General features: G+C 38.6%; 6 protein-coding genes across 9 annotated transcripts; 2 read left to right on the top strand and 4 right to left on the bottom strand.

Moving 5' to 3' along the window:
* Positions 1 to 45,820: 45,820 nt before the first annotated feature.
* Positions 45,821 to 62,818, bottom strand: si:dkey-229b18.3 (uncharacterized). Of its 2 annotated transcripts, XM_057852583.1 has the most exons (8): positions 62,326 to 62,818; positions 61,778 to 62,044; positions 57,110 to 57,180; positions 56,798 to 57,026; positions 51,623 to 53,508; positions 51,277 to 51,495; positions 51,063 to 51,201; positions 45,821 to 46,079 (listed from the first exon to the last, which is right to left on the bottom strand). In XM_057852583.1, the coding sequence occupies exons 2-7, from the start codon at positions 62,013 to 62,015 to the stop codon at positions 51,097 to 51,099; spliced, it is 2,748 nt and encodes a 915-aa protein (XP_057708566.1). In that variant the 5' UTR covers positions 62,016 to 62,044; positions 62,326 to 62,818; the 3' UTR covers positions 45,821 to 46,079; positions 51,063 to 51,096. The 2 variants fall into 2 exon arrangements, with proteins under 2 accessions (XP_057708566.1, XP_057708565.1); XM_057852582.1 differs by having other exon boundaries at positions 61,778 to 62,818.
* Positions 62,819 to 66,066: 3,248 nt separating this feature from the next.
* Positions 66,067 to 90,475, bottom strand: chaf1b (chromatin assembly factor 1, subunit B). Its single transcript, XM_057852584.1, has 14 exons — positions 90,349 to 90,475; positions 90,085 to 90,224; positions 84,729 to 84,861; positions 84,546 to 84,666; positions 79,604 to 79,707; positions 79,439 to 79,535; positions 79,279 to 79,363; positions 79,122 to 79,215; positions 78,969 to 79,038; positions 78,779 to 78,870; positions 78,532 to 78,691; positions 74,791 to 75,282; positions 69,265 to 69,347; positions 66,067 to 66,415 (listed from the first exon to the last, which is right to left on the bottom strand). The coding sequence occupies exons 2-14, from the start codon at positions 90,208 to 90,210 to the stop codon at positions 66,324 to 66,326; spliced, it is 1,749 nt and encodes a 582-aa protein (XP_057708567.1). The 5' UTR covers positions 90,211 to 90,224; positions 90,349 to 90,475; the 3' UTR covers positions 66,067 to 66,323.
* Positions 90,476 to 94,372: 3,897 nt separating this feature from the next.
* On the top strand, positions 94,373 to 112,423 carry LOC130926790 (immunoglobulin superfamily member 2-like). 2 transcript variants are annotated; one of them, XM_057852023.1, is made up of 9 exons: positions 94,373 to 94,418; positions 100,579 to 100,947; positions 101,924 to 102,340; positions 104,682 to 105,086; positions 105,637 to 105,999; positions 106,074 to 106,445; positions 107,088 to 107,462; positions 107,530 to 107,940; positions 108,037 to 112,423. In XM_057852023.1, exons 2-9 carry the CDS (start codon positions 100,626 to 100,628, stop codon positions 108,246 to 108,248), a joined length of 2,877 nt encoding a protein of 958 aa, XP_057708006.1. In that variant the 5' UTR covers positions 94,373 to 94,418; positions 100,579 to 100,625; the 3' UTR covers positions 108,249 to 112,423. The 2 variants fall into 2 exon arrangements, with proteins under 2 accessions (XP_057708006.1, XP_057708005.1); XM_057852022.1 differs by lacking the exon at positions 94,373 to 94,418 and adding an exon at positions 96,562 to 96,651.
* A 413-nt stretch (positions 112,424 to 112,836) lies between these two features.
* igsf3 (immunoglobulin superfamily, member 3) lies at positions 112,837 to 457,748 on the top strand. Of its 2 annotated transcripts, XM_057852021.1 has the most exons (10): positions 112,837 to 113,006; positions 153,601 to 153,765; positions 237,131 to 237,508; positions 328,705 to 329,124; positions 348,340 to 348,726; positions 352,630 to 353,037; positions 374,023 to 374,439; positions 428,086 to 428,505; positions 440,349 to 440,783; positions 447,187 to 457,748. In XM_057852021.1, the coding sequence occupies exons 2-10, from the start codon at positions 153,726 to 153,728 to the stop codon at positions 447,435 to 447,437; spliced, it is 3,156 nt and encodes a 1,051-aa protein (XP_057708004.1). In that variant the 5' UTR covers positions 112,837 to 113,006; positions 153,601 to 153,725; the 3' UTR covers positions 447,438 to 457,748. The 2 variants fall into 2 exon arrangements, with proteins under 2 accessions (XP_057708004.1, XP_057708001.1); XM_057852018.1 differs by lacking the exon at positions 112,837 to 113,006 and having other exon boundaries at positions 153,229 to 153,765.
* A 25,124-nt stretch (positions 457,749 to 482,872) lies between these two features.
* On the bottom strand, positions 482,873 to 488,873 carry rpe (ribulose-5-phosphate-3-epimerase). The gene is made up of 5 exons (XM_057852779.1): positions 488,700 to 488,873; positions 488,383 to 488,462; positions 488,165 to 488,304; positions 484,188 to 484,409; positions 482,873 to 484,128 (listed from the first exon to the last, which is right to left on the bottom strand). The coding sequence occupies exons 1-5, from the start codon at positions 488,819 to 488,821 to the stop codon at positions 484,006 to 484,008; spliced, it is 687 nt and encodes a 228-aa protein (XP_057708762.1). The 5' UTR covers positions 488,822 to 488,873; the 3' UTR covers positions 482,873 to 484,005.
* A 29,783-nt stretch (positions 488,874 to 518,656) lies between these two features.
* Positions 518,657 to 528,079, bottom strand: LOC130926501 (transmembrane protease serine 9-like). The gene is made up of 14 exons (XM_057851417.1): positions 528,032 to 528,079; positions 525,994 to 526,014; positions 525,566 to 525,728; positions 525,152 to 525,414; positions 524,720 to 524,868; positions 524,281 to 524,644; positions 524,022 to 524,184; positions 523,607 to 523,869; positions 520,676 to 520,824; positions 520,266 to 520,599; positions 520,009 to 520,183; positions 519,668 to 519,921; positions 519,497 to 519,594; positions 518,657 to 519,419 (listed from the first exon to the last, which is right to left on the bottom strand). Exons 1-14 carry the CDS (start codon positions 528,072 to 528,074, stop codon positions 519,054 to 519,056), a joined length of 2,805 nt encoding a protein of 934 aa, XP_057707400.1. The 5' UTR covers positions 528,075 to 528,079; the 3' UTR covers positions 518,657 to 519,053.
* Positions 528,080 to 552,482: the final 24,403 nt, after the last annotated feature.

Genomic DNA, 552,482 nt, shown 5'->3' on the forward strand with positions numbered 1-552,482 from the left:
AGGATCACAAAATTTGAAAAATAAGGTCATAAAGAAACCTTTTTTTCAAATTTGTAAAAAGAAAAGTCAAAATGAATATGTCTAATAAGCGCTCTAGTATCTATAACCCTTGCTAAATCCTGTTTCTTTTTCTCATGGAACCTGCAGATTTATGTGTTGACTTGCATCAATTTTTTTTTTTTCAAAAAGAAATGTCAAACTTCTGAATTAGCCTCAAAATCATGAAATTGTAGGTGTATCAAATGTGATACATTTGGCAATAAAGGGTTAAGTCTCCTTAGGCAGAGGGTTCACTTACTTATTTTTCCCCCTTCTGTCATTGTTTGCATGCTATCCTCGTTAAAATATGAAAACCTATGAATGCTTGGGTGGTTTTCATTAAAGCAGACACTGTTTTTACATCTGTGTGATTTTGACAAAGATCAGATCACATTTGATGGTGGTTTTATGCAGAAATGTGAGATATTCTAAAAGGTTCAGATACTATTTCAAATCACTGTAGAAAATATTTTATAGTCTATCCTTTGAATCACAGGAGGTGTGTAATGATTTCATAATCGGGGTTTGATCGTCCATTTTCCTTGTATATCTAAGGACTCGGGGAGCAGCAGTCTGGATTGGCATCCTGACTGATTTTGTGTTAAGACCTGCAAATATCCAATCTACAAAAAATGAAGTCAAAGATCAAGTCTTACTGTAGCCAATAATTACACTTAGATTTCCGGCTCGAGTCAATGACATTGAGGCAAAGTAGCATCTTTATCGCCGGAAGGGTGACATATCCCTCCCTCCTCTGCCGACCGACGCGTAGCATAAGACTGTTTATGGAAGCGTTAAATAATGCAGATGGTAATATGATAAGTGAGCAGTCAATGTTGGCGTCACGCTTTAAAGAGAGACAGCGAACAGATGGGCCGCTTGTATGCAAAGAGTCCTTGCTAGCTGTCGCCATACGCTCCGTCGCCGTCATGTGACGCGGATGTGGATTGCGGCTTTTTTAGACGCCACGCGTGTCTCATGAAAGCCAGTGTGAGAATTGGCCAGACCAGCGAGAGCTTTGCGGCGGCTCGCTCATCTTGTCTAGCGTGCATAAACATGTCGGATGGAGCCGCGCTTGCCTCGTCACGTGTCACAAATATTCAGCACCAATCCCGAGATAGGTGACTATTATTTAACTTGGTTTCCTTGGAGGACCTTTATTTTTTTATTTTCCTTATTTGAATGTTTTAATTCATTTGGCTGCCGGAAAGAAATTGTTTAAACAACAAACACTGTGGTAAAGGTATTATTCCTAAATAAAAACCAATAACAAATTATCCTTATAGCACTTGTTGCATTTTGTTCATATAGACACACAAGAACATTTGTATCAATTTCCTCAACAAATAGCCATACAATTCTCAACACGCTTGGGTTTGAAAACCACTTGACGGCACCAAAGAGCAAATGAATGACCATGAAGCTTTGAACCATGTGCAAACTAATTGCCTGCAAATAGAGATGTCCCGATCGATCGGGTCCGATCAAGTATCGGAATCGGCAAAAAAATATCGGACATGCCTTTTTTTTAATATATATACAGCAGGGGTCGCATTAACCGAATATTTTCCGTCGTTGACCGTTTTTTTACAACGGTGACGGAAAAAACTCCATCTGTCATTTTGACAGGTTGCAATTAACACCCCAGACCACAGGGTGGCGAGTGAGCATATTAATTAGCTATTGTCTCTCTTGATGCATGACGTCGTTGGCCTAACTCGGAAAAATGTCAAGACAACTGAGTGTCCGAAGTTTCTTCAAAAAGCCCCAAAACGACGATGGTGTTGATAAAAGAGGTGCACTGATGCAGTGAAGGATGACAACGAAACAAGTGAATCACCGGTTCACTCCTCACTGCGGCGAGCAGTTGAAAACGCCGCCAATTACCAAGAAGGGCAGAATTGGTAACGCGGTAAAAGCGGCATAAAGCCAAAAAAGCGGACCAGACTAGCCAGAGCCTGAAATTATTTCAAGGAAAATATGGAGGGTGCCACCACTGTGTGTACTCTTTTTGCTAAGCTGAGCTCGCATACCACGGTAGCACGTCGGCTATGAACGAACACTTGACGCGCCGTCACCCAGGTGTATTTCGGAAGACAACAGGAAACAACAAGCTAGCGGATTGTAAGTCCATACAACTTTCTAACGATTTTTTTAAAAATTAGAAGTTGCCTTTATGTGCGTCGTATCAACGTGCATTTTTATTTATTAATAATAATAATAAATATATATATATTAGGGCTGTCAAATGATTAAAATTTTTAATCGAGTTAATTACAGCTTAAAAATTAATTAATCGTAATTAATCGCAATTAATCGCAATTCAAACCATCTATAAAATATGCCATATTTTTCTGTAAATTATATACATATTCTGTAAAATAAATTGCTGGAATGGAAAGATAAGACACAAGATGGATATATACATTCAACATACGGTACATAAGGACTGTAGTGGGCATTTCACTCTACTGTCATTTAAATCTGTCTATGCTGTCCTCACTCCGAAGCGCCTACTTTTTCCAAAGCTAGACAGCTAGTGAACGACGCCTTAATAATTAGACTTCTTCCTTTTTCATCTGATTTATTAATAAAATGGCCTCAAACCATTGTCCTCTTTAGACCGTCGTAAAACTACAAAATAAAAGTACACAAGCATTGCATTAGCAACAAAGTTAGCTTAGCACGCTACACAGGTTCACTAAACATAAACAAAAAGCGTCTCATACAAAAAATATAACATTTCGCTTACTAACATAATATGTACATTCTTTACAACAACCATACTTACGGACAAATCTTGTCCAAGGATCATATAAGCACAACATTATCAGCCCGAGACGTCGTGCAGCCATAATGAACTGGCAAGAAAACAATAAACCATGTCGCAAAGCGAACACAAGAGTTCGCTGTTGGACAGCACAAAAAGCCTTGCTGTAAAACTTACCAAAAGGCAGAATACTTTCTGAGCGGGACATGTGCGTTAATTGCGTCAAATATTTTAACGTGATTAATGTAAAAAATTAATTACCGCGCGTTAACGCGATAATTTTGACAGCCCTAATATGTACATATATATATATATATATATATATATAATGGAATTATATAATATTTTATTATTATTAAATGTATTAGGATCATGGAAGGTCCCACTTGGGGGAAAAAAAAAAAAATATATATATATATATATATCCTGTATATACATAATTTAATAAAAATATATATGGAAACACAGTACTGGCCTGCTTACTCCATGACTGCACTAGTTACTTTATATTATATTGTATTATTGTGTATATACATATAGTGACTGCATCAAGATATAGTCATTTTAAAAATTTAAGTGACGGGTAAAAATAGATTATGACCGGATTTTTATGATCCTGTCAGTCAAAATGACAGACAACCAAAAAGTCTAGCGCAACCTCTGATATACAGTATATTTTTTAATTAAATCGTTTTCTCATTGTATTAACGTTACAGACATTATATGTTCCACTCATCCAGAGTCTTTAGTTTAGGCTTAAGGTAGGGTTATCAAATTTATCCCGTTAACGGCAGTAATTTGTTTTTAAAGTTTATCACTTTAAAATATTTAGCGCAATTAACGCATGCGCTGCACGACCCACTCACGCATTGTTGCGTTCAATCTGTAATGGCGCCGTTTTACCTATATATTGAGCTAAAAGGCAGCGCAATATGAGTAGAGTGAATTATGGCAGCCTTTGGAGCCTTTTTTAAATTGGCTAAAGCCTTATAATCCCTCTCCCTACGATTAGAAATACCGTGGGAAGCAATGTGGGGAAGAAAGGTAGTAATTGATCTTTTTCTTAACACCCTATGTTATTTCCCAACGCAGAGAAGATATATCAATTGGTACCACTACGCACAGTCATGGTTGCACTTCCCATCATGCATTTGGGCAGAACAGTTAAATGGCTAAAGTATCATTTACTGAAAGCTCAACAAATGCACTAGATGGCAATATTTACTTACAATATACAAAGTCACATTTATCCTTTAAGAATTACAAGTCTTTCTATCCGTGGATCCCTGTCACAGAAAGAATGTTAATAATGTAAATGCCATCTTGAGGATTTATTGTCATAATAAACAAATACAGTACTTATGTACCGTATGTTGAATGTATTTAATATTCGTCCGAGTTTTATTCATTTTTTTCTTAATGCATTGCCAAAATGTATATGATCGGGAAAAAATATCGGGAATGATTGGAATTGAATCGGGAGCAAAAAAAAGCAATCAGATCGGGAAATATCGGGATCGGCAGATACTCAAACTAAAACGATCGGGATCGGATCTGGAGCAAAAAAACTTGATCGGAACAACCCTACCTGCAGAGCGTCATTGCTTCAAGAAGCTTCATTTGGTCATCACTAGTCTAAAGTAGCTGAAACCCTCTGGCAGCATCATGAAGGCCAAAGGCATGGCTCTATCAGCCATCGCAAGACAAGTTGCTCATTAAAAATCTGTGATTTCAAGGATTTTGAATCTTAATAATATCACAAACTCATTCAAAGCCCCCAAGAAGGCTGGTTGTCCACGAAAAACAAATGCAAGAGAGGACAGGAAACTACTGCAGAACTAAATGGGCAATCGTTTCCACACTGTAGCTGAAATTGCTCGGTAGTTTAGCGCTGAACAGGGTAAGGATCTCTATCATCATACTGTGTCTCTGCATTTAGGGGCGCTTTCACACTGACATTGTTTGGTCCTTTTTAAACGGACCAGAGTTCTTTTTCTCAGATAGTCTGCTTCGTTTTGTAAATGTGAATGCGCATCTGAACTTTCTGAAATTCTGAAAATTTGAAATGAACAAACTCTGGTCCGCTCAAAAATTTTGGGACTAGGTCCGCTTTAAGCGCACCCCAGTTTGCTTGTGTGTGCAAGCAGAGCAGGGTGCGCTTATAACAGTGGCCGAGAGAGGCGGAGCCTCTCGGGGCGGCCGTTTTTTCAGTCTCGCTCTCCTGGAAGTGGTGACAATTTGACAGTTCAAAAGCCACGAAAGTGAAAGCGATTGCACGTCTGTGTGACTTGGGGTACTTAGGGTCGCTGGCCGATTGGTGACTTAATTTATGCTACATTATGTGCAGATGCTCCACGCTCCCTCCCTTTCCAGGAGGGAGGTATTTCCTCTTCTATTTGTCCAATCAATGAGTGCGCCTTTCGTCCACGTGATGCTACTCAGAAAGTTCGGTCTGCGCAGTGTGAAAACGGAACTTTTTCAACAAGTCAGGTGTTGTTTCGACGTAGCTGTCCAACCGGATCCTGGTCCTTTGGTCTCATGTCAAAGTGTCCTAACAGCATTTAGACTGAATGCCTACTCTGCAATAACCAAAGCTCTCATTAGCAGAAAGAATCAGAATCAGACTAAACTGTATTGCAGGGATCTCCAAATCGGTGCTCAAGGGCCACTGTGAGTCCTAGTTTTTGTTCCTACTGGTCAAGCACAGACAGTTTAACCAATGAGGTTTCTGCTAAAACAAGCAGCACCTGACTGCAATCAACTGATTACACTTGTAAGACACCAGATTGGTGAAAAGGTGTCGTCTTGTTTTGTTGGAATGAAATCACTGATTATCTCACTTATCATTATCTCATTTTTTAATTGATGTAAAAGATCCAAGCTGGACATAAATGGAGTTAGTGACAAAATTTGCCGGATGACACTTAATGACATCTGTCATAAGCATTCATTAATGCCCATGACAGTGTCATGTCATAATCATGACGGTCTTATGACAGTCTTATAACACCGCTGTCTAATAAAAGTGTTACCCATTAACTAGAGGTGTGACAAAATATCGAAATGGTGATATATCATGATACTTTGTATCCCAAAACGTTATTGAGATGCTTCTGTTCAAGAATCGAGTTTTAAAAAGGTATCAGTTTTTTTTTTTTTTAATTTTATTTATTATTTATTAATTTTTTTTAAAAAAGGAACCATCAAGTTGCTACCAAAATCTTCTACCATAATAGTGTCTCAGTTAACTCTAAGGCTGCTATTGACGGTGCTCGACGCCCAATCCATTTAGACAGGGAAATTTTCGTTCATTCAAAACCAGAGCATTCAGTCATTCGGTCCGAATTTCGGGGCATTTACAGGTCATTTGCTGTTCATTTTAGGGCATTTACAGGTCATTTCCTGTTGAGTTTGAGTCACTGCCTATTCATTTGGGTCATTCCCAGGTCACTTCCTGTTCTTTAACTCAAAATAAACAGGAAGTGACCCATAAAATACCCCAAATCAAGAGAGAAGTAACTGAAAATCAACAGGTAAATTACCTTAAATGGCCCAAAATTACCTCATTGCCTGTCATTGGCTGTCACTGATGGCCATAGACGTTCAATCCGTTTGAAGTGGGAGGGATGACAGTGAATGTGTTCATTCGCTGCCATCCCTCCCACTTCAAATGGATTGGATGTCTACTAGTGATAAACTCATTCCAATTCACAGCAGAAGCTTGTTTTTCTGTTTATTAGTCATTTGTAAAATATCATTGAATGATGTCCTGACCAATGAATCGATAACCGTTGTATCGCCATATCGTCAGATCATCGTTATCGTGAAGTTTGTATCGCAAATCGTATCGTGAGGTACCAAGAGGTTCCCACTCCTAATGAGAGGTATCCCAACCTGAACACGACTGCAATGAAATATTACCCATTAGGCCTGGCGCCCCCTGCTGGGAAAAAGAAACGCCTGTTTTTCCTAGACAGGCTCCTCCACCAAGGGAAAAAAAATCAATTGATCTCAATCCTGCATTACAGAACCCTCCTAGTTCAAATGGATTGGACGTCTACTAGTGATAAACATTATATCGTCAGATCATTGTTATCGTGAGCTTTGTATCGCAAATCGTATCGTTTCGTGAGGTACCAAGAGGTTCCCACTCCTACCATTAATCCAAATGAATCAACAAATAAGCCCCAACGAACTATAAATCACAGGATTCAAAACGAGGGGAAAAAAGTACCAGCTTATAGCCCGAAAATTACAGTATATGGATTTTTATTTACAATTTATTTGTTTTGCTATGTGTAATTGCCATTTGTAATAGTACCAGCATTTTAATAAGGATTTAGTGTTGGTTTTCGGGCTGTGGAACGAATTAATGGGATTATAATGTTTTCTTATGGGAAAATCCTGCTCGACATACAACCGTTTCGACTTACAAACAAGGTCCTGGAACGCATTCACTGCATATGTAGAGGTACCACTGTATCTATATTAACATTAGAACATTAAATTGAAAATGACTAAGAATGATAAAATCCTAAATTAAAAATAAATCAAAGAGATACATTAAAAATAGAAGAAAATATAGAAAACTATAAGTAAAAAATGTTATGTGATTTTTTTTCCAGGAAACACATACATATACAAAAGGTGGAATATATTCATAAATTATTCCTTTTTTTATTTTACACATGTACGCTAGCTAGCTAGTATATGTTGACAGAATGGTCATACAGCAGCAAGAGAATAAAAAGCTTATGGAAAAGCGGCATGCAAAATGAATGAATCAATGGCTAGTATGCTAGCAGACTGCAAAAATCTGCAGCTCATTCTGGAGGTGACATCATCATCTTTTTGGAGATATTTTAGTGGGTGGAGCAAAGGCAGCTGAGAAAGGACTACTGTCATTTTCGCACTATAAGGCGCACCTGATTATAAGCCGGCACCCACCAAATTTGGCACTAAAACGGCATTTGTCCATACATAAGCTGCACTAGACTATAAGACGCAGCTGTCCTCACTGTATTATAGGATATTTACCCCAAAAGATATTAACCAGTAACACTTTCTGTAACAGCAGCATCATACAACTGTCATAAAATGTAATTAACCATCATGAAGCTTTGAACCAATTGGCTGCAAAGCTTCATTGCTTCAAGAACCTCTGCTGTCACCTGCTGTCAACACTGTTGTTGTCCAACATGCCTCCTAGCATACATTGCAGGGGTACAGATGTAAATAACAATCAAAATTCATGTTCTAATTATTTCTTCAGTTACTGTTCTAGTTCTTTCATTAATTGCTAGTTATGATATTTAGTAACACTTTATTGGACTGTGGTGCCATAAGACTGTCCTGAGACAATAATAATTATGACATGACACTGTCATGAGCATTAATGAATGCTTATAACAGATGTTATTACCGTAATTTCTGGACTATAAGGCGCACTTGACTATAAGCCGCCAGCCACCAAATTTGACATGAAAACGGCATTTGTCCATAGCTAAGGACTGGACTATAAGCCGCAGTTGCCCTCATTGTATTATGGGATATTTACACCAAAAGATATTAACTGGTAACACTTCATTTGACAAAGGCTTTGTAAGACTGTCATATAACCAAATGAACCACCATGAAGCTTTGAACCTATTGGCTGCAAAACCTTATTGTTTCAAAAATCTTCATTTGGCCATCACTGCTCCCTTGAGGGAGACAGTCAACCTCTGCTGCCACCTGCTGTCAACACTGTTGTTATCCAACATGCCTCCTAGCATGCATTGCGGCCCCACAGATGTAAATAACAATCAAAATTCATGTTCTCTGCTAATTATTTCTTCAGTTACTGTTCCAGTTGTTTCATTAATTGCTAGCTATTGTATTTGGTAACATTTTCTTGGATAGTGGTGCCATAATACTGTCATAACTATTACATGACACTGTCATAAGCATTATTGAATGCTTATAATAGATGCCCGTTAGTGTCATCCAGCAAATTATCTCACTTTTGAATGCACGTAAAAGATTTGAGCTGGGCATAAATGGAGTTAGTGACATAATATGCCACATGACACATATTGACATCTGTCATAAGCATTCAGTAGTGCCCATGATAGTGTCATGTCATAATTATGACGTTCTTCTCACAATCTTATGATGCCGCTGTCAAATAAAGTTTTACCTATTAACCCAAATAAATCATCAAATAAGCCGCACTGGACTATAAGCCACAGGATTCAAAATCAGGGAAAAACGTAGCGGTTTATAGTCCGAAAATTAGGGTAAGTGTTATCTGGCAAATTATCTAAGTTTTGAATGGATGTAAAACATTCAAGCTGGACATAAATGGAGTTGGTGGCATAATTTTCTGGAGGAAACTTAATGACTTTTGCCACAAGCAGGGCCGGCCCAGGCCATTTGGGGGCCCTAAGCAAAAAAAATTCAAAGGGGCCCATATTTTTGGCCCACCATTTTGTCACAGTCTACTGTGAAACCCATACATGCAATCCAACCCATACGTCTATATTTTGTATATTAATCAGATTTTGTTGCACTGCATACTTCAAACTTCTCACCCCAAATGATTGTCAGTACTTACAGTAGATAGCGCCGAACCTGTTTCTAAAAAAGGAAAAGAAAGAAGTAAAGGAAGAACTTTTATTTTTTTAAGCTTGAAATTAAGTATCTAAACTAAAAAAGTCAAATAAAGCAAACTGTAGTAAACAAAATAGAATATGAATGAAACAATTGCCAGATTGGGGGCCCCCTAGTGGTCAGGGGCCCTAAGCAGTTGCATAGTCTGCGTATAGGCTGGGCCGGCCCTGCCGCTGTCAAATAAACTGTTACCTATTAACCCAAATACCTCAAAAAATAAGCCACAAGATTAATAATGAAGGGAAAAATTAGCAGTTTATAGTCCGAAAATGACGGTAATTGGAATCTACTTTCATTTAGTCTTTGTCCCTTTTTTTTGTTGGTTTTGTATCAAAAAATATGGTCTGATAACATTTTAAAGTCACTTAATTGTTGAAGTATTTCATTGCACCTTTAATGCAAATTTTATGTGCTTATGTATTCTTCCAATGCTTTACATATTGTATGTTTGTTAAATGTAAATTCAGACATCAAGAGGTGAAACTGGTTTTGCAATTTCAATGCCTTTTGAAAACAAGAAAAATAAATTTCTGGGAAATATTACATTTTTAATTCTAGTCCAAACCGCCCAGCTTTACCTACAAAAACAATGTTTATTAAGCGCTCATTACTCCCCTCTGGCACGAGCCCACCCACCTGTGCCTCCCCATTCCACTAAAGCGGTCCGTTAAAGACTAATCAGAGGCGAGGACAATTAAAACGGCGTCCTAATGAGCGGCGGATTTACGGCTAGACGGACTACGATGATGCCGCCGCGCTATTTCTGCAGATGGGAAACAATAAGCGCACATATTTCACCCCCCTCTTTTGCTTGTTGCCATGGGAACGGAAGCAGACGGAGCAGGTCCGGATCCCTCAGGTCTCCCCGCATGCACGCACGCACGCACGCACGCGCAGCAACGTTGGAATTCTGTGCTGTCAGAGCTGGCTGCTCCTGTGTGGGCCACTGATACACACTGATTAAAGCAAGTTATAATTTGATTTTCTCAGCAGGCGCCGTTTAATAGAGCAGTTTAACTAAAGCTGTGCCTTCCCCCGGGGCTTAGAGGGAAGCGAGCGCGAGAAAGAAAAGGCAAAAAGATAGCGAGAGAGAGAGAGAGAGAGGCACTAATCCCAAACACGGATGTTTATTATTAATATGTGCATATACCTTCTTCTCTCCCTTGCTTGTAATATAGCTCTATTGTGGTTGCGGCGTTTCAACATTTGATGCCTGAATATACAGCTAACATATATACCAGGGGTCCTCAAACACAAATCTTGAAGGTCCAGAATTATTTTTTTCATACATGCATGGGTCCATTTCTTAATGTCAGTCATATAAGGCAATTCGAAGGTAGTGTTGAGGTAATTATCGAGGTTTGATTGATTAAATATTTGCTTGTGCTCATATATACCATAAATAATACATATTGCCATATTTTTCTTATCGATATAACCAGTAAATGATTATTGCTTGCTATACTAGGTTGTAGTATAATGCTTAAGTGTTACAAAGAGTAAAAGAGGGTCGGGATGACAACTGCCTTGCTTCATGGCCGCATCATTAACTAAACTAGACCTTCCGAGACATATTCAGCACCTGGCGTCTGGACTTTCGTCTAGACCTTCGAGGACAATTTTCCATCCGAGGACATCTTCCATGGCCGCAGCGTTGCATAACTGAAGTGTCTGGGTCATTTTGACTGTTTACATGATTGTTTACATGAGCCTTTGCTTACACACGTGTACTCACTTAGTTCCACCTACATATCCAATCAAAATCACATGGGTGTCTCCAGCTTGCTTCCCCCCTCCCTCAGGGCGGCATCCATTTTGTATTAGGACAAACCCCTAAATAAATGTACCAAGGAGGATTTTTTTCTTTAGATCAATTTTAGTGACTGTCACTAGTCACTCTTTTGCTCTCCTTGGCCAAGAAAACTGAGTGTCTTCGCTCCTTATTTTTGGGTAATTTTACAATGTCTACCTAAGGATCTATTTTTGAACTTGACATTTATTTGGTCCTTCGAGCCGGATTGCGACATACCTGGTGTTTCCTGGAGCGGAGGGGATTTCCATTCAAAGCGTGCACGTCCCTCGGTTTTCGAGGGGACTGGCCTCATCTCCGCTTCTGGAGGCGAAGGGTTGAAGCAAAACCGAAAGGATTGAAGACATCTCACGGTAGGAACACCCAAATTGTATGAGTAAGGACATTGAACTTGACAGGTAGTAAGAGTGGTTTTCTTTCGACCAAATAAAAATACAGTGCACATTCTGATTAAATAAAAATAAATAAACAAAACATTTTCTTGACTTAAATAGAAAAAAAAAAAAAAAAAAAAACAATGCAAGTACATTGTTTACACATGTCCATAATTGACAAGATCTGTGCAAACAATAACTATTGACAGTACATTTCGTAACTGTAAAAAACTGCTGGACAAAAAAGAAAATGTGCAAGTAGTACAGTACATGTTCACGTGTACAAAACATACAGTGAGGCAAATAAGTATTTAGTCAACCACCAATTGTGCAAGTTCTCCTACTTGAAAATATTAGAGAGGCCTGTAATTGTCAACATGGGTAAACCTCAAGCATGAGAGACAGAATGTGGGGAAAACCCCCCCCCCAGAAAATCACATTGTTTGATTTTTAAAGAATTTATTTCCAAATTAGAGTGGAAAATAAGTATTTGGTCAATACCAAAAGTTCATCTCAATAGACCCCAATCACCAATGTCACACAATCACGTGATCGTTGTGTTGTGCCGCCATATTGTCCGTCATTGTATGTCCGTATTCTCAATGGTTTCAATTTATCGTGCAATTTATAGTGCAATTCATGGAAGCCCCGGTGCTTTCAGACGCTGTAAACTCATTGGATGTGTTGCATAAAAGGCTTTATGTGGATAAGCTTCGGTCGATCCATTCGCCAGATCCATATTTGATGCCTAAATCGATATTTTTTCGACCCGCTGTCTTCGCTGTCTCTGCCTGACATCTGCTACCCTGATATCTACAACTATCTTGTCCACAGAAACTCAGCCTATTCTCACGAAACTTTAACAGCAGCACTCTAAGCAACATTACCCCGTGTGACCCTTGACTTCCAATTTTCTAAAATGGCGACAATCAATAAAAAAAAAAGTTGACTGCGATGGCCGATGCTTCAAGGATAGTTGGATATTGGACTATTTTTTCAATAAAATACGCAACAACTGTGTCTGCCTCATTTGCAAAGAGACAGTCGCTGTTTTCAAAGAGTTCGATGTGACGCGATATTACCAAACTAGACACGCTGAGTATAGCAACTTGAAGCTAGTTTAATTTCACAGCAGCAGTATTTCGCAAGAGCCCGAGTGTCGAAAGAGAATGCCACAAAGGCGAGATTGTTGAAATTATGAATTTTAAAAAATAATAATAAAGCAAATATGATACACAGTAGGGCTTGCTAAAATTTGTTTAAATATATTGTTCTACGTAAATCAGCCAAGGTAGCCCCCCCACATTTTTACCACACCAAATCTGGCCCCCTTTGCAAAACGTTTGGACACCCCTGTTTAACTGATGATCCGTAGACGAGGCCAGCTTCTTTCACTTGGTACCAGCTAAATATTATTCAAAATGTAATGATGGTGGAAGAAATAAGCATCTTAAATTTGAAACTGTATGTTGTCGGAATTGTTAGAATCGCAATGATCTTAATTCTGGTTGTCAGCCCAAAAACCCTCTAAATATATATTAAATGCATCTTACCAGGTATAAAATGACTACTGCATGGTCTGTGGTGATCGTAAGGTGCCCAGTTTTCACGTCGAATTGCAGCAGTCCATCTCGCTCTCCTCTTCGGGTCTCTCGGAATACGGTAGAACTTCAAGTCCAACCGCACACACGCCTTCACCATTTTGATTATTAATGTTAACGAGCAGAAAAACACGCCGCAATAGGAGGCATGTACGTAGCGGTAATGTGTAAACACGACGAGCTGACGGACAATATGGCGGCTCCAGTCAGGTGGGCGGAGTTGTGACGTCATGTGATTGTGGTTTATACTTTGTTATGTACCCTTTGTTGGCAATAACGGAGGCCAAACATTTTCTGTAACTCTTCACGAGCTTTTCACACACTGTTGCTGGTATTTTGGCCCATTCCTCCATGCAGATCTCCTCTAGAACAGTGATGTTTTGGGGCTGTCGTTGGGCAACACGGACTTTCAACTCCCTCCACAGATTTTCTACAAGGTTGAGATCTGGAGACTGGCTAGGCCACTCCAGGACCTTGTAATGCTTCTTACGAAGCCACGTCTTTGTTGTCCTGGCTGTGTGTTTGGGATCATTGTCATGCTGAAAGACCCAGCCAAGTCTCATCTTTAATGCCCTTGCTGATGGAAGGAGATTTTCACTCAAAATCTCTCGATACATGGCCCCATTCATTCTTTCCTTTACACAGATCAGTCGTCCTGGTCCCTTTGCAGAAAAACAGCCCCAAAGCATTATGTTTCCACCCCCATGCTTCATAGTGGGTATGGTGTTCTTCAGATGCAATTCAGTATTCCTTCTCCTCCAAACACGAGAACCTGTGTGTCGACCAAAAAGTTATATTTTTGTTTCATCTGACCATAACACATTCTCCCAGTCCTCTTCTGGATCATCCAAATGCTCTCTAGTGAACCGCAGACGGGCCTGGACGTGTACTTTCTTCAGCAGGGGGACACGTCTGGCAGTGCAGGGTTTGAGTCCCTGGCGACGCATTGTGTTACTGATAGTAGCCTTTGTTACTGTGGTCCCAGCTCTATGTAGGTCATTCACTAGGTCCCCCCGTGTGGTTCTGGGATTTTTGCTCACCGTTCTTGTTATCATTTTGACGCCACGAGGTTAGATCTTGCATGGAGCCCCAGATCGAGGGAGATTATGAGTGGTCTTGTATGTCTTCCATTTCTAATAATTGCTCCCACAGTTGATTTCTTTACACTAAGCGTTTTACCTATTGAAGATTCAGTCTTCCCAGCCTGGTGCAGGTCTACAATTTTGTCTCTGGTGTCCTTCGACAGCTCTTTGGTCTTGGCCATAGTGGAGTTTGGAGTGTGACTGACTGAGGTTGTGGACAGGTGTCTTTTATACCGATAATGAGTTAAAACAGGTGCCATTAATACAGGTAACCAGTGGAGCCTCGTTAGACCTCGTTAGAAGAAGTTAGACCTCTTTGACAGCCAGAAATCCTGCTTGTTTGTCGGAGACTAAATACTTATTTTCCACTCTAATTTGGAAATAAATTCTTTAAAAATCAAACAATGTGATTTTCTGTTTTTTTTCCCACATTCTGTCTCTCATTGGTTGAGGTTTACCCATGTTGACAATTACAGGCCTCTCTAATCTTTTCAAGTAGGAGAACTTGCACAATTGGTGGTTGACTAAATACTTATTTGCCCCACTGTATTTTCGAAGCCCCCCACCCCCAAAAATGTTTTTTTATTTACTTATTTATTTATTTTAATTCATTTGCTGCCATTGAAGTGTTCTTGTTCATTCGCCCCTTCCAGTCAAAATTGATTGCACATCCATACTTGTCAATGGCAGGCAATGAGTTCAATAGTTTTTCTTTTTCTTGTCATGCTTTTTTTTTTTTTATGGACTTGCAAATCTTCATTTCAATTTCTATATTCATATATTTTTGTAATAGTACTATTACATATTCCCCAAATGTTTTATGTATACTACATTTGTTAAAGATAAATTCAGGCATCAAGGGGTTACATTTCCAGTTTCGATTCCAGACCTATTTAGCGGGATAAGCATCTTGAGACAGACAGGGAGGATACGGAGACTGGCATCCCAGCGCCCGCCTTGGAATACCAAGCAGGGTTGGGGCACGTTAATATGCAGCGTGCAAGGGGGGACGGAGCACAGGAGGAGATCAAAGAGAAGGCACAGACGGATGGACCCAGAAGAGGATGGTTGAGGGTGGGGGTGGGAAATCAAAATAAAAAAAAGGAGTGAGACCTCCTTTTCTTGGCATCATCGTTCTCACGTCACTGTGTTGACCGACCGACCGCCTCCATCCAAAAGAAGGATATACAGTGGGAACTCTTTGCAGAGCAAACGGTTAATTTTTTAATTTATATTTTTTAAAAAAAAAGAACAAAATTGTTTTCAAAAGAATATTCAGCGTATTTTCCATTTTTAAAAAATTTAATTAAATTGAGAAAAATATTTATATATTAAACATATCCAAAGAATTTTGCCTTTGAAATACTTTTCATAATTAATTTGAACGTGTTTTGTGTTAAAAGTGATAAATTAAAAAATAATCTTTTTTTAAATATATTTTTTTTAATAGAGAAAAATAGAAAAGAAAAAAAGGAAGAAGAAAAAAAGCAAAGAAAACAGGAATATACCAATAAAGGCAATTTTAGCCACGAAAAATGCTCTCGTCTCCATCCATGAAAAGGATATATAGTTTGCAGAGAAACGGTTAATTTTTTAATTTATATAAAAAATAAAAAAATTTTAAAAAAAAGGTTTTAAAAGAATATTCAGCGTATTTTCCATTTTTAAAAAATTAAATTGAGAAATATATATATATATATATATATATACAAAACATATCCAAAGAATTTTGCCTTTAAAATATTTTTCATAATTAATTTGAATGTGTTTTGTGTTAAAAGTGATAAATTAAAAAATAATCTTTTTTTAAATATATTTTTTTTAATAGAGAAAAATAGAAAAGAAAAAAAGGAAGAAGAAAAAAAGCAAAGAAAACAGGAATATACCAATAAAGGCAATTTTAGCCACGAAAAATGCTCTCGTCTCCATCCATGAAAAGGATATATAGTTTGCAGAGAAACGGTTAATTTTTTAATTTATATAAAAAATAAAAAAAATTTAAAAAAAAGGTTTTAAAAGAATATTCAGCGTATTTTCCATTTTTAAAAAATTAAATTGAGAAATATATATATATATATATATATATATACAAAACATATCCAAAGAATTTTGCCTTTAAAATATTTTTCATAATTAATTTGAACGTGTTTTGTGTTAAAAGTGATAAATTAAAAAATAATCTTTTTTTAAATATATTTTTTAATATAAGAAAACAACTTTTTTAAAATATATTTTTAATAGAGAAAAATAGAAAAGAAATAAAAGGAAAAAGAAAAAAAAAGCAAAGAAAACAGGAATATACCAATAAAGGCAATTTTAGCCACGAAAAATGCTCTCGTCTCGTATTTTTCATTTTTAAAAAATTTAATTAAATTGAGAAATATATATATATATATTAAACATATCCAAAGAATTTTGCCTTTAAAATATTTTTCATAATTAATTTGAACGTGTTTTGTGTTAAAAGTGATAATTAAAAAATAATATTTTTTTAAATATATTTTTTTTAATAGAGAAAAATAGAAAAGAAAAAAGGAAGAAGAAAAAAAGCAAAGAAAACAGGAATATACCAATAAAGGCAATTTTAGCCACGAAAAATGCTCTCGTCTCCATCCATGAAAAGGATTTATTGTGGGAATTCTTTGCAGAGCAAACGGTTAATTTTTAAATTTATATATAAAAAAAAAAAGGGTTTTAAAAGAATATTCAGCGTTATTTTCCATTTTTAAAAAATTTAATTAAATTGAGAAATATATATATATATATATATATGTTAAACATATCCAAAGAATTTTGCCTTTAAAATATTTTTCATAATTAATTTGAACGTGTTTTGTGTTAAAAGTGATAAATTAAAAAATAATATTTTTTAAAATATAAATATATATTTTTTAATAGAGAAAAATAGAAAAGAAAAAAAGGAAGAAAAAAAACAAAGAAAACAGGAATATACTAATAAAGGCAATTTTAGCCACGAAAAATGCTCTCGTCTCCATCCATGAAAAGGATATATAGTGGGAATTATTTGCAGAGCAAACGGTTAAAATATTTTTCATAATTAATTTGAACGTGTTTTGTGTTAATAGTGATAAATTAAAAAATAATCTTTTTTAAAATATATTTTTTAATATAAAAAACAACTTTTTAAAAATACATTCTTTAATAGAGAAAAATAGAAAAGAAATAAAAGGAAAAAGAAAAAAAAGCAAAGAAAACAGGAATATACCAATAAAGGCAATTTTAGCCACGAAAAATGCTCTCGTCTCCATCCATGAAAAGGATTTATTGTGGGAATTCTTTGCAGAGCAAACGGTTCAATTTTTTAAATTTATATTAAAAAAACAAAAAAAAGAACAAAATTGTTTTTAAAAGAATAGTCAGCGTATTTTCCATTTTTTAAAAATTAAATTAAATTGAGAAAAATATTTATATATTAAACATATCCAAAGAATTTTGCCTTTGAAATATTTTTCATAATTAATTTGAACGTGTTTTGTGTTTAAAGTGATAAATTAAAAAATAATATTTTTTAAAATATATATTTTTTTAATAGAGAAAAATAGAAAAGAAAAAAAGGAAGAAGAAAAAAAGCAAAGAAAACAGGAATATACCAATAAAGGCAATTTTAGCCACGAAAAATGCTCTCCTCTCCATCCAAGAAAAGTGTATAGTGGGAATTCTTTGCAGAGGAAACGGTTAATTTTTTAATTTATATATATATATAAAAAAAAAAAAGAAAGTTTTTAAAAGAATATTCAGTGTATTTTCCATCTTTAAAAATCAAATTAGATTGAGAAAAAATATATATATTAAACATATCCAAAGAATTTTGCCTGTAAAATATTTTTACTATTTTTTTCCTTTTTTCATAATTAATTTAAACCTGTTTTGTGTTAAAAGTAATAAATTAAAAAATCTTTTTTTTTTTTAATATATTTTTTTAAATAGAAAAAAATAGAAAAGAAAAAAAGCAAAGAAAACAGGAATATACAATAAAGGCAATTTTAGCCATGAAAAATGCTCTTGTATTAACTTTTGTTTCCACGCTGCAGGCTTCTCTGATTCCTGCAAAATCTCTGACTGGATAAAGCACGGTGAACAGCAACCACCTACGCGGCACGCGCAAGACTTAATGGAAGACGGTGACCGTGGCGCACGCCGTATTGAAATGTCTCCACACGGACCCGCCGACCCTCACTCTGACTCTCCGTATGTCAGTCCCTGCGGACACGGCACCATACGTGGGAGAAAAAAAAAAGTTGCGTCGGAAAGAAGCCGACAGCGGCAGGCACAGAGTCCTCCCTCATTAGCCCTGATTCCCCCTGAGTGACATCCTTAACAAAAGGATGCAGCCTCTGCCGCCATGGCAACAGCCTCCTCCGTCTCCAGCTCCACACTGCATGCTTCTTTTTTTTGTTTGTTATTTTGACTATCGTATTTCACCCTCGAAAGAGTGAACATTAGGGGTGAAATTGACAGAGTTACAGCATCAATTTTTGTAATGCTTGGAAATTGGAATGCATCATACGTCTATCGCCGTCAATGGCATCGAAGCATGAAAACTCTACCCAAGTTATAGTTATAGAGCTGCATAAATGTGTGGAGGCCTCAGGAGTCCAAGGCAGCAGCGGCAGCGGCAGCCAGTGTGTCTGGTGTCACAGCAAATCAAGTGTCAGCTGTACACCACCTGCCCACCCGCGCACACAAAGTCTGAAGAGAGCGAGCCAGCCAGCGAGCAATCGCCTATGAATAGAACAGCCAGAGTGTTGCCATCTCCCCCCTTCTCTTTTCTTTCCGCCGCCTCCAACATCTTCAGGTACACAAACAAGCTAAGGTCACCTCATTACCACATCATCTACTGCCCTCACTATTGGGGGGTTGGGCTGCCACAACCCAGTATTTTGATTGTCGATTAACCCCTTAATGCCTGAAGTTACATTAAAGTGCATGTGACACGAAAAAGCATGTTTATTTCATAATACGCGGTATTTTATGCTCCTGAATGATATGGACCGCTTGGATGTGTGTGGAAGCGATTGCTATATTTATTTAGTTTTTTGAATCCCGCGCCATGAAAATGAGTGACTTCCGGCTTTGGTCTTACATTGAGGATGAGGGCGCTGTGACGTGTACGGATGAAGGCATCCTCTTCGCTATACAGCATACTGTTGTGTATGAGGACTAAGGATTCAGCTGATTTTGCGGATTAATATGTTAATTTTTCGCATCACGCTAGCCAAACGGCTGCAGAAAAATCTTGCTGTATGAGGGAGAGGCGTGTGTGGCTTTTTGGAGGTTCAAAAGGTTCCCATTCACCGTGGATATTGGCCAAAACAAGCCCTACTACTGTGGGACCATTGGACTTACGAGGAAGTGAGTAAACATCTTGTTTTGTCCATCCATCCATCCATTATCTTCCGCTTAGTCCGGAGTCGGGTCGCGGGGGCAGCAGCTTTAGCAGGGAAGCCCAGATTTCCCTCTCCCCAGCCACTTCAACCAGCTCCACCGGTGGGATCCCAAGGCGTTCCCAGGCCAGCCGAGCGACATAGTCTCTCCAGCGTGTCCTGGGTCGACCCCGGGGCCTCCCGCCGGTGGGACATGCACGGAACACCTCTCCAGGGAGGCGTCCAGGAGGCATCCGAACCAGATGCCCGAGCCACCTCAACTGGCTCCTCTCAACGCAGAGGAGTAGCGGCTCGACACCAAGCCCTTCCCGGATGACCGAGCTTCTCACCCTATCTCTAAGGGAGAGCCCGGACACCCTGTGGAGGAAACTCATTTCGGCCGCTTGTATCCGGGATCTTGTTCTTTCGGTCACGACCCACAGCTCGTGACCATAGGTGAGGGTAGGAACGTAGATCGACCGGTAAATCGAGAGCTTCGCCTTTTGACTCAGCTTCTTCTTCACCACAACGGACCGGTGCAGAGTCCGCATCACTGCAGACGCTGCGCCGATCTGCCTGTCAATCTCCCGCTCCCTCCTACCCTCACTCGTCAACAAGACCCCAAGATACTTGAACTCCTCCACTTGGGGCAGGATCTCATCCCCGACCCGGAGAGGGCATGCCACCCTTTTCCGGCTGAGGACCATGGTCTCGGATTTGTAGGTGCTGATCTTCATCCCAACCGCTTCACACTCGGCTGCAAACCGCCCCAGTGAGAGTTGGAGGTCACGGCTTGATGAAGCCAACATCACCACATCATCTGCAAAAAGCAGAGATGCAATGCTGGGCCACCAAACCGGACACCCTCAACGCTTCGGCTGCGCCTAGAAATTCTGTCCATAAAAATTATGAACAGAATCGGTGACAAAGGGCAGCCTTGGCTGAGTCCAATCCTCACTGGGAACGAATTCGACTTACTGCCAGCAATGCGGACCAGACTCTGACACTGGTCGTACAGGGACCGAACAGCCCTTACCAAGGGTTTCGGTACCCCGTACTCCCGGAGCACCCTCCACAGGACTCCCCTAGGCACACGGTCGAACGCCTTTTCCAAATCCACAAAACACATGTAGACTGGTTGGGCAAACTCCCATGCACCCTCGAGGACCCTGCCGAGGGTGTAGAGCTGGTCCACTGTTCCACGGCCGGGACGAAAACCACACTGCTCCTCCTGAATCCGAGATTCGACTTCTCGACGGACCCTCCTCTCCAGCACCCCTGAATAGACTTTACCGGGGAGGCTGAGGAGTGTGATCCCTCTATAATTGGAACACACCCTCCGGTCGCCTTTTTTAAAAAGGGGGAACACCACCCCGGTCTGCCAATCCAGAGGCACTGTCCCAGATGTCCACGGGATGTTGTAGAGGCGTGTCAGCCATGACAGCCCTACAACATCCAGAGCTTTTAGGAACTCCGGGCGGATCTCATCTACCCCCAGGGCCTTGCCACCGAGCTTACCAACCGCCTCAGTGACCACAACCCCAGAGATTGAAGAGCCCACCTCAGAGTCCCAGACTCTGCTTCCTCAAAGGAAGGCGTGTCGGTGGAACTGAGGAGGGCTTCGAAGTATTCTCCCCACCGACTCACGACGTCCCGAGCCGAGGTCAGCAGTACACCATCTTCACTATACACAGTGTTAATGGTGCACTGCTTTCCTCTCCTCAGACACCGGATGGTGGACCAGAATTTCCTCGAAGCCATCCGGAAGTCGTTTTCCATGGCCTCGCCGAACTCCTCCCATGTCCGAGTTTTTGCCTCGGTGACCACCGAAGCCGCAGTCCGCTTGGCCAGCCGGTACCTGTCAGCTGCCTCCGGAGTCCCACAGGCCAAAAATGCCCGATAGGCCTCCTTCTTCAGCTTGACGGCATCCCTTACCGCTGGTGTCCACCAGCGGGTTCGGGGATCGCCGCCACGACAGGCACCAACCACCTTGCGGCCACAGCTCCAAACGGCCGCCTCGGCTGTTATGTCAAATACGAATACTGCGAGTACAAAGTAAAAACTACAAACTTTCTTTAAATAAAGGACTACTTACGTTTGATCATTGATAGGCATGTAAAAAGCTCTCTTCATGCACATTAGCTGCACGTTAGCTGTACAACTGCAGCCGCCCTCCTCCAGGGAACGAGCTGTAAAATGCTATCCGCCGGGCGGTTTGCCGATACGCGAAGACAATCAACAACCCAGTCATCATGCCACATAATCCGGGCTAGCTATGTGTGATTTACCGCTTCGAAGACTTTGAAACATCACTCGGTTTGGGTTAGCATGTCGGCTAGCTGTCATGCCTCTTGGTTTGTTTACATTCTCCGAAGCCGGGGAAGGGAAATGACCAGTGTTGGGAGTAACCCCGTTATAAATAACGCCGTTACGTAACGGCGTTATTTTTTCAGTAACGGGGCAATCTAACTCATTATTTTTTCCGCCGTTACAACGCCGTTACCGTTACTGACGGTCAAAAGCGGTGCGTTACTTACTCTGAATTAATTGAAGAAACTACCAGCCGTGTCGAGTCGACTCTCTGCTCTGTTGATTTGTCATCCAAGACTTGGGGTGCGTTCATGTTCGAGAATAGCACACGTACTTCTGACTCCAAGCTGTTTGTCCCTGCTCATTCAATTAGACAACGCTTTCCAAAGTTTGGTAACGTTTCTGTGTTTGCTACACCTGATGCTAGCCTCGTTCCCATCTCCCACTGTCAGCCAGCAATAATTCTGCTTCCATCTTGAGGACGGCAGACGCTTTGAAGGTGACGTGAATTGTCCGGAAACGGGCCTACCTGAATGCAGACCCTCGAGAGATGCGATGGAAGGGATTGTGATTGGCTGAGGGTTAGAGTCATGTGTCGTGGTAAGCCAATAAGAGCCGGTGATTTCACAAGCAAACCGGAACAGCGCGTGCGGCAAACACACACGCAAAACAGATGCATAGTGTCGGGATGGCAGAGCATTCAGAAGAAAAATTGTCCTTTAAGAGGTGGAGATATAGACACTATTTCAAGTTTGTCGAAATTAAAGGAAAGAACCTGCATGTAATGTGTAATTTATGTCCCGGGGCAAAGCTTTTGTTGACATCTGTGGTAAGCAATTCAAATCTGCTGAAGCAGCTAACAAGTTAACTACCTGTCTGTTCTTCTCTATTCCACTGACTCGAATACTGCTCAGAAAATTTCAAATTCTTTGACATACAACAAGTTATTTTTAAAGTAACGGAAATAGTTACTTTCCCTGGTAACTAGTTACTTTTACTATAGAGTAATTCAGTTACTAACTCAGTTACTTTTTGGAAGAAGTAGTGAGTAATGTAACTAATTACTTTTTTAAAGTAACGTGCCCAACACTGGAAATGACATATGTCCGATTTAGGTGTCATAAAATATTGTTCGGGAGGTGCGACAGTAAAGGTGAAAACGACAGTTTTGACCATTATGGAGTAATTTTGCCATGTCGTCCTAAATAAGTGCATTTTTATCATTTCATATCCCATTTAGCACAAGACTGTTGTTTGTCAATATCATGCCATTTATTTAGCAATTGGGGAAAATACTTGGATATAAAGAATATCCTGTAAAAGTATTGAAGTAAAGAGACAGAAACAATGACATTTTGCAGCTCTCTTTTCACGTTTTCCTCGTTGTGAATAGTTGCCCCTCAACGGGCTGACTGGTCCTTCTCAAGCCATTTATTTAGCTACTGGGGAAAAATACTTGGATAAAAAGAATATCGTGTAAAAATATTGGAGCAGAGAGACTGAAACAGTGACATTTTGCGGTTCTCTTCGTCGTGTTTTCCTCGTTCTGAATAATTCCCCCTCAATGGGCTGAATAGTAAAACCGATGAGCCCAGTCTACCGCTGACGTCATCCACCTGTTGGGGACGCTAAAGCCCTATAATGGTAGGCGTGGCTAAGTGGCAGATTAAAAGACTAATTTCTCGTCATCTGCGCTTTGCTAAATTGTTGTATATAGTCGAATCGTCTCAAAATATGATTCTAATTCACATAATATTGTCATTAAAGACTTTTTTTTTTCCTGTCGTATGCTCCTTAAGGCCGCTATTAAAGCATCCTGGGCCTCCATAACACCTCAGCAGTGCCACAGGCTGATTGCCTCCATGCCACGCCGCATTGAAAAAGTCATTTCTGCAAAAGGATTCCCGACCAAGTATTGAGTGCATAGCTGATATAATTAATTGAAGGTTGACTGTTTTTTGTATTAAAAAACACTTTTTTGTATTGGTCGGAAGAAATATGCTATTTTTTTTAGACAGGGATTTTTGCATTAACATTTTTTAACAATGCAAACACTGAACTTCATTGAAATGCCTAAAGCGTGTTTTACTGAATCACACAAATAGAAAACAATAGCTCCAGATGTGCCTGAATTTCCGAGAGTCACAATCCAGAGGTTGTAGGTTCGATTCTCCGCTCTGATGACCTTGTCTAACTATCCTTGACTAAGATACTAAACCCCACGTTGCTCCTGGTGCTGCGTCACTAGTGGCTAGATGAGGATATAGTGTGAAGTGCTTTGAGGGCCTACAAAAGGTAGAGTGGCGCAATACAAGTTTAACTACATTTACCATTACCATTTAACCAATCGGAGGACAGGGTGAATACTAGTGCAGGAGACAGCACGCAGGAGAGAGGCACGGCTGCATCTGAGCCGAAATAACCCAGCTTGAAATGTTTTTTTTCTCTATCGGCCGGTTCGATTTAAAAAAGGCCAATACTGATATACGTAAAATTTCCAAATATCGGCGCTGATAATCGATCAACCTCTACTAGTGCTGCAACAATTAATCGATAAACTCATTTGATTACAAAAATGCTTCCAATCAAATTTTGCTGCTTCGAGGATTTGTTTAATTACAGTGGCGTTGTCATGGTTTGTTTTGAAAGTGTTTGCAGTTAGTTTTATGGATTTAGGTGGGCACACTGCCCTCTAGTTGCAACAGTGCATACGCCATAACTGGTCGAACATGGCTAAATCCAGCTGCCCCCTGGTAAGACCAACATTAGGTAAGTTTTTGTTTGAGCTAATATGTTTGGTTATGCATTCGCAATTTAGTTTATAGGTATATTTCACAGTTGTTTTGTGGGAATACGTGTTTGAACAATTTGTTAAGAGCATTGTAAAAAAAAAAAAAGTTAGCATTCAATAGCATTTAAGCTAGCAGACTTTTGCTACACAAGTTAGCTAATTTTTCTTTTGTCTTACGTAGATACTCATTCATTTATTCATTTTTTAAAATATCATTTGAGGCTAGGATCAGATTTTTAAATACATTTATTGCAAGTGCAATTCTGCATATTTTGAAGAAACACTCAGGAATTTTATTTTGCATTCACATTTAATGCTTGTTTGTAAGTAATCTTAGTGTGCCAAAATGTCTACATTAAACCATCATACATCAGAAACCATTTGGGGAATACATAAGTACATGGAAGTAGCAATAATATGTATGAAATTATTGTATATTAAAAAATAGAGCGAAATATTTAATAATCCTAAATCCAAAAAGAGATTGAATAAAAATGAATTTTGAAAATTCATTTATAAAATAAGATTGTATTTTTAAATGGAACATTTTTTAAAAGATTTTTAAATATTCTGAAATATGAAAATTTTCATACACTATTTACAAGTATATGTTTTAATTTTAATAATTTTGCTATTTAAAAAAAAATCATTAAAAAAGCTAATTCATAAAACAAGATTGTATTTTTAAATGGAACATTTAAAAACATTATTTAAAAAATCTCAAATATAAAAATTTTCATACAATATTTACAAGTATATATTTTTATTTTAATAATTTTGCCATCTTTACTTTATCATTTGAAAATTTTTTAAAGATTTTTTTTTTTGTTTCAAGATTTTCACATTTTTAGTTGCATTTTACAACTGTCTATATTATGCTTTTTTTTTTTTTACCCCCAATCGATAGTTTTTTTTAATGTATTTATGTACTCCAATACTTCATGTATATTTATGAACACCCGTATTGGCCCGAATATATGACTGTGCTTTTTGGAATGAAATAAGACTGAAAAAGTGGGGGTCGTCTTATATTCGCGGTTTAGACGTTATAGCCATTCACGACGCTAGATGGCGCCAGATATCATTGAAGCGATGTTCTGTCATGACGAATCTCAGCTACTCTCAAGTATAACCAGTTTGCATTATTTTATTGCAATGTTTTTCCTTATTCAGATTTGTTTCAAGACTACAGTTAGTTAGACCTCGTTTTATCACAATAGATTGGTTCATTTACATTTCAAAAACCTTTAAGTAATTCATTTACGAATGTGACTGCACTTTAGTTTACATATTTCAATGTTCAGATATTAATATTTGAATGAGGCAAAATAACATACTTTTTCTCTCAAATATATTGTTATAATCATTTGTTTCAGATATACTGTAATTATTTTCTGTATAAAAATTAATTTAGTGTTCAAAAAGTCTTTTTTCAAACTTGAGTCTTGAAAAAGAGGGTGTCGTCTTATAATCAGGGCAGTCTTATATTCGGGCCAATATGGTAACTCTTTGACTGCCAGTGCCAGCACTAGACGTTCAATCTGTTTTACCCCTTTTTCACCCAGCGTGCTTGAGCTTTGCTTCCCGATCACCAGTTGGCTTTGTACATGTGCAAAGGATCCAAATTGGAGCCACGTCATGAGTCACCTGAATACGTCAGTACTTCAATACCTAAACCATAACTAGCGGCATCCATCAAGTCCGTCGGAAATGCAACGTAGAAGAAGAAACGAAGAATGACGCCCACAACAAAGATGGAAAAGCTCGTTGCGTGCATCCATTTCATTCGCCTGTGTTTGTATTTTTACATCAAAATGCAAGAACTCTTTCAGGCTGCCAGTCAAAGGTTGGAATCGTACCTGCACAATAAACCCGGGACTTGCACAAATATAAGGTCAACAATGTCTCCAAACAATTCATCCACCATCAAAAATAGTTGTCGGTTAATGTGCTACTTGATTTGTTGTTGACTAGTCGATCAATGCTGGCAGCCCTATTAGGCGAGGGTTTTGGGGGAGGCCTCCTTCGTCTGAGGAAGGGTCTCTGGGGAGGATTTCCAGTGGCTGCGTGCAACCACGAGATGTCATTACTCAGTTCTAACTGCATGTGTAGCTCGGCCATAATATTCCAGCTTAGTGTGTGTGTGTGTGATAGTGTTATGTGTCTGGTCCCTCTGTTTCTCTGCTGTCTGTGGCCTCCTCTTCCCCATGAATACTAATGCGCTTCAAACCCCAGAGATCAACCTTCCTCCTCCCTCCCCTCGCCGGCGCCTTCATCCGTCTCCTCCTCCTCCTCCTCCTGCTTTCGCCTTTAACTTTCCCATCTTCTTCTCCACCCCGAACGCCTGCCCACTTATTCCTTTACACGTCATTCAGGGTGCTCGACTAACTCGTTGGCTGCCATTGACGGTATGAGACGTCCGATCCGTTTGGACAGGGATGAATCCCCATGAGTCAAGAATGCCATCAGACATGTATAGGGATATAAATCGAAGAACAATTTTGTAAAGAGCAAGAAATTGGGTATCAGACTTCATTTTGCGCGGCCCGTGACAGTAAATCAAGTATATAGACTTCATGTTTCTCGCTAAAAAAAAGAGAAGACGAATGATAAATCATGGGAGAATATTAACTAAGGGCTGGCATTGTATGATGTCTCAGTGTCACTGACGGTGATGGACGATCAAAGGGATTGGATGTCTATTGCTGTCGATGGTAACCAATTGGTTTGTGAAGCAGGACCTTAACAGTACCGTAATTTCTGGACTATAAGGTGCACCTGACTATAAGCCGCCAGCCACCAAATTTGACATGAAAACGTCATTTGTTCAGAGATAAGCCTCACTGGACTATAAGCCGCAGTTGTCCTCATTGTATTATGGGACATTTACACCAAAAGATATTAACTGGTAACACTTAATTTGACAATGGCCCCGTAAGACTGTCACGGGACCAAATGAACCACCATTATGCTTTGAACCAATTGGCTGCAAAGCCTTATTGTCACTAAAAGCTTCATTTGGCCATCACTGCTTCCTTGGGGTAGACAGTCAACCTCTGCTGCCACCTGCTCTCAACACTGTTGTCATCCAACATTCCTCCTAGCATGCATGGCGGCGCTACAGATGTAAATAACAGTCATGTTCTGTGCTAATTATTTCTTCAGTTACTGTACCAGTTGTTTCATGAATTGTCAGTTATGGTATTTGGTAGCATTTTCTTGGATAGTGGTGCCATAATACTGTCATAAGACAGTCATAATTATTACATGACACTGTCATAAGCATTAATGAATGCTTATAATAGATGTCAGTTAGTGTCATCCAGCAAATTATCTCACTTTTGAATGGACGTAAAAGATCTGAGCTGGAAAAAAATGGATTTAGTGACATAATACGCCACATGACACATATTGACATCTGTCATAAGCATTCAGTAATGCCCATGATAGTGTCATGTCATAATTATGTTCTTATGACAGTCTTATGATGCCGCTGTCAAATAAAGTGTTACCTATTAACCGAAATAAATCAACAAATAAGACACACTGGATTACAAGCCGCAGGATTCAAAATGAGAGAAAAAAGTAGCGGCTTATATTCCGAAGATTAGGGTAAATGTTCCAAAATATTTAAAATTTTTTTTATTCTTTACACATTTCAAAATTTAAAAAATGGGAAAAAAACAGGAAATATGGTCTATTAAATTCTTCATTTCAAATCTTATTTATAAATAAATAAAAACAGTAAATATTTTCATTAATTTAATAAAAATGTTATATAAAAAAAAAGTAATAAATCAAAAGCATGGTCTTTTTAAAAAAAAAAATTAAATCAAGGCATTAATTTAAAAAAATCTTCAATCAAGCATTGGATGGGATGTCTATCGCACCTTTCACACACACCTGTGTGTTATGTGTGAAAGCAATTTCACGGGTCGACTGACACAGAGATGACGCGGACATTTACCAAGTTGCGTCTTAGTATCATGTCCGGGACTTTCCCGGGAAGTGGAATGTGTGACAGCAGGCATTAAATTCCCGGTTCACAACGCAATGACGTAAATATCATAGCTGACAAATCGTCATTTTCTCTTTCTTCGCAGTAAGACAAAAAACGGTAAACAAACACCAAAATTATCAATACGGCAAACTGGAAATAGCCAAATTAAACTGAAAACATAATGGAATTAAATTTACTGGATTGTTGGAGAGTTGAAGAGAGTCTATCGTCCATCTTTGGAAATGTGTCGTTTATTTTGTTGTTGATGCCGACGAAAAATGACGTAATGTTCGGGTTATAAAATAGCGCAACTGTGCCGAACTTGCAGCCTGGAGGTCAGATTTGGCTGGCCGCATCATAATAATAATGACAGTAAATCAAGTACATAGACTTGTTTCTCGCTAAAATTAAATTTGAAATACGAATGATAAAACGTGGGAGAATATTAACTGAGGGCTGGCAATGAATGATGTTCCAGTGCCACTGACAGTGACAGACGTCCAAATGGATTGAACGTCTATTGTCGCCAATGGGAACTAATTGGTTTATGAAACAGGACCTTAAGAGTAAATGTTCCGAAATATTTTTTTTTTTTTTTTTTAAGTTTTTTTTTTTCTTTACATATGTTTAAAAAAAATGGGGAGAAACAGTAACTATCATCTTTTAAATTCTTTATTTCAAATGTAATTTATAGATTCAAAAAAAGTAAATATTCTCATTCATTTTTTTTTATTACAAAAACAAGAAAGGAATAGTCATATTGTCTTTTTTTTTTTTTTTAAATAAAAATAAAATCAAGAAATTTAAAAAAATCAATCACTGCAAGCCCGTCCCAGCCAAATTAGATTGGATTAGATTAGATCTCGCTGTCAATGGCACTTAACAAATATACATATGTACATAATAAAGAAGGTAAAAAATAATAAAAAATAAAATAAAATAAAAAAAAAAGAACCCAAAGCTAATTCAAAAACAATACTCAACAAGACATCTGTCACAAGGACAGATAATCATTTGGCTCTGTAAGTGTGCAGACAGTTGACTGTTGATAGTAGCATTATGCCATTCTGTAACGACATGGAACTGGTCAATTGGTCACCGACTGCCTTGGACATGATCTTCTCTACAATGCGACCAGAACCTGGACAACGCCCATGCCCGGGCAACACTTTTAAGTCTGGATCTATGGAGGATAGCTGGGGAAATTGGCGGCCGCTGTGTCTGACCACACTCGAAGTTGAAGACATCGAGGATGTGTATGTTTTTGTTGCGCTGCTAGCTACGATTGTTCTGCAGGGGCTCGGAGCCCACTTGCTTCGTCAGATCAAGAAAGTGCTGGGAAGCCAAAGGAGATCAGTGGAATTGTCCACTATGGTCGTGAGCGCTATCGCCGGAGTGCACGCCAGCCTCAACAAGGCCTGTGATGATATATTACAGGTGAAGACCGGCCTAGCTGCATCCAACACTTCCACAACCAGAATGGTAATGAAAATTACCATGGATCACATCCTGGATCGAATCAACAGAATGAACTAACCTCACACTGCAAAATGAACTAATCTGGGAAGATGGTAAATCTAGGGGAGGGGAAAAAACAAAACAAAACCGGACAAAAAAAACCCCTTGTAATCATCACACATTCTGAAATGTCATAATTGTTATTCAATGATTCTGTGTACTATGGTATTCTGGGGGCGGGATTCAATAAGCTTTGGCTTCTCCTGTCAGCCCTTTTCTTTTCGGGTTGAACTGAATGTAATCACAAATGAATGTTGTACGTTTGGATCTGTCACGCCTGAAAAGGAAATAAAGAAAAGAAAAATAAAATAATAATACACGCAAAATGAATAAAACTTCAAAGAGAAAAATATTTAAAAAGAAATCAAAGAGATAAAAGGTAAAGTAAAAAAAATGAAATAAGATTTTCTTTGAAAATATGAATAGAGGCTATTATTAATTAGGGCTGCAGCTATCGATTATTTTAGTAGTCGATTAATCTATCAACTAGTTAGTTGGAATAATCATGTAATCAGATTAAGAACATTCAGTGCGTTGCAGAATGAATTTTATGGATGTAAAACAAAGGCTTGTTAAGATTGCAATTTCAAAATAAAATTCCCTAGTATTTCTTCAAACGATGTACAAGTGCACTTTCATTTAAAAATAGATATTATAATTAGGGATGTTCCGATCATGATTTTTTGCTCCCGATCCGATCCCGATCGTTTTAGTTTGAGTATCTGCCGATCTCGATATTTCCCGATCAGATTGCTTTTTTTTTTGTGCTCCCGATTCAATTCCAATCATTCCCGATAATTTTTCCCGATCATATACATTTTGGCAATGCATTAAGAAAAAAATGAATAAAATGAATAAATACTGTATTTGTTTATTATGACAATAAATCCTCAAGATGGCATTTACATTATTAACATTCTTTCTGTGAGAGGGATCCACGGATAGCAAGACTTTTAATTCTTAAAGGATAAATGTGACTTTGTATATTGTGACTAAATATTGCCATCTAGTGTATTTGTTGAGCTTTCAGTAAATGATACTGTAGCCATCTGTTCTGCCCAAATGCATGATGGGAAGTGCACCCATGACTGTGCGTAGTGGTACCAATTCATATATCTTCTCTGCGTTGGGAAATAACATAGGGTGTTAAGAAAAAGATCAATTACTACCTTTCTTCCCCACATTGCTTCCAACGATGTTTCTAATCGTAGGGAGAGGAAATGTAAGGCTTTAGCCAATTAAAAAAAGGCTCCAAAGGCTGCCAAAATTCACTCTACTCATTTTACGCTGCCTTTTAGCTCTCTCTCTCTCTATATATAGGTAAAACGGCGCCATTATAGCTTGAACGCGACAATGCGTGAGTGGGCCGTGCAGCGCATGCATTACTTGTGTTAAATATTTTAACGTGATAAATTTTAAAAAATTAATTAATTACCGCCGTTAACGGGATAAATTTGATAACCCTACCTTAAGTCTAAACTAAAGACTCTGGATGAGTGTAACATATTATGTCTATAACGTTAAATACAATTAGAAAACGATTTATTTAAAATATATATATTTAAAAAAGGCATGTTCGATATTTTATTGCCGATACTTTGAAAATGACGTGATCGGACCCGATCAATTGGGATGCCGATCGGTCAGGACATCTCTAATTATAATCATTATTATAATAATGAGATATTTTGCCGGATAACGCTAAATGACATCTGTTATAAGCATTCATTAATGCTCATGACAGTGTCATGTCATAATTATGATTGTCTTATGACAGTCTTATGTCGCCACTGTCAAATAAAGTGTTCCCAAATACCATAGCTAGCAATTAATAAAACAACTAGAACAATAACAGAAGAAATGATTCGCACAGAACATGCTTTTTGATTGTTTACATCTGTTGCACTGCAATGCATGCTAGGAGGCATGTTGGACAACAACAGTGTTGTCAGCAGGTGGCGGCAGAGGTTGACCGTCTCCCCCAAGGGAGCAGTGATGGCCAAATGAAGCTTCTCGAAGCAATGAAGCTTTGCAGCCAATAGGTTCAAAGCTTCATAGTGGTTCATTTGGTCTTATGACAGTCGTATGATGCCGCTGTCAAATAAAGTGCTACCGGTTAATATATTTTGGTGTAAATATCCCATAATACAGTGAGGACAGCTGCAGATTATAGTCCAGTGCGGCTTATCTATGAACAAATGCAGTTTTCATGCCAAATTTGGTGGGGTTAGTGTTTAAGGGCGTTAAAGCCATTTTAACTCTAGAAAGATTGTTAATTGGTTACCTTATTAGAGCATTGTGTCAAATTGACAGTTACAATGTGCTGACTATATAAACGGCTAATTTTTTAAAAACAACTCAGGTACTTCAATCACCCTTAAGCTTGTCGTATAGTTTCTCATTTTGTGTGTCAGCCGTCGAAATATGAAAATAGCGAAAAGCGGAGGAGGATTCCTGCCACATCTGCTTGTTCGCATTCCTTTTGACGTTTTTCTCCCTTATTTGGGAGGTGTAGCTAAAAAGCAACAGGCTACTTGTTGTCTCATCCAAAAACAACAACACAGCAAACATAGACACGCAAACAATTCACACTGCAGGACCACTTTGGGTTTCATCATCCCTTTTTTTCCCCTTCCTCAGTTGCTTTCTTTCTCTAGAGAAGGGAATAGGGGGAGTAGAGAAGAGTGCAAAGGGGAGGAGGGGTGTCTCATTCCCCATCTTTTGTTGCTTCTCGGGAGGGAGAGAGGACATATCCTCTCTCTCTTTCCAGCCCCCATTCACTCACACACACATGAAAGCGCCGCTAAAGGCTCATTTGCGCCACACACACTCCTCCTCGACGCCGCTCTTGTGTAACCCCCCCCCCCCCCCCCTCGTCGGGCTGCGCTTGGTTCCTTCCGAGCATTCCTGCCAAGTAGCTTCCACACACGGAGGCAAAAATCTCGTCTCAAGCAATTGCTGACGAGATCCAAACGAGGCGGGCCGCTCTCACCCTCGGCGACCCTGGGCGCGCTAGCCGTCCTGGCTTTTTTACCCTTATCCTCCCCCATTGCTCTTCCTCCCCCACCGAGAATGCGGGGGCCCCAGCGGCATAAATTGTCAGCTGTTCCTGGGCGTACTCTCTGGAAGCCCACATATGCGGACCGTGGGGCTGCGAGGGTAACCTGAGTAAGCTGGACCCCGCTGGTTTCCTGGTCTTGAAAAAGTAAACGGAGGCCCTGACAATAATGCCGCAGTGTGGAGACGCTCAAACGACAGCCTAAATGGGGCCTCGATGTAGTTCCGACAGCTACAATGAAACTGCCATTGACAGCGCTAGATCCATCTCTAAAGTTACAACTAGGGTTGTTCCGATCATATTTTTTTGCTCCCGATCCGATCCCGATCGTTTTAGTCTGAGTATCTGCCGATCCCGATATTTCCCAATCCGATTGCTTTTTTTTGCTCCCGATTCAATTCCAATAATTCCCGATCATTTTTCCCGATCATATACATTTTGCCAATGCATTAAGAAAAAAATAAATAAAACTCGGACGAATATGTACATTCAACATACAGTACATAAGTTCTGTATTTGTTATTATGACAATAAATCCTCAAGATGGCATTTACATTATTAACATTCTTTCTGTGAGAGGGATCCACAGATAGAAAGACTTGTGACTTTTTATATTGTGACTAAATATTGCCATCTAGTGTATTTGTTGAGCTTGCAGTAAATGATACTGTGGCCATGCCCAAATGCATGATGGGAAGTGGAACCATGACTGTGCGTAGTGCTACCAATTGATATATCTTCTCTGCGTTGGGGAATAACATAAGGTGTTAAGAAAAAGATCAATTGCAACCTTGCTTCCCCATATTGCTTCCCATGATATTTCTAATCGTAGGAAGAGGGATTGTAAGGCTTTAGCCAATTAAAAAAAGGATCCAAAGGCTGCCAAAATTCACTCTACTCATTTTACGCTGCCTTTTCTCTCTATATATAGGTAAAACGGCGCCATTACAGATTGAGCGCGACAATGCGTGAGTGGGTCATGCAGCGCATGCATTAATTGCGTTAAATATTTTAACATGATACATTTTTTTAAAAATTCATTACCACCGTTATTTGGATAAATCTGATAACACTACCTTAAGCCAACACTAAGGACTCTAGATGAGTGTAACATATTATGTCTGTAACGTTAAATACAATTAGAGAACGATTTAATTAAAAATTATATATATATATTAAAAAAAGGCATGGCCGATATTTTTTTGCCGATTCCGATACTTTGAAAATGACGTGATCGGACCCGATCGAGACATCTCTAGTTACAACACAATAGATAGTTAACGTACTACGACTAGGCTGCTAAAAAGACAGCGTTGTATTTCACCTACAGCAGGGGTCAGCAAGCCTGGTCCTCGAGTGCCACTATCCAGCTTGTTTTCCATGTCTCCCTCCTTTAACACACCTGAATCAAATAATCATGATCGTTATCAGGCTCCTGCAGAGCTTGCTGATCATTTGATTCAGGTGTGTCAAAGGAGGGACACATGGAAAACAAGCTGGATAGTGGCACTTGAGGACCAGGGTCGCTGACCCCTGACCTACAGTGTGTGTTGGAGTTTTTGTACTGGAAATAAAAGCGCCCGTGTATTATGAAGCAAATCCCCGCAGCTAGACGGCACAATGACACACAAACACATTTGAAAATGAAAAGGTCCAATAAGCCAACAGCAACAACTCACAATAATACAGCTACAATGCAAACTATTTGTAGTTCTCTAGTCTAAATCTGCAGCGACTTTTCCTCGCTGGGCAGAATTATTAACTATCAATCATCTTTATTGTCGACCTCGAATTGAAATTTCTAAAATTTCGCTGTTCTTGTCAAGAAAAAGATTGCTAATTCATTTTTGCGCCATCTTAACGCCTCCTCTGTCAACAGTTAACTTTTACGTTCCAATAGTGCCTTATCCAATGTGACCTGGTTGCAAGCAAAGTGCCAAACAAAAAAAAACTTTTTCAACATATTCATAAATTGAATCCACAAAGTTAAATACGCTATTCTTTCAATTACGCTATTCTTTCAATGTTTTATTTATTTACTTACTTTTAAGAACAAAAAAATCTACCCAACACCAGAGGGTGCTGCAGCACCCCACTTCCCGTGCCACTGACGCAGGGTATCCTTGGAAGCGGAAGTACAGCGTAGATGACAGACGATTAGCCATGGCCAGATGTTGTTGTGCTGTGCTAAGCAGTTGCATTTGCACAGAATCGGGTTGTAATGTGGCGATTGTGTGTTGTATGCTGTTGTTGAACGTATGTGAGAAAGTGACTGCCTGAGACAGGCAGTCACTCGAGGCAGCAGTTTCGTGAGCCTCGCTCTCCTGGAAGTGGCGACAATTTAACAGTCCCAAAAGTCACAAAAGTGAGAGCGAATGCGCTCCTGTGTGGCTTGGGGTACCACGTTGTTCCCTTTCGTGGTTTAACCTTCCCCTATGCATTTTTTTTTTTTTATATACTGCAGTTAGCCTCGGCATTGAGTTGGAAGGGAGTGACCCAGCCGCCGGCGACTTGCTGTGCCACATTACATTTTTTAATTCGAATTTACATGCATACAGTCAGTTGACAAAAAACTGAAACATACAGATGCACGGATATATTATCATTGCAAAATAAAAGAGTAATTATATATATATATACACACACCGGCCACTTTGTTAGGTAAACCTGTCCAACTGCTCGTTAACACTTAATTTCTAATCAGGCAATCACATGGAGGCAACTCAGTGCATTTAGGCATGTAGACATGCTTTAAGACAATCTCCTGCAGTTGAAACTGAGTATCAGTATAGGGAAGAAAGGTGATTTGAGTGACTTTGAACGTGGCATGGTTGTTGGTGCCAGAAGGGCTGGTCTAAGTATTTCAGAAACTGCTGATCCAACCAGTTACTAGCATGGTGTACCTAATACAGTGGCCGGTGAGTGTATATATATATATATATATATATATATATATATATATTTACAGTTCAACATGTAAAAATAATGCTATGCTACATTTCGTGCAGCATCACGCTGTGACACTCTAAGCTCCCTCCTCTCTCAGGAAACAGGTATTTCCTCATCTATTTACCCAATCACTGAGTGCGCCTTTCATCCACGTGATGCTACTCGGTAAAATCGGTTGGTGCAGTGTATATTCGAGTTTTTCAACAACTCATTTGCAAGTGTTTCTGCCATGTACAGTGGGGCAAATAAGTATTTAGTCAACCACCAACTGTGCAAGTTCTCCTACATGAAAAGATTAGAGAGGCCTGTAATTGTCAACAAGGGTAAACCTCAACCATGAGAGACAGAATGTGGAAAAAAAAACAGAAAATCACATTGTTTGATTTCTAAAGAATTTATTTCCAAATTAGAGGGGAAAACCTACAAACACGCAAATAGGTCTAACTTCTCACGAGGTCTAACGTGGCTCCACTCCTTACCTGTATTAATGGCACCTGTTTTAACTCATTATCGGTATAAAAGACACCTGTCCACAACTTCAGTCAGTCACACTCCAAATTCCACTATGGCCAAGAACCTAAGAGCTGTCGAAGGACACCAGAGACAAAATTGTAGACCTGCACCAGGCTGGGAAGACTGAATCTGCAATAGGCAAAACGCTTGGTGTAAAGAAATTGTGGGAGCAATTATTAGAAAATGGAAGACATACAAGACCACTGATAATATCCCTCGATCTGGGGCTCCATGCAAGATCTCACCCTGTGGCGTCAAAATGATAACAAGAACGGTGAGCAAAAATCCCAGAACCACACGGGGGATCTAGTGAATGACCTACAGAGAGCTGGGACCACAGTAACAAAGGCTACTATCAGTAACACAATGCGCCGCCAGGGACTCAAATCCTACACTGCCAGATGTGTCCCCCTGCTGAAGCCAGTACACGTCCAGGCCCGTCTGCGGTTCGCTAGAGAGCATTTGGATGATCCAGAAGAGGACTAGGAGAATGTGTTATGGTAAGATGACACCGAAATAGAACTTTTTGGTAGAAACACAGGTTCTCGTGTTTGGAGGAGAAAGAATAGTGAATTGCATCCGAAGAACAGCATACCCACCGTGAAGCACGGGGGTGGAAACATCATGCTATGGGGCTGTTTTTCTGCCAAGGGACCAGGACGACTGATCTGTGTAAAGCAAGGAATGAATAGGGCCATGTATCAAGAGATTTTGAGTGAAAATCTCCTTCCATCAGGAAGGGCATTGAAGATGAGACGTAGCTGGGTCTTTCAGCATGAAAATGATCCCAACACACAACCAGGGCAACAAGGGAGTGGCTTCGTAAGAAGCATTACAAGGTCCTGGAGTGGCCTAGCCAGTCTCCAGATCTCAACCCAATAGAAAATCTGCGGAGGGAGTTGAAAGTCCGTGTTGCCCAACGACAGGCCCAAAACATCACTGCTCTAGAGGAGATCTGCATGGAGGAATGGGCCAAAATAACAGCAACAGTGTGTGAAAATATTGTGAAGTTACAGAAAACGTTTGGCCTCAGTTATTGCCAACAAAGGGTACATAACAAAGTGTTGAGATGAACTTTTGGTATTGACCAAATACTTATTTTCCACCATGATTTGCAAATAAATGCTTTAAAAAAATCAAACAATGTGATTTAGTTTTTTAGTTTTTTTTCCACATTCTGTCTCTCATGGTTGAGGTTTACCCATGTTGACAATTACAGGCCTCTCTAATATTTTCAAGTGGGAGAACTTGCACTATTAGTGGTTGACTAAATACTTATTTGCCCCACTGTAGCTCTCCAACCGGACCTGGCTCCTCTTGGTCTAGTGCAGGGGTCGGCAACCCAAAATGCAAAATGTTGAAGAGCCATATTGGGCCAAAAAAAAAAAAAAAAATAAAAAAAACAACATATGTCTGGAGCTTCAAAAAATTAAAAGCCTTCAGTAAGCCTTATAATGAAGGCAACACATTATGTATCTGAATTAGCTATATTAGCTTATTATCATAATGACTAAGTTAAAAATATATAATGAGCCTTCGTGATTTAATGTTTATTTTCCCCCCACTGCATCCAACGCACCACATGACTACTCTGTTGTATGATGCTACCTGAAGTTTAACTTCATTACAATATTAATGAATCGTTTCATTGCTTTTATGAAATTATAGAAATGAAATGGAGAAATCCCGATTTTCAATGTCATTTTTATTTTGAGGTTTCGAAAAACAAAATGGAACATGCATAGCATGCCTCTTATCTGGGCATGTCTTTGATTTTCTTTATTATCTCGGTTTTGTTTTTGAAGTCTACAAATAGGTGTTCTGATATGTTGCTTAATGTGTCCTTCATGTACTCACCATTTGTGAATAGTTTTCCATGCTTTATTATCTCCCGGGTTACAACAAAACTTGCAGCAGTAGTGGAGTTTGGCAACGGAATCAACTTCATTATTATTATTTTTTTTTGCGCTCCTCTAAGTTCTTCAGAAGTAATGGGATCACACTTTTTCTCTCACTACCAACTGGGTACTCAGCTGCTGGTTTGTTTACCTGCCTGGCATCCCGCCCTGCTGATAGAGACGTGTGGCGCAAGCTATGACGCAAATCTTCGTTGACAGAAATGTTGAAATTTAACATTTATTCTACACATTCTTACAGCATTGGAAAACGTTAAGAATGTTTGAGTCAATTTTAGAAACAATATCAAAACAAAAAATATATTTCCCTCAACCATCTTTTTCCATTTTCAAACATTTTTGAAGATGCTCCAGGAAGCCACTATGTGAGCGCTAAAGAGCCGCATGCGGCTCTCAAAAAATGGGTTGCCTACCCCTGGTCTAGTGTGAAAGCACCCTTAATTGTAAATCACTTCATTGTCAATTTCGGGGGATTTATGGATCACTTCCTATTGATTTTGGGTACATTTTTGGGGATTACCAGGTTATTTCCTGTATATTTTGGATCATTTCCCTTTGATTTTTAGGGCATTTTTCTGGGTCACTTTATGATGATTTTGGGGCTTTCCTGGGTCACTTTCAGTACATTTCGGGTCACTTCTTGTTGACTTTGGGGCAATTTGAACACGCTTTCTTTTTTGTCAAAAATAATAATCACCAATGAAGACTTATTTTTTTGCAGGTCTGAGTTTAAAATCAATAAGAGTAAATGGAAATGTCTCCGTAGGAGTTAAATGTGTCATCGTTAATTAATTTGAAGCATTGACTATGGAGGTTTTTTTGTCACATTTAGGCAAAATTGTATGTTTTTGCCAAAAACTGGTTGATAAATTTTGTGCACCATGATTTTGTGAATTTTTTTTGAAAGTGTGAATTAGGTAATGCAGGGAAAAAAATTGTTGAAAAAGTAGCATTTTGAAAATTTTGTCTTTTTAAATTGGAAATGAACTGGGCTTTTTTTGTGAATATTACGGGTGAGATTGGAAAGAGCCTGAATTATGTGAATTTTCTGTCCGTTTTGAAGACTATGCAGCGTGTCGAAAAAGTGATCGGGGGGAAAAAATTATGTGGGGATCCCCACAATAAGGTACATATAATTGTAATGGAGACATTTTAGTTTGATCAAATACTGGAATGTTTAAATTTAACCAGGTATATTTAATACCACTTCAAATTTAGTATGAGTAAGCAATACAAAGTCAATAACAAGGACTTTTTCAAAGCATCCCCGGAATAATTTACTAAGATTCAGGCTCTTACGCAAGTGCAAAATAGTAGTTAAACTAAATACAGTAAACCCTTGCCCGTTACTCAGCTCAGGAAAGTATTTGCGCAGCAATACTGCCACCTAGTGGAGTTTTAGAGACATTGCTCTAGTTAGTAAAAATTTACGTAAAACTAACCATTTCATATTGGCAATATACTAGCGAAAATATGTTAACACTGATAATGAAAAGATGTGGTTAAATTTTAACTTTTAAAATTCCGCAAAAATACAGTAATATTAAAAATAATATAACACTGTAATAATACTAAAAATAGGTAAAACTACTCACCCTTTGAAGGAGTCTGACAGATTCATTACAGAATGGAAAGGAAGGAATCTTCCTTGGCACGTTTTTTTTTTTTTTTTTAAACAATTCACTTGGTCTAATATGAGGGCTGCCAAAAACGATTATTTTGATATTGATAGCTTCAATATCAAAATATATTCAGTTCTTTATTAAGAACCGTTCACATATCAATGTCTTGATTTTGTTTTTCTTTATCACTGGAAAAGAAAGTGATTTAATTGTCGGGAAACAACAAAAATTAACATTGTTTGACTCATTAAACAATGGGTGTCCAAACCTGTTCTCAAGGGCCGCTGTGGGTCCTGGTTTTTGTTCCTACCAATAGAGCACAGACAGTTTAACCAATGAAGTTTGTGCTAAAACAAGCAGCACCTGACTGCAATCAACTGATTACACGAGACATTAGACTGATGAAAAGATGTCGTCTTGTTGTGTAGGAATGAAATCCAGCACCCACTGCGGCCCTATGTGGAATAGTTTGGACACCACTGCATTAAACCAAACATATCAACAAAAATGCATATTCTAACAGAGGAAAAAGTTAGAGGACACCCTACCACCTAATAGCTAGTGTTATGCCCGTTGGCTGAAATAACTTCAGTGAGACACTGTTTTTGCAGCCATCTACCTGTCTTTGACATCGGTCTTAGGAAAGTTTGCGCCACTCCTCAATAGGGGTGTGGCAAAATATTGAAATGGTGATATATCGTGATACTTTGTATCCCAAAAGATTATCAATATGCTCCTGCCAAGAATCGAGATATTGTTTTAAAAATGTATCAATGTCTAAAAAAATAAAAAGGAACCAACAAGTTGCTACCAAAATCTTCAACCATAATAGCGTCTCAGTTAACTAAGGCTGCATTGACGGTGCACGACGCACAATCCATTTACCGTAATATAAGGCACACCAGTGTATAACGCGCACCCCAAATTTACTTGTAAAATCTAGAGGAAATTATTGTACCCGTGTATAACGCGCACCCTAATTTTAGCACCAATAAATACAAGAAAACAAGAAAATAGAGCTCGTGTGCAGATACAGAAATGTTATTTTACTGACTGGTGAAACACAGCACAAGCATGGGACATTGGTAGTTCAAAACATTACCGTAAACTGACAATATGCACGGTAATAATATGATCTGACTTCTCCAACTTACCAAAATCTAGGAGAAAACAAAACAGATGTGACTTTTCTGTTAAAGGCTGCTGTATAACTTGATCGTTTCATCATGATGAATGTTTCTTCCATGGATTGATACGGTAAAATAAAAGTGAGGACCGAAGTCGGAACGAGCGCATCGCTACTGTAACGAGGAACTATTGTTATTTGGGTTTGAGTTTCCCGAGGGACAGATATAGTTGACGGACACAGGAAGTTGTGTTGTGTTACGTTTGTTATGGTCCGAGTTGCCGAATTGCAATAAACGTTGACTCAAATGAGTTCAAGAATCTAAATTCTGTGCTTTATGAAGAGTGAAAAAAGCAGAATTTAACACAGACGAAATCATTTGACCAATCAGAGTGAAGTATTACCGAAACAAAATGGTGACATTATGTACCGTAATGGTTGGCAACGGATCGCTGCATACGTTTTCTTCAACACAACATGGCCGTGTCGTTAAAATTGAAAAAAATAAAAAAATCGGTCTTTATATACAGTAGGCTATATTATATATATATATATATATATATATATATTTCTGTCTCTATCCCTGTACCCATGTATAATGCGCACCATGATTTTACAAGTTGATTTTGGGGGGAAAAAAGTGCGTTATATTCGGGAAATCACGGTAGACTGGGAACGTTCGTTCATTCGAAACTAGAGCATTCACAGTCATTCTGTCCGATTTTCAGGGCATTTACAGGTCACTTGCGGTTCATTTTTGGGCATTTACAGGTCATTTCCTGTTGCGTTTGAGTCACTGCCGATTCATCTGGGTGATTCCCAGGTCACTTCCTGTTCTGTAACTCAAAACAAACAGGAAGTGACCCATGAAATACCCAAAAATCAACAGGCAAAAATGACCTTAAATGGCCCAAAATTACCTCATTGACTGGCATTGGCTGACACTGACAGCTATAGACGTTCAATCGTCTATAAAAGTCCGTGTTGCACAGCGACAGCCCCAAAACATCTCTAGAGGAGATCTGCATGGAGGAATGGGCCAAAATACCAGCAACAGTGTGTGAAAAGCTTGTGAAGAGTTACAGAAAACGTTTGGCCTCTATTATTGCCAAAAAAGGGTACATAACAAAGTATTGAGATGAACTTTTGGTATTGACCAAATACTTATTTCCCACCATGATTTGCAAATAAATTCTTTAAAAATCAAACAACGTGATTTTCTGTTTTTTTCCCCCCTAATTCTGTCATGGTTGAGGTTTACCCATGTTGACAATTTCAGGCTTCTCTAATATTTTCAAGTGGAAAAACTTGCACAATTTGTGGTTGACTAAATACTTATTTGCCCCACTGTATGTCTATATTCACTCAGGCAAACATCAGTCTGGCCTTCATGTTCTTCTTAGAGAGCAAATGCTTCCTCCTTGCACAACTTCCATGAATGTTAAATTTGTGTAGTCTCTGATTGAAGATTTGATGCACTTTCACATCAACAGTAGCAAGAGCCTGCTGAAGGTCCCGTGATGACATTTTAGGTTTTTTGGAGACTTCTTTTAGCATCTTGCGCTCTGCTCTTGGGGTTAAGTTGCTTGGACGGCCAGACTTGGGCATGCTGGCAGTTGTTTAGAATATCCTCGACTTTTATGACTATTTTCCGTACAGTGGAATGGCAGATTTTATATTCTTTCAAGAGCTTTTGAAATCTCTTAACAGACTCATAAGCGTCTACAATCTTCTGAAGGCCTCTGATAGCTCCTTTGATCTCACCATGCTGTTTTCTCTCACTTCAACAGTCAGTCACTGTTGAAAGTATTACAGTATGTGTTGAGAAAAGCGTCTCACTGAATATCTATATGGGGTGTCCTAGTTTTTTCACATGACAGTATATTTTAACCGCTATTTTAATTAAAATTTGATTTACAAATATTTTTAAAAAGAAAATGTGCATTCATTTTTTTTACTTGAATATAAATACATTTGTCTTTAGTTGTTAGATTAGTTTATTATAAATACATTTAATTTTTTTAAATGTAAACCTATAAACATTTTTTTCTAAGATCCTCAAAAGAGGAATTTTGACAAATTTTTAGTCTAGCTACAACAACAACAACAAAATCGACTATCAAAATAGAAGTCGAGTAATTTTATAATTCGTTGTTGATTCCCCGATTAATCATGGAAGTAGTGTGGCAACGATTAATCGATTAAATCGAGTATTCGATAAAAAAAAATATTCAAATTAAATCTAATTGCTTCGAGTATTCGTTTAATTAAAAGTGGCGTTGTACTGGTTTGTTTTGAAAGTGTTTGCATTTAGTTTTATTGATTGGGGTGGATACACTGCCCTCTGGTCTGCCTCATTTCACATGGCTGAATCTAACTGCTCCCTGTTAAGACCAAGATAAGCTAAGTTTTTGTTTGAGCTAATGTTTTTTTTTAATGCATTTGTAATTTAGGTTATAGGTGTATTTAACCTATTTTTGTGGGAATATGTGTCTGAATCATTTGTTAAGAGCATTGTAAAAAAATTTTTTTAGCATTTTATAGCATTTAAGCTAGCTGACTTTTGCTAAATAAGTTAGCCAATTGTTCTTTTGTTGTACATAGATCTTTTTTTTTTTTTTTTTTAAATACCGTTTGAGGCTCAGCTCAGGTATTTTAATTTTTCGCGTTCCTTATCAGATGACTCGATTATTCGAACTAACTAGTTCATCGATTAATTGACGACTAAAATAATCGATAGCTGTAGCCCTACATGGAAGCCACCCGCCTTTTATTCGATGATCGCAAGATGTTTCTTAGACACATTCATTGCACAATTCTACATTAAATAAGTTATTCAAAGAAACACACTGGTGCAAAAATTTCAATTTTGACTAATGCCATTACCAAAACCATTGACTACGATAGACGCTCAATCCATTTGAGCTAACAGTCCATATGGAGTGGCAGTCTATCGCCATCAATGGGTCTCAAACACAATCACAGTTAAAATAGACTGGAGACACTAAATGTTACAGTCATAGATTTATTGATCAAATTCAAAGATCCCCAGAGCAAACACATAACCCTTCCCAAGCACAAAAAGCACAGGAATGCATTTAAAATCAGCTCTATTTCAATTCAATACGCATTCATTTATTTCCTGGACAATAAACCGTTATAAGCTCCCAGCATTTTATATAAATACTCTTGTATTTTTGTTAAATATCCTATCATTTGACATGCCGGCTCAACACGCACAGTAGAGACTATAGCAAAAAAAAAAAAAAAAAGGGTAATTAAAGCAGGTATAACAATATAAAAGTCCAAAAACGTATTCAGTCTCGTAAGTATTTGGAGTATTAATTTGCCAACCTTAATTATCTATGTGCACACGCTGCAATTATTCAGTAGATTAGTGGACGGATGGGACGGATCCATTTGGGCGTAACAGTCGTGCACCGTGTACGGATTATGTGAAGGCAGGGGTCGGGAACCTTTTTGACCGAGTTGAGGACACATTTTAAAATGCGATTCCACGAGAGCCATAGTGTTTGTGTGTAGTATATATATATATTACATATAGTTCTGCGTTTTGTTGCCATCTTTCTCTGAATCCATTTTCCTTTGTTGTTATTGAACAGCACACAGGATCGAGAGGGAGACTGCTCGGTTTTCACGAGGACTCGCAGAGTTGCGAGTGAAATAAATCTTGAGAAAACCCAACATTGTTCGAATGCTATAATATCATTACACCGTTACGCACTCACCGCTTGGACAATAACAAATTGAAACGTGTTGTGGCGTTGTGTATTATTTCCTGGAAGTGGAAACCACAACCGGGGACAACTAGAGGGACGTGTACGTAGCCGAGAAAGGCGGAGCCTCTCGGGGCAGTCAATTCTCAAGTCTCGTTTTCCTGGTAGTGGTAGTGGAAAAAGACCTCTATAATCTACGTGTAATCTGCGACCGGCAGACCACCATGGGTGCCCAATTGAAGCATATTATTTGCGCCGTACGCTTTATAGTGTCCAGGATCAATGTGTCAACGCATGATCACCTCATTAAGATGCAGTTATCAAAAGAGCCAGATATGGCTTGCGAGCCACACGTCCCCGACCCCCGACGTTAGAAAACAAAACGGCGGTGGCACATTATCACGCAAAACGGACACTAGCAAAAACACTTCAAGTATTCCCTTCCTTGGCTTCAAGTATTCCAGCCCAAACTTCAAATTCATCCTCGGTTTTACAACATATGCTAAAGATATACTATAAATGCACCCCGAATTCAACTATACATATTGGATTGATGACATTATATTAAGTTTTTCATGTTTTTTTTTTTTTTTTTACACAACAATGAGCATATGGGACATGTTCCCCCGTCCCCTGAGTGTAATGTTCAAGTTTTGCCGGTTTTGGGGGCAGAAACGGACACAGGCGTCCTTGGTTTGGTATTGGAAATAGGAAAAAGAGCAGTCACTCGTCATTACAGACCCCATTGTGCTTGTGTGTGAAGGCTCCATTTATGTACAAGCTTCCGGTTGCTCTTGTGACGTTCCTGTGGCTGGATATTGCTGGACCCTAGAAGAAACAAAACTAGTTTGTAACGCTCAAAAGTCAAGACGACATTATGCGGCTCGTGAACTTGTGTCAGGATTTTAAGCCAAGACCTGCACTTCAGCACCATTTATGTGATATGAACTCATTTGCTTCCTTTAACAGCGATATTCATCCAATGTATTTGGACTGGAATGGTTGGCTGGATTTGACGTCTATCGCCGTCATGGCAGCCAATGAGTTAATTTCTGGAATAACATTAAAGCTGTTGAACAATAGTAAGGCAGTTTTTTGATCAGTTTCCTGATTTTGAGTGTTCTACTGTTAGTGTTTACATGCCATTACATACTATTACATACTACATTACAGAGTAGCAAAAACAGTTCATTTTTGACCCTTAAAAGTTGTGGGATGCTCCAACGCATTCTACGTGCATGCCATCTTTAAAGCTTTGTCACCCATGTGCCGATGGTTTGTTTCGTTTGAAAGTGCGGAAGTTGAGGTTCACTCTGGTTTTTACTTGAAGTCAATTGACCATGTAAAACGGGAAACAATGCCATTTGAGTTTTATGATTTTATTGCCCTCAGTCATAAACATTAAAACGCAACACGGACCATGTGTTTATCTCCATATTTCCATCATTTCTTCTCTCTTTTCAAAACCGAATTGTGAGGTCACGAAGGACAGACGTAATGTAAACATTTTGATTAAAGGGAGGGAAGGAGGGTGGGTAGCGAGCGACTGCCGGTTGGATTGAGCGAGCGACTTTGAAACGTGCGGAATGAATGGAAAACTAAATTTAGTGCAAGCTAATGCATTACTTCATCAACGCCAGGAAAAGGATGGACCAGATTTGTGTAATTGTTTTTTTCGGATGATTCGGCGAGTTAGAAGAGTGACAGGCTGACAGCAGTGCGCCAATGGCGGAAGAGTGAGCCGTGTGATGTAGTGTATGACGTAGCCCTTTGTCTTGTTCAAGGGGAAACTGAGTAGCATGCCTGAAAAATTGAACTGAACTAGTTTATTGTTAATATTTTTAAAAAGACATTTTTTTTCCCAATGTTATAGGCCTATTTGATCCCCCCCCACTATCAATCTTTTCAACTTGTGTATAGATGTGTGTGTTCAAGAGGCTTGATTATATGTATATACTTTTTAGAAAGTGATGGGTTAGATGATATATTTTTTCCCCACTATTTTGCACTGTTGTGCCCCTTTCCCACTGAAACTATTGGGTCAACGCGCGTTTTTTCCAAGCCGATGCAACCCACTAGCAATTGGCATTTGGCATATTTCCCATTGACAAAAAAAAGCCGTCTCTTTTTTTTTTTTTTTGACCCGTCTAACCTCCCACCCCTCTTCAGCCGTGCGTAAGGTTACGTGACGTCACCACGCTAAGATCAACGTCGACAAGTGCGACCGAATTCATTCAGTTCAAGGAAGTGAACAATGCAGAGCATTATGGAAGCCTCCCTTCCGTTTGTGTTCTGTTTTCATGCCTTTTACTGCCCTCAAAATGGTCGAAATGCAGCAAAGGATCAACACTCTGCTTGTGCTGAGGCAACGTAGGCGGCGTGAATTCTTCTTCTACTAGCTTTGTTGTTAGCATCGACATAACTACGGTTGTGGGGCGTGTTAAATGGGAGGCGACTGGCATGTTGTTATGACGCATCACGTAAGAGCCGACGTCACCACGTAGATTAGGGTGTTGACTGTTGACCCGGGGTTTTGCTTTCACACTGCATGACGATCAGAGCCGAGGTGATTTTAACGCGGGTCGCTTGGCGGGTTGATTGACACGGGTCGAGGCGGGTCACTGCACCTTTCCCACTGCCACCAAAAGCCGATTGTTAGTGGGTTGACATGGGTTTTTGGGCCAGTGGGAAAAGGGTATTGGTCTCCTGTATATAACCTGCTTTGACCATAGTATGTGTAAAGGTCAAATACGCCTTTGACCAGATCAGCTGTTTGTGTTGAATCATCAAATATAAAACTATTCAGTCTTATTTTTTTTCTGTTGAGTGTTTATCCTAACAAGTTGAACAAATATTATCAACCTTCAAAATAGTTCGTCGAGCAAGTTTAGTTGTCAATAGAAAATCAATATTACAAATTTTGACAACGAAGTTTGAGATTTGTTTTGTCTTTTTGGGTCCAAAATGTTGATTATGATTGGTCGGTGAGGGGAAAAAAACAGTTCGGACCTGAAGGTTACGGTGATAAGAAAAAAGGGACTCAACCAGACTATTGTAAAGAATTTTTCCTTTGAAATATCAAGGCAACATCAAAGGCATGCAAAATCGGACAAAATAGGCCCAGACCTTAAAGGATTAAAACAAATTTGGTTTATCTATCACTATCAATGGTAGTCAACAAGTAAAGGAAAACTACCCAATTTAATAAAAAGTGTTACCAACCTTCTTTCACCCTTTTAAAATTTTGTCAAAAAATAACAGATTTTATTGACCCGCCCAGTGCACTTCTCTTCCGCCTAAAGTCTTTGAAAATAGCCCATTTGGGCGGGAACCCAACAAATTTAACAAAACTGTCAGTCTCTTATACACGTTTTGGGATTTATAACACCTACACACTGGGCATGCATACAGCATCTTTTTCAACATCAGTTTGGTGCACTTAAGTCTCCATGTGCACACAGATTTCACCACGCAAGACCACATTTCTGAACGTGGCTTAAACAATCAAACGTATTTGCACACCTGTCTTGACTCGCTTATGAAGTTGAAGCAACACTAGGTAACTTTTCAACCTTTATAAAATATTTTCATAACATTTGTGATATGTCGTGGAGCAGGGCGGTAGACCGAAAATTTACCGTTACCGAAATTCTTTTCGGTGGCCGACGTAATTTTGATCATGTCGGTAAATTCGGTAATTTAATAAAGCAAGAAAATACAGTCTTTTCATCCCGCTTTGACTGTGTTGTTCGGCTACGTTCATTCTCCTTTAAGAAAGCAGTCAGTGTGCCCAGAAGCCCAGTAGGCTAACGCTACAAGCAAACGTGATGGGAGTGTGTGGCTTACGGGAGGTTCGCCAAACTTTCACCCGACATTAAGTAGACTCTTGGCAACCAAACAGGCTTTCACCCGATGTCCTCCCTGGTTCTCACGATTTCCGGAGAGGGTGCTTTCTACTGGAAGCCAGGCCACAGGCTAACACTAGCGGTTAACGCTAGCGGCTAACGCTACAAATGAACGTGATGGAGTCCGATAGCGGATCCAACCTTGTCGAAACGGCTGAACTTAATGAGTGGATTGGGCACGGACTGCATCTAGCAAATTGGTATGTCACGTTATTTTGCATCTGTGCGTGATTTCTCTGATAGCTTTTATGATAATTAAGCATTGAGTATCAAGTACAATCCAACAGTGAAACCTATATGACCCTTTAATGGCCACAGCTATTTTTCTGTTATTGCTTGCTTAATTCTGTGTCATTACTGCCATCATAAAATCTTAAATATTTCACTGGCAGAAGACCAATATACTGTAGCTATAATGTGTGTGTGCATGTATTAAAATGCACTGGGAAAAAAAGAAGTTATATGTTTGAAGTGTACTGTACAAGCTGTAAATCATTTGTGTTACAATGACGTTTGCACAGTCATTGATTTTGATAATGTTCATCGTTCAAGCCAAACAACTTGTAATAAATGTTCATACTTGAATTTTTATTGTTTACAATAAATGTTCATAAACTTAATGTTTAGACTGCATGTACAATTGTTAAATATGTTAAATTGAAAGCTGGTAAATAAATCAACGAGAAACTGCTCATCTGTATTTCATGCATTGATTCAGATTTTCATATTATATCACAGTCCGCTTGGGCGAATTTATCGTTATTTATCGTTATCGAAGTAAATCTGCTCAATTTACCGTGATACGTACTTTAGGCCATATCGCCCAGCCCTAATATGTCGACTGAGAACTAGTTGAACGACACCTCTTTTATATCTTGAAGGGGTCTGTATTACTTTCCCTGACACAAATTAACTTTGAGGAAGGTGGCAGGAACCCTGCCACATTAAAAAAATATATATATAAATGTGCTGACTGCTTTACGGCATACGTCACTTCCCTCCTTTCCCCAAACATCATAAAGACGGAAGTCGATGCGAAAGCTTTCGCGCGAAATCTGCAAAAATGGCAGAGCAACAAAAGAGACAAAAAGTTTTGTCAGAGGAGGAATAAAAGGACACTCAAGAAAAAACATTGGCCCGGCTTTCATTCGCTGACATGACGCTACCCCCCACCCAACCGAACTCGTAAGCACTGACAATGGTGTTAGCCACAAGGTTGCTAACCATCATATGCTATTGTTTAGCCACAAATAGATTAATTACCTCATTACTATTCATCCTTCACACAGCCGCTGGAAACAGATATGTCGTTTAAGCCATCTGCATGCGACTGGTAGATCAGGATTTTACGACACTATGCACTGGTGCTCATGGGAAACGCAGGCTTCCATAAGCCAAAACACTACCGCTTTTGTCCACTGGCGTCGCTAAAATCGACCAAAACTGAAAAGTTACATATTGTTGCTTTAAAGGGTTACAGAATGCCACAGTTACATGACGTTCATGTGAAACTCTAATAAGGTTAAGTACACTAATCCAAATTTCCTCAGATAATGGAGAAATCTATGTTTGAAAACCAAAAATTTCAGTGTTTACAAGGCGCAATCATTTTATGACATCAGTTATACCCACACACAGATGCGTGCATGGCAATAATGATGTAATTAGCTAAAATAGTAGCTTTGACAAAATGTCTGCCACCACTTACGATGGCCAATTCCTTGAAAAAACGCCTCGTTTACATGGAATGCCTCGTTTACATTTTTTTTCAGCCTCTATTAGGAATCAGAAAAATCAAATAGTCATTTTTCTATTTATTAAACAATATTCCACTTGGAAGCCTATGATACAGTTGTTGTTTCTCACCAGACTTCTTTTTTTACCCTGTTGGAACCCTAGCACCCACCTTAACCTCAGTTCAGCAGGTGCCTTGGTTTATCTCAAGAGCCAGCGGCAATGCAGCTCCTGCATTTGTACAACTTGGGGTCATGGGTGCGGATATGATTTCGTACATTCCTCAGTCGAAAGAACGTCTTGCTGCAAAGCTTGAGAGCAGAAGACAAGACTCTTTGAATTTCGAACTTAATCGGTCCCCGATGAGGACGAGGCTCTTCGCTTACCAGACACGGCCAGTGCTTGCCCTCGATGTGGCGCAGGCGGTGCATGATGAGCGCATCGCAGTCCCGGTAGGATACGGCGCATTTGGCGCAGGAGTGGGCCCCTCTCGGGGCTTTGGGGGCCTGGCTGCACGGGCCTCGCAGTTGCTTTAGCCTGGCCCGGCGAACTGAGTCCAGCACCGCGTGGCTCCTGCTGCTCACGGGGATGGCGCTTGGCTCTTGCTGGTGGGTTGAAGATGAAGTCAGTGCCATTATTGGGGATAGCTGTTCGAAACATTTGAACCAGAGGGTTCGATCGCTGCCGGCCCCTCTCAGTTCAAATGGACCGGGCATCTACCCTTTTACCTACCTTTGGTATGATTTGTGTAGCCGTTGCCCTTCTGGATCTGGCGATAGGAACGCGGTTGCGAGCCAGGTTGTTCTTGGGTCTGTGGGACACGCTCTTCTCCACCCTTTCCCTCTTCACAACTGGCAAGGCGGCCAACGTCCCTCTGGCTCTCAGTGCCCTGTGGTTTGCCTGAAGCGTTCCAAATTTGCCACTGACTTGCGAAACAGAGCGCGTCAAACAGATATCCACGCTCTCTTCCTCTTTTTTGATACCCATGGGCGCCCCCGATGGCCGGCAGAAGCTGAATAAAAATCCAGAGTCCAGTAGTTTGATGGGGGGTTTGCTCTGGCGCTTGCCCAGGTCCGGAGAGGGAGGATCTATGAAGATGGGGTTGCCGACCGCCACGGGTTCTGCAGGTTCTTCTTTGATGACTTTGTACAGAGGGTGGTTGTAGATGGCTGGATGAGAAGAGCGCTCCGAGAACTGGAACCCGCAACCGGGTTGATCTCTCTTGACTCGTCTTACAGTGTCCATTTCCTCCCTTAAAACTTTCCTGGGCCTGCCCCGCGCAGGCTTTGCCTCGTCTCTTGCGGCGCCCTGCTTCGGTTTTGCTTTTGTTACTAGACGGCCACTGTTGTAGCGTAGCGTCCTGACCGCTTTAACGGTGTTCCTGGGACACATCCTCTGAGAAGGTTGATTGTTTGAAGCAAGAGAAAGACCTGAGACAGAGTATTCGGCTGGTTCCGGTTTGATCCTGACAGTGTTCTTTGCAGGAGTTCTGTTGGTGCTACGCCGTAGGGGCTGTTGAGCGGGCGGACGGACACCGTTCCTGACAGAGCGTCTGAGCTCTCTCCCACTGAAGCCGGACCGGGACGCTGCTTGGAAGATATCAGGTAAGATACCTTGACTGCGCATGCTCCTGTCACTAGGCGGGACTTGTTTATTAGGATTATGTCTCTTTCTAATTCCTTCCATGACCGGGGGACAATCAAGCTTTGTTTTCATAGTTTTTTTGAGGAGGAGATTGTTAACAGGGTCACATAGGGGAAGCGACAAGGTCACGGGCCTGTAAGGCAGCACTGGGGGCGCAGAACGTGGTTTTCGTCTCTTGGTTAGAGAGTAGTTGTTGGCTTTTAGCTTCCTGAGTCGTTTTTTCTGCCTCCAACCGATCAAATCTTCGGGTCGGGGGAGAAGCGCGGTCCTCTGCAGTCCGAGAACCAACATCAGTTTGTATTTCTCCTGAGCTCTTGCATAGTCCTCCTCATCCACTTCCACTTCTTGCACTTCCTGCTTCACCCTTACAGGACTGCAAACAGGACTGGATCTGGTGGTCCGCGACTTCCGGTTTCTTTGCGGGCTTTCCGGAGCGGGCAGCAATCGCTGAACCTTCTGCGCGGCGCCGGGACTCGAGCGCAAAAGACGGGTGTTGGATGGAGATAAGGGGTAGTAATTTTTGGACTGTGGCGTGCCCAGAAGATTCCTGGATGCAGCCCGCTTTTTGGAGGAAGGAGATTTAAAGTCCATTAGCTTCATCCTTTGCGAAGGACTCATAGGGAGTCCGTTTTTAACTCTACCATCTGGCGTCCTGTGTGAATTGCAACTTGGACTCCCGTCCAAAGATTCGTCAGACGTGTTCTGCGTTCGGCCGAAGCCGCCAGCATTATCTTCCGGTTCCCTTTTGGTTTCTATTTGCTGACCGCAAACGACGCCGTAGCCCAATTTGAAGTCCCGGCTAGGGTGAACAACCTGGTGGTGTTCTTTCATGAGAGCGGAGCAGGCCTCTACGGCGGGCCACATGCCCAGATGACGGGCCATGGTAATGACTTCAGGAAGATCTTCCTGGCGCACGCACAGGGTTGAGGAGTAGGAGAAGTCCAACAAAGACAAAAGGCTGTCCTCGCTGAAGCCTGAATAGAAGAAACAAAGCCTCCAGTTTCTAATTGGTAAGTGACGTGACAAAGACGATCTAGTGAAAAACTGCTTTCATCCGTTGCTCCTTTATGACCTCATCTCCTGCACACTGAACTAACATTGAAGGAGCTGCAAGAATTTCTTTTAACTCAGGGGTTGTAAGCTGAAACAGGGTTTTCCGCAGCTTTCGTCAGGTGAAATTTACTTTAAGACCACTTAAAGCATAATTTAATTCCACAGCCCCCCAAAAATCAGTAAGTCCAACAACGTCATAAAATTTGCTCCACTGAAATTGAATCAATTTAAGACCTTTAAAGGGCAACTGAAGAGCTTTTCGGATTTCGTTCTTGAGTATTTTACTCGGTTTAATTGTAATAAATGCATCATTCGCTGTCTCAAAAAGTCAAATAATAATAATAGACCGCGTAGTTTTTGAGTTATGGCCATAGTTACACCTGAGCAACGGGGGACGCGCCGCCCTACCGACCGCTACCTGATGACGTAGCTTCCAGGGAGCGTCGCCACAACTCTGAACACGGAAATATAGCACCACGCTATCCTCGCCATATATTGCAAACATTTTCTGGGTTTTACTCGCGAGATTCGTCATGCCATCTCGATGTGAAGTGATAATTTGCTCACAGGAAGATTCGAGACTATGAGTGGTCCAAAAAATCTTCTCCTGCAAAGGTTTGGACCGTTTTTGTGAGCATGCATACAGGTCCCCAATCGGCTCATTGTTTTCATCATTTCAGCGACGACAGCTTTGAAAACCTACAACAATGCAACCTTGGTTTTACAAAGACGTAAGTAGACTATTAGTGGCTTTTATTGATAAACGAGGGGGACTCCTACTGCCTGTTTGTTGAAGTGCGACATTTTTTTGTTGTTGCTGTTGGCCTGTCATAAGTGACGGGTCTTCTTCTCATGTGATTTTATTACTAGATCAATAGGTATTATGTAAATTCAAATGTTCCCAGCACCAAATAGGTCCTTTGCTCGTTGTTTTTGGCCTGTCACAGGGTAAATGTAAAGCCTATATATAAAACAATCCACCTGCCAGGCCCTAATGTACCAAATACATCTCAATAAAACAATGACTATTGTAGTACAGCATCAACATCAACATCAAGGTCTGCCTGTTAGAAGAGGGAACAAAAGCGTCAAATAGATGCTGCTTTGACTGGGGCATTATTATTTGATCACCAAGAAATTATTTAAAATTATTAAATTAAAATTGATAATGTCATGGTTGTTTGGACGAACTCGTCCTTAAGTTTATATTCGTAAAATTACACCAAAATCCGGAAAGCTCTTCAGTTGCCCTTTAAGAAAAATTGAATGGGATTTTAAGAATTCTTTTTTAGGAGCAAAATGGAACCCTGAAAAAAAAGATCAAAGCTTTTCTAAACACAGTGATAAAAACATTTGTGGTGCTAAAATTGTGTTTTATTTTCATGAAATACAGTGGTACATCTACATACGAAGTTAATTAGTTCCATTACTTTGTACGTGAGTCGAAATGGTCGTATGTCGAGCAGGATTTTCCCATAAGAATACATTAGAATTCCATTAATTCGTTCCACAGCCCGAAAACCTAAACTAAATCCCTGATAAATACTGCTGGTACTATTAAAAATGGCAATTACACATAGCAAAGCAAGTGAATTATAAAAATCACAAATCATACAGTATAATAATTACTATAATAATGTAACAAATCTGGTTCTAATTTTGCGGACGTTTTGCGTGCTGTACTTAGTGCGATAGAGCAGTGAGAGAGAGTGCGGTAGAGTTTTACTGTTTTATGTTTTGTTGGGGACTTAGCGTCAACTGCGGTGGACAGTAGGCATATTGTGTTGCACAAGTTCTGAAATAAATGATTAAAAACCTGATGAAGCTGGCGACTTCACCACAATAATAGTCACATTAACTTACAAACACTGGCGAACAAAGGTCAGAAGACGAATTGTTAAGCCAGTTCACGGCCGCACACACCATACTCATGTTTTTTTTTTGTTTTTTTTTAATCATTTCCATCTTCATTTCCATGGCAAGCATCACTTTTTTCCTTTTTTACCACCTGCACTTACCTTCTTGGAACCAATGTTGATTTCTCTCACAAGCAAGCGTCCGTCTTGCAGGAAAACAAAGAAACTGCGTCGCCATCATAAATCGTCGTATTTCGAGCATGTCGTCAGATGTAGAAACAAATGGCGAGTAGAGATGCCGATTGATCGGGTCCGATCACGTCATTTTCAAAGTATCGGAATCGGCAAAAAAATATCGGTCATGCCTTTTTTTAATATATATATATATATTTTTTTTAAATTAAATCGTTTTCTAATTGTTTTTAACGTTACAGACATATTATGTTACACTCATCCAGAGTCTTTAGTTTAGGCTTATGGTAGGGTTAATTTATCCCGAAAACAGAGGTAATTAATTTTTTAAAAAATGTATCACGTTATAATATTTAACGCAATTAATGCATGCGCAGCACGACCCACTCACACATTGTCGCGCTCAATCTGTAATGGCGCCGTTTTACCTATATAGAGAGATAAAAGGAAGCGTAAAATTATTTATTTAATTGGCTAAAAATTTACAATCCCTCTCCCTACGATTAGAAATATCATGGGAAGCAATGTGGGGAAGCAAGGTAGCAATTGATCTTTTTCTTAACACTTTAAGTTATTTCCCAACGCAGAGAAGATATATCAATTGGTAGCACTACGCAGTCATGGTTCCACTTCCCATCATGCATTTGGGTTGAATGGCTGCAGTATCATTTACTGAAAGCTCAACAAATACATTAGATTGCAATATTTAGTCACAATATACAAAGTCACAAGTCTTTCTATCCGTGGATCCCTCTCACAGAAAGAATGTTAATAATGTAAATGCCATCTTGAGGATTTATTGTCATAATAAACAAATACAGTACTTATGTACTGTATGTTGAATGTATATATTCGTCCGAGTTTTATTCATTTTTTTCTTAATGCATTGCCAAAATGTATATGATCGGGAAAAATTAACAGGAATGATTGGAATTGAATCGGGAGCAAAAAAAGCAATCGGATCGGGAAATATCGGGATCGGCAGATACTCAAACTAAAAGGATCGGATCGGGAGCAAAAAAAACATGATCGGAACAACCCTAATGGCGAGTCAAATTTTACGTCGGATGTTGAAAAGATCGTGTGTCGAAGCGATCGTATGTCGAGGTACCACTGTAATTGACTTTAAAATTATATATTTGACATGTCTTGATGTCTTTACCAGTGAGATCTATGTCCGCCTTAATACTGGAGTCCATTTCTGTAAAGATCTCTTGGAAGTGGTCGCTGACGGCCGCCAGCACCGCTCTGTGTGCGGCATATGAACGGCCGTTTGTGCGCAAGGTGATGTCACAGAACATCCCCGCCTCCCGCTGACTCTTCAGCTTGCTGAGCATGTCAGAACTGTGTGACGCCATCGTCTTTGTGACGCATCCTTGGCCGCCCGGTTTCTAGCAGAAAGAAAATTTTCAGAACAAAAAGTAAGGGGGGACAAATTTGTATTCCTTCTTGAAGACTGCAAACCCTCACTCACCTCTGTCTTGATTTGCTGGCTGCGACACTCAGGACAGTCCAGCACAAAGTCTCGGATCTGGAAGTACATCCCTGAAATTTGCAAAGACAATAATTCTGGTAGTGTTCATTAAAAATACAACAACAAAAGAAAATAAAAAGTTATTGTTCTAGTTTCAAATGAGTGTTTGACAAGATGCTAGTTCAGTCACTTTAGTTAGCTACAGAGACTACTTTTAGTCTTTCTGTACTTGATAATACTATGCACGCAAGTGTTGGAAGTGGTCTCGAAAGTCAAAGTATTGTCCCAGTCTCAGACTTGAGATTTTCTTTTAACTAGAGCTGTCCCGACATGGTCGACGTCATCGATGACGTAAATCCGTCGACGAGCACAACATCCCGTCGACGGTTAACGAAGGGTTAAAAAAACTATATGCGTGGAAAGTTCAGAATGTCGGACGCTCTGTATGCAAGTGGGGAAAGCGGCACAAAGCCAAAAAAGCGTACCAGAGTGTCCAAAACATTGACTTATTTCAAAGAAACAAAGGAGGTTACACCCTTGTGTCCTGTCTCTTCAATGCCAAGCTTGGCTGCACTTCGGCCGTGAATAAACACCTAAAGCGCCGTCACCCAATTTGTAAGTCCATCTAACTATCTAACGACATGTTTTATTGAAGTTGCTAAGCCTGTCGCGATATGCAATGAGTCCATTTATCGCACGGCAAATAAAAATGAAGGCGGTAATTTTCACGGCGGCGTTTTATCGCTGCACGAGTGCGGATGACATATGAGACTCCAGCTCCTTTCTCTTACCAACACGCTGTGGAATTAAAGTTCAGACATACAAAATAAGAAAACACATCTATATTAAACACTGTAACGTTAGCACTGCTACACTGAGGTGAATGGGGGGAAAAAGGCAACCTGCTTGAGCCTGCTATAAAACATTGGCAGTCGTCTCGTGAAAGCAAACTTGCGGTTAAAAGGTGACACTTCAAACATGAAAAATCACTGGTTAACAGCATTTGCAAACGAAAAAAATGAAAAAAAAAAAAAAAAAAAAAATCTATTACTGACAGTACATGCAGTGACAAAAAGTGTTTTTTTTTTTTGCAGAGTGTAAAGCTGAAGTTAGCTGTTTAGCGAACTTACTTCCGGTGAACATTTCAAAATAAAAACATGTCATGTTCGTCATATAAATAACGATTTCTAGAGCTAATCCCACACACTTCAGGATTCAGATTCTACACCAAGAACACCTTTAAATTGACACCCTTTATGAAAAATCTGATGGGCAATGAATAATTATTATAATTATTATAACACTATTATATATAGTACTATACTATAAAATTAATGCTAGGTGTTTTTTAGGAATTGCTTTGAATCATGTTGGAAAGGCGAAGTCAGTGTTCTGAATCTGTTTACATTCCATTCATTTGCAGTCGTTAATTCTATCAGCATTTGAAGTCATTGTTCATTTGTGATTTATTATTGTTATTTACGTGTTTATTTGTACTTTAATAAATAATTTAAGTGTTCCAAAATGTTTTTGTGAATTGATTAGCGTCAACAAAAAATTCATTGCTAAATTAGTGAGAAAAAAAAAAAAAAAAAATTTTTTTTTTTTTTTTAGATTAGTCAACTAATCGTAAAAATAGTCGGCTGACTAATCGGGAGAAAATTTGTCATTTGGGACAGCTCTACTTTTAACCCTTTAGCAGCGGACTTGTCGACAGCGACACGTTTACGCATATCATCTTTGAAGCCTCGTCACACTGTGATTACGTCACCCACGTACCATTGGTTGGTCTCATTTGAAAGTGCGGAAGTTGAGGTTGACGCCCGTTTGTACTTGAAGTCAGTTGACCAAGTAAAACGGGAAATAATGTCATTTGAGTTTTATAGTTTTATTGCTCTCAAAAATAAACATTAAAACGCTGCATGAACCATGTGTCCATATTTCCACCATTTCTTGTCCTTTTTCAAAACCGAAAGCACCACGAAAAACTACATATCCCAGGAGCCATTGTGAGGTCACGAAGGGCGGACGTAATGTGAACAATTTTAATACATTTCCAAGCAAGGTGCCACCTATGGAGAGGGAGGCGACGTAACGAGCGACGGCTGGTTGGATGGAGCGAGCGACTTTGAAACGTAAAATTTAGCGAAGCTAATGCATTATTTCATCAACTAGCGGCAGAAGATGGGCCAGGTTTGTCGTTTTCTTCGGATCAGTCGGCAAGCGAGAAGTGACAGCAGTGCGCAAACGGCTGAAAAATGGGCTGTGTGACATACCCCAGTGTCCTGTTCAAGGGGAAGCTGAGTGGCATGCCTGAAAAAATTGAACTGAACTAGTTTATTGCCAATATTTTTTAAAGGACTTTGTTTCAATGTTATATTTGATTTCCCCCCCCCCCCCACTATCAATCTTTTCAATTTGTATATAGATGTGTGTGTTCGAGAGGTTTGAATACACTTTGATAAGGTGACGGGTGCAATAGCGAAACTCACAAAGAGATATCCTCCAAACCCTTTTTGTGTTAGATGATTTTATATACTGTGTGTGTGTGTGTGTGTGTGTTCAACTGTTCATAACCAGTTTTCACCATAGTATGTTGAAAAAACAAAAACGTAGATGACAATACCTGCCGTTTCTGTTAAATTAATCAAACATAAAACTAATCAGCCTCCTTTTTTGTGTTGAAGGTTTATCCTAACAAATTGAATAATTATCAAGCTTCAAAACGATTTGTTGAGCATGTTTGGTTATTAATGGGACATTAATATTAGATTTTGACAAAAAAAAAAAAAAAAAAAAAAAAAAAAAAAGTGGATTTTTTTTTGTCTTTTTGGGTCCAAAATGTTGATTATAATTGGTCAGTGGAGAAAACAACAGTTTATACATGAAGGTTATGGTTTCCTGAAAAAAGGGACCCATCAAGGCCATTTTGAACATTTTTTTTCTTTGAAATATAAAGGAAACATCAAAGGCATTCAAATTCTGACAAAATATGCTGAGGTGTTAAAGGGTTAAGACCAGCAATGAAACTTCATTCTTTTTTAGTAAAAAAAACACATGGCAAAACAAATATATTCAATTGTTGGGTTATTAACATTTTACAAACACAGTAAATGACTGCAACCTTAACCCCTTTAAACCTGCTTTTTTTTCTGCTAGGCAAAAAAAAAAAAAAAAAAAAAAAAAAAAAAAACCACTGATTTTTACTGAAACACCAAAACAAAATACAATTTTTTTGGGTCGGGGATATTTCATGCTTTTATAACTTATTTTTAGTGAGAAATGAGCACTTTACGTTATCCTTCTTGAAGCTGCGTTTGATCAGCCATTTTCAAAGAGCCAAAAATAGCAAAGAGGGTGTGCCAAACCTCATGATTTGATTTTGATGGATAAAGTTTCATCCAAACATCTCCCAGAAGTGACAATAGCAACTAAATTCAGTGTATTTATTGATTTAAAGAGGTGAAAGAGTCATGTCCTTCAGCAACATGCTTAGGTATGAAGGGGTTAATTCATTTACAGCCACTGAAAGTGATAGACATCAAATATATTAAAACTAGGGTGGCTGGTGTTGAATGTTCATGTTTTGGTGCCACTGACGGCAATAGACGTCCAATCCTGTGAAGCTTTCATTCGATTGCTTCCATTCGCTCAAAGCAATCGAATTTCTTCATGCCCTTCCAATCCAAATGGATTGGACGTCTATTCAAAATAGTACTGCAACGATTAATTGATTAACACGAGTATTCGATTAGAAAAAAAAACCATTCAAAATAGATTTTGTTGCTTCGAGTATTCGTTTAAAGTGGCGTTGTAATGGTTTATTTTGAAAGTGTTTGCATTTAGTGTTATTGATGGTGATGATTGGTGGATACACTGCCCTCTGGTCTGCCTCATTTCACATGGCTGAATCCAACTGCTCCCTGTTAAGACCAACGTAAACAAAGTTTTTGTTTGAGCGAAGGTTTTTTTAAAGCATTCGTAATTTAGTTTATAGGTATATTTATATTCAGCCGGGTTTTTTTTGGTCGGAATAAGTGTCTGAATCATTTGTTAAGAGTATAGTGCAGAAAAGCGGCATGGAAAATGAATGAATGAATATTATAAAAAAATAAAAATAAAACGATACCATTTTATAGCATTTAAGCTAGCGGACTTTGCTATGTAAGTTAGCCAATTGTTCTTTTGTTGTACATAGGTCCTCATTTAAAAAAAAAAAAAAATGTTTGAGGCTCAGCTCAGGTATTTTAATTTTTCATGTTCCTTATCAGAGTACTAGATTATTCGAACTAACTAGTTCATCGATTAATTGACTAAAATAATCGATAGCTGCATTTGCAGCCCTAATTCAAAACATCAAAACCGATAGAACATTTAGATTGTTGTACATCTGTTTCCTAAGTTTGTAATTCGTTTATAAGTACTAACTTGAAAAGCCTGTCACAGTCAATGACAGCCGAGCAGTTAATGCAAACAGAATAATATGTATTTTTTATTTTCAAAATAGATTTTTATGATCTTGGTCTTGTCTCATACTGGACTTCTAAAACTCTTGGTCATTTCTAGTTCTGGTCTTGGGCAAGTTTTAGTCTTGGATAGTGATTATTCTTATTAAAGTGCATAAGTGCTATTTTGTTACAATTCAAGGTTGAAAAATGACGTTCTTACCCTCCCACCAGTAGTTATCAGCCACATATTTGTAAGTCTCCTCAAGGGAGAGATGCCGCTTGCCATGTGATCGCCGGTGAAAGGTGGCGATCGCCTCCAATCTTCGATCTTCATCCAATACTTCTCTAAAGTTTAGAAAGCCCCTCTCCAGTTTCTTTCGGTACAGCAGCCCGTCGATCCACTCAAAGTTAGATGACCAGCAACCAGTCCCTTTCATGGCCATCGTGTCTTGTACCATAAACTGATCGATAGGACGGAACTTTGCCCCTGTTTTGAGAAGGATCCTGTAAAAACTCCCTCGAGTCCAACTTAACACACTTTATCTGTGTAATTCGCTGGAAATAAAAATTTTTAAACAAAAAATCTCTTAAGGCTTATAAAAGGTTGGTGGCGAAAATGCCAAGCGCCATTCAGTGGATGCTCCTGATTTGTATTGTAAGTGAAGGCATCACTCCTCCTGGTCTAAACATTAAATATATGGCTATAGTTCATGTTTAACAAACGTTTGGTCACATTGTTGTTGTTGTGGCATTCATACGGCGACGCACTTGTTTCGATGGAATCTTGGTTCGTGTGGAGATAAACAAATGCAGCCTCGCTCCGTCCCCGGTTAGCAAGCTTCGCCCCCGGGCAGCGGTTCACGTTGCATCTACCTCAGGTGGTCGGGAGTGGCTCTCGGAGATGGAGCAAGGCGGGCGGCGTTAACTTGAGATTTCTTTCGACCAACTCGAGTCGGAAGCAACATGATGATGACGCAGCTATCAGCTCACCATCGCCACCTCCAACGACCTAAAAAAAACGCGAGCTTGCCCTCTGTTATTAGCCCAAAAATTGTTGCAAATAGCCACTCGGCCTCGCCGAAAAGCGTGTCGACAAACTCCGGTTTAACACGGGCGCGAGTTCATAACGCTACCCTGGCGGTTAAATCCACTCCGGTGATCAAATAATCCAAATTTTAAACTAGCAACCCTCTGTTTGTTGCTAATCAGCCTAAGAAAGCCAACTCTTCCCCGCCTTCCCACAGTGCACAGAACCGTTAAAGAGACCGAGTAAACTCGATTGTGATTGGACGATGGACCTTTCAATCTTTTAGTATCAGTTCCACTTGTAAATCAAGTTAGGTTGACCAAAGCCAATTCCGAGTGACTTGATTAAAAAAAAGCAAAGTTTTTAATTGTATGAATTTAGTTAAGTGATTTAAATATAGTTTTGGGTCGAATTCTAACGAGTTACCGATTTCACAATTGTTTCTGGGCTACTTCAATCATTGAACGTGATTTTTGTTTTAAAAAAATATATAATACAACAATTTTTTGCATGCAAAATACCTCATGACCTAATCACGATAATATAATTAGATTAATCTATCAACTAGTTTGAATAATCAAGTAACCGGATTGGGAACATTTAATGCGTTGCAGAATAAATTTTCGGGAATGTTAAACAAAGGCTTGCTTTGATTGCACTCTCAAAAAAAGCATTAATTGCGAATAGAAAATACAATTCCAGACTGTTTCTTCAAACTATGCAGGATTTTGCTTTCATTCAAATATAAAATACCTTAGCTTAGTCTCAAACTGTATTTGAAAAAATAAATGAGGATCGAAGTACATCAAATGAACAATTGGCTAACTTGCATAGCAAAAGTCCGCTAGCTTAAATGCTATAAAATGCTAACATTTTTTTTTTTTTTACAATGTTTTTAACAAATCGTTCAAACATATTACCACAAAAAAAAAAAAAAAAAAAAAAAACCTGCTAAATATACCTCTAAATTACAGATACATAAGAAACATTAGCGCAAACCAAAATTGACCTTATGTTGGTCTTAAAAGGGAGCAGCTGGATTCACCCACAATAAATCAGTTGTCACATTAACAGCTGTCACTAGAGGGCAGTGTACCCACCCAAGTCAGTAAAACTGAATGCAAACACTTTGAAAACAAACCATTACAACCTCACACTAACTAAACGAATTCTCGAAGCAGCAAAATTTGATTGCTTTTTTTCCTAATCGAATTACTTGAGTTAATCGATTAATCGTTGCAGCACCACATGATATATTTTGGAGGGACCGTTTCAAATAAACGTTTTCACAATTTCACAAAGTCTGCATGGCACAAATGCTTACGTTATTATTCGCTAACGAAGTGGCAGTGTATTATCAAGATTTACAGATATCAGTTATAACTGCCATTTTTCCTGTTTAATTTTCACGAAAGTCCCCTGCCCCTTTTATTTTTTCTCAAGAAATAAATTAGAATCTATATAAAATAGAATAACAATAAAATTTAAAAAAAGATTGTTATGTCTTCAAATATATATAAAATATTGACTGCGGGCTTGGAGCGATCCAAAATCTGGTACACCTCTTCATTTTTCCCCAATAAATTCTGAAGACATTTTTTTAACAATTTCCTATGGTGCCATCAAAATATAAGATGATGCCAATATCTTAACTCGTTTGACGGCAATAGGCATCCAGTCCATTTTGACTCAAAGGGCTGGTAGCAATCATTTGATCTTGGCGTGGATTGGACGCAAGGGCGTAGGTTTGGTCTCAACATTGGTACGGACGATATTACCGTCATGCACATAATGCAAACAATGATCCAAATAGGGGACGACTAGCTTGACTTCGTTGTTCCTTGTGGAGGCTGGCCAGACCGTAGTAGTTTTAACGGTTAGCAAGTTTAATGTTATGCTAACTCTGATGCAGGTTGGACTTTCAGTAGCAAAATTTGTGGTGTTTCCCCCACCTCCACAACATTGACATTGTTTTACATGACTTACAGTGGCTGCTGCTGGACGAAAAAAAAAAACTTGTAATATTCCTCTTCTCCGAAGGGGGCGGAGGAGACGGCATTTTGTCAACATGAATCTGTTGGGGTTGTGGAGTATGTCTGTGTGTGTCTTTGTAGCGGGACGGGGTGCTTCAAGTCATCAGCCAACCAAACGTTTGTTTGAGGGGGAAAAAAATTGAGCGGCACATTCAGCAAGTGAAAAGGGATAAATGTCAGTTTGAACATAATCAAAATAATTCACTTAACAATGGTAGGGTCTATTCTATCCTTATAACATATGGTAAGACAATAACATATGGTAATCTAAATTACCTAAATATCTGAATTCTTTATATAATGAAATGAAGATGCTTAAAAGTTGGTGGGGACAATTTGGCTACGCGCATACTGCGTGAATCCGATTTTTTCGTGTTTTTCCGACTCGAGTGAGGCATGAACTTGACGGTCTGAACGTGACAAGTCGCATAGAACTGGACCATTTCAAATCCGATCTGGGTCACTTTCGTATGTGGTTCAAATCCGATCTCGGCCACATTTTTCCAGACTGTCGCGGCGGTCTGTACTGTCCAGTGTCTCAAATTGGAATTAATGTCGCAATTACGTCATCAAAAAGCGAGAGAGACGCCACGGTAGCGGTGCACCTGTGCGTTATTAGCGCCTAGCTTGCCTTGAACACGGCTTTTTAGGAAGAGTCGGACTTGACAACAGTCATAAAAAAATAAAAATGGGTTGAGGATAAGCCTGAGAATGATCGGTTTTCTGTCTGCTCCATATAAGCAATATTTCAACATTGCTTACACGGCCGAGAGTCGGGGCAAACTGCGCTATGTGTGTGTGACATGCATGGACAGTGCGTGGATGCTATCGATCCATATACTTTGAATATAAACCTAAACTGGGACTATTTATGTCTGTTATTTGTGTCTTTTCAAAAAACAAAATGATATCCCTGGAATGACGGATGACAGCCAGCATGTGCGGTCATTTGTTTTGATGCTTCTGCGCATGCGGGTCGTCTTGCTCAGTGCGTGTCGGACTGCGAATTAGTGCGCATGCGTAATACTTGAATGGTCTCAATGGACAAAGGCAGTCTGAACGGGCACGCCCAAAAAACAGATATGACAAAAAATCAGATTTGTGCATTAAGACCTGTAGTATGAACGTAGCCTTAGTGCATCCTGAAAAGTTGGTAGTGTTAAGTCCCTACCGTCCATTGGGACGGAATCAAGGGCATACCTTGATTGGACGTCTATTGCCGTCAGTGGCTCAATGCTAGCCATACAAATTCAAATGGATTTGAAGTCAATTGTAGTGACGGAAATAAGACACTCAAAGAAGCATTTGGACAATTCGTTTGCTCACCGATTCAGTTGTCGATATGTCAATGAGGCAAATGATTGCGGCAAACGATGTCCATCACTGTCAAGTGCATTTAATTATTACTGTATTGAAAACAAGAAAATGCGCTCTGAATGAAGAGATACATTATAGTTGAAACCTCTTTTAATAGAGTAAAAATGAAAACTTAAATTACAGTTTTACCGTTCCAACCTCATAGCACTAAACCACCAAGTGCTTGTTTATTACTGCAAGTCTTTTTTCCTACAGTATTATGAATTCTAAGATACAAATGTAGTTTCAAACATCACAAAGGCAAATTAGAATACAAAACTCCCTATCGTCAAGGCATTTTAAGCGTGTCATGCTCTGATTTTATCATGACATCAGCGTAACAGTCAATCTTATGGTTTTGTGGCGGTGATGTCGTCGCCCGTCTTGGCCCGTTTGGAATCTGGAGGCTGGCAGAGGGGATCGCTGGGAGGAGAAGGGCGTGCTAAAGGAAAACGAAAGAGGAGAGTTAACTACGTGACAGCAGAAAACCAATTTGATTTGTTCGCCCTTTATAATAGCCCTTTCCCACTGGCCAAAAAACCTGTGTCAACCCACGAACAATCGGCTTTTGGTGGCAGTGGGAAAGGTGCAGCGACCCGTGTCAATCAACCCGCGAAGCGACCCGCGTTAAAATCACCTCGGCTCTGATCGTCATGCAGTGTGAAAGCAAAACCCCGGGTCAACAGTCAACACCCTAATCTACGTGGTGACGTAGGCTCTTCCGTGATGCGTCATAACAATACGCCCCACAACCGTAGTTACGTCGATGCGTATACGTCGATCAAACCAAAATTCACGTCGCCTACGTTGCCTCAGCACAAGCAGAGTGTTGATGTTCTGCATTTTGACCATTTTGAGGGGAGTAAAAAGCATGCAAACAGAGAACACAAACGGAAAGGAGGCTTCCATGTTGCTCTGCATTGTTTACTTCCTTGAACTGAATGAATTCAGTCGCATTTGTCGACGCGCATCTTAGCATGGTGACGTTACGTAACCTTACGCACGGCTGAGGAGGGGTGGGGGGTTAGACGGGTGGAAAGGAAAAAAAAAAGACACGGCTTTCAATGGGAAAGGTGCCAAATGCCAATTGCTAGAGGGTTGCATCGGCTTGGAAAAAATGCACGTTGACCCACTAGTTTCAGTGGGAAAGGGGCATAAGTGACTATTTCTGTGGAGGTAGATTTGTGTCTATTATTCAATCGGAAAAAAAAAAAATTGCTTCAATCAAAATATACTGTATATTTTCAATCAAAGAAAAAGTCACTTCAATCAAAAAAAAATGTCTTTGAATGCAAAAATAAATTTGAAACTCAAAAAAATGTATTTGTAAACTTTTCTTTGATTAATTTTTTTTTTTTTAAGATTTTTTTTTGATTGAAACTTTTTTGATTGAAGTAATGTAGTTTTGCTTTTGGACCACATTTTGGCTAGGACATTTGTTTATTTATTCAATCCCCCAAAAAAAGTTGCTTCAATCAAAATGTATGTTTTCAATCAAAGAAAAAGTCACTTCAATCAAAAAAAAAAAAAATGTCTTTGAATGCAAAAATAAATTTGAAACTCAAAAAAATGTATTTAGAAACTTTTCTTTGATTAATTTTTTTATTTTTTTTTATTTAAGTTTTTTTTGTTTGAGACTTTTTTGATTGAAGTAATGTAGTTTTGCTTTTGGACCACATTTTGGCTAGGACATTTGTGTATTTATTCAATCGGGAAAAAAAAAAGTTGCTTCAATCAAAATATGTATTTTCAATCAAAGAAAAAGTCATTTCAATTAAAAAAAAATGTCTGTGAATGTAAAAATAAATTTGAAACTCAAAAAAATGTATTTGGAAACTTTTCTTTGATTAAATATATATAAATTTTTTATGTAAGTTTTTTTTTTTTGATTGAAACTTTTTTGATTGAAGTAATGTAGTTTTGCTTTTGGACCACATTTTGGCTAGGACATTTGTGTCTTTATTCAATCAAAAAATAAGTTGCTTCAAAAAAAAAAAAAATATATATATATATATGTATATATTTTCAAAAGAAAAATCACTTCAATCAAAAATAAAAACATTTCAATCATAGAAAAAAGCTTTTGAATGCAAAAAAAAATTAAATATTTAAAACTCAGAAATTCGCATTTGAACACACTGCCAAAATGTGGTCCAAACGCAAAACTACATTACTTCAATCAAAAAAGTTTCAATAAAAAAAAAAAAAAAAAAACTTAAATAAAAAAATTAAAAATTAAAAAATTAATCAAAGAAAAGTTTCCAAATACATTTTTTTGAGTTTCAAATTTATTTTTGCATTCAAAGACAATTTTTTTTGGATTGAAGTGACTTTTTCCAATTAAAAAAAAACAACAACTTAAATTTAAAAAAAAAAACTTCAAAGAAAAATAGTTTCAAATTTATTTTTGCATTCAAACACTTTTTTTTTTTTTTTTAAATTAAAGTGACTTTTTCTTTGATTGAAAATATATATTTTGATTGAAGCAACTTTTTTTTTTGATTGAATAATAAAGACACAAATCTACCTCCATATATTTCTGGTAATAGAAAAAAAATACCCTATAAAAAACTGACCTTTATATGTGGATGTGAAATATAGGGTCGTGTAGGCCACAACATTAACATTTGGTGGGGGTCTACATGACCCCAAAAGGGATGTTTACATAGGTGGACACCATGTCTCATTTTTTATTCTATATATATTAGTCAAATGTTTTTATTTTTTTAAATGAATAATTGAAATCATAAACTGATAAAATATTTTTTCCCCCCCAAAAAGTTATTTTTAGTATTTAACTCTATGACAACAATAGATCTCTAATTCATTTAAACTAGGAGGAATGCTCAGGGTTTTTTTTCTCTCCAACATCTAAATATTATATACTTCAATTTGCTGGTGACCAGTTCAGGGTGTACCCTGCCTGCATGACCCTCATGAGAGTAATGGTACAGATGATGAGTGAATGAATTAATGAATGAATGAAGGATTTACTTATTTTAATTATTTTCAAACTTCAATAAAAAGTGTTTTTTTAAATGAATTTTAATTCATAAATTAAAAAAAAAAGATATTTTTCCTTAATAAAATGAATGAATGACTTATTCCCTGCCATTGACATTCCTAGACATCCAATTCATTTAAACTGGGAGGACTAGTAGGCTCATTCTTCACTGACAGTGTTAGACGTCCAATTCATCTTGACTGACTCAGTCAAAATGGACTGAACGTCCAACACTGTCAATAGCAGCCAATGAGTGCTCTAAAAAGGGTTAACAACCCCAGACTGACCATGTTTAGCCTTTTCAGTGGAAGCTGGAGAGCGGTGAGGCAAACTGGCCACATTTGATCCAACAGGAGTCAGACATACTCGCCTGGGAACAAAAAGAATTTGTTACAAAAGTCCATTTGTGCTCACCCTTTTCACTTATTCATAAGCAAAATGTTAACACCAGAGTTACAATTATAACAGTTAGCTGAGAAAGACAGGTTACAAGTTCTACATTTAAATACAAATGCTTCCACAGACACGCTATTGTCTGCTGGCAGCCTGCCGAATGATTATTCGAGAGTCAGCAGGGGGTCCAACGAACACTCCAAAATCAGAAGTGTCTTTGTTCTGAACTGAGCGCTCCAAACAGCAGCCAAAACACAGCAATTGAGGTTCCATTCCTCTATTTTGACAACACCGATTACTCACTTAACGCATTTTACAATAATGTGGATTTTATGTAGAAAAAAAAGTTAGAAAATCAGATTGCAGATGCTTGTTTGTAAATTTGTTGCAGAATCATGTTTCAGTCCATTCGGTGCCGTTGACGGCAATAGATGCCTCAAGCTATTATTTTGATAGTTGATCAAGCTCAGAATATACAGTGGGGCAAATAAGTATTTAGTCAACCACTAATTGTGCAAGTTCTCCCACTTGAAAATATTAGAGAGGCCTGTAATTGTCAACATGGGTAAACCTCAACCATGAGAGACAGAATGACGAAAAAAACAAACAGAAAATCACATTGTTCGATTTTTAAAGAATATATTTGCAAATCATGGTGGAAAATAAGTATTTGGTCAATACCAAAAGTTCATCTCAATACTTTGTTATGTACCCTTTGTTGGCAATAACGGAGGCCAAACGTTTTCTGTAACTTTTCACAAGCTTTTCACACACTGTTGCTGGTATTTTGGCCCATTCCTCCATGCAGATCTCCTCTAGAGCAGTGATGTTTTGGGGCTGTCGTTGGGCAACACGGACTTTCAACTCCCTCCGGAGATTTTCTATGGGGTTGAGATCTGGAGACTGGCTAGGCCACTCCAGGACCTTGAAATGCTTCTTACGAAGCCACTCCTTTGTTGCCCTGGCTGCGTGTTTGGGATCATTGTCATGCTGAAAGACCCAGCCACGTCTCATCTTCAATGCCCTTGCTGATGGAAGGAGATTTTCACTCAAAATCTCTCGATACGTGGCCCCATTCATATTTTCCTTTACACAGATCAGTCTTCCTGGTCCCTTTGCAGAAAAACAGCCCCAAAGCATGACGTTTCCACCCCCACGCTTCACGGTGGGTATGGTGTTCTTCGGATGCAATTCAGTGTTCTTTCTCCTCCAGACACGAGAACCTGTGTTTCTACCAAAAAGTTCTATTTTGGTTTCATCTGACCATAACACATTCTCCCAGTCCTCTTTTGGATCATCCAAATGCTCTCTAGCGAACCGCAGACGGGCCTGGAAGTGTACTTTCTTCAGCAGGGGGACACGCCTTTGTTACTGTGGTCCCAGCTCTCTGTAGGTCATTCACTAGGTCCCCCGTATGGTTCTGGGATTTTTGCTCACCGTTTTTGTTATCATTTTGACGCCACTGGGTGAGATCTTGCATGGAGCCCCAGATCAAGGGAGATTGTCAGTGGTCTTGTATGTCTTCCATTTTCTAATAATTGCTCCCACAGTTGATTTCTTTACACCAAGCGTTTTACCTATTGCAGATTCAGTCTTCCCAGCCTGGTGCAGGTCTACAATTTTGTCTCTGGTGTCCTTCGACAGCTCTTTGGTCTTGGCCATAGTGGAGTTTGGAGTGTGACTGACTGAGATTGTGGACAGGTGTCTTTTATACCGATAATGAGTTAAAACAGGTGCCATTAATACAGGTAACGAGTGGAGCCTCGCTGGAAGAACTTAGACCTCTTTGACAGCCAGAAATCTTATTTGTAGGTGACCAAATACTTATTTTCCAGTCTAATTTGGAAATAAATTCTTTAAAAATCAAACAATGTGATTTTCAGTTTTTTTTCCCCACTTTCTGTCTCTCATGGTTGAGGTTTACCCATGTTGACAATTACAGGCCTCTCTAATATTTTCAAGTAGGAGAAATTGGTGGTAGACTACATACTTATTTGCCCCACTGTATCTGATGAGTCGACTATTTAGCTTAATGCGATATGAAAAGGTTTGGGCACCCCTGATAATTTTACATAAGTTTTTCTTTTACAGATCATCGGTTGTATGATCAGCAATGTTAGCTAAATATATAACACTTGTCCAAAACGTTCAGCACCAGCTTGCTTATATTTCCATTCAAAATAATGACGTTCGTAGACTTGTTTGTAGCAGCTATTGTGAGAACTAAACGTAGGAATGGACGAGAAATACACTGCAGTAAAGTACAATACAGTAGAACGCACTGCTGAGGCCTACTGGACTTTGGGCATGTAAAATCTAAGAATTAAAATGAAAACTGACATAGAACTTTAATTAAATCAAACAACTGCAAATCGATAATCCTTTGTAATCAAAATTATTATGGTTTAGTTAGATATAAATATCGTACTATACTAAAGGTGAGACAAAATATCGAAATGGTGATATATCGTGATACTTTGACTCCCAAAAGGTTATCGATATGCGCATACCAAGAATCAAGACATCGTTTTAAAAAGGTGTCAATGTTAAAATAAATAAATAAGGATCCAACAAGTTGCTACCAAAATCTTCCGCCATAATATTATCTCCGTTAACTCTATAGCTGCCATTGACAGCGCTCGACAGCCAATCCATTATGACCGGGAAGCGCGAATGAATGTTCGTTCGTTCGAAACCAGAGTATTCGCAGTCACTCTTTCCAATTTTCGCGGCATTTACAGGCCACTTTCTGTTCATTTTAGGGCATTTACAGGTCACTTCCTGTTGAGTTTGAGTCACTGCCTATTTGTGCCATGGTCACTTCCTGTTCTGCAACCCAAAATCAAGAGGAACTGACCTTGAAATGCCTCAAAATATACAGGGAGTGACTGAAAATCAACAGGTAATGACAGCATTGGCTGCCATTAATGGATATAGAAGTGGGTGGGGCCTGTTTGAAGTGGGAGGGGTTAATTTGCTGCCACCCTCCCGACTCAAATGGATTGGACGACTACTAGTGATAAACCCTGAGCAGGAGGATGAAGGAGGATTGTTTTTTCTGTTGATTAGTTGTTTTGTGGAATGATTTACTGACCAATGCATCGATAATTGTTGTTTCGCCATATTGGGAGATCATCGTTCTCGTGAGCTTTTTATCGCAAATCATATTGTATTGTGAGGTACCAAGATGTTCCCACCCCTAGTCAACTCTCGCCTCTGGGGTAATTTTTACTCCAATGGTCGGCCAGTATAACATTTCGGAAGTTATAAAATTCTATATTTTAACATTATTTAAGTCACACCATGAATCGGAGGTTCATCCAAGTTATGAAAAATTGTGCGACTTATAGTCTGGAAAATACGGCATTTATGTTTGCCTCCAATTCTATAATGCAGGGGTGCTCACAATTTTTTGCTCCAAGACCTACTTTTCTGGGAGAAAACCGCCAGTGAGCTACCTTCTTGTGTGCATGTGTGTGTGGATCGGTGCCTAGAATGCTTAGCAGCAATGTGTGTCGCGAGCTACTAATGAAATGGCCAGTTTTTTTTATTCAATACTTTAATTCAATCAATTAAACTGCATTTGTTTATAGGCAAGTGCCGGTCTGATATTTTGACGGTATGATAACCTTAAGCCAAAATCTCACGGTTTCACTGTATTGCAATTACAGCTCTAAAATGTGTTACTTTGAGGTATCTGGGTTTAAGAAAAAAAAACTTTTTTCCATTGAACCAGATTTTTATATTTCAAAACATGTTAGCAAATTGGAACATAAGTAGAATGTTAAGTTAAAATAAAAAAATATATATACAGTATATTCTAAATAAAATTTAATGCAGTGCTTTAGGTGAGCCTAAACTCAAATTTCCACATTGTTACCATCAGAACAAAAACAATTGAATAACTTCTCATAAAAAGCACGTGTGTATGACTCGTATAATGTTTACATGAAACACACACACTCTTTCTCAACACAGACAGTTGCCAGGGAGAATAAAACACTACGTTTTACCACCGCTAGACACACGCTGGAATTAACTCTCGTAGCTAATGGGAAACATTCACGACAGTGTTTACTATCCTTTAACTTTGTATAAATGTGAAATCATACTGGATGTATTGCCTCCTCGGCAGCCACCCTCCGCAAACATGTTTTACATGTCTGTTGGCCCTACTCCTCTAAGCTACAGCCGTCTGTAACTGTTCTGTAGCCGAAGTATTCCCATACCAGCGATTTCATTTTCTTTGACGGGGGTGGAAAGTTAAGGAGTTTCACCTCCTCCAGCCATCGTGTAGCACAACTGACTCACTGACACTGAGCAACAACCGGTGGGGGAGGGTTGAGCCTTGCAGCTGCAAGTGAGGGATTTCTCCATGCATTTTTGGGACATAAAAAATTGCTAATATCTTAGGGGGGGTTATGACGGAAAACTTTTGCCATTTCGAAACCTTGATGTTTTCATACCACGGTACACCTTGAACCGGTAATCGGCACGTCTATTTGTATAGCATTGCAAAGCACCTACAAAGGTCAGCAGCAATATTACACAACAAAACATGATTAACCCTTAAGCCTATGAAGCTTTTTTTGTGTTCCAATCGACTGGTAGATCGCAATCGATGTAATGAGCACCCCTGCTTGAATGTACTGTATATACCATATTGGCCCGAATATAAGACGGTGTTTTTTGCATTGAAATAAGACTGAAAAAGAGGGGGTCGTCTTATATTCACGGTCTAGACATTATACCCATTTACGACGCTAGATGGCGCCAGATATCATTGAAGCAATGTTCTGTCAGGACAGATCTCAGCTACTCTCCCCATTCATGACGCTAGATGGCGCCAGATATCATTGAAGCGATGTTCTTTAACGACAGATCTCACCCTCAAGTTTAACCAGTTTGCATTATTTTATTGCAATGTTTTTCCTTATTCAGATTTGTTTCAAGACTACAGTTACAGTTAGACTTCACTTTGAATGTTAATATAGTTATTGCAATTTTGTTGTTTTATCACAATAGATTGGTTTATTTACATTTCAAAAACCAGAAGCCATTCATTTACGAATGTGATTGCACTTTAGTTTACATATTTCAATGCTCAGATATTCAGATTTAAATGAGGCAAATGAAAATGCTTTTTCTCTCAAATATATTGTTATAATCATTTGTTTCAGATGTACTGTAAATATTTTCTGTATAAAAATTAATTTGGTGTTCAAAAAGTCTTTTTCCAAACTTGAGTCTTGAAAAGAGGGGATCGGCTTATAATCAGGGCTGTCTTATATTCGGGCCAGTACGGTATGTTAAATGCAAATGTAGGCATCAAAATGTTAAAGAGGAAAAAGTGGCAGTTTATAGTCCGAAAATTACGATAATTGTGATAACCCTAATGGCAGCTAAGAAATTAACACTACCTCGGAGTGGGTCCTTTTGACGTCACCGAACTTTTCGGGGTAGTAGGCAAATTGGTGCTGTTGAGGACCTTGGGTGTAGTGGGAGAAAGCGGGGTGAGGCGAGGTTGAGGAGTGACCGGTGCACCGGTGCTCCCTGGCGTCAGCGTTTGAGCTGTGGACTGAGGTGGACTTTTTGGAGTACTGGGCTTCCCCCAAGACTCCAGGGTTTTGAGGGTAATCTTTCGAGGCTTGGCCTTGGTCGTCTTCTCCTCCAGGGTCCTCATATTGGACGGTGTGGGAGCGGAAGCCGAGCAAGGCGCCCGGGACACCGGGGACGAGGTGCGTCCCGCCACCGGTGTCTTTTTGCCTTTTTTGTCGGCGACACTGCTAGGAGTGAAGGTTTCCAGAGCGGGAGGCTCCTTTAGTGGTGTTCCCAACTCCCCGGGAGAGAAGGAGAGAAAAGAGCAGTAGCCATCGGTGGAGGAGACTGCCAAAAAAGAACCATCGCCAGACCTGTGTAAAAGGGAGGCAATTAATGGAGTAAGGTAGTAAAATGTTTTTGAACTACTTGTCACAACTTTTTCTGTCCCCTTGAACCCTTAATGTTTTGTACAATAGTTCCAAAATTGTTCAAAAATCCTCTGAGGCTAAACCAAACTACTATTTCAGCATCAATTTAACAGTTAATAACAGTAAATAAAATACTCAAGTTCCCATTCTGTATCAGCAGCTTTATACTACATTCAATTCATTTCATGTTGTGAATCAACCGTTAAAGTTGTCAAAATTGCTCCCGTTATTCCATAATTTCCCTTCCGTCTACTTTTGACATGTCAAAGTTTTAAAACTGTTTCATCATTTAAAGATATTCAAGTCAAGATTTTGCTGATTTAGGAGTGTTTTAGATAAAAAGTTATAAAGGTTCGCCACTACAGAGCCTTCGAGAGAAGTCTACTGCTTTAAAATGGCGGCTGTTTACTAACACCGGCAAGTCTGTCATTTCTTATCTCGTTATCTAACACATGTTCTAAAGCTGCTGTCGTCTGTCTTTTTGCATCTAGTTCAACATATATGTGATATCTACCGTCACCTTATGTGGCTGTATGTTTGTAGCAACTAGCAATTGGGCGTTGTTTGTAGCGGCTGTCGGCCTCAGTCAGGTATTATTGTTTTTTGTTTTTTTTTTATCTAGCGGCATGAGTTGAACATGATATTTACTCTTGGTCCGTTCCTCATTGCGCCCCAAGACCGCGCTGACTGTGTTTTAGTTCCACTTTACCTGGAATAATTCAATAATTGGATGTTTGCGAATCGTTCTCGAATCTTCCGTGACCGAATCGCAAATAATCTAAGAATCAGAAATTTTGCACGCCTGTAGTAAACACTAAGGGTGTAACGGTACATATATTTGTATTGAACCGTTTCGGTACGTGGTGCTCAGTTCGGAACGGAGGCGTACCGAACGAGTTTCTGACGTAATGTAACCCTTACTTTTCGAGGCTGTGAGTCGATCGGGTTATAGTTTCTTTGTGTAGATTATATTTACTCCGTCTTCTCTACTATAATGAGGACCAACACGATAGGACAGTATAACCCAGAAACATCAACGGCGCGACAACGTGGCCGCCGCGAGAACGCAGTGAAACGCAGGCGTTAAGAGTCAATCAGCCAATGCACACCAGTTGCAGTGCGGCCGCGTGTTAGACGCGATAAAGAAATAAATAACTGACTCTTTGATCTGGGGGTGGAATGTTAAGTATTTAGTTTCTTTGATATGGGGTGGGAACTAAAGTTCACTGCCGCGAGTTGACAGGGGCACTATTAAGCGTTACATCGGCTTATGATCTGATGAACACTACTAGAGTACAGACAACTTTTCAGTACCTCTGATTAAGATCAACAAGGAAACATCTCTAGTGCATAGTGCATCGAAGAATTTAAGCTGAACTAATTTCCTCTGGAGTAAAGCGGCCAATGAGGTAATTTAGTTTGTGTTATTTGTTAGTTTGCGTAAATTGACTTAGCTTCTGTTAGTGTGGTTATGTATTCATGTTGTTGTATGTTTCTGTGTGAATATAATTTGACTTCATGTATATATTTATTTTTGCTGTATGAAAATGATCTGACTTAATGTATATATTTGTCTGAACTGACTTTAATGTATATTTTTATCTGTATTGTTCAGTTCTCACGGCATTGTCACCGCATTGTCAAGGCAAATCAAGGCATTGTCAAGGCAAATCAAGTTCTGTGATTAAAGCCCGTAAAAGAGAAACTGCTTGGTTCGTGAACGGCAGAGTTTATTATTTGACGCGAGACGCGACCCTCCTGCGTCAATACTACTACCGGTAGCTAGGATCGGGCAGACAGGAAGTCACTCGTGTATAAATACGGTGGATCCGGTCGATTTTCCAACTAATATGCAATCTTAACCCACTTTTTCAGTCCATCAGATCTTTTCAGTGGTAGATCGGGGCACAGTTGACTTGTCTTTGTTGATTTACTGCTGTCTTCTCTGCTATAACATTAACCAACACGGCCCCGTGTTCAATACAAAACCCTCCTACCACAACAAAACAAGTAGGAACTAATATTCACATAGGAAATAAAGTTATACAACATAAAATATACAATATAAATGAATACATCACATTTGTAAAATATAAACACATAATAAAATAAATAATGGCCCATTTAAATAAAATAAACTGAAGTGAGCTAAAACACCTGTAATTAAATAATAAGAATAATACAGATCCTGCTTAGTGCTTACACAAATAAATTTATTAATTTCTGTGTGGCGCTTTAACTTGAGAAAATCCACCAATAAAGCTTTTGAAAACAGTTCATAAGAAAGAAAAAAAAACGATTCATTGAGGCATTTCATTTGTAAAATACATGTTAAAATCTGTCATTGCGATTGCTTTTCTCTTTAGCACAGGACTTCTTTTTTCGTCTTTCAGAAAGAAAGCTGACCAATACGCAGGGTCTGAAAGGCAAATTGTTGTTGGATTATCTTAAAATACCCGCTACTTTTTGAGCAGAATTCTAGCTTTGTAAAGGCTAATGTTCCTATTGTTGAAAGCATAAAGGTGTGTAATAAACAACTAGCACATTTTTATTTTGCATTTTGTTTTCTTACTGTACCGAAAATAAACCGAACCGTGACGTCAAAACCGAGGTACGTACCGAACCGAGATTTTTGTGTGCCGTTACACCCCTAGTAAACACTGTCAAACATTTCCCACCAGCTGCGAGAGTCAACTCCAGCGTGTTTAGTGTGTCTAGTGGTGGTAAAACGTGTTTTATTCCTCTGGCAACTGTCTGTGTTGAGAAAGAGAGTGTGTGTATATTGTAAACATTATACGAGTCATACTCACATACTTTTTATGGAAAATAATTGGAGTATTTTTGTTCTGATGGTAATGATGTTGAGCTGTGGGTTTAGCCTCACCTAAAGGACTGCATTTATTTTAATTTTATTTCTAATATTTTTAGTTATTTTTTTGTTATTTTTCTAAAATTATTTTAACTTAACATCATACTTACAGTATGTTCCAATTTGCTAACGTTTTGAAACATAAAAATCCTGCTCAAAGGATTTTTTTAACCAGATATCTCAAAGTAACACATTTTAGAGATTTAATTGCAATTCCGTGATATTTTTGCTATAGGTTATCATACCGTCAGAATTTCATACCGGCACATGCCTAGTGCGCTCTATCGTGCTGAATTGACGATAAATGTGTTCCATTTCATTACCATGTCAAGTCGCTAAGAGTGTGGTAGTGAATGTTAGACACCAGGCCGAACGGGAGCGCCTGCTGTGTGTCGTACAGGAAAATGGAGTCCTCGGAGGCCACTGCAAACACCATTCGGTATGGTAGCTTGAATAAATTGGGAAAGGGCTGGGAGGAACCATCTGCAATTGGAAAAGGGAAAAAAAAAGTTTTACAAGAAAAAAATGGGGAATTATTAATTGATAGGAAATTCTGAGAGGCATTCTTGCCTTCTGCCTTTTTGGTTCTCAGCTCAAAGTAAATGGGACAACAGCGCACAGCTAGAGTGGCCTTAGTTGGACATGGTAAGTGGGCAATTGGCCTAAAAGACAAAAAACATCATGAACCCTTTATAGGGTACTCATTGATAGCGGTACACATCCCATCTATTTTGACTTAATTGGCTATGTCAAAAGTTACCTCTTCAGGCCCTTCCTACTAAAGATGTATGTTGTATTAATTATTGTTTCCCCGACCTCCACACATCCAGCTGTCAAGGTGAGAATTTTACAGTTAACACCTCAAATGCTCTTACTTAAGGATTTCATTATAAAAAAGAAGCTACTCAAGTACCCGGAGCGAGTAAAAAGGAGCCATCCGGTGTGAAAGAAAGACGTCGGAAGAAAGACCTCATGCTGTCGTCGTGGAACATGCGGTGCTGCTTGACCTAAACGGATAGGGGATATATGAGGCTACACACCTCGATTTTAAATGCTCCGTGTGTACTAACCTCTCCGTCGACAGGTGAGCCAGAGCTCATTTTGCTGACGCAGAAGGCTTTCTTCTTGGAGTGAGTGCTATAAACACGCATAACTCTGGAAAAAAGCAAAGACAAGTGACGCAAATGGCTGTCAATTAAACGGACCAGGCCATTATGACCTTCTAAGTACCTGTCACAACTGAGAGTGGCAACGTATTGGCCTAGTGGATCCCAGGTCACACCCTGCACATAGCTCTTGTGGTCATTAAGGATGCACAGTTTCTGTCCTGAAAAAGGAAAACGTCATTGAAAAAAAAAAAGTTCATTTTGTGGGATAGCGCACTCGTCCACAAACCTTTGTTGATGTCCCACATGATAGCGGTGTTGTCTACAGAACCAGACACCATAAAGCTCCCATCACGGGTCCAACATATATCGTACACATCCTCAATGTGGCCCCTAAAAATATGGAACCACATACAAACAGCTGAGCAGGCTGGGTTTTCACCCCGCTAGTGCTATACAATATGACGATAAGAATCGCCAAAACAATATAAAACTATCAACATTTTGCATGTCTATCGTCATTATCTCATGTCATTACCTATTTTTGTTGACTTGTTATATTGATGCCGTAGTAGTGCCACCAATCGGCCTTAAATTGTCCTAATCTCTACTCCATAGTTACCCAATTAGTTACCCATTCCCTCCGTATGCGAGTAGGGCTGCATCTATCGAATATTTTAGTAATCGAGTATTCTACTGATAATTCAAACGATTAATCGAGTAATCGGATAAAACCTTTTTGAAGGTAAAAAGCAATTATAAATATACATGCGCAAACCGGGGGGGTTGGGGGGGGGGGAATAATATATTAATAATATATATATAATAAGATAATATACAGTGGGGAGAACAAGTATTTGATACACTCACAATGGGAAAACCCATTGGCAGTGTATCAAATACTTGTTCTCCCCACTGTATATATACATATATATATAATAAATACAAAAATAAAGCAACAAATTCACTGCTTTCACTCAAAAAAACTTAAGATCTTATATATATATATTTAATAAAAAAAAATTCTTACCTAAAAACGTCATTATGCTTGATAACACACATAACTTAAAAGTAGGGCTGCGGCTGTCGATTATTTTGTTGTCGATTAATCGATGAACTAGTTTGTTTGAATAATCGGATAAGGAACATTAAAAAATTAAAATACCTGAGCTGAGTCTCAAACGGTATGGAAAAAAAAAAAAAAAAAAAGAGGATCTATGTACAACAAAAGAAAAATTGGCTAACTTACATAGCAAAAGTCAGAAAGCTTAAATGCTATAAAATGCTAACATTATTTATTTATCTATTTATTTATTTTTACAATGCTCTCAACAAATGGTTCAGACACATATTCCTAAGGACGGCTAAATATACCTATGAGCTAAATTATGAAAAAACATTAGTTCAAACAAAAACTTAGCTTATGTTGGTCTTAACAGGGAGCAGCTGGATTCAGCCATGTGAAATGAGGCAGACTAGAGGGCAGTGTGTCCACCCAAATCAATAAAACTAAAGGCAAACACTTTCGAACCGAAACAAACCATTACAACACCACTTTAATTAAACGAATACTCGAAACAGCAAAATTTAATTCGAATCTTTTTTTCTAATCGAATACTCGAGTTAATCTATTAATCGTTGCAGCACTATATGCGAGTAATGCATGCATAATAAGTGAAAATAGCAACTTACATAATCCGCACAGAACACAGACAACGCAATACAGTGATATTGAAAATCCGCTAAGTAGAGGCGGAGCATAGACTCCATTATCAGTTGACGAGACAGCTCCTACAGACATTGAGCCACGGATTCCCGTAGGGGGTCGGGCCAGGCAGAGCGTCGCGTTAGCTTCCACTGCGATAAACTCAAACACGCTGCCATCTAATGCCGGATTTAGGTGGAAACAGGACAAATGTTTTAGTGCATACAAGCAGGCAGCAGTGTCTTAAGAGTGATTTTGTCAATGATTCAAGATAATTATTATATGAAATAGGACCATGCATGCACTTTGAAACGTGGGGAAAAAAATGGAAAAAATGAGCGTAACTTTAGCGTGAAATATTTACATAATCTGAATTATAAATGGGTTAGGGTTATTTTGCTTTTAACCAAGAATCAAACCAAGACTGTTTTACGATCTATAGAAATTCTAGGATTTGAGCATTTCTTTAAAAGGATTTTCAATTTAAAAAGCTCTTTGTTTTGTGATGCCCGCCATGTTGGATTTTGTATCTATACACAATAATATAGTTTTACATTTAAATAATCAGGTAATTTTCAGCCAACTGCCCGTTTTTTGGAGAAAAAAATAGTACCGTAGTTTTCCGACTATAGACCCTACCCACCGACGTCACAAAACCACGTGCTCGCTGTATGGTTCCGCCCACTTGTCCGTCATTTTGTCTCTGTATTAGCATTGGTTTCAATTGATCGAGGAATTTAAAATGCATTTCATGGCAGACCCGGTGCTTTCTGATGCCGTAAACTCACTGGATGTGTTGCATAAAAGGCGTTATGTGGAAAAGCTTCGTTCTATACAGTCGCCAGATCCATATTTGATGCCCAAATCGATGTTTTTCGACCCACTGTCTTCGCCCTGTCTGCCTGACATCTGCTACGCTGATATTTACAATTATCTTGTCCACACAAAATCAGCCTATTCTCACGAAAATTTGAAAAACTTCAAGAGCTTGGAGGCTTATAAATACTTCGTTGCTGGTTGGGTGAAACAGGTCCTCGTCCACGAAAATTCGGCAGGAATCTATCTTGTGCTTGGAAAGGTGAGTTACGAAATTTTCAATTCAAAATCTTTTGTTATTGCTAACATCCACTGTCAAGTCTAATGTATTTCATGTCGTTTGTCAATGGAGTTAAGGCTTTTAATGTTTATATGGTTTAGCGATAGCACTCTCCCTACATACATACGTGTATGTTGTCGGCGATTAGCCTAGCAATGATCTTAATTGTGGTTATTTGTCAGCCCAAAACCCTCTAAGTATATCTTAAATGCATCTTACCGGATATAAAATGACTACTACATAGTCTGTGGTGATTTTTTGGTGCCCAGTTTTCACGTCGAATTGCAGCCGTCCATTTCGCTCTCCTCTTTGGATCCCTCGGAATACGGTAAAACTTCAAGTCTCTCCTTCCATCTTCTCTGTTAGTGCAACCAACAGCCACACACGCCTTCACCATTTTGATTATTAATGTTAAGGAGCAGAAAAACACGCCGTAAATAGGAGGAATGTACGTAGCCGTAACAGGTTAACACTATGTTTTGACGGACAATTGGGCGGTACCATTCAGGAGAGCGAAGTTGTGACGTCACGTGGGTAGGGCCTATAAGGCGCACCTGACTATAGGCCACCACCACCAAATTTGACACGAAAACAGCATTTGTTTATAGATAAGCCGCACTGGACTAAAAGGCGCAGGTGTCCTCATTGTATTATGGGATAGTTACACCAAAATATGTTAACCGGTAACACTTCATTTGACAACGACATCATAAGACTGTCATAGACCAAATGAACCACCATAAAGCTTGGAACCAGTGGGCTGCAAAGCTTAATTTGGCCATCACTGCTCCCTTGGGGGAGACAGTCAATCTCTGCTGCCACCTGCTGTCAACATTGTTGTCGTCCAACATGCCTCCTGGCATGCATTGCTGCGCTACAGATGTAAATAACAACCAAATTCACGTTCTGTGCTAATTATTTCTTAAGTTACTGTTCATGTTGTTCCATTAATTGATAGTTATGGTATTTGGTAACACTTTGTTTGAGAGTGGAACCATAAGACTATCATAAGACAATAATAATTATGATATGACACTGTCATTAGCATTAATGAATGCTTATAACAGATGTAATTTAGTGTCATGCGACAAATTATCCCACTTTTGAATGGATGTAAAAGATCCGTGCTGGACATAAATGGAGTTTGTGGCATAACATGCCGGATGATACTTATTGACATCCGGCATAAGCATTCAGTAATGTCCATGATAGTGTCATGTCATAGTTATTAATGTCTTATGACACCGCTGTCAAATAAAGTATAACGTATTAACCAAAATAAATCAACAAATAAGATAAGGAGGATTCCAAATGAGGGGGGGGGGGGGGGGGGGGGCGGAGTTGGCTTATAGTCCGAAAATTACGGTAATTTAGATACTTCTGCGTCCATACCAAAAAAAAAAAAAAATCTGCTTTTACGATTTTTTTTAAAATGAGTTTTATTTTATGTAACATTTCAGTCTAAAAATGACGAGGGCCAGATAGCCGGCAAGACGTGCTGAGGCAATAGTGACATCGGAATTCAACCTAAATACATTGTGATTGTAATTCGAAAAATGCAAAATCTGCTTTTGTTGAGTAAAATAACAGGATTCTGCATGCTCTCCTCATGTATTAAGTTTCTGATGTAAAAATTGAGTGATTAATTAGCTGTTGAAAACATGTCAAAATTGCATTAAATTAAATAATAAAATAAAATCAAAGTCGCTATCTCGGGCAAAAATGTATATGCTAAATATTGCTATTGATCCCGAAAATACAGATGATTATCTCTGCATTTGGTGAGTTTTGTGCATCTAGCGTCAAATCTGAGAATTTTATAGCCATTTTAAATTTTGTTATACTTATGTAAAAAATAATCGGGATTTTATTTGGGAACGACTTTGAAGTTTTTGTTGCTGCTACTCATGGAGACTCATACTGTATATGCCTAAGGGAGGAGCCCGTTTTGGTTTTAGGTCGCTAGCGCCTTCGGTTTTGAAAATATATCAATTTTAGTATTTTGAAAAAAGCCCCCCTACGGAGCGACTCCATGCCCTGTTTACAGTCAACTGATAGTGAAGTCTATGGGCAGAGCTTATTAACCTTTAAAAAAAAAAAATTGGGGGGGGGGGGGGGGGGGGATCAATCTATTCAAATTTTACAGCATTGGAAAGAGATACAAATAAGACACACACAAAAAAAAACTTATACGTACATATATTTTGTTTTTCAAGCACTGCAAATGTAATGATTACGATATGAGATATAAAAGAAAACAATGATTTGTACACGTATACAATATACAAAATACTGTATTCATTTTTTTAAACTGAAAAAATGGACTGAGGGCGCGGAATATGCCATAACAGGGTGTTTCATATCGTTTTGGCGATATACTTTGTCATACATACAGCACTAGCGAGAATGAATGTTGCCCTATTTTAATACCTGAGCGTCTTCACGACGGACCAACTCTCTTTATTGAGCTGAGCATCTTCTTCCTCTTGGAACACAGGCGGTTGTTCTGGCTCCTTGTTGTCATTCAGCTTCCACAGCAGAATTGCTGCGTCTGAAACCAAGGCACATTACTCATGACATCGAAGGCCGCAAAAAATCTAGTACCGGACATACCGTCTCCTCCGGAAGCTAAATGCTCTCCATTGGGGCTGAAGCGCACCACGTTGACGCCCTTTGTGTGTCTGGACAGATTAGATAGAAATTCCACGACCGCCTTTCCGTCTGGGCCCATGTCCACTCGCCATAGCTGCGTCAAACCAGGCACCAATTAATGTGCAGCTGAAGTAGGGTTGGCGGATTAATTAATTGGCTGCCATTGACAGCGATGGACGTCCAATCGCTGCCATCCCGCACAGTTCACGTCTATAGCCATCAATGACAGCCATTAGGTTGCCTTATAATTTCCACTAACAACATGGCTGAACACAGAAAGAAGAAGGGTTACAAATGGGCTTTGCGAGCTTCAGCTTTACCAAGTTTTTAAGTCAGGGTGTCACGATGGATTATCAAGTAAATCGACAACTATTCATGATGATTAAGTCCTTTTATTGAGACTCCTAAAAGTTTAATTTGTTTTTTTTCCCCCTCTGTTTTGAATGAAAAGAAAACTTATTTTGCTTTAGAAAACAATGCTACAGTTACCTTCAGTATAGGTAGTCCCCTGGTTACGAATGAGTCCGTTCCTATGGTAAATGGTGTTATACTTATATAGCGCTTTTCCACCTTTCAAGGCGCTCAAAGCGCTTTACACTATCTCGCCATCCACCTACTGGTGACGCAGCACCAGGAGCAATGTGGGGTTCAGTGTCTTGCTCAAGGACACCACTGAGCCACGCCACCCCTCCTCCTATGCTGGTGATTTAACCCGAATTTTCGCGCAAGTCGGAATGAACCCTTTAAGTACCTCTAAATACAAAATAACTGTCCAAAAACATGTATTATTTGTCGTATTATTGGATCAAGCAAAAAAATAAGATACTGTGAGGTATATTGTGTTAAATATCGTTATTTTAAATTACTATTCGGGATTTAAAAAAAATAAAAAATATTCGGGCTTGACTCGCGAATTAGTCGCTTTGCTGAGAGAAAAAGGCACTGTGGATAGAGTAGGGAGGCGAGAGAGGCGGGATATTACCTGTGGTTGCATAATATTCATTGTCCAACTATTCTCAGCTAATCCTATTGGGTTCCAATGCGCATTTCATTCTAAAATGATTGTAAATCCAGAGTTACATACTGTAACATGAATTTCTTTCTACATGAGCTGATGAGTCAAAAATTGGTGATGAAGTGACAATCAAAACAATAATTTGCGGCAGCCCTGTTATGAATAATGCCATTTTTATACGCTTTATCGATATAATAAATGAACACTTTAACTCAAATTCAAAGTTTCCATAGTAAATCAATTGACATTTCAGACTTTTTATGACTGCTTGAAACAGAATTTCACGTCAGTTCCAGAGCAAACGGCACAGCTAATATGTGACTCATACAGTTGTGGTCAAAAGTTTACATACACTTGTGAAGAACATAATGTCATGGCTCTCTTGAGTTTCCAGTTATTTCTACAACTCTGATTTTTCTCTGATAGAGTGATTGGAACAGATACTTCTTTGTCACAAAAAATATTCATGAAGTTTGGTTCTTTTATGACTTTATTATGGGTGAACAGAAAAAAGTGATCAAATCTGCTGGGTCAAAAATATACATACAGCAGCGCTAATATTTGGTAACATGTCCCTTGGCCATTTTCACTTCAATAGGGAATGGGACGTACTACGTCATTGTTTGGACCCGCCTCCATGCTGGCAATATAATTCACTTCCGGGTCGGCAGAGTCAATGCGGATTGTAACGTGTGGTAGTGCTAAGCTAACTCTTTCGGTGTTTTAGAAAGAAAATATGGGTGCTTATTGTTGCGTTACCGGGTGCAACAGCGTCTCCTACGACAAAAAAAGGGGTTAGGAAAAATGGACTCACTTTTCACCGTTTTCCTGCATGGAGGACCAAATATCAGATCACGAAGGTACGACGGATGGCTGGATTGCAGCGGTTCGTCGGAAAAGCATTTCTTATGATCATATTTCTGCTGGAATGAGAGTGTATTCCCCTCATCTCTACTCTTGTAAGTTGAACGATTTATCCGTTTTGGTTTCAATACGTTTTTTGTTTTTTTCTTTACTGTTGTGTAAATCTGCCTCGGTAGCAATGCTAATCTACTCCTCCTCATCACCTACCTGTTGTGTTACTAGGAAAACCTGCATATGAAATGCTGACAACACATCCCGATTGGTCACCATATCTCTTCTTGGGTTATTCTGAGGTCAAGCGCACCACATCGGAGCGTTGAGAGGTTGGAAAGGTGAAGAGTGCACGCTGAAACTTCAGTTTGCTCTGCTCTTACAAACACGATCCCAAGTGTTATGAAAAGTCAATAAAATATGAATACCAAAACATGACTTGAACAACTTCTTGACAAACTGCTTGTTGTTTACTTCAGGTCTTCATAATAAACAGGTGTAATAATTACAAAGTCAGGTGACTTAATTTTGTTATTCTATTTGGAATATGCATTGACAATTTTTGGACAGTGTTGTAGACAAGAACTGGGACTGATAAGTTGCAATAGATTTATTTCAAGTAATGCAATTTCTCCAATACGATATTTGAATTGACAGTTTAAAATCTTTAAATTAGTGCAAACAAGGCCCACCCTCTGACGGTGGCAGCAAATATTATATAATTATAAGTAATACACAAATACAAGATCACAATAAACGTGTCTTTGTCAAAGCAGTTTAAAACACTATTTACTGGCCTTGGGTAAATTGCCAGACAGGATAAATATGTGCTTTAAAGTTCTTGCATTTCCATTTTAAGTATTGCAAGTACTAGTCTCCAACACAGTATTTGAACTGACAGTTTAAAATCATTTTAGTACAAAATGGCCCACACTCTGGCAGGGGGCAGCAAATATTATAATACATAATACATTATAAAAAGCTATATACTATATAAATACAAGATCACAACAAAACCTGTATTTTTCAAAGCAGTTAAAAAACATCCAGTGGCCTTAGGTAAATAAACGTGTATAAATATGTACTTTACAGTTCTTGCATTTCTATTTTAGGTATTGCAACTTTTCCAACACTATTTGAATTGACAGTCTAAAGTCTACATTATTGCAAATAAGAATATTATAAATTAAAAATAATAATAGAATATATAAATTCAACATTACAATGAAACGTGTCTTTGTCAAAGTGGTTAAAAAAAACGTCACTGGCCATAGTTAAATAGCCAGGCAGAATAAATATGTGCATTAAAGTTCTTGCATTTTCACAAGTTAAAAGCCCGCAGTTCATCGACGAGAAGGGCAGACCCAGATGGCGTCTGCTGCAGGGGCTTGTTTGAGTCCGACACAGGACAAATGGAACCACTCCATTGAACAAATTTTCTTTGTCAAATGATCCAAGAAGAGAGATGGTGACCAATCGGGATGTGTTGTCAGCAGGTTTACCTAGGAACACAACAGGTAGGTGAGTCGTAGTAGGCGAGCAATGCTACCGAGGCAGATTTACACAACGGTGTAAAAAAACAAAAACGTATTGAAACCAAAAGTGGATAAATCGTTCAACTTACAAGAGTAGAGATGACAGGAACACACTCTCATTCCAGCAGAAATATGATCATAAGAAATGCTTTTCCGACGAACCGCTGCAATCCAGCCATCCGTCGTACCTTCGTGATCTGATATTTGGTCCTCCATGCAGGAAAACGGTGAAAAGTGAGTCCATTTTTCCTCACCCCTTTTTTTGTCGTAGGAGACGCTGTTGCACCCGGTAACGCAACAATAAAGCACCCATATTTTCTTTCTAAAACACCGAAAGAGTTAGCTTAGCACTATCACACGTTACAATCCGCATTGACTCTGCCGGCCCGGAAGTGAATTATATTGCCAGCATGGAGGCGGGTCCAAACAATGACGTAGTACGTCCCATTCCCTATTAGGCGCTTTTGGTAGCCATCCACAAGCTTCTGGCAAGCTTCTGGTTGGATCCTTGACCACTCCTCTTGACAGAATTGGTGCAGTTCAGTTAAATTTGATGGCTTTCTGACATGGACTTGTTTCTTCAGCATTGTCCACAAGTTCTCAATGGGACTTTGGGATGGCCATTCAAAAACCTTAATTCTAGCCTGATTTAGCCATTCCATTACCACTTTTGATGTGTGTTTGGGGTCATTGTCCTGTTGGAACACCCAACTGCGCCCAAGACCCAATCGTCGGGCTGATGACGTTAGGTTATCTTGAAGAATTTGAAGGTAATCATCCTTCTTCATTATCCTATTTACTCTCTGTAAAGCACCAGTTCCATTGGTAGCAGAACAGCCCCACAGCATAATACTACCACCACCGTGCTTGACGGTAGGCATGGTGTATACTTGGGGTTAAAGGCCTCACCTTTTCTCCTCCAAACATATTGCTGGGCATTGTGGCCAAACAGCTCGATTTTTGTTTCGTCTGACCACAGAACTTTCCTCCAGAAGGTCTTATCTTTGTCCATGTGATCAGCAGCAAACTTCAGTCGAGCCTTAAGGTGCCGCTTTTGGAGCAAGGGCTTCCTTCTTGCACCGCAGCCTCTCAGTCCATGGAGATGCAAAACACGCTTGACTGTGGACACTGACACCTGTGTTCCAGCAGCTTCTAATTCTTGGCAGATCTGCTTTTTGGTGATTCTCGGTTGAATCTTCACCCTCCTGACCAATTTTCTCTCAGCAGCAGGTGATAGATTGCGTTTTCTTCCTGATCTTGGCAGTGACAAAACAGTGCCATGCACTTTATACTTACAAACAATTGTTTGCACTGTTGCTCTTGGGACCTGCAGCTGCTTTGAAATGGCTCCAAGTGACTTTCCTGACTTGTTCAAGTCAATAATCACTCACAAGAAATTACTAATTCGTGTTGCTGTATGTATATTTTTGACCCAGCAGATTTGATCACATTTTCTGTTAACCCATAATAAAGTCATAAAAGAACCAAACTTCATGAAATTTTTGTTGTGACAAAGAAATATCTGTTCCAATCACTCTATCGGAGAAAAATCAGAGTTGTAGAAATAACTGGAAACTCAAGAGAGCCATGACATTATGTTCTTCACAAGTGTATGTAAACTTTTGACCACAACTGTATGTTCATTTGCATCAACAAGACTAAATTTTCAAGCCTGATTGGACATTTGTCGGACAAAACTGAGAGAAAAATACAATGAAATGAATTGAAGAACTACAACACGAAATTCCATGGCACTTTATCAATATTAGTACAGTACTTTTAACACTTTAAGACAACACGGTAACCTTGACATTTGATTTTTATAAGGTGGGAATAATATACATGTTATTTTCAGGTGATATCGCTCAGTCTTTGTACAACCTGAAAACAGAAAATGACGTTTTCTTCTCACCCTGACGGTTGTATCCACGCCTGCTGTGGCCAAGCGATGAGTGCATCCATCGGAACCGTGCTGGAAGTCCAGACTGTAGACTGGCTCCTTGTTGTGCCAGGCAATCTCACAAGTTACAACCTTCATTTTACTACACCGACCTGTGCGAGGGAAGCCATTTTAGTCTCATAGCAGTTTTCAAAAACAAGACGAACAGCTATTAAAACAACTCTTAGGCGTGGAAATACATAACATTAAATACTTGTACAATCATTTTGCACTCACCGAAATGCAAATAAACGACGTTTTAATTGATGTATTCTCCCTTTCTGTCGCTCCGCTGTTGAGTGCGAGAAACTTCCCGCGTTTAGGACTGTTCAAAACTTCCGGTCCAGTAGTTGTTGATGATTGGACAAAAAAGGCGGAAGAGGCGGTGATGGAGGGAATGTGCTGCGCCATTGGACAAGATGCGCATGCGTGCGTCTACAGACGAAAATGCAAATTACTTCCACTGCAAAGAGTTAAGGCATCAGATTAGAACAAACAAACAAAAAAATAATAAAGTTGTTGATTGTATGTGAATTGTTCATCCCATGTTTGTGCATTAGTATTTGTTGCTAAAAATTATATTAAAAAAAAAAAAAGTTAAGGCGTCAGCATCTACCCCCCCCAAATTTAATCTTTTTGTTTATTTTTTTCAACCCCTGGCATATTGTATTGTTCTTTGTAATTTTGTGTAAATTGTTATAGTTTTTTGTTGTGGTTGTAGTTCTCGTTATGTCTGCCTTGTATGTGTGAATTAATTGTTGTTTTATTGTTCAATTTAAAATAAATAAATAAATAAAAATCACCTTTCATTTAGACTATTACTCCATACCATACAGTAAATCGTCTTTTTTTTTTTTTTTACACATATTCCTCAGTTGTTGTTGTTTTTTTTATGTTTATTTTTTAACATGAATTTTCACAGATATTTGATTAGTAAATGTTATGAAATTTAAAAAAAAAATGTGTATTTGGGGGTCGTATTTCTGTTTTTATTCGTTTTGATAGTTTATTTTGTTTTCATTAACATTTTAATAACTCATTGCCTGCCTTTGATGGCGATAGACATCCAAATAATTTAATCTGGGAGGAATGCTCATGTTTTAGTGCCTTTTACGGTGTTAGATGTCCAATCGAATCGCTACAAGCCCTACTAGTGAAAATGGATTGGACGTCTAGCGCCGTCGGGACAACAGTCCTTTAATAAAGTTATTGTAGCAATAACATTTACTACCGTTAGATGGCAGTATGACCTTGGCATTTTTCTTGGAACAAGACAGCTGTACATTCATAGCTTCAAAAGTACACGTATAATATAAAAATAAAAATACATAAAAAGTTTTATGAATCGTATTTTTCTTTCCTTTCTCCAAATTCAAGCGCTATATGATTATATAATTCTTATTCCAATCTTGGATGCATAAGTGGGTCCAAAATGAATCAGTCGCGTTGTTTTCTTGAATTACAATGCACATAATAATTGATTACAACCTCTTTAAAGGTAAGATTTTAAATAACATCTCAGTTAATACATGAACAATTTTTACAATTCAACAGAAGCGAGTTTTATCCAATAATTTATTAACTTGTACCATGAAACTTGGTTGATAGATAGAACCGAGAACACAAAATAAAAAATTTTATATATATAATTGGTTGGTCCAAAAGTGAGTACACTCCTAACACAAGCTGCCATATCTATTATTTTGTATGACCTCCATGACTTATAAGCGCATCAGCATGTCTCCTACGGTCTTGGCTGTGTGCTTGGGGTCGTTTTAAAATACAATAGTAAAACATATATAGAATTAATGATTCCATCAGTGAAAAGAAGATCCCCAACAACATCAGCACTCATTTAGCCCTATTTCAGGGCAAAGCCAAAACCATATTTTACTGTAGGCACCGTGCACTTTTCTGTTTACTCCTCACCAATGCAACATCAAACAGTATTGAAACCATCACTTCCAAAAAGCTTGGTCTTTGTCTTATTGTTCCAGAGAATAGAACACCAGTAGTGTTGTTCTTTGTCAGCATGGTTTTTTTGTGCATTGGCTTAAGGCAGTGCTTCTCAATTATTTTCTGTTACGTCCCCCCGCAAGACATAAATGTTTCGCCCCCTCCCAACTCTCCGCCGCCACTGTAAATAGTATCATTTGTCTATGAAATTCTTATTATAAGTACACCTCTGCACAACATTGTGCCCTAATAATACAGAAAAAAGTAATATAGATCAACTCACAATAAAGTATAACCATAGACTTCATAATGATATTGACGGGGCGCGGGTCCAATTAATAGGAGGCCTGCATTGTTGGCGTGTGGAATCACAGACAAAGATCTTTTTCCGTCGAAAATTCTTGTGAATAAATGCTTAAATCCCTGAATTCTTTATAGATATGGATGTAAAACAGTCTCGATTCTTGGTTAAAACAAAAACAAAAATAACAGTGCAGTTCGCATTTATTTTACGTAAATATTGCGAACTATGATGCTAGTCAGGAAGCAAATGTAGCAGCTGCCATATGAAAACAAAGAGCTTTTTCCCTTGAAAATTCTTGTGAATGAATGCTTAAATCCCTGAATTCTTTATACAGACGTAAAACAGTCTTTATTCTTGGTTAAACCCCCCCAAAAAACCGTGCGGTTAGCATTTGTTTTAGATAAATGTTGCAAACCATGATGCTTGGCAGTAAGCAAATATAGCAGCCACAATATGAAAACAAAGAGTCTTTTCCGCTGAAAATTCTTTTGAACTAATGCTTAAATCCCTGAATTCTTTATAGATATGGACGTAAAACAGTCTCGATTCTTAGTTAAAAGCAAAAAACCGTGCAGTTAGCATTTATTTTACGTAAAAATTGCAAACTATGATGCTAGTCAGTAAGCAAATGGAGCGGCCTCCATGTGAAAACAAAGAGCTTTTTCCGTTTAAAATTATTGTTAATGCTTAAATCCCTGAATTCTTTATAGATATGGACGTAAAACAGTCTCGATTCTAGGTTAAAAGCAGAAAAAAAAGTGCAGTTAGCATTTATTTTATGTAAATATTGCGAACTATGACGCCAATGCTGTAGCGGCGAATTTCTCCCATTGATTTTTTTCCTCATCGTTTCAAAATGCATGCACGGTACGAAAAATATAATAATTACATTGAATCCTCGAACAAATCACTCCTGACACAATCCTTCCTGTTTGTATGCGGTACAGCTTTCCTACTTTTCAACCTAAATCCGGCGTTAGATCGCTGCGTGCGTGCGTTTGAGAATAACTCCTCTTGATGCTGGATGTGGGCAGCCCCCTACTTGAAGGAGCTGCGCAGTGTGTGACGGAGGTGACCCGTCAATATCATTATGAAGTCTATGGTATAACTTTATTGGGGGTTTTTTTGTATCAGTAACGACTTAAAGGGCATCACTTTGCCTGAATTTAAAAAAAATGTCAAATGCAAACTATGAAAAATACACTTAAGGTACAAATTTGACCATTTAACACAAAAAAAATAAAATTTGATCAAATCAATAAATAATGATAAATTCAAATTGATTAGCAATATTAACTCACAAAGACAATATACGGAACAATCTGACTGGAAAAAAAAAAATAGAACAAAAATGACAGTGTCATTGGAAAGAGAGATAGTTTTATTTTTGCTGCAGGCAGTATCCGCTTATTTGTATGGTGTGGAGTTATCTTGCACTGAGCAACTTGGTATGCCACCTTATATGATACTAACAGTGCTCACTGGTTTACTGATGTAACACTGACAAAGCGGGACTATTGTTTTGATTGGGGTCTGATGTCTTTAAGTGACGTCTTAATTGATTTGGCTTCCTGCTGTCAACTGCAAACATTTTTAGACACAGTAAACAGACTTGTCTCCCACTGTGTTAAAAGAGAAGCCAAACGCTAGTACATACCGTATTTTTCGGACTCTAAGTCGCAGTTTTTTTCATAGTTTGGCTGGGGGTGCGACTTATACTCAGGAGCGACTTATGTGTGAAATTATTAACACATTATGATATGATTTCACATGTTATTTTGGTGTTCTGGAGTGACACTGATGGTTAGGTAAAATTGCTACAATGTTCTTTATGCTATAGTTATCTAAATAACTCTTAATAGCTATGCCCATATTCGCGTTCTGCCTTTGGCAATGCGTGTTCATTTGTATTATTGACTTTTTTATACTGAAACGCATGCTTTTAGTTTGTGGCGCTTTCACGCCCACATGGGGGCGCACTCGCACTTGTTTAAGGGAAGAAGAGCGCTCACACGCTAGAAGAAGACGGACAGCTACGCAGCTCTGAGTGAGTGGGAGAGTTAGCGCGAGAGAAACACGGCTGCGAACCTGCGTTCATTGTTTATGCTTGTAAAATATCTCTACAGAGGCAACGCTTGTGTGTATCATCTTTTCTGTTGTTGTTGTGTGTTTTCCACCCGCGATCGGACACTTAGAGCCAGTTGCGTGGTTGTTTGAACGATGTGCTAATGCTAGCGAACGCATGCTAACCGTTTGTGTCATTGCTGTAATAGCACCTAATTATCATTTATATACGTTGATGCGAACCTGTTTGGTATCGAGGATGAAACTGATTAAGCAAATCATACCGACGTCCAGCATCGTCATCTGGGAGTTTAGCTCGATGTATAGCCAGGACCGAGCCGTCGCGTCCTGGTGAGGACAGTGTATTCGCATTTCGTTGTTCATGCACTGTACACTTATTCAGCATGTTGTTCTCTATTGTATTTTCATATTAAATTGCCTTTGAAGATGACATATCTGTTCTATGTGTTGGATTTTATCAGGTAAATTTTCCCCAAAAATGCGACTTATACTCCGGTGCGACCAGGGCCGGCCCAGGCCATTTGGGGGCCCTAAGCAAAATAATGCCAAGGGGCCCATATTTTCGGCCCACGATTTTGTCACAGTGTACTGTGAAACCCATACATGCAATCCAACCCATACGTCCATATTTTGTTTATTAACCAGATCTTGTTGCACTGCATACTTCAAACTTATCACCCCAAATGATTATCAGTACTTACAGTAGATGGCTTCTAAAAGAGGAAAAGAAAGAAGTTAAGGAAGAACTTTTATTTTTTTAAGTTTGTAATCAAGTATCAAAACTCACAAATTCAAGGATAAATTCTCTTCGACATATTCGTGCATCTATTTTCCAAGCAAGTTTGAGCACCAATCATCGCAAAGCAGGTTCGACGTCACTCCCCAGGTTGCCAGATTGTAATGACAAGAAAATGGATGTTTGCATCGATAAACGGCAATGCGCGCCAGATTATTTACGAAGCTCTATTAACAACGTATAAAATGAGGTTGCCAGATTGGGGGCCCAGTAGTGGTCAGGGGCCCTAAGCAGCTGCATAGTCTGCGTATAGGCTGGGCTGGCCTTGGGTGCGACTTATACATGTTTTTTTTCTCTTCGTTGGGCATTTTTTGGCTGGTGCGACTTATGCTCAGGTGCGACTTGTAGTCTGAAAAGTACGGCAAGCTTCGTCATATTTCTTCGTCTTAGCTCTTCATATCTCCAGTGCTCTTTGCTGTGTGCTCTTGTTTGGTTAAAAAATACTGTGCACACTCTGAAAATGAGAGTGCCACTGCCGTCCACTGAGTGGATGTGCAATTACACTTTATTGTAGTACAGCAAGAAAAGTATCTTCCCCGAGATCCCATGCGCCACCCCAGGCATTGCTACGGAGGGTCTTGCCCCACTATTTGAGAAGTACTGGCTTTAGGAGGGGCTTCCTAAGTGGACGACACCCATGCATGCCACTCCTCTGCAGTGTGCGCTGTATTGTGTGAAGGTAAACAATCACTCCAGTTTCTTGATCCAACTGCAGAGAACTTGCATGGTGATTTTTTTCTAACTTTCTCATCAGGTGCCGCTACTGTTGAGGTGTTATCTTCATTATTAGGCCTGGACGGCTAGTGGAGAACAATATATTTCCATATTTTTAAATTTCTGGACCTTTTTTGCTAGATTTTGACTAATAACAAAAACATTACTGAACTTCTTGTAGCCCTTACAATTTCTGCCGGGAGAAATTATTTTCTTCCTGAGATCTTGAGTTATTTCTCGTCCATGTGGTGCCCTTGCTGACAGTATGAAGTATTGGGAGGTTTCCTCATTAGTCAACAATACTTTTATAGTAACATGTCTGTATGGATACTTAGATTCATTTGTGGTGGAAAGCTTGGAATTTTGTCTGCTTTTGCGCTGTTCAAAATGTTGTTTCTGAAAGGAAAACAACTGAAATATCAGTTGGGGTTTATTCATTTGTGACGTGCACGAAAAATTGTTTTGATTTCTTATTTCAAGAAATTCTTCTAAAAACATGTTTTTCATTTTGGGTTGCGCGTGGGAAACACTTGAGACTTCCTCTTAGCTGAGGACAGAAACCGCATAAATGTATTGTAGAATGCACATAAACTGTCAGGCAGTGATTGAGTAAGGATGTCGCGCTCCTTTTTAGACTTATGGATGGCTTGGTCTCTCCTGTGCATGGCCGCATTTTTGCATCTTGGTATGTCTAATTCCTTTTCTTTGAAATGCCTGCTATGGAAGGAACAAAAGAGAGTAAATCAATTTTTCAAATGACTGATGTGAATTTCTTTTCTACTGTAGTGGCGAAAATAGTAATATGGATATTTTATTGCTTATTTTGTAAAATAGTTTACTTATTTTGTGCACCAAAGCCTGGTCTAGGGCAGGAAAAAAATCAATAAATTGGGGATTAATAGATTATCACATTGATTGACACCTAATTGTATAGAAATTTTGCTTAACTATAGATCTCTTTATTGTAAACATTGTGTTATTTTAATTTTTAGCATTTTAAAAATGATTTTTATTACATTTTTGAATAAGAAAGAGGAAAAACATAGTATTCTTGTTTTTTCAATGTATGTAAAAATCCTTAAAAATTTTTTTTCAAAAGCAAAACACAGTACATATTCATTTAAATAATCAGTTAAATTTAAAATAAGATCCAATTTGTGATATATTTATTCTGTACAGGGCTGTGCAGAGACCGATAGAGGGGCAGGTGCTCATAGATCAGAGGAGGCACATGAACAAGAATTTAATACACCTTAAAACAACATAACTTCCGGTTTAACCAGCTTTACAGTACAATTGGCTGTGACTGTGACAGACTTTTATTGGGAGGGGGGAATAGTGAATAGAAATCAAGACTGTCATCAACACTTTCTGGCTGTGACTCAGTCAGTCTTTGCCATTTTTTTTCTTTCTACCTGAATATCAAAACTTCCTTCCTGAACTTGTTGTTCATCTGAGAACAAACCAAATCAGATGTTCACAAAGCCTCCATTAGCACAGTTTTTTTCAAAACTATTATTTCATTATTATCCATATTTGACAAATCTAACACCTAATAATTAATGAAGTAATGACATAAAATGTAAAACAACAATAACATTGTAATTGTTTATAATTGTTAGATTTTATACTGGAATATCCTCGCAAACTGTTTTATTCTTACCTATTGTGCTCGTCACCCAGCTGATGAGGGATCCACTGCCTTTCGCTGCCTCATCAGCTCCTTTAAATATTTTTATTTTTTATTTTTTTTTTTTATCCCTCAACCTCCTTTCCCTACAAGGCATGTCTACATAATGAAATATAAATCTTAAATTTAAAAAAATCTGATTCCCGGTGGGTTTTATTTTTAAAGCTTTCTTAATTTCTTTCTCTCTCAATAACATTGTGAAGACAGAGAGAAGACAGAACAGAACACTTAACAAGGGTGACTAGCGGGAACAATACAAAAATATAACTTTTACAACAAAATACATAGAAATGGAATTGCTAAATTATCACATTAACTCATTTGCTCCCAAAAATGTATAAATACGTTCTATTTTGAATTGTTTCAGTGTCCCAAAGACGTCTTTTATGTTTTTTTGTCAAAAAAGACATCTCTGGGTTCTGATTCAATTTAGCTTCAAAGCACAAAGCTGAAAATCCATTTTAAAGCAATAAAACTGGCCACTGGAGGGCAGTAGCACATTTGGTAAGACCCGCAACCCGATTTAACGGCAACGAACGACCAAGCCGCAAGGCTGGGGCGCCAGCGGAAGACAACCGAATGGATGGCAGGCGCTGGACAACCGAGCAGAACGACCGGGACCACTAGTGCAGCGGACGATGCCTTTGAGTCCGTGCTGCTCGCGTGCAGAGCCCGCGGAGACTAAAAAAAATTCATCTTTATGAGACAGGCGGCGGTGAGGGAAAAGTTTAACCGGCTGTCGTGGCCGGAACAGCGTCATCTTTCAGTTAGTTATGTGTAAATAAATTGTTACTTTGCAATCAAAAGCCCTATTTGTTTTGTTGTTGATCTTATTTTGTAAAAGGAAAACATTATTCAGATGTTTGGTATGTAACTAAGGCAAAAAATAGCTGTGTTAAAGTCAAAGTTATGTTTGAAATGTCGGCTTTCACAAAAAGCTCTATTTCTCCGTTTTTTTTTCATCATAAGTAAACTGGGTAAAATTTCCACTATCAAACAGAGTGTAAATTACAGTGGGGAGAACAAGTATTTGATACACTCATTACCTTAATTTTAATTGAGTAAATTCTATATGTTGTTTTTTTTTTTTTTTTTTTTTTACAGTGTATAGGGAGTAGAGACACACGAACCAAAATAGCCATGGGGCAGGGGAAGTAATTAGTGATTAAAGTAGAAAACTATGTAAGAGAAAATTACGTATTATTAATTATTTTTAAAAAATCCCTACAATAACAGTATGAATTTTCACTATTTGCTCGAACACGGTTTATAAGGGTAGCACCGTTTGTTTCCAACCCCTAGATGTCCTCGGACTCCTCACCACACTCACAGGTCAAAGAGGAACAGCGTGCAGGGAGGATGGCACGGGGGGGTGTATGCGGCGGCACAAAATAAATAAATAAAATAAATAAATAAATAAAGCCTAGTCAAAAGGGGTAGTTTGGGCATGTAGGGGCAAAGGGGCAGGTGCTCAAGCACACCCCCCCGACCTGCACGTGCTTGCACAACAAATAACCTGTGAATACTACACATATTATGAATTAACTCATTGACTGTCAATGACATCAGTAGATATCTAATGGCGTACCGCAAGCAACACGTCACTTCCGCTCATTAATATTCTTGACATTAGCTACTGTTGCGAAGTAGGGACAAGCCACCGTTTGTCCCTAATAGGAAATAAATGGAAATCGTGTACGAAGGAGATGTTTACGGAGCGAAACCTACCAATTCTCTCTGAAAATGATGTGCCTGGTGCCAAATTGGCTGGCAAAGATGTGGAAGAACATAAAAATGTTCCGTTAAAGAGATGGCTTGAGTGTCGAAGTCTGAAAAAGACAAAAAAAAACGAGCCGACCTTAGCATAGCTTTAGCTTTTTTATCGACGCGACTGACAATGACATTCTCCTGTTTCAACAAGCTATCCTTTACCATCAGCCCTGTCTTTCTTATAGATCCTCTGGTTGTCCTACGTCTCTTACTGTTCTTGGGGGTAATTTAGTTAGCTTTGTGTAGCGATCGCAAATGCTACTCAGTGACAGCCAACACACACTTTTAATTTTTTCATTGAAAACATCTTAATTTTATAATTTATTTACACTTCCCCCTTCCTAAAGTTGTTTTTTTATATATATAACAGAAACGGTAACAGTGGCAGTCAGATACCATTGTAATTCTTTTCAGGTCATTCACTGTCAGACAGAAGCAGTACGGTACAACGTTACGCTAAAAATATAAGTTAAAAATATAAAAATGACTTACCTCTTTGTCCTCTGAAAGACCATGTCAACCCAACATAATGTTTACTGCATATGAAATGTGAATGAATTCACCGAGCTGGTGTTAAAGTCCGCGTAAGTTGATTCAGTCTTCACATTTTTCCTCCCGAGTTTTTGGTTTCTGGAAACGTATGAAGAAAACATCCTTCATGTGTCGTAATGTCTAGAGTCGTTTCTACAAGTTCCAAAAAAGCAATGCGTGATCGACATGTTCGTTTTTGAAAGATTACCAGAGAAAAGTAGCTCAAATTACGTTGCGTCTATGCGAGGGCAGCTCTATAATGTCCCCCTTCGGCTTTACTTCCGCTCTACGATGCGACGTCACGGTTTAAAAATAGCCTGCGCGCGGTACGCCATTGATTTAACCTGGGAGGACTGGCTGTAAAAGCTCACATTTCAGTGCCATTGATGGCGCTAGACATCCAATCGGAATGTCTAGCACAGTCAATGGCAGCCAATGAGTTGTTGACAATAATAATAATTACAAAAATAATGATTAACCAATTCCTTTTTAGCATATTTTCTGGGGGTGAGCAAAACAAAAAACTACAAATGAATGTGTAGGAAATTTTCATGAATTGATGACTAGCGAAGCACGACTTATCCGGAAATTCACTGTCCAACCTTTTTGGTTCCTACTCAGGAAACGCCAGTGTCCAGACCTGGGTCCAAGCGGGACCCCTGTACCGCATGGCTGGTTCCAGGCTTTCCATTTCCTGCAACGTGAGCGGCTTCGCCAGCGCCACTTCCAGGAAGGAATTTGAATTCCGTGTCACCAAGCTCGCCATGCCTTCTTTTCCGCTGAATATCATCAGCACGGCAGACCCGAGCTTCGGTTACGCCCAGTACCGCGCCAGGGGCCCGGACATTGCCTTGACGTATTTGTCGCCCAACTCTGTTCTCTTTGAGATAAAAAGTCTCCAGCAGGATGATGAAGGAGAGTACGACTGCTCCGTGATCAACCCAGAATATATTTATGATGGAACCTACAGTGTGAAAACTACTGTCAAAGGTAATCAATCGTTGACCATTCACCCAAGACTGACATTGTTTGTTGATGACCAGGAGTGCCAAAGTTCAATAAATAATCAAATGTATTATGAAATAGGCTATTTCAGGATTTATTTATTTCAATTTTGAATATCTGTTTGTATTCATTGGTGTGAGAATAGATTTGTATTCATTATTTCAACATTTATTTAATTCTTTTAATTGAAAAAAATTAGGGCTGTCAAAATTATCGCGTTAACGGGCGGTAATTAATTTTTTTCACGTTAAAATATTTGACGCATTTAACGCACATGCCCCGCTCAAACAGATTAAAATGACAGCACAGTGTCATGTCCACTTGTTACTTGTGTTTTTTGGTGTTTTGTCGCCCTCTGCTGGCGCTTGGCTGCGACTGATTTTATGAGTTTCAGCACCATGAGCATTGGGTAATTATTGACATCAACCATGGCAAGCTACTAGCTAATTTTTTGATTGAAAATTTTACAAATTTTTTAAAAACGAAAACATTAAGAGGGGTTTTAATATAAAATTTCTAGAACTTTCTAAGTCTTTCTATCCGTGGATCGCTTAAACAGAATGTTAATAATGTTAATGCCATCTTGTTGATTTATTGTTATAATAAAAAAATACAGTACTTATGTACAGTATGTTGAATGTATAAATTTGTCTTGTATCTTATCTTTCCATTCCAAAAATAATTGACAGAAAAATATGGCATATTTCATAGATGGTTTGAATTGCGATTAATTACAATTAATTTTTAAGCTGTGATTAACTCGATTAAAAATTTTAATCGTTTGACGGCCCTAAAAAAATATTTCAAAATGTATTCATTTTAATTTTCATTTGCTTCCATTTTTCTTTCTTTTAATTTCTCTTTCTTTAATTGTTTCACTTTTTTATCGATTCACTCTAGCACTCCTGGTCATTTGTGATTGAGGGTAGGACGGTACTTTAGTAAACTGTTGTCCACGCAGTAATTAATGACTCCCTGAGTGTTTCGTCGGACGCACCGGCCTCGCTGCACCACAACGAAGGTGAATTGCTGGCTCTAACGTGCCGGGCCTCCAGCAACACCATCCAGCACACCCACCTGTCTGTGGGCTGGTACCTCCAGAAGGAAAGTGACGCCGAGTCGCGACTCATTCTGTCCCTGGACCGAGACTTCACATTAAGACCCGGCCCAGGGTTTCTAGAGCGCTACCAAGCCAACCTGGTGAGACTGGACAAAGTCGGAGAGGCCGTTTACAGGTTGACGATAGATGGGTTGGAGCCATCTGACTCAGGTCGGATCTACTGCCGGGCTCAGGAGTGGATAGAGGATCCCGACCTTACATGGTTCTCCTTGACGCAGAAGACTGCGAAGGAGACTGTGCTGGATGTCAAAGGCAAAGGTAAGACTATCCACCCTTGTCGGTCATGAAAGCTCACATTATAATTGACAATTTTGTGTCTTCAATGACGCTAACAAGTGCTTTGGGGATATATGAAGAACCTGAAATACCCAAACAAAACTGGGGAACACATATAAGCGGGAATCTGGATTTAAACCTCGAACCTCAGAACTCCAAGGATGACTTATTAACTCATCAGCTAACGTATACGGCAATGGATGAACCAGGGTTGGTTTGAAATCTAGAAAATGCCATTTCTGGAGAAATTGTGTAGAGAGCTTTGCTTCGTTGGTTGGTAAATTTTTCCCAGTTCTCACTGAAATTGACGGATATACCCGTCATTGGTATTGACATAATTGACTGATGTATCTGTCTTTGAAATTGTTGGATATACATATTTGTCATAGAAATTGACAGATATGGCCATACTTTAAATGTAAATAGCAGTCTTTGATATTCATGTATTTGGCCGTCATTGGCACTGTTGTATATGGCCATAATTGGCACTAACGTACAGTGGGGCAAATAAGTATTTAGTCAACCACTAATTGTGCAAGTCCTCCCACTTAAAAATATTAGAGAGGCCTGTAATTTTCAACATGGGCAAACCTCAACCATGAGAGACAGAATGTGGGGAAAAAAACTGAAAATCACATTGTTTGATTTTTAAAGAATTTATTTGCAAATCATGGTAGAAAATAAGTATTTGGTCAATACCAAAAGTTAATCTCAATACTTTGTTATGTACCCTTTGTTGGCAATAATGGAGGCCAAACGTTGGGGTTGAGATCTGGAGACTGGCTAGTCCACTCCAGGACCTTGAAATGCTTCTTACGAAGCCACTCCTTTGTTGCCCTGGCTGTGCGTTTGGGATCATTGTCATTCTGAAAGACCCAGCCACGTCTCATCTTCAATGCCCTTGCTGATGGAAGGAGATTTTCACTCACAACCTCTCAATAGATGGCCCCATTCATTCTTTCCTTCACACAGATCAGTCGTCCTGGTCCCTTTGCAGAAAAATAGCCCCAAAGCATGATGTTTCCACCCCCATGCTTCACAGTGAGTATGGTGTTCTTCAGATGCAATTTAGTATTCTTTCTCCTCCAAACACGAGAACCTGTGTTTCTAAAGTTCTATTTTGGTTTCATCTGACCATAACAAATTCTCCCAGTCCTCTTCTGGATCATCCAAATGCTCTCTAGCGAACCGCAGACGGGCCTGGACGTGTACTTTCTTCAGCAGGGGGACACGTCTGGCAGTGCAGGATTTGAGTCCCTGGCGCTGCATTGTGTTACTGATAGTAGCCTTTGTTACTGTGATCCCAGCTCTCTGTAGGTCATTCACTAAGTCCCCCCGTGTGTTTCTGGGATTTTTGCTCACTGTTCTTGTTAACATTTTGACACCACTGGGTGAGATCTTGCATGGAGCCCCACATCAAGGGAGATTATCAGTGGTCTTGTATGTCTTCCATTTTCTAATAATTGCTCCCACAGTTGATTTCTTTACACCAAGCGTTTTACCTTTTACCTATTGCAGATTCAGTCTTCCCAGCCTAGTGCAGGTCTACAATTTGTCTCTGATGTCTTTCAACAGCTCTTTGGTCTTGGCCATAGTGGAGTTTGGCGCGTGACTGACTGAGATTGTGGACAGGTGTCTTTTATACCGATAATGAGTTAAAACAGGCGCCATTAATACAGCTAACGAGTGGAGCCTCGTTAGACCTCGTTAGAAGAAGTTAGACCTCTTTCACAGTCAGAAATCTTGCTTGTTTGTAGGTGACCAAATACTTATTTTCCACTCTAATTTGGAAATAAATTCTTTAAAAATCAAATAATGTGATTTTCTCTTTTTTTTCCACATTCTGTCTCTCATGGTTGAGGTTTACCCATGCTGATAATTACAGGCCTCGCTAATCTTTTCAAGTAGGAGAACTTGCACAATCGGCGGTTGACTAAATACTTATTTGCCCCACCGTATATGACCTTCATTGGCACTGACGTATTTGACTGTCATTGGTATTGACATAGATAGAGTATATGGCCATCTTTTTGTCGTTTAAGACATTTGTTCATTTGTCTTTTCACTGTGTGTAAAAATAAAAAGCGCTATGATATGTGATTGATGTAAAAGAGTGAATAGAAATGGACCCAGGATTGACCCCTGAGGCACACCTATAGTCACTGTAATACGTGAAACTTTCTACTAGAGCGCACCATCTGTTAATGCATTCGTGCTACATGCTGGGCTGACATTTATTTTTGGTCTTCTCAATAGGAAGTGCGATGCGCTGTTTGTCTGTGTGTGTTAATTTTTTTTTTTTACCTTTTTCGCGGCTGAATAGAGCTGGCGCCAGACAAGGACTCCGTGGTAGTGAGGCTGTCGGCGCGGGAGAAATCTCTGCAGGAGGGCCAGGAGTTGCTGCTCACATGCAGCGTCGACACACATAACCCGGAGGAAAAGATTTTCTCCGTAGCTTGGCTCCAGAAAGGTGCTGAGCTGGCCCGGATGGGCCCCACAGGGGTTCTGTCGGTGAGACCTGAGTACAGTCAGCGAGAGACACGAGGAGAGCTCAGGGCCACCAGGATCAAGAACACAGATCACCGCCTCGTATTGCAGTATGTCAGCGCTGAAGACCAAGGAGAGTACATGTGCAGAGTGTGGCCCCAAAAAAGAGGACCGCGTGACATATTTGTGCAAGGCCAAGGCCAAGACTCCAACTCCCTGCCAGTCAGCATCTCAGCTACAGGTTCTATTAATATTTCATATTAAGCTACGTGGATATAATTCTTGCAGGCAACCACACTGTGGTCAGTGTCAGCAAGGCATCCAAGAAGAAAATCTTTGCTACAAATGTCTTGAATCACTAGAAAAATGGATTTTGTGTCATTTAGGATAGATCAAAAAGATTTGGGGGCATTTCTGGGTCACTTCCACTTGATTTTGGGTCACTTCATGTCGGTTTTGAGTCAATTCTCAGTAATTTCCTGTTCACTTTTGGGCAAATCATGTTAAGTTCCAATCTACTTTGGGTCTCTTCTTTAGGGCACGTCCATGTTACTCTCTCATTTCAGGGTCACTTCAAATTCTTTTAGATTTTGGGGCAATTTAAGTCACTTCCTGTTCATTTTGGAGCAAGTCAGCTCACTTAATGATTTAGGCTCACTTCCTGATGTTTTTAGGGAAATTCCAGGTCATGTTCAATAAATCTCTTCCTCCGGTCTCAATAATAATGTTGCCATTGTTTGTTGGGATCAGAGCAAAAAGTTCACTCTACCTTTTATCTTGTCTCGTTTCAGTCAGTGAAATGTCGTTGGAAATGCAAAATAGCGTGCATGTCAATGAAGGCGACAAGCTGACGTTAGCTTGCAAAGCTCGAGGATTCAAGGGTCAGCTGTTCATCACTTGGCAGCGCAAAGTAGAGCAGAAGCCCACGTTCAGCAACATCATCGGTCTGAGTCAGGAGGGCGTCGTGGAGACGATGGAGGATGATGTTGCCCATCGAATCAGGGCTTCTCGGTCATCGAAGGACACATTCGTTTTGGAGATCAATGATATCATGATGGCCGATTCAGGCGTGTATCAGTGCGAGGTGTCTGAAACGAATGGTCATTGGAAGACCAGCAAATTTGTGAAAACCACAATGACAGTTGCTCCAATCGGTTAGTTTTTAAGAACTGTGAATGTCACCGATTGTTATAGACCACAGATCAAAAGACTGTCTTTTCATTCTCAGCGTCGCTCGTGGATGTGAAGCTGAGAAGTCGCAATACCATCGTGACTATAGGAGACAATGTAGAACTGATGTGCCATGTCAAAGGGCCACATCTTGCCAAGATGCTGACCTGGAGTCTGCAACGTGGCGCCTCGCCCGTAGACAACATCCTGACCATGTACTCCGACGGTGCTATCAGATGGTCTGGGGAACAACAGCGCTACCATCTTCGGGTTGATAATGCACAAAATGAAAGTGTTTACTACCTCTTCATCCATGGCGCTAGCCACAGAGAAACGGGGAGCTACCAGTGTCAAGTGTCAGTGTTCCAGAACAACGTTTATAAACAGCTTCTGCCTTCCAATCAACTAATGATCTTAGTGCAAAACCCAGGTAATTAACCCTTAATAGAGCACTCATTGAAAATTCGTTCATTTCTTCTCCCAGTAAAAATGGGTTAGACGTCCAGCCCTGTCAATGGCAATGAAACATCAGTTCCTTATCGGACAGCTTCAAAAGATAGCAAAAGATAATTTGCTTAAGAAGTAACCTAAAAGTGGACTTGGCTAGTGGCTCATCCACAATGTTCTTGTGCTCTCCAGTGGCCAGTAAGAGATGAGACTGATTTAACGTGGTTTGGCGTAATGCCTGCCGGTTTTCTTGTATTTTTTTTACTGTGGGGAGAGAAACCCGAGCAATGCCACTGAGGCGTTGTACTCGGGAAAGTGGAGTGGAGTCATTGAATTTAGGGCATCTCCATCCTCCAGAAACCCCACCCTTTGCAGGATCTGTCCATCCGGTGGATCTGACCTGGCCTTTGCTGGAGAGCGTAGATCAAGAACAGTCAGAGTGTGAGAAAGAGGATTTAAGTAATCCAGTTTGCGTTCCATTCAGGATAGTGGCCTGTCTATCAAGGCCAGCTAATTGGCTTTACTTGGGTAGCAGAGCAGTGTAAAGTTGGGTAGAGTAGTTTTCCTCTGCTTTTGCCATGAACCATTTTAGCTAAAACATCTTCCCTGCTTCCCCATCTCTTAGCAAGTGACCTCATCCTTACACCTACGCCTGCCTTGACAACAAATATCAATAGTGATATCACCATCCAATGCTCCGTTGCTTCATCTCACTCTGGATCTTCTCGCTTCGCTATCACATGGATTCTTCAGCAAGAGACTCGAAATGTGACCATCTTAAAATGGGATCGAGACTCCTCAGTAACAGTGGACAACAGCCAGCGGTTCAGCATGAAGCAGACTATGGGTCCCAATTTTGAGTTGACCATCAGGGATTCACGAACTTCAGATGGAGGTTTTTACGTCTGTGAGGTTGTGGAATGGCTGCAAGACCCACATGGTGAATGGTATCATCTCCCTGCTGTGGCTAAAAACATTCAGCTAACGCTCATTGAGCCTGGTAAGATCTTTTGTTGTGTTTTTCTTCATTTTTGCTCTGAATGAACTGGGATTTCTCCTTCATCCAGCACATGATCTCCTTTTGGATGTAAAAGAACAGATGCTCATTGCAAAGGAAGGAGACAAAGTGCAACTCAAATGTGATCTCATCTCAGACGTATCCAGTAACACCTGTTTCTACAAAGTCACGTGGTTCTACGCCAAGCTGGGATCTTCTGTTGATACACCCCTATTGGAGCTCAATCATTTTGGTTTACTCAGGTATTCAGAGCATAAAGATCTTCAGGACCTGCAGGAGAGGCTCCGTCTTTCCAGACCCAATTGGAGTAGCTTCGGCCTTGAAATTCAGAGAGTCCACCAGGAGGATAGCGGGATGTACCGATGTCGAGTGGAGCAGTACCAACTTGGTAATGAAGGCAAAATAGAGCAGTTGGCTTCGGCCGTCGGCAGTTCTATTGTTCTGTCTGTAAATTCCACAGGTATGATCATACGGCAGATTTTCTCAACTTTGAGCTGTTTGAAATTTTGGATCCTTTTTGATTGATCCTTTGTCTATCATTGTCACTATTTGGCAGGAGAGAGTGAATCCCGCTCGGGCTGTGCTTCAGGCATGTGGATCAGCCTTCTCGTGGCTGTAGCGCTAATCGCGCTGTTCGAGCTTTGTGCACTATTTTTTTTAGCGCTGAGGCTCAAGAGGCATCGAGCCAAGAAGCCCCCAAACAAGCCGGAGCCGTCTTTGTGGACCCAGCGCCTTATGGTTGACACCAAATTCACTGATGACCAATGAAAAATAGAACAAGTTACATCAAAAATCACATTTTTGAAGCACCTCTCATGCATAATTAATGGCACGTTAGCAGTGTTACCACAAAAAATGTTTGGACTGTCGATGAATCACCGATTAGTTTTGTGTCAAGTTGAAAGCCCTTTTGGATCCTTTGATTTAAGGCTAAATCTGACTTGACAAAAAAAATCAGGAAACATTTACTGTTTTTATCCCTGTTTTTTTAAAAAATTTCTTTAATTTGAATAATTAAGAACATTTTAAAATTGAAGGAGAATTTTCCTTCATTCATTCAACAATGGTTGCCAGTCAATCGCAGTAAAAGAAAGAAAAAATATATATATATTTTTTTCCTTTAAAAAAAAAAAAAAATACGTTCATTAAATTAAAAAAAAAAAAGATACAAAAAAATCTGTGTACTGAAATTTTTCTTTCCAAATAAGATTGTAAAAAATAATCACAAAAAAAAAAATTAAATCTAAAAAGTAAAAAAAAAAAAAATAATTTACAATTAACAATGAAGTGCCTCAAAAAATCTGATTCGTACAATTTTTTGACAGTTTTTCCTTGCCCCCCTTTTTTTAAACTAATGAAATAAATGAGATACAGTATTTAGAAATTTTAAACTATTTCCATTTAATATTATAAGGATAATTATAATATTATAAATAAAAATGTTACATGTTAAAAAAACAGTATACCTTTATTTTCAAAATTTTAAAGTAAAAAATGTAAAAAAAAAAAAATAAAAAAAAAATATCTTAAAATTAAATAATTAAAAAAATAAAATAAAATAAAAAAAACATTAAGAGACTAAAAAGAGGCTTGTGCCAAGTAGTTAAATGATATGTTCGCTTATGAGCCGACAGAAGACAGATGCATATTTATGTGCACAGACCATAAGCAGACACTTTGTTCATGCGTCTTCTCTGGTGGAAAATATGTGGTTTCAACAAAGTCTTGCAGTGCAGATAATGCAGGAAGTGTGTCAAACATGTGGTGATGTGCAACTCATGTTCAGGCAGACGTTGCATGACCCCAAAAAAAGAGGTTAACCTCACCAGCAGAAGAGCAGAGCCACAGTTTCTTTGCCTTTTAACTCAGAAAAATAAAGTTTGACTCTGAAACTCTTGCGTGCTCGCAAGTGCGTTTCCAGTTAAATCTATTCCCCGCTACGGCTGTCAAAAATGAAACAAGGAATGTCAGATTAAATGCCAGCCTGAAGGATTTCCACTTGGGTAAACAATCTTACCCTACTTTTATTTCACATCCTCAAAGTGCAGAATGACTCAGCAGGTTTATCTTCTATCGAAAATGATGGAAAATGAACAGGGAGAAGAAAGTTACTGGACACAGATTGGTAGCTTGGCAAACTAGCCTCACTTTTGCCATGTACAAAATAGTACCGTAATTTTCGCATGATAAGGAGCACCTGACTATAAGCCGCTACCCACCAAATTTGACACCAAAACTACATTTGTTCATAGATAAGCCGCACTGCACTATAAGCCGTGGCTATCCTTACTGTATTATGGGATATTTAGACCAAAAGATATTAACCGGTAACAATTTATTTGACAGCGGCATCATACGACAGTCAAAAGACCAAATGAACCACCATGAAGCTTTGAACCAATTGGCTACAAAGCTTCATTGCTTCATCACTTCTCCCTTGGGGGAGACAGTCAACCTCTCCTGCCACCTGCCGTCAACACTGTTGTTGTCCAACATTTCTCATAGCATGCTTTGCAAGCGCTACAGATGTAAATAACAATCAATATTCATGTTGTGTGCTAATTATTTCTTCAGTTACTGTTCCAGTTGTTTCATTAATTGCTAGTTATGGTATTTGGTAACACTTTATTTGACAGTGGCGCAATAAGACTGTTATTAGACAATTATAATTATGACACGACACTGTCATGAGCATCAATGAATGTTTATAACAGATGTCATTTAGTGTCATCCAGCAAATTATCTCACTTTTGAATGGATGTAAAAGATCTGAGCTGGACGTAAATGGAGTTAGTAACATAATTTGCCGGATAACACTTAATGACATCTGTCATAAACATTCAGTAATGCCCATGAAAGTGTCATGTCATAATTTTGATGGTTTTATGACAGTCTCATGCCACCACTTTCAAATAAAGTGTTACCTATCAACCCAAATAAATCAACAAAAAGCCACATGGGACGGTAAGCCACAGGATTCAAGTGAGAGAAAAAAGTAGCGGCTTATAGTGCAAAAATTATGGGAATTATTTAGTCATTTACTGTTCCAGTTATTTCATTCATTGATAGTTATGGTATTTGGTAACACTTTATTTGACAGTGGTGCAATAAGACTGCTATTAGACAATTATAATTATGACATGACACTGTCATGAGCATTAATGTCATTTAGTGGTCATGATCTCATTTTTGAATACATGTAAAAGATCCGAGCTGGACGTAAATGGAATTAGTGACATAATTTGCCGGATGACACTTAATGACATCCTTCATAAGCATTCAGTAATGCCCATGATAGTGTCATGTCATAATTATGACGATCTTCTGACGCCGCTGTCAAATAAAGTGTTCGCTGTTAATTCTAACCCAAATAAATGAATAAAAAGGCCGCACTGGACTATAAACTGCAGGGTTCAAAATGAAGGAAAAAAGTAACGGCTTATAGTCCGAAAATTACGGTAAGTGGCAAATCAGCCTGGTCTTCTTTGATTTGGGCTGGATTTCCATATGGATGCTAGAGGTTGTTTCAGACTGAATCTGAAAGACCCAATCACAGAAGCACGGATGTGATGTAACCGTAATATGACTCGCTCTGTCGGTTACATTCAATGTGTGGTTCATACAGACAGGTAGTTGTGTTATAGAACCTTGTAATATTTATTGCACCTGGCCAGCAACAGATTTATCCTACACTTGAAGTGCAACAAAAATAAACAGTAAACAATATAATAAAATAACAATCAACAGTAAACAATATAAAGTGTGTTTAATCGATTAAATCTAACTCTCACAACCTGAGACAACTGGTCAAGTAGACATAGCCTACTGTACTTCAAGTATTTTGACTTGAAATAGTGTTTATATCGCCACCTCGTAAAAGAACGAATTTTCCTCTGAATGCTCTGCCATCATATCCCTCTGCATCTGTTTTGCATGTGTGTGTTAGCTGCACGCGCTGTTGCGGTTTGTGTGTGAAAACACTGGCTCTGATTGGCTTATCATGACACATGACTCTAACCCTCAGCCAATCACAATCACTTCCATCGCATCTATCCAGGTGGTGCATTCAGGTAGCCTCGTCCCCCTACTCCTCCCTTCACTCTCAAAGCGTCTGCCGTCCTCAAGATAGAAGCAGCATTCTTGCTGGCTGACAGCGGGGGAAGGGAACGAGGCTAGCAGTCAGGTGTAGCAAAAACAGAAACGTTAGCAAGCTTTGGAAAGCACTGTCTAATTGAATGAGCAGGGACAAACAGCCTGGAGTCATAAGAAGTACGTGCTGTAATATTCTGATACAGAATAATCTGAGGCACCCTAATGTGCACATGGCGTCAATATAGTTTTGCTCACATGATGCGGGAGTGAGTTAGAGACACGGCCTGCCGAGAACCGTACGTTTGTGGTAATGTTGAAGTTATATGTGCTATTAAAGAAACAGAGTGCCAGCACGTCCTGTGTGGTATATCTTTGCAAAGAAAAAGCACAAAACAAAACACGTGCGCAGGGCCGGCACAGGCCATTTGGGGGCCCTAAGCAAAATAATGCAAAGGGGCCCATATTTTCGGCCCACCATTTTGTCACAGTGTACTGTGAAACCCATACATGCAATCCAACCCATATGTCCATATTTTGTATATTAAACATATTTTGTTGCACTGCATACTTCGAACTTCTCACCCCAAATGCTTGTCAGTACTTCCAGTAGATAGCGCCAAACCTTTTTCTAAAAGAGGAAAGAAAGAAGTTAAGGAAGAACATTTATTTTTTTAAGCTTGTAATCAAGTATCAAAACTCACAAAAGTCAAATAAAGCACACTGTAGTAAACAAAATAGAATATAAATTAAACAATTGCCAGATTGGGGGCCCCCTAGTGGTCAGGGGCCCTAATCAGCTGCATAGTCTGCGTATAGGCTGGGCCGGCCCTGCACGTGCGCTGTTCTCGAACCTCAACGCACCCCAAGTCTTGGATGACAAATAAACAGAGCAGAGTAGACTCGCTATGGCTGGTAGTTTCTTCAATTCATTCAGAGTAAGTAACCCACCGCTTTTGACTGTCAGTAACGGTAACGGCGTTGTACCGGCGGAAAAAATAATTAGTCAGATTACCCCTTACTGAAAAAATAACACCGTTATGTAACGGCGTTATTCCCAACACTGAACATAACATAACATAACATAACATAACATAACATAACATAACATAACATAACATAACATAACATAACATAACATAACATAACATAACATAACATAACATAACATAACATAACAGAACAGAACAGAACAGAACAGAACAGAACAGAACAGAACAGAACAGAACAGAACAGAACAGAACAGAACAGAACAGAACAGAACAGAACAGAACAGAACAGAACAGAACACCTAAAATTCCTCTTTTTGCGCGGTCCTAGAGCACCCTCTTGAGGTCGCTGTCGACATTGTTTATTGTGAAAGCCAAGATGGCTGCGCGAAGTTGAAGATGAGGCTGTGATGTTGGTCTTTATTTCTTCCCTGGGCAAGTTTTGATTGTAAGTACTGTTTTTTCTAAAGTACAGTGCATATTTTCCTTGGTGTACGAGATGTTGCATTTTTTATACTTGACATTTGGAGATTATTTTGACTGCACCTTGTCTGTATAGGTAGCGTACTAGCTAATGCCAAGTTGTAGACTATTTCAGTTTTACGACGGTCTAAAGAGGGCAATGGTAAGAGCGATAACAGCATATCGCGTGTACAGGTTACATCAGCATTTTTGGGTGAAAATTTAGGTAAAAAAATGCGACCTATATGCAGTATGTCAATGCCAAAGACACTCATCTGCGTCATTTCTAATGGGAATTGGGAAAAAATAAGTAAAGCATCCCCACGCTTTTAGGACTATATCTTGGGTGCTTTTCACCTCAATAAATTTGAGGAATTTTATAGGAATTGAATGAACGCCAAAGTGTCCTCATTCAGTTTCCCTTTGTAAATATTACCAGAAAAAATAACTAAAAACAACAAAGCAGCATTATTGATAACGAAAGGTAGGAAGTAACCAGGGCAGTTCCTGACCAATTTGGTACCCTAGGCAACACATTTGTTGGCGCCCCCCCATTTTCACCACATATAGTTAAACACTCTCACTCAAATAGCACATTATCTCTTTGTAATTTATTATATAGAAAAGCCAACAAAGAACAAGTGCAGTAATTAAAAGAAAAATGCTCAAATAACTATTCAAAAGCACCAATAAAAAAACACTTAAAAAACAAATGAATAAAATAGATTACAATTGTTATTACAATATGATTAACACCCACCCACTCAAACCTATATAAAGACACACAGAACACTTTAAAATGCAACTTTTCCCCCCCACCTTGACCTTTAATCTTACTCACCCTGTCTTCATTGATGCAAAAGCATCTATTGCACTTTCATATGACAGTTGTTTTGGAAGGTGCACTTCTTTCCTGGACTTGGTGGGCTTGGACTTGTAGCTGATGTGGATAAGTTCACTGTAAAAGATGGCCCAGGATGTACAGGGGTAGAGGAAAATATTTCAGAAGAGCATCTACAAAGAGAAGAAAGTGGAATGTTACATTATGTTAGTCAAATAGCTGTTGATTGTGAAACCAGCATGACGTAACCATAATAGCTCCTAAATTCTTGCAGCCTACTGTACCTGTCTATTGGATCCGGCCACTATCTTTGATGGGTGTAGTTAAAAGAAAATCCATTCTTGAAGCACAGCAACTACACAGGACTATCCAATAATAATGAATTAAATAATATATGAAAGAAAAAAAAAAAAAATTGAATATTTTTGTACATGAACGTGATCGCCATTTTATTGAATTAATGACACATTTAATAACAAATGTCTGCATTAAAATTCGTGGCACTTTTAGTCCCCCATACCACAGAACTTTGAAATTATTAATTGCATATCTAATGGTGTATTTATTTAATTAACATTGGCACTTTTAGGCAAGGCAAACTTATTTGAAAAGCACAATTTAACACAAGGTAAAAGTGGTTCACATCACATGAAAATAAGCAGGACAATTTTAGTCCTCCATGCACTTTGTCCAAATTTCTCTAAAATGGGAGGGGGAGTAAATTTAATTAAACTAATCCACAGCTGGCTGAATACTGAAAATATTTCTAAAACAACAGCCTGTCTAATGATACAGTATAGATTTGCTTTAGCAGTAAGTCATATAAACTCTATGTAAATAACCACTAGCTTGCAGTTGCGTTAAGTATAGGTGCTTATGCTGTTGAAAAAATCATCACAACAAGCCTCTGTTTTTCTTCATGTTTATGCTCTCTTCTTTTTCTTCTGACCCGGAGGGCTTTTGCCTTTTCATGAAGTTGACTTGACAATTGCGGAGGCTAAAAATAACACCCTTAGGTAGCTCGCTGGTCTGCTGGGTGGTGAGACTAGGTTCTGTGGTGAAATTATCGCATCAGAGGAACAAGTGAAACGGGCAGAAGGCACACTAGAAAAAGGATTTCATTATTATTTAAAGACTTATTACGAACGGTTTTGTTGTTTTTTTTGTTTTAATGTTTTGTATATTTTTTTTTAATACTGCTATCATCAAATATTTTTTGAATATTTTTCTTGACGCCCTTTTGGACGCTGCTGCGCCCTTAGGCATTTGCCTAGCTCGCCTTATGGGTGGCACGGGTCTGGTAGTAACGCATTACATACACTCCGGTACATTTACTTGAGTAACATTTTGAAAAAAATGTACTTCTGAGAGTAATTCTACCAAGCCATACTTTCTACTTTTACTTGAGTAGATTTGTGAAGAAAAAACACTACTCTTACTCCGCTACTTTGGGCTACACAACAGTTGTTACATTTTTCCTCTTTATTCTTTGTATTAGATTTTTTTTTTTTTTTTTTGCCAGCGAGCCAAGAGTAGCTCTACAATTTCACCAATAAGACGTCGCAACCATAATCGCGTGACTCCATTGTACTAATCAGACTCAAGTTTGCTGTTCTATGATCACTCCAGCCTGTTCAATCACATGTCGTCTTTAAAGCACCGTAAAAAATGTAGTATTTGACATAGAGCGCTGCCCTCAACATGACTCGAAAGCGTGGATTTTAACCCTTTAACACCGAACGTGTCGGATGCAACACGTTTACGCAATATCATCTTTGAAGCCTTGTCACGCTGTAAATACGTTACCCACGTGCCGCTGGTTGCTCTCATTTGAAAGTACGGAAGTTGATGTCAACGCCAGTTTTTATTTGAAATCAATCGACCAAATAAAACGGGAGATAATGTCATTTGAGTTTTATAGTTTTATTGCACTCATAAATATGCATTAAAACACTGCATGGACCATGTGTCTATCTCCATATTTCCGTCATTTTTTGTCCTTTTTCAAAACCGAAAGCAGCACTAAAGACTACATATCCCAAGAGCCGTTGTGATGTCAAGTAGGACGAACCTAATGTGAATATTTTTAATAAATGGCCGAGCGAGGCGTATTCTAAGGAAAGGGAGGCATGAAAAGCGAGCAATGGCCGGTTGGATTAAGCGAGCGACTTTGAAACATGCAGAATGAATCGAAAACTAATTTTAACGCAAGTTAATGTATTATTTCATTATCTCAAGGAAGAGGATAAGCTGTATTTGTCGTTGTTTTCCTGGGATGAGTCGGCGTCTCGGCGAGTAGAAGTGACAGCAGCGCGCAAACGGCGGATGAGTAGGCTGTATGACGTTGTGTGTGACGCAGCTCATTGACCTGTTCAAGAACAAACTTTATTGAGTGCGCAAAAAAAAAAATAAAAAAACCTTTATTGGGCCGCATGCCTGAAAAAATTTAACTGAGCTACTTGTCAATATTTTTGAAAATACTTTTTTTCAGTGTTATATATATTTTTTTCTTCACTATGAATCATTCAATTTTTATATAGATGTGTGTTCGAGAAGCTTGATTGCATGTACGTATCGATACCTTTGATAAGGTGATGGGTACAATACCTCACTTCACAAACAGATATCCTCCAAACCCTTTTTGTGTTAGATGATATATATCATTTTTTTCCCTCACTATTTGGCGCTGTATATAACCTGTTTTGACCATAGTATGTGTAAAGGCCAAAAAGACCTATGACCATATCTGCTGTTTGTGTTGAATTGTCAAAACATAAAACTATTCAATCTTATTTTTTTCTATTGAATGTTTATCCTAACAAGTTGAATAAATATGATCAAGCTTCAAAACGGTTGGTCGAGCATGTTTGGTTGTCAGTGGGACATCAACATTACAAATTTTGTCTTTTTGGGTCCAAAATGTGGATTGTAATTGGTCAGCGAAGAAAACAACAGTTTGGACATGAAGTTCAAGATGTCCTGAAAAAAGGGACCCAACTTGGCCATTGAAATATAAAGGCAACATCAAAGGCATGCAAATTCGGCCAAAATAGTTTTAGGTGTTAAAGGGTTAATCCCTCTCCCAGTCTTTATTTGGCACCGATTGACCACGGAAAAGCTGAGATCAGATCCTTTTAATTTCATAATAGTAACTATGAAGTAACTATTCACCATTCATTTAGGAACATTTTTTTCCACTAGAGGGCACTCATGCTCTTTGGACAAATAATGCTTCATTTATGTACTTTTTTTTCTCTCGCTGGAATTCAATGATTAAAAAAAATATATATTTCTTTGGCTTAATGTGGTTATGTAATGGGTTATTGTACAGTATCATTGTAACAACAGTTCATATAGATAACTTAAAAAAATCAAACAAATTTGTAAGCAGTTGCTCACAATGTTACTCATTACTTGAGTAATCTTTTCACTAAATACAGTGGTACCTCTACATACAAAGTTAATTCGTTCCAGGACCTTGTTTGTAAGTCGAGCAGGATTTTCCCATAAAAATATATTATAACTCCATTAATTCGCTCCACAGCCTGAAAACCTACACTGAATCCCTGGTAAATGCTGCTGCTACTATTGCAAATAGCATTTACACAGAGCAAAACAAATAAATTATGAATAAAAAATAGGATAATAATAAAATAACAGTAATAATAATAATAATAATACCTGTAATAATGTCACGAATCGGGTTCTAATGTGGTGGATGTGTTTTGCGTTGTTTACCTGGCTGACTTGACAGAGTGACGGCGGACAGTAGGCATGTTGTGTTGCACAAGTTCTGAAATAAATGATTAAAAACCTGAAAAAGTTGGCGATTTATTGGCGATGTTACCACAATAATAATTGTCAACTTATAAAGACTGGCGAACGGAGGCAGACATTCTACGACCATATTGTCCAGCCAGTTCACGGACGTGCACACCATGCTCATATGTTTTTTTTATAATTTCCATCTTCATTTCAATGGTAAACCTCTTTCCTTTTTTTCCACCACCTGCACTAACATTCTTGGAACCCATGTTGATTTCTCTCACAAGAAAATCCGCCGTGCGCCCGTCTTGCGGGAAAACAAAGAAACTGCGGCGCTGTTATAAACCGTCGTATTTCAAGTAGGGCTGCAGCTATCGATTATTTTAGTAGTCGATTAATCGATGAACTTGTCAGTTCGAATAATCGAGTAATCGGATAAGGAACATGAAAAATTAAAATAGCTGGGATGAGCCTCAAACGTTATAAAAAATAAATAAATGAAGATCTATGTACACCAAAAGAACAATTGGCTAACTTACATAGCAAAAGTCCGCTAGCTTAAATGCTAGCTTAAATGCTATAAAATGCTAACGTTTGTTTTTAAAATGCTCTTAACAAGTGGTTCAGACTCGTATTCCCACAAAGAACGACTAAATATACCTATAAACTAAATTACGAATGCATTAAAAAACATTAGCCCAAACAAAAACTTAGCTTACGTTGGTCTTAACAGGGAGCAGTTGGATTCAGCCATTTGAAATGAGGAGACCAGAGGGCAGTAGATGGTCTTAACAGGGAGCAGTTGGATTCAGCCATGTGAAATGAGACCAGAGGGCAGTGTATCTACCCAAATCAATAAAACTAAATGTAAACACTTTGAAAATAAACCATTACAACGCCACTTTCTTTAAATGAAAACTCGAGGCAACAAAATTTAATTCAAATATTTTTTTCTAATCGAATACTCGAGTTAATCGAATAATCGTTGCAGCACTAATTCCAAGCATGTTGTCGGATGTAGAAACAAACGAAGAGACAAATTTTACGTAGGATGTCGAAAGGCTCGTGTGTCGAAGCGATCGTATGTCGAAATATCACTGTACTTTTTTACTTGTACTTGAGTACATTTTTTGAATGACTACTTTTACTTGAGTAATATTTAAGTAACACTACTCTTACTTGAGTACGATTTTTGGCTACCCACCTCTGTTGATAACATCTGGGCAAATGATATTCATCGGTAGAGGAAGGGCAGCAATAGAATGGAACAAAGTTGTGACTGTGAGCCCCGGCGATTGAAAAAAATGTAACCCACTTGTGTCAAATGATATAAAACTGTCCAAATCCTAAGTACATGCTCATTTAGTTTCATCTTGGCAGATGTTCCCATTTAAGCAATTTGATGAGTTTAAGAAAAATACAGTGGTCCGCTTTTCCCGCCCGCATCAGCTTGATCAAAGTTTAATGCCCCATCTGTGTGGGAGACCAGAATAGCTCCTATTTCTTTCTTTTCAGGAAACGGGCCAAGCTTTAAAATGACTTTCATACAGAGACTGCATATTTTTCACCTCAAGGTACAAAAATAAAAAACAACTTTTATTTTTCAGGTGAAAAATATCAGTCCGGTGGAACCGATTGGAGTGTGAATCATCTGAGGTTTTTTATTTTTTATTTTTTTTATTTACAGAGTGGTCGAGTGGCTCCCCCTTTCCTTTCTCGTTGTCAATCTTTTTTCAACATTGAGTAGAGGAAGTGTTGCCATGGTGATGTCTGTCACTGAAAACAAAAGAACGTCACTTTTCACAGGAAAAATGAATATGTGTCAATTCGCAGCCATGATCACGTGACAGCTAAATATTGGATGTGTAACAGCACGTAAAAACTTCCACTGTTATTAACTCAATGGCTGTTATTGATGGCATCAAAAAAAATGAAAATAATAAAAATTCTAAGAAAATAAATAGAAATTAGTTTAAAAGAAAAAAAAGTACATTGCTGACAACATGTTTTTTTTTAAGAGCTGGGAAGGTATTGAATGATCAGGATTAAGTACCACTGATGGAGATAGATCCATTTGCATGGGGTGGGGGTGGGGTTTAAATAAAATAAATAAATAAATAATTAAAGCAACACAAAAATCTAAACAAACAAACAAACAAACACATGAATAAATAGATTAATAAATAGGATCAAATAATTTGAATTTCTTTTAAAAAACCTGGAGAGGCTGGCAGTTGATTGCTAATATTTCAGTACCATTGATGGCGATAAACAGTCCAATAGTGTACCACACGAATGCTATTTTTAGACAGTGATGTTGCCATCGTAACGCGATAGTAGGACATTATCGACATGCCCTGGCGTACAAACCAGGTTATTTCTGTTTTTTTCCCTCCGGTAATCTTTCAAAAAAGAACATGCCAATCAAACACTGCTGCTATGGAACTTGTAGAAATGACTCTAGACATTACGACATATAAAGAATGTTTTCTTCATACGTTTCTCGAAACCAAAAACTCGGAGGAAAAAAATGTGAAGAATGGATCAACTTGCGCGGTCCAAAAGACCAGTTTAACGCAGCAAGGTAAAGCCATTCACATTTCATATGCAGTAAACATTTTGTTGGGGGCCATTGTCCTTCAGAGGACGAAGACGTAAGCCATTTTAAAATAGTTTTACTTATTTTTTAGCATGGCGTTTTGCCGTGCTGCTTCTGTCGGACAATGAATGACCTGAAAAAAATTAAAATGGTATTTGACTGCCACTGTTACCTTTTCTGTTGTAAAAAAACAACTTTAGTAAGGAGGAAGTGTAAATAAATTATAGAATTAACATTTGTTTTTAATGAAAAAATTAAAAATGTTTGTTAGCTGTCACTGAGTAGCATTTGCAATCTCTATACAACTTAGCAAGGTAAATTGCCCCCAAGAACAGTCAGAGCCGTAAGACAACCAGGATATAATATACAAGAAAGACAGGGCATATGGTGGTAAAGGATAGCTTGTTGAAACAGGAAAATGTCATTGTCTGTGGCGTAAGATAATGCACACAAGAAAAAGGTGTCGATAAAAAAGCTAACTTTGGATCAGGTCGGCTTGCCTTTTTCAGCCCTCGACACTCAAGCCATTTCTTTAACTGAACATTTGTATGTTCTTCCACACCTTTACAATTGAAATCGGCACCAGGGACATCATTTTTGGACAGAATTGGTAGGTTTAGCTCAGTAAACATCTTGTGCGTACACTATATCCATGCTTTTAGTATTGGGGACAAACGGGAGGTTGACCTGCCTAGCCAAAATTGCTAACCTCATGAATATTAATGAGCAAAAGTGACATGTTGCTTTCGGTACGCCATTGAATGTCCTCTTATTACCTGCCTGTGTTGCTGGTGTTTTTTTTACCCCTGCTGGCGCTTCGGTGTAGTTACGTTTTATAATCCTAGCACTTTTTGATGTTGTAATCCTATGTCGATGCGAGCTCATTGTGAATAGAGATAGCTAAATGGACGAGCTAACATCTGCAGCCAGTGTACCATAGCAGTTCTTGCCATCTCACCACGTTGTTTGTGCCTTATACAAGCATCGCTTGTAAGTTATATTCTTCATGTGGTGTAAACTTTGCTTTATTTGTGACTTTATTTCAAATTATTGACACAATGTTTTGTTGTTTTTAGTTTTACAAAGAAGTATCAGTGCCCTGGTCAAGAGAAAGATGACCACAGTAAAGCCAATTCAACTTCACTCCAGCGTCTCACTTCTGTTTAGAGCCTGATTTGTTCACTTTTTCGATTTGTGCACCCACATACGCATTGAGGACAGAATAAGTGCCTTATCGGCACTTTGTACTTGCACTAGATCCAAAAAAACTGATGTTTGCAATATTTTAATTTCAACAATAAATTAGTGCTGTCAAATTTATCGCGTTAACGGGCGGTAATGAATCTTTTTCTTAATATGCTTAATTGAACCCATTGCAGAACGTACTGTATACCATTTGCAGCCACCACTGGCAGTCATGGTTGCCCAACTTCCCATCATGCATTTGGGCGGAACAGTTAAGTCGCTACAGTATCATTTAGTGAAAGCACAACAAATATTCCTATTTCTCAAAAAAAAAAAAGTTCAGAAAAAGAATAGCGCTCAATGCAAAGAGAACTGGCATTCCCAATCAAAATAGCTATGCAAAATAAACATAAAACTTACTCAGACTTTGCCTTGGCTAGATCCCAAATTAATTTAAGGTGCCATTGACACCTTGTGGTGTATTTCAATCACTACCTTACATAGTTCAAGACTCTGTGGAAGAACGGCAGGGAGCCCATTTGACGTCCTGCTCGGCGACGTCAACAATGGCGAGCTATAAGTTTAACGAAAACATCAAGAGGGGTTTTAATATGAAATTACTATAACTTGTACTCAAATTTATCTTTTAAGAACTACAAGTCTTTCTATCATCATCATATCTTCATCTTGTGGATTTATTATTATAATAAACAAATACAGTACTTATATAGAGTATGTTGAATGTTTATGTCCGTCTTGTGTCTTATCTTTCCATTCCAACAATAATTTACCGAAAAATATGGTATATTTTAGAGCAGGGGTTCCCAACCTATTCCACTAAGGCACACTGTGGGTGCAGGATTTCATTCTTACCAAACAAGATGACAACACTTTTTCCCCAATCTGGTGTTTTACAAGTGCAATCAGTTGATTGCAGTCAGGTGTGGCTTGTTTTAGCAGAAGCCTCATTGGTTCAACTGTCTCTGCTGGATCGGCTGGAACAAAAACCAGGACCCACAGTGTGCCTTGAGGACTGGGTTGAAAACCCCTGTTTTAGAGATGGTTTGAATAGCGTACCGCACGCAGGCTATTTTTAGACCGTGACGTCGCATCGTAAAGCGGAAGTAAAGCCAAGTGGGACATTATAGACCCGCCCTCGCATAGACCCAACGTAATTAGTGCTACTTTTCTCCGGTAATCTTTCAAAAATGAACATGCCGATCACGCATTGCTTTTTTGGAACTTGTAGAAACGACTAGACATTACGAAACATGAAGGATGTTTTCTTCATACGTTTCCGGAAACCAAAAACTCGGGAGGAAAAAATTTGAAGACCGAATCAACTTGCGCGGACTTTAACACTAGCTCGGCGAATCCATTCACGTTTCATATGCAGTAAACATTATGTTGGGTTGGAATGGTCTTTCAGAGGACAAAGAGGTAAGCCATTTTTATATTTTTACCTTATTTTTTTAGCGTAACGTTGAGCCGTACTGCCTCTGTCTGACAATGAATGACCTGAAAAGAATTACAATGGTATCTGACTGCCACTGTTACCGTTTCTGTTATATATTTAAAAAAAAAACAACTTTAGTAAGGGGGAAGTGTAAATAAATTATAGGATTAAGATGTGTTATCAATGAAAAAATTAAAAGTGTTCGTTGGCTGTCAATGAGTAGCATTTGCGATCGCTACACAAAGCTAACTAAATTACCCCCAAGAACGGTAAGAGACGTAGGACAACCAGAGGATATATAAGAAAGACAGGGCTGATGGTAAAGGATAGCTTGTTGAAACAGGAGAATGTCATTGTCAGTCGCGTCGATAAAAAAGCTAAAGCTATGCTTAGGTCGGCTCGTTTTTTTCGTCTTTTTCAGCCTTCGACACTAAAGCCATCTCTTTAACTGAACATTTTTATGTTCTTCCACATCTTTGCCAGTCAAATTGGCACCAGGCACATCATTTTCGGAGAGAATTGGTAGGTTTAGCTCCGTAAACATCTCCTTCGTACACGATTTCCATTTATTTCCTATTAGGGACAAACGGAAGCTTGTCCCTACTTAGCAACAGTAGTTAATGTCATGAATATTAATGAGCGGAAGTGACGTGTTGCTTGCGGTACGCCATTGTGATTTATTACGATTAATTAATTTTTAAGCTGTGATTAACACGATTAAAAATTTTAATCGTTTGACAGTCGTACAATAAATATAGTGGTGCAATATAGACACTTTTTCCATAATTTCAGTTGAAGTTACTTTTAATTTTCACAAAATGTTTATTTGGAAAACCTTGAAGTTGTTACATTTATCATTATTAAAGCATCCAGTGGGGCATAACAATACAATTAGCCATACTATGTTAAGTCCACAACCGAATTTTTCCGTATCAGTTTTATATCAGTATTGGATTTTTTGAGTTTGACATTATCGGGATATCGGTTAAAAATTATTTATCGGACAACTCTAGTATTTATTTATTTTTTTAAATCAAATATCTTTTATTAGTTAAATCTAACTTAAAAATCTGTAAAAAGATTATACATACTCTATTCCTCTTTTAAAATAAACATATAATAATAAGAAAAAATTAAAACACTTAAGTAGGAGAATATCTGCGTTTGACTCCAGGCAACAGATTGAACGTTTAGCGCTGTCAATGGCAGCCAATGAGTTCAATGAGTGCCCTGTAAGGGGTTAAAACTTAAGATATTGAAGAAGGACCTGACCAAACTCAACATCTATTACTTCTATCATTTCATTTATGTAAAACAATTGCCGTAAATAAACCATCCACACCATCGAAGTGTGCACTGTTTGTCAGCTAATTAGCGACACACATCAGCACTACAGCATCTGTGACACACACAAACGCTGGCGGCACTCGAAGGGCTCACAGGAGCCTTGTGGCTGGTAAAATGGAGGGAAAGCAGCACCTAAACTCTGTGTTAATACGAGCAAGGCATCCATAAAAAGTGCAATCATGCGGATCGGCACCAAAGATGGCATCCCGGTGGCGGTGTACAGCTGGTCAAATGTGCAGAGGTACACTAAAGAAGCCGGTAAACCCCATCAATCTGCCCATGTTTGCCGTGTGGATCTATTTGATTGGTTTGCTCCTTCTTACTGTACGCGTGTGGATATTTAGACGAAAAAGGCAAATATAGGCAAGGCAATCAAGGCAAATTTATTTGTAAAGCACAATTCAACACAAGGTCATTCTAAGTGCTTTATATCACATGAAAATCAGCGACACACAATTAACACATTGGTTGCAATTGACGGTGCTAGACGTCTAATCATTTTTATTGGAGGGCAGGTAGCGATCGCTTGAAAGGGTACCAAACAAACAAAAAATAAAAAGCGAAAAATGAAAGAACCGTGAAAAACTGCAAAAAAGGTCGAAAAACCGTAAAATAATGCGAAATAGATCGTAATAAACGTGAAAACTACAAAAACGTGGAAACAAAAAAAGCATGTACCATGAAAAATTTAAAATCAAAATGGAAAAAAACCACAGAATCTGTAAAAAAAAACATTACCCCCACTGATAACGTGCGAAAACCATCAACGAACAAAAATAACAGAAAAAACGCACGAAATGTAGAAACCTGAAAAAGTGTGCAAAAAGCTACAAAAACAGCAAAAAAGAGGAAAAACAAAACACAAAATACGCCCTCCCTCCAACCACCCGAAAAAACAGCAAAAAAAGTAAAACAGTACCAAAAACAAAAATGTGGGAAAACCTAAAAAAAAAAACGTTATAGATGGTAAGATAAGATAATCCTTTTTTGATCTTGTGGGAAATTCAGATAGCATCAAACAACATACAATAAAAAGTATAAATACAGAGAAACTATGAAAACCTTATAAAAGATATACAGTATAAAAGTTATATACAACTAAAACAATAACAACAGTAATAGCAATAGTAATAGCAACAGTACAAGTGGAATCCAAAGTGACAGAAAATCGGCGCTATGACAAAAAAAAACTAATTTTGGACACACTTATAAAAATCTGTTCCGAGTGTATTCAATTGAAAATGCATGCGGGTACTTTTGGACTCACTTAAGCCCCTGTCACACATACCTGAACTCCGGTTATTTCCTGGGATTTAAATGGGTCGCCATTATGTGTGAAAGCACTTTCCTGGGTTGACTCACATGGAGATGACTTGGACATTAACCGGGTCGTGTCCCAATAAAATGTCCGGGACTTACCGGGGACACGGCATGTGTGAAACCAGCTGTTGAATTCCCGGGTCACAGCGTGAAGACTGATGATGTAACTATCTTGGTGGGCCGATTGTCATTTCCTCTTTCTTCGCAGTAAGACGAAAGCGGTAAACAAAAATCGCAATTATCAACATGGCAAACTGGAAATAGCTAAATTTAACTGGAAACATAACGAAATTAAATTGCTACCGGATCGTAGAGCCGAAGATGAGACTGTCCATCATCCATCTTTGGAAATGTATGGTCTATTTTGTTGCCGATGCCAACCAAAAATGACGTTATGTCCGGGTTATAAAATTGCGCCCGCCTCCCTCCACGCACAGAGTGTAGGCGTGGTAACCTCTTGGTACCTCACAATACGATACGATTTGCGATACAGAGCTCACGATAATGATGATCTCACGATATGGCGACACAACGATTATCGATTCATTGGTCAGGACATCATTCTACAAAACAACTAACAAACAGACAAACAAGATATCTTCATCTTTCTGCTGTAAGTTTATCACTGGTAGACGTCCAATCCATTTGTGTTAGAGCCCCACAGCAGGCCTGTATACCTTTTTCTTTTTTTTTCCCCCTCAGTCATCAGCACTCATTCCACACACCTGTTCTGCACACCTGGTCATTACCACAGCCTCCCTACATAAGCACACACAGCCCTCTGCTCCATTGCGAGTTTGTTAGCCTTCACTGCAACTTACGAGCGTTCCTAGATACCTTGCCTTGCCGGATTTTTGATACACCTTTTGACCTCTTGGATTTTTGCCTCTAGCCTGCTCCTCGTCTGTGCCTCTGCCTCTGCCTATTTTCTGTGACCTGAACCCTGCTACAGGACCGGAGATAGCCGCATCCTGCCTGGGGCCTTCGCCTTGCTCGTCCCCCCCCTGCTCGAACAGCCTTCCGTGCCGCTCCAAGAGCCAAGACCTCTTCCTTTCAAAACCATTGTTAATAAATCTGCTCTGAGCACTGCATTATTGGGTCCGTTTGTTCTCTGAGCCTTGTCAATTTGAGCTGGAAAACTTCAAACGGGCCCCTCCCACTTAGATGGCCGTTAGTGGCAGCCAACGCCAGGCAACGAGATCATTTTGGGGCATTTCATGAGCCTCCGGTCGTTGGCCGAGTGGCATTCTTGGTGGACAAGGAGCATTGTCAGCCACAAAATGCAAGCCACCTCCGTTTTAAAACATGTGCCATGATTCCAGTATTTGACATTATACAAAATACGATGTTTACTTACTTTTTCGTAAGTCCAATGGTCCCACAGTTGTCGGACTTGTTTTGGCCATTCTCCGAGCGTGAAAGCGAACGTTTTGAAACCCAAAAAGGCTCACACGCCTCTCCCAGGTGCAGCAACAAAACCCTCCAGCACATTTGGCTGGCGTGATGCGAAAAATAACGAATTAATCCGCAAAATCAGCTGATTCCGCAGTCCATCTGCTACAGCAATACAGCAATGCTGTATTGTGAGATGCTGGGGTGACGTCACGTTCGCATTCGTCCTCAACCCGAGACCCAAGTCGGAAGTCCAAAAATTTAATAAATTAAACAATCGCTTCCACACACATCCAAGCGGTCCATAAAATACCGCGTGAAATATGAAATAAACATGCTTTTTGGTGTCATAGGCACTTAAAGACCTGTGGTATGAACCTAGCCTTAGCTAAAAATGTAAATGGATCGATATGAAAGACATGATTTTTGGGGAATTCCTGGAATATGAAATTATAACAATTTTCCCTTGAGAAAGATATTTGAAGAATAGAATGTGACTGGCTTGTTTTTGACACAATCATGCATCTAAGGATTAAGACTTCTAAATAAGCAATTGCAATCATACAATCTACCAAAAACATATTTTTCCATGTTTGGACAAAAGCCAAATTCTGGCTATGATATATACAGTGGGGCAAATAAGTATTTAGTTACCACCAATTGTTCAAGTTCTCCTACCTGAAAAGATTAGAGAGGCCTGTAATTGTCAACATAGGTAAACCTCAACCATGAGAGAGAGTGTGTGAAAAAAAAACAGAAAATCACATTGTTTGATTTTTAAAGAATTTATTTGCAAATCATGGTGGAAAATAAGTATTTGGTCAATACCAAAAGTTCATCTCAATACTTTGTTATGAACCCTTTGTTGGCTATAACGGAGGCCAAACGTTTTCTGTAATTCTTCCTTCTTCGCTTGGTGTAAAAAAATCTACTGTGGGAGCAATTATCAGAAAATGGAAGACATACAAGACCACTGATAAGCTCCCTCGATCTGGGGCTCCATGCAAGATCTCACCCCGTGGCGTCAAAATGATAACAAGAACGGTGAGCAAAAATCCCAGAACCACACGGGGGGACCTAGTGAATGACCTACAGAGAGCTGGGACCACAGTAACAAATGCTACTATCAGTAACACAATGCGCCTCCAGGGACTCAAATCCTGCACTGCCAGACGTGTCCCCCTGCTGAGGAAAGTACACGTCCAGGCCCGTCTGCGGTTTGCTAGAGAGCATTTGGATGATCCAGAAGAGGACTGGGAGAATGTGTTATGGTCAGATGAAAGCAAAATAGAACTTTTTGGTAGAAACGCTGGTTCTCGTGTTTGGAGGAGAAAGAATACTGAATTGCATCTGAAGAACACCATACCCACTGTGAAGCATGGGGGTGGAAACATCATGCTTTGGGGCTGTTTTTCTGCAAAGGGACCGGGACGACTGATCTGTGTAAAGGAAAGAATGAATGGGGCCATGTATCGAGAGATTTTGAGTGAAAATCTCCTCCCATCAGCAAGGGCATTGAAGATGAGACGTGGCTGGGTCTTTCAGCATGACAATGATCCCAAACACACAGCCAGGGCAACAAAGGAGTGGCTTCGTAAGAAGCATTTCAAGGTCCTGGAGTGGCCTAGCCAGTCTCCAGATGTCAACCCCATAGAAAATCTGTGGAGGGAGTTGAAAGTCCGTGTTGCCCAACAACCACCCCAAAACATCACTGCTCTAGAGGAGATCTGCATGGAGGAATGGGCTAAAATACCAGCAACAGTGTGTGAAAAGCTTGTGAAGAGTTACAGAAAACGTTTGGCCTCCTATATTGCCAACAAAGGGTACATAACAAAGTATTGAGATGAACTTTTTGTATTGGCTAAATACTTATTTTCCACCATGATTTGCAAATAAATTCTTTAAAAATCAAACAATGTGATTTTCTGTTTTTTTTTCCACATGCTGTCTCTCATGGTTGAGGTTTACCCATGTTGACAATTACATGCCTCTCCAATATTTTCAAGTGGGAGAACTTGCACAATTAGTGGTTGACTAAACACTTATTTGCCCCACTGTAAGTGGTAATTTAGTGATAAAATTTCGATGGCTATCGAATAAAAGGTCTCATTCAGTAATTACACAAGGTTTCTGGCTTGATTTGTAGCTGTCAATAATGACATTAAGCCAAGGTGAACGTTTTGCTTTTTGGTGCCAAAAATGATCACCTCTGTCATCCCTGCATTTTAGCTGGAGAAAATTCAGGCACATTCATGCATGAATTTGATGAATAAAGTTTACTCAATGAGACTGAAATGTAGAGTTGTGTGTCATGATAGGAGATGTTGTAATGTTCCATCTAATTATAACCAATCCCCCAACAGCTGGTGCCGTGTGGCAGCTATATGAAAGTTTGTAATATTTAGTTTCCACTTCTGATGTTGCCATGACAACCTGGAGATGACAGGAAATGGGAAACAGAAGAAAAATCACCTGTACAGTAGATGTTGTGATTGGATTTTGAGGAAAAAAAACCATGACAAGTTAGAAAGCAATGCTGGAACTAAAGCCGGGGCGAAGGATAGTTTTGACATCTTTATCTCGTCGCTGCAAGGCACGGGGAGATGTCGAAACGCCGTGAAATTCAGGATTTTTACCATGTTGCTAGGAAAGGAAATACCTGCATCGTATACAGGAAAAATATTGATCTTGTTTCAGAGTAAATAATGAGTCACGACTTGACATCCTATCTTACTGACAGTGCTAGACGTCCAATCATCCGACTGCTGTGAATTTAATGAGTTTATCATGAGTAGACGTCTAATCCATTTGAAGTGGTAGAGTGGCAGGGAATGAATCAGCCTTCCCATTACAAATGGATTGGACATTTATCACCGTCAATGAGTCAAAGGAGATTCCTGGTCTCCTACACTGCTGGCCAAAAATACCCTTGCAATTCTGTCAGATAATGCCGAATTTCTCCCAGAAAATGATTGCAATCACAAATGCTTTGGTAGTAATATTTTCATTTATTTTGCTTGCAATGAAAAACACACAAGTGAATGGGGAAAAAATTAAATCATTATCATTTTACACAAAACTCCAAAAACGGGCCAGACAAAAGTATTGGCACCCTTTGAAAAATCATGTGATGCTTCTCTAATGTGTGTAGTTAACAGCACCTATTACTTACCTGTGGCACATAACAGGAGGTGGCAATGACTAAATCACACTTGCAGCCAGTTGAAATGGATTAAAGTTGACTCAACATCTGTCCTTGTGTGTACCACATTGAGCATAGAGTAAAGAAAGAAGACCAAAGAACTGTCTGTGGACTTTAGAAGCAAAATTGTGAGGAAGCTTGGGCAATCTCAAGGCTACAAGTCCATTTCCAAAGACCTGAATGTTCCTGTGTCTGCCGTGCGCAGTGTCATCAATAAGTGTGAACCCCGTGGCACTGTGGCTAACCTCCCTAAATGCTGACGGAAAAGAAAAATTGACGCGAGATTTCAACGAAAGATTGTGCGGATGGTGGATAAGGAACCTCGACTAACATCCAGACAAGTTCAAGCAGTCCTGCAGTCAGACGGTACAACTGTGTCAACCCGTACTATCCGTCGGCCTCTGAATGAAAAGGGACTCAATGGTAGGATACCCAGGAAGACCCCACTTCTGACCCAGAAACCTAAAAAACCAAGGCTGGAGTTTGCCAAAACTTACCTGAGAAAGCCAAAAACATTTTGAAAGATTGTTCTCTGGTCAGATGAGACAAAAGTAGAGCTTTTCGGGAAAGGTCATCAACATAGAGTTTGCAGGAAAAAAACGAGGCCTTCAAAGAAAAGAACACGGTCCCCACAATCAACAATGGCGAATGTTCCCTGATGTTTTGGGGTTGTTTTGCTGCCTCTGGCACTGGACTGCTTGACCGTGTGCATGGCATTATGAAGTTTGAAGACTACCAACAAATTTTGCAGCATAATGTAGGGCCCAGTGTGAGAAAGCTGGGTCTCCCTCAGAGGTCATGGGTCTTCCAGCAGGACAATGACCCAAAAATGGTTTGAGAGAAAGCACTGGAGACTTCTAAAGTGGCCAGCAATGAGTCCAGACCTGATTCCCATAGAATACCTGTGGAGAGATCTGAAAATGGCAGTTTGGAGAAGGCACCCTTCAAATCTCAGAGACCTGGAGCAGTTGGCCAAAGAAGAATGGACTAAAATTCCAGCAGAGCATTGTAAGAAACTCATTGATCGATACTGGAAGCGGTTGTTCGCAGTTATTTTGTCTAAAGGTTGTGCTACCAAGTATTAAGCTGAGGGTGCCAATACTTTTGTCCGGCCCATTTTTGGAGTTTTGTGTAAAATGATAATGATTTTTTTTTTTCCAGTGTAAGCAAAATAAATGAAGATATTACTACCAAAGCATTTGTAATTGCAATCATTTTCTGGGAGAAAATGAGCATATTCTGACAGAATTGCAGGGCTGCCAATACTTTAAGCCAGCAGTGTATTTTTGACCAACTCTTGAGTGAAATTGACCAAAAATAAGACCCAATGAGAAGCAGCTAGCCTAGAAAGATTTTTTTTTTGGCCTTATCTGTCTCGTGAGGGTGTAGCATGCCATCAATATTTAATAGTTTCGAGGATTGGCCATGAGAACGCAGTTGCATGGGACTTTTCTTTAAAATGATATTACTGTATTGTTATTATTATTATTTTTTTTAAAACCAAATTTCAATCTGTTGTCTTCTAAAAAAAATCCCACTGGCACGTGTACGTACATCCTTTTGTTCGGCCCTCCAAATCCATCATTAGCAGCGAATTAGTTGACATCGAATCTTTCGCAAACAATGCTAACTGTCCATATTTGAAATATCACACACAAAATTATATTCTATGTCAGAACACGTCATGAATTTATTGAACTCAACAAACTTGATGAAGAAATAATTTATTGAACTCATTCAGATGCAGGACTGAAGGCAGCGAAACAATGCCTTGATCTTGATCACACGGGTGTTGGCGTGACATGCGAATCGACTCCGGCGTCCATAACGCATGAACAGTACTCTGACTAACAAACATATTGTAATAACAGAGAGGGACAGGGCAAAAGGTAATAGGTAAGAAAAACACAAGGCAGATGTCACAACTCACACACATTCGTGTTAGATGTTGACGACGACGCGGGCAGGTATAGGCTTGCCTTTGGCTCTTGGCCATGACCAACAAAGCAGGTGCTAGCTATCAAATCCAGCATCAGCTCACTCGTTTGTGTTACGGATTAGGGCTGCAGCTATCAAATATTTTAGTAATCGAGTAATCGACTCAAAATTCTATCGATTAATCGAGTAACCGGATAAAACAAATATATTTTTAGGTGAAGAGCAATTATAAATATACATGAGAAAACAAAACATTTCATCTAATCTTGAACCATTTTCAGTTAATCACTGTCTTTATTTTCGATGTATATTGTTGAAAACAGCCAACAATTGCATCTCAGATGTAACTAGAATAAAAAAAAAAGACTAATTCACTGCTTTCACTCAAAAAACTTTTCTTATCATATATATATATATGTATATATATATATATATATAAATATATATTTCTTACCTAAAAATGCCGTTACGCTTGATAACACACATCACTTAAAAGTTTGTGTTTCAATTGAATTTCTATTTGTGTCAAGCCATTTTTAAGTTCTAGTTAAGTTTTAAGTTAGTCTAAACTGTAAGTCCTGATAGGATTTTGAGTTTTTGCAGTGTTCAAAATAAATGTATGCTATAGGCTGTATTGGAGCACATTAGGGACCAGTGCAACTTGGTGTTTTATCCAGCAATGACACTGAGCTAAAATTGATAGTTAGCATTATTAAGTTTTTATTTTACACCCTCATCACTCCACAACGCTATGTTATGTTAAAGCTTGTATATAAGACACGTTAGCCACGCATCGACAGTGGTCATAATTAATAGAAACCTAGCACTCCGCAGGGCTAACGTTACGTGAGCTAGTGACAGTAACGTTAATCTTATTTATTAGCGCTTAGCGCTCTTTATTAGCGCTTAGTGCTCTACTGCTTTAAGATGGCGGTTGTTTACTAACGCCGCTGACTCAGACAATAGATGGGTTTATTTACATTTCAAAAATCAGAAGCCATTCATTTACGAATGTGATCGCACGTTAGTTTACATATTTAAATGTTCAGATATTAAGATTTGAATGAGGCAAAATAACATGCTTTTTCTCTCAAATATATTGTTATCGTCATTTGTTTCAGGTGTACTGTAATTATTTTCTGTATAAAAATTAATATGGTGTTCAAAAAGTCTTTTTTCAAACTTGAGTCTTGAAAAAGAGGGGGTGGTCTTATAATCAGGGCCGTCTTATATTCGGGCCAATACGGTATGTGTAATTTTGTCGCTGCCAACACGTTCGTTGATAAAGGGTTAATGTTCAGTACCTATCTACGTATCTAGCATGTATCTTAAGTTGTATGTCACTCTTTCTGTCTACAAATGTATTCATTCTTGAATCCATAAATATATCCATCCATCAATTGGTCATTGTTTGACCTATAAATCTATCCATTCAGCCAACCATTCATCAGTCCTTCATTCCTGTAAATGTATCCAACAGTTAGTCCATTTATCCGTTGATTGGTCAGTTCTTTCCGTTTATAAATATATCCATCCATCTGTTGATCATCCATCCATCCCTCCCTCCATCTGCCCATCTGTAAATCAGTGGGCCAGTAATTCACTGTGAATCTATCCCTTTTTTGTAATGTACATACTGAAGCCTAAATTAATTCCTGTTGATTTTGATTTTTAAATTTTAATTCAAAGAGGGGCTCAAACCTTTGGTTAAACAACCATTAACCCCTAGATGCCGGATTTTACATTTTAACAAATATACTATAATACGCACTGTACGTATGAAAGTTAATAATAAAAAGTAAAAAACAATTAAAGCTAATAATGGGCAGCGTGGCTCGGTGGTAGAGTAGTCATTCCCAAACCCAAAGGTTTTGGGTTTGATTCTCCGCCCTGATGACCTAGTTGTATCCTTGAGCAAGATGCCGAAACCCACGTTGCTCCTGGTGCTGCGTCGCCAGTAGGTAGAGTGCCAAAAAGGTGGAAAGGCGCTATATAAGTGTAACTCGCTGCATTTACCATAATAAAAAAATATATGGCGGAAAGCACTCAGCTCCGCTCCGAGACCCTCAATTTGGCCAAATTTCAAAATTGTCCTATATGCATGTGTGATCCATCATTGGAAAGCTTAAAATCTCAATTTTCTGGGGCAAAAAAGTTTTGAACGAGAGGGCATTTAAAAAAAATAATTTAAACAGCAAAACCCGAACTAGAGCTGAGAGCATGAGAGAGCATAATTAAAGACGCCAGGATTTTAACAAGATATTATCGTGTACTTACCTCTTTTCGATCCAAAAACTCCATGTATCATGTATCACAGAGTGTCAAGACACAGCTGTGAATGGCCACAGCCGGATTTTGGGGGGATTTTATGGGTGAAACATGTTAATATAACAAGGGTCGCAATGCAGAAATCGCAGACATCAAGGAGTGGTCGAAATTTTCTATTTCATATATTGACCTTTTTAAACGTTTTTTTTTTTTCCCCACATTTTTTTTTGTTTGGATGGATTATTTATCATCTAAAATTTTGGGGAAAATTCGACAGTAACCAAAAAAAAAAAAAAAAAAATACAATTAAACGATAGTTATGAGGTAGATATCCGTGACTTATCTACAGACACCATTTTTTTAAATTGTGACGTAATCTGCTTAAAAGTTTAAAATATGCACGTGAATCATTTTTTTAATATTAAAAATAAAGAAATAGAAAAAAACATGGAAAACTTATTAAAAATAACGACATTTAAAAAGAATTTGGGGGAGACAATATCAAACACATAAAAAAGAGAAATTTATTAATAATTTCCTCCGTTTTCAGTTTTTTAATTGTTGTTTTTATAATCAATATATAATATAGATTGATTATAAAAAAATAATATATACAATATATATTATATATTGATAAATATATACAGTATTTTAATTTTTCTCATTAATTGTATTTATTACTACCCGTTGTTAGCTGGGATATACTCCAGCACCCCCGCGATCCTTGTGAGCATAAGGGGTTCAGAAGATGAATTAATTAAATTTATATATTTATTTTTATTTTGTGTTATATATATATATTTTTTAACTTTAGGATTTTCATATTCTTAGTTTTTAGCTGTATTTTTGCATTTTATTTTCAATATGCAATTTTAAAAAATTTTTTATGACTTCTATTTTTTTTAAAATTTACAAATGTATTCATCCAAAACTTTATGTATACTTGTTAATTCATTGGCTGCCAATAACGGCACTACACTTCCAAACCATTTGAAGATGGATTGGACGTCTACTAATGATAAATTAAGGATAAACTCATTTCAGTTCATAGCAGAAGCATGATTGGACGCCCTATGATTGGACGTCTATCAACCTCAATGGCACTGAAAGAGTGCAATGTAAATTCAGGCATCAAGGAGATAAACTCATATCCATATCTAAGACAAATCTGCAAAAGTCAGAAGAAAAAAATGTAAATTTAAAAAATCCTCATTAACACTGTAAAAAAAAAAAGGTGCAAACGTTAATACTATTGACCCATATTTCATGCCTCGTAGCCTTCCTCTACGCTGTGAGTATGCTAAAGTAACCATTTCCTCACATTTTCCCTAATCCACAACTCACCCTGACACCCATTTACTTTCTTCTTGCTCTTCACATGCTCGTGAGAACGATGCAGGCGGGCCTCCCAGCCAAACCGAGAAAAAAAAGGGTTTGAACTGATGCCGTTGCTGTTGGGAATGACGTGCGGCGTTAAAACATGCTTTACATACGCAAATCAAAACAACCTATTAGCACATCAAAGAGAAGGCGAGCGTTTTTCTCGCCGATCGGCGAGAACTCAAACGCCCGTTTTGATGACTCAAAGAATTTCGGAAAAATGCTAATAGACAGTCCTGTTTTTATTAGTGGGAAGGCAGGGAATAATCATGTTTCGGTGCCATTGACGGTGATAGACGTTCGGATTGGGAGGGCTGACAGTGATCGTTCAAAGTGTGTTAAGTTGGACTGTAGGGAGCTTTTACAGGGTCTTTCTTGAAATTAAGGCAAAGTTCTGCCCTATCAATCAGAGTTCATGATACGAGACACGATGGCCATGAAAGGGACGAGTCTCTGGTCGCTGAACTTTGAGTGGATTGATGGGCTGCTGTACAGAAAGAAGCCGGAGAGCGGTTTCCTAAACGGTCGAAAAGTTTTGGATAAAGATTTTGGGATTTGAGCCGATTGCCATCACAAATGGCATTTCTCACTTGAGGAAACGTACAAATGCGTGGCTGATAACTACTGGTGGGAGGGTAAGAACGTCATTTTTCAACCTTGGATTTGTCACAAAATAGATTTTATGCACGGAAATAAATATATTATGATGAGGTTGGAAAATGATCACGATAATCACACTCTGGACACTTGATCACTGTTACCCCTCCCAGTCCAAATGGATAGAACGTATACTCCGTTAATGGCAGCCGTTTCAATTTTTATCATCATTATTATTCCTTTTGACATATTTCCCAATATGAAATATTTTTTTAATTATTATTTTTTCGTTCCATATAACTGCAAGCCCTTCCCAGTTAAAACTGATTAGTCATCTGTCGCCGTCAATGGTGGCTAGAGGGGAAGCGCGTAGGTTTGCATAGAGATGAAGGGACATATCTCTACCAACTTTTCAAGATGCTCAAATTGTCCCCACCAACTTTTAAGCAACCTTACTTGCATTATATAAAGAATTCAGTAATATGGTAGGTAATTTAGAATGTCTTCCCATATGCTGTAAGGATAGAATTGCCCCTACCATTATTAAGTGAATTATTTTCATTATGTTAAGACTGACATTCACCCTTTTTCACTTGCTGAATGTGCCAGTCCATTTTTTCGCCCCTCAAACACAGGTTTGATTGGATGATGACCCCCCCCCCCCAACACACACACACACTCACAGCCCCAACAGAAATACAACATGTCGTCAACATGCCGCCTCCTCCGCCCCCCATTAGAAGTTTTTTTTTTTCGTCCAGCAGCAGCCACTGTAAGTAAAGGTTAAAGACTTCAATGTTGTGGCAGTGGGGAACACACCACTAATTTTGCTGTTGAAAGTCCGACCTGCATCAGAGTTAGCAAAACATTCGACTGTGTGAATTGGCTAACCTGCAAAACATGAGTAGGAAGTTGCTTACAGAGAAGTGTCCTACTGTATGTGTTATCTACTGTTAAAGTTAAAATGAGACAAATGTAGTAAACCACAGAATACCCTATTCTCTCCAATTCTCAATTGTATTTTATGTGGTCTTAAAGCACCCCAAAGGGGCTTAACGGTAAACAGTTAAAAAAAAAAGGGATGTGGACGGTAGATCTGATCTTCTTTTTACCTTATTTCTCAATATTTTACATACAATTTTTGAAACATTTTTTTCTTTTGTTATATTGCTCGCAGAGTCGAAGCCCCTCCTTAGTCTAAATGGATTGGATGTCTGTCACCGTCAATGGCAACTAGAGAGTTAACGGCAAACATTCTCCTTTTTACAGTATTATAATGATCTATTTATTGAATGTTTTTCAATTGAAAAAAGAAAAATGGGGAAAAATGTATTTACGGTAGTTTTAGATTGTTAAGGTTTTTTATTTATAGGGGTGGTTGAATGCTTGTCACACAAAAATTGAATGTATTGTTTTTTTGTTTTTTTTTTAACTGTGTTTTTCCTTCTAATCACATGAATGAAGTTGAAAAACAGCATATCATTGCTACAACCCCTAGCAAAAAGTATGGAATCACCAGTCACTCACTTACTCAGACTATCATGTGGAACAAACTCAGATAAAAAGCTTGAAAAAATAATGCATTAGTTCAAAAGTGCAACTCTTTAGCATTCAGAAACACTAAAAGAAATTAATAAAAAACATTGCCGTGGTCAGTTAATGTTATTTTTATAGAGCAAGTGCAGGGAAATATATATGGAATCACTCCATTCTGAGGAAAAAATATGGAATCATGAGAAAAAAAACAAATAACAATCAAAACACAACTCTAGTATTTAGTAGCACCACCTCTGGCTTTTATGACAGCTTGCAGTCTCTGAGGCATGGACTTGATAAGTATTCTTGATCAATTTGGTGCCAACTCTCTTTGATTGCAGTTGCCAGATCATCATTGCAGGTCGGAGCCTTGCTGTGGACCATTTTTTTCAATTTCCACCACAGGTTTTCAATGGGGTTGAGATCTGGGCTATTTGCAGGCCATAACATTGACTGGATGAGTCTTTCTCCAAGGAATGGTTTAACAGTTTTAGCTCTGTGGCATGATGCATTGTCATCTTGGAAAATGACACATATTTTCAATTGAAGAGATATAAAAGCTGTCAAAAATTTCAATGTAAACTTGTGCATTTATTGAAGATTTAACCACAGCCATCTCCCCATTGCCTTTGCCTGCATTGCAGCCCCATATCATCAAGGACTGAGGGAATTTTGATGTCTTCTTCAGGCAGTCATCTTTGTAAATCTTACTAGAACAGCGCCAGACAAAAGTTCCAGCATCATCACCTTGTCCAATGCAGATTCTTAACTCTGCTAAAGAGTTGCACTTTTGAACTAATTCATTATTTTTTCAAGCGTTAGATATTATCTGAGTTTGTTCTACATGATAAAATGTCTGAGTGCTCGTCTGAGACTGGTGATTCCATACTTTTTGCTAGGGGTTGTAGTCTTGACCAGTCCTAACCAAAAATCCGAAGTCTGCCCCACCGTCCCAGTCCAAAACCAAGTCTTGTGGGTCTAAAGCCCAGTCTTTAGACATACAACACTACCAGTTGGTGTTGAAACTGAACCCTCCCAAAACTGAATCTCCATTCATCCATCATGTTTCCTAGAATACGGTAGTTTGAGCTCAAAACTTTCCAATTCCCTAACAACTTTGAAATTCCTGAATGTGTTTTCCGAACAAAAACTCTTTAAATAAGTTTATCGCTAGTGGACGTCCAATCCATTTGAATTGGGAGGCTGGCAGTGAATCCAACTCTAGTGCTCCTAGGACTAACACTCGGATGCTCCCGGAACCATTCGAATTTTAAAATTTCGATTCCATGTTTTGGTGCCCTGACCGCCGATCGGAAAAAAATAGCTGCCGAACACCACGGAGAAGAAACCACATGAAGCGTATGTTTGTGCATTGCAACATGATTTCTACCATGGACATGATGCAGCGTCGCTCAAAAGTTTGGCTCAACCTCACAAAGAAAAATGACCAGTCTGCTCAGTGCAACATTTGCAACATATCTATATCATGCAAAGTTGGCTGCATGACCAATATGATTAAACGCCTCCGGCTTCATGCAATACAAGCGCATATTTGACACGCTGCGCCGGTCCTCTAACCAGTCAGAACCAGGTAATTAAACAATAAATTACTTCTGTCTTCTGCTGCCTCCGCGACCCGACCCCAGATTAAGCGGTGGATGGATGGATGGAATAGTACGAGAATAGGTCGTATTACTACATCGGGCTAATCTACCTATATAAACAGCTAGTACTTTACGTAGGGCGTTGCCGCCTCCGTTAAAATCAACAGTATTAAAACCATCTTTTGTTTTAGAATCGCTTTAGCAAATAAGGAAATCTTATTATTTTACCTTCTCTATATTAAATTCTAATTAATAGAAGAATTAATACTAATGCTTTGTCGTCGCTCCCAGCTAAGGTTCATGTATGTAACGTGTGTAGCTCAATAACATGTAAAAATGCCTGCAGCATAAGACAGTCAAAAACATAGGCAAAAGAATATGTGTAAATGTTTTCTGTGTGAGCTTTTGAAAAATAAACATCTTTGTGAACGTGCACTTTTGTGGAGAGAAACTTCATCATTAAGCCTGTCGCAATATGCAATAATTCCATTTATCACACGGTAAATAAAAATGAAGGCGGTAATTTTTCCGCTGCGATTTATCGCGTGCGGCAGACGTGCTGTTAAAAGTTCGGCTTCCTTGTTACAAACTACACAAAATGCATCTTCGTTCCGGGTCCGGCAAAAACTAGCGCCAGAGCCAATCCATTCCCATTATATCCTATTGTTCAACGTAACGCGTCAGTGCTCCGGGTTGACTGCGGACCATCTCCGGCATGATGGTTGGTTTAGGCTATTTTCTATTTTTGACGGAGACTCATCTGTCAAAATGGGCGGAGTTAACATCCCAGTTGCTTATTCTCGGTTTAACCAGCGAACATGGATGAAGAACGCGCCATCATGGAGGTGGAAAGTCACAAAGTGATTTATGATGCAGCAGATCATCATTATAAGGACAACATTAAAAAGGAAGTCGTACGGTGTCCTATTTTGTGTGTTTTTCTGTCAATGATATCAAACTAGCGACGTGCTGACAACATTGGTTTTTATTAACACACGGTGCTAACAACACTTCCTCAACCTGTGGCTCTCGGCAGGCTGTCTCTCTCTCACTGCCGCGTCACATGAACAAAACAACATCACTGTTGCGTGCGCTTCAGGGTGCCTCGGAAAACATCCAATCAGAATATTACGCATGGAATGCCATAGCAGACGCTATGAGGGGAAACGTTTTCATTTGCCTAAATGCTTAAGTTATTAAGTGCAATTTATTTTTTTTCTTGAAAAAGACATTTTATTTATTCTGTGTTTGTGCGGTACTAATATTGTTGTCTTTTACTTAAAAGAGGCATGGTCTATTGTTTTTAGTTGTGATTTCTGAAATATTTTTGAATTTAAAAGTAAACATTTATCGTGTTTAAATAGGTGTACTTGATCGATTCATATCTACTGTATTCTCACTGTGTTATTGTAAATTGGTTTAAAAAAATCTTTTTTGGGGGCTGCAATAATATCGCATATCGCAATAATTTATCGATAAATTATCGCACACTAAAATTTGTTATCGCGACAGGCCTATTCATCATGTTCAAATTCAAAGACTGATATTTATATACAAGTTAAAATTAGCCCTGTGAGAAATTCATAGTTAATTAAAAGTTCATATAATTTAACAAATGATCAAGAAGCTAAGAAATTAATATAAACTATGCGACTATAATATCCGATTTAAAGAATCAGAATTCAGAATGCTTTGGAACCGGGATCGAAAGGTGGAATCGGAATTGGAACGGTTCAAATTCAAACGATGCCCGACCCTAATGAGCACTGTCAACCAGTGTTGTTAATCATACTTTAAAAAAGTAATTAAGTACAGTTACAAAATACTTCTCCCAAAAAGTAGTTGTGTTAGTAACTCAGTTACCTGAATGTAGCTGGTGATAATTTTCATGTTTTTTTTTCTCAAAAAACAGGTCACACAATGTGAAGTTTAAAGGATTTTTGGGACAAATGGCCCTAGCCCAATTCTTTACCCTAAACTTAACTAGACACAGGGGTATTGCGGATATTGCGATAACTAGATAGTAACCTTTGCTATGTGTGGAAGTCATTTAATGTTGTGAATCAACCATTAAAGTTGTTAAAATTGCTCCCGCGATTGCATCAGTTCCCTTCTGTCTATTTTCGACATGTGTAAGTTTCAAAACTGTTTCATCATTTAAAGATAGATTTAAGTTAAGTTTTGCCGATTTCAGAGCATTTTAGATAAAAAGTTACTTAGGTTCGCTAGGAAGGTTCTTTACAACAGAGCCTTCCTGAAAAGCCTACTGCTTTAAAATGGCGGCTGCTTACTAACACATCTAGTTCTTTATTATACGTGTTGCTAATGCCGCCGTGTCTGTCATTTGCATCTAGTTCTGTATATATGTGATATCTACCGAAGCATCATGTGGCCGTAGTTTGTAGGCTATCGGCTACAGTCAGGTATTATCGGAGCCACCTAGCACAGTAGCATCGCGTTTGCAACGGCGTCGCACTCCCTTGCCTCCTCCCCACTCCTGCTCTGCTCTCTCGTCTTTTTCAGACTTTTCTCGCGTCAGTCAACCAACATCGTAACGCATAGTAATGCACGCCTTTCCCGCCTCAGTAACGGCACTGCCAAAATGAGAAAAGTAATTAATTAGATTACTCACTAGTGAAGAAAATATTCTAATGCCGTTATTAACAACACTGCTGTCAACCCTCCCACTTCAAATGGCTTGAACGTCCAGTGCCATCAATAGCAGCCACTGAGCAAACAAGGAATATGCAAAACTATCCTCCATTACTATACCGAGTAGTGCAAAATCCAGTTTACTCCATGACAACAAAATTCTGATAACTGAGTATTGATATTTTTACAATCAAATATTCTATCCGGACACAACACTAGTATTTCAGTACTTTTCGATACTTTTGACAACCGTCGTCACCGTAAGAAGCAAGAGCACTCTTCAAAGTGCAAGTGGGGATAAAGCATTCACTCTGACTGAAATGTGCGACAGGATGACAAAGGAAGAGCGTGAAGAAGTCTATCAAAAGGTGAAGAATGGGAAAGAGAAGTGATGGCCACTTCAATATTAATACTCTGCATTAGGAGCCATTGTAATGAATAATTCATTGGATGTGAAATGCATGCAAGTGCATTGTGAGACACCGTCCAAGCAAAGGAAGTTTGTTGTTGAAGCTTTGATTGCGTCAAGTTCGTTTAAAATAAGCACCAGGCGAGCATCTCCTCCCACGACAGCTAAATTACATCTTTGATGGCAGGGGCCTCAGCTGCGCACAATCACAGGTTGGTAATCGGCTGCGTGAAGTGCGCCAACAGTAATTGGACTGGTGAGACACATCAAGTTTTTCGGAGTTCAATGTTGTCCAAGGCGCTTTACGTACAGCGATTTTGAATATCGTAGCCGATTTGTAAAACGTGACTACTGTTGTAGTACCAAGTATGACCTGAAAGAGGCAGTGTTGCACCTCAGGACATTCAGCCTGCTGACAAAAGTTAGGGTAGGAAAATCACCCTATTTTTACATGATATACAAGATGAATAAATCAGACTTTCAAGCTTAGTTTTGATTATTATAGTAACAGTTGAAGTAAACCGATATTCAGTTAAGTAGTTAGAAGTCAAAATTTTAGGTTATAACGACTTGGTAAAATGAGTTACTGAAAATTACATGTTACCTAACCCTTTGTAGAGCAATCATTTAACTCTTAACTCATAAATTGCCATTGACGGGGATAGACGTCACATCCATTTTTAATGGAAGGGACTGGCAGCTATCTTGTGGCATATTCACAGGCTTGTTACGTTAGTAAAAGGGAGGGACTGTATTTTTGCACAAATAATAATATAAACAACATTACACAAACACATTTAACATAACATATTTTCTTTAATAAAATTTTTTTAACACTTGATCATTTATGACCTGATTCTATTTTTTAAAATATTCTTTCACAGTGCAGGCCTTCACAGCACAATCGGATTGGATGTGTATCGCCGTGAATGGCAGCCAATGAATTAAAAATAAATACCGTAATTTTCAGACTATAAGCCGCTACTTTTGTTCCTTCATTTTGAATTCTGCGGTTTATAATCCAGTCCGGCTTATTTGTTGATTTATTTGGGTTAATAGGTAACACTTTATTTTACAGCTGTGTCATAACACTGTCATAAAACCATCATGACATGACACTATCATGGGTCTTACTGAATGCTTATGTCATTAAGTGTCATCTGGCAAATTATGACACGAACACCAATTATGTCCAGCTTGGATATTTTACATCCATTCAAAATTGAGATAATTTGACGGATAACACTAAATGACATCTGTTATAAGCATTCATAAATGCTCGTGACAGTTTTATGTCATAATTATGATTGTTTAATGACAGTCTTATGGCGCTACTGTCAAATAAAGTGATACCAAATACCATAACTAGCCATTAATGAAACAGGAGCAGTAACTGAAGAAATAATTAGCACAGAACATGAATTTTGATTGTTATTTACATCTGTAGCGCTGCAGTGCATGCTCGGAGACATGTTGGACAACAACAGTGTTGACAGCAGGTGGCAGCAGAGGTTGACTCTCTCCCCCAAAGGGAGCAGTGATGGTCAAAAGCTTCTTGAAGAAATGGAGCTTTGCAGCCAATTGTTTCAAAGCTTCATGGTGGTTCATTTGGTTTTATGACAGTCGTATGATACTGCTGCCAAATAGTGTTACCGGCTAATATCTTTTGCTGTAAATATCCCATAATATAGTGAGGACAGCTGCGGTTTATAGTCCAGTGCGGTTATCTATGAACAAATGCTGTTTTTTGTGACAAATTTGCCGGTTGGCGGCTTATAGTGCGAAAATTACGATACTATTCACTCTTATACCTCAACCCAATTAATCCCAGATACTTTGCAAGTTCATTTGCACCCAAACAAAAAATGCTTCCAGCATTGCATGCGTGAATAAATAATTGGTATTCGTCCCATTACCACTGTCCCATTAATTCCTTATAGTTATGATGAGTTTTACCTGGATTTTGGGTCTGTAGCATATATCAATAGTTCAATTGTCAGATTAGCGGATGGTAGCCAATTTCGACATGATGTTTGCACCATGTAAAAAAAAAAATGCTCCCAGTACTCCATGTATGATGGAAAAAAAATAGTTATAAACCTAAATATTTGAAAAAAATATTCTTACATAAAAAATAAAAAAAAAGTAAAATTATTCAACATTGAATGTGAATTGTTTTGTAGTAAACTGAATTAGGGCTGCAGCTATCGATTATTTTAGTACTTGATTAATCGATGAACTAGTTAGTTCGAATAATCGAGTAATTGGATAACGAACATAAACTAAAATACCTAAGATGAGCCTCAAACGGTATAAATAAATAAATAAATAAATAAATGAGGATCTAAGTACAACAAAAGAACAACTGGCTAACTTGCATAGCAAAAGTCTGCTAGCTTAAATGCTATAAAATGCTAACTTTTTTTTTTTTTTTTAACAATGCTCTTAACAAATGGTCCAAACACATATTCCCACAAAAAAAAGGCTAAATATAACTATAAACTCAATTACGAATGCATAAAAAAACATTACCTCAAACAAAAACTTATGTTGGTGTTAACAGGGAGCAGCTGGATTCAGCCATGTGAAATCAGTTATGTCATATTCACTGTTGGGCCTCGAGCGGCAGTGTATCCACCCAAATCAATAAAACTAAATGCAAAAACTTTCAAAACAAACCATTACAACTAGGGTTGTTCCGATCATGTTTTTTGCCCCCGATCCGATCCCGATCGTTTTAGTTTGAGTATCTGCCGATCCGATTGCTTTGTTTTGCTCCCGATTCAATTCCAATCATTCCCGGTAATTTTTCCCGATTATATACATTTTGGCAATGCAAAGAAAAAAAATAATAAAACTCGGACAAATATATACTACATTCAACATACAGTAAATAAGTACTGTATTTGTTTATTATGACAATAAATCCTCAAGATGGCATTTACATTATTAATTCTTTCAGTGAGAGGGATCCACGGATAGAAAGACTTGTGACTTTGTATATTGTGACTAAATATTGCCATCTAGTGTATTTGTTGAGCTTTCAGTAAATGATACTGTAGCCATGCCCAAATGCATGATGGGAAGTGGAACCATGACTGTGTGTAGCGCTACCAATTGATATATCTTCTCTGCGTTGGCAAATAACATAAGGGGTTAAGAAAAAGATTGATTGCTACCTTGCTTCCCCATATTGCTTCCAATTATATTTCTAATTGTTGGGAGAGGGATTGTAAAGCTTTAGCCAATTAAAGAAAGGCTCCAAAGGCTGCCTAAATTCACTCTACTCATTTTACGCTGTCTTTTGTCTCTCTATATAGGTAAAACGGCGCCATTACAGATTGAGCGCGACAATGCGTGAGTAGGTTGTGCAGCGCATGCAATAATTGTGTTAAATATTTTAACGTGATACATTTTTTAAAAAAATTAATTGCCGCCGTTTTCGGGATAAATTTGATAACCCTACCTTAAGCCTAAACTAAAGACTCTGGATGAGTGTAACATATTATGTCTGTATGTATGTCTTTTTTTGCCGATTCCGATACTTTGAAAATGATGCGATCGGACCCGATTGATCGGGACATCTCTACTCTTTACAAATGGTCCAAACACATATTCCCACAAAAAAAAGGCTAAATATAACTATAAACTAAATTACGAATGCATAAAAAAACTTGACCTCAAACAAAAACTTATGTTGGTCTTAACAGGGAGCAGCTGGATTCAGCCATGTGAAATCATTTATGTCATATTCACTGTTGGGCCTCGAGAGGCAGTGTATCCACCCAAATCAATAAAACTAAATGCAAACACTTTCAAAACAAACCATTACAACGCCACTTTGATTAAACAAATACTCAAAGCAGAATTACTCGAGCTGATCGATTAATCGTTGCAGCACTAAATTGAATACAATTTTAATCTTTAACGGATAAATAAATTGTGGTCTGAACATTAAATTTTATCACTCTTTTGTGTACCACTAGAAGGAGCCCAATTACCACTGGTGGTAGGCATACCACACTTTGAGAACCACTTGTAATCTTTCACTTCTAGATATAAGTTTGCCTTTATTTGAATTTGAATTTAAATTTAAAACATGAATTCAAACCAATTTAATTTGTTCTAGATGTGAGGGAACAACGTTTCATCACTCGCTTGTATTTTTCCACTTCTGAGGAAGCGTATCAACGCAACCTGTGCGTGACACCAGACCTCCGCATCAAAGTTTTTCTTTTTCTCTACCTCTTTCCGCAAACGTGAACTCTTGGCATCACCTTCCATTTGTGCATATAATCCAAGTCATACACGTGTCCTTCTTTGATTTCACGCTGACCTCCCTCCCTCTATCCGCCCGCACTGCAACGAGGAGCTCAACAAATAGCGATGTAGGCCACTGAAATATTCATATTTTCAAAGAAATTAAATGGTCTGCACACGTTTCAGGCAGTAGCAGGACCCCGGTACGAAGCGCAGTGTAGTCTCCTCTGTTTCCATGGAGACGTCATACAACCCCCCCATACATGCACACACTGCATTCCCTCCACTGCATCCTTTTGCAAACATTCTTATGAATACTTTTCCCTTCTGAGAAAAACACACTTTAGCCACGTCGTCAAAGGTGATTTGACGGCGATAACCGTGAAGCCAGCTGGCAAAGTGTGCAGTCACGAAGCCCTGCAATCAAGTCTGTGGAGAGCAAGGCTAAATTTAGGTGCGGCAATATGTAGACCAGGTGTAATGAAGCCAGCACTAGTGGATCTGGATGGACTTCTGAACAACCACCGACTGCATACGTTTTTGTTTTTTCAACATTTCTTTTGCCAAAAAGAGAAAAAATTGTATTTTGAGACCTATTTGGACCTCGTCAATCCTTGCAATTAAAGTGGAATCATTGATTTATCCAATTTGTAGACGTTTCTGGAAAAATGCCATTCTAAAAGTTGAACTGATGCCCACAGAAAAGGAGGATAATATAGTGTGATGACAAGGATTGGAATACATGCTACACACCTTTATTCGGCTGCCCAAATAGGAGGAAAGAATGAAAGAATTAAAAAAAAAAAGTTTTACTCTTATTTATGTTTTATTTATTTATTTATTGTTAAATAAAAATACATCAGTTTTAATATTTTTTTTTAGATGTACCAGTATATGAGTAAAATGTTCTTTTAAAAAAGTGACCAATGGGTTATATTTGATACACAAGTTCAATTTCTTCTATTTAAAAATATAAATGCTTTATTATTTTTTAAATATAGCGTCAAATGTATTTTTTTCAGCCCTACAATTTTATGTAGATTTTTAAAAACATACATTTAAAAGTAAACTTTTTTTTTTTTTTTTAAATAAAACATAAAATATCTCAGTTTTTTCTGTCCATATATATATATTTTTTAATTCATATATATTTCAAAATTACAAAAGTTTTATTATTTCTTAATAAAGCGTCAAAGGTCTAATATTTGATACTTGATGATTGATTTCAGCCCTCCACATGAGAAATGTTTTCTATTTTTTCCCTTAAAAACTGCTGTGTCTACCAGCGGTCTTAAATTCTGAGACTTTTCACCATTGAGTGGTATAAGAAAGCGTTTCAAAACTTTGAACAAAGGTGTACAGTCATACACATGCATTCCAAATCAAATGAACAGAAAATGTATGAAAAATTGAATTTTTTATCTATTTTTTTTGTGTTTTTAATTGTTTGTTACGAGAGACCGATGAAGGCTCTAAGTTCAAAGAATGGGAATTTCCCGACAATTATTTAATGATTTGGTCTTTAGAGGGCTATTTAAAATAAAATGTTTTCTTTAAAACAAAAAAAGCAAATTTAAATTTAATGTATATTTTAAACAGTTTAATTTTTTTGTGTTTTTTTTTAAACAAAAAAAATGTATAAATAAATAAATAAATAATATGATCATTCACTGTCAGCCCCTTTCAGGTCAATTGGATTGGAATATTACTGTCAATGGCAGCCAAAGCGAAAGGTATACAGTATGTACGTATTCAGAGTATCGTAGTAGAATCGAATTTATATTGAAAACGCCATTGATGGCGAAAGATGGCCAAACCGTTTGATAGGGGATGACTGGCAGCGCTTATTCGCAAAGTAAAGGGAGAAATTTTTTGGTACCCTGGTTCCAAACAAAATAAAAATAAGGGGGATATTCATGTCACATTGAATAGCTGTTTGTAACTTTCAGTTCCCTGTTGGAAGATTGAGTAGCAGATGGATCCATGACGCGTCACTTGTTTGTATGCACATATAAAGGCCTGCTCATTTATTTATATACCACAGCAGGGGAGTGTTGCGCTTCACTTTCTACTTCTTGGATTCTATAATTTTTGTGTGCTCGCAAGTGCAAATTTTTCATTTTGGAGCTTGCAGTGAAGCTGCCATTGACGGCGATAGACATCCAATCCATCGGACAATGAACAGCAATGAATGATCATATTTATTTGTACAGTATGTTTACATTGTATTATTGTTACTGTATTGAACTTATAAATTAAAACAAATTAAAATACAGCAGTATATTAAAATACTCATTTTAAAAATATATTTTTTGATAAAAAAAATACTAATTTCTATAAATTAAATTAATTAAATATATTTTAAATATAAAGAATTAAATATTTTTAATATGGACCCAATTTATATAAAAAATGTTATTTTTTAAAATTAAATTTAAAAAAAAATGCAACATTTGAATTTGAATTCAATGTGTCAGAGTTATTTCCTTGGATTCCAGATGAAATAAACACGTTTTAGTGGTTAAATTTGAATTTTTGATATATTTATGACTTTATGTTGTTTATAACAAGTATAGCCTCCACCAGTATGTGAAACCAGCGGCAGGTGGAGGTTCTGTTCTCAGTTCCATATGTCTCTGTATGTTCATTTCAAGACAACTCAAGAAGGAATAAAGGGATTGTTATTAGTCTTGCAGGATATGTTTGCAATATGAGACGGAAGAGGTCATTACATTTTGGAGTGATGGGGTCAAAGGTGACATAGGTCAGCAATAAGTTTGTGTTCAAGATAACGCAAGAACGAATCATGGGATTACTCTCGAATTTACGGGACATGTTTGCAATATGAGACGGAAGACATTATTAAATTTTGGGGTCATGACGTCAAAGGTCACAGATTTCAAAAATGGAATTTTGCAAAAACCTGATAATATTTTGTGGCATGAGGGCAAAGATAAAGTGCCCACTTTACCAACTATGACAATGAGAGATGACGCTTTTGTCGCCGAGATGATGCTGTTGTCGCCACGACAGCCGGGTAAACTTTTCCCTCATCGCTGCCTGTCTCATAAAGATGGATTTTTTTTTTTTTGTCTCTGCGGGGTCTGCTCGGCGAGCAGCACGGACTCAACGGCATCTTCCGCTGCACCGGTGGTCCCGGTTGTTCTGCTCGGTCGTCCAGCGCCTGGCATCCCGGGCGTCCTCTCGGTTGTTCTGCTCGGTCGTCCGCCGCCTGGCATCATTCTGCTGGCGCTCCGACCGTGCTGCCCGGCCGTTCGTTGCCGTTGAATCGGGTTGCGGGTCTTACCAAATGCGCTACTGCCCTCCTGTGGCCAGTTTTATTGCTCTAAAATGGATTTTCAGCTTTGTGCTTTGGAGCACAGTTGAATCAGGACCCAGAGATGTCTTTTATGGAAAAAAAAAAAAAAAAAAAAAAACCCGTCAAAGACGTATAAATTTGTCTTTGGGACACTGAAACAATTAAAAATAGAACGTATTTATACTTTTTGGGGAGCAAATGAGTTAAATGATGAAAGTTTTGAAACTTTGACATGTCGAAAGTAGACAGAAGGGAAATTTTGGAATAACGGGAGTCATTTTAACAACAGTTGATTCACAACATTACATTAATTGAATTTAGCTTAAAGTTGCAGATACAGAATGGGGACTTGGGAGTATTTTATGTACTGTTTTTAAATGTTAACTTGATACTAAGCCTAAACGATATATCGTTTAAACATCGCCATCGCGATGTGCACGTGCGCGATAGTCCCATCGCAAGCACGTGCGATAGTTTTTATTTTTTTAAATCCACATACGCCTTGCTTTCTGCTCTGCGCACAGCCTCACACCCTCCCTCTTCCAGCCCTTTGTTCCTCGCAGTCACTGCGGCACTTGCTTATTAAAGTTAACGATGGTTTTGATCTGGCCAAAGAAGCGGGTAGCAATCTGTCAATCAACTTTTAACTTGTTAAACAATTTCTGTAAGGAAGCCGCGCTGGAATTAATGTGTGTGTGTGTGTGTGTGTGTGTGTGGAGACATTGGAGACATATAAAATTGCCAGAAGTGACCATGAGGAGTTTGAAATTTCTACATGTCCCTCCAACGTCACAGCTAAGGTAGATAAACAGAAGCATTTAATAAAGCCAAGCTTTTATCTAGTACAGTACTTTATTCTTCTTCAAAAATAATTTGGTTGGACAGTTATGTTTAAAACTGATCATAATTATGACATTTGAAGTGCTTAAAAAACATTTATTTATATACATATTTTAAATCACTTTGTGGGGAAAAGTGAGAAAAAACATGTCTTATATGTATCTCTTTCCAATGCTAAATCTGAATAAATACATTGAGCACAAAAAACACACACACCAAAAAAAAAAAAAAAAAAAAAAAAAAAAAAAAAAAAAAATTGGGGGGGGGGCGTGCTACTTCGCGGTTTTTCACTTATCGCGGCGGGTTCTGGTCCCCATTAACCACGAAAAACGAGGGATCACTGTACACTGTGGTGATGGTGAGTCATCCAAAGTCTTTCCAAACATTCAAGTCATCTAGTGAAAATTTCTTTTAAGAAAAAATATATACATTTTTTTAATATCGCAATATAATATTGCAATTAGGGGTGTCAAACGATTAAAATTTTTAATCGAGTTAATTACAGCTTAAAATTTAATTGTAATTAATTGCAATTAATCGCAATTCAAACCATCTATAAAATATGCCGTATTTTTCTGTAAATTATTGTTGGAATGGAAAGATAAGACACAAGATGGATATATACATTCAACATACGGTACATAAGTATTGTATTTCTTTATTATAACAATAAATCAACAAGATGGCATTACCATTATTAACATTCTGTTAAAGCGATCCATGGATAGAAAGACTTGTAGTTCTTAAAAGATAAATGTTAGTACAAGTTATAGAATTTTTATATTAAAACCCCTCTTCATGTTTTCGTTTTAATAAAATTTGTAAAATTTTCGATCAAAAAATGAACTAATACCCCGCCATTGTTGATGTCAATAATTACTTACACAATGATCATGGGTGCTGAAGCCTATAAAATCAGTCGCACCCAAGCGCCAGCAGAGGGCGGCAAAACTCTGAAAAACACAACAAGTACACCTTTTACTGTGCTGTCATTTTAATCTGTTTGAGCGGGACATTTGTGCGTTAATTGTAGTGATGCACGATAATGCATTTTTCAACCGATATCGATAACCGATAATTTCCTGCCCCTTCCAGCCGATAACAGATAATGTCACGCCGATAATTTTATTCAAATATGTATGTATAATTTTAAAGTATACAAATATCAAATGTTACTGTGCAAAAATGTAATTAAGTGCTATTTTTTTCTACATCAAATGTGAACAAGTAGTAAATTCCAAAAACTAAACAATGGCAATGACATTGTGTAATGGTAAGCTTTTGGCAACAAATACTTAGGGAGTAAACACCCAAGTTGCACAAAAATGCCTTTAAAAGTAAGCCATTCCTAACGTATATCACATTACTACATTGCAAAAACACCTCCTTAAAACTAGCAGAATTGGACAAAACTATTGATTTCGCACATTTGGAGGCTAAATCAAGTATATAATTATCGGATTGCATTATCGGCTGAATTTCGTTTTATCTTGATTGTCTGTGTGACGTCATAATTGCCATTATCGGCCGATAAATATCATCTCTAGTTAATTGCTTCAAATATTTTAACGGGATTAATTAAAAAAAATAATTACTGCTCGTTAACGCAATAATTTTGACAGCCCTAATTGCAATATATCGCAAACCTCCCAAAAATCGCAACAATAGTTTTTTCCAATATCGTTCAGGCCTACTCGATACTGAAATAGTAGTTTGGTTTAGCCTGAGAGGATTTTTGAACAATTTTGGAACTAATGTACAAAACATTAAAAGCCGGGGGTGGGGTGGGGTGCTGTGTCAATAATCAATTTATAATCGAATCGGAGCCTCTGAATCGTAATCGTAATCGAGAAGTTAGGAGCCCAAAGATTCCCACCTCTAGCGTGCACAGCCCTCAGCCTGAAGTGTGCTGTAGCACACTCATGTTTGTTTGACTTATTTTCTTCTCAATTTTTGATTGTCAAGTTGACCCTCAAAGTCTGCGTGGCCTAAATTTGCTCCTCACATATGCAAATTGCGACCTCTCCCACAGTGGGTGGGTGTCTGCACGGGTCCCACACCGTTGATGGCTGGGGGATGGTGCAAACCAACCACTTTTACTGATAAGTTCGCAAATCAAAGTGCAACTCATTTTTTATTAAAGATGGAGTGATACAAAACTCCTTCAAAAACTTGGACTCGTTTTCACATTTTTGCAAAAGGTGCATTTGGATTAATCTACTCAGACTATAGGTTAATTAGTTGCATTGTGGCACAGCACAAAGCCGTGCCTGCTCCATCCAGTGCCCGCCCATTTGGCTCTACGTCGACTGATAGTGGGAGATTGATTACGTCTCCGGGATTCGCCTTGAAAGGAAGGAAACGCACGGACCAGTGTGAAAAACGTCTGACACGGACTTGTTTAACCTCTTTTCAAAAATTTATATTTTTTACAATTTCGTGGGGATACCCTAAAGTCCCTTGTAGTGCGCAGTATCCCAAAGAGTCGTGCGTACAGGACTTGGAAGTGTTGAGAGATCCGGAGCTCCTCCGCAGTACCGTGGATGTGTGGCGGTAGCACGCCGGGGAGTGGGTTGGGTCGCCCGGCTGCCTGACACACGTCCTCGGGCGGAAGGTGAGCGGAAGAAAGGATTCCTGATTTTTATTTTTTGGAGGTTTTTGTTCCTGCAGGACGTCGAAGGGTAGCGTTGGACCACCTTGCGGGATTCACCTTGCTCCCTCTTTCCGGGTTTGGACTGGTTTTGTTCATCCAGAGGGGGACACATCGTGGGGGTGGTTGAGCCCGGCAAGGCACGATGGCAACCGGTGTGATCCTCGTCGCTTTCGCGCTACTCGGTAAGTCAATTTTAGCGCTTTTTTTCTTCGCTGCATATTTCTGTCGGACACCGAATTTAGACTCCTTAGTCTCACTGAAGGAGTTGTCAGGTGAAGACTATTTATGTCCCTCAAAGGACACCATATTTACTACAAGTAATGAAAGTAAAGAAAAAAAAAACAAAACCTACAAAAATTATCAATCGGCTCAATATAAATGCATAACTAACATTTAATTAAATTAAATAAGACGTTTAGAAAATACATAAAGGGCTAATCATTGGCAATCCCTTAACTTACTGGTGGCCATTGACGTTGATAGACGTCTAATCCATTTTGACTGGAAGGTTGACAGACATCGAATAATAGCTGCCACCCCCCCAGTACAAATGAATAGGACGTCTATCGACGTCAATGGCACTGCAACATGCTAATTCACTTGAATCACTGCAATAACACGTGAGCATCTGTGCATGTGAATACATTGAAGTAGGTTAATGTCATATTTAGACCTTAGTCACAGATTAACCCTATAGAAACAGTTCAGAGTGTGTTTCCTGCTATTGTTTAGGTTTACCACATACACACGCATAATTATGTATCTATAGAAAGAGAGTTAGGTTTTTTTATTCTTCTCATATCATCCGATCTTGATTCTTCACACATTTGGGGGGGGGGGGGGTAAATAGAAGTATGTATAATTGGTACTTTTAAAGAAACTAAATATTAACCAACTGCAGACCCAAAATGACAAAAAAAAAAAAAAAAAAAAAAAAAAATAGAATAACTTTTGGAGGTAAATGTTATTGAGGAAAAAAAAACAGCCCCTCAGGAAAAACCCATTCTTTGATACAGTAAGTGCTTCTTCTTCAATAACTAGTGATTGGCAGTGACAGTATATTTACATACAGAGTCAATCATAACACAATAAATAAAATAAAAATAAATAAGAGAAAAATATAAGAAATTCCCTCAACAATACAGTTAATTGCCACCCTTGAGTGTTTACATACATTGACCACTAGGGGCAGCTCTTGGCAGAGAAGTGAAGGCATTATTAAAATTGTGGAAGAGGAAGAACACATTTTTGATAACCCGTTTACATTCAACGGGTGATAAAACTTGTTTTTGGCAGCGTACAAGACCATATGCTCATGTGTATTGTTATCGTTATTAGGGCTGCAGCTATCGATTATTTTAGTAGTTGATTGATCGATGAACTAGTTAGTTCGAAGAATCGAGTAATCGGATAAGGAACATGAAAAATTAAAATACCAGAAAAAATAAGAGGATCTAAGTCCAACAACAGAACAATTGGCTAACTTACATAGCAAGAGTCAGCCTGCTTAAATGCTATAAAATGCTAACTTTTTTTTTTTTTTTTTACAATGCTCCTAATAAGTGGTTCAGGGACATATTCCGACAAAAAGTGGCTAAATATACCGATAAACTAAATTATGAATGCATTAGAAAACATTAGCTCAAACAAAAACTTACGTCGGTCTTAACAGGGAGCAGTTGGATTCAGCCATGTGAAATTAGGCAGACCAGAGGGCAGTGTATCCACCCTAATCAATAAAACTAAATACAAACACTTTCGAAATATACCATTACAACGCCAATTTAATTAAACGAATATTCGAAGCAACAAAATTTAATTTGAAATTTTTTTTCTAATCGAATACTCGAGTTAATCAATCAATCGTTGCAGCACTAATCTTTATTGTTTAGGAATGTTCCAGAGGAATGAGTGTGTAAATATTAATAGTTTTAGGAGGTGGCGTGATGCTAATTTTCTTGAGCGCTTAAATGGCGTTTTGATTCAATAATTGCATTAAGCTTGCGGGAGCTTGTAAAATAAAAAAATATATATATTTGAATGTACAGTATGTCAAATTTTCTCTTTGTGTATTTAGTCTTATAGTTTACCTCAACTGCAGTGTAATAAACTACTTGAAAACCATGAACATTGGACTGTTTGAGGGACTTGACAAGATCTTCAAAACTATCAGTACCATTTTATGTTGGATTAAAAAGCTAACGGTTGATCACAGAGATTGACCTAAAAAATTCAAATGACAATTACTAAAAGCAAGTTTTATAATTTCATCAATTGATTCACTGCAATTGACAGCACTACACTTCCAATTCATTTTGACTGCAAAGGCGAACAAATGAACGTCTTACGCTGTCAATGGCACTGAAATATGAGCATTTACAGACAGTCCTACCAGTTTTAATGAATTTGATGTCTTTTGATGTCAATGGCACACTAAGGAAGAAGATTAGGGCTAGTGGAGAAAGGAAACGGCAGGGTTCTGACTTTTAAAGTGAGAATTCTGACTTCATTCAAAGGCTTTCCACATCAGTTAGAATTATATAGATGATTGCATTATATATATATATATATATATATATATATATATAATGTGTATTAGGAGTGGTACCCTCTTGGTACCTCACGATACGATACCATTTTGATACAAAGCTCACGATAACGATGATCTGGCGATACGGCGATACAAGGATTATCGATACATTGGTCAGGAAATCATTCTAGGATTTTCTACAACTAATAAACAGAAAAAAGTTTCTGCTGTGAATTGGAATGAGTTTATCACTAGTAGACGTCCAATCCATTTGAACTGGGAGGGTGGCAGCGAATGAACATTCGTTCATTCGCTGCCATCCCTCCCACTTCAAACGGATTGAACGTCTATGGCCGTCAGTGGCAGCCAATGCCAGGCAATGAGGTAATTTTGGGCCATTTAAGGTCTTATACTTATTGATTATCAGTTACTTCCTGTTGATTTGGGGGTATTATATGGGTCACTTCTAGAGGTGTGCGAAATTTCCGATTCATAGATTATTCGCGATGCGGCCGTGCAAGATTCGAGAACGATTCACAAACATCCAAATTCCGATGATTGAAATATGTCATGTAAAGCGGAACTAACACACAGTCAGCGCGGTCTTCGGGACGCAGTGAGGAATGGACCGCATTGAGTTGCTTGTCATTACCCGGATAATGACAATGCTCAACTCACAGCGCTGGCTCAACTCCGCAAGATGAAAAAACAATAATACCTGACTGCTGCCGACAGCCGCTACAAACTACGTCCACATCATGCTACGGTAGGTAATAGATATCATATGTATATAGAACTAGATGCAAATTGAGATTCTCAATGGCGTTAGCAGCACATGTATTAAAAACTAGATGCAAAATGACAGACTTGCCGGCGTTAGTAAACAGCCGCCATCTTAAAGCAGGAGACTTCTCTAGAAGGCTCTGTTGTAGCAAACCTATTTAACTTTTTATCTAAAATACTCCTAAATCGGCAAAATCTTGACTTGAATCTATCTTTAACACAGTTTTAAAATTTTCACATGTCTAAAGAAGACAGGAGCGAAATTATGGAATAATGACAGCAATTTTAACAACTGTAACAGTTGATATACAGAATTAAATTAATTGAATGTACTTTAAAGCTGCTGATACAGAATGGGGACTTGAGTATTTTATTTACTGTTTTGAATTGTTAATTTGATACTGAAATAGTCGTTTATTTAAGCCTGAGAGGCTTTTTGTACAATTTTTGTAACTACTGTACGAAACATTGAATGCAGCTAATAGCTTGGGGGGTTTGTGGGTGTCATTAATAATCGATTTGTAATCAAATCGTTGCCTCTGAATCGTAATTGTAATCGAATCGTTAGGTGCCCAAAGATTCCCACCTCTAGTCACTTCCTGTTTATTTTGAGTTGCAGAACAGGACGTGACCTCGGAATCACCCAAATCAATAGGCAGTAGAGCTGAAACGAATACTCGAGCAACTCGAGTAACTCGAGTTTAAAAACTGATCCGAGTAATTTTATTCAACTCGAGGAATCGTTTAATTTTGCCAGCTCTAAGCATCCCGTTTTGCCCGGGCTACTTTTAATGTGGGACAACGCGCAGACGTCACGTGCGTAGAGGAAGAAGCAATAATAAAAAAAAAAAAAAACCTACCGCAGCCGACAGCCGCTACAAACGACGCCGACATTGCTAAGAACTACGCCTTCATGATACTAGTTTGGTAGCAGGTAGTGTCCGATGCGTCTCATAGATATCGCATGCATTTAGGACTAGATGCGAAATGACAGACTCGGCCACGTCTGGGCAGTGTTAGTAAACAGCTGCCATCTTTAAGCAGTAGACTTCTCATCGCTAATTAATATAACAGTACTGTCATAGGCTCACGTAATGTTAGCCCTTCGGAGGGCTAGGTTTCTATTGATTATGACCACTGTCGATGCGTGGCTAACGTGTCTTACATACAGGCTTTATTTAATCTGTAAAAACACAGCGCTGTAGAGTGATGAGGGTGTAAAATTTAAACATAATAAAGCAAACTGTCAGTTTTAACTCAGTAGCCATTGCTGAATAAGTGTGCTCCAATACAGCAGGTATCATACATTTATTTTGAACACTGCAAAAACTCAAAATCCTACCAGTACTTACAGTTTAGACTAACTTAAAACTTAAAAATAGCTTGACACAAATGGAAACTAAATTGAAACTCGTGGGAAAAACACTTAGCTTTCAAGTGATGTGTGTTATCAAGCGTAATTACATTTTTAGGTAAGAAATATGTTTTTTTTTTTTTTTTTTATATATGTATAAGGTCTAGAAGTTTTTTTGAGTGAAAGCAGTGAATTCTTTTTTCTAGTCACATCTTAGATGCAATTGTTGGCTGTTTTCAACAATGTACATCGAAAATAAAGACATTGATTGACTGAAAATGGTTCAATATTGGATTAAATGTCTTTTTTTCTCATGTATATGTATAATTGCTCTTTACCTAAAGAAAAAAAATGTTTTATCCGATTACTTGATTAATCGATAGAATTTTCAGTCGATTACTCGATTACTAAAATATTCGATAGCTGCAGCCCTAATAGGCAGTAACTCAAACTCACCAGGAAATGACCTGTAAATGCCCTAAAATGAACAGCAAAGTGACCTGTAAATGCCCCGAAAATATGGACCGAATGACTGTGAATGCTCTGGTTTTGAATGAACGAACGTTCCCATTCTAAATGGATTGGGTGTCGAGCACCGTCAATGGCAGCCTTAGATTTAACTGAGACACTATTATGGTGGAAGATTTTGGTAGCAACTTGATGGTTCTTTTTTTTTTTTTAAACATTGACACCTATTTAAAACGATATCTCGATTCTTGACAGGAGCAAATCGATAACCTTTTGGGATACAAAGTATCACAATATATCACCATTTCGATATTTTGTTACGCCCCCCATGTGTATAACAATATCGTGATATATTTTTTCCATATCACACAGCACCACTTTGTGGTAGCTATTTTCCCCATCATCCTCAATTTTATATTTGTTCGTAGCCCTAATAAGAAACCAGACATACAGGCACACCTGGCTGATGCATCACCTCAGGGTGTGACATCACTCATCTTTGTCATCCCTCCTTTAACGTACACGTTTGTGGTTTCCATCCATTCGTCACCCAAGTTCCATTGCATCTCACACGAGCTTGGAATTTACCACGCTATGACACAGTGTGACTGGTAGAAGCAAACATTAGTAGACACAAGCTCGCTGGCAGGGACGCTCGCCCCCCCAAACAAACACCAGATGGCTTTTGCGCCTTCTGGATATGGGAGGCCAGTCATCAACTGAGGTGGGGGGCCGCGGGGGGGCCGGTGAGGATTAGCGTTTGTGCCCGGCTGCGTCTTGCTGTCCCATTTCAGGCACTTTCGCTAAAACGTGGAGTGATTTTGCCATTGATGAATGCAGCAGATTTCATCTATAGTAACCGTTTTGCCACCACTGACGATGACAGACGTCCAGTCATGTGGAGTCCAATAATCCCTCTGCTGTGAATTTAAATGAGTTCATCATTTGTAGATGTCCAATCCTGGACATTGATCGCTGTCAATGGCAGCCAATGAGTTGAGGACAAGCAAGTGGTGCATCTGCTATTACATAATAAAATGAATCACTCGGTGAAATTGGAAGTGCTTGGAGTAGGTGTGTGGAGGTGTGCGAGCATCACGCTTCGAGAGGCTCCGCCATATTTTCACACGTGAAATCTTGCTTACAGTACAGGGGATATTGATTCTGTAAGAACTAGTGCTATGATATGCGGGACAAAAAAACAACACAATATTGATATGCCACGATACAATACATTTTTAATTTTTGGGTGAAAAATTATACAATTAATTTATGACAGTTGCCCCCCTTCACACTCTTATTTTTTAATTAACATGAAAACTCCTGCCACAAATGTTAAATGTAACAAGTAGTGCTGCAATGATTAATCTAGGGCTGCAGCTATCGATTATTTTAGTAGTCGATTAATTGATAAACCATTAGTTTGAATAATCGAGTAATCAGATAAGGAACATGAAAAATTAAATTTCCTTAGCTGAGCCCCAAATGGTGCAAAAAAATAAATAAATGAAGATCTATGTACAACAAAAGAACAATTGGCTACCTTACATCACAAAAGTCTGCTAGTTTAAACTTTTTTACAATGCTCTTAACAAATGGTTCAGACACATATTCCCACAAAAATAGGCTAAATATACCTATAAACTAAATTATGAATGCATTAAAAAAAAAATAGCTCAAACAAAATTTAGCTTATGTTGGTCTTAACAGGGAGCACCTGGATTCAGCCATGTTAATTGAGGCAGACTAGAAGGCAGTGTATCCACCCAAATCACTGAAACTAAATGCAAACACTTTTAACGAACACTCGAAGCAGCAAAATTGAATTTGAATCTTTTTTCGAATCGAATACTCGAGTTAATCGATTAATCTAGTGCTGCAACGATTAATCGATTAACTCGAGTATTAGATTCGAAAAAAAAGATTCAAATTCAATTTTGCTGCTTCGAGTGTTCGTTTCATTAAAGTGATGTTGTAATGGTTTATTTTGAAAGTGTTTGTATTTAGTTTTATTGATTTGGGTGGATACTCTGCCCTCTAGTCTGCCTCATTTTACATGGCCAAATACAGCTGCTCCCTGTTAAGACCAACACAAGCTAGGTTTTTGTTTGAGCTAATGTTTTTTTAATGCATTCGTAATTTAGTTTAAAGGTATATTTAGCCAATTTTTGTGGGAATATGTTTATGAACCATTTGTCAAGAGCATTGTTAAAATAAAAAAAAAATATTTATAGCATGTAAGCTAGTGGACTTTTACTATGTAAGTTAGCCAATTGTTCTTTTGGTGTACATATGTAGATCCTTATTTATTTATTTATGTATTTTATACCGATTGGTGCCCAGCTCAGGTATTTTAATTTTTTTCATGTTTATCCGATTCATCGATGATTCAAACTAACTAGTTCATCGATTAATCGACTACTAAAATAATCGATAGCTGCAGCCCTAGTATCAAGTAGTTCCGCAACCTTAAACTATCCAGTGTAGTAGCATACATATTTTTGTTCAAATGTAAAGATAACTAGTTACTAGTGACTAGTAGTTTTAAGACTGCTATATATTAAATTGGCATAGTATTATTAATACAGTGGTACCTCCACATACTAATTTAATTTTTCCCAGGACCTGGTTTGTACGGTAAGTAGAAATGGTTGTAAGTCGAGTGAGATTTTCCAGTAAGAATACATTATAATTTGATTATTTGTTCCACAGCCCAAAAAACCTACGCTAAATCCATAATAAATACTGCTAGTATAATTACAAATAGCAATTACACATAGCAAAACAAATAAATAATAACAAAAAATCGGAATAGTAATAAAACTGTGATAATAATAATAATGTAACGAATCAGGTTGTAACGTGGCCATTGTGTTTTGCATGCTGTTCAGGAACGCATCGTATGACTGACGACAGAGCGAGAGAGGTGCGGAAGTTTTTCCTTTTTCTTAGGCACCCCACGATTCGATTCGAGTACAATTCAGGGTGCTACGATCCGATTATTAAATGATGATCGTGGTATTGACGATGATCGCGGTTATCGCGATTATCACTATTATCGATGCATCGTACATTATTGCTTAATACAGTAGCCAAACAAATTTATGTCCATTATTTATTTAAAATATCCTAATGATTCAACAGGAACGATGGAAACATGCCCATACAACAAAAAGCTACCCTTAAGCTGCTTTTTTCTTTTTTTTATTTTTTTACAAGAAAGTGAAAAAACATTAACCATTTTAAAGGGAGTACTTATTTCTCTCAACACTACAATGAAATTTACACAGGTGGAATGAATTCCACATTTTCTGGAAACAAAGTGTCTTTAGAAATATGACTTCTTTTAACCAATATACATACTTTGTTTTTTAACAGAATTCTGTACTATTTCGCATGTTTGTAGTGTTACCGCTGTACTTAATCGTGGTTTTACACGTTCTGCGTATGAAATACACGTTAGTGAATTAGCTAATCCAGCAGAACCTTGCTGGGTTTTTTGTGTTTTGGTACTGGTTCTGGTCGAGACAGAAACCAGAGTAAGCTGGATTTCTTAGCAAGGTGTGGTAAAGAACAGGGTTTTAAATGTACAAATATTGATAAAGTGCCTTAAAAGCCATTTAAACCCCCCCCCCCCCCAAAAAAAAAAAATCTGATTATTTTTTAATTAAGTCATTCACTCCGAGCCATTTTCACCGGCGTAACCCCCTTCGCTCCCGGACGTTTTACTGGGTTTTGACTGATTTTGCAAAGCCCACAGAAAATTCTGTTCTAATGCTATATAAACATGGAACCCACCAAAAGAAAGATTAGACTCTCTTCTTTAAGCAGGAAAAAAGTATGCTTATATCTTTTTCCATTCTTTAGAAATCAGCATTAGAAAATAGCTTAGTTTGAGCAGTTTTCCAATTTCTGATGAAAAAACAGAGAAATCGAGCTTTTTGTAAAAGCATACAGTGCCTTGCAAAAGTATTCGGCCCCCTTGAATCTTGCAACCTTTCGCCACATTTCAGGCTTCAAACATAAAGATATGAAATTTAATTTTTTTGTCAAGAATCAACAACTAGTGGGACACAATCGTGAAGTGGAACAACATTTATTGGATAATTTAAACTTTTTTAACAAATGAAAAACTGAAAAGTGGGGCGTGCAATATTATTCGGCCCCTTTACTTTCAGTGCAGCAAACTCACTCCTGAAGTTCAGTGAGGATCTCTGAATGATCCAATGTTGTCCTAAATGACCGATGATGATAAATAGAATCCACCTGTGTGTAATCAAGTCTCCGTATAAATGCACCTGCTCTGTGATACTCTCAGGGTTCTGTTTAAAGTGCAGAGAGCATTATGAAAACCAAGGAACACACCAGGCAGGTCCGAGATACTGTTGTGGAGAAGTTTTAAGCCGGATTTGGATACAAAAAGATTTCCCAAGCTTTAAACATCTCAAGGAGCACTGTGCAAGCCATTATATTGAAATGGAAGGAGCATCAGACCACTGCAATTCTACCAAGACCCGGCCGTCCTTCCAAACTTTCTTCTCAAACAAGGAGAAAACTGATCAGAGATGCAGCCAAGAGGCCCATGATCACTCTGGATGAACTGCAGAGATCTACAGCTGAGGTGGGAGAGTCTGTCCATAGGACAACAATCAGTCGTACACTGCACAAATCTGGCCTTTGTGGAAGAGTGGCAAGAAGAAAGCCATTTCTCAAAGATATCCATAAAAAGTCTCGTTTAAAGTTTGCCACAAGCCACCTGGGAGACACACCAAACATGTGGAAGAAGGTGCTCTGGTCAGATGAAACCAAAATTGAACTTTTTGGCCACAATGCAAAACGATATGCTTGGCGTAAAAGCAACACAGCTGAACACACCATCCCCACTGTCAAACATGGTGGTGGCAGCATCATGGTTTGGGCCTGCTTTTCTTCAGCAGGGACAGGGAAGATGGTTAAAAAAGACGGGAAGATGGATGCAGCCAAATACAGGAACATTCTGGAAGAAAACCTGTTGGTATCTGCACAAGACCTGAGACTGGGACGGAGATTTATCTTCCAACAGGACAATGATCCAAAACATAAAGCCAAATCTACAATGGAATGGTTAAAAAATAAACGTATCCAGGTGTTAGAATGGCCAAGTCAAAGTCCAGACCTGAATCCAATCGAGAATCTGTGGAAAGAGCTGAAGACTGCTGTTCACAAACACTCTCCATCCAACCTCACTGAGCTCGAGCTGTTTTGCAAGGAAGAATGAGCAAGAATGTCAGTCTCTCGATGTGCAAAACTGATAGAAACATATCCCAAGCGACTTGCAGCTGTAATTGCAGCAAAAGGTGGCGCTACAAAGTATAAACGCAAGGGGGCTGAATAATATTGCACGCCCCACTTTTCAGTTTTTTATTTGTTAAAAAAGTTTAAATTATCCAATAAATGTTGTTCCACTTCAAGATTGTGTCCCACTTGTTGTTGATTCTTGACAAAAAATTAAAATTTTATATCTTTATGTTTGAAGCCTGAAATGTGGCGAAAGGTTGCAAGGTTCAAGGGGGCCGAATACTTTTGCAAGGCACTGTACATTTCAAACCTAACTTTGACTTTAACACAGCTATTTTTTGCTTAAGTTACATCCCAAACATCTGAATGTTTTCCTTTTACAAAATAACATAAACAACAAAACAAATAGAGCTTTTGATAGCAAAGTAACAATTTATTTACACATAGCTAACTGAGAGATGACGCTGTTGTGGCCGTGACAGCCGGGTAAACTTTTCCCTCATAGCCGCCTGTCTCATAAAGAGAGATTTTTTTGAGTCTCTGTGGGGTCTGCTCGGCGAGCAGCACAGACTTAACGGCATTGTCTTCTGCACTGGTGGTCCCGGTCGTTCTGCTCGGTCGTCCAGCGCCTGGCATCCCGGGCGTCCTCTAGGTTGTTCTCCATTCGTTCGTCTTCCACCGGCGGCCCGGCCGTGTGGCCCGGCCGTTTGTTGCTGTTGAATTGGGTTGCGGGTCTTACCAAATGCGCTACTGCCCTCCAGTGGCCAGTTTTATTGCTTTAAAATGGATTTTCAGCTTTGTGCTTTGGAGCTAAATTGAATCAGAACCCAGAGATGTTTCCTGTTTAAAAAAAAAAAAAAAAAAAAAAAAAAACGTAAAAGATGTATAAATATGTCTTTGGAACACTTAAACAATTAAAAATAGAATGTATTTATACGTTTTTGGGAGCAAATGAGTTAAAATGAATTAAAAGATATTTTTAACTTTTTTTTTTTTTTTTTTTTTTTAAATTTTCACTTCAAAAAATTCAAAAATTGCCCCGAAAGATCAGTGCTAACCCCTCCCTGTCCAAATAGATTGTCTAACGCTACCAATGTGGTGGATAAATGAGTCAACAGTTGTTAATTCACTATTACACTGGCATGCGAGTTAAACATCTCAAAATATCCGACCAGTAGATTTCAGCAGTGAGACAGTATGACCATGAAAAGTGTTTTTGTTTCCTTTGCATTATTTCCTATGGGTCAAATCTGTCTCCATATTGGAGGTCAACCAAATCCCGACAGGATTGTGTCCAGTCTTGCTATAATTTAGAGCTGTCCATCTTGCCGGATGAGCCAAAAAACAAACTGCTGCCAAGCTGAGCTCCTTGCAAAAACGCCAAACACAAAAAAGAAACCGGCAGTCAAGTTACATCACTTTCAATCTTGCGTCAGGACACTTTCCCCCCCCCTTTTTTTTTTGTTGCTGAGTTTGCAACCAGATGCGTGTTTACGTGCAGGATTATTTGTGTGATGTAAACCCAACGAAGAGCGGCGCCCCAAGGCTCGTGTGCTTGTTAGCTTTTCAAACATGGAATGAGAGGCTTCACTGTGCGTGTGTGAGTTTAAACGTGGGAAGTAGGTTTGCCTGTAAAAGACCGTTTGAAAAAGGGAAGCTGCCTCACCACTAAACCTGTAAATTCTCTACAACTAATGTGAATACGTGCAAAGTAGTTGTTGGATTATGAAATGCATGGATTTGAAGTAACAAAAGCGCTCACAATATGGATTGGTGTCATGCAGTGCTTTGCAATATGGAGAAAAATCTCCGATTACAATATGGGCTACTTTATATCATGATATCGATGCGCCATTTTGAATTATTTGGTGAAATACTATACGACATTTATGAAAGTGTATCCCCTTCTCACTTTATTTTTGATTTGACATGAAACTGATAAGCCACAATTGTAAAATGTATCAAGTAGTGCTGCAACCTAAAACTCCATTGTAAACAGAAGCAGCACAGTAGCATAAATATTTTGCTCAAATGTAAAGATATCTAATTAGTTACTCATAATTGTGACTAGTGGTTTTGACTTTTAGACTTCTGTATATTAAATTAGCCTCATATTGATAATAATACATTAATTAATATGGATATTGGAGTGAATTGTCTGTGTCGTTTATATGTATTACTGTTTTCAATTATTTTGCATGCATTACTCTCATATGGTTGGCAGGAGGAGTCAATTTGCTCCCTATTAAGTGGAGATGGAGACATCTTGGTAATACTATGGCCTATGGAATCCCAAAACGTAGCAAGAAAGTGTACGTAAATTGGGCGCTGTCTACTGGCCAAAAATGTGCATTAAATGAAGAGATGTCTATAGCAATAATGATACTAGAAATGTAAAATGTCATTAGAGAATTTTACATTGTTTTGGCGATATATATATCGTCATATTGTATAGCACTACTGTCATGTCAGTGTAAATACTGGACTGTCTCAGAAAATTAGAATACACAATATTCTAATTTTTTGAGACAGTCCTGTGTATATATACAGGACTGTCTCAGGAAATTAGAATACACAATATTCTAATTTCCTGACTGTCTCAGGAAATTAGAATATTGTGTATACTGTCTCAGGAAATTAGAATACACAATATTCTAATTTCCTGACTGTCTCAGGAAATTAGAATATTGTGTATTCTAATTTCCTGAGACAGTCCTGTATATATACACAGGACTGTCTCAAAAAATTAGAATATTGTGTATTCTAATTTTCTGAGACAGTCCAGTATATATTTTTTTCAAATAAATGGGATTTAACATGCTGTGATAATCCTCAGATTTATTGCAAGTGTTGGTACATTTACAGTGGTATAAAAAAGTATCTGAACTAGGGCTGTCAAAATTATCGCGTTAACACGCGGTAATTAATTTTTTTAATTAATCACGTTAAAATATTTGACGCAATTAACGCACATGTCCCGCTCATACAGTATTCTGCCTTTTGGTAAGTTTTACAGCAAGGCTTTTTGTGCTGTCTAACAGCGAACTCTTGTGGTCGCTTTGCGACATGGTTTATTGTGTTCTTGCCGGTTCAATATGGCTGCACGACATCTTGGGCTGACGCCTACGTTGTAATGTTGTGCTTATATGATCCTTGGACAAGATTTGTCCGTAAGTATGGTTGTTGTAAAGAATGTACATATTATGTTAGTAAGCGAAATGTTATATTTTTTGTATGAGACGCTTTTTGTTTACGTTTAGTGAACCTGTATAGCGTGCTAAGCTAACGTTGTTCCTAATGCAATGCTTGTGTACTTTTTTTTGTAGTTTTACGACTGTCTAAAGAGGACAATGGTTTGAGGCCATTTTATTAATGAATCAGATGAAAAAGGAAGAAGTCTGATTATTAAGGCGTCGTTCACTAGCTGTCTAGCTTTGGAAAAAGTAGACGCTTCGGAGTGAGGACAGCATAGACAGATTTAAATGACAGTAGAGTGAAATGCCCACTACAGTCCTTATGTACCGTATGTTGAATGTATATATCCATCTTGTGTCTTATCTTTCATTCCAACATTTTACAGAATATATATATAATTTACAGAAAAATATGGCATATTTTATAGATGGTTTAAATTACGATTAATTGCGATTAATTACGATTAATTAATTTTTAAGCTGTAATTAACTCGATTAGAAATTTTAATCGTTTGACAGCCCTAATCTGAACCTTTTGGAATTTCTCACATTTCTGCATAAAATCACCATCAAATGTGATCTGATCTTTCTCAAAATCACAGATGAAAAAATGGTGTCTGTTTTAACTAAAACCACCCTAACATTTATAGGTTTGCATATCTTAATGAGGATAGTATGCAAACAATGACAGAAGGGGGGAAAATAAGTAAGTGACGTTTAATATTTTGTGGCCCCTCCTTTGGCAGCAATAACTTCAACCAGACGCTTCCTGTAGCTGCAGATTAGTATAGCACATCGACAGGACTAATCTTCGCCCATTATTCTCTACAAATCTGCTGTAGTTCAGTCAGATTCCTGGGATGTCTGGCATGAATTGCTGTCTTTAGGTCATGCCGCAGCATCTCAATGGGGTTAAAGTCTGGACTTTGACTGTGCCACTCCAGAACATGTATTTTGTTCTTCTGAAACCTTTCTGAAGATTATTTACTTGTGTGTTTTGGATCATTGTCTTGTTGCAGCATCCATCTTCTTTTTAGCTTCAATTGTCTGACAGACAGCCTCAGGTTTTCCTGGAAAACATCCTGATAAACTTTTGAATTCATTTTTCCATTAATGATTTCAAGTTGTCAAGGCCGTGAGGTAGCAAAACAGCCCCAAATCATGATGCTCCCTCCACCATGATTCACGGTGGGGATGACGTGTTGATGTTGGTGAACTTGTTCATTTTTCCTCCACACATGACATTGTGTGTTACTCCCAAACAATTCAACTTTGGTTTTATCAGTACACAAAATATTTTGCTCAACTTCTGTTGAGTCGCCAAGTGACTTTTTGCGAACATTAAACGAGCAACAAAAAACAGCAGTGGCTTCGTCCTCGGATTCCTCCCATGAACACCATTCTTGGCCATAGTTTTACATATAGTTGATGTGTGCACAGAGATATCGGACTGTGCCAGTGATTTATTTAAGTCTTTAGCAGACACTCTAGGGATCTTTTTTTACCTCTCTGAGTACTCTGCGCTGAGCTCTTGTCATCATCTTTAGTGAACAGCCACTCCTTGGGAGTAGCAACACTGCCAAACCCTCTCCATTTGTAGACAACTTCTCTGACTGTCGATTGATGAACATCCAGACTTTTAGAAATGGTTTTGTATCCTTTCCCAGCTTTATACAAATCAACAACCCTTGATCGCATGTCTTCAGACAGCTCTTTTGACCGAGCCATGATGCACATCAGACAATGCTTCCAACAGTTCTTACCAGGTGTGTGTTTTATAGTGGGCAGGGCAGCTTCAAACCACTCATCAGTGATTGGGCACTCACCGGACTTAAATTGTTTGGTAAAAATGGTTTCAATTGCTCTTTAAGTCTCCTTAGGCAGAGGTTTCACTTACTTATTTTTCCCCCTTCTGTCATGTTTTCATGCTGTCCTCATTAAAATATGAAATCCTATAAATGTTTGGGTAGTTTTAGTTAAAGCAGACAATGTTATTACATCTGTGTGAGTTTGACAAAGATCAGATCACATTTAATGGTGATTTTATGCAGAAATGTTAGAAATTCGAAAAGGTTCAGATACTTTTTCATACCACTGTACCTTCAGCTCATTCAGTGCTATTGTGTTGACATGATCGAACGATTGGATGTCTAGTGCTGTCAAAATGGACTGGTCGTTTAGCGCTGTCCATGGCAGCCGATGATTTAATAGGAACCTTCTGTCTGACACCCACCCACCCATCATTGAGGCCTTTTAAAGCATCTAAGAATTTCAACTGTGCAACTGACTTGATGCCCATCCTCGTCCCAAATGGGACCTGACAGCTGCTCCCCAAAACATTTGAACTTCCGTCTTACAGAAAATGAACTTCACGAGTCAGCTGTTCCTAGACTTGGAATGTTGTCCACATGTCAACTGACTTATGGGTAAAATTCCATAACTGGCCTTGTAACTTTTGTCAACATTTCCCCCCACCCACCACGAACGTGTCGAGTCGTGCAGAAGCCCGAGTTTCAGCTCTCATTTTCCCCGCTGTTGTTATTCTGTTCGGCAGTCGCGTGCGTCCTCGTTTGCAGCGTAAGCGCGTCTTTGTGCGTGCCTTTTGTGCCGTTGTTTGCCTCGCATCATAACAATGTTGACTCAAGTGACTTGAAAAAAAAAAGCAGTCGCTTGACAATCGGCTTGTCAGTCAGCCAGCCAGCACCTCTGTGACAATTCCCTGGCTGTAAATAACCGTGAAGGCTCAAATTCGTGTATTGGAAACACGCGTCCGTTGTGCTGCAGGCTGAGACTTCTCTTTGCCGAAAAACAGGCGTGCTTATCTGATGTTTGTTTTGGCTTCACATGTGGGCTCCACGAGGGCTACATCAAGTTGGGACACTGATAAATAGTCTTTTCTATCTACAGGGCAATCAAATGGCCTAGAATTTGCGATGCCGCCGTTAATCGACTACCGTAATCGATTAGCAAAGATTTCGACAACTACTTTGATGGTAGATGAAGTGTTGTTGACCCTACAAGTACAATTGGTCCAAATTGTCTCAGCCTCTTAACTGTAGTACCTTTACATACAAAGTTAATTCGTTCCAGGACCTTGTTTGTAAGTCGAAATGGTCGTATGTCGAGTAGGATTTTCCCATAAGAATCCATTATAAATCCATTAATTCGTCCCACAGCCTGAAAATCTACACTAAATCCTTAATAAATGCTGCTGGTACTATTGCAAATAGCAATTATACAGAGCAAAACAAATAGATTATGAATAAAAATTCGAATACTATAATAATTGTAATTTTGTAATGAATCGGGTTCTAATGTGGCAGATGTGTTTTGCATGGTGTACCTGAACGCTTGCGGGAAAACGAAACTGCGGTGCTGTCAGAAATCGTCATTTTTCGAGCATGTCATCGGATGTAGAAACAAATGGCGAGTCAAATTTTACGTCTGATGTCGATAAGATTTTGTGTCAAAGCGATCGTATGTCGAGGTACCGCTGTATATTGCGTTTCTTTTATTTTTATTTTTATGTATTTACATTTAACTGAGTTCAGCTGTAAAACTAAACACACAACAAAAAAAGACACATTGTGCATTAACATACAATTTTTATATACAATGGAAGACACAAATGACTAGAGGCGTGCGAAATTTCTGATTCTTAGATTATTCGCGATTCGGCCGTGGAAGATTCAAGAACGATTCACAAACGTTCAAATTCCGATTATTGAATTATACCAGGTAAAGCGAAAGGAAAACACAGTCAGCGCGGTCTTTGGGACGCAATGACGAACGGACCGAGAGTAAATATCATGTTCAACTCATGCCGCTAGATAAAAAAAAAAAAAACAATCATACCTGACTGCGGCCGACAGCCGCTACAAACAATGCCCGGTTGCTAGTTGCTACAAACATAGGGCTACAGTAGATATCATATATATGTAGGACTAGATGCAAAATGACAGACGACGTCGGTGTTAAAACATGTAATATTGAACAGAGATGCGAAATGACAGACTTTCCGGCGTAAGTAAACAGCCGCCATCTTAAAGCAGTAGACTTCTCTAGAAGGCTCTGTTGTAGCGAATCTAATTAACTTCTTATCTAAAATACTCCTAAATCGGCAAAATCCTGTCTTGAATCTATCTTTAAATTATGAAACAGTTTTAAAACTTTGATATGTCAAAAGTAGACAGAGAAATTATGGAATAACGGGAGCAATTTAAACAACTGTAATGGTTGATTCACAACAATAAATGAATTGAATGTAGTTTAAAGCTGCTGATACAGAATGGGGACTGGAGTATTTTATTTACTGTTATTTTTGTATATTTGTTTACTGTTATATGTTAACTTGGTACTGAAATAGTAGTTTGGTTTAGCCTGAGAGGATTTTTGAACAATTTTGGAACTAATGTACAAAACATAAAAAAAAAAAAAAAAAAAAAAAAAGGGGGGGGGTGCATCAATAATCGTTTTATAATCAAATCAGAGCCTCTGAATCGTAATCGAATTGTTAGGTGCGCAAAGATTCCCAGCTCTATTAATGACACGCTGTCAAAATTGGCATCACAATGGGATATTTAACACTCAACACGTTGAATATTATACAAGTTCATCAGTATGCATGCTTTATTTTATTTAGTTACTTTTTTTCCATATTTTTTAAACTTATTGAGTTCAACTGTAAAACTGAACAGGATATAATGTATTTTTATATTTTCAATTACATGTTTTCATGCAACACTCGGTAACTTTTCAATTTTGGTCGATTTTAGCGACGCAGGTTGACAAAAGCGGTAGTGTTTTGCCTGAAGGAAGACTGCGTTTCCCATGAGTACCAGCGCACAGTGTTGTAAAATCGGTTTCCACCGGCTATGTGAAGGATAAATAGTGATGAGGTAATGAATACAGTTGTGGTTAACTAATCGCATATGATGAAGTTGATGATAAGAAACGTAAAAAAATTTTTTCTGTATTTTCCCACCAGCCTTACCTTACCTAGTTTTGGTCTAACTCGATTAAATTCAACTGTAAAACTGAATGCACATAAGAAAGAATATGACACATGTTGGATTTGAAGCTAGGTTTATGTACACCTAGCTTAGTTAAAAAGGACATGCCGGAAGTCGATGTAGCTTTTGTGGAGGTTGGCAGGGCACCCGCAGGTTATTAAAAGTATTAAAAAAGCATTGAATTTAGTTTTCCATTATTAAAGGTATTAAAAGTATTAAATTAGCTGTCGTAAGTCTGGAATTTTTTTCACCTTGGTTTTAATTTGGAAGAACATCAACAAGTTTTTTTTTTTTTTTTTTTAAATCCATAACGAAGATGACGCGTAGAATTTTTATGATGCACTGCACTACAAATCATAATGCACCTCGTGCGTGCGCGCTGTTAGCATCATTAGCATCAACATCACAACAGCAGGCAATCGCACAGTACTGTGTGCTAACGTAAGGAACTGCTCAGATGCCTTAGTTGTTATGTTCGACGAAAGCCTCAACAAGACAACCAAGTACGAACAGTTGGACCAGCATGTGAGGTATTGGATCGGCGACCAAGTCGCATCCAGATACTTTGGGTCGCAGTTTATGGGTCATGCGAAGGCAGTGGACCTGCTTAACATTTCAAAGTAAGTTGCCATTTTCTCCAATTAAAATGTGTTAGATGCAATAATGTATTTCTGCACGGTTTGCCTTTCGAATGAATGTGAATTTTGTCGTTTTAACTCAAGAGTTAGCCATGTTCAATGGGGTATTGGCAGGTGCACTAGCCTTAGCATGGATAAACCGGAGTCGTAGATCCACCATCACCCTCAGATACACAACACGGTTGACACTATTATTGGAACGAGCGCGGGGTAACGTTGATCTGAATAACATGGCATGGTGATAAGCAAATTATCATGTGGGTGATAGTAAAACATTCATTCATTCATTTTCCATGCCGCTTTTCCTGATAGTAAAACACCTCCTGGTATATTTAAATGTTTTTCTTGATTGAATAAGAGTATGGATTTTCTCTATCTGATTAAAAGAAATGTCTTCAATAGCTAACAAAGGATAAACATGTGTTTTGTATACTTCTTGTAATGTGATTAGAAAAAAACAATTACCAAGGGAAATGGTCATGTGTAGCTCTTTTATTTTGTGGTAATTAATGGTAAACTACTGCCATTTAGTGGCTGTTTTTTAAACTTTCACTGCCAATTGCAAGATTTTCCCAAGCACTTTACAGTTAAGGTGACCAATTTGACAATCACCAGTTAAGGTGACCAACTTGACAATCACTAACCTACCACCTTGACTAGGTCCTCTTAAAAGGGAAACCTGTTGTATTGCAAATGTAATTTCTGAAATTGCTTTAAGAACATTTTATCCTGGGAAAAAAAATCTGAAAGACCTTATATTTAAATGTGTTTTAATTGTATCTTCAGTAAATGTGCATTCTTTTGTCAAACACACTTAGTAATTGAGGTTAAATTTGATGTTCAGTGCTTTATTTTTTAAATATGATTCAATATTATTTAAATAATGGGTGCGAGAAAAGTATTAATTTTCAGTTGAAATGGCATTAAAAAAGGTCTTAAAAGTCTTGAATATAGAGTTATCAATCCTGGGGGGGCCCTGGGTTGGTAGCTGCTCCCCCAGCTGCTTTGATAGCAACCATCTTTATTCAGGGACAAACAATATGATGGGAGGGGCAGGAAAGGAACATAGAACATAAAAAAAGAATACAAAGACTACATGGGGGCCACATGGCCCAGGTCAAAGGATAGGCTGACTAGACAGAAGTTATCCTATCTGGTGACTAATTATAATAAGGAAAACATAAATGTTAACTCTATGGACAACAATTCCAACAACACATAATGTACTTTAAAATACAAAATACACTTCCTATTACTTTGTTCGCGAAAACTCGTTAGATTAATGCTGTAATAGAATGCCAGACACCAGTGACGTGCAAACAAAAATTAGCATCATATCCGGATATTTAACCATTAACACTATGACTATTCACACACTAATGCCTCAGGAATATTAATAGACAGGAAATATAACCTGTATTTTGATTTTTTTTTAGTAAATTTTCCAGCTCATTTGAGTTCAAATGTAAAACTTAATGCTCATAGAAAAAGAAAATGACACATAATGCGCATTAAAGTACAAAATAAAGTTCATATTCCTTTGTTCCCGAAAACTTGTGAGACAAACCACTCACAAGTATTAGTACCAGTTACACTGGATAGTTTTACAATGCAGCACTTCTTGATACATTTAACATTTGTGGCAGGTCAATTTAATGTCAATTCCAAAAATTAATTGAGTGGGGAAGAAGCTGTCATAATTATTGTATAATTCTTTACCAAAAAATTAAATGTTACATCATAGAATGATATAAAATGGCCCATATTGTGATATTATTTTCCCCATATCGCATAGCTTTGCAGCCAGGGTCAAACCCGTATGAGTGCCGTCTGTTTTGTTATAAAACATCATTAATAAAAAGAAAATGTGTGACCTTCAGGGAGTCTGAAATCTCTCTTTCAGATCATCCCCCTGTTTCTAATTAGATTTGTTTGAAGAGGAGCAAGGCTGAGCTGGGCACTGTTTGGAATTGGAGTGGGGGAGAATGTCAAAGGAGGCAGCTTGAAGGAGCACTCATTCAGAACACAGTGAAGTGTTCCAAGGAGGGTGCTTTTGTTGGTCACTTTTCCAAAATATGAGATAGAATTTCGGAGCAAAGGCCATGCAAAAAAACCTGGCGTGGGGATGAGATGCGGAGGAGTTCTGTGCTTAAGCCTCTGTCATTGTCTCGCAGAAGACAGGAAGCCTCCCTCAAGGATTTGACTCATTTCACACGCTCGCTTATCTTATGAAATAAGGAGACGCGTCATATTCTGTGCGGGAGAACATTTACTAACTTCTTTTAGATACATTGCTGGGGTAATCAAATTACTGCTCGCCCTCACTAACTTTGGCATATTACCAATTACAACACTCAAACTAAGGAAATGAATCGACAGACTTCCGTGCTGTTCTAACATCTTTAATGTTACGTTATATTAACTCATTGGCTGCCATTGATGGCGATAAGCTGTTTTGACGCACGTATCCAGGGAAATTCCCGTGTAAGGTGACGTGGGATTTACTTGCGTCATTGCTTTCACGCATGTAGAGATGTCCTGAGAATGACGCGGGTTGGACCCTTTCACAAACTTGTCCCATGTTGCCCACTGGCGCTCTCTGTGCGTGGAGGGTTGCTGGCACGATTTTATAACCTGGACATCATTTTTGGTCTGCATCAGCTGGCGCAATGTTGGTGAATCCAATCATGTTTTGTTCCAGAGGGAGCGTTCCCGACGTCGTAACTCAAGCCTGTATGTATCCAAGAGAAGGGTGTCGACATATTAACTTGCTGGCCATTTGACACCTCTGCCGCCCTTGTTTTGAAATCCGCTATTTGTTTTGTTGTCTTTTCGGTTCTCTGCCTACTGCTTAGGTTAGTATTATTGATCCCCATCAACCTACTGTCACGGACCCATTGTGTTATTCCCCCTTTTCCGCGATCGCATGTATTTTTGTTTGTATTTAATTAGGGCTGCAGCTTTCGATTATTTTAGTAGTCGATTAATCGATGAACCAGTTAGTTTGAATAATTGAGTAATCGGATAACAAACAAGAATAATTAAAATACCTGAAAAAAATAAGAGGATCTAAGTCCAACAAAAGAACAATTGGCTAACTTACATAGCAAAAGTCAGCAGCTTAAATGCTAACATTTTTTCCCAATGCTTTTAACAAATGGTTTTGACTCATATTCCCTCAAAAAACGGCTAAATATACATTTAAACTAAATTACGAATACATTAAAAAACATTAGCCCAAACAAAAACTTACTTAAAGCTTACGTTGATCTTAACTGAGGGCAGTTGGATTCAGCCATGTGAAATGAGGCCGAACAGAGGGCAATGTATCCACACTAATCAATAAACTAAATTAGGGCTGCAGCTATCGAATATTTTAGTAATCGAGTAATCGACTGAAAATTCTATCGGTTAATCGAGTAATCGGATAAAACAACTATATTTTTAGGTGAAGAGCAATTATAAATATACATGAGAAAACAAGACATTTCATCTAATCTTAAACCATTTTCAGTCAATCGATGTCTTTATTTTCGATGTATATTGTTGAAAACAGCCAACAATTGCATCTCAGATGTAACTAGAATAAAAAAAAGACTACTAATTCACTGCTTTCACTCAAAAAACCTTTAGATCTTCTTATAAAAAATATATATATTACCTAAAAATGCCGTTACGCTTGATAACACACATCACTTAAAAGTTAGGATTATTTCCCACGTGTTTCAATTGAATTTCTATTTGTGTCAAGCCATTTTTAAGTTCTAGTTAAGTTTTAAGTTAGTCTAAACTGTAAGTCCTTATAGGATTTTGAGTTTTTGCAGTGTTCAAAATAAATGTATGATACAGGCTGTATTGGAGCACATTAGGGACCAGTGCTACTTGGTGTTTTATCCAGCAATGACTACTGAGCTAAAATTGATAGTTAGCATTATTGAGTTTTTATTTTACACCCGCATCACTCCACAATGCTATGTTATGTTAAAGCCTGTATGTAAGACACGTTAGCCACGCATCAAAAGTGGTCATAATTAATAGAAACCTAGCCCTTCGCAGGGCTAACGTTACGTGAGCTAGTGACAGTAACGTTAATCTTATTTATTAGCGCTTAGCGCTCTTTATTAGCGCTTAGCGCTCTCCTGCTTTAAGATAGCGGCTGTTTACTAACGCTGCCCAGACGCGGCCGAGTCTGTCATTTCGCATCTAGTTCAATATACATGTGATCTCTATGAGACTCATCAGACGCTACCTGCTACCAACGTAGCATCGTGTGGGCTAGTATTTGGCAACGTCGGCGTCGTTTGTAGCGGCTGTCGGCTGCAGTAAGTTTTTTTTTTCTTTTTTTCTGCTTCTTCCTCTACGCACGTGACATCAGCGCGTTGTCCCGCATTAAAAGTAGTCCGAGCAAAGCGTGATGCTTAGAGCTGTCAAAATAAACGATTACTCGAGGTGAATAAAATTACTCGGATCAGTTTTTAAGCTCGAGTTACTCGAGTTACTCGAGTTGCTCGAGTATTCGTTTCAGCTCTAAACTAAATGAAACCATTACAACGCCACTTTAATTAAACGAATACTCGAAGCAACAAAATTTAATTCGAATATTTTTTTCTAATTGAATACTCGAGTTAATCGATTAATTGTTGCAGCACTATATTTAATACACCCTTGAACGCGTCCCTCCGTTGTTTTTTCCTTTGAGGTACAACCTTGTTTCGGCAGTTGCGGACCCTACCATCGGCAACAAAATAAACCACACATTTCCAAAGATGGGCGATTGACACTCTTCCTCGACTCTACGATCCAGTAGCAATTTGATTTCGTTATGTTTTCAGTTTAATTGAGCTATTTCCTGCTTGCTATGTTGATAATTGCAATGTTTGTTTAGTGCTTTTCGCTTACTGCGAAGAAAGAGGAAGTGACGATTGGCCCGCCATGATATTTATGTCATCAGCTATCGTGCTGTGACCCGGGAATTTAATGTCTGCTTTCACGCACACCTCTTCCTGGGAAAGTCCCGGACATTATACCAAGACATGACCCGTGAAATGTCCGCGTAATCTCCGTGCTAGTCGACCTGGGAAATTGTTTTCACACATATGGGATACCCGTTTAAATCCCGTGATTTTTACGCTATTTCGGTGTGCGTGAAAGGGGATATAGACAGCCAATCCCTTTGGACTGTGATGTTTTTTTTCTAACATAAATATTTTCAAATCAGGTTTAAAGAAATGAATGCGGATTTAAAAAAAGGTCATTTTTGCTGTTTTTTTTTCCTTTGAGGGAGTTAAAAAAAATAATTTTTTTTAAAAATAAAGTTTCTTTCCTATTCGTGTTTTGTTTCCACTTTTTTGTTTTCAAGTTAAGATAAAGTAAAATAAAGTCCAAGTAAATTAAACAAGAGAAATGATTATATTTGGTATTATTTCAAATCAGTTTAAAAAAAAAAAAAAATTGTTAGAAAAATGCTGATTAAAAAATATTTTAGAATGGGAAAATAACGGTAAACACTAATCCTATTTAACTTATTAGCCGCCATTGATGGCGATAGACATCCAATCCCTTTGGACTAGGAGGAGCTGGCAGTGAAGGAATAATTATTTATTATTACTATTTTAATTAAAATATAAGAATATTCTTAATCAAATATTTTTTAACCTGTCTTGTTCAGCTGCTTGACACAGAGAATGGGAATCTGAGTCTCCCATTGGTTTGAACAGTTTTATGGTTTACATGAGAGTATGTCATACTCACATTGTCATTATTCAATGTGTTTCGTTTGTAAGAAGAAAGCCGCTAACAGGTAGGGGTTATGGGGGGGACAGGAAAAAAGAGTGAAAGAGAGAGAGACAGAAGCACAAACAACAACAAGAAATACATTGAACACCTACACGAACTATGAATATGTTGGTGCTATCGTTAGCTAGTTGTATTTCTGATTGACACCATGTGATGGGCCTGATGACCAAGGAGAAAGAGGAAGGGTGGGGGTCAGAAAATAAGTGATTGGGAGGGGTGAAGTATACACAATTCAGCCATGTGAGGTGTAGAACCCAATACAGGTCCTTCTAAAAAAATTAGCATATTGTGATAAAGTTCATTATTTTCTGTAATGTACTGATAAACATCAGACTTTTATATATTTTAGATTCATTACACAAAACTGAAGTACCTTAATTTCCCGAATATAAGGCGCACCCGTGTATAATGCGCACCCCAAATTTACTTGTAAAATCTAGGGAAAATTATTGTACCCGTTTATAACGCGCACCCTAATTTTAGAAGAAAACAGAGCTTGTGTACAGATACATAGATGTCATTTTACTGACTGGTGAAACACAGCACAAGCATAGCACATTGGTAGTTCAAAACATTACCGTAAACTGACAATATTTACGGTAATAATATGATTTGACAACTTCTCCAACTTACCAGAATCTAGGAGAAAACAAAACAGATGTGACTTTTCTTTTAAAGGCTGCTGTATAACTTGCTCGTTTCCTCATGATGAATAAATGTTTCTTCCATGGATTGATACGGTAAAATGAAAGTGAGAACGGAAATCCGTGAGAGCTCATAGCTGTCAACTCGACAGTAACAAAAGGAACTATTGTTATTTGGGTTTGAGTTTCCCGAGGGACCGATATAGTTGACGGACACAGGAAGTGTGTGTCCTTACATTTGTTATGGTCTGAATTGCGGAGCTGCAATAAACGTCGACTCAAATGAGTTCAAGAAACTAAATTCTGTGCTTTATGAAGAGTGAAAAAAGCAGAATTTAACACAGACGAAATCATTCGGCCGATTAGAGTGAAGTATTACCGAAACAAAACGGTGACGTCTCGTACCGTAATGGTCGGCAACGGGTCGCCGCATACGTTTCTTCAACACAACGTGGCCGTGTCAATGAAAAAAAATCGGTTTATATATATATGTAATACATATATATTTCTGTCTCCATCCATGTACCCGTTTATAATGCGCACCATGAGTTTACAAGTTGATTTTGGGGAAAAAAAGTGTGCGTTATATTCGGGAAATTACGGTAGTTCAAGCCTTTTATTGTTTTTAATATTGATGATTTTGGCAAAAAAGTCAAGAAAAACAAAAATCCCGATCTCAAAATAATAGACCAACCCCAGCAGCTGACATGGCACCCCAGACCACCACTGACTGTGGGTACGTGACAATGGACTTTAGGCCTTTTGGAAGTTCCTTCTCCACAGTCTTCCTCCAAACTCTGGGACCTTGATTTCCGAATGACATGCAACATTTTCTTTAATCTGAAAAAAGTACCGTATTGGCCCGAATATAAGACTGCCCTGATTTAAGACGACCCCCTCTTTTTCAAGACTCAAGTTTGAAAACAGACTTTTTGAACACCAAATTAATTTTTATACAAAAAATAATTACAGACTACAGTACATCCGAAACAAATCATTATAACAATATATATATATGAGAGAAAAAGCATGTTATTTTGCCTCATTCAAATCTTAATATCTGAACATTTAAATATGTAAACTAAAGTGCGATCACATTCATAAATGAATGGCTTCTGGTTTTTGAAATGTAAATTAACCTATCTATTGTGATAAAACAACAACATTGCAATAACTGCATTAACCATCGAAGTGAAGTCTAACTGTAACTGTAGTCTTGAAACAAATCTAAATAAGGATAAACATTGCAATAAAACAATGCAAACCGGTTAAACTTGAGAGTAGCTGAGATCTGTCATGACAGAACATCACTTCAATGATATCTGGCGCAATCTAGCGTCGTGAATGGGGAGAGTAGCTGAGAGCTGTCATGACAGAACATCGCTTCAATGATATCTGGCGCCATCTGGCGTCGTGATAGGGTATAATTGGTAGACCGCGAATATAAGACGACCCCCTCTTTTTCAGTCTTATTTCAATGCAAAAAACACGGTCTTATATTCGGGCCAATATGGTACTTTGGACCACTGAGCAACAGTCCAGTGCTGCTTCTCTGTAGCCCAGGCCAGGCGCTTCTGCCGCTGTTTCGGGTTCAAAAGTGGCTTGACATGGGGAATGCGGCACCTGTATTCCATTTCCAGCACACGCCTGTGCACAGTGGCTCTGGCTGTTTCTACTCCAGACTCAGTCCACTGTTTCTGCAGGTCCCCCAAGGTCTGGAATCGGCCCTTCTCCACAATCTTTCTCAGGGTGCGGTCTAGAGGAGTTCCAAAAAATCGATTATTACATGCATCGCGATTCGACACGTGACGATTCGATTACGATTCATAAAGGTTAAAAAACGATTATTTTCACTCCTAACAACGCTCGTAGCGAAACGAAATTCAAGACACGTCTGCGGCCCGGACACCGTTAACGGACACACACACAACGTTATGATGGATGCTCCCAGTTACTGGAAGATAGATTTACTCCTTTTTAAAAGACTGGAAAATAAATTTGTGTATATGGCAGGCAGGACCAGAAGCCGGTCGCGCTTTTGTGCGCATTTTTAGAGCGAGAGGGGAAGAGAGATAGTTCTTTGCTCGTTGCTCCTTGCCTTTCAGATGACCAGCTGTAGTTTTAAGGCATTTCAATTAAAAAAAATATCCTGAGTGTGTTGCTAAGACCCGTGTGCATCTATAAGAGGTGAGTACAAGAACCCTCTTGTACTGTTTAGCCTTTATTGTTGTTGTTTTTGAGATGTTAATAGTTAGCGCCGAGCGCTAAGCTAATGAGCTAATTCGCTAACGTGTATTTCATATGCAGAACTTGTAAAACCATGATAAAGTACAGTGGTAACACTACAAACATGCGAAATAGAAAGAGAAGAAAGTGCGCGCGCTGTAATGAGTGTGAGTGTAGCAGTGTCAAGACCAGTTGAGATTTCCACCTGTTACTCCAAGAGGTAACACTGTGAAAACAAAGTATATTGGTTAAAAGAAGTCTTATTTCTAAAGACACTTTGTTTGTGTCCAGAAAATGTCGAATTCATTCCACCAGTGTAAATTTCATTGCATTGTTGAGAGAAATGAGTACTCCCTTTAAAATAGTTAAGCATTTTGCACTTTCTTGTAAAACGAAATAAATAAAAAAGCAGCTTAAGGGCAGCTTTTTGTTGTATGGGCATTATTCCATCTTTCCTGTTGAATCATAAGGATATTTTAAATAAATAATGGACATAAATTTGCTTGGCTGCTTTAGTAATCAGTGCTGCACGATGCATCGATAATCGTGATAACCGCGATAACCGCGATCATAGACGATATCGCGATAATCGATTAAAAATCGAATCGTGGCGTCCTGAATCGTAATCGAATCGAATCGTGGGGTGCCTAAGATGGCACACCCCTAGTGCGGTCACCTCTTGTGGTTTTGCAGTGTTTTCTGCCACACTTTTTCCTTCCCACAGACTTCCCACTGAGGTGCCTAGATACAGCACTCTGGGAACATCCTATTCCCTCAGAAATTTCTTTCTGTGTCTTAGCCTTTTGCTTAAGGGTGTCAATGATGGCCTTCTGGACAGCAGTCAGGTCGGCAGTCTTGCCCATGATTGCGGTTTTGAGTAATGAACCAGGCTGGGAGTTTTTAAAAGCCTCAGGAATCTTTCGCAAGTGTTATGAGTTAATTTGTTGATTCAGATGATTAGGTTAGTAGTGTCTTTAGGGTACCTTTTCATGATATGCAAATTTTCTGAGATAGGGATTTTTGGTTTTCTTTACTTTTTTTTGCCAAAATCATCTATATTAAAACAATAAAAGGCTTGAACTACTTCAGTTGTGTGTAATGAATCTAAAATATATGAAAGTCTAATGTTTATCAGTACATTACAGAAAACAATGAACTTCATCACAATATGCTAATTTTTTGAGAAGGACCTGTATTCGTGTGAATCCCTTGTGAGTGTGGATATATTGGCATCCTATTCTATGCTGCCTGATCGCTAATCCTGACAGAGTTTCTCTACTTGAGTGTGTCTAATTGCAGTCATGCGTGAATCCCGTCAGACATGTGATAGTCCTGCAGACGAGTGGAAATGCTGGGCGGGAGCGGCACAAGGGCCACGGCCCTTCCCCAGCCAATTGGGGGGTTGGGTGGGGTGGGGGGTTTGGGCCAGCGCAGCCCATCCCTCCTCCCGCAGCACCAGCAAGGGGACTGCTGTCATTCCCCCGGGACTCAGGGTGGTCCCTTAAATAATTTTATTCCCCCTCCCCCCCAAAAAATAATAATTTGAAAATAAAGAAAATAATTTTCTTAGTTTTCTTCTTAGTTTTCTTTTTTGTTTACAATTTTCCCCAATTTTAAATAAGATTAAGTAAATGTAAAAATATTTTTAAAAAACTCATACAGTTTAAAAATGAATAAATAGGATATTACATATTGTTAACTCCTTAGCCACCAATTATGGTGATAGATCTCATTTTGAGAGTGATCATTTGGTCGTTGCCAGCCCCTCTCAATCCAAATGGATTGGACGTCTATTGTCGTAAAGGGGACTGAAACATGCCAGTTATTCCATATTCAATGTCAGTGAATGAGTTAACATCAGAAGCCACCCATCCCCCCCTCAGGATTTTTGTCTGCCCCGCCCCTCTTGCTGTCAGGCTTTGAAAGTGATAATGAAGGGCCAGCCAGAGGCTTCTTCCGCTTTCCTTCTTCACAGACGGCGCTATCATTCATTGTAGCCTTTCTCCCCACCTTTGTGGATCTCTCCGTAGCTATGGCGACCACTCCCCACCTGCAAAGGGATGATCCATATTCAGCAGCTCCCACTGGCGATGCGCGCCACTAATTTTGTAGAAATGATTTGAAAAGTGCACATTTGTTCCTACAAAGAGCATTCGGCGGCGAGCGTTAATGTGCTTTCTTGCTACTTTTACAGCGAGAACCAAAGACTTTGTGTGTTTGTGTCTAATTGCTTATGCATAAATGCATGAATTCACAAGCGCAACTCTTTTGCTGCCTCAAAGGCAAAATGACTGACAATGGCAGAAAACTCTGTTTGATGCGCAGTAATTAATAGTTAATTATTTTTTTTTGTCAAGATCTGCGGTTTAATCCGCAAACCTGCACACTGATAGCGAACTGCCACTCAAGAAATCTCGCCTGCGTACGTGAAGTCGACACAGCTGTCACACTGCAACTGTGCGTGAGCGAAAGATGGATAATGAGGGATAACAACAGAGTTTTTGGGGAGAAGGCATTTTTGATCATTAACACCAACACGCCTAAACATGACAATATTATCATTTTTTTGGGTGTTCAAATTTTTGGGCATTGAAGGGATAACAAAAATGGTAAAATAAAATTATAAGACATTTTTAATAGTAGATTAATTGTAAGAAAAAAAATGCTAATCGACATACAAATGAAAAAAGTTTTAAAACGTGTTTAAAACATTTAAAAAATTAAAAAACTAACAAAAATGTAAAAAAAAAAAAGTCTTAATATTAGAACATTTAAATACTTCTAATAAAAAAAAAAACAAGAAAAAAAATCAATACTATGATAGAAACATTGTAAAAAAAACAACATCTTTCTATGACAAAACATGCTTAAAAATGACAATTTTAGCAGTTTTTTGTGTGTTCAAAATTTTGGGTATTTAACTCAGAGGGTGGCATTGAAGGGATAACAAAACTGGTGAAAATAAAATTTGAAGAAAGTTAATAGTTGATTGATTGTAAGAAAAAAAAATGCTTATAGACATAGAAATGAAATAAGTTAGAAAATGTGTTTAAAAAAAAAACTAACAAAAAATGTAAAAAAAAAAAGTCTTACAACCTTTATAAAAATGTTAATTGAAAAATAACATGGACATTTTTTATTAGAATTATTGTAAGAAACAAGTCAATGCTCTAATAGAAAAATTGTATAAAAAAACATCTTACTATTAAAAAGCATGCTTAATCATGACAATATTAGCAGTTTTTTGTGGGTTCAAAATTTTGGTAGGTATCTAACTCAGCGGGTGGAATTGAAGGGATAACAAAAATGATAGAAATAAAATTGAAAGTCGTAATAGTAGATTAATTGTAAGAAAAAATGCTAGTAGACATAGAAATGAAAAAAGAGAAATTGTTTAAAATTTTAAAAAAGAACAAAAAATATCTCAATATTAGAACATTTTAAAAAACTTTTTTTAAAGAAATCATGAAAATTGTAAAAAAAATTTTTTTTAATGATAATCTTTGTAAGAAAAAGTCAATACTGTAGTTGAAAATTGTTACAAAAATAAATAAATAAATAAATAAATAAAAAAACCCACATCTTAGAAAAATAATAATCAGAATACATCATTAAAAAAAGGTCTAATAATAAATAACTGTTAAAAGTAACAATAGAAAAAAAAAATAGAAAATGTATGAAAAGAAAATTAAGGTAATATTAGAAAAAAATTACAAAAATTGTTAAATTGCAATCATACACTGCCGTTCAAAAATTTGGGGTCCAAGTGACCCCAAACTATTGAACCGTGGTGTATATAACAAAAAATCCCATATTATACACTACGGTTCAAAAGTTTGGTGTCACTTGGACCCCAAACCTTTGAACGGTAGTGTATATTTTAAAGACTTGTTACAGAAATTTTTTTTTTTAAAAAAAGTACAGTGGTACCTCGACATACGATCGCTTCGACACACGATCTCTTCGACATCTGACGTAAAATTTGACTCTCCATTTGATTCTACATCCAGTGACATGCTCGAAATACGTCGATTTATGACACAGCCGCAGTTTTTTGTTTTCCCGCAAGACGCACGGCGGATTTTCTTGTGAGAGAAAACAACATGGGTTCCAAGAATGTTAGCGCAGGTGGGGAAAAAAAGGAAAAAAGTGAGGCTTACCATTGAAATGATGGAAAAAATATGAGCGTGGTGTGCCGTCCGTGAACTAGCTCGACATTACAGCCGTAGAATGTTTACGATTTCGACGGTCCTCCTTCAATCTCCGTTCGCTAGTCTTTAGAAGTTAAGGTGACAATTAGTACGGTGGTAACATCACCAGCCTCGTCAGGTTTTAATGATTTATTTCAGAACTTGTGCAAAACAACATGCCTAACTTCCGCTGCAGCTGAACAAAGTGAAAGTAAAATGTCCTCTCTCACTCGGTCAAGTCAGCCACGCAGTGCGTTACGGTACACCACGCAAAACACATCCGCCACATTATAACCCGATTTGTTACATTATTACAGGTAGTATCATAGGCGGATCTACTATTCAGGCGAAGGAGACAATCGCCTTAGGCCCCCAACGAGCAACGGCTTGAGCCACCGGAGCCAGCAGCACCCCCAACTATTCGTCATGTATAATTATGTCAGCATACCATACAAACAAATAACAAAACAAAAAAGAAAGCCATTTGAATGCTGCATTTATATTACCCCCCCCACGCACTACAATGGACTGTTCCACGACGACGGACTGAGTATCAGTCGCTTAGCTTCATTTAGCACCGTTTAGCATCGCTTAGCTCCGCTTAGCTGTTCGTTAGCTTCACTTAGCTCTCACGCGGTTTTCACGCCACTAAGCTCGCTATTTTTACAGCTCACTTGCTACTTTGCACGTCTGCTATCGTTTATTTCGAACACGTGAGCGAACGTGCTCTCCATGAGAGCCAAAGTGCAGTGAGGGAGAAGTTGAGAACAGGCCTCAAATGCCTCTTTTAACTTTCTTCATCTTCTTCACACCGAACATAAAATACACGACAGCGCACCCTGTGGCGAAACAATGTAGTACAGTTCCAATCAGTCACACAATAACACTCAACAGCTCATGTTCGTCATATAAATAATGATTTCTGTAGCTTGAAAGGTGGAAAAGCGCTAAACAAGTATAACACCATTAACACCATTAATCCCACATACTTCAAAATTAATATTATAATATGTTGAGTAAATACTACATAATACAGATTCTATACTAAGAATAGTTTTCAAATGACACTCTTCATGACAAATATGATTGGCAATGAATAATTATTATAATTATTATACTACTATTATATATAGTAGTATACTATAATAATATTGCTAGAATTTTTTTTAAGAATTGTTTTGAATAATGTTGGAAAGTCAAAGTCAGTGTTCTGAATCTGTTTACTTTCCATTCTTTTGCACTGGTAAATGCTATCAGCATTTAACCTCATTGTTTATTTGTGATCAGTTATTGTTATTTACATGATTATTTGTACTTAAATAAAGAATTTAAGTGTTCCAAAATAGTTTTGTGAATTAATAAGCGTCAACAAAAATTTCATTGCTAAATTCGGAAAAAAATAAGAAAATTATTAGATTAGTCGATTAATCGTAACACTAGTCAGCTGACTACCGTAATTTCCCGAATATGAGGCGCACCCGTGTATAATGCGCACCCCAAATTTACTTGTAAAATCTAGGGAAAATTATTGTACCCGTTTATAACGCACACCCTAATTTTAGCACCAATAAATAGAAGGATACAAGAAAACAGAGCTCGTGTACAGATACAGAAATGTCATTTTTACTGACTGGTGAAACACAGCACAAGCTTAGCACATTGGTAGTTCAAAACATTACCATAGCATAAACTGACAATATTTACGGTAATAATATGATTTGACTTCTCCAACTTACCAGAATCTAGGAGAAAACAAAACAGATGTGACTTTTCTTTTAAAGGCTGCTGTATAACTTGCTCGTTTCATCATGATGAATAAATGTTTCTTCCATGGATTGATACGGTAAAATGAAAGTGAGAACGTAAGTCGGAAATCCGAGAGCGCTCATCGCTGTCGACACAACAGTAACAATAGGAAATATTGTTATTTGGGTTTGAGTTTCCCGAGGGACAGATATAGTTGACGGACACACACAGGAAGTCCGTGTTGATACGTTTGTTATGGTCTGAGTTGCGGAGCTGCAATAAACGTCGACTCAAATGAGTTCAAGAAACTAAATTCTGTGCTTTATGAAGAGTGAAAAAAGCTGAATTTAACACAGACGAAATCATTCTGCCTGTCAGAGTGAAGCATTACCGAAACAAAAAGGTGACGTCACGTACCGTAATTGTCGGCAACGGGTCGCCGCATACGTTTCTTCAACACAACGTGGCCGTGTCAAAAAAAAAAAAAAAAATCGATTTATATATATATATATATGTAATATATATATATTTCTGTCTCCATCCATGTACCCGTTTATAATGCGCACCATGATTTTACAAGTTGATTTTGGGGAAAAAAAGTGCGCGTTGTATTCGGGAAATTACGGTAATCAGGAGAAAATTTGTCGTTTAGGACAGCCCTAGTGTACCAGAACATATTTCCTCCACACCCTTCTCACCTTTTTAACCCCTGACCCATAAAGAGGGCCCCAGGATATGTTCGCCTTAGGCCCCAAAATTGCCAAGTCCGCCACTGGGTATTATTATTATTATATTATTATTCCGATTTTTATTCATAATTTATTTGTTTTGCTCTATGTAATTGCTATTTGCAATAGTACCAGGCCAGCAGCATTAATAAAAGATTTAGTGTAGGTTTTCGGACTGTGGAACGAATTAATGGAATTATAATGTATTCTTATGGGAAAATCCTGCTCGACATATGACATAATCCTTTTTATTGATCCCCCTTATGGAAAGTTTGTGAGGAAATGAGTTAATTGTATTCCTTTCAAGTATCGATATTCATTTAGTCAAATAAAACTTTAGCAAGTCAATCTAAAGTAACCTTTCTCAACTTAGATTTTGCAAGACTACTTAATGTCACGATCCTTGTGTGTAAATCAGCGAGACGATCACAAGCACCAATTTGTTGTACCTTTTGTGTTCCGAGGCAAAGGAAGCACTCAACCATCCAGCTGCATCTTGAATTATTTATTCCAAATAAGGTTAGCGGAGAACAATCTTCAAACAAACCAAATTTCACAGACACGTCAAAATATTGACACCGCTGTGCCATATGTGACCGTGATGCTGTTTTATCTGCTTTGGCGCTGCGCGGCTGCAAATATACAGTTTTTTAAACTTAATGTTGCATCTAGAGAATTAGTTTGATGGCGCGTGACATGGCAATAAAAGCTATACAACATTTGGCCTCTGGAGACTTGATCGCTGGCACTTAAGCTCTGTTTTATGGCCAGAAACAATGATTAATCGCTCGTTTCAAATTCTGTAGATTGTGTGGAATAACTATAACAACCTGACATAAGCTACAGGAATTTGTGGTAATATGACCGGCTTCCTGGGACCATTCTTTTCTGACGATTATTCACTGCTAGCCTCTCCCTGTCACAATGGATTTGACCTTGATCACAGTCAGTGGTACTGAAACATCGCTTATTAGAGTGGGGCATTTAAGTATTTAGTCAACCACTAATTGTGCAAGTTCTCCCACTTGAAAATATCAGAGAGGCCTGCAATTGTCATCATGGGTAAACCTCAACCATGAGAGACAGAATGTGGAAACCCCCCCCCCCCCCCCCCCCCCCAGAAAATCACATTGTTTGATTTTTAAAGAATTTATTTGCAAATCATGGTGGAAAATAAGTATTTGGTCTATACCAAAAGTTCATCTCAATACTTTGTTATGTACCCTTTGTTGGCAATAACGGAGGCCAAACGTTTTCTGTAACTTTTCACAAGCTTTTCACACACTCTTGCTGGTATTTTGGCCCATTCCTCCATGCAGATCTCCTCTAGAGTAGTGATGTTTTGGGGCGGTCGTTGGGCAACACGGACTTTTAACTCCCTCCACAGATTTTCTATGGGGTTGACATCTGGAGACTGGCTAGGCCACTCCAGGACCTTGAAATGCTTCTTACGAAGCCACTCCTTTGTTGCCCTGGCTGTGTGTTGGGGATCATTGTCATGCTGAAAAACCCAGCCACGTCTCATCTTCAATGCCCTTGCTGATGGAATGATATTTTCACTCAAAATCTCTCGATACGTGGCCCCATTCATTCTTTCCTTTACACAGATCAGTCGTCCTGGTCCCTTTGCAGAAAACCAGCCCCAAAGCATGATGTTTCCACCCCTATGCTTCACAATGGGTATGGTGCAATTCAGTATTCTTTTTCCTCCAAACTCGAGATCCTGTGTTTCTACCAAAAAGTTCTGTTTTGGTTTCATCTGACCATAACACATTCTCCCAGTCCTCTTCTGGATCATCCAAATGCTTTCTAGCGAGCCGCAGACGGACCTGGACGTGTGCTTTCTTCAGCAGGGGGACACGTCTGGCAGTGCAGGATTTGAGTCCCTGGCGGCACATTGTGTTACTGATAGTAGCCTTTGTTAGTGTGGTCCCAGCTCTCTGTAGGTCATTCTCTAGGTCCCCCCGTGTGGTTCTGGGATTTTTGCTCCCCATTCTTGTTATAATTTTGACGCCACGGGGTGAGGAGAGAGTTGAAAGTCCGTGTTGCCCAACGACAGCCCCAAAACATCACTGCTCTAGAGGAGATCTGCATGGAGGAATGGGCCAAAATACCAGCAGCAGTGTGTGAAAAGCATGTGAAGAGTTACAGAAAACGTTTGGCCTCCGTTTTTGCCAACAAAGGGTACATAACAAAGTATTGAGATGAACTATTGGTATTGACCAAATACTTATTTTCCACCATGATTTGCAAATGGATTCTTTAAAAATCAAACAATGTGATTTTCTGTTTTTGTGTTTCCACATTCTGTCTCCCATGGTTGAGGTTTACCCATGTTGACAATTAAGGCCTCTCTAATATTTTCAAGTGGAAGAACTTGCACAATTAGTGGTTGACTAAATACTTATTTGCCCCACTGTAACTCATTCATCCCAGCCATTTTCACGGTAGCAAGGCCCTTCACTCTCTGCTGTTTTACTGGATTTTGACTGATTTTGGAAGGCCCACAGATAATTCTGTTCTATTGCTATATAAACATGGAACCCACCAAAAGAAAGATTAGACTCTATTAGTGCTGCAACAATTAATCGATTAACTCGAGTATTCAACTAGAAAAAAATATTCAAATTAAATTTTGTTGCTTCGAGTATTTGTTTACTTAAAGTGGCATTGTGATGGTTTATTTTTAAATTGTTTGCATTTAGTTTTATTGATTAGGGTTGATACTCTGCCCTCTGATCTGCCTCTTTTCACATGGCTGAATCCAACTGCTCCCTGTTAAGACCAAAATTAGCTAAGTTTTTGTTTGAGCTTTGTTTTTTAATGCATTCATAATTTAGTTTATTGGTATATTTAGCCCATTTTTGTGGGAATATGTTTTTGAACCATTTGTTAAGAGCATTGTAAATAAAATTTTAGCATTTTATAGCATTTAAGCAAGTGGACTTTTTCTATGTAATTGAGCCAATTGTTCTTTTGTTGTACATAGATCCTCATTTAAAAAAAAAAAGCTCAGCTCAGGTATTTAATTTTTCATGTTTCTTTCCGATTACTTGATTATTCGAACTAAGTAGTCCATCGAGTAATCGACTACTAAAATATTCGATGGCTGCAGCCCTAGACTCTCTTCTATCAGCAGAGAAAAAAAGTTCATATCTTTTTCCATTCTTTACAAATTAGCATTACAAAATAGCTTAGTTTGAGCAGTTTTTTGAAAGCATACATTTCAAACTTAACTTTGACTTTGACAAAGCTATTTTTTCCTTTAGATACACCCCAAACATCTGAATAATGTTTTCCGTTTACAAAATTAGATCAACAACAAGATAAATAGAGCTTTTGATAGCAAAGTAACAGTTTATTTACACGTAACTAACTGAAAGATGACTCTGTTGTGGCCGCGACAGCCGGTTAAACTTTTCCCTCATCGCCGCCTGTCTCATAAAGATGAATTTTTTTGAGTCTCTGTGGGGCCTTGCTCGTGAGAAGTACAGACTCAATGGCATCGTCCGCTGCACTAGTGGTCCAGGTTGTTCTGCTCGGTCGTCCAGCTGACACAGATTATCTAAGGACCCAAATGCTCGAATGTTCCGTTTAAACAAATAGGGCTTTTATTCAGTCCATTGGATTTAAAAAAAGACAACAAAAATTCACAGCACTTGCTGGATATAAAAAAACTGAGCAAAGTCCACAAAGTAACAAAAAGGCATTTGATTCAAACATAAATGTGGGTCAAGAAAAAGCTTACATGAGCTGGCAACATGGAACATGGCAGGATGCAAGACGAACCGACACAGGGCAAGGTTAGATGTAGAGCTGAAATGAATACTCGGGCAACTCGACTAACTCGAGTTTAAAAACTGATCCGAGTAATTTTATTCACCTTGAGGAATCGTTTAATTTTGTCAGCTCTAAGCATCACGTTTTGCCCGGACTGCTTTTGATGCGGGACAACATGCTGATGTCACGTGCGTAGAGGAAGAAGCAATTTAAAAAAAAAAAAAAACTTACCGCAGCCGACAGCCGCTACAAACGACGCCGACGTTGCAAAGAACTACGCCCTCTTGATGCTAGTTTGGTAGCAGGTAGTGTCCGATGCGTCTCATAGATATCGCATGCATTTAGGACTAGATGCGAAATACAGAGTCAGCGGTGTTGGTAAACAGCCGCCATCTTAAAGCAGTACACTTCTCAGCACTAATAGGATTAACGTTACGTTAACTTTTAACTGATGTGTGTTATCAAGCGTAATGGCATTTTTAGGTAAGAAATATATGTATTTTTTATGAGATCTAAAAGTTTTTGGAGTGAAAGCAGTGAATTGGCCTTTTTTTTTTCCTAGTCACATCTGAGAGGCAATTGTTGGCTGTTTTCAACAATGTACATCGAAAATAAAGACATTTATTGACTGAAAATGGTTCAATATTAGATGAAATGTCTTTTTTTCTTAGTATATTTATAATTGCTCTTTACCTAAAATTTTTTTATCCGATTACTCGATTAATTGATAGGATTTTCAGTCGGTTACTCGATTACTAAAATATTCGATAGCTGCAGCCCTAGTTAGATGCAGACTAAATATACAAGGGATCACAGGTGGATACGATCAGCCTGATTAGGAAGAGCAGGAAGTAAAGTTGGAACGAGGCAGGATGCCACTACCAAAATAAAAGCAGGGAATTCTGCACAAACACATAACACTAACATGACTTCCAAAACATGACACCAGCTCCTGGCATCCCGGGTGTCCTACCGATTATTCTGCTCGGTCGTCCGCCGCCTGGCATCTATTCGGTCGTCTTCCGCCGGCGCCCCAGCCGTGCGGCTTGGCCATTCGTTGCCGTTGAATCGGGTCACAGGTTTTACCAAATGCGCTACTGCCCTGCAGTGGCCAATTTTATTGCTTTAAAATGGATTTTCAGCTTTGTGCTTTAAAATGGATTTTCAGCTTTATGCTTTGGAGCAAAATTGAATCAGAACCCAGAGGTTTCTCTTTTGGAAAAAAAAACGTAAAAGACATATAAACCTGTCTTTGGAACACTGAAACAATTAAAAATAGAACGTATTCATACATTTTTGGGAGCAAATGAGTTAATAACAGTTGAATAACTCATAGCAACTCATATCAATACATTGATAGTGTATCAAGTAAATATTATTTTATGCACATCACTTGTGTTCAAGTATCTTGTATTGACCTTGAGTCAACCCATTTAGCACAACTGCAATCTGCATAACTGAGGATCCAGACGTACATAATATGATTTGAGCAAGAGTGGCTTGACTGCATGAGCAGACACAAAACTGCATTGAGTGCGACTGATGAGATATTAACTAGAAATCGTTGAAAAAGACATTTAAACAGTTCCTTCCACTTGCTAAATGCTAATTATCCATTTCAAACAACGCTAAAAAAAGATCACTTCCACATCACGGTCCAACTGAGAGACAAATCAGCTGCCGAGTGGGCGGAAGAAAGAAGTCTCTTCAGTGGAGAGCCGTAGAATCTTCGTCTTTCGGCATTTGATTAATAAATTGACATCGTAGAAAGCAAAGTGGCCGGATGGTAGTCTGACATTTATGTTTGGAACTAAAATACAACCAAAAACGTCACTTTCGTAGTACATTTACTGTAAATTTCACACTATACAGTCTACTTTATGATAACCTACACCCTTAAAATGTCATTAAATGTAAGAAAAAAACAGATATTTACTATAATGTAACAGAAATATTGGCTTGATAAAAATCTTTCTTAACACAGTTAACATCACCGACACACCAACTTCTGTCCTCATTTAAATGCCAGCCAGTGTTGCAAGTCTAATGGTGTGTTCAAAGCCAGTCAGAAACCACAAAAACACTTCACTTTAAAAACTAGGTGGGAACATTTATCAAGAAGAAGAAATAAAGTAACCTTTTTCTTGACTTTTTAGTGTGAAACCCTCTTCAAATCCCCATGGTAACTAACAGACTGGACTAACAGCAGTCAGTGCTAGCATAGCAGCTTGGCCGTAGCTGTGGATGTGCATTGTCATGCTAGCCTTAACTGGTTCTTCAGTAATGACGGCAATCATCGGAAAGAACTCTCTTTGACGATGAAATTCTCTGAGTGCTCGAAAGAAATGCCATGTGTCTGCACTAGCATTGCAGCCTTGTCGAAACAAACTGTGGATATCCATCCATGTTAAATCTTTCTCACAACCCATGGTTAGCCTTAAATCGTTTTTCTGTGGTGTCACAAAGATTAGGACGTAGCCCTCTTCGTCAAGGAAAATGGCTTAGCTTGAGTCTGTGCTACCATAGCAACTTTGTCGGAGCAAACAGTGTATTTCTGCACTTCATCATCACTCATGGTTAGCATTTAGTTGTTCTTTTCTAGTGTCTGCGGTTGCAGCCAGTACCCATGGTTAGGGCTGCAGCTATCGATTATTTTAGTAGTAGATTAATCTATCAGCTAGTTAGTTCGAATAATCGAGTAATCGGATTAGGAACGTTTGATGCGTTGCAGAATGAATTTTAGGAGATTGGTTTACTTTCATAGCAAAAGTCAGCAAGCTTAAATGCTACAAAATGCTAATGTTTTTTTTTCTTTTTTCTTTTTAACAACGCGCTTAACAAACCGTTCAAACACAAATTCCCCCCAAAAATGGCTAAATGTACCTATAAACTGTATTACGAGTGCATAAAAAAACATATTAGCTCAAACAAAAACTTACCTTATGTTGGTCTTAACAGGGAGCAGTTGGATTCAGCCATGTCAAATGAGTTATGTCATATTCACTGTTGCCACTAGAGGGGAGTTTATACACCCAAATCAATAAAACTAAATGCAAACACTTTCAAAACAAACCATTACAACTCCCTCTAATTAAATGAATACTCGAAGCAGCAAAATTTGATTCAAAGGTTTTTTCTAATCGAATTACTTGAGTTTAGTGCTGCAACGATTAATCGATTAACTCGAGTATTCGATTAGAAAAAAGTTTCGAATTAAATTTTGCTGCTTCGAGTATTCGTTTAATTTAAGTGACGTTGTAATGGTCTGTTTTGAAAGTGTTTGCATTTAGCTTTGTTGACTTGGGTGGATACACTGCCCTCTATTCTGCCTCATTTCACATGGCTGAATCCAGCTGTTCCCTGTTAAGACAAACCTAAGTTTCTGTTTGCGCTAGTTTTTAAAAAAAAAAATAACGTATTGGCCCCAAATATAAGACTGCCCTGATTATAAGACGACCCCCTCTTTTTCAAGACTCAAGTTTGAAAAAAGACTTTTTTAACACCAATTTAATTTTTATACAGAAAATAATGACAGTACATCCGAAACAAAAGATTATTATATATAGAAGAAGCATGTTATTTTACCTCATTCAAATCTTAATATCTGAACATTTAAATATGTAAACTAAAGTGCAATCACATTCGTAAATTAATGGCTTTTGTTTTTTGGAATGTAAATAAACCAATCTATTGTGATAAAACAACTAAATTGCAATAACTGCATTAACCATAAGGGGTCGCTTTGGCCTGGGGAGTCAAGTTCAGTATTCGCTCCAATGCTGTCTGGCGCCATCTAGTGCCGTGAATGGGTATAATGTCTAGACCCCGAATATAAGACGACCTCCACTTTTTCAGTCTTATTTCAATGCAAAAACACTGTGTTATATTTGGGCCAATACGGTACATTCGTATTTTAGTTTATAGGTAGATTTAGCCGTTTTTTGCGCGAATATGTGTCCGAACCATTTGTCGAGCACTGTAAAAAAAAATGGGGGAAAAAAAATTAGCATTTTACAGCATTTAGGCTAACAGACTTTGGCTTTGTAAGTTAGCCAATTGTTCTTTTGTTGTACATAAATCCTTATTTATTTTTTATACCGTTTGAGGCTCAGCTCAGCTATTTTATTTTTTATGTTCCTTATCCGATTACTTGATTATTCGAACTAAATAGTTTATCGGTTAATCGACTACTAAAATAATCAATAGCTGCAGCCCTACTCGAGTTAATTAATTAACCGTTGTGGCACTAGCCATGATGTAGCAAACTCGTATATAATCTGTCAAACCAGCCATAGTTAGCCTAAAACGGTTCTTCTGTAGTGGCATTAAGGCTCTTGTCTTGAAATTTTAAATTACTTGTCTTCTTACAAACCTTGCACCAAAGTTAAAAGTGCGTTGGATAATGCACTCCAAATGTGCGCTGCTAGCTGGGAAACTTTTGTTGTGGTAATAATGGAACAATCACGCCAGTAAAGAGCGACTCTAAACACTGCCATGACGCTCCGTGTGCTAAAAAGCCATACATTAGCAACTTGGTTATTAAAACGTTGGGATTCAAAGGGGCCCTTCTCAGAAATCACAGTATTTAAAAACAGTTCTGGGGACTCAAACAGACATTTTGTGCGAGTTGCGTGTACAAACTCGCCAAGCTCGCAGGAGCAACGCATGAACTAGGAAGTTAGAATCAGGCGTGAAAACTCCTGCTGCTCCCGTCCTGCTCTTGCCAGCTGTTATGAGTGCAGCCACACAGGTGGGGTCACGGCGCCTGTCGCCCAGGGGAGCTATAATTTAGGTATAATTAGCGGAAGGCTGACGTGACGCGCCTGTATCAAAAAGCAGGGCTTCAATTTCAAGCTTTTAGATGCCTTGTGTATGACCTCAAAACTTTTCTGCTAGGAAACGGTCTTAGCACATTGGGTAGGTGAACTAAAAACATGGCAATAAATGATTATGCTTCAAAGCCATTGAGTTTGGGCTAATGATTTTACTGTGTCTTTACATTAATTAGACACTAAGCTTGCCTAATTTAGTAGTCCGTCTGTGACCGAGCGGAACCACAAGTCGGGCCTGATGAAGCTCAGCATTGACTAAACTACAGGTAAACAATCTTTAGTGGTTGCCGTAACAGTCATTGACGCTACTAAACCAGGTAGCACACATTCATAAATAATGTTCAAGCGCTACATACAGACTGAAAACATTGTGTTCTAGCCTTTTGGACACTGTTTTTATTTGGAGTGTGTGGAGTGGAAAAACTCTTCATCCATCTTCAACTTTTGTATCAAAATTAAACATTTTTGTTCCTGTGATGAGTTTTTCAGAAGGTGACACATAAGACCATTTTGCTTCTACTCGATCCCAACATACTCTGTGCAGCAGACCAGGTGGATGTTTTCTTCTGGGTAAATTGACATGAATCATGAGTTGATTGAAAGTCCGTAAACGGTCGATAAATGAACACATTTAAACCCCAACCCTACCCTGACTTTGAGGTTGGCCAGTGGGCCAGGTTAAATTTTTCTGGGGGATCCTTGACTTCCCATCCTGCCCAAATTCAGTTAATTGAAATCCCCAAATGGTCAATAGGTATAAACAGAGGTGGGTCGAGTAGCCAAAAATTGTACTCGAGTAAGAGTAGCGTTACTTCAAAATAAAATTACTCAAGTAAAAGTAAAATTAGTGATCCAAAAATGTACTCAAGTACAGGTAAAAAAGTATTTGGTGAAAAGAATACTCAAGTAAAGAGTAACACTGTGAGTAACTGCTTACATTTTTGTTTTATTTATTTATTTTTTTAACAATTATCAGTTACCTATATGAACTGTTGTTGTAATGATACTGTACATTAACCCATTACAAAACCACATTAAGCCAAAGAAATACAAAAAAAATAACCCACTGAACTCTGGTGAGAGGAAAAAAATGACAGAAATGGAGCATTATTCGTCCAAAGAGCATGAGTGCGCTCTTGTGTAGAAAATAGTTCCTAGTTTGAGTAGTGAATACTGTAGTTCCTTCATAGTTCCTATTATGAAATGAAAAGGATCTTATCTCCGGTTTTCCGTGGTCAATCGGTGCCAAATAAAAACTGTGAGAGAGGTTAAAATCTGCGCTTTCCAGTCATGTTGAGGACAGCACTCTGTCAAATACTTCATTTTTTACGGTGCTTTAAAGACACCACGTGATGGAACAAACTGGCGTGATCATACAACGGAAAGTTAAGTTTGCATTTGACTGGTATAATGGAGTCATGTGATTATTGTTGCGACGTCTCACTGGTGAAATTGGTAGTGCTACTCTTGGCATCGCTGGCAAAAAAAAATGTAATATGGAGAATAAAGAGGATAAATGTAACGACTCTTGTGTAGCCCAAAGTAGCGGAGTAAGAGTAGTGTTTTTTCTCCACAAATCTACTTGAGTAAAAGTAAAAAGTATGGCTTAATAAAACTACTCTTCGGAGTACATTTTTCTCAAAAAGTTACTCAAGTAGATGTGACGGAGTATATGTAACTCGTTACTACCCACCTCTGGGTATGAATGATACATATGTCGGGAAACACTCCGGTGACTTGAAGTTCCGCTCTGAGACTCCAAATTGGCCAAATTTCAAAATAGTCCTACATGCATGTGTGATACATCATTGAAACGCTTAAAATCTCAATTTTCTGGGGGAAGAAAAATTTTGAACAGGATGGCATTTATATAATAAAAACCCTAACTCAAGGTGAGCGCATGAGAGAGCATAATTAAAGACACCGTGATTTTAACGAGATATTATGACATACTCACCTAGTTTCGTTTCAAAAACTCTGTGTAGCATGTCTAACCTAGTGTAAAGACACAGCTGTGAAGGGCCACAGCCAGGTTTTTGGGGGATTTTATGGGTGAAACACAGTAATAAAACAAGGGTCGCGGTGCAGAAATCGCAGACATCAAGGAGTGGTCGAGATTTTCTTTTTCAAATATTTACCCTTTTAAACATTTTTTCTCCAAGTTTTCTTTGTTTGGATCGATTATCTCAAATATCTGGGAAAATGCGACTGTAACAAAACAAACCAGTTAAGCGATAGTTATGAGGTACCATAATTTTCGCACAAAAAGGCGCACCTGACTATAAGCCGCTACCAAACCAAATTTGGCACGAAATATGCATTTGTTCATTGATAAGCTGCGCTGAACTATAAACCACAGCTTTTCTCACTGTAATATGGGATATTTACACCGAAAGGTATTAACGGGTAGAGCTGGGAATCTTTGGGCACCTAACGATTCGATTACGATTACGATTCAGAGGCTCCGATTCGATTATAAAACGATTATTGATGCACCCCCCTCCTTTTTTTTTTTTTTTTTAAATAAATGTTTTGTGCATTAGTTCCAAAATTGTTCAAAAATACTATTTCAGTATGAAGTTAACATATAGCAGTAAATAAAATGTACAAAAATAACAGTAAATAAAAAACTCCAGTCCCTATTCTGTATCAGCAGCCTAAAACTACATTCAATTAATTTAATGTTGTGAATCAACCGTTAAAGTTGTTAAAATTGCTCCCGTTATTCCATAATTTCCCTTTTGTCTACTTTCGACATGTGAAAGTTTTAAAACTATTTTAAAGATAGCTTCAAGTCAATATTTTACGATTTAGGAGTATTTTAGATAAAAAGTTAATTAGGTTTGCTTGGAAGGTTCGCTACAACAGCCTTGCAGGGAAGTGTAATGCTTTAAGATGGCGGCCGTTTACTAACGTCCGCATCTAGCTTTTGGTAGGTGTGCTGCTAACGCTACCGAATCTATATTGCATCTAGCCCTATATAAAGGATATCTACCGTAACATGTGGATGTACTTTGGAGCAGCTTTTCGGCAGCAGTCAGGTATGTTGTTGTGTTTTTTTATCTCGTGGCATGAGTTGAGCTAGAGCCGTGAGTTGAGCAGTGGCACTACCCGAGGGGCCGGGTAATGAGAAGCATGACGTTTAGCTACTCTCGCTTCGTTCCTCATTGACCGCGCGGCGCGCTGAGAGTGTTGTACTTCCGCTTTACTTGGCATATTTCAATAATCGGAATTTGGATGTTTGTGAATCGTTCTCGAATCTTTTACAGCCGAATCGTGAATAATCTAAGAATCGGAAATTTTGCACACCTCTATTAACCAGTAACACTTTATTTGACAGCGGCATCTTTAACTGTCATAAAACCAAACGAACCACCATTAAACTTTGAACCATTTGGCTGCAAAGCTTCATTGCTTCAAAGAGCTTCATTTGGCCATCACTGCTCCCTTGGGGGAAACAGTCAACCTCTGCTGCCACCTGCTGTCAACACCATTGCCTTCCAACATGCCTCCTAGCATGTATTGCAGCGCTACGGGTGTAAATAACTACAAAAATTAGTATTCTGTGCTAATTATTTCTTCAGTTACTGTTCCAGTTGTTTCATTAATTGCTAGTTAAGGTATTTGCTAACAGTTTATTTGACAGTGGTGTCATAAGTCTGTCATAAGACCGTCATAATTATGACATTGGACTGTCATGAGCATTAATGAATGCTTATAACAGTTTAACAGTTATTTAGTGTTATCCAGCAAATTATCTCACTTTTGGATGGCTATAAAAGATCCAAGCTCAACATTGTTTGTGACATCATTTGCCAGATGAAACTTAATGACATAAGCATTCATTAATGCCCATGATAGTGTCATGTCATTATATGACTGTCTTATGACTGTCTTATGACAGTCGTATGACGCCCCTGCCAAATAAACTGTTACCTATTAGGAGTAGGAACCTCTTGGTATGTCACGATACGATACGATTTGCAATACAAAGCTCACGATAACAAAGATCTGACGATATGGCGATGCAACGATTATCGATACATCGGTCAGGAAATCATTCTAGGATTTTCTACAAACATTGGTTTTCAGTTACTTCCTGTTGATTTGGCGGTATTTTATGAGCCACTTCCTGTTTATTTTGAGTTACAGAACAGGACGCAACCTGGGTATCACCCAAATGAATAGGCAGTGACTCAAACTCAACAGAAAATGACCTGTAAATGCCCTAAAATGAACAGCAAATGACCTGTAAATGCCCCGAAAATCAGACCGAATGACTGAATGCTCTGGTTTCAATGAACGCATGTTCCCAGTCTGAATGGATTGGGCGTCTAGCACCGTCAATGGCAGCCTTAGAGTTAACTGAGACACTATTATGGTGGAAGATTTTGGTAGCAACTCAATGGTTCCTTTTTAAAAAAAAAACAAACAAAAAAAAAACAAAAAAACATTGACACCTTTTTAAAACGATATCTCGATTCTTGACCGGAGCATATCGATAACGTTTTGGGATACAAAGGGATAGATCATGATATATCACCATTTCAATATTTTGTCACACCCGTAGTACCTATTAACCCAAATTAATCAACAAATAAGCCGCACTGGACTATAAGCCGCAGGATTCAAAATGAAGAAAAAAGTAGTGGCTTATAGTTTGAAAATTACAGTAGATATTCGTGACCTATTTACAGACACTATTTTTTTCATTGTGACGTAATTTGTTTAAAATATGTGAGTGAATAATTTCATAAAGTTGTTTTTTTTAAAAACTAAATATTAAACATCAAATTATGATTCTGAGCTAAAAATGATAGACATTATATATAATTACCTTCTTTTTATGGTTGTGTTGAAACAAAAGAAGTTGCGCATTGTCTGTAAACGGGGGTCTCCAGGGTAAAACGGACAAATTAAAAATACTTCGGGGTGCTTAATGTGCTATAAAACTGCTACGGCAGCATATAGACATATTGTTCTATCAAACACAACAGTTCTTTTGGCTTAAAATACAGCGGTTTATTTTAAAGAGGGGTGCAAGAGAGTAAGCCTGAACGATATATCGTTTAAACATCGCCATCGCGATGTGCGTGTGCGCAATAGACCCTACTCACCTACGTCACAAAATGGGCGTGTCGTTGTTTCCGGCCGCCATATTGTACCTCTTTTTCAGACCTATTCTCATTGTTTTCAATTAGTGGAGCAAGTTATAGAGCAATTCATGGAAGCCCCGGTGTTATCTGACGCTGTAAACTCATTGGATCCGTTGCATAAAAGGCGTTACGTGGAAAAGCTTCAGTTTATCCATTCGCCAGATCCGTATTTGATGCCTAAATTGATGTTTTTCGACCCGCTGGCTTCGCCTGACATCTGATATCCTGATATTTACAACTATCTTGTCCACACAAAATCAGCCTGTTCTCACGAAAGTTTGAAAAACTTTAAGAGCTTGGAGGCTTATAAATGCTACGTTGCTGGTTGGGTGAAACAGGTCCTCGTACATCCACTGTCAAGTCTAATGTATTTCATATCATTTGTCAATGGAGCTAGGGCTTTTAATGTTTATATGGTTTAGCGATAGCACTCTCACTGTATACATATATAATACGTAATAAATATGAAGTGCGATAGCACTACTCCAGATTGTCCCTAGTTGAATTTATTTTTTGGCTTTTGACCTCAATAGTGAAATTGTAAATTAATTGTATGACAACTGTCTGATTATCCCCTTATAATTATATATTTTCAGGTAGTTCATTCACAACGTCTGAGTGTATGTTGTCGGCGATTAGCCTAGCAATGATCTTAATTGTGGTTCTCAGCCAAAACCCTCTAAATATATATTAAATGCATCTTACCAGATATAAAATGACTACTACGTAATCTGTGGTAGTCGTTTGGAGCCCAGTTTACTCGTCGAATTGCAGCAGTCAATCTCGGTCTCCTCTCCGGGTCTCTCGGAATACGGTAAAAATTCAAGTCTCTCCGTCTATCTTCTCTGTTTTTGCAACCGACCGCCACACACGACTTCACCATTTTGATTATTAATGTTAACGAGCAGAAAAATACGCCATAATAGGAGGAATTTACGAAGCGCTAATGCATTAACATGACTCGTATCCGGACAACATGGCGCGGGGGCGTGGCTGTGACGTCACGTGAGTAGGGTCTATAGTCCCATCGCAAGCATGTGCGATAGTTTTTCTTTTTTTTTGATCGACATACGCCTCACTTTCTGGTCTGCGCACAGCCTCCTACCCTCCCTCTCCCAGCCTTTTGATCCTCTCAGTCACTGCGGCACAACAATGGCTTTGATCTGGCCAAAGAAGCAGACTTCACACGGGCATCTGTCAATCATCGTTTAACTTGTTAAACAGTTGCAAGGAAGCCGCGCTGGAATGAATGTGTGTACTGTGGGGACGTTGGAGATATTTAAATGCCAGAAGTGATCATGAGGAGTTTGAAATTTCTACATGTCACTTCAACGGTCACAGCTAAAGTAGATAAACAGAAGCATTTAATAAAGCCAAGCATTTATCTGCTACAGTACTTTATTCTTGTTCAAAAATGATTTGGTTGGACAGTTATGTTTAAAACTTATCATAATTATGAAATTTGAAGTGCTTAAAAACCATTTATTTATATACATTTTTTAAATCACTTTGGGGGTGGGGGGTGAGAAAAAAACATGTCTTATACACGGTGACCCCAAAAAAAGTTTACACTGCCATAATACAACTTAAATGCCATGTTTATTCAGCTTAGAATTAGAATTGAATCACAAATTATACATTATTGTAAAGAACATGTACAGTACACTCTATTTTTCAATGTGTCCTCCCTTAAGTGTCACAACAGCCTCCAGGCGCCTGCGGAACGCTTCTTTATGTAGGATGCTGCCATCTTTTCCCAAGATCTAACAATGGACCTCTCCAAGGCTGCCACAGAAGTTTGTGGCTTCTTACAGGCACTGTCCTCCACAGTTGCCCATATGCTATAATCCAGGGGATTGAGATCTGGACTCTGGGGTGGCTACATATCACCTTGTCAATCAACTTTTTGGTCCGCACAGATCGGCACTTCCAGACCCAGGTTTTCGTGAGGCTGTTCCAATATCTTTCAGCTTCTTTTTAACTTTGTAGACTGCACATCTGGATATTCTCAGATTTGCTGCAATCTCAGTAGGTGTCAGACCGGCACGCAGCAATTCAGGTACAGCTAAAGTTTTCTTCATTTTCAGCAGAAGCGCAGGAATTGTAGAGACGAGAGATTACCAGCTGCATTGAGTGACCTTAATGAATCACTTAAGCATGACAACCTATTTAGATATGTTTCAATGGCTTTTAAACAAGCAGTCAACTGAGTGTAAACTTTTTTTTGGGTCAACCTGTATGTATCTCTTTCCAATGCTAAATCTGAATAAATACATTGGGCACAAAAAACACACACAAAAAAAAATAAATAAAATGGGGGGGGTGGGCTACTTCGCGGTTTTTCACTTATCGCGGCGGGTTCTGGTTTCCATTAACCGCGAAAAACAAGGGATGACTGTACACTGTAGTGATCTAAAGTCTTTCCAAAAAGCTATTTAAGTCATCTTGTGAAAATATCTTGAAAAAAAAAAAAAAACATTTTTTTTAATATCGCAATATAATATCGCAATATATCGCAAACCCCCCAAAAAATCGCAGCAATAGTTTTTCCCAATATCGTTCAGGCCTACAAGAGAGGAAACTGCTTTTTCACCCTTGTCTGTGTTTTCCGCCATATATAAGTGCGTATGCTTGTTATTCCAATCCTGAATGTGCCCGGTTAGTGAAAGTATTAGGGTGTATCCACAAAAACATAACCATAACTCCGATACAATAATATTAACAATCAATGGAAAAACCTTTCTAATTCTAATTGCTGTAGGAGTTCGTAACGACAGGCCAGTAATTAACACAGCTCAAATTTTCAACATGGCTCTCATTTGGGCTAAGTAGACATCCAAAGGATTTCTAATTTGTGGTCCATAACACAGATGGCAGGAGAAACACAGCGTCTTAGTCCTATTTATATTTGAAAATCTGTAGAGACACCAAATCCAGCCGTAATCTTTTGACGGACAGTTTCCGTAATTGTGCTAAAATTGCTACATAGTCGCAAATGCAGTGCGCATGCACCTTCCGAAGTAATACCTGACCAATAGAGTGCAGTTGGGTCACACATGGCCTTTGTTTACATTTTAATCCAGTGCCCCAAACGAAAAAGAAGACAACTGTATCGATTTAGCTCCTGAACCGGAGCAAAACAACGGGGCCACAGGTCTGAAAGCACCCCAAATGACCTGTTCCTAATGAGTTAAGGAACATAATCATATTTTTGCACTGTTCTGTGCACTCATTGCTCAATCCCTTGGCCCTGGTGATCTCACAAAACTACTTTCCAAAGTAGTTTGGATGATACCTGCCAACAACTTCAAAAATCTATCAACCTCACAATCCTGCACTCCGTGTATGTACAACCTCTTCGTTTGTTTGTGCTAGTTGAATTATTCAACTTGATTGTTGTAGAAATAAATAATAGATTGCATCCTATTGACCAGGAAGTTTTTTTCTAGCTGGCACAACTTCTCTACTCAGACACAAACAAACAGAGCGTCTGTCAATCGTCAAGCTGTTTGAGAAAAGTGAATCTTGCGCAAATTGAACAGGGATTGCTTCATCACACTGCTGCCTTAGAAAGCCTCACTCCATAAATGATTTCCCCCAGCATGTAAATCTTGTAATCCCTGCTCTATGTGCACCACCTGGCTCTCTCTTTTTGATTCCTTTTTTTTTTTTATTCCTTTCAATGACCGAGAATGGAACTCACTTCATCTTACCATTTTAGGCAATGTCATCCTCTCTGCTCCGGTCGAGGCCGGAATGGCCAGTTGCTCTTAGTGTTTGTCAGCTGTCGGGCAGCCAAGCTAATGGACGCTGAAGGCTCGATCGACCTCACTTCCTTGATTTGTTTCTCCATGTCATGAGCACCTGTCTCGCGGCTGGCAGGCGGCTACAATATTTTCATTCAACACTGGCTTAGTCGAGGCGTCCTTCCAGAACTGCAGGACATTGTGCCTTGAAAATTCTTCAAAAATAAACCTTCAGTTTTCTGATTTTCTGATTTTACATATTTAGGAATAACAGATAATACATTTTTAGAGACGTGATCAGCACGGTTGACAGATAAATGCTAACATTTCTTTTTATATGATTTATTTGGTGTTTACATTATTTAGCAAATTTACTAGGCCTGCACAATATATCGTTAACAATATATAACAATATATTGTTTTTTTGTTGTTTTTTTCTGGACACGGAAACTTTTGCTTCATAAAAGCTGCAAATGTGCAGAGACATGGCCTTCTGGATCCCATTTATATACAGCAATCTTCATTATTCACAAACTAACACCTTAGCCTGGATTAATCAGTAGCTTTTAATTTTTGTTCAAAAATCCTCTCAGGCAAAACAAACTACTATTTCAGTATGAAGTTAACTGTTAAAAACAGTAAATAAAATACTCAAGTCCACATTCTGTATCGGCAGCTTTAAACTACATTCATTTTGTGTTGTGAATCAACCGTTAAAGTTGTTGAAATTGCTTCCGTTATTCCATAATTTCCCTTCTGTCTACTTTCGACGTGAAAGTTTTAAAACTGTTTCATCATTTAAAGATAGATTCAAGTCAAGATTTGACCGTTTTTAAAAAATTTTTTTAAAATAGGTAAAAAAGTAATTCGGTTCGCTACAACAGAGCCTTCTAGAGAACTCTACTGCTTTAAGATGGCGCCTGTTTACTGGCGCGAGAAAGTGTCATTTCGCATCTAGTTCTTGGTATATGATCTAACACGGCCGTCGTCAGTCATTCACATCTAGTTCTAGATATATGTGATATCTACCATAGCCGTATGTTGCCGTATGTTTGTAGCAACTAGCAACTGGGCGCTGTTTGTAGCGGCTGACGGCCGCAGTCAGGTATTGTTTTTTTTTTTTTTTTTTTTTTTTTTATCTAGTGGCATGAGTTGAACATGATATTTACTCTCGGTCCGTTCTTCATTGCGTCCTGAAGACTGCGCTGTGTTTTATTTCCGCTTTACCTGGCATAATTCAATAATCGGAATTTGGATGTTTGCGAAACGTTCTCGAATCTTCCACGGCCGAATCGCGAATAATCTAAGAATCGGAAATTTTGCACGCCTCTATTAATCAGTATTATATGAATGCACTGTGGCCATGCCAAGTCTTCTAATGTCATCCCAAACAGAGCTACACTGGTACCTCGACATACGATCGCTTCGACACACGATCGTTTTGACATCCGACATAATATGACTCGCCATTTGTTTTTACATCCGACGACATGCTTGAAATACGACGATTTATGACAGCGCCGCAGTTTTTTTGTTTTGCCGCAAGGCGGACGCACGGCGGATTTTCTTGTGAGAGAAAGCAACACGGGTTTCAAAAAGGTTAGTGCAGGTGGTGAATAAAGGAAAAAGGTGACGCTTACTGTTGAAATGAAGATGGAAATGATAGAAAAATAAGAGCGTGGTGTGCCCATCCGTGAACTGGCTCGGCAATACGGCTATAGAATGTCTACAATCTCGACGGTCCTCCACCGCCCTGCGTTCGCCAGTCTTTATAAGTTAAGGTGACAATTACCATTGTGGTAACATCGCCAAAGAAATCGGCAGCTTCGTCAGGTTTTGAATAATTTATTTCAGAACTTGTGCAACACAACATGCCTACTGTCCGCCGCAGTTGACGCCAACGAAAAAACATTAAATGAGAAAGTAAACTCTTTATCACACCTTTCTCACGTCAGCCACACGGTGCGTTCAGGTACAGCACGCCACATTAGAACCCAATTCGTTACATTATTACAGGAATATTTTTTATATTATTATTTTGATTTATTTATAATTGTTGTGCTTTGTGTAATTGCCATTTGTAATAGCACCGGCAGTATTTATTAAGGATTGTGGAACGAATTAATGGAATTATTTTGTATTTTTAAGGAGAAAATCCTGCTCTACATACGACCGTTTCGACTTACAAACAAGGTCATGGAACGAATTAATTTCGTATGTAGAGGTACCACTGAATTCAAGTCATCTGGTGAAAATTCTTCTAGTTTTGATATCTCAATTTATATCGCAAACCACCAAAAAGTCGCAAAGTCATTTTTTTCCGGTATTGTTCAACCCTAATATTTACAGTATCAGGATTGCAAATCGACACCGTTGACCAACAGGACAAACTTACAGCTGACCAAGATGACAAACATACATATAAATAGGTCAAGTAAAAAATGGGAGGAAAAAAAAGAAAAGAAATCTTATCCTGACAATATGTTTAACATGTACTGTTAACTTTTTAGCAGTAGAAGCTAGCAGACCAAGAGGACAAACTTCCCTATGGAAATAAGCACATTAAAAAAATAAGTTTTATTTGACAATATGCATAACATGGCTGCATGAGGTAAACATTCAATTTCGTTTATTTTTTTATTTTTATTTTTTACGAAAAATAGAAGCGAAGTCATAAGCCATTCTTTTAGAAAACTGATGATGTCAAGTAGTGCTGCAACGATTAATCGATTAACTCGAGTATTCGATTTAGAAAAAAATATTCGAATTAAATTTTGTTGCTTGGAGTATTCGTTTCATTACAGTGGCGTTTTAATGGGTTATTTTGAAAGTGTTTACATTTAGTTTTATTGATTAGGGTGGATACACTGCCCTCTGGTCTGCCACATTTCACATGGCTGAATCCAACTGCTCCCTGTTAAGACCAACGTAATCAAAGCTTTCGTTTTGGCTTGTTTTTTTAATGCATCCATAATTTAGTTTATAGGTACTGTATATTTAGCAGTTTTTTGTGGGATTATGAGTTTGAACTATTTTTTAAGAGCATTGTTAAAAAAAAAAAAAAAAAAAAAAAAAAAAAAGATTTTTAGCATTTTATAGCATTTAAGCTAGCAGGTTTTTGCTATGTAAGTTACCAATTGTTCTTTTGTTGTACATAGATCCTCATTTATTTATCTTTATATACTGTTTGAGGCTCGTCCCATATTTTAATTTTTCATGTTCCTTATCCGATTACTCGATTAATCGAACTAACTAGTTCATCAATTAATCGACTACTAAAATAATCAATAGCTTGAGCCCCAAAGTCATACGATTCATTGCTTTTTCTTCTTCTTTGACCATGCTAAAAATATTATCGTAACAGGGTTGCGTGCATGTTTTGATACGCACACGCTCCACAAAGAGTAATTATTATTTGAAATATTATTTTTACTAAAACCAATTCTCCCTCAGTAACAATGCACAACAATGAAACAATACAAAAAAGACATTTACATTTCATTTTAATGGACGTTTTATATTAGTTTTAGTTATTAAGAGGGGTGGGACACAAGTAAAATGGTATTTTAGGGCATACACCAGACCTATTTATCTTTCACCTGTTCGTTTTGAAACAGTCCAGATAATAAAATAGTCAATAAAAATGTGGATTTGTCAAATATTTTGACTGTGGGAGTCGGTCAGCGGTTGGTTAAGACAGCTCTGCAACACTGATTTATACAATTTATTGCCACGTGTGATTATCGCTGCGGGAAGGACATGCCGTCGTAACTGGGAGGACACGGACAGAATTGTAATATGAGATGCTGCAGGGAGCTCATCAATCACAGCCTCAAGAATATGACACTGCTGGGGTAGCAAATATGAAAGGAAAAAGTTAGCGTTCCAGGAGGTGCCTTACCTTCTTCATTTACATTGTTGCCTAAACCATATTAAATTATGTATCAGCTATTCCTTCTATTGACAATAGCATCATTTTTTAAAATATATTATGAAAATACACTCTACTGAACTCTATATTTACTATACTTCTTAAATCAATAATGCGCAACTGTCACTAAATGTCCCAATACCACTGAATCAGGAATGTGATAAATCACCACACAATGCAACCTTATGGTGCAGAAATGAATCAATCGGTGAACACATTGGCTGCCATTAATGGTGATAGATGTCACTGACACTGAAACATGAGCATTCTGATTGACATCTGATGAGTGAAGCAGTTCAGAATGCGACCTAAAAATGTCAAACAGAACAGCTCACCGTAAAAAAACAAACACACAAAACAAAACGATATCTTTTATAACTCAATATTTTAGGTAAACTGGAATCCAGTTAAGTATTAAATATTAACTTGATAAAATTAGTTAGGGAAACTCAAATTTACAAGTTACTTAACCGTTTTTGGAGCACTCATTTACAGTGGTATGAAAAAGTATCTGAACCTTTTGGAATTTTTCACATTTCTGCATAAAATCCCCATCAAATGTGATCTGATCTTTGTCAGAATCACACAGATGAAAAAACAGTGTCTGCTTTAACTAAAACCACCCAAACATAGGTTTTCATATTTTAATGAGGATAGTATGCAAACAATGACAGAAGGGGGAAAAATAAGTAAGTGAACCATCACATTTAAGATTTTGTGCCCCCCTCCTTTGGCAGTAATAACTTCAACAGACACTTCCTGTAGCTGCAGATCAGTCTGGCACATCGATCAGGACTAATCTTGGCCCATTCTTCTCTACAAAACAGCTGTAGTTCAGTCAGATGCCTGGGATATCTGGCATGAATCGCTATCTTTAGGACATGCCACAGCATCTCAATGGGGTTCAAGTCTGGACTTTGACTCCAGAACGTGTATTTTGTTCTTCTGAAACCATTATGAAGTTGTGTTTTGGATCATTGTCTTGTTGCAGCATCCATCCTCTTTTTAGCTTCAACTGTCTGACATACGGCCTCAGGTTTTCCTGAAAAACCTCTTGATAAACTTTTGAATTCATTCTTCCATTAATGATTGCAAGTTGTCCAGGTCCCGAGGCTGCAAAACAGCCCCAAATAATGATGCTCCCTCCACCGTGCTCCACGGTGGGGATGAGGTGTTGGTGAGCTGTTCCAATTTTCCTCCACACATGACATTTTGTGTTACTCCCAAACAATTCAACTTCAATCAGTACACAAAATATTTTGCCCAAACTTCTGTTGAGTCGCCAAGTGCCTTTTTGCGAACATTAAACAAACAAAAAAAAAAAACAGCATTAGCTTCCTCCGTGGAGTCCTCCCATGAACACCATTCTTGGCCATAGTTTTACATATAGTTGATGTGTGCACATAGATATTGGACAGGGCCAGTGATTTCTGTAAGTCTTTAGCAGACACTCTAGGGTTCTTTTTACCTCTCTTGAGTATTCTGCACTGAACTCTTGTTGTCATGTTTGGTGGACGGCCACTCCTTCGGAGAAAGCAACACTGCCAAACTCTCTTCATTTGTAGACGATTTATCTGACTGTGGATTGGTGAACATCCAGACTTTTAGAGATGGTTTTGTATCCTTTCCCAGCTTTATACAAATCAACAATCCTTGATCGCAGGTCTTCAGACAGCTCTTTTGACCGAGCCTTAATGCACATCAGACAATGCACCTTATCAAGACACTTCTTACCAGGTGTGTGTTTTATAGTGGGCAGGGCACCTTTAAACCACTCATCAGTGATTGGGCACACACCTGACTTAGTGTTTGGTAGAAATTGGTTTCAGTTGCTCTCCAAGTCTCCATAGGAGGAGGGTTCACTTACTTATTTTTCCCCCTTCTGTCATTATTTGCATGCTGTCCTCATAAAAATATGAAAACCTACAGTATGAAAACCTACAGTATAATTGTTTGGGTTGTTTTAGTTAAAACGGACACTGTTTATTAGAGGAGTTCCCAAAAATCGATTATCACATGCATCGCGATTCGACACGTGACGATTCGATTACGATTCATAAAGACTCAAAAACGATGATTTTCCCTCATAACTTTATGACAGCCGCTCTTAGCGGAAAGAAATTCGAGACACGTCTGCCGCCCGGACGCACGCACGTTATAATGGATGCTGCCTGTAACTTACTGAGAGATTTACTCTTTTTCAAAAGACTGGCAAATAAATTTGTGTATGAAACGGGCAGGGACAGAGGCGCGACCCAGTGCGCTTTAAAGCGACAGGGGAAGAGAGATGATACGTTGCTCCTCGTCTTTCAGATATCCAGCTGTAGTTTCAAGTCTCAATTGAAAAATGTCCTGAGTGTGTTGCTAAAACCCGTGTGCGTCTATAAGAGATGAGTACACGAACCCTCTTGTACTGTTTAGCCTTTATTGTTGTTGTTGTTAAGGTGTTAATAGTTAGCGCCGAGCGCTAAGCTAATTAGCTAATTCGCTAACGTGTATTTCATTTGCAGAAAAAAACCCATGATTAAGTACAGCGGTACTAACACTACAAACATGCGAAATAGCACAGAAATATGTGAAAACAAAGTATATTGGTTAAAAGAATGCTTATTACTAAAGACACATTGTTTCCAGAAAATGTGGAATTCATTCCACCTGTGTAAATGTTATTGTATTGTTGAGAGAAATAAGTACTCCGTTTAAAATGGTTATTTTTTTTTTGCACTTTCTTGTAAAAATAAATAAAAAAGCAGCTTATGGGTAGCTTTTTGTTGTATGAGCATGTTTCAGATTCAGATTCAGAATATTTATTGTCCTTATTACAAAAAGCACAACGAAACCTTGTTTGGAGCATCCATATAGCTCATGCAGCTAAGCTGGTAAAGTGCAAAACCCATAAAATAAATACCCTTCAGTACCCAGTGTAAACATTGGCACAGTTTTGGACATATGTACAACAATTCCACAGCAGCATGAGGTCATGTCAGTGCTAAAGTGCAGAGCAAAAATATACCAGTTAAAAACAGTCATAAATCAGTGCAAAACCCAGATAAGGTAATCAAGTATAATCAAGTATAGCCTACTGGTCGTCAACCAATGGGTAAGGGTCAGGGAGGAGGAAAATTCCATCCTTCCTGCTAAATCATTGGGATATTTTAAATAAATGATGGACAAAAATTTGTTTGTCTACTTCATTAATTAGTAATATAAGATGCATCGATAATCGTGATAACTGTGATTGTCGTCAATACCGTGATCGTCGTTCAAAAATCGAATCGTAGCACCCTGAATCGTAATCGAATCGTGGAGTGCCTAAGATGGCACACCCCTTCTGTTTATTCATCTGTGTGATTTTGACAGATCAAAACATATTTGATGGTGATTTTATGCAGAAATGTGAGAAATTCCAAAAGGTTCAGATACTTTTTCATACAACTGTAACTCTTAACTTATTGGCTGCCATTGACTGGATAGATGTCTAATCCATTTGAAGTGGGAGCGTTGCAGCTGCCAACTTTTCTAAAAAGTCTTCACTCAAAAACTGTTGAAGAGCCTGCAGTGTCTCTGACAGATCAGAATTGATGTTACTATATATAGATACCAGCAGGCTAATTTTGTCATGCTAGGATGACTCCGCTATCTTTTACGCATACCTGAATGAGGACACTGTCTGACAAACCGTTTTCTCTCGGAATTGCAACTTTTCGGACTTTTTGCTCCCTGCCAATAATACTAACAGAGTTAAAGCTTTTCAAGCTCTGGAGGGAGAAGAAGCACTATGTTCCTCATCTTTCCCTTTGTGTCACACATGTACTGCACATGAGGCAGTTGTGTGCTTGAAGATTCTCTCAGTTCTGCGTATTTCTGTAGCGTTCATCACCCCGAAGGCTGCTCTTGCGCTCTCTCTGGATTTGGCCCTTTCTTTACTTTCTTCTTTCCACACCACCACTTCTTTTCCTCGCTCCATCGCTACCTCGCTGTCTGAGAAGCTTCATAGTGGCTTAGATCTTGGGGATGAGTCTGAACTTCCCTCCGGAGGACAGGACATTGACTTCGTCCAAGTTGGCCATGTTAATAATTCATTCGAACATCACTAATAGGAGATTATTCTGCTCCGTGTCACTCTCAATTTGCCCCTGAAAGTTTTTTATTTTTGGGAAAGTTAATAGAAGAGCGGAAAGCGGGGGAATCGGCACAATAGGAGGCAGGCTTGACTTCTGTTATTAGCTTCCGACACACAACGGCGACCTCATCATTCTGCTACTGTTTTCTTGTGACAGGGTTATTTTCGTCGGTAAAACATTCGGCAAGTCAGATTTGAGATTGCTTTCCTTTAGTATTAATTAATGGCTGACAAAGTAACACTTGAAGATAATTACTGATACATTTAGATCTTGAATGTGGGTATGTTGTCTGGCCACATTATCCCATGGAAACTTTGGCCACTCAAACTAAAGAAAGAGATGAATTAACTTCCTCCTTTTCTAATGGCTTTAATGTTATTTAATGCATTAACTGTGTGGCTGCCATTGACGGTGTTAGACGTCAAATCCGTTTGGACTTTGGGGGGAGCTAGCAGTTTAGGGCTGCAGCTATAGATTATTTTAGTAGTCGATTAATCTATGAACTAACGTATTGGCCCGAATATAAGACGGTCCTGATTATAAGACGACCCCCTCTTTTTCAAGACTCAAGTTTGAAAAAAGACTTTTTGAACACCTAATTAATTTTTATACAGAAAATAATTACAGTACATTTGAAACATGATTATAACAATATATTTGAGACAAAAAGTATGTTATTTTGTCTCATTCAAATCTTAATATCTGAACATTTAAATATGTAAACTAAAGTGCAGTCACATTCGCAAATGAATGGCTTCTGGATTTTGAAATGTAAATAAACTATTGTGATAAAACAACAAAATTGTAATAACTGCATTAACCATCAAAGTTAAGTCTAACTGTAACTGTAGTCTTGAAACAAATCTGAATAAGGAAAAACATTGTAATAAAATAATGCAAACTGGTGAAATTTCAGAGTAGCTGAGATCTGTCATGACAGAACATCGCTTCAATGATATCTGGCGCCATCTAGCGTCGTGAATGGGTATAATGTCTCGACCGCGAATATAAGGCGACCCCCACTTTTTCAGTCTTATTTCAATGCAAAAAACACAGTCTTATAATTGGGCCAATATGGTAGTTAGTTCAAATAATCGAGTAATCGGATTAGGAACATAAAAATTAAAATAGCTGAACTTAGCCTCAACTGGTATAAAAAATAAATTAGGATCTTAAGTACAAGAAAAGAACAACTGGCGAACTTGCATAGCAAAACTCTGCTAGCTTAAATGCTATAAAATGCTAACTTTTATTTATTTATTTTTTACAATGCTCTTAACAACGCGTTCAAACACATATTCCCTCAATAAAACGGCTAACCTATGAATTAAGTTACGAATGCATTAAAAAAATGGCTCAAACAAAAACTTACCTCATGTTGGTCTTAACAGGAAGCAGCTGGATTCAGCCATGTTAAATGAGTTATGTCATATTCACTGTTGCCACTAGAGGGTAGTGTACCCACTCCAAAAAATAAATAAATGAATGCAAACTCTTTCAAAACAAACCAATTACAGCGCCACCTTATTTAAACAAGTACTCGAAGCAGCAAAATTAAATTTGAAGCTTTTTTTCTAATCGAATTACTCGAGTTAATCGATTAATCGTCGCAGCACTATAGCAGTGATCGATCCTGCCAAATGGATTGGACGTCCATCGCTGTCAATGACGGAAGGAAATATATTTTTTAAATATTTATTAAAAAAAAAAAAAATTCAGGTGTTTTTTTATAAAAAAAAATTATTTTAAAGATTTTTTTTAATTTAAAAAATAACATTTTAAGTGAAACCGACAAAAACATCATTTTCTATTTAAATGAAGAATGTTAACAAAACTTTTAATTTATTTAAAATAAAACAAAGAAAAAAATCAATATGATCTTTATTTATTTATTTTTAGAATTTAATTTGAAAATATTTTAAATGAAAATAAAAAAATAAAAATCGAAAAAATATATATTCATTTATTTGTCTCCCATACTATGTGTAATTATTGTTTTTATTTCTTTTTATTATATTTCTTCAAAATGAAAAAAAGTACAAAACAGAAAATAGAGTATTTTATTTGTTTTTAAATTAATATTCAAAGGTTTTTTTTAGGGCTGTCAAAATGATCGCGTTAACGGGCGTTAATTAATTTTTTAAAATAATCACGTTAAAATATTTGACGCAATTAACGCAGATGCCCCGCTCAGACAGAGTTAAATGACAGTACAGTGAAATGCTGACTTGTTGTGTTTTATGGAGTTTTGCCGCCCTCTGCTGGTGCTTGGGTGCGACTGATTTTATAGGCTTCAGCACCCATGAGCATTGTGTAAGTAATTATTGACATCAACAATGGCGGGCTACTAGTTTATTTTTTGATTGAAAATTTTACAAATTTTATTAAAACGAAAACATTTAGAGGGGTTTTAATATAACATTTATATAACTTGTACTAACATTCATCTTTTAAGAGCAACAAGTCTTTCTATCCATGGATCGTTTTAACAGAATGTTAATAATGTTAATGCCATCTTGTTGATTTATTGTTATTATAAACAAATACAGTCCTTATGTACCGTATGTTTAATGTATATATCCATCTTGTGTCTTATCTTTCCATTCCAACAATAATTTACAGAAAAATATGGCATATTTTATAGATGGTTTGAATTGCGATTAATTGCGATTAATTACGATTAATTAATTTTTAAGCTGTAATTAGCTCGATTAAAAATTTTAATCGTTTGACAGCCCTAGTTTTTTTCAATTGCCGTTAGCTCATTTCCTGCCAGGCCCTGAAACATTCTCAATTAATGCCAGCCATCCCCGTTGAAATGGATTTGACGTCTATTGCCGTCATTGACAGTGAATGAGTTAAGTAAATTCCGACATGGTCTACCAGCAATGATATCCCACGACTGGGCAAGCGCCGACAAGAACCATTTTTCACCAATTCAGTTCAATATGCAAGGACAAACAAAAATCTGATCTCATTCCCCATCTACATTCTTTGAAGTGCCCGGTTTGTTGCCAAGTTACAAAAGGTTGTTTGGCGTCAATTCACTTGGCAATCAAAAAGATCAAAAACATGATTTGAAAAAAAAAAGAAAAAAAGTTTTTTCTTTCATGGTTTTGTTTTAGCAGCTGAACACTTGAAAATGCACTTAGCTTTCCTCAGCAGGGCCTGTCCGTGTGTGCATTGAGTTTGACGAGAATTGAGAGTGTCTTTGCAATTACTCAAATGCACGCATCGTACGCATCGCACTGCACGCGTGTCGGCTATGAAATAACGAGGCGACGGCGGCCCGCTCAGACCGTGACAGTGCAGTGTTGTTTAGTGGAGATGGTTCTGCTCAAAGAAAAATGACATGGAAGAGGGACTTGCTGTTGATCAGATCAAATGGAAATTTTGCTTGCAGTGTTGGATACTCAAGACCTGTCTTTGTTCCAGGCAAATCTGGTCCGGGGCTTGAATTCCAAAGATTGAGTCAGTCTTATTCTTTTTTTCCATCTTGGTTTTGATCAACAAAATCATATTTTAAATGCACTGATTCCCTTACTGTCAAGTTTCGGTCTTGTTTGAGTTTTGCAAAAGACATTCTTGGCTTCTGTTAAGGTTTTGTTTCATTCTTGACTCTAAGGCTAGGTTCATACCACGGGTCTTAATGCACAAATCCGATTTTTCTTCATATCTGTTTTTGCCCGTTCAGACTGCCTTTTTCCATTGAGTTTATAAATGTTGTACGCATGCACGCACACTAACTCGCAGTCCGACATGCGCTGAGAAAACTGACCCGCCTGCGCAGAAGCATCAAACAAATGAATACACATGCTGGTTTTATGTCATTCTATGCAATCATATTTTGATTTCCAGAAGGAGGACACATACAGTGGGGCAAATAAGTATTTAGTCAACCCCTAATTGTGCAAGTTCTCCCACTTGAAAATATTAGAGAGGCCTATAATTGTCAACATGGATAAACCTCAACCATGAGAGACAGAATGTGGAAAAAAACCCAGTAAATCACATTGTTTGATTTTAAAAGATTTTATCATGGTGGAAAATAAGTATTTGGTCAATACCAAAAGTTCATCTCAATACTTTGTTATGTGCCCTTTGTTAGCAATAACGGATGCCAAACGTCTTCTGTAACTCTTCACAAGCTTTTAACACTGTTGCTGGTATTTTGGTATTATGCAGATCTCCTCTAGAGCAGTGATGTTTTGGGGCTGTGGTTGGGGAACACGGTCTTTCAACTCCCTCCAAGATTTTCTATGGGGTTGAGATCTGGAGACTGGCTAGGCAACTCCAGGACCTTGAAATGCTTCTTACGAAGCCACTCCTTTGTTGCCCTGGCTGTGTGTTTGGGATCATTGTCATGCTGAAAGACCCAGCCACGTCTCATCTTCAGTGCCCTTGCTGATGGAAGCAGATTTTCACTCAAAATCTCTTTATGCATGGCCCCATTCATTCTTTCCTTTACACAGATCAGTCGTCCTGGTCCCTTTGCAGAAAAACGGCCCCAAAGCACGATGTTTCCACCCCCATGCGTCACAGTGGGTATGGTGTTCTTCGGATGCAATTCAGTATTCTTTCTCTTCCAAACATGAGAACCTTTGTTTCTACCAAAAAGTTCTATTTTGGTTTCATCTGACCATAACACATTCTCCCAGTCCTCTTTTGGATCATCCAAATGCTCTCTAGCGAACTGCAGACGAGCTTGGACGTGTACTTTCTTCAGCAGGGGGACACGTCTGGCAGTGCAGGATTTGAGTCCCTGGCGGCGCATCGTGGTACTGATAGTAGCCTTTGTTACTTTGGTCCCAGCTCTCTGTAGGTCATTCACTCGGTCCCCCGTGTGCTTCCGTGATTTTTGCTCACCGTTCTTGTCATCATTTTGACGCCACGGGTTGATATCTTGCACGGAGCCCCACATCGAGGGAAATTAGCAGTGGTCTTGTATGTCTTCCATTTTCTAATAATTGCTCCCACAGTTATTTCTTTACACCAAGCGTTTTACCTATTGCAGATTCAGTCTTCCCAGCCTGGTGCAGGTCTACAATTTTGTCTCTGGTGTCCTTCGACTGCTCTTTGGTCTTGGCCATAGTGGAGTTTTGAGTGTGACTGACTGAGTTTGTGGACGGGTGTCTTTTTATACCGATAATGAGTTAAAACAGGTGTCATTCTTACAGGTAACGAGTGGAGCCTCTTTAGACCTCGTTAGAAGAAGTTAGACCTCTTTGACTACCAGAAATCTTGCTTGTTTGTGGGTGACCAAATACTTATTTTCCACTCTAATTTGGAAATAAATTCTTTACACATCAAACAATGTGATTTTCTGTTTTTTTCCCCCCAATTTCTGTCTCTCATGGTTGAGGTTTACCTATGTTGATGATTACAGGCCTCTCCAATCTTTTTAAGTAGGAGAACTTGCACAATTGGTGGTTGACTAAATACTTATTTGCCCCACTGTATAACAGACATAAATAATCCCTGTTTATTCTCATATTAAAAATTAATATGGATTCATAGAACGCATATATGACGCATGCCCCGATTCTCGGCCATGTAAGCAATATAGAAATACAGTACTGCTCATTTGAAGCACAGAAAGAAAACTGAGCATTTTCAGGCTTACCTCCCTCCCAATTAATTTTTTTAATGACTGTTTTCAAGCCCGTCTCTTCCCTAAAAGCCGAGTTGAGCTAGGTGCTAACGCTAATGTACAGCTCCCTTGCTGCCGTGCTTCTCGCTCTTGGCTGACGTAATTAGTTGCATGAATTCAAATTTTGAAGATCTGAAGATTTTCAAATTTCAGATCGTCAAGTTAATGCCTCATTCGAGTTGGAAAAATCGGATTTTTGCATTAAGACCTGTGGTATGAACCAAACATAAAAGTCTTGATCTTTAATTAACCGCAGTAATTCCTGATTTGGGGAAAGTCTTGGTCTTGACTCCATAAAATATTAATCTTGATTTACTGTTATCTCAGTGATTCCTAAATTAAGGTAAATCTTGGTCTTGTTTTGGTCCTAAAAGACTCAGTCAGGGTTGGTCACGCTATTGGTTTTGAGTTTGACTCCCAAAAGTCTTAATCTTGACTTCATCTCTGTGATTCCTAAATTTGGGCGAATATTGGTCTTGTTCTAGTTTTACATTCAAGTCCCAAAAGACTCAGTCAGTCTCGGCGCCCGTTTTGTTTTGTCTCTGACTCAATTCCTAAAGACTCAGTCACTATTGTTCTTGGTCTTGGCCTCTGTCTTGGTCTTGCCCTTGAATCCCAAGAGGCTTAGTCAGTATTGGTCTCAGTGTGGGTCTTGGTCAGTTGGTCTTGACCCTCTAAGGTCTTGATCTTGATTTAATCTCAATGATTGCCTAATTTCAGACAAGTCTTGGTCTTGTTTCAGTCTCATACTCGATTACAAAAAGACTTAGTCAATCTCAGTCTTGGTCTTGATTGCCAAAAGTATTTATCATGACTTAATTGCAGTGATTCCTAAATTTGGTTAACTCTCGTTTAGAGCTGAAAAGAATACTCGAGCAACTCGAGTAACTTGAGTTTAAAAACTGATCCGAGTAATTTTATTCACCTCGAGTAATCGTTTATTTTGACAGCTCTAAGCATCACGTTTTGCTCGGACTACTTTTAATGCGGGACAACGCGCTGATGTCACGTGCGTCGAGGAAGAAGCAAAAAAAAAAAAAAAAAACTTACTGCAACCGACAGCCGCTACAAACGACGCCGACGTTGCTAAATACTAGCCCACACGATGCTACGTTAGTAGCAGGTAGTGTCTGATGAGTCTCATAGAGATCACACGTATGTTGAACTAGATGCGAATTGACAGACTCGGCCGCGTCTGGGCAGCGTTAGTAAACAGCCGCCATCTTAAAGCAGTAGAGCGCTAAGCGCTAATAAAGAGCGCTAAGCGCTAATAAATAAAGATTAACGTCACTGTCACTAGCTCGCGTAATGTTAGCCCTGCGGAGGGCTAGGTTTCTATTAGTTATGACCACTGTCGATGCGTGGATAACGTGTCTTACATACAGGCTTTAACATAACATAGCGTTGTGGAGTGATGAGGGTGTAAAATAAAAACTCAATAATGCTAACTATCAATTTTAGCTCAGTAGTCATTGCAGGATAAAACACCAAGTAGCACTGGTCCCTAATGTGCTCCAATACAGCCTGTATCATACATTTATTTTGAACACTGCAAAAACTCAAAATCTTATCAGGGCTTAGAGTTTAGACTAACTTAAAACTTAACTAGAACTTTAAATTGGCTTGACACAAATAGAAATTCAATTGAAACACGTGGGAAAAAAATCTTTACTTTTAAGTGATGTGTGTTATCAAGTGTAACGGCATTTTTAGGTATATACGTATATATATATATATATATACTGGACTGTCTCAGGAAATTAGAATACACAATATTCTAATTTTTTGAGACAGTCCTGTGTATATATACAGGACTGTCTCAGGAAATTAGAATACACAATATTCTAATTTCCTGAGACAGTCAGGAAATTAGAATATTGTGTATTCTAATTTCCTGAGACAGTCCTGTATATATACACAGGACTGTCTCATAAAATTAGAATATTGTGTATTCTAATTTTCTGAGACAGTCCAGTATATATTTTTAATAAGATGTAAAGGTTTTTTGAGTGAAAGCAGTGAATTAGTCTTTTTTTTTTAAAATTCTAATTACATCTGAGATGCAGTTGTTGGCTGTTTTCAACAATATACATCGAAAATAAAGACATTGACAGAAAATGGTTCAAGATTAGATGAAATGTCTTTTTTTCTCATGTATATTTATAATTACTCTTCACCCAAAAATATATTTGTTTTATCCGATTACTCGATTAATCGATAGAATTTTCAGTCGATTACTCGATTACTAAAATATTCGATAGCTGCAGCCCTACTCTCGTTCGTGGATTTGAGCACAATGTACAGTAGTTGCTTGAGGTGGCAATGAGCTTGAAGCTGGCATGCCATACCGCTCTGTTTGTTTCTTCGGATTGGTTATGAAGCCGTAGCTTTAAAATGCACATTTGCGCATCTGTTCTGGGGCCCTGGGTGCCCTCTATATCACTTCCACCCTGTGGTGCTGTTATTATACACCTTCCTAGGTGTGTAATTATCACGTCTTAGAAGAGTGATGTGAGTAGGCTTGAGTGCTAGTAGCCTTACAGCTGTTTCCACTGAGAATAAGACAGTGGCCACAAATGATTGGATTAGTGCGTCCCCCACCCCACCACTTAGCATAATCCTCTTTTGTAGCATCCTATATGTGTGGCTGCGTGTGTGCGTATTGGAGTCTCCAGACCGCTTGTGTACAGTGAGGTCTGTACAGAGTTCGTCCGTGGAGACTGCGTGGCATCCTGCGCGAAACGTGTGTGGGATGCAGCTATGACACACTAGAGGCAGTCAAGGCAGGAGGAGGCGTGGAGCTGCTCTTTAACTCATTCACCGCCATTGATACCGATAAATGCCAATTGGATTGGATTTCTATCGGCATCAATGTCACAGAAAAATGATCATTCAATGCCAGCCTTCCCAGTTCAATTGGATTCAATAAAAGTTACCAAATAAAAAAACTAAATTTGATCTTTTTTTTTTTAATTTAAAAAAAATGTTTGGGAAAATGTCAACAAAAAATACAGTAAATATTTCCTTTATCTTTTTTTTTTTTTTTTTTTTTTTAAAGTAAAATAAAAAAAAAGAGGGTAAAAACAAACTGTAAATATGATTGTTTGCATCTTTTTATTCAATTGAAATATGTATTTGTATATTTCCAAATAGATGTGTTTTAAAAGAAAAAAAAAAAAAAAGAAAAATCATTCAATGACTGCCAGGTTATCCAAGCAAAATGGTTTAGATGTCTATTGCCGTCAATTTCGTTCAGAATTATTTATTTTGGTAATTTTTAATGGAAAAATGGCAGCCAATTAGTTTATAAAAAATAAGATTACATAAAGAATATGTAGTTTTTTTGGTTTTTACATAACTAAAAACACTTTTTTTTTAAAATTTATTTTTGTGTGTTTCGAATAAAATAACATAGATCATGTAGTTTCCCCCCCTTTTTTTTATTTAAAATGTACTGTATATTAACATGTTTAGAAATTAAGAGAGTATTCATTTTTTAAATTGTATTTTTAAAATACAGTATTTTCCATTAAATGTTTAAATAAAAAATTTAAAACATAAAGACGAACATTTACTGTTTATTCAATTCAATTCCATTTTATTTGCATAGACCTGAATCACAACAAGGTTGTCTCAAAAGGCTTTGCAGAGGCAATATGATACACAATTAGAAACAGCAAATGAAGCGACAAAGATGAATAAATAAAGTTCAAGTCCTGGGTATTCATTTCATTTTTCATTGGAAAAACTGTTAAAAACACAAAAAACATGTTAACTGGTTGTGTCATTGCTGTAACAGCACCTAATTATCATTTACTTACGTTGATGCAAACCTGTTTGGTATCGAGGACGAAATTGATTCCGCAAATTATACGGACGTCAAGCATCGTTATTTGGGAGTTTAGCTCGCTGTATAGCCAGGACCGAGCCGTAGCGTCGTGGTGAGGACAGTATATTCGCATTTTGTTGTTCATGCACTGTACACTTATTCGGCATGTTGTTCTCTATTGTATTTTTATATTAAATTGCCTTTCAAGATGACAGATCTGTTCTATGTGTGACCTATACTCCGGTGCGACTCATATGTTTTTTTTCTCTTCGTTGGGCATTTTATGGCTGGTGCGACTTATACTCAGGTGTGACTTGTAGTCCGAAAAATACGGAAAAAGTAAAAATTAAAGTTTAGTAAAGCTGATCTTAGAAGTACATTTTACTCAAAATGTTACTCAAGTAAACATAACAGAGTACATGTAACACGTTACTACCCAACTCTGATAATAAGTGTAAATATGACAAAGTTACTGCTCATTCTTGGAGCAACTGTGGTTCGTCTATGACCATCAATGGCAGCTATTGAGTTAATAACAACCAAATCTGAGTCCTTACTGAGCAAATATGGCTACGTTCATACTACAGGTCTTAATGCACAAATCTGATTTTTTGTCATATCTGTTTTTTGGGCGTGCCCGTTCAGACTGCCTTTGTCCATTGAGACCATTCAAGTATTACGCATGCGCACTAATTCGCAGTACGACACGCGCTGAGCAAGACAACCCGCATGTGCAGAAGCATCAAAACAAATGACCACACATGCTGGCTGTCATCCGTCATTCCAGCGATATCATATTTTTCTTTTTAAAAAGAGGACACAAATAACAGACATAAATAATCCCAGTTTAGGTTTATATTCAAGGTATACGGATTGATAGCATGCACGCACTGTCCGTGCATGTCACACGCACATACGGGCAGTTTGCCCCGACTCTCGGCCATGTAAGCAATGTTGAAATATTGCTTGTATGGAGCAGACAGAAAACCGATCATTCTCAGGCTTATCCTCAACCCATTTTCATTTTTTTTTTAAATGACTGTTGTCAAGTCCGACCCTTCCTAAAAAGCCGTGTTCAAGGCAAGCTAGGCGCTAATGACGCACAGCTGCACCGCTACCGTAGCGTCTCTCTCGGTTTTTGATGACGTAATTGCTGCATGAATTCCGATTTGAGAGACTGGACAATACAGACCGCCGCGACAGTCTGGAAAAATGTGGCCCAGATCGGATTTAAACCACATAGGAAAGTGACCCAGATTGGATTTGAAATGGTCCAGTTCTATGCCACTTGTCACGTTCAGACCGTCAAGTTAATGCCTCACTCGAGTCGGAAAAACACGAAAAAATCGGATTCGTACATTAAGACCTGTAGTATGAACGTAGCCTATGTAGGATTGACTAGAGCACTGTCAGAGGTGAAGCTATATTGTGAGTCTGAAGGGGGTAGAGTTGAATTATTGTAGCTAGGAGATAGCAGAATGCAGCCATCAGTTGGTCTTGGGGGCTTGCTCTGTCATTGTCAGCCTCTATAAACAGCCCACAGAGCGACAGGCACTTTGAAGTCTGCTAGAGCTGTTTAAATCCTGCCTGAAAAGACACACGAGCGCCAAGTAAAGAGAGGAGACTGAAAAGGAGGCGGCTAAAATGTAATCAGAAATGAGAAAGCAACTTTTCTTCAGTGGTTGCCATTGCGTTTATTTGCGTTACACGAGAGGTTCTCGGGCAGAATCGAGACGAGCCTTTGCAACATGAGAAGCGGTGATGCGGTGGCGGAGCAACACTGAGCCGGCGTTGCCAGATTAGTGCTTCGACATCATAGCCGAATAAAATGGGACTGAATCAGAATACGCGAATATCCTTTAACCCGATGTAACCTGCTCTGCTGCATTTATATTTACATTTTGTCGGAGGCATGCTGAACTTTTAGACAGAGTAACTCTTAAGTGTACACTCTAAGTCACAGAACAAACACGGTATTGTGCCTGTAGGGCTGTTGTTGTGCTGTTTCGCCAATGCAGGCCCAGAAGAACTTGAATTGAGATCCTAACGGTAGTGAATACTCAGCCAGAGTTGGTGTTTGTCCTATTCATGAGCGTTACAAACATTTAAAAAAGATTTTTGAATAAAAATGGTCAAAATTTATATTTTAACATTTATTTTTAAACCTCTTCATGGTAAATATTGTTGCATGTGTTTTATTTTAATTTTTAGATTATTTACATTTTCAAATAAAAAAAATAGCTCATTTTTTTAGTTTGTAGTTTAATTCTTAATTTAAATGACTCTTTTAAAAAGGATATATAAAAACAGTCAATGTTCGATTTTACGATTTTTTTCTTAAGGATATTGTTGACCTAAAAACTGTACAAATTTTCCTTTTTGAGCCATTTGACAGTAGTGCATGAATTGGGAGTGGATTTTCACTCCCGTGCCTTCTCGCCATTCCCATTCCATCCCGGGGGCTGAGTCAAAAAGTAAATCCCACTCCCGTTTTCCCCCCTTTAAATTGTATAAGAAACAAAACAAAAATATGTACTAGTCCTCCTCCAAAAAATTAGCATATTGTGATAAAGTTCATTATTTTCTGTAATGTACTGATAAACATTAAACTTTCATTTATTCTAGATTCATTAAACACAACCGAAGTAGTTCAAACCTTTTATTGTTTTAATGTTGATGATTTTGGAAAAAAAGTCAAGAAAAAACAAAGATCCCTATTTCAAAAAATTTTCATATTTCATCTGACCAATACAAAAAAGTGTTTTTTAATACAAAAAAAGTCAACCTTTAATTAATTATATCAGCTATGCACTCAATACATTATTTTATTATTATTTATTTTATATTTTAACAAAAATATAGTCTGTCACCTTACGGTAAATTGATACATTCAGAGATATCACATACATATACAGTAGATAGAACTAGATGCAATAAGTCTGCGGCATTAGTAACCAGCAGCTGTCTTATAGACCCTACCCACGTGACGTCACAACTCCTTCCTCCTGACTGGTGCCGCCCAATTGTCCGTCAACACATCATGTTTACCTGTTACGGCTACGTACATTCCTCCTATTTACGACGTGTTTTTCTGCTCGTTAACATTAATAATCAAAATGGTGAAGGCGTGTGTGGCGGTCGGTTGCAATAACAGAGAAGATAGATGGAGAAGACGGAGAGACTTGAAGTTCTACCGGATTCCGAGAGACCCGGAGAGAAGAGAGCGAGATGGGCTGCTGCAATTCGACGAGAAAACTGGGCTCCAAACGATTACCACAGATTATGTAGTAGTCATTTTATATCTGGTAAGATGCATTTAATATATATTTAGAGGGTTTTGGGCTGACAACCACAATTAAGATCATTGCTAGGCTAATCGCCGACAACATACACGTATGTATGTAGTGAGAGTGCTATCGCTAAACCATATAAACATTAAAAGCCCTAACTCCATTGACAAACGACATGAAATACATTAGACTTGACAGTGGATGTTAGCAATAACAAAAGATTTTGAATTGAAAATTTCGTAACTCACCTTTCCAAGCACAAGATAGATTCCTGCCGAATTTTCGTGGACGAGGACCTGTTTCACCCAACCAGCAACGAAGTATTTATAAGCCTCCAAGCACTTAAAGTTTTTCAAACTTTCGTGAGAATAGGCTGATTTTATGTGGACAAGATAGTTGTACATACCAGGGTAGCTAGCAGATGTCAGGCAAATACGGCAGAGACAGCGGGTCGAAAAACATCGATTTAGGCATCAAATATGGATCTGGCGAATGGATAAACTGAAGCTTTTCCACATAACGCCTTTTATGCAACGCATCAAGTGAGTTTACGGCATCTGAAAGCACCGGGTCTTCCATGAAATGCATTATAAATTGCTCGATCAATTGAGACCATTGATAATACAGACACAAAATGACGGACAAGGGGGCGGAACCATACAGCGAGCACGTGATTTTGTGACGTCGGTGGGTAGGGTCTATAGCAGTGGACTTGTCAAGCGAGCTCGGATGATTTTTTAAGTGATTTTTTTTTTTTCTACTAAAATAATCTTACCTCGCCAAAGTCTTGATGGATTTCAAATGGTTTCTTTTATAACCAACCGCGTTAAATTGGCTATGATTCAGGCTGATTGTTGAACTCAAAATAACTATTCTGAAGTACGCAGTTAATTTACTGCATCTCTGACATTTATATTTAAAAAAAAAAAAAAAAAAGCCGTTGAAAATTGGTTGAAAATTGATTTTTTTTTTTTAAAAGCTATTTCAAAATACATAACTACGTTTATCGAATGGCACTGACGCATAATGGTCGACATTGGTTCACAGAGTGCCTGCCGCAACTATCTATCGCCGTCAAGTGAATAAAACTAACTCATAAGTGAACATAGTTGTTATCTCAAATAATGAGCAAGAGGTCTAAAACTCCCATCAGGTATAAAAGTGTTTTTTAATCTTCAGTGCGCAAATATAAGAAGCCTCAATTTGAAGAATCTATGTGGATTTCGCTTTATAAAGTAGCTCTCTGTCCTTACATGAAATGAGTTACAGAGCTTATAATGTACCAGATAGGACTCGAAAGTACCATTTATATTTCTAAGAATAAAATGTTACAGGTATTTACAGTAAATGTCAAGAGCCAAGGCTACAAAAATCCGCAATTGCTTTTAACAAGAAAAGGGACTCAATCTCTGTCGGCAAAGTGAAAAATAGTGTTTACGTCAAGAATTTCGAAGTTATATATACGTACATGTGGTATCTATTAGAGCTGGGAATCTCTGGGCACCTAACGATTCGATTACGATTACGATTCAGAGGCTCCGATTCGATTATGAAACGATTATTGATGCACCCCCCTCCCTTTTTTTTTTTTTTTTTTTTTTAATGTTTTGTACATTAGTTCCAAAATTGTTCAAAAATACTCTCAGGCTAAACCACACTACTATTTCAGTATCAAGTTAACATATAGCAGTAAACAAATATACAAAAATAACATTAAATAAAAAACTCCAGTCCCCATTCTGTATCAGCAGCTTTAAACTACATTCAATTAATTTAATGTTGTGAATCAACCGTTAAATTTGTTAAAATTGCTCCCGTTATTCCATAATTTGTTGATGATGAGTTGAGCTAAAGCCGTGAGTTGAGCATTGGCATTACCCGGGTCTAAGACAAGTTATGTTTACTTTGCGCATTGTGTCCCGAAGACCGCGCTGTGTATTAGTTCCGCTTTACTTGACATATTTCAATAATCGGAATTTGGATGTTTGTGAATCGTTCTCGAATCTTCAGCGGCCGAATCGCGTGTTGGATGCTGCGTCTTTACTCACGTGAGGTAATGGCTCGTCATCCAGAATGAATTCTTCGGCAATGACTCTTGATTTCCCTGGGCTTTGGGACTGTCGAGTGCCAGTTTGTCACGCATAGCAAAAGTTTCTGCCAGTGTTAGTTGCGTAGGACCTTTCTTTTTGTCTTCGGTTTTCTTAACATACTCCTCATATTGTTTGTGGTGGTATTTCGCTAAATGATTAGGTTGGTTGCATTAAAACTTCTTACAGCTTTACCACTACGCTTGACTTTATTGTGGCATATGTTGCTCTCTGCCTCTTCGTCTTTGTCGTCCTTTAAGGTGAAATGATCCCACACAGCTGACATTTTTACCGATAAAGTCTCTCGGTAAATTGGGAGACGGTAATGTAAATGTAGTATGTTGAAGGTGTGCCGTAAAATGCGGACTGGATTTTAGGTAAACCGAAGCAAAAACTGGAATGGATTATGTAAATTGGTGCGCTGGAAAACCTGGACCGGAATTCAGAAAAAACTGGATCGAAGATCTGGATCGGAATTTTTCCCGTGTTCCGACCTGATACCAATGCGCATTTTTTTGCCCATATCGGCGTCCGATCCGATCCAAATATCGGATCGGGACATCTCTAGTTATAGTTATGTTATTAAGAGAGCATCCCACAAGTACTTTACATATAAACACAATAGTATGTCATTCTTTTTTATTGCAGATATTGATCGCAATAAAACTTTTGGACAACATGATTCCATTTCTTGTCATATTTAAAACAATTGGTGCATGTGTAAAATAGGACAAATATTAACGAAGGTGGAGCATAACTCGAACCTTCCATCATCAAGGTAGAATGCACGTAGTCTAGGTATACTGTATGTCGATCAAAATAAGTCTTGTTGTGAGGCACATCAAGTTGTCTTCCCTGGCAAACAAACATAAATTGTGTTACTCTTTGATTTAGGGTAAAAACCCCATGTATGACTTGTAGTAAATGTGTTTGTTTTCCATTTCTTTATCGTTGAAGCTAATGCAAAGCTAATAATGTCTCAGACGTGACGCAACACACAGAACTGTAGTCTTTTTTTAAGGGATTTTGATGAATGATGCCACTCCAGCGCCATTATGTTTTGGTAAAAGAACGTGGAAAACGGAAGAGGCGAGCAGAAATGCGGAAGTAAACCGGAACTACCTCGGAAACTTACCTGTAACATTATTTACTATGATGTCAGAACATTTTTGTATCTGTACATGTAACTTTATAGTGGAATGAAACCTCTTATTTCTTGTGGCATGGCAACGGTGTATGAATATGAATTTCATTAAGACAAAAAAAGGCCTTTACATCATGGCAGAAAGTATTTCCAAAAAATAGCTGCGACCTCGGATTCCTTGGCAACCCGTTTCCTTTTTCTACCTAATTTTCCAACTCATTATCTGCCATTGATGGTGCTCGATGTCAGATCCATTTCGGGGCCATGGACAGAAAATAACCAGATTTTAAAAAATGAACCGATTCGTCGACTACGGTTCCTGGCAGCCCATTTGCACTCCGACACATGCCGCATTCTCCATCCTGGCACCAGCTACACTCCCCCCCCCCTATTTCTTTTTAGTCTGGACACAACAGAGCAGTTACACATGGCCCAAAATTCAGACAGAGCCACAAGTATGCCATTTCCTGTCTGCACAAACAACTGGGATTTGCAGCTGTGTGTAAGCACGCGTCTCTAAAGAGGCAGTGGACACAATGCTTGGGCATTAATAATTCAGAAACCAGCTTTTTATCTTCTACATCCTCCATCCGCTCATACAAACTTTCCCTTACACTTACACGGCCCTCTTTTTTTATCGTGTCATTAGCGCGTGTGTTCCATACGAGCATATCTGCTTGAAAATGGATGGCGCCGTTGCACATTTGCCACTTGGCTGAGCGTGTTTTTGACGTGCGGGCACCTATTTTTACATGTATGTGTGGTGTATGTCATGCAAATTTGACGGGCTCGCTCTTTCTTTAGGTCGTCAGTCAATTACACTCTTGCGCGACTTCAATCCACTCAACTCTTGAATTTCCTTTCATAGTCCTTGAATGAGGTTTAACCGCTTGATGCATTGATTGAAGTCTTTCAATGCCATTGCTAGACTTCCAAACATGTGGTGTCCAATCGTCCATCTGCTATGAATTGAAATGACTACAATTTCCGCTATTTCTTTTTAGATTGATACATTTTGATTGAAAAATTCTATTTCTAATTTTTCTAATGTTTCTATTGACAATATCCTTTTCCATCTTGATTATTTTGTCGCTGTGTAACTCTTAAAAATGTCTTAAAATCAAGATGTGTTTCCATCCAAATCTGATCTTATAAAAATATTGTGTAGGACAAAACATACTTTTTTTCCCCTAAATCTTTAAAATGTAATCCTTTTCACCCAGTTCTAATCTTTTAATAATGACGTGCTCAAGCCCGATTTCCGATTACTCTGCTTATACAGAATGGGGACTGGAGTATTTTTTTACTCTTATTTTTGTATATTTGTTTACTGTTATATGCTAACTTGATACTGAAATAGTAGTTTGGTTTAGCCTGAGAGGATTTTTGAACAATTTTGTAACCAATGTACAAAACATTTATAAAAAAAAAAAAAAAAAAAAAAAGAAAAAAGAAAGGGGGGGTGCATCAATAATCGTTTTATAATCGAATCGGAGCCTCTGAATCGTAATCGAATGGTTAGATGCCCAAAGATTCCCAGCTCTAATTACAGTTACAAGTTACTTCTCCTAAAAAGTAATTGAGTCAATAACTCAGTTACCTGAATGTAAAAGTAATTAGTTACTTGGAAAGCCACCCCCCCCCAAAAAAACCAAAAAACATAGTAACCTTTCCTATGTTTGGAAGTCATTTAACGTTGTGAATCAACCGTTAGAGTTGTTATATTTACTCCCTTTATTGCATTAGTTCCCTTCTTTCTACTTTCGACATGTGAACGTTTTAAAACTGTTTCATCATTTAAAGCTAGATTCAAGTCATGATTTTGCCGATTTTGGAGTATTTTAGATAAAAAGTTACTTCGGTTCCCTAGGAAGGTTCTCTACAACAGAGCCTTCCTGAGAAGTCTACTGCTTTAAGATGGCGGCTGTTTACTAACGCTGGTGAGTCGATCATTTCACATTTGGCTAATGCCGCCGTGTCTGTCATTTCGCATCTATTTATATATACATATTATATCTACCTTAGCATCATTTGGGCGTAGTTTGTAGGCTATCGGCTACAGTCAGGTATTATAAGAGCCACCTAGCATCGCGTTTGCAACGGGGTCACGACTCCCTTCATTCCTCCCCACTCCTGCTCTGCTCTCTCGTCTCTGTGAGTCTGTGTCTCTCACAACTCTCACAGACTTTTCTCACATCATTCAACCAATGCAGTAATGCATAGTAACTTAAGATGTCCCGATCGATCTGCGCCTCGATCGATCGTGTCCGATCACGTCATTTTCAAAGTATCGGAATCGGCAAAAAAATATTGGACATGTCTTTTTTAACATATATATATATATATATTTTTTAATTAAATCGTTTTCTAATTGTATTTAACGTTACAGACAAAATGTCTTACACTCATCCAGAGTCTTTAGTTTTAGCTTAAAGTAGGGCTGTCAAATTTATCGCGTCAACGGCGGTAATAACATTAAAATATTTAACGCAATTAACTCACGCATTGTTGCGTTCAATCTATAATGGCACCGTATTGCGTATACATAGAGCTAAAAGGCAACGTAAAATGAGTAGAGAGAATTTTGGCAGCCTTTGAAGCCTAATTGGCTAAAGCCTTACAATCCCTCTCTCAACGATCAGAAATATCGTGGGAAGCAATGTGGGGAAGAAAGGTAGTAGTTGATCTTTTTCTTAACACCCTATTTTATTTCCCAACGCTGAGAAGATATATCAATTAGTACCATTACGCACAGTCATGGTTGCACTTCCCATCATGCATTTGGGCAGAGGTTAAATGGCTGCAGTATCATTTACTGAAAGCTCATAAAAATTCACTGATGGCATTATTCAGTCACAATGTACAAAGTCACATTATCCTTTAAGAATTACAAGTCTTTCTATCCGTGGATCCCTCTCACAGAAAGAATGTTAATAATGTAAATGCCATCTTGAGGATTTATTGTCATAATAAACAAATACAGTACTGTATGTTGAATGTATATATATTCGTCCGAGTTTTATCCATTTTTTTCTTAATGCATTGCCAAAATGTATATGATCGGGAAAAATTATCGGGAATGATTGGAATTGAATCGGGAGCAAAAAAAAAAAAGCAATCGGATCGGGAAATATCGGGATCGGCAGATACTCAAACTAAAACGATCGGGATCGGATCGGGAGCAAAAAACATGATCGGAACAACCCTAATAGTAACGCACGCCTTTACATCCTTAGTAACGGCGTTGCCAAGATGAGAAGAATAATTGGATTACTCACTACTGAAAAAAAAATAACGGCGTTAGTAACAACAGCGGTTATATATCTGGAATATTTTGTTGTAGAGCTGCAGCTATCAATTATTTTAGTAGTCGATTAATCGATGAACTAGTTAGTTCGAATAATCGAGTAATCGGCTAAGGAACATAATAAAGATAAAATATCTGAGCTGAGCCTCAATTGGTATAAAAAAAATTAGGGCTGTCAAACGGTTAAAATTTTTTAAATTGAGTTAATTACAGCTTAAAAATTAATTAATCGTAATTAATCGCAATTAATCGCAATTCAACCCATCTATAAAATATGCCATATTTTCCTGTAAATTATAAATATATTCTATAAAATAAACTGTTGAATTATAAATATATTCTATAAAATAAACTGTTGGAATGGAAAGATAAGCCACAAGATGGATATATACATTCAACATACGGTACATAAGGACTGTAGTGGGCATTTCACTCTACTGTCATTTAAATCTGTCTATGCTGTCCTCACCCCGAAGCGTCTACTTTTTCCAAAGCTAGACAGCTAGTGAACGACGCCTTAATAATCAGACTTCTTCCTTTTTCATATGATTTATTAATAAAATGGCCTCAAACCATTGTCCTCTTTAGACCGTCGTAAAACTACAAAAAAAAGTACACAAGCATTGCATTAGCAACGACGTTAGCTTAGCACGCTATACAGGTTCACTAAACATAAACAAAAAGCGTCTCATACAAAAAATATAACATTTCGCTTACTAACATAATATGTACATTCTTTACAACAACCATACTTACGGACAAATCTTGTCCAAGGATCATATAAGCACAACATTACAACGTAGGCGTCAGCCCGAGACGTCGTGCAGCCATATTAAACTGGCAAGAAAACAATAAACCATGTCGCAAAGCGACCACAAGAGTTCGCTGTTAGACAGCACAAAAAGCCTTGCTGTAAAACTTACGAAAAGACAGAATACTGTCTAAACGGGACATGTGCGTTAATTGTGTCAAATATTTTAACGAGATTAATTTTAAAAATTAATTACCGCGCGTAACGCGATAATTTTGACAGCCCTAAAAAAAAATAAATGAGGATCTTTGTACAATAAAAGAACAATTGGCTGACTTACATCGCAAAACTCCGCTATCTCAAATGCTATAAAATGCAAACGTTTTTTTTTTAAGCAAATGATTCAAGCACGTATTGTCACAAAAAAAGCTAAATATACCTACGGTGGGGATAAACTAAATTATATATATTATGTATATATTATATATATATATATAAATTATGTATAAACTCAATTATTAATGCATTAAAAAACATTAGCTCAAACAAAAACTTAGTTTATGTTGGTCTTAACAGGGAGCAGCTAAATTCAGCCATGTAAAATGAGTTATGTCATATTCACTGTCGCCACTAGAGGGCAGTGTATCACCCAAATCAATAAAACTAAATGCAAACACTTTCAAAACAAACCATTACAACGCCACTTTAATTAAACGAATACTTGAAGCAGCAAGATTTAATTTGAATCTTTTTCTAACTGAATTATTCGAGTTATCGATTAATTGTTGCAGCACTATTTTGTTGCTTGTAGCCCTTAACTGATTCACTTCCACTGACAGCAATAGATGTTAAATTTATTTGAACTGGAAAGGCTGGCATTGAGTGATCATGTTTCACTGCCACTGTCGGCGATGAACTTCTAATCCATTTTGACTGGGAGGGTTGGTATCAATTTTTCGAGCCTCCAGCCAATGAATTAATGGCAGCCACTAAGATGATACTTCAAAATGAAAAATTGAATAATTAGTGCTCTAAATTTATCGCGTTAATGGGCGGTAATTAATTTTTTAAATTACCGTATTGGCCCGAATATAAGACGGTGTTTTTTGCATTGAAATAAGACTGAAAAAGTGGGGGTCGTCTTATATTCGCGGTCTAGACGTTATACCCATTCACGACGCTAGATGGCGCCATATATCAATGAAGCGATGTTCTGTCATGACAGATCTCAGCTACTCTCATGTTTAACCAGTTTGCATTATTTTATTGCAATGTTTTTCCTTATTCATATTTGTTTCAAGACTACAGTTACAGTTAGACTTCACTTTGATGGTTAATGCAGTTATTGCAATTTTGTTGTTTTACAATAGATTGGTTTATTTACATTTCAAAAACCAGAAGCCATTCATTTACGAATGCGATTGCACGTTAGTTTACATATTTAAATGTTCAGATATTAAGATTTGAATGAGGCAAAATAACATGCTTTTTCTCTCAAATATATTGTTATAATCATTTGTTTCAGATGTACTGTAATGATTTTCAGTATAAAAAATTAATTTGGTGTTCAAAAAGTCTTTTTTTCAAACTTGAGTCTTGAAAAAGAAGGGGTTGTCTTATAATCAGGGCCGACTTATATTCGGGCCAATACGGTAATCACGTTAAAAATATCTGATGCATTTAACGCATGCACGGAATGACCCGCTCATGCATTGGCTCAGATTACAATGACGGCGTTTTTTGCACATTAAGAGCTAAGAGGCAGAGAAAGGCGAGTGGACACAGGCGTTCATTGGAGTGCGCCGTTTACTGGCATAAGCTTCGGCAACTCCTTCACAACAAACATAAGTATCATTTAGTGAAAGCACAACAAAAATAATATTCCTATCTATCCAAAAAAATAATGTTCACAAAAAGAAAAGCGCTTCAATCTGTATTAATGAGGCACTATTCTCACACAGATAAACAACAATGTAAAGAGAACTGGCATTCCCAATCAAAATAGCTATGCAAAATACACATAAAACTTACTCAGACTTTGGTCAAACTCTATTCAAACATTTCGTTTAGCTCTCGTTTAGCTCAACAAACACACTGGATGGCAATATTTAGTCACAATATACAAACTATCGGAGGTCTCGTATGTTGTGAAGCTAGCACTAAAATGACCGTGCGTAAAGTACAATCAATGGACCAGTAAACAGGGAACTGCGGCGTCAGTCGGGGGACAAAAATCCCATTGGCTTGATTTCTAGGTAACTGAAAACTAGCCATTGACACCTTGTGGTGTATTTCAATCACTATCTTACGTAGTTAAAGACACTGTGGAAGAACGGCAGGGAGCCCCTGTGACGTCACCGCTCGGCGACGTCAACAATAGCGAGCTACTAGTTTTTTTTTTTTCTTAAAAATTTTGCAAATTTTATTAAAACGAAAACATTACGAGGGGTTTTAATATAAAATTACTATAACTTGTACTAGCATTTATCTTTTAAGAACTACAAGTCTTTCTATCCTTTGATCCCGTTAACAGAAAGAATATTAATAATGTTAATGCCATCTTGTGGATTTGTTGTTAAAATAAACAAGTACAGTACTTATGTAAAGTATGTTGAATGCATATATCCGTCTTGTGTCTTTCTATTTCAACAATAATTTAAAGAAAAATACGGCATATTTTAGAGATGGTTTTAATTGCAATTAATTACGATTAATTAATTTTTAAGCTGTGATTAACTCGATTAAAATTTTAATCGTCTGACAGCCCTATAAATAATACATATTAAAACCTGTAGTTTTTCACCCAATTCTGATCCTCTAAAAATGACGTGAACGGGCCCGATTTCCAGTTGTGATCGGATCGGGGGCCTAATCTGTATGGTTGATTAATTGTCGATTAACATGGCAGCCCAAATGTGCATACCAGGCAATATTCCCACAAACTCATAAACATCTTTCATTTATGCTAATTTAACCGTGTTGTAATCATTCTTGATTAGACGAAAACATGACTTATTCATGCCGAAGCATAAATGTGTCTTTAAAAAGAAGGCCACTTTTAGCGGCAAAATGCATATTTATTGCGCTCGGCTCGCAGTTTACACTCGTCTGTTTAGCTGCAAAGCAGGATTGGATGGCAGCTGTTAAAAAGAAGGAGTGAATAATTCAAGCGTTGGAAAACAGCGTGTATGCGTACACCTCCAACACACTCCCGAGGAAGCGTGTACCTGCAGATGTTTTTTTGATTTCCTGCGAGAGGTGCGCGCCCCAAACAAGGCCGGCACTAAATATTTCACTGCGCAGTTTTGTAAATCTTGTCAATGCTTTTGTCCAGGCGCGGCCGCGGCTCAGAGGGTGGTGAAGGTGCAAGACGGGCCCCTGATTCGGACAGAGGGCTCTCATGTGACAATCTGGTGCAACGTGACGGGATACAAGGAAGGCGTGGAACAAGACTTTGAGTGGTCCATGTACCTGCCGTCGGCGCCCGAGCGGGAGATCCGCATCGTCAGCACGGCCCAGCCGAACTATGCCTACGCAGTCTTTGCCCAGAGGGTCAACGCCAAGGAAATCTACGTGGAGAGGCTGAGCCGTGACTCGGCCATGCTGCACCTGCTCAAAGTTCAGGCCATGGACCAGGGACTCTTTGAGTGTTACACGCCCAACACGGACGGACGTTACCTGGGCTCCTACAGTGCGCGCACTAACCTCACTGGTAAGTCTGAATAAAAATTTCCTTTCGTCCCTAGTTTTGCTGTGGGATAAAAAATATCTCCGATCACCATTTGGGCCATTTTATATCACGATACCGATATGCCACAATATAATACATTTTCAATTATTTGGTGAAAAATTCTACAGCAATTATGACAGCCCCCACGCCCCCTCCAGTCACTTTATTTTTGAATTGACAGTAACCTGTCTAATCTACTGATACCTGTGAGGGGTTTTGAGTTTTAAAACTACCGTGGTACCTCGACATACGATCGCTTCGACACATGATGTTTTCAACATCCGATGTAAAATTCGACTCGCCGTTTGTTTCTACATTCGACGACAAGCTCAAAATACGACGATTTATGACAGCGTCGCAGTTTCTTTGGTTTCCCGCAAGAAACTACCCGCAAGAGTGTTGGGTAGTGTATTTACAGTAGTTCGTGATTTTTTTTTTTTTTTTTTTACATAAAACCTGTTCAGCTTAGGAACTAATAATTGTGTATCACTCAGTTGCTGAACCAAACTGTTTAAAATGAAATAAATACATAATTAAACAAGGGCCTAGAATCAATTTGATACACATCGATGTATCATTACATTCCAAAAAATCTCTTTTAAAATTTGTTTTCATTTATTTTTCATGCCTTTCATTTATTTATTTTGTTTCATTTCTTTTTTAAACTTCAAAATATGTTTTTATGCCGTTGCTGTGATGGTTTGTGCTTGCTTTTCACCATTGAAAATTTGGTTGCGCACCCTCAGCATAGCAATGCGGGTTTCTGATACGCTTATTGTTGTTTTTAGACTGTGAGTTAAAATCGCATCTCAGATAAGGCACTGTAATTCACCCCAAAAAAGCCCTTAACGTGTTTCTCCAAGTACACATGCCCAAAGGTGCACGCTGTCCTATAATGGCTCCCACTTTGGGAAACGGCTTCATTCCTTTAGGTCTTTTTATGGGATTACCGGAATAGCACTAGCATGGAGATGCTTTTAGATGATTGCTGCTGCATGTCCAAGATGGGACAGCGTTTGGCTGATAAACTGAACATATGTGAGATTCAGAGTGACTTCTTAGGATTGGCATCACATCAACTGTGATAATTTGCTTGGGCTTGTCTTAACTGTGGCGACGCCGCAGGATGTCACCTGTTCACCAGTCTTTGCTCACAACGGACACACAGCGCATCTGTCCAACAGGCCCAGGCACTTGAGGACAGCTGCCCAAGATGGAAAATTCCATTTCATTCAGGCTGTCGTAATGAATGCGGACCTCGGCTGACTTTCGTCTCAGGGTCAAAGTGCAAATGATCCCATTGAGTTGCCTTAGTAGTCAGTAGTCACTGAAAAACTGTGAAAAGCAAGGCACTTTGGAGATGTCAGTCAAAATGAAACACGCAAACAAAGAACTTTGGAAGAGAGCAAGGTTGTCTGGTTTAGTTTCTTGCTTCTTTACGCTGGCCCTGGTGTGAAAAACACCACAGCAAATTAAAAAACAAAACGGAAAATCAAAAAACAAGACGGCAAGTTTAAAAACACAACGGAAAATCACGTAACAAAATGGCAAATCAAAACAGCAAATTCAAAAATAAAATGACATTAACTCATTCACTCCCAGCCATTTTCACCGGAGCAAGGCCCTTCGCTCCCGGCCGTTTTACTGGATTTTGACTGATTTTGCAAGGCCCACAGAAAATTCTGTTCTATTGCTATATAAACATGGAACCCACCAAAAGAAAGATTAGACTCTTCTTTCAGCAGAAAAAAAAGTTAGTTCATATCTTTTTCCATTCTTTAGAAATCAGCATTAGAAACTAGCTTAGTTTGAGCAATTTTCCAATTTCTGATGAAAAAACGGAGAAATTGAGCTTTTTGTGAAAGCATACATTTCACACGTAACTTTGACTTAACCACAGCTATTTTTTGCTTTAGTTACATCCCAAACATCTGAATAATGTTTTCCTTTCACAAAATACAATAAACAACAAGATAAATTGAGCTTTTGATAGCAAAGTAACAATTTATTTACACATAACTAACTGAAAGATGATGCTGTTCTGGCTGCGACAGCCGGTTAAACTTTTCCCTCATCGGCGTCTGTCTCATAAAGATGAACTTTTTTGAGTCTCTGCGGGCTCTACTCGCGAGCAGCAGGGACTCAAAGGCATCGTCCGCTGCAATAGCGGTTCCGGTCGTTCTGCTTGGTCGTCCAGCGCCTGGCATTCTGTGCGTCCTACCGGTTGTTCTGCTCGGTTGTCTGCCGCCTGGCATCCATTTGGTCGTCTTCCGCCGGTCCCCGGCTGTGCGGCTTGGCCGTTTGTTGCCGTTTAATCGGGTTGCAGGTCTTACCAAACGCGCTACTGCCCTCCAGTGGCCAGTTTTATTGCTTTAAAATGGATTTTCAGCTTTGTGCTTTGGAGCTAAATTGAATCACGACCCAGAGACTTTTTTTGAAAAAAAAAAAAAAATAATAACGTAAAAGACGTATAAATACGTATTTGGGACACTGAAACAAAATACTGAAACAATTAAAAATAGAACGTATTTATACGTTTTGGGAGCAAATGAGTTAAGGAACCCGTGAATGTACCAGCCGAAAAGTGCACTCATCGCTGATTGGACGAATATACTAGTGCTATAACGATTAACCGATTAACTTGAGTAATTCGATTAGATAAAAGCTTTGAATCAAATTTTGCTGCTTCGAGTATTTGTTTAATTAGAGTGGCGTTGTAATGTTTAGCTTTTAAAGTGTTTGCATTTAGTTTTTATTGATTTGGGTGATACACTGCCTTCTAGTGGCAACAGTGAGTATTTCATAACTCATTTAACTGAATCTAGCTGCTCCCTGTTAAGACTATGGTAAGTTTTTGTTTGAGCTAATGTTTTTTTAATGCATTCATAATTTAGTTTATAGATACATTTTGCCGTTTTTTGTGGCAATATGTGTTTGAACGATTTGTTGAGAGCATTGTTAATTTTTTATTTATTTTTTAACCATTTTATAGCATTCAAGCTAGCAAAATTTTGCTGTGTAAGTTTTTTTTTTTATTAAACCATTTGAAGCTAAGCTCAGGTATTTTAATTTATTTTTAAATAAAAATGCAATTCTGCATAGTTTGAAGAAACACACAGGAATGTTATTTTCTTAGCATGCCTTTGTTTTACATCCCTAAAATTTATACTGCGACGCATTAAATGTTCTTAATCCGATTAGCGTATTTTTCGGACAATGAGTTGCAGTTTTTTTTCATAGTTTGGCTGGGGGTGCGACTTATACTCAGGAGCGACTTATGTGGGAAATTATTAACACATTATTATATCATTTCACATGTTATTTTGGTGTTTTGGAATGACACTCATGGTTTGGTAAAATTTTTAGCATGTTCTTTATGCTATAGTTATTTGAATAACTCTTAATAGCTATGGCCACGTTCGCGTTCTGCCTTTGGCAATGTGTGTTCAGTTGTATTATTGACTTTTTTATACTGAAATGCATGCTTTTAGTTTGTGGCGCTTTCACTCCCAAGTGGGGGCGCACTCGCACTTGTTTATGCGAAGAAGAGTGCTCACATGGCAGAAGAAGACTGACAGCTATGCAGCGCCTGAGCGAGTGGGCGAGAGAGAGACAGAGAGAGAGAATGAGAGAAAAACACGGCTGCGAACCTACGTTCATTGTTTATGCTTGTAAAATATCTCTACAGAGGCAACGCCTGTGTGTATCATCTTTTCTGTTGTTGTTGTGTGTTTTCCATCTGCGATCGGACACTTAGAGCCAGTTGTGTGGTTGTTTGAACAATGTGCTAATGCTAGGTAACGCATGCTAACCATTTGTGCCATTGCTGTAATAGCAGCTAACTATCATTTATTTACGTTGATGGGAACCTGTTTGGTATCAAGGACGAAATGGATTTATATTGTTTCTATTTTTAGTTTCACTCTTCAAATGATGGTGTCATAACGACGACCAAAATAAAGTCAGCAAATTATGTGGACGTCCAGCATCGTCATTTGGAAGCTTAGCTCGCTGTATAGCGAGGACACAGCCGTAGCGTCCTGGTGAGGACAGTACATTCGCATTTCGTTGTTCATGCATCATGTAATGTTTTTGTCACTTTATGTCACTTTAATGTTTTGGATCAACGGTTAAAGTTGTTAAAATTGCTCCCATTATTCCAAAATTTCCCTTCTGTCTACTTTCGACATGTGAAAGTTTTAAAACTTTCTTTTAAAACTAAAAGATGGATTCAAGTCAAGATTTTGCCGATTTAGGAGTATTTTAGATAAAAAGTTAATTAAGTTCGCTCGGAAGTGTCGCTACAACAGAGCCTTCCTGAGAAGTCTTTTGCTTTAAAATGGCGGCTGTTTACTAATGCCGGCGAGTCTTTCATTTCGTATCTAGTTCTCTATACACGTGCTAACACCGCAGAGTCTGACATTTTGCATCTAGATCTACACTCACCGGCCACTTTTTTAGGTACACCATGCTAGTAACGGGTTGGACCCCGTTTGCCTTCAGAACTGCCTCAATTCTTCGTGGAATAGATTCAACAAGGTGCTGGAAGCATTCCTCAGAGAGTTTGGTCCATATTGACATGATGGCATCACACAGTTGGTGCAGATTTGTCGGCTGCACATCCATGATGCGAATCTCCCGCTCCACCACATCCCAAAGATGCTCAATTGGATTGAGATCTGGTGACTGTGGAGGCCATTTGAGTACAGTGAACTCATTGTCATGTTCAAGAAACCAGTCTGAGATGATTCCAGCTTTATGACATGGCGCGTTATCCTGCTGAAAGTAGCCATCAGAAGTTGGGTACATTGTGGTCATAAAGGGATGGACATGGTCAGCAACAATACTCAGGTAGGCTGTGGTGTTCCAACAATGCTCAATTGGTACCAAGGGGCCCAAAGAGTGCCAAGAAAATATTCCCCACACCATTACACACCACCTCCACCAGCCTGAACCGTTGATACAAAGCAGGATGGATCCATGTTTTCATGTTGTTGACGCCAAATTCTGACCCTACCATCCGAATGTCGCAGCAGAAATCGAGACTCACCAGACCAGGCAACATTTTTCCAATCTTCTATTGTCCAATTTCGATGCGCTTGTGCAAATTGTAGCCCGTTTCCTGTTCTTAGCTGAAAGGAGTGGCACTCGGCGTGGTCTTCTGCTGCTGTAGCCCATCTGCCTCAAAGTTCGACGTACTCTGCATTCAGAGATGCTCCTCTGCCTACCTTGGTTATAACGGGGTGGTTATTTGAGTCACTGTTGCCTTTCTATCAGCTCGAACCAGTCTGGCCATTCTCCTCTGACCTCTGGCATCAAAAAGGCATTTCCGCCCACAGAACTGCCGTTCACTGGATATTTTTTCTTTTTCGGACCATTCTCTGTAAACCCTAGAGATGGTTGTGCGGGAAAATCCCAGTAGATCAGCAGTTTCTGAAATACTCAGACCGGCCCTTCTGGCACCAACAACCATGCCACGTTCAAAGTCACTCAAATCACCTTTCTTCCCCATACTGATGCTCGGTTTGAAATGCAGGAGATTAAACCATGTCTACATGCCGAAATGCACTGAGTTGCCGCGATGTGATTGGGTGATTAGAAATTAAGTGTTAACGAGCAGTTGGAAAAGTGTACCTAATAAAGTGGCCAGTGAGTGTATATACATGATAGCTACTGTAGCATTATGTGGGCATAGTTTGTAGCAACTTGTGCGAAGTTTGTAGCAACTGGGCGTTGTTTGGAGTGGCTGTCAGCGTTATTTTTAATCGAGCGGCATGAGTTGTGGATGTTTACTTTTCGGTCCGTTCCCCATTGCGTCCCGAAGACCGCGCTGACTGTGTTTTAGTCCCGCTTTACTTAGCATATTTAAATAATCGGAATCTGGATATTTGTGAATCGTTCTGGCCGAATCGTGAATAATCTAAGAATTTTCACACACCTTTATTCGTAATCATCCTGCTCTGTCGTACTCAAGTCTTTCCCTCCTTCTTGCAGCAGCCAATGAGTTAAATTTTATGGTCATGAAATCAAAGATTACAGAGGTCAGAGAAGGAATTTCACCATAATCCAAGAGCAAATAAAAGGGTAATTATTGTCGTTCATTCATTGTCATTTTGACATAAAAACTACTTTTGTGCATAAAATACGAAAGCGAAGTTTTAGGTGTCTTTAATTTTCATGTTTTATTTAACTTTGTGAACACACAATACACTTCCAGTTTGCGTTATTTTTCTCTTTTTATTATATTTTTTTATTCTGTTAACTAAACTGTTTTCCATGTTTTTGTCACTTCATTTGTTTTCCTTAATAATGAAAACCTTGTTTTAAGCTAATACTTCCACCGTGCTGGTATTAGCGAGGTTGCCTTGGAACTTATATTGACAAGCAAATACTAGAACCCAGTGGAAAGCATCACAGCCACGAGAAGCAGCTCAGGTACCATTGAATGAAAACGCTAGGTTATTTGTGCTCCGACATATCCAAGCCACTTAGTGCCATTATATAGCAAACAAGTCTTTTTGTGACAGATGAGCGCCTTCTGCTTTATGTTGTCGTTCCAGTTATTTCTCACGGAATCTGGTTTTCCGTGTGTTACGTGAATAGAGGCTGACACTTGTGATAGTGCGCGGTATTTATAGACCAGTGCCAGAGAAAAGTAGAGGAGCTGTTGTGGGACTTATCTCCCTTTTTTCCGGGACTGTAACCTCTTAACCCGCTTTCTGGAGGGCCCGGTCTTGCGCTGCTTCGTACTGTTCTGACAGTGATGAATCATGTTTCAGTGCCATTGATGGCAAGAGACGTCCAATCCGTTGTCCAAATAGATAATAGGTTGGATGTCTGTCGCCGCTAATAGCGGCTAAAGAATTAATAGTAAATATTGCCCTTTTTATTTATATAAAAATAGAAAAAGATGATGTCCCTTTTTAAAATAAATAAAAAAATAAACCGTGATTAACTTAGTTTTTTTTTTTTTTATCTAAGAAAGTAAAACTGTAAACATGCTCCTTATTTAAAAAAGTAACACAAAAGAACAAATAATATCCATTTAAATTTAATTTAAAAGCAGATGCTGTATATTATAAATTAAAAAAAAAAAAATTAAGATTAATACCAAGTTAGGTCCTTCTGAAAAAATTGGCTACATGAGGTGTAGGTTGATGCGCCGACCACTTGAGTGACCAAAATGAGGTGAAATCACAAATAATATTACAGCTGCCTATTGCAGGAGGGCTGACACGAATTTTGTTGTTACGAGGAAATAATACAAGGTATTTTTCATCTAGTTATAGTTATGTTATTATGAGCTCATCCCACATGTACTGTACATATGAACACAAATAGTATGTCATTTTTTGTTTACTGCAGATATTGATCGCAATAAAACTTTTGGACAACATGATTCAATTTCCATTTTTATTTCAATCAAATGGTAAATGTGTAAAATAGGTAAAATATTAACGAAGGTGGAGCATAAATTGAACCTTCCATCATTAAGGTAGAATGCACATAGTCTACTAGTCCTTCTAAAAAAATTAGCATATTGTGATGTACTGATAAACATTAGACTTTCATATATTTTAGAATCATTACACACAACTGAAGTAGTTCAAGCCTTTTATTGTTTTAGTATTGATGATTTTGGCAAAAAAGTCAAGAAAAACCAAAAATCTGTATCTCAAAAAAGGAGCATATCATGAAAAGTTTCTCTAAAAAAGCTACTAACCTAATCATCTGAATCAACGAATTAACTCAAAACCCCTGTGAAAGATTCCTGAGGCTTTTAAAAACTTCCAGCCTGGTTCATGACTCAAAACCGCACTCATGGGAAAGACTGCCGACCTGACTGCAGTGCAGAAGGCCATCATTGACACCCTCAAGCAAGAGGCTAAGGCACAGAAAGAAATTTCTGAGCGAATAGGATGTTCCCAGAGTGCTGTATCAAGACACCTCAGTGAGAAGTCTGTGGGAAGGAAAAAGTGTGGCAGGAAACGCTGCACAACCAGAAGAGGTGACCGCACCCTGAGAAAGATTGTGGAGAAGGGCCGATTCCAGACCTTGGGGGACCTGCAGAAACAGTGGACTGAGTCTGGGGTAGAAACATCCAGAGCCACCGTGCACATGCGTGTGCTGGAAATGGGCTACAGGTGCCGCATTCCCCAGGTCAAGCCGCTTTTGAATCTGAAACAGCGGCAGAAGCGCCTGACCTGGGCTACAGAGAAGCAGCACTGGACTGTTGCTCAGTGGTCCAAAGTACTTTTTTTCAGATGAAAGCAAATTTTGCATGTCATTTGGAAATCAGGGTGCCAGAGTTTGGAGGAAGACTGGGAGAAGGAAATGCCAAAATGCCTGAAGTCCAGTGTCAAGTACCCACAGTCAGTAATGGTCTGGGGTGCCATGTCAGCTGCTGGTGTTGGTCCACTGTGTTTTCTCAAGGGCAGGGTCAATGCAGCTAGCTATCAGTAGATTTTGGAGCACTTCATGCTTCCATCTGCTGAAAAGCTTTATGGAGATGAATATTTCATTTTTCAGCACGACCTGGCACCTGCTCACAGTGCCAAAAACCACCGTTAAATGGTTTACTGACCATGGCATTACTGTGCTCAATTGGCCTGCCAACTCTCCTGACCTGAACCCCATAGATAGTTGAGAGACACCAAACCCAACTCTGTGGATGAGCTTAAGGTCGCTATCGAAGCATCCTGTGACTTGATAACACCTCAGCAGTGCCACAGGCTGATTGCCTCCATGCCACGGCGCATTGAAGCAGTCATTTCTGCAAAAGGATTCCCGACCAAGTATTGATTGCATAGCTGATATAATTAATTGAAGGTTGACTTTTTTTGTATTAAAAAACACGTTTTTGAATTGGTCGGATGAAATATGCTAATTTTTTGAGATAGGGATTATTGGTTTATCTTCACTTTTTTTGCCAAAATCATCAATATTAAAACAATAAAAGGCTTGAACTACTTCAGTTGTGTGTAATGAATTTAAAATATATGAAAGTCTAATGTTTATCAGTACATTTCAGAACATAATGAACTTCAAAACACAATGCTAATTTTTTTAGAAGGACTAGTATGTAAGATATAGTATACAGTAATACATTCATCCCTACCCGCCTTTACAAATCTGAGTAAATTTAATAAAAGAACAAAAAAGGGGTTGGAGGGGACAGTAACAATCATTTTTACTTGTTTTTTTTTATAGAATTTATGAAGTGGATGTATGGTAAATGGAGTTACTTATATAGCGCCTTTCCACATTCAAGGCCCTCAAAGCACTTCACACGATGATTCATCTGGGCGGAGAATCAAACCCACAACCTCTGGGTTGGGAAACGACTACTCTACCATTGAGCTCCAAAAAAATATATACTTGTATATATTCAAAAAAGAAGAAATCAATTGATTGCTTCCAGCCTATTGAGGACAAGACAAATCTGAGAATATTAACTGTTAGGAGTAGGAGTGGGAACCTCTTGATACCTCACGATACGATATGATTTGTGATACAAAGCTCACGATAACGATGATCTGACGATATGGTGATACAACGATTATCGATACATTGGTCAGGAAATCATTCTAGGATATTCTACAAACAACTAATAAATAGAAAAACAAGCTTCTGCTGTGAATTAGAATGAGTTTAGCATTGGTAGACATTCGTTCATTCGCTGCCATCCCTCCCACTTCAAATGGATTGAACGTCTATGGCCGTCAGTGGCAGCCAGTGCCAGGCAATGAGGTAATTTTGGGCCATTTAAGGTCATTTACCTGTTGATTTTCAGTTACTTCCTGTTGATTTGGGGGTATTTTATGGGTCACTTGCTGTTTATTTTGAGTTGCAGAACAGGACGTGACCTCGGAATCACTCATATGAATAGGCAGTGACTCAAACTCAACAGGAAATGACCTGTAAATGCCCTAAAATAAACAGCAAGTGACCTATAAATGCCCTGAAAATCGGACAGAATGACTGTGAATGCTCTGGTTTCGAATGAACGAAGGTTCCCATTCTAAATGGATTGGGCGTCGAGCACTGTCAATGCAGCCTTAGAGTTAAAAGAGACACTATTATGGTGGAAGATTTTGGTAGCAACTTGTTGGTTCCTTTTTAATTTTTTTTTAGACATTGACACCATTTTAAAACGATAACTCGATTCTTGGCGGGCACATATCGATAACCTTTTGGGATACAAAGCATCACGATATATCACCATTTCGATATTTTGTCACACCCCTAGCTAGGAGGCACAAAGATTTCGACAAGGGATGTCCCGATCTGATCACGTGATCGGAAATCGGACCGATCGTGCTATTTTTCAGAGGATCAAAATTGGGTGAAAGGGATCGCGTTTTTAACTCATTCACTCCCAGCCATTTTCACCGGAGCAAGGCCCTTCGCTCACGGCCGTTTTACTGGATTTTGACTAATTTTGCAAGGCCCACAGAAAATTCTGTTCTATTGCTATATAATCATGGAACGCACTAAAAGAAAGATTAGACTCTCTTCTTTAAGCAGAAAAAAAAGTTAGTTCATATCTTTTTTCCATTCTTTAGAAATCAGCATTAGAAAATAGCTTAGTTTGAGCAATTTTCCAATTTCTGATGAAAAAACGGAGAAATTTAGCTTTTTGTGAAACCATACATTTCAAACATAACTTTGACTTATACACAGCTATTTTTTGCTTTAGTTACATCCCAAACATCTGAATAATGTTTTCCTTTTACAAAATAAGATAAACAACAAGACAAATAGAGGTTTTGAGAGCAAAGTAAGTATTTATTTACACATAACTAACTGAAAGATGACGCTGTTCTGGCCGCGACAGCTGGTTCAACTTTTTCCTCATCGCCGTCTGTCTCATAAAGATGAATTTTTTTTAGTCTCTGCGGGCTGTGCTCGCGAGCAGCACGGACTCAAAGGCATCGTCCGCTGGACTAGTGGTCCCGGTCGTTCTGCTCGGTCATCTGCCGCCTGGCATCCATTCGGTCGTCTTTCACCGGCGCCTGGCTGTGTGGCTTGGCCGTTTGTTGCCGTTGAATCGGGTTGCGGGTCTTACCAAATGCACTACTGCCCTCCAGTGGCCATTTCTAATGCTTTAAAATGGATTTTCAGCTTTGTGCTTTGGAGCTAAATTGAATCAGAACCCAGAGATGTCTTTTTTGAAAATAAACGTAAAAGACATATAAATGTCTTTGGGACACTGAAACAATTAAAATTAGAACATATTTATACGTTTTTGGGAGCAAATGAGTTAATCTAAAAAAAAAAAAAAAAAAAAAAAATTCTGCATCATGTTCGTACAGCCTCTCACTCTCCTTCCTGCTGGTTTCCTTGGTCAGCATCGCATTGACGTTTGCTAGTTAAAGTTAACGATGATTGACTAACTTTGATCATGGTACAGTGGGACAGTAATATTTATAAAACTTTAGTTCAAAAAAACAAAAACAAAAAACAAAACAAAAAAACCACACTCTTTTCGATATAGGATCGGGACTCTGTATCTGCAGATTCTCAAAATCAGGTGACTCTAACTCGGCCTCGTGTGCAAAGATATGCGATCGGGATGTATCTGCAGATTCTCAAAATCAGGTGACTCTAACTCGGCCTCGTGTGCAAAAATATGCGATCGGGACATCGCTAATTTTGACAATTTGTAGGTCGTCAATGTCTGAAAACGATTCATCGATTATCAAAATTAATACCAGAGTTTCTTGTGCTCTGCATTTATTAGGAAAAGTCAACTATAGAAAGTTTTGTGGTTCCGACTTCCATGGTTTATTTAACCAAGCCGTTTTGTGTCTTTGAGAGCGAGCATGTCGATATCCGTGGCTAAACTTAGATCAATTAAATAAAAAATGGAACTCTGCCTTGGGCGGTGTAGTGGTAATACGCGTGACAATATTGTAATTGACTATCAACACACAAATACACGTTTATTTCCACTAAATGGCGAATGTCACCTTTCCATAATGCCGGAAAAGGTTACTTTTCACTTTTAATTGAAGTTTTCGCGCCTGAAAATGTTGCATTGGTGTTCCTGATAAACAACTTTTGGCATTTATTGATTGTATATGGCAGATTGCCGAGTTTGAAGGGTGAGCAAAATATACGAAACATTTTTGTAATGCCATACAGTGCTGTGTAATCACGCTGCGGATTCGTTGATCGAATGCACTGTTAGTTTGATGCATTTGTTTATGGAATAGTTTTGTCATCATAGGCAATAAAAGTCAATGTAGTAGCGTTATGGTTCTAATACTAAGCTCACGATAACAATGATCTCATGATATGGCGATACAACAATTATCGATACATGGGTAAGGAAAGTATTCTAGGATATTCTACAAAACAAACTAATGTTTGTATCCCTCTGCTGTGAATTGGAATAAGTTTATTGCTAGTAGATGTCCATTCCATTTGAACTGGGAGGGTGGCATTGGTTCATTCCCTACCATCCGACCCACTTCAAACGGATTGGACGTCCTATGGCCGTTAGTGGCAGCCAATGCCAGGCAATGAGTTCATTTTGGGGCATTTTGCATTATTTCCTGTTGATTTTTGGTCACCTCCATTTCCTTTTGGGGCATTTACAGGTTACTTCCTGTTGATTTTGGGTGACTGAAAAGGCATCGGCTGAAGAATGTCCCCAAATGAATCGGAAGTGACTCAAAATAAACAATAGGTAACCTGTAAATGCCCTAAAATGAACAGGAAGTGACTTGTAAATGCCTACAAGACTTGCTGTGAATGCTCTGGCTTCAGTGCTATTGGCGGCGGCTGAAGGAAAAGAGTCGATTATTCCTTGTTACAGGTTGTTTTATTCTTATAATGAACAGGAAATGATGACAGAGAATTCAGGAATAAAAAAGAACAAAGAATTTGCACAAAAAAAAAAAAAAGACAAATAGAAAAGACATGACGATCCGGTACCGGGACTCAGAGTGTGTCGGGCCTCCCAGTGCCTACACTTTTTACCCACTTCTAACTTGGGAGAAGAGTTAACTTTCTTTGTAGAATTGCTTGGAATGTGTAACCCCCAGCCCTGATCAGATTACATACATTGGTAAGAGGACAAAGGGCCTGTGTGAATATTGGAAGAAAAGCAAAGTGGTATCTTTTACATATGACTGTTGTGATTAAATGGAAATATATTTCTACATGCGGGACGTCCAGTCCAGTCCAGTCCAGTCCAGTTAAAACGAATTGGATGTCTAGCGCCGTCAATGGCAGCTAGTGAGTTAGTAACATAGACACTATCCTAATGGAAGATTTTGGTCGCAAACTGTTAGTTCTTTTTTTTGGACACCTTTTTAATATAATGTATCGATTCAAGGGATGTCGATAACCTTTTGGGCTGCAAAGTATCATGATATACAGTGATCGTTCGCTACTTTGTGCTTCAAACTTTGCGTCCTCAGTTCATCACGGATTTTTTTCCAGTTACAAAAAAATATACCGATGAGCTGTCCTGAGCCAATCACTCAGTCTCACTCTTGCTCCCTCCCTCCCTCTCCCTGCTCCTTGTTCCCCAGTCAGGCAGTGCACGTGCACTGGAGTTGCTTATTAAAGTTAAGTCATGGGCTTCAAAAGCGCCACATGCGTCAATCATTGTTTAACTTGTTAAACACTTGCTGTGGCAACTCATTGCGTGGGTGTGAGAGGATTTGAGTAGACTCAATGAAGTGCTGCCTTGGAACAGACAGGCTCTGCGTGCGCATTCTGCGGGCAGGGGGATAAGGAAACGCGCGCTGGAATGAATGTGTGTGTGGGTGTGTGTGTGTGGCGACATTCGCGACAGCCGAACGTGTTGTGTTCGCGACAATATATGCTACATGTTAAAAGTGATCCTGAGAAGTTTGTAATTTTCACATGTCACTCCAAGAGTCACAGCCAATGGCGGTAACAGAAGCATTTGATAAAGCCAAGCATTTCTCTATTACAGTACAGTACTTTATTCTTGTTTAAAAATAATTCGCTGGGACAATATCATATGTAAAACTTATCATAATTATGATATTTGAAGTGCTGAGCAACCATTTATTAAAATATATACTATATATATATATATATATATATATATATATATATATATATATATAAAATTTTTTAAATTATACTTCGAGGAAAAAAAGTGAAAAAACATGTCTTATATGTATCTTTCCAATGCTAAATCTGAAAAAAATCATTGAACACACAAAATAAAAAAAACTTTTTTTTTTTTTTTTTCCTTTTTGATGGGGGTGGGGGGCGCTACTTCTCGGTTTTTCACTTATTGCTGCAGGTTCTGGTCCCCATTAACGACAAAAAACGAGAGATCACTGTATCACTTTTTCGATATATTGTACACCCTAGTGGAAAACCTGTGTTTCAAAGAATGTTTTGTGCTAGTTAGTAAAACATAATGAAATGTCTTTTTAAAAAAAAAAAAACCCATTGAGGACAATACTCTAGACGTCCAACGCATTTGAACTAAAATGGCTGAGAGCAAATGTTTCAGTGCCACTAATGGCTAAATGTATTCCAGCACCTGGTGTGTCTTATGTCTGTTCTCTATTGTCGGTTGCGCGATGAAAGAATTCAACTAGGGTCTCTGAGACGATGGGTCACTTGTCCTTCTGTGTCCACCCCTTCGTTTTTCAGATCTAGTGGGTCCTCCGCAAGACCGACTAAGCGCCATCTGTTCCGTGGCGTTTGCGCTTAAGTATGTTGGACTCCCTCCTACACATCAGATTGGCGGAGAAAAGGACAACGTGCTGACATGTCCGACACGGCTGTCCTTACTTATCCTACGCACCAGCCTGTGTGCGAGCAGGTCCAAAAGCAGCGGGGCCACCGACAATCGCACTGTCACAAAGCAATTTCAGAGAGAATGTTATTTCATTAACTAGGCTTTGGCTGCCGTTGACACTGATAGGCATCAACTATTTTTGAACTGGGGTGGTTGGTTTTGAACGTTCCAGTGCCATTGAAGGCAATAGACATCCAATTCATTTTGACTAGGAGGGGTGAACCAGCGCTGTCAATGGCGACCAAAAAAACTAACTCTATTGTTGGGACAGTGGGGCAAATAAGTATTTAGTCAACCACTAATTGTGCACGTTCTTCCACTTGAAAATATGAGAGGCTTGTAATTGGCAACATGGGTAAACCTCAACCAATAGAGACAGAATGTGGAGGAAAAAAGAAACAGAAAATCACATTGTTTGATTTTTAAAGAATTTATTTGCAAATCATGGTGGAAAATAAGTATTTGGTCAATATCAAAAGTTCATCTCAGTACTTTGTTATGTACCTTTTGTTGGCTATAACAGAGGCCTAAAGTTTTCTGTAACTCTTCACAAGCTTTTTACACACTGTTGCTGGTATTTTGGCCCATTCCTCCATGCAGATCTCCTCTACAGCAGTGATGTTTTGGGGCTGTCGTTGGGCAACACGGACTTTCAACTCCCTCCTCACCCGTGGCGTCAAAATAATAACAAGAACGGGGAGCAAAAATCCCAGAACCACACGGGAGGGACCTAGTGAATGAACTACAGCGAGCTGGGACCACAGTAACAAAGTCTACTATCAGTAACACAATGCGCCGCCAGGGACTCAAATCCTGCACTGCCAGACGTGTCCCCCTGCTGAAGAAAGTACAAGTCCAGGCCCGTCTGCGGTTCGCTAGAGAGCATTTGGATGATCCAGAAGAGGACTGGTAGAATGCGTTATGATCAGATTAAACCAAAATAGAACTTTTTGGTAGAAACACAGGTTCTTTTGTTTGGAGGAAAAAGAATACTGAACCGCACCATACCCAGTGTGAAGCATGGGAGTGGAAACATCATGCTTTGGGGCTGTTTTTCTGCAAAGGGACCAGGACGACTGATCCTTGTAAAGGAAAGAAATAATGGGGCCATGTATCGAGAGATTTTGACTGAAAATCTCCTTCCATCAGCAAGGGCATTGAAGATGAGACGTGGATGGGTCTTTCAGCATGACAATGATCCCAAACACACAGCCAGGGCAACAAAGGAGTGGCTTCGTAAGAAGCATTTCAAGGTCCTGGAGTGGCCTTGCCAGTCTCCAGGTCTCAACCCATAGAAAATCTGCGGAGGGAGTTGAAAGTCCGTTTGGCCCAACAACAGCCCCAAAACATCACTGCTCTACAGGAGATCTGCATGGAGGAATGGGCCAAAATACCAGCAACAATCTGTGAAAAGCTTGTGAAGAGTTACAGAAAACGTTTGGCCTCCGTTTTTGCCAACAAATGGTACATAACAAAGTATTGAGATGAACTTTCGGTATTGACCAAATACTTATTTTTCACCATGATTTGCTAATAAATTCTTTAAAAATCAAACAATTTGATTTTCTGTTTTTTTTTTCCACATTCTGTCTCTCATGGTTGAGGTTTAACCATGTTGACAATTACAGGCCTCTCTAATATTTTCAAGTGGGAGAACTTGCACAATTAGTGGTTGACTAAATACTTATTTGCCTCACTGTATATGTAAATGAGTACAGTGGTACCTCTACATCCGAATTTAATTAGTTCCAGGATCTGGTTTGTAAGTCGAAATCGCCATATGACGAGCGGGATTTCCCCATAAGAATACTATAAAGCCAAAAGAAATAGAACTTTGGTGAAGATAGTCGATGATTTACGAACCAATCATTTTTGCCGGCTCCTATTGGAGACACGGGAATCGGAGGACAGAAGTGGCTCAAGTGTTGAGTGATGTGTGACCAATAAATGACGAGCTCTTTAAACTCAAGTGTGGTGTGATTGGTTCCGCTTCCCCCAGGCGTTAGCTAGTGTACTAGCGGAGGCGTATGGGTGCATTTCGAATACTGTCTGCCTGATGTCATTGCTCACGCGCTAACTCTTCCCTCTTTGCGGGATGTAATTGCCGTTAGCCCACACAAATTGAAGGAAAGACTTAGTGAATGGAAAGGTAGAAAATTTCAGTGAAAAGCTAGCAGGCAAATATATATATTTTTCAAACTAGGCCGCCTGCAAAATGCCACATTTCTTCAGTGTTAAAATTGATTTTCTTCATATTTATGGAGGGCTTCTGTTTTTCCCGTGTCCTGATTGGATGAAATAAATCCAGTCACATGCAGGTGTTGGAAGCAAAGGAATTGCGTTTTCAAGATGAGTGTGTGCTTCTAGTGCCACACAGTATTTTTTGCTTTGTTTTTTCTTCACTAAATCCTTAATAAATACTGCTGGTAAATGGCAATTACACATAGCAAAAGAAATAAATGATGAACAAAAATCGTAATAACAATAATAACAATAATTCCTGTAATAGTGTAACGAATCGAGTTCTAATGTGCCGTTTTTTTCTGTACCTGAACGCACCGCGTGGCTAGCGTGACACAGAGGGAGCGGAGAGGCTGGGAGTTTACTTTCGCTTTCAATGTTTCTTTTCGAAACAACTTTGGCAGTCAGGAGGGGTTTTGTGTTGGATAAGTTCTGAAATAAATTATAAAAACCTGACGAAGCTGGCAATTTCTTTGGCGATGTTACATCAATAATAACATCAATAATGTTACATCAATGATAACGGAGGACCGTGGAGATGTATTGTTGAGCCAGCTGACGAATGCAAACCCCACACTCATATTTTTCTATAATTTGCATCTTCATTTCAATGGTAAGTGTCACCTTTTTCTTTATTTGACCACCTGTATAAACCTTTTTGAAACCTGTGTTGATTTCTGTCACAAGAAAATTTGCCGTGCGTCCATCTGCGATGCCGTCCTGTCGTCGTATTTCGAGCATGTCGTCGGATGTAGACACAAATGGCGAGTCAAATTTTACGTCGGATGTCCAAAACAACGTGTTTCGAAGCGATCGTATGTCGAGGTACCGCTATAGATTTTCAAATCAATCGCAATAATGTGTTTCTAATAACATATAGTGATCCCTCGCTACTTCGCTCTTCAAACTTAGCACCTTCAGTCCATCGCGGAGTTTTCTGTCCCTCCTTCCCTGCTCTTTGTTCGTCAGCCAGTGAGCTGGAGTTGCTTATTAAAGTTAATGATGATTGACAGATGGTTAAGTTTAGATCTTGACAGATACTCGACCTTCAGAGCGCCGCATGTGTCAATCATCGTTTGACTTGTTAAACAGTTGCTGTGGCAACTCATTGTGTGTAAGTGAGCAGCTGGAGCGGATTTGAGGCACTCAATGAAGCATTTAATAAAGACAAGCATTTTTTTTTTTTTTTTTTTTTTTTTTTTTTAATGAATTGGGCGTGTGCTTTTGTTGTTGTTTAAAAATAATTCTGTGAGAAAGTAACATGTTTAAAACTTATCATGAATATTTCGTTTAACTTATTCACTCCCAGCCATTTTCACCGGAGCAAGGCCCTTCGCTCCCGGCCGTTTTCCTGGATTTTGACTGATATTGCAAGGCCCACAGAAAATTGTGTTCTATTGCTATATCAACATGGAACCCACCAAAAGAAAGATTACACTCTCTTCTTTCAGCAGAAAAAAAGTTGGGTCATATCTTTTTCCATTCTTTAGAAATCAGCATTAGAAAATAGCTTAGTTTGAGCAATTTTCCAATTTCTGATGAAAAAACGGAGAAATTGAGATTTTTATGAAAGCATACATTTCAAAAATAACTTCGACTTTAACACAGCTATTTTTTGCTTTTGTGACATCCCACACATCTGAATAATCGTTCTACAAAATAACATAAACAACAAGACAAATAGAGCTTTTGATCGCAAAGTAACAATTTATTTATACATAACTATTGAACTGTTGAACTATTTGCGCACATAACAACGGGGAAGGCTGTCGTTTGCCTTTTTTTTCCTGATCGTTCTCGTTCTCCACATTTTTCTCAAATTGTTACACGTCTTCACAAGATCCCTCCAACTTCCGTTTCTTAACTATTTTTCTTCACTTCCTTTCTTGGCCCGAGATGAGTTCTTACAAAATGCGCTACTGCCCTCCAGTGGCCAGTTTTATTGCTTTAAAATGAGTTTTGAGCATTGTGCATTGCAGTTTAGGTGCAACAAAACCCAGAGATGCCGCTTGTCAAAAAAACAAACAAAAAAAAAAAACGTAAAAGAATTTTTGTGACACCGAAACAATTAAAAATAGAACCTATTTATACGTTTTTAGGAGCAAATGAGTTAATGTGCTTAAAAACCGTTTACGAATGATAAATCTGAATAAATACATTAAACACACACACACAAAAAAATGGGGGGGGCGGTACTTCGCGGTTTTTCATTTATCGCGGCGGGCACTGGTCCACATTAACCGTGAAAAACGAGGGATCACTGTATTTTAGTAAAAGAGAACAGTTGTAGCTTTTTCGAACCCGTGGTGTCCTTTAACTCAACTGCCATTGACGGCGCTAGACGTCCAATTCAAATTTCACTGAACCGGGGCGAATGAACAAATGTTCCAAACAGAATGGACGTCTAGCAGTGTTAGTGGCAGACAGTGAGTTAAAAAGATAAAAAAAGAGTGGTGTTTGGGGAAGTAAATCAAATCGCATGCTGAATTGGAGGAAGGGCTGCTAATGAATCGAATAATTGACTAATTCATCGGCAACTATTCTGACAGTCAATTAATCATTTAGTGACATTGAAGAACTCCTAAATTGTAAATATTTTCTTATTCATTTTTTTCCATTTTCTGAAGTTTATCTTTTTACAGATATTTATTTCAAATTTTTATTTAAAAAAAAAAAGGAAAATCATTTTTTTTTTAATTTTTGAAAATACTAATAAAACATTAAGTATTCTTGTTTTTTCCCCAAACATATTTTAAATAAAAATCAAAAAGGAAAATGGATCACTTTTCCTTAATAAAAACAAAAACAAAGAAACTATTATTTAAATTTTATTTGTTTTGTTTTTTCCCCAATGTTTTATTTCTGATTTTTTCAATTGTGGTTAGAATAAAAAATATTTACTTTTTTAAAATGTATATTTAATGAGCGCCACCTAAGCCATTCCCTGACATTGCAATTTCCGCGATTTGTCCTTGCATTTGACACCGGCGCGCTCCATCAATCCAAATCTCCAGAGTCAATTTAGCTTGGCCCCTGTGCCGACCAGCTTTGTCAATACAGTTGATTGAAGGCCCAAAATGCATGGTGATGGAAGGAACCAGTGATTGAACAGACACCTTTGAAGAAAAATAATGCCGATAAGCATCTTCGGAGAGACGCGTCGTCCAGTGGCGAAAATGTGGATTAAAAATAGAAAGTTGAGATGAATCGACAAGGCGAGTTGTATTTCTGAGTCTGTGGCTATCGATTAGGACCGGAGGCCCTTGTGAGAGCACCACATTTTATCTCTAGTCTCTCCTTGGAGGGACGCTGGCAGCTTTCCTCTTTGGCCTCGCCCTCACCTCTCGGTTTCATTTCCACGCTCGGCCTCTTGTAGCGACTCTAAGCCGCGCGCCGGGCAGGAGTCCGGATGGTAAGAGATTCTTATCGCAGCGTCTGGCTTCACTTTTCCAGAGCCCCGCGGCATTACCGTCACAGTGTCTCGCCATACACGAGAGGCACCGACCCTCGTTGTCACGCTGCGGCGAGCTGTCAGTCAACAGAGGGACGGCGCCCCCGTAATTGAGTCGGAAACTGGGCCGTTGTGGAGCTCTCTTATGCTTTTGACTGAGGAGGTTCAGAACAACTCAGTCGATGGTAGATAGAGCAACTACTCTGGGAATATGGTGGCCATGCTTACAGACAGCCAATAAGCCTTTCAAAATCGGGTTTTTGGCAGTAATCACTGCTAGGCCGTGTAAGCCCAAATATGCGCAAAGTTCAGTTTTTAGCTCTTTTATAAGGGAAGTGGCTATTTTTGGTAATATGGAAAAATAACCCCCCAAAAACCTGGAAGCCACAAATGCTGACATCATATTTTGGGCCTTGTAAAAATACGTAAAAAGTAACATTCCTTCATTCTAATCCTAACCCATTCAAAATGGATTGGATTTATAGGACTGTCAATAGCACAAGATGTTTAATGAGTGCAATATAATGGGGCAGGAGTTGAAAAAAATGATTTCCACCACTGTGTGGACCATGGGAAATTATCTGGCAAGAAGCCTTACATTGTGATATTACAAGAGAAAAATCGTAACATTACAAGATTAAAGTTGTTTTGTTGCTTATTTTTATATCACATGAACCGAATTTGTTTGGTTTCACAGGCTTCAACTTTTGGTGACGTAAGGTCTGTGTGAATACAAAACTGCTTTTGCCGTAGTATTAAGAAATCAAAGTAATATTTGGAGAAAAAAGTTGTTAAAATTAGGAGATTAAAGTCATTATATTATTTTTGCCTTAACCGCCTGAACTGGAGGTTGTACCGGGTTTGAGGACTTCAACTTTTGACGATGTAAGGTCGGTGTGATGAATTAGAAAATAGCTTCCTGATAATATCGGTCACCCGCTAATATCGACTGACAAAAGCACTTAAAATATTGGGAAATATTGGTATCGGTTTTAAGGTAGTATGTATGGTAAATTATAAATGAATGTACAAGCCTGCAGCCTTTGTGCCTGGGCTGGTGATGGAGAAAATATTATGTGACCCGAAGTGAATTAGCACATTATGCCTTATGATAAATTCAATCCGGGTCAAAGGGCGGAATGATGGGGGAAAATATTACATTATGCCTTTGTGATGTATAATTGCTAATAGATTGTAGCAACTTCTATTGTTTTTCACCTTGTTCCCATAGTTAGGAGACGCGCCTGAGTAGGGAATCTCACGAGATAACTTGTTTTGCAATTTGCACCATAGTATGCGCTTGAGTCCCATAAGTTAGGAGGGAATCTCACGAGATAACTTGTTTTGCACTCATAATATTTACCGTGGGAACACAACATCTGCTACCGGACAGCACAACCTGGGAACCACGCAAGGAAAAGCCCCTTTTACAAGGGGCTGAACCAAAAGTAGCTTTGTCATTGGACGGGGCCGCGCCGCCTGGGAGCGGAGGTTGGCCATCTCCGCCCCCGTGTGGCGCGTCCCTACAAAAACAGGACATTTCCGGGCGACCTGTGAAGTCCGCTGGTGGATTAAGCGTACGGATCGCCCAGCTCTGTCCTTTTGCCGCTTTACTGGAGTGTTGCTGGCTTCCCACTCAATTTGTCACGGTAAGCGATTTTCATTGCTAAGGGACAACATAGTTGTGCTGTAACGATAACGCAGGGATTCTGGGATTGACAAACTCAAATCTAGCGTCACGTTACCATTGTTTTTGCTTGTTTTTGATACTTGTTGCTTGCTCTTGTGGGATTGTAATCAATAAATCTCATTTATTCTGCATTATCTAATCAATAAACATCGTCTATTGAGCAAAAGTGTGCCTGTTACTGATTCACCTGCGAACCTGGAAATTTCGGAAAACAGCTGGTCACAGCTAGGCATGTGCCAGTATGATATTCTGACGGTATGATGACCTTAAAACAAAATATCACGGTATCACGGTATTGCTATTACAGCTCTAAAATGTGTTGCTTTGAGGTATCAGGGGTTTAAAAAAAAAAAAAAAACTTTTTTCCATTAAACAGGATTTTTAATTTTTTAAAACATTTAAGCAAATTGGAACATAAGTATAATGTTAAGTTTAAAAAAAAAAATCTAAATGAAATAAATGCAGTCCTTTAGGTGAGCCTAAACCCACAGCCACAACTCAACATTATTACCATCAGCAACAAAAATAATTGAATTATTTTCCATAGAAAGCACGCCTATATGACTCGTATCATGTTTACATTATAAATACAGTCTCTTTTCAACACAGACAATTGCCAGAGAGAAAAAAAACACGTTTTACCACCCCTAGACTCACTAAACACGCTGGAGTTAACTCTCGTAGCGGGTGGGAAACATTCATGACAGTGTTTACTAACCTTTAATTTTGTATAAATGCGAAATCATATCGGAGGTAGTGCCTCCTCGACAGCCACCCACCGCAAACATGTTTTACATGTTGGTTGGCCCTCCTCCTCTAAGCCCCGGCATATATTAGTATCGGTTTGATATCGGTATGAGATTTTAGAGCTGGACAACATCGGGATATCGGTTATGGCTTAAAAGGTCATATTGATATACATTTTATTGTGTTTATTTGCCCCATGTCGAATGAATTTTGAATGACAATTACTTTATATTGTTAATATAGGCCACATACACTCACCGGCCACTTAATAAGGTACACCATGCTCGTAACGGGTTGGACCCCCTTTTGCCTTCAGAACTGCCTCAATTCTTCGTGGCATAGATTCAACAAGGTGCTGGAAGCATTCCGCAGAGAGTTTGGGCCATATTGACATGATGGCATCACACAGTTGGTGCAGATTTGTCGGCTGCACATCCATGATGCGAATCTCCCGCTCCACCAAATCCCAAAGATGCTCTATTGGATTGAGATCTGGTGACTGTGGAGGCCATTTGAGTACAGTGAACTCATTGTCATGTTCAAGAAACCAGTCTGAGATGATTCCAGCTTTATGACATGGCGCGTTATCCTGCTGAAAGTAGCCATCAGAAGTTGGGTACATTGTGGTCATAAAGGGATGGACATGGTGAGCAACAATACTCAGGTAGGCTGTGGCATTCCAACAATGCTCAATTGGTACCAAGGGGCCCAAAGAGTGCCAAGAAAATATTCCCCACACCATTACACCACCACCACAAGCCTGAACCGTTGAAACAAGGCAGGATGGATCCATGCTTTCATGTTGTTGACGCCAAATTCTGACCCTACCATCCGAATGTCGCAGCAGAAATCGAGACTCATCTGACTAGGCAAAGTTTTTCCAATCTTCTATTTTCCAATTTCGATGAGCTTGTGCAAATTGTAGCGTCAGTTTCCTGTTCTTAGCTGAAAGGAGTGGCACCCGGCGTGGTCTTCTGCTGCTGTAGCCCATCTGCCTCAAAGTTCGACGTACTCTGCGTTCAGAGATGCTCTTCTGCCTACCTTGGTTGTAACAGGGTGGTTATTTGAGTCACTGTTGCCTTTCTATCAGCTCGAACCAGTCTGGCCATTCTCCTCTGACCTACTTTCTGAAATACTCAGACCAGCCTTTCTGGCACCAACAACTATGCCACGTTCAAAGTCACTCAAATCACCTTTCTTCCCCATACTGATGCTCGGTTTGAACTGCAGGAGATTGTCTTAAACCATGTCTACATGCCTGAATGCACTGAGTTGCCCCCATGTGATTGGCTGATTAGAAATTAAGTGTTAACGAGCAGTTGGACAGGTGTACCTAATAAAGTGGCCGGTGAGTGTAGTTTTTAATTTTAAAGTTTTCAGCTGGTGGTGTTTTTTCAATGCAAAAAGTATGCCGCAGCTCAAAAATGATTGGAAAATGCTGATTTAGACCATTTAAAAGTCAATAATTCTAAACAATTCATCAACTGTTAAAATAGCAATGCTGTCAATTAAGGGCCTACTCACAGAGGATCCCCCCCCCCCCATTCTTTTGGGTATATGTTGGTGTGTGTGTTCTCCACACTCTGTGTTTATTAATGTTTATATAATAGGCTAAAGATGCAACCCTGTTCCTCCAGTTGATTCGATTAGTTAAGCTAAACAGCAAGCCTCCAGGGTTTGCCGCCTTTCTCTGCGAGATTACCACAGCGCAGGCACAGTTTGAATATGAATACAATATGAATATGGATGCGCTAACGACTATTTTGTTCATGTTTTTAAAAAACGTGTGGAATTTGCAGCACTGTTGCCTCCGGTAATTCCACACGGGAGTCGAGCTGATGCGCGTCGTACGCAGCTTTGAAGCCTTATCTGAGCACGGTGGGGTCAGCGGGCTTTTCTACGTTCTTGTTCGACAAGTTAACTGCACGGGAAACACGTGAAAATTCGCACTCGTAAACGGGGATAGTAAAACATTCGACACGCTGAGAAAGCCGGCGGATAATTTCTGTAGGGATGTTGGAGGATCGGATTTGTTGGAATAACCTTTGCCCTCATGGTTACCTCAAAGAGATGTTTTTTTTTTTTTTAATTTTTATTTTAGGACGGCAAGAAAATGGAGCGCACAGCGTACACCACTGTGACTCAATTCAGTAGCATTAGCAATAACACGGTTTAGCAGAGATTGAATGTTTAGTAATTGCAGATATTAAATGCAAATTTAATTTAGGTCATAGTTAACAGCAAAATGATAACCATCTGCTTTCATTGAGGAGGACAGGAATCAAAAGGCAAAACTACAGATCCCAGAGTTTACTGAGCCTAACATACTTATAGTTTCTCTGCCATTGGCTATTACCAAGCATTCCTGGCATCCAATTGGCTAAGAGGGACCTCTAGTGTATGTGTATGTATATGTATGTATCCCAGTGTCCTCTTCATTCATCCCTCGTGTTCCAACTGCTTTTTATGAGAATGTTAACTTTTATTCTTTACCCTATTCTTGGTTTTTTACATCATGCATTAGGTCAGATTTTTGTTTATTGTGCAATAATATAGTTATAACATGTTTTTGTTACTTGTTTTGATGCATGTTTATGCAGTTTAAAAGATTTATTTCTGAATTTTGCGGGCTGCAACAGATTACGGAATTTAGATGGAAAACGCGTCTCTACTTACAGAAATTTTCAAGTTAAGAAACTACTTCCAGGACCAATGAAACTCATAAGTATATATGTATTCATTTTTTTTCTCTTATTTTATTTTATTTTTTAATTTTTATTTATTTATTAATTATTATTATTATTATTTTTTTTTTTATAGATACAGTAATTTTTCACTATAAGGCGCCACCCACCAAATTTGACATGAAAAGGACATTTGTTCATAGATAAGCCGCACTGGACTATAAGCCGCAGCTGTCCTCACTGTATAATGGGATATTTACACCAAGTCATATTTACCGGTAACACTTTATTTGTCAGCGGCATCATACGACTGTCATTAGACCAAATGAACCGCCATGAAGCTTTGAACCAATTGGCTGAAAAGCTTCAAGAAGCTTCATTCGGCCATCACTGCTCCCTTGGGGGAGACTGTCAACCTCTGCTGCCAACTGCTGTCAACACTGTTGTTGTCCAACATGCCTCCTAGCATGTATTGCAGCGCTACAGATGTAAATAACAATCAAAATTCATGTTTTGTGCTAATTTTATCTTCAGTTACTGTTCCAATTGTTTCATTAATTGCAAGTTATGGTATTTGGTAACACTTTATTTGACAGTGGCGCCATTAGACTGCCATTTGACAATCATACTGTCATAATCATGATATGGCACTATCATGGGCATAAATGAATACTTATAACAGATGTCATTTAGTGTTATTCGGCAAATTATGTCACTTTTGAATGGATGTAAAAGATCCGAGCTGGACATAAATCGAGTTAGTGACATAATTTGCAGGATGACACTTCATGACATCTGTCATAAGCATTCAGTAATGCCCTTGATAGTGCCATTTCATGATTATGACGGTGTTATGACGCCACTGTTAAAAATAAAGTGTTACCTTTTAACTCAAATAAATCAACAAATAAGCCGCAGGATTCAAAATGAAAGGAAAACGTAGCGGCTTATAGTCCGAAAATTATGGCACAAGAATATTTACTGTTTCCCTTTTTGTTTTTAATTACAAAATACATACAAATTAGAAGTAAGGTATTTTCCTTATACAGCGACATATGATCTCTTCGACACACGATCTTCTCATCATCCGAAATAAAATCTGACTCGCCATTTCTTTCTACATCCGACGACATGCTCGAAATACGACGATTTATGACCGCCGCAGTGTCGTTGTTTTCCCGCAAGACTGACGCATGGCGGATTTTCTTGTAGGGAAATCAACATGGGTTCCAAAAATGTTAGTGCAGGTGGTGGAAAAAGGTGAGGCTTACCATTGAAATGAAGATGGAAATGATAGAAAAAAATGAGCGTGGTGTGCGCGTCCGTGAACTGGCTCGAAAATACGGTGTGTCTACGATCTCGACGGTCCTCCTCTGACCTCCGTTCGCCAGTCTTTGTAAGTTAAGGTGACAATTATTATTGTGGTAACATCGCCCAAAAAATCGCCAGCTTCGTCAGATTTTTAATAATTTATCTCAGAACTTGTGCAACACAACATGCCTATTGTCTGCCGCAGCTGAACATGAAAAGTGAAAGTATAAAGTCCTCTCTCACTATGGTACGTCAGCCACGCAGTGCGTTCAGGTACACCTCGCAAAACATTTCCACCACATTTGAACCCAATTTGTTCCATTGTCACAGATAGAATTATTACTATTATATTCCGGTTTTTATTAATAATTTATTTATTATGCTCTACCTAGATAGTGTTAGTGTTAGGTAGTGTATTTTTATTTGTGAATGGGCTGTCTTCGGCGCGCCGCACAGCCCAACCTTTTGACCGATCGGCACCGTTCAAATATCGAAATGAATTTTCACGCGACGCACTCCAAATGTACCAAAATGACCTGATATGACTAGGCGACGACCCCCAAATGTTCCAAAATGACTAGATATGACCAGGCCACGCCCCCAAATGTTCCCAAATGACCTGGTGTGATCAGGCCACGCCCCCAAAACGTTTCAAATTACCTGATTTGACCAGGCCACGCCCCCAAAATGTTCCAAAATGACCAGGCCACGTCCCCAAAATGTTCCCAAATGACCTGATATGACCAGGCCACGCCCCCCTAATGTTCCAAAATGACCTGGTGTGATCAGGCCACGCCCCCCAAACGTTTGAAATGACTTGATTTGACCAGGCCACGCCCCCCAATGTTCCAAAATGACCTAATATGATCAGGCCACGCCCCCAAACGTCCCAAATGACCTGATTTGACCATGCCACGCCCCCAAAATGTCCCCAAATCAACAGGAAGTGACCTGATAATGTCCCCAAAGCAACCTAGGCTGGGCTAAGATCTGTATCTCCACAGAGCAAAGACCCAGAGTAATTTCTCCAGAAATTGCAGTTTCTAGTTGCTATTTGCAATAGTACCAGCAGCATTTTTTAAGTGTTTAAACTTAATTTACGTTTAAATTTGGTGTAGGTTTTCATGCTGTGGAACAAATTAATGTAATTATAATGTATTCTTATAAGAAAATCCTGCTCGACCTACAACCATTTCGACTTACAAACAAGGTCCTGGAACGAATTAACTTCGCATGTCGAGGTTCCACTGTATGTTGTTTTAATGAAAAAAAAAAAGAAAAAAAAAAGCAGATACACATTTGGAGAACATATACATTTTCATTTATGTCAAAAAATTTAGATTTAATTGCTTTCCTTTTTGTTTTTTTCACATCCGACACAATTTTTTTGGGATTAAGTAATGTTAACATTTGTGTATATTTTAGGCATTTTAGCCATGTCCGCCCACATTTTTTAAATCTATTCAGCTAGACTCAGTAGTGAAAGAGTTCCCCTTACAGCATCTTCTTTGGTCTTTCAGAGCAGTTTCCATCAGTTTATGGATTAGCAAAGCAGCCACCTCATTAGCAGTCTCATCCACTCACCATCTCATTGTTTGCAGAGGGAAACGGAGGCCATGGTAGAATAAGTCTGATGTAAAAGTGAAGACGGGTTACGTTTTGTGTATAGCTTTGGCTGTTGTTCCATTTTACTCTTTGTTTTAATGAAGCTCTTAACTTATACAAAAGACATTGTTATCCACCGGTAGGGCTGGGTGATGTGGCCTAAAGTTAAAAGGGTATACCCAGCGGTGGGTAGTAATATGTTACGTTTACCCCGTTACATTTACTTTACTAAGTTTTTGAGGAAAAACATACTGTACTTTTATGACGAGTTTTACCACGCCATTACTTTTACCTGACGACGAAATACTACTCTTTCTCTGCTACTGTGGGCTACACTAGAGTCGTTACATTTTTTCTCTTTATTTTACATATTAGATTTGACTTTATTTTTATGAATTTAAAAAAAATAATAAAATCATGTAATATTCAAATTTAATGTTTTTATTAGGGCTGTCAAAATTATCGCGTTAACGGGCGGTAATTAATTTTTAAAATTAATCACGTTAAAATATTTGACGCAATTAACGCACATGCCCCGCTCAGACAAATTTAAATGACAGTATAGTGAAATGCCCACTTGTTAATTGTTTTTGTGGAGTTTTGCTGCCCTCTGCTAGCGCTTGGGTGCGACTGATTTTATAGGCTTCAGCACCCATGAGCATTGTGTAAGTAATTATTGACATCAACAGTGGCGGGCTACTAGTTTATTTTTTGATTGAAAAATTTACAAATTTTATTAAAACGAAAACAATAAGAGGGGTTTTAATATAAAATTTCTATAACTTGTACTAACATTTATCTTTTAAGAACTACACGTCTTTCTATCCATGGATCGCTTTAACAGAATGCTAATAATGTAAATGCCATCTTGTTGATTTATTGTTATAATAAATAAATACAGTCCTTATGTACCGCATGTTGAATATATATATCCATCTTGTGTCTTATCTTTCCATTCCAACAATAATTTACAGAAAAAATATGGCATATTTTATGGAAGGTTTCAATTGCGATTAATTACAATTAATTACGATTGATTAATTTTTAAGCTGTAATTAACTCAATTAAAAATTTTAATCGTTTGACAGCCCTAGTTTTTATGTATTACATTAATTCTGGAAAAAAAAAAAAATCAGATTTCTATACTTATTTTTAAGGGTTAGGGTTAGGGCTTTTTGATTTTTTTTTTAATTTTAGGAATTTGCTAATTTGAGCTGTGTTTATTTCAATTTAATATTCTACATTTAGTATTTTTGTATTAATGTTATTTTTATGTACTTTATGTACGTATTCCTCCAGTGCTTTGTGATTATTTGTTCAATGTAAATTCAGGCATCAAGTCGTAGTAGTAGTCTGAAAAATAGGGTAGTTCCACCTTGGGATGAGAGGATAAGGGGTGGAGTGAAGATGTGTTTATGGCTCCACAAAAACTGGCAGCTGAGACTGGCAATGACTCATTTGCCTCACCTGCTGCTTTGTTGGATGGGAGCCGGCTGACTGAGCAGTGAACCCTTTCCCGTCATTTTTCTTGTCTTTCTTCTCTCTATTGCCTCCCTTCACAGTTTAGCCATTTAGCAAAGATTGCATTTTTTGTTAATTGTAGATCTTGAGTTGCAGTGGTTGTCAGTGAAAGGCAGGATCCAAATGTAAAAATAGTTCAAAGATGACGATAGATAATCCTCTGCTTTCATTGAAGACGACAGAAAAAGCATACATTTTGTGTTGTGTGTGTGTGTTTAAAAAAAAAAAAAAAAAAATTAATAAAATTGCGTAATTATTAACTTAATTAAATACTTAGTTTTTTCTTTTTTGTGTTTATTTTTTGCTCATTCACTGCTATTGAAGGCGGTAGATGTTTTATCCAATTCGAATTGGGGGCTGACAGGGATCTAATTAGTTCATAAATGTAATTAACTCATTGTCTGGCACACTAAAAGATAAGCAATCACTGCCATTCCTCCCAATTTAAATGAATTGGACATATATTGTAGTCAATGGCAGCCAAAGCGTTAAAATAAGAATACTTTAAAAAATATTTACAGTTTGTTCACTTTTGTGTGTTTCTAATAAAAAATAAATTGAATAGTTGTTCTGTTTTGTTTTTAATTTATAAATATTCAATTATTTAGCTATATATGTATTATATGTGTGTATATAAAGTAGGGCTGCAGTTATTAACTATTTTAGTAGCCGATTAATCGAACTAGTTAGTTCGAATAATCGAGTAATCAGATAAGAACCAAAAAACATTAAAATACTTGAGCTGAGCCTTAAACGGTATAAAAAAATAAATGAGGATCTAAGTACAACAAAAGAACAATAAGCTAACTTACATAGCAAAAGTCCGCTAGCTTAAATGCTATTAATGCCAAGGTTTATTTATTTATTTTTTTCACAATGCTCTAAACAAATGGTTCAAACACATATTCTCACAAAAAAACGGCAAAATTAAACTAAACTACGAATGCATTAAAAAAACGTTAGCCCAAACAAAAACTTTGTTTATGTTGGTCTTAACAGGGAGCAGACTGATTCAGCCATGTGAAATAAGAGGGCAGTATATCCACCCATATCAATACAACTAAATGCAAACACTTTCAAAACAAACATTAGAACGACACTTTAATTAAAGGAATACTAGAAACAGCAAGATTTAATTTGAATCTTTTTTTCTAATCGAATTACTCAAGTTAATCGATTAATCGTGGCAGTACTAATATAAAGAAATATCATTTTATTTAATTTAAAAGTATGTAAAAATAGTGACAGATTTTTATATAGAATATTTTACACACAATATTTTGCTAAATAAAAATGTTTACATCTAAAAAGAATATTTTTATGTCTTAAATTGAAAAAAAAAATGAAAAGAAAATTAAAGCACAAAGATTTTTTTTTCATTTTGATTAGGAAAAAAAAACACATTTAGAAATAAACATATTTACACATTTCCTCTTTTTTGATTGTTTAAGTAAATAAATGAGACAACACTTGCAATTCACCCATTGGCTGCCATTGAAAGAAAAAAGAACTTCTACAGTAAGGGCTGACACCCTTTCGATTTGGAGGGGAGGTGTGTGATACTGGCACCATGACAAGGCTTTGTACACTGATTAAAACACTGCGGTGTGATTTATAAGCTTTATTAACTCACACAGACGCGCGCACATGCATATGCGCTCAAAAACGGTCAGATGCTCGTGACTATAACCGCTTCTGTCCTCGGGGAAGCCTTTAATTGGTCACAGTGCTTTACCATCTGGGGTTGCTGTGCCGTACACCGGGACGGGTGCGCTATTAACTCCATGGCTGCCATTGACGGCGATACACATACAATCCATTTGAAGTGAGAGTGCTAGCAGCAAATGAACAAACATTCATTCGCTGCCCAACCTCTCATTTCAAATGGATTGGACGTCTATTACTGTTAAATCCGTTTAAATTCACAGCAGATTGAAAAGAGCCACATGATTGGACGCCTGTTATTGTCAACGGCACTGAAAGAGTTCAATAAAAATAAACACAAAAACATCAACCTGAACTCATTTTAATTCACGGCAGGATTATTGGACGTCACACGATTAGACGTCTATCATCGTCAAGGGCACTTAAAGAGTTGAAAAATATTTTCAGTCGAAAAATTAATATTTTATTTCTTAAATTACGATCAAAAAGTAATAAGATATTAATTTTTGGACTACGGTTTATAGTCCAGTGCAGCTTTTTTGTTAATTTTGTTAATTTTTTGGGTTAATAGATAACTTTATTTGACAGCGGCCTCATAAGACTGCCATAAGATTGTCATAATTATGACATTAATGACAAATCTTAGGCATTAATGAATGCATATGACAGATGTCATTAAGTGTCATCCGGAAAATTATGTCACTAACTCCATTCATGTCCTGCTCGGATCTTTTACATCTATTCAAAAGTGAGATTATTTGCCGGATTAACCTAAATGATGTCTGTTATAAGCATTCATTAATGCTCATGACAGTGTCGTATCATAATTATGATTGTCTAATGACAGTCTTATGGCACCACTGTCCAATAAAGTGTTACCAAATACCACAGCTACAATTAATGAAACAACTAAATAGGGCTGCAGCTATCAAATATTTTAGTAATCGAGTATGAAAATTCTATCGAGTAATCGGATAAAACATTTTTCTTTTTAGGTGAAGAGCAGTTATAAATATACATGAGAAAACAAGACATTTCATCTAATACTGAACCATTTTCAGTCAATGAATGTCTTTATTTCTGATGTACATTGTTGAAAACAGCCAACAATTGCATCTCAGATGTGACTAGAGGGAAAAAAAAGACTAATTCACTGCTTTCTCTCAAAACACTTCTAAATCTTAAAAAAAAAAAAAATTCTTACCTAAAAAACACTTGATGACACACATCACTTAAAAGTTAAGTGTTTTTCCCACGTGTTTCAATTGAATTTCCATTTGTGTCAAGCTATTTTTAAGTTCTAGTTAAGTTTTAAATTAGTGTAAACTAATTCCCGATAGGATTTTGAGTTTTTGCAGTGATCAAAATAAATATGTCACACCTGCTGTATTAAAGCACATTAAGGACCAGTGATGTTTTATCCAGCAATGATTACTGAGCTAAAATTGACAGTTAGCTTTATTATGTTTTTGTTTTACACCTTCATCACTCTCCAGCGCTATGTTTTCACAGATTAAATAAAGCCTGTATGTAAGACTCGTTAGCCACGCATCGACAGTAGTCATAATTCATAGAAAGCTAGCCCTCCGCAGGGCTATCGTTACGTGAGCAAGGGACAGTAACGTTAATCTTATTTAATCTTATTTATTAGCGCTGATAAGTCTACTGCTTTAAGATGGCGGCTGTTTACTAACTCCGTTGAGTCTGTCATTTCACATCTAGTTCTATAAAAATGTGATATCTATGAGACGCATCAGACGCTACCTGCTACCACCGTAGCATCATGCGGGCGTAGTTTTTAGCAACGTCCGCATAGTTTGTGGGGCCGCAGGCTGCAGTCAGGTATTTTTTATTTATTATTTATTGCTTCTTCCTCTACGCACGTGATGTCAGCGCGTTTCCCACATTAAAAGTAGTCCAGGCAAAACATGATGCTTAGAGCTGGCAAAATTAAACGATTCCTCGAGGCGAATAGTTACTCGAGTTGCTTGCGTTTCAGCTCTACAACTAGAACAGTAACTTTGGAAATAATTAGCATAGAACATGAATTTTGATTGTTATTAACATCTGTAGTGCAGCAATGCATGCTATGAGGCATGTTGGATGACAACAGCATTAGCAGCAGGTGGCAGCAGAGGTTGACTGTCTCCCGCAATGGAGCCGTCATGGCCAAATGAAGCTTCCTGAAGCCATAAAGCTTTGCAGACAATTGGTCCAAAGCTTCATGGTGGTTCACTTGGTCTTATAAAAGTCGTATGATGCTGCTGTCAAATAAAGTGTTATCGGTAAATATATTTTGGCGTAAATATCCTTAATACACTGAGGACAGATGCAGCTTATAGTCCAGTGCGGTTTATCTATGACCAAATGTCGTTTTTGTGTTAAATTTGGCTGGTGGGGGATTATAGTCGGTTGCATCTTATCGTCCAAAAATAGTAATATGTTTTCCCTTTTTATGTGTATTTTTTAAATTAATTTAAGAATATGTATTTTTAATTAAAAAGGAAAAAAATGAAAGAAAAATATAAATGGCCTCTACTCTGTATTTTTTTTTTTTTTTTAATAAAAAAAGGAAATTAGGAAGAATACAGTAAATATTCAATTTTTTCATTTTTAAATGTTTACTCATTTTCAATTTCTTAAAAATAAAAATGAAAGAAGGTAAAAACAGTAAATATCATGGTCCTTTTTTGAATGTTTATATTTAATTAAATATAAATGGCGGAAAACACTCAGGTAACTTGAAGTTCTGCTCTGAGACCCCCAATTTGGTCAAATTTCAAAATTGTCCAATATGCATGTGTGATACATCATTGGAAATCTTAGAATCTCAATTTTCTGGGGAAAGCAAAATATTGAACAGGAGGGCATTTAAAAAACAAACAAACAAAACATTAAACAACAAAACCCTATCTGAAGGTGAGAGCATGTGAGAGCAGAATTACAGACGCCATGACTTTAACAAGATATTACTGCATACTTACCTTGTTTCGATCCAAAAAGTCCATGTAGCATGTATCACCGAGTGTCAAGACACAGCTGTGAATGGCCACAGCTGGATTTTTTTGGGGATTTTATGGGTGAAACATGGTATAATAACAAGGGTTGTAATGCAGAAATCGCAGACATGAAGGAGTGGTCGAGATTTTCTTTTTCATATATTAACCCTTTTAAAGGTTGTTTTATTTTGTTTTTCAAATTTTCTTTGTTTGGATCAATTATTTCTCATCTAACATATCAGAGAAAATGCGACAGTAACAAAAAAAAAAATACAATTAAGCGATAGTTATGAGGGAGATATTCGTGACTTTTTTACAAATGTTTTCATTGTGACTTAATTTGTGTAAAAGTTTAAAAATATGGGAGTGAATAAACTTTTAAAGTCGTTTTTTTTATACTAAATATTAGACATCAATTAATGATTCTAAGCTAAAATTGGCAGACATTTTGAATAATAAATATAATTAATTACTGTCGTTTCTTGGCTGGGTAGAAACAAAAGCGGTTGCGCGACGTCTGTAAACGGGGTTTCCAGGGTAAAACGGACAAATTAAAAATAGTTCGGAGGCTTAATGCGCCATGAAACTGCTATTGCAGCATATAAACATATTGTTCTATCAAACACAACAGTTGTTTTGGCTTGAAATACAGCAGTTACTTTTAAAGAGGAGTGCAAGAGCAGAAACTGCTTTTTCAGTCTTGTCTGTGTTTTCCGCCATATATATTTAAAAAAAAATAAAAATAAAAAATAATCAAACAAATCCAGCACCCGCTGCAGCCCTTTGAGGACTGGTTTGACACTCATGGTCTAGATCAGGAGTTGGGAACCTTTTTGGCTGAGAGAGCCATGAACACCACATATTTCTAAATCTAATTCTGTGACAGCCATACAATATGTTTAAAGCTAAAAATACAAGTAATATGTGCATTTTATGTAATTTCAACACTTTTAAAGTACAAGAAGTCTCTGAATTCTTTTTAATAACTTATATAAATAATAATAATTAAATAAAATAATAATTATTAAATAATATTTAAAGAGTTATTTTAATCCCCAGATACTCTTGTACTTACGGTTTTAAACCAGCAAGGGGGAGGCGTTGACTAAGTGGCGTGCATGGGCAATAAATGTTCGCATTTTAGAGCAAATAAGAAATCAGCTGTCTTGGCAGTAATGTGAGACAGACGTTGTAAACTAGTATTTTTTTTTTTTCTTGTTTGAGGTGAGAAAAAGAGTATAATTTGACTGTGTATATTATCGGATTGCTTTATTTTAGGATGATTGTGATGTGTGCTGAGTGTTACTATAGTGCAGAAATATGTTAATCGTTAAGTATTGTAACGTCCGATACTATTTGTGGGCCCTTGAAGAGGCCATCAGATGGCAGAGTAGTGACGTAGCGGGAAGCAAGGAGGAGAGAGCGTACGGCGTGAGAGTGGAGTTAGCATGTTGTGGATGCCGCTGTTATTTTGTTTATTATTTCTATGGTTGCCACAATAAAGTGGGAAAGTCATCTCCTTCCTACAGTTGTGGTCAAAAGTTTACATACACTTGTGAAGAACATAATGTCATGGCTCTCTTGAGTTTCCAGTTATTTCTACAACTCTGATTTTTCTCCAATAGAGTGATTGGAACAGATACTTCTTTGTCACAAAAAACATTCTTGAAGTTTGGTTCTTTTATGACTTTATTTTGGATTAACAGAAAAAGTGATCAAATCTGCTGGGTCAAAAATATACATACAGCAACACGAATTAGCAATTTCTTGTGAGTGATTATTGACTTGAACAATCAAGTCAGGAAAGTCACTTGGAGCCATTTCAAAGCTGCTGCAGGTCCCAAGAGCAACAGTGCAAACAATTGTTTGTAAGCCTACCAGCATGGCACTGTTTTGTCACTGCCACGATCAGGAAGAAAAAGCAAGCTATCACCTGCTGCTGAGAGAAAATTGGTCAGGAGGGTGAAGATTCAACCGAGAATCACCAAAAAGCAGATCTGCCAAGAATTAGAAGCTGTTGGAACACAGGTGTCAGTGTCCACAGTCAAGCGTGTTTTGCATCTCCATGGACTGAGAGGCTGCCGTGCAAGAAGGAAGCCCTTGCTCCAAAAGCGGCACCTTAAGTCTCGACTGAAGTTTGCTGCTGATCACATGGACAAAGATAAGACCTTCTGGACGAAAGTTCTGTGGTCAGACGAAACAAAAATAGAGCTGTTTGGCCACAATGCTCAGCAATATGTTTGGAGGAGAAAAGGTGAGGCCTTTAACCCCAAGTACACCATGCCTACCGTCAAGCACGGTGGTGGTAGTATTATGCTGTGGGGCTGTTTTGCTGCCAATGGAACTGGTGCTTTACAGAGAGTAAATGGGATAATGAAGAAGGAGGATTACCTTCAAATTCTTCAAGATAACCTAACGTCATCAGCCCGAAGATTGGGTCTTGGGCGCAGTTGGGTGTTCCAACAGGACAATGATTAAATGTGTAACAACAGACTAAAGCATTTAATCCCTGTCTGCACCACTCTACAGATCCATCGCTATAATTTCAACCGACTGCCACACTTCGAACGTCCTCCACAGCCGCACCTGAAGTGTCTGTAGTGTCCCGACCCGAATGTTGCCTGATCACTGGCTTGCCAATAAAAAAAAATGTGAGCGCCCCTTACTGGTTGCTCTTTTTAACGGTTCCCCTGTGGCTCTTACGCCCGCCAGGTTTCCCCCGAGGTCCTAGCGCCCTTCCAATTACATGACGAAGTTTTTTTTTTTTTTTAATAATTGAAGATTTGTCTGCGAGCCAGATGCAGCCGTCAAAAGAGCCATATCTGGCTCGCGAGCCATAGGTTTCCGACCCCTGCTCTAGATGCTTCAGAGTGTCTAAGCAAATCAAGCATCGACTTTGGTCTAAGGCAATTAAGTATTTTGTAGATAAGCAGTAAAATTTTTTAGTCTACTCTATGAATGATTTCATGACCGGTGTACTATGGTCCAGTTTCCTTTTATCTGTAAGTACTCTGGCAGCAGCATTCTGTATTAGCTGCAGCATCCTGATTGATTTTTTGTATTTCCTTTGCAAGGGCCCTCCCAAAAAGATCTCTGAACAATCCATCAGCAATCAAAAACAGTTTTCGATTCATTTCATTCTCTATTACTTGTCGATGAATCCTGACATTTCTAGCGTAGCACTGCACGCAGCATACCCTTGCGCATTGGTGCAAGCCTTCAGGTAGATGAGGTAATTGGCGTCGTGGGATTTGTCAATTTTTTTGCATGTGGATTTGCATGCTGGGGTGAGCTTCGGTGCGACAGTCTTGGCAAAATCCCACGTGATTGTAGAAGCTCAGGGACCGCGGGGACATGGAAGACAAACACTGTCTGACAGAGAAAGTTGGAGCTGGTAAAAATGGCGAACGAAGGGGTACTGTATGTGGCACATGTTTTAGGCATAGGGAATAAATCTTTGATGTTGTGAAGGATTTGAGTCAACGATAGCTTTGCGCACAGCTCTTGGCTCTCAAGCGCTCTTAGGAAGATTTGTCTTTCATACTCCCACCTCTCCTCACGCCTTGCCATTTAATCTCCCACTTACTCTCCATCTTCCCAACACGTTCAGTCAACCTCATTTCCTGGCTGGGCCTCACTCAGAGGTAATGTCATAATTGTTTATGTACCTGCGCGTGACTAGTTATGTGCGCGTGTGTTTGCACACGTCTCGTTAAATCCCCCCCTTGTGCTTTTGTATAAACATATTTGCAAGTCTTCTCACCGCGAATCTCCGCCTTATCGCAGCACTCAGCCTTACAAATCCACGTCAGTGTTCTCCCTCTACAATAACAAAAGCATAACGTTTCATTCCGTGCCCGCCATCGGCTTCGCTTCTCTTCCACTTGGTTCTTTTGTTACGTTGCCGGATTGTGTAGTTCAATTAGGGAAGTGGACGTTTGGGTTCCAGACTTGAGCCATGGAAGAAAGAGTTTTTCTGGACATACTAGTTTTTAAAAAGATAACATCTCCAGTTTTTTTTCATAATTTTTACACATTTTTTTTCTCCACCTACTTTTTAAAGGCTATAACAACGAAAAAGATCAATCAAAACAATTAACCCCTTATAGGCCATTTATTGAACTCATTGGCTGCTGTTGACGGCGTATTTATTTTTTAAACTTCCGACTATTTAAGTGTTATTGTTAATTTATTCATTATTTTCCTTCTCTTATACTGAATAGACTATGAAAAAGATGGGGATTAATTTTTACTAGAGATGTCCCGATCCAATCACGTGATCGGAAATCGGGCCGATCGCTCCATTTTTCAGAGGATCAGAATAGGGTGAAAACAGGGTATCCGCGGTGTCTTTAAATGTCTAAAAATGTCTTAAATCCAATGATTTGAATTTAAAGCCTTAAAATGTCATAATTCTCCTAAAATATCCCGGAAGGTCTTAAATACACATTTGAAAGGTCTTAAAAATTTATCGATGTTACTTTTATCTAAAACATGAATGGACTTCAGTCTCGCTTTTAACTCGTTTGCTCCCAAAAACATATAAATACATTCTATTTTTAATTGTTTCAGTGTCCCAAAGTTATACATCTTTTACGTTTTTTTTTTTTTAAACAAGAGACATCTGTAGGTTCTGATTAAACTTAGCTCCAAAGCACAAAGTTAAAAATCAACTTTAAAGCAATAAAACTGGCCACTGGAGGGCAGTAGCGTATTTGGTAAAACCGTCAACCCGATTCAATGGAACGAATGGCCGGCCACCCCGGGCCGTGGCCAGGGCGCCGGCGGAAGATGACCGAATGGACGTTCAGTATGCCAGGCAGCGGACGACCGAGCAGAACAACCGGGAAGATGCCAGGAACTGGACGACCGAGCAGAACAACCTGGACCACCAGTGCAGCGGACGATGCCGTTGAGTCTGTTCTGGAAAGACTAAAAAAAAATCCATCTTTATGAGACAGGCGGGGATGAGGGGAAAGTTTACCTCGGCCGTCGCGGCCACAACAGCATCATCTCTCAGTTAGTTATGTGTAAATAAATGGTTACTTTGCGAGCAAAAGCTCTATTTGTCTTCTTGTTTATGTTATTTTGTAAAAGGAAAACATTATTCAGATGTTTGGGATATCACAAAAGCAAAAAATAGCTGTGTTAAAGTCAAAGTTATGTTTGAAATGTATGCGTTTACAAAAAACTCAATTTCTCTGTTTTTTCATCAGAAATTGGAAAATTGCTCAAACTAAGCTATTTTCTAATGCTGATTTCTAAAGAATGGAAAAAGATAGGAACTTTTTTTTTCCTGCTGAAGGAAGAGAGTTTAATCTTTCTTTTGGTGGGTTCCATGTTTATATAGCAATAGAACATAATTTTCTGTGGGCCTTGCAAAATCAGTCAAAATCCATTAAAACTGCAGGGAGCGAAGGGCCTTGCTCTGGTGAAAATGGCTGGGAGTGAATGAGTTAAAAGTCTTGAATTTGGCTTGGTGAAACCTGCAGAAACCCTGAAAAAGGATCTGGTTTTTAATTAAAAACATATATTTGTTTTTTTGCTTAATGCTTGCACAGACTCTAAGAGAGTTTACATGGCGACTTTGCGACATGAAGACGCAATGACTGAGTAGCAGAATTGCCTCGCGTGCATATGGTGTCGGCGAAGACGAAAGGCAAAGACGAAAAATTCTGAATCTTGCCTCTAAAGTGGAAGAATTCGATTACGGGGGTCGCAGTGCATTCATATGCACGGAAACCGGCTTCGTTTCGATGACAGAAGCACTCGCGCACGTCACATTGGCGTGCGCAGCGGTGCTATTAAACATTAAAAACAGCAAATGGCGGAACGTCGGCTTTAATTTACTGTTTTCATAATATTTTTAATTTAAGTATGTTGAATGTTTCCATTTTTGTGCCTTTTTGAACAAAAGAAAATGCCATTGCTTGGAGAGTGCGGGCATGTTGTCTTCCGGGCTGAGGAGGTCAAAGTGCATTATTCGCTGTTGCCGTGTAAATCTGCACTGCCGCCTAGGTCCTGGCATGAATACTACATCGTTTTCATGCGGAATTGCGACATTATTCGTATGGAATCGGAACCATATAAATGCAAACATGAAATTTTTCGTCTTCTCGGAGAGTCACCATGTAAACTGCCCCTCTAACTCCTGCTGCTTTTCTTGGTCAGCAGTGTCCTGGAGTTAGCTATTTAAAGTTAATGATGATTGACTGGGGTGTAGCTTTGATCTTGCTAGAGAAGCTCTGTAGCTCTACCATCAAAGGCCTGAATGTGTCAGTCATTTTTTAGCTTGTCAAACATTAGTTTAGTTAGTGTGCTTTGGCAACTCATTGTGTGAGAGGCTGTTTTCAACAGCGTGATGGTATTTGAGTAGATTCACTTAATGAAGCATTTAATGAACATTCTACATTATTCTTTTTTCAAAAGAATTCACATTATGAAGGCGGCACGGTAGGACTAGGCATGTTCCTGTATGATATTCTGACGGTATGATAACCGTACATCAAAATATCACGGTTTCACAGTATCATTGTATTGCAATTACAGCTCTAAAATGTGTTACTTTGAGATATCTGGGTTTAAAAATTACTAACACTTTTTTCCCCATTGAACAGGATTTTTATTTTAAAACATTTTAGCAAAGTGAAACATAAATTTAATGTTAATTAAAAAAAAAAAAATCTAAATAAAATTAAAACAAATGCAGTCCTTTAGGTGAGCCTAAACCCATAGCCACAGCTCAACATTATGACCATCAGAACAAAAATAATTGAATATTTTCCAGAAAACGCACTTGTGTATGACTCGTATCATGTTTACAATAAACACTCTCTTTATCAACACAGACAGTTGCCAGAGAAAAAACCACCACGTTTTACCATCGCTAGACAAACCAAACACGCCGGAGTTAACTCTAGTAGCTAGTAGGAAAGTTCATGACAATGTTTAGTAACATTTAATTTTGTAGAAACGCGAAATCATATTTGAGGTATTACCTCCTCGGCAGCCACTGTCCGCAAACATGTTTTACATGTTGGTTGGCCCTCCTCCTCTAGGCCGCGGCCATCTGTAACCTTTCTGTAGCCGAAGTATTCCCGTACCAGCCATTTAGTTTTCTTTGATGGGGGGAAAAAGTGTAGGACTTTCACCCCCTCCAGCTATTGTGTAGCACAGTTGACTCACTGACACTGACCAACAACCGGTGGGGAAGGGTTGAGCCTTACAGCTCCAAGTGAGGGATTTCTCCATGCATTTTGGGGACATAAAAAATGGCTAATACCTTAGAGACGGCATGATGGAAAATTTTTGCAGTTTTGAAACCTTGACGTTTTCATACCACGGTATACCTTGAAACCGGTAATTGGCACATGTCTAGGTTGGACGGTGTGAGAGAATTTTATTCATGCTTAAAACACAACCATTATACATCATATTTTGTATGCTTTTGTTATGCTAGCATGAGAACATTGTAGCATAGAGCATCATTGTTATATTAATCTGAGTGTTCCTTCTCATGGCCTTGACTACTGTAGACTGTATCACAATATGACCAAATATGGACTGTTATGTTCCTTCGTTTTTCGATATGCCCTGAATGAATACAAGGGATGATTGTGGCTTATCAGGCTGAGCTCATTATGTCCAGCCGGTGTTCAAGGTCATAACTTGAGGTGTTTTTCCCCTAATAGAGGATGTTTTTCTGTAACTTGAGATGTTTTTACCAGGATGTGCTGTGGTAAGTTTCGGTTTTGTTTCTATGATGTCAACCCATAAATAGAGGCATGCCCTGCATTTCTCTTTTGTCAGCATGCGGAGATGCGCTTTGTGCGTGGCTCCGCGTTTGTACCCGAGAGCTCTTGTTCATAAAGCCTTCGAAGCAAAGCAATCCATGGTTGGGGTCGTATTCATTTCTCTAATCGAGCTATCCAAGTAACACTTGTCTTGGAGTTCAAACTTGAGCTTCCCTGACAGACGGTAAAAATTTTTTTTAACAAAACTTTTTTTCCTGGTGTCTGATCAGGACTCTGTATCGGCAGATTCCCAAAATCAGGTGACTTGGACTCTGGTGCAAAAATATGAAATCAGGACATTACTATTAAGTTTTACCTTTGGTTTGACCATGAAATATTGGATCATGTTTATGTATCAAAAAGCTCAAGTAAAAAGATGTATACAAAAATATAACTTCCTTTAATTGCCCCCACATTAATAGGAACCCACCCAAAATGGTCAGAAAGTGACCCTGGAATGCCCCGAAATCATCAGAAAGCAAGCCAAAATGGACAGGAAGTGATGTGGAGTTTCAGCAGAAAGTTATCAACGAACAGAAAATGACTATAAATCCCCCAAATCAACCAAAAATATTCAGGAAATGATGCCAGAATGCATTAAAATGTATAGGAAGTTACCCAAAATTACCAAGGAATTGACCCAAAATTAACCCATTGACAATAATAGACCTCCACTTATATTTTATGTCAAAATTCAACGAAAATGTTTCACATACAGTAATATAATAATAAATAATGTGTATCGCGTTTGAGCCAATGAGTCGTCTAGTCAAAGTTATTATCTGTGATTAATCCACTATCAAAATAATCCCTTGTGGCAGTCCTATTCACTGATCTACTCCCACTTAGTGTGGTTTAAAGTGTGATAAATGCAGTGGAAATTAATCAAGGTGAAAAGAAAACTGCCTCAACTACCAGAGCAATTATCCAGGATCTAACAACACAAGTTGAAAATCATAATTGACACGTCACATTTCTTCCCCCGTTCAGTTAAGCTTTATACTATCTGAGAATGGAGAATCCTCATTTCTCTCGAGCAAGACTTGCGTAGGCGGAATGCTGATAGCGCCATTAGCTACACAGAAAGTGTGACATCACGGCGGCGAAACGTAGACTAACCCCCGATGAATTTCACAAACAAAAGGAATGTGACATCACAATGGTGGGCATTTTGTCGTGGAATTTTTGGCGTGTCACTGTTTATTTGAAGAGGGAGACGAGCTTTAGTTGAGAAGAGGCGCTTTGTGTCATTTCAAATTATTCACATTGTCGCATGGAAGGAGGATGCTGTCAACAAGTCAAAGAGCCGCACTCCATTTGGATACGTGTTTTAGCTATAGTCGGCCCACACAAGCACAAAAAGACCAGTGAATGAGTTGTATGTTTGTTTGTCATCAATTCTAAAACGAAAGTTGTAATTCTGGAGAAATTACATGAAAATACTCTCCCATGTGTCACTTCGTGATGATTTTCGGTCACTACAATGAATTAATCGTAGCGTTTTAAAATGGCAAAATGATGCCAACATTCGAACGGTCGAACCTGCACCTATTTTTCCTTCGCTGATGATTCCATTTCATTGCAATGCATCTTCACCTTCAGCTCCCTCCCTCACCCTCATCTTTGTTAGTCCGGCAGTGAGTGCACTGGAGTTGCTTATTAAGGTAAACGACAATTGGCAGAGGTTTAGTGTTTGAAGGTCGCACCTCTGGCAGAATCAAAGCACCTCATGTGTAGGCATGTGCCGGTTACCGGTTTCAAGGTTTACCGTGGTATGAAAACGTCACGGTTTCAAAACCACTAAAATTTTCCGTCATAACGTAGTACGGTATTCGCTATTTTACAAGTCTCAAAAATGCAGCTAGAAGTATCTTGGAGCGGCAGCGCTCACCCCTCCCTCTCCGGTTGTTGATGTGTGTGTGTGTCAGTGTCGCTATTCTGCTAACCACCAAAAAAGAAACACTCCAAACAAAAGGCGTACTTTTCTTGAATTTATGGAGGTCTCAAATCATGGTAACTGAAATATACAGTTTTAAAGCGTTGTACAATAGTATTTTATACGTGTGAATAGCGTCATTAGCATAAACACAACAGAATGTGAGGAAGTCATCCATGAAAAAGTTTGCCAAAAACAAAACACACATTTTCCTTTCAAATTCAAAATACAAATTAACTAAAAACTTACAAAGACGAATGTTAGCCTAGTCTTAGCTGGGAGAGCAACTTCGTCGAGCTTATAAATCTCACGGCCACTGAGAAACAAGCTTAAATGAAGGAAAAGGGATAATATCAAAGATTGCTAATTGTGACAGATGATCTTGCCCTAAGCACAAATGTACGCTCGCTGGACAAGGAAAGGTCTCACTCCCAGTGTTTTTAGATGAAACCTTTACACAACAACATTCACATTTTAACTAACTTATCCATTTTTAACTTATTAACTTATGAATTCTGCGTCTTTTTAACACAAAGGCATGACATGTAGACGAGAGTTGACACAGTGGCTGAAAATGGCGAAACTTCACTTGAGCTTTTGCCCCCTCAAAAAACAAAACAAAAAGTACAGTCAATATTTTTCAATTTTATTTAGAGGTGTTTTTACTTTTTTGTAGCAATTAATTTAGTTCTGTGGCTGTGGGTAGTCTATAAGTTCTATTTATTTTAATTTTATTTAAAATATTTTTTTTGTTTATTAATTTATTTCAACATAATATTCATGTTCCAATTTGCAAATATTTTCTGAAAAATAAAAAAATCCCGGATTTTTTTTTTTTTTTTAACCCATACCTCTCAAAATAACACATTTTGGAGCTATAATTGCAATACAGCAATACCGTGATACCGTAAAACCGCGGTATTTTTGCTCACGGTTATCGTACCGTCAAAATCTCATACCGGCACATTCCTACTCATGTGTCAATCATCGTTTAACTTGTTTAAACAGTTGCTCACTCAATGAAGCATTTAATGAAGCCAAACATTTTTCTGCGTTAGTTTTGTTTTAACTCATTCACTCCCAGCCATTTTCACTGGAGGAAGGCCCTTCACTCCCGACCGTTTTACTGGATTTTGACTGATTTTGCAAGGCCCACAGAAAATTCTGTTCTATTGCTATATACATGGAACCCACCAAAAGAAATATTAATCTCTTCTTTCAGTAGGAAAAAAAGTTGGTTCATCATTAGAAAATCGCTTAGTTTGAGCAATTTTCCAATTTCGTTTTGTAATAGCATACATTTCAAACATAACTTTAACTTTAACGCAGCTGTTTTTTGCTTTATTTACATCCTAAGCATCTGAATAATGTTTTCCTTCTACAAAATAACATAAACAACAAGACAAATACAGCTTTTGATAGCAAAGTAACAATTTATCTACACATAACTAAACTTTTGAACTGAGAGATGACGCTGTTGTAGCCGCGGCTGTCGCCCCGGCCGTGCAACCTGACCATTCCGTTCCGTTAAATCGGGTTACGCCTGGCGTCCTATGTGGGTGAATCCTGGGGGGGACCTGTGTAGATTTTTTTGAATCTGTAGTGACCACTACCTCATAAAAGAATTCACCTAGGGAACTTGTGTGGGGCCTGTGTTTGACACCGTTCTCCACATTTTTCCCACGCTTCTTACTTCTTCCAACTTCCGTTTCCTGACTATTTATCTTCATTCACTTCCTTTCATGGTCCGATATGAGTCCTTACCAAATGCGCTACTGACCTCCAGTGGCCAGTTTTATTGCTTTAAAATGGATTTTGAGCGTTGTGCTTTGGAGCGAAGTTGCATCAGAACCTAGAGATGTCTCTTGAGAAAAAAAACGTAAAAGAGGACACTGAAACAATTAAAAATAGAACATATTTATACGTTTTTGGGAGCAAATTGGTTAAAAATAATTTGGTGGTACAGTAACATGTTTCAAACTCATTATTATTACATTTGAAGTGCTTAAAAACCATTTATTAATATATACAGTGATCCCTCGCTACTTTGATCTTCAAACTTTGTGCCCTCAGTCCATCGTGGATTTTTTTTCAATTAAAAAAAAAAAAACAAAAAACGATGAGCTGTCCCGAGCGGATTCGCTTCATCTCGCTCCCTCCCTCTCTTTGTTCGTCTGGCAGGCAGTGCGCGTGCACTGGAGTTATTTATAAAAGTTAACGATGATTGACAGATTAATATGTTTGATCTTGCCAGAGTCACGATCTTCTGAAGCGCCGCATGCGTCAATCATCGTTTAACTTGTTAAACAATTGCTGTGGCAACTCATTGTGTGTAAGTGAGCAGCTCCGAGCGGTTTTGAGTACTCACTAAGTGAAGCATTTGATAGAGCCAAGCATTTTTCTAGTACTACTCTATTCTTGTTTAAAAATAATTCAGTGGTACAGTAACATGTTTAAAACATAATTATTACACATTAATATTAATATAATCATATATTTTTTAAATTATAATTTGGGAAAAAAGTGAAAAAATGTCTTTTATGTATCTCTTTCCAATCCTAAATTTGAATAAATACATTGAACTTACACACACACAAAAAAACCATTTTTGGAGGGGGTGGGTGCACAACTTTGCGGTTTTTCACTTATCACAGCGGGTTCTGGTCCCCATTAACCGCGAAAAACGAGGGATCACTGTGTTGACATTATGTCTGCTGCGTTGTCTGTTGTAGTCCATCGACTTTGCACTGAAGACCCTTTCAAACCACTATAATAAATATCTTATTTGTAATCAGCTTCTAAAAGCATGCATTTTGTTTTCATGGCATGCTCCTTAAGCATATGTTGTGCCCTGTTGATTGGTTTAACCTTCAAATATGATTGGATTAGTCAACCCAAGCATTTATTGAGTCTGTGCCGTTGTTTTAACCTTCAAGTCGTTTAAGTACTGTGTTCTTCCATTCACATGTGTGAAGCCTCTCTTAGCTGAGTCAAAGGCTACGGTCACGCTGAATTTTTGTTTTTTTGTTCATTTCAATATTTTGGGTGACTGTTCTTATTGAACGCAGACGTGAAGGGAATTATTTCTTTGATGTCACACACATGTGCACTGCGACACGTGTGCCACGTTGTCACTTGTTGCAGTTATTACGGAAGTAAATGTGATCACGGCAGTCAGGTTTTGTGGCAAGTATCAATGATTTTATTATGCTACAGCCAACATTTTCTTAAAGTGTGGTATCAAAAAGCAAAAGTTTATTTATTTTTTGCACCTTTGTCTGCCACTGCTTATTTGTCTCGTTTTGTCAAAAAGCGGTAATGTTTTTCAATTTTTAATGACATATAGATCAGATGTGTATGGATGAGCAGAAGGGTGCTGTACGATATGACTTCTATATCGCCAAAACGATATCAATTATTTTTATATGGTTTTACATGTCTGTCATCATTATCGCCATAAGTAGATCTGTTTGTAACGGGTACACAGAAAGTGTATCCGTTGTAGCACGTGGAAACCTCCCCGCCGATTCCTTCATGTAAGGACGCTAGCGGCTGCGCCGTTGGCTCGAGCTTATTGGCGCAGTGGTTACCGAACTTGCCTGCCGACTGGAGCGGAACGCAGGGCGGCACAGAACAGACTCGGGTTACAAATGCGAGAGGTCCGGGATCGGCAGCGAAGGTTTCGGGGGGAGAGTGTAACGGGTACACAGAAAGTGTATCCGTTGTAGCACGTGGAAACCTCCCCGCCGATTTCTTCATGTAAGGACGCTAGCGGCTGCGCCGTTGGCTCGAGCTTATTGGCGCAGTGGTTACCGAACTTGCCTGCCGACTAGAATCGTCGCGGCACGCGGGTTCGCGTCCCACATGTTCCTGCAAAACACATTTTGAGCAGCAGATGGTGCCCAGTTCATGTTGACGTCCTTCACTGATGGAATTCCATATGCCATAGTAATGTACCAATCGGCCTCAAAATGTCACTTTATAGTTCGACAATTGGATCCTTCTGCCAACCGTATGTGAATAATGCATGCAAGACAATTGAAAATGGCAACACATAATCCACACAGAACACAGACGACACAATTTATTCCAATATCAATATTCATTAATTTATTTTTAATGGTATTTTGCTAACTTAATATACAGCAATCTCAAGGTAAACCCACTAGTCAAATGTATTGGTAGATAATTAGATATTTTTCTGGTCTGCTTCTGTTTACACTGGATTAGGGCTGGGCGATATGGCCTTAAGTAAGTATCACGGTAAACTGAGTAGATTTACCTCAATAACGATAAATTTGCCCAAGCGGACTATTATATAATTCAGGCATGAAAATCTCTCACCTTTCGGCGAAATTCGCCGTTTTGAAGTCAAAAAGGGCGACCTACGTGAATTGCGTAGATCCGAGGAGAAATTCTTTTTGGGAGGGGGGGGGGGGGTCGGGAGGTTTTATTTAATTATTATTATTATCATCATGTGATTAACTTAGTACGTAAACTGAGCACTTAAGAACACAGTCAGCAAATCCTTCTAGATGCTTCGCTGACGAGAACCAATCGTCGGCCCAAGCTGCGTTCCATTATTCCAAACGCGCGCACTCCTTACGCGTGTACATGGAGTGCTCGGAGAGCCTTCGGTTGCATTGCAAAGCTAAAAAGCAGGCCTTATCCACATCGGGGCAGACCAGAGCGCAGCATACACACTTGCCTGTATTTGCCAGCAGATTGAATTTGGTGAGTAATGGTTTCAATCGTTTTCACGTTTTGCGATATAAAAAAGTTACTGCCATTCGTTGCAGCTTGCGTTGAACACTGCCAGAGCTAGCCAAATCTCCCATGAAAAAAAATAGCTCCCGTTAAATTGGCGTCAAGCTTGTGTATTTAACGGTAATATAAACGAAGAAACACACTGTTGAGTCAAATTAAGCGGCATTCTCTCGGATGGAGGGGGCGCCTCACATCGCTCCCGTCGTCCGCCGGAGACGCGTTATTTTCGGCTCGGATTTGAGCTGACGGCCGGTGTCGGCACAACAGCGGCCCGACGAGTGGTGGGAATGAGTCCTGCTTCTTAAAGCTTTTCAGAAATACAGGGATCCCTCGTTTTTCGCGGTTAATGGGGACCAGAACCCGCCGCAATAAGTGAAAACCGCGAAGTAGCGCCCCCCCATTTTTTTGTGCGTGTTCAATGCATTTATTCAGATTTTACATTGGAAAAAAGATACATATATATAAGACATGTTTTTTCACTTTTTTCACCAAAGTATCATTTATAAATGGTTTTCAAGCACTTCAAAATGTAAGAATTATGATAAGTTTTAAACATGTTACTGCCCCACCGAATTATTTTTAAACAAGAATAAAGTAGTTAGAAAATGCTTGGCTTTATTAAAAGCTTCATAGTGAGTCTACTCAAACCCTCTCAGGCTTTGGTAAACGGTGATTGGCACATGTGCAAAGTTTTTCTTTTTATATATATTTTTTTGTTTGAAGCAACTTATTTGATTGAATAATAAAGACACAAATGTCCTAGCCAAAATGTGGCCCAAATGCAAAACATTACTTAAATGGAAACATTTGTTTCAATCAAGAAAAATAGTTTTCAAATGCTTTTTTTGTCTCAAATTTATTATTGCAATCAAAAACTTTTTTTTTTTATTGAAACTACTTTTTGGGATTAAAAGTATATACTGTATTTTGATTGAAGCAACTTTGTTTTTGATAGAAGTAACTTTGTTTTTTGATTGAATAATAAAAACACAAATCTAACTCCATCGTTATTGAGTGAGAAAGAAATTAAGAAAGCTTTAAAACTAAAAGCCACCGGGGAGTCTGTTTTTTTTTTTTTAATATTTATATTTCATTACATAGACATGCGTCGTAGGGAAGGGAGATTGAGGGATAAAAAAAGGAGTTAGATGAGGCTGCTAAAGGCAGTGGATACCTCATCAGCTGGGTGAATAGCAGACCTGGTAAGAACAAGTTTGCAAGGATAGTCGGGTATTAAATCCAATTATAAACACAATTACAATGTTATTTTTCTAAAAGATTTTTATGTCATTGCTTCATTAATCATTAGGTGCTAGAGTTGTTAAGTATGGATAATAATGAAATAATAGTTTTAAGAAAACTGTGCTGTTGGTGGCTCAGTGACCATCTGATGTGGTTTGTTCTCAGATCAACAAGTTGAGGAAGCAAGTTTTGATGCAGAGGTTGAAGGAAGAAAAGAGGCAGACTGACTGAGTCACAGCCAGAAAGTGTTGATGACAGTTTTGATTTCTATTCACTGTTGCCCCCTCCCAATTAAAGTATGTCACAGTCGCAGCCAATTATTATCTAAAGCTGGTTAAAATTGAAGTTATGTTGTTTTAAGGTGTATTAAATACTTGTTTATGTGCCCCTTTTGATCTACGAGCACCCACCCCTCCACCGGTCTCTGCATGGCCCTGCTGAAACACAGTGTGGGTCGACAGAGCTCAATATTTTGTTGGGGTGTACAATACAGTGTACTGGAATATATTTCCTCCACACCCTTCTCACCTTTTTAACCCCTGACCCATTTTCATGCCTGACCATGATACTGTGAAACCACGGTATTTTTCCTTAAGGTCATCGTACCGTCACAATCTAATACCGGCACATGCCCACACCCTTCTCACCTTTTTAACCCCTGACCCATTTTCATGCCTGATAATTTGAAAATCTGAATCAACAAATTAACCGTTTCTCATTTAATTTATTTACCAGCTTTCAATTTAACAATTGTACATGCAGTCTAAACATGAAGTATTTAAAAATGTCTTGTAAACAATAAGAATTCAAGTATGAACATTTATAACAGCTTGTATGACTTGTAAAATGTACATTATAAAAATCAATACGACCACTTTGCTAACATGTCATTGTAACACAAATGACTTACAGCTTGAACAGTACACTTCAAACAGACAACTTATTGTTAATGGCTGCTGTGACATAATTACTCAACACAAGTGTTTACTTCAAGGTTTTTAGAGTTTTTTTCCAGAGCATTTTTTAATACAATACGCACACATGCACCCCCCACACAGACACAACCACATTAAAGCTACAGTATATTGCTCTTGTGCCAATGAAAGATTTAAGATTTTATGATGGCAGTAATGACACAGAATAAAGCAAACACATACAGAAAAATAGCGGTGGCCATTAAACGGTCATATTATAGGCTTAACTGTTGGATTATACTTTATGCTGAATGCTTTACCATCATAAAAGCTATCGGAGAAGTCAAACACAGACACAGAGATACAAAATAATGCGACATAATGATTGCTAGATGCAGTCCGTGCCCAATCTACTCATTAATTTCAGCCGTTTCAACAAGGTTAGCTGCTATCTGACTCCATCAAGTTCATTTGTAGCGTTAGCCGGCGCCCTGGCTACCAGTAGAAAGCACTGAACGCACTATCTCCTGAAAAAGTGATAACCAGGGAGGACAGTGGGTGAAAGCTCGTCTGGAAGCCGCCAAGAATCTACTTAATGTTGGGTGAAAGTTTAGCGAAGCTTCCTTAAGCCTGACTCCATTACGTTTGCTTGTAGCGTTAGCTGCTAGTGTTAGCCTACCGGGCTTCTGTTTGTTTGATTTCCTGATAACCACGTGACTTCATACATAAGCACACTGACTGTTTTATTAAAGGGGAATGAACATAGCCGGACAACACAGAGTCAAAGCAAATTACCGAATTTACCGACATGGTCAAAATTACGTCAGTCATCGTGAAGAATTTCGGTAACGGTAAATTTTCGGTTTATCGCCCGGCTCTACACTAGATAGTTTAAGGTTGCAGCGCTAGTAGGTACATTTAACATTTTTGTCGAGTCAGTTTAATGTCAATTCAAAATTAAGGTGAGTAGGAGAGAGCATAGTAAATGTTGTATAATTTTTCACTGAATTATTAAAAATGGATTATAACGTGAGATTGTGGTATTATGATATGTAATGGCCAATTCGTAATAGATTTTTTTTCCATATCACACAGCACTAAGACTGTTCATACTGCACGAAAATATCAGATACACGTGGCATATGGGCAATGAAATCAGAATTTACATGTGGTGAGAACATAGCCAAAGAGTAGCGCGTCAGTCATTTCTCCATCTGGGTGAGTTGCTGTATTTATGGGCTTGAACGCATCGTGTGTTTGTAGGGTCCCCTGCTAGCTTGTGACGTGATCACCACAGGGGTCCTGCTTTGTCTACCCTTCCTACTCACATGCTAACATTTTTACTAGCCTTGTGACTCACCTCAAATAAAAAAGAATCCAGGAGGCATAAAGCGATTAGTTAGCGGCAGACTGGGAATTAAATAAAAATGTTCATGCTGTGTTCGGAGAAAGTCTTTTAACTCATTGACTGCTATTGACGGTGATGAAACCAGATCTAGTGAAAAAAATGAAATAAAATAATTGGATTTTATGAATTGAGTTTTCAATTGCGAAAGAATCAAGAGGTTATTTATGTTTTTACCCCCCAAAAAAAGCAAATTTCGTAACCCGTTGTTCAATAAATTATCCCATGAGAAAGACTTTGTTTCTTTGGAAACTTTAGGTATTACTTTGGCTTTAGGAGCAGCTCCTAAAGCCAGCAGTTATATTTAAGAGACGTTTGGCACTTTATTGATGTTACTTTTGTTTAACATTCAACAATTTAAAAACAAAACAAAACAAAACAAAAAAAACCCCTTTTGAGATCTGTTTCCGTTTGTTGCCTTAATGGCGCATTAACCGCTTTGTTCATTCGCCCCTTCCAGTCAGAATGGATTGGACGTCTAGCGGGAAGAAAATAAATCCTGAATCTTAATTTTTGTTGAAAAAAATTGCAATCCTATTTTTAGGCCATATCGCGTAGCTCTACCGCCGTAATATAACACTTACAACTAGGTTTGTCCCGGTTCGATCAGGTGATCGGAAATCGGGCAGATCGTGCCATTCTTCAAAGGATCGGAATCGGGTGAAAAGGATCGGGTTTTTAATCTTAAAAAATATATTTGTTTTTCTGCTTAATGCTAGTATAGCGCCACAGCCTGTCACCCTCCCTCTTGGTAAGCAGTGCGGCCAGACTGGTCAGCTGCGTTTGGTACTTAAAGTTAAGGATGATTGACAGGTTTGTAGCTTTGATTTTGCCAGAGAAGTTTGGTCGCTCTACGATAAAAGGCCCAAATGTGTCAATCATCGTTAAAATTGTATAAGTGTGCTATGGCAACTCATTGTGTAAGTAAGAGGCTGTTCTCAGCAGCGTGAGTACAATTGAGTTGACTCATTCAATGAAGCATTTATTAAAAACAAGCATTTTTCTATGTTATTGTTGTTTAAAAATAACTTCCATTTGGAAGGCAGGGACGGTGGGACATGTTTGGAACTTTTGTTAAAGGGTTTTTTGGTATCGGATCGGGACTCTGTATCGGCAGATTCTCAAAATCAGGTAACTAGGACTCAGGTGCAAAAAATGTGCAATCAGGACATCCTTAGATTCAGATTCAGAATATTTATTGACATTGTTACAAAAGCACAAGGAAGCTTTGTTTGGACTGAAGGAGAAACGATATCGTCATCGCACACACCATATAATTGTCTGCATTAGTCTAACACATATATAGTCTAACACATACATATGGTACAGGTTTTCGTAGGCACCGTCTAACTGTTTGCATTAGTCTAACACACGTAATATAATTAATCAGGAAATAGTATCATTTTCATATTTACGGTAGGACTACACTACTAATATAAAATAAATAGCACACCATAGTTTAATGAGAAGAAATAGAAGAGATACACAATGCCGTCTTATCACAAGAGTGACGCACCAACTCGGGTAATCTGCTCTCCCAGCAAACTCCAAGGACAAAGCGCTTTGTCCTAAAACAAGTACAACCAGCCTGGGCAGCAAAGTTGATAGCGGGCGTCCCAATCCGCGCACAAACCTAAGCCGCCCAAAACCGGCCACAGCGGGGGCGGCCCAAAAGCAACACCCAGAAACGCCTTCGACAAGACCCGCGTCAGCAAAGACTTCAAAAAGACATACAGCTGAATTGATAAAGTGCAAAACCCATATAATTAATACCCTTAAGTACAAAGTGTAAACATTGACACAGTATTGGACATAAGGACAGCATACTACTTACTTATATACTTACTTACTTACTCACAACCCTCAAACTAACACATCAACAACTTTACTAATCTTCTGTTTTAATGTTATTTCATAAATGAACTCACGCACACCATTTACAGTAATAGATGTCCATTTGGAATGGATTTTAATTTAATGATTGCTGCCAGCCCTTCACAGTCCAAATAGACTCATTGACAGCCAATGAGTTAATCACACTTCATAATGTATTGACAGGGCATGGGGCCGTTGAACAGGATCCGTGTATTGTTGACGAGGCCGTCAAAGCTGACCGAGTGGAATTTTTTCATCGAAAATTCTTGTGAATAAATGCATAAATCCTTGAATTATTTATAGATATAACGTAAAACAGTCTCGATTCTTGGTTGAAAGAAACAAAAAAAAAACAAAAAAAACTGTAATTAGTATTTATTTTACGTATATATGTCGACGTACAATGCTAGTCTGTTAGTGAATGTAGCTAGCGGCCGCCTTGCGTAAACAGTTTTTTTAGGTTAAAATTCTTGTGAATAAATGCATAAATCCCTGAATTATTTATAGATATAGACGTAAAACAGTCTCGATTCTTGGTTAAAAGCAAAAAAAAAAGAAAAAAAAAAAAAAGAAAAAGAAAAGAAAACGTGCAGTTAGCATTTATTTTACGTAAATATGTCGACGTACAATGCTAGTCTGTTAGTAAATGTACAGTAGCTAGCGGCCGCCTTGCGCAAAATTTTTTTTTAGGTGAAAATTGTTGTGAATAAATGCTTAAATCCCTGAATTCTTTATAGATATGAACGTAAAACAGTCTTGATTCTTGGTTAAAAGCGATAAAATGTGCAGTTAGCATTTATTTTATGTAAATATGTCGAAGTACAATGCTAGTCCGTTAGTGAATTTAGCTAATGGCCGCCTTATGTAAACAGTTTTTTAAGGTGAAAATTATTGTGGATAAATGCTTAAATCACCGAATTCTTTATAGATATGGACGTAAAACAGTCTCGATTCTTGGTTAAAAGCAAAAAAAAAGTGCAGTTAGCATTTATTTTACGTAAATATGTCGTAGTACAATGCTAGTCTGTTAGTGAATGTAGCTAGCGGCTGCCTAATGTGAACGGCTTTTCCAGTGAAACTTCTTGTGAATAAATGCTTAAATCCCTGAATTCTTTATAGATATGGTGTTAGGTTTTGTGTTCCTTACCTCCTAGTCCCTTTGATTGTCCATTGATTTCACCTGTTGTGCCTGCTCCTAGAATATCCTCCAACCTGCATCCGCCTGTGTCATCCACCTCTTCCTCGTTGTCTCGTTATTCCTTGTCTGCCTGTGTGTATATAAGCGCCCAGTTTCTGTTCACTCCTTGTTGCGTCATTGTCAATGTCCACATTCTGGTCAGCATTATTCTCGTCTATCCAAGCCCGAGTGTTCCAAGTAAGTTTTTTTTGAAAATCAGTCTTTTGTTAGTGACAGTTTTGTTTGCCTCTGTGCTTTCTTTGGCTCACCACAGCCTTTGTTTTGTACTTAGTTTTTTGTTGGCTTGATTAAATCATTTTTTCACCGTTCATATGCCTCGCCTCCCCTTCCCTGCATTTGGGTCCACCTGCCTCCCGCGTTACTTGACATATGGACGTAAAACAGTCTCGATTCTTGGTTAAAAGCAAAAAGTCAGCGCAGTTAGCATTTATTATACGTAAATATTGCGAACTATGATGCCAATGCAGTAGTGGCGAATTTCTCCCATTGATTTTTTTTTTTCACAACGTTCAAAATGCATGCATGGTACGAAAAATATAATAATTACCTTGAATCCTCAAACAAATCACTCCTGAGACAATCTATTTGCATGCGGTACTGCTTCAACAGAAATCCGGCATTAGAGCGCTGCATGCGTGTGTTTGTGAATAGCTCCCCTTGATGTGGGCGGCCACCTTCTTGTAGGCAAGGCACAGTGCATGACCCATCTGACCTGTCAATACCATTATGAAGTCTATGGAGTTAATATATGAAATACCATTAAAGCTATTAGAACTATAGGAAGTTTGCTTATTTGGTTCCTTGTTTGGGGTGTTGTAAGAGGTATTACGCCAAAGTTACTATGTGGTTAATGTAATAAGTTCATTGATAAAGCAACTCCTGTTCGTCGCTTATGGCATCCAATGAGTCAGTTGCTTTCTAATGTTCATAAGTCATACTAGTGTGGGGGGGAAAAACGATGTGCATGTGAGAGGAAAATAATAATGAGCTCATTAATAACCCTTGTGTATAAATGGGTCAACAGTAAATGTGTAGGAAACCATAACAGTAATTCTACTTGTTATTAGTTTACCCAATTATGCACACAAACACTGTGAAAGATGGCAAATATTCAATGTTGACATTGCTGATTTCTTTGAAGGAAGCAAAGAGCTTCATATTATTCTCAGCAAAGCATCCAGTGCTTTAGCAGAAAGTGTTTTTGGTTCAATATGATGATAATTCCATTGGAGAAAAAATATTGAAATGGTGAAACGGATATAGTTGAGGACAAATACGATTAATTGAATATTAAATTAAGCGCAAACTATTTTCATAGTTGAGGACTTTGCATTGCAAACATTGCTGAAAACTTAATCGTGAAAATAAATATATACTATATGGTATTTTCTTTAAAAAAAAAAAAAAAAAAAAAAAGAGTGGGGGGTAATACATTTTCAGATTTTTTTGGTCTTATTTAGGGCTGTCAAAATTATCGTGTTAACGGGCGTTAATTATTTTTTAAAATTAATCACGTTAAAATATTTGAAGCAATTAACGCAGATGCCACGCTCAGAGAGATTTAAATGACAGTACAGTGAAACGCTCACTTGTTGTGTTTCATGGAGTTTTGCCGCCCTCTGCTGGCGCTTGGGTGCGACTGATTTTATAGGCTTCAGTACCCATGAGCATTGTGTAAGTAATTATTGACATCAACAACGGCGGGCTACTAGTTTATTTTTTGATTGAAAATTTTACAAATTTTATTCAAACAAAAATATTAAGAGGGGTTTTAATATAAAATTTCTATAACTTGTACTAACATTTTTCTTTTAAGAACTACAAGTCTTTCTATCCATAGATTGCTTTAACAGAATGTTAATAATGTTAATGCCATCTTGTTGATTTATTGTTATAATAAACAAATACAGTCCTTATGTACCGTATGTTGAATGTCTATATCCATCTTGTGTCTTATCTTTCCATTCCAACAATAATTTACAGAAAAATATGGCATATTTTATAGATGGTTTGAATTGCGATTAATTGCGATTAATTACGATTAATTAATTTTTAAGCTGTAATTAACTCGATTAAAAATTTTAATCGTTTGACAGCCCTAGTCTTATTTAAAAAGTATTTTAGATAAAAAAAGAGCAGGGATAACTGTAAATATTTGTGTTTTTTAAGACACTTTACCAAGACAACCTTTAACACTTTCAAATTTAATTCAGTTTCTCATTGAAATTAATCTCAGTGCGATCAATTGACCTTTTTAATCGTTGCCCAGCCCTGATTTTTTAAAGTGAAATAGCCTTCATAGGACTTTAATTTTATTATTCATAATGTACAAATAAATAACTCAATCCGCGCCATAGACAACAATAGACTTCCAATTTGGATTTGCATAATTTTTGGGGATTAAAATAAATAAATAAAATTAAGAATTATAAGTAAGTATAGTTTACAATTTAAAGAAATTTTGGTTTTTAGTTAAAATATTTTTTAAATTAAAAACTAAAAAATAAATCACTGTTGTTTTCCTGTTTTTTTCTTTTTCTAATAAAAAAAAAAAGTAAAAATGAATGAACATTTTAGAAATTAACAAAATAAATTAATAGAATATTTACTGTTATCTCCTTCGCCGCCATTGATGACGATAGATGTACAAACCATTAGAACTGGGAGGACTGACACCATTCAAATGATACAAAAGAAGAAAAAAAAAAAAAAAAATTTCCCAGCCTTTAAACTAAAAACAAATAATAAATAAATAAGAATAAAAATAATGATGAAGATCACCTTTCCATGTTCCCATTTTAATTTTTTCTCATGTGAAAAAAAAAAAGATAATAAATAGGAGGATATTTTTAACTCTTTATCATTCTCATTTGATTGTTGCCTGTCCTTCCAGTCCAAATGGATTGGACGTTTATTGCCATCAATAGCAATTTAGCAACCAGTAAATATATAGTAGTTAAGTAAGCGAGGAAATCTCAAATAGTCTCCGTTTTAAGTTGCTGTGACTTTTCCAATTATTTTATGGAAATCATAGACTTCCTTCCCAATATTGCAAAAAGAATGCATTAACAGTTTGCCTCTGAGGATCTAAAAAAAAATCTTCTATAAAGGAAAAGTTGGCCAATTTGAAAGTTGCATGAGGTAAACGGCCCAAATGAAAACAAATGGATCGGCGACTGTGCTTAACAAATGAGGCGCTTGGAGCTGAAAGTCTCCCATGCATAATACAAAGTCTGATTAATGAGCTTTCACAACACATCCAATATTTGCAAAATGGGAAGAAATCTAAAAAAGTGCCCGGAGATGAGCGATCTTACACAAGCGTTTCACTTAAGGGGTGGGAGGTCCTTCTCTAATGGAGGCGGAGCTCAGAGGTGGATGAGGAAAAGGCTTTTCATTTCCTAAAAAGGCTTCTCGCTTGCTCACTGGCTTGCTTGCTTTTTTCCAGTGTCACCAGGCAGTCATCTCTCTTTAGACTTTGTCCCATTTTCTCTTCACTGGAGCTTTTTTTGTCTTATAGCTCGTCTGTACCCACTCATCACATATTTCTTTGTCTCTTTCCTCTATCGAAAATTCCTCTTATCGGCTGCCATTGATAGCTATAGACGTCCAATCCATCTGAAGTGGGAGGAATAGCAGCGATCGAAGGATCGTTACTAGACCCGACCACATTGGGCGTCTATTGCAGCTATAAAGTTAACAATAAATATTTCAAACTTTATTATTTTTCATTTTCATTAGGGCTGTCAAAATTATTGCGTTAACGGGCGGTAATTAATTTTTCAAATTAATCACGATAAAATATTTAACGTATTTAACGCATGCGCGGAACGACCCGCTCACGCATTGCCGCGAACAGACTACAATGGCGCCGTTTTATGTATATTGAGAGCTAAGAGGCAGAGAGAAGCGAGTGGAGTGGACACAGGCATTCATTGGAGCCGCGCTATTTATTGGTATAAGCTTTGGCATCTCTTTGGCAAGCGATGTGGGGAAGAATGACAGGAGATGATCTTTTTCCTAACACCCTGTATAGACCCTACTCACCTACGTCACAAAATGACGTGTCGCTGTATCCGGCCGCCATATTGTACCTATTTTTTAGACCTATTCTCATTGTTTTCAATTAGTCGTGCAAGTTATAGAGCAATTCATGGAAGCCCCGGTGTTATCTGACGCTGTAAACTCATTGGATGCGTTGCATAAAAGGCGTTACTTGGAAAAGCTTCAGTTTATCCATTCGCCAGATCCGTATTTGATGCCTAAATCGATGTTTTTCGACCCGCTGTCTTCGCCATCTTTGCCTGACCCTGATATTTACAACTATCTTGTCCACACAAAATCAGCCTATTCTCACGAAAGTTTGAAAAACTTTAAGAGCTTGGAGGCTTATAAATGCTACGTTGCTGGTTGGGTGAAACAGGTCCTCGTAAACGAAAATTCGGCAGGAATCTTGTGCTCGGAAGGTGAGTTACGAAATTTTCAATTCAAAATCTTTTGTTCTTGCTAACATCCACTGTCAAGTCTAATGTATTTCATGTCATTTGTCAATGGAGCTAGGGCTTTTAATGTTTATATGGTTTAGCGATAGCACTCTCACTACATACATATATAATATGTAATAAATATGAAGTGCGATAGCACTACTCCAGATTGTCCCTAGTTGAATTTATTTTTTGGCTTTTGACCTCAATAGTGAAATTGTAAATTAATTGTATGACAACTGTCTGATTATCCCCTTACAATTATATATTTTCAGGTAGTTAATTCACAACGTCTGAGTGTATGTTGTCGGCGATTAGCCTAGCAATGATCTTAATTGTGGTTGTCAGCCCAAAACCCTCTAAATATATATTAAATGCATCTTACCAGATATAAAATGACTACTACATAATCTGTGGTAGTCGTTTGGAGCCCAGTTTTTTCGTCGAATTGCAGCAGTCAATCTCGGTCTCCTCTCCGGGTCTCTCGGAATACGGTAAAACTTCAAGTCTCTCCGTCTATCTTCTCTGTTTTTGCAACCGACCGCCTCACACGACTTCACCATTTTGATTATTAATGTTAACGAGCAGAAAAACACGCCATAATAGGAGGGATTTACGAAGCGCTAATGCATTAATACGACGAGTATACGGACAACATGGCGTGGGGGCGTGGCTGTGATGTCACGTGAGTAGGGTCTATTGAACAGAACACAGAGAAGATATACCAACTGCAGCAACCACTGCCAGTCATGGTTGCCCAACTTCCCATCATGCATTTGGGCAGTTAAGAACAGTTAAGTCGCTACAGTATCATTTAATGAAAGCACAACAAAAATAATATTCCTATCTCTCAAAAAAAAAAAAAGTTCACAAAAAGAAAAGCGCTCAATGCAAAGAGAACTGGCATTTCCAATCAAAATAGCTATGCAAAATAATACTCAGACTTTGGTCAAACTCTATTCAAACTTTTCGTCTTCATCAAATTCACGAGATGGCAATATTTAGTCACAATATACAAACTATCAAAATTACTGTAACCTGTACTCACATATATCTTTTAAGAATTACGAGTCTTTCTATCCATGGATCCCTTTCACAGAAAGAATGTTTATAATGTTAATGCCATCTTGTGGATTTATTGTTGTAATAAACAAATACAGTACTTATGTACAGTATGTGGAATGTATACATCCGTTTTGTATTTCCATTCCAAAAATAATTTGCAGAAAAATATGGCATATTTTAGGAATGGTTTGAATTGCGATTAATTACGAATAATTAATTTTTAAGCTGTGATTAACTCGATTAAAAACTTAAATCGTTTGACAGCCGTAATTTGTATTTATTTTTTTGCTTTTGTTCAAAGCAACCTTTGGTAATTTTTCAACCTTCATAAAATATTTTCATAACTATTGTGATGATATGTCGACTGACAACTAGTTGAGTTTTGATTTTTATAATTTGATTTAAATTTTATATTTTTAGGTGGCCTGAATCGCTTTCACAGCCACTAATTAACTTTGAGGAGGGTGGCCGGAACCCTGCCACACACACAAAAAAAACCTCAGTTTTCCCCTTTCTCTAGTCATTATGAAGAAGGCAGAGCAACAAAAGAGACAAAAAGTTTTGTCTGAAGAGGAAGAAAAATGGATGCTACAAGGATATACAGAATAAACATTGGCTCGGCTTTCACTCGCTGGCGTGACACCGTATTTTTGAAAGTGTTACCATAGCAAGTCAAAATAATTATTGCAAGCATGAACACCTGTTTGCTTTACACATCCTAAAATTTATGCTGCAACACATTAAATGTTCGTACTCCGATTACTCGATTATTCAAACTAACTCATTTAAAGATTAATCGGTAACCTAAATAATCGATAGCTGTAGCCCTAATATAAATAAAAGGAAATACATCTACACAGCAAATGACTGTTAAAATACTGTTTATTCAAATACAAAATGAGTCGAAAAACAAATAACATCTACTGTTGTTCTCCTGTTTTTCTTTTCTCCAATTTAAACATTTAAACAACACAATAGAATGAACATTTAATAAAAAAAATAATATTAATAAATTGGAGGATATTTACAGTTAATCCTTTAGCTGCCATTTACTGCAATAGACGTCCAGCCCATTTGAACAGATTAAACTGAGGAAACTTGCAAAATAATGTATTGCTTTTAGCTTTTTAGATTTCTATTTTTAGGTAAAACTAATAAATAGAGATGTCCCGATCGATCGGTCTGATCACATCATTTTCAAAGTATCGGAATCGGCAAAAAAATATCGGCCATGCCTTTTTTTTAATATATATTCATATATTTTTTAATTAAATAGTTTTCTAATTGTATTTAACATTAGACATAATATGTTACACTCATCCAGAGTCTTTAGTTTAGGCTTAAGGCAGGGTTATCAAATTTATCCCGATAACGGCGGTAATTAATTTTTTAAAAAATGTATCACGTTAATAAATGTAATGCAATTAATGCATGCGCTGCACGACCCACTCATGCAGTGGCACGCTCAGTCTGTAATGGCGCCGTTTTACATATATAGAGAGATAAAAGGCAGCGTAAAATGAGTAGAGTGAATTTTGGCAGCCTTTGGAGCCTTTTTTTAATTGGCTAGAGCCTTACAATCCCTCTCCCTACGATTAGAAATGTCATGGAAAGCAATGTGGGGAAGCAAGGTAGCAATTGATCTTTTTCTTAACACCTTATATTATTTCCCAACGCAGAGAAGATACGTATATCCATTGGTAGCACTACGCACAGTCATGGTTCCACTTCCCATCATGCATTTGGGCATGCCTACAGTATCATTTACTGAAAGCTCAACAAATACACTAGATGCCAGTATTTAGTCACAATATACAAAGTCACAAGTCTTTCTATCCGTGGATCCCTCTCACAGAAAGAATGTTAATAATGTAAATGCCATCTTGAGGATTTATTGTCATAATAATCAAATACAGTACTGTATGTTGAATGTATATATTCATCCGAGTTTTATTCATGTTTTTCTTAATGCATTGCCAAAATGTATATGATCGGGAAAAATTATCGGGAATGACTGGAATTGAATCGGGAGCAAAAAAAAGCAATCGGATCGGGAAATATCGGGTTCGGCAGATACTCAAACTAAAACGATCGGATCGGGAGCAAAAAAACATGATCGGAACAACCCTACTAATAAACATTTTAGAAATAGAAATATAGATTGCAAAAGACAATATTTGTATATTTTTTTCTTTTGTTTTCTCGTTAAAAAAAAAAAAAAAGTCAAAAAATCTAACTTAAATATCTAAACATGAGAAAGATTGCTGCCACACACTCCCATTCCAAATGGATTTGACGTTTATCACTGTCAATGGCAGCCAATGACTTAAAAAGAAAATGCCTGTTACTAAAAAGCCTTGAAGGTGATTTACAGTTGAAAAGTAGAACTTGTCGGTTGTGGACGAGTAGCTTTGATGAATACTGGCCTTTTGCCAGAAAGATGTTAGAAAGAGTGCATGATAAATTCACAAGCGAGGGAGAGAGAATATCCCACGCAGCATTTTGGCAGAGAGGCCACCAATCATCTCCTTTACATAATACGGCCGCAACAGATTATATTCAACTATTACATGGGGCTTGTTGTAAGATAATTGCGTGACAGAAGAAACCCTAAAAGGCAACGTTTCATCCAGGTTCCACCAAGTAACTCTGATCATGCACTTTGTGTTGTATTATGGATGGAAGCCCCGCTGCGGAGCGAGACGGCACGCTGCCTGCCGCCTTTAGATTTTGACACTGAACCCCCTGACCTGGTCTGTAGCCCTTCTTCCTCTTGTTTCCCGCCTATCTTAATTTCGTGGCGTGCGCACTGTTTTTATCAAAGGCTGTGCCACTGACCTGCACAAATACAAAATGGCTCAAGTAGTGCTGCAACCTAAAACTATCCCGTGTAAACAGTAACAGCACAGTAGCATACATACAGTGGTATGAAAAAGTACCTGAATCTTTTGGAATTTCTCACATTTATGCATAAAATCACCATTCAAATGTGATCTGATCTTTGTCAAAATCACACAGATGAAAAAACAGTGCTTTAACTAAAGCCACTCAAACATTTATAGCTTTTCATATTTTAATGAGGCTAGTATGCAAACAATGACAGAAGGGGGGAAAATAAGTAAGTGAACCATCACATTTAATATTTTGTGGCACCCCGTTTGGCAGCAATAACTTCAACCAGACGCTTCCTGTAGCTGCAGACCAGTCTGGCACATCGATCAGGACTAATCTTGGCCCATTCTTCTCTACAAAATTGTAGTTCAGTCTAGAGATGTCCCGATCCGATATTTGGATTGGATCGGACGCCGATATGAGCAAAAAGATGTGCATCGGTATCGGATCGGCCAACACGGAAAAATTCCGATCCAGACTTCCCATCCGGGTTTTCCAGCGCACCGATTTACATAATCCATTCCAGTTTTTGCTTCGGTTTCCCTAAAATCTGGTTCCGCAATTTACGGCACACCTTCAACAGACTACATTCCCGTCTCCCAATTTACCGAGAGAGTTTATCGGTAAAAATGTCAGCTGTGTGGGATCATTTCACCTTAAAGGACGACAAAGACGAGGCAGAGTGCAACATATGCCACAATAAAGTCAGGCTTGGTGGTAAAGCTGTAAAAAGTTTTAATACAACCAACCTAATCAAGCATTTAGCGAAATACCACCACAAACAATATAAGGAGTATGTTAAGAAAACCGAAGACAAAAAGAAAGGTCCTACTCAACTAATGCTGGCAGAAACCTTTGCTATGCGTGACAAACTGGCACTTGACAGTCCCAAAGCCCAGGGAATAACAAGAGTCATTGCTGAAGAATTCATTCTGGATGACGAGCCATTATCTCTCGTGGGTAAAGATGCACCATCCAACACTTAGAACCACGGTACAACATGCCCAGCCGTCATTACATCCTTGAGTGATTCGGCCGTGGAAGATTCGAGAACGATTCACAAACATCCAAATTCTGATTATTGAAATATGTCTAGTAAAGCGGAACTAATACACAGCGCAGTCTTCGGGACGCAATGAGAAACGGACCACATTGCGTCCCAAAAGTAAACACCATGCTTGTCATAGACCCGGGTAATGCCAATGCTCAACTCACGGCTTTAGCTCAACTCATGCTGCTGGATAAAAACCACAAGAATACCTGACTGCTGCTGACAGCCGCTACAAACTACGTCAACATCGTTTTACTGTAGATAATAGATATCATATGTATATAAAACTAGATGCAAAATGACAGACTCGATGGCGTTAGCAACATTGAAGTATTGAAAACTAGTTGCGTTAGTAAACTTCCCTAGTAGGCTGTTGTTGTGAACCTTCCAAGCGAACCTAATTAACTTTTTATCTAAAATACTCCTAAATCGGCAAAATCATGACTTGAATCTATCTTCAAAACAGTTTTAAAACTTTCACATGTCGAAAGTAGACAGAAGGGAAATTATGGAATAACGGGAGCAATTTTAACAACTTTAACAGTTGATTCGCAAAATTAAATGAATTGAATGTAGTTTAAAGCTGCTGATACAGAATGGGGGCTTGAGTATTTTATTTACTGTTTTAAAATGTTAACTTGATACTGAAATAGTCGTTTATTTAAACCTGAGAGGCTTTTTATACAATTTTTTAACTAATGCACGAAACATTAAAAGCATCTAATAGTTTGTGGGGTTTGTGGGATTTTCCACTGAGGTTTTTGGTGTGTTTTGCTTTTTTAAGACAGTTTACAATATTATTTGCATGTGTTACTGACTGACTATGCCATTTCTGTTTGTTATTTATAATGTTTTGTGTTTGTCACTGAATAAACAGGTCAGTTTCTTGTTACCAACCGTTATGTTTTATTCAAACTCACCTAATTCAGCTGGCTAGTTGTTATCAAGAGTACTAAAACCTTTTTCAACATGAGTCTGACAACTAACTAAGGAGGCTAAATAACTTTAAACTTTAACACATGCTCAGATAGGCCGGTATCGGATCGGAAGTGCAAAACAATATCGGTATCGGATCGGAAGTGCAAAAACCTGGATCGGGACATCCCTAGTTCAGTCAGATACCTGGGATGTCTGGCATGAATCGATTATTTAAATTTCTGTAAGTCTTTAGCAGACACTCTGGGGTTCTTTTTATCTCTCTGAGTATTCTGCGCTGAACTCTTGGCGTCATCTTAGGTGGACGGCCACTCCTTAGGAGAGAAGCAACAGTGCCAAACTCTCTCCATTTGTAGACAACTTCTCTGACTGTGGATTGATGAACATCAAGACTTTTAGAAATTGTTTTGTATCCTTTCCCAGTTTTATACAAATCAACAATCCTTGATCGCATGTCTTTAGACAGCTCTTTTGACCGAGCCATGATGCACATCAGACTAGTGCTGCAACTATTAATCGATGAACTCGAGTATTCGAATAGAAAAGAATATTCAAATTAAATTTTGTTGCTTCGAGTATTCATTTAATTAAAGTGGCGTTGTAATGGTTTATTTTGAAAGTGTTTACATTTAGTATATTGATTAGGGTGGATACATTGCCCCCTGGTCTGCCTCATTTCACATGGCTGAATCCAACTGCTCCCTGTTAAGACAAACGTAAGCTAAGTTTTTGTTTGGGCTAATGTTTTATAATGCATTTGTAATTTAGTTTATATGTATATTTAGCCGTTTTTTGTGGGAATATGAGTCTGAACCATTTGTTGAGAGGATTGGGAAAAAAAACGTTAGCATTTCATAGCATTTAAGCTAGCGGACTTTTTCTATATAAGTTAACCAATTGTTCTTTTGTTGTACATAGATCCTAATTTATTGGGGGTGGCGTGGCTCAGTGGTAGAGTAGTTGTCCCTCAACCCAGAGGTTGTTGGTTCAATTCTCCGCCCTGATGAACTCGCCTAAGTGTCCTTGAGCAAGATACTGAACCCCACGTTACCAACCGTTGTGTGTTATTCAAACTCACCTAATTCAGCTGGCTAGTTGTTATCAAGGGTACTAAAACCGTTTTCAACATGAGTCTGACAACTAAGTAAGGAGGCTAAATAACTTTAAACTTTAACACATGCTGTGAATGGTCGGTATCGGTATCGGCCAGTATCGGTATCGGATCGGAAGTGCAAAACAATATCGGTATCAGATCGGAAGTGCAAAAACCTGGATCGGGACATCCCTAGTTTTTTATTCATTGTATGTGTTTAAAGTAGGTATTTGGATTTTTTTCACACAGTTTGGAAAGCTCAACATACATAAACAAAATTGACGTAATTTCTGGACAATGGAGCACGCCTAGGTATAAGACGCACCACCCCAGTTTCACAAAATCTAAGAAAAAAAATCGCCGTCAATGGCAGCCAAAGGGTTAATATGATATCTATTGAAGATTTTCACATGTGAAATTTGTTGACTGCAATCTGTGAATGCATCCAATAAAAGCCTTTCTTCTTCCCTTTGCCCTCACATTTGAACCCTAATTATTGAAGCCCCTCATCCACCAATTGAGTGACACTCAAAGTTGGAGGGTTTGAAAGATGGCTCTAAATGGTGACAGGTGTAGGCGAAGCCCCCCTTAATTGTGTGGCGTCCCGACCCGGTACGCCTGCTTGACTCCCGCCCGCCTCTTGCCACTTGTATTCCGTCTCAGCAAGTAATTAACAGGAATTGCCCCGCCGCTTTTGCCAAATGGCCGTTTGCGTTGCACCAACACGCTGACACTTAACACGCCGCCACGCTACGGAAATCGGTAAGCACTGGAGCCGGGGCTGAACATCTGCTGCTCTCGCCTCCTGTCAAGGCTTCTCTTGCCAAAATGGAGTCATTAGTCAATTGCAGCGATATTTTAGAGGAGATAAAACATTTAAACAGTTTAACTTGCTCAATTTGTTTGGGTTTAGAATGCATTTCCCCCACAGGATATAATGTAAATTGAATTGATCCATCACAGTGAAGCCACTGCTGCCATCATTAAACATTTTTAACTCTACTGGCCGTGTTTTTGCACAAGCAACTTTTGTTTATTCATCATAAATAATACTGGGCAACAGGTTTTTTTGTCCTGTATGCTCTAGTTTTCATGCAATCGGCATTTTTGATGTTCTTATATAATATTTCCTTGTCATAGTTGTCCGATTTTCTCATATTAGAGCACTTTGGCAGCACAGCAAATGTCACATTGTCCCTACTGTTGGTGTCTTATATCTGCAGTTGTCTGAAACATGGCATATTGTTGAGCTACTTTTATTTTTTTTTAGTGCCAGCGATATTTCCACTTTGTTCAAAATATCACTTCACCATAATTTTGCATTGCACAAATTTTTTAATCTTGACTTTCATCTCTTTCTTCAAGAGTCAAGACAGACAAATATAGAGAATATTTAATTTGTTTTCCCTCTTTAAATTGAATATAAAAGTATTCATTAAAAAGGTGGAAAAAATGGTAAATCTTATTATTATACAGGATGATACACATTTAACAAATAAGCCCTCCCACACAACATGTGTTATATATACATATATTTGTTCATAAATTTAGTTAGTTGTCTTTTGTTCATGAATTGTCAATATTCTGCAGCCGACAGTTGGAATCCTTATATCCAAACAATACATGTCCAATGTGTTTGAAGCAGTGTTGTTTTTGGCAGCTCTTTTAATTTTTGTCTCAAGCCATGTCTACAAGTAGCAGGGTATTTGGCAAAAAGAAGAACTTCCACACGCACATTTAAACGAGGGTTCTTAAAATCTGCGCTTAGAGTGAAGATTTGTGAATGCGTCGTTTGTGGCGCCATCATGTGGACACTGATAACCAAAGATTTAACTGTGGAAATGTTACAACTGCGACAAACTTTGTCCCTACGTCACACATGAGACCAATGTTTACATTTGGAGTAAACTAGAAGGGTGCTTTTTTGCCTCCATTTATTTACAAACTCTTTCAGTGCTTCAAATTGAAGAACACATGCGAAGGATTAGCGGTATTATGGACAGTTATTTTTTTGCGCATTATGAATGTACTTAAAAATGAATGAACGCGCAATGTTTTTGTCTGTGAAACGCAACAATTTTAGTCCAAAAAAAGTTTTCAACAATTTTGAATGAGCATAGATAGTCGAGCACATATTGTAGCGTCTACAAGTACAACAGCAACTTGGTGATGATAATACACACTAAGCAGGAAAAGTAGTAAATTATTCATTCATATTCATTATCAAATAAACCCACATATAAGCCACGAACTGTATGTTAAAAAAAAAAAAAAGTCCGAGCATTTTTTGGCCGCCCTTTTATTTTTCGTCTTGGTCTTTAGGATGAAAACAATTATTAGTCTTAGTCATATTTTAGTAATTTCAAAATGTGTTCGCCTTAGTCTAGTTTTATTCGATGAAAACTTCGACAACTTTCGTCTAGTTTTAGTCTACAATTCTCAAAATATTTTCATTTATAAACTTCAAAGTTTTAGACCATGAATAAATCACTGACTAAATAAGTTTTGACATTGACAGACGAACATATAATTGTAGTCTACAAGGAAATCACCATCAGCATGTTGATAATACACACTCAGCAGGAAAGCAGCACATTATTTGCAATTAACTAAACTCACCTGGACGTCACGAACTGTAAAACGTTTTCCAGGAGTTTAAGCAGACACTCACCGCGCTAAATGCTAATGCTAACGCAAACGCTATGCTAACCCAACAAGTTAGTTTAGTGTGTGATGATCACTTATCAAAGGCCTTTAAAGGCTAAAACAACACAGCAGATCTAGCCAAGAAAATAAAGAAAAATTAAGCAGCGCCTGAAACATTTCACACTCACCGGTGTGTGAAGCCGGGCAGGGGCCGCAGCATGTCACATGAGTGAAATGACCAAACACTGCTAAAATGCTAACCATACATACAATAAGAAAATGTCACACATTGTGAATTTATGGCGGAAACTAAGGCACATTTTAATCTCGTTCTTGTCTCGTCAGACGACAACTGGTTGCCTGGTATACCAGACTCACCGCTGTTCCAGCAATGGCGTACCGCAAGCCACACGTCACTTCCGCTCATTAATATTCATGACATTAGCTACTGTTGCTAAGTAGGGACAAGCCACCGTTTGTCCCTAATAGGGAATGAATGGAAATCACGTACGAAGGAGATGTTTACGGAGCTAAACCTACCAATTCTCTCCGAAAATGATGTGCCTGGTGCCAAATTGACTGGCAAAGATGTGGAAGAACATTAAAATGTTCAGTTAAAGAGATGGCTTTAGTGTCGAAGGCTGAAAAAGACGAAAAAAATGAGCCGACCTAAGCATAGCTTTAGCTTTTTTATCGACGCGACTGACAATGACATTATCCATTTACAACAAGCTACCCTTTACCATCAGCCCTGTCTTTCTTATATATCATCTGGTTGTCCTTACGTCTCATACCGTTCTTGGGGGTAATTTAGTTAGCTTTGTGTAGCGATCGCAAATGCTACTCTGTGACAGCCAACGACCACTTTTTATTTTTTCATTGATAACACATCTTAATTCTATAATTTATCTACACTTCCCCCTTACTAAAGTTGTTTTTTATATATATATATATAACAGAAACTGTAACAGTGGCAGTCAGATACCATTGTAATTTTTTTCAGGTCATTCATTGTCAGACAGAAGCAGTACGGCACAACAATGGCTTACCTCTTTGTCCTCTGAAAGACCATGCCAACCCAACATAATGTTTACTGCATATGAAATCTGAATGGATTCACCGAGCCAGTGTTAAAGTCCGCGTAAGTTGATTCGGTCTTCACATTTTTTCCTCCCGAGTTTTTGGTTTCCGGAAACGTATGAAGAAAACATCCTTCATGTGTCGTAATGTCTAGAGTCCTTTCTACAAGTTTCAAAAAAGCAATGCGTGATCGGCATGTTCGGTTTTGAAAGATTACCGGAGAAAAGTAGCAAAAATACGTTGTGTCTATGCGAGGGCGGGTCTATAATGTCCCACTTCGGCTTTACTTCCGCTTTACGATGTGAGTTCACGGTCTAAAAATAGCCTGCGTGCGGAACGCCATTGAGTCTGGCGACCGTCCGGCGGATCAAATTCCGAGGGCGGAGCAAGCCACAGCAAACAGACAGCGGAGTGGACCAATCAGCGACAGGCAGACGTGACGTTGTTAAAGCAACAAGTAATTAGGAGAATGGAGAAGTTTATTCAACATGGCTAGCGTGAGCCATGTTGACTGTTGTCAGTGACTTGCTTCGATGTGTTTTTGGTAATTTAAAATTGGCTTTACCGCAGATTGGAACATATTCTCGGCTCTCCCGTTTGCCAGCTGTGTTGTTGTAGAGACGACTTTCGGCGCGCAAGATTGACGTTACTCGTTAAGAACACATCACGCAAATAAACGAATCTGATTGGACGGTTGATTTTGTATCTTGCTCGAGAGGCCGTTAATGGCTGGGTCCCAGACTTTGAAAAATACAGGGAGAATAGTCTGGCTGTGCCAGGCAAGACAACTGGCATCCATCATGTCATGTTTCGTCTCCCAAGGCACGTTTTTAGCGCGTCATCGTGACGTCATTGTCATGAAAAAATTGTTCGTTGATGAAATATTTTCGTTGTCATTTTGGACGAAAACAACACTGCTTTGAAGTGGGTGGAGTGGCAGCCAATTCATCCATTGGCTGCCACCCTCCCGCTTTAAGCGGACTGGACGTCTACTAGTGACAAACTCATGTCTGGATAATTGGACGCCACATGATTGGACAACTATCATCGTCACTGCCAGCCAATGAATTAACATTGTCATGATAATATCCTTTGCTGATTGGCTGTGAGAAATCGCACGGCCTATAGTGACGCATGCAGCATCCATAGGTTTTCTCCTTTCTTTTCCTTTTTAATATGAAAACACATTAATCCAACATCTGTGACGACTGTAAACAAAGTGTCCCCATTTCTGACTGATCATCCTTCACATTTGAGTTTGTCATGCTTAAGCGTTAAGAAAAAAACGTTCTGTGTGTTATTTTGTCTTTTTGATGGACGCAGAGGCTGTCAGTCCACCATAAATCTTCCTCGCTGGTCTACCTCATCTCCATTTTTTTGGCTTTAATCTTCCCTCGTCGCCGTCAAGCCTGTGAAGTGAGCGACGCTCGTCATTGCTAGCGCTGCCCTTTTATGTCCGTGCGCATGAGGATACGCGAGTGGGTGGGTGAAGGACACAAAAACAGTGGAAAAATAAGACTTTGGTTGAGAAAATAGATCATTTACCCAATGCGACCTATATATTTCATGCATACGAACTTCTTTTTGGCACTTTGTAGATCGTATTTTAATGTTACGGAAGGAAAAAACGGCAATTGAATTCTGTGCGTGATTGTGTCGTACATCGAACTTGATGGCACGGCGACGTACGTAGTCGTGTTTTGGTTTTGTTTGACACGAAAAGACGTTTTTCTTTTCCGCTCCACTGGTATATTGATGTAGACAAGCAGTGATGTGGGCATCTCATTAGGAAGTGGTGGCGTATGTCAGTGCCAGTCAACCAGCCTTTACTTCTTGTAGTGGAAATATAAAATTGGAATGTAAGGGTGTCAACATTAGCAAATGGCACTGAAACACGATGCTTCATTAATTGTGTAGCTACATGACAGCGACCCAATTACCTGATAGGCTGCTATTGATGACAGTAGACGTCCAGCCCCTCCCAATCAAAATGGAATGGACGTCTAGCGCTGTCAATGGCAATGAAACATGAGCATTCACAGCCACTCCTTCATAGTTTGAATTAATTGGATGTCTCTCTTTGTCAATAGCAACCAATGAATTAAACAAAATGCGCAACAGGGCAACAGAGAGATGAATTGTGATCGACCATAGTATCCCTGTGAGGCGCAGTGCGATTAATTGTGATCAAACTTGTGACTGTGCAATATGTCTTCATCAATCCCTGAGTGTTACAGGGTCCTAATGCGATTAAAGGCGATTAATTGCATTGCTACATGACAGTAGTGCAACTAACTACTACCATGCAAAAGGGCCAAAAGTGTGATGAATCACAATCAGCCACATTTTGGAGTGAGTAATCGTAAATAAGGAAAGTGATGCATGGGCAACAGCAAGATTAATCGTGATTAACCACATTGTCCGCTTGGGTCACAGTGCGATTAATCGTCATCAAACACTGAGTGTTACAGGGCTCTAATCTGATCAATAGTAATTATTACATTCCTACAAGACAACAATGCACGATTAATCGCGACTAAACATAGTGCGGAGGAGGGTCAAGACTAAGCCTGAACGATATATCGTTTAAACATCGCCATCGCGATGTGCGCTATAGTCCCATCGCAAGCATGTGCGAGTTTTTTTTTTTAATCCACATACGCCGTGCTTTCTGCTCTGCACACAGCCTCACACCCTCCCTCTCCCAGCCCTTTGTTCCTCACAGTCACTGCAGCACTTGCTTATTAAAGTTAACGATGCTCGTTGTCTTAGATCTTGCCAAAGAAGGGAACTTCAAAGCGGAGGAATGTGTCAATCATCGTTTAACTTGCTAAACAGTTTCTGCCGTGCTGGAATGAATGTATGTGTGTGTGTGGAGACATTGGAGACATATAAAATAAATGCCAGAAGTGATCATGAGGAGTTTGAAATTTCTACATGTCACTCCAAGAGTCACAGCTAAGGTAGATAAACAGAAGCAATAATTATAATAAATTATAAATTATAATTATGACATTTGAAGTGCTTCAAAACCATTTATTTATATACATTTTTAAAATCACTTTGGGGGGAAAAGTGAGAAAAAAACATGTCTTATATTTATCTATTTCCAATGCTAAATCTGAATAAATACATTGAGCACAAAAAACACACAAAAAAAAAATAAATTGGGGGGCATGCGCTACTTCGCAGTTTTTCACTTATCGCAGCGGGTTCTGGTCTCCATTAACCGCAAAAAATGAGGGATGACTGTACACTGTGGTGATGGTGAGTCATCCAAAGTCTTTACAAACAGCTATTCAAGTCATCTAGTGAAAATTTCTTTAAAAAAAAGAATTTAAAATATGTATATGTATATATATATATATATATTTTAATATCGCAATATTATATCGCCAACCCCCAAAAAATCGCAACAATAGTTTTTTCCAATAGCGTTCAGGCCTAGTCAAGACTGCTATTAACTAGAGCTGGGAATCTTTGGGCACCTAACGATTCGATTACGATTCAGAGGCTCCGATTCGATTATAAAACGATTATTGATGCACCCCACTCCCCTTTTTAATTTGTTTTGTACATTAGTTCCAAAATTGTTCAAAAATCCTCTCAGGCTAAACCAAACTACTATTTCAGTATCAAGTTAACATATAGCAGTAAACAAATATACAAAAATAACAGTAAATAAAAAACTCCAGTCCCCATTCTATATCAGCAGCTTTAAACTACTTTCAATTAATTTAATGTTGTGAATCAACCGTTAAAGTTGTTAAAATTGCTCCTGTTATTCCATAATTTCTCTTTTGTCTACTTTCAACATGTAAAAGTTTTAAAACTATTTTAAAGATAGATTCAAGTCAATATTTTACCGATTTAGGAGTATTTTAGATAAAAAGTTAATTAGGTTCGCTTGGAAGGTTCGCAACAACAGCCTTGCAGGGAAGTGTACTGCTTTAAGATGGCGGCCGTTACTAACGCCGGCATCTAGTTTTTTGTAGATGTGCTGGTAACGATACCGAAGCTATAATGCATCTAGTCCTATATAAATGATATCTACCGTAACATAATGTGGCTTGTAGCAGCTTTTCGGCAGCAGTCAGGTATGTTGTTGTTTTTTTTTTTTATCTCGTGGCATGAGTTGAGCTAGAGCCGTGAGTTGAGCATTGGCGTTACTCGAGGGGCCGGGTAATGAGAAGCATGATGTTTAGCTACTCTCGCTCCGTCCCTAATTGTGTACCGAAGACCGCGCGGCGCGCTGAGTGTGTCGTACTTCTGCTTTACTTGGCATATTTCTATAATCGGAATTTGGATGTTTGTGAATCGTTCTCGAATCTTCCATGGCCAAATCGCGAATAATCAAAGAATCGGAAATTTTGCACACCTCTACTATTAACTGCAATTACATCGCCCCAACATTCTTTTTAAATTTCAATTGCTATTCGTCAGTGTTGTTTTCGTCAACGATGACAACAACGAAAATATTTCGTCAACAATTTTTTCTTGACTATTAGTCATGGTGACGCGCTGAAAACGTGTCTTGAGATTAAAACATAACGAGATGGATGCCAATTGTCGTCTAACGGCACGAGAGCGAGATGAAATTTTTTTTATTTTTATTTATTTATTTTTTTTTAAACCTGTCCTGTACAGCTGTTTGACACAGAGAATGGAAGTCTAAGTGCCCGGATTCTGAACAGTTTTAATGTTTCACATTGAGAGTCTGACATACTCCCATTGTGATCATTCAAAATACCTTTTTATTATGACAAAGCAGCGAAGAGGAAGGGATTATGAGGGGACAGAAGAAAAGAAATACAAGAGAAGAAAGAAAAGAAACACATACACAAACAACAACAAGAAATACATACACAAACAACAACAAGAAATACATTGAACATCTAAACTAGTTACTGATATGCTGGTGCTATTGTCAGCGAGATGTATTTCCGGTTTACACCATGTGGGGGCCTATTGGCCAGTGAAAGAGGAGAATGGGGGGGGGGGGGTGTCTATAAGACTATAAGCTAAGTGATTGAAAGGGGTAGAGTGTACACAAATCAGTTCTGTGATCTAGAACCCAGTAATCGTGTGAATCTCTTATGAGTGTAAGCCCGTTGGCGACCAACCCTACGCTGCCGCACCGCCAATCCCGGCACCGGAACCCCCAACCCGAGCATGCCCTACCACATCCAGCAGCACGCAAGCCCCACCGGGCGCGCAACAGCCACGCAGACGGGCGGAGAAACCACGCGGGCGCCAACCCAGGGCCACGGCCCCCACCCAGCCAGCCCGGGGAGGGAGGGCGGGCGGGGGGATGGGGGGGCCATGCGCAGCCCATCCCTCCTCCCGCCGCCCAGCAAAGGAAACCCCCCCCCCCCCCCCCCCCCCCCCCGGGACCCAGGGTGGTCCCCCGGGCCACCCGGGCGCCCATCAACCGGCCTTCAGGGATGGCAGGAGGGGACGCATCACCAACCCCACGCCTACACCCACCCCCGCCCGCCCACCCGGGCCACGAGCCACAGCCACAGCCCCCCAACCGGCACGCCACGCCACGGGACCCCCAGCGAGATGAAAATTTGATGTAGTTTCCGTCATAAATTCACAATGCGTGATATTTTTATTGTATGTGTAGGTAGCATGCATGTAGCAGTGTTTGGTCGTGTCACTCATGTGATGTGCTTTGCCTCCCCCCGACCCCTCGCCTCACATACACGCTTACTTAAGCCTGTGCCCACTCCAGGCTTCTTTTTTGAAACATATGTGTCAGGTGCTGCTTGGTAATCTTTGCTTTCTTATCTTGGCTAGATATGCCATGTTGCTTTACCTGGTAAAGGTCTGTGCTGTGAGTGATCATCACACACTAAATGTAACTTGTAGCATTAGCATAGCATTCGTGTTAGCATTAATAGAGATGAGTTTCGTCTTAAACTCTTGGAAAACTTACATACAGATCGTGGCGTCCAGGTGAGCGTCCAGGTTAACTGCATATAATTTGCTGTTTTCCTGCTAAGTGTGTATTATCATTATGAAAATGGTGATATCCTTCCAGGCTCTGCAGTTATGTGCTCGTTTGTCATGTTCATTTGAAATAGTTGGAAACCTTTTAATTATTTACTTATTCATAGACTAAAACTTTTGAAGTTTATATACGATAACATTTTGAGAATTGTAAACTAAAACTAAATGAAGACGAACACATTTTGAAATATTGACTAAATTATGTCTAAGATTGATTAGTATTTTCGACCCAAAGGCTAAGACTGAGATGAAAATTAAAATGGCTGCCAAAAATAAAACTGCTTTTAGTTGCACGAGAACCCCTATAATTAATCGAGAGAAAAAAAATATATCTCCTTCACTGCCATGGACGTCTAATTCATTGTTTGAGGTGGCAACTTGTGATTAATCGTGACTGATCACGGGGTTCTCGGGCCACTAGTAGCAATTTCACTTGCTTGCCGACACCCTACCTCATTTTTAAGTTGGACAGCCTTTAAGGAGAAGTTCAGATTTTTTAACGTATGGCTTAATCTTCAAGTTAGCGAGGGTTTATTTAGTCAGTAGAGTTGATTTCAACAAATGCCGTGTAATTTATTAGTAATTTGTTGGTTTCAGGTTTCCGAAGTGGCTAAGCTGGCGCAAGTTAATTGGGCTGATTTAGCATGCCAATAAAAAACAACATATGCACACATGCAATCAATAGTGTCGGCTATGTCTTCAGGATAAAGTTATTAAAAAGTTACCATTGCATGTCAATAATTGCAGTATGAACAGCAACATTTGTAATCCAGTAGCTCTGCAGAGGAGTAGAGCGGAGTGATATAACATCAGGTTCTTTTCACCGCTGTTTTTTTTATGTCGTAGCCAGCAGCAAGTAACCATTTTATATTGTTCCTCGTTCTTCATAGGGAATTTGTGGAAACTTTCCGTTGCCCATTTCTTCTGTTTCTACAGCTTCTAAATGCGCATTTCGCCATGTTGCAGGCCGTCAGTTAACTCAGCAGACTGATGCTGCATTCGAGGAAGGTGGAAAGTCAGAGTTTCCAACCTCCGATCTGATGAGCCCGCCCGTCTCATCAGACCATAGTACATGGTTCCAGTAATCCATGTGCTTTGTTGACATGTCTTCACCAAACTGTTTGCGGGCTTTCTTGTGTACTGTCCTCAGAAGAGGTTTCCTCCTGGGGTGACAGCCATGCACACCAATTTGATGTAGAGTGTGGCGTATGGTCTGAGCACTAACAGGCTGACCCCCCCACCTCTTCAATCTCTGCAACAATGCTGACAGCACTCCTCTAAAGAGTCACATGACATTTTGGACGGAAAATGACAAGCAGTACTCAATTTGGACATTTGGGGATGTACGTAGTTTCTCAGGGGTGTACTCACTTTTGTTGCCGGGGTTTAGATCAGGGGTGTCCAAACTTTTTGCAAAGGGGGCCAGATTTGGTGTCGTAAAAATGTGGGGGGCCGACATTGGCTGACGTCCTTTACGTAGAACAATTTATTTAAGCAAATTTTAGCAAGCCATTCTGTGCGTCACATTTGCTTTATTATTTTTTTAAATAAATAATTTCAACAATCTCACAAATAGCCTTTGTGGCGTTCTCTTTTGACTCTCGGGCTCTTGCGAAATACTACTGTGAAATAAACTAACTTCAAGTTGCTTCAATTTCTCACAACGTATTTCCCCTGTAATCTTGTCGGTACATGTCAGCGTGTCTTGTTTGGTAATATCGCCTCACATTGAACTCTTTAAAAACAGTGACTGTCTCTTTGCAAATGAGGCGGACACAGTTGTTGCGTATTTTTGTGAAGAAATAGTCCAATTTCCACCTATCCTTGAAGCGTCGGCCGTCACACTCAACTTTCTTTTTTTTTGTTGAATGTCGTTATTTTAGAAAATTGGGAGTAAATGGTCAGATGGGGTAATGTTGGTTAGAGTGCTGCTGCCTTTTAGTGGGTAAATGAGGAGCAGCATTTAGTGTATAAGCTACTTCATATGCTGGTAGCAGTACTGCTGACCAATTTATTAAGTCTGTGTGCGGGCCAGACGTTATTGATTTTAGGACAGAGGCTGGGGGCCGGATGAAATTTGACCACGGGCTGCATTTGGCCCCCGGGCCGGACTTTGCACATTGTCTGGTTTAGATATTAATAGCTATATTTTGAGTTATTTTGAGAGGAACATGAATTAACTCAATTATATAAGCTGCACACAGACTACTTTTCATTGTGTCAAAGTGTCATTTTGTCAGTGTTGTCGCATGAAATGATATACCGTATTGGCCCGAATATAAGACGGTGTTTTTGCATTGAAATAAGACTAAAAAAGAGGGGGTCGTCTTTTATTTGCGGTCTAGACATTATACCCATTCACAACGCTAGATGGCGCCAAATATCATTGAAGCGATGTTCTGTCATGACAGATCTCAGCTACTCTCCCCATTCATGACGCTAGATGGCTCCAAATATCATTGAAGCGATGTTCTGTCATGACAGATCTCAGCTCCTCTGAAGTTTAACCAGTTGCATTATTTTATTGCAATATTTTTCCTTATTCAGATTTGTTTCAAGAATACAGTTACAGTTAGACTTCACTTTGATGGTTAATGCAGTTATTGCAATTTTGTTGTTTTATCACAATAGATTGGTTTATTTACATTTAAAAAACCAGAAGCCATTCATTTACGAATGTGATTGCACTTTAGTTTACATATTTAAATGTTCAGATATTAAGATTTGAATGAGGCAAAATAACATGCTTTTTCTCTCAGATGTATTGTTATAATCATTTGTTTCGGATGTAATGTAATTATTTTCTGCATAAAAATTAATTTGGTATTCAAAAAGTATTTTTTTTCAAACTTGAGTCTTGAAAAAGAGGGGGTCGCCTTATAATCAGGGTTGCAGAAATACGAGGGTGTACTCACTTTTGTGATACACTGGATATATATGTGATATCTACCGTAGCATCATGTGAGCGTAGTTTGTAGGCTATCGGCTACAGTCAAGTATTATTGGAGCCACCTCGCATCGCGTTTGCAACGGCGTCACAACTCCCTTGCCTCCTTCCTACCCACTCCTGCTCTGCTCTCCCGTCTCCGTGAGTCCGTCTCTCTCGCGTCATTCAACCAACATAGTAACGCATAGTAACGCACGCCTTTCACGCCTCAAAAACGGTAACAGCGTTGCCAAGATGAGAAAAGTAATTAATTAGATTACTCACTACTGAAAAAAATAATGCCCGGTAGTAATGCCGTTATATTCTAACGCCATTATTAACAACACTGCTTTCACCGTTTTATTTTCTGAAGTAATAGGATAAAGTGCACGTTTTTGGCCAGGGATGCCATCTCATTCTGTTCCTAATCCGCTCCCAGATTGAGGTCAGTGGGGCCATTGCAAGATCTTCACAATTTTAGTGTGACCCTCAGAAATGCTGAGATTCTCTCTGATCTGCTCTGATTGGTGTGCAATCCCGGACTGATCTGTCTCCAAATCTGATTGGTCCAGTGGACTGCTCAGTAATACCAATGTTGAATATCTCAGCCACAGGCTGTGAAGTGTATCATTTTTTCCATTCCCAAGGGACTTGTTGTGAAGTTCACAATGGCTTTACATGGCTGGAGGGGCACAAGGTTGTACTAAGAGACCCTGAGCATCATGTGGAAAGGTTGCTATGGCGATGCGGGGTTGTAGCGTAGGTGTGTTGTTGTGGTAACAGTCTAAGATCTGATGGCTGAGGTTTCAGTCTTTTGAAGCATTGCCAATTCTGTTGTAATAATGCACAACAAAATGTTTCATTGAAAAAAATACAACAAAACTATAAAGTCGCCCAGTTGTGCAAAAATCTCTTTGAGGCCAATGAATTATTATCAACATTTAGCCAATTTTAATGAGTGAAGATGCATATGAAATGCTCAGGTCAAGGAATACACTGTAGTTTTTTATTTTATTTTATTATTCTTTTAATGAATTTGAGATTATAATTTCACCAAAATATTGATTTCATACAAATGTAGTGGTTGGTTAGCGAATGGGCTTTTTTCATGTTTTTTTTTTGTTTTTTTTTTGTATTTTCTGATGTCTTATTTTCTTATTTTGTGTTGATCATTTAAAAGCCAGCAATCACTGTTCAAATGGATTGGACACTTATCGCCATCAGTGGCACTGAAGGAGTTATATTTTTGTAGATTACAAATTTTGTCATGAATTTTTTTTTTTTTTTTTTTTTTTTTTTTTTTTTGTCTTCTCAGTAGATTTTTTTATTTAACTTGTTTTGAAATTAGTTTAGGGCAGTGGTCTCAAACCGGTCCTCAAAGGGCCGCAGGGGGTACTGGATTTCATTCCAACCAAACGAGACAAATACCTTTTCACCAATCTGGTTTCTTACAAGTGTAATCAGTTGATTGCAATCAGGTGCTGCTTATGTTAGTAGAAACCTCATTGGTTGAACTGTTTGTGCTGGATCTGTTGGAACAAAAACCAGGACCCACTGCGGCCCTTTGTGGAGTCGGTTTGAGACCGCTGGTTTAGGGCAATAATAATAATTTTTATTTTTAAGATTACAATTATTCGCACTGAGATTCCTGCAAGTAATTGTGCACTATTACACTGTTATGCACGCAATTCACTTTTGTCATGTGTACGGAATATAAATACTTTATTTTTTTAAATGCCAGCTTTACCAACTCAAACGGATTGCACGTATAACACTCAGTGACAGTGAAAATGTTATATGCAGGGTTCCCGCGAAGTCTTAAAAAGTCTTAAAAGCATAGAATGTATGAATTTGGAAATAATACCTTAAAAAATCTTTATAAATTTTGAATATTCATGTCTGGGTCTTAACTCCTTCAGACCTGAGCATGCTGCTGAAGGACATGACGCGTTCGCATCTCAAAACCAATAGATTTTAGTTGCTGTTGCCACTTCTGGGAGATGATTGGGCAAAACTTTACCCATCGAAATCGAATTATGAGGTTTAGCCCGTCCTCTTTGCTATTTTTGTCTCTTTGAAAATGGCAGAGAGAAAAGGCAATTTCAAAAAGGCAATCTTTGTCAATGACTGCGAAATAGGTACTAAGATTTTAAGAAAGGGTCTTAATTAGATCTTAAAAAGTCTTAAATTTAATTTAAGGAAACCTATAGGAAACCTGTATATATTTGTATAATTAACTCTGAAATTGATGTCATACTGAGACTATTTCACTTAAAAATAGGGCTTGTGAACAATGATATTTTTCATTGCAATTAACTCATTCACTCCAGCCATTTTCACCGGTGTAACCCCTTTCGCTCCCGGCCGTTTTACTGGATTTTGACTGATTTTGCAAGGCCCACAGAAAATTCTGTTCTATAACCCACCAAAAGAAAGATTACACTCTCTTCTTTCAGCAGGAAAAAAGTAAATTCATATCTTTTTCCATCCTTTAGAAATCAGCATTAGAAAATAGCTTAGTTTGAGCAATTTTCCAATTTCTGATGAAAAAACAAAAACAGAAATTGAGCTTTTTGTGAAAGCATACATTTCAAACATAACTTTTGACTTTAACACAGCTATTTTTCGCTTTAGTTACATCCCAAAAATCTGAATAATGTTTTCCTTTTACAAAATAACATAACCAATAAGACAAATAGAGCTTTTGATAGCAAAGTAACAATTTATTTACACATAACTAACTGAGAGATGATGCTGTTGTGGCCGCGACAACCGGGTAAACTTTTCCCTCATCGCCGCCTGTCTCATAAAGATGGATTTTTTTGAGTCTCTGCTGGTTCTGCTCGGCGAGCAACACGGACTCAACGACATCTTCCGCTGCACTGGTGGTCCCGGTTGTTATGCTCGGTCGTCCAGTGCCTGGCATCCTGAACGCCATTCAGTCGTCTTCCGCTGGCGCCCCGGTTGTGCTGCCCGGCCGTTCGTTGCCGTTGAATTGGGTTGCGGGTCTTACCAAATGCGCTACTGCCCTCCAGTGGCCATTTTTATTGCTTTAAAATGGATTTTCAGCTTTGTGTTTTGGAGCTAAATTGAATCACGACCCAGAGATGTCTTTTTTGAGAAAAAAAAACAAAACAAAAAAAACGTAAAAGACGCATAAATACGTCTTTGGGACACTGAAACAATTAGAAATAGAACGTATTTATATGTTTCTGGGAGCAAATCAATCCTGATTAATGGCTTCGTCCTGTTATATATTTTTTGTTTTTTCTTACATCTATTTGCTTAACTCATTCGCTCCCTTTGACAGGGATAGACGTCAATCCATTTGAACTGGGAGTTTGGGTGGTGCCATTTATAGCATGGAATCAACAGTATTTGAGAGGCGGCCAGCTTGAGTAACTACTGTATTCTATACGGTTTCTTTAATGATGCTGGTGCTCCAATTTTTCTAAATGTTTCAAGTCAGACAGCTGCAAAAGCGCATCCATTTATCCCCATAAACGCTAAGTGTGTTCATGTTGACTGTGTGAAAACAGGAGAGGCGTAGCAAACTAGGACAAAATCGGAGAAGAAGAGAGGACACAGACATAAAATTGAGTGTTAAAATAGACATTCCAGGTGAAGAGAGTGGCCAATAAAGGAGGGTCAAATTCAGCGAGCCTCTAATGAGCTGGTGCTAGCAATTTGCTGCACTTGTTTTAACTCAACACCATCTTGGCATCCGCTTCTTGCTCACCTCAAGTGAGTTATTATAGCAATATTAGTCATGGGTGCAATGAAGCTTTTCTGCTGATATACGCCTTTGTTGCTCAGATGATACAATTACTAATATGGGACTGGAAGTAGGCCGCCGTTAATGTTTAGAGTGTAGAGAGAAGCTCAACCTGGCTCTCTTAATGGCTCTTACCGCTGGGCAAGCGCATTTCAACCCAACCGTATCGCTGTGATATAATCCTGTTGTTGTTCCGCAAATTCATGTCTTGCGAATTAGGGACCCCGAGCGATTAAGGAGACCACAAATCCTAAAATAAGTCAGTTAGATTGGACTAGGATTTTAATCACTTTTGGGGTGAGTTAGCCTGATTAGACCAAAGTGATTTTTTTTTATTGTCTAGATTTTATTCTCTGCCATTGACGGCAATAGACGCCAAATTCATTCGGGAAAAAAACCCCACACAGTTGATTCATATGATTAGGGCTGTTCCAAACGATTATTTTTCTCCCGATTGGTGTGCAGGTTTTTAGTCGACTAGTCTAATAATTTTTTCATGAACTTTGGGCTGCAGCTATCGATTATTTTATTAGTCAATTAATCGATGAACTAGTTGTTCGAACTATCGAGTAATCGGATAAGTAACCTAGAAAATTAAAATACCTGAGCTGAGCCTCAAACGATATGAAATAAATAAATAAATGAGGATTTAAGTACAACAAAAAAGACAATTGGCGAACTTACATAGCAAAAGTCTGCTAGCTTAAATGCTAAAAAATGCTAACCTTTTTTTTTTTTTTTTTTTTTTTTTTACAATGCTTTTAACAAATGATTCAAACACACATCCCCACAAAACACGGCTAAATACACCTATAAACTAAATTACGGATGCATTCAAAACAAACATAAGCTCAAACAAAAACTTAGCTTATGTTGTTCTTAACAGGGAGCAGCTGGAGTCAGACATGTGAAATGAGTTATGTCATATTCACTGTTGCCTTTAGAGGGCATTGTATCCACCCAACTCAATAAAACTAAATGGCAGCACTTTCTAAACAAACCATTATAACGCCACTTTAATTAAATGATTACGATTTTTTTTTTTTTTTTTTAAACTAGTCTTACAATTTTTTGTCGACGATTATTCACTCACAATAACATTTTGGAAAATTTTAATTCTTAAAGTGCAAATAAACACATAAATAACAATAAAAAAATCACAAATAAACAATGAAGACATTAACTAGTGCAAAAGAATGAAATCAGGCTGTGGAAAGAATTAAAGGAATTATGATGTATTTTTATCGGAAAATCCTGCTCGTATATGACCATTTCGACTTACAAACAAGGTCCTGAAACAAATTAACTTCGTATGTAGAGGTACCACTGTACTCTGTCGTACGACCAACATAAAGGCAACTTCAATAAAAAATACCGTTATATGGACTTACGATCTGCCAACTTGTTGTTTCCTGTTGTCTTCCAGAATTATACCTGAGTGACTGCGCTTCAGGTGTTCATTCACGGCGATGTGCTGCCGTGGTATGCAAGCTTGGCACATGACATTGTACCCTCCTTTGTTTCGATGAAATAAGTCCATGCTTTGGTCACTCTGGTGTGCTTTTTTGGCTTTGTGCCGCTTGAAATCGAGCGTCCGCCATATTCAACTTTCCAAGCTTATGTTTGTTCAACCGTTTATCAACCGTCGATGGCATGGCGTGCTCGTCGACGCATTTACATCATCGATGACGTCGACTATTGGGTACAGCTCTAGTCAATTAAACTTAAAAGTGGATTACTTGTACAACTTTGCGGTTCATCTTGATTAATAGCAAGGCTCTTAGTGTGATCGTGATTTAAAATTTTAATCATTGCCCAGCCTGAATTTTAAATTAACAGCCTTAATCAACACTATTTTTAATAATTAATAGTACATACATGTATAACATATTCACTGCCATCTACAGTGATAGTTGAGCAATTCATTTGGGCTTCAATTCAAAATGGATTGGACATCAATCCCTGCCAATGGGTTAAGGAGTTATACAATGTTAGAACAATAAACAATAAAAAACACACAGAAAGACTAAAAAATATAATAATAATGCAGTTGTGAATAATTGCAGGTCTTTCATGCAATTAAAAAATAACTATTATTGTTGTCCAGTGCTAATTTTTAAGCTAAATAACATCAATACGACAGTTTTGCAATTTATGATACACAAATGTATATTTTTACTAGGGCTGTCAAATTTATCACGTTAACGGGTGGTAATTAATTTTTTAAATTAATCACGTTGAAATATTTAACGCATTTACCATATGCGTGGAGCAACCCACTTATGCATTGCCACAAACAGACTACAGTGGCGCCGTTTTATGTATAATGAGTGCTAAGAGGCAGAGACAAGCGAGTGGAGTGGACACAGGCATTCATTGGGGCCACGCTATTTATCGGCATACGCTTTGACAAATCTTCCACAACAATTATAACTATTGTGGCGAGCGATGTGGGGAGGAATGACAGGAGATAATCTTTTTCTAAACACCCTGTACTGAACACAACGCAGAGAAGATATACCATTTGCAGCCACCACTGACAGTCATGGTTGCCCAACTTCCCATCATGCATTTGGGTGGAACAGTTAAGTTGCTACAGTATCATTTACTGAAAGCACAACAAAAATAATATTCCTATCCCTAAAAAAAAACAATGTTCACAAAACAAAAAGCCCTCAATGCAAAGGGAACTGGCATTCCCAATCAAAATAGTTATTGTTGGAATTTAGTCCCCCCGGCCAAAGCTGCACGGAAACGGCGGCAGCCGAACGAAACTGGTGCTCCACTGTTTACCGCCCCCGCGAGCCAAACTGGGAAGAAGCAAAACTCTGCACGTTCTCTTCTTATTTTAACCCTTTTTACTGACTCCATGTTTCAAAAGTTTGAAGAAGACTCACCGAAAGCAGGTTGACAATTTATTCGTCGACAATGGTCAAAAAACAAGGCAAAAACGGATGACGGAGGAACAAGTCGGGATCCAAAACAAGGCTACATAGAAAATGTTTCTGAGCAGCAAATCTGTGTTATCTCAGTGTTCAGTGTTTTTTAAGTCCGTGGTGGAGTAGGCTGGGCCGAAGGTGTGGCTGAGTGTTGTTTCGGGACCATCCCTCTGTGGCCGGTTTTAGGTGATTAGGTTGTCTGTGGATAGGACGTGGTTGCCACAGCGACCGACGCTGGTCTTGACGTCACAAGCGCCCGCTATCAACTTTGTTATCCGGGCTGGCGCTACTTGTTTTAGGACAAAGCACGCTGGTCTTTGAGAACTGATTGCCAGAGTTGGTGCGTCAATCTTGCTCGTGACGCACACGTTGGGCTTCTGTGATAAGACGGCGTTGTGTATCTATTCTGTTTCTTTAAAGTATGGTGTGCTATTTATTTTACATTAGGTGTGTTAGAGTAGTGCAGTCCTACAGTAAATATGAGAAATGATACTATTCCCTTATTAATTATATTACGTGTGTTCGAGTAATGCAAACAGTTAGAGGGTGCCTACGAGAAGCGATACCATTTTTCCTTTTCCCCCTCATGAGCGCCGCTAAGGAGATTCACTTTACTGTTTTCAAGGGCACGGAGTGAAGTCTGCCTAAACTATAGTTAGATGAATGTGTTAGACTAATGCAAATAATTATATGATGTGTGCGAGAACGGTACCTATTCCCTTCACTATTCAAAATAATACTCTGACTTTGGTCAAACTCTATTCAAACATTTCTTTTAGCTCAACAAATACACTAGATTGCAATCTTTATTCACAGCATACAAATTATCAGAGGTCTCGTACGTTGTGAAGTCAACACTCAAAAGAACGTAAAGTACAATGAACCCGGAAACCACGGCGTCAGTCGAGGGGCAAAACGCACTAGAAAAATTTGGCTAGATCTCTAATTAATGTAAAACTCGCCCTTGACACCTTGTGATGTATTTCAATCAATACCTTCCACAATGGCGAGCTATTTATTTTTTGATAGAATTTTTTAAAAACTAATTTTATTAAAACAAAAATTTACAAAGGGGTTTTTTAATATAAAATTACTATAACTTGTACTCACATTTATCTTTTAAGAATTACAAGTCATTCAATCTGTGGATCCCTTTCACAGAAAAAATGTTAATAATGTTAATGCCATCTTGGGGATTTATTGTTATAATAAACAAATACAGTACTTATGTACAGTATATTGAATATTTATGTCCGTCTTGTGTCTTATCTTTCCATCCCAACAATAATTTACAGAAAAATATGGCATCTTTTAGAGATGGTTTGAATTGCGATTAATTTCGATTGATTAATTTTTAAGCTCTGATTGACTCGATTAAAAATTTTAATCGTTTGACAGCCCTGATTTTTACATGACAAATATACATGAATATATGTATGAAAAAGTGAACTGCAGGGCTAGCAGAGAATGAAATGATGCTCGTTTGCTGCCAGCTGTCCTATTCAAATGAATTGGACATCTAATACTGACAAACTAATTTAAATTCACCCCTTTCACCCTCTGTCGCAGTCATTGGCAGCGAATGTGTTCATAGAATAGACACTCCATTGACTGCGTGCTTCAGGTTTTGCAACAATTCTTCTGATTCTTTTGACCTTCTATGCTTATTCATATATTCATGCAATTCTCCCTGCGGAGGCTGAGATGTCAGCAAGTACAAGTTGAACATTGAACAGACATCGACTTGCTTGCGAATCACATATTATAGTTGTATGTCTATTTTCACAACCGTTAAATCGACATACAGTAAATTGTCTGTTGTATTCAAGCCAGTCGTCCACATTTTACAGCAACAATATGTTTCTTTATGGACAGAACACTTAAAATAATGAGTGATTGTAACCTGGAATGGCTTTACAGCATGTTAAGTACTTCCTACTGGTGTATTCCCAAAATAGATTTGCACGTTTTATATACTGTAACTCTTTGTTGTTTCCGGAAACACATTTGGTAGTCAAATTGCAAGCCGAGTGCTTCTCTATAAAGAAGCGGAACTGTGTGATTTCTCTCTGCTAAACAGAAGACAAATAAAATGGAAGTGTTCATTATGGAAATGCAAGAATGCACAATTCCACATTTGCAACTTCTCCCCAAAAAATGTGTTTATTTTCAACGGCATATTCAAAATCGCTCTTTTACATCATTCCTGTTCATTACATTTTATTCACACGTTCCCAAACGAACAAATCATTTTGCATATTTTCCACATTTTTTGACCAATAAGTCGTCCTTTTTTTACCCCCCATATTTCCATGCGATTCCATTGACGCAAGCAAACACAAGGTTTACATCTGTCTATTCACCTCATTAGTTTTTTATTTTTTCAATACATACAAGGTTTACATCATTCCTGTTTGTGTTAATCATATTTTCAACATATTTACATGTTCATATTTTCAACCAAATTACTATTTTTGGTCAAAAACTCCCATAAAATCACATTCATATAATCAAATACAAGGTTCCCTTATTTGCCGATGGATATCATTCTTGTTATACCATATATATCCCTCGTTTTGCGCGGTTAATGGGGACCAGAACCTGCCACGATAAGTGAAAAACCGCGAAGTAGCCCCCCCCCCAACAAAAAAAAAGTTTTTTGTGTGTGTGTTCAATGTATTTGTACAGATTTACCATGGAAAGAGACATATAAAACATGTTTTTTCACTTTTCTCCCAAAGTATAATTTAAAAAAAACTTATATGTATATATATTTTACTAAATGGTTTTTTAGGCACTTCAAATGTAATAATTACGATTAGTTTTAAACATGTTACTGTCCCACCGAATTATTTTCAAACAAGAATAAAGTAGAAAAATGTTTTTTATTAAATGTTTCAATGAGTGAGTCCAATCAAATCTGCTCAAGATGCTCACATACACACAATGAGTTGCCACAGCAACTGTTTAACAAGTTAAACGATGATTGACGTATGGCGCGCTTTGAAGTGTAGGCTTACAAGCATCTCTGGCAAGATCAAACCTTAACGTCTGTCAATCATCGTTAACTTTAATAAGCAACTCCAGACCGAGAAAAGCGGCATGAGCGAGATCTACGTGATCGGATTGGGACAGTTTTATAAAATACTGCATTTATTGATTTCTTAAATGGAAAAAAAAAAAATGCGATGGTCTAAGGGCGCAAAGTTTAAAGCGCTAAGTAGCGAGGGATCATTGTCAATAAAACAATTGACATTTTTTACGTGTTCATATTTTTGACCCAAACTTTTTCTGTTTGACCAAAAATTTCCTATTGAATCTCACTGACGCGTTCCAATACCAGGTTTCATATTGTTTCAACATATAACTAGGGCTGTCAAACGATTAAAATTTTAATCGAGTTAATCACAGCTTTAAAATGAATTAATCGTAATTAGTCGCAATTCAAACCATCTATAAAATATGCCATATTTTTCTGTAAATTATTGTTGGAATGGAAAGATAAAACACAAGACGGATATACAGTACTGTGCAAAAGTTTTAGGCAGGACACCTGCCTAAGACTTTTGCACAGTACTGTATATATATTATTTAATTATTAAATTTATTAGGATCATGGAAGCTTCCACTTGGGGAAATTATATGCATACAGTATATCCTGTATATACATAATATAATAAAAATATACAGTACTGTGCAAAAGTTTTAGGCAGGTGTCCTGCCTAAAACTTTTACACAGTACTGTATATATTCAACATACTGTACATAAGTACTGTACTTGTTTATTATAACAAGAAATCAACAAGATGGCATTAACATTATTAACTGTTAAAGCGATCCATGGATTGAAAGACTTGTAGTTCTTAAAAGATAAATGTTAGTACAATTTATAGAAATTTTATATCAAAACCCTTCTTAATGTTTTCATTTTAATAACATCTATAAAACTTTCAATCAAAAAATAAACCAGTAGCTCGCTATTGTTGATGTCAATAATTACACAATGGTGCTGAAACCCATAAAATCAGTCGCACCCAAGCGCCAGCAGAGGGCAACAAAACACCCAAAAACACAAGTAACAAGCGCACATGACACTGTGCTGTCATTTTAATCTGTTTGAGCGGGGCATGTGCGTTAAATGCGTCAAATATTTTAGCGTAATTAATATATATATACATATAATCCCATTGACACATTTATGTAAATCTTTGGCTATTCACATCATTCATATTTCAACAAATGACTTGACAGTTTTCTTTTTTTAACATGTTCTCATTTTCTATTTTTTTTAAATGTTGTATTTTATTTTCTTCTTTAGTTTAACATGACTACATTCTACCTCAATTCCTGCAGAAATTGTACTTTCTAGTTTTTAAAGTGTGCTTGTTTGTTTGACCAGTTTCTGATTGCGATTTTTCTCTTCTCCCGGCAGTCATCGCCGACTCGCTGACGGTCTCGTCCCCTGCCCAGACTCTGTCCAAAGTGGAAGGCGACACTCTCCAACTGTCATGCGAGGTGTCTCGGACCACCATGCAGCACACCCACTTGTCCGTGGGATGGTACCTGAAAGCCCCTGAGGACCTGTCGGCCCCGCCCCAGGAGCTTCTCACTCTATCCAAAGACTTTGTCCTGCGCTCAGGCGGCCCGTACCGCCAGAGAATGTCGGCGGGAGACCTGAGACTGGACAAAACGGGCGCCACGTCTTACCGGCTCACCATCCACAAGCTGCAGCCGGCCGACCAGGGCTTGCTCTACTGTCAGGCCGCCGAATGGATCCAGGATCCCGACGGCGCCTGGTTCGCCATGACCCGCAAGCAGAGCGACAAGACCCCGCTCCGCATTCAGCCCACCGGTGAGTGGAGACGCAGATGTACATCGGCCACCCGTGCCGAGATCATTAATAGGCTAAAAAGGGCTTATAGGACCTCAACAGACCTCCCACTGATGTATTCGTGTCACTTTAGCGACCAACATGAAAGGCAGAGTTAACGATAGGGAAAATCGCTTTTAAACGTGCAAGTGCGCACAGTAGGTGACTACATTGTATACAGTCTCGCCTCACTGTTGGAAATAACTGGGCGGTCGAAGTCTAGGCTGGGACCAAAAATAGTACTGTATATCAAAATGAATTAAATGAGACAAAAAAGAAAATTCAATACAGCAATTAAAAAAGTACAGATAGTAGCTGGAAATGAAATAGACTAAAATGAGACAAAAAAGCCAAGACAGTTTTCCAATCGCCGCCACTGGAGGATAAAGACTTAACAGTAAATATTGTATTTTTAAATTTTTAGAAACATGATTTTTTAAAAACATTTTAAAATGAATATAACAAAAAAGAAAAAAGATAGACTTCCACACACAGTGTTGTATTTTGCAGCCCTTTTAATTTTCGTCTTAATATTTGGACGATAATACTTATTAGTCTTCGTCATATTTTAGTCATCTCAAAATGTGTTTGTCTTCGTCTAGTTTTTGTTGATGAAAGCTCGACTAATTTCGTCTAGTTTTAGTCGACGTTTACTGATAATGTTTCTGTCTCCCAAAAAAAAAAAAAAAAAGGCTCCAAAAATAAATAAATAAAGGTTTCGAATGATCACTGACAGTCGAGCACATATTATAGCATCTACAAGGACAATGCCAACTTAGTGAAAATACTCAGTATGAAAACAGTTCATCATTTTCAATGAATTATACACAGCTGGATGCAACGAAGTGTATAAAGAAAAAGTTGTTAGAGTTTAAACGGACGCTTGCCGTTAGCATTAGCCTAATGCTAACGCGAACACTATGCTAACACTACGAGTTAAATTTACCGTTTGATGATCACAGAAAAGGCTGAAGCAACATTGCATATTCTCTCTGGCCAAGAATTTTCAATGAATTATACCCACCTGGATGCAATTGTATAAAGAAAAAGTTGTTCCAGAGTTTAAGAGGACGCTTGCCGTTAGCAATAGCCTAATGCTAACGCGAACGCTATGCTAACACTACGAGTTACATTTGCTGTTCGATGATCACATACCGTTAAAGGCTAAAGCAACATTGCATATTCTCTCTGGCCAAGATAAGAAAACAAATCTCACCGTGTGTGGGGGGGTGCAACACGTCACATGAGTGACATAACCAGACACTGCGACGATGCTTGCTAACTACCCAGTGTGAACATGTGACGAAAACTACGGCACATTTTCATCTCATTCTCGTCTCGTCAGAAGAAAACTGGCATTAGTCTTGTTGCATTGTAGTCTTCCAAGACACAATTTTAGCTCATTATGGTCTCGTCATTGTCATGAAAAAACTGTTCGTCGATGAAGTATTTTCGTTATCGTCATCGTTGGCGAAAACAACACTTTACACACATACACACACATACATGCACAGAGCACTTTAATCTACAACCTTTTAAGAACTGCTTGGGCCTTGCAATACACAACAATGGACTGTCTCAATTGTTGTCTGTCACTACATCACTTTATCTCTTTGTTATTATTATTATGATGGATCCTCTAGTCAATTTTAAACAGTCATGTTTGTGTTCCTCTGTACTGTATGTCTCGCCAAATGTTAGTCTTTCATAGGGATAGAGAGAAACACAATTCTTTTTTCGTTGTATGACCTATGCATATGAAGAAGATGACAACAAAGTTGACTTTTACTTTATATACAAGCACTTTCCATAAGGGCTGAAGCCTAGTGACGGGCAGCCATATATACACCGTAAAGGAAACAATAGCATAACATGAACAAAAAAAATAGTCTAAGTGAATTAGGGGACATGGTTAATGTTCACTTGTAAGCACAAATGATTCGGAATCCAAATCATTTGAGACTCATTTTCTGCCGTGGCGATGCTTTTATTGTGAAAAACTTGTGAGGTGCTTGTATCATGAGGGCCAAAAATAAATAAATAAATAAAAAAACAACAAAATCATTTAATCATCGGCAGCCCCTCCCATGCAGTTCAAATAAATGAAACGTCTATGACCGTCAATGGCACTGAAACATGAGCACCTGCAATGATATCACGTAATCATCTGCATATATTTGGATGTCTTTTGTGTAGACACTAATCAAGAGGCACTGATTTATACTGATAGGACAACTAAGGAGTGATGACGGCTCGCCATTCATCTTGTCACGCTGCGCTCTGCCTTCCTGATGAGGACAATCAAGTTTAGATTCTTGTCATTAATAAAATCAAATAGAAGTGACATTTCAAATCCCACCCTGTTTGTCTTCGACTGGGAGAAGGACGAGCTAGGGAAGCAGCGCGAAGACGTGCACTTGCTACATGAGAGCAGTCACCACGTATCACTTCCATGATTATATGTTGGTCATGGTTGATTCTGGAAATTTGACGTCTGTTTTGGTGATCCACCGCGAGCGTATTTCTTAAAAAAACAAACAAAAAAAGGTGGCGGAAATGTGCGTGACAACAGCAAATCCGAGTTGACGTTTTATGTTGTTCTACGTATATACGAGCAAAAGTTGGTCTATTTCATTGCCATTGATTATGATATACGTCAAATGTTGATATTTTTATCGTCCTGCTGTGCACTAAAATTGGTTAATTGTGAGAAACTAGTTTTTTCACTTGTAGATGTCCAATCTATTTAACTTGAAGGGTTGGCAGTAAATGAGTAGTGGCAGTAAATTGATTGGACGTCTAGCATAGTAAATAAGTTTTAAAAATGATAATTTAAAATATATTTTTAAAATTGAACAATAATTTATTAAACAACCAAATTAAAAAAAAAATTGAAAATAATTAGGGCTGCAGCTATCGATTATTTTAGTAATCGATCAATCGATGAACTGGTTAATTCGAATACCTCAGTAATCTGATAAGGAACATAAATTAAAATACCTGAGCTGTGCCTCGAACTGTATTAAAAAAAATAAATCAAATGAGGATGTAGTACAACAAAAGAGCAATAGGCTAACTTACAGAGCAAAAGTCCGCTAGCTTAAATGCTATAAAATGCTAACTTTTTTTTCTTTCTTCTTTACAATGCTCTTAACAAATTATTCAAACATATAGTCCCACAAAAAAAATACCCATAAACTAAATTACGAACGCGTTAATAAAACATTAGTTCAAACAAAAACTTAGCTTTTCTTGGTCTTAACAGGGAGCAGCTGGATTCGGCCATGTGAAATGAGTTTTGTCATATTCACTGCTGACTCTAGAGGGCAGTGTATCCACCCAAATCAATAAAACTAAATGCAAACCCTTTCAAAACAAACCATTACAACGCCACTTTAATTAAACAAATACTCGAAGCAGCAACATTTAATTTGAATCTTTTTCCGAATCGAATTACTCGAGTTATTCGATTATTGGTTGCAGTACTAAAAATTCTCGAACGATATAAAGTTTTTAAAAAAGAATAACTTGAAAAATGCCTTTTAATTAAAAGCAAATTTAAAAATACATAGTTAGAAAATATTGTATTTGTTTTAATTCAATGAATCATTAATTTTTGGAAATCCAATGGGAAAAAAATCATAATTATAATTAAGATCCAACTATTTAAAAAAACTTTTTTTTTTTTTTTTTTTTTTTAAATTAAAAAAAATAATTAAAAAAATCGTGATATAATCGATCATACAATTTGAAAACAGTTTTTGGAAAAAATTTAATTGAAAGATTTAGCTTTTTTATTATTTATTTGTATAAAGGATTTAAAAAATGATGATTAAGATCAAACAATACAGGGAACAAATAGGTTGAACATTTTTTTTCAATTCTAAAGAATCATAAGGTAATATAAAAAAGTTGACTGTGCACTGAATGGCCTGCACTTTTCCTTTTCGTTATACTTGTTGCAATGAAATAAAAGGGAATATTCTCACCACTTCTTAAAAAATTTAATGTTTTTTTTCATAATTGGGGAAAAAAAGCAAGTTTAAAAAAAGCTTTATTATAATCGAGATCATACAATATGAAATAAACAGATGCGATTACCCATGTGTTTTTCAGCAATTAGCTAACAATAGAAAAGCTGCCTTTTTAATACATTAGCGTGTGTAACTGTGCTGGCTTTTGGCAACTTCTGATAGCCCCGTCGCTCCATATTTGAGATGACAAAAACTGAGGAGGTAGCATGTTGTGTCAAGTCACACGATAGCGTGGCTGTTGATAATTATCTCCTAAGTCGTCAACCCTCAGACACAAAGACAGCTTTATGGCCGCTCAGCTTACTTCCCACCCGACTCGACCTCCTCACCCCATCACTCGGGCCGCGAGAAGTCCTTCTTTGTGCGCTTACTGGAAAGACCCTTGTAAACGATGGTGATATTAACTCAAATATCCGAGCAAATCACCCTCTTGCGTGTTTCCTTTGTCAATGCCTTGATTCATTTTTGGCCTCCTTTAACTAAATTGGTTAGCACTGAAGGGAATGTGGGAAGCAGACTTGAGATGAGAAAATGAGAATTTTTTTTTAACAATGAGGACTAGGGCTGCAGCTATTGATTATTTTAGTAGTCGATTAATCGATGAACTAGTTAGTTCGAATAATCAAGTGATCGGATAAAGAACATGAAAAATTAAAATACCTTAGCTGAGCCTCAAACAGCATTAAAACAGAAAAAAAAGAATCTAGGTACAAAAAAGAACAGTTGGCTAACTTACATAGTAACAGTCCGCTAGCTTAAATGCCATAAAATACTTAAAAAAAAAAAAAAAAAAATTATACAATGCTCTAAACAAATGCTTCAGACACATATTCCCACAAAAGTTGGCTAAATATACGATTAAACTAAATTACCAATGCATTAAAAAAAAACATTAGCTCAAGCAAAAACTCAGCTTATGTTGGTCTTGACAGGGAACAGATGGATTCAGCTATGTGAATGAGGCAGACTAGAGGGTAGCGTATCCACCCAAATCAATAAAACTGAAGGCAAACACTTTCAAAACAAACCATTACAACGCCACTTTAATTAAACTACTCGAAGCAGCGAAATTTAATTCGAATATTTCTTTCTAATCGAATACTTGAGTTAATCGATTAATCGTTGCAGCACTAGTGAGGACACAGTAACGTTGTCACTTCTTTTCTAGCAACTCTTTGCGCAGCTTGCACACTGACAGAAATCGGCCTCCTCGCCTAGTTCTCGCGTGACATTTTTTAATCATGATCAATTGTGATTCGGTGAAAATAATCCCGATTCACTCATTGGCTGCCATTAGAGGGGATGGACGTCCAATCCATTTGAACTGGGAAGGATGGCGGCGAATGAACGAAAGATTGGACGTCTACTCAGGAAAAACTATAGCATCGTCAATGCCACTGAAACATGATTGTTAAAATGAATTTGATGTCTATCACTGTCAATGGCAGTGAATGAGTTAACAAGCGGATGGCGCCCCAGATTGCATCGCCTGCCGGTAGAACGGGAACAGAGATGTAAAGCGCGTTTTGTCAGATGACTCCCTGCGACTTGAGGGAGGAGACAAAAGAGTTCTTCACTGTGAACCTTTTGTCACTCTTTAATCTATAATAGATGGAGGTGTTGTTGCATGACGGCGAACACAGCAGAGGTGTGCTTGTTTTGCCGCTCTCAACGTGATTTTGGGGGATTTCTTTGTGTTTGCTCAGCGCCAGACGAGGGGGAAGTTTGCTCAAGTTTTGGGGGCGAGCTCGTCTACTTGCTACGTGTGCATATTTGACAGCAGCGCCTCCATTAGGCTCCCATCATGAAAGATGGAGTGGAAGACAGCTCCATCACTAACTAATCACCCTCAGACGGCATCAAAGAGGCCAGCCTTGGACCCAATCTCGTCTTTAAAAACTTTTCTTTTTACCCGCGTTATTATTTTTTAAAATTAGCTTTCTCATACTTCTTCTTTGGTACACTTTAGATTTTTTGAAGTTTTTTTGTGTTTGAGATCTCTTATCTGCCTCACAGTCGAGAGATTCTGAAGACCACAATAATATCAGTATTAAAAATAATTAGGGCTGTCAAACAATTACAATTTTTAATCGAGTTAATTACAGCTTAAAAATTAATTAATCGTAATTAATCGCAATTAATTGCAATTCAAACCATCTATAAAATATGCCATATTTTTCTGTAAATTATATATATATTCTGTAAAATAAATTGTTGGAATGGAAAGATAGATATATACATTCAACATACGGTACGTAAGGACTGTATTTGTTTATTATAACAATAAATCAACAAGATGGCATTAACATTATTAACATTCTGTTAAAGTGATCCATGGATAGAAAGACTTGTAGTTCTTAAAAGATAAATGTTAGTACAAGTTATAGAAATTTTATATTAAAACCCCTCTTAATGTTTTCGTTTGAATAAAATTTGTAAAATTTTCAATCAAAAAATAAACTAGTAGCCCGCCATTGTTGATGTCAATAATTACTTACACAATGCTCATGGGTGCTGAAGCCTATAAAATCAGTCGCACCCAAGCACCAGCAGAGGGCGGCAAAACTCCATAAAACAATTAACAAGTGGGCATTTCACTCTACTGTCATTTAAATCTGTCTGAGCGGGACATGTGCGTTAATTGCGTCAAATATTTTAATGTGATTAATTAAAAAAATTAATTACCGCCCGTTAACGTGATAATTTTGACAGCCCTAAAAATAATAATAATAATAATTAACAAGAAAACTGCAAGTATATCCCCTATTGCTATCAAGTGAGGTGTAAAATCAAAATTTTCCCATGACAACACATTTCTGTTGAGGTGTGGTTGAGCAAAAACATATAAAATAAATGAATTAGAGTAGTCCTTTAATGAATTTTTAACCGATAATCGTTATCACAATATTATCCAACTCCAAAAATCTGATACCGTTAACAACCGATACGATATATGCAGTCGTGCATTTAACGTGTTATTGCTAACTGTACTGTGATGCCCCACTGGATGCTTTAATAATTATAAATGTAACAACTTCAAGGTTTTCCAAATAAAATAAACATTCTGTGAAAAAAACCGAACTTCAACTGAAGTCAGAGAAAATAAATGCCCCATATAAATAATATGCCTTGAAATGAGCCAAAATGTCCACAAACAATAAAAGAATTAATTCACAATTAAATCAAATTTATAGTAATTACCCCAAAACTACAAGGGGGCGTCCAAAAATTACAAACACAGGCAGGCAATCGTAGGACATACCAATGTAATGACAATGGCGTACCGAACGCTAAACGTCACTTCCGCTCATTAATATTCATGCAGTTAGCTAACGTTGCTACTGTTTTTCCCCAATAGGAAATGAATGGAAATTGTGTACGAAGGAGATGTTTACAGAGCTAAACCTACCGATTCTGTCCGAAAATGAAGTCCCTGGTGCCAAATGCGTCAGGCCACGCAGTGCGTTCGGCTACACCTTCTCAAAATACATCCACCACATTAGAACCCGATGTGTTACATCGTATTAATATTATTATTATTATTATTATTATTATTTTTAGTGGTTTGAATCTTGGAGCACTTCACGATTCGATTACGATTCAGAGGCTACGATTCCATTATAAATCGATTATTGATGCACAACCCCCCTCCCCTTTCAGCTATTAACTGCTTTTAATGTTTCGTACAGAAATAGTACAAAAATCCTCTCATGCTTAAATAAACAGCTATTTCTTTATCAAGTTATCAGTTCAAAACACAATGAATTAAAAGTATTTGAAGTATAAAATACTCATGTCCCCATTCTGTACCCGCAGCTTTAAACTGCATTCAATTAATTTAATGTTGTGAATCAACCGTTAAAGTTGTTAAAATTTCTCCCGTTATTCCATAATTTCCCTTCTGTCTACTTTGACATGTGAAAGATTTTAAAACTGGGTCATCATTTAAAGATACATTCAAGTCAAGATTTTGCCGATTTAGGAGTATTTTAGATAAAAAGTTAATTAGGTTCGCTCGGAAGGTTCGCTACACAGAGCCTACTGTCTGACGCCTAAAGTCTACTGCTTTAAGATGGTGGCTGTTTACTAACACCGGTGAGTCTGTCATTTCACATCTTGTTATCTATACATGTGCTAACGCCGCCAAGCCTGTCATTTCGTATCTAGTTCTATATACATGTGATATCTACCATAGCGTTATGTGATCGTAGTTCAGAGCAATGTAGGCGAAGTTTGTAGCAACTGGGCGTAAGCCTGTCGCAATATGCAATAATTCCATTTATCGCGCGGTATATAAAAATGAAGACGGTAATTTTCCCGCTGCGATTTATCGCCTCGCGTGCACGTGCGCGCACGCGTGCGTACGCACTTGTGGCAGATGTGTGGCAGACGTACTTGACAGCGCTGTTTAAAGTTCGGCTTCCTTGTTGCCAACTACGCAACATGCTGGGATGAGGACTCACTCTGTTTTATTGACTTCTGGGTATGTTCGTTTTATATATTTGAGTTTGAGTGACCGTCATTCAATGGAGGGAGGCAGGGCCGAGTGCACTGTCGGCGCACAGCAATGAGTGAGCGGAGTGAGGAAGAGGACGAACCAGTCAGCAAAATGTTTCTGGAGGTTGTTTCAACAAAGATGGCCAACAGAAAAAAATCTACATGCTCATTTGAAACACTATCACCCTCTCCAGCCTCGAGCCTCCTCGTCACATTAATTGACAATTAGAGGTGTTCGCCTGATGTGAGAAATACAGACGACACCGCGCAAAATAGGTTCCCTCACGGAAAGTCAAATCTGCTACATTGCTGAAGAAATGAGACCGTTTAACCTCTGTTTAGTGCTATTTGATACCTTTTGGAGCTAAATTTTTGTTACTGCAACTTAATTAGTCTATTTTTCTCTGTTGTTGTTGAAGTGAAATTACTGTTACTGCAACTTTATACATATGTGCCTAAATGCTTCGGTTATTAAGTGCAATTTTATTTTTTCTCGAAAAAAGACATTTTATTTATTATGTGTTTCTGTGCGGTATTAATATTGTTGTATTTTACATGAAAGAGGCAGGGTCTATTGTTTTTAGGTGTGATTTCTTAAAAGGTATTTTTGAATTTAAAAGAAAACATTTATTGCGTTTAAATGGGTGTTGTTGGTCTATAAATATATACTGTATTCTCACTGCGTTATTGTAAATCGGTTAAATTTTTTTTTGGGGGGGGGGCGCAATAATATCGCATATCGCAATAATTTATGAGATAATTTATCGCCCACTAAAATTTGTTATCGCGACAGGCCTAACTGGGCGTTGTTTTTGTGGCTGTCGGTGGTTGTTCACCTAGCAGCATTAGTTGTGGATTGTGGATGTTTACTCTTGGTCCATTCCTCATTGTGTCCTGAAGACTGCCCTGACTGTGTTTTAGTTCCGTTTTACTTAGCATATTTAAATAATCGGAATATGGATGTTTGTGAATCGTTCTCGAATCTTCAGCGGCCGAATCGCGAATAATCTAAGAATCTGAAATTTCACACACCTTTAATTATTATGACTATTATTATATTATTATTCTGATTTTTAATGTATTTCTGATTTTTATTCATAATTTATTTGTTTTGCTCTGTGTAACTGCTATTTGCAATAGTACCAGCTGTATTTCTTAAGGATTTAGTGTAGGTTTTTGGGGTGTGGAACGAATTAATGGAATTATAATGTATTGTGATGGAAATATCCTGCTCGACATACGACCATTTCGACTTACAAACAAGGTACTGGAACGAAATACCTTCGTATATAGAGGTACCACTGTAGTATGTTAGTGTTCAAAATAACTCGAACGAATGAAGGGATTATTATTATCAAACTTGCAGGATATGTTTGGAATGTGAAGTGGAAGAGTTGATTCAATTTGTGGGTCATGGGCTCAAAGGTCACAGAGGTCAGAAAAATTTTTTTGATAACTGATTAGCCTGATTAACTCAAATTTGCCTGCAATTAATCAGGATGGATGCCCAATTCATTAAAACTGGAAAGAGTGTCTATATAGGCTCATGTTTCAGTGCCATTGACATTTGTTCACCTCTCGTCACTATGGATTGAACGTCTAGTGCTATCAGTATGTAATATTGAATATTTGAATGTCAATTATGTGTTCATGAATGCCTTTGGGATCTTTTTGATGATTTAGGCACACAGAAATAAGCTTGAATGTGTCATAGCCATAGAGAATCAAGGACTATTCAATCAATAATGTGTTCCTTTTGCCATCGTTCATGAGGAAAACATAGTCAAATGACAAAAACAGAAGTCGCCCATAAATCAAAAAATGACTGCAAGGTCCACTCATGAGTGCTTTATCCATATTCCAAACAACTGTGAGAAACCTCACATATGGTGAAAAAATATCGGCGAATACTGTAAGACTGTGCTTGCCACAGTTTGAGTGCCGACTCTGAATACTAAAGAGAAGCAGATAGAATATTAAGGGGATTCTGGGGGCACAAGATGACACTAAAATTGTGTCGGTTGCGGGCGCGTTGGAGACGGCGAGAGGATTTAAAAAAAAAAAAAAAAAAAAGGAAGGTTGAGGTCACGACGGGGAAAAACGCTGATTTTTCAGAGCGCCCTCCCCTCGTCTCGGCTTTCACCCCGGCAATAAAAAATAAACCTAATTAGAATTCTCGCTCGCGGTGTGACAGGGAAGTCAAGCGCTCCCTTCCTCCCGCTCACACGCAGAGCAAAGTTGCCGCTCGCTCGGCTTCCGTTTTTCCAAACGACGCTCGCTCGGCGCGTGCGTGTATGTAAGTGAGGTTTATTTGCTGTATTAATTTGCAGATGATGAGCGCGCTAGGCTACGTGTCAGAAACCGGCTGCTTCTCCTCGCTGTTGGTGCTAGCCTGGAGCGATAATTACAACCACTAACATGCTTCTTAGCAAACATTCTGATATGGAAATGTTGAAGGCCTCGTCCTAGTGGGAGAGGATGAATCATTGGCTGCCTTTGACAGCACTAGATGTCCAATCAGTTGAACTGGGAGGGCTGACCATGCACTTCAAATGGATTAGAAGTGGACTAGTGACAAATGCATTTCAGTTCACAGCTGAAGCATGAAAAGTTAAAAACATTAAACTAAAACAAAAACTAAAAACTAGGGCTGTCAAAATTATCGCGTTAACGGGCGGTAATTAATTTTTAAAATTAATCACGTTAAAATGTTTGACTCAATTAACGCACAAATGCCCCGCTCAAACAGATTAAAATGACAGCACAATGAAATGTGTACTTGTTGTGTGTTTTCCGCCCTGCTTGGGTGCAACTGATTTTATAGGCTTCAGCACCCATGAGCATTGTGTAAGTAATTATTGACATCAACAATGGCGGGCTACTAGTTTATTTTTTGATTGAAAATTTTACAAATTTTATTCAAACGAAAACATTAAGAGGGGTTTTAATATAAAATTTCTATAACTTGTACTAACATTTATCTTTTAAGAACTACAAGTCTTTGTATCCATGTATCGCTTTAACAGAATGTTAATAATGGTAATGCCATCTTGTTGATTTATTGTTATGATAAAGAAATACAGTACTGATGTACCGTATGTTGAATGTATATATCCATCTTGTGTCTTTCCATTCCAACAATAATTTACTGAAAAATATGGCATATTTTATTGATGGTTTGAATTGCGATTAATTGCGATTAATTACGATTAATTAATTTTTAAGCTGTAATTAACTCGATTAAAAATTTTAATCGTTTGACACCCCTACTAAAAACGTTAAACTAAATGATTTCTAGATCAAATGGTAGCCTATGAGTTAATAGTATTTATTTAAAGAGATCCTCAAACTTGACTTGTAGAATCTAATAACCCACAACTGAAATATGCTATTAGAAACACATTTCAAATTCTATAATATTTTGTACATGTTTTGACCTACGGAGGGCACCATGTTTTAAGAGCGCAATGGACGCTGGTTGTGATGATGCGGTTGGCCTGGACTGGGAAAATAGTTTTTCTACCTAGCTAGGTCAGCTAGTATGACAACTGGCATGATTTTGTCACCTTCTGTTGCTGGTCAGATTCTTTGTTACAAAGATGAGGGCTGAGTTCCCAACGTCGTACCTGCATCCAATTCCAGCTCATCAGCAGTGTCTTTAAACCGATCCTAGGCGGCTTGTATTGATTTGCAGCCATTTGACTTTGTATATGGCGGAAAACACTCAGGTGACTTGAAGTTCCGCTCTGAGACCCTCAATTTGGCCAACTTTCAAAATTGTCCGTGTGATAAATCATTGGAAAGCTTAAAATCTCAGTGTTATGGGGGAAGAAAATTTTTGAACTGGAGGGCATTTTTAAAAAACAAAAATTTTAACCACAAAATCCTAATTCTAGGTGAGAACACTCGAGAGCAGAACTACAGATGCCATGACTTTAACGAAATATTATCGCCTACTTACCTTGTTTCGATCCAAAAACTCCATGTAGCATGTATAACTGACACAGCTGTGAATGGCCACAGCTGGAATTTTTGGGGATTTTATGGGTGAAATATGGTAATATAACAAGGGTCGTGATGCAGAAATCGCGGACATCAAGCAGTGGTCGAGATTTTCTTTTTCATATATTTACACTTTAAAACATTTTTTTTCCCCCAATTTTTCTTTTTTTGGATCGATTATTTATCATCTAAGATATCGGAGAAAATGCGACAGTAACAAAAAAATACAATTAAGCGATAGTTATGAGGTAGATATGTGTGACTTTTTTACAGACACCATTTTTTACATTGTGATGTAATTTGTTTAAAAGTTTAAAATACGCAAGTTAATAAATTTTTTTAAGTCATTTTTTAAAATGAAATATTAGACATCAATTAATGATTCTAAGCTGAAAATGTCAGACATTTTGAATAATAAATATGATGAATTACCTTCGTTTTATGTCTGGGTTGAAACAAAAGCGGTTGCGCAACGTCTGTAAACGGTGGTTTTCAGGGTAAAACAGACAAATTAAAAATAATTCGGGGGCTTAATGCGCTATGAATCTGCTATGGCAGCATATAGACATATTGTTCTATCAAACACAACAGATGTTTTGGCTTAAAATACAGCAGTTTCTTTTTAAAAGAGGAGTGCAAGAGCAGAAACTGCTTTTTCATTCTTGTCTGTGTTTTCCGCCATACCCCTTCGTTGTTAGATGCATCATTGCCTTGTTTTTTTTTTTTGGTCTGCCTCTCACCACAGTTTTCCCTCGTTCCCCCCAATTTTTTTTTTTTTTTTTTAAATTGATCCCTACCTATTGTCACGGACCCTTTTTGTGTCTCCCTTATCGCGATTGCGTGTTTTTTTTTTTTTGATGTTCAATAAAGATTTTTTACACAATTCCTTTGTTTCTTGCTGTGCACTTTCTCTCTGAAGTGAGCCGCGTTTTTTAATTCCGTGGTCAAGCCAGCCGCTCTTTCTTTTCCGTTACCGCACAGACAGACACCACATATCCGATGCAAAGGTAAATCATGACACTAACATCACGTGGAAGAATAGTCCTGTGGTCTACGCGTTAGTCCGTCGCACGGAACATGTGGGTTCGAATCCTGCTAGAGACTTTCATTTAATTGCGTTTGCTACTCATTTTGTGACATGTCGACAGTGCTGTCCTGCTCATTACTTTTCCGCACGGGTTCATATTGGAAGGGCAGAACCGACGACATGTTTACGTAGCTAACAAGTGACACTGTGGAAGTACGGCAGCGCTGCCCAGCGACGTCACTTCATTGCGTCGTCAACAACAATGGAGACTTAAGAGTTGAACTACTTTTTCAAATTTTATGAAAACGAAAACCTTTGGAGTGGTTTGAATATCAAATTATTATAGCTTAAAACTAACATTTATCTTTTAAGAACTACAAGTTTGCTGTCCTTGGTTCCCCTTAAAACATATTTTAAAATTAATAAATGTAAAAAAAAAATACATATATACATATATATAAATTAAGTAAGAAAGGGGAGACTTGTAGTCTTTTAATGTATTTTATTACTTTTTTTTTTTTTTTTAAACGCCAACATTTTAAAAATATTGGTAAGTACAAAAAAGTTTTTAATTTTTCATTTAAAATTAGTTCAAACGGATTCAAAGTCTTTGTAAAAAACACTTGTTAAGTTCAATATTTGAAACAGCAGATTCAAAAATTACAAATGTACAAATTAAAAAAATAAATGTATCATGAAAGCAGGGGTCGCGTTAACCGATTATTTTCCGTCGTTGACCGATTTTTTAAAACGGTGACGGAAAAAACTGAAGTCCACCTGTCATTTTGACAGGTTGCAATTCACATCTCAGACCACAGGGTGGCAAGTGAGCATATTAATTTGCTATTGTCTCTCTTGATGCATGACGTCGTTTACTCTGAAAAATGTCAAGGCAACTGAGTGTCCGAAGTTTCTTCAAAAAGCCCCAAAACGACGATGGTGTTGATAAAAGAGGTGAAAAAACAGGGACTGCACAAGCGGGCACGCAATTCAAGTCCATGCGGAAGGTGTAAGACTCCGTTCAGGCCACAGCAGGTGAACTGTTAATTTCATTGTTCCATATGTAGCCTACCTACTGGGGCCACAGTCAGCTGTTTTTGTCACTGCGGAGAAAAAGTTGCATATTCATCTGCTTGATGTTTGATGGCATGGTGTGGATTCTCTGTTAAGCTTGTTCGGACAGAATATTAATTTAATTTAAAATGAATGAAAACTAAATACTATTGAATATGTTGGAGCGGTATGCAATGTCAAGAGTCTTGTTAGCTGGAATTGCTTAGTCCAGCGACTGTAGCTGTGCTGCTCTCTGTGAACTCTCTATTCAAGTCGGAACGCACACGGCTCTTAAGTGTCTCTGTCACGTGACTGTGTCGTAGCCGCTAACGCGCTCTGCCAAATGGACACACAAGTACGGAAGGTGAATTATGCAAATCAAAGGGTCACCACAATGTCATTATCATCATTTTAAAAATTTAAGTGACGGGTAAAGATAGATTATGACCGGATTTTTATGACCCTGTCAGTCAAAATGACAGACAACGAAAAAGTCTAGCGCCACCTCTGCATGAAAGGTATAATGCAATGTATAAAAGGGACTATATAAGTATAACACCATTTACCATATACAGCTCACAAATTTGAAAGAAAGGACTGACAGTAACATAGAGTGGTAGAAGTAGTGGAAAAGAAGGTAACACTTTATAATAAGGGTCCCGTAATTAACATTCGTTAATGCATTTTTAGACAATAACTCATGTTTAAGTAACATTACAATAATTAATATAATCGCTTATCCAACATTTATTAACCCTTTAACACCGAACGTGTCAGCAGCGACGCGTTTACGCATATCGTCTTTGAAGCTTCGTCACGCTGTAATTACGTCACCCACGTCCCGCTGGTTGGTCTCATTTGAAAGTGCGGAAGTTGATGCTCACACCAGTTTTTATTTGAAGTCAATCGACCAAGAAAAACGGGAGATAATGTCATTTGAATTTTATATTTTTATTGCACTCATAAATATGCATTAAAACGCTGCATGGACCATGTATCCATCTCCATATTTCCATCATTTCTTGTCCTTTTTCAAAACCGAAAGCAGCACAAATGACTACATATCCCAGGAGCCATTGTGATGTCAAGAAGGACGAACCGAATGTGGACATTTTTAATAAATTTCCGAGCGAGGCGCCAACTAATGAAAAGGAGGCATGCTGAAGCAAGCAACGGCCAGTTTGAGCGAGCGACTTTGAAACGTGCAGAATGAATCTAAAACTAAATTTAGCGCAAGCTAATGCATTATTTCATTAACTCAAGGAAGAAGATGAGCCGTATTTGTCGTTGTTTTCCTGGGACGAGACGGCGTCTCGGCGAGTAGAAGTGACAGGCTGACAGCAGCGCGCAAACGGCGAAATAGTAGGCTGTGTGATGTTGTGTGTGACGCAGCTCCGTGACCTGTTCATGCAGAAGCTTTATTGAGTTCGCAAAAAAAGAAGAAAAAAATCATTTATTAATCATTTATAATATCTTAGTTACGGGGTAGTAATGGTTACTAAAAGTGTGGGGGGGGGGGGGGGGACTAAGGCATTTATAATGTCTTTGTTAAGGGACACATGTGCTGCACTTTACAATAAGGGTCCAAAAAACATTCAGTAATGGTTAATTAAGGTTAAGTAATACTTATGAGGTACGTTCACGTGAAATAATACCATACTTTAGGTTGGCAGCAATGATTCTCATTTTAAAATAACATAATCACTTCCTAGTACCAGTATACATTAATAATAGGGGTGTAACGGTACCCAAAAATCTCTGTTCGGTACGTACCTCGGTTTTGAGGTCACGGTTCGGTTCATTTTCGGTACAGTAAGAAAACAAAATGCAAAATATAAATGTGCTAGTTGTTTATTACACACTTTTGTGCTTTCAACAATAGGAACATTAGCCTATACAAAGCTTGAATTCTGCTCAAAAATAGAAAACACAATATTCTGAAATGTAGATATTTTGAAAAACAAAATAAAAATAACTTTGGCTAAGACTTTTTCTTTAAAATAAATATCTGATGTGCAAAATTGAACAGTTGCAACACTGAAGTGAAGAGTTGTTCCATCTATATTCTTTTTTAATTTGAATTCCCCACCCAGAGGGCCAACCATCTTCCATGTTAACATTTAACCGTTACCCAAGCTGCCCACTGCACTTCTGAGTGGTGCGACGGCCCTGTTATCTTTTTTGAGACTGTCAGTCATCTGATCGCCGCGTCCACCAGCTGGCTGCCTCCCCTCCCAACGCGTATTCTGATTGACGCTGGACGGGCTGACGACATCACCGCCGCTGACGGGCCACCCGAACTAGCATCCATTATGCAGCGCTTTGTTTACATTTGCGGCAATAACGACACTTGCTTTACGGCAGCTAATCCGATACACGGTAATACGGCTCTGGGTAATACTATTAGGCCGTTGTTTGAGATTGCATACCCGCGTGTGTGTTGTATTGTGCCTGAGTCTTGTTAACCAATTAAAGGCAGCGTTAACAAAAGTCATCTGACCGCTCGTCATTTTACGGTCAACACTCAGAGTTCGCAACTTCGCATTTGACAGCATACGTGCCGCGTACCTCCTCGCCAGCTGTTTGCTCGCTATTTATTCACCTGTGCATTTGATCGCTATTTTGTTACACTCCAGCTCTTTCGGTGAGGTATTTTGTGTTCATTCATTATTGGATCGTTTTTGTTCACCACTGTAAATAAGAGCACCGCAGCAGTAGAGGTAAACTGCCGTTTTCGTTCAACCCGTTTTGTTTAGTGTAGAAGCCAGGTTACTGGTTAGTGGCTGTATTGTTTTTTCTTTTTTACGATCAGAGTTTACTTAGCGGGTGGGGTTCAAGTGTAGTTTCATTTTGTTTGTTGTTTTGGCCTGGGCTTAAACTGAAGCCAGCTCCTTCCGCATTTTGTACATTTTGTTCAGTGCGAGTTCGACTTGTGTGAATAAATTTGTGTCCACTTGCAACTTGTGTGCGTGTCTCATTTTATGTTACGCCCTTAGCAGCCGTCCGTGGGACGTAACAGTGGGATGATGGGAAGCATGAGCGGGCATTCCGCGGTTGCGTTAAATGCGTCAAATATTGTAACGTGATTAATTCAAAAAATTAATTACCGCCCGTTAACGCGCTAAATTTGTCAGCACTTTACATTTCGTCAGAAAGTCGTTCGGTACGCCCCCGTACCGAACCGAGGACCCCGAACTGAAACGGTTCAATACAAATACATGTACCGTTACACCCTTAATTAATAACTATTTATTAATGCACTAATTTACATGTGAATTAATGTTAAGTAATGCATTATATATATTATATATTATAACCTAACTTTAAGTATGGTATTATTTCACGTGAATGACCCTCATAAGTATTACTTAACCTTAATTAACTATTGCTGAATGATTTTTGGACCCTTATTGTAAAATGTAGAACATGTGTCCCTTAATTAAGAAATTATAAATCCCCCCCCCCCCCCCCCCCCCACACACACACACACACACACACTTTTATCAACCATTACTAAATTGCTTTTTGGACCCTTATTATAAAGTGTAGCACGTGTCCCATAATTAAGAAATTATAACTGCTTAAGTTAACCCTCAACCTAACCCCATATAGGCCTATATATATTTGTAATTTCATCAAACTATTAGTTACTGTCTGGTTATGCATTAACTAATGTTAATTAATATATTACTAAATGTTAAATAAGGGATTATATGTATTATTGTAATGTTACTTAAACATTAGTTATTTTCTTAAAATGCATTAACTTAATGCATTAACTCATGTTAATTAATATATTAATAAATGTTATATGAGGGATTAAATGAATTTTTGTCATGTTACTTAAACATGAGTTACTGTCTAAAAAGCCATTAACTAATGTTAATTCAAGGACCATTATTGTAAAGTGTTACCGAAAACAATTTAAAGCTCTGTTCCTGAAGCGTATGTGCATAAATATTCATTGTTTTGAGTTAAATACTGAACGATGAGACTAAGTTTAGTTACCATGTGAAAGGCATTGTATATTAGCATTAAGCTAACAGCTCTCGAAAAACCAAGGTGTTTTGTATTGAAAGCATGTGCCATGTTTTCTTTGGTGTTTCATTTGATTGGTCAGTCAGGAATGATAACCAAAATTTACCTGAACCCCCCACACCCCTCTTTCTACAATCTCGGTCATAAAATCCCCCAGTCCAAATGGGTAGTCTTAACCGTCTTAGTTTGCCCTGACAAGACATTTTGTACAGGGAGGAGCTCAAAGCAAACTCCATAAATTACAGTACATGAGATCCTTGTAAAATCAGTGGACTGAAAACACCATGGAGTGTGTTTTAAGACTTAGCGTTTAATCGAGGAAAGGAATGCAGATAGAAGTATTATAGTCCTTAACCCTTCATAGAGCACTCATTTTACTCATTGGCTGTCAATATTGCCATTTGAAACTTTTAAATCAATTGGATGCCTACTGTCTCACATCAAAGGATGTCATTCGCCCTTCCCAGTCAAAATGAACTGGACATCTATCGTCGTCAATGACAGGCAATGAGTTAACGTCGACCTCCACTTCCGTCTTTGTTTCAGATCGCGACTTCAGCATCCAGGTGAGCACGGAGCGCCGGTCCTTCACGGCCGGTGAGCCGCTGGAGCTTCGCTGCACCATCGAGGCGCAGAACGTCCCCGAGCGATTCTTCTCGGTGTCGTGGGTCTTCAGCAGCTCACCGGTGGCCGTGGTGGGCCCCGGCGCCGTGCCCGTCCTGGGCTCCGACTACGTGGCCCGCGAGGCCGCCGGCCACATGACCGTGCGCAAGGAGAGCCCCAACGTTCACCTGCTCAAGCTGCAGCGCCTGCGCCCCGACGACGCCGGCAAATACATTTGCCGCGTGACCGAGCGGGAAAAGACACCCACGGGAGACTTTATCGACCGCAGCAAACGCTCACGCAACGTCCAAATCACGGTGCAGCCGCTCAGTGAGTAATAATCCGCCGGCAAGGCCACTGGCTTACTTGTCCTGTCCTTACTTGTCAATTACTCTAAGAATGATGAGCGATTCATAAGAGCAGTTTTGCTGCTATTCGATGTCCCCACCTTTCTCCTTGCGCCATGAAAGATAACCCCTATTGTTAGCTGAGAGTAAGTACAGATCAGATAATGCTTCTCTCATTCCTAATGTATTTTCCCTTTGAGTAAGGAATTGTAATGTAGAATGATGGTCCTTCTCGTAAAGAGGGTTGAAGCAAGGGTGAGCAAGATAATGGAGAGCTGCAGAGTCTTGACTTAGAGGTTGAACTAACAGGCATGAAATGAAACTACAAAGGAATCAAAGAAACCAGGAGAGACGTGTCATTTTGGTATCTTCCAACAGGTAGCACAAAGTCGCAGCTAACGCTAGCTAGCTTAACCTGAAATTTATAAGCGTCTCCTGCCCAAAAAAAAAAAACAAATTAATGGTCGCAAGCCAGCGGAGGTCTTTCTCTTATCCGATAAAAGACAAAACGGTATTAGCAAGGAACATTTGTAACAAACAAAATTCTTAACTCATTCACTCCCAGCCATTTTCACCGGAGCAAGCCGTTTTACTGGATTTTGACTGATTTTGCAAGGCCCACAGAAAATTCTGTTCTATTGCTATATAAACAGGGAACCCACCAAAAGAACTAGACTCTCTTCTTTCAGCAGGATGTAAGTTCATATCTTTTTCCATTCTTTAGAAATCAGCATTAGAAAAAAGCTTAGTTTGAGCAATTTTCCAATTTCTGATGAAAAAAAAAGAGAGAAATTGAGCTTTTTGTGAAAGCATACATTTCAAACATAACTTTGACACAGATATTTTTTGGCTGAGTTACATCCCAAACATCTGAATAATGTTTTCCTTTTACAAAATAACATAAACAACAAGACAAATAGAGCTTTTGATAGCAAAGTAGCATTTTATTTACACAAAACTAACTGAGAGATGATGCTGTTGTCGCCGTGACTGCCGGGTAAACTTTTCCCTCATCGCCGCCTGTGTCATAAAGATGGATTTTTTTGAGTCTCTGCGGGGTCTGCTCGGCGAGCAGCACGGACTCAACGGCATCGTCCGCTGCACTGGTGGTCCCGGTCGTTCTGCTCGGTCGTCCAGCGCCTGACATCCCGAGTGTCCTCTAGGTTGTTCTCCATTTGGTCGTCTTCCGCCGGCACCCCGGCCGTACGAACCGGCCTTTCGTTGCCGTTGAATCGGGTCTTACCAAATGCGCTACTGCCATTCAGAGGCCAGTTTTATTGCTTTAAAATGGATTTTCAGCTTTGTGCTTTGGAGCTCAATTGAGTCAGAACCCAGAGATGTCTCTTGTAAAAAAAAATGAATAAATAAAAAAAATAAATTAAAAAAAACGTAAAACCGGGACATTGAAACAATTAAAAATAGAACGTATTTATACGTTTTTGGGAGCAACTAAGTTAAGAACAAGACTTTTTTTGGGCGTAATAACACAAAAAATGTAATGTGAGCATTGAACTGGTCAAAAGAAGTGAACCCTTTATAAGAGGAATAACTTAACAAAGTTCAGCTGTAGTCATTATGTTATCTAGAGGCGATGAGGTTTCTCGAAAAAATGTTTTCAATGTCGACGCACCTGCTGCTCTCCTCATTCTTTTATGCTTCGCCCTCTCTGCGTGGCGTTCTACGGCTGCTTTGCCCCTGCTGCTCACGTCCACGTCACACCGGCAAAGCGTGTAGAAACCGCGGAACGAGTCTCGACTACTTTTGCAGAGGAAATTGTGTTTTCGTCCAGTGTTAAAATATGTCCGGCGTCTTAGCATGTTTGCTAGCACTGTTGTAAAATCGCAGTGAGGAAATGATGTCGTCAGAATGCCACACGAGAAGCTTTGTTGACATTTTATACCAATGATACAGTGGTATGAAAAAGTATCTGAACCTTTTGGAACATTTCTGCATAAAATCACTATCAAATGTTATCTGATCTTTGTCAAAACCACACAGATGAAAAAACAGTGTCTGCTTTAACTAAAACCACCCAAACTTTTACAGGTTTTCATATTTTAATGAGGATCGTATGGAAACAATGAAAGAAAGGGGAAAAATAAATAAGTGAACCATTAAATTTAATATTTAGCAGCAATAACTTCACCCAGACGCTTCTTGTAGGTGCAGATCAGTCTGGCACATCGATAGGACTAGGGGTGCACGATATCCATTTTTTGAAACCGATATCGATAATTTCCTGCTCCTCAAGGCCGACACCAATACGTTAACCATTAATACACTCACCGGCCACTTTATTAGGTACACCATGCTAGTAATGGGTTGGACCCCCTTTTGCATTCAGAACTGCCTCAATTCTTCGTGGCATGGATTCAACAAGGTGCTGGAAGCATTTCTCGGAGAGTTTGGTCCATAGTGACATGATGGCATCACACAGTTGGTGCATATTTGCTGGCTGCACATCCATGATGCGGATCTCCCGTTCCACCGCATCCCAAAGATGCTCTATTGGATTAAGATCTGGTGACCGTGGAGGCCATTTGAGTACAGTGAACTCATTGTCATGTTCAAGAAACCAGTCTGAGATGATTCCAGCTTTATGACATGGCGCATTATCCTGCTGAAAGTAGCCATCAGAAGTTGGGTACATTGTGGTCATAAAGGGATGGACATGGTCAGCAACAACTCTCAGGTAGGCTGTGGCGTTCCAACGATGCTCAATTGGTAAAGTTCACCATCAGTGGTCTGGGGATGTGAGTGCTCCTCAGCTTCCTCGGGTAATAGAGGCGTTGTTGTGCCTTGCCCACCGCTGTGGAGATGTGGTCCCCCCAGGACAGTTCCTCGGTCACCATTACCCCCAAGAATGTGAAGTTCCTCAACTTCTCCACCACATTGTTTCCATTAGTAAGAGGCTGACGGCTGATGTGAGTCCTCTTACGGAAATCCGTTTCAATTGCTCTTTAAGTCTCCTTTGACAGAGGGTTCACTTACCCTTTTTTCCCTCCTTCTGTCATTGTTTGCATGCTATCCTCATTAAAACCTATAAATGTTTGGGTGGTTTTAGTTAAAGCAGACACTGTTTTTTCATCTGTTTGATTTTGACAAAAATCAGATCACATTTGATCGTGATTTTATGCAGAAATGTGAGAAATTCCAAAATGTTCAGATACTCTTTCATACCACTGTATACTGTAAGGCATTTTTAACTGAAGCCACTCTTGGCCAATTAAAGACCAGTTGTGACAACCGTGGGGCTGAGATGCGTCACATAAACTAAACCACGGCCCATTTTCTTTAAAAGCCGGACGAATAGCGCCCGGCAAATGCCGGACACATCTCTGAAAAGGCTGAGTGTCTTGTTTTAAACCGGACATGTGGTCACCCTATTGGGGATAGACGTGAATGTTCATTCGCTGACAGCCCTCCCAGTTCAAATGGACAATTGACAAACTCATTGAAATTCATAACATAAGGATAAAAAGAGTCACGATAGACTTTGTCACTGCCATGGACGGTGATAGACGTCCAGCCGATTTGAACTAGGAGGCTTTACAGCAAATTTATCTTCATTTATTCACATTCAATAGAGATGTGTGAGCCAGTCCCTTTTACCTCAGCAAATAAAAGAGCACCGCTTCTCAAAGACTAACAACACTGGGGCCTTCTTTTCAGCCGTCACACTGATGCGCCTAGGGTCAGAAACTAAACCGCAATATCAACCTCTCACGTAGACTCATAGGGTAGTCTTCTACTCCAGGGAACGGTCTCCGTAATTGCTTTCATTGCCCCTGGGCTCGTGTTCTTGTGGCTGTTTTAACACCAGCTGCATGATTCCTCTTGTCTTGATTCCTTGTGAGAAATTTCCAAATCTTTTGTCTGTTTGCAGAAAGCAACTTGACCGTCTTGTTATCTAGCAACTCTTCCGAAGTTCTGGAGGGCAACGTGATGCAGTTGATCTGCTCGGCCCAGGCCGCCGCGGGCCCCCTCTCGGTCGTCTGGCAGTGGAATGACAAGCAGGGTGACCGACCTGCCCGCGACTTGGCCTCTCTGGACCGGGATGGCACTGTGCTGTACGGCGATGTCTACGGGGAGCGCTCTGGCTATGGCGAGATCCGTGTTGAGAGACAGCGGGCCGATGCCTTCTCACTCTCCATTTACAACGTGTTACCCGACGATGAAGGGCAGTACAGCTGCACCGTCAGCGAGTGGTTTCAAAGCGGCTCTGAAGCGGAACTCAGCTGGGAGAAGATTGGAGAGAAGTCAGACACGAAGACGGTCACCGTCAAGACTGTCGGTGAGTTTTTCCAGACCATTCGCACGGAAAAACTAGGAGAGGACTAGAAAAAGTTATTCAGTCTACATTTTTGCTAGTTTTGATTTAAAAACTTTGTAAAGAATACTAAAATGGCTGAACAGTTCAATCCCACATTGAAAGTAGTGACGTCCCAATTCAATACTCAGTATCAGTATCAGCGTCCGATACGGCTATTTTTGAAGTATCCCATCCCATGCTTTTCGACTGCTGTAAATCAAACATGAGTAAGCTGAGTGGGAATACTTCTCTTTAGAAACTAATGATAGTAACAGAGTATCTCTTAATATATATAAAAAGAACATTTCTTGAGGCGGTACTAGCAGGGCTCACTTAAATACAAATACAGCGGTACCTCTACTTACAAAATTAATTGGTTCTGGAAGTAGGTTCATAAACTGAAAGTTCCGTAACTGAAAAGTCAGTATGTTACTGTCAGTAAACTCTTGGATTGGTATTTTTGCCTTTCGTATCCTGAAATTTATTTTGTAACAAGAGGCAATATTTTCCCATTGATGTGTGTCATAAGTTGAAAATTCTGTATGTAGAGACGTTCGTAAGTAGAACTACCACTGCAATATGATTTGTCATTTAGTGGTTACACTATTTTTTGCATTATATTCTTACTGCTCTAAAAATATGGGTATTGGATTGGCATCCGATTGGTATTGGCAAAACAAAAATCGGATCGAAGGGAAGTCAATAAATCTGCATCAACACATCCCTAATTGACTGTGATAGACGTAAAATCCATTTGAATTGGGATGGCTGGGATGAAACTTTCATATCTTGGTGCCATTGATGGCGGTAGACGTCCAATCCGTCTTGACTGTGAGGGCTGGCAGCGATCGAACGATCTGATAGGTTGGATGTCTCTTGCCGTCAATGGCAGCTAAAGAGGGAACAGTAAATAATCTTTTATGCATATATTTTTTCTTTCAATTTCTGGAATGTCTAGTTTATTAAAAAATAAGATAAAAAAAACACATTTTAAAATAGGTTAATATTGTATTTTGATTTTTAAAATGTTCACAAATTGTTTAACATTTTAAATAAGAACAAAACTGAATATTAATTAATTTCCAAAACTTAATTATTTTTCTTTAAATAAATAACAAAAAGGAAAAAAAATATATAAATATGATATTTTTTCTCAGTAAAATATTTTTTTAAAACACAAAGGGGAAAAAAATCTTCTAATTAATCTAATTTTTTAAAGTAAATTTGATATATTTTTTCTTTTTAAACATCTTTTTTTTAACAATTATTATCAATTAACAAAAAAATCAAATGAAATAACCAACTTAAAAAAAAATTAAACATTCGATTGCTACCAACCCACCCAGTCCAAATGGAGTGGACGCCTAACGTTTTGGTAGATCTATCAGTTAATTTCCAGTTGATTTTTTTCGGGGACACGTACTTTTGATATCAGGTCATTTCCTGTTTTTTGGGGGGGGACACGTCCTGTTGCACGGCTGGCAATGGCATCGACTGGCGCCAGTTGGATGTCAATAGGCTGTAATGGTAAGTTTTGCTCAAAAAATCACAACCACACAGGTTTTTCTGCCATTGAAAACGAATGGGAAATTTGGACGCACATGGCCGTCAATGGTATGGACATGCATGGCTGTTAATGGCATTGACTTCCTTGGACGCCAGTTTAATGTCAATAGGCTGTCATCACAAGGGCCAACTGTATGTTTTCATGCCATTGAAAATTAATGGGAAATTTGGACGTTCATGGCTGTCAATGGCATCCCATTAGAAATGAATGGGACAGTTTTGGATGAATTTTGGGGGAACAGTAAGCTTTTGGCAAATTCTGTATCCAACTTTTATGCCCCTTATCATACTGGAATTTCTGACGCGTACATTATGCAGTTTGGTCAAAAATTGTAGGACTGGATACATTTTGAATTTTTTTGTCTTTTCAAAAAACCCGCGTTTACAGATGATTGGAAACATTTGGAAGTCATTCAAAAAATTCCCTGCGTCGCGTGAAAATTCCGGTAATTTTGATATTTGAACGGTGACGGTCGATCAAACTGTTTGGGCTATGTGGTGCGCTTCAGAAACCCCATTCAAAACAAAAAATGGAACTATCTGGGCCTTTGCAAGTGAATCCCTTACAATAATAGGAGGGCTGTTGATTTGTTTCTTTAGTTTTGGTATTGAAAGTTGCAATTTGTAAGCTGTTATGTGGTCAATGTAAAAACGGTTCATTTTTATAGTAAATCTAGTTCGTCTATCGCTTGCAATGGCAGCCAATGAGTGGACATGTCAACTTTTTTACTTGCGTTATTTTCATTCTCTCATAAATGGACAGGAGTAAAATGTTCAAAATTGGAGGCTGTAGATGCACAAAGATGAGATGTGCCATCGCGACAGACAAGTTTCAAAGTCATTTGTGGTTGTTGTTTTCGAATGAGCTTTTACAACAGAGTAGCGGTTCCTGCGACACCGCCATAACCCTATTTTGTATGCAAGTCAGATCACATCGAAGTCTCAAAAGTCATAACTACAGTCAACATTTGCATGCAAATTACTTCAAGGTTATAAACAGAAGAGAATCATCTGAATAACTGTATGAAACGGTATTAAAAAATGACATATATATTCTTACTCCTGTGGATGGTTGAGTTCAGTGTAAAAGCATTCGTAAGCCATGTACTTTGTTCCTTTATAATGATAGATGTCCAATCATTAAGTTTGTTGTCTGCAGCTAATCCAATTAAACTGTGAGGTTTGCATCAAATGAGCTTTTCTTGATTCATTTTCAAAAGTGACGACAATCTACACCTTTGTCTTTATAAAAACCATGAAGTCGATACACATAATTGGCTTTGGCGGACCACGCAAAACAATGTGGCGGGCTGAATCTGGCCTCCATATAGGCATGTGCTGGTATGAGATTCTGATCGTAAGCCAAAATATTACGGTTTAACGGTATCACAGTATTGCAATTACAGCTCTAAAACGTGTTACTTTGAGATATCTGGGTAAAAACAACAGGATTTTTATTTTTCAAAACATGAGCAAATTTGAACACAAGCATAATGTTGAATTAAAAAAAAACAAAAAACAAAGAATAACTGAAATAGTCTAAATAAAAAAATAAATGCAGTCCTTTAGGTGAGCCTAAACCCACAGCTCAACATTATTACCGTCAGAACAAAAATAATTAAATTATATTCCATAAAAAAGCATGTGTGTATGACTTGTATCATGTTTACACTTTACACACTCTTTCTCAACACACAGTTGCCAGAGAGAAAAAAAACACACAATTTACCACCGCTAGACACACTAAACACGCTGGAGTTATTAACCTTTGATTTTGTATAAATGCAAAATCATATTGGAGGTATTGCCTCCTTGGCAGCCACCGTCCGCAAACATGTTTTAAGCCTGAGTTATGCTTTTGCGTTGCGGTGACGGCGTAGCGAAGATGTAGACCGTATAGCCTCAATGAGCATTCCATAGTTCTGCGGCAAGGGAACGCGTTGCACTGTAATTCACCGCCAAGCCACTAGAGGGGTGTGGCATTGTGTTTGTACGAATTTGGGGGACTTGTCGAGTTCCTCTAGTTTTCTTCCGGTTACACAACAATGGCAACGGAGCTGGAACGCTTAAATGTGGGTCTTCAGCTCATCAACATTGAGCAACAAATGTTAATCATCCAAATGTTGAGGCGCAAGCGACACAGAAGAAGGTTGTGGAGGTGGTCTGTCCGACTGTTGATACTGCACATGGACTGGCAGTTTACGAATTCTAGCATCGGGTAGAAGCCAAGAAGCTGCGTTGTCCAGCGTTTTGTCCGATTTCTTTGAGTGTCTTACAACCAGCCAGTGGGAAGCCATTGCAGATTTTTGGCGACTATGGAATTTCCTAAACTTCCTTGGAAGCCTTGATGGTAAACACGTGATCATAAAAGCACCGAGGCACTCTCAATCAGTGATGATGTATCAAGTATGTGAACTGTCTGTTGTTGAAAATTAAATATCAAAACAACTCTTTTGACAGCAAATCTATGCTTTATTCTTTCATATATTTGAAGTGTAAAATGTAAATAAGTCACAGACTCACAGCAAACATACTGGTATGTATACAATAAATGATAAAGTGCACCAACCAAAAATACGACATAAAGTGATAAAAAGCTGGCAGTTTTTGGCCGGCTGGGTCACCTTCGTGTGCCCATTCGCTTCCGAACACAAACATACTTGTTTGGGAGGGTCTTCCATTTTTTTAAGCATTCGCTGACCTCCAGCCCCGTATTATCAGCAATCTCCTTCCACGAATTGCTTGCCATTAGGCAATCTTTATAGTGTCTTGACGAGATATTGTAGAGGTTGTCGTACTTGTGGACCTCTTCGATGATACTCTCGTCGTCTTGGTCCATTTTTGCGTGTAGCACAACAATGTTTGAAAATGGCAATGACTTTGCGCTGAACGAGAAACAACAGTCTGAGCGGACCAATCACAGTCCATTTGCGTCACGTCACCACGCGTTGACGTGACGCTCAGTCAGTATTCTGATCAGGTGCTCGTCAGGCTACGGCGGAGGGTCGTAAATCGGGTCTGCTTTGACGGCGTAGGTCTGCCGCAGAAGCATAACTAGGCCTTCGCATGTCGGTTGGCCCTCCTCCTCTAAGTTGCGGCCATCTGGAACTTTTCTGTAGCCGAAGTAATCCCATACCAACGATTTTGTTTACTTCGATCGGGGGAAAAAAAGTTCAGGAGTTTCATCTCCTCCTGCCATCGTGTAGCACAACTGATTCACTGCCACTGAGCAGCAACCGGTTGGGCAGGTTTGAGTCTTGCAGCTGCAAGCTAGGGATTTCTCCCTGCATTTTTGGGACATAAAAAATAGCTAATAACGTAGCGACGGTATGACGGAAAAATTTTAGGGTTCTGAAACCGTGATATTTTTATACCACGGTTTACCTTGAAACCGGTAATCCCACATGTCTACTCCCATGCCTTGAGTTTAACACCTCGGTCATTGTTTCCAGGCTGTTGTGGTTGCACATTTTCTCCACTTTCCATTTACTGTTAGTGCGTCCCATTACTTCTATCCACATCCATGCAGTCGAAGAATCCTCCATGGTTTATTCATGTTCTGCCCGGGGGTGAAGAACTATTAGGACACTCTCTCACACCGCCTGCCACATGTCAAGCTTTCTGCACTGACAATCATTACGCACACGGATGATTTGGAATTATTAGAATGAAAAAAAATGGAAATTCAGGACTGGTGTGTTTCTCTGTGTGCTGGTCTGCCCTGAGTCGGATGCAAAGTTAATCTAGCTAAGAAGTAAAGCCAAGTTTTTAACCCTTTCCAGGGCACTCATTGAAATCATTGGCTGCCATTGATGGCACTAAACATCCAATCCATTTGACAGGTCCTCTTGAATTATCTTTTTGAATCAACTGCAGTAAAAAGACTCAAATTTATTTGTAAAATCGATTTATAGCCCAGGCTTAAGGTAAGGATAGCATTCTGGAGAAAAGCACTGGAGCGTAATAGCGAGGAGCTGGCAGGTCAAGAGCACAGTGGCTCAACACACGCACATGTAACATCGGGATTAAGTGGCTACAAAGAAGAGAAGTCTGTTTTTAAGTGGTTATTTGTTAGCTTCGGGCAGGGACAAGAAGCACGTTATGTAGATGGAAACAAACAAGTCCGGAGGTGTTTGTCCGCATTAGTAGATCAAAGTGATGTGCTGTTGTGTTTGGCGGACATTTTGTGTTGGGCTTGATCTTTTATGTGTTTTGTCTGTTCCTTGCGTTTTTCTCCCGCAAACAGTAGTGGCGGTTTAGCCACACAAACTGTTCACCGCGTGTCGTACTATCTACAGCATTTGATTAACTGATGTGTAATCACGCGCTCTTCTAAAAGTGCCTGATTAAAAATGCGTCACGAACGTATCTGATCACCCAAACACATCTTGTACTTGCTATTCCATGTTTTTGTTACTTGATATGTTAATAATTTACTTTAAGAATACTTTTTAAAAGCAAACTATGCAACCATAAGCTGGTAAAGTTTACTTATAATGATGTCACATGGAATGCGCTCCTCTTAATAGTGCCTGGTCAAAAAGCTTTTGTTCACAAATACAGACACATTTTAAATGTGCACTTTAAATTGTGTACTTTAAAAATATATAATAATAATAATAATAATAATAAATGAGGGCTGCAGATATCGAATATTTTAGTAATCAAACTGAAAATTCTATCGATTAATCGAGTAATCGGATAAAACAAATATATTTTTAGGTGAAGAGCAATTATAAATATACATGAGAAAACAAGACATTTCATCTAATCTTGAACCATTTTCAGTCAATCAATGTCTTTATTTTCGATGTATATTGTTGAAAACAGCCAACAATTGCATCTCAGATGTAACTAGAATTTAAAAAAAAAAAAGACAAATTCACTGCTTTCACTCCAAAAACTTTTAGATCTTATTTAAAAAAAAAAAAAATATATATATATATATATATATATATATCTTACCTAAAAATGCCGTTACGCTTGATAAACCACAACACTTAAAAGTTAGGATTTTTTCCCACGTGTTTCAATTGAATTCCTCTTTGTGTCAAGCCATTTTTAAGTTCTAGTAAGTTTTAAGTTAGTCTAAACTGTAAGTCCTGATAGGATTTTGAGTTTTTGCAGTGTTCAAAATAGATGTATGATACAGGCTGTATTGGAGCACATTAGAGACCAGTGCTACTTGGTGTTTTATCCAGCAATGACTACTGAGCTAAAATTGATAGTTAGCATGATTAAGTTTTTATTTTACACCCTCATCACGCCACAATGCTATGTTATGTTAAAGCCTGTATGTAAGACACATTAGCCACGCATCAACAGTGGTCATAATTAATTGAAACCTAGCCCTCCACAGGGCTAACGTTACGTGAGCTAGTAGCGACAGTAACGTTAATCTTATTTATTAGCGCTTAGCGCTCTTTATTAGCGCTTAGCGCTCTACTGCTTTAAGATGGCGGCTGTTTACTAACGCTGCCCAGACGCAGCCGAGTCTGTCATTTTACATCTAGTTCAACATACATGTGATCTCTATGAGACGCATCAGACGCTACCTGTACCAACGTAGCATCGTGCGGGCTAGTATTTAGCAACGTCGGCGTCGTTTGTGGCGGCTGTCGGCTGCAGTAAGTTTTTTTTTTTTTCCTTCTTCCTCTCTGCACATTACAGCGCGTTGTCCCGCATTAAAAGTAGTCCGAGCAAAACTTGATGCTTAGAGCTGTCAAAATAAACGATTACTCGAGGTGAATAAAATTACTCGGATCAGTTTTTAAACTCGAGTTACTCGAGTTGCTCGAGTACTCGTTTCAGCTCTATAATAAATATATATGGCGGAAAACACTCTGCTCAGTTGTGCTCCAAAACCCCCAATTTGGCAATATTTCAAAATTGTCCTATATGCATGTGTGATCCTTTATTGGAAAGCTATTTTCTGGGGGATGAAAAATGATGAACAGAAGGGCATTAAAAAAAAAAAATTTAAACCCCTAAACCCTAACTCAAGGTGACAGCATGAGACAGCGTAATTAAAGACACCATGATTTTAATGAGATTTTGTCACGTACTTGTTTCGATCCAAAAACTCTGTGTAGCATGTCTGACCGAATGTCAAGGTACAGCTGTGAATGTCCACAGCCGACCTTTTGGGGATTTTATGGCTGAATCACGGTAATATAACAAGGGTCGCAATGGAGAAATCGCAGACATACAGGAGTGGTCAGGATTTCCTTTTTCTTTTTACATGTTTTTTTTTCTTTTTTTCCCCCAATTTTTCTTTGCTTGGATTGATTATAATCTAAAATATCGGGAGAAGATGCGACAGTAGCAACAACAACAACAAAAAAAAATTTAGCGATAGTTAGGAGGTAGATCTCCGTGACCTATTTACAGACACACTTTTTTTTTTTTATTGTGACGTAATTTGTTTAAGAGTTTAAAATATGCGTGTAAATAATTTCATTAAGTCGTTTTTTTTTTCAACTAAATGTTAGCCATCAATTAATGATTCTAAGCTAAAAATGATAGACATTTTGAATAATAAATATGATTACTTACCTTCTTTTTATGGCTGGGTTGAAAAAAAAGCGGTTGCGCGGTGTCTGTAAACTGGGGTCTCCAGGGTAAAATGAACAAATTAAAAATAGTTCGGGGGCTGAATGCGCCACTAAACTTCTATGGCAGCATATAGACCTGTGGTTCTTACTGTTACTAAAGGTACCGAACCGCACGAGATTCCCAGGTGCATTCACCGAACCGTTCGGAATTTCATAATAAAGCCATTTTTTTACGAATTCAAAACCTAGCAAGCAACATCTCAGTGAATTCCTGTTGAAATGTCTTCCATATTTTAATCTACTACAAATAATTTTGCCTTTTGCTGTTGATTTTTAACTGCATGAAGCACAAATGTTTGCACCTAGTTTAGAGCGAATCAAACGATGTGTGTGTGTGTGTGTGTGTGTGTGGGGGGGGGGGGGTGACTGATTGATCTATAAAAGAATTGTTAATATCTCAAAAACGTAGCATCAGATATGGCATAAACAGACAAATTCTTGACAAATGCTGTCTGTAGGTCCGTTACATTTCGTCATATCAGTGCCAGTCAACCTACTACTGAGCAAACTGATTTCTTCTCCCATCAGATTGTGGGCTAGCATTTGAAAGAAATTGAATAAAACGTGTAAATTAAGGGTAAACCAGTCCAAAACCTGGTCTGAAACACCACTTTGCCTAAATTTAGGCATTTCTTAACCTTCACCTAACCCCTAAGGTTCGATCGAACCCCAGTTAAAAACCACTGATACAGACATATTGTTCTATCAAACACAGCAGTTCTTTTGCTAAAAATACAGCAGTTTATTTTATAGAGGCGTGCGAGAGCAGAAACTGCTTTTTCAGCCTTGTCTGTGTTTTCCTTCATATATAAATTCTATATAAAAATTTTAAAAGAGCACATTTAAAATCCTTAGCCAAAGCCATGAAATTTAATATATTACTGGTTTTGAACCAGTGCTGATTTGCTGCAATGTTGTGTACCATATCAGCAGCAGGACGTGACCTGCGGGAGTTTAACGAACAGCAGAACAAAGCATCCATCCCCTTGCAATTTCTTGAGAAATTGTATTTTCCTTAAATTTATTTTTAATTAAAATATTGTTAATTCATAAATGTTACGACGCAGGCTAACTACACATAAAAATGTCAAACATTGTGAACACGTGATGGAAGCCTTTGACACATTTTTGTCTCTGTCGTCTCGTCAGACAAAACGGGCATTCGTCGCGTTACGTTTCAGTCTTCCAAAACAGGTTTTCAGCTCGTTATCGTCTCGTCATCGTCATGAAAAAATTGTTCGTCGACGAAATATTTTTGTTATAGTCTTTGTTGACGAAAACAACACTGGTTCAATCTGTGAGATCAGTAGGAAGGTTGTCGACATGTTGCCACAGCTTGAGTCTTGTAATTGGCAAGGGCGTAGGTTTGGTCTCAACATTGGTAGGGACGATATAACAGCATAACCTGCATGTACACTTTTCACTGGGGATGGGACATTAATAAGACCAAACAGATTGGGTGAACGGGGGTCAGTGCCACATTTCTCATGAATATGACCCTAATTAATTGATAGGCTAAATGATCAATCCAAAATAAATCCGTACTTTTACGTGCATTGGTTGAGGTAATACACTATTCGATTCAAACCTTTGTTTTAAAAAACTAATAAATAAACATTTTGAAAATTAGCAAACATAAACATAATGAAAATAATTCACCTAATAATGGTTGGGTCGATTCTATCCTTACAACATATGTGAAGACAATCTAAATTCCATATATAACTGAACTCATTATATAATGCAAATAAGGTTTCTTAAAAGTTGGCGGGGACAATTTTGGAAACCTGAAAAGTTGGTAATGTTATCTCCCTACAGTCCCTATGCAATCCTACGTCCTTGGTAACTGGTGACAAAATTATTTGTTCAAAAAGCCTATTTTTAGGGCAACTCTTGTTCTTCAATGGCAGCCAATGAGTTGATAAGATTCACAAAGACCTAAGCATGATTTCATCTAGTGTGACCATTTTTCTGAAGCAGTGTGGGAAGAGCATTCTTTGCACATTTCCACACACGTGTCAGCATCTGCGCGCGCTCGGTTCTCTGCCTGAAAATTAGTAGCGATGCGAAGAAAACACAAGGGAGAGATTCCTTTTAAGCACCGGTGTTGGATCCCCGCCCATCTCGCCGCCAAGTGGAAACTGTCCTCATTAGGCTCAAAAACGTTCTATCATCACCATACATTATGGTCAAAATACACCTACGGGAGGTGTTAGATACGCATCTTAAAATGAGCTGCCGCCATGTTTGGGAAATGTCAAAGAAGTAAAACTGAGCCTGTAAGATGAGAACAAGATTTGGAAGAAATGTGATTACGTTTATTTTGGTAAGGATTTCTTCTTGGTGTTGATTTTGTCTGCCCCTCTTTCTCTGACAGCCATTGTTCTTCAGGGGAGCGTAATCAGTTTTTTTTTTTTCTCTCAGTCCGCTCCACTTAACCACTGTGGCAGAAGCTGCCTAGAGGTTTGCTTCATTTTCTCACTGACAAAAAACCTGGGCTGCTATTGTCACTGAAAAGGAGAAATTTCACCACTATAAAAAAGTGGCCAGTCTCTGTTTTGTCTTGGAAATATACGATAGTAGGGATATTTTTCTGTAGGAAATATTAGAATTCAATGCAAACATACAAAGAGGGTTGCCGCGATTAATCCACTAATTGAAAACTAATCGATTATCAAATAAAACAACAATTATCTGGATAGTCGATGAAACGTTTGGAGACATTTATTTTTATCTATTTTTTAGCCTCTTAAAAGTAATTGTATTTATTTATTTTACAAATGTATATTATTTACATTTTGAAATTTATCATTTTAAAAAAATTAATTTGTTATTCTTAATTATATGTATTCTTTAAAAAATGTTATAAATACGAAAAAATGAAAAAATATATATGCGGAAAACACTCAGGTGACTTGAAGTTCCGCTCTGAGACCCCCAATTTGACCAAATTTCAAAATTGTCCAATATGCATGTGTAATACATCATTGGAAAGCTTAAAATCTCTATTTTCTGTGGGAAGAAAATTTTTAACAGGAGGGTATTTTTTTTTTTTTTAAAAAAAAGGTAAACAGGAAAACCCTAGCTGGAGGCGAGAGCACGCGAGAGCAGAAATAAAGACGCCATGATTTTAATGAGATATTATCGCGTACTTACCTTGTTTCGATCCAAAAACTCCATGTATTATAATTTATTTGTTTTGCTATGTGTAATTGCCATTTGTAATAGTACCAGTAGTATTTATTAATAATTTAGTGTCGGTTTTCGGGCTGTGGAACGAATTATTGGATTATAATGTATTCTTATGGGAAAGTCCTGTTCGATTTACGACCATTTTGACTTACACACAAGGTCCTGGAACGAATTAACTTAGTATGTAGAGGTACCACTGTAATTGATTATTTAACAAGAATGTAGTCTAGCTAACAGGTACAGTGGGGCAAATAAGTATTTGGTCAACCACCAATTGTGCAAGTTCTCCTACTTGAAAAGGTTAGAGAGGCCTGTAATTGTCAACATGGGTAAACCCCAACCATGAGAGACAGAATGTGGAAAAAAAAAACAGAAAATCACATTGTTTGATTTTTAAAGACGTTATTTCCAAATTAGAGTGGAAAATAAGTATTTGGTCACCTACAAACAAGCAAGATTTCTGGCAGTCAAAGAGGTCTAACGTCTTCTAACGAGGTCTAAAGAGGCTCCACTCATTACCTGTATTAATGACACCTGTTTTAACTCATTATCAGTATAAAAAACACCCGTCCTCAATCTCAGTCAGTCACACTCCAAACTCCACTATGGCCAAGACCAAAGAGCTGTCGAAGGACACCAGAGACAAAATTGTAGACCTGCACCAGGCTGGGAAGACTGAATCTGCAACAGGTAAAACACTTGGTGTAAAGGAATGAACTGTGGGAGCAATTGTTAGAAAATGTAAGATAACAAAATGATAACAAGAACTGTGAGCAAAAATCCCAGGAACACACGGGGGGGACCTAGTGAATGACCTACAGAGAGCTGGGACCACAGTAACAAAGGCTACTATCAGTAACACAATGTGCCGCGCGCCGCCAGGGACTCAAACCCTGCACTGCCAGACGTGTCCCCCTGCTGAAGCCAGTACACGTCCAGGCCCGTCTGCGGTTCGCTAGAGAGCATTTGGATGATCCAGAAGAGGACTGGGAGAATGTGTCATGGTCAGATGAAACCAAAATAGAACTTTTTGGTAGAAACACTGGTTCTTGTGTTTGGAGGAGAAAGAATACTGAATTGCATCCGAAGAACCCCATACCCACTGTGAAGCATAGGGGTGGAAACATCATGCTTTGGGGCTGTTTTTGTGAAAAGAGACCAGGACGACTGATCTGTGTAAAGGAAAGAATGAATGGGGCCATGTATTGAGAGATTTTCAGTGAAAATCTCCTTCCATCAGCAAGGGCGTTGAAGATGAGACGTGGCTGGGTCTTTCAGCATGACAATGATCCCAAACACACAGCCAGGGCAACAAAGGAGTGGAGTGGAACAAAGAAGCATTTCAAGGTCCTGGAGTGGCCTAGCCAGTCTCCATATCTCAACCCCATAGAAAATCTGTGGAGGGAGTTGAAAGTCCGTGTTGCCCAACGACAGCCCCAAAACATCACTGCTCTAGAGGAGATCTGAATGGAGGAATGGGCCAAAATACCAGCAACAGTGTGTGAAAAGCTTGTGAAGAGTTACAGAAAACATTTGGCCTCCGTTATTACCAACAAAGGGTACATAACAAAGTATTGAAATGAACTTTTGGTATTGACAAAATACCTATTTTCCACCATAATTTGCAAATAAATTCTTTAAAAATCAAACAATGTGATTTTCTTTTTCTTTTTTTTTCTTTTCTCCACATTCTGTCTCTTATGGTTGAGGTTTACCCATGTTGACAATTACAGGCCTCTCTAATATTTTCAAGTGGGAGAACTTGCACAATAAGTGGTTGACTAAATACTTATTTGCCCCACTGTATATTGATCCAGTCAAATGTATATCGAACTAGAAATCCTGACGGATTTTCAAGCTGTTTGGCTTATAGCAAACCGTAATAATGCGGCTATGATTCAGGCAAGATGTTGAAAAATATATGCACATGTATTTATTTTAAATGTACTATTATTTTTTTTTTTATTTATTTATTTTTAATAAACACTTATTTTTAACTCATGCACTCCCTTTGAAAATTATAGACACCAAATCAATTTAAATTGGGATATATGGCGTTGAGTGATCACGTTTCACTGCCATTGATGGAGACAGACGTCTAATTTGACAGTCAAAATGGACTGGACGTCTATCGCCGTCAATGGCAACCAATGAGTTAAGAATGTAACTATTTTATTGCATCTCCGAAATTGAAACTAAGCCGTTTGAAAATCAGTGCGGGGAGCTTTTCGCATCATTTGATATTAATGGATACAGAGATTCGGTTATAGCTTCTCCATTTGGAATTACAGGAAAACACTCAATTAAATACGTAACCCAAGTTGATCATTTCTTCTTAAAAAATGATGTTGGATTCGAAAGCAAATAGACTGAGAGAAAGCTGGGGTGCCACGCAGCCACGTCCTGACTGTGGCAAACACATCAACACAATCCCTTTCCCACAGGACATCTCGCTCTCTCGGCTGCCCTCCGGGGTTTTGTTAACAGGCAGCAGGAGTCCATTAGGAGCCTATGAATTCAATTAGGTTACAGTGACCGAATATAATACCTGGAGCATTAGGCTGTCAATCGATTGAGAGGGCAGGTCATAGTATGACCCAATTATCTTCCCCCCCCCACTTTTTCCAGAATAGCACGGCTTGAAACTGGCAAAAATAACAGCTTTAATAAAATGGATGTGGAAGCAATAGCACTTTTTGCTAGCAGTGAGCTATAGAAAGAATATCTCAGCATGCCACAATTTTAAAAGTTATTCATAATCACTTGATTGTCTTACTGACTTAGTTTTATTGGCGTGTGATGTAGTATTGCATTATTTAGTTAGTGTGTTTACTTTCATGAACCCATTGGTTGCCATTGACTGCAAGTCGCGTCCAATCCAAGTTTTTAAGTGGTAAATTTCACAAAGTTGCTATGTGTGTTGTTTTTAAAGAAATTCTCTAAGCATTAATTACAAAGATCAGCATCTGCTCTCAAGAATATTTACTGTTTTGTCCCTGTTTTTGTTTACATAAAAAAAAAAAAAAAAGAAATCAAGAAATCAAGACAGTATATACAGTGCCTTGCAAAAGTATTCGGCCCCCTTGAACCTTGCAACCTTTCGCCACATTTCAGGCTTCAAACATAAAGATATAAAATTTTAATTTTTTGTCAAGAATCAACAACAAGTGGGACACAATCGTGAAGTCGAACAAAATTTATTGGATAATTTAAACTTTTTTAACAAATAAAAAACTGAAAAGTGTGGCGTGCAATATTATTCGGCCCCCTTGCGTTAATACTTTGTAGTGCCACCTTTTGCTCCAATTACAGCTGCAAGTCACTTGGGGTATGTTTCTATCAGTTTTGCACATGAGAGACTGACATTCTTGCCCATTCTTCCTTGCAAAACAGCTCGAGCTCAGTGAGGTTGGATGGAGAGTGTTTGTGAACAGCAGTCTTCAGCTCTTTCCACAGATTCTCGATTGGATTCAGGTCTGGACTTTGACTTGGCCATTCTAACACCTGGATACGTTTATTTTTGAACCATTCCATTGTAGATTTGGCTTCATTTTTTGGATCATTGTCCTGTTGAAAGATAAATCTCCGTCCCAGTCTCAGGTCTTGTGCAGATACCAACAGGTTTTCTTCCAGAATGTTCCTGTATTTGGCTGCATCCATCTTCCCGTCAATTTTAACCATCTTCCCTGTCCCTGCTGAAGAAAAGCAGGCCCAAACCATGATGCTGCTACCACGTTTGACAGTGGGGATGGTGTGTTCAGGGTGATGAGCTGTGTTGTTTTTACGCCAAACATATCGTTTTGCATCGTGGCCAAAAAGTTCAATTTTGGTTTCATCTGACCAGAGCACCTTCTTCCACATGTTTGGTGTGTCTCCCAGGTGGCTTGTGGCAAACTTTAAACGAGACTTTTTATGGATATCTTTGAGAAATGGCTTTCTTCTTGCCACTCTTCCATAAAGGCCAGATTTGTGCAGTGTACGACTGATTGTTGTCCTATGGACAGACTCTCCCACCTCAGCTGTAGATCTCTGCAGTTCATCCAGAGTGATCATGGGCCTCTTGGCTGCACCTCTGATCAGTTTTCTCCTTGTCTGAGAAGAAAGTTTGGAAGGACGGCCGGGTCTTGGTAGATTTGCAGTGGTCTGATGCTCCTTCCATTTCAATATGATGGCTTGCACAGTGCTCCTTGAGATGTTTAAAGCTTGGGAAATCTTTTTGTATCCAAATCCGGCTTTAAACTTCTCCACAACAGTATCTCGGACCTGCCTGGTGTGTTCCTTGGTTTTCATAATGCTCTCTGCACTTTAAACAGAACCCTGAGACTATCACAGAGGAGGTGCATTTATACGGAGACTTGATTACACACATGGGATTCTATTTATCATCATCGGTCATTTAGGACAACATTGGATCATTCAGAGATCCTCACTGAACTTCTGGAGTGAGTTTGCTGCACTGAAAGTAAAGGGGCCGAATAATATTGCACGCCCCACTTTTTAGTTTTTTATTTGTTAAAAAAGTTTAAATTATCCAGTAAATGTTGTTCCACTTCACGATTGTGTCCCACTTGTTGTTGATTCTTGACAAAAAAATTAAATTTCATATCTTTATGTTTGAAGCCTGAAATGTGGCGAAAGGTTGCAAGATTCAAGGGGGCGGAATACTTTTGCAAGGCACTGTATATAGCCCTTTACAAATACCTCTAATTGCTTTGCAATGCTAAACGCTAAAAGTTACCACAGCAAATAAAACAGATAAAATCCGAACACATTAAAACCCTAAAAACAGGCTAACTACCGTAATTTCTCGACTATAAGCCGCTACTTTTTCAGCTCATTTTGAATCCTGCGGCTTGTAGTGTAGTGCAGCTTATTTTATTTGATTTATTTGGATTAATACATTTATTCGGATTAATACACTTTATTTGACAGTGGCGTCATTTTTTCCCCTTTTCAGGCATGGACAGGCAACAACCAAACGTACAGCATTCATTTGTGTTTACATTCAATTAAACCAGAAAAGAAAAAGGGCTGATGGGAGAAGACGAAGCTTATTAGATCCCGTCCCCAGTATACCATAGGACGCAAATTATCGATTATCAATTTTGACATTTCAAATTATGTGATCCTTACAAGCTTTATTTTTTTTTCTCCTCCCCTTGATTGTGTAAATGTTCATCTTCCCAAGAGTTATTGTTAGGGTTGTTCCGATCATGTTTTTTTGCTCCCGATCGTTTTAGTTTAAGTATCTGCCAATCCCGATATTTCCTGATCCGATTGCTTTTTTTTTTTTGTGCTCCCGATTCAATTTCAATCATTCCTGATAATTTTCCCCGATCATATACATTTTGGCAATCCATTAAGAAAAAAATGAATAAAACTCGGACGAATATATACATTCAACATACAGTACATAAGTACTGTATTTGTTTATTATGACAATAAATCCTCAAGATGGCATTTACATTATTAACATTCTTTCTGTGAGAGGGATCCACAGATAGGAAGACTTGTGACTTTGTATATTGTGACTAAATATTGCCATCTAGTGTATTTGTTGAGCTTTCAGTAAATGATACTGTGGCCATCCCAAATGCATGATGGGAAGTGGAACCATGACTTTGCGTCGTGCTACCAATTGATATATCTTCTCTGTATTGGAAAATAACATAAGGTGTTAAGACAATGATCAGTTGCCACCTTGCTTCCCCACATTGCTTCCCATGATATTTCTAATCATAGGGAGAGGGATTGCAAGGCTTTAGCCAATTAAAAAAAGGCCCCAAAGGCTGCCAAAGTTCACTCAACTCATTTTGCGCTGCCTTTTATCTCTCTACATAGGTAAAACGGCGTCATTACAGATTGAGCGCGACAATTAGTGAGAGGGTCGTGCAGCGCATGCATTAATTGCGTTAAATATTTTAACGTGACACATTTTTTAAAAAATTAATTGCCACCGTTATCGGGATAAATTTGGTAACCCTACCTTAAGCCTAAACTAAAGACTCTGGATGAGTGTAAGATATTATGTCTGTTAAATACAATTAGAAAATGATTTATTTAAAATATATACTGTGTATATATATATATATAAAAAAAGGCATGGCCGATATTTTTTTGCCGATTCCGATACTTTGAAAATGACTGCATCGGACCCGATCGATCGGCATCTCTAGTCATTGTCGATCACGGCGATTAGTTCGTTTTGTTGATTCGTGCCGGTAGATTAGTTCATAGTTCAGTGTGAGTTAGTTCATTTTGTTGATTTGATCCAGTAGATCGAGGATAGCTGAGGACAGATGGCAGCCCGCGTCCACCACCTCCTTCAGTTGATACATTCCTGGTCGCGGTCGTCATTCCTTGCTGCGCTCCGATGAACAATCATCTCCAGATTGCGCAGCTCCGTGGTAATTTTCATTACCATTCTGGTTGTGGCAATGTTGGATGCAGCTAGGTCGTTCTTCACCTGTGATATGTCGTCACAGGCCTTGTAAAGGCTGGCGTGCACGCCAGTCATAGTGCTCACGGCCGTAGTGGTCAATTCCACTGATTTCCTTTGGCCCTCCAGCATTTTCATAATGATCCGACGAATCCAGTGGGCTCCGAGCCCTTGCAAAAGAATCACAGCCATTAGCATGATGAACAGGTAGATGTCCTCGACGTCCTCCACTTCGTGTGTGGTCAGACACAGCGGCCGTCATAAGACTGTCATAAGACCGTGATGATTATGACATGACACTGTCCAGAGCATTCATGAATGCTTATGACAGATGTCATTAAGGCTACATTTATACCGCAGGTGTTAATGGACAAATTAAATGTTTTGGTGTTTTTCCGACTCGCATAAAAGTGGACCAATTAAAATCCGATCTAGGTCACTTTCGTATGTGGTTAAAATCCGATCTGGACTACATTTTTCCAGAATGTGGCTGCGGTCTGAGCTATCGAGTCCCCCAAATTGGAATCCATGCAGCAATTAGTCAGCAAAGAGCGAGGGAGACATTAGAGACATTAGTGATGAAGCTGTGCATTAGCGTTAGCGCCTAGCTTGAACGCGGCTTTTAGGGAAAAGGCGAGCTTGACAACAGTCACAAAAAAATAAAATGGGATGGGGGGGGATCTGTGCTCCAAATGAGCAATAATTCAAGTTTGCTTACACAACCGAGAGTCGGGGCAAACTGTCCGTATATGTGTGTGTCATGCACGTACAATGCGTGCATGCTATCAATCCATACAAAATTTGAATTCAAGACCAAACGGGGATTATGTCAGTTATTTGTGTCCTCTTTTTGGAAATCAAAATGTTTACCCTGAAAATAGAATTGAGCCAGCATTTGTTTTGATGCTCCTGCGCATGCCAGTCAAGTTTGCACAGCGCATCTTGGACTGCGGAATTAGCATGTGTGATACTTGAACGGGCTCAATAGACAAAGGCAGGCTGAACGGGCACGCCAAAAAACAGATATGACAAAAATTTAAACCTGCGATACGAACCTAGCTTCTGTATCATCCGGCAAGTTTTGTTACTATCTCCATTTGCATCCAGTTTGGATCTTTTACATCCATTCAAAAGTGAGATAATTTACTAGGTGACACTAAATGACAGCTGTCATAAGCATTCACTCATCCTCATGATAGTGTCATGTCATAATTATGATAGTCTTATGACAGTCTTACGACACCGCTGTAAAATAAAGTGTTACCGGTTAATAGCTTTTGGTGTAAATATCCCATAATACATTGAGGACAGCTATGGCTTATAGCCTGGTGCGGCTTATCTATGAACAAATGCCGTTTTTGTGTGAAATGTGATGGGTGGCGGCTTATAGTCAGGTGCATCTTATATTCCAAAAATTATGGTAATTCAGGAGAAAAAGCTATTCTAAAAAAGTGGTTCTTTAACCTGCTTTTAAAAAGGCTAGATAAGTGATGATGTGAATGTCAGGGGGCAGGCTATACCACAACCTGGGGGCGACAATCACAAATGATCAATCAGCCCACTGTTAAGTCTTGACCTTGGAACTTGAACAACCTGGAGAACCCTGCCAGAGTTACATATGGTTTAAAATCTCCGACAAGTAGGAAGGAACCGGGCCTTAACAGAAATAAAAACAAGAACTTTAAAAATAAATTCTAAAATAAACTGGAAGCTAGTGCAGTAACAACAGCACAGCGGGAATAAGTCTGGATACACCGGTTAAAAATCAAGCAGCAGCATTCTAAAGAAGACGCGAAATAGACCTTGAGCTTCTAGAGTCATGAATTGCTTAATAAATAAATAATGAATTATATAATTAGTAAGAACATACAGTATCTATTTGAAATAAAAGTTATGAATAGAAAAATACGACTATATTCACTATTTAGAGGCAAAAAAAGGATTTGGAACATTTTGAATTCAACAAATGTCTAAACGATTCATTGACTATCAAAATAATTATTGGCTGCCATAGACGGTGCTAAATGAACCAGAGTTAAGGTAATTTTCAGACTATAAGCAGCTATTTTTCTCCTTCATTTTGAATCCTGTGGCTTATAGTCCAGTGCGGCTTATTTGTTGATTTATTTGGGTTAATAGGCAACACTTTATTTGACAGCAGCGTCATAAGACCGTCATAATCATGACATGACATGACACGACACTATCATGGGCATTACTGAATGCTTACGACAGATGCTATTAAGTGTCATCTGGCAAATTATGTCATGAACTCCATTTATGCCCAGCTTGGATCTTTTACATCCGTTCAAAAGTGAGATAATTTGCATTTGCCTGTTAACACTAAATGACATTTGTTATAAGCATTCATTAATGCTCATAACAGTGTCATGTCATAATTATGATTGTCAAATGACAGCCTTATGGCGCCAATGTCAAATAAGGTGTTCCCAAATACCCTAACTAGCAATTAGTGGAACAAATGGGACAGTAACTGAAGAAATAATAAGCACAGAACATGACTTTTGTTTGTTATTTACATCTGTAGCGCTGCAATGCATCTTAGGGGGCATGTTTGACAACAACGGTGTTGACAGCAGGTGGCAGCAGAGGTTGAATGTCTCCCCCAAGGGAGCAGTGATGGCTAAATGAAGCTTCATGAAGCTTTGCAGCCAATTGGATCAAAGCTTCATGGTGGTTCATTTGGTCTTATGACAGTCGTATGATCCTGCTGTCAAATAAAATGTTACCGGTTAATATATTTTGGTGTAAATATCCCATAATACAATGAGGACAGCTGCGGCTTACAGTCCAGTGCGGCTTATCTATGAACAAATGCTGTTTTTGTGCAAAATTTAGTGGGTGGCGGCTTAGTCAGGTGCGTCTTATAGTGCGAAAATTACATTACTTAAAAATGAGGTGTTTTTTAATTGACCATATCTTAAGTTACAAATTACCACTTAGGTCACTCAAACTAAGGAAACACATCAACAACCTTCTTTCAATTCTAGTGGCTTTGATATTTTTTTTTAAGTTAGTGTGTTGTCAATGTCAAAACAGTTAATTTTTAAGTCTGGTTCGTCTAGCACCTTCATTGAGCTTTATGTTAACGTTGCATGTCTAATCATTGTCATATCTATGCTGTCTCCCCATTAGAGTCCTCCTTCATGGTGTCCGCCTCATCACGGACACCATCCGTGATCTACGGAGATTCCTTTGACCTCCTGTGCCTGGTCAAGCCCCGCCACAACCCCCGCGTGCCCACCTCGGTCACCTGGCGCTTCATGCCAGCCGATACCGAGGAGGGGGAGGGAGACTTCAAGGAGCTGGTGACTTTCACCCGGGAGGGCACGCTACAGTGGGGGGAACAGTTGCTGGGCCTGGGCACCCGCACCACCGTGGATCGCTCGCTTTCCAACACCAATTTCCGGCTGTCAGTAACGCGGGTGGGCAGGCGCGAGGCTGGCAAATACCAGTGCACCGCCGTACTGTGGAGGAAAAATTACGACGACAGCTGGAGCCGAGTGGCCAACCGGACCTCCAACCTGCTTGGAATCAGCGTCGTCCAGCCAGGTAAGAGATTTTATCAATTCATCATCCACGCAGCTTCTCAATATGAAAAAGTTATTTTTTTATAGTCAACTAAACATCGATTATTTTCGTGATGAATCTGCAGATGAAAAAATTCTGGGCTTTTCATTTTAGTTGGAAATTTGCATTGTAACCGGAACCAATGCGCTGAGAAAAGTTAAACTATTTTTTGACGAAAAAAGATTTTTTTCGAATTTTTCACTTTGATTAATTACAAAGTTAATCATTTAACAAAATATTTGCTGTTTATTTATTATTAATTTTTGAATAATTAAATAATGAGGCACACAAAAGATTATTTGGACAATTTTTTTGTTAACAATGCCTCAAAACAATAATATATTTAATATTTTGAATACAATTTGGAAAAGCTGAATATTTTATATATTTATAAATATTATTATTATATTGCTTCATAATTATAGTCATACTGTATATATTTGAGCCGGGCGGTTTACTGAAAATGTACCTTTACCGAGGTGGTTCACAATGACCGACGTAATTTTGACTGTGTCGGTAAATTCGTTTTTTTTTTTAATGAAACGAAAAAATAGTCTTTTCAGTCCGCTTTGTCTATGTGTTGGTCGGTTATGGTCATTCCCCTTTAAGAAAGCAGCCAAGATGTTTTTCTTGTGAAGTCACGTGACAATCAGGAACTCAAACAAACTGACGCCCGGTATGCTAATGCTGGCGGCTAAAGGCCAAATTATACCGGGCTTAGCTCTGTGTTGACTGCGTGCACCACAGTACGTCAAAAATAGGAGAAAACATACCAGCTGCGCACAGCTGCAGTCCGATAACTCCGTCCTGTCGTGAGCTCTGGCGTGATCGCGCGCGATAATGTGCCATTAAAAACATTGACAAACACGAAATTTGTACTCAACAAAGAAGCAGAGAGAGAGGTGGACTTAATTTGACTGAACATTTTTTTCCCTCATTTTTTTTGTTTGTTTTCACAATGAGTTTGTGACACTATTAAATTAGTGTTTTAAATTACATAACTTGCATTAAAACTCACCATCCATCCTCATAGCTTCTGCTATGGCATTCCATGTGTACTATTCTGATTGAATGTTTTCCGAGGCACCCTGAAGTGCACGCAACGGTGATGTTGTTTTGGTCATGTGATGCGGGAGTGAGAGAAACAGACACAGCCTGCCGAGAGCCACAGGTTGTGGAAGTGTTTTTACCGCCGTGTGTTAACAAAAAATTAAGTTTTTGTCAGCACGTCGTATGTTTGATATCTTTGCCAGAAAAACACACTAAATAAGACACCAGGCAGATTTCTTTTTAATGTTGTCCTTATATAAATGATCTGCTGCATCATAAATCACTTTGTGACTTTCCACCGCCATGATGAAGCGTTCTTCGTCCTTGTTTGCTGGTGTTTAAACCGTGAATAGCACCTGGGATGTTGGCTGGCTCCGCCCATTGTGACGGATGCGTCTCCGGCAAAAATAGAAAATAGCCCATACCATCTGGTGGTCTCAGGCCCGTCGGAGATGGTCCGCAATCAATCCAGAGCGCTGACGCGGCCGGTATACCTTGAAAAATAGGATAGAATGGACACTGATTGGCTCCGGCGCTATATTTTGCCGGACACGCACCGCAACAGTGTCTGCTATACTTTGGCATTAACGCTACAAGTGAATGTGTTGGAGTCGGATAATAGTGGAACGACTAATGTTCCACTATTATAGTGGAATTGCCACAGGCATTTAGAGTATAGCATTAGTCAACGCTCATAGTGCGGTGTTGGTGCCACGAAAGAACTCGACACTGGATGTCTGGGAAAATTTTGGATTCGGACTGCATCTGGCAATCAGTGTGTCGCGTTATTTTGTCTCTCTGCGTGTGTGTGATTTCTCTGATAGCTTTTATGATGGTACAACATTCAGCATAAAGTATAACCCAAAAGTGTAGCCTATAATATGGCTGTTTAATGGCTACAACTATTTTTCTGTATGTGCTTGCTTTATTGTGTGTCATTACTGCCATCATAAAATCTTAAATGTTTCATTGGCATAAGAGTTACAGAGGTGTAGCTTAATGTGTGTGTGCGTGGGGAGGCGTGTGTGTGCATGTATTTCAGAAAATGCTCTGGGGAAGAAAAAAAACTCAAACCTTGAAGTAAACACTTGTGTTGAGCAATCAAGTCACGGCAGCCATTAACAATAAGTTCTCTGATACTTGGTCGTCTTTTTGCTCATTTGTGTCACAATGACATTTTTGCACAGTGGCCATATTGATATTTATAATGTACATTTTTCAAGTCATACAAGCTGTTATAAATGTTCATACTTGAATGCTTATTGTTTACAAGACATTAACGCAACAACAAATGTTTTCAGTATGAATGTGTTAATTTTTTTGGATTGGAATTGGAAAAACACAAAAAAAGCTGCAGAGAATAGCCAAAATGTACACAATTTTACACAGAATGAAGAAAATGGGCTGGACCAAATTGTTGGCATCCTCAACTCAATATTTGGTTGCGCATCCTTTAGAAGAAATAACAGACAGCAATCGCTTCCTATAACCATCGATACGTTTCGTGCACTTCCCGGATAGAATTTTGGACCACTCTTCTCTTGCGAACTCCAGTCCTCTCAGGTTTGAAGGGTGCCTTCTTGCAACAGCAATTTTGAGATCTCTCCATAGTGGACCTCATTGGACCTCCACCATGTTTGACTATAGGCACTGTGTTCTTTTTTTTGAAGGCCTCATTTTTTTATTGCACTTGGCACTGGTCCCCAACCATTTCTTGGTGCTATTTGAGCTATGTTTTGGGTCATTGTCTTGTTGGTACACCCATGACCTCTGATGCAGATCCAGTTTTCTAACACTACTGACTACTCCCTTCATTCCGGCCTAAAACATTTTGATAGTCTCCATATTTAATGACTCATTGCACATTGTCAAGTCACTCAGTGCCAGAAAAAAGAATGAGGCCTACAGAGAAAAGAACACATGGCCTATAGTCAAACATGGTGGAGGGCCAATGATGTTTTGGGGTAGTTTTGCTGCCTCTGGCAAAGGGTGCCTTGACAGTGCGCAAGGAGTCATGAAATCAAGAGACCATCAAAAGATTTGGGCCGCAATGCAGGATGTAGGGTCAGAAAACTGGGTCTGTGTTTTGACCCGAACAATACCCGAAAAATACCTCATATAGCACCAAGAAATGGTTGGAGACAAAGTGCTGGAGAATGGCGTACCGCAAGCAACACGTCACTTCCGTTCATTAATATTCATGACATTAGCTACTGTTGCTAAGTAGGGACAAGCCACCGTTTGTCCATAATAGGAAATGAATGGAAATCGTGTACGAAGGAGATGTTTATAGAGCTAAACCTACCAATTCTCTCCGAAAATGATGTGACTGGTGCCAAATTCACTGGCAAAGATGTGGAAGAACGTAAAAATGTTCAGTTAAAGAGATGGCTTGAGTGTCGAAGGCTGAAAAAGATAAAAAAAACGAGCCAACCTAAGCACAGCCTTAGCTGTTTTATTGACGCGACTGACAATGACATTCTCCTGTTTAAACAAGCTATCCTTTACCATCAGCCCTGTCTTTCTTATATATCCTCTGGTTGTCCTATGTCTCTGACCTTTCTTGGGGGTAATTTAGTTAGCTTTGTGTAGCGATGGCAAATGCTACTCAGTGACAGCCAACGAACTGTTTTAATTTTTTCATTGATAACAAATCTTAATTCTATAATTTATTTACACTTCCCCCTTATTAAAGTTGTTTATATATATGTATATACAGTATATATATAACAGAAACTGTAACAGTGGCAGTCAGATACCATTGTAATTCTTTTCAGGTCATTCATTGTCAGACAGAAGCAGTACGGCACAACGTTACGCTAAAAAAATAAGTTAAAAATATAAAAATGGCTTACCTCTTTGTTCTCTGAAAGACCATGCCAACGCAACAAAATGTTTACTGCATATGAAATGTGAATGGATTCACCGAGCTGGTGTTAAAGTCCGCGCAAGTTGATTCGGTCTTCACATTTTTTCCTCCCGAGTTTTTGGTTTCCGGAAACGTGTGAAGAAAAAATCCTTCATGTGTCATAATGTCTAGAGTCGTTTCTACAAGTTCCAAAAAAGCAATGTGTGATCGGCATGTTCGTTTTTGAAAGATTACCGGTGAAAAGTAGCACAAATTACGTTGTTTCTATGCGAGGGCGGGTCTGTGTCCCACGTCGGCTTTACTTCTGCTTTACGATGCGACGTCACGGTCTAAAAATAGCATGCGTGCGGTACGCCATTCTGAGGTCATGAAATATGGAGACTATCAAAATGTTTTGGGCCGGAATGTTGGGAGTAGTGTTAAGGCCGAGTTATGCTTCTGCGTCAGACCTGCACCGTCATGGAAGACCGGATTTACGACCCTCCGCCGTGGCCTCTCTGGCTCCTTCTTTTTTTTCTGGCTTTCTCAACGCATGTGACGTGGTGGAAATGGACTATGATTGGTCCGCTCAGACTGTTGTTTCCGGTTCAGCGCGAAATCACCGCCATTGACAAACATTATTTTTCTACACACAAAAATGGACCAAGCAGACGAGGGTATCAACGAAGAGCAAGTACGACAACTTCTACAATATCTCGTCAAGACATTATGAAGATTGCCAAATGGCAAGCAATTCGTGGGAGGAGATTGCTGAAAATACAGGGCTGGAGGTCAGCCAGCGATTGAATAAAAAAAAAAAATGGAAGAAACACAGAGACAAGTACAGTATGTTTGTGTTTGGAATCGAATTGGCCACACGAAGCGGTCACCCAGTCGCCCAAAAACTGCCAGCTTTTTATCACTTTATGTCGTATTTTTGGTTGGTGCACTTCATCATTTATTGTGTACATATGTTTGCTGTGAGTCTGTGACTTATTTACGTGTCACACTTCAAGTATATGAAGAATGAAGCACAGGTTCGGTGTCAAAAAAGTTGTTTTGATGTTTAATTCTCAACAACAGACAGTTCACACTCAATACATCATCACTGATTGAGAGTGCCTTTGTGCTTATATCAAAACGTCAACATCAAGGCTTCCAAGGCAGTTTGGGAAGTTCCATAGCCGCCAGAAATTTGCTATGGCTTCCCACTGGCTGGTTGTAGGACACGGCAAACAAATCAGGCTGTAGGGCTTTGCAGACCTCGGACAAAATGCTGGACGCAGTGCTCGACGCCAGTTTGAAGCTAGCCGCCATAGCTTGCTGGTTTCCACCCGAGGATATAACTCTCTGTGCAGCATCAAAAGTCGGCCAGACCGCCTCGAAACAGTCTTCTACGTCTCCTGCGCCTACATTATTCAATGTTGATGAGCTGAAGATCCACATTCAAGCGTTCCACATTGCATTGTTTATTTTTTTCTCTGTTAAACTAGACTAGAGGAAGTCAACAAGCATGCCCCAAAACAGTACAAACATAATGCCACACCCCTCTAGTGGTTTGGCAGTGAATTACAGAGCAACGCGTTCCCTCAACGCAGAACTATCGAATGCTCATTGACGCCGTAGTCACTTCTCGTCAGGCTTTAGAAAACTGGGTCTGTGTCAGAGGTCATTGGTGTTCCAACAGGACAACAACCCAAAACATACTTCAAATAGCACCAAAAAATGGTTGGAGACCAGTGCCTAATGGTGGAGGTACAATGATATTTTGGGGTTGTTTTACTGCTTCTGGCACTGGGTGCCTTGACAGTGTGCAAGAAGTCATGAAATATGGAGACTTTCAAAATGTTATAGACAGGACTATAGGGAGTAGTGTCAGAAAACTGGGTCTGCTTCAGAGGTCATGGATGTAACCAACAGGACAATGACCCAAAACATACCTCAAATAGCACCAAGAAATGGTTGGAGACCAGTGCCAAAGTGCCATAAAAAAGAATGAGGCCTTTAAAGAAAAGAACACAGCGCCTATAGTCAAACTTGGTGGAGGTCCAGTGAGGTCAATTATGGAGAGATCTCAAAATTGCTGTTGCAGTTCGTAAAAGAAAAGTGGTCCAAAATTCCATCATAGAGGTGCACAAAACTTGTTGATGGTTATAGGAAGTGATTCTTTTCTGTTATTTCTTCCAAAGGATGTGCAACCAAATATTGAAGTGAGGGTGCAAACAATTTTGTTAAGCCTATTTTTTGAGTTTTGTCTAAAATTGTGTCAATTTAGACTTTTTTCCTCAGCTGTTGTGTGTTTTTCCAACGCACATCCAAGACATAAACACATTCATACTGAAAACATTTGTAATTTCATTAATTTCTGTGAGAAATACTGTTTTCGGCAAAAATTCCAGGGGTGCCGATAATTTCGTACAGAAGCGAGGATTTGCTCATTTTTAGCTCAACATTTTAGCTCAAAATGATTCATCAACTGTCGAAATAGTTGTCGATTCATTTGCTCACCGAAATATTGTCGATGAGTCGTCCAAATTCTCCCTTCAACATCCATCGCTGCAGAACGGAGAAGATATCCACTCTAATTGCTCTTGCTCTCTACTTTCGCGACTAATTGGAGCGTGTGCGCGTGCAGACGTGGGCATTTTGTGCGCACAACAGGGTGGGGACTCCTAATGGAGCCGAGCGAACGGATGGCTAAAGATCCCACAGGAAGAAAGAACAAAGTGCAAAGAAGGCAGGAAGACGGGAAGTCGGCATGCACCCGATGTTCGGGTGAATGCGGGAAGGTGTGATAAAGAGCGTCTGTTTCTCCTTGAACTTGTGCTTTTCTCAGCGGAGGCATAAGACTGTCCACGTCAACTGCACTGGGCCCGTGTGCCCCACACGCATGTACTCTCGCTCCCAATTAGTGACTAAAGTCAAACAACAAATGGCTGCACAGATTCACACCGGCCCAATTTAGCACAGTGTGGCGCAATCGCACAATACATAATTCATAATGCAGGTGAGGGGGAAAAAGACCCCAAGAAGCAACTTGAAGGGAGCGTAAACATGACATGCTTGAGTTTTTTTGGATTAGTATCAGCAGTCATATGACAGGCAAATTGCTATAGACCCTACTCACCTACGTCACAAAATGGGCGTGTCGCTGTTTCCGGCCGCCATATTGTACCTCTTTTTCAGACCTATTCTCATTGTTTTCAATTAGTCGAGCAAGTTATAGAGCAATTCATGGAAGCCCCGGTGTTATCTGACGCTGTAAACTCATTGGATCCGTTGCATAAAAGGCGTTACGTGGAAAAGCTTCAGTTTATCCATTCGCCAGATCCGTATTTGATGCCCAAATCGATATTTTTCGACCCGCTGGCTTCGCCTGACATCTGATATCCTGATATTTACAACTATCTTGTCCACACAAAATCAGCCTATTCTCACGAAAGTTTGAAAAACTTTAAGAGCTTGGAGGCTTATAAATGCTACGTTGCTGGTTGGGTGAAACAGGTCCTCGTACACGAAAATTCGGCAGGAATCTTGTGCTCGGAAGGTGAGTTACGAAATTTTCAATTCAAAATCTTTTGTTCTTGCTAACATCCACTGTCAAGTCTAATGTATTTCATATCATTTGTCAATGGAGCTAGGGCTTTTAATGTTTATATGGTTTAGCGATAGCACTCTCACTGTATACATATATAATACGTAATAAATATGAAGTGCGATAGCACTACTCCAGATTGTCCCTAGTTGAATTTATTTTTTGGCTTTTGACCTCAATAGTGAAATTGTAAATTAATTGTATGACAACTGTCTGATTATCCCCTTATAATTATATATTTTCAGGTGGTTCATTCACAACGTCTGAGTGTATGTTGTCAGCGATTAGCCTAGCAATGATCTTAATTGTGGTTCTCAGCCCAAAACCCTCTAAATATATATTAAATGCATCTTACCAGATATAAAATGACTACTACGTAATCTGTGGTAGTCGTTTGGAGCCCAGTTTTCTCGTTGAATTGCAGCAGTCAATCTCTGTCTCCTCTTCGGGTCTCTCGGAATACGGTAAAAATTCAAGTCTCTCCGTCTATCTTCTCTGTTTTTGCAACCGACCGCCACACACGACTTCACCATTTTGATTATTAATGTTAACGAGCAGAAAAACACGCCATAATAGGAGGAATTTACGAAGTGCTAATGCATTAACATGACTAGTATCCGGACAACATGGCGCGGGGGCGTGGCTGTGACGTCACGTGAGTAGGGTCTATACATCCAATCCATTTTGACTGGGAACATTCGCCGCCTCCCAGTCAAAATGGATTGGATGTCTAGTGCCGTCAATGAGACTGAAACTTTCATTCATAGCTGGTGCCCCCAGTTTAAATGAACTGGACATCTATCGTTGTCACTGGCACCCAATGATTTAAGGCTGCATACAGACTGCAGGCATATCTGATTCTAATCAGATTGGCCCTCGAATCCGATTTTTAGGGCTGTCTATTTATATTTTTTTAGCGTGTGTCATAATTGGAATTGGGCCTGTTCAGACTGGGCCACATTAGCCGCTTTCAGACTGTAGGAACCTGAGTTCCTATAACTATGACCTATCCAGTAGTTATAGGAACTATCTTTCGCCAGACAGTTTTGTTCGCTCATGAGTACTGTGTCTGATATGAACTGCTGTGACTTTGGAGTTTGCGCCAGTGATGCATTATTTACTCGACACACTCACCTCTGGCAAAATAAAACCGCAAAACCTAAGCTGAACGGAAAACAAGGAAATGGAGACAGCTGCAGTTCTTGCATGTTTGAAGGGAATAGTTTCCATCGGCGAGCAAATCCGGTGTCTAACGACATAACTGGAAGGGCACACAGATTTAGTATAGGATAGTTTTTTTAAAATATGGCGGCTCCTCGAGACGTATGGAAGTGGCGTAGCTGTTGATTTCAGCGAACCACCAAGCACCTTTCCTGGCACGGCCAGACTGTTCTCCCTGTATTTTTTAAACAGCGGGAGAACAGTCTGGGAACCTGCTCCTCATTGGACTCTGGAGCCCGAAAGAAAGTAACCGTGCAACCAGATTCATTTATTTGCGTGACGTGTTCTTAACGAGCAACGTCACTCTTGCGCGTCGAAAGTCGTCTCCACAACAACACAGATGGCGAACGGGAGAGCCGAGAATATGTTCCAATTCAGTTTTAAATGACCAAAAACACATTGAGTCGCTAAAACCAACAGTCTATCTCGCACTAGCCATGTTAAATTAACTTCTCCACTCTCCTAGTAAATTTATTTCCTCATGCTAGAGTTTCTTGTCGCTTTACCAACGTCACGTCTGCCCGTCGCTGATTGGTCCACTCTGCTGTCTGTTTGCTGTGGCTTGCTCCGCTCTGGAAATTTGTTCCGTGGAACAGTCGCCAGACTCTATCGCTCCAGTTCCAGGCAACCAAGCACCTACAGTACGTAATCGAGTCTCTACTGCCCCTCTGAACATCTTTACCTCAGAGTAGGAACTAAAATGGTTCTCAGAACTCGAGTTCCTGATCCCTAGATCCTACATGTGCGAACACATGAAATGACGTCGTCGTCCCCCAAAAGGGTCTAGGAACTGCGGATAGTTTCTACAGTACAGAAGCGCCTTTAGATTGGGAGTTAAAATGGTTCTCGGAACTAGAGTTCCTAGTCCCAAGTTGCTACATGTGCAGACACACAAAATGACTTCATCATCCCGCCAAAAGCTGGCTAGGAATTAAGGATATTTGCTATAGTGCGAAGCAGCTATTATTGACCCCATCTGACGGATTGCTGTGGCAACGAAGGCATCACCCGGCACGTGTAGTGTTTGCAAGAAAGTACAGTGGTACCTCTACATACGAAGTTAATCCGTTCCAGGACCTTGTTTGTAAGTCGAAATGGTCGTATGTCGAGCAGGATTTTCCCATAGGAATACATTATAATTCCATTAATTCGTTCCACAGCCCAAAAACCTTCACTAAATCCTTAAAAAATACTGCTGGTACTACTACAAATGGCAATTACACATAGCAAAACAAATAAATTATAAATCAAAATCGGAATAATAAAAATAATAATAATAATAATTCCTGTATTAATGTAACGAATCGGGTTCTAATGTGGCGGACATTTTTTGCTGACCCTGAACGCACCGCGGCGCTGACTGCCAGAGACAGACCGGTGAGCTTGAGTTTCACTTTCACTTTGAATGTTTTCTTGAGAACAACGTCAATTGCAGCAGACAGAAGGTGTTTTTGTTTTGAATAAGTTGTGAAATAAATGATAAAAACGTGGCGAAGTTGGCGATTTCTCTGGAGATGTTACCACAATAAGAATTGTCAGCTTAATTTATAAAGACTGGCGAACGATGGTCGTCGGAGGACCGTGGAGATGTATTGTTGAGCCATTTCACGGATGCCCACCCTACGCTCATATTTTTCTGTCATTTGCATCTTCATTTAGAAGGTAAGCATCAACTTTTTCCTTGTTTCACCACCTGTACCAACCTTTTCTGAAACCTGTGTTGATTTGTCACACAAGAAAATCCGCCGTGCATTCGTCTGCGGTGCTGCCATTGTCGTCGTATTTCGAGCATGTCGTCGGATGTAGAAACAAATGGCGAGTCAAATTTTACGTCGGATGTCGAAAAGTTCGTGTGTCGAAGCGATCGTATGTAGAGGTACCACTGTATCTACAAGGTAGAGAACCAACATTATTTTACCATTATATTAGCTAGTTTATGGAAATTTAACTCCCTAACAAACATTGCCATTATTTATAAGCCCCTCCTCGCCATCTTTGGGAAGTGCAGCACTGTTGGAATTTGACGTTTTAGCCAGATTGCCAGAATCACGCCAGCCAAACTGCTGGAACGACCCGGGCTGGCGCAATCCCAACAACACGGCCAGATGGCTACACTGCACGCGTTCACCTTAGTTTTAACCCCTTGTACTGACTCCATTTTAAAAGCTAGAAGAAGGCTTTGAAACACAAGTTGACAATTTATTAATATAAGTCGACAGCAAGGCAAAAACAGCAAAAAGACCCAGACGAAGAGGAAGGCATGATCCAGGGTCACCATATCACAGGTCAACAAAAGACTCCCGAGGAAAAAAAAAAAAAAAAAAAACGCTAGCTAAAGAATTCCGTCTTTTGAAGGCTTTTGTGGGGTGAGCTGCGAGCCGGAAGAAGGGTGTGTTTGGGCGTTGTTTAGGGTAATTGTCTGTTGCAGATAGGACAGAGGAGTCCGGGCGTCCCTGTTGCCAAGACAACCAGAGTTGGAGATTTTGTCAGCCACAGTGCAAAAGGAACACTGAGTGTTCAAATTCTCAGCTTTGGAGTCATCTTGCAACCTGTCAATCATCATTTAACTTGTTAAACACTTTCTGCAAGGAAGCTGCGCTGGAATGAATGTGCATGTGTGTGTGGAGACGTTGGAGACATATAAATGCCAGAAGTGATCATGAGGAGTTTGGAATTTCTACATGTCACTCCAACGGTCACAGCTAAGGAAGATAAACAGAAGCATTTAATAAAGCCAAGCATTTATCTACTACAGTACTTTATTCTTGTTCAAAAATGATTTGGTTGGACAGTTATGTTTAAAACTGATCATAATTATGACATTTGAAGTGCTTAAAAACCATTTATTTATATACATTTTTTAAATCACTTTGGGGGAAAAAGTGAGGAAAAAAACATGACTTAGATGTATCTCTTTCCAATGCTAAATCTGAATAAATACATTGAGCACAAAAAACACACACAAAAAAAGATTGGGGGGGGATTGGGGTGCTACTTCGCGGTTTTTCACTTATCGCAGCGGGTTCTGGTCCGCATTAACCGCAAAAAACGGGGGATCACTGTACACTGTGGTGATGGTGAGTCATCCAAAGTCTTTCCAAACAGCTATTCAAGTCATCTAGTGAAAATTTCTTTTAAAAAAATATATATATAATTTTTTAAAATATCGCAATATAATATCGCACTATATCGCAAACCCCCCAAAAATCGCAACAATAGTTTTTTTCCAATATTGTTCAGGCCTAATACAGTCTAACAGTAAATATGGGAAAAGATACAATTCCCTTCAACAAGCACTGGGCGAATACTGGGCTTGTCCCCAAGAATGCTGTCTAAAAATTCATAAAAGACGCACTTGTTTCATCCAGCCCCACTTTTGTTTTTGTATATATATGCTGCTGTTTTCCTCATTCTTTTTAACTGCTCTGTACTTTGATTGATGCTCCCTGCCGTCGTGTAGTGAGGTCAAGAACAGTCAAATCCCATCTGAGCAGTTCAGATTGAGAAGCATGTTGTCCATATCTGATATGAAACTACCTCCCCTATGTGGTTTCAGTCCGTCGTGCAAAAATCTTATTTCTGTGCTTTGTGACTTTTCAAATTACAAAGGAGCCATCCAGTTTCAATCTGGATGGACTAAAAATCTGATTTTGGCTGCCAGTCTGAACATATTTAAGTGGCTCATGAAAGAGGATTTGAAAAATTTTTAGTTTAACAATGTTTCAAATGATTGATCAACTATCAAAATAGTTGTCGATTTATTTGATTGTCGATGAATCATGACATTCCTAGAAGGTTTGTGCCTGATTGGCTGGCACTTGGGGAAAACGGAATGGAATGACTGAGCAGCACCTCTTTTTTCTTAATTTGGGACCCAAAGTACACTATGATTGCTTTGTCGCGGTCGCTGACCGATTCATCTCGACAACTTACTGTCACGGATGGAGTAGCAGGGTGGCAGACATTGAAGGACCTTGAACACATCCCCTTCCTTTGTGGGTTAAAGGAAAACTTAAGCGCCCACCGGTAAAAGTAAATGAGCTTTCAGGATGATGAGGCCATTTCCAAATAACTCCTGAAGGGTCGCGCGACGTTTTCCCTCGAGCGTCGACGGTTAAGGTCACCGCGCAGACACCAGCGCCGTCTGGTAACGTATGCGCTTGTTCATTTCTGTTTGTGTACGGGGATCGATAGGGCGCAATGAGAGACGCTCAGGTTCGTTCACGGGACTACATTTCTCGGGCTCGCTGTGAAAGACTTATCGATCAGCCCGTTCTGTCTTTGTTAGCGCAAATGTTGCCTGGAGGCGCACCAAAGGACACCAGCCCACATCATAAGTTAAGTTTGTTGTAACATAACTTTTACAAGAGGTGATCTTTAGGGACTTGAGTTGGCTTTCTATATCGTCTTCATTGATACAGGGGGGCAAATAAGTATTTAGTCAACCACTAATTGTGCAAGTTCTCTCACTTGAAAATATTAGAGAGGCCTGTAATTGTCAACATGGGTAAACCTCAACCATGAGAGACAGAATTTGGAAAAAAAAAAACAGAAAATCACATTGTTTGATTTTTAAAGAATTTATTTGCAAATTATGGTGGAAAATAAGTATTTGGTCAATGCCAAAAAGTTCATCTCAGTACTTTACAGCAGAGGTTGCGCTAGACTTTTTCGTTGTCTGTCATTTTGACTGACAGGGTCATAAAAATCCGGTCATAATCTATTTTTACCCGTCACTTAAATTTTTAAAAGGATGATAATGACATTGTGGTGACCCTTTGTTTGGCATAATTCACCTTCCGTACTTGTGTGTCCATTTGGCCGAGCGCGTTACCGGCTACGACACAGTCACGTGACAGACACTTAAGAGCCGCGCGCGTTCCGGCTTGAATAGAGAGTTCACAGAGAGCAGCAGAGCTACAGCGGCTGGACACAGCAAATCGAGCTAACAAGACTTAACATTGCATACCGCTTCAACATATTCAATAGTATTTAGTTTTCATTCATTTTAAATTAATATTCTGTCCGAACAAGCTTAACAGAGAATCCACACCGTGCCATCACACATCAAGCAGATGAATATGTAACTTTTTCTCCGCACTGACAAAAACAGCTGACTGTGGCCCCAGTAGCTAGGCTACATATGAAACAATGAAATTAACAGTTCACCTGCTGTGGCCTGAACCCAGTCTCACACTTTCCTCCTGGTGCGCATGGACTTGAATTGCGTGCCCGCTTGTGCAGTCCCTCTTTTTTCACCTCTTTTATCAACACCATCGTCGTTTTGGGGCTTTTTGAAAAAACTTCGGACACTCAGTTGCCTTGACATTTTTCAGAGTAAGGCCAACGACGTCATGCATCAAGAGAGACAATAGCTAATTAATATGCTCACTCTCCACCCTGTGGTCTGGGGTGTGAATTGCAACCTGTCAAAATGACAGATGGACTTCCGTTTTTTCCGTCACCGTTTTAAAAAATCGGTCAACGACGGAAAATATTCGGTTAACGCGACCCCTGCTTTACAGTACCCTTTGTTGGCTATAACGGAGGCCTAAAGTTTTCTGTAACTCTTCACAAGCTTTTCACACACTGTTGCTGGTATTCTGGCCCATTCCTCCATGCACATCTCCTCTACAGCAGTGATGTTTTGGGGCTGTCGTTGGGCAACACGGACTTTCAACTCCCTTAACAGGTTTTATATGGGGTTGAGATCTGGAGACTGGCAAGGCCACTTCAGGACCTTTAAATGCTTCTTACGAAGCCACTCCTTTGTTGCCCTGGCTGTGTGTTTGAGATCATTGTCATGCTGAAAGACCCAGCTACGTCTCATCTTCAATGCCCTTGCTGATGGAAGGAGATTTTCACTCAAAATCTCTCGATACAAGGCCCCATTCATTCTGTCCTTTACACAGATCAGTCGTCCTGGTCCCTTTGCAGAAAACAGCCCTAAAGCATGATGTTTCCACCCCCACGCTTCACAGTGGGTATGGTGTTCTTCAGATGCAATTCAGTATTCTTTCTTTTCCAAACACGAGAACCTGTGTTTTTACCAAAAAGTTCTGTTTTGGTTTCATCTGACCATAACTCATTCTCCCAGTACTCTTCTAAATGATCCAAATGCTTTTTGCTCACCGTTCTTATCATTTTGACGCCACGGGGTGAGATCTTGCATGGAGGCCCAGATCGAGAGAGATTAACAGTGGTCTTTTACGTCTTCCATTTTCTAATAATTGCTCCCACAGTTGATTTCTTTACACCAAGCATTTTACCTAGTATTGCAGATTCAGTCTTCCCAGCCTGGGGTCAGGTCTACAATTTTTTTCTCTGGTGTCCTTCGACAGCTCTTTGGTCTTGGCCATAGTGGAGTTTGGAGTGTGACTGACAGAGGTTGTGGACAGGTGACTTTTATACCGATAATGAGTTAAAACAGGTGCCATTAATACAGGTAACGAGTGGAGCCTCGTTAGAATAAGTTAGACCTTGTGAGAAAGAAGTTAGACCTCTTTGACAGCCAGAAATCTTGCTTGTTTGTAGGTGACCAAATGCTTATTTTTCACTCTAATTTGGAAATAAATTCTTAAAAAATCAAACAATGTGATTTTCAGTTTTTTTCCACATTCTGTCTCTCATGGTTGAGGCTTACCCATGTTGATAATTACAGGCCTCTCTAATCTTTTCAAGTCTGAGAACTTGCACAGTTGGTGGTTGACTAAATACTTATTTGCTCCACTGTAAGTCAAGTTTTAATTGTGGAAATGCTTTGATAAAGTCAAAATAATCCCACATATGTTATTGATCATATCTTTTATTGCGAAAACTTAAGCCCACATTTTTCACCTGATTTCCACTGTTGCTCACACCTAAATGTTCTGAAAATCCCAGTGATGCAGGGCTGTATTTTTATTGGAGCTGAAACGATTACTCTAATAATTCAATTGATCAAGGAATTTTCTCTGCCTCAAGGAATCGTTTAATTTTGCCAGCTCTAAGCATGACGTGTTGCCCGGAATACATTTAAAGCGGCACAACGCACTGACGTCACATGCCTACAGGATAAAGAGAGAGGAGGCGGATACATTTGATTTCCAACATCCATAAATAAAGATGTAACGACCAAGAAGCTTAGAAAAAGCAGAAAATGTCAAAAGTGCGGGAGCATTTCAAGCTGGAGACCAAAGCGAACACTGTTTCATGTGTTCACTTTAAGACAGCATTTGCATAACACTTCCTCCGCCCAGCCCCGGCTACCCACGGCCGTCCCAACGCTTCCGCACCCCCAGCTGGACCCCGCAACCAATGACCGCCCCCAAAACCCGGGCCGGGCGCCAGTTTGCGACCCGCCTGCCTGGCCCCCACTCCACCGAAGGCCCCCCGTTTACTCCGAGAGCGGAGGAGCGATACTCAGGACAAGGTAAAACCAGGCTGACGTAGAGCTAATAAATAAAGATTAACATTACTGTACCTTGTTAACGTAACCTTAGCCTTGCCGAAGGCTGGGTTTCTATTAAGTCCATGTGTGGCTAACGTGTCATTCATAAAGGTTTTATTTAATGTGAAAAAACACCGCGCTGTAAAATGATGAAGGTGTAAAATAAAAACACAATGAAGCTAACTGTCAATTTTGGCCCAATAGTCATTGATGGATAAAACAGCAAGTAGCACTGGAGCCTAATGTGCTCCAATACAGCAGGTATCACACATTTATTTTGAACACTGCAAAAAATCAAAATCCTATCAGGACTTACAATTTAGACTTAAACTTAAAACCTAACTAGAACTTAAAAATAGCTTGACACAAATTGAAATTTAATTGAAATACGTGGGGGAAAACACCTAACTATTATGTGATGTGTGTTATCAAGCGTAATTAAATTTATAGTAAAGAAATAACTTTTTATTTTATTTTTAAAAAATTTAAAGAAGTTTTTTGAGTGAAAGCAGTGAATTTGTTGTATTTTTTTCTAGTCACGTCTGAGATGCAAATGGTGGCTGTTTTCAACAATGTACAAAAATAAAATATAGACATTGATTGTCTAAAATGGTTGAATATTAGGTGAAATGTCTTGTTTTCTCATATATATTTATTTTTGTTCTTTACCTAAAAAAAATGTTTTGTCCGATTAATTGATGGAATTTTCAGTGGAATACTTGATGACTAAAATATTCGATAGCTGCAGCCATAATTTTTATTAGTCAAAAACATCCCGTGTTTTTTGACCGCCCCCCGAAAAATCCCCATTCATTTCCAATAGTACATTCAACCGAACTCAATTCAATTTGTCACTCAACATCCACCAAAAAAAAAAAAAAAAAAAAAAAAAAAAAGGTTCACTTGTCCAGATTTTTATCTCGGATTCACACAAACAATCCATTAGGGAACCCACCAAAAAATCCCTAATGATGTCCATGTTTGAGATATTTCCTGTGCAGTTATCATGTTTTCGATAATTTTGTTGCTGAAACATTTTAGAAATTTTTAATGAAAACTCTTATACCTTATACAAATTGTCAATGATAAAAATTATATTTTCTATTCAGTTGTGATTAAATGTGATTGTGTGACTAAGACGTTATTTAACTAAATATCGTTCAAATCCACTTTTCCACATGGGTTTAACTTATCCAACTTAATATGAAATATTTTGTTCATTTTTTTTAAACCGACAATGAGAACGGTAAACAATATATATATTCTGTTTTTTGTTGTATTTAATTTGTATTTTTTAATCCATTTTAAATGGAAAGAATACACAGAAAATGCAGTGTAGTCATTTTTTTACTTCCCAATTTATCATTAAAAAAATACATTTTTTTAATAAAAAATGGGAATAATTGTGATTATTCTAATTTATTTATTTAAATTTAAAAAATACAAATTAAATCCCTGTCGTCTGTAGTTTTCAATGAAAGCAGATGAATATCAATGTAATGAACATAAATGAGATATCAACCCCTTCAGACCTGAGCATGCATTCGCGTCTCTAAACCAATAAATACACTGAATTTAGTTGCTCTTGCCACTTCCGGGAGATGATTGGACGAAACTTTACCCATCGAAATCAAATCATGAGGTTTAGCGCGTCCTCTTCGCTATTTCTGGCTCTTTGAAAATGGCTGAGACAAAATACAACTTCAAAAAGGCAAAAATAAGTGCTCATTTCTCATTACAAACACATTAACATTTGCATTAAAAATAACCAATAAAAGCATGAAATATTCCCGACCAAAAAAATTGCACTTTGAATTGGTGTTAGAGTAAAAATCAGCGAAGATTTTTTTTTTATTTGCCCAGCAGAAGAAATGCAGGTCTGAAGGGGTTAATAATAATAACACAGTTCAATAGTTACATAGTATTTATAGTCCAACTTTACTTAGTTCCGTCCTTTTTGGTTTGAATGTACATACGCAGTTAAAATTACCTAAAAACCCAGAGTAATATAACAGTAAAAAAGATGATTTTTACATGAGCCAATAAGTCAACTGATGACAAAAGTAATGGGTGATTATTGGACATTCCAAATAATGGTTTGTGTGTGGCCCTAAAGTCTTGCATCCTTGCATGAAATGAGGTGTGAGCAAACCCAGCAGCTGACCAGATCCATAATTGAGCGCCTCTAAATCACGCTTCCCCTGGTACCTGCTCAATATGCATGAGCCTCCTCGCCCGCGCGCCGTCCGCGTCGACGTGTTCTCGTATACATCTTCGCTCTCGCATGAACGGCCGAGCTCACGAGTCTTCCTCGCTGGGTGCCCCTGAGAGTTTCTTCTCTGCTTGTTTTGCATATTTAGAGTCAGCTCGGCTCACCCCTGATTCCCAGCGACGCAGGGGTGGAATTTTTTCTGCTGGCTTCCCTGTGCTTCATTATGACAATGCCAACAATTGAAATGGGACATAATATTAGAGGGAGCAGCGTATGGTCACGTTTCAGTGCCATCCACAGTTGCTGTCACAATACTAAAATGTTCAAGTCAATATTAATACGAAAAAAAAACACCTCTTTGACACAACATAAAAAGCCCAACTACAGTATTGGCCCGAATTTAAGACGGTGTTTTTTTGCATTGAAATAAGACTGAAAAAGTGGTGGTCGTCTTATATTCGCGGTCTAGACATTATACCCATTCACGACGCTAGATGGCGCCAGATATCATTGAAGCGATGTTCTGTCATGACAGATCTCAGCTACTCTCATGTTTAACCAGTTTGCATTATTTTATTGCAATGTTTTTCCTTATTCAGATTTGTTTCAAGACTACAGTTAAAGTTAGACTTCACTTTGAAGGTTAATGCAGTTATTGTAATTTTGTTGCTTTATCACAATAGATTGGTTTATTTACATTTCAAAAACCAGAAGCCATTCATTTACGAATGTGATTGCACCTTAGTCTACATATTGAAATGTTCAGATATTAAGATTTGAATGAGGCAAAAAAACATGCTTTTTCTCTCAAATATATTGCTATGATCATTTGTTTACGATGTATTGCAATTATTTTCTTCATAAAAATTAATTTTGTGTTCAAAAAGTCTTTTTTCAAACTTGAGTCTTGAAAAAGAGGGGGTGGTCTTATAATCAGGGCTGTCTTATATTCGGGCCAATACGGTATATACAGTACAGTACAGGGGTATGAAAAAGTATCTGAACCTTTGGGGATTTCTGACATTTTAGCAGAAAATCACCATCAAATGTGATCTGATCTTTGTCAAAATAACACAGCTGAAAAAACAGTGTCTTCTTTAGCTAAAACCACCCAAACATTTACAGGTTTTCATATTTTATTGAGGATAGTAAGGGGGAAAAATAAGTAAGTGAACCATCACATTTAATATTTGTACCCTTCCCCCCTTCGGCAGCAATAACTTAAACCAGACATTTCCTGTAGCTGCAGATCAGTGGCACATCGATCAGGACTAATCCTTGCCCATTTTTCTCTACAAAACCTCTGTAGTTCAGTCAGATTCCTCGGATGTCTGCCATGAATTGCTGTCTTTAGGTGATGCCACAGCATCTCAATGGGGTTCAACTCTGGACTTTGACTTGGCCACTCCAGAATGTGTATTTTGTTCTTCTGAAACCATTCTGAAGTTGATTTACTTCTGTGTTTTGGATCATTGTGTAGGAAAGATACTCGGGACAAATGGACACTTTCTTGAAATTCTAACAAAATCTGCTTTTACTTTGGGAAACAACAATTCACATTTTTGCCAATTTTCAGGTACAATATCTTAGTGTCTCAACTAGCTTCTTAATAAGGATGCAACAACTAATTGATTAAGTCAACAGATAGTGGCACAACATCAACAAAAAGTGACCTTTAAGTGCCCGAAAAGCAAAAGGAAGTGGCCTGGAAATACCCCACAATCAAAGGAAGTGACCCAGAAATGCCCTAGAATCAACAGAAAGTGGTCCAAAATGTACAAAAAGTGACCTCAAAATGCCCCGAAATGTAATGGGAGTGACTCAAAATCAACAGGAAGGGACCTGTAAGTACCCAAAATTTATAGTGAAGTTACCTGTAAGTACTTAAAATAACAAGGAAGTGAACGGTCATTTGCTGTCAAAACTTTGAGTTCATCTGAATTGAACGTCTACTAGTGACGAAGGCATTTAAATTCGCAGATGATTGGACAATTGAATGATTGTGCTTTACAATTACAAAATACACTCCACATTTCTTTAATTTCGTGTTCAATCATTATTTATGTTGTTCATTGTTGAAATGTCAGTACCAAATAAATATTTTGTAATTCTAAGCATTAAAAATTCGTGTTTTTTTTTTTTTTTTAATTAAAAAATTATTAATTGATTAAAAAAAATAATAATAATAATATTTGGAATAAATTGGTTTTCGGCCTCAGTTTCGTCCAAGAATTTTCATTTTGGAGCATCCGTAGTAGCTTTATCATCATGTACATTTTTTCCCCCTCTACTTCTTTTTGAACATTTTTATTTTAACGTGCGTGGAATAGCGCCAAAAACTGCCTTGGGTTTACCTCCTGTCCTAGATTGCATTAACAACCCAATCCCATCACCCATACTTGAGGACTTCACATACATCGTCTGCTCTGGTGTACTTCATTTCTATTTCCTTTGAATTATCTGGCACAGGCTGCAAGCAGTGGGTGGTCTATTGCTTAGCTCCATCAATCTAATGTGTGCACGCGACATGCAAACACAGCAGGGAGGGGGCCGACCTCCCATCTTTAATTTTCTTAGAGGATCTCCCCCAACGTAATCCCCCAAAAAGACATTAGCGCATGTCATCCCCTTCCACTTACACCGGCTGTATTATTACTTTTCTCTATTGTGTCTCGGCACCGCACAATAATGACGAACACACGTTCGAGCGTCTCCGTGACCCGTTATCGGCGTGACATAAATCGCGCACACCCGCATGGCAAACATGCACATAATTATGCAGAATTTTCTCTAATGGAAGTGGAGTTTAGATTAATGACGCTTTAGGGAGTTCAATATATTTTTCTCATCATTTTAGATGCTACGTGTCTAGCATGAGGAGTGGGGCGTTATTGGACGGGCCAGAAGGATGATGGGATGCTGCCTGGGGGGGAGCAAAGGGGCTGGCCCACTTAAAACCGCACTACGGGTGAACTTATGACTGCGATTTCTTGGCCAACCACAGGGAAAATTAACTATTCATTATTTTCATGCTGTACAGTAATGGAAAAAGTCGTAAAGTCTTTCGCTGCCATTGGCGGTAATAGGTTTGGATTGGACGTCTGTGGCCGTCAATGGCACTGAAACACAATCATTCAATTTGACTATCAGGTACCTTCTGAGCCTGATCAAAAAGCAAGCACTATATTATTTGCTTTATAAAGTTGTTTTTTATTTTATGTTATTTATTTCTAATTTTGGTAATTTATATTACTATGATCTAGGGCAGCAGCAATGGAATATTTTAGTAATCGAGTAATTGACTGAAAATCCTATCGATTAATCGAGTAATCGGATAAAACATATTTTTTTAGGTAAAGAGCAATTATAAATATACATGAGAAAACAAGACATTTCATCTAATAGTGAACCATTTTCAGTCAAACAATGTCTTTATTTTCGATGTACATTGTTGAAAACAGCCAACAATTGCCTCTCAGATGTGACGAGAACAAAAAAAGACCAATTCACTGCTTACACTTGAAAAACTTTTAGATCTTATAAAAAATAAAATACATATATGTTAGGGCTGTCAAAATTATCGCGTTAACGCGCGGCAATTAATTTTTTAAATTAATCACGTTAAAATATTTGACGCAATTAACGCACATGTCCCGCTCAGACAGTATTCTGCCTTTTGGTATGTTTTACAGCAAGGTTTTTTGTGCTGTCTAACAGCAAACTCTTGTGGTCGCTTTGCGACATGGTTTATTGCTTTCTTGCCAGTTCAATATGGCTGCACGACGTCTCGGGCTGACGCCTACGTTGTAATGTTGTGCTTGTATGATCCTTGGACGAGATTTGTCCGTAAGTATGGTTGTTATAAATAATGTACATATTATGTTAGTAAGCGAAATGTTATATTTTTTGTATGAGACGCTTTTTGTTTATGTTTAGTGAACCTGTATAGCGTGCTAAGCTAACGTTGTTGCTAATGCTAATGCAATGCTTGTGTACTTTTATTTTTGTAGTTTTACTACGGTCTAAAAAGGACAATGTTTTGAGGCCATTTTATTAATAAATCAGATGAAAAAGGAAGAAGTCTGATTATTAAGGCGTCGTTCACTAGCTGTCTAGCTTTGGAAAAAGTAGACGCTTCGGAGTGAGGACAGCATAGACAGATTTAAATGACAGTAGAGTGAAATGCCCACTACAATCCTTATGTACCGTATGTTGAATGTATATATCCATCTTGTGTCTTATCTTTCCATTCCAACAATTTATTTTACAAAATATATGTAAAATTTACAGAAAAATATGGCATATTTTATAGATGGTTTGAATTGCGATTAATTGCGATTAATTACGATTAATTAATTTTTAAGCTGTAATTAACCCGATTAAAATTTTTCATTGTTTGACAGCCCTAATATATATATATATATATTTCTTACCTAAAAATGCCATTACGCTTGATAACACACATCAATTAAAAGTTAGGTGTTTTTCCCACGTGTTTCAATTGAATTTCCAATCGTGTCAAGCCATTTTTAAGTTTTAGGTAAGTTTTAAGTTAGTCTAAACTGTAAGTCCTGATAGGATTTTGAGTTTTTGCGGTGTTCAAAATAAATGTATTGTAACAAATCAGATTATAATATGGCAGGGATATTTGCATGCATTCCTGAATGCACCGCGTGACGTGCGGGGGTGAGGGAGGTGCGGGAGAGCGAGAGACGTGCCTTCCTGTTGTTGTTGTCGTTCCACAAGTTCCCAAAAAAATAAATAATTGCAACCTAACGAACGGGTGACTCTTTGTCAACATTACAGTATGATACCTGCCGTATTGGAGCACATTAGGGACCAGTGCTACTTGGTGTTTTATTCAGCAATGACTACTAAGCTAAAATTGACGGTTAGCTTTCTCATATTTTCATTTTACACCCTCATCACTCTACAGCGCTATGTTTTCACAGATTAAATAAAGCCTGTATGTAAAACACGGTAGCCACGTGCAGGGCTAACGTTACGTGAGCGAGTAATGTTAATCTTATTTATTAGCGCTGAGAAGTGTACCACTTTAAGATGGCGGCTGTTTACTAACACCGCTGACGCTGTCATTTCACATCTAGTTCTACAAACAGTACATGTGATATCTATGAGACGCATCAGATGCTACCTGCTACCGCTGTAGCATCATGTTGGCTAGTTTTTAGCAACGTCGGCGTAGTTTGTAGCGGCTGCCGGCTGCTGAAAGGTTTTTTATATTTTTTATATTGCTTCTTCCTCTACGCACGTGACATCAGCGCATTGTCTCGCATTAAAAGTAGTCCGGGCAAAACGTGATGCTTAGAGCTGGCAAAATTAAACGATTCCTCGAGGTGAATAAAATTACTCGGATCAGTTTTTAAACTCGAGTTGCTCGAGTATTCGTTTCAGCTCTACAATGATCCCTCGCTACTTCGCGGCTCAACATTCGCACCCTCAGTGCATTGTAGATTTTTTAAAAATCTTATTATAAGTATCTTGTAAAAAAAATAATAAACAATTTTTCAAAACATATGGCGGAAAACACTCAGGTGACTTGAAGTTCCGCTCCGAGACCCCCAATTTGCCCAAGTTTCAAAATTGTCCGAAATGCATATGTGATACATCACTGGAAAGCTTAAAATCTCAATTTTCTGGGGGAATAAAAATTTTGAACAGGAGGGCATTTAAAAAAAAAAAAAAATTAAAGAGCAAAACCCTACCCGGAGGTGAGAGCATGCGAGAGCAGAATTACAGACGCTATGACTTTAACGAGATATTATCGCGTACTTACCTTGTTTCGATCCAAAAACTTCATGTAGCATGTATCACCAAGTGTCAAGACACAGCTGTGAATGACCACAGCTGGATTTTTTGGTAATTTTTTTCTTTCATTCGATCACTACCAGCACCCTGTCCAAAATTGATAGTGCATCTATCTCCGTCAATGGCAGTAAATGGGTTAATACCTTCTTGCTCCCCTGTTACCTCACTGGCTGCCACTGACGGCACTAGATGTCCAATTCCTTTTGAACGATAGGGGAGTTCATCCGCCAAACTCCACTCAAAATCAATTAGCCGTCTAGCTTCGTCAATGGCGTATTGCGTTTTTCTTTCGTTCACGCTCATAAGTCTCTTTTAATGTCTTTTCAGTCCCCGTGCTCTCACTTAGCAGCATGTTTTTCCTCAGCGCGCTTTCTTCACACGCTTGTGATTTTTCAATATTTTATAATTCCCCGATTCCCTCCTCTTCCTCGTAATTCTCTCCATTATATTTACATTTTTCTTCAAACAGCCTCCTCTACGCAGTTTCATGAATAATAACGACAGAGCGTGGCGCTCGCCCTTATAGCAGGCGGGGTTATTGCGGATGACGGGGCGCTAAATCTCCGGTTTTGTTTTTGGGCTCGAATACTCTGCGAGTGCTACTTTGTCTTTTATTCCGCCTGTTTACTAACACGCAAGATGCCCACGCGCTCACTTCCACAGTCACTAAAATGGTAAATGGTGTTATACTTATATAGCGCTTTTCCATCAATGTTGGAATTAGAATACAGGCAGTCACCGGTTTATGAACGAGTTTCGTTCTTACGCTAGCGACGTAACCTGAATTTCCACGTGAGTGGGAATCAGCCCTAATCTCTCTCTTTTTTTAATTAAAAAAAAAAACATTTTTTTTTAAACCTGTCCTGTTCAGCTGTTTGACACGGAGAATGGAAAAGTATCCAGTTGGTCTGAACCAGAGGTTGCGCTAGACTTTTTCGTTGTCTGTCATTTTGACTGACAGGGTCATAAAAATCCGGTCATAACCTATTTTTACCCGTCACTTAAATTTTTTAAATGATAATAATGACATATTCAATAGTATTTAGTTTTCATTCATTTTTAATTAATATTCTGTCCGAACAAGCTTAACAGAGAATCCACACCGTGCCATCACACATCAAGCAGATGAATATGTAACTTTTTCTCCGCAGTGACAAAAACAGCTGACTGTGGGTAGTAGGTAGGCTACATATGGAACAATGAAATTAACAGTTCACCTGCTGTGGCCTGAACGCAGTCTCACACCTTCCTCCTGGTGCACTTGGACTTGAATTGCGTGCCTGCTTGTGCATAATCAAATGTCTCAAGAAGAAACTTTTTGGAAGAAACCTCGGAAACTCAGTTGCCTAGACACTTTTCCGAGTAAGGCCAACGACGTCATGCATCAAGAGAGACAATCAATCAATCAATCAATCAATTTTTATTTGTATAGCCCTCAATCACAGCAGAAGTCTCAAAGGGCTTTACAGAGGCAATATAATAGCTAATTAATATGCTCACTCGCCACCCTGTGGTCTGGGGTGTGAATTGCAACCTGTCAAAATGACAGATGGACTTCAGTTTTTTTCCGTCACCGTTTTAGAAAACCGGTCAACGACGGAAAATATTCAATTAACGCGACCCCTGGTCTGAACAGTATAATGTTTCACATTAAGAATATGACTTACCATTGTGATCATTCAACATATCTTGTTTATTATGACAGAACAGCAAACAGGAAAGGGTTATGGGGGGAGAGAAGAAAAGAGACACAAGAAAAGAAAGAAATGAAACACGAGCAGTAACAAGAAATACATTGAACGCCTACACTATTAATATGTTGGTGCTATCGTCAACTAGATGTATTTCCGGTTGACACCGTGTGGGGGGCCTGTTGACCCGGGAGAGAAGGGGAGAAGGGTGGGGAAGTCTATGAGCTGAGTGATTGGGAGGGGTAGAGTGTACACAAATCAGCTCTGTGATCTACAACCCAGTAATCGTGTAAATCCCTTGTGAGTGTAAGCCCGTTGACAACCGACCCTACGCCGCCCCACCGCCAGTCCCGGCACCGGAACCCCCCACCTGAGCGCGCCCAATCACATCCAGCCGCATGCGAGCCCCGCCAAACACGTGACAGCCACGCAGACGAGCGGAGACACCACACAAGCGCCAACCCAGAGCCATGACCCCAACCCAGCCAGCCCGGGGCAGGGGGGTTGGGTGGCGTGGCGCAGCGCATCCCTCAAAATAAACAATCTCAAAATAACTTTTCAAAAACATGCATTATTTGTCATATTAATAAAATAAAGTAAAAAAATAAGATATTTCTTACCTCCCTTGACATCGATCACACCATAGTTCTTCTTACAATTGATATTTATTAATTTGTCACTGTCAAACTATGAACACACATTTAGAAAATACAATCACGAAAGGCGATGCCCCCCTGTTAGCTCGCTATTAGCCCGTTTCCTTATTGAACAGCGTTCGTTTTCACCGCTGGACCGTTGCCACTAATAGCTGCCATTTTCCTTGTTGAATTGCCCGATTTGAACCTTATTTCCCTTGATATTATTGTGCAGCCATTGAGGTATGTTTTTGTAAGCAAATATGTCTCTATTGATTTACTTTATAGCATTATTGTACGCTCTGTCATGATTGTATCTTGGGCAATTCATCAAGGAAAATGTCAACTATTAGTGGCACCGGTCCAGCAGTGGAAACGAACGCTGTTCAGTAAGCTAGCGGGCTAATAGCGAGCTAACGGGGGCATCGCCGAGCATGCGCCGCTAACCCTTTCTCAGATTTCTTGTCATGTTAACTAGCGTTCACCATCGCTTCCCAATTTAAAAGCAACGCTCGAAAATAACAGAAAATAGCACGGCGTGACGTCAAACAAGTCCAAATAGAACAAACTAAAGCAGAGCGCACATGTAGTATAATAAAGTACAGTGGTACCTCTACATACGAAGTGAATTCGTTCCAAGACCTTGTTTGTAAGTAGAAATGGTTGTATGTCGAGCAGAATTTTCCCATAAGAATACATTAAAATTCCATTAATTCGTTCCACAGCCCAAAAACCTACGCTCAATCTGTTAAAAATGCCAGGTGGTTTTGCATGTTACGTGTTTTGGATCCCCGTGGTGGCAAGTTGCAATTTGTTGTTTTTCTGATCAGGCATATTTTGGCCACCAAAGAGCTAAGACCTTTCCATTCTTCAAATCACAGCAGCCCAGCGCTATTTTGCAAAATTCTTAATAAATACTGCTGTTACAATTGCAAAAAGCAATTACAAAGAGCAAAACAAATATATCATGAAGAAAAATCGGAATAATAATAATAATACCGTATTGGCCCGAATATAAGACAGTGTTTTTTCCATTGAAATAACACTGAAAAAGAGGGGGTCGTCTTATATTCGCGGTCTAGACATTATACCCTTTCACGACGCTAGATGGCGCCAGATATCATTGAAGCCATGTTCTGTCATGACAGATCTCAGCTACTCTCCCCATTCACAACGCTAGATGGCGCCAGATATCGTTGAAGCGATGTTCAGTCATGACAGATCTCAGCTACTCTTTTTAGTTTAACCAGTTTGCATTATTTTATTGCAATGTTTTTCCTTATTCAGATTTGTTTCAAGACTACAGTTACAGTTAGACTTCAATTTGATGGTTAATGTCGTTATTGCAATTTTGTTGTTTTATCACAATAGATTGGTTTATTTACATTTCAAAAACCAGAAGCAATTGATTTACGAATGTGATTGCAGTTTAGTTTACATATTTAAATGTTGAAATATTAAGATTTGAATGAGGCAAAAAAACATGCTTTTTCTCTCAAATATATTGTTATAATCATTTGTTTCGGATGTACTGTAATTATTTTCTGTATAAAAATTAACTTGGTGTTCAAAAAGTCTTTTTTCAAACTTGAGTCTTGAAAAAGAGGAGGTCGTCTTATAATCAGGGCTGTCTTATATTCGGGCCAATACGGTAATATAATACGTAATAATAATGATAATACCTGTAATAATTAGAGGTGTGCGAAATTTCCGATTCCTAGATTATTCGTGATTCGGCCGTGGAAGATTGGAGAACGGTTCACAAACATCCAAATTCCGATTATTGAAATATGTCAAGTAAAGCGGAAGTAAAACACACTCAGCGCACCGCGCGGTCTTCGGGACGCAATGAGGAACGGAGCGAGAGTAGCTAAACATCATGCTTGTCATTACCCGGCCCCTCGGGTAATGCCAATGCTCAGCTCACGGCTCTAGCTCAACTCATGCCGCGAGATGAAAAAACAACAACATACCTGACTGCTGCCGACAGCTGCTACAAAGTACGTCCACATAATGTTGCGGTAGATATCATATTTATATTGGACTAGACGCAAAATAGACTCGGTGGCGTTAGCAGCACATGTACAGAAAACTACTTGGGCTTACTTAAGCCTGCGAGACTTTGAAAAAAAAATTTTTTTTTTTTTTTTAAAGTTTTTGTAACTAATGTACAAAACATTAAAAGCCGCTAATAGCGGGGGGGGGGGAGGTGTCATCAATAATCGATTTATAATCGAATCGTAGCCTCTGAATCGTAATCGTAATCGAATCGTTAGGTGCCCAAAGATTCCCACCTCTAGTAATAATGTTACACATCGGGTTCTAATGTGGCGGGTGTATTTTGCGTGGTGTACCTGAATGCACCGCGGGGCTGACGGCAGAGTGAGAGAGTGCAGTTGACTCTTTTCACGTCCTGTTGTTGCTATGAGTTGGCTTGTTGTGTTGCACAAGATCCGAAAAAAATGATTAAAAAACATACAAAGCCTGCGATCTCTTTGGCAATGGTACCAGAATAATAACTGTCACCTTATAAAGACTGGCAAACAGAGGTCGGAGGAGTATTGTCAAGCAGTTCAAGGACGTGCACCCCACGCTCATATTTTTCTATCATTCCATCTTCATTTCAATGGTAAGCCTCACCTTTTTTTTCTTTTTTCACCACCTGCTTTAACATTCTTAGAACCCATGTTGATTTCCCTCACAAGAAAATCCGCTGTGCGTCAGTCTTGCGGGACAACAATGAAATTGCCACGCTGTCATGAATCGTCGTATTTCGAGCATTTCGTCGGATGTAGAAACAAATGGCGTGCCAATTTTTACGTCAGATGTCAAAAAGATCGTGTGTCGAAGAGATCGTATGTCGAGGTACCACTGTACCAGATATGCATAGCAATTAAAGATTAACCATTTAGATTCAATAGCAAAATAAAATGACAAATAATATACTATACTTACCATCAATGCTGAGAGGTAGCGGACAAGACACTTAAAAAGACAACAACAACAACAACAAAACTGGAGACAAAACAGCGAACGAGGTTCTGGCGTCAGAAAGTTGAAATTGGGTAAATTGGATAAGTTGTAACCTGTAGTATTGAATAATGTAATTGTTTCCCAATGGAAAAGCAGATCTTGGCAAATATCCTATTTATGATTCCTTCCAAAAATAATCATTGGTTTTCATCGAGGACTACGGAAATCGGAAAATATTGACATTTTTTGGCCCTTTTTTCAACTTGAGAACTTGTCCCCAAATTAGGCCTGCACAATACATCGTTTGAACATCGCTCTCGCAATATGCGCATGCGCAATAGTCCAGGGGTCCCCAACCTTTTTTTTTTTGCACCACGGACCGGTGTGATTTGGGTCTTTTTTTTCACGGACCGGTGTTCTGTCAAATTTTGCACCCTTATAAAATTTAAAAAGATAAAAAACAAGGAATAAAAATGAAATAATTCCCCCCAAAAATGTATTTTCTTTTAATTCAACTCTTTTCATTCTACTCCATGCTCAATGCTGTTTCCTTTCAATACCACCGGATGTGGCTTTTCCATTCCATGTTACGTCTTTCCATCTCTCTTAAGCGTGTTTGTTTGTGTGCGCCGCTGCCTCAACTGTAATTGAAGTCGTAACTCAGTGCTAGCTTCACTGATGCGCGGCGGTCTGAGCGGCAGAGCGGAGTGGATCAGGCCTCGGATGGTCGCTCTTGTCGTAATGAGTGCAGGTTCTACGCGTGTCAGAAGAACACAGTTTCTGTCTTATCTTAACTCTTTGGCTGCCATTGACACTGGTAGACATCTATTTCAGTTCAGTCGTGAAAGGCAAACTGGATGTCGTCACCTTATGCACTTCCTTTTTAGCGTCTCGGACACGAAAACGCTCAAGGACTGCTGCCGCCATGTCTTGAGCCAAGCACCGCTTGTACACTAGTGGTGTGATAATTAGGGCTGTCAAATTTATCGCGTTAAAATATTTGAGGCAATTAACGCATGCATGGAATGACCCCTTCATGCGTTGTCTCAAACAGTTTACAATGACGCCGTTTTATCACATTGAGAGCGAAAAGGCAGAAAAATGCGAGTGGACACAGGCATTCATTGGACCGCACCTTTTATTGGCTTGAAGAGCATACGACATGAGAAAAAAAGTCTTAAATATCATTATTATGTGAATTAGAATCATATTTTGAGACGATTTGACTATATACAACAATTTAGCAAAGCGCAGATGACGAGAAATTAGTCTTTTAATCTGCCGGTTAGCCACGCCTACCATTATAGGGCTCTAGCGTCCCCAACAGGTGGATGACGTCAGCGGGAGACTGGGCTGATCGGTTTTACTATTCAGCCCATTGAGGGAGAATTATTCAGAACGAGGAAAACGCGACGAAGAGAGCCGCAAAATGTCATTGTTTCAGTCTCTCTACTCCAATATTTTACAGGATATTCTTTTTATCCAAGTATTTTTCCACAATAGCTAAATAAATGGCTTGAGAAGGACCAGTCAGCCCGTCTAGGGGGAAGTGTTCACAACGAGGAAAACCCGACGAAGAGAGCTGCAAAATGTCATTGTTTCTGTCTCTTAAATATTTTTGCAGGATATTCTTTTTATCCAAGTATTTTCCCCAATTGCTAAATAGATCATGATTGGTCATGACAAATAAGTCTTGTGCTAAATGGAATATGAAATAAAAAAATGCACTAATTCAGGACGACATGGCAAAATTACTCCATAATGGTCAAAACTGTCGACTTCACCTTTACTGTCGCACCTCCCGAACGATATTTTATGACACCTAAATTGGACATGTCATTTTCCCTCCCCGGCTTTGGAGAATGTAAACAAACCAAGAGGCGTGACAGCTAGCCGACATGCTAACCTGAACCGAGGGATGTTTCAAAGTCTTCGAAGCGGAAAATCACACATAACTAGCCCGGATTATTTGACATGACGACTGGGTTGTCGATTGACTTCGCGGACCGGCAAACCGCCCGGCGTAGAGCAATTTATAGCTAGTTCCCCGGAGGAGGGCAACTGCAGTTGCTGTGCAGCTAACGTGCAGCTAATGTGCATGAGGAGAGCTTTTTACATGCCCATCAATGATCAAACGTAAGTAGTCCTATAATAAAGACAGTTTGTAGTGTTTACTTGGTAATCGCTGTATTCGTATTTGACATAATACAAAACAAGATGTTTACTCACTTCCTTGTAAGTCCAATGGTCCCACAGTAGTAGGGCTTGTTTTGGCCAATATCCACGGTGAATGTGAAACTTTTGAAACTCCAAAAAGGCTCATACGCCTCTTCCTTATAAAGCAAGATTTTTTCGCAGCCGTTTGGCTGGTGTGATGGGAAAAATAAACGTATTAATCCGCAAAATCAGTCCTCATACACAACAGTACGGCTGTAGAGTGGAGAGGACGCCTACAACCGTACACGTCACAGCGCCCTCCTCCTCAATGCAAGACCGAAGCCAGAAGTCACTCATTTTCCTGGTGCGGGATTCAAAAAAATCTAAATAGTTATAGCGATCGCTTCCACACACATCCAAGCGGTCCATATCGTTCAGGAGCATAAAATACCGCGTGTATTATGAAATAAACATGCTTTTTCGTGTCACATGCACTTTAAGCTTTGGCAGCCACCACTGACAGTCATGGTTGCTCAACTTCCCATCATGCATTTGGGCGGAGCAGGAAACATTCTTTATCTTAACACGCCTAATTGAACACAACGCAATATACACAATTTGCATGTATTAAAAGAATGTGCAAAAATTTTACAATATCTCTTGGAATAAAAGTGTTTGTAGCAACTGCATGATGATACAAGCTTTGTTTGACTCTACATGTGTACATCCACGTAATTAGCCTGTCTTAGCAAGTTCTATCCCTCTGACACAATGGGATCATCCACCTATTGTTGTCATTAGCATAGTAATCAGTCTTCCAATTCAGCAGGGAGTTGGGGCAGGGCTTCTTTTCTCCCTACGCTCGCGTGGCGTGCGACTTTGGGACGAGGTGGCTTTAGCCAGGGGCGGCAAGCCAAAGAGAGTTGTCGCTCGGGGGATCAAGTCATGTCACACAGAGGAGGAGGTCCCGGACATGGATTAACTGTGCTAAAGCTAATGCTAAAGGTGGAGCAGACTGCTGTTAAGACTCTCTAAGTCCTCTGGAGAGGCCGCATGCTGCGTTCCAAACCCCCCCCCCCCCCCCCAACCACCACCCCACCCGGCGAATGTTATCAGCTTCCCTCTTAAACATCTCGCTCATCTTCTTCAATTTCCTAATGCCAAAGCCACTATGCTGCGGGCTTCAAGGTGAGGAAGGGAATCGGCTTGACGGAATTCAATCATATTCAACAAACTACTAAAGCGGAACCATTAAATTCGGACTCATTTACCAGTAACAGAAGAAATTGAATTCATTTGAACCACACTTTTTTTTTTCTCAGTGGCTACCATTGACAGCGATGGACATCTGATCCATTTGAACTGGGAGACTCCGATTTTTCTCTGCCAGGCTTTCCATTTCAAATTGATTGGACATCTAGCCATGAAGAACTCCTTTAAATTCACAGCAGAAGGATGATTAGAAGCTACATGATTGGACGTCTATCATTGTCAATGGCACTGAAAGCGCTAATTTAAGTTTTTGTATAAATAGTGTTATAAATGTAAGTTCAAGATAACTCACGAATGAATGAAGGGATTATCTATTAATTGAAGAGGTGATTCAATTTTGGTGTCATGAGGTCAAAGGTTACCGAGGTCATAAAAGTTATTTCGCACTAACTTGATCACAGATTAGTCTAGTTAACTCAAATTTGCCTGGTAGGTGATATGATGGGAAGAGAAATGGGTTAAAGGTCACAGAGGTCATGAATTTGACGATGCTTTGAATTTGGCTGCTTGGGCAGAAATCTGCTTGTTTATTGTGCTCCTCTTGTTCTATTACTGTGGAACAAAATTAGAACCAAAAATTATGCGCTGATAAAAGTTATGTGTAAGTTATGAATTTTATTTCACAATGTAACTTCATTAATATATAAATATAAAGATGCCATCACCTTTTATCAAGGACTACAGAAATCCGAGAATATAATGCAATTTTCGCACTATAATGCGCACCTGACTATAAGCCACCACCCACCAAATTTGACACAAAAACGGAACATCATAGATAAGCTGCACCGGACTATAAGCCGCAGCTCTCCTAACTTCATTATCCGATATTTACACCAAAAGATATTAACCAGTTACACTTTATTTGACAGTGGTGTCATGAGACCATCTTAATTATGACATGACACTGTCATGAGCATTAATGAATGCTTATGACAGATGTCATTTAGTGTCATCCGGCAAGTTATCTCACTTTTGAATGGATGCAAAAGATCTGAGCTGGACATAAATGGAGTTAGTGACAAAATTTGCCGGGTGATACTTAGTGACATCTGTCTTAAGCATTCATTAATGCCCATGACAATGTTGTGTCCTAATTATGACGGTCTTATGACAGTCTTATGACGCTGCTGTCAAATTAAGTGTAACCTATTAACCCAAATAAATCAACAAATAGGTCGCACTGGACTATAAGCCGCATGATTCAAAATGAGGGGGAAAAAGTAGCGGTTAGTCTGAAAATTACGGTACTCATATAACATACTCATACATACACAACATACACAATATACCTTGCTTTAATGAAAAAAGAAATATTATAAAAGAGAATATTTACTGTAGATAAGTTTTTGAACCCACCAAAAGAAAGATTAGACACTCTTCTTTAAGTAAGTTCATATCAATTTCCATTCTTTAGATAGCAGCTTTAGAAAATAGCTTAGTTTGAGCAATTTTCCCATTTCTGATGAAAAAACAGAGAAATTGAACTTTTTGTAAAAGCATACATTTCAAACATAACTTTGACACAGGTATTTTTTGCTTTTGTGACATCCCAAACATCTGAATAATGTTTTCCTTCTACAAAATAACTTAAACAACAAGACAAATACAGCTTTTGATAGCAAAGTAACAATTTATTTGCAAATAACTAAACTATTATTACTGTGTGCTGGTTACCGGTTTCACGGTTTACCGTGGTGTGAAAACGTCGCGGTTTCAAAACCACTAAAATTTTCCGTCAGACCGTAGTACGGTATTCGCTATTTTTCATATGTCAAAAATGCAGCCAGAAGTGGCTTGGCGCGGCAGCGCTCACCCCTTCCTGTTTGTTGCTGTGTGTGAAAGTGACGCTATCGGCTAGACAGCCAGTGAACCCAAAAACAAATACTCCAAACATAAGGCGTACTTTTCTTCAATTTATTAAGCTCTCAAATCGTGGTAAGTGGAATATACAAAATGAATACATTTAAAACGTTGTACAATTGTATTTTTCCATGTGTGAGTAGCTTCAACAGATTATTAGCACCATGAAAAGTTCGCCAAAAACAAAACACACATTTTCCTTTCAAATTCAATATACAAACTAAAAGCTTACAAAGACGAATGTTAGCCTAGGCTTAGCTGGGAGAGCAACTTCATCGAGTGTTACAGCCGCAGAGTGAGAAAACAAGCTCGATTTGCTTGAATGAAGGGGAATAGGGGATAGCATCAAAGATCGCTAATTGTGAAAGATGCTCTTGCCCTAAGCACAAATCCACGTTCGCTGGATCAAGGAGAGGTCTCACTCCCAATGTGTTTTGTTTTTTGTTTGTTTAGATGAAACCTTTCAACAACAATATTGACACTTTAAACTAACTTATACATTTTTAACTAACTTATTAACTTATGAATTCTTTGTTTTTTAACACATAGGCATGACATCATGTAGACTAGAGCTGACACAGTGGCTGAAAATGGCGAGACTTCACTTGAGCTTTTCCACCCTCAAAACAAAGTCATGCAGTAGAATTTAAAAAAAAAAAATATTCAGAAGTGTTTTTACTTTTTTATAGAAATGATTTTGTTCTTGCTCTAATCTTGAGCAACTTGAGCTGTGGCTATGATCTATAAGTTAGATTTATTTTAATTTTATTTAAAATATTTGTTTTTTTCTATTGATAATTTATTTTAACAATATATTCATGTTCCATTTTGCAACTATGTTCTGGGGAAAAAAAAAAAAAAAAAAAACTGTTCAATGGGGGGGAATTTTTTTTTTTTTTTAACCCATACATCTCAAAATAACACATTTTGGAGCTATAATTGCAATACCGTGATACCGCGGTATTTTTGCCCACGGTTATTGTACCGTCAAAATCTCATACCGGCACATGCCTAGAGATGACGCTGTTGTGGCCGTGGCTGTATCGGCAGACGGGGTAAATTTTGTCCTCATCACCGCCTGTCTCTCTCATCAAGATAGATTTTTTTGAATCTTTCTTTTGTAGTGACCACTACCTTATAACAGAATTCACCTAGGGAACTTGTGTGGGGCATGTGCCTTGTGTTTGACATCGTTCTCCACATTTTTCTCACGCTTCTTACTTCTTTCAACTTCCGTTTCCTGACTATTTCTCTTCATTCATTTCCTTTCATGGTCCGATATGAGTTCTTACTAAATGCGCTACTGCCCTCCAGTGGCCAGTTTTATCGCCTTAAAATGGATTTTGAGCATTGCGCTTTGGAGCAAACTTGCATCAGAACCTAGTGATGTCTCTTGTGAGAAAAAAAAAAAAACATAAAATACATATAAATACCATTTTAGGACACTGAAACCATTAAAAATAGAACGTATTTATACGTTTTTTGGAGCAATTGAGTTAAATACATATTAGGCGAGTATATATAAATGAGGGAGACCCGCCGGCACCTTTGGATGATTACTGGAGGCGCCATCCATATTCATAAACGCAGGTGAGTTTGGTGGAATATTCATGAAGCTGCTGTCAGGTGATTAGACACCGGGAGACATAAATCACAGTAAGAGCCAGCAGAGAAAAGGTGATAGCTGGTCAAAAGTGTTTGGAGGAAATAGCAGATAAGCCTTTCAGGTATTAAAAGACTCCACACGGAGCGGAGACACAGATTGGAAATGAGTTCTAGTCCGTCCTCATTTGAAGATCCCAAAACTTGCCCCTTCCAGTTTTGCAGCTACTTTGAAGTTTAAAAAAAAAACAAAAAAAAAAGTCGGGAGTGATAGTTCTCCTTCTCCACTCCCCACTGACTCCCACTGTTGTTGTGCAGCCTTAAAAACAAGAGTTGTGCGCTGGCGCTTTTGGGGTTTGGGGCTTCAATTTGCTAGCATGCTTCCTTATAAAAATCTAGCGCAAGCCTTTGTGCACAAAAACAAAAAAATCAAGGGAGGAAAAAACGATTTTCGCTGCTATTAAAAGGAGACAAATTGGGCACACGTGGGAGCGGGTTGAAATGAAGGTTTGAGCAGTCAATTAGAGGCTGTAATATGTGTCTGTGTACACTGTAATGACAGTACATGGCCGGGAAAAGTGCTGAGGTCGGACTGCGGGATGCACAAATGGGATATGGTTGGATCTCTGTTTCGGCCCTCCCTATGACACATTTGAATACAAGTCGCAGAGCTACAATCAGACTTTTAATTAAATTTTTGCTTAATGGTTGGCGCGCTTTCTCAGTGCAAGATGGAATCCCCGTGGTCCTATTTAAGTTAGCTGGATGTTCACCCAGGTTGCCCTGGAAACCGCAGTGGCCTATGAAACGGATGGCAGCTTGTCAAAGTCAAGTTCAAGGCCAACTTTAAATCAGTTCAGAGTTTCTTGCTGCAATGTTGTCAGGGAACACACAGTTGCTCTTGTTTTTCTTCTTCACCTGAGATTGTGGACCTTGGCAAAGAAAAATCCTACAGCAAAATGCATCGGGAAGGAACAGTTAACAGGCAAAGAGTGGGTTTTGTAAACAGAATCAATGTTTCGAAACACTTTTTACAATTCTGTCCAATATTTGTATCAGTTCAGTCATTTTGGGGGATATTCTACAACTCCTTCCCTGTCATTGACACTGATTAGAGATCAATTACTTTACTTTTTAAGTCAGATGGCTGGCATTGATTGAATATGTGTCCGTGCCATTGGCAACAGTAAACTTCCAATCCATTTGTCAATGCGTGTTTGTATATACATTTTACTACCCCGACACTTACTCCGTGAATAATTTACATATACCTGGGCTGGCCAGTGTTTTTTGGCAACCCTTTTCATTTTTGTTTGTCTTCTATGACCCTATCATGGGCATTACTGAATGCTTATGACTGATGTGATTCAGTTTCATCCGGCAAATTATGTACCTAACTCCCTTATGTCCAGCTCGGATCATTTACATCCATTCAAAAGTGAGATAATTTGCCGGAAGACTCTAAAAGGCATCTCTTAAAAGCATTCATTAATGCTCATTACAGTGTGATGTCATAATTATGATTGTCTTATGACAGTCTTATTGCGCCACTGTCAAATATAGTGTTACCAAATACCATAACTAGCAAATAATGAAACAACTGGAACAGTAACTGAAGAAATAATTAGCACAGAACTTTTGACTTTCTGTAGCGCTGCAATGCATGCGAGGAGGCATGTTGGATGACAATATTGTTGACAGCAGGTGGCAGCAGAGGTTGACTGTCTCCCCCAAGGCAGCAGTGATGTCCAAATGAAGCTTCTTGAAGCAGTGAAGCATTGCAGTCAATTGGTTCAAAGCTTCATGGTCTTATGACAGTCGTATAATGCTGCTGTCAAATAAAGTTTTAACGGTTAATATCTTTTGGGGTAAATATCCCATCATACAGTTAGGACAGCTGCAGCTTATAAACCAGTGCGGCTTATCTATGAACAAATGCCGTTTTCGTCTCAAATTTGGTGGGTGGCGGCTTATAGTCAGGCAGGTGCGCCTTATAGTCCGGAAATTACGGTGTTAGTCATAGTCATATTTTAGTCATTTCAAAATGTGTTCTTCTTTGTCTAGTTTTGGTCGACGAAATCTCCAAAACATTTCCTCTAGTTTTAGTCGACAATTACACAAAATGCTTTCGTCTGTAAAATTCAAATGTTTTAGTTCAAAAATAAATAAACGTATCCAACAATTTCGAATGAACACAGACAGACGAGCACATATTGTAGCGTCTACAAGGACTACGGCAACTAGAATACATATTCAGCAGGAAAAGCAGTACATCATTTTCAATTAAACCCACATCAAACATAACTTTGACTTTAACACAGCTATTTTTTGCTTTAGTTACATCCCAAACATCTGAATAATGCTTTCCTTTTACAAAATAACATAAACAGTAAGACAAATAGAGCTTTTGATAGCAAAGTAACAATTTATTTACACATAACTAACTAAGGGATGACGCTGTTGTGGCCGCGACAGCAGGTGTAAACTTTTCCCTCATCGCTGCCTGTCTCTGCTCGGTTGTCCAGCACCTGGCATCCTGGGCGTCCTCGCAGTTGTTCTGCTTGGTCGCCTGCCGCCTGGTATCCTGGACGTCCATTCGGTCGTCTTCCCTGGCCGTTCGTCCCGTTGAATCGGGGATGTGGGTCTTACCAAATGCGCTACTGCCCTCCAGTGGCCAGTTTTATTGCTTTAAAATGGATTTTCAGCATTGTGCTTTGGAGCTAAGTTGAATCGGAACCCAGCAATGTCTCTTGTGGGAAAAAAAAAAAAAAAAACGTAAAAGTTAAAAATAGTAAAAATATTTCTACGTTTTGGGAGCAAATGAGTTGAAAAAAAAATACAGTAAATATTCTTTGCTTTTTTTTTTTTTTTTTTTTTTTTTTTAAACATCCCTTCACGTTCATTTGTCAGGAACAAAAAACAAAACAAGCAAACGCAACAACTTCGTAATGTCAAACAGCACCCACATCTTGGGTTTTTATGTTTTTTTTTTTTCATCTGTTCATTTGTCAGAAACCTAAAGGAAGAACTCAATCAAAACATTTCAATTTGACCCTAACAAATAATATAGTGCACTAGTGTGAAAAGGCACTTAAAGGTAATATGAGTGAATGAACGGTTGGCAACCAGTCCAGATTGCACCATTCGTGTACCATGCCATCATTGTTATTGTCTCTTTTTCTGTCTAGTTTCGAAATGTAAAAGCAACTCAGTTCAAAACTGTGAAGTATAAAAGTGGCAAACAATTTGCACAAAAGTGTTTTTGCGCGCTAACAAAACAACTCGCACCGGCCCTTCGATCGTAGGTGAGCTTCCTTGAAGTTTGGATGCCGAGTTAAAGCAGAACAGAGGAAATGTTGACAATCTCGTTTCGGCGACAGCCCCCGGAGGCTCATTAAGGGGAACGCCACTGACGCAAACTCCACACTCCGCTCGCTGAGAGTGTGTAGACGGCGGTGCGCGCCTTGCTACTTTGCGATTGAACTGACTCCCATCACGCTACATAGTGGCCCTAATCAATGGCGCATTCACTATCATTTACTGATCTATGGGTTCCTTTATTGTCTATTCGCATGCAACATGTACTCATTAGTTACTATTGACGGCGATAGATGAACCTAGCTTGGCAAGCCAGCCTGCCTTTGGCCATTTAGAGGATACATGGCAAGTCTGGTCTTCTGTGGTTTGGTCTGGATTTAAAAATGAATGCTAGAGATAATGGGTGTGACAAAATATCGAAATGGTGATATATCGTGATACTTTGTATCCCAAATGGTTATCGATATGCTCCTGCCTAGAATCGAGATATCGTTTTAAAAAGGTGTCAATGTCTTAAAAACAAAAACAAAAAAAGGAACCAACAAGTTGCTACCAAAATCTTCACCATAATAGTGTCTCAGTTTACTCTAGGGCTGCATTGACGGTGCTTGACGCCCAATCCATTTAGACTGGGAACGTTCGTTCATTCGAAACCAGAGCATTCACAGTCATTCTGTCCGATTTTCAGGGCATTTAAAGGTAACTTGCTGTTCATTTTAGGGCATTTACAGGTCATTTTCTGTTGAGTTTGAGTCACAGCCTATTCTTTTGGGTGATTCCCAGTTCACTTCCTGTTCTGTAACTCAAAATAAACAGGAAGAGACCCATAAAATACCCCAAAATCAACAGGAAGTAACTGAAAATCAACAGATCAATCTCAATCGGAGTAGAGCCCCATGTAAGATATCACCCCGTGTGGTCTCATTGATCCTAAGAAAGGTGAAGAATCAGCCCAGAAGTACATGACAGGAGTTGGTCAATGACCTGAAAAGAGCTGGGACCACCGTTTCCAAGGTTAATGTTGGTAGTACACTAAGATGTCATGATTTGAAATCATGCATGGCACGGAAGGTTCCCATGCTTAAACCACCACATGTCAAGGCCGTCTTAAGTTTGCCTATGACCATTTAGATGAAACTGAGGAGTCATGAGAGCAAATTTTGTCATCAGATGAGACCAAAATAGAACCTACTGTAGGTCATAATTCCACTAACCATGTTTGGAAGAAAAAGAATGATGAGTACTATCCCAAGAACACCATCCCTCCTGTGAAGCACGGGGCTGGTAGCATCATGCTTTGGGGGTGTTTTTCTGCACATCGGAAAGGACGAGAGCACTATATAAAAGAGAGGATGACTGAGGCCCTGTATTGTGAGATTTTGGGAACAACCTCCTTCCTTCTGTAAGAGCATTAAAGGTGGGTTGTGGCTGGGTCTTCCAACGTAACAATGATCCGAAGCACACAGCCAGGAAAACCAAGGAGCGGCTCCATAAGAAGGTTCTTGCATGGCCTAGCCAGTCTCCAGACCTAAACCCAATAGAAAACCTTTGGAGGGAGCTCAAACTCTGTGTTTCTCAGCAACAGCCCGGAAAACTGACTGATCTAGAGAAGATCTGTGTGGAGGAGTGGGCCAAGATCCACCCTACAGTGTGTGCAAACGTGGTGAAAAACTAGAGGAAATGTTTGACCTTTGGAATTGCAAACAAAGGCTGCTGTACCAAATATTAACATCAGTTTTCTCAGGTGTTCAAATACTTATTTGCAGCTGATTCACACAAATAAATAGTTTTAAAAAATCACACATTGCGATTTCTGGATTTTTCTTTTTAGATTATCCCTCTCACCGTGGACATGCACCTATGATGAAAATGTCAGACCCCCCATGAATTCTAAGTGGAAGAACTTCCAAAATAGCAGTGTGTTCAAATACTTATTTATATATATTTTGAATTAAAAATACATTTTAAAAATAAGAGAATACTTACTCTTAAATTTAATGTTCTGGTTACTGTATTACTGTAATAAAAATTAATACATAGTTAAATAAAAAAATAAATAAATACTTTCTCACACTGTGTATTTTCTTGGTGTTTTTCAGGGTCTATGCGGGCAATTAAAAAGCATTCAAAGTCATTAAATATATTTTGTCAAAATTCAGGCCTTAAAAAGCATTAAAAGTTATTAAATGGATTTTGTCCAAATTTAGGCCTTAAAAAGCATTAAATTAAATGTTTGAGGCATTAAAAAGTATGTAAACTTGAAGGTTAAATTATGTGAGAAATCTTATTTTGTAATCTAAATCTAATTATGATGATGTGTATGAGTGTGGGTGCTGGGTATAAACATTAACTTAGTTTAAAGCGGCATTAAAAAGCATTAAATGAGATGAGCTGATACCTGTAGAAAGCTAGTTTTTAAAAAAAATTAAAATTATTAACTTATTGACCACCACTGATGGCGCTCGACATGCAAGCTATTTGAAGGGGGAAGGTTGCATTTGTTCATTCGCTGCGACCTTCCCAATTCAAATGTATTGGACATCTACTAGTGAGAAGCCCATTCAATTCACAGCAGAAGGATGATTGGACGCCACACGACTGAACGTCTATCACAGTTAACGGCCCTGAAAAAGTTAAGTAGGAGAGACGTTGAGGTTGTTTTACCGCTTTTTTGCATCATTGCTTGTTTGTGGCGCCACTGCTTAAGCCGAGCCTTAATTATAACAAATTGTAATAGCAGCCCGTGCTTCTTAATAGGGCTGGAATAATTAGCATATTTTATCTTTGAAAAAGCATTTCTGGAAACATTGATGTACAGCTTGAGCATTTCAATCCGTTTTTCCTCCTGGCGGTGGATTCAAACTCAGAGGTAAAAAAGGGTGGCCTCCGTTGCCAAGCCAATCTTGCATGTCGCTCCCTTTGAAGGTTCTGAGGTAAAGAAATGATTGCCAGGATTTTGCAGAGCTCTTGCACTCATTTGTGGGCTATGGCAGTGATGACTTTACCATAACTACATTTCCACATGTCCAGTTACCTCAATGGCTGCCGTTGAGAGTGAGCAGTGTTGTTAATCTTACTTTAAAAAAGTAATTAGTTACAGTTACAAATTACTTCTCCCAAAGTGTAATTGAGTTAGGAAATCAGTTACCGCAATGTAAGAGTAATTAGTTACTCGGCAAAGTAACTGACGTTACTTTTCATGTTCTACACGTTATTACATGATTCATTCTATTACGTCTTTCACATGAAATATGTTGATATTAACTGATTGAATTGAATTGTCTTTTTCATTCCCCAAAAAACATGGGTCACACTTTTTACATTTTTAAAAAATTCCCCTATATAAGAGCGTGATGGTATACAAACTTTAACTTTCAAATGATGTGAGAAAAAAGCCGTTTTTGTTTTTCCTGTTGTACTGAACCCGCACCGAACCGTATGTACTGAACCTTGACTTGTGTGTACCGTCACACCCCTAATATACAGCGGAAAACACAGAAAAGACTGAAAAAGCAGTTTCTGCTCTTGCGCCACTCTTTAAAATAAACTGCTGTATTTTAAGCCAAAAGAACTGTTGTGTTTGATAGAACAATATGTCTATATGCTGCCATAGCAGATTCATGGCGCATTAAGCCCCCGAACTATTTTTAATTCGTCCATTTTACCCTGGAAACCCCGGTTTACAGACGACACGCAACCGCTTTTGTTTCATCCCGGCCATAAAAAGACGGCAATTATATTTCTTATTCAAAATGTCTTTCAATTTTAGCTTAGAATCATTAATTTATGTCTAATATTTCGCTTAAAAAAAAAAAAAAAACGACCTTAAAAATATTCACTCGCATATTTTAAACTTTTAAACAAATTACGTCACAATGAAAAAAATGGTGTCTGTAAATCGGTCACGGATATCTCCCTCATAACGATCGCTTAATTGTATTTTTTTGGTACAGTCACATTTTCCCTGATATTTTAGATGATAAATAATTAATCCAAACAAAGAAAAATGAAAAAAAAAAAAAAAAAAACATTAAAAGGGTAAATAAATGAAAAAGAACATCTCGACCACTCCTTGATGTATGCGATTTCTGCATCGCGACCCCTTGTTAAACTACCATGTTTCACCTTTAATATCCCCCCAAAATCCGGATGTGTCCATTCACATCTGTGTCTTGACACTCGATGATAATGCTACATGGAGTTTTTGGATCGAAACAAGGTAACTACCCAATAATATTTCGTTAAAATCATGCCGTCTTTAATTATGCTCTAGCGTGCGCTCACCTCCAGTTAGTGTTTCGTGGTTTAATTTTTTTTTTTAAATGCCCTCCTGTTCAATATTTTTTCTCCCAGAAAATTGAGATTTTAAGCTTTCCATTGATGTATCACACATGCATATACGACAATTCTGAAATATGGCCAAATTGGGGGTCTCGGAGCGGAACTTCAAATCACCTGTTTTCCGCCATAGATGTTTTTCAATATGCAGGTCAGGCTCTGAATCTCTTCCCTCTCCTAACTTTGCTCGTTGTTTTAATTTTAACAACAACAAAAAATCACACAAGGTTTATGGATACGTCATTCAAGAAAAGTTTAGGGCAAGTGACTATTTTTGGTAATAAAAAACAAAAAAATATATATTAGTCAGCTGACTATTTTTACGATTAGTCGACTAATCTAATTATTAGTATTACTAATTTAATTAGCAATTCATCTCGCTTATTAATTCACAAAATCATTTTAGAACACTTACATTCTTCATTAAAGTACAAATAAACACATAATTAACAATAATTAATCACAAAAAAAAAGTCAAATGATGATAGCATTAACTAGTGCAAAAGAATGGAATATAAAAACAGATTCAGAACACTGACTTCGCCTTTTCATCATGATTCAAAACAATTCTTAAAACAAATTCTAGCATTAATATTATAGTATACTACTATATATATAATAGTATTATAATTATTATAATAGGGCTGCCAAACGATTAAAATTTTTAATCGAGTTAATCACAACTTAAAAATTAATTAATCGTAATTAATCGCATTTCAAACCATCTCTAAAATATGCCATATTTTTCTGTAAATTATTGTTGGAATGGAAAGATAAGACACAAGACGGATATATACATACAACATACTGTACATAAGTACTGTATTTGTTTATTAAAACAATAAATCCTCAAATGGCATTATTAACATTCTTTCTGTTAAAGTGATCCACGGATAGAAAGACTTGTAGTTCTTAAAAGATAAATGTTATAGTTACAAGTTATAGTAATTTTATATCAAAACTCCTCTTCATGTTTTTGTTTTTATAAAACTTGTAAAATTTTCAATCAAAAGTAGAGTTAATATAATAATAATAAGAATAAAAATAACAATAATAAGAATAGAGTGACCAAAGTCTGAGTAAGTTTTACGTGTATTTTGCATAGCTATTTTGATATGGAATGCCAGTTCATTTTGCATTGTTGTTTAACTGTGTGAGAATAGGGCCTCATTACTATAGACTGAAGTGCTTTTTTTTTGTGATCGGAATATTATTTTTGTTGTGCTTTCACTAAATGATACTTATGTTTGATGTGAAGGAGTTGCCGAAGCATATGCCAATAAACGGCGCCATCCAAAGAACGCCTGTGTCCACTCGCCTTTATAACATATATATCACTGTACATATCTTACCCAAAATACAACAAGAGACACATAATTGCCACTAAAAGAAAGAAAACTTACAGAAATATGTGTGGAGCACAAATAGCACAATGCAACAGCATAAACGTCTCACCACAACTACTAATTCTCCCACGTTTAGAAGGAATAACATTCGTATGGAACGGCGCTGCCCCCAAGCGGCCGGTGGCATTCTCTTCACTCTTAATGTCCATAAACGGCGTCATTGTAATCTGTTTGAGGCAATGTGTGAGCGGGTCATTCAGTGCATGCGTTAATTGCGTCAAATATTTTAACGTGATTAATTTTTTAAAAATAATTAACGCCCGTTAACGCGATAATTTTGACAGCCCTACTGCAAATGTTTCATAGCAGGCTAAAGTAGGTGTCTTTTTTCCCCATTAGCCTCAATGTAGCAACGCTAACGTGTACAGTGTTTAATGTACCGTATTGGCCCGAATATAAGACGGCCCTGATTATAAGATGACCCCCTCTTTTTCAAGACTCAAGTTTGAAAAAAGACTTTTTGAACACCAAATTATTTTGTATACAGAAAATAATTACAGTACATCTGAAACAAATGATTATAACAATATACAGTATTTGTGATAAGAAAAAGCATGTTATCTTGCCTCATTCAAATCTTAATATCTGAACATTTAAATATGTAAAGTGCAATCACATTCGTAAATGAATGACTTCTGTTTTTTTAAAATGTAAATAAACCAATCTAGTGTGATAAAACAACTAAATTGCAATAACTGCATTAACCATCAAGTGCAGTCTAACTGTAACTGTTGTCTTGAAAAAACAAATCTGAATAAGGAAAAATATTGCAATAAAATAATGCAAACTTATTTACTTACTTAAACTTGAGAGTAGCTGAGATCTGTCTTGACAGAACATCGCTTCAATGATATCTGGCGCCATCTAGCGTCGTGAATGAGTATAACGTCTAGAGCGCGATTATAAGACGACCCCCACTTTTTCAGTCTTATTTCAATGCAAAAAACACCGTCTTATATTCGGGCCAATACGGTAGATGTGTTTCCTAATTTTGTATGTCTGAACTTTAATTGTACGGCGTGTTGATGACCAATAAACATTTGGGAAAGGAACTGGTGTCTCTTATGCCATCACCACGCACGCACAAATGTATGCGCGCACGCACGTGGCGATAAAACGCAGCCGTGAAAATTACCGCCCTCATTTTTATTTACCGTGCGATAAATGGACTCATTGCATATCGCGACAGGCTTAGCAACTTCAATAAAACATGATGTTAGTTACTTAGATGGACGATCTGCCAGCTTGTTGTCTCCTGTCGTCTTCCAAAATTACAGCTGGCTGACGGCGCTTTAGGTGTTCATTCACGGCTGACGTGCAGCCAAGCTTGGCATTGAAGACACAGGACACAACAGTGTACCCTCCTTTGTTTCGTTGAAAAAGGTCAATGTTTTGGCCACTCTGGTGTGCTTTTTTTTGCTTTGTGCTGTTTTCCCCGCTAGCCTACCCAGCGTCCGACATTCTCAAATTTCCACGCATATATTTGTTATCCCTTCATTAATCGTTTAATTTTTAATACCAGTTTTTGAAAATCAGGTTAGTAAACCAGGGTGAATGAGGAACACAGTTAAAAAATCACCTGTAATTATAAGATTGTCTAGAAAAAAATGAATCCGTCCAAATATTGCTCAATTGTCCATCAGAGAAGCCCACAGTGTTATATTGTGGTTGTAAATACAGAACACCACTGCAAAGTTAAATTGGGTAACAACAATATTAGTGCAGGTCTCAAGCTTTGCAACAGTAGTAATTAGACTTATTAAACTCATTAGTCTCTGCTGGGATCATTTTCTAATTGCGTCAAGTATAACACACAACAATTTTATGTTATTATTTCTGCATTAGTGCACTCTCCGTCTTCCTCTACTTTCCTTTTACCTAAATGGGAGGGCTTGCAGTAAATGTGAACATTTTAGCAACATTAACAGTCATAAATGTCCAGTCAGTTTGAACAGAAAGGGGCTGACAGCAATCAAATGATCAAATTATTTTTCTAGGGTTGCAATAAATGGATATTTTGATAGTTTTAATCAGTATCTTGATAAATAATAATAGGTAGAGGTGGGAATCTTGGGGCACCTAACGATTAGATTAGATTAGAGGCTACGATTCGAATTTATATCGATTATTGATGCACACCCTCTCCCCCCACTCCCAGCTATCAGCTGGTTTTTAATGTTTCGTACATTAGTTACAAAAATTGTAGAAAAATACTCTCAGGCTTAAATAAACTACTATTCCAGTATCAAGTTAATAGTTCAAAACAGTAAAAAAGATACTCCAGTCCCCATTCTGTATCAGCAGCTTTAAACTAAATTCAGTTAATTTAATGTTGTGAATCAACTGTTAAAGTTGTTAAAATTCCTCCCGTTGTTCCATATTTTCCCTTCTGTCTACTTTCGACATATGAATGTTTTAAAACTGTTTCATCATTTAAAGATAGATTTAAGTCAAGATTTTGCCGATTTAGGAGTACCGTATTGGCCCGAATATAACACGGCCCTGATTATAAGACGACCCCCTTGTTTTCAAGACTGAAGTTTGAAAAAATACTTTATGAACACCAAATTATTTTTTTATCCAGAAAATAATTACAGTACATCTGAAACAAATGATTATAACAGTATATTTGAGTGAAAAGCATGTTATTTTGCCTCATTCAAATCTTAATATCTGAACATTTAAATATGTAAACTAAAGTGCAATCACATTCATAAATGAATGGCTGCTGGTTTTTGAAATGTAAATAATCCAATCTATTGTGATAAAACAACAAAATTGCAATAACTGCATTAATCATCAAAGTGAAGTCTAACTGTAACTGTAGTCTTGAAACAAATCTGAATAAGGAAAAACATTGCAATAAAAAATTACAAACTGGTTAAACTTGAGATAAGCTGGGATCTGTCATGACAGAACATCGCTTCAATAATATCTGGCGCCATCTAGCATCGTGAATGGGTATAATGTCTAGACCGCGAATATAAGACGACCCCCTCTTTTTCAGTGTTATTTCAATGCAAAAAAACACCGTCTTATATTCGGGCCAGTACGGTATTTTAGATAAAAAATTAATCAGATTTGCTTGGAAGGTTCGCCACAGCAGCCTTCCAGAGAACTCTACTGCTTTAAGCTGGCGGCTGTTTACTAACGCGAGATTGTCTGTCATTTGGCATCTAGTTCTATATACAGGTGATATCTACCGTAGCATTATGTAGGCGTAGTTTGTAGCGGCTGTCGGTCGTAGTCAGGTATTATTGTTTTTTTATCTAGTGGCATGATTTGAGCATGTTCACTCTCGGCCCGTTCCTCATTGCGTCCCGAAGACCGCGCTGACTGTGTTTTAGTTCCGTTTTACTTGGCATATATTTTAATAATCGGAATTTGGATGTTTGTGAATTGTTCTTGAATCTTCCACGGCCAAATCGTGAAAAATCTAAGAATCGGAAATTTCGCACACCTCTAATAATAAGCTTATGGAAAAAAAAATACATGTTTACTGTTATATCACTCTGGGCTCAACATTTTAGCGAGAAATTTACAATGGAACAAAAACTAAATAAAAATAAAAAGAGGACGAGAGAAACCAGAGAATATTTACCCGTCCCTTCTTTTTTTGTTTATAATAAAAATAGATTTAAAATATATATGGTGGAAAACACAGACAAGACTGAAAAAGCAGTTTCTGCTCTTGCACTCCTCTATCAAAGAAACTGCTGTATTTTAAGCCAAAAGAACTGTTGTGTTTGATAGAACAATATGTCTACAGTATATGCTGCCATAGCAGATTTATGGAACATTAAGCCCCCGAACTATTTTTAAATTTGTCCGTTTTACCCTGAAAACCCCCATTTACAGACATTGCGCAACAGCTTTTGTTTCAACCCAGCCATAAAACAAAGGGCATTAATTCTATTTATTATTCAAAATATGTCATTTTTAGCTTAGAATCATTAATTGATGTATAATATTTCGTTTTTAAAAAAAAACGACTTTAAAACATTATTCACTCGCATTTTTTAAACTGTTAAACAAATTGAAAAACAATGAAAAAAATGGCGTCTGTAAAAAAAGTCACGGCTAATCTACCTCATAACTATCGCTTAATTTTATTTATTTTTTTGTTACTTTCGCATTTTCCCCAATATATTAGATAATAAATAATTGATCCGAACAAAGAAACATTGAAAAAAAAAAAACCTTGAAAAAATAAAATAAAAAAAATATGAAAAAGAACATCTCAACCACTCTTCAATGTCTGCTATTTCTGCATCGCGACACTTGTTATATGACCATGTTTAACCCATAAAATCCCCCAAAAATCCGGCTGTGGCCATTCACAGCTGTATCTTGACACTGGGTGATACATGCTACATCGAGTTTTTGGATCGAAAAGAGGTAAGTAAGCAATAATATCTCGTTAAAATCATGGCATCTTTAAATAATTTAATTATTAATTTAATTTTAATTTGCTCTCGTGTGCTCTCACCTCCAATTAGGGTTTTGCTGTTAAAAAAAAAAAAATTTTTTTTTTTTTTAAAATGCCTTCCTGTTCAAAACTTTTCTTCCCCCAGAAAATTGAGATTTTAATCTTTCCAATGATGCATCACAAATGCATATCGGACAATTTTGAAAGTTTGCCAAATTGGGGGTCTCAGAGCCACTTCAAGTCACTTGAGTGTTTTCCGCCATATACTATATTTAACTAAATGAAAAAATGATAATGAAGAAAATACCAAATTAAAAAAAAGATAATATTTAAAATCTATACATATTTTTGTTTTTAAAAAATGGAGGAATGATGAGAATATAATATTTCATAAAAAGAATTCATGGACTTCAATTGAATAATTAAAATTAAAGACAAATATTTACTATTGGCAGACTTAAAAAAAGAGGATTTGGACTATTTTTATGTCAACAATGACTCGAAATGATTCATCGACTATCAAAGTAGTTGTCGATTAAATTGTCTAATATCTCATTGTCTGACATTGACGTCCTACCCATTTGAATTGGAAGGAATGGCAGCGAATGCCACTTCAAATGGATTGGTCGCCTATTTGTGTGGAAAACAGATTTCAATTCACAGCAAAAAAAATGACAGTGACAGCCTTTTTTGAATCCCTATTTAGATTCACTGCCCTTAGTTGTCAGTCGTCCATTTGAAGTCTGTTTGATGCCAAAAGGGTAGTTTAGCGCCCTCTACTGGAAAGGAAACGGTACCATCAGCTCCTCACATTCCCCATTGATCAATATGTCTACTCTGAAGCTCAATAATATTGGCCAATCATTTGTAGCATTTAACTTGGATATCCCTAGAGATGACAGTCCCGCATTGCCCAATATTGACTGTTTCTTGTGCGTACTATTGACTAAACCCTTGACGTCTAATCGTGTGCTGGTTAGTCATCCTTCTGCTGCGTCCAATCCGTTTGAAGTGGGAGGGCTGACAGCGAATGAACTAGTCTTGGTCTATCGCTGTCATTGGCAGTGAATGAGCTAAAAAAAATTAAATAAAAATTACAAATCTTATGCCGCTAAGGTGACTGGGACCAATCATGTCATATCTATGACATGTTCTCCTCCCTTTCTGACATTTTGACAGACAGCTTGGTCTCCCTTTTTGTCCTCCTGTGACAAAATGTTCACCTCTTTTCACTGTACCTCCTGTACTTTGTCACACATTTCCTCTCTGCACTGATTTCAGCAACCTTTGATACGCGTTCCCCTTTCTTTATGTGTCACCTCTCGGCGACTGACGGTTATGAATGTATAATGTAACTTGCAGCCAAGGCGATGTGTTTCAGTGCGCTTTGTTCGTGGTCGGGATGAAAGAAAAACATGACTGTTGTGACTTTGAGGAGGTGTGAGAAGCCGGTGATGATCAAGGATTTTGCTTGCAAGTTGGAAGGTCATTATTTCCATAAAAAATCTATTCCTGTGATTGTGAGAGGTTTTAGTGACCAATGGTGACATTTTGATGAAACAAACATGTGTTCTACTGTGTTGATTAATATAGATTTTTTTCTGAGTGAAAGTGTTTTTCATTTTGATTTTGATAGTTAAATTGCATGTCATTTATTATGATATAACCCTGGGAAAGGCTACAGATTTAAGAAGCTCAACAAAGAGGATTTGATTGATTTTTAGATGGTAAATAATGGAGTTACAGTTGTATGGCGCCTTTCCACCTTTAAGGCCCTCAAAGTGCTTTACACTATATCCTCATCTACCTACTGGTGACAAAGCACCAGGAGCAACGTGGGGTTCAGTACAGTGTTATGAAAAATAATCTGAACCTTTTGGAATTTTTCACGTTTCTGCTTAAATCAACATCAAATGTAATCTGATCTTTGTCAAAATCACACAGATGAAAAATCAGTGTCTGCTTTAACTAAAACCACCCAAACATTTATAGGTTTTCATATTTTAATGAGCAGTTTGCAAAAAATGACAGAAGCGGGGAAAAAATAAGTAAGTGAACCATCACATTTAACTCATTCACTCCCAGCCATTTTCGCCAGAGCAAGGCCCTTCGGTCCCGGCCGTTTTACTGGATTTTGACAGATTTTGCAAGGCCCACAGAAAATTCTGTTCTATTGCTTTATAAACATAGACCACCAAAAGAAAGATTAGACTCTCTTCTTTCAGCAGGAAAAAAAGTAAGTTCATATCTTTTTCCATTCTTTAGAAATCAGCATTAGAAAATAGCTTAGTTTGAGCAATTTTCCAATTTCTGATGAAAAAACAAATTGAGCTTTATGTGAAAGCATACATTTCAAACAATGCTTTGACTTTAACACAGATTTTTTTTTAAAAATCTTTAGTTACATCCCAAACATCTGGATAATGTTTTCCTTTTACAAAATAACATAAACAACAAGACAAATACAGCTTTTGATAGCAAATTAACAATTTATTTACACATAACTAATTGAGAGATGACCCTGTTGTGGCCACGACAGCCAGGATAAACTTTTCCCTCATCACCGCCTGTCTCTGCTCGGCGAGCAGCCCGGACTCAACGGCATCGTCTGCTGCACTGGTGGTCCCGGCGGTTCTGCTCGGTTGTCCAGCACCTGGCATCCCGGTCGTCCTCCCGGTTGTTCTGCTCGGTCTTCCGCCGCCTGGCATCCTGGATGTCCATTCGGTCGTCTTCCGCCGGCGCCCCGGCCGTTCGTTGCGTTTAATCGGGTTGCGGGTCTTACCAAATGCGCTACTGCCCTCCAGTGGCCAGTTTTATTTCTTTAAAATGGATTTTCAGCGTTGTGCTTTGGAGCTAAGTTGAATCAGAACCCAGAAATGTCTCTTGTGAAAAAAAGACGTATATACATCTTTGGGACACTGAAACAATTAAAAATAGAACGTATTTATACGTTTTTGGGAGCAAATGAGTAATGACATCTGCTTGACATAGCTTAGTTTGAGCAATTTTCCAATTTCTGATGAAAAAACAGAAAATGAGCTTTTTGTAAAAGCATACATTTCAAACATAACTTTGACTTTAACACAGCTATTTTTTGCTTTAGTTACATCCCAAACATCTGAATAATGTTTTCCTTTTACAAAATAACATAAACAACAAGACAAATAGAGCTTTTGATAGCAAAGTAACAATTTATTTACATATAACTAACTGAGAGATGCTGTTGTCGCCGCGACAGCCGGGTGAACTTTTCCCTCATCGCTGCCTGCCTCATAAAGATGGATTTTTTTTACGTCTCTGCGGGGTCAAATACAAAATATTAAATTTGGATCTCACAGCCCCACTACCTAATTCGCTTATGTTATGTAACATATTTTTGTATTTGAAGCACATTTTTTCACACTGCTTTCTGTAGGCGACAAAACTTTTGTCTTCATTAAATGATAAATCTTTTTTCAGTGAAACAAATATACTTATATTTCTGTACTTTCAACATCATTTGGGAGGGTCTTAGCTTTCATATGAGCCATTTCTGAAACCAATTGAATGATTAAAAGTCAGGTTATTAGCAATTGTTTCTACAAAATGGATAAGCGACAAGACTTTTGTCAGGGACTGTAAATATTGGTTTTCTCCTTGTTTTAAATTATTTAAAAACAAATGTTTATTTACCGACTTACAAACTTAATTTTACTATACAGTATTTATTTATATTCAGCTATCCCTTTGTAAATTTCCTCTGACTGTTGTCTGTCTCCAGAAAGTAAACTACGAGTGCAAAAGACCAACCAGTCCCTGGTGCACCTGGAGGACAGCCGAGTGCGTCTCAATTGCACCGTGACCTCCCAAACCAGCCCGGAGTCGCTGCACGCCGTGCTGTGGTACGTCAGACGCGCCGGTGTTGGCCGCGGGTCGGAAGCCGACGAGCTCCTGCTGCGCGTGGAGCGATGGGGCGCCCTGGAGTACGGCGCCTACGCCGACGAGGAGAGGCTGCGGCGGCGCGCGCGGGCCGAGAGACTCTCTCCTCGCCACTACGCACTGACCCTGGACAGGGCGGAGAGCGCCGACTCTGGGACCTACTATTGTCTGGTGGAGGAGTGGATGAGCGACCCTGACGGCGCTTGGTACCGCCTCTCGCGGGACTCATCCGGATTCACCCAACTTCTAGTCAGACAGCCAGGTTAGTGTCTTTTCTTACATTCTTTGACGGCAATTGACGTTCAATCTGTTTTGACTGTAAAGGGTTGGCGGAGAATGATCAAACAATCATTCGCTCGTTGATTTATTTACCAGCTTTCAATTTTATTTAACAATTGTACATGCAGACTTAAACATTGAGTGTTAAAAAATATTGTAAACAATAAGAATTCAAGTATGAACATTCATAACAGCTTGTATGGCTTGAACAATATACAGTACATTGTCAAAATCAATATGCCTGTGCAAACATGTCATTGTAACACAAATGACCTGTAGCTTGAACAGTACACTTCAAAAAGACAACTTATTGTTAATGGCTGCTGTGACATAATTACTCAACACGGTTGTTTACTTCGAGGTTTAAGGTTTTTTTTCCCAGTGCATTTTTTAATACATGCAAGCACACATGAACCCCCACACAAACACACACACATTAAAGCTATATTGATCTTCTACAAATGAAACATTTAAGATTTTATGATGGGAGTAATGACACAGAATTAAGCAAATACAGATAAATAGCTGGGGCCATTAAACAGTCATATTATAATTTTCACTGTTGGATTGTACTTTATGCTAAATGTTTTACAATCACAAAAGCTATCAGAGAAATCACACACAGATACAAAATAGCGCGAAATACTAATTTCTAGATGCAGCCCCAAGCCCAATCCACTCATTAAGTTCAGTCGTTTCGACAAGGTTAGAGCTGCTATCCGACTCCATCACGTTCATTTTTAGCGTTAACTGCTAGCGTTAGCCGCTAGCGTTAGCCTGTGGCCTGGCTACCAGTAGAAAGCACTGAAAGCACCCTCTCCAGAAATCGTGAGAACAAGGGAGGACAGCGGGTGAAAGCCCGTCTGGATGCCGCCAAGAGTCTACTTTAGGGCTGCAGCTATCGAATATTTTAGTAATCGAGTAATCGACTGAAAATTCTATCGATTAATCGAGTAATCGGATAAAACAAATATATTTTTAGGTGAAGAGCAATTATAGATATACATGAGAAAACAAAACATTTTATCATTTTCAGTCAATCAATGTCTTTATTTTTGATGTATATTGTTGAAAACAGCCAACAATTGCATCTCAGATGTAACTAGAATTAAAAAAAAAAAAAAAAAAACAAGACTAATTCACTGCTTTCACTCAAAAAATCTTAAGATTAAAAAAAATATATATATATACACACCTAAAAATGCCTTTACGCTTGATAACACACATCACTTAAAAGTTAGGATTTTTTCCCACGTTTTTCAATTAAATTTCTGTTTGTGTCAAGCCATGTTTAAGTTCTAGTTAAGTTTTAAGTTAGTCTAAACTAAGTCCTTATAGGATTTTGAGTTTTTGCACTGTTCAAAATAAATGTATGATACAGGCTGTATTGGAGCACATTAGGGACTAGTGCTACTTGGTGTTTTATCCAGCAATGACTACTGAGCTAAAATTGATAGTTAGCACTATTGAGTTTTTATTTGACACCCTCACCACTCCACAACGCTATGTTATGTTAAAGCCTGTATGTAAGACACGTTAGCCACGCATCGAAAGTGGTCTTAATTAATTGAAACCTAGCCCTCCGCAGGGCTAACGTAAGATGAGCTAGTAGTGACAGTAATGTTAATCTTATATATTAGCGCTTAGCGCTCTTTATTAGCGCTTGGCGCTGTACTGCTTTAAGATGGCGGCTGTTTGCTAACGCTGCCCAGACGCGGCCTAGTCTGTCATTGTGCATCTAGTTCAACATACATGTGATCTCTATGAGACTCCTCAGACCCTAGCTGCAACTAACGTAGCATGTGCGGGCTAGTATTTAGCAACGTCGGCGTCGTTTGTAGCGGTTGTCGGCTGCAGTAAGTTTTTTTTTTTTTTTTTTGCTTCTTCCTCTACGCACGTGACATCAGCGCGTTGTCCCGCATTAAAAGTAGTCCGAGCAAAACGTGATGCTTACAGCTGTCAAAATAAACGATTACTCGAGGTGAATAAAATTACTCGGATCAGTTTTTAAACTCGAGTTACTCGAGTTGCTCGAGTATTCGTTTCAGCTCTAGTCTACTTAATGTCGGGTGAAAGTTTGGAGAAACTTCCTTAAGCCACACTCCATCACGTTTGCTTGTAGCGTTAGCCTACCGGGCTTCTGTTTGTTTGACTTCCTGATAACCACGTGACTCCGTACGTAAGCACACTGACTGCTTTCTTAAAGGGAAATGATCACACCCGAACAACACAGCGTCAAAGCGGGATGAAAAGACTATATTTTCTTGTTTTATTAAATTACCGAATTTACCGACATGGTCAAAAGTACGTCGGTCATCGGGAAGAATTACGGTACCGGTAAATTTTCGGTTTACCGCCCTGCTTTAATTGACAGGGCGTGGGGCCGGTTCATAGAGGACCTATCTCCATCAAAGCTGACCGAGTGGAAACACAGACATAGATATGGATGTAGAACAGTCTCGATTCTTGGTTAGAAGCACAAAAAAAAAAACGTGCAGTTAGCATTTATTTTACGTAAATATCGCGAACTATGATGCTAGTTGGGAAGCAAATTAGCTGCCGCCATATGTAAACAAGAAGCTTTTTCCAGCAAATACTTGTGAATAAATGCTTAAATCCCTGAATTCTGTATAGATATGGACATAAAACAGTCTCGATTCTTGGTTAAAAGAAAAAAAAAAAAGAAAAAGGGCAGTTAACATTTATTTTCCGTAAACATTGCGAACTATGATGCTAGTCGGGAAGCAAATTAGCGACCGCCATATGTAAATAAGCGTTTTTTTTTCTTTCCACTCCCTTTCGAGTGCAAACAATTATTTTGAATTGTACTGTATTTCAGTTTCTTTTGTGCATGCTCGAAATAAAAAAGCTTCATCATCATCATTATCATCAAGGGTGCCTTCAAGGCCACTCTGAGAAAGTAGTTTCAAAATCCCCCTAAATTACCATCCAAGAACACAAATTAAAGTGACAGAACACCAACATATAATACAATAATATTAGTGAAAACTAGCAGTATGGCCCAGCGTTGCTCGGGTGAAAAAGTGAAAATTGGCATTTTCTATGCTAATTTTTGGAGTTTCGAATTAATTTTCCGCTCTAAATGAAGGCCTACAGAGATTAAACCATCCAAGAACAATCCCAGACACATAAACTACAACTGTGTAAATTTTGATCAAAATCCACTCAGCCTTTTCAGCATCCATTAAATACAAACACGCAGACAGGCACACAGACAAAGTTCCATTTATCTCTAATTATAGATTTTAATATAAATACAGTTATCCCTCGTTTTCGTGGTTAATAGGGACGCCCACGATAATCGAAATCCGCGAAGTAGAGTTGTAACAATGTATTTGTTGTATGTATTTATTCAGATTTAACATTGGAAACAGATACATATAATACATGATTGTTCCCCTTTTTTTCCTCAAAGTATGATTCTTTATTAAATTCTTCACTGAGTGAGTCCTCTCAAATCAACTCATGCAGCTTAGAACAGCACACAAAACAATAAGTTGCCATAGCGATTACAGCCAATGTTTAACAAGTTAAATGATGCTACGGCCTTTGAAAGGTAGTTCTCTGGCAACTTCAAAGCAGTTCTCTTGTCACTCATCGTTAACTTTAACAAGCTGCAGCTGCCTGGTGAGAAAGAAACGCTTCAGGAGGGAGAGTGAGTGGCTGTACGTGATCGGATTGGACATCTCTATAAAATCCTGCATTTATGTTTTTTTTTTAATTCAATTGAAAAAAAATCGGTGATGGACTGAGGGCGCGATGTTTGAAGCGTGAAGTAGCTTCATAAGAAAATATATTATTTTAGTATTTTTATTATTAATTATAAATTTTAAATAATTGTTTTGTTTTTTTTTCCCTCAAAGTTCTCACATTTGGTTTTCAGTTTCGGCTGACAATGTTATTTGGGTGCATACTTAGTTACGAATACTCAAAATAACAAGTTTCTGACGAAAACTTGTGTTTACCATAATTTTCGGACTATAACTCGCACCTTACTCTAAGCCACCACCCACTATATTTGACATGAAAACAACATTTGTTCATAGATAAGCCACACCGGACTGTAAGCTGCAGCTGTCCTCACAGTATTATGGGTTATTTACACCAAAAGGTATTTACCGGTAACACTTTATTTAACAGAGGTGTCATAAGACTGTCATAAAACTGTCATAATTATGAAATGACACTGTCAGGATCATTGATGAATGCTTATGACAAATGTTATTTAAACTAGGTTCAGACTGCAGGTCTTAATGCACGAATCGGATTTTTTAAATTTTTTCCCGACTCGAGATAGACATTAACTTGACGGTCTGAACAAGACAAGTCGCATAGAAGTGGACCATTTCAAATTCGATCTGGGTCACTTTCGTATGTGGTTTAAATCTGAACTGGGTAACATTTTCCCAGAATGTGGCGGCGGTCTGAACTGTCAAGTCTCCCAAATCGAAATTCATGCAGCAATTACGTCAGTAAAGAGTGGAAGCGGCAGGCAGGATGACAGCAATATAGCTGTGCATTAGCGCCTAGCGGGCTTGACCACAGTCCCAAAAAAAAAATAAAATGAAGGAAAGGATAAGCCTTATAATTTTCGGTTTTCTTACATGGCCAGTCGGGGCAAACTGAGGCACACGCATAAGGTTTATGTTTGTGGGTCATGCGTTCTAATAATCCATACAAAATTGGAATATAAGACGAAACGGGGATTATTAATGTCTGTTATTTGTGCCATCTGTTTGGAAATCAAAATATCATCACTCTGGAATGACGTACTGCCAGCATGTGTAGTCATTTGTTTTGACGCTTCTGTGCACGCGGGTCAGTTTGCTCAGCGTGGGTCCGACTGAGAGTTAATGCACATGTGTAATACTTGAACTGGTTCAACTGACAAAGGCAGTCTGAACGGGCATGCCAAAAAAAAAAAAAACAGATAAGACAAAAAATCGGAATTTTACATTAAGATATGCGGTGTGAACGTAGCCTTAGTGTCATCCAGCAAAGTATCGCACGAATGGATTTAAAAGATCAGGGCTGGACATAAATGGAATTAGTGACAAAATTTGCCAGATTACACTTAACTCATTCACTCCCAGCAATTTTCACCGGTGCAGTTTTCACCCTACGCTCCCGGTCGTTTTACTGGATTTTGACTGAAAGATTAGACTCTCAGGAAAAAAGTTAGTTCATATCTTTTTCCATTCTTAAGAAATCAGCATTAGAAAATAGCTTAGTTTGAGCAATTTTCAAATTTCTGATGAAAAAACAGAAATTGAGCTTTTTGTGAAAGCATACATTTCAAACATAACTTTGACTTTAACACAGCTATTTTTTGCTTTAGTTACATCCCAAACATCTGAATAATGTTTTCCTTTTACAAAATAACATAAACAACAAGACAAATAGAGCTTTTGGTAGCAAATTAGCAATTTATTTACACATAACTAACTGACAAATGACGCTGTTGTGGCCGTAAGCTTTTCCCTCATTGCCGCCTGTCTCTGCTCGGCGAGCAGCCCGGACTCAACGGCATCGTCAGCTGCACTGGTGGTCCCGGTCGTTCTGCTCGGTCATCATTCGCCTGGCATCCTGGACTTCCATTTGGTCGTCTTCCGCCGTTGCCTAGGCCGTGCGGCCAGCCGTTCGTTCCGTTGAATCGAGTTGCGGGTCTTACCAAATGCGCTACTGCCCTCTAGTGGCCAGTTTTATTGCTTTAAAATGGATTTTCAGCGTTGTGCTTTAGATTTAGAGCCAAGTTGAATCAGAACCCAGAGATGTCTCTTGTCCCAAAAAAAAAAAAAAAAAAAAAAAAAAAAGGTAAAATACGTTTAAACACGTCTTTGGGACACTGAAACGATTAAAAATAGAACGCATTTATAAGTTTTTGGGAGCAAATGAGTTAATGACAACTGTCATTAGAATTCATTAATGCCCATGACAGTGTTTTATGATCATCAATAATAAGCCGCAGGATTCAAAATGAGGGTAAAAAAGTTGCGACTTAGTCCAAAAATTACTTAAAAGTACTTAAAATTTGTATTTTTTTTTTTTTACAGTGTAGATGATATGATGAGGGAAGAAGTCAAAGTGTCATAGAGGTCAGAAATATGCCGATTAAATCAAAGAAATGTTTAAATAAACAAAAATTGAATTGATGAAAAAAAAAATCATAGAAACTATAAAGTATAACTAATATTTTTAATTTTCTTAGTATTTTAACAAATTGCCTGGCATTGACAATTCATGTGAACTGTGTGGACTGGCTGTGAATACTTCTTTCATTTAGTCGCATTGACAGTGCTAGATGTTAATCAATTTTGACTGGGAGGTGCGAGTGAACATTACCAGTCAAAATGGATTGGACGTTTCACGTCGTCAATGACAGCCAATGGCTTAGATGACTCCCCTACAAATGCTTAATGAAGAGTGGTACATAGCTGGGATTGACTGGTATGATCCCACAACAGCAATCCCTCCCAAGCCTCGCTGGCCAATTTGGATCTCCTTGCCACGCACGCAGTAAAAAGCCGCATTTCATTCCCCGCTAATAGCCGGCAACTCCCGGTGCTGATAACAAGCCGCTCAATAGCCCAACAGCAGTCAAATCCGCGCGAGAGATCAGCTGGCAGCCAACGGTTTGAAGCCACGACAGCTGTCAGGCACCGCACGGAAGCTTTCTCGTCAGGTCACTCCTTCCCAACCAGCATCCAAAAGCACTCAGAGGCATCACGTATTCATGCCTCGTCGAGCCGGAAGTAAGACCGCGTTCCTCGGGACTTTGCTTGACTGCATCTTGTTGAGCTTATTACCAAGCAAAACCTCCAAATAACCTACGAATAATAAGCTCTTCAGACAAGAACTTTTATTTCCAGGTGTCCTTTTTCGAACGCGCAGCGCAATCATCAATAGAGTTCAAAAAACAAAACATGATTTATGTGAAGTCGACACTGCTACAACTAATTAGGTCTACGGCTGTTACACAAATAGAACCCTATGGGGATACATTACTGGATATTCAACTTTATATTAGCTCAATACTTACACTATGTGTTTGCTTCCATTATAGGGGTGTCAGTCTATACTTCATAATATATCAGGGGTGTAACATAAGATATAGTTTTTTTTTTATCTTAGCTAAAATAAAAATGTGCCAATAGTTCTAAAACTGAAAAAGCATCTCTTGAAATAGTGCAAAAATAAATACTCACTCGGTGTTTTAATGAGCAAAATAAGCATTTCCTGATTTGAAAATTAAAAATAAATACACTTCAAAAAGTGTGAGTAATGCTGCATTTGATAGTTTCTACTCTCTACATTGGACTCTGTACTAGGGCTGCAGCTATCGAATAGTTTAATAGCCGATTAATCGATGGACTAGTTAGTTCGAATAATCGAGTAATCGGATAAGGAACATGAAAACATGAAAAAATACCTGAGCTGAGCCTCAACTGGTATATATATATATTTTTTAAAAATAAGGATCTATGTACAACAAAAGAACAATTGACTAACTTACATAGAAAAAGTCCGCAGGCATAAATCTTATAAAATGCTAACGTTTTTTTGTCAGTGCTCTTAACATAGGTTAAAACCCACGGCAAAAATTTGCTACTCATCTGTTGCTTAATCTCGTCTCGTGAGACGAATTTGATCATCTCAAATTTGTCTCATTCTCTGCTTCTTTGTTTCTGAGTTTGTGCTCCTAAGTGTACCCTTAGGAGCAAGTGATGAGCCAAAATGAGCAAAGACATTATTGAGACAAAGGAGATTGATTTGAGAAAAGAAATTCTCTTCATTAAAAATGGAGTTAAACTTGTACAGCACCTTTCAGGCACTCAAAGCGCTTTGACACTATATCCTCATCTACCTGCTGATGACACAGCAACGTGGGGTTCAGTGCCTTGCTCAAGGATACTTAAATTAATTCATCAGGTCAGAGAGTTGAACTCACAACCTCTGAGTTGGGGAACAACTTCTCTACCACTGAGCCACGCACGGGCTCAAATGCAATGTGCTCGATGTGACACAGTACATCAATGGAAAGCAACTTCAGAAAGTGTAGCAGCGATGAAGAAAATGTATTATATTTTGGTTCATTTAATGATATATATATATATTTATTAGGGCTGTCAAAATTATCGCGTTAACGGGCGGTAATTATTTTTTTAAATTATTCACGTTAAAATATATGACGCAATTAACGCACTTGCCCCGCTCAAACATTAAAATGACAGCACAGTGAAACGTGTACTTGTTGTGTTTTTCGGAGTTTTGTCGCCCTCTGCTGGCGCTTGGGTGCGACTGATTTTATAGGCTTCAGCACCCATGAGCATTGTGTAAGTAATTATTGGCATCAACAATGGCGGGCTACTAGATTATTTTTTTGATTGAAAATTTTACAAATTTTATTAAAACGAAAACATTAAGAGGGGTTTTAATATAAAATTTCTATAACTTGTACTAACATTTATCTTTTAAGAACTACAAGTCTTTCTATCCATGGATCACTTTAACAGAATGTTAATAATGGTAATGCCATCTTGTTGATTTACTGTTATAATAAACAAATACAGTACATATGTACCGTATGTTGAATGTATATAGCCGTCTTGTGTCTCATCTTTTCATTCCAACAATAATTTACAGAAAAATATAGCATATTTTATAGATCGTTTGAATTTCGATTAATTATGATTGATTTTTAAGCTGTAATTAACTTGATAAAAAAATTTTAATCGTTAGACACCCCTGATATTTATTTGATATTTCAAAAAAAAAACAAATCGCAGACATGTTGCCTGTGAGCCAGTAGTTTTAGCAAGACATCGTCAGCCAGCGTGTTGCCTGTTTTGATCACGTCACCAAACAAGAGGACTAAGGTTCTTCACACTATTTTGTGGTAAACTTTCGGTCTTCGAAACCAAAAACCGATAATGCATTTGTGGCGGCCAATAGTTTTCGGTGCCAAATTTTCGGTCACATCTCTAATTGTAACATTGAACAAGGTGACCCAAATGAACCAGATATTATTTAATTATTTGACCAATTATAATATTTTCTCAGATTTTGTCATGAGATGAATTAATGTGATTGGACATGTCAGAGCTACTCTTTCACTCACTACTCTTTCTTACAATGAAAGAATGTCGAAAACCCAAAATGAGCAAATTGCAGACTGGAAGGAGATCAAATTGAGAAATATTTGTGTCTGGCACAATATAAGGTTGCTCCGCGAGATCAGTAAAAGAGGCAGCTTTGAGGCAAGTTGAAGAAATAAATTACTTTGCTCATGCATATCTTTTACTGAGACATTACTGAGATCATGACTCCAAGTAAGGAGATAAAATTGAGACGCATTTGAGATCGACACAAGTCCTCATAGTTGTCTCTTGGTGAGATCTTGAAAGGAGACAACTGTGAGACTTTATTGAAAAATTGTGCCAGTAGAACTATTCTCAAGACCTTCTCATGTAATGCTCACTCTGTGACTTACTTCTCATGAGACAACTTTGAGAAAACTGTGAAAACCACTTTGGTCTCGATTATTGCTGATTTATTTCTCAGAGATGTAAATGAGACATGAACAAGATCTCATCTTCAATTTTGCTTTGCTATGGGAATGCACGTTTTCTGGAATTACAAAAAAAAAAGAAAAAATGAACAAGTTGATGTTTAATTAATCCGATTAAAGGGGCAACACAACAGAAAATCGATCAGATCTTTAAGAAAAAGGAAAGAGTTGAAGAGGGTTATTTAATTTATTTTATTTGTTTGTTGGATTAGGGATTGGAGAATCTACAATGTCATTGTGCACTTTGGACATATTTTTGGTTATTTATGTTAGGCTACTTATTTTAAAATTAAATGGACTGTTGCATGTTGGTAGGAGGATTACCTCCACTGCCCCCTGAAGTGAAGGAGGACTAACTCCATGTCGCATATTTTTGTGTCAGAGTCCGATTCATCTGATTTTGAGAATCTGCCAATACCGAGTCCCGATCTGATACCGAGAAAAAATTTTGTAACACAAAAAAGAAAAAGAAAAAAAAGTTGTTACTTGGAACGTTTGTTCAAATGAAAAAACGTCTTTTTCGCCATCGGATCGGGTCTCTGTATCGGCAGATTGTCAAAATCAGGTGACTTGGTGTTAGGGCTGGGCGATATGGCCTTAAACATGTATCACGATAAATTGAGCAGATTTATCTCGATAACGATAAATGACGATAAATTCGCCCAAGCAGACTGTTATATAATTTGAAAATCTGAATCAATGCATGAAATACAGATTAACTATTTCTTGTTGATTTATTTACCAGCATTCAATTTGATATACTGTATTTAACAATTGTACATGCAGTCTAAACATTAAGTTTATAAAAATGTATTGTAAGCAATAAGATTTCAAGTATGAACATTTATAACAGCGTGTATGACTTGAGCAATGTACATTGTCAAAATCAATATGCCTGTGCAAACATGTAATTGTAAGACAAATGACTTGCAGCTTGAACAGTACACTTCAAAAAGACAACTTATTGTTAATGGCTGCTGTGACATAATTATTAAATACAAGTGTTTACTTTATGGTTTAAGGTTTTTTTTCCCCCCAGTGCATTTTTTAATAAATGCACGCACAATAAAAATAGCTGGGGCCATTTCTCGGTCATTATAAGTTTTGCCGTTGGATTGTACTTTATGCTGAATGCTTTACCATCACAAAAGCTATCAGAGGAATCACACACAGACAGATACAAAATAACGCCACATAGTAATTGCTAGATGCAGTCCGTGCCCAATCCACTCATTAAGTTCAGCCGTTTCGACAAGTTAGAGCCGCTATCCGACTCCATAACGTTCATTTGTAGCGTTAGCCGCTAGCTAGCGTTAGCCTGGCTACCAGTAGAAAGCACTGAAAGGCACCATCTCCGGAAATCGTGAGAACAAAGGAGGACAGCGGGTGAAAGCCCGTCTGGATGCCACCAAGAGTCTACTAAATGTCGGTTGAAAGTTTGGTGAACCTCCCTTAAGCCACACTCCATCACGTTTTGCTTGTAGCGTTAGCTGCTAGCGTTAGCTTACCGGGCTTTTGTTTGATTGGCTTCCTGATGATCACGTGACTCCCTACGTAAGCACATTCACTGCTTTCTTAAAGGGGAATGAACACAGACGAACAACACAGAATCAAAGCGGGATGAAAAGACTATATTTTCTTGTTTTATTAATTTACCGAATTTACCGACATGGTCAAAATTACGTCGGTCATCGTTAAGAATTTCGGTGACGGTAAATTTTCGGTTTACCGCCCTGCTCTACTTGGTGTTATGCAATCCTGACATCCTTAAGTCATTTTTTTTTCGCAAAAAAAAAACAATCATATAAAAATGACCATCTATATAAGGCATTTTTATTCATTCAATCAGTTATTCATCTTACAAGCCACTTATTCTCATGGGGGTCGCAGGTGTGCTGGAGTCTATCTTGGCTAACTATGGCACAGTAGGCAGGGTACCTCAATCAGTTGCCAGCCAATCGCAGGGCACAAGGAGATGATCAACTATTCACGCACACACTCATAAATGCGAACAATTTGGAGTGTTCTATCAGCCTACCCCGCATGTTCTGGGTATGCAACCGAAGTACCCGGAGTAAACCGACGCAAGCAAGTGGAGAAATTGCAAACATACATTTTTAAAAAAATAAAAACGGCTATGTATTGTAAGGGTTTTGTGGGCTCAAGGCCTCTCAAGGCGCCACTCAAGTGGTTGTCGTTTTCATCTTCTTGTTCTTTTTCTTGTGGAATCTTCTCAGAGGCCCGACTGCTAGTGGAGGAGACAGAGTCCAACGTGACGGTAGCGGAGACGGGCTCCATCCGACTGGGCTGCAACATCCCCTCTCAGTCATCCCGAGACTCGCGTTTCTCCGTGTCCTGGTACGCCGAACGCCCCGACGAGGCCGACGACCAGGATGAGGACGAGCGGCGCCGTTGCGTCTTCTCCGTCGGCCACGACGCAATCTTCGGGAACGGAGACTGCAGCCCCGTGGAGGAGACGGGGCCCGACTCCCGTCTGCAGTTTCAGAGGACGGCCTCGGATCAGTACAGTCTGACCATCCGGGAGGCCCGGCCTGCCGACGGGGGGCGCTACTACTGCCACGTGGAGGAGTGGCTGCTCAACCCTCGCGACTCTTGGTACCGCCTGGCCGCCAACGACTCGGGATACGTTACGGTCAATGTCCTGCCACGAGGTGAGTGTCAACATACCCTTTACATATCTTTCACCAGGGTAAAAAAAAAAGTTGTTTCGATCTTATTCCATTCTTGAGTAATCAACAATAAAGCATGGCTTAATTTGACCAAAAACAAGGGTTTCAGACCAAAAAGTGGAGAAAACAATAGAAACTATACACTAACATTGGCAAATTTTGAAAAAAATATTGAGTATACAGTGAGGCAAATCAGTATTTAGTCAACCACTAATTGTGCAAGTTGTCCCACTTGAAAATATTAGAGAGGCCTGTAATTGTAAACATGGGTAAACCTCAACCATTAGAGACAGAATGTGGGGGGAAAAAAAAAAACAGAAAATCACATTGTTTGACTTTTAAATGATTTATTTGCATATCATGGTGGAAAATAAGTGTTTTGTCAATACCAAAAGTTAATCGCAGTACTTTGTTATGTACCCTTTGTTGGCAATAACGGAGGCCAAACGTTTTCTGTTACTCTTCACAAGCTTTTCACACACTGTTGCTGGTATTGTGGCCCATTCCTCGAGCAGTGATGTTTTGGGGCTGTCGTTAGGCAACACGGACTTTCAACTCCCTCCACAGATTTTCTATAGGGTTGAGATCTGGAGACTGGCTAGGCCACTCCAGGACCTTGAAATGCTTCTTACAAAGCCACTCCTTTGTTGCCCTGGCTGTGTGTTTGGGATCATTGCCATGCTGAAAGACCCAGCCACATCTCATCTTCAGTACCCTTGCTGATGGAAGGAGATCTTCACTCAAAATCTCTCGATACATGGCCCCATTCATTCTTTCCTTTACACAGATCAGTCGTCCTGGTCTCTTTGCATAAAAACAGCCCCAAAGCATGATGTTTCCACACCCATGCTTCACAGTGGGAATGGTGTTCTTCGGATGCAATTCAGTATTCTTCCTCCTCCAAACACGATAACCTGTGTTTCTACCAAAATGTTCTATTTTGGTTTCATCTGATCATAACACATTCTCCCAGTCCTCTTCTGGATCATCCAAATGCTCTCTAGCAAACTGCAGACGGGCCTGGACGTGTACTGGCTTCAGCAGGGGGACACGTCTGGCAGTGCAGGATTTGAGTCCCTGGTGGCGCATTGTGTTACTGATAGTAGCCTTTGTTACTGTGGTCCCAGCTCTCTGTTGGTCATTCACTAGGTCCTCCCGTGTGGTTCTGGGATTTTTGCTCACCGTTCTTGTTATCATTTTGACGCCACAGGGTGAGATCTTGCATGGGGCCCCTGATCGAGGGAGATTATCAGTGGTCTTGTATGTCTTCCATTTTCTAATAATTGCTCCCACAGTTGATTTCTTTACACCAAGCGAAGAGTGAAGAGTTACAGAAAATGTTTGGCCTCTGTTATTGCAATATAACAAAGGGTACGTAAAAAGTATTGAGATGAACTTTTTGTATTGACCAAATACTTATTTTCCACCATGATTTGCAAATAAATTCTTTAAAAATCAAACAATGTGATTTTCTGTTGGTTTTTTTTTCCACATTCAGTCTCTCATGGTTGAGGTTTACCCATGTTAACAATTTCAGGCCTCTCTAATCTTTTCAAGTAGGAGAACTTGCACAACTGGTGGTTGACTAAATACTTATTTGGCCCACTGTATGTTGATGCCGACAAGTAATAAAAATAGATATCATTTTAGGAATGCTAAGTTTTTTTTCATAGGGGTTGAAAATATCCCACCAAAATAGAAGATACACGTTCTGCAAAACACCCATTGAGTTTGATGTTTTGCGACAACATCAACCGTAGACATACAATTCATTGAAATTGGGAGGACCGGCAGTGAATGCTGATCTTTCAGTGCCATTGACAGCACTAGACGTCCAATTCATTTTGACTAGGAGGGGGCAAACGAACTAGAGATGCAACTATTAATCAATTAATCGTTTCGGACCTTCTTCACCTTAAACTAAATTCTTAAAATTATAACATATACAGTGGTACCTCGACATACGATCGATTCGACACACCATTTGTTTCTACATCCGACGACATTCTCAAAATTAGACGATTTATGACAGCGCCGCAGTTTCTTTTCCCGCAAGACGGACGCACGGCGGATTTTCTTGTGAGAGAAATCAACACGGGTTCCAAGAAGGTTATTGCAGGTGGTGAAAAAAGGAAAAAGGTATCTCACTGTCACGTCAGCCACGCTGTGTGTTCAGGTAGAGCACGCAAAACACACCCGCCACATTAGAACCCGATTCGTTACATTATCACAGGAATTATTATTTTTATTATCATGATTTTTATTTATAATGTATTTGTTTTGCTATGTTTAAGTAATTGCCATTTGTAATGGTACCAGCCGTATTTATTAAGGATTTAGTGTAGGTTTGAAGCGAATTAATGGAATTATAATGTATTCTTATGGGAAAATCCTCCTCGACATATGACCATTTCAACCTCCAAAGAGTTCCTAGAACGAATTAACTTTGTATGTAGAGGTACCACTGTATATAACTTCTCAGTTGTAAATATCAGATTTCTTAAATATATTTTTGTAAAGACATGAATAAACATTTGCTTTTACTTTGGAAAACAACAATTCCCATTTTTGCCAATTTTCGGACATCTTACTGTCTAAACTAGCTTCTTAATAAAGCTGCTACAACTAATCGACTAAATCGTTTAGTAAATGCGTTGCCAACAAATTTGATAATCGATAGAGTTGAAGGAAATAGTCATCCATTTTGTCCTCATTGCTACTTACAACTAGGCATGTGCCAGTATGATATTCTGACGGTATGATAACCTTAAGCCAAAATTTCACGGTGTCACGGTATTGCAATTAAAGCTCTAAAATGTGTTACTTTGAGATATTTGGGTTTAAAAGAAAAAAATTCTATCGAACAGGATTGTTTAATTTCGAAAACACTAGCATTGGCACATTAGCAAATTGGAACGTAAGTATAATGTTCAGTTAAAATTGATTAAAATATATATATTCTAAATATATATTTTTTAAATGCAGTCCCTTAGGTGAGCCTAAACCCACAGCCACAGCTCAACACTATTACCATCAGAACAAAAATAATCGAATTATTTTCCAGAAAAAGCACATGTGTATGACTCGTATCATGTTTACATTAAACACACTTTTTCAACACAGACAGTTGCCAGAGGGATAAAAAAAAAAAGTTTTTTATCACTGCTAGACACACTAAACATGGTGGAGTTAACTCTCGTAGCTGGTGGAAAACATTTATATGACAGTGTTTACTGACCTTTAATTCTGTAGAAATGGGAAATCATATTGGAGGTATTGCCTCCTCGGCAGCCACCCTTTGCAAACATGTTTTACATGTCTGTTGGCCCTTCTCCTCTAAGCCGCAGCTGTCTATACTTTCACTTTTCTGTAGTGAAGTATTCCTAAACCAGCAATTTCATTTTCTTTGATGGGGGGAAAAAATGTCAGGAGTTTCACCTCCTCCAGCCATCGTGTAGCACAGCTACTGACTGACGCTGAGAAACAACCGGTGGGGGAGGGTTGAGCCTTGCAGCTGCAAGCGAGGTATCTCGCCAAGACATGCATTTTTGAGACATAAAAAATAGCTAATACCTCAGGGACGGTATGACAGAAAAATTTTGTGGTTTTGAAACCTTGACGTTTTCATACCACAGTATACCTTGAAACCGGTAATCGGCACATGTCTACTTACAACATGCTGAAAACAACTTCAAGGTACATTGTGAAGGTGATTGAAAGAAGTTTATTAATCGTTTAATTAATCATCCAACTATTCGATTATGAAAATAATCATTAATGCAGCCCTAAAATGAACGAATACCTTCAACGCCAATAGTGGAAATGTATGAATGAATAAACTCACCTCAGGAACTTTCAATGTGGATTTCAATGAGTTTGTTAACCGTAGATGTCCAATCCATTTGGACTGGGAGCTTGGCAGAAAATGAACATTCGTTCTTGAAATGGATTGGATGTATATGGCTGTCATTGGCAGCCAATGTGTTAATGAGACCCACTTAACTCATTCACTCCCGGCCATTTTCACCAGTGCAACCCCCTTTGCTTCCGGCCGTTTTACTGGATTTTGACTGATTTTGCAAGGCCCACAAAAATGTTTATTCTATTGCTATATAAACATGGAACCCACCAAAAGAAAGATTAGACTCTCTTCTTTCAGCAGGAAAAAAGTAAGTTCATATCTTTTTCCATTGTTTAGAAATCTGCATTAGAAAATAGCTTAGTTTGAGCAATTTTCCAATTTCTGATGAAAAAACAGAAATTGAGCTTTTTGTGAAAGCATACATTTCAAACATAACTTTGACTTTAACACAGCTATTTTTTGCTTTAGTTGCATCCCAAACATCTGAATGTTTTCCTTTTACAAAATATCATAAACAACAAGACAGAGAGCTTTTGATAGCAGAGTAACAATTTATTTACACATAAGTAACTGAGAGATGACGCTGTTGTCGCCACGATAGCCGGGTAAACTTTTCCCTCATCGCTGCCTGTCTCATAAAGATGGATTTTTTTGAGTTTCTTCGGGGTCTGCTTGAAAGGCAGCACGGCCTGAACAGCATCTTCCGCTGCACTGATGGTCCCGGTCGTTCTGCTTGGTTGTCCAGCGCGTGGCATCCCGGGCGTCCCCTCGGTTGTTCTGCTCGGTTGTCCGCCGCCTGGCATCCTTCCGCCAGCGCTCCCACCTTGCGGCCCGGCTGTTCGTTGCCGTTGCACCGGGTTGCAAATCTTACCAAATGCGCTACTGCCCTCCAGTGGCCAGTTTTATTGCTTTAAAATGTATTTTCAGCTTTGTACTTTGGAGCTCAGTTGAATCAGAACCCAGAGATGTCTCTTATGAAAAAAAAAAACCTAAAAGACATATAAATACGTCTTTGGGACACTGAAACAATTAAAAATAGAACATATTTATAAGTTTTTGGGAGCAAATGAGTTAATGATAGTGTTGCACCGATACCATTTTTTTAGCCCCGATACCAATACCTGGCTGTGCAGTATCAGCCGATACCAATACCATACCGATATCAGCCTGTTTACATATATGTATGTATATATATATATATATATATATATATATATATATGTTAGGGCTGTCAAACGGTTAAAATTTTAAATCGAGTTAATTACAGCTTAAAAATTAATTAATCGCAATTCAAACCATCTATAAAATATGCCATATTTTTCTGTAAATTATATATATATTCTGTAAAATAAATTGTTGGAATGGAAAGATAAGACACAAGATGGATATATACATTCAACATACTGTACATAAGGACTGTAGTGGGCATTTCACTCTACTGTCATTTAAATCTGTCTATGCTGTCCTCACTCCGAAGCGTCTACTTTTTCCAAAGCTAGACAGCTAGTGAACGACGCCTTAATAATCGGACTTCTTCCTTTTTCATCTGATTTATTAATAAAATGGCCTCAAACCATTGTCCTCTTTAGACCGTAGTAAAACTACAAAAAAAAGTACACAAGCATTGCATTAGCAACAACGTTAGCTTAGCACGCTATACAGGTTCACTAAACATAAACAAAAAGCGTCTCATACAAAAAATAACATTTCGCTTACTAACATAATATGTACATTCTTTACAACAACCATACTTACGGACAAATCTTGTCCAAGGATCATATAAGCACAACATTACAACGTAGGAGTCAGCCCGAGACGTCTTGCAGCCATACTGAACTGGCAAGAAAGCAATAAACCATGTTGCAAAGCGACCACAAGAGTTCGCTGTTAGACTGCACAAAAAACCTTGCTGTAAAACTTACCAAAAGACAGAATACTGTCTGAGCGGGACATGTGCGTTAATTTCGTCAAATATTTTAACGTGATTAATTAAAAAAAAATTAATTACCGCGCGTTAACGCGATAATTTTGACAGCCCTAATATATGTATATATATATTTTTTTTTTGTTTTTTTGTTTTTTTCCCAAAGAGCTACATAATTGGATGTGAAATGATTGCTATCAAGGCTTTGTCAGGCTGTTGCTTACCTTAGCAAAATCGGAAAAAGACTAGTACGAAGTGAATAGTCCCTAGTAGACAATAGTTGAATAAACCTTTGCCTCTCAAAGGCCAAAATTGTGCTACATTTGTGAAATTAATAAAACATGTATAATACTAGCCCAACAGTAAGAAAGTATATATATAAATATGTCATTGGGACACTGAAACAATTAAAAACCGAAAGTATTTATACGTGTTTGGGAGCAAATGAGTTAATATAGCATTTTGCTGGCAGCCTCTCCCAGTCAAAATGTAATGGACACCAGTGGCAGCCAATGAGTAAAAAAACTACTCATTGCCTGCCATTGACGCCAATAGACGTTCAGTTAACTGAAAGCGTCTTTCTGTGTGTCTGTCCGCAGAATCCTCGGTCAAATCAGTAGTGTGCTCCAACAAGGCGCTGTTCTACTTGGTCTTCTTCTACCCGTTCCCCATCTTCGCCATCCTCCTCATCGCTCTGCTATTCGTGCGCTTCAAGAGCCGCAACAACAATAAAAGCCAGGAGGGCAAGAACGGCGCCCCTTTGCTGTGGATCAAGGAACCGCACCTCAGCTACTCCCCTACCTGTCTGGACCCGCCCGCCCTCAGCCTGCACCCCGGTTCCGTGGACTAGAGACCCCTTTTGCACCCTCTCCAACGCGTAGATTCCTGTTTGTGACTTTGTGTCTCGGCGCAGTGTTTGATTCAATTTAACCTAAATGTTGGTCTACTTTCCCCACCCCCCCAAAAAGTCCCAATCCGAGAGCAGCCCGGCCTACTGAACGGGTTGCCATAGCGACGCTCCGGGCCGACTGACTCCTTGGCAGCCTTGCGGAGACATAAAGCGAGGTCCACCTGGCCCGACCGTCAATTTGGCGAAAGTGGACCGTCGCCAGGAAACAAACATACGCGTCCTGCTGAGAAACTTCTCTCCATTTTGCCAGGATCTCATTTCCACTTCGAAATGAGCGGATCGGTTCTAAGGCTGCTCATTAAGTCGTCTTCTTACTTCACGCGGATGACGACGTGAACGTTTATACTTTACAATTACGGTGGAATACAAATCAAGCACATTTCCTTTCAATTTGTTTCGCACTTTAAAGGGACAGACAACAGCTAGTATGTATAACCGTGAAGAAGGTTGCTCAAAATATTTAAGTTTTCAAATGGTGAATTTGTTTGACTTATGATGAAAATTGTTTCACTCCTTCAATGCCATTGACGACGATAGATGTCCAATTATGTGGCTTTAAAGCATCCTTCTGCTATGGATTTAAATAAAAATTTGCCATTTTTAGAGGTCCAACCGATTTGAAGTGGAAGGGCGAACGTTCATTTGCTGTCAACCCTCCCACTGCAAATGGATTGGACGTCTATTGAGGTCAGTGGCATTGAAAAGTCAGTTTTACCATTGAGCACACAATAATTTTAGCGTTTAAACACAGCACTCAAACATATTGTATCAACGACTTTCCTGCTGTTCTGACAGCAAAGTTAGTTCATAAATTAACACTCAATGGCATTTAAACATGATCATTCATGATTCATCAAATCGATTCGACATTATCGATGTCAATGGCAGAGAATGAGTCAAACGATAGATGACGCCACTTTATGATGTCAATTATATCCACGCACATACACGCTGATATACTCGAACACAGGTGCATGTGACAATGGGTATTAATGATGTCATGAAGGAGGGCTGGAATACTCACATTTGATTGGCTAAAATAGCACTGGCATTGATAAATTGGCTGCCACCACTTTTATTGACATTTTTCTTCACTATTACACATTGGAAAAATGAGCTTTTCAATTTTCAATTTATTAGCAAGAGTTCCTCCACTGGGATGTACATAGTATAAGTATTGTCTGTCCCTTTAAGTGGGCAATACACCAAAAGCAACGAAAATATCACATTTCTTTTTTCCCCCCCATAAACGTTTTCGTAAAATCCAATAAAACCATTTATGGACATGTTGCTAAAAGATTCTAGGCAAAACAATGATATACATTGTTATGCATAGATATCAAACTTGAGGCTTGGTGGCCAGATGTGCCATCATTTTAGGCACCCACAAACCATCTGCACCAACTTCATATTTCTTGCCAAAATATCGTATTTGAATATTGTTGTCAGCCATGTCAGGTTTAAAAATGTTAAAATATTGCAAGTATTTGTTTCATATTCCTAACTGTTGAACATTTTACTGGCATTTCAAAGCCAGCAAGCGTTTAATTCATTGGCTAGAAGCCCAACAGTGGGCCACCATGTTTTTGGACAAAAATAAAAAATGTTAAAGTTGACAGCAGTGTTGTTTTTGGTACCCATTTTCGTCTTAGTCTTTTGGACAAAAATACCCATTAGTCATGTTTTTGTAGAGGTGGGAATCTTTGGGCACCTAACGATTCGATTATGATTACAATTCAGAGGCTACGATTCGATTTTAAATCGATTATTGACGGCAGCTTTAAACTACATTCAATTAATGTAATGTTAAAATTGCTCCCGTTATTCCATAATTTCCCTTCTGTCTACTTTCGACATGTGAAAGTTTTAAAACCGTTTCATCATTTTAAGATCCATTCAAGTCAAGATTTTGCCGATTTAGGAGTATTTTAGATAAAAAGTTCGCTTGGAAGGTTCGTCATCCAAGGAGTCTACTGCTTTAAGATGGCGGCTGTTTACTAACGCCGCCGAGTCTTTCATTTCGTGTCTAGTTCTTTATACATGTAATATCTACCGTAGCATTATGTGGGCGTAGTTTGTAGCAGCAGTCAGGTCTTACGTTTTTTTTTATCTAGTGGCATGAGTTGAGCATTGTCATTATCCGGGTAATGACAAGCATGTTGTTGACTCTCGGTCCATTCCTCATTGCGTTCTGAGGACCACGCTGACTGTGTTTTAGTTTCGCTTCACTTGGGATATTTCAATAATCGGAATTTGGATGTTTGTGAATCGTTCTCGAATCTTCCACGGCTGAATCGCGAATAATCTAAGAATCGGAAATTTCGCACAGCTCTATATTTTAGTCATTTCCAAATGTGTTCGTCTTTGTCTAGTTTTGGTCAATGAGAACTAGGAAAATTTTCATCTAGCTTTAGTCAGCAATTCTCAAAATGCTTTCGCCTATGAACTTCAAAAGTTTTAGTCCATGAATAAATAAATGGTAAATGGTGTTATATTTGTACAGTGGGGCAAATGAGTATTTAGTCAACCACCAATTGTGCAAGTTCTCCAACTTGAAAAGATTAGAGAGGCCAGTAATTGTCAACATGGGTAAATCTCAACCATGAGAGACAGAATGTAGAAATAAAACAAAATCACATTGTTTCATTTTTAAAGAATTTATTTCCAAATTAGAGTGGAAAATAAGTATTTTGTCACCTACAAACAAGCAAGATTTCTGGCTTTCAAAGAGGTCTAACTTCTTCTAACGAGGTCTAACGAGGCTCCACTCGTTACCTGTACTGTATTAATGGCACCTGTTTTAACTCATTATCGGAATAAAAGACACCTGTCCACAATCTCAGTCAGTCACACGCCAAACTCCACTATGGCCAAGACCAAAGAGCTGTTGAAGGACACCAGAGACAAAATTGTAGACCTGCACCAGGCTGGGAATACTGAACCTGCAATAGGTTAAAAGCTTGGTTTAAAGAAATCAACTGTGGGAGCAATTATTAGAAAATTGAAGACATACAAGATCACTGATAATCTCCCTCGATCTGGGGCTCCATGCAAGATCTCACCCCGTGGCGTCAAAATGATAAGAACGGTGGGCAAGAATCCCAGAACCACACGGGGGGACATAGTGAATGACCTACAGAGAGCTGGGACCACAGTAACAAAGGCTACTATCAGTAACACAATGCGCCGCCAGGGACTCAAATCCTGCACTGCCAGACGTGTCCCCCTGCAGAAGATAGTACACGTCCAGGCCCGTCTGCAGTTCGCTAGAGAGCATTTGGATGATCAAGAAGAGGACTGGGAGAATGTGTTATGGTCAGATGAAACCAAAATAGAACTTTTTGGTAGAAACACAGGTTCTCGTGTTTGGAGGAGAAAGAATACTGAACTGCATCTGAAGAACACTATATCCACTGTGAAGCACGGAGGTGGAAACCCTGCTTTGGGGCTGTTTTTCTGCAAAAGGAGCAGGACGACTGATCTGTGTAAAGGAAAAAATGAATGGGGCCTTGTATCGAGAGATTTTGAGTGAAAATCTCCTTCCATCAGCAAGGGCATTAAAGATGAGACTTGGCTGGGTCTTTCAGCATGACAATGATCCCAAACACACAGCCAGGACAACAAAGACGTGGCTTCGTAAGAAGCATTTCAAGGTCCTGGAGTGGCCGACCCAGGCTCCAGATCTCAACCCCATAGAAAATCTGTGGAGGGAGTTGAAAGTCCATGTTGCCTAACGACAGCCCCAAAACATCACTGCTCTAGAGGAGATCTGCATGGAGGAAGGGGCCAAAATACCAGCAACAGTGTGTGAAAAGCTTGTGAAGAGTTACAAAAAACCTTTGGCCTCCGTTATTGCCAATAAACGGTACATAACAAAGTATTGAAATGAACTTTTGGTCTTGACCAAATACTTATTTTCCACCATGATTTGCAAATAAATTCTTTAAAAATCCAACAATGTGATTTTGTTTTTTTCCCCCAACATTCTGTCTCTCATGGTTGAGGTTTACCATGTTGACAATTACAGGCCTCTCTAATATTTTCAAGTGGGAGAACATGCACAATTAGTGGGTGACTAAATACTTATTTGCCCCACTGTATAGCGCTTTTCCACCTTTCAAGGAGCTCAAAAGGTTTCCAACAATTTCGAATGAACATTACAGACTAGCACATAACTGTAGTCTACAATGACATTACTATTTTCATGATGGTAATAAACACTCAGCAGGAAAATGGCACATTATTTGTAATTAATTGAACTCACCTGGACACCATGAACTGTATGCAAAATGTTTTCCAAGAGTCACCGCGCTAAAAGCTAGTGCGAACGCTAGGCTAACGCGAATGCTAGGCTAACGCTAAAAGTTACTTTAGTGTATGATGATCACTTAGCACAGACCTTTAAAGGCTAAAGCAGGGGTGGGGTGGGAAAACCGGCCCTTTGTGGAATAGTTTGCCCACCCCTGGTCTAAAGCAACATGGCATAGTCAAGAAAACAAAACTTACCAAGCAGCACCTGACATGTTTCACAAAAGGAGCCTAGAATGGGCACACGCTTAAGCCTGTGTGAGGGGTGGGGGCGCGCAGCACGTCACATGAGTGACACTACCAAACACTGCTAAATGCGTTTTAACGACACAATAATAAAATATCACACATTGTGAATTTATGATGGAAACTTTCATCTCGTTCTCGTGTCGTCAGATGACAACTGGCATCCATCTCGTTAGGTTTTAGTCTCCCATGACACGTTTATCATCATCATGAAAAAAATGTTTGTCGACGAAATATTATCGTTATCGTCGATGAAAACAACACTGGTTGACAGGAATATTTATACAACGCTGACACAATCGTCCCAAATGGCTCACAGCGCACAACAGACATCTAGTTAGTTTAACAATGTTAGTTCGTTTATCTATGGTTTTAGCTTGGCGGGTGGGCAAGAAAAGCTTAGTGGCCCGCCAGGCTTAGCACTGGGGGGAAACCCTGCAAGGTATTCTATTGTGTGGCTACCATGGTAACTAGATGTATACAGATTGTTTAGCACGAAATGCATACTCTAATATAGCCCCTTTCAAACACATCTGAACATAGTTTAAATCCCGGGATTAAAACTGGCAGCCCTTATCGCTGAAAGCAATTTCCTGGGTTGACCGACACGGAGATTACGCGGACATTTACCGAGTCGCGTCTTACTATAATGTCCGGGACTTTCTCGGGAAGCGATACGTGTGAAAGCAGGTGTTGAATTTCCGGGTCGCAGCACGAGGGCTGATGACGTAATTAGCATTGTAGGCCAATCGTCATTTCCTCTTTCTTCGCAATAAGACAAAAAGCGATTAACAAAAATCGCAATTATCAATCATCAACTGCCGAACAAAAATGACGTAATGTCCAATCGCGGCAGCCGCCCTCCCCGCATCGAGAGCGTTGAGTCGCCAACACCGGATAAGTCTGTGAATGTGTCTAACCCACATTATTCCGGGGATATCTCCACATGTCCGAAAGCCATGACACGATCAAATCCTGTGCCACCTTACACGGGAATTTGCCGGGATATATTTCTTAAAGGGGCTTTAAGGTACATCAAAAGACTCAAAAGAACTTTTACAGATTTAAAAAAATATATATTGCCATGGCAACTAGTATTGTCTAAACATTCAGCTGTCAATAACTGCAAAACTGAGGCTCATTTCAAAATACAAATGTAAAGCATGTATATTTGATAAATTGCATACATGTAATAAATATAAAATATATTTTACTATTATATGCCATACACGTCATAATGAATTGACTGGGTGCGGGGCCGGTAAATAGGGGACCTGCATTGTTGGCGAGGCAGAAGTCAAAGCTGAGTGGAATCACAGAGCTTTTTTCGTTGAAAATTCTTGTAAATAAATGCTTAAATCCCTGAATTCTTTATGGATGTGGATGTAAAAAAGTCTCGATTCCTGGTTAAAAAGCAAAAAAAAAAAACGTGCAGTTAGCATTTATTTTACGTAAATATTTCGAAGTACAATGCTAGTCTGTTAGTAAATGTAGCTAGCGGTCGCCTTAATAATAATCAGAGCTTTTCCGGTGAAAGTTCTTGTGAATAAATGCTTAAATCCCCAAATTCTTTAGAGATATGGACGTAAAACAGTCTTGATTCTAGGTTAAAAGCAAAAAAAACTTGCAGTTAGCCTTTATTTTAGGTAAATATGTTGAAGTACAATGCTAGTCTTAGTGAATATAACTAGCGGCCGCCTTATGTAAACAAAGCTTTTCCGGTGAAAATTCTTGAGTAAATGCTTAAATCCCCAAATTCTATATAGATATGGACGTAAAACAGTCTTGATTCTTGGTTAATAGCAAAAAACCATGCAGTTAGCATTTATTTTACATAAATATTGCAAACTATGATGCCAATGCACTAGTGGCTAATTTCTCCCGATGATTTTTTTCACGTTTCAAAATGCATGCATGGTACAAAAAATATGATAATTAGCTTGAATCCTCGAACAAATCACTCCTGAGACAATCCTTCCTGTTTGTATAAGGTACAGCTTTTGTACTTTTTCAACGGAAATCCGGTGTTGGATCGCTGCGTGCATGTTTGTGAATAGCTCCTCTTGATGTGGGCTGCCCCCTACTTGAATGCGAGGCGTAGTGCATGACTGATCTGACCCGTCAATACCATTATGAAGTCTATGCTATATGCATATTATATATTTATATACACATTATGGCGGAAAACACTTAGGTGACTAGAAGCTCCGCTCTGAGGCCCCCAATTTGGCCAAATTTCAAAATTGTCCTCCATGCGTGTGTGATACATCATTGGAAAGCTTAAAATCTCTATTTTCTGGGGCAAGAAAAATTTTGAACAGAAGGGCATTTTTAATAAAAATGTTTTTTTAAACAGCAAAACCCTAAATGGAGGTGAGAGCAGAATTAAAGACACCACGATTTTAACAAGATATTATCGCGTGCTTACCTTGTTTCGATCCAAAAACTCCATGTAGCTTGTATCACCGAGTGTCAAGACACAGCTGTGAATGGCCACAGCTGGATTTTTTTTTTTTTTTTTAATGGGTGAAACATGGTGCTATAACAAGGGTCGCGCTGCAGAAATCGCAGACAAGAAAGAGTGGTTGAGATTTTCTTTTTCGTATAGTTACCCTTTTAAACGTTATTTTTCAATATTTTTTTGTTTGGATCGATTATCATCTAACATCGGGGGAAAAGCGACAGTAACAAAAAAAAATACAATTAATCGATAGTTACAAGGTAAATATCCGTGACTTTTTTACAGATGCCAAATTTTTCATTGTGATGTAATTTGTTGAAAAGTTCAAAAAATGCGAGTGAATAATTTGTTGTAGTCGTTTTTTTTTTTTTTTGTTAGCTAAAATTTAGACATCAATTAATAATTCTAAGCCAAAAATGACATTTTGAATAATAAATATAATTACTTACCTTCTTTTTATGGCTAGGTTGAAACAAAAGCGGTTGCGCGACGTCTGTAAACAGGGGTTTCCAGGGTAAAACGGACAAATTAAATAAAGTTCGGAGGCTTAGTGCGCCATGAATCTGCTATGGCAGCATATAGACATATTGTTCTATCAAACACAGCAGTTCTTTTGGCTTAAAATACAGCAGTTTATTTTAAAGAGGAGTGCATGAGCAGAAACTGCTTTTTCAGTCTTGTCTGTGTTTTCTGCTACATATATATATATATTCCACTTTAAATTAAATATACATGTATATTTAATGAAGATAAAATCAAAAAACATTGGGGGAAAACATGCAGAAATATATAAAGAAAAAAGTGAATTGAAAAATGCAATTAAAAGTTATAAAATCTTTTAAAAAAATAAAATAAAAAAAAGATGCAGTGAACTAACATCAAAGAAGAAAATAGAGAAATAGAAAATATTTGTGAAATATGAAAATTAAGAAGCCATTTATTCATAAATTTTTAAATGTTTCTTTAAATTTTAAAAATTTCCTTTCTTTTCTGATTTTACTTAATTTTGTCAGGAAACGCGGGCAGGCAGGTGGACCCAAATGCAGGGAAAGGGAGGCGAGGCAGATGAATGGTGCAAAAAATATTTAATTAAAGCCAACCAAAAACAAAGTACAAAACAAAGGCTGTGGTGATCCCAAGAAAGCACAGAGGCAAACAAAATTGTCACTAACAAAAGACTGGTTTTCAAAAAACTTACTTGGAACACGAGGGCTTGGATAGACATCGACTTTGACATTGACATAGACAATGACGCAACAAGAAGTGAAAAGAAAATGGGAGCTTATATATACACACGCAGACAAGGGGTAACGAGACAACGAGGAACAGCTGGGCAACACATGAGGATGCAGGTTGGAGGATACACTAGGAGCAGGTACAACAGGTGAAATCAATGGGCAATCACAGGGACAAGTCACACTAGGAGAAAACCAACACAAAACCTGACAAATTTTAATAAATATATATTTTAGGATTTTTATAACTTTGCGCTGTATTGTGTAGAAATGTAACTGAACACAATATATGGAATGTAAACTAATTGTATTATTAAAATCTTTAGCAACATGCCCATATATGGTTGTATGAGATCTTCAATGAATGGTTCATGAGGAGAAAAAAAATGAACAAATTGTGATATTTTCATGTTGTGCCCCTTAATCATTTTTGTGTAGATACTTTAAAACATACGAATTGTGGGTGATGAAAGATGTGTTGCTTTTAAAGAGTTTTCTATTTATTGTTTTATACTTGTTTGCATAGCTGTGTGTGGATTTAAAAATTTTTTTTTTTTGCTTTGAAATTCTCTGCTGCTTGTGTTGCCTGGCAACTGCCGGATGGCGACCGTGTGCTTCAAAATGCGCCTTTTTGGGAAGAATGGAGGGCGAAAATACAAAAGGTGGCTTTACGTGTAAGATTTTACGAAAACAACAAACAAAAATAATGCTTATTGCTTGTTTTTTTAGTTTTTGACGCTCTTTCTGTTTTTGTGTCACAAGAAGCCTCCATTGCCGTCCGTACTTCGCGAGAGACAGACAAGACTGACACTTGAACTCTTTCACTGCCAGACTGGACCTAAAATTAGGAGGAGGGGTTTAAAAAAAAAAAAGAAAAGAAAAGAAATCCCTCCTCCAGTTTGTCGTCTGTCGTGTCAACATGTAATATTGCATGACAATACAGTCGGAGACATTTTAGATGTTTTGTAAACTTGCAACTCTCCCGAGCGTCGTGTTTGTGTGACAGAGCGCCACTGGACTTCCTGATTGGATAGCTCCGCCCCCCACACGCGCACCAATGAACATGTGATGTTTGCTATAACAGGAAGTCACTGTACACAGAAAAGTTCCTGCAGTAATTACTGTTTTTCATTGGCGTGTTTTATATATCTGCTCTAGAAATGTTTTTCATGCAAATATGGACTGTGATTAACTCATTGGCTGCCATTGACGGCGATAGACATCCAATCCATTTGGACTGGGAGGGATAGCACCTCCCAGTCCAAATGGATTGGACGCCTGTCGCCGTCAATGACAATGAAATGTGATGATTTACTGCCAGTCCTACCAGTAATGCATTGGACGTCTATCGCCGTCAATAGCAGCTAATGAGTTAAGACATGATAGTTATTGATAGAAGTGTATCTTGATGCCGTCCAATGAAAAGCATGTATGTCCAATTGTGATTTTTGTGAAGAAATACACTATTTGGAGATACACAATGTTGTCTCAGGAATTTAGTCGGACATGGTATGAAATGTTCTAATTTGTTGCCAGACAGAACACTGCAGAATTTGGCCAAAATTAACTTAAAAATATGCCGAAAGTCACATATTTATGCATCAACAACAACATCCAATCCTGGGTTTCGCCTTATCAATTGTTTTTTTTTTGTGGTGGTAATAGCGATAATAGCTGAAGAAGAAGTAAACATCGCTGGCAGGGGCGGACTGGTAATCTGTGGGTTCTGGAGGATCACAGAACGGCCGGTGCCCTGGACGGCCGGCGGCCGCCATTCATTATGCATCACTGTTTTTATCCCCCCTATCCTCTGATTATCTACAGTTCGCATCCAATCCGACAGGTGGCAGCAATGCGCCTGGCTTTTCACCGCCAATCTGATAGACTAGGAACGACGAAAGCACAGAGTAGCCTTCATTGGTTCCTTCCTTGTGGAAGCAAAATAGCGACGAGTGTTAATGCACAATATGGATGGTGGTGGCAAAAAAACTGGAAAGAGCAGGGTGGCGCGGAGAAGGTTAGAGAGAAAAAATTAAAGAAACTGGAGAGTGAAGCATTAAAATGTCATAAATCGACAAATATTTTCGCAAGCAGCAGTCTGGCTGCAACGGCCACGTCGGGTAACAACAGCTCAGCTCCCGGCGATGGTGAGAGGGAGCTGCAGCCGCTCTGACGTGCAGACGGTGCTGGGAGAGAGAAAAGAAGAGGGAGGGGGCAACGATAAACTGTTGGAAGTTCCCCAGACAAGCGCAGGGCAAGTAAATTGGGATGAAGAGGGTTACTTGCTCTGTAAACTGGCAATTGTTATCCATCAGGTAGCTACATTTTAAATCAAATAAATGACAATTAAAGGGTTAGTGCCAGCTAGTCGATGTACCCGTTTGCAATCGTGTCAAGTTACAGTATGCTAGTCCTACTATCCCTCTCCTAAGAAAAAATATTTTAGCCGTAAAACAATGTATGCACACGCAGCATAGCAATATTAATTCAGAAGAAATATAACAAAATATTAATAAAATGAATGGTTTTACTTTAAAGTTTAGGTAGTTAAATTGATGTTATATACATTATTAATCATTTATATATCGTTTTGTTTTCTGGTTAATACTTTCCAATGAAGTTTATGTATACAGGATTTGTCTTGAAATGTGTATTGTATTTTCATTGAAATTTATTATTTGTATGGCAAGATTAATTATGGCAGGGGTCTCCAAACCGGTCCTCAAGGGCCGCTGTGGGGCCTGGTTTTTGTTTTAACCGATCGAGTACCGACAGTTTAACCAATGAAGTTTCTGCTAAAACAAGCAGCACCTGACTGCAATCAACTGATTACACTTGTAAGACACCAGATTGGTGCAGAGGTTTTGTCTTGTTTTGTTGGAATGAAATCCTGCGCCCGCCGCAGCCCTATGTGGAATAGTTTGGAGACCACTGAATTATGGCATAAACAATGAAGTCATTTTATAGACAGAGATCTATAGAGATATATTATAATCAATTGGATACGTAAAACTTGCTTTGAAAAATAAATTCTTTCATTTGTTTATTCAGGTTGATCATAGAGCTAGTACAGAAAATGAATCCAACTCCAGTTCAGCCTTGCAGTACTTTGAGCGCCCGTAGTCAGACAGTCACAGTCTAGACACATTTTCTTCATTTTTCTCTCAAAGTGCACGAAATTGGTGCATTTTAGAATAAAATGTAAAAAAAAAAAAAAAAAAAAATTCTCCCGGGAGGGGCATGTTCCCGGACCCCCCTATGGGGTCTGTGTTTCCCTTCGTATAGCGATTCTTATGGGCTGGGCTGAGTCAAAGTCCAGGGCTGCTTTTTAGTCCCAGTCCGCCCCTGATCGCTGGTAGAATGTTATGCTAGCTGTCATAGGAAGCTAATAGTACGATAGCATCATGCAAGCGTGATAATATTGACATTGGAAATATTTTACATTTGGATGTGCTTTATTTTCTCCCTAATACCGTATTGGCCCAAATATAAGACGGCCCTGAGTATATGACGACTCCCTCTTTTTCAAGACTCAAGTTTAAAAAAAAGAATTTTTGAACACCAAATTATTTTTTATACAGAAAATAATTACAGTACATCCGAAACAAATGATTATAACAATATATTTGAGAGAAAAAGCATGTTATTTTGCCTCATTCAAATCGTAATATCTGAACATTTAAATATATAAACTAAATTGCAATCACATTTGAAAATGAATGGCTTCTGGTTTTTGAAATGTAAATAAACCAATCTATTGTGATAAAACAACAAAATTGCAATAACTGCATTAACCATCAAAGTGAAGTCTAACTGTAACTGTAGTCTTCAAACAAATCTGAATAAGGAAAACACTGCAATAAAATAATGCAAACTGGTTAAACTCAAAAGAGTAGCTGAGATCTGTCATGACAGAACATCGCTTCAATGATATCTGGCGCCATCTAGCGTCATGAATGGGTATAAAGTCTAGACAGCGAATATAAGACGACCCCTACTTTTTCAGTCTTATTTCAATGCAAAAAACACCGTCTTATATTCGGGCCAATACGATACTTTGCTGAGGTATCGGCAGATCCTAAAAATCAGGTAACTACCATAGGCAGAGTTTGACTTTTGGGGCAAGGGGGGCACAACATTTTGATGACCCCCAAAACAAACAGAAGCAGAACAAAGCAGTTTCAGCAATAAAATTAACTTACAAGAATATTTATTTTTATTTATATTTATTTTCTTTTTGAAAATGTATATTTTTATGAAGCAACAAATTTTTTGATTGAATAATAAAGACAAAAACGTCCTAGCCAAATGTGGTCCAAACACATATCAACATTACTTCAATCAAAATAAGAACAAAAAAAAAAAAAAAAACGACCCAAGAAAATATATATTTTGATTGAAGCAACATTTTTTTTTTTTAATTGAAGCACCTTTTTTTGATTGAATAATAAAGACACAAATCTACCTCCATATGGCTCCGCCCAGGGGATACAATTTTTGACTGGGGTAACTACATTGGCACGACACCGGTGGGCGCATGGGTGTTTTAGAACAATGATCTGCATTTTGAATTTATTCGACAATGTTGGATCTGTTTGTAGATCTGTATCGTTTTTTATTGGCACGCTAAGCAGGCACCACTGACTCGCACTAGCTTAGCCACTCCAGAGCCCTGAAACTGACAAATACCTTACAAACTGCACAGAATTTGTTGAAATCAACTCCACCAACTAATTAAACCCCCGCTAACTCAAAGATTAAGCCTAATGTAAAAAATTCTGAATTTTACTTGAGTCCAGTTTACAAAAAATTTTGAGTTTTGCTTATTGAACATGAGTTAAGCTTAAAATTTTCGGCATTTCGCATTTGAAAGTTTTTTTTCCCCTTTTATAAAATACTCATTTAATACTACAAAAGCATATGTTTGCTTTTAGGTTAAGATTTTCTTCACAGTGTGGGTTTCATGTCTAAATAGAGCAGACATCTATTGCTGTCAATGGCACTGAACTCACTAACAGCCCTCGCAGTTAAAATACCACTGGACGGCTTGTTCCACTTTTCTATGAAAGCACTATGAGTCATACTGTGATGCAAGCGTGAGTCAATACAAGGGAGAAATCCAGTCCGATGGAAGCCAGGCATTCGCCACTTTCCCAAACAAGGCATTCAAAAGCGGCGGAATGAGAAATGCTCGCCAGAGGAGATCAATAGTCTTGTATTAGGATACATAATGCCAGCCAGCGTCGGTGGGGAAAAGTTTGCACTTAGGACGACGCTAACAAAAAACGTAACGATTTGCACCAAACACAAACTGCGCGTTGTTCTTCTTGTTCAGGGTTGTTCACAAAGTCGTGTGCTTGTAATAACCCTTGCGGAATGCCAATGAGTTTTTTCTTCATATTTAGAATTAAAAATAAATCATGGACGTCAAGGTGGTGCTTTTATCCAGATACATTTTTTGCGGTGCAGATTGCCGGCTGGGCGCTGGGGTGTCGCCCCCTTTGGGTGGGAATCCTTTCCTGCCCTGGGTCTAGTGGACCGTGGGAATCCTGTGGTGTGCCGTGTCGGTTGGGTTGCTGCGGCGGTCATAGGCGGAGTTTGACTTTTGGGGCGGGGGGCACAACATGTTGACGATCGTGAAACGCAGTGTCAGCAATAAAATTAACTTACAAGAATATTTATAATAATAAGTTGAGCATTTTTTTTTGTTTCCCATCATTCTTGAGGGGAATTCTGAATCAGACTGCTGCCAGGACAGCTATACTTTTCGCCAAGATCATCATCCATTGAATATGGTATGCCCGCCGGTGTCATGCCAATGTAGTTACCTCAGACAAAAATTGTATCCCCTGGGTGGAGCCATATGGAGGTAGATGTGTGTCTTCATTGTTCAATTAAAAAAAAAAAAAAGTTGCTTCGATCAAAATATATATTTTCAATCCAAAAAAAAAAAAAAGGGTTTGAATGCAAAAGTAAATTTGAAATTAAAAAAAAAAAAAAAGCATTTGAATGCTATTTTTATTTGATTTTTTTTTTTTTTTTTTTTTTTTTTTTTTTTTTTTTTGATTGAAGCAACTTTTTGGCGAGGACATTTGTGTATTTATTATTCAATCAAAAAATAAGTTGCTTCACTCAAAAAAAAAAAAATCAAAAGAAAAATCACTTCAATAAAAAAAAAAAAAAACACATTTCAATCATAGAGAAAAAAATTTTGAATGCAAAAAAATATTTGAGACTCAAACATTTGCATTTGAGGACGAAATATTTCATTTAAAAAAGTGTTCTTTGATTTTAGCAATCCTTTTTGTGTTTGGGCCATATTATGGGTAGGACATTTGTGTCTAAATCATTCAATCCCCAAAAAGGTTGCTTCAATCATAAAAACAATATTTTCAATCAAAGAAAAAAAACATCATTTGAAAAATAAAATTTCCCTTTCCTCTATTTATTTATTTTTTTGGGGAAAATAATATTCAAAGCAAATGACCGTATAAGCTAGTCACATGATCTGTTCGAAAAATAATTTTGACCCATTATGAAAATATCTTTTTTGTTCATTTGATTTTTTTGTTGTTGTTTGTTTGCTTGCTTTACAACTTTTATATAAATAGGAAAGTCAATTACATGCAATTACACTTTTCGGCCACCGGGGGGGGGGGGCTGGCCCCCCGGCCCCGCTTTATAATCCGCTTATGGCAGCGGTGGCTGGGGGTTCAGGTGGGTGGGCGTCAGTGGTTAATCCAGGGGGATGACGGTGGCCCCTTTGCCGGAGCTGTGGCAGGAGAGGTGCCCCCCACTCCCCTGATTGGCTTGAGTGGTCACAGGGCCCCTTGAACAGCATTTCCACTTTTTTTTGCAGGAATATCACACATATGAGTGGGTTCAGGCATGACTGGATGCAATTAGACACTCAAGTAGAGAGATTGCCAGTGCCAGGAATAGCGATCAGGTAGCATAGAATAGGATGTCAACACATCCACAATTACATGTGATTCACATAATACTGGGTTCCACACCTCATATTGCTTGTTTGTGTACGCTCCAGCCCGCCTCTTTCTCCTCGATTATCAAGACCCCCAATGTTTAAGAAAATATGTGTATATTTCCACGCCCTGGCACGAGTGAACATAATTTGCATTGTTAATGAATCTTTAAAATTGTATCGACTAAGTGGCCGAGCTGTTCATTTGAAGTTTGCTCATATATTCAACAAAACGCTCATCAAGACATATAAAACTATAGTCATGCAACCATGATATACGTTTTCCTTCGTTATCCTTTGTTTTAGCTCAACCTAATGTGGAATAGGGGAAAACACACTTTGAGTTCAACTGAGTGCATGAACTAAGCAATTTTTTCTTGCAAAATAATCATAGTCAAACTTTCCGAAAATGCCTTGTTTATTACAAACAGTGAGAAAATAAGCTAGTTAGAAGCCTTTACCTCGCGCTATGGTAATAGCAAAATGGATCACTAAATCAGATCGGCAGCCTCATTAAATTTCTGTTACTGTACATTCGCTGACCAAAGCTAGCCCTACTTTTGCGATCTTTAACGACCATCTGTCTGTTATTACTTGTCACAGAATAATGATCTTGACATCATTGGAAACATTTCATGCAGATTACAATTATATTATCATTTTTGGGTCATATACTAACTTATGTACACAAATATATATTTTAGGTGTGAGCCTTTCAAGCATTAATTACGATTAACTCATTACAAAAGATTTAAAGTGTTTAAAATAGGGCTGTCAAACGATTAAAATTTTTAATCGAGTTAATTACAGCTTAAAAATTAATTAATCGTAATTAATCACAATTAATCGCAATTCAAACCATCTATAAAATATGCCATATTTTTCTGTAAATTATTGTTGCAATGGAAAGATAAGACACAAGATGGATATATACATTCAACATACGGTACATAAGGACTGTATTTGTTTATTATAACAATAAATCAACAAGATGGCATTAACATTATTAACATTCTGTTAAATCGATCCATGGATAGAAAGACTTGTAGTTCTTAAAAGATAAATGTTAGTACAAGTTATAGAAATTTTATATTAAAACCCCTCTTAATGTTTTCGTTTTAATAAAATTTGTAAAATTTTCAATCAAAAAATAAACTAGTAGCCCGCCATTGTTGATGTCAATAATTACTTACACAATGCTCATGGGTGCTGAAGCCTATAAAATCAGTCACACCCAAACGCCAGCAGAGGGCGGCAAAACTCCATAAAACACAATTAACAAGTGGGCATTCACTGTACTGTCATTTAAATCTGTCTGAGCGGGGCATGTGCGTTAATTGCGTCAAATATTTTAACGTGAGTAATTTAAAAAATTAATTACCGCTCGTTAATGCGATAATTTTCATAGCCCTAGTTTAAAAATAAATGAATAAATAAAAATTGGGCCACATTGTTGACATACCTGCAAGGTTGCTGTGGCAACGAAGCGTTTAGGCAGCATGGAGAGACATCACGGACAGTCCACAGACTTCATCAGTTGACGAGACAGCTCCTACAGTCATTGCGCCACGGCTTCCCCTAGGGGGCTGAGCCAGGCAAAGCGTTATGGCAGCTTTCACTGTGATCAACTCAAACACACGCTGTGTTCTAACGCCGAACAAGTGGAAACGAAGCAAAAGTTTTAGCAGGCAGGAATGTCTCTAGAGTTATTTGGTCGAGGAATCAAGGTAATTATTAGATACAATACTTGTGAACTTTGTGGAAAAAAATTTAATGAATGGGAAAAAAAAGTAGCGTAACTTTAGTTTGAAATATTTACGTAAAATGAATAACTGCCCCTTTTTTTTGCTTTTGACCAAGAATCTAGACTGTTTTACATTCATATCTATAGAAATTTCAGGATTACGTATTTATTTACTAGAATTTTCAACTGAAAAAGCATTTTTTTTGACGGCCGCCATGTCAAATTTTTTATCCATACGCAATTCACATAACTTTAGCTTGAAATTGTCACGTAAAAAGAATGATAACTGCCCGTTTTTTTTTTTTTTTTTAATTCTAACCAAGAATCTAGACGGTTTTAGGTTCATAGCTAAAGAAATTCTGGGATGTACGCATTTATTTGCAGGAATTTCCAAGTTAATAAGCTCTTTGTTTTGTGACGGCCTACACATTGCATTTTGTATCTATACACAATAGCGTAACATTCCATTCAAACAATCAGGTAATTTTCGGTCAACTGCCAGTTTTGGCAGAAAAAAAAAGTAATTAGACATTTCTATGTCCATATAAAATAAAATTCAGCTTCTATGTGTTTTATTTTATGTAACATTTCAATCTCAAAACAGTGCAGTGCAGTACCATGGGGAAGAAGTGTTAGGTTGTGGGCTGCAAGACGGGCTACTTGACCAACAAGGTGGTCGAGCAGGAGCAGGCCACCAAGGGGACAAATAGGGGGAAATTAGGTCCCGTACTGATTGGCCCCGTGTCCGTCAACTGATGGTGAAGTCTATGGACAGCCAAAACCCATCTGACCTGTTCAAACTGAGAAGCATCTTGTCCATATCTGATTCGAAACGAACTCCTGTATGTGGTTTCAATCCATTTTGTAAAAATCAGATTTCTGTGCTTTGTGACTGTTCTGACTACAAAAAGCCATCCATGATGGGCTAAAAATCAGATTTTGACTGCCAGTCTCAACAAGGCCTTAAACAACATGCTTTTTGGGACAATTATCAAGATAAATTCAATGGAATGGTTCTGATTAATTTATCTTAGGGCTGTCAAACGATTAAAAATTTTAATCGAGTTAATTACAGTTTAAAAATTGATTAATCGTAATTAATCGCAATTCAAACCATCTATAAAATATGCCATATTTTTCTGTAAATTATTGTTGGAATGGAAAGATAAGACACAAGATGGATATATACAGTTGCCTGGCTCTGCCAGACTATTCTCCCTGTATTTTTCAAACACGGAGAGTATAGTCTGGGAACCAGCCCATTAACGGCCTCTTGAGCAGGTACAAAATCAATCGACAAATCAGATTCGTTTATTTGCGTGACGTGTTCTTACCGAGCAACGTAACGCACCCAAGCACCAGCAGAGGGCGGCAAAACTCCATAAAACTCAACATGTGGGCATTTCACTGTACTGTCATTTAAATCTGTCTGAGCGGGGCATGTTCGTTAATTGCGTCAAATATTTTAATGTGATTAATTTAAAAAATTAATTACCGTCCGTTAACGCGATAATTTTGACAGCCCTAATTTATATTAATCCAGTCACAGCCCAATTATACAAATATTTATACACTTAGTCGTGAAAATTACAAGAACGTGTTTTGTAATATTTTGCAGTGTATTACTATTATTTATGTTTGTATGTATTTATGTAACATATTGCCTATCATGTATAATGCAGTCAAAAATGTTGATCGTAATATGAAGTACAGCGAGGCAAATAAGTATTTAGTCAACTACCAATTGTGCAAGTTAACTCCTCCTTGAAAAGATTAAAGAGGCCTGTAATTGTCAACATGGGTAAACCTCAACCATGAGAGACAGAATGTGGAAAAAAAAAAAGAAAATCACATTGTTTGATTTTTAAAGAATTTATTTCCAAATTAGAGTGGAAATTAAGTATCTGGTCACCTACAAAAAAGCAAGAGTTTTGGCTGTCAAAGAGGTTAACTTCTTCTGACGAGGTCTAATGAGGCTCCACTTGTTACCTGTATTAATGGCACCTGTTTAAACTCATTATCGGTATAAAAGACACCTACAGAGCATTTGGATGATCCAGAAGACGACTGGTAGAATGTGTTATGGTCAGAATAAACAAAAATAGAACTTTTTGGTAGAAACACAGGTTCTTGTGTTTGGAGGAGAAAGAATACTCAATTGCATCCGAAGAACACCATACCTACTGTGAAGCATGGGGGTGGAAACATCTGTGTAAAGGAAAGAATGAATGAGACCATATATCGAGAGATTTTGATTGAAAATCTCCTCATCAATCTCAATCTCCATCAGCAAGGGCATTGAAGATGAGACTTGGCTGGGTCTTTCACCATGACAATGATCCCAAACACACAGCCAGGGCAACAAAGGAGTGGCTTCGTAAGAAGCATTTCAAGGTCCTGGAGTGGCCTAGCCAGTCTCCAGATCTCAACCCCATAGAAACTCTGTGGAAGGAGTTGAAAGTCCCTGTTGCCCAACGACAGCCCCAAAACATCACTGCTCTAGAGGAGATCCGCATGGAGGAATGGGCCAGACAGTGTGTGAAAAGCTTGTGAAGAGTTACAGAAAATGTTTGGCCTCCGTTATTGCCAACAAAGGGTACATAACAAAGTATTGAGATGAACTTTTGGTATTCACCATACTTATTTTCCAACATGATTTGCAAATACATTCTTTAAAAATCAAACGATGTGATTTTCTGTTTTTTTCCCCCCACATTCTGTCTCTCATGGTTGAGGTTTATCCATGTTGACAATTACAGGCCTCTCTAATATTTTCAAGTGGGAGAACTTGCACAATTAGTGGTTGACTAAATACTTATTTGCCCCACTGTACATGAATTGCAATTGCAATTGAAAAATAAAGGGAAAAAAATACTGTAAAATAGCAATGGTTAAAACAATGTACAACAGTAAAGTTTACATTATAAATGTGTTAAATGTTAGCTAGGCCATTTATATTTTCATGAAAAAAATCATTGTAATAAAGCAAATATTTAACATTTTTTATACTCTGTTAAACATGGAAAATCAATAGTTCAAATACTTTAACAGTAATTTGATTTTGATTTAACAGTCAACTTTTGAGTTTCCTTTATACTTTTTTTTTTTAATAAACTACCATCAACCACAGCTTCATCTTTAATATATTTTAATTTTTGGTCCTATGCAAGCCTTTCCTTAAAATATTACACCTAATGTTCTGATCAGTACTTATATATACGTATAGTTTTCCATTCTTTCATCCATTCATCAAAGTTTGAGTAGGACTCTGTCGTCACAGCCGCCATTGAGCGGGCTTTGAGCTGTGCTCGACATTCAAAAAAACCTAAAACGCTCCCCGTAGCATGCATTATGCATTGAAAACATGCACAAACATGCAACATTTACCAACAAAGTGAAATCCCCTCTGCCTATTCATAATTTATACAAATAAATCTGTTTGCGTGCGCGTCGGGGGGGATTAACCTGCGAATGTTGTTCGTTCCAGTCGAGCTAATTAACTTTCATTCTTCTCTTTGTTTGGAGAACACACACGAGTCCACGCTAGCTAATAGGTGCAATTACCAGCGCCGCGTTTATTCAGACGAGGCCTTGTTTTGTCTTTACCCTTCAAGTTGTCACAAGTTGAGAAACAAGCCGAGCACACAAACCGGCATTTGCTTGCTGTTTTTGATGATGTATGTCAGCTCAGGGAATGGCTTGCTTTTCCTTTAATTGCTACATCGAGTTTTGCCCGTTACAGTCCACTTGCATCATAGACAAGCGGCTAAGACCACCCTGCTGTATTTTCTGTTGTTGCAAGTAGAAGTACAGTTGTCAACAATATCGAAAAGTATCGAAGTTTCGATACAAAAATGTTGAATCCGGACACAATATTTGATGGCAAAAGTGTTGATACTCAGTTTTTAGTTTTTGCACAGCAACAGATCACAAAAAATGTGTTGTCATGGGGTTAATTTAATTTTGCTCTACTCTTGATACTAATGGAGGATGTGTTTGCATTTTCCTGTTAATGCATTGGCTTCCATTGATTGCGCTAGACCGGCTGAATGACTCATTCGCTGCCAGCCTCCCACTTTGAATGGATTGAACGTCTACTAAGGAAAATTTTCAATTCACAGCTGAATGATTCGATGTCTAATATTGTCAATGATGCTGAAGGAGTTAATACGAATATAACATTCGGGGGGGGGGGGGTGTTCTGTTTGCTGCGTATTAATTACACTTGGACCCCTTTTCACCATTTCCAACTTTCTGAATCGTTCTAAAAATTCATGCGAAGGAGGCTCTTACAATTTTGACCCTAACATAAACGATTGTGGGGAAAAAAGCAGGTTTTGGTCACAAAAAGCACCATTTGTTTCCAGTGGCAAAAATAATTAAGTACAGTGATCTTTCGTTTTTTTTTTTTTTTTTTTTTGTGATTAATGAGGACCAGAACCCACCGCGATAAGCGAAAAACCGCAAAGTAGCCCCCCCCCCATTTTTTTTTTTTTTGTGTGTATATTGAAAGTATTTATTCAGATTTAGCATTGGAAAGATATATATGTATATGTTTTTAACTTGTTTTTCCCAAAGTATAATTAAAAAAAAAAACCTTTGTGTGTATAATAAATGGTTTTAAGCACTTCAAATGTAATAATTAAGCAAGTTACTGTCCCACCGAATTACAACCCCGAGCAAAAAGTATGGAATCACCAGTCTCAGACGAGCACTCACTCAGACATTTTATCATGTAGAGCAAACTCAGATAAAAAGCTTGAAAATATAATGAATTTGTTCAAGAGTGCAACTCTTTAGCATTCAGAAACACTATAAGAAATGAATGAAAGACATGTTGTGGTCAGTAAATGTTACTTTCACAGAGCAAGTGCAGGGAAATATATGTGGAATTACTCCATTCTGAGGAAAAAAAATGGAATAATAAGAAACAAAGAAATTACAATCAAAACACATCTCTAGTATTTAGTAGCGCCACCTCTGGCTTTTATGACAGCTTGCAGTCTCTGAGGCATGGACTTGATGAGCATTCTTCATCTATTTGGTGCCAACTCTCTTTGACTGCAGTTGCCAGATCATCCTTGCACGTCGGAGTCTTGCTGTGTTTTTTTTTCAATTTCCACCAACAGTTTTCACTAGGGTTCAGATCTGGGCTATTTGCAGGCCATGACATTGACTGGATGAGTCTTTCTCCAAAGAATGCTTTAACAGTTTTAGCTCTGTGGCATGATGCATTGTGATCTTGGAAAATGACAAACATATTTTCAATTGAAGGGATAAGAAAGCTGTCCAAAATTTCAATGTAAACTTGTGCATTTATTGAAGATTTAACCACAGCCATCTCCCCAGTGCCTTTGCCTGACATGCAGCCCCATATTATCAAGGACTGAGGGAATTTTGATGTTTTCTTCAACAGGCATGAAAATGGGTCGGGGTTAAAAAGGTGGGAAGGGTGTGGAGGAAATATGTTCCGGTACACTGTACAACCCAACAAAATACTGAGCTCTGTCGACCCACACTGTGTTTCAGCAGGGCCGTGCAGAGACCGGTGGAGGGGCGGGTGTTCGTAGATCAAAAGGGGCACATGAACAAGTATTCGATACACCTTAAAACGACATAACTTCAATTTTAACCAGCTTAGATCATAAGTAGCTGCGACTGTGACATACTTTAATTGGTAGGGGGCAACAGTGAATAGAAATCAACACTGTCATCAACACTTTCTGGCTGTGACTCAGTCAGTCTGCCTCTTTTCTTCCTTCAACCTCTGCATCAAAACTTGCTTCCTCAACTTGTTGATCTGAGAACAAACCACATCAGATGGTCACTGAGCCACCAACAGCACAGTTTTCTCAAAACTATTATTTCACTATTATCCATACTTAACAACTCTAGCACCTAATGATTAATAAAGGAATGACATAAAATCTTATAGAAAAACAACTTTGTAATTGTGTTTATAATTGTATTTTATACCCGACTATCCTGCAAACTTATTCTTGCCAAGTCTGCTATTCACCCAGCTGATGAGGTATCCACTGCCTTTAGCAGCCTCATCCAACTCCTTTTTTTATCCCTCAATCTCCTGTCCTTACGAGGCATGTCTATATAATGAAATAGAAATATATTAAAAAAAAAAAAAAAAAAATCTGACTCCCCGGTGGCTTTTAGTTTTAAAGCTTTCTTAATTTCTTTCTCTCTCAATAACGATTGAGGTAGATTTGAGTCTTTATTATTCAATCAAAAAACAAAGTTGCTTCAATCAAAAACAAAGTTGCTTCAATCAAAATATATATTTTTAATCCCAAAAAAGTCACTTCAATTAAAAAAAAAATGTTTTTGATTGTAAAAATAAATTTAAGACAAAAAAAGCATTTGAAAATTATTTTTTTGATTGAAACAACTTTTTCCATTGAAGTAATGTTGTTTTGCGTTTGGGCCACATTTTAGCTGAGACATTTGTGTCTTTATTATTCAATCAAAAAATAAGTTGCTTCAAACAAAAAAATATTAAAAAAAAAAAAAAAAAAAAAACTTCATAGAAAAAGTTTGCACGTGTCTATCACTGTTTAACAAAGTGAGCAGCCTGAGAGGGTTTGAGTAGAGTCACTATGAAGCATTTAATAAAGCCAAGCGTATACTTATTACTTTATTCTTGTTTAAAAATAATTCAGTGGGGCAGTAAAATGTTTAAAACTTATCATAATTCTTACATTTTGAAGTGCTTAAAAACCATTTATAAATGATACTTTGGGGAGGGGGGGGGGTTGTTCTTCGCGATTTTCACTTATTCTAGCGTTGTGATTGGGTATAATGTCTAGACCCCGAATATAAGACGACTCACACTTTTTCAGTCTTATTTCAATTCATAAAACACCGTCTTATATTCGGGCCAAAACGGTATGTTAAAAGAACATTTTTACTCTTAGGTTTTTTTCCCCAGTGTAAAATGAACTTTTTATGACTGGAGCTTCACACTTTTAATCATGTCTTCTCTCTCTCTCCATTTGGCTTATGAACACACTCTAACTCAACTTAGAATGCAAGCCTCCAAGCTAAAGTTTCAGAGGTGTGAGTATATTCCTCAATCATTGGGAAAATATGCATAGTCTTTTGTTTTGAAATCCCAGCACAGGGTATTTGTTAATACACTCACGCAGAAGTGAAGTGAGAAGGGCGGCGACGACAACAATAGAAGCAAGCTCCTCTTCTCTCCTCTCCTTCGGGAGTTCAAGTCATTATGACAGAGAAAGGCAAGGCAAACACTTGCTTAATGTTCACTTAGCGCTGAGGAACAGAGGAGAGCGCATTTAATACAGCGCTGGAGATGAAATGAACGCAAAAAGACAAGGAAGAGTGCGGTTTCCCCGGAGGCAGCGGTACTTCAAGCAGCCTCTTTTCATGAGTTGACTGCACATTTGACGATTTCACATACTTGCGGCAACATTTCTCAACTGGCGGTCAATTATAGATCTCAATCATATGGCGTTTGTTTGTTTTGGGGGGATCATAGACGCAGATTTTGGCTGTAACCGATTCATTACTCAGATGCCACAAACCGCCGCCAGTGGCGTCAGATGGGCTTTTGCACGCTGTCGTGAGAGACAATAGAAATACAAATATCAAGGGAAAGATGCTGAATTTGGGTTGACACACACAGATTCTATGTAATAACTAGATAATTAAAAAGATTAGTGGAAGCATATTTTTAAGATTTAGAGATGTACAGTGGTACCTCAACTTGTGATCTTTTCGACATCCGACGTAAAATTTGACTCATCCATTGTCTCAACATATGACATAATTTCATTGCTTTCCCGCAACAGACGCATGACTGATTTTCTTGTGAGAGAAATCAACATAGGTCCCAAGAAGGTTAGTGAAGGTGGTGAAAAAAAAGGAAACGGTGACGCTTACCATTGAAATTAAGAAGGAAATGATAGAAAATTATGAGCGTGATTGAACTGGCTCAACAGTATGACCTCTGACCTCCGTTCGGCAGTCTCTATAAGCTAAGGCGACAAAAACGTTTTTTTTATTTCCGATTTATTATTATTACTATTATTGTGACATTGGCAAGGAAGTCGACAGCTTCATCAGGTTTTTAATAATTTATTTCAGGACTTGTGCAACACAACACAGCTCCGGTCCACCGTAGCTGATGCCAACATAAAAAGAAGTAAAAACTTTTCACTCTACCGCACCTCTCTCTTGCTCTCTCGTCAGTCACACAGTGCGTTCAGGAACAACATGCAAAACACAACCGTCAAATTAGAACACGATTCGTTAAATTATTATTATTATAATATCATTCTAATTTTTATGTATAAATTATTTGTTTTGCTATGTATACTGTAATTGCTCTTTGTAATTGTACCAGCAGTATTTATTAAGGATTGAGCATAGGGTTTTTGGCTGTGGAACGAATTAATTGAATTATAATGTAGTCATATTCCCGCTCAACTTAAGACCATTTCGACTAACAAACATGGTCCTGGAACGAATTAAATTTGTATGTAGAGGTACCACTAAACACTTTTCCTCATCATTTATTTGATTTGAAAAAAAATATAAAATCGATACAATCATGCGGAGTTTAAACGCGCGGCGGACACCACCGCCCTGATTCAGTTTTATAGACTATCATATTGTCTGTTTACTTGATAGGGACTAGTATTCAATGTTTTTACTAGTGATGCACGATAATACATTTTTCAACCGATATCGATAACCGATAATTTCCTGCCCCTTCCACCCGATAACCGATAATGTCACGCCGATAATTGTATTCAAATATGTATGTAAAATTTTAAAGTATACAAAGATCAAATGTTACTGTGCGAAAATGTAATTTAGTGCTATTTTTTTCCACATCAAATGTGAACAAGTAGTAAATTCCAACATCTAAACAATGGCAATGACATTGTGCCATGGTAAGCTTTTGGCAAGAATTACTTGGAGAGTAAAAAACCAAGTTGAACTAAAATGCCTTTAAAAGTAAGCCATTCCTAACATATATCACATTACTACACTGCAAAAATACCTCCATAAAACTAGCAGAACTGGACAAAATTGTTGATTGCGCACATTTGGAGGCTAAATCAAGTATATAATTATCGGATTGCATTATCGGTTGAATTTCGTTTTATCTGCATTATCTGTGTGACGTCATAATTGCCATTATCGGCCGATAATTATCGGTGACCGATATTATCGTGCATCTCTAGTTTTTACACATGAATGCATATGAAGTATTTAAACTTTCTAAACGGGTAATAAGTATTGCTTAAATACTATACTATAGAGCTGAAACGAATACTCGAGCAACTCGAGTTTAAAAACTGATCCGAGTAATTTTATTCACCTCGAGGAATTGTTTAATTTTGCCAGCTCTAAGCATCGCGTTTTGCCCGGACTACTTTTAATGCGGGACAACGCGCTGACGTCACGTGCGTACAGGAAGAAGCAATAAAAAAAATTAAAAAAACCTTACTGCAGCCGACAGCTGTTACAAACTGCGTCAACGTTGCTAAAAACTACGCCCGCATGTTGCTACGGTGGTAGCAGTTAGCGTCTGATGCAAGTCATAGATATCACATGTACGTAGAACTAGATTCGAAATCACCGACTCGGCGGCGTTTTATAAAACAGCCGCCATCTTAAAGCAGTACACTTCTCGGCGCTCATGAATAAGATTAACGTTACCGTCACTCGCTCACGTAACGTTATCCCTCCGGAGGGCTAGGTTTCTATTCATTATGACCACTGTCGATGTGTGGCTAACTCTTTCATACAGGCTTTATTTTATCTGTGAAAACAGCACTGTAGAGTGATTAGGGTGTAAAATAAAAACTTAATAATGCTAACTCTCAATTTTAGCTCAGTATTCATTGCTGGATAAAACACCAAGTAGCACTGGTGCCTAATATGCTCCAATACAGCACAGCATTTATTTTGAACACTGCAAAAACTCAAAATCCTATCATGACTTACAGTTTAGACTAACTTAAAACTTAACTAGAACTTATAGCTTGACACAAGTGGATATTCAATTGAAACACGTGGGAAAAACCTTTAAGTGATGTGTGTTATCAAGCGTAATGACATTTTTGGGTAAGAAATATATATATATTTTTTATAAGATCTAAAAGTTTTTTGAGTGAAAGCAGTGAATGTCTTTTTTTTTTTTTTTAAGTCACATTTGAGATGCAATTGTTGGCCGTTTTCAACAATGTACATCGAAAATAAAGACATTGATTGATTGAAAATGGTTCAATATTAGATGAAATGTCTTGTTTTCTCATCTATATTCATAATTGCTCTTTACCTAAAAAAAAGTTTTATCAGATTACTCGACTAATCGATAGAATTTTCAGTAAATTACTCTATTACTAAAATATTAGATAGCTGCCGCCCTACTATACTATGTTTCAAACTTTAAAATACGGTTTAATTTATTTGTGTTTTTTACATTATTTACGGAGTTTAAGCGTACACAGGACACCGTCGCTCTTAAAATTAGTCAGCCACACAAATCGTATCACTCATACATTTGGGTGAGTGAATTTCCTACCATGAGATGCCTTCAGTCCTTTGGCTTTGCTTCAACCCTCGGTCCCCAAATGCAGAGGTGAGGCCAGTACCTCGCAAATCGAGGCCATGGATGGACTTGACTGGATGTCGACTCTGCCTCCGGGAACTATGGGTATTTCACAATCCGGCTCGAAGGACCAATTAAATGTCAAGTTCAAATATATATCCTTAGGGTGACATTTAAAATATTACCCAAAATAATAAGAGAAGGAAGTCAGCTTTTTTGTGAAACTTGCAAGGAGAACGGGAGGGAACTATACAATGCAATACTAGACTACATAATACAGTTCCCAAGATCGTTCTAAATCTACCCCCTGAGACAGTTCTTTTTATTTGGGTTGGCTTGGCCCTAGCAACAGATGGGTGTCTTGCCCTAAAAGGAAATTGGGGAAGCAAGCTAGCGACACCCCTTGATAGAGCTGAAACGAATACTCGAGCAACTCGAGTTTAAAAACTGATCCGAGTAATTTTATTCACCTCGAGTAATTATTTATTTTGACAGCTCTAAGCATCACGTTTTGCTCGGACTACTTTTAATGCGGGACAGCGCGCTGATGTCACGTACGTAAAGGAAGAAGCAAAGAAAAAAAAAAAAACTTACTGCAGCCGACGGCCTCTACAAACGACACAGACGTTGCTAAATACTAGCCCGCACGATGCTACGTTGGTAGCAGGTAGCGTCTGATGAGTCTCATAGAGATCGCATGTATGTTGAACTAGATGCGAAATGACAGACTCGGCCGCGTCTGGCCAGCGTTAGTAAACAGCCGCCATCTTAAAGCAGTAGAGCGCTAAGCGCTAATAAAGAGCTCTAAGCGCTAATAAATAAGATGAACTTTAATGTCATTAGCTCACGTAACGTTAGCCCTGCGGAGGGCTAGGTTTCTATTAATTATGACCACTTTCGATGCGTGGCTAACGTGCCTTACATACAGGCTTTAACATAACCTAGCGTTGTGGAGTGATGAGGGTGTAAAATAAAAACTCAATAATGCTAACTATCAATTTTAGCTCAGTAGTCATTGCTGGATAAAACACAAAGTAGCACTGGTCCCTAATGTGCTCCAATACAGCCTGTATCACACATTTATTTTGAACACTGCATAAAAGATCTAAAGTTTTTTTGAGTGAAAGCAGTGAATTAAGTCTTTTTTTATTTTTTTTTTATTCTAGTTACATCTGAGATGCAATTGTTGGCTGTTTTCAACAATATACATCGAAAACAAAGACATTGATTGACTGAAAATGGTTCAAGATTAAATGTCTTGTTTTCTCATGTATATTTATAATTGCTCTTCACCTAAAAATATATTTTTTTTATCCGATTACTCGATTAATCGATAGAATTTTCAGTCGATTACTCGATTACTAAAATATTCGATAGCTGCAGCCCTACCTCTTGAACTTGTTTGTCTATGTGTGTGTAATTGGGTGGATTTAGATACACTTGTGTCAAAACATTTCATGTAGCAATATGCATTTGGCAACAGATAAAATGCGACAGTTGGATTTCTTAATGTCAGTGGCTTGTCTCAAGGCCGACCTGTGGAATGAAGGCCGGTTTGAACCGGTGTAAATGACAAGGCAGTTTTAGTGAAAGCATAACATGTCCATCTATATTTTTCTGGCAATCGATCCATGACTAAAACATTTCTTTATTTTAAGCAGTCATTGTTAAAAGCAAATATTTAATAAGCATCTAATAAATATCTTATTAGTAATATATTTTTTTTCTACTTCCCAACATTTTCTCAGTTATTTTCTCCTTGCACGATGGGTGGTTAAAGATCAGAATATTCTCGCAAAAGTCTGTCTCGCAAAAATCTTTTTTTTTTTTTTTTACTTTGGCCAAAAAGCTTTACATTAGCTCACATTCGCCCATTCAGACTAGGGCTGCCAACATCCATGAAAAAAAAAAAAAAACAATAAGGGACACCTCATTGGTTGAGCCAGCAGGCTTGTTAACAGCCACCCATGAATTTCAGTGATTTATTTTATTTATTTATTTATTTATTTTTAATAAATAATATTAATATTTTTATACTTTCACTAAAACCTGATTAGGTACATATTTGAGTGGTATCAGCACATGGAAAAACAATAGTTATCAGCAATGTATTTATAATACAAACAATAGAATAAAATAACATCAGTCCTGCTAAATTTAAAACTGTCAAATCTAAGTTCCTGAGCCTTTTATTTGTGTGTTTTTGCCCATTTTTAACCAAATACTTTTTTTTTTTTTTTTTTTAAACAACTTACCACAATTTTTGGACTATATGGCGCACCTGACTATAAGCCGTCACCTACTAAATTTGACACATAAACAGCATTTGTTCATAGATAAGCCCCAGATTTCCTCACTGCATTATGGGATATTTACACCAAAAGATTTTAATCTGTAACGCTTTATTTGACAGCGGTGTCATAAGACCCTAATACATGCATACAACATGACACTGTCATGAGCAATAATGACGGATGTCATTTAGTGTCATCTGGCAAATTATTGCACTTTTGAATAGATGTAAAAGATCTGAGCTGGACATAAATGGAGTTAGTGACAAAATTTGCTGGATGACACTTAATGACATCTGTCATAAGCATTCATTAATGTCCATGATAGCGTCACGTCAAAAAATGACGCTGACAAATAAGGTGTTACCTATTAACCCAAATGAATGAACAAATAAACTGTACTGGACTATAAACTGCAGGATTTAAAATGATGAAAAAGTAGTGGCTTGTAGTCCGAAAATTACGGTAACTACATTCAAAGTCCCCTTAGCGATAACATTTTCACAAATGATCACTCTAAATTAATTGCAGAAATACAAATAAATTGACAGAACACAAAAATATAATTAGTGAAAATAAAGTACAGAAAAGAACAAGAAACAAATTACCATAATTTTGAACATGCTTTTTACTCAGTCTTTACTCAAACTTCTTATCTCCCCAACTCTTATTTTGTTTTCTAATATCATGGGATTTCATTGTTCCGTCAGCTCATTGGTCAAAAGCAGGAGAGGCGGGGGAATGCATTTCTCTGCATATTCCTGTAAAACACCATTCAAGTATTGGTTCATTCTACAAATACGACACTATTTTTAAGTTTCATGATAATACGGGACAAAGCGCGTCCCTTGATAGCTCAATACGCGTACTTTTGTTCCTGAATATGGGACGATTCAGTTTTTCAAGGGATGGTTGGCAACTAATTCACACACAAATGGTTCTGCTGCCAACCCACTGGGGGAAAATTAGGGTTCAGTGCCTTGCTCAAGGGTGCTTCAACATTGTGCAGTCATTGTCAGGAATCACACCACTGACTCAACTCCCAAATAAGCCATTTCCTAATGTGTTCCTATGGATGTAAGTGTGCTAGCATGACTCATCAAAAATCAATATTGGCTTGAGGCGCATTTCTTTCCAGTAAGCGCAGCCATTCTAGTAATATCATACATAATATAATGGAGCGTCATTAAGAAACTTTGAAGAGTATCTCTCGTCAAACTTGGCGCTTTGTGTGCGCGAGAGAGGCTCTTTGAGGTGAAGCCCATCACTCAGGGACTCCATTAAGTGTCACGCACTGAGACGCGCCGGCAAGTCCGTCCGTCCGTCCACTGACATTAGCGGCGCTGTGAGTGATGAATTAAGAAAGTGAGGCGCAGATGAGAATTTGGACTTAATACGAAAAAGATTTGGAGCTCAATTTTCATCTAAATGGCTTCAAATGAAGATAAAATCCTCTAAAATGTTTTTGTTTTGTTTTGTTATAAATGCCTTTAATTTTTATCTTCGCAAATTGTAATGTATAAAATTATTTTTTTTCTAAATCGGAAATAAATGCATTTTTGATGAATTAAACCAATCATTCTACTATTTATTGACCCTTGTGAAAGTTGCATTGTTCTCATTAAAAAAAAAAAAAAAAAAATTATATATATATTTTATATATGCCATAAATAGGAAAAATTTATATTAAAAAGACTTTTCAGAAAGGATGATAGGTTTCTAATGAATTGACTTAATGCTTGTGAAAATGATAATTTAATCATTTAGTAATTATATAATAATTATTTAATAATGAACAATGCAGTGGTAGCTCGACATGCGATCGCTTTGACACTCGATCTTTTCGACATCAGACGTAAAATTTGACTCGCCATTTTTTTCTACTTCCGATGACATGCTCAAAATACGACGATTTATGACAGCATTGCAGTTTGCTTTCCATCAAGACGGACGCACGGCGGATTTTCTTGTGAGAGAAATCAACATGGGTCCATGAAAGTTAGTACAGATGGTTAAAAAAAAAGGAAAAAGGATTGAAATAAAGATAGAATCAATGGAAAAATATGAGCGTGGTGTGCACATCCATGAACTGGCTCGACAATACAGCCGTAGAATGTCTACGATCTTGATAGTCCTTCCTCCGGCCTCCGTTCGCCAGTCTTTATACGTGAGTTAAAGTGACAATTATTATTGTGATAACATCGCCAAAGAGATCGTCACGTTTTTAATCATTTATTTCATAACTTGTGCAACACAACACGCCTACTGTCCGCTGCAGTTGACGGCAACAAGAACAGAACATTAAAAGAGAAAGTAAAATCTCTACCGCACCTATCTTACCGTCACGTCAGCCATGCGGTGCGTTCAGGTACAGCACGCAAAACACATCGGCCACATTAGAAACCCAATTTGTTACATTATTACAGGAATTATTATCATTATTATTTAAATTTTTATTTATAATTTATTTGTGTTACTATTAAGTATTTATTAAGGACTTAGTGTAGGTTTTCGGGGTGTAGAACGAATGAATGAAATTATAATGCATTCTTATGGGTAAATCCTGCTCAACATACGGCCATTTCGACTTACAAACAAGTTCCTAAAACGATTTAGCTTCGTATGTAGAGGTACCACTCGTACTTTTATTTTTATATATTTTACAAGACACTGAACCCCACGTTGCTCCTGGTTGCTGTGTCACCAGTAGGTGGATGGCGAGATAGTGTAAAGCGCTTTGAGGGCCTTGAAAGGCGCTATACAAGTATAACACCATTTATCAATAATTAAATACTTATGACATGAATAACGCGCACATCATGATTTATTGGATGGAAACTTATCAGATTTTCTCATTCATTTGAGTTGTCCAACAATGACTTTTTAACCGATAACCCGATATAATTATACACAAAACATCCGATACCGATATCAAACGGATACCGATATATACGGTCGTGGACTTAACATATTCATTATGTTTCAATCATTTATTGTTCATTTAATGTTTGCACTATGAATGCAAATGGTCTGCTCACATAACAAATCCCAAGCATCTTAGTTTGGTGACATCTCATGGTCAAGATGCCAAATTGTTGTGCTAAACTGTGACCAACAAAAGCAGAAGGCTTTTACATCCACTTTGAAGGTAACATGTATATTGGCCCAAAACCGATGTCGATATTATCAGACATCATTTTAAAATGCTTTTATCATAACTATTATACATTACTATTCATTACTTGATTAAATGGTTGTAGTGCAAAATTTTCTCTTTATCATTATACATCGATTTAAATAAATTTGGACTCGATTTGAAATGTCATAAAATGTTGAATAACATTATTTAAATCGAAATGAATAATGGTAAATGTAATCATTTAACCTTATGAAGTAATTACTGTCAGTGCAAGTCATGATTTAATTCATGTTCAATTATTTGAATTTTTGTTTACTGCAAAATTGATTTAAACGGTCATATTATTTTGTAAATTCATTATGCATTCATTATTCAGTATTATGTAAATTCATAAAATGTTGGTGTTTATTTTTATTAAAAATACTTTTCCCATGCTTTATGTATTCATTTTTGCACAACAGCAGCTTGAACCTTATATAAATGTGATTTTATTCTCCTAAAAAAGACTTCAAATAACTTATTCTCCCAAAATGTGATTCATCCTCAAACTTCATCTGGTAAAATAAGGACTTTACTCCTCATAATCCTTTATTGTATGAGATCACCAGCCCTACCAGTGAAGACAGATTGGACATCTATGACCGTCAACCCCCGTGGCTGGAAGTGTGTTAATACGACTGCAATACGTTTACCTCGCAAAAGCTCACATTGCTCAAATATTCCCACAGCAACCATACAAAATATATAACGATGATTTCAAGGGAAGCCATGTGACTTTAAAGAAGAAAACGGGGATTTGAGCATCAATAATTGAAGGGGCTGCGATTTGCCTCGCAGAAGCATTGCTGCATTATTGAGCGCCAGTTTGAAGCGTGTCATCAACGATTCTCAACGACGGCAGGGGCGAGACCACGCGCGCGGACTCGCACCCACGCCCGGCATTCCGCTCAGGTAGGAGATTGCGTTTCGATCGCAAGCGACCTTCAATAAATCAGAAAAAAAAATGGTGAGCGATGAGCTCGAAGTCTGACCTTCGGAACATTTGAATTCAAGCCGGGTTTCAATTCACTCCGTGAGGTGGTTGCGTCATTTGCAGGAAGGAAGTTGGTTACCCAGAGAAAAACTACACCTGCAAATGTTCCATCATATTTTGTCCAATTGTAATTGTTTTATAACTAAGTCACGGTAATGTTTCATTCGGTCCGTTCGACAACACCAAATTTTTATTATTCCAATATGATTAGACTTAGTAAAATTTTGGTCTGAAAATTAATGATAATTTTTGACCCGAATTTGATCACTTAAAAAAATAATTGACTCCAATTTGATTATCATAGAAAAATTGGACTCCAATTATGTTGACACTTAGGAAAATTTCGGTCTGAAAATAGATGACGCTTGGATTTTTTTTTACTGCAATTTGATGACAGAACACTCTAGAACAGGGGTCGGGAACCTATGGCTCGCAAGCCAGATCTGGCTCTTTTGACGGCTGCATCTGGCTCACAGACAAATCCTTAATTTAGGGCTGTCAAACGATTAAAATTTTTAATCGAGTTAATCACAGCTTTAAAATTAATTAATCGTAATTAGTTAGTTGAGCTAAACGAAACGTTTGAATAGTTTGTCCAAAGTCTAAGTAAGTTTCATGTGTATTTTGCATAGCTATTTTGATTGGGAATGCCAGTTCTCTTTGCATTATTGTTTAACTGTGTGAGAATAGGCCTCATTAATACAGATCGAAGCGCTTTTCTTTTTGTGAACGTTATTTTTATTGTGAGATAAGAATATTATTTTCATTGTGCTTTCACTAAATGATACTTATGTTTGTTGTGAAGGAGTTGCCAAAGCTTATGCCAATAAATGGCGCGGTCCAATGAACGCCTGTGTCCACTCGCCTTTCTCTGCCTCTTAGCTCTCAATGTGCAAAAAAAACGGCGTCATTGTAATCTGTTTTGAGGCAATGCATGAGCGGGTCATTCCGCGCATGCGTTAAATGTGTCAAATATTTTAACGTGATTAATTAAAAAATTTAATTACCGCCCGTTAACGTGATAAATTTGACAGCACATATATATAATATATATATATATTTTTTTTTTTTTTTTACAGTGGCGCCTCAAGAAATTTTTCATAGGAGTGGACAGATGGGGCCACATAAATCTTGGGGTGGCACACAAAAAATAAATGCCACAATTTCAGATTTATATTATGTTGTTGCAGTCAAAAGGCCAGAAGAAAACTATCAGACTTCAGGACACAATCCTACTGATATACAGTACCCTCCATAATTATTGGCACCCCTGAAAAAGATGTGTTTTTTTAGCTTCTAATATATATATTTTTTTAATTCAAATAATATGGTCAAATAATCAATTCAAATAATCTTGGTCTCATCTGACCAAAGCACACGGTCCCAGTTGAAGCCTGGGACCCTGTGTATTTTTGTGTGAGACCAAGATTGAGCTTTTTGGCAACAAACACTCTAAGTGGGTCTGGCGTGCCACCAAAGATGCGCATGCTGAAAAGCACCTCATACCTACTGCTAAAATACCAGGACATTTTAAATCAAAATATGTTGCCCTATGCAACTTCAGCAAGACAATGACCAAAACATATGGCCAAATCTACACAGAAATGGTTCACCAGTTACAAAATCAAGCTCCTCCCATGGCCATCTCAGTCCCCAGACCTTGTTTTGTTGGCAAAAGGGGGTTGTACAAAGTATTAACACTAGGGGTGCTAATAATTGTGACACACATTATTTGATGTCAAATAATTTTTTCTTCATGTGGGATTTTTCCCCACTGAATGAATGCACGTGTATTGAAGGTTGGATTTTTCTCTTTTTTCCCATTAAGGTCCCATATTATTTGAATAAAGAAAAAAAATATTAGAAGCTAAAAAACACATCTTTTTCAGGGGTGCCAATAATTATGGAGGGCACTGTACTATGGTGTATTGTGTTATATTTAATGTTACTAATGATTTAATGTGCATGTACCATAACAGTCCAATCAACATTTTGAGTTCCACAAAAATTCTGTTTTATTGTGTTATGTAAATATTAAGCATAAAGTGTATTTTCATCCCATTTGGGATGAAATGCATAACTGATGCTACTACAATCTAACGAGATACTGGCCAGCGGGGTGGGCAACCAATTTATAGGGGGGGCTGTGGCTACCCCTGGTGGTGCCACTGTTTTTGTTACCCCAATTTTGGGCTCCAATTTGATAATACTTAAATAAATTATTGACTCCAATTTTAAGTCCAGTCATGAAACTTGGAAAACCTGGAATTTAATGACTTTCACAGCTTTTTAATTAACAAAAGCAACTCTCACAGATTCATATCAGAAGCGTATGCGTATATAGAAAAATAGATTTGGTCACAGAACTTGTTAAATCATTTCACTTGAGCGGATAAAAAATTATTTTCAGGAATGTTTTCTGGTACGTGAAATTGTAGCAGATCCGGCAGGTTCACCGTTCGGGTCACCTCAGCGGTCCAGTGAGCGTTTCTGGATAGCTTCCACCACAGCGTCACGAAGCAAGGTGATGACGCTGCGAGGGTCGTCACTGCCGATGACGGCGCTACCCGACACAATCATGTTGGCGCCGGCCTACGAGGAATGAGCAAGGCTAAGGTAGGGTTTACGTCGGGCGAGACGGCATAGCTTACCTCTGCGCACTTGTAGATGGTGTCGGGTCCAACGCCGCCGTCCACCTCAATGTCCAGCGAGGGGAAGTCACGCCTCAGATCTCTCACCTTTGGCATCATGTCCTCCATGAACTTCTGTCCTCCGAAACCGGGTTCGACGGTCATGACCAGAGCCATGTCGATCTGGTTGGCCCACGGGGCGAGCATTTCAACGGTTGTACCAGGTTTTATGGCCACACCTACCTGCGTGCACGAATAAAACCACCACAGATCAGGTTATATCAGTGAGAGGTTTTATCAATTCATTTTATTACTAATAGACAACTATTTGTACAGTCAACCTTAGAAGAACATAGGGCTATGTAAAATGGCCTGAAAAAGAAACGTTGAATTTTCTTTTCACCGCAAATTTGAAAAACAGCAAAAGAAAGCAAAAATAACTTTAACCCCTTTATAGGACACTCATTGAACTCATCCTTCGTTCATTTGCCCCTCCCAGTTCAAACCGATTGGATGTCTTGCGCCATCAATGGCATTGCTATATGAGCATTCAAAGCCAGTTCTCCCACTATAAATAAATTGGTTGGTTGGTTGGTTGGTTGGTTAGTTTGTTTGCCATTGACAAAGATAGCCAACTATGTGTTATATGCTATGAAGAAAAAAAAACCCAAAATGAATGCTTTATTTGGACATATGCCAGAAGAAATTTAAAAGAAGCATTTTAAAAATTAGACGAAAACAATGAGACAATGAACAGCAACAATAGTCAAGACGATAATAACAGTTAATTTAGAATTAAAATTAAAAATTTATTCAATATGCCCAAGAAGGAGTAGGATGAAGCAATGTTTATTAAAACCTAGCCCCTCTGTTTCTATTTCTCAACTATCAGCCTATCATTTTAACAAAATAACTAAATACTTAAGATTAAAAATAAAAAGGACCTAGCCAATAACAGATTTGTGATAATACCATATAATTAAACCCCTTTCTCTTACATCTTGTATACCCTGTGAAAACTAGAGCGGTCCCGACTAGTTCACGTAGTTGACGTCATCGATGACGTAAATGCGTCGACGAGCACACCATCCCATCGATGGTTAATAAAGGGTTGAAAACATTATATGCGTGGAAAGTTGAGAACGGCGGACGCTAGGGATGCAAGCGGGGAAAGTGGCACGAAGCCAAAAAAGCGCACCAGAGTGGCTGAAGACTTAATTCAACAAAACAAAGGAGGGCACACTGTCGTGTGCAGTCTCTGCAATGCCAAGCTTGCATACCACGGCAGTACGTCGGCTGTAAATGAACAACTTAAGCGCTGTCACGCAGTTGTAATTTTGGCAGACGGCAGGAGACAACAAGCTGGCCGATCGTAAGTCCATATTACTAACTGATAATTAACGACTATTTTTTTTATTGATGTTGCCTTTATGTGTGTCGTATCAACATGCATCATTAAGTTATTTTCACTATCTACTTTGCTGCTGCTCCCGAAAGCTGTAGAGCTCACAATCTCTGTAATCTGTGCTCAACATGCATATTGTATTTGTTAGAACGATGGATGCTCCCGCTTGGACAAAAAAAAAAAAAAAAAAAAAAAAAAAAAGGAAGGAAATACTGCCCTGCTTTCTATAGTCCATGACTGCACTCATCTTACTTACTTTATATTATAACATATTATGTACTGTATATATAGTAATATACTGTAATATTAATGCTACATATTTTCAATATGTAGCACTTTTTTAAGAATGGTTTTGAATCATGTTGGAAAGGTGAAGTCACAGTGTTCTGCATGTTTACAGTCCCTTCTTTTGCACTAACAAATGCCATCAGCATTTGACCTCATTGTTTGTGATTTATTATTGTTATTTATGTGTTTATTTGTATTAGTATAAAGATACTGATAGTGAAGTGTTCCAAAATGTTTTTGTGAATGAATAAGTGTCAACAAAAATTTAATTGCTAGATTAGTTTAACTCATTCACTCCCAGCCATTTTCACCGGTGCAACCCCCTTTGCTCCCGGCCGTTTTACTGGATTTTGACTGATTTTGCAAGGCCCACAGAAAATTCTCTTCTATTGCTATATAAACATGGAACTCACCAAAAGAAAGATTAGACTCTCTTCTTTCAGCAGGAAAAAAAGTTAGTTCATATCTTTTTCCATTCTTTAGAAATCAGGATTAGAAAATAGCTTAGTTTGAGCAATTTCTGATGAAAAAACAGAGAAATTGTGCTTTTTGTGAAAGCAAACATTTCAAACATAACTTTGACTTGTAACACAGCTATTTTTTGCTTTAGTTACATCCCAAAGATCTGAAAAATGTTTTCTTTTTACAAAATAACATAAACAACAAGAGAAATAGAGTTTTTGATAGCAAAGTAACAATTTATTTACACATAACTAACTGAGAGATGACGCTGTTGTGGCCGCGACAGCGGGGGTAAACTTTTCCCTCATCGACGCCTGTCTCTGCTCAGCGAGCAGCACGGACTCAACGGCATTGTCCGCTGCACTGGTGGTCCCCGCTGTTCTGCTCGTCGTCCAGCACCTGGCATCCCGGGTGTCCTCCCGATTGTTTTGCTCGGTCGTCCGCCGCCTGGCATCGTGGACGTCCATTCGGTCGTCTTCCACCGGCGCCCTAGCCGTGCGGCCGGCCGTTCATTCCGTTGAATCAGGTCTTACCAAATGCGCTACTGTCCTCCAGTGGCCAGTTTTATTTCTTTAAAATGGATTTTCAGCATTGTGCTTTGGACCTAAGTTGAATCAGAACCCACAGATGTCTCTTGTGAAAAAAAAAACGTAAAAGACGTACAAATACGTCTTTGGGACACTGAAGCAATTCAAAATAGAACATATACGTTTTTGGGAGCAAATGAGTTTAAAAAATTTTTAAAAATTTTAAAAAAGGAAAAAAATCATTAAAAAAGTCGACTAATAGTTAAAAAAGTCTGCTGACTAATCAGGAGAAAATTTGTCGTTTGGGACAGCCCTAGTGAAAACCCATGTTTATACTGCTTCCTAAACTGGACCTTGCGTGGTCATTGCCTTCAGCATCCCATCTACCGGTAATTTGTTCCATAAGCCTCACTCCACAAACAGAAACGCAAATACCAAAATGAGTTCTATACTATGAAGAAAGAAAAAATTCTCCCAGTCCAAATGGATTGGCCATCAATTGCCGTCAATGGCTGGCAGTTTGCTTAATTTGAGAGTTGTGTTAATATGCCAAAGTTTCTGTGAGGTCTATTTAAAAATAAACATTTTTAAAGCAAATCTGGTTTGTCTATCATCGTTAATAATAGCCAACGAGTATTTAATTATTATCTCATTTACTCCCAAAAACGTATAAATACGTTCTACTTTTGTTTCAGTGTCCTAAAGACGTATTTATGCGTCTTTAACATTTTTTTTCCCAAAAAACATCTATGGGTTCTGATTCAATTGAGCTCCAAAGCACAAAGCTGAAAATCCATTTTAAAGCAATAAAACTGGCCACTGGAGGGCAGTAGCGCATTTGGTAAGACCCGCAACCCTATTCAACGGCAACGAGAGAGCAAGCCGCAAAGCCGGGGTGCCGACGGAAGACGACCAAATGGACACCAGGCGCCGGACACCGAGCAGAACAACCGGCAGGACGCCCGGGATGCCAGGCGCTGGACTACCGAGCAGAACAACCGGGACCACGAGATGCCGTTGAGCCCGTGCTGCTCGCGAGCAGAGCCCGCAGACACTAAAAAAAATTCATCTCTTTGAGACAGGCAACGATGATGAAAAGTTTAACCGGCTGTCGCGGCCGGAGATATGAACTTACTTTTTCTGCTGAAAGAAGAGAGTCTAATCTTTCTTTTGATGGGTTCCATTTTTATATAGGAATAGAACAGAATTTCCTGTGGGCCTTGAAAAATCAAGTCAAAATCCAGTAAAACGGCCAGGAGCAAAGGGCCTTGCTCCGGTGAAAATGGCTGGGAGTGAATGAGTTAAATTTCATTTACCTTCATGCCACTCTGTCGGATCTCCTTGATGAGGTTCCCGGGGTTGCTAGTGGCCTCTAGGTGAAAGGTGTATTGGTTGGCTCCAGCTGCTGCCATGGGCTTCACCCACTGTTCAGGCTTGGACACCATCATGTGCATGTCTGCAACAACAGCAACCTTAGTTAAGACCAGATTTTTGGCATTTTGAAATAAAACAACGGTTTGAAACATGTTATCACCAAAGAAAGGGTCTTTGCCAAGTGACTTTCGGAGACATTCCACCATGGGGTGCCCAAATGTGATGTTGGGGACAAAATGACTACAAAAAAGAGGAAATATAGATTAAAACTTGACTCACTGAGATGAGACTATTCAAAACTAAGTGGCAGGACATGGGGGGGAAAAAACTACTGTGGGAATAACGTCCAAATAAAAACATTACATTAATTGAGTGAATTGCGTTTTGAATGCTTTTGAGCATCCTCGTGCACTCCACTTTAGGCTAGCCTTTAGCAATGCAGCTAAACAAGCCGGAAACAAGAGTGAGAAAGCTGACCCGTCCATGACGTCGAGGTGCAAATAGTCAGCCCCGCACTCTATCATCCGCACACATTCGCTGCCCAGACGTGACAGGTCGCTGCTCAGGATAGACGGCCCGATTTTAGCATTATACGACATGATGACACCGAGATTGCTGCCTTTACTGGCGGCCAAGTCAGCGGTGTGTGGTTGCAAGGTAACAACCAAGAGCAACTTCCGCTACGGACGATGCAAAAATCATTTTAAAGATAACTTTATAAATTGCCTTTGCAATACTAGACATAAATTCATCTAATGTATACCAGAATCAGTAATATTATTAATTTTTTATCAAATTGCAAGGAAATCAAATTGATTGAAACGCTGGCAGCGTAAGAATAGTTATACTTTGAAGGGCTGTGTTCCACGAACAGGAAATGCATCTTACGTTTCTACTAACTTGATGAGCGAATAAAACAGGATTGCATTTTACTTCCGCATTTAACACAGTAGCACTTTCTCGACGCTTGATGGCGCATTTGTCCTGAGAAAAGAATACATTTATAATGCAATCGCACCATACGTATATTCCGTTCGAATCTTGATACAGTATATCTATTTATTTGTTTGTATCCTTATGATATCTCTCTTTTTTAAAGCTAGTTACCCAAAAAACAATTGTTTGTTATTATTATTCATTATTTGTATTTGATTTTTCTTTAATAAATATAATTATAAATAACATTTTGATAAAAAATTAAATTAAGAAATTAAAAATAATAAAACAGAAATTCACTCTGGTTGTTGTAGCCCCGTAAACCTCTAAAAATGTAAACCTTTAATAATAATAATAATAATAATAATAATAATATAAATGGTCTGAAGGCCACACATACAGTATGGATTATGTTTTACATATTATTTATAATCCATAGTTTTAAAATGAATCTGAATGAACTCAAGTAAGGTTTATAAATGCAGTTCAACGTGAGAGAGTGCGTTCTAAAGCTGATGAAATTATATTTTAAAAAATAAAAACAAATAGGCTGGGTCCCAGCACTGTTGAAAAGTATATGTTTTTCTTAATAAGAATAAGAATAAATAAGAATAAGAATAAATGATGTCCCCATGTCAGTGTTTACATTTCACATTTCATTCACAAGCAGATTTGAAAACAATCCATCAATTTTAACAAACATCTCATCTCATGCTGAATGTATTTAAACACTGGCTCAAAAGAGATTTTTTTTTTTTTTTTTTTTTACATCATTAAACATTAATGAGCATAACTCGCACATTAGTAAAACAAAAACATTACTCTGATTATTTCCCATGTTGACTGTCCCCACACAAGCAAGCCAAGCGGTCATAGACGACAGTTCAAATGACAATGAAGGTTTTGGCCAGCAGGGGGCTTTTTGTTCACGTGAAGCCTTGAATAATGAACCCGATTCAATTTGCTGGAAAGCTTCAAGGTTTCAGAGAGCTTTATTTGGCCATCACTAGGAGAAACACAATATATTTGGGTCACACTACCTGCGAGACTTTTTGGAGATTCTCTCTCCATAGGCGGAGTTTGACTTTTGTGGCAGAGGGGTGGCAAAACATGTTGATGATCCCGAAACCCAGTGTCAGCAATAAAATTAACATACAAGATATATGCTCGGATAGTAGCTAAACCCATGCTTGTACATACAGGCATCCCCCATGCTTGTACATACAGGCATCCCAGCTGGGTGTGTGTGTTTTTTTTTTTTTTTTGTCTTACCTAGTGGAGAAGTAGACGCCACATGCTTTTTGACTGAATATTCGAGCCAGGAATATTTATAATCATATGTTGAAAATGAGCATTTTTTTGGTTTCCCATCATTTTTGAAGGGAATTCAAAATCAGGCTGCTTAGGACAGCTATGGTTTTGGCCAAGATTGCCGTCCATTAAATAGGTACGCGCAGTGGTGGCTCTGTTGGACAACTAACGTTTTAATGGGGCAAACTAAAACCCCGCTCACAATTTGGCAGTGCTCTCCGGTGTTTCATGGTCCACAACTTCTCGCTCAGTCGTTGTTGCTGCTTTTGAGAGCTTAGGTTTGAAAAAAAAAATACGTACAGTGGGGCAAATAAGTATTTAGTCCACCACTAATTGTGCAAGTTCTCCCACTTGAAAATATTAGAGAGGCCTGTAATTGTCAACATGGGTAAACCTCAACCATGAGAGACAGAATGTGGAAAAAAGCTGAAAATCACATTGCTTGATTTTTAAAGAATTTATTTGCAAATCATGGTGGAAAATAAGTATTTGGTCAATACCAAAAGTTCATCTCAATACTTTGTTATGTACCCTTTGTTGGCAATAACGAAGGCCAAACGTTTTCTGTAAATCTTCACAAGCTTTTCACACACTGTTGCTGGTATTTTGGCCCATTCCTCCATACATATCTCCTCTAGAGCAGTGATGTTTTGGGGCTGTCGTTGACCAACACAGACTTTCAACTCCCTCCACAGATTTTCTATGGGGTTGATATCTGGAGACTGGTTAGGCCACTCCAGGACCTTGAAAGGCTTCTTACGAAGCCACTCCTTTGTTGCCCTGGCTGTGTGTTTGGGATCATTGTCATGCTGAAAGACCCAGCCACGTCTCATCTTCAATGCCCTTGCTGATGGAAGGAGATTTTCACTCAAAATCTCTCGATTCATGGCCCCATTAATTCTTTCCTTTACACAGATCAGTCGTCCTGGTCCCTTTGCAGAAAACCAGCCCCAAAGCACGATGTTTCCACCACCATGCTTCACAGTGGGTATGGTGTTCTTCGGATACGATTCAATATTCTTTCTCCTCCAAACACGAGAACCTGTGTTTCTACCAAAAAGTTCTATTTAGGTTTCATCTGACCATAACACATTCTCCCAGTCCTCTTCTGGATCATCCAAATGCTCTCTAGCAAACCGCAGACGGGCCTGGACGTGTACTGGCTTCAGCAGGGGGACACGTCTGGCAGTGCAGGATTTGAATCCCTGGCGGCGCATTGTGTTACTGATAGTTGCCTTTGTTACTTTGGTCCCAGCTCTCTGTAGGTCATTCACTAGGTCCCCCGTGTGGTTTGGGGATTTTTGCTCACCGTTCTTGCTATCATTTTGACGCCACGGGGTGAGATCTTGCATGGAGCCCCAGATCGAGGGAGATTATCAGTGGTCTTGTATGTCTTCCATTTTCTAATAATTGCTCCCACAGTTGATTTCTTTACACCAAGCATTTTAGCTATTGCAGATTCAGTCTTCCCAACCTGGTGCAGGTCTACAATTTTCTCTCTGGTGTCCTTCGACAGCTCTTTAGTCTTGGCCATAGTGGAGTTTGGAGTGTGACTGTTGTGGAAAGGTGTCTTTTATACTGATAATGAGTTAAAACAGGTGCCATTAATATAGGTAACGAGTGGAGCCTCATTAGACCTTGTTAGACCTCGTTAGAAGAAGTTAGACCTCTTTGAGAGAAGGAAATCTTGCTTGTTTGTGGTTGACCAAAACTTATTTTCCACTCTAATTTGGAAATAAATTCTTTAAAAATCAAACAGAATCTGATTTTCTCTTTTTTCTTTTCCACATTCTGTCCCTCATGGTTTAGGTTTACCCATGTTGACAATTACAGGCCTCGCTAATCTTAGGAGAACTTGCACAATTGGTGGTTGACTAAATACTTATTTGCCCCACTGTATATCCATCTTACATCCTCTGTCCTCAGGTGATTTTGGCTAAGCAAAGCGAATGGCCGTCTTTCAGTTGTTAATCACATGATCTGTTCGAAAAATAATTTTGACCCATTATAAAATTCTTTTTTTAAAAATCATTTTTGTTGATTGTTTTATTGATATACAGCTTTTATAGAGAACATTTTACCGGCAAAGTCTTAATTTTATATTCATATATAGTAAAGTCAATTACATGCACTGATATTTTCGGCCACCAGGAGGGGCTATTTCCCCTTAATCTCCGCGTTTGTCTGGGAGACACACTTCTTAAGATGACGTCCTACAGCTTTAGCCCGCTTTACAGCTTTGCGTTGGCCACAACGGCAATCATTCAATTATCACTAATTAGACACGTATTGGGAGGCGGCAACGCAACATTTGGTTGGTTTAGTAACTATCATTGACCTCGGAAGAAGAAACAAACAGACACCGACAAAGATTCAACCAATCAGAAAAAAAGCGACTGTGGCCAAAGTTGACTATTCAATGGGTACCGGACAGGACCTTGAAGTTGGAGGCGGGCGCTCAATGTTTGTGACGTAGAACAGTTATGGAAGTTTGGAATCGCTCATTTTAACCTCTGTTTTTGTAAAAAAGAACAAACAACAAGTTTTTGTGTGTGTGTTTTTTTTTAGCTTTGATAGGGTTCTCCCTTGTCGACAATGTTATATATTTAGGTTAAATAAGGTGAAAACCCATAATACCGTGTATTAAACATGTTAAAAAGAAATCTAAGAATTTTTACTTTTAACGCAATGCCTGCCATTGACAATGATATACAGTATGTCCAATTCATATAAATTGAGATGCCTGGCTGTGAATGCTTCATTTTACAGTGGCAATGATGGGGTTCGCAACTCATCAGCCACTGAGTTAATGGTTATTATCAGTATAATTGCCTTGCCGTGTTTTTTATCGCTAATTGTTAACTGTGCTTTCCCTGAGGAGACTGATACATACATTTAAGAACAAAAAAGAAGTGTGACTAAAAGTTGAAACACGTCATAAACTTTAAAGTAGACAATATGTACACACATAATTCAAGTCACCAGTAGTGTGATTTACAAGTTTAGTGTTGTGAAATGAGATGTTGAGTTGGTCATAAAAAGTGCAAATGGATTTATTTGCTTCATTACAGTGCGAGGGAGTTCAATGTTGGGTGTAAATTCTCCTTTTCACGCTTCGTGAAAGTATACACTGTACATGCTCTCTGAATAAGCTGATATGTCGTTCAATGTGTTTCTGCATCTCCATGTTTTTGCGTATATGCCGTTTGGCCTTAAGCCTTTGCTGGGGAGGCCGCAATCAGCTGCTGGCAGGAAGCAGGTGTGGAAACTCTCTGTCAAGATCATGCACCCCCAAGTTGGAGCTGAACCCAGTTTTTAATAATCAACTCCTGCAGTAAAAACAAAAAAGCAGTGTCATGTGCTGCTTCTTGTCCATCTACCGCAAAGTTAGCAGGTCACTTAACACCATAACACTGTATTTGGCAGACTTTAAGCAACTACTTTTTTCTCTCCCTTTGAAACCAGCCATTTATGGATTTTTTGCGCCTTCAGAGTCTCTCGTTACTTGCGTGACTGCTCCTTTATCCAACTACACTGAATCGATTCCAGTGTAGCAGCATGCACTTGAGGGAATTGTGCAACACACCTTTAGCTTTGTTGCTATGTTTGTGAGGAGTTGAGTCATGACACGTGCCACCACAGAAGAACCATTTAAGACAAAAAAAAAACAAAAAAAAGGATAACCAGAGTTTGCTACTACAAACTTGCTATGCTAAAGTGCTATCAACCAAGGTTGTTAGCATATGGGGATTTCATCGACAAGAAGTGGCCTACATCCCATGCTTGGTGCCATGGCAGAAAAAGTTAAGGCAGATTTACAAAGAACACACATTAACTGATATGCTAGGGCTAGCCATTAGCCCCGAGCTCATCAAACACAATGGGGATTTCGAGCTAAAGGCCAGATTGTACCGGACGCGTCTTCAGTACAGATCTGCCAATCTCCAATAGGGTTGGTGGTGTGTCCCCTCTTGCCGTCCCCGAAGGCCGGTTGATGGGTGCGCGGGTGGGTGCGCAATGGCTCCTTTGCTGGGCTGCGGGAGGAGGGATGGGCAGCGCTGAACACCCTCTCCCACCCCCGCCCTCCCCGGGCTGGCTGGGTGGGGGCATGGCCCTGGGTTGGCGCCCACGTGGCGTCTCCGCTCGTCTGTGTGGCTGTCGCGTGCCTGGTGGGGCTTGTGGGCGGCTGGATGTGATAGGGCGCGCTCGGGTGGGGGGTCCCGGTGCCGGGATTGGCGATGGGGCGGCGTAGGGTCGGTCGCCAACGGGCTTACACTCACAAGGGACTCACACGATAACTGGGTTGTCGATCACAGAGCTGATTTGTGTACACTCTACCCCTTTCAGTCACTTAGCTTATAGACTCCCCCAACCCCGTCCCCCTCTTTCCCTGGTCAACAGGCCCTCCACATGGTATCAACCGGAAATACATCTAGTTGACGATAGCACCAACATAGTAGTAGTTAGTGTAGACGTTCAATGTATTTACTTGTTGTAGTTTGTGTTTCTTTTCTTCTCTTGTGTTTCTTTTCTTCTGTTCCCCCATAACCCCTTCCTGTTCGCTGCTTTGTCATAATAAACGAGGTATGTTGAATGATCACAATGGGAGTATGTCAGACTCTCAATGTGAAACATTAAAACTGTTCAGACCATCCGGGCACTTAGACTTCCATTCTCCGTGTCAAACAGCTGAACAGGACAGGTTTAAAAGAAAAAAAAAAAAAAAAAAAGGACAAAACACACCGGCTGCGCACAACTGCAGTCCGGCAGCTCCATGCCGTCGCGAGCTCTCGCGTGATCGCGTGCGATAATGTAGCATTAAAAACAACGACAAACACACGGACTCTGACTGAGAGACGTGGATTATTTGACTGAAAAAATTTTCCCGAATATTTTTTGCTTTTACCATGTGTTTGTGACACTATAGTGATTCCTCATTTTTAGCGGTTAATGGGGACCAGAACCCACCGCGATAAGTGTAAAACCGCAAAGTAGCGCACCACCCCCCCCCAATTTTTTTTTGTTCAATGTTTTTATTCAGATCTATCATTGGAAAGAGATACATATAAGATATGTTTTTTAACCTTTTCCCCAAAGTGTAATTTACATATTTTTATGCACTTTAAATGTAATAATTATGATAAGCTTTAAACATGTTACTGGCCTACAGAATTATTTTTAAACAAGAAAAAAGTAGACGCCCAATCCATTTAAAAAAAGTAAAAAAAAAAAAATTTTTTTTAAATACTTGTTTTTACTAAATGCTTCATTGGGTGTCCACTCAAATCCGCTCCAGCTGCTCACTTACACACAGTGAGTTGCCACATCAACTGTTTAACAAGTTAAACAGTGATTGACACTTGAGGCGCTTTGAAGTTCGAGTCTCTGGCAAGATCAAAGCTTAACTGTCTGCCAATCATAGTTTGGTTTAATAAGCAACTCCAGTTCACTCTCAGACGAACAAAGAGTAGGGAGAGGGAGGGAGGGAGCGAGGGTGAGACAGCGCAATCGGCTCGGGACAGCTCATCTGTATTTTTTTTTTAATTGAAAAAATAAAAAGTTCGAAGCGTGAAGTAGCGAGGGATCACTGTATTTAATTACTGTTTTAAATTACATAACTTGCACGAAAATTCACTGTCCATCCTCATAACCTCTTCTTCTGCCTTTTTAATGATGTCCTTATGAAAAGGATCTGCTGCGTCATGAATCACTTCATGACTGTCAAACTCCGGGATGAAGTATTTTTCGTCCATATTCGTTGGTGTTTAAACCGTGAATAAGCACCTAGCCTGTTGACTCCAGGCCTGGCTCCGCCCATTTTGACGGATGCGTCTCCGGCAAAAATAAAAAATAGCCCAAACCATCTGGCGGGCTCCGGCACGTCGGAGATGGTCTGCAGTCAATCCGTAGCGTTGACGCGGCCGGTATAATTTGAACAATAGGATAGAATGGAAACGGATTGACCCGGACCGCAAACGCGTACGGTGTAAGTTGTGCTTATGTCAAGGTCAATTGGATTAGATTTTTTTCTTGTTAATTGTAGCCACCCAGTTTTAAAGAAGTTTTGTGGTTTTAAAATGGCTGTGAACACACCAGTGAAACTTGTTACACTGTTTGGCTGCATATGATCTTTCTGAATAAATATCCCATATCAAAATGTGGACACCTGCAAGTTATACCTATACATAAATTTCTTTCTTCTGTTCAATAAAATTTGGGAATTTATGGTGGATTTTATTCTGAAGCCATCAATAAACAAGCAAGAGAGCAAGAGGTACAGGGTTAGGGTCATTTCTCGACTTCATCAAAACTGAAAGCCGCCAGATTTGACTTTTAATATTTTGTTGATATAAAGAGGATTGGAGGATGAAAACAAAAATGTAATATTTTCTCACCACATGCACAATGCGCATTTCTCATGGAGAGCAGGGGCTTGCTTCATAAAAACAGCCAGCTCAGCTTTATGAAATTATTATTACAGGTCAGATGGAGACATTTTTTCTTGTAGTTTATTTATAGCTTCTCTTTTGATTATGTATTTAAATCTGCACAGCACGGTACTGCCTGTTTCCATGTCATTTATAATCTGCAAAACTATTGCACATGCTGTTAATAAAATCCATGAAGTAAAAAAAAAGTGTTTATCCACAAAGCTGGAAATGAAAAATGTACTTTACCACTCTACCACTATTGTTCATAGACACAGCAATTCATTATATTATACATTTTCAGATAGTTCAATAAACCTATATTATTAAATAATGTATATTCATTGCTCTAAAAACCTTTTGTTTACTCGAAATTTTAAAGATGTTGAGGATGAAAAATGTTTTAAAATAACTACAATTAAAAAAATATCGATATACATATTTGTATTTATTTTTATTAAACAATTTTAACATTTTATAAGTAGGAAAAACAAAAAATATTTCTCAGTTATTTAAAAGTTAGTGTCGCGTGTGTCATTTCTAGTTATAATACAAACCTTCAACAAAAAAGAAAAAAATATTTTATCTATTTTATTTGATAGATATTCTCGCTTCAAAATTGACAAGGTGAAATAAGTAAAAAAATCATTTATTTTTAAATTATTGATTGATCAACATCACTGGCAGCCAATAAATGTTTCCATGTGAATGTTAAATTGAAAAGTGGTAAATAAATTTGACCCACCCCACCCCCAAAAATAGGGGAAAACCACAAAAATCATTAAAGAATTTTTTGTTGTTGTTGAAATGGATTGCATGTCTATCACAGTAGCTGGCAGTGAATGAGTTAAGTAGCTTAAGCAGTGTGTTATGAGAGTTCATCAGGTGTGCCGAATAGTGAGGTTTTGGGGACAATTTATCACGCGTGCTAAGGCATTTATCATGTCAAATCTACTCGGCACTAAAAGAAATGAAGAGGGAATCATATATTTTACCCAAGCATGGAGTCCAAGTTTGTCTCTTGACCCCTGTCTGCTGTTTCCAACAGCTGTCGGACCCACTGCGGAGAGCGCTAAAGTGAGGAAGAGGGTCAGCACATTCCCTTGCCGCCTCCGAGTGAAGAACAGTTTGGGATATTGCCTGCATCACAAGTGCAAACACCCCCCCCCCCCAAAAAAAATGAAAGAAGAGAAAAACATTCAAGTCATCTCCAAGTTGGAAAAGAGCCACACGGTGACTCTTGTTGACGTTTTGCACGCACTGAATGATGCGAAAGCTGTTTTATCAGGCAAAAGAGAAGCTGATGAATACCGATGAAAAATATTTATGCTCTTAAGTGTATTCAAAGTGTTGGTAAAATTGAACTTAATCATGTCTTGGCTTCCGCTCGCTGTTCCGAGTCATTAGAAGAACGGCATGTTCACCGACATATTCAAATAAACATTTACAGGTAACAGAGGAGGAAGACTATTTTCCTCAATAATTCAAAGAAGAGTATTTTCACCACTAAGTACTAAGCGATCTGGCCAAAATCAACGATCACAAATTTTTACAGACTGAAGGCCTGTCAAGGCGCTACTGACGTTGTTGTCGTCCTTGCTGTTGTCGTCCTTGTTGTTGATCATGCTTGTGTTCTTCTTTTGTGGAATGTAACTTTGAAGTCCTACTCCACTGTTATTTTTTAACCAATCCTCTTGAAACTTGGCAGCTATGTAGCATGGACCAGTATCTCTTGATCCACAGAGCCCGAGGTTTCATTAGTATTTTTTGTATCAGGGCTCAGTGATTAATTGTGGACTTATAGTTTGGAGTTAGTCAGTCGAGGGGAGCCTTCTGTAGGTTAGGAATTCGCTAGTTGAGGGCACCTTCAGCCTGTACAGCAGACTAGTGCTTGTTTTTTCATATCGTTTTCTCTTTTTTTTTTTTTTTTTTTTTTTTACAGTAGCTTTAAAGAATTTGAAATGAAAACATGGGAAGCTAGAGACTAGTTCAACTTTTGATTCACATATGTATGAAATCAATATGAACATTAAATTAGCCTGGATGAACCAAATTCACGCGTGGAGTCCCTCAAGGGTCAATTCTTGGACCACTCTTATTTAACATCTATATGCTTCCCCTAGCTCAGATGATGGAACAGTATGACATCTCCTATCACACCTATGGAGATGACACAAAAATCTACATTTCTGTGTCCTCACATGATAATAGTCCCTTAGTCTCCCCGAGCAAATTTTCTCCAGCTAAATGTGGAGAAGACAGAAGTGATCATTTTTGGGCCAAAAAAGAAAGGTGACAAGCAGGCACCTTATCACAATGTCACTTACAGCTACAAATCAAGTCAGAAATCTTAATTATAATAATAATTATAATTATTGACTCGGACCTAATTATTATTAATAATAATTAAGTAATTATCAGACGTAATTACTGACTCAGACCGAGAATTTGATAGCCATCTAAAGTCCGTCACTAAATCTGCTTATTACCACCTTAAAAATATAGCCAGAATTAAGGGGCTTTTGACTCAATAAGACATGGAAAAACTTATGCATACATTCATTTTCAGTAGATTGGACTATTGCAATGGTATATTTACAGGTCTTGATAAAAAATCAGTCAGGAAGCTGCAGCTAGAACAGAATGCTGCAGCCATAGTGCTTACAAATACAAGGAAACTGGACCACATTACACCAGTTTTGAAATCGTTACGCTGGCTTCCAGTGAGTCAAAGGATAAACTATAAAACGCTTTTGTTTAGCACAGCATATCCATAACTGCCTATATATTTCACGCTATTTGCTTTCTATTCCTCTTCTGCTTTATCTCCATTGCTGATTTCAATTTTTATTAATATTAGTATTTTTTATTTATTTTAAAAACTATATTTTCGTGACTAAATGTCAATTTTATGTATAATTGTATTTCCTGTTTCGATTGTCTTTGTTTTTACGTTCTATTGATTTAATGTGATTTTTATAATCTTCATGTGATGTAAAACACTTTGAATTGCCTTGTGTTGAATTGTGCTATATAAATAGTTTTTCCTATCCTTGCCTTGCCTCTAACTAACAACACTTCTCGCTGTCACTAATTGAAACAGCAGACCCAAAATTACAAATATACAAAGTCATTAATATATAAATGAACTCACTGCCATTTACAATGAGGGACATCCAATTATGTGGCTCTTTTCATCCTTTTCCTATGAATTGAAAATAGCTAGTCACCAGTAGACGTTCAATCCATTTGAAGTGGGAAGGGCTAGCATTCGCTACCATCCTCCCAGTTCAAATTGATTGGACTTCTAGCACCGTCAATGGCATCCAATGAGTTAAAAATATAGACAAAAATAATGAAAAATTTCACTCAAAAATGCATGTAAACTATAAAAAAAAAAAAATTAAAAAAAAAAACTATGACTCACAAATTAGTCTGTTAGCAGTAAAAAAGATTAAACCATTTCAAAATGAAGTATAGCTGCCAGGCTCCCTCTATTGGCTAACTTGGACCCTACAGACAAAAACAAGTTTGCAATTAATTAATGCAATTAATCAGCCCTGAGGCAAAAATTAGAAATAGGTCTCCGAGGATCATTGCGTATACATTCCTAGAATACACCTTCCAAATGTAATTCTCATCTGAACATTAATAACGGAGGGGTATGAATTTTAGCAAGTATCCGTCCCAAGGAAAACAAGAACAACAAGAGAAACAAATTAAGTGATATTTTGAGACCTCCTCCAGACAGTCAAAAATTTGGATAAAGAAAGGATACCTCCTCATCAAGGATAATAAACATCACAGAGTGTAGAGACGTGCCACTGGAAGGCAGCGGCTGTTCATTGAGAAGCACTGACAGGAACAAAGTACAGGTTGTCTTGGATTACGAACGAGTTGTGTTCCAACACTGACAATGTAACCCGAATTTCCGCGTGAATCGGAATTGACCCTTTAAGTATCACTAAATCTCAAAATAACTGTCCAAAAACATATTTTATGCCATATTAATAAAATAAAGTAAAAAATAACATTCTCGGAGGTACAATGTGTTAAATGCCGTTATATTCAATGACTATTCAGGGTTTACTAGCGAGTGACTTGCCATACTGTGAGTAAAGGGCGCTGTAGAAAGAGTAGGGAGGTGAGAGAAGGGGGATATCATGGATGCTCAGGTCGCCAGCGTCAGCTCTCTCAATGTGAACCTACCGTCCGAACTCCAAAAACCGGATCGAGACTCACAAGAGGAGTCGACCCCGGTTCAGGGGAGAAGCAGCAGCTAAAGCAGCATAAGAACAAGGAAGTGCCAGATCTCTTATCCGAAAGGAACTGCTGAAGAACGGCAACGGGAACTAGGTACTGTTTACTCGACTAAAAATAAGAAAAAAAAATGTAGGCAAAATGGCGGACGAGACTCCAGCGTCGTATAGTCGAAATCATGTATGTCGTAACTCGGGGACTATCTGTAGTAGCAGAAGATGTAGATATAACTTGTTTTTGTCTACATCCATTTACTTAATCACGCAGAATAGCAGACAAACGTCTGTTATGGGTCTGAATGCTGAAAAAATGTTATCTATGCATTGGCAACAAGTCATTTTCATTCCATCCAATCAATCACTTTCCTGAATCCTCAGCAGATTTGCACAGAAGGATTCAATCTTGGGCGTCTCCACTCATGACAGATCATCCTTCACCCCCATTGCAAGAGAATGTAACAACTACTCACATAAACCTGAAAGTCGAACTTTGATTCCAGATCCAGTGCATGGTTGTACTTAAATCATCAACTCTAAATCTTGACAGTGACTTGCTGCTATCAGGTCAAAGCGTCAAGTCCACCCACGGCTTGAGCGACATTTTTGGGAGACGCGCTGACCCCCTGTCGCCCTCCTAGCAATTAACCTCCCACAGTCAATGGGTGGAAGTCAGACCGGCCGAGTGATGGTTTACAGCCCCCTTGAGACCGGTGGACCTGGAGACGGACGGCACTTTACTGCGGGGCACTAAGCGTTAAGTGTTTTCCTTAAGCTTTTAGTATCCCTTTGAGGCATTTTCCTACTCTTTTATTCCTTCCATTCTGCCACTTGGCACTGGAAAAGGCTAATATTGACTTTGCAGATGCTTTTTTGTGGAACACTTGAGGCTTTAGTGGACGTTGGCCTCTTTTGAGTAGCCCGGCAGGATGCTGGCAGACAGCCCGCCGTCTATCAATGGACATAGAACTCAACGCACGTGCAGTAAAAAAAGAGACCAACAAATACTACCAAAGTTGCCAGTATTTTACTGTAATCCATTGCCATTGACGTTGGTATGAAAAAGTATCTGAAACTTTTGGAATTTCTCACATTTCTGCATAAAATCCCCATCAAATGTGATCTGATCTTTGTCAAAATCACACAGATGAAAAAACTAAACCAAAAACCACCCAAACATTTATAGGTTTTCATATTTTAATGAGGATAGCATGCTAACAATGACAGAAAGGGGAAAATAAGTAAGTGAACCCTCTTCCTAAGGAGATTTAAAGAGCAATTCAAACCAATTTTTACCAAACAATTTAAGTCAGGTGTGTGCCCAATCAATTATGAGTGGTTTAAAGCTGTCCTGCCCATGATAAAACACACACACACCTAGTAAGAATTGTCTTGATGAGAAGCATTGTCTGATGTGCATCATGGCTTGGTCAAAAGAGCTGTCTAAAAACCTGCGATCAGTCTGGATGTTCATCATTCGACAGTCAGAGAAGTTGTCTACAAATGGAGAGAGTTTGGCACTGTTGCTTCTCTCCGATGGAGTGGCCGTCCAACAAAGATGACGCCAAGAGTTAAGCGCAGAATACTCAGAGAGGCAAAAAAAGAACCCTAGCGTTTCTGCTAAAGACTTACAGAAATCACTGGAATAGTCCAATATGTAAAACTATGGCCACGAATGGTGTTCAAAGGAGGACCCCACAGAGGAAGCAACTGCTGTCTAAAAAAAAAAAAAAAAATTGTTGCTCATTTAATGTTGGACACTCCACAGAAGTATTGGCAAAATATTTTGTGGACTGATGAAACCAAAGTTGAATTGTTTGGGAGTAACACACAACGTCATGTGTGGAGGAAAAATGGAACAGCTCACCAACATCAACACCTCATCCCACCGTGAAGCATGGTGGCGGGAGCTTCATGAATTGGGGCTGTTTTGCTGCCTCAAGGCCTAGACAACTTGCAGTCATTAATGGAAGAATGAATTACAAAAGTTTATCAGGATGTTTTGCCGGAAAACCTGAGGCCATCTGTCAGACAATTGTAGCTAAAAAGAGGATGGCTGCTGCAACAAGACAATGATCCAAAACACAGAAGTAAATCAACTTCAGAATGGTTTCAGAAAAACAAAATACATGTTCCGGAGTGGCCAAGTCAAAGTCCAGACTTGAACCCCATTGAGATCCTGTGGTATGACCTAAAGACAGCGATTCATGCCAGACATCCCAGGAATCTGACTGAACTACAAAAGTTTTGTAGGGACGTATGCGCCAAGATTAGTCCTGATCGATGTGCCAGACTGATTTGCAGCTATAGGAAGCGTCTGGTTGAAGTTATTGCTGCCAAAAAGAGGGCCACAAAATATTAAATGTGATCGTTCACTTACTTATTTTTTTCCCCTTCTGTCATTGTTTGTATACTATCCTCATTAATATATAAAAATCTATAAGGCTAGGTTCATACTACAGGTCTTAATGCAAAAATCCGATTTTTTGTCATATCTGTATTTTTTGGCGTGCCCGATCATTCTCAGGCTTATCCTCAACCCATTAAAATTTTTTTTTATGACTGTTGTCAAGTCCGACCCTTCCTAAAAAGCCATGTTCAAGGCAAGCTAGGCGCTAATAACACACAGCTGCACCGCTACCGTAGCGTCGCTCTTGCTTTTTGATGACGTAATTGCTGCATAAATTCCGATTTGAGAGACTTGACAGTACAGACCGCTGCGACAGTCTGGAAAAATGTGGCAAGGATCAGATTTGAACCACATATGAAAGTGACCCAGATGGGTTTTGAAATGGTCCAGTTCTATGCGACCCGTCACGTTCAGACCGTCAAGTTAATGCCTCACTCGAGTCGGAAAAACACGAAAAAATCGGATTCGTGCATTAAGACCTGTAGTATGAACGTAGCCTAAATGTTGGGTGGTTTTAGTTAAAGCATGTACTGTTTTTTCATCTGTGTGATTTTGACAAAGATCAGCTCACATTTGATGGTGATTTTATGCAGAAATGTGAGAAATTCCAAAAGGTTCAGATACTTTTTCATACTTCTGTACATTATATTGTTTTTATATTATTTTACGGGTTTTTTTTGTGTTTTTTTTTTTTTTTTGGTAGACATGATTTATGGATGATGTTGGGCATGCAAAAGATTATCCCACGGAGAGACAGACCTATTTTTGGGGTTAAAGTGTAAGCATCACCTAATCCTGTCAAGTTATGATCTCATCCATTATGGTATCTGTGAAAGTCCAGAAAACGTGATCTCAGGGATTAACACGTCTTTGGCCGCAGCGAGGAGAAAAATATGGATCACAATTAAAAATCCTCACCAACACCCATCTAATCCTTTTGTTGTTTCCCAGGGCAGGTGTTCCCTCGTTGGATTACCTAAGGACGACACCAGAGGTCGGAGGTGCTTCATCAGTGTGTCGTCTTTCCGGGTTGTGTCATTCATTACTCAAAACTCATACAATGAACGTACCTCACAGAAAAATCTTGATTTATAGCTTTCATTGGCCTTTCAAGTGTTCACATTCTCATCTGTCTGATGTGAGTTGAGCTTGGCCATCAAGGATTCAGAAGAGATTGAAAACCAAGTGTCCATAGGGGAAAGCATTTGCCATGTGGAACAAGGCAAACTCATTAATTAGCAGATTATAGCTGGTCGGTTTAATCTGTACAAAACACCACAATTCTCATACCAGACCATTTCTCAGACAGGAACAATGGCCTCACTGTTGTCATTGCTGGTTGGCCCGCAATGAGTCACATAATGCAAGGAAAGAAGTACAATTTATTGGTTGACATTAAAATAATGATAAATAAATCCAACAGTTGATTGATTGCCTGCCATTGACGGTGAGAGACATCCTATCGATATGAACTGGGAGGGGCTGGCAGCGATTGAACTATGTCGTTAATGTGTTCACAAAACACTGCAGAACAAAACGTAGTACGTGATAAATGCAACATAACAGCAAGAAACTATTAATAACAACTAAAGGAACATACTGAGATTGCAGAACTATGCCTAAGCAGCCAAAATCAAATTATCGACATATTTATGACCTCTGTGACCTTTGACCTTTTCATCCTATGACTGACCCGGCAAATTTGAGTTAAATAGGTTGGTCTATTATCAAGTTATTGTAAACCTCTGACTTCTGTGACCTTTGACCTCATGACCCCAAATTTTTTTCACATCTTCAATTTCATTCCGCAAGTTTCATAATAATCTCTTTGTTCATTCTTGAGTTATCTTTAACACAACTATACAGACAGATAGTATGAAACCGAATACATAACATCCATCTTTCGTAGGTTTTACGCACCGTAATTTTCGGACTATAAGCTGCTACTTTTTTCCCTCATTTTGAATCCTGTGGCTTATAGTCCAGTGCGGCTTATTTGTTGATTTATTTGGGTTAATAGTTAACACTTTATTTGACGGCAGCGTCATAAGAGTGCCATAAGAGCGTCATAATTATGGCATGACACTATCATGGGCATTAAAGAATGCTTATGACCGGTGTCACTAAGTGTCATCCGGCAAATTTATTTATGTCCAGCTCGGATCTTTTACATCCATTCAAAAGTGAGATAATTTACCAGATGACACAATATGACATCTGTCATAAATATTCATTAATGCTTATGTCATAATTATGATGGTCTTATGACATTCTTATGGCGCCACTGTCAAATAAAGTGTTACCAAATACCATAGCTAAAACTTAATGAAACAACTGGAACAGTAACTAAAGAAATAATTAGCACAGAACATGAATTTGGATTGTTATTTACATCTGTTGCACTGCAATGCATGCTAGTAGGCATGTTGGATGACAACAGTGTTGACAGCAGGTGGCAGCAGAGGTTGAATGTCTCCCCCAAGGGAGCTGTGATGGGCAAAGGAAGCTTCTTGAAGCAATGAAGCTTTGCAGCCAATTGGTTCATTGCTTCATCGTGGTTCATTTGGTCTTATGACAGTCGTGTGATGTCGCTGTCAAATAAAGTGTTACTGGTCAACAAATCTTTTGGTGTAAATATCCCATAATACAGTGAGGACAGCTGCGGCTTAAAATGCAGTGCTTTTTATCTATGAACAAATGCTGTTTCCGTGTCAAATTTAGTGGGTGGCGGCTTATAATCAGGTGCGCCTTATAATCAGAAAAAGACGGTACTGGTGGAGGTAGTTGAAAACAAAACATTTTAAGTTGATATAAGGCTGATATTTGTTAAAAAAAAACAAAAACATATAGATCTTTTCCATAGCAATCCATCATGTAAATGAAGATAAATTAGCCAAATGTGGGTGTAGCTTTAGTGAAACAGATTGCTTTTCAACTGGTATATTTCCAAATTCATGTTTAGTGAGATGTGTCACGCAACATTGGCAGAACATGGCTAACCTCTGTCTCTGCAGTGTCTGCACCTCAGCCATAACAAGAGCATAATCAGGAGCACAACACAACCTGGCACAGAAAAGCGCACATTTATGTTGCTGCAGTCTTCTGACAGTCACTAAATTGTACTGTTGCATTCCACAGACACTCAACTTTCGCCAGGAATTCCCCTTTGCTCGCTGTCTGTTTTCTTGCCGAGGTGACGACCAGTTCAAATGCGGCATTGAGAATTGCCTTTCATTATTTCATTAGAGTAATTATTCAGTAATGAGGGATTAACTATTTACATTGTCGAACGTGGAATGTATTTTTGTGTGTGTTTTTTTTTTAACCTAATTCACTGCTATTAATGGCAATAGACCCCCGCTTAGTGAAAAATGGATTAGATGAGTAACACTGTCAATGGCATTTATTTTCTTTCATATTTGGAATAAGCAAAAAAAAAAAAAAAAAAAAAAAAAAACGTCATCTGATGTTTTATTCAAATATTTTATGTTTTTTAATATAATAAAAATATTCTTTGTATATACTGACTTTAATATAGTGTGTACACTGAAACAATTACTTTATATTGATTTTAATACAATAGATTTAATTTTATAGAATAATAACTTTAAAATATTAAGATAACACATTTTCAATAATTATTAACTTATTTCCTCATAATTAAATTGATAATATATGAGTGTGTTTAAAAATATAAATATCATTAAGTATAATAAGTCTAGGTATAATAAGTATAAGTAAATATTCATATATATTACAGTATATACTGTGTGTTTATATTTTATCAAATTTTAATTTCTAGTTAATTTTTCTTTCATTGAATATAAAAATATTGACTGCAATAATAACATTTACATATTAAAATATGTTGATTGTAATACAATAACTTTATTTTTATATAATAATAATATTAAAATAGAAAATGTTCAATAATAATTCATCTTAAGAGTGTATTTTAAATAATGAATTAAATTAATCAGTAATATATATTACAGTATATACTGTACGAATAATAAAATGTTGATTGTAATGTAATAACTTAAATTTCATATAATAACCTTAAATTACTCAGTTAAAAATGTATATTAAACGTATCAACACAACAATAATAACTAAGTTTTCAATGAAGATAATAATAAATAATTATATTAATTTTAAACAGTTGATCTTTAACTTATTGGCTGCCATTCAATCGCTTCCAACCCCTCCCAGTTAAGATGGATTGGATGTCTATTCCCGTCAATAGGCACTTTCAATATTAATTCCCTTCTTTTACTAACTACCACAACATATACTGGCAGTGAATGAGTTCATACTTTTTTGTTGCATTTAATTTACTTCATTTAACAACTATTATTTTCAGGGTAAATAAAGAGTATGAAAAGTCAAAATCAAGTACAGTACCATAGCTTTTGTGTTTTTTCCCCCCGACCAAATTCTAATCTGTTATATCAGTTGAAGCCCGGCCTCAAAAGTCGATATAGATTTGGTCGGAATCCAAAAAGTTAGCGATGTCAAGGGAGTGCAGGTGTGGGGGTCACAGGGGTGTCCCTCCTGCTTTTCCTCATCAGTCATTCCTGAGGCTCACATCATGTCCAGATGTTCCTGCACGTAAATGCTATCTACCTTTCTTCTGCTATGCTGCAAATGGGACTCACAGAGAAGTCAACACACCGTTCAGATTTATAAATATACATTCCCTATACGCAGTTCTCGACGAGGCCGACGTGTTATGACTCTCCATCTGAAAAGTAAGCTTTGACTTGAGTTATTCAAGCACTTAGAACTTTCGTTGTAGTGACGCTTTGCAAAGCAAAGCTCCCCACATTCATTCATCCATCTTCCGAGCCGCATACGATAGTCCTTTATTTTTTCCGTCCACTTTTTTGGCATGCCCGATAGTTCACACACTTTGACCAATTCACACCGTTCCAACTTTGAAATGTTAAAAAATTCATGCGAAACAGGCTATCTTTGGATTTCGCCCATAACAGTCGCACTTGTGTGCCAAAAACGAGTTTATTTATTTTTGACCCAAAAAAGCCTCCAAAGCAAGACATTTTTCCCCCAAAGTGCTAATTTTCCTAGTTTTTGTCCTACAAATACGTGTCCCTTCACTCCAATTGAATTTCAACTCAGACCTGAAAGAATCTCACTCATATTACCCTAAAATCAATATGAACTGACCCGAAATGTACAGGAAGAGACCTGGGAAAGACCAAAAACTATCAGAAAGTGACCCCAAACAGAAACTGACCCATACGTGCTCTAAACGGAAATGGCTCAAAATCACCAGGAAGTGATCTGGAAATGCCATAAAATCAACAGGAAATCATCCAAAATCAACAGTACATCAGCCAGGTATGCCACATAATGTACAGGAAGTGACCTAAAATCAACAGGAGGAGACCTCCAAGTACCACAAAGAAGGTACCCACATTTAACTCATTGGCTGCCATTGACAACAACAGATGTGCAATCCATTTCAACAGAGAGGCCTGTAAATGCTCATCTTTCAGTGCCATTGACCACACTAGACGTGCAATCCATTTTGACAATAGGAGAGGTGAATAAATTTTAAGGATGTACAGAAAGCAAAATTCTTGGCTGAAAACCAAATATTGGAAACACTTGGCCGAAAAACCCAAAACCGAAAATCCAAATAATACACATTTATACAATTCTTTTAAAAAAATTTTTTACAAACATTTTTTCAAATTATTATAATATTTAATTATTTTTCAATGAATGCCCTATGCCTTTTGATTAACGCCCTTTGCCTTTAAAAAATAAATGTTTTACGATAGGCAAAAATAAAATAGGGCCCTTATAAAACGTTCAACGACCGTGTCCAATAGCAGAGGTGCCAGCGTCATCGTAGCATTCTGTTCGGTGGACGTCACGGCCGATGAAGCCTTGATAAATGCGCAATTCTTGAAAGTTTGGGACACCTGACAAATGGTACTCATGCCTCCAGTTGCTAAGCTAAATGAAATCTCGATGTACGCTTGTGTGGAACTGTAGTTCACAACAACAAAAAGACTATTTTGTTCTTGCCAAAACTTGTATAGCTCTTTACAGGGCTATTACAATCTCTCGTACTCCTTAAAATAAGATTCGCTGTTTTCTTGTGCAACATGTGGAATCGATCGAGAGCCAGGCGAATGGGCCGAATCATTTGCCTGGTACACCAGACTCACCGCTGTTCCAGCTATTGAGTCTGGCCACCATTCACGCGGATACAATTTCCAGGGCGGAGCAAGACACAGCAAACAGACAGCGGAGTGGACCAATCAGTGACGGGCAGACGTGACGTTAGTAAAATGGCGAGGGCAGGACGAGGGACTTGCGAGCGGGAGGAAACATACAAAGAGAGCCGAGTTTATTGGACATGGCTAGCGCGAGACAGACTGTTGTCAATGACTCGTGTCGATGTGTTTTTGGTAATTTAAAACTGATTTTACCTTGGATTGGAACATATTCTCGGCTCTCCCGTTCACCATCTGTGTTGTTGAAGAGACGACTTTCGACGCGCAAGAGTGACGTTGCTTGTGAAGAACACGTCACGCAAATAAACGAATCTGATTTGTCGATTGATTTTGTACCTGCTCGAAAGGCCGTTAATGGGATGGTTCCCAGACTATTTCTCTCAGTGTTTGAAAAATACAGGGAGAATAGTCTGGCAGAGCCAGGCAACCGAATCATAGCGGCGACGAAGTCGAGCGAAGTCGCTCCCAGCCGGATTAAACGCCGAGTGGGGTGTGAAGGTCGTAGAAAAAATGTGACAAAAAGAGGAAGTGGTCGTGCCATAAAATTATTGTACAAACTGTTGTACTGATTATTGTACAGCAAATGCACGTACAGTATACGCATTTACATACCGTATTGGCCGGAATATAAGACGGTGTTTTTTGCATTGAAATAAGACTGAAAAAGTGGGGGTCGTCTTATATTCGCGGTCTAGACATTATGCCCATTCATGACGCTAGATAGCGCCAGATATCATTGAAGCGATGTTCTGTCATGACAGATCTCAGCTACTCTCAACTTTAACCAGTTTGCATTATTTTATTGCAATGTTTTTACTTATTGAGATTTGTTTCAAGACTACAGTTACAGTTAGACTTCACTTTGATGGTAAATGCAGTTATTGCAATTTTGTTGTTTTATCACAATAGATTGGTTTATTTACATTTCAAAAACCAGAAGCCATTCATTTACGAATGTGATTGCACTTTAGTTTAAATATTTAAATGTTTAGATATTAAGATTTGATTGAGGCAAAATAACATGCTTTTTCTCTCAAATATGTTGTTATAATCATTTGTTCCAGATGTACTGTAATTATTTTCTGTATCAAAAAATAATTTGGCGTTCAAAAAGTCTTGTTTGAAACTTGAGTCTTGAAAAGCGGGGGTCGTCTTATAATCAGGGCCGTCTTATATTCGGGCCAATACGGTACTACTTTATTTGTATACTGCTTGCTTGATAAAACTCCCAACTTCTCACACATGGGCTCAAGTGCACTGTACTCGATAGACGTGGGACATTAATGGAAAGCAACTTCAGAATAAGCATGTATCAGGGATGAAACAAATTTGTTTCCTTTCATTTAATAATTTCATATATTTCATTGATACCTCAAAATACTTCCAAAGTGCGGACAAGTTGGCTGTGACCCATTAGTGTTGCTTCTTGCCTTGTTTTGACTGCAAGAGGACGACGGTTCTTCACATTATTTGGTGTTAAACTTTCGGTCTTTTAACCGAAAACCGAAAGCTATTTTTGACGGAAAGTTTTCGGCGCCGAATTTTCGGTCACATCGCTAATGTCCAATGAGTAACTCTTGGTGGTCATATTTACATAACCTTGCATAAAAGGGTTACTGCCCCCAAAATAACAGATTATGAGAGACTATGAAAGCTGTACAGTACTCCAGCTTTCATCTCCTTTTGATTGTGTTTCACCATCTTTTTCAAATAAAATAACCAGTTTGAGCAAAGTGGCATTTACGAGAATATGAAAAGAATAGGAATTTACAGTGCTGTTCACACAGTTACTCACGCTGTAAATCACCACCCACTTTAACTTTAGGCTTTTTCTACATATCATCTCAAGTGTTGCACTTCCACCAATTCATTATTCATGTAAACAAGGCCACCTGATGATTTTACAACACGGCTTGAGAAGTTCTAAAACCGCGTCGTCACCCACCGACATCGCACGCGTCGTGCTCGTACACCCACGTTTTACTGCGTGGAAAACCTACCATCTGCACAACACAAGTCTTGAATCACGAATAAAGAATTTGCAAGTATTTGGGTGAGATCGGTGTTTGCATTTACAAGCTGGGCCACCTACTTGGCACTATTTATATTCATATAATCCGTATGGTGGAAAAAGGCTAGGAGCAAAGTAGGAGATTTTCATTAATAAGGTGGATTAAAGGTGGAAAATAATTAAAAAGTGTGCAGACTGTTCTTCTTGGGAGTGACTTTAATGCTGCGTTTATTGTGTTTCCAAACAGGTGAGGTAAGTAAAAACAACCAGGATCAGCGTACTGTAAATCGGATTTCTTTCCAGTGACTTTATGACTTTGACTATGACTATGCAAGGAATGTTTGGTTGCCGTTGTATGATCATGTTTTAGTTTCACTGACGGCAATAGATGTCGAATCCATTCAGACTGGGAGGGCATGAGCTGCTAGCTCCTCCAGTAAAAATGGATTAGATGTCTTTTGCCGGCAATAGCAGCCAATGAGTTAGTTTCTTAAATAAGATAGGAGTGGGACTCAATTAAAAAATAATATAATTACTGAGGGCCGTTGTAGATCATTAATCTTAATTACCATAATTTCCGGACTCTAAACTGCAACTTTTTGCCTACATTTTGAATCCTGCAGCTTGTAGTCCAGTGCGGTTTATTTGTTGATCTATTTGGGTTAATAGGTAACATTGTATTTGACAGCGGCGTCATAAGACTGTCATAGGACCGTCGTAAAAACGGCATGACCCTATCAAGGCCATTACTGAATGCTTATGACAGATGTCATTAATCTGGCAAATTATGTCACTAACTCCATTTATGTCTAGCTTGGATCTTTCACATCCATTCAAAAGTGAGATAATTTGCTGGATAAGACTAAATTACATCTTTTCTAAGCATTCATTAATGCTCATGACAGTGTTATGTCCTAATTCTGATTGTTTAATGGCTCCACTGTCAAATTTAGTGTTATCAAATACCATAACTAGCAATTAATGAAACAACTGGAGCAGTAACTGAAGAAAAAAAAAAATAGCACAGAACATGAATTTTGATTGTTATTTACATCTGTAGCGCTGCAATGCATGCTAGGAGGCATGTTGGACAACAACAATGTTGACAGCAGGTGGCAGCAGAGGTTGACTGTCTCTCCCAAGGGAGCAGTGATGGCCAAATGAAGCTTCTTGAAGCAATGAAGCTTTGCAGCAAAAGGTTCAAGGCTTCATGGTGGTTCATTTGGTCTGACAGTCTTATGTGGCCGCTGTCAAATAAAGTGTTACCAGTTAAAATCTTCTGGTGTAAATATCCTATAATGCAGTGAGGACAGCTGTGGCTTATAGTCCAGTGCGGCTTATCTATGAACAAATGCCATTTTCGTGCCAAATTTGGTGGCTGGCGGCTTATAGTCAGGTGAGCCTTATAGTGCAAAAATGACAGTAATCACATGGTAATATTTGTCCCAAAAAGCTACATGTTTTTTTTCTTTAAAGGATTATGGCATGCAAATAATTGCATTTCAATACAGAACAGTAGAAAAACAATTATCCATGCAAAAACCAAAAGATCTGCAGTTGATGTGCCATTTTAAGACATTTAAATGGTTTTAAAAAAAGGCCCAAAATAGCATAAAGTGGTTACTTTATATTTCTTCGATACACATACACACACCCTTGCACCCCGAAAGGGAAATACAACATGCCGCCTCCTCTGCCCCCTTCGAACAGGAGGGATATTAGAAGTTTTTTTGTCGGCCAGCAGCAGCCACTGTAAGTACAGTAATGTAAAAAGAAAAGTGTTGTGGTGGTCGGGAACACATCACTAAATTTGCTACTGAAAGTCCAATCTGCATCAGAGTTAGCATAATATTAAACTGTGTGATTTTGCTAACCTGCAAAACTCGAGTGGGAAGCTGCCTAGAAAGAAGTGTCCTCCCGTATGTGTTTTCTACTGTTTACGTTAATTAAACTGTGAGAAATGTATTGAACTGAGGTTTACCACCTCCTCCCCAACTTTCATTTTTATTTTATTTATTTGGACTTAAAGCAGCCTAAAGGAGCTTTCTTTTTTTGTTGTTGTTGAGTTTGGCTGTGCAGTTGTGTTTTACCTGAAAGAAGGTTCCATTTTTATTTTTATTCCCTGACTAAGAAGTTTTTTGAGTTTTTTTTTTTTTTTTTTTAAATTTAGACAGACAATGTTAAGTGGCCTGAAGACAAATGTTTATTTTTTTTGCATTACTGGATAGTTAAGAGGTTAGGAACACGTTTAAAATATTACCATTTAAATTTTCTAATAAAATCCAGACGATTTCTAAATGTTTCTCTAGTATTTTTTAAACCAAAGGTTTGAATCGAACAGTGTATCACCATAACCAATACAAATGAAAGGTAAATAGGTCAATTCAGATTTATTTTGCATTGATCATTTACCCTATCAATTAATTAGGTTCATATTTGTAAGAAATGTAGCTGTGACCCCCGTTTACCTGATCTGTTTGTCTTATTAATGTCCCGTCCCCAGCAAAAATTGTAGATGCAGGTTATGCTTTTATATTGTACCTACCAACAGTTGAAACCAAACCTAAGCCCTTGATGTAAAGGTTTCGTGACTGAAACATAGCTCGCGACTAAAATGTGTTAATTGTTTTAACTTGTGGAATCTTTTGCAATTAATAAGTCATGACTGCTGTGCAAATTCTTACCCAATAAAATAATATTAAGCCTTTAGAAGAGTCTGAAGGTTGTTTATGTGTTTCCCTAGTTTAAGTGTTAATATGCCAAATTTGCTGTGTGGTTAATGTAAAAACTGTTAATTTATAGACCAGATCTAGTTCATCTATCACCGTCAATGGCAGGAATTGAATTAAGTAAGTTGCGCGTTAACTCAGCGGTAAGCCTTAGCCTTAGTTTGTTATGTTGCCCCTCGCCAACTTTCACTTTTGGATCTAAACAGATGACATTTGGGACGAGTATCAGTTTACTGGGTGTTTTCTCTCAAAGGGGAAATGGACAGAAGTCCCACTCTGAGGTGAAAACCAATGTGTTTCACCGACTGCACAAGAGGCGGTCATCTTTCTCTCCGTAGCAGGCCTTAAATGCAAACTGACACTTGTTTGAGGTTTTACTCTTGTCAAAAAGATGCGATACACGGCAAATTGAAGAAGAGAAAGCTTTCATTCAAACTACATTTAAGCGTCCGCTTTTCACTGTGGGAGTGTTTTGCTAGGCGCTGTTTCACAGGGGCTTGACAAATGAGTTTGTAAAACAGCTCCTGAGAAATAAAACAAATCAGCAGCAGATAAACCGGGGGGAGGAAGCTGGCCTTTCCGGGTGCGGAGGGGCTCTCATCGGGGGAAGCCGAGGGGCGACACACCCACCCGGTCTCAGCGTTCACCCGCACAAATGAGCGAATGAAAACAGTGAGAGTTGAATTCCCCCTCAGGCCAGTTTTGCTTATGAATAGATTTCCAGAAGCTGAACTCGGTCATTTGTCCTATACCGTTCGCCGTGGTGTTGAGTCTCCTTAGCGTATCAATTACCAGCTTTATTTGCCTTCAGTTGTCAGTGTTGTCACAGCTGCGGCTATTTCATTGTTCGCAAACAGCAGAAAGATGTAGGATTAACCCGGGCCGACGGGTCACTTTGAAACAGCTAATACAGTGATTAGCGCCGAGCCGCGTCGCCATGGGAGAGCACATATTTGAAGTTTGGAGGGAGGAGAGATGGACTGCTCCAATGTTTTGCTTAATTGAGGCGCAACGTAGCAGACGCCAGCTCCCTTTTTTGGGATTCAATGAAGTCAGTATTTTCAGTATTCACCCTTTGCGATTAAAGTATTGATACTGAAATGGTGTATCGTGTGATATGATATTGGATTGCATAGGTATCAGTACTCAGTTGTTTGTTTTTGCAGTACCACAGGTCTCCACAAAGGTGTTTTCATAGAGTAAAATTGGATTTTGCACCACTTTTGATATGTTATGTTTGCATTTTTCTTAACTCATTGGCTGACACTGACATGGTGACATTCAACATTTGTTGCATTCAAGGGCCACTGAAAAGAATTTCAAAATGATCACTTCAATTACCATCCAGAAACACAAATCAAAACGACAGAACACGAAATATAATACAAATAGTGAAAATTGAGTACAAACCTTTGTGTGGGTATGAGCAAATAATTGATGAGGATGATGATTATTATTATTAGCATTTTGAACATGCCTTTTACTCTACATAGGGTCAAGTTCGATTCAGTGATCCCTCACTACTTAGCGCCCTCAGTCCATCGCGGATTTTTTTTCCAATTTAAAAAAAAAAAAAAAAAAAAACACAGATGAGCTGTCCCGAACCGATCGCGTAGTCTCACTCTCCCTCCCTCACCCTACCCCTTTGTTGTTTAGGCAATGCACTAGAGTTGCTTATTAAAGTTAATGATGATTGATAGACGTCTTCTGTTTGATCAAGCCACAGATCCCTGGAAGCCTCAGCATCAAAGCGCCGTATGCGTCAATCATTGTTTAACTTGTTAAACAGTTGCTCTGGCAACTCATTGTGTGTAAGTGAGCAGCTTGAGTGGACTCCCTGAGTTTACTGTAAGTACTTATAGCTGCCATCCAATTGTCTAAGAGGGACCTCTACTGTATGTGTATGTGTGATCCCAGTGTCCTCTTCATTTGTCCCTCGTATTCCTACAACTTTACATGAGTGTATCAACTTTTATTTTTACTTTATATTCTTGTTTTTTAAAAAAAAAAAAAATGCATAACTCTTATTTTCAGTTTTTTTGTGCAATAATCTAATTGTAACATGTATTTGCTACATGTTTTGATGTATTTTTATGCACTATAAAAGATTTATGTGTGAATTTTGGGGGGCTTGGAACGGATTAGGGCATTTACATGGAAAACGCATCTCTACTTAAAGAATTTTCAAGTTACGAAAGTACCTCCAGAACCAACTAATTTCGTAAGTAGAGGTACCACTGTATTCAGTTTTCGGTTGCAGCTCAAAATCGTTCCTTTTAGTGTATCCCTAAAAATAACCTATCCATATTGGTCTCACTGGCCATTAGAATCTTAATCTTTGCAAGGACTGTTGAATTTTGTCAACAGACAATGCACCATCTCTATTGTTACCCTTTTTGTTTTCCCCTACATTCCTCTTCTTTGTTGAATTTATCTGTGGCTTACGTTTGCATGACGCGTGCACCCTGAGGTGGAAACTCAAGTAAGATCTGGATTTGAATGTTTGCGGTTTCAAATCCAGATAAAAACGTTATTGTCCTGTGAGTGACCGCCAGACAACATAAAACAATGCATGTAGTTCATTCATGCATTTTCCATACTGCTTATCCTGTTGCTTTTGTCTGCACCAGATGGGTTTGGGTGATACGGTATGTGGACTACACATTAGACTGGACCATTCGTGACCATTACTTTCAGCTAGAGAATCTTTTCCAATTTATGAATCTCAGTTAAATAAACAAGAAACTGATAGAATGCCTTCAAATGCAAGCATGTGAATGGGCTCATTACACTCTAGTTGAAGGTCAAAGGTCAGACTTGCGCTGCTCTCAGAAACACACCTTTAGCCTTGGCGAAAACAGACCAGCAAAAATGACTTTGAAAGGTGATTCACTGAATCGTCATGTCTCTTAGACTCTTTGAGTTGCTGGTGTCAGACGGTGTAGTGTGCTTAAATACTGAGGTTAACCCTCACAAAGGCACTGTGAGGATTATTTCAAATCCTTGACATCAAAATGTGAAGCGGCTTTGCATCTCAAATGTGAATTTCTCAAACACCTTAAAACTCTTCTTTCCATGTCTGAGAAATTGATTGATTTTTCCCAAAAAAGGCAATAGTTTGATACATTTCTATGAGCCAAAGTTTGAACATTAGCTCATTCAGTGCCATTGACGGCGATCATGACATGAAGGATGACGTTTCAGTGCCATTTACAGATAGACATTTATTAAAGAGGAAACCAGGGAGAGGCAATGCACATTTTTGCAGTTAAAGATTAATCGTCAATTTGCACTTTTTTTTTTTTTATTTTTTTTTTTACACCAGTATAACATTGTAGTGTACACATTTATAAAAATCTTATTTTTTTAACTATTTGAACCAAACTTACCGTTTGTATTTTGATTCATTCTCCTCCTGTTGTTGTAGATGGATGAAAAGGTCTAAAAGAGTTTTTTTTTAAGCAACGTACTCATAATACCGCTAGTGTTGCAACTTGTATGAGTGTGTCATTTTGCGCTGAGTGCCGTATAAAAATGGGAATTTGGTTTTGGTTCCTGCGTTAGTGTGTGCACTAAGCTCTGAGAACGAAAAAGCTGTCTTTGTTTCTGCAGTCTACTACAAACCTCTGCCAATAGTAGCTCGTCCGCCATTTTTTTCTGTCTGCACATGACCTTATGTTTTTAAAAGCAGGTGTGTGGTGTGGAAAGAAACGATTTGAGTGTGTTCCTGCAATATACTGTATAATGTGTCATAATATTGTTTATTCGGCAATTTTTAGTCTCTTATTCTGAAAAGTTCCGACTTTAGTTTGCAAAATGTGATGAGTTAACTAGAAGTTGTCAAGAACAGTTCTTTTCTTCAGTATTCCCTTTGTAGCGAGCAGGTTAATTGGCACGTCCGTGCTTGTTTTTGTTTTTAAACTTTGATAAAATGGTGACATATAAGTACTAAATAGAAAACAAATGCACAAAGTAGTCTTGTATTCAATCTAACTATCTAACTATCAAACCATCCAAGACCAAGTCTTGGCTGGAACAAGAACTAAGGCCAAGACCTTGACAAGACCAGAGCAAACAGATGGGATCAGAACAATAAAAATCAAATTTATTTATCAAAAGAAATTTTACGTTGTGATTATAACAGTCATTTACAGGGGTAGTGGAATGTTAGTCACACAATAATTGAATGGGATATTTTTTTTATTTACCAAGTATCTTTCTGTAAAATCAAATGAATCAAGTTGAAGAGCTGGTCTGGACATAAAATCTGGAGTCCACCCTGCTGGCTTGTCTGAGACCAGGACTGCTCCGAAACTTTTGGGACTTCAGACCCAAACAAGACCAAGACCCTTAAATTATGGTATCCATGTCAAGACTGGTCTTGAAGTTTACAACACCAGTACAATTTACTGTACCAAATATAATTAATCAGTTATCAGAGAAAAGAAGCCAGAGATGCATTACATTAAATAGTTCTGGCTTCAATTGAATTGAATCAAAAAGGTGGCATGCACTCCTACGCCACCCACTAGAAGCCACCTGAGGAGATGTGGTGCTGAGGAGCCGCTAGGGACAGCAACTGTGCGAGTAGGGACCGCGAGGGGGGTGTTGGTCGCAGGTGCAGCAGGTGCAACAGTTGTGGGCGCAACCGTAGTGGGTCCTCTAGGTGACAAAAAGTCCCCCACCTCCGTTCTCAAGAAAGATTCATAGTTATTAAGTTTGGGGAAAACTGTCATTTGTGCCTCTCGTCCCACTTGTCTAACGTTCCCACTGCTGTTGGACCACAGCACCGCCACTTGGTACCAGAAGCCATCTAACTGGCACATTAAGGGACCACCGGTGTCTTCCTGCAAGTCACAAAACCCAGAAGTCAGAAGACAAATTGTGTCATGTTTGTGAAAAGGACTAAAGCAGTGAAGCTCACCTGGTCCAGCCCTAGAGGTCCTGTACAAATGTTCTCAGCGGATGAGCTGCTCCCGCAGTCAATCAGTGATGTATTGACCTCATGCAAGACTTGCTCTTCTAACAGAATGAAACAAGAGGAAGACAAGATTTCAAAGACCAACTCAACTGAGGCATATTGTTTAGTATGGACCTCCTCCATTGCTCGCGCTCCATCCGGCGACCCAGCAGGTGGACCCAATGGCGAAGGTCTGCCCGCTTTCCATGCAGATGGGTTGGATAAAGTTGGACAGCATTGGCCGAGCCGCCAAATGCAGGATTGCTACGTTTTGACCAGACAGTGTACTTGTTGTGATGTTGGTCACGTGCATTTCTGTCTCATGGCTGTTGGGGCCATTATGCCACCAGCGACCCAAGAAGACGGTCCACTCAGATGGTGTGCTGGACCTGTGAGGACGAGCCAAGTTGAGGCAAATGCTCTACTGGGCTTTACGTTTTTTTTTTTTTTTCCCACGAGTTGAATTGATGGCTTACCGGTTAAAGCATTGCGCGCTGCTGAGCACGGCGGCCTCGGATACTAGAGTGCCACTGCAGACGTGACTTCCGTTCCAGTGCAAACTGACCATCCAGGGCCAGAGGCCCTCCTGGGCTGACACTGACCCAGAGCTTGACAGGCGTGGGTTCAAAGGAGCGTTCCCACAAAATACCACTGTGGAAAATAAGGGACATCCTTTTCAACAATACACACCCAACCCTTAGATGAATTGCTATTTGTAACGCTTGTTGCTCACGTGGGGGCGGCGAGGTGTGGGAAGTGGTGGGGCTTATAGGAGGGTCGGTGACATTGATGGTGGTGCTGTTTGGGGGGCAAATGGGGTGGGTGGGTGCAGGAGGCAGCCCAGGACAGCTCACAGCTCGATCTGGGTCGGTGCATGATGATTTGAAAGTGACAAAGCCTGGCAAGTTGTCAACACCTGTTTGATTACTAATCCACTCCTGGTACTGGGACACCCGGGCAAAGACGGTTGGGAACTCTGGCACAGAGCAAGGTACTCCAAAGCTCACCACCCCACTCTGGACCCACACGGACCCTTGTTTGCTCACCATGGGGCCGCCAGAATCACCCTGTGGAACAGCGCCAGGTCTTCGTTAAGTGTTTTACTTTTGTAAAATCTTGGCAAGACACAAATTCAGTTTTCACCTGGCAGCCGCCTTTTCCTCCCTCACTCAGGCCGGCACAAATCATGTTTTCGGTGATATTTATCAGGCTGCTGTAGTTGCAATAACATTCACGGTTTCCTACCACTGGCACATCAACCTCCATCAAGTCTTGTGGGGGTGGCAGAGGATCTGCACACAAAGTAGAAAGTTACAAAGTTTAAGTTTTGACGGGGGGGGTGGGGGGGTGGGGGGGGGGGGTGGCAAATCATGTTGATGACCCCGAAACGCACTGTCAGCAATAAAATTAACTTACAATACGTATGGCGGAAAACACTCAGGAGACTTGAAGTTCCGATCTGAGACCCCAAATTTTGTCAACTTTCAAAATTGTCCGAAATGCATGTGTGATACATCATTTGAAAGGTTAAAATCTGAATTTTCTGGGGGAAGAAAAACTTTGAACAGGAGGGCATTTAAATTTTTTTTTTTTTAAACAGCAAAACCCTATTTGAAGGTGAGAACATGCGAGAGCAGAATTAAAGACGCCATGACTTTAATGAGATATTATCGCGTACTTACCTTGTTTCGATCCAAAAACTCAATGTAGCATGTATCACTGAGTGTCAAGACACAGCTGTGAATGGCCACAGCTGGATTTTATGAGTGAAAGATAGTAATATAATAAGTGTCGTGATGCAGAAATCGCAGACCTCAAGGAGTGGTCGAGACGTTCTTTTTCATATATTTACCCTTTTATATGTTTTTTTCCCCCCATTTTTCTTTGTTTGGATCGATTATTTATCATCTTAAATAATGAGGAAAATGATACAGTAACAAAAAAATACAATAAGCAATAGTCATGAGGTAGATATCCGTGACTTTTTTATAGACACCATTTTTTTCATTGTGACGTAATTTGTTTAGAAGTTGAAAATATGCGAGTGAATACTTTTTTGAAGTTTTTTAAATTTTTTTATTATAAACAAAATATTAGACATCAATTGATGATTCTAAGCTAAGAATGACAGACATTTTGAATAATAAATATAATTAATTACTTTCATTTTATGGCTGGGTTGAAACAAAAGCGGTTGTGCAATGTCTGTAAACAGGGGTTTCCAGGGTAAAACGGACAAATTAAAAATACTTCGGGGGCTTAATGCGCCATGAATCTGCTATGGCAGCATATAGACATATTGTTCTATCAACTGTCATTTTGGCTTAGAATACAGTAGTTTCTTTTAAAGAGGAATGCAAGAGCAGAAACTGCTTTTTCAGTCTTGTCTGTGTTTTCCGGCATATATATATATATTGTATATTATATATATACTACCAATGGGTTTTTCCATTGGCAGTGTATCAAATACTTGTTCTTTATATATACACTCACTGGCCACTTTTTTAGGTACACCTGTCCAACTGCTCGTTAACACTTAATTTCTAATCAGCCAATCACATGGCGGCAAATCGGTGCATTTAGGCATGTAGATTGTTTAATGAATGAACTGTTGTGTTTGATAGAACAATATGTCTATATGCTGCCATATCAGATTCATGGCGCACTAAGCCCCCAAACTATTTTTAATTTGTCCGTCCCCTGATGGACCCTGAAAACCCCCGCTTACAGACGTCGCGCAACCGCTTTTGTTTCAACCCAGCCATAAAACGGAAGTAATTGATTATATTTATTATACAAAATGTCTGTCATTTTTAGCTTGGAATCATTATTTGATGTCTGATATTTCATTTAAAAAAAAAAAAAAAAAAAACAACTTCAAAAAAATTATTCACTCGCATATTTTAAACTTTTAAACAAATGACGTCACATTGAAAAAAATGCAAAATAAAAAAGTCACAGATATCTACCTCATAACAATCGCTTTATTGTATTTTTTTGTGACTGTCGCATTTTCTCTGATATGTTAGTTGATAAGTAATCGATCCAAACAAAGAAAAATTGAAAAAAAAAAAAAAAGTTTAAAAGGGTAAATATATGAAAAAGAAAATCTCGACCACTCCTTGATGCCTGCAATTTCTGCATCGCGACTCTTGTTATATTACCATGTTTCACTCATAAAATGCCCAAAAAATCCAGTTGTGGCTATTCACAGCTGTGTCTTGACACTCGGTGATACATGCTACATGGAGTTTTGGGGTCAAAACAAGGAAAGTACGCGATAATATCTCGTTAAAGTCATGGCGTCTGTAATTCTGCTCTCGCGTGCGCTCACCTCCAGATAGGGACTTGCTGTTTAAAAAACGTTTTTTTTTTTTTTTTTTTTAATTGCACTCCTGTTCAAAATTTTTCTTCCCCCAGAAAATTGAGATTTGAAGCTTTCCAATGATGTATCACACATGCATATAGGACAATTTTGAAATTTGGCCAAATTGGGGGTCTCAGAGCGGAACTTCAAGTCACCTGAGTGTTTTCCTCCATATAGATATACCGTATATATGCAGTACATCTTGACACAGTTTTTATTCAATCCTTGGTTCAAGCTCAGTTGTTGTTGAAGCTTTTTAAAGCCTAGGTTTAAAGAAATTCTAAATATCCATATTGCCCCCCCCCAAACTCCGCATATAAAATAACACCAAAAGTAGGTCATTGACATACCATTTGGATGTAGAGTGTGAAGTTGTTAGAATCGGACGGATGCCCAAAGTATAATCCATTTTCAAGCTGGCTCCCAAAGTGAAACAGTTGGAAAACACTGACCTCATATCTTTGTGGCAGGTAATTCTTTTTCCTGCCTTGTCATTACCTGTGGTATTTTTACTATGTTGTGACATCCTGTGTCACCACAGGCTTCAGGTATGACATATGAAACACACTTATTTGTAAGAAGAAAAAAAAACGTTTACGCATAGCTTTTAAAACAAAAGAAAGGACAAAATGATAGTGTCTGTTCGCCTTTGCTGGTTCGGACAACATACTGGTCAAATTTTTGACTGAGCTTAGGTGTCAACCAACCTCCGAATTTGACGTCTCCCCATCCGGTGATCCAGCTTTCGGTTCCGGTAAAGAAGGTGCTTGTAGCTTCGGCCAGACAGACGGGCCCGATGAATTCGGTGTAGCTGACAGGCGTAGAAAGGAACAAAAGGGCTACGTCGTTGTCGTTGGTTTTCCGGCTGTAGTAGGGATGGACAACAATCCTCGCAACTTGTTTGCGCACCTCATTAGGATTGGGACCCTGCTGGCGCTGACGACCTAAAATTGCTGTTACAATTCCAGGGCTGCACATACATAACATGACTTATGGACCAACGACAAGGACCTGAAATTGTGATGTCATGCAGCAGGCTTTCATCATTCTTTGGCCAATGAAATTAAATTATTTCCCTTGAAGCACCTAATAGTCTTGTTGATATGTGCGTGCATTTCTGACCTGCCAAAGCAGTGCGCGGCTGACAGCACCCACTGACTGTTGATGAGTGATCCTCCGCAGAAGTGGAACCCGTTCATGTGCAGGCTGACCTGCCAGGGCCACGCGCCCATGGGGGCCACCTCTCCCCCAACAATGCGCGTGTTGAGAGGGGCCTTCCCGCACACTATGCAACATTAACATTAAAGCAGTAAACAATTAAGTTTTAAACATTTAAGTAAAAACTCAAGAAAAAATGCTGTCTGTATTACTTGTTGCTTACGTGGGGGTGGCGTTGTGGTTATTATGGGGCTGGTGCCAGGGCTTGTTGCGGTGTTGGTGTGACTGGTAGGGGAGCTGGTTTTGTCGATGGTGGGGCTTGTAGGGGGGCTAGTGGTGGTGTTGGGTGGTGTAGGGAGGCCAGGGCAGCTCACATCCTGGTCTGGATCGGTGCCCACTGATGTGAAGGTGACAAAGCCCGGCAGATTGTCGGGACCGATTTGGTTGCTGATCCAAGCCTGGTACTGGGACACCCTTGCAAAGACGGTTGGGAACTTGGGCTCGGCACATTTGAAAGCAAAGCTCACCACCCCGCTCTGGACCCACACGGACTCTTGTTTGCTCACCAAGGGACCGCCTGAATCACCCTGTGGAACAACACAGTTTACTTGCTGGCTTTTCGCTTTTGTGACATTATTGATAGACACAAATTAACTTTTCACCTGGCAGGAGCCTTTTCCCCCCTCATTCAGGCCAGCACAAATCATGTTGTCGGTGATATTTATCAGGCTACTGTAGTTGCAATAACATTCACGGTTTCCTACCACTGGCACATCAACCTCCATCAGGTTTTGTGGGAATGGCAGAGGAACTGAACACAAATAACAGAATAAGGTGGGTCACTAACGGACAAGCTGGACATAGAGTGTGAAGTAGACAGAACCGGACGGACAGTCTCAATATGAACCATATTTAAAACGGCTCTCATAGAGAAAGAATTGAAAAACGCTGCCTGTTTTTGTGTCAGGTCAGTTTTTGCTGCCTTTGCATTCTCTGCAATTGTTGTCACATTGTTGTGATACCCTGTGGGAGTGCTTTTGTTAGCATTTTTGTTTTACCTAAGATGACAAAAAGCATTGGAAGTGTCGACCGACCTTGGAAATTGATGTTTCCCCATCCGGTGACCCAGCTTTCAGTTCCGGTAAAGAAGGTGCTTGTGGCTGCGGCCAGACAAACGGGGCTGATGAAGTCGTTGAAGGTGACGGGTGGGGAAAAGCGCAAAAGTGCCACGTCGCTGTCGAAAGGTAAAACATCGTAGTCGGGATGGATGACGACATTCAGGACATCTCTGCGCACCTCGTTGGGATTGAGACCGAACTGGCGCTCAAGACCCAAAATCACTGTTACAGATCCTGGGCTGCACAAAACACATCATAAGTACAGGGCCAAAGACAGGGCGATGAAATTGTGCTGTCTTACTGCGTGATTTCTTTATTATCAGGACAATAAAGTGCAATGTTTTCCCTTGACACACTTGTAGTGTTGATGTGTTTGCATGTGTTTCTGACCTCTGAAAACAGTGTGCGGCTGACAGCACCCACTGACTGTTGATGAGCGACCCCCCACAGAAGTGAACCCCGTCCCTGTGCAGGCTGGCCTGCCAGGGCCACGCGCCTGCTTGGGCCTCATTCCCGCCCACAATGCGCGGGTTAAGACGGGCCTTCCCGCACACTACACAGGCATAAAAATGAGTCACAAAGCCTTAACTTAATTTACTTAATTCATCAGAGGTAATGCATATCATTCAAAATATCCGGTTGATCCAGTCATCTTTTTCTCATCAAGTAATCGTTTTATGATTTTCTTTACAAAAAGTTTTTATTGGACTTGTTACAAATGGAAGACAAGGAGGGTGCCTTCCACCTATAATTTGAAATGAAATATGAAATCAATGTTGAAAAAGTAGTTGGACACAGGGAGGCAGGGTGTGACTCACCATTAAGCTGTGCTCTGCATTCTAAAGATGAGACCAAAAAAAAGAAACGAAATTCAATTTACGGTCATTCAACATCAATTGAAATCAACCAGACAAGATTACAAATTACTTTAATTAAAATAGGAAATAGAAATAACAAATAAAAGGATAAAAAAACATACGTCTGATATTTAGGTGAGTGAAAAGTAAGCACCAGAGTACAGACTGATTTTTTTACGTCCAGCTCCGATGGAATGAAAAATAAGCTATTATGATTTTTTTCAACCATTCAGGGAGTACCCAAAGTGCGCAAAATATACTGTGAAAAGTGAAGTGTACGTGAGGAATAGGCAACAGACACAAGGTTTTCTACTGTCACACAGTATCTTGTAAATCAGATTCATACCACTGTAACATAATGTTGATTATCGCTGCTAACTGTTCCAAACTCGTGAGCAGGATGTTATGATTGGTCAACCATGTCAAATTTGGCTCTGAGTGCCAGTAATCTCAAAGCGGTTGATTTGCCTGCATTATTTACCTTATGCATATTATTGAAGCAGGGGTCATGAACCTTTTTGATTTCAAGAGCCACAAAAACCACATATTTTGAATTGTGATTTCATGAAAGCCGTACAGTGTATATTTGTGTACAAACACACATACCTACACACTCCCACATCTACTCACTTATACACAAGAGTAAAAGTGGGCTGGAACGGTCCGGTATGCCATTCCGGTATAAAATTCGGGGGCGGAATGGTTCTTTGATCTCGAAAATATGAAACCCAACTGTCAAACCTTCATGTAAAAAAAAAAAACCCAACTGTCAGGCTACCACACACGCCAAGAAGAACACTAACTAACTAACTAACTAACTAACTAACTAACTAACTAACTAACTAACTAACATCAGATTTACAATACTTTACTACAAATAAAGTGCTTGTGTAGCGCCATCCATTTCCACCGATTTTATGATTTATTTATTCCACGGAGTTCTCCCAGCGTGTGGGTCTGAGTCTTGACTTTGATGTGCCCCCCATATACATATATCATTAACTTCATAATTGTGATTATGAAGTCTATGTGTGTGTATGTATAAATATATGGCAGAAAACCCAGACAAGACTGAAAAAGCAGTTTCTGCTATTGCACTCCTCTTTAAAAGAAACTGTTGCATTTTAAGCCAAAAGAACTGTTGTGTTTGATAGAACAATATGTCTATATGCTGCCATAGCAGATTCATGGCGCCTTAAGGCCCCGAACTATTTTTAATTTGTCCGTTTTACCCTGGAAACCCCCGTTTACAGACGTCGCACAACCCTTTTGTTTCAACCCAGCCATAAAACGAAGGTAATCGATTGTATTTACAGTATTATTCAAAATGTCATTCTTAGCTTAGAATCATTAATTGATATCTAATATTTCGTTTAAAAAAAACTTTTAAAAAATTATTCACTCGCATATTTTAAACTTTTAAACAAATTACGTCACAATGAAAAAAATGATGTCTGTAAAAAAGTCACAGATATCTACCTCATAACTATTGCTTAATTGTATTTTTTTTTTTTTACTGTCGCATTTTCTCCGATATGTTAGATGATAACTAATCGATCCAAACAAAGAAACATTAAAAAAAAAAAAAAAAAAAAACGTTTAAAAGGGGTAAATATATGAAAAAGAACATCTCGACCACTCCTTGATGTCTGCGATTTCTGCATCGCAACCCTTGTTATATTACCATGTTTAACCCATAAAATCCCCCCAAAATCCGACTGGCCACTCACAGCTGTGTCATGACACTCGATGATACATGCTACTTGGAGTTTTTGGATCGAAACAAGGTAAGTACGCTATAATATCTTGTTAAAATTATGGCGTCTTTAATTATTTTCTCGCGTGCTCTCACCTCCAGTTAGAGTTTTGCTTTTTAATTTTTTTTAAAATGCCCTCCTGTTCAAAAATTTTCTTTCTTCAGAAAATTGCGATTTTAAGCTTTCTAATGATGTATCACACATACAAACAACATTTGGAAAAAAAAAGGCAGATGACTAACCTTTTAGCAGCAGCAGCAGCAGTATTAACTTTAACACTTCCATGACCACTAAACATTAGGATGCCACTCTTCAAGTCATGCTACCTTTATACCTGCCACCGCCACGCCCACAACTCGTGTTGATGTTTCCACCAACAAAACATTGTTATCCAACCAAGCTTGTCAGCTGTCAGAAAAGATGAACACTTCTGGGCACAAATTTCTCAAATTATTATCAAAAAGACTTTTAATGGGGGTATGGTCCCCTCCACATCATTACACTGATTTGCTATTTGAACTCACACAAAATTGCAAAACAGATACAACCGCACAAATGAATTGAATAATCTAAATAATCTAATCATAATGTGGATCTCAGCTTCGGAAGAATACATTCCTTCCTTATTCTCTGCCTTGTCAAGCTGACATTCTTTACTGATTTTGCGACATTGAATCATTTGCTGCTATTGATGGATCCATTCATTCCATTGAGGCATTCGATTATATGATTGTAATGTGTATATTCTTATTTTCCGTGACCCTGACGGCGTATTGAGAGTGGATGTATGGATATTAGAATTTTGTTTAAAATGTCCACCATTTCAATTTCATAATAGTGAAGCAGAGGTGATTAGGAAGCAGTATATACATCAGGGCTTTTCTCTGAGGGCCAAATTTTAGTCTTTGATGAGGGCCTATATAATCACGATGGCCAGGCGTATAATATTCGATTATAGGACTGTATTTTAGAACAAAATGACCACCAGTGGTAGAAATAACAAGCTGGCATTATCATCCACAGTAGTATAGCTTCACATAATTACTGAAACATTTTTATTTACTAGTGGTTTGCTGAATTAGGAAGCATATACAGTGGTACCTTGACATACGATCGCTTCGACACATGATTTTTTCGACATCTGACGTAAAATTTGACTCACCTTACATCTACATCCGATGACATGATCGAAATACCAGGGGGGATCAGGATAACCTGATGTCAAGTGGGCTACTGGAACAAGACACAGATGGAGCAGGAGGGAGAACAGGGTGTTAATGGAGTGCTACTACAGCAGCAAACCCTACAAAAGGGGGTACATGCAGAGAATGTGGGAAGAATGGTTTCTTTGAAATCCCACATCCACACTGACCATGAAACAACTACTTGCTCAGTGTTCTAAAGGAGAACTTGCTATTACAGTTAGAGACTGATTAGGCACAATGTGTCTCATCCAAGGTACAAAGATGCTACGGCAAGGGGGAGCCAGGACGACAGGTCGAGTGGGGTGTGGTTTCATCATCACCCCCCAACATCGAAATTGGGTACCAAGCCCTAAGAGCAGCGGAAGAGAATGAGAGAGCAGCAGACCTGAAAGAGAAGATCAAGAAGCCCTGGGAGAACTTAACTACCTCCTGCCTGCCAAGGCTAACAAACAAAGTACCATCAGAATCTCTACTGGAGGGTGTAAACACAGAACTGCTGAACATCCCCACCATAAACATCACTAAGATCAATCAGCTGATATATGCAGCAGCATCAGTCATCCTAGAGTCACTTGGCTACAAGATAAACAGCGCCAGTAGCCGGAAGCAGCCTCCATGGAAACGAAGGCTAGAGGTAAAAATCATGGCAACACGGAGCTAACTTAGCCTCCTAACAGAGCTGAGCAAAGGCGGCAAACCTGAGAAAAAACTGCCCAAGAAATACAGCAAGCTGCCCACAGCTGAGGCACTGGAGACTGCTAAGCAAAGGCTCACAGCCCTAGCTAGCCACCTAAAGAAGTACACATGAGAAGTAGAGGCCAGGAGAATAAACACTATGCTCTCCAATAATCCAGCTAAGGTATACTCTCAGTGACAGGGTAGCAAGACCACAGCAGACCCACCCAGGGCTGAGACTGAACAATACTGGATGAGTATCTGGGAAAAAGAGGCGTCTCACAACACTAAAGACCAATGGCTGGCAGACCTACAGTCATAACATCGAAACATCCCAGAACAAGACCCAGTAGTCAACACAACAGCAGACATCCAGACAAGACTGTCCAAATGAAGAACTTGACAGCTCCAGGGTCTGACAAGATTATGCCTATTGGCTTAAGAACCTAACTGCACTCCATGAACACCTAGCAGCACAAACGAAACAGCTGCTGAAGTCGGGGACCCACCCAGAGTGGCTAACCCGAGGTCGGACAGTCCTCATTATGAAGGACCCCCAGAAGGGAACAGTACCATCCAACTACCGGCCTGTCACCTGCCTCAGCACCACATGGGAGCTCCTATCAGGCATCATAGCAGCTAAAATGAGCAGGCACATGGAGCAATACGTGCACAGGGCATAGAAAGGGATTGGCAATAACACCAGGGGAGCCAAGCACCAACTACTGGTGGACAGGGCAGTCGCCAGAGACTGCAAAGCCAGGAGCACCAACCTGTGCACTGCCTGGATTGACTACAAGAAAGCCTATGACTCAATGGCACACACATGTATCCTGGAATGCTTGAAGCTGTATAACATCAACAGGACACTAAGGACGTTCCTCCAGAACTCAATGGGGCTGCGGAAGACAACTCTAGAAGCCAACTCAAAGCCAGTTACACATGTGAGCATCAAATGCGGTATCTACCAAAGAGATGCTCTGTCACCCCTGCTGTTCTGCATAGGCCTAAACCCCCTCAGCCAGATCATCACCGAGTGGTTTTGGGTGCAAGTTCCAAAGTGGAACAACCATCAGTCACCTCCTCTACATGGATAATATCAAGCTGTATGCCAAGAACGAGCGTGACATCGGCTCCCTGATTTACCTCACGAGAATATACAGCAATGACATCGGGATGTCATTCGGACTAGATAAGTGTGGGCGAATGGTATCCAGAAGAGGGAAGGTGATCTCAACTAAAGGGGCTGAACTACCTGATGGCAACATAACAGATGTGCTAAAAACAGCTAAAAATACCTGGGGATCCCACAGGCAAATGGGAACCATGAGGAAGCAATTAGGAGGTCTGCCACAACCAAATACTTACAGAGTCAGCTGAATGGCAAGAATAAGACCCAGGCCATTAACAGCTATGCCGTACCAGTAATCAGATACCCTGCTGGCATCATATTCTGGCCGCTGGAAGAGATGCAGGCTACCGACATAAAGACAAGGAAGCTCCTTACAATGCACGGAGGGTTTTACCCTAAGTCCAGCATCCTGAGGCTCTACAAAAAGCGGAAAGAGGGAGGCCGAGGACTAGTGAGCATCAGAGCCACTATCCCGGAGGAAACTACATCCCTCCAAGAGTACATAATGAAAATGGCCCTCAGTGATAACCTGCTCGGTGAATGCCTCAGGCAACAGAAGCCCCCGTAAGGAGGAGGACCCTGAGGAGATATCATTGAAGGACAAGCCCCTGCATGGTATGTACCACCCACAAATTGAGGGGGTAGCTGGCATGGGAAAAACATACCAGTGGCTGGAAAAGTCCGGACTAAAAGACAGCACGGAGGCACAGATCATGGCAGCACAAGAACAGGCCCTAAACACAAGATCAATAGAGGCCGGGGTGTATCACACCAGACAGGACCCCAGGTGCAGGCTATGCAAAAAGGTCCCTGAGACAGCCCAGCAGATCGCAGCAGGGTGTAAGATGCTGGTAGGCAAGGCATACATGGAACAACATAACCAGGTGGCAGGCATAGTGTACAGGAACATCTGTGCCGAATATGGACTGGAGACTCTAGAGTCAAGGTGGGTGACACCTCCAAAGATGGTCGAGAACAACCGAGCCAAGGTCCTGTGAGACTTCCAGATCCAGACAGACAAACTGGTGATGGCCAACCAGCCTGACATAGTGGTGGTGGATAAAGATCAGAAGACAGCAGAAGTGATAGATGTAGTGATCCCGAGCGATAGCAACATCAGGAAAAAAGAACACGAAAAGCTGTAGAAATATCAAGGGTTGAAGGAAGAGTTGGAAAAAATGTCGGGAGTGTAGGCAACAGTGGTGCTAGTAGTGATTGGGACACTAGGGGCAGTAACCCTCAAGCTGGGTGCATGGTTCCAACAGACACCAGGAACAACGTCCGACATCTCTGTTCAGAGGAGCGCAATCCAAGGGACAGCTAAGATCCTGCGCTGAACCCTCAAGCTCCCAGGCCTCTGGGAGAGGACCCGAGCTTGAGAGACCATACTGCCCGGGTCAGATACAAAAGATACTGACATTGCTGTAAAACCTGTCCGTTGCCAGTTGGGTCAGATTCCTGAAACGACGCCAATCAGCTTACTGAAAAAGAAACTGATGGTGTGTTTTGATGCATAGGCATGGACTCCATGTGCCATGAAAGCCCACAAGCGGAATACGCTGAAGCCGGTCCAGGGAGGAATTACTCGGCGAAGTGTTTGGGGAAGCAGGAGCTCAAAAAACATCCTAGGGGCCAATTCAAGTGGTGCGGGTAGAGGAGCTCAAAGGGGCCATATAATGGGGACCATTGATATCACTGATAATGTTCGTGCATTATTTACCCAGCGTAATGCATTGCAACTAAGCCTCCCTTTAGCCCCTCCTGAAATGCTGTCTAACCAGTCATTCAAGGACCTTGCTGCATTTTTCACCTATAAAACATTAAGATAAGATAAAAGTATCAAGGTACAATTACAGTTCAGGAATGATAACAATCATGCATCAATCACGCACATTTGTATTAGGGCTGCAATAAAGCATTATTTTAACAGGCGACTGATCACCGATGATTTTTGTGATGATTCCAATAGTCTGTACATGTTTAAATAACTTTTTTTTTTTACTGCATGTAAATACTGTAAATACATACGGTGTGTGTTTTTAAAAAAAAATTTTTTTTTTTTTTTTACTGGAATCCTTTATTGGAACCAAAAATGGCGCGTTGAGGAAAGTTGAACTAATTTAAATTAGTCGTCCTATCCATTTGAGTGGAGAGCTGCAAACTCCCTATTTCAAAAGGACTGGACATCTACTAGTGACAATCCCTTACATTATTTAGGCCAATATTAAATCTGCCATTCTTAAGGCTCATCATAAAAAAAGATTTATTTTGAATAATTTTTTTGAACTGATCTGTGTTTGGATTTCGACCACACCATAACACTGAGACTGTGTCAATCAAAGTCTTTAATGATATTCTTCGGAAGATTGAAGGTGGGAAATCATCTGCTGTGATGTTACTGGTTCTCGGTGCCACATTCTGCATGGTTGATATATCAAACTTTATTGCTCAGCAGACTGGAACAATGGGTATTGCTTATTCATACAGTGTTACAATGGTGCAAATCTGATTACTAGATCGGGACTTCTTTGCATCAAACGGAAACAAAGAATCTGAACTAACTCAAAGCACATGTGGGATTCCTCATGGATCCATTCTTGGACCACTTTTACTCCACATAATCCCTACAACATCAAACAAGCCAAAAGTGTACAGTTCAATGTCTCAGATTCTCTCTCTTATTAGTATTTCTCCATGTTCGAGAATTTTTTCCAGCCAGATAATGACGAGCAGAAACGAAAACGATGATAAATTTTGGCCCTAAGATTGAAAAGTCAAAAATCATTGCTCACATTGGCTCCATTTCATTGACTGTTACAAATCAAAGCAGATATCTTGGTGTCATTATAGACTCCGACCTGATCTTCAACAGCCATCTAAAGTTGATGACTAAATCTGGCTAACTCCACCTGAAATAAATAAGCCACAAGAACCAAAAATTGGCATTTGGTTATGATGCTCCTCCTCTATGGAACAAACTACATGAAGATCTGAGGTGTGCTCAAACTGTCAGCTCCTATCGAGGTTAAAAATGCTACTGTTGCACTACATTGTACGCTTAACTTCAACACTTATCTGCTTTACTCTGCTACCTATCTCAGCTTTTTTAAAATTGGTGCATATGTAACAGCGTAACACTGTCACAATGTCAAGGCTCACACGCATGCGACAATGCACGATGAGGAGGGGCCTCTCTGCATGTCAAAATCCCAGTAAGGACATGACCCAGGAAGTGAGTCGGCGCCGATAAACGTGCAGAAACAACAACAAGGGGCATTCTTGTTAGGGACAAAGCTCTTTATTTTTATTGGTGCTATGAAAACCTACAAGTGACTTTAAAATGATAGCAAACCATATTTTTCACACAGATTCATCAAAAAAGTGACAGAAAAGGCCTAAGAATGAAAATAAATCCTAATTAGTCATACAAACATACATACATACATACATACATACATATAGTTAAAGATACTAAAGTCCACCTGTCTAATAATACGATTCGCAGGCATATTGATGGCATGTCTCCACACATTGAAAGTCATGTTTTGGAAAAGATAGGCGTCAGTATAAAATTTGCATTGTAACTTCATAAATCTACGAATGTGGCACTGTGTTCATCCAAACAGGTTTCAAGTTTCAAGGTTTCAATAAAATTTTGAGAAATTATTTTAAAATGAAATATACTGTACAGAAAATAATTTTGCAACATTTTTGGTTTGTGGTGTGCCGTGACATTTTTTCCAGTGTAAAAACTAGAGATGCACCATAATTATTGGTCCAATAATAGGAATTATGACGTCATCCCAATAAATCTAATTACATATATTATTGGTCCTATTAATATTAATTTTGGCACAAGGTCGGTGGATTGGGATGTCTGCGTTTCTTTCCACTCCTGTTTTGCCAGTATACAACGTTTTGTTACTGTTCTAGAGGCCTTATTTTTCCATTACTGAGTGATGAACCCTACTATGGCAATTAGCAAATTTTTGCATTTTATAGTGTTATGTTTGTTGTTGAGAGGTCTTTTGGTTATTGATAGGCTTGTTGTCCTATAACTGCCAGGTTAAGACAGTTGTTTCATGGACCAACACCACAACAGTCTGCTCTCCTGTAGCACCAAATGTTTTTATCTAATGACAAAGCACAATACCTGTTGGGTTTATGTTTTAGTTTTGTGCTTATTTTTCAGGGGAACACATCGTCAATGAAATTAACTGATTGATTGTGAATGACTCAAATTATTATGTATTTGAAACATTAATATGGGCACTTTATTTGAAGTCAAAACTGTTCCCGTCTTTGTTTTGTTGTTATAATAATGTTCATGTCATCATGAAAATTCTGGTTCGGTCAAAGGCAAATCTATGCTGAGACCACCACTAGTACTTTTGACCTACAGGTATTCAAAAACTCAGTTGAATATACATAGAAATATATATATATATATATATATATATATATATATATATATATATATATATATATATATATATATATAATCAGTTATTGTATCGGTACAGATTCAGAATATTTATTGTCAATGTTACAAAAAGCACAACGAAACTTTGCTTTGAGCATCCATACAGCTCATACAGCTAAGTTGGTAAAGTGCAAAACCCACATAATAAATACCCTTCAGTACCATTTTGGAAATATGTTCAACAAAGATTCAACAGCAGCATGAGGTCATATAAGTGCTAAAGTGCAGAGCAAAATATACCAGTTAAAAACAGTCATAAATCAGTGCAAAACCCAGATAAATTAATAAAGTATAATCAAATATAGCCTATTTTTCCCAAAAATGAAAATAAAATAAAATAAATAAATAATAATAAATGGTCATTTACTGAAGGATTGAGTTAAATGAATAAAACCCCAAACCTTACTCTAAACCCTAAACCTAGAAGCTTTTTCCTAATTATTTGAATTCAAACAGTTCTAGAACATTAAATGTGAATTCCATAATATCCGCACTATAAGGCGCACCTGACTACACTATACACTGTATAAGCCGCAGCTGTCCTCACTGTATTTTGGGATATTTACAACAAAACATATGAACCAGTAACACTTATTTGACAGCAGCATCATACTTTGGTCAAAAGACCAAATGAACCACCATGAAGATTTGAACCAATTGGCTGCAAAGCTTCATTGCTTCAACCTCTGCTGCCACCTGCTGTCAATACTGTTGTTGTCCAACATGTCTCCTAGCATGCATTGCAGCGCCACAAATGTAAATAACAATCAGAATTCATGTTTTGCGCTAATGATTTCTTCAGTTACTGTTCCAGTTGTTTCATTAATTGTTAGTTATGGTATTTGGTAACACTTTATATGACTGTGGCGCCATAAGTCTGTCATAACTATGACATGACACTGTCATGAGCATTAATGAATGTCTATAACAGATGTCATTTAGTGTTATCTGGCAAATTATCTCACTTTTGAATGGATGTAAAAGATCCAAGCTAGACATAAACGGAGTACGTGACATAATTTGCCGGATGACACTTAATGACGAACTGTACTAAGTCGTTTGAACAAATAATTAAATTCACATTTTGCATTCCAAGAAAAGGAGGTCTCGTACCAGTTGTAGTACTTATCCCACACTTTTAAAACCACTTCAAATATTCTCATAACATCATCTTTGTTTCCTCTTTTTCCTTGCTTTTTTGGTATGTTGCACTTACCTGTAGACTGATGGGTGATTATTTTCATTGAGGTCGAAGCTGCAACCTAACCTGGGCTCTCCGCCCTGACCTTACACTTGGTGCATGCTCCTGTAACTCTAGACGGGCAGTGAGGGGGTTGAAAAAACACACATTTAAGGTAGGAGCTTCGCCCCTCTTTGCCACAGTATTAAATAGCGTCCTTTCACTTGCTAGTCACCTCGTAATCAATAAAACCGGATTAGAATTCGAAATGTGACATGTAATCACACGCAAGCGGGCCGTCACTCCTTCTTCCGGCGCACACACGTTCTTAAACATCCATCATCAGTAACAGTGTGGTAGCTGCTTGGACAGAGTCAACTACAGCTCCGCGGCTTCCAGGCGCCATCCATCAATTGGGCCCACCAAAGGGGTGTGTATCTGGGAGTTACATGTACAGCGAGCCTGATTCAGACCAGGCTGCAAATTTGGACACATGAAGATTTGAGAGGGCAGGAAGTATAGTGGAAATATGTTTACTTTGTAAGTTGAAGTACAAGACTTACAATTATAAATATCATATATATTGGGCGGTGTTAAAAAAAAAAAAGGATTCTAAAATATATCGCAACATCATGCCAGCTAATTCTCATATTAATTCAAAACCCACCCATATCGACAGAGGCGCATTACATGTACTCCGTTACATTTACTTGAGTAACTTTTTGAGAAAAATGTACTTCTATGAGTAGTTTTCTAAGCTATACTTTTTACTTTTACTTGTGTACTTGTTTTTACTTGTGTCCTACTCTGCTACTTTGGGCTACACAAGTCGTTACTTTTTTCCTCTCTATTTTATATATTAAATATATATATATATATATTTTTTTTTTTGCCAGTGATGCCAAGAGTAGAGACGTGCCTGGTGTATTACTTGCTGTGTAGCTGGTGTATTGTAGCTCTACCGATTTCACCAATGAGACGTCATGAGGCATGAACAACGAAATGCAAATACGGCTCGGTCCTGGCTATAGACCCTACTCACCAACGTCACAGAATGACGTGTTGCTGTATCCGGCCGCCATATTGTCCGTCATTGTTTATCCGTATTCTCAATGGTTTCAATTTGTCGTGCAATTTATAGTGCAATTCATGGAAGCCCCGGTGCTTTCAGACGCTGTAAACTCATTGGATGCGTTGCATAAAAGGCGTTATGTGGAAAAGCTTCAGTCTATCCATTTGCCAGATCCATATTTGATGCCTAAATCGATATTTTTCGACCCGCTGTCTTCGCCGTCTCTGCCTGACATCTGCTACCCTGATATCTACAACTATCTTGTCCACAGAAACTCTGCCTATTCTCATGAAACTTTGAAAAACTTTAAGAGCAGCACTCTAAGCAACATTACTGTACCCCGTGTAACCCTTTACTTCCAATTTTCTAAAATGGTGACAATCAAAAAAAAAAAGTTGACTGCGATGGCCGACGCTTCAAGGATAGGTGGATATTGGACTATTTTTTTCGATAAAATACGCAACAACTGTGTCTGCCTCATTTGCAAAGAGAGAGTCGCTGTTTTCAAAGAGTTCGATGTAACGCAATATTACCAAACAAGACACGCTGACATGTACATTACAGGGAAGATACGCATCGAGAAATTATAGCAACTTGAAGCTAGTTTAATTTCACAGCAGCAGTATTTCGCAAGAGCCCGAGTGTCGAAAGAGAACGCCACAAAGGTGAGATTGTTGAAATTATGAATTTAAAAAATTATAATAATGCAAATGTGACACACAGAAGGGCTTGCTAAAATGTGTTTAAATATATTGTTCTACGTAAATCAGCCAAGGTAGCCAAAGGCAGAACGCGAACGTGGCTATAGCTGTTAAGAGTTATTCAGATACTGTAACTATAGGATAAAGAACATGCTAACAAGTTTACCAAACCATCAGTGTCACTCCAAAACACCAAAATAACATGTGAAATGATATCATAATGTGTTAATAATTTCACACATAAGTCACTCCTGAGTATAAGTCGCACCCCCAGCCAAACTATGAAAAAAATGACTTATAGTCCAAAAAAATAGGATGTATATTAAAATTGAAGTTAATGTAAAATACATTCAGAAAAATATGTACAAATGACTTATATTATGCAGCGTGAAATGGAATATATTTTGAAGCTCGCGCAAACATTGACTTTTTTAAATCATAAGGAAATGAATAAGTAGCCTAACATAAATGAAGAAATATAAGTCCAAAGTGCACATTGACAGCTAAGATTCTGAACCTCCCCATCACAGCAAATAAAACTAAATATGATAAATAAGCCTCCTCTACTCTTTCGTTGCTCTTAAAGATTTAATCCATTTGATGTTGCATTGCCATTTTTTTGTTGCATCAATTAAACAACCTTTTTTCTTCTTGCTGTTCGTGAAAACATGCACATTTGAACCAATCAGAGCTAACTATCTTTGCTGATCACATGTCAGTATGTCAGCCAATTGAACGGATAAATGAGTCCAGGCGTTTTGCTTTGCTGCGTGCATTCGGACATTGACGTGACTCATCATCGTCAAACTCAGATAACTGCAGCAGCTGGGGAAACCTCCATGCCGTCCGTGGAATAAAATAAATAATAAATATGGGTGGAAACGGATTACGCTACACAAGCACTTTATTATGCTTGTTGTTAACACTTGCGTATGTAAATATGATGTTGGTGGATTGTTTTCTTCTTGGGGATGAAATGCATGTGTGGCAGCTTAGCTTTTTTTTTTTTACATAGCGTTTTGACAGTTCCCGTCATATTTTCGGAATCAAAGCACCGTGTACTGGAACAGCATTCCGGCCCTGAATCTTATATCAGAACTGCGTTCTGGCCCTGAGTCTTATACAGGAACTGCGTTCCTGACCATTCTGGCCCACTTTCACCCCTGTCTGTAGGACCATGGCCCCCAATGAAATGTTTACTGGATATGAAATGTTAATGGCTTCAACTTGCTGGTGTTAAACTGGTCTTTTTGGACATCTGCGCAAGTTGATCCATTCTTCACATTTTTTCCCTCCGAGTTTTTGGTTTCGGGAAACGAATGAAGAAAACATCCTTCATATGTCGTAATGTCTAGAGTCGTTTCTACAAGTTCCATAGCAGCAGTGTTTGATCGGCATGTTCTTTTTTGAAAGATTACTTGAGAAAACAAGCAGAAATAACATGGGCGTGTCTATAACAACCCACTTCAGCATTACGACGATCACGGTCAAAAAATAGCTTTCGTGCGGTACGCTATTAGCCGGCAACCAATTCAGGGTATACCCCGCATACTGCCCATAGTTAGCTGGGATAGGCTCCGGCACCCCTCGCGACCCTCGTGAGGATAACTCGCTCGGTTTGATGATTGAATGAATGAATTAAAACAAATAACACACTAAAGTTGCTTTTTAAAATTTAATTTCATGATGAAGTGTTTTGTCAGTGAATGACTTGACCAATCATTGCCAAGAACTTCCCCTCTAAATATTCCCTCTTTTATCCTTCTTTCATTCTTTCTTGAAATCTTGCCATGTTTTTGAGATTTGATTCAAAATAATGACACACCATACAGTAATAGTTTTTTTGTAGTAGTAACATTTGGATTCATCTGTGGTATCGAATCACTTCAGTCACATTTAGTGACAGAATTTATTTCTATTATTATTAAAAGGTTGTCTCTCAAGTTAAATACATGAGCAAACTCATTCTAAAGGGAAATGAGCTCAGGCATGAAAATGGGTCAGGGGTTAAAAAGGTGAAAATTGTGTGGAGGAAATATGTTCCAGTATACTGTACACCCCAACAAAATATTGAGCTCTGTCGACCCACACTGTGTTTCAGCAGGGCCGTGCAGAGACCAGTGGAAGGGCGGGTGCTCGTAGATCAAAAGGGGCACATGAACAAGTATTTAATACACCTTAAAACAACATAACTTTAATTTTAACCAGCTTTAGATAATAATTGGCTGCGACTGTGACATACTTTAATTGGGAGGAGGCAACAGTGAATAGAAATCAAAACTGTCATCAACACATTCTGGCTGTGACTCAGTCAGTCTGCCTCTTTTCTTCCTTCAACCTCTGCATCAAAACTTCCTTCCTCAACTTGTTCATCTGAGAACAAACCACATCAGATGGTCACTGAGCCACCAACAGCACAGTTTTCTTAAAACTATTATTTCATTATTATCCATACTTAACAACTCTAGCACCTAATGATTAATAAAGCAATGACATAAAAATCTTATAGAAAAATAACATTGTAATTGTGTTTATAATTGTATTTAATACCCGACTATCCTTGCAAACTTGTTCTTACCAGGTCTGCTATTCACCCAGCTGATGAGGTATCCACTGCCTTTAGCAGCGTCATCTAACTCCTTTTTTTATCCCTCAATCTCCCTTCCCTACGACGCATGTCTATGTAATGAAACATAAATATTTAAAAAAAACAAAAAAACAGACTCCCCGGTGGCTTTTAGTTTTAAAGCTTTCTTAATTTCTTTCTCTCTCAATAACGATGGAGGTAGATTTGTTTTTATTATTCAATCAAAAAACAAAGTTACTTCTATCAAAAACAAAGTTGCTTCAATCAAAATACAGTACATACTTTTAATCCCCAGAAAGTCACTTCAATAAAAAAAAATTGTTTTTGATTGCAAAAATAAATTTGAGACAAAAAAAAGCATTTGAAAACTATTTTTCTTGATTGAAACAAATTTTTCCATTGAAGTAATGTTGTTTTGCGTTTGGGCCACATTTTGGCTAGGACATTTGTGTCTTTATTATTCAATCAAATAAGTTGCTTCAAACAAAAATATATATATAAAAAGAAAAACTTTGCACATGTGTCAATCACCGTTTACCAAAGCCTGAGAGGGTTTGAGTAGACTCACTATGAAGCATTTAATAAAGCCAAGCATTTTCTTACTACTTTATTCTTGTTTAAAAATAATTCGGTGGGGCAGTAACATGTTTAAAACTTATCATAATTCTTACATTTTGAAGAGCTTTAAAACCATTTATAAATGATACTTTGGTGAAAAAAGTGAAAAAAAACATGTCATATATATATCTTTTCTCCAATGTAAAATCTGAATAAATGCATTGAACACGCAAAAAAAATGGGGGGGGGGCGCTACTTCGCGGTTTTCACTTATTGCGGCGGGTTCCGGTCCCCATTAACCGCGAAAAAAGAGGGATCCCTGTATTTCTGAAAAGCTTTATTTAAGAAGCAGGACTCATTCCCACCAGTCGACTGCAGTACTCGTCGGGCCGGTGTTGTGCCGACACCGGCCGTCAGCTCAAATCCAAGCCGAAAATAACGCGTCTCCGGCGGACGACGGGAGCGATGTGAGGCGCCCCCTCCATCTGAGAGCATACCGCTTAATTTGACTCAACAGTGTGTTTCTTCGTTTATATTACCGCTAAATACACAAGCTTGACGCCAATTTAACGGGAGCTATTTTTTTTCATGGGAGATTTGGCTAGCTCTGGCAGTGTTCAACGCAAGCTGCAACGAATGGCAGTAACTTTTTTATATCGCAAAATGTGAAAACGATTGAAACCATTACTCACCAAATTCAATCTGCTGGCAAATACAGGCAGGCGTGTATGCTGCGCTCTGGTCTGCCCCGGTGTGGATAAGGCCTGCTTTTTGTTTTCGCAGCTTTGCAATGCAAACAAAGGCTCTCCGAGCACTCCATTTACAGTAAGGAGTGCGCGCGTTTGGAATAATGGAACGCAGCTTGGGCCGATGATTGGTTCTCGTCAGCGAAGCATCTAGAAGGATTTGCTAACTGTGTTCTTAAGTGCTCAGTTTACGTACTAAGTTAATCACATGATAATAATAATAACAATAATTAAATAAAACCTCCCGACCCCCCCCCACCCCCAAAAAAAGAATTTCTCCTCGGATCTACGCAATTCACGTAGGTCGCCCTTTTTGACTTCAAAACGGCGAATTTCGCCGAAAGGTGAGAGATTTTCATGCCTGTGAGCTGAATGTAATTTATCAAGAGGCTTTGTGTTAATGAAAACCTGCTTAATATTAGATCTCACAGCTTCATACCATCCAGAGGAGTGCGATAAATGTGTCATTTTTGGCAAAAACACAAAATACTTCCATCACAAGACGTTTATGAAGCTTGTAAAAGTGCCTTCATGCTTGTTGATCTGACTGGTAACAATGATTTTTGTCTGAATGAACAACCCTGTGTGTTTTTTTTTTTATCCTTCTGTGAAATTCTAGTGTTTGACCCCAGACTGGAACCGAGGAGGACATTTGTCTACGTTTGACTTAATCGCAGACAAAACAGAACTTGCAGTTGAAAGGTTTTCACCACGTTGGGAAAACATCAATCTTTCGCTGGAGATTGAAAACAAAGTAAGAAAGCATTGTCGTTCTATCATTATTCCACTGCTGACAAAATAAGTTCACATTACTTTCTCGACATCACACTTGGATAAATCATTCACGATTCATTGAAAGGAAACGCCTGATTTCGCTTAGATAAACAAGCTCTTAGTTCCCCTAACTCGTTGGTTGCCATTGACGGTGATAGATGTCCAGTCCTATTTAACTAGGGATCAAATTTGGTAGAATGATCCACCAGCCCTCCCTGTAAACATAAAAAAAAATACAAAAAAATGCACAAAGAGAGTATTTACCATTTTTGTTTTGTTTGTTTGTTTTTTTTTTTTTTTTTTTAATCATTCATTCATTCATTCATTTTCCATGCCGCTTACCTTTTTGGTGTATTTTTAAATTTTAATCATAGACATCATCACTACTGACGTGTTACTTTGTCATTCTTTGAATGACGCCTTATCAGAGGGGGCCAAGCTTCATTTAGTAATAGCCGAAGACGGCACAGGCTCATGTCGGATTTAAGCTTGGATTTACTTAGATTGGATTTAACTACGAAAGCTGTACCGCATACAAACAGGAAGGATTGTCTCAGGAGTGATTTGCTCGAGGATTCAAGGTAAATATCATATTTTTCATACCATGCATGCGTGATTGAAGCATTTATTTGAAGGAATTTTCTTCTTTGTTGATACATGGAGGCGGCTAATTTTCGTAACTGACTAGCCTCATAGTTGACTTTTAACCAAGAATCGATACTGTTTTACATCCATATCTATAAAGAATTCTGGGATTTAAGCATATATTCACAAGAATTTTCGCCACAAAAGCTCTGTTTACGCCAGGCGGCCGCTAGCCTCATTCGCTAACATAGTAGCATTGTACTTCGTCAATATACGAAAAATAAACGCTAACTGCACGGTTTCTTTGCTTTTAACCAAGAATCGAGACTGTTTTACATGCATATCTATGAAGAATTCGGGGATTCAAGCATTTATTCACAAGAATTTTCGCCAGAAAAGCTCCTGTTATGCCAGGCGGCCGCTAGCCTCATTCGCTAATATAGTAGCATTGTACTTCGTCAATATACGTAAAAAAAAGAAGAGAAAACCGCTAACTCCACGGTTTCTTTGCTTTTCACCAAGAATCAAGACTGTTTTGCGTCCATATCTGTGAAGAATTCGGGGATTTAGCATTTATTCACAACAATTTTCACCAGAAAAGCTCCTGTTACGCCAGTCGGCCGCTAGCCTCATTCGCTAACGGTCTATAGTGTATAATGATAATAAAGGGCTATTCTATTCTATAATAAGTTGTGATTTTATATAGAATTTTAAAAATAATCTATTTACATATTATTTATAATTGATTCTGCATGTTTTCCTCAAGTATTAAGTTTGTGTTGTTAAATTGAGTGATTTATTAGCTGTTGTAAACTTGTAGTAAATAAAAATTTAAAAAAGTTGGTATTTTGGTCAAAAATTTATACATGTTAAATATTGCTATTGATCCTAAAAATATAGGTGATTATCTCTGCATTTGGTGATTTTTGTGCATGTAGTGTAATATCTGAGTAGGGATAGGAATTGATAGGATTTTTACGATTCCGATTCCATTATCGATATTGCTTAACGATTCGATTCTTTATCGATTCTCTTATCGATTCTAATTTGGGGAAAAAGAACAACAAACGTTTTGATTGGCATCGAGTTTGTTTAATCAGAACTCACTACCTTACAAACTCACAACGAGATCAAAAGAGGCCCAAAGCCTCAATGTTAACTGTGGCAATAAGTGGCAAATACACAAGAATGTGTAACATTTTACTGAAACATTTATCTAATAGAAATAAAAAATATTGGTATATATTGGGAGATAGGTTATTGTTCTGCGTTTGGCAATATGTGTTAAAGCAGGGGTCCCCAAACTTTTTCCTGTGAGGGCCACATAACTTTTCCCTTCTCTGATGAGGGGCCAGGGTCAGTTTGTAACAAAAAAAAGTGTGACGATTGCAGAAGTGCATAAATGTAAAAAAATATTGTTTTTCAGAAAGCCACAATCAAATAACCCTTTATGGATTCTTCACGGAATGAAAGTAAATAAAATAAAAATAATAATATAATAATAATAATTAATAATAAAAACACTATTAATTAAATAGATAATAACCAAATAACCCGCTCTGAATTCTTCAAGGAAAAAGGTCAGGAAATAAATAACACGATTGAGGAAAAAAAAAAAATTCAAAATGGCCGGACCAAATGTGGAGGCGGCCCGTATTTGGGCCGCGGGCCGCAGTTTGGGCACCCGAAGAAATGCCGCATCCAAGCGAGTGAGCGTGCGAAGTGAGAGAGGGAAACACTTCTACGAGCCTACATTCTTTGTTAATGTTAATATCTACAGAGGCAACGCCTGTATGTATAATCTTTTGTGTTGTTGTTGTTGTGTTTCCACTCGCGATCGGACACTTAAATCCAGTTGTGTAGTGGTTTGAACGATGTGCTAATGCTAGCGAACGAATGCTAACCATACTGTTATTAGCAGCTAATCATCGCTGATTTACGTTGATGCAAACCTGTTTGTTATTGGGGACGAAATTGATTTGTTTCATTTCTATTTTTAGTTTCACTCTTCAAGTGATGGTTGAATAAAGTCAGCAAATTATACCAACGTCTTCTGTATCGTCATTTCGGAGTTTAGCTAGCTGCTGTCTCGGTGAGGACAGTGCAGTCTATTCCCTCCCGATGCAGTTATCTCCACCTTGCAATGACTGCAAGTCGCTTTGTTGTAATTTTTCCTCGTGAAGTGAAGACACACTTTCGAGCGTTTGAACCTACGTGCTGTCATTGTTATGTTTATGGCTGCAATGCTCGTGCTTACCCGTCGTAACCTTTTATTTTCACACTCTTTCCTGGTGAAGTGTAGTCAAACTTTGGAGCGAGTGGTTCTTGGCGCCATGCTAGTTTGATGCGTCTGGACAACAAGACACGTCACGACGCAATACGCGTCTTTGCGAATCGTTAAAGGGATCGTTAAGGCTTTTTCATTGTGATGTCGAGGCCTCGAAACACTCGGAACTGGTTCCGAATTGGAATCGGATTTCGATTCCCATCCCTATATCTGAGAGCTTTATAGCCATTTTAAATTGTATTATTCCTATATAAAAAATAAAGAATCCTGGAATTTTATAAGGGAACGACTGAATTTTTTGATGCTGCTGCTCATTGAGACTCATATACTCTATGGCTAAGGCCTGTTTGGGTTTTAGGTCGGTAGCAGCTTTGGTTTTTTAAATATTTGAATTTGAAGTTTTTGAAAATACGCCCCCTACGAATCGGCCCGTTTCCCATCTCATGTCAATAGGTTATGAAGTCTATGTTTTAACTGATTTAATTCACACAGTCAATGGCCCTTAAAATGGTCATTCAATGCCAGTCATCCAAGTTCAAATGCATCTGAAGTTTATTGCTGTCAATGGCAGTGAATGAGTGACTTGTTTTCGCGGAATATGTGTACTTTTTGGTGTTTTCGCGGAATATGTGTACTTTTTGGGTTTTATAGCATTTTTCTCTATGTTTTTGCGTAAAACATCATAGATGGTTGCTTTCAGTGATTGAAAAATGTAAGCTAAAACAAAAGTGTTGTTTTATATTTAAATTTTTGTCCAGTATTACACAAGTAACAGTCAACATCAAAATCCAACCTCTATCGGTGTGGTAAAAGTGCATCTGCTGTGTCCAATACTCCCCTCTCCAGTCAAAACAGACTTATTGTGTTCCAAAGATAACCCTGGCCCGTAGAGTGAGGATTCCTGCTGTTTTCTCTGATGCCCAACTATCTGATAGAAAGGTTCAAGACCTTGTAAAACCACCCGTGGCTTTTCGGAGAGTGCGAGAAGGCTTAATCCTTTCCAGATTTGCAGAATGTAACTGTATAGCACGAACGGACCCACCTGGATGTTGAAGGCCCCGACACGGGGTTGCTGATTTATTCTGGGTTCCTTGCCAAAGCTGCCGGCCCAGTGTTTAGACTACGCGCCTGCCCATCCGTTCATCCGGCATTTTGTCGGACGCTGGGAACTCATGATGGGCTCTGCTGGTGTCAGTGAAAATGAGAAAACAAGTGAAAAGTGTTGAGAAAAAGGAGGAAGCAGCTGCTTTCAAAATTAGCCCTCATCATAAGTACAAGTGGCAAAAGGTACCAATGGGGGTTGTTGCGGTTGAAACGGCCACCGGCGAGCAGTCAGCCATTTTACAGGTGTTGACAATGAGGCTGTGGCGTTGTACTAAGTAAAATAAAAAACAAACAAACTCAAATTTACAGTAAAATACCGGCAGATGTTGTTGCCAGAGCGTAGTGTAAATAACGTAAAACCGTGATAGTGCTTTGATAACCGTCAATTTTACAGTAGACTTTATTTACAGGTAGTCCCTGGTTTGCGATGTAGTCGATTTATGTGTTTTTCAACTCGTCCGCCATTTTATATCCAGTCTTTTTTTTTCTTTCCAGTCAGGTAAACCTTATTGTACCTCACAGTATCTTATTTTTCTACTTTATTTTATTAATATGACACGTTCTGTCCTCACTAAATGTGATGTTGTTCAGCTTGACAGACAGCAAACAAGGCAATTGTGGTTTTTGAAGCTTTTGACTTCCTTCACTTTTGACAATTTGTAAAGCTGTAACACACATATATACACTTACGTTCAAAATGACATGCATTTTAACAATGAAACACAAAATAATTGGTGTTCAAGCGTCCATCTAGTCTGATCAATATGTTAATTTAGTAGATCATATTAGCCTTTTTTGCCAAGCAAAAGTCTGATAGCTTAAATGCTATGAATGCTAACGTATTTACAATTCTCATAGCAAATCACTCACACACAACTCCACAAACTGTAGCTCTAAACTTAATTACAAATGCATACACGAACATATATTAGCTGAAACAACTTACATACTTATGTGAGCCAAACCAGAGCGCAGCTGTCCTTTATCCTTGTCAGTGGAGAGTCTGCTCCTCAGTCATACAAGACAACAGTATAGCCAGACCCAACGCTGCCACCAGAGGGCAGTGTATCCTCCACCATTAAACAAAATACAAGGTGGGGTGCCCTGAAGTGATATGAGTGGATGAAGTTTGAATGCACTTTGGTTGTTGAGGCATTTTTTTCAAGCGAGCAATAAAATCGTGTGGATTAAGGTCCTGCACCTTAGCTAATTTGTAGGGATGAGATTTCAATTTTTCATGGAGGATCACCCGTTTCCCTGAAGTTGTTTACCAATGATACAATCGACTACCGCCCAGGAACATGACCACGGGGGGCAAAATTGAAATGTCTACAGAATGCATGTTGCATTGCGACGATTGAGCGAACACTTGAAAAAAATGCCTCAACAGCGAAAGCGGCTTCCAACTTCGTCCACTCCACGATGCTCACTGGGGTTCCTGAAAAATAAACACAATATAAATAACGCACGTTAAGCACCAAAGTTTAACCTCCACCCTCTCAAATAAGTCCAGCCCTACCATCCTCAGAGCAAACATCGCTTCAGGGCGCCAAATTAAAATAAGCAAATTGCTCTGCCCCACTATTTTGAGGTTTAGGGGTATTTAGAGGGTTAATGGTGACTTATGCGGGAATTCAGGTTAGCCAGCGTAGAAATGGAACTCTTTCGTAACCTGGGGACTACCTGTATTTATATGTTTTTACTGAAAATCATGATCGCATAAATGTAACATACCGTATACTGTAATTGACCTGTTATCAGTTTTGATGGTGGTGACATCACATCAGTCCTTTTCCTAGTTGTATTGAGTTAATTTTGTTTACACTTACAGATGAGTTGAATTTTTCTTTTATCCCAGACAATTAGCGCTGGATCAGGGAGGCCATTAAGATCCGCAAGCGTTCCCGAGGACCATCAACAGGGATAAGGAGGTTTACATAATCTCTACTACCTGGCCCAGCGTGCTGGACGAGTGAATGGTCAGCAGAGGGCGTGACTCACCTGTCAAATCTGATAGGTGAGTCATGCCTTCATCCATCAGCTGATAAAGATGTGTCACACCAAAACCAGTGACTCTCTGATGAAGGCGGAAGTAGTCGCCAAAACATGTCAGGTAACTAAAACAACCTAAAATAATTGTCTGGGATAAAGGAAAAATTCAATTAGTCCTTTTCCTATTTGTCTCCCTGCTTCCTGATTTGCACACACAGTTACCTTGGCAGTCACACGTCCTAACTACTGAGCTACTGCAGACAGTGCTATGTGTGCAGAAGATTATGAAAACATGAATCCCGAAAGCTTAAAAGACTGTACTGGCATATGAATTTACAATGCGCAGTTGGCTTATGAGTTAGCACACCTGACTGACATCGTCTTGGTTTGAACTGTAATTTGAAATAAACAAACAAATAAATAAATAAATAATAAATATAAATAATAATAAAATAAATCTTGAACTATATAAAAAAAAGAGTGAAATAGTAATTTAGTGATTTATTCAATGGCTTACTAATTGACTTAATATTGGCACTCCTCCTCCTCTATAGCAACAAACCTCTGTCTTAACCCAGTTTGAATACCAGCGAATTTTTTGTGGAAGTTAATCATTTTTCCAATATCGGTCAACATTAGAATTTCCAAAAAACAATATGAATACAGTTGTTTCTGTGACTTGTGAATAAGAATTGTATTCTCACTGTCATCTAAATCCTGTTCACATTATCAAGTTTCGAAAACAACTCCAGCCTTCTTTTTGTTATTTTCCAAAACCTCCTTATGAGATTCCTCTTCATTCTTAATTCAAGAGCTTTTAATTTGCTAAAAGTGGGGTCGGAGAAAGCCTTCAAGTCTGAAAACAGGCCAGAAATAATAAATGCCTTACGGTTTCTCATGTACGCACTCGCCTGTGTTTAAAGCACAGATGTTTAAATGACTCCACACTGCTTCATCGGTCATCCACTCCATTAGTGAGCCGTGAAGCCACGCTCCATTAAATTGTTTCATCACTAGCCAATTATCTCATTGGCTGCCATTAACAGCGATAGACGTCCAATCCATTTGAACTAGGGGGATGGCAGCGAATGAATGAATGATTTATTTTTCAAATAATTTACTTTTTCTTTTAAAGTATGTATCTTTTTTTCTCTATTTCTTTTTATTGGTTATGATTTTTTCAAATTTAGAATTTTTGGAATTTTTTTGTTGTTGTATTTATTTTTCAATTCAATTTTAAAAATGTTACTACTTTTATGTACTATACATTTTTGATGTATAAATGTGGAATGTAAATTCAGGGGTTAAACATCAGCATCCATAGACTTCATAATGATATTGACAGGTCACATTCACACTGCGCCATGCCTTTAAGTAGGGGGCCTGCCCACATCAAGAGGAGTTATTCTCAAACACACGAACGCAGCGATCTAACGGCGGGTTTAGGTTAAAAAAGTACGAACGTTGTACCGCATACAAACAGGAAGGATTGTCTCAGGAGTGTTTTGTTCGAGGATTCAAGGTAATTATTATATCTTTCATACCATGCATGCATTTTGAAACATTGTGAAATAAACCAATGGGAGAAATTAACCGCGAAACGGCATTGGCGTCACAGTTCAATATATTTACGTAAAATATATGCTAAATGCACTTTTTTTTTTTTTTTTTTGCTTTTAACCAAGAATCAAGACTGCTTTACGTCCATATCTATAAAGATTTCAGGGATATAAGCATTTATTCACAATAATTTTCAACGGAAAAAGTTTTTTGTTAAGACGGCGCTACAGTGGCTTAAAGATTAGCAGCACATTCGACATATTCATGTAAAATAAATGCTGACTGCCCGGTTCTGTGCTCTTTTAACAAAGAATCGAGACTGTTTTACTTACATATCTATAAAGAAGTCACAGATTTAAGCATTTATTCATAAGAATTTTCAACTGAAAAAGCTTTTTGTGGTGATAAAGCGGCGCTACAGTGGCTTAAAGACAAGCAGCACATTCGACATATTTAAGTAAAATAAATGTTAACTGCCAGTTTTTTTGTTTGTTTTTTGCTTTTAACCAAGAATCGAGACTGTTTTACGTCTATATCTAGAAAGAATTCATGGATTTAAACATTTTTTCCACAAGAATTTTCAATTTAAGCTCTTTGTCCGTGTTTTCACTCGGTCAGCTTTGACGGAGATAGGAATCAGCCAGTGTCCTATCAATATCATTATGAAGTCTATGCTGCACCATACATGTATTGTTTTTAGCATTATTTTTTTAATTCATTCATTCATCTTCCGAGTCACTTATCCTCATGAGGATCACGGTGGTGCCGGAGCCTAACTATGGGCAGTAGGCAGGGTACACCCTAAAGCGGTTGCCAGTCAATCACAGGGCACAAGGTGACACGGAGGGCACATTCACGCACATTCTCATACCTAGGGGCAATTTAGAGTGCTCAACCAACCTACCATGCATGTTTCGGGATGTGGAAGTATACCAGAGCACCTGGAGAAAACCAATGTAGAAACGGGGGAGAACGTGCAAACTCCACACAGAAAGGCCGTAGCCTGGGATTGAACCATTGATATCAGAGCTGTAAAGCGGACATGCTAACCATTCGGCCACTGTGCCACCTTATTTTTTAATTACTAAAGGAATTTGCATTTGCAATAATATGCTGTAAATAAATACTAGTCATGATATAAGCCAACCAGAAGCTGAGTTGTTTGCAATTACAACCACATGTCATTTTTTCCCCTCAATGTTCACTTCCTAGTTCTCCCAGCAATCTTCTTTACTGGACTTTCCACCGCAGTGCGGTTGAGGTCTGCGGGGAATGCGGGCGAGCTTCCAAGCTGCTGATTAGTGGGAAGGAGATGATTGTGAGGAGGTCTGCCGGGTTATCACATACCCTGAGGCCAACATTGACATCGCAAGGTTAGAGAAACACCAGATAGGGGAGTTCGCTCGACAAGGTCAACGGCACACAAGTTTAACACCCCTTAGAATTCTTCTCTTCCTCCTTGAGGGTACGCATCACTGAGTGATGTATTTTTCTATTCGCGAGACCATAATGGATGTTTGTTGAAAGGAAAGGGCGGGAATGACTTCACCGTTAAGAGGAAGACGTTTCGCAAAATATCCGCTTGTTTAAGAAAATAAATATGCCTTCTGTCAAAATTACAGGAAAATACTGTAATTGTAGCATGGGAGAAAATTGGGGGAAACCATAAAAAATTAAACCGAATAATGCTTCGGTAACCCTGATATTCACAGATTTATTTTATTACTGGAAGTTAGGATTTTTAAAAATATATATAATTTATTAATGTACAGTTGTCTACTGTTTAAAATCCATATTTTTCAAAAGTTAGGTGCTGTAAAAAAAAAAACTGTTGAAATCACTGTTGTTTTTGGCAGCCCTCTTAAATTTCGCCTTAGTTTTAGAACTTTGGACGAAAATACTTATTAGTCTTTGTCATATTTTAGTCATTTCAAAATGTGTTCGTCAACGTAAACTCAAACAAATTTCATCTAGTTTTAGTCCACAATTACTCAAAATGTTTTTATCTGTTAGGTTAAAACAATTTTTAGTCCATGATTAAATCAATAAATA

The sequence above is a fragment of the Corythoichthys intestinalis genome, chromosome 12 (genome assembly GCF_030265065.1).
Source record: "Corythoichthys intestinalis isolate RoL2023-P3 chromosome 12, ASM3026506v1, whole genome shotgun sequence".
Classification (NCBI taxonomy): domain Eukaryota; kingdom Metazoa; phylum Chordata; class Actinopteri; order Syngnathiformes; family Syngnathidae; genus Corythoichthys; species Corythoichthys intestinalis.

Coding starts and splice junctions, on each gene's coding strand:
- si:dkey-229b18.3 (XM_057852583.1), bottom strand. CDS start 62,015: ATGGTACAAGACACGATGGCCATGAAAGGGACTGGTTGCTGGTCATCT. Junction 57,181..61,777: donor TGATAACTACTGGTGGGAGG/GTAAGAACGTCA, acceptor TGCAAATTTCAG/GGATGTACTTCCAGATCCGA. Junction 53,509..56,797: donor GGCGGACATAGATCTCACTG/GTAAAGACATCA, acceptor TCTTCTATTCAG/GCTTCAGCGAGGACAGCCTT.
- chaf1b (XM_057852584.1), bottom strand. CDS start 90,210: ATGAAGGTTGTAACTTGTGAGATTGCCTGGCACAACAAGGAGCCAGTC. Junction 79,216..79,278: donor GCTCACCTGTCGACGGAGAG/GTTAGTACACAC, acceptor CTATCCGTTTAG/GTCAAGCAGCACCGCATGTT. Junction 66,416..69,264: donor CACTGAAAAGGCTAAACATG/GTCAGTCTGGGG, acceptor GTTTTCCTTTAG/CACGCCCTTCTCCTCCCAGC.
- LOC130926790 (XM_057852022.1), top strand. CDS start 96,582: ATGTCGCGCTCCTTTTTAGACTTATGGATGGCTTGGTCTCTCCTGTGC. Junction 96,652..100,578: donor GGCCGCATTTTTGCATCTTG/GTATGTCTAATT, acceptor GTTCCTACTCAG/GAAACGCCAGTGTCCAGACC. Junction 105,087..105,636: donor AGTCAGCATCTCAGCTACAG/GTTCTATTAATA, acceptor GTCTCGTTTCAG/TCAGTGAAATGTCGTTGGAA.
- igsf3 (XM_057852021.1), top strand. CDS start 153,726: ATGGCAACCGGTGTGATCCTCGTCGCTTTCGCGCTACTCG. Junction 353,038..374,022: donor GGTCACCGTCAAGACTGTCG/GTGAGTTTTTCC, acceptor TCTCCCCATTAG/AGTCCTCCTTCATGGTGTCC. Junction 374,440..428,085: donor AATCAGCGTCGTCCAGCCAG/GTAAGAGATTTT, acceptor GTCTGTCTCCAG/AAAGTAAACTACGAGTGCAA.
- rpe (XM_057852779.1), bottom strand. CDS start 488,821: ATGTCGTATAATGCTAAAATCGGGCCGTCTATCCTGAGCAGCGACCTG. Junction 488,463..488,699: donor CACCTCGACGTCATGGACGG/GTCAGCTTTCTC, acceptor TCTTTTTTGTAG/TCATTTTGTCCCCAACATCA. Junction 484,410..488,164: donor TCCGACAGAGTGGCATGAAG/GTAAATGAAATT, acceptor TCGTGCACGCAG/GTAGGTGTGGCCATAAAACC.
- LOC130926501 (XM_057851417.1), bottom strand. CDS start 528,074: ATGGAAGTGTTAAAGTTAATACTGCTGCTGCTGCTGCTAAAAG. Junction 519,922..520,008: donor AGCGCGCAATGCTTTAACCG/GTAAGCCATCAA, acceptor TCGTCCTCACAG/GTCCAGCACACCATCTGAGT. Junction 519,595..519,667: donor GAGCGCGAGCAATGGAGGAG/GTCCATACTAAA, acceptor TCATTCTGTTAG/AAGAGCAAGTCTTGCATGAG.